General features: G+C 46.5%; 6 protein-coding genes, 1 long non-coding RNA gene, 4 other non-coding genes and 4 pseudogenes across 20 annotated transcripts; 8 read left to right on the top strand and 7 right to left on the bottom strand.

Moving 5' to 3' along the window:
• The first annotated feature begins 6,215 nt into the window (after positions 1-6,215).
• Positions 6,216-6,669, top strand: LOC123459544 (annotated as a pseudogene).
• A 44,819-nt stretch (positions 6,670-51,488) lies between these two features.
• Nucb2 (nucleobindin 2) lies at positions 51,489-102,585 on the bottom strand. The gene is made up of 14 exons (XM_045146353.1): positions 102,507-102,585; positions 91,938-92,076; positions 79,176-79,316; positions 77,636-77,743; positions 71,837-71,963; positions 66,577-66,680; positions 64,192-64,377; positions 63,907-63,997; positions 63,130-63,188; positions 62,948-63,040; positions 59,605-59,694; positions 56,974-57,144; positions 52,493-52,574; positions 51,489-51,628 (listed from the first exon to the last, which is right to left on the bottom strand). The coding sequence occupies exons 3-14, from the start codon at positions 79,314-79,316 to the stop codon at positions 51,621-51,623; spliced, it is 1,260 nt and encodes a 419-aa protein (XP_045002288.1). The 5' UTR covers positions 91,938-92,076; positions 102,507-102,585; the 3' UTR covers positions 51,489-51,620.
• Positions 102,586-106,321: 3,736 nt separating this feature from the next.
• LOC123459642 lies at positions 106,322-106,428 on the top strand. Its single transcript, XR_006636401.1, has one exon. It is a non-coding gene; the product is annotated as a U6 spliceosomal RNA (small nuclear RNA).
• Positions 106,429-108,864: 2,436 nt separating this feature from the next.
• LOC123459720 lies at positions 108,865-108,967 on the bottom strand. The gene has a single exon (XR_006636474.1). It is a non-coding gene; the product is annotated as a U6 spliceosomal RNA (small nuclear RNA).
• Positions 108,968-162,577: 53,610 nt separating this feature from the next.
• Positions 162,578-163,448, top strand: LOC101610865 (annotated as a pseudogene).
• Positions 163,449-172,700: 9,252 nt separating this feature from the next.
• LOC123459640 lies at positions 172,701-172,807 on the bottom strand. Its single transcript, XR_006636399.1, has one exon. It is a non-coding gene; the product is annotated as a U6 spliceosomal RNA (small nuclear RNA).
• Positions 172,808-189,834: 17,027 nt separating this feature from the next.
• Pik3c2a (phosphatidylinositol-4-phosphate 3-kinase catalytic subunit type 2 alpha) lies at positions 189,835-317,666 on the top strand. Of its 2 annotated transcripts, XM_045144953.1 has the most exons (33): positions 189,835-189,976; positions 214,608-215,726; positions 235,999-236,102; positions 244,392-244,549; positions 246,613-246,733; positions 247,721-247,832; positions 252,196-252,275; positions 252,393-252,456; positions 257,943-258,086; positions 260,106-260,154; positions 260,236-260,446; positions 265,755-265,877; positions 267,540-267,707; positions 272,258-272,369; positions 273,111-273,256; positions 274,245-274,433; positions 275,855-275,948; positions 277,914-278,008; positions 278,743-278,923; positions 281,015-281,119; positions 282,187-282,279; positions 287,598-287,727; positions 294,231-294,367; positions 296,108-296,277; positions 297,584-297,740; positions 298,286-298,395; positions 300,895-301,102; positions 303,599-303,723; positions 308,114-308,231; positions 308,315-308,387; positions 309,127-309,236; positions 309,333-309,458; positions 314,844-317,666. In XM_045144953.1, the coding sequence occupies exons 2-33, from the start codon at positions 214,662-214,664 to the stop codon at positions 315,024-315,026; spliced, it is 5,061 nt and encodes a 1,686-aa protein (XP_045000888.1). In that variant the 5' UTR covers positions 189,835-189,976; positions 214,608-214,661; the 3' UTR covers positions 315,027-317,666. The 2 variants fall into 2 exon arrangements, with proteins under 2 accessions (XP_045000888.1, XP_045000889.1); XM_045144954.1 differs by lacking the exons at positions 309,333-309,458; positions 314,844-317,666 and having other exon boundaries at positions 308,364-308,387; positions 309,127-309,238.
• LOC123459260 lies at positions 262,234-263,268 on the top strand (annotated as a pseudogene).
• Positions 317,667-321,389: 3,723 nt separating the features above from the next.
• On the top strand, positions 321,390-324,154 carry Rps13 (ribosomal protein S13). The gene is made up of 6 exons (XM_004650834.3): positions 321,390-321,494; positions 321,580-321,628; positions 321,729-321,807; positions 322,775-322,944; positions 323,489-323,589; positions 324,080-324,154. The coding sequence occupies exons 1-6, from the start codon at positions 321,472-321,474 to the stop codon at positions 324,111-324,113; spliced, it is 456 nt and encodes a 151-aa protein (XP_004650891.1). The 5' UTR covers positions 321,390-321,471; the 3' UTR covers positions 324,114-324,154.
• Positions 322,555-322,645, top strand: LOC123459604. Its single transcript, XR_006636363.1, has one exon. It is a non-coding gene; the product is annotated as a small nucleolar RNA SNORD14 (small nucleolar RNA).
• A 9,265-nt stretch (positions 324,155-333,419) lies between the features above and the next one.
• LOC101611437 (axin-1-like) lies at positions 333,420-334,955 on the bottom strand. Its single transcript, XM_045146143.1, has 2 exons — positions 334,950-334,955; positions 333,420-334,685 (listed from the first exon to the last, which is right to left on the bottom strand). The coding sequence occupies exons 1-2, from the start codon at positions 334,953-334,955 to the stop codon at positions 333,420-333,422; spliced, it is 1,272 nt and encodes a 423-aa protein (XP_045002078.1).
• A 7,009-nt stretch (positions 334,956-341,964) lies between these two features.
• On the bottom strand, positions 341,965-352,596 carry LOC123459578. The gene is made up of 3 exons (XR_006636348.1): positions 352,543-352,596; positions 351,681-351,865; positions 341,965-342,320 (listed from the first exon to the last, which is right to left on the bottom strand). It is a non-coding gene; the product is annotated as an uncharacterized LOC123459578 (long non-coding RNA).
• Positions 352,512-564,691, top strand: Plekha7 (pleckstrin homology domain containing A7). 9 transcript variants are annotated; one of them, XM_045146616.1, is made up of 28 exons: positions 352,512-352,594; positions 352,705-352,781; positions 352,879-352,936; positions 490,023-490,106; positions 501,790-501,901; positions 502,662-502,766; positions 505,364-505,436; positions 506,566-506,666; positions 511,937-512,112; positions 520,901-521,371; positions 529,786-530,308; positions 530,626-530,712; positions 533,884-533,937; positions 541,726-541,794; positions 541,939-542,019; positions 542,316-542,465; positions 543,529-543,630; positions 547,246-547,354; positions 547,479-547,708; positions 550,834-551,022; positions 551,118-551,235; positions 552,971-553,062; positions 553,542-553,739; positions 556,559-556,714; positions 558,941-559,074; positions 559,801-559,943; positions 561,536-561,646; positions 563,455-564,691. In XM_045146616.1, exons 1-27 carry the CDS (start codon positions 352,512-352,514, stop codon positions 561,634-561,636), a joined length of 3,876 nt encoding a protein of 1,291 aa, XP_045002551.1. In that variant the 3' UTR covers positions 561,637-561,646; positions 563,455-564,691. The 9 variants fall into 9 exon arrangements, 8 of the variants coding, with proteins under 8 accessions (XP_045002551.1, XP_045002552.1, XP_045002556.1 ...); XR_006636347.1 differs by having other exon boundaries at positions 561,541-561,646; XM_045146617.1 differs by lacking the exon at positions 561,536-561,646.
• LOC101611726 lies at positions 416,079-418,521 on the bottom strand (annotated as a pseudogene).
• LOC123459577 (ubiquitin) lies at positions 545,945-546,293 on the bottom strand. The gene has a single exon (XM_045146624.1). It carries the CDS (start codon positions 546,266-546,268, stop codon positions 545,945-545,947), a length of 324 nt encoding a protein of 107 aa, XP_045002559.1. The 5' UTR covers positions 546,269-546,293.
• Positions 564,692-573,018: the final 8,327 nt, after the last annotated feature.

Here is a 573,018-nt window from a genome sequence, read left to right as displayed (position 1 = left end):
CCATTGTGCCTTGCTCAGGGAAGCCTGGCCCCCGTGTAAGCTGTGGAATCAGGCCTTTTGCTCTGGTATCTTGACTGGCCACTAAGTACCAACATCCCTGTTTACCTGACTCAGAGGCTGAATGGGCCAAAGGATACAAACTTGATTCCTCTCCAATAAAATAGTCTCCAGCACTCAGGAGGCAGAGGTAGGAGGATCACCATGAGTTCAAGGACACCCTGAGACTACATAGTGAATTCCAGGTCAGCCTGAGCTACAGTGAGACCCTACCTCGAAAAAACAAAAATAAATAAATAGATAAAATAGTCTTCCTAAAATGGGTAGACAACAATGAAAAAAAAAAAAGCCAACAAAAGTCAGAAAACAGAGATCTCCACCAAGGATGCCTAGTCCTACTATGGAAGCCTCCAATGAAATCATAGAGAAATCAACAGAAATTCATTCCCAAAGTGAAAACACAAAAGCCAATGAGACCCTTGTTTAAAATAAATAAATAAATCACTGGATTTAAAGCAAACTATCAAAGAATCAGCAATTGTACCAATGAAATTGAACAGAATCATGTCCTAGAGCATTCAACTTTTGACAGTAGGCTTAACTTGATGGAAGAAAATGTTAGAACCCTCCAAAGAGATATGAATAAATTGAAGGTAAGTCAAGAAATGGAAGACCTCAACAACTGGTTGATTAAGCTTAATGCAAGAATGAACTACAAGAAACATCAAGAAAATCAGAATTCGAATTGAAATCATACCTCAAAAGAGAGACACTATACAAACCAACACAACAGAAAACAAAAATCAAATAGAATTTATGAAAACCTCCCTAGAACCAGTCACCAACAGAGTTACTCATGTGGAAGACAGAACCTCTGACCTGGAAGATAAGATTTCAGAAATGATCGGGAGGCCAAAAACTTTGCTAAGTTCAAAAAAATCAAGTGAACAGAATATGAGGGAAATGTGGGACACTCTAAAACAACCAAACATCTGGCTCATGAGTATACCAGAAGGAGAGGAAATCCAGACCAGAGGCATAGAAAACATAATCAACAAAATTATTGAAGAAAATTTTCTGTATCTTGCAAAAGAGAGGCCCACCCAGGTTCAAGAAGCCCACAGAACACCAAACAGGCAGGACCAAAGGAGAAACTCTCCAAGACACATCATGGTTAAAACTCTTAACAATGAGGACAAACAGAGAGTGTTAAAATCCAGTAAAAGAAGGTTGGAGAGATGGCTTAGTGGTTAAGGCATTTGCCCGCAAAGCCAAAGGACCCAGGTTCAATACCCCAGGATCCACATAAGCCAGATGCACAAGGTATCCCATGTGTCTGGAGTTCATTTACAGTGGCTGGAGGCCCTGGCACGCCCATTCTCTCTCTGTCTCTCTGTCTCTCTTCCTCTTCCTCTTTCTCTCTCTCTCCCTCTCTCTCTCTCTCTCTCTCTCTCTCACACACACACACACACACACACACACACACACACAAATAAATAAATATAATAAAAAAAATTTTAAAGAAGCAAGAGAGAAGCAATTCACAACATACAAAGGCAATACCATGAGAATAACATCAGATTTCTCAATGGAAACCCTGAAAGACAGAAGGGCCTGGAATGGAACACTTCAAAGTCTAAAACAACTATGGCTTCCAACACAAGCTACTTTACACAGCAAAAATATCCCTCATGCCGGGCATGGTGGAGCATGCCTTTAATCCCAGCACTCAGGAAGCAGAGGTAGGAGAATCACCATGAGTTTGAGGTCACGCTGAGTCTACATAGTGAATTCCAGGTCAGCCTTGGCTAGAGTGAAACCCTGCCTCGAAAAAAAAAAAAAATCCCTCATAATAGATGGTAAAAGAAAACCTTTCCATGAAGAAAAAGCCAACTCTATAATTACATTAACACAAAGCCAAACCTACAGAGAATATTTGAGGGAATACAGAATAGTCAAATAACCAATCTTAGGAGCCAACAAGATCACAATAACCAAAATAAACCAGGCTCAAAATGGTACATAACACAAGTACATGCCCAACCCCATAAACACCTTATTATGGCAGGGATTAATTCAAGCCTCATAGTAATAACCTTAAATATTAATGGTCTTAACTCACTCATCAAAAGACACAGGCTATCAAGACGGATCAAAAAACTGAACCCTTCTATCTGTTGTCTCCAAGAAACCCACCTCACCACAAAAGATAGACACCTCCTCAGGGTGAAAGGTTGGAAAATGATATTCCATGCAAAAGGAAATAAAAAACAAGTGGGTGTTGCTAATATCTGATTTTTGTTAATATCTGATAAAATAAAACCAAAAGTAATTGTAAAGGACAAAGGCTCATCAAGAGAAGGATCCAGCATGAGCACATCACAATCATAAACATATATGCGCCAAACACAGGTGCACCACAGTTTATAAAACAAAATCTACTTGACAACAAAACAGAAACCAACGCCAACACCATCATAGTCAGAGACTTCAATACTCCACTATCATCAATAGACACATCATCAAAGCAGAAAATAAACAGGGAAATAATAAAGTTCAAAAACATCATAGTTCAACTAGACCTAACAGATATCTATGGAACTTTCCACCCCAACTCTACAGAATACACATTCTTCTCAGCAGCCCATGGAATCATCTCCAAAATTGACCATGTATTAGGCCATAAAGCATGCCTTCATAAAGTCAGGAAAATTAAAGTAACTTCCTGCGTCATGTCAGATCACAATGCTCTAAAGCTAAAAATTAACAAGAGGCACATCAATAACTCCACTAACCCCTGGAGACTAAACAACACACTTTTAAACAATGAATGGGTCATGGATAAAAATCAAAAAAGAAATTGTAAAATTCCTATATTTTAATGATAATGAAAACACAACCTACCAAAACTTATGGGACTCAATAAAGGTAGTAATAAGGGGAAAATCCATAGCCCTAAATGCCTTCATCACAAAGACAGAGTGATCACAAATCAATAACCTGACTGTCCACCTAAAAGCACTGAAAAATAAGAAATATCCAACCCAAAAAGCTCCAGAAGGAAAGAAACAATCAAAATTAGAGCAGAAATTAATAAACTAGAAACTAGGAAAACAATTTTAAAAAATCAATGAAACAAAGAGCTGGTTCTTTGAAAAAATGAACAAGACTAACAAACTCCTGGCCAAAGTGATCAAGCACAAAAAAGAGTAGTCTCAAATTAACAAAATCAGAAATGAAAAAGGAGAGATCACTACAGACACCAATGAAATTGGAAGAATCATCAGAGCATACTTAGAAAACCTCTACTCCACAAAATTAAATAATCTGGAAGAAATGGATGAATTCCTAGACACATACCACCTACCAAGACTAAACTCACAGCAGATTAATCTCCTAAACAAACCTATCACATCCATGGAGATTGAAAAGGTAATCAAAACCACCCCAAAAAGAAACATCCAGGACCATATGGCTTCTCAAGCTGAATTCTATCAAACCTTCATAGAAGAACTAAAACATAGATCAATGGAACAGAACTGAAGACCCAGACTTTAGGGCAAGCAACTATAGCTGTTTGATCTTTGACAAAGGTGCCAATAATGTAGACTGGAGAAAAGACAGCATCTTCACGTTGTTGGACAAATTGGATGACCATATGTAGAAAAATGAATTAGACCCACTTATCTCGCCATACACAAAAATCAAGTCCAAATGGATTAAAGACCTCATAAGACCTGAAACTCTTCAACTACTGGAAGAAAAAACAGGAAGCCCTCTCCATGATATAGGACTGGGAAAAGACTTCCGGAACAAAACCCCAGTAGCCTAGAAAATTAAACAAGCACTAACCAATGGGTTCGCATGAAGCTAAAAGCTTTTGCACAGACAAGCATACCATAAGCAGAGTCAATAGATTACCCACTGAATGGGAGAAAGTCTTTGCCAGCTATACCACTGACAGAAGCCTAATATCCAGGATCTACAAAGAACTCAAAAAACTAAACAACAAAAAATCAACCCAATCCAAAAGTGGGGCAGAGAACTAAATAGGGAGTTCTCAGAGGAAAAATTACAAATGGCTAACACACACTTAAGAAAATGTTCAACATCCCTAACCATTAAGGAAATGTAAATTGAAACAACTATGAGATTCTACCTTACCCCAGTAAGTATAGCAAACATTAGAAAGTGAAATGAAAACAAATGTTGGTGAGGCTGTGGAGAAATAGTAACCCTCATTCACTGTTGGTGGGAAGGTAAGCTAGTACAACCACTGTGGAAATCAATGTGGAGACTTCTGAAAAGGATGAATATAGAGTTACCAGCAGACCCTGTTTTTCCCTTACTGTGCATTTACCCTAAAAGCTCCACATCTCAGTTCAGAAATATTTGCTCAACCAAGTTTATAGCTGCTCGATTCATAATAGCTAAAAACAGGAATCAACTCAGGTGCTCATCTTTGGATGAATGGATAACCAAAATGTGGTATATCTACATAATGGAATTCTACTCAGCTGTAAGAAAAAAATGACACATTGAAATTTGTAGAAAAATGGTTGAACTTGGAACAGATCATTTTAAGTGAATTCACACAATCACAGAAAGACAATCTTCACATGATCTCACTCATCTGCATTCCTGACCTGGATCAGCCCAAGTTGCTGACATAACTGAATAGCATCTTGAGGCTTGGACAATAGGGAGGGCAGGGCTTGGGGGAAAAGAAAGGGGGGGCCACAAAATCTAAACCCAAAAAAAAAGCTTTTGCACAGACAAGCATACCATAATCCTCTATCCTGGAAATCAGACTAAAAGTGGAACTCTCAAGAGGACCTTAGAGGGAGCACCTGAATCTAATAGCCCTGGAGAGAGTGAGACAAAACCTAACCTCAAATGTCTCCTGTTTCTCTTTCTTCTCTGGCTTTTTCTTTTTTCTTTTCCCTTGCCACTGGCCTGTAATTCCCTGTACCAGGATGTGGTCTACATCCACAATGAGCTGTTGATCAGAGAGACCTACTAGATCTCCCAAACAAATAAGACAGACTTCTGTCAGAGCAGTTGATTATCCACCAGCGGTTAATGGTAAGATTCTACTGCTGAAGACCCCAAATGCTATTGGCATGGACCATGGACAGACCTGGTTAGAATCCAGAGGAGATCCAGTCCTCAGATAATTAGCCCATCTGGTGCTAGGAGGCACTACATGAGCTACCAGGGGAAAGTGGCCCAACATCTGTCCAAGCAACTCAAAGTCTAAATGACTCAGAAGCAAACAACTAAACAACCTGCATCCCCAATGAGGAAGGCCTCTTCAGGAAAGGGGCAGGGAGCAGGGAGAGGATGGTACTAACATGTGATGTTTACATACAAAATATGTCCATGTCTAATAATAAAAATAAATAAATAAATAAAAATAAGAGATTCAGATTGCCTCATATCCACAATAGTCACAATATTGATTCACAATAGTCAAGAGGGATGGGTAGTGTGCATGAGTCAATGGACCCAATAAAGAATACGGTACAATGGAAAAAAAAACAAACAGTTGGCTCTATGTCTATCCAGGTAATCCACAGCACTAGACAGACAGGTCATGAGAATATTATTTCTGTATAAGAGCATGTTTTTACTTCATGTAACCATTTTATACTTCTTTTGCTAAAAATACTTGGTTTCCTTTTTGTTGAAAAAAGTGGAAGCAAAATTTTGGTACATAAGTTTCTTTGTAATATACTATCTACTGAGGTTATAAATACATAGCATATGTGCAGTTTTGTTAATGAATGTTATAATATCTACACCTCAATCTGCTATTTACTAAGTGACCACGTAGTTCTACACACACTTACACCAGAGGTTGGAGCTTTAATGCCAGTGTTATCAAGACCACGCTGCCCCATGTGGCACTCTCAGCGTGAATGCACATCCCCCATGGCCTGAGATACTTTGGTTGAGCTTGAAACTTGAGTCTCCAGCTGCCTGCCAGAGGAGGTGCCACTGAGGTTGGGTCTTGTAGCCCAGCCGTCAGCTGTGATCACAGCAGTTTGATCTCTGTCTGTTGGTGCTTTCTGGCATTTTGGTGGTGTCTCTCTGCTATTAATTTATGGAAGTGAGCCATGTTCTTTTGACATGATGGAGTTTCCCCTGGATTTTATAAGCCTGAAATAAACCTTTTCCTACCATTAAAAAAAAAAAAATCTGACCCACCAGCAGAAATAGGAATAGCTCAGCCGCCCTTAGTCTCTTTTGTTGGGCTGCGGCTCCTTTAGGATCATGGCGCCGTCGTTGTGGAAAGGGCTGGTAGGCGTTGGCCTCTTTGCTCTAGCCCATGCAGCCTTTTCTGCTGCGCAGCATCGTTCTTTTATGTGATTAACAGAAAAGGAAGACGAATCACTGCCAATAGATATAGTTCTTCAGACACTTCTGGCCTTTGCAGTTACCTGTTATGGGATAGTTCATATTGCAGGGGAATTTAAAGACACGGATGCCACTTCAGAACTAAAGAATAAGACATTTGATACCTTAAGGAATCACCCATCCTTTTATGTATTTAACCATCATGGCCAAGTACTGTTCCGGCCTTCAGATGCCGCAAATTCTTCAAACCTATATGCATTGTCCTCTAACACATCGTTGAAGTTACGAAAGCTTGATTCACTGCTCCGTTAAGTTTTTTACAAATTAAATAACAGGACAGATACAGAATTAAGTATTGGAGATTGGGGTGTCAAACACTCCCCACCAACATCAGTATTTATATTAATCTTTCAGACATAATTATAAAACTCTATGGCCCTTGTTTGTACATTGTTAATCCAATCATAAATGGTGATTAAGTTATATGTGAATGAGTCTTTGATCTTTCATATGGAGAAATTTTTTTCATTTGAAACTATTCAGATCTTTTGTAAAACTCACTATTTTGAACACATTTCCTTGAAAAGAAAATGTTAGTATTTTTGTGATTATTTATTTTCTTAGATTTCTTTTGCACTACAGTTTTTAGGAATCCTTTTGGAAATATTGTATGACTCTTGCATTTTGCAGCATGAGTTAGAGTAAAATTGTCTTCAGTTCTTATCAGACAAACTCGCCTAATGAGACCAAAATGGTGACTTCTTGGTTTGTCTTGGGTTCTCTAAAAAGTGGCTCTGCTCTGGCAGGTCCTTACCAGTTTTTAATTTCTCACGCCACCCCGCTCCCATACACCTTCTAACTAACATCAGCTGTCTTGTTTCATCACTTCTGCGATTCTGCACACAGTGAACAATTTTTGTCAAAAGGTCTGTCATGACAAATGTTTAGCAAATTCAACTTGCTATAAAGCTACTTGCGTTCTCCTCCTTTTGCTGTAAAATTTTCACTGGTCATGTAATGTAAGAATAGTTGAAGATAGACCAAAATGACTATTTGTGATCTCTTTAAGGTCTTGCCTATGTAAAAGAGTAGTATTCATTTAGGAAAACTGATTGTCACTAGCAGGTTTCACTCATTCTAAATCTATGAATTTATTTCATACTAAACTAATGAATTAGTGAACTTAAAGGAAGCCTCCTTTAATATAAAGGCAGATATAGAGAAACTGGGCCAAATATATTCTAAATATTTGGAACTAATATACTTAAATATTCTTAGAAAATAAAGGTCATTTAAGAAACTTTTGTAACTTCTGATTTTAGCTGGCTTAGCATTTTCCATCTTCACTGTATATGATCTGATGATAAGGATAAGGTTACAGGTTCTTTTTAGAAACATTTATTTGACATTTAGAAAAATATTGGCTAGCTATTTCAGCTAGGAAATTGTATGAAAGTCAGCATTTTTTAATAGTTTTTGTTGAATTATATAGGCCTAAAGGGAATAACTGTTCACAGGTTTCAGTAGCAAGCACTTCAGGCAAGAGTTATAAGATACCCTTATACATTTTTATTTGTTTGATGGAGACAGGTCTCACTATAATGATGCTCGATAGCATTTTCCCATTAGAAATGAACTGCTCCAATATTCTGTCTGGTAATGCTTAGCCCCAGAGAACAAGATCATTTTCTCTTTGGAGTTTTTTGTTCTTTTTTTAGACAGACTGGCCTCTAACTTACTATGTAAATGAGGATGACCTTGAGTTTCTAATCCTCATGCTTCTACCTCCAGAGTGCTGGGATTACGGGCATATGCTGCCACACCCAGTTTATGCAGTGCTGGGGATTGAACACAGGGCTTCATGAATTCTAGGCAAGCACTCTACCAACTGAGCTACATCCCTAGTCTCTTGTCATTGGATTTTTATTCTTTTGTCAGCTCAGTTTGTAGAACATTGACTCTGTTCTCTAATAAAAATAAACGTACATGTCTGCTTATTACCTAAAATATTTTTTTTAATTTATTTATTTATTTGAGAGCAACAGACACAGAGAGAAAGACAGATAGAGGGAGAGAGAGAGAATGGGAGCGCCAGGGCTTCTAGCCTCTGCAAACGAACTCCAGACGCGTGCGCCCCCTTGTGCATCTGGCTAACGTGGGACCTGGGGAACTGAGCCTCGAACTGGGGTCCTTAGGCTTCACAGGCAAGTGCTTAACCACTAAGCCATCTCTCCAGCCCTAAAATAATTTTTAAATATGTTTATAATATCCAAATGTGGTGACACATGCCTATAATTTTGGCATTTAGGGGCCTGAGCCACGAGGATCATGAGGCCCTGCTTCCCCTTCCTCCCAGAGGAAAAAGTGAAGCCAAGGATTAAAGCAATGTTGACAAAGTCAGAATAGCATGAAGAGGCATGCTCCTTGCATGAGGCTTATCCACCATTGCCTCACACAGCTTGGTTTGGGAGGACTTTTGTTTTACTCTCTTTGAGGTCTATCTTCCTTTCTTAATGTTTTACAGCAATGTTACTGAGAAATAATTCACATACCTCATAATTCACTCCATTCAAGGATACATTTTCCAGGTATGGTGGCTCACACCTACAATCACAAAACTTTGGGAGGAAGATCATTGTAAGTTTGAGGCCAGCCTGGTCTACATAGTTAGATACATGCCAGAGATACACAGTAAGATCTTGTCTCAAAAAAGTTAAAAAGGGGGGGCATGCTTCAGGCATTGCTTAGCAGTTAAGGCATTTGCCTGCTGCAAAGCCAAAAGACCCAGGTTTGATTCCCTAGGACCCACGTTAGCCAGATGCACAAGGGGGCGCATGTGTCTGGAGTTCGTTTGTAGTGTCTAGAGGCCCTGGCATGCCCATTCTCTCTCTCCCTCTTTCTCTGTCAAATAAATAAATAAAAATAAATTTAAAAGGGTACAATCAAGGGATTTTAATATATTGATAAAATTGTGGACCCACATCACAAATTTAGGACATTTCATTACCCTCAAAGAAACCTTGTACCCTTTAGTAGTCACCCACTTGATTTCCCTCCTGTGTGTCCCCCATCTCAGTCAACCACTAACTTAATTCCTATGCACTTACTTTTATTAATATAATGGATTTGTACAGTATCTAGTCTTGTGATGAGCTTCCTAAATATGGCTTCCTATGTGGAGTGAGAAACTCTCATCTTGCAAAATCTGTGCAGTTAAAGGAAGTGGTTGTGGGGACAAGATGCAGCTCAATGGTAGAGTGCCATGTACAAGGCTCCAGGTTCATCTGCAGCACCACAGCAGAAAAAAAGGGGTGATCAATAAATTTAAGAAGTTAATCTTCCACTGAATAGTTCTTCCTCATAACTTTATAATGTACTACTAGTTACGACATTTTGGCAGTGCTTTGAATGGGTGTTGAAATCTGTCTTTGCCTGCCCAGTCAAACTCCTGCTAACAGTGATGCTAAATAATTTGGCAAAGAGTTGGTACTGTAGTATTCAGGTGTGTCTACCTTTTCTAATAGCTTGTATGTCTTCAGCAACGTGAACTCAATTTTAAAAACTCCAATAGTTTTCTGCTGTCTTTTCCATGTATGATACTTTAAATGAGATTTGGGTGCATCATAACAATGCTAAATTAAGTATGACATTTTATTTACAATGCTGCAATAGTTTTTTATGGAATATTGTAGTTCAAAACTACAGCGATGTGAGCTAGTTAAAGGCAACGGTTGAGATGATATTAGTGACACTCAGAAGTATGAGAAATGTGTAACAATCAGTTTTTTAGAATACAGGAACTCTCCTTAGTAACCAGGGAAGCAGCCAAGTACTGTTGGCTCAGCTGCTGAAGATGCCAATGGGTGAACTGGAGACTAATATGTGCCCTAATTCCCTAATAATTGTTTCCTAGGTGTTGTGGCTTATTTTTGAATGACATAACAGCATCTTTCTGGTTGTATGTGGCCTGTTTCCATAATGTTTTGAGTAGTGTTTGTTGTGAGCATTGATGCCTGTAACACCAAGCTAAACCCATGTTTGGATATGTTTCCTTTCCTTAAATGACCTTGCCTTGTCCAATAAATAAACGATTGTCTCAAAAAAAATCTAAACAAAGTTCTGCATCTTTAACCATCAGGGACACGCACCTTAAAACTACTTTGAGATTCCATCTCACTCCTATCAGAATGGCTATTATCAAGAAAACAAACTGTTAACCCAGAATTCCTGAGAATAAAGACCACCAACCACAAAATATGGCCAAATTGAAGCAAGTCTTTAATTGTGCACAATAGAGCTGGTCCAGAGGCTGCCTCCCTAAGGCGGGGTGTAGAAAGCAGCCCCAAGTCAGTTTCTCAGGCTCTTTTTATAGGGCAAAACCATAGAAACCACAGGGTAGGGGGTTTTCAGAGCGAGCAAGCATGGTGACAGAAACAGACCACTTAAACTACTTCCCAGAATATTATGAATGCACGATCCTGGGAACAGTAGCCAGGGAACAATCTGTGGCCCCAGCTCAGCCATAGAAACTTTGAGAAACAGAAACTTAATTTAGCCGTTATATCAAAATGGCTCTTACTGTTTAAATGGAGTCAGGTTGGCTCTTCACAGATGACAATGCTGGCGAGGATGTGGAAAAAGAGGAGCCCTTCTACACTGCTGGTGGGAATGCAGTCTGGTCCAGCCATCATGGAAATCAGGGTGGAGGTTCCTAAGACAGGTAAAAATAGATTTACATATGAGCTATCTATGCCACTCCTAGGCGTATATCCTAAGGATTCATTGTACTACTTCAGAGACATTTGCACATCCATGTTTATTGCTGCTCTATTCACAGTAGCTAGGAAATGGAACCAGCCTAGATGTCCCTCAACCTGTGAATAGATAATTAAGATGTGGTGTATTCGTACCATAGAGTTCTATTATCAGTAAAGAAAAATGAAATTCACAGGGAAATGGATGGACCTGGAAAGGGTTATACTTAGTGAGATAAACCTGGCTCAGAAAAACAAACCCTACATGTTCTCTCTTATATGTGAAGCATAGCTACAAATGTTTGAACTTGTATGTGAGTTGAAATAAAACTTGGTAGCAGATGGCAGTAATCTGGAAAGGGTTTATAAGGGAGGGAAGAGAGGGGAGAACTTAAGGGGATGGTATTATATATATGCAAGTAGATGAACAGATTACTGGAGGTAGAAAGGCCTAAATGAGGTCAGGGGAAGAGATTGAGTAAAGGGAGGGGGAGGTTAGCCAAAATATAAGAGGGTATGAATAAGCCATATGGAATCCTACTTTTTGGACAATGGTGCACCCAGAAGCCATAGATTGTTACTAGAAAATTTTCAGTGCCAGGGATGGGAAACCTTCCAGTGAGTTGTTGGCCAGGGAGGCCAATGATGCTCCCAAAACATTACAGGTATTGCCATGGCTCTTAGTTTTCCACCAAGAATAGATGGTAAGACCCTATTGCTGAAGACTCCACATGCTTGGGATACAAGGTCACTGAGAAATCTTGCTGGAGCTGAGCTGAAAGCCTTCTCCCTGAATCCCTGTAGAACAGTACACACAAAGCTAGAAAAAGCTATGCTACATGCAGTTCCATGGAATAAAGAGATGTCATCAGTGGGGATAAACAACAGTGGACACAAGCCTCAAGTTTGGCCAGCCAGACCAAAGAAGCCAACAGCTGTAATAGTGGCATGTCTGGTATGGGGGAAACCAACTGCTCTCTAATTGGACTGGAGGCCTGCTCCATGGAAGGGAATACCTGCCAGGTACTGAAAACCTATGACAGAGGAGCTGTCATGAGCCCTAGGGGTGTAACACCTGCTGATGTCTGGAGAAAGGCATATATTATGCCCACCAAACTACCCAGTAAGCACTTTACTTAATGTTCATACCCATATATTAATGCTACTCTCACTATTGGTTAGAGGAGCTTCTCTTTTCAGATGGTGGTGACCTCTGGGATGACTGAGAAGGCACCACAGTGCTTACAGTAGTGTCAAAGGAGTGTTCAGCAATGAAACATCTCGATCACACCTTCCAAGGCTCAGAGTCCAATGTGGAAGAGGTGGCAGAAAGAATGTAAGAGCTGAAGGAAGGAAAGAACTCCTTACAATGTGCTCCTCCAGACACAAAATGGCCTGGATATCCATGGCCTCACAGTGCCTGACACTACCTACACAACATAATCATAATAGGAGGAAAAGATCATGACATCAAAATAAAAGAGACTGATTGAGGGGGGAGGGGATATGATGGAGAATGGAGTTGTGAAGTGGAAGGTGGGGGTTGGGAATTACCATGCTTTACTGTCTATAATTATGGAAGTTGTCAATAATAAAAAATACTGGAAAAAAATTCCCACCTATCAGTGAGAGGGCTTCTGCAGTAAGCGTTGTTAGTTTATGGTGTACCTATGGAAAGCCCAGGGCATTGGAAGGCCCACCCTGCATGGCCTCCTTGGGCCACAGCCCATAAAACAGAACCAAGATTTGGCATGGCAGCAGCGTATGATGGACCTGGAGCCCAACACTTGGGAGGGATAGGAGCAGGGCTGGTCAAGCCCCTTATCCTCAGGGTACATGGTAGGATCCTGTCCAGGGTCCCCAGTAGCTGGCAGTTTTCCCACTCCCAACCACATAGACCATCTGGAATGAGAAGATGCATGAGTGACCAAGAGCCACGGCAGACTGTCCCTTCTCTACTTCTTAGTCACCAGCCCAGGCAGGGAGCCCCAAGCTGGACTACTGGCTCTGGGGCTGAGCTGAAGTAGACTGGCATGTTTCCTCCAGCCCACACTTTCTCTCCTTCCACATGAGCCATTAGCAAAGAAATACCCTCAAGTTCCTAGAACCCCAAGTATTCACTTACACATTCTCAAGAGTTGGGGTTGCAATGGAGAGGTGGCTTAGCAGTTAAGGTGTTTGACTGCAAAGCCTAAGGACCCAGGTTCAGTTCTCCAGGACCCATGTAAGCCACATGCACATGGTGATGAATGCATCTGGAGTTCATTTGCAGTGGTGAAGGCACCATGAGCTCATTTTCTCTCTCTCTCTCTCTCTCTCTTTCTCTCTCTCTCTCACCCAGCCTCTCCCCACCTCCCACTGTAATAAATAAATCTTTAAAAGAAGAGTGGGGGAAAGCACAGGAAGATACTAGCCATTAGTGGGCAGTGTGATGTTGAAACACAGGGAGGTGTACCACACACTGTAAGGTGGTCTCACTGTCTTTCACTGCAGGATCTGTGCAGTTCCACACACTGGTCGATAGTCCCACTGTCTTCCACAGCAGGATCTGTGCAGTTCCACACACTGGTCGATGGTCCCACTGTCTTCCACAGCAGGATCTGTGTGGTTCCACACACTGGTAGATGGTCCCACTGTCTTCCACTGCAGGATCTGTGCGGTTCCACACACTGGTAGATGGTTCCACTATCTTTCACTGCAGGATCTGTGCAGTTCCACACACTGGTCGATGGTCCCACTGTCTTCCACAGCAGGATCTGTGCAGTTCCACACACTGGTCGATAGTCCCACTGTCTTCCACAGCAGGATCTGTGCAGTTCCACACACTGGCAGTTGGTCCCACTGTCTTCCACTGCAGGATCTGTGCAGTTCCACACACTGGTCGATAGTCCCACTGTCTTTCACTGCAGGATCTGTGCAGTTCCACACACTGGTCGATGGTCCCACTGTCTTCCACAGAGGATCTGTGCAGCTCCACACACTGGTAGATGGTCCCACTGTCTTCCACAGCAGAATCTGTGCAGCTCCACACACTGGTCGATGGTCCCACTGTCTTCCACAGAAGGATCTGTGCAGTTCCACACACTGGTCGATGGTCCCACTGTCTTCCACTGCAGGATCTGTGCAGTTCCACACACTGGTCGATGGTCCCACTGTCTTCCACTGCAGGATCTGTGCAGTTCCACACACTGGTAGATGGTCCCACTGTCTTCCACTGCAGGATCTGTGCGGTTCCACACACTGGTCGATGGTCCCACTGTCTTCCACTGCAGGATCTGTGCGGTTCCACACACTGGTCGATGGTCCCACTGTCTTTCACTGCAGGATCTGTGCGGTTCCACACACTGGTCGATGGTCCCACTGTCTTCCACAGCAGGATCTGTGCGGTTCCACACACTGGTAGATGGTCCCACTGTCTTCCACTGCAGGATCTGTGCAGTTCCACACACTGGTCGATGGTCCCACTGTCTTTCACTGCAGGATCTGTGCAGTTCCACACACTGGTCGATGGTCCCACTGTCTTCCACAGCAGGATCTGTGCAGTTCCACACACTGGTCAATGGTCCCACTGTCTTCCACTGCAGGATCTGTGCGGTTCCACACACTGGTAGATGGTTCCACTATCTTTCACTGCAGGATCTGTGCAGTTCCACACACTGGTCGATGGTCCCACTGTCTTCCACAGCAGGATCTGTGCAGTTCCACACACTGGTCGATAGTCCCACTGTCTTCCACAGCAGGATCTGTGCGGTTCCACACACTGGTCGATGGTCCCACTGTCTTCCACAGCAGGATCTGTGTGGTTCCACACACTGGTCGATGGTCCCACTGTCTTTCACTGCAGGATCTGTGCAGCTCCACACACTGGTCGATGGTCCCACTGTCTTCACTGCAGGATCTGTGCAGTTCCACACACTGGTAGATGGTCCCACTGTCTTTCACTGCAGGATCTGTGCAGTTCCACACACTGGCAGAAGGTCCCACTGTCTTCCACAGTCAGCTTCCCTTTCAAGTGGCTGGTAACATTGAACGTGCTGTCCTCATTCTTCACAGTGGCACCAGTGACAACACCCTCTGTAATGTTTTGGAAATTCACATCTTTTGGGGTTCTCTTCTCCCACTTTATGCTAATAATTTCTGGGAAGAATTAGACAAATTACATAGATTGTGAGACTTTTCCTTATCTGTCTCCATGGCTTGTTGCACAATCACTGTGGCTTCTGGGTGAGCTGCCACGGGAAGGGAAGTAATCACCATTTTCTCTTCTCACACCACACTGACTGGCCTCTTCCTCACTTACACACCTCAGCATCACTGTTACAGCCGGCTGAAAGACAGAAAACACACCCCATCCACACATTACAAAGATAGACACTTAGAAAAAAAAAAATATATATATATATATATCCAGATGTGGTGGCACATGCCTTTAATCCCAGCACTTGGGAGGCAGAGGTAGGAGGATTGCTGAGAGTTGGAGGCCATCCTGAGACTACATAGCAAATTCCAGGTCTGCCTGAGCTACAGTGAGCCCCTACCTCACAAAAAGATAAAATAAAATAAAATATAATAAAATAAAATAAAATAAGGACTCTCAGGCCAGGCATTGTGCAGGCCTGTAATCCCAGAATTTGAGTGGTCAAAACAGAAAGACAGCAAGTACAAGGCCAGCCCAGGCAACAGCATGGGTCCAAGGTGAGTGTGGGCATGTTGGTGACTCCATCTCAAAATTGAAAAGGAAAAGAAAATTATATAAGGAAAGCTGGTGATGTGGCTTAGCAGTGGAGTATCTGCCTAGCGTGCTCAAGATTCCAAGTTCAATACCCAGGACCTCAGAGAAGAGTAAAACAAAAGGTCAGGAGGTCAGGTCTCTGGGACCCTAGTAGGGCTCCAATCATGCACCAGCAATGGCCTGTTTACTGTTTACTACACCACGATGCCTTGAGGGTATATAAGGGACTTACTCAATTCCTTCATGGTAGGTAGGGACTTACTTATCATCAGTCCCCTTTTGGACCCATGCTAAGTCTTAAGAAAAGTAAGTGAACTGAAGAGGAGACTTTGTAGTTAAATATTCCGTATGCTGGGCTGGAGAGATAGCTTAGCAGTTAAGCACTTGCCTGTGAAGCCTAAGGACCCTGGTTCAAGGCTCGATTCCCCAGGACCCACGTTAGCCAGATGCACAAGGTGGTGCATGCATCTGGACTTTGTTTGCAGTGGCTGGAGGCCCTGGTGCGCCCATTGTGTGTGTGTGTGTGTGTGTGTGTGTGTTTCCATCTTTCTATGTCTGTCTCTCTCAAATAAATAAAAATAAACAAAAATATATTCTGTATGCTGACATACCCTCCACAGGAACTTGTAAAGCAGAGTTTATTAAACTCCTTTGTCCGACACCTTCCAGATTCTAAAAACAGCCTTGGTACAAGGTTATAGTACAGACTACTAATTCTAAATATTTTTGCCCGGAAGTGACATGTCCAGGTGAAAGTTGTATTTCCCAGCTTCTACTACAGGAGGAGCAGCAATGAGACCCTGGGGTCCGGTCGCTCCGACACACTCTACTGTGGCCAAAGGCCTCATGGGCTCAGCAGGTAAGAGCACTTGCAATACAAGGGTGACCTGGGTTGGATTCTCAGCACCAGCTCACACAGAAGAAGTCAGTCATGGGGATGAAGAGACGGCTCAGTAGTTAAGGCACTTGCCTACAAAGCTGAATGACCCAGGGTCCAATTCCAAATACCCATGTATAAAGACAGATGCACAAAGTGGCATATGTGTCTGGAGTTGGTTTGCAGTGGCTAGAGGCCCCGGCACCTCCAATCTCTCAATCTCTCTCTCTCTCTCTTTCTTCTCTCTGTCTCTTTCTGTCTGCAAATCAATAAACAAAAATATTTTTTAAATCTATTTAAAATGAAAACAGTTATGGGGCTGGAGAGATGGCTTAGCACTTGCCTGCAAAGCCGACAGACCCAAGTTCATTTCCCCAGTGCCCAAGTAAACCAGATGTACAAGGTGACACATGCGTCTGGAATTTGTTTGCAGGGCTGGGGACCCCAGTGTGCTCCCTCTCTCTCTCTCTCTCTCTCCATTTCTCTCTCTCTCTCTTCTCTCTCAAATAAAAAATTAAATAAAAATAAAAGTTATGAAAGCACACAACTATAACTCCAGAACTAGTGGGGGGCAGGAGGATTGCTGTGGCATCCTGGTCAGCCAGTCTGAATGAAAAATAGTGCAGGAGCTGGAGAGATGGCTCAGAGGTTAAGCCACTTGTCAACAAAGCCTAATGACCCATGTTCAGTTCCCCAGTACCCACATAAAGCCAGATGCACAAAGAGGCACATGCAACAGGAGTTTGTTTGCAGTGGCTAAAAGCACTGGAGCACCCATTCTCTCTCTCTATGCCAGGAGTAGTGATGCATGCCTTTAATCTCAACACACAAGAGGCAGAAGTAGGAGGATTGCTATGAGTTTGAGGTCAGCTTTAGCTAGAGCAAGACCCTATCTCAAAAGAAAAAATGGGAAGAATACCTTCCAATAAATATCCTTAAGTAAAAACTTATTTTATTGGTTTGATACCAGTAAAATAATCGTCAAAAAGGCCAAGTTCAGTGGCACACACCTGTAATCCCAACATTTGGGAGATGAAAGAAGGAGAGTCAGGAGTTCAAGGTCATCCTTAGAAACATAAGGAGCTCAAGGATAGTTAAAATAAAATTATGGGCTGGACATGGTGGCGCACCCCTTTAATCCCAGCACTCGAAAGGCAGAGGTAGAAGGATCACCGAGAGTTCGAGGGCACCCTGAGACTACATCATGAATTCCAGGTCAGCCTAAGCTAGAGTGAAATCCTACCTCAAAATACAAACAACAAAAAAATGAAATTATGGGGATCTGGAGAGATGGCTTAGCTATTAAGATACTTGTCTGCAAAGCCACAGGACCCAGGTTCTATTCCCCAGGAACCATGTAAGCCAGATAAACAAGGTGGTGCATGCATCTTGGAGTTCATTTGCAGCTGCTGGAGGCCCTGGTGTGCCTATTCTCTCTATTTACCTCCCCCTCTCCCTCTTCCTCTCCCTCCCCCGCCCTCAAATAAATAAATAAAAATAATTTTAGAAAGAAAAAAATGAAATCACGGAGGAAAAAATGAAATCATGGGCTGGAGAGATGGCACAGCAGTTAAGGCACTTGCCTACAAAGCCTAAGGACCTGCGGTCAATTCCCCAGTAGCCACAGAAAGCCAGATGCACAGGGTGACACATTTTCTGGAGTTCGTTTGCAGTGGCTGGAGGCCCTGGCATGCCCATTTTCTCTCTCTCTCTCTTTCTCTCTCTCTCCATATATATATATATGTATATATATATATATATATATATATATATATATATATGCCTCTTTCTATCTCTTAAATAAATAAAATTAAATTTAAATTTAAAAAATAAAATATTTTCACTGGAGAGATTCTTAGCACTTGCCTGCAAAGCCAAAGGACCCTGGTTCAGTTCCCCAGGACCCACACAAGGCAGATGGCACAGGGTGGGGCATGCGTCTGGAGTTCGTTGCAGCAGCTGAAGGCCCTGGCATACCCATTCCTTCTCTATCTGCTTCTTTCTCATTCTCTCTGTCTCTTTCCCTCTCAAGTAAATAAATAATATTTTAGCTGGGCATGGTGGTGCATGCCTTTAATCCCAGCAGTTGGGAAACAGAGGTAGGAGGATCTCAATGAGTTCGAGGCCACCCTAAGACTACATAGTTAATTCCAGGTCAGCCTGGACCACAAAGAGAGCCTACCTCGAAAAACCAAATATATATTTTAAAAATATATATAGGGCTGGAGAGATGGTTTAGCGGTTAAGCGCTTGCCTGTGAAGCCTAAGGACCCCGGTTCGAGGCTTGGTTCCCCAGGTCCCACGTTAGCCAGATGCACAAGGGGGCGCACGCATCTGGAGTTCGTTTGCAGAGGCTGGAAGCCCTGGCGGGCCCATTCTCTCTCTCTCCCTCTATCTGTCTTGCTCTCTGTGTCTGTCGCTCTCAAATAAATAAATAAATAATAAATAAATAAATAAAAATATATAAAAATTAGGGCTGGAGAGATGGCTTAGTGGTTAAGCGCTTGCCTGTGAAGCCTAAGGACCCCGGTTCGAGGCTCGATTCCCCAGGACCCACGTTAGCCCAATGCACAAGGGGGCGCACACGCCTGGAGTTCGTATGCACTGGCTGGAGGCCCTGGTGCACCCATTCTCTCTCTATCTGCCTCTTTCTCTCTGTGTTGTTCTCAGATTAAAAAAATAAATAAATAAAATGAACAACAAAAAAAAGAACTGGGAATGGTTCCTGATGGCCATCCTAAATCAGGCTCCATCGCAATGGAAAATCTACAGACAAGTTTCTGCTTGGTTAAGGGTCAGATCAAAAACTGAATGGGTGGGGCATGGTGGTGCACACCTTTAATCCCAGCACTTGGGAGGCAGAGGTAGGAGGATCCCCATGAGTTCGAGGCCACTGTGAGACTATGTAGTGAATTCCAGGTCAGCCTGGGCTAAACTGAGATCTTACCATGAAAAAAAAAAAACTGAATGGGGTGAGAGAGGAGGAAAAACTGTACTTCCGTGCCTGAACCATTGAATTTTTTAAAATATTTTTATTTTTATTTATTTGAGAGGAAATGAGGAAGAGAGAGAGAATGGGTGCACCAGGGCTTCCAGCCACTGCAAACGAACTACAGATGTGTGCGCCCCCTTGTACATCTGACTTACATGGGTCCTGGGGAATCGAACCCAGGCCCTTTGGCTTTGCAGTCAAATGCATTAACCGCTAAGCCATCTCTCCAGCCTCCCTGAATCACTGAATTTAAATCCCAGTTTGAAACACACTTTGACACAATTTCATTTAAGTAGTCAGAGCTCTCTGGGTGGACTGGCATCATTTTCCTCTCTGTATTCCCAAGAAAACATCCGTCACCTACTTTTTTTTTTTTCTTGCTTCTTCCATCTCAAGTCCTTCCCAACTCACTGCTCATCCCTTCCGATAGCTCCACAGAGCTCACCCAGACTGTTTTAGAAGGAAATCTATTTCTTGTTCTTAGGCTGGAGGAGAAAAGAGACTCTGTTTGCCCCAAGTCTTAGATTCTGTTCTCCGAGAATTTTTACTGCAGCAAATAAATACAGTGTGTGATGGGATATACACATATTGTTCAAGGTGTACTTCAGACCAGCTTCATATCTTAAAGGTCCTGGGAATACTTCCGTTCAATGCTCCGTCCTGTGGGCTGATCACATTAATTGATGCACAAAGACTATGGAATACTTTATTGAGGCCACAAGCTCCAAAACACGGAATTTCATAGTGTTTACAGTGACATTATCCTAATGCATAAGCAGAACCAAAACAGTTGCAAAATCTGTTAAAATTTATCTTCGAAAATTTAAATATTTTCTGAGTGAGTCATAAGTATTTGTATGCATTACTCTTTTTTTCCCAATAAGCAACTGAGTTAAGTTTAGAGGAAGACAAAGAGGCTGAGCTCGCGGCGCAGTTGGCAGAACTGAGACAGACCGGACCTCGCTGAGGCCGACAGGGAAGACCTCCACGACGACCCGGACAGGAACGGGAGGCACCACCGAAAGCAGTGATGACCGCAGAGCGGAAGCCGCGGGTTTTGAAGCCATCAAAGCCTCCTGCGGAGTGGACGCTGTGGACGCCGGGCTGCGCCCCAGCAGGGCGTGTGCTTACTGCCCGAACACCTAACTGCGTGGAGATGACTAGGCGTCTGTTCACTTGTTGGTCAGAGAAAATGAGAAATTATATATTAGTACATAATTTTTTGTTTCCCAAATGAATGAAACTGGATGTTGCTTTGTACTTTTTATTTTATTCAGTCAGCTTGGAAACTACAATACTATGTAATTTCAATACATAGTCTACCTATATTTCTAATGCAAATTTAACAATTGTAACTTTTTAAAAGTTGCATTATGTGATATATTGTTATCCATATTTAATTTTTTTAACTTCTTTTTTTTTTTTTTTTTTTTTTTTTTTCGATTTTTTGAGGTAGGGTCTCACCCTAGCCCAGGCTGACCTGGAATTCACTATGGAGTCTCAGAGTGATTTTGAACTCATGGCGATCCTCCTACCTCTGCCTCCCAAGTGCTGGGATTAAAGGTGCCACCATGCCAAGTTTCAATTATTTTTTAATTTTATTTTTTTTATTGACAACTTCCAAAATTGTAGACAATAACCCATGGTAATTCCCTCCTCTCCCACTTTTCCTTTTAAAACTACACTCTCCATCATACCCTTTCCCCCTTCAATCAGTCTTTTAGTTTGATGTCATGATCTTTTCCTCCTATTATGATGGTCTTGTGTGGTAGTGTCAGGCACTGTGAGGTCATGGATATCCAGGCCATTTTGTGTCTGAAGAAGCACGTTGTAAGGAGTCCTATCCTTCCTTTGACTCTTACATTCTTTCCACCACCTCTTCCACAATGGACCCTGAGCCTTGGAAGGTGTGATAGAGATATTGCAGTGCTAAGCACTCCTCTGTCACTTCTTTTCACACCATGGTGCTTTCTGAGTCATCCCAAGTTCACTGCCATCTGAAGAGAAGCTTCTCTAACCAAAAGTGAGAGGTGGGGGCTGGAAAGATGGCTTAGCAGTTAAGGTTCTTGCCTGCATTGCCAAAGAACCCAGGTTCAACTCCCCAGGACCCAAGTAAGCCAGATGCACAAGGGGGCACATGCATCTGGAATTTGTTTGCTGTGGCTGGAGGCCCTGGTGCACCCATTTTCTCTCTCTCCCTGCCCATTTCTATAGCTGTCTCTCAAATAAGTAAATAAAAATAAATTATTTTTTTAAAGTCAGAGTGGCATTAATATATGGGTATGAACATTAAGAGAAGCACTTACCGGGCAGTTTGATGAGCATAGTATGTACATGTGGCCAGACAGCAGCAGACGTTACACCCCTAGGGCTCATGACTTCCCCTGTTGTAGGTTTTCAGCTTCAGGGATGTATTCCCTCCCATGGAGTGGACCTCAGTCCAAATAGAGAGCGGTTGGTTTCCACCATGACAGACATGCCACTATTGTACCCATTGACTCATTTGGCCTGGCTGACCAAATTTAAGGCTTGCAGTGTCCACTGTTGAGTATCTCCATTGGTGATTTCTCTCTCTCCCATTTAAGCAGATTTGGTGGCGCACGCCTTTAATCCCAGCACTCGGGAGGCACAGGTAGGAGGTCAGTCTGAGCTAGAGTGAGACCCTACCTCAAACACTTTTCAAAATGTCTGAATATATTTTACAGGCCTCCCAGTGTACCAGTTGGAAAATACCATTCTGGTCAGTGTTTATTTTAAATTTTATTAAAATTAGGAAATGCATATTTGTTATACTTTGTTTTTCTTTTTTTTTCTCTCTTGGTGGTACAGGGGATGGAGCCCAGGGCTTTGGGCATACTAGGTAGTGTGCCACTGACCTTGGCCCCCAGCCCCTTGTAGTTTTCTGAGGAAAAAGACACATTAAGTCAGGGGTGGTGGCACACACCTTTAATCTCAGCACTTGGGAGGCAGAGGTAGGAGGATCATTGTGAGTTTAAGGCCAGCCTGGGACTACATAGTGAATTCCAGGTCAGCCTGGGCTAGAGGGAGACCCTACCTCGAAACCCCCCAAAATATAATAATAAATAAATAAGTGAAAAGACACACTAGTGTTGGATGAAGCTTGCAAACCACTTCAATGATAGAGGCATAGAGCCCATGTGCCTTAGCGGGGGCGGGGGGGAGGTCACATACCAGTGAAAACCTATCCCAGCATCCCTGGGGTCCCTGCTTCCTATCTCCCCTGAGGAGTGCAGAGACAACAGCAACAGGAGAGTGTGACAAACACTGGCAAGGGGACACTGGCTATAAAACCCATAAGCCCGCCCCCAACAATACACTGCCTTCAGGGGGTGTTAATTCCCAAATCTCCATCAGCTGGGAACCTAGCATTCAGAACACATAAGTTTATGGGGAACACCTGAATCAAACCACCACATTCCGCCCCTGGCCCATAAACTGATATCCATACATGACATAAAATATAATGAATGACTCCTTACAATGCAGCTGTGCAGACAGAAATTGGCCTCATTACCCACAACCTCACAGTGCCTAGCAATACCTTCTTCACAAGATCCTCATAATAGGAGAAAAAGACGATATCAAAATAAAAGAGAGACTAACAGAGGGAGGGAGGGGATATGATGAAGAGTGGAGTTGTGAAGGGGAAAGTGGGGGAGGCGAGGGAATTACTGTGGTTTATTGTCTGTAAGTATAGAAGTTGTCAATAATAGGGCTGGAAAGATGGCTTAGCGGTTAAGCACTTGCCTGTGAAGCCTAAGGACCCCGGTTCAAGGCTCGATTCCCCAGGACCCACGTTAGCCAGATGCACAAGGGGGCGCACGCGTCTGGAATTCGTCTGCAGTGGCTAGAAGCCCTGGCGCACCCACTCTCTTCCCTCCCTCTCTTTCTCTCTCTCTCCCTCTTTCTCTCTGTCTGTTGCTCTCAAATAAAGAAATAAAAATATTTTTAAAAAAAAATAAAAAAGTTTAAAAAACCAAGTTGTCAATAATAAAGTTATGCTTAAAAAATAAATAAAAATAAAATACAATGCATTCAGTCCAAATTTTTAAAACCCCATATTTTATCACTTCCATTGATGTTCATACATCCCCATAGTCCAAGACCTTTAAACTGAGCCATAATACCAAAAAATTCCCCCCAAAAAACCCATAATGGCACAGAATAAACATTCACACTGCAAAATACGGCATTGGGCATAGCAAAGAAATACTCAAGCAATAAAAGATTTAAACAGGGTAAACATCAAAGTCTAGCCACAAGTGCAACAACTCTAATCAGTGACAAGTCACCAAGTCTGATAATTCTAACCAGCAAAAAGTCTCTGGAGTTCCAATTCTGCCCCTCCAGCTAGGCTACTCACAGTTCTAGAAAACTTTATCCAGGGCCGGCAGCTTTCCTTGGTAGCCATCTCAAGGTCCCAGCATCTCCACTGGGTCTCCACTGCAACCCACGGTCCATCCTCATGGCTCCATTGGGTCTCCACACAGGCATCGATCAGACCTACTTCACACTGCCCACGGCCACTTCCAAAACACAATACCATGTTGCAAACTCAATGACCTTCCCTTTCTTGCATTTCTTATACTCCATAATACCAGATGGGATGCCAATTTGTTAAACCAGGGGGGAATAAAGTAGATTTTGAAGAACAGGACACTCCTTGAGGACTCAGTCCCCTTCAAAAGAGTCTACATAATTCCTATTGCCACAGTGCAGATCAACTGGCCAATCTCAAAGGTTGTAATCTCTCAAACAATTGCAGGTGAATGGGCAGCAGTTTAGGCCCAAAGAATTCATTTTTTCTGTGCCATATCCCTCTGCTCATGCCAGTCCATTTCTACACACTGCAACCCTGCACAAGTTCTCAGGACATGGATATAACAGCAAGCTTCATACACAAACTGCTTCTAGCCCAGTCCAGGCCAAGCTCTTTCTCATCCTCACAAGCCAAACCTCACAGTCCATAGTTCTTACTGATTTCAGGTCTCTCAACTCTGACCAGAATAGTCCATCAAGCTGTGCTTACAGCCCTGCAAGGCATCTCTTGGGCCAAGGTTTCAAATTCTTCCACATTCCTCTTAAAAATAAGCTCCAAAAGGCCAAAGCCATACCGTCAGGTGTCTAGCAGCAACCCCACTCCTCTGGCACCAACATTACTGTTGCAGTCAGGTTCGCATTTCTAGTAGAAAGCACCAGACCACTTAATGTGGTGACACATGCCTTTAATCCCAGCACTCAGGAGGCAGAGGTAGGAGGATCGCCTTGAGTTAGAGGCCACCCTGAGACTACATAGTGAATTTCAGGTCAGCCTGAGCTAGAGTGAAACCCCTACCTCAAAAAAAAAAAAAAAAAAAAAAAAAGAACAAAATAGAAAAAGAAAAAAAAAGGCACCTGACCAAGAGCAACTTGTGAGGGAAAAGAGGTTTATTTTGGCTTGCAGACTCAAGGGGGAAGCTTCACGATGGCAGGGAAAACAACGACATGAGCAGAGGGTGGCCATCACTCTCTGGACAATATCAACAGGAGAGTGTGCCAAACACTGGCAAGGGATTACTGGCTATAATACCCATGAGCCTGCCCCAACCACACATTGCCTCCAGTAGACCTTAATTCCCAAATCTCCATCAGGTGGGAACCTAGCATTCAGAACACTAAATTTATGGAAGACACCTGAATCAAATCACCACACCCCTTCCAAAAATTTAGAATTGGTTTTCTTCCTTCCTTCCTTCCTTTAAAGTTCAGTTTATTTATTTGACAGAGAAAGACAGAGAGAGAATGGGCGCTCAGCCACTGCAAACAAACTCCAGACGTTTGTGCCCCCTTGTGTAGCTGGCTTATGTGGGTCCTGGGGAATCAAACCTGGGTCCTTTGGCTTTGCAGGCAAATGACTTAATCGCTAAGCCATCCCTCCAGCCTCTTCTTTCTTTCTTTGAGGTAGGGTCTCACTTTGGCACAGGCTAACCTAAAAGTCACTTTGTAGTCCCAGGCTGGCCTTGAATTTATGACCATCCTCCTACCTCTGCCTCCTCTGCCTCCCGAGTTCAGGGATTAAAGGCGTGGGACACCACACCCAGAAAGAGTTGGCTTTCTAAGAGATTAAATGTAAGAGTACCTTTCAAATTATAAACAGCTGTAAGTGGTAATGAGCTCATCAGCATCACCAGCAACAGAAACTGCGCCACCTAGAAGTGAGATGAGGAACTACACCTGAGTGGAGTTGAGAAAAGCCCATAAATACAAAACCCAGACTATTCAGTGCTCACAAAGATAAAAGCTTTGAGGATAACGTTTAATTTTTAAATAATTTTTTAAAAGCAAGACAGGGTGTGGCTGGTGTGGTGGTACATGCCTGTAATCTCAGCACTTGGAAGATGGAGGCAGGAAGATCAAGAGTTCAAGGCCATCCTCTTATTAGCCTGTGTTACATTAGACACAGTCTCAACACACAAACACACACACACACACACACACACACAGAAAAGCCAGGCATGGTGGCACACGCCTTTAATCCCAGCACTTGGGAGGCAGAGGTAGAAGGATTGCCGTGAGTTCAAGGCCACCCTGAGGCTACATGGTGAATTCCAAGTCAGCCTGAGCTACAGAAAGATTCCTACCTTGAAAAACCAAACCAAACCAAAACAAAATGAAAGAACACAACGAAATTCAGGGAGGGAAGGAGAGAAGCAGGAAGGAAGGACACAAAGGAAGGTGGAGGAACCGATGGAAAAGCCGAGCAGGAAAGGCTTCAGGTGACCCTGTAATGTGCTTCCCAGGTGACTGGACAGTACATTCATGGCACAACAGGCTTCTAGAAGAGTGCTCTGGGGCTGGGGCGATGGCTTAGCGGTTAAGGGGTTTGTCTGTGAAGCCGAATGACCCAGGTTTGATTCCCCAGGACTATATGTAAGTCATTACCACGTAAGCCAGATGCACAAGGAGGCGCATTTGTCCAGAGTTGTTTACAGCAGCTGAACCAGGTGTGCGCCCATTCTCTCCCTACTTCTCTTTCTCTCCCTCTCTCTCAAATAAATAAAATGAAATAATTTTTTAAAATTAAAAAAAAATGAAAAGCATCCAGGAAACGTGTGGTGTGCTGGAACTGGTTGGTGTGCGCAAGAGCCAGCTATTAAATTTTCAGGAAGCCAACTAAAGGTAGGCAGTACTAAAAATTAAATTATTGTGGGGGGAGGGAGGGAATTAACATGGGATATTTTTTATAATCATGGAAAATGCTGATAAAAATTTTTAAAATGTAAGATAAAAAAATAAAATAAAATAAATTATGGGCTGGAGGATGGCTTAGTGGTCAAGGCGCTTGCCTGCAAAGCCAAAGGACCTTGGTTCTACTCCCCATATAAGCCAGATGCATAAGGGGGCGCACGCATCTGGAGTTCGTTTGCAGTGGCTGGAAGCCTTGGTGCACCCATTTTTCCTCTCTCTCTGCTAAATAAAAATAAAATTATTATTATTTTTTATTTTTTTAATTTTTTGTTTGCTTATTTTTATTTATTTATTTGAGAGTGACAGACACAGAGAGAAAGAGGCAGAGAGAGAGAGAGGAGAGTGGGCATGCCAGGGCCTCCAGCCACTGCAAACGAACTCCAGATGCGTGTGCCCCCTGGTGCATCTGGCTAACGTGGGTCCTGGGGAACCAAGCCTTGAACCGGGGTCCTTAGGCTTCACAGGAAAGCGCTTAACCACTAAGTCATCTCTCCAGCCCCAAAAATACTTTTTAAAAAATTAAAAGAAAGGAAGGGAGGAGGGTACTTAATAGGCTGGTATTGTATATATGTAAGTACAATGATTGAGATGGTGAGGTAATATGATGAAGAATGGAATTTCAAAGGGGAAAGTGCAGGGGGGAAGAGGCATTACCATGGGATATTTTTTATAATTATCGAAAATGTTAATAAAAATTGTGAAAAGAAAAAATAAATAAATAAAAATTAAATTACATGGGCTGAGGTAATGGCTTAGCAGTTAAGGCATTTGCCTGCAAAGTCTAAGTACCCCAGTTTGATTCCCAGAACCCACGTAAGTCAGATGCACAAGGGGGCGCATGCACCTGGAGCTCACCTGCAGTGGCTAGAAGCCCTGGCATGCCCATTCTTTCTCTTTCTAAGTAAATAAAATAAAATATTTCTTAAAAATTACATACAATCACAAGTAAATAAATGATATTCAAGAAAAATGCAGCAAATATTCAAAGCTCATCACTTCCGACACACTTCACGTCATCTGTTTTCCAGTCTTGCCGGCATTCGTGTGTCCTGCGTCTGACTGCAGAAATACTGTCTGGACACTGAGCTTCTGTCCCAGCTCCGCGCTGCGCCGTCCCTTCCAACCCGAAGTCAGCCATGGGGGGAGTTTCCACTCCGCAGAAATAGAGACGCACCACAATCAGAGTTGTCACTGCTGCTCTCCATAGAAAGCCAGCTACAAAACGTTTGGCCACATATCCCTGGCACTGGGAACTTAAAATAGGAAGTTAGGGGCTGGGGAGAAAGCTCAGCTGTTAAAGTACCCTGCTACCAAAGCCTGCCATCCCTGGTTCGATTCCCAGTGCCACATAAAACCAAACGCATAAAGTGGCACATGCACTCATGCACATAAACCTAGCACTCAAAAGGCAGAGGTAGGAGGATCACTGTGAGTTTGACACAAGCCTGAGACTACACAGTGAATTCCAGGTCACCTGGGCTAGAGTGAAACCCTACCTCAAAAAAACGAAATAACAACAACAAAAATTGCCGGCACTTGGTAGGAGGATTGCCATGAGTTCGAGGCCACCCTGAGACTAGAGTGAAACCCTACCTCGAAAAACTAAGGAAAAAAAAAAAAAAAAAACAGGCCTGAATACATGGTTGAGCAGTCAAGGAGCTGGCCTGCAAAACCAAAGGACCCAGGTTTGACTCCCCAGTAGCCTCATAGAGCCATATGCACAAGGCAGTGCATGCATCTGGAGTTTGTTTGCAGTGGCTAGATACCCTGGCATGCCCAATCTCTCTCCCTCTCTCACCTTTTCTCTGCCTCTTCTTCCTCTCTCAAATAAACAATATTTTTAAATTTGTATTTATTTTTTTAAGAGCAACAGAGAGAGAGAGAGAGGCAAATAGAGAGAATAGGCATGCCAGGGCTCCAGCCACTGCAAACAAACTCCAGACGCATGTGTCCCCTTGTGCACCTGGCTAACATGGGTCCTGGAGAACCAAGCCTCGAATCTGGGTCCTTAGGCTTCACAGGCAAGCACTTAAATCTCTCCAGCCCAATAAATAATGTTTTTTAAAAGAACTTAATACCAGGTATGGTGGCACATGCCTTTAACCCCAGCACTCGGGAGACAGAGGTAGGAGGATCGCCATGAATTTGAAGCCACCCTGAGACTACATAGTGAATTCCAGGTCAGTGTGAGCTAGAGTGAAACCCTACCTCAAAAAACAACAAAAAAAAAAATTAGAATTATGACCAGGTGTGGTACCACACACCTTTAATCCCAGCACTCAGGAAGTATAGGGAGGATCACCTTGAATTTGAGGCTCCCCTGAGACTACAGAGTGAATTCTAGAACAGCCTAGGCTATAGCAAGACCCTACCTCAAAAAAAAGAAAAGAAAAAAAAAAAAAAGAACTCAAAGCCAAGTGTGGTAGCGCACATCTTTAATCCCAACAGTTGGGAAGCAGGGGTAGGAAGATCACTTTGAGTTAGAGGTCACACTGAGACTACATAGTGAATTCCAGGTCAGCCTGGGATAGAGTGAGAACCTACATTGCAAAAACAAAAAGGAAAAGAAAAAATTAAAATTAAAAATATAATTAATTAAAAATTTTAAAATGGGCTGGAGGGATGGTTTAGCAGTTAAAGCACTTATTTGCAAAGCCAAAGGACACAGGTTCGACATACATCTGGAGTTCATTTGCAGTGACTGGAGGCCCTGACGTGCCCATTCTCTCTGTCTCTCTCTCTCTCTCTCTCTCTCTCTCTCTGTCTACCTGCCTATGTCTGTATCTCTCTCTCTCTCTCTCTGTCTACCTGCCTATGTCTGTATCTCTCTCTCTCTCTTAAATAAGTAATAAATAAAAAAGAAATAGGAACTCAGGGGGCTAGATGGATGACCCAGCAGTGAGGTGCTTGCTTGCAAAGCCTGACAGCCTTGGTTCAGTTTCCCCATAACCACAAAGTGATGTATGCATCTGAACTTCATTTGCAGTGGCAGAGACCCTGGTGCACCCATTCTCTCTCTCTTTTCATTTCTTCTCCTCCTCCTCCTCTTTCTTCTTCTTCTTCTCCCCCCCCCCTCCACTGCAACACATAATCCATCCTCATGCCTCCATTGGGTCTCTATGCAGGCATCCAGCATACCTGCTTCACACTGACCATAGCCGTTTCCAAAACACAGGACTGTGCTGCAAATTCAATGACCCTCTCTTTCCTGCATTTCTATACTCCATAATACCAAGTGGGGTGCCAATTTGTTTATCCAGTAGGGAATAAAGCAGACTTTGAGGAACAGGACACTCCTTCAACATTCAGACCCCTTCAAAAGACTGCATTCTTTCTGTTGTCACAGTGCAGATCAGCTGGCCCAATCTCAATGGTTATAATCTATCATACAATTGCAGCTGAACAGGCAGAAGTTTTGGCCCAAAGTTTTCTCTCTGTGCCATATCCCTCTGCACACACCAGTCCGTTTCTATGCAAAGCAACCCTGCACAAGTTCTCAGGACACAGGCCTAATAGCAAGCTTCTTACACAAACTGCTTCAAGCCCAGTCCAGGCTAAGCTCTTTCTGACCCTCATAAGCCAAACCTCACAGTCCATAGTTCTTACCCCATTCAGGTCTTTCAACTCTGACCAGAATAGTCCATCAAGCTGTACTTACAGCACTGCAAGGTATCTTTTAGGCCAAGGTTTCAAAAATCCTTTCACATTCCTCTTGAAAATCAGCTCCAAAAAGCCAAAGTCAGGTGTCTAGCAGCAAATGACACCACTCCTCAATACAAACATTACTTACAGTTGCAACCAGGTTTGCATTACTGGCAGAAATCACCCAACCAAGAGCAGCTTGTGGGGAAAAAGGTTTTTTGGGGGGTTATAGGCTCAAGGGAAAGCTCCACAATGGCAGGGGAAAACGATGGCATGAACAGATGGTGGACATCACCCCTGGCAACATAAGGTGGACAATAACAACAGGAGAATATGCCAAACACTGGCAATAATACCCATAAGCCCACACCCAACAATACACTCCCTCCAGGAGGTGTTAGTTCCCAAATCTACATCAGCTGGGAACCTAGCATTCAGAACACCCAAGTTTATGGGGGACACCTGAATCAAACCACCACACATGGGCTCCTGGGCTCCACATAGTAGATCTCCTTTCTCTCCTTCCTCAGCCCTTTTCCTGTGATATCTGAATAAAATGTGGTATTTTTAAAAAAATAAATAAAATAAAATAAGGAAAGAAGTCAGGGCTGGATAATATGCTTCAGAAGTTAAGGTGCTTGCCTGTGAAGCCCAAGGACCCAGGTTCAATGCCCTTGCACCCACATAAGCCAGATGCACAAGGTGGAGCATGTGTCTGAAATTCATTTGCAGAGGCTGGAAGCACTAGTGTGCTCATTTTCTCTCTCTCTCTCAAATAAATGAATAAAAGAAAAAAATATTCAAAAAATTATTTTCGGGCTGGAGAGATGGCTTAGCAGTTAAGCGCTTGCCTGTGAAGCCTAAGGACCCCAGTTCGAGGCTCGGTTCCCCAGGTCCCACGTTAGCCAGATGCACAAGGGGGCGCACGCATCTGGAGTTCGTTTGCAGAGGCTGGGAGCCCTGGCGCGCCCATTCTCTCTCTCCGTCTTTCTCTCTGTGTCTGTCTCTCTCAAATAAATAAAAATTTTAAAAAAAAAGAAAAGAAAAAAAAATTATTTTCATTGGTGGAAGCCAACTGCCCTCTAATTGGACTAGAGGCCCGCTCCATGGGAGGGAATATATCCCTGATACTGAAAACTTAAAACAGGGGTAGTCATGAGCCCTAGGGGTATAACGTCTGCTGTTGTCTGGCTAAATGTACATACTATGCTTATCAAACTGCTCAGTAAGCACTTCTGTTAATGTTCATACCCCTATATTAATGCTACTCTCACTTTTGGTAGAGAATCTTCTCTTTTCAGATGGCAGTGACCTTAGGACAGGAGGTACCATGGTGATGGAAAGAAATGATCACAGTGCTCAGTACTGTAATATCTCTATCACACCTTCCAAGGCTCAGGGTCTGATTCAGAAGAGGTGGCAGAAAGAATTAAAGAATTTAAGAGCCAAAGGAAGGGTAGGGCTCCGTACAACATGCTCCCTCCAGACACAAAATGCCCTGGATATCCATGGCCTCACAGTGCCTGACACTACCTACACAAGACCATCATAAGAGGAGGAAAAGATCATGACATCAAAATTAAAAGAGAGACTGATTGAGATGGGGAGGAGGTATGATGGAGAATGGAGTTTCAAAGGGGAAAGTGGGGGTACAGAGGGTATTACCACAGGGTATTTTTTATAATCATGGAAGTTGTTAAAAATTTGGAAAAAAAATATTTTCATGTTTTAATTCCAGAAGACAATTTTTCTTCTCAAAGGCACTGAATGGCTTTCTAGTTTAGGCATGAGTTTACATATAAACACATATCCACCCAAAAATATGTGGGGCTTGGGGGTATTTAAAATTTTTTTAGGTAGAGATTTAGTTTAGCCCAGGCTGACCTGGAATTCACCCAGCCATCCAGACTGGCCTTGAACACATAGCAATCCTCCCAGCTCAGCCTCTAAGTGATGGGATTGGAGGCACCTACATCTGGATTCCAAACTACGACCTTTCTATCAGAACCTGTATATGTCAGCACTCAGAAACTACTAGCCAGATACAGTGTTATAGTTACGGGTTTCAAACCCCATGTGAGCGAACGGTCCTGGCCAGGGTTTCAGGACAATGGAAAAGTTACAGCCTTGTAGGGAAGGCAAGAATTCAGCAGAGCCTTTAATGAGTGCCCCCTGAAGCTGGTGGCCACTGATCTTGGAGGCTGAACATGGAGCTGCACATCCGACAGCCCTCACCGCACGGTCTGTGGTCAGGAGGCACACAGAGAGCCTCAGGCAATGGTGGGAAGATGGAGCGAGCTTTATGGAGAGGCAGACAGTCCTGGCTGTGAGGCTGCGGCTTCTCTGATCAGAAACTGCCAGGCACATGCCCTGGCTAGTCTGCACCAGGCAGTATTTTCTTCCCTAAAGAACTGCAAGGGGAAATAGGTCTCCTTCTCAGGTACGTAAAAGTACAGTACACCAGCTTGTACTTGTTGAAAAAGAAAAGCTTGGGCTGAAGAGATGGCTTAGTGCTTAAGGCACTTGCCTGCGAAGCCTAAGGACCCAGGTTTGATTCCTCAGTACCCACGTACATGGTGGAGCATGCGTCTGGAGTTCATCTGTAGTGGCTACAGGCCCTGCCTAGCAGCCTCTTTTGCTCCCTCTCTCTCAATAAATAAACATATCTTTTAAAAGCTTACTAAAGAAAGTACTTTGGGGGCTGGAGATATGGCTTAGCAGTTAAGGTGCTTGCCTACAAAGCTAAAGGACCCATGTTCAATTCCCCAGGACCCACATAAGCCAGATGCATAAAGTGGTGCATGCTTCTGGAGTTTGTTTGCAGTGGCCAGAGATCTCTCTCTCTTCCTCTTTATTTCTCACATAAATAAAAATGTCTTTAAAAAGCTTATTAAAGGAAGTATTTTGTACTCCTGTGTGTAGATGAGACCGATATGTGAATGTGGGTGTGCATGTGCCATGGCACAAACGTGGACCTCAGAGGACAACCTGCAGCGTAGGCCCCGCTTTCCACCTCGACTGAGACAGGATCTCCCCAGGTTTTCATCAGCGTTGCCCATGCTAGGCAGCATATAAGCTTTGTGATTCTCTTTCCCTTCTCGCTGTTGGTGTTCCGGGGCTAGAGAAGAAACTGCTACCCATGCAGCTTTATTGGGTTCTGGGAATCTGAACTTCAGGCTGGCATGCTTAGCAAGATCTTTACCCACTAAGCCATCTCCTCTAGCTCTAAAAGATTTACTTCTCAAAAAATTGGGGGCTGTAGAGATGACTCAGCAGTTAAGCACTTACCAGCAGAGCCTAACGACCAGAATTCAATTTCCCAGGACCCACATAAAGCCAAATGCACCACGTGGCACACGCATCCAGAGTTCATCTGTAGCGACTTCAGGCCCTGAGTACGCATTGTCTCTGTCTGCCTCTCCTTTATTTCTCTCTCTGCTTGCAAATAAACAGAAGCATTTTTTAAAATGTGCCTAAAAGAGGGGTTACACACATCAAATTCTCCCTAAATTAATAATGCTTATCCTATTTAGACTATGCTGATTCACTCTCCTTTGGATAATCTGTTCTTCTTTTTCAGATGGGAGTAAGACTGGAGGAGATAAGCTCCCCCTCACACTTCAGCCAAGCCACAGCTGAATCCACAGAGGAATGGGGAGATGAGCAAGAGAGCTGCCTCCATGCTGTTCCTGATCATCAGCGCCAGGATGAAGGAGACAGACTCTGAGGACACTCAACACGTACCAAAGCAGAGATCCAGAGGCTCCTAAGAGCTCATCACTGAAGTAGACTTAAAACTCACCCACCACAGCTCAGGGAATTTTGTGGAAGAGGGGGCAGAAAGATTGTAAGAGCCACAGGTTGAGACATCATGCCCGGAGGCATTCCCTCCCCCCCCCCCCAAAAAAAAAATAACTGAATGCTGCTCCCACAATGCATAAACCACAACCCCATGGGGAATACCTGCAACCCCATTGAGGAGCGTCCCCAGTGGAATGGGGACAGGGACATGGGAAAAGAGGGTACCAATATGATGTATCCATTCAAAGCATCTTGTTAATAATAATAAACATTTTAAAACATATTTTATTTATTTATTTGATACAGAGAAAGAGGCAGTGAGAGAGGAAGAGAATGGGCACACCAGAGCCTTCAGCCACTGCAAATGAACTCCAGATGCATGCGCCCCCTTGTGCATCTGGCTTACGTGGGTCCTGGAGAATTGAACCATGATTCCTTGGCTTTGCAGGCAAATGCCTTAACCCCAAGCCATCTCTCCAGCCCATAATAAACATTTTTTTTAATAACAAAACAAAAAATAATAAGTCCCAAAAATTGGACTGGGGATGTAGCTCAGTTGTAAAGTGTTTGCCCTAGCATGTGTGAGCCTATTGATTAAATCCTCATACAAAGGATGGATGCAAAAGCTATTAAATTAAATTATACTTAAATTTTTGTTGTTGTTTTTGAGGTAGTCTTGCTCTAAACCAGGCTGATCTGAAATTCACTATGTAGTCTCAGGGTGGCCTCAAACTCACAGCGATCCTCCTACCTCTGCTTCCTGAGTGCTGAGATTAAAGGCGTGTGCCACCGTGCCTGGCTTAAAAATATATTTTAAAAAAGATTTCTTATCAACAACAACAACAACAAAAGCCAGATATGGTGAGTTCGAGGCCACCCTGAGACTACATAGTGAATTCCAGGACAGCCTAAACTAGAGTGAAACCCTACCTAGTAAAACAAAAACAAACACACACACACAAATAAATAAATAAGATTTCTTTTTTATTCTTTGAGGCAAGCCCAACAGACTGGCCTTTTTAAAAAGAATTTTAATATTATTTATTTATTAGGGGGAGAAGAAGAGGAAGATAGAAAAAGAAAGAGAGAGAGAGAATGAGTACACCAGGGCCTCCAGCCACTGCAAATGAACTCCAGATGCATGTGCTACCTTGTGCATCTGGCTTATGTTGGTACTGGGGAATTGAACTTGGGTCCTTAGGTTTCTCAGGCAAATGCGTCAACTGTTAAGCCATCCCTCCAGCCTACCTTTAAAAAAAAAATGTGGAGCCGGGCGTGGTGGCGCACGCCTTTAATCCCAGCACTCAGGAGGCAGAGGTAGGAGGATCGCCGTGAGTTCGAGGCCACCCTGAGACTACATAGTTAATTCCAGGTCAGCCTGGGCTAGAGTGAGACCCTACCTCGAAAAACCAAAAAAAAAAAAAAAAAAAATGTGGGAGAGCAAGATGGAGAGAGGGAGGATTGCCACAGCAGGGCCTCCAGCCACCGTAATGAACGCCAGATGTGTGCACCATCTTGCGCATCTGTCTCACGTGGGATTAGAAGAGTCAAACCTGGGTCCTTAGGCTTCACAGGCAAGTTCCTTAACCGCTAAGCCATCTCTCCAGCCCCCAAAAGGGTTTCTATCTTTGTATAAGTAATTCCTTCTCTATCTGCCTCTTTCTTGCTCTCCCTCAAATAAATAAATAAATACTTAAACAACAACAAAAACTCAGGGAGCAGCAAAATGATGAGCATTAGAGTGTGTGTATGTGTGTGTGTGTGTGTGTGTGTGTGCAGATGGGGTACCCTGTGAGCACATGCAGACACAGTGTTTGCTCATCCTGGCGTTTCCTTCCGTTGGAGTCTCTTGGTGGCTGCACAGCTTGCCTTTTTGGTGAGGCCCAGCCCTTCTCCCATCTCTGTCCAGCCCCACCCCACCCCACCAGACAAGAGCTACAGATGCACAAGGCCATACCCACCTTTTTACATGGGCATTGGGCAATCAAACTCAAGTGGCTCAAAGCAAGCTGTCAACATGGTCCCCTCCCCCCATTCTATCACAAGGAATGAGAAGGCTAACTTTGCTTCTTACTGAAATACACCTTAGTCTTCAGCGTCAACAACGCGTGACAAGTTTAAAGCGTGGCCGTGGTCAGTTGTGGCCAGGCACGGTGGCGCGCACCACCCGGCACGCACCAGGCACAGGCAGAGGGGCTGCAAGCCTCTGTGAGGCAAGTGAGCACCATTCAGCTGCGGGCGCGCAGCCGTGCGCCTCCTGTGGGAGCAGGGACGGGATGGGACCCTGTGACCCCACGAAGCTCAGCACCTCACTTCCTTCCCTCCAGGCCCTTCCGCGTTGCTCAGGCAGCTGCAGGAAGACGAACACGCGTGTACTAGCTGAGGGCTAAGGCCGAAATGGGACATCGCCAGTACTCTTGGGCTCGGGCAAGATCACAGAGGAAGGGGCTGCAAGAAGATCATAGAGGAAGAACGCGGGGCTGGAGTTCGTGGAGACGCGCTGGGGGCACTGCTCAGCAGCTCTTTCCCTGCACACATCGGGGCCTGCACATTCCATCAGCACACAGGGGCTCGTGGGCCCCCACCCTCCCTGCGCAGCCGGGGCAGTGACTAGTTGCTGAGGGAGGGGGTTCATCTCCTTCAGTACTGTAACCACCGGCACATTGCGCGTGCTCAAGTGACCCTCAAACTCAGTGGATCATAAAAAATAAAACACTCTGAGACTCACTCCATAGTGAATTCCAGGTCGGCCTGGGCTAGAGCGAGATCCTACCTCAAAAAACAAAACAAAAAGACATGGAGGTAGGACCGGACAGGAAGAAAACAAGGTTCCATGCCAGTGGGAGGGAGGTAAGAGAGGGAAATGGGGGTGAATATGCTCAAAACATATCCATATATGAAACTGTCAAGATTTTTAAGTATTTTTAAAAAACACTTATGTACTAGTCATGACTGGATCTCTCAAAATCTTAAACGAGGCTGGACAAGTGGACCCTGACAAGCTGGCCTTGGAGCAAATGCAGGTGAAGCAGCATGGACGGAACTTGAAGAAAGATCCCAAATAGGAGGGCATGGGTGAGTGAGAGAGAGAGTGAGAGAGTTCAAGGATCACTGTGAAATCCCCAGTCAGCTGGACCCCCTAATCCAACAGCCACCTAATGCTAGGCTGGAATATAGGGACTGTCTTCTGTAAGCAGCTCCCCCACAGCAGTCCTGTGGCTATCAAGGCAGACACTGCTAATCGATCACAGCTGTTAGCAATGGTAACCAAGCACAGTAAGCCTCGTGCTTCTCAACCCGGGGTTCCAAGTGGAGGTTTCAGAGCTGCCTCATCGTGTGGGCTCTGCTTAGCATCCTGGCCTAAGGACACCTCAAGTGGGATGGACAGGTAGGTTACCAGCAGACAGGCAAGGTGTGATGAAAAGGGAGGTCTGTGGTGCAGATGCTGGACAGCTGGGACGTCTCTGGGTCTGCATGTACCATGTGAGAATCAAACTGCATATGCTATTGGGAGAACCAATGTCTGCTCTCATAGACAGTCAAGGAAAATAAAGTCAGAGACTGGAGGGATGGCTTAACGTTTAAGGTGCTTGCCTGCAAAGCCAAAGGACCCAGGTTCAATTCCCCAGGACCCATGTTAGCCAGATGCACAAAGGGGGTGCATGTGTCTGGAGTTCACTTCAGTGGCTGAAGGCCCATTTGTTCTCTCTCTCTCTTTCTCCCTTTCTCTGTCAAAATAAACAAATAAACAAAAATAATTTAAAAATAAAAGAAAGTCAGGAGAGAAAAACCAAATGCTGGGTTGGTGTTGATATCTAAAATACATGATAAAGTAAACACCTGTTAAAGGCAGATATACAAAGTGGCACACACATCTGGAGTTCATTTCTTGTGGCAAGAGGCCCTGGCATGCCCATTTTTTCTCTCTCTTTCAATCTCTCCTCTCTGAAATAATTTTTTTGTTTTGTTTTGTTTTTCAAGGTAGGGTCTCACTTTAGCTCAGGCTGACCTGGAATTCACTATGTAGTCCCTTGAACTCACAGCAATCCTACTTCTACCTCCCGAGTGCGGGGGTTAAAGGCGTGCATCGCCACACCTGGCTCTCCACACTTCCTTGCTAGAGGAGGGCAAGTGGTCCAGGCTAACCCCAGGGCCCTCCTTACTTGCTGCAGGTAAGAAACTTTTCTTCATTCTCTTGTCTTCTGGGATTGGCACTCCGCAAGAGAACGCACTGTGTTGGGTTACAAATGGCCTAGGAGGTGTTTGTTTAATGCCTGTGTGTTCATATTCGTGGGTGTGAAGTTCAGAGCACAGCCTTGGCGGCTGCCCTCACTTTGAGCCAGCTCTGTTGCTCACCACGGTCCATTAGCCAGGCTAGTTGACTCACAAGCTTCTGGGTGATTCTTCTGCCTCTGCCTCCCTTCTCCCGGGATGACCTGTCAATTGATGAGAGTGGGGTGTTAAAGTCACCCACCACCACTGTGTTTGGTGTTATCTGTGACCTTAGTTCTAATAGTGTTTGTTTGACGAATTTGGGAGCCCCCATGTTAGGTGCATATATGTTTAGGATTGTAATGTCCTCCTGTTGGAGTGTGCCCTTAATCAATATAAAGTGACCTTCCTTATCTTTCTTGACTAACGTTGGACTAAAGTCTACCCTGTCTGATATTAGGATAGCAACCCCTGCTTGTTTTCTAGGCCCATTTGCTTGAAACACCAGCTTCCAACCTTTCACCCTAAGATAATGTCTATCCTTTGTAGAAAGGTGAGTTTCTTGGAGACAACAAATTGTAGGATCCTGCTTTTTAACCCAGTCTGCAAATCTATGTCTTTTCGTTGGGGCATTGAGGCCATTGATATTAAGAGATATTATTGAAAGGTGTGTATTTATGTTTGTCATTTTTTTGTGTGTGTGTGTGTTTCTGGTTCTACCTGTACTCTCTTCTGTTAACTAGTATTTGAGTATTGCTTGTTTTTTCTAGGTTCCTTATATGTGTGCTTTTCCTTTTCTTCAGCATGGAGGATTCTATCAAGTATTTTCTGTAGAGCTGGTTTTGTCTTCAAATACTCCTTAAACCTGCTTTTGTCATGGAATGTCTTTATTTCTCCATCTATTTGAATGGATAACTTTGCAGGATAAAGTAACCTTGGTTGACAGTTGTTATCTTTCAGAACTTGGAATGTATCACTCCAAGCCCTTCTGGCTTTAAAAGTTTGTGTTGAATAATCTGCTGTAATCCTGATGGGCTTGCTTTTGTAGGTAACTTGATTTTTCTCTCTAACTGCTTTCAATAATTTTTCTTTGGTGTGTGTGTTTGGAAGTTTGATTATAATATGGCGAGGAGAGGTTCTTTCTGGGTTTTGTCTGGCTGGGGTTCTAAAGGCTTCCTGTATCTGCATTGGCACCTCTTTCCCAATTTGGGGGAAATTTTCTTCTATGATTTTGTTGAAGACGCCTACTATGCCTTTGGATTGGAGTTCTTCTCCTTCTACTATGCCCTGAATTCTTATATTGGATCTTTTCATAGTGTCCTGAATATCTTGAAATTCCCACTCATACTTTTCTATAAGTTTGTCTTTCTCTTTGTTGGACTGTATTAGGTCTGCCACCTGGTCTTCTAGCTTCGATATTCTGTCCTCTCCCTCATCCATCCTACTGGTGAGATTTTCTACAGAGTTTTTAATTTCATTAACTGTGTTCTTCATTGCTAGTAATTCTGACTGGTTTTTCTTTATTATTTCTATTTCCTTATTTATGTCTTGTATTGCCTTCTTTATTTCATTAAATTGGTGTCCTGCATCTTCTTTGATTCCTTTGATTTCCTCTTTGATTTCCTTTTTGATTTCTTCTTTGATTGTTTTCATGTGTTCTTTGACCTCTTTAACATATTTATAATCATTCTTTTGAACTCTTTCTCAGGCATTTCCTCTAACTCTTTCTCACTGGAGGACATTTCTGATGCATTAATACTTTGAGGTGGATTTATATCATCTTGCTTTTTAGTGTTTCTTGTGTTATAATGTATATATTTTTGCATCTTGGATTAAGTTAATGCTTGGATTTTCTAGCCAGCTGGGTATTCTTAGCTGTATCAATTGATGTGATGTAATATATTTTCAGGGTAGGACCTTAAGGTGTAAGGTGTGGCTCTTAAGACTCTCAGAGTATCTACAAAGATGTTCTTAGGGGTTGAGTTTCCCTGCTATAGGAGTATTCAAGCAGGCTAAGTGGAATAAAATACAGGTAGATTCTAAAATTTAACTAAACACTGTACACATTCAATCAAAACCAGCCCCGAGTATGTATGCAAGAGTAGTTATTATAACGACCAGATCCTCTATCAACAAAGAGGTTAAGATTTCTGGTCTGTTGAGGGATCCAAGTCAGTTTGCGACCAAGAGAGACCCTTCCCTGGTGCAATCCCAGTTACCTTGGATGATTTTGGTCTCAGTCAAGTTGCTGCCTGGGTCATCGGGCTGCTGTTCTGATTTCTGGAGCTGGGCACTTGCTTTTCCTGCGGGGCCAACCGAGCCTGGCAAGCGTGGCCCTGCAGATCAGCACCCCTGCTGCTGGAACTGCTGCTGCTCAAGCTGCCCCTGCTGGGCTGTAGCCACTGCTGCTGAAGGTGTTGCTGCTGGACCCACCGCTGCTGCTGCCTCTGCTGCTGCCACTGCTGGAGCCACCACTGCTGCTGAAGCTGCTGCTGCTGTGTCCACTGCCGCTGCTCCCCCTGAAGCTGCTGCTGCCGAGTCTGCTGCTGCTGCCACTCCTGGATCCGCTGCTGCTGGGGCCGCTGTTACCGGTGCTGGAGCCGCTGATGTTGCTCCCGAACTCTGCTCCTGCTTGGGTCCCGCTGTCAGCCCAAGTTGGCGTGGCCGGGCCCCAGGCCGCTGCTCTGTTTGCCGGAGCTGGGTTCAGGCGGTGGGGGAGGGGAGGGAGCCGCGGCTGCTCTGGTTGTCTCGCTGTTCCACGTGTTCTTCTACCTCGCGGTCTGCTCCTCCGCTGCTCACTGCCGCTCTCCCCTCACGCTTCCCGAGTTGCAGAGAGCGCGGTGTGAGGGGAAAATCCCACACCTGGCTTTTCCTGCGGCTCGAGCCGAGTCTGGCGGCTTTCTGATGCGCCACGGCCACGGCGGTTGGCCGAGCTGCCGGAGCCGCTTTCCCGCCTGTGCGGGCTCTGGATGCTCTATAACTCTTCTACTTCTCCGCTGCCGCTTCACTTTCCTATACACCTCACTTTTTAGTAAGTGTGTATTTTGCTGAGTTTTTTTGGTCTTTTTTCCCCCCTAGGCTGCTTTGGCGTGGTACCTACGCCGCCATCTTAACCAGAAGTCTCTGCCTCCCTTCTCAATGGGTTACAGAGGCTCACACTAGAGCATCCAACTTTTTATCACGAGTCTAGAGAGCTGAACTCAGGCACCGGCACCCTTGCATGCAAGTGCTTTCTCTACTGTGAGCCATGTCATAGCCCTGAACAAGAAACCCGAAAAGTCACTGAAGTTAAGAAATACGATGTAAAGCATGAGGTGGACTGGTTAGTTCAGCAACAGGCCTCCCGGTAACCCAGAGGATAGGAAGCTCAGCTGTAATTTAAGTCAGAGCAAGGAAAATTAAACTCTGTCATTCCCAATCTGGCAGACAGCAAGGGCTCCTGATGACGCTCACCTGATCAATCCCAGCACTCACCGAAGGCTGTGAGTAGAATGGAGCTCTGCGGAGAGACTTGAGACCTGAGCTATCAGCCAGCGCTGCTGTGCGGAGGGCGTGGCTCGGCCTCCTAAACCAGCAGGCAGCTTCCTGGTCGCGCATTACTCCAAAGGCAGTGGCTCTTACGATGGCTTCCTCTTGTGACACCTCCATGAAGCACAGGCTAGGCCCCTTCCTTCCTCTCACTTTTCCTCTCCTTCCTTCCTTCCTTCCTTCCTTCCTTCCTTCCTTCCTTCCTTCCTTCCTTCCTTCCTCCCTCCCTCCCTCCCTCCCTCCCTCCCTCTCTCCCTCCCTCCCTGGCTCTTTTCTTCCTTTTTTCCTTATCTCCCTCTCTTTTTCTTTCTTTTCTTTGGCTCTCATGTAGCCCAGGCTGGCCTCAGACTCACCATGTAGCTCAGGGGGAGCTTGAACTCCTGGGACTGACTCTACCTCCCCAGTGCTGGATTTACAGGTGTGCGCCCTGGCCTGGTTTGTGTGGTGCTTACACTCGAACACAGGACTTTGTGCATGGTAGGCAAGCCCTCTACCACCTGAGCTAAGTCTCTAAGCTATGGGTCTGTTTCTTGAAAAGGGTGACAACTATCTATAAAGATTCAATGAACTCTCTGTATTTTTAATCCTTCTTTAAAGGAACACAAGACCATCCCCAACACAGGAAGCCTGACCTGGACAGAATACAGCAGCTAAAAGGGAGCTGAAGCTATAAAAGGGCCTTCAGCAAAGCAGGCACCACGGTGCAGCTCACTGGCAGAGCACAATATGCAGGTATTGGCCACAGGATACCCTTGGATGTCACTCCTCAGGCACTGTCCATCTTTATCTGTGAGACCGGCTCTCCCACTGACCCGGACGTTACCAAGTAGTTGGTAAGTTGTCCACCAACCTCAAATTTCCTGTTGCCTCCACCTCCCCGCACCACCAACTCTGGATTGTTTTCATAGGGGAAACAAGAATCAAATGTATGTACAAAGCACTTTGTTGACTGAGTTGTCATCCCAGTCCCTCACTTTGTTTGCAGACAAGGTCCTGATACATCATCCAGACTGGCCTTACACCCAGGAGATATACTGCTTCAACCTCATGAGTAGGAACTACAGTGATCACCACCACGCCTGACAGGAGCACACGCACTGTGATCACCACCACGCCTGACAGGAGCACACGCACAGTGATCACCACACCTGACAGGAGCACACGCACAGTGATCACCACCACGCCTGACAGGAGCACACGCACAGTGATCACCACACCTGACAGGAGCACACGCACGATGATGACCACCATGCCTGACAGCAGCACATGCACGGTGATCACCACCACGCCTGACAGGAGCACACGCACAGTGATCACCGCCACACCTGACAGGAGCACACGCACGGTGATCACCGCCACACCTGACAGGAGCACACGCACAGTGATCACCACACCTGACAGGAGCACACGTACAGTGATCACCACCACACCTGACAGGAGCACACGCACAGTGATCACCACCACACCTGACAGGAGCACACGCACAGTGATCACCACCACACCTGACAGGAGCACACGCACAGTGATCACCACCACACCTGACAGGAGCACACGCACGGTGATCACCACACCTGACAGGAGCACACGCACAGTGATTACCACACCTGACAGGAGCACATGCACGGTGATCACCGCCACACCTGACAGGAACACACGCACGGTGATCACCGCCACACCTGACAGGAGCACACGCACAGTGATCACCGCCACACCTGACAGGAGCACACGCACAGTGATCACCGCCACACCTGAGAGGAACACACGCACGGTGATCACCACCACACCTGACAGGAACACACGCACGGTGATCACCACCACACCTGACAGGAGCACACGCACGGTGATCACCACACCTGACAGGAGCACATGCACGGTGATCACCACCACGCCTGACAGGAGCACATGCACAGTGATCACCGCCACACCTGACAGGAGCACATGCACAGTGATCACCACCACACCTGACAGGAGCACACGCACAGTGATCACCACCACACCTGACAGGAGCACACGCACGGTGATCACCACCACACGACAGGAGCACACGCACGGTGATCACCACCACGCCTGACAGGAGCACACACACAGTGATCACCGCCACACCTGACAGGAGCACACACACAGTGATCACCACCACACCTGACAGGAGCACACGCACAGTGATCACCACACCTGACAGGAGCACATGCACAGTGATCACCACCACACCTGACAGGAGCACACGCAATGTGATCACCACCACACATGACAGGAGCACACGCACAGTGATCACCACCACACCTGACAGGAGCACACGCACGGTGATCACCACCACGCCTGACAGGAGCACACACACAGTGATCACCACCACACATGACAGGAGCACACGCACAGTGATCACCACCACACATGACAGGAGCACACGCACGGTGATCACCACCACACATGACAGGAGCACACGCACGGTGATCACCACCACACCTGACAGGAGCACACGCACAGTGATCACCGCCACACCTGACAGGAGCACACGCACAGTGATCACCACACCTGACAGGAGCACACGCACAGTGATTACCACCACACCTGACAGGAGCACACACACAGTGATCACCACCACACCTGACAGGAGCAGACGCACAGTGATCACCACACCTGACATGAGCACACGCACAGTGATCACCACCACACCTGACAGGAGCACACGCACAGTGATCACCACCACACCTGACAGGAGCAGACGCACAGTGATCACCACACCTGACATGAGCACACGCACAGTGATCACCACCACACCTGACAGGAGCACACGCACAGTGATCACCACCACACCTGACAGGAGCAGACGCACAGTGATCACCACACCTGACAGGAGCACACGCACAGTGATCACCACCACACCTGACAGGAGCACACACACAGTGATCACCACCACACCTGACAGGAGCAGACGCACAGTGATCACCACACCTGACATGAGCACACGCACAGTGATCACCACCACACCTGACAGGAGCACACGCACAGTGATCACCACCACACCTGACAGGAGCAGACGCACAGTGATCACCACACCTGACAGGAGCACACGCACAGTGATCACCACCACACCTGACAGGAGCACACGCACAGTGATCACCACCACACCTGACAGGAGCACACGCACAGTGATCACCACCACACCTGACAGGAGCAGACACACAGTGATCACCGCCACACCTGACAGGAGCACACGTACAGTGATCACCACCACACCTGACAGGAGCAGACGCACAGTGATGACCACCACACCTGACAGGAGCACATGCACAGTGATCACCACCACACCTGACAGGAGCACACGCACTGTGATCACCACCACACCTGACAGGAGCACACGCACAGTGATGACCACCACACCTGACAGGAGCACACGCACAGTGATCACCACCACACCTGACAGGAGCACACGCACAGTGATCACCACCACACCTGACAGGAGCACACGCACAGTGATCACCACCACACCTGACAAGAGCACACGCACAGTGATCACCACCACACCTGACTGGAGCACACAGGAGCTGCTATAGGAACTGCTCTCTCTACAACAGTAACTAAGGAATTCCCAATTCCGAGCCCAAGAACTGAAAAAGCCAACTATGTATGTCCCCCTCTCCGAAACATTGTGAACAATATTCTGGAAGCTACTAAAACTTCTTCATCTTTTGCAAGAAACCTCTGTGGAGAATTTTCCACCAAGTAATGAGTCATCCTAGAGGAAAATTCAGATAAAAACTTCTGCCATCCCATCACAGCCTGTAGTCCAATGGTGACAGCTAAATGGAAGAGGTCTATGAGAAAGCCAACTCCAGCCAGTGCTGCTTTGGGATCCTCTCCATCTGCAGCCTCATTTTCTGTCAAAAGTGCATTCACAGACTGGAGAGATGGCTTAGCAGTTAAGGCACTTGCCTGCGAAGCCTAAGGACCCAGGTTTAATTCCCCAGTACCCATGTAGGTCAGATGCACAAAGTGGCACATGTGTCTGGAGTTCATTTGCAATGGCTGGAGGCCCTGGCACACCCATTCTCTCTACCTGCTTCTATCTCTCTCAAATAAATAAATAAAAATATTTTTTAAACAACAAAAAAGATTGTTCTCATAACTGAACAAAAACTACATAGTCCAAACAGCAAAGTTACAAGAAATAAATTCATTTAAACACAAGAAAAGAAAAAAGTCTATAGTCCAAAAGTGTCTCCAAGAGGGGCCATCTGCTAATACTCAGGGATAGAGTAAGCTCAAAGGCTGGCAGGCAATCATGAGGTTTCTTATGAAACGTCTTTCGGGATAGAGGGATGGCTTGGTGGTTTAAGGCATTTGCCTGTAAAGCCAAAGGGCCCAGGTTTGATTCCCCAGGACCCATGTCAGCCAGATGCAAAAGAAGGCACTCACATCTGGAGTTCAGTTGCAGTGGCTGGAGGCCCTAGCACATCCATTCTCTCTCTCTCTCCCTCTTTCTCTGTCAAATAAATAAATTTAAAAAAAAAAAAAAAAAGAAACGTCTTTTGCAGAGCATGATGGTACACAGCTTTAAATCCCAGCATTTGGGAGGCAGGAAGGTAGGATGATCACTGAATTAGAGGCCACCCTGAGAGTATAGTTAATACTAAGTCAGCCAGATCCACAGTGAGACCTTACCTTAAAACAAAACAAAACAAAAACAAAAACAAAAACAAAAAAAAAAAAACTGTCTTTATAGCTGAGTGTGGTGGCTCATGCCTAAAATCCCAGCACTGGGGAGACTGAGGTAGGAGGATTGCCTTGAGTTCCAGGTTGACCTGACTTACAGAATGAGTCCCAGGTCAGCATGGGCTAGAAGTGGAAGCTTGCCTTCACCCCCACACCCCCTGATAAAAACAGTCTTAGGGGAATGTGGCTCAGTGCTAGAGTCCTTGCCAAGCATGTACAAGGCCCTGGGTTCCATATCTATCATAAAAATAAAAACTATTTTTAAAAACATGTCTTTAAGGCTGGAGAGATGACTTAGTGGTTAAGGCATTTGCCTGCAAAACCAAAGGACCTAAGTTTGATTCCCCAAGACACACGTAAGCCAGATGCACAATGCGGCATATATGTCTGGAGTTTGCTGCAGCTGGAGGCACTGGCATGCCCATTTTCTATCTCCCTCTCTTTCTCTTTCTCATAAATAAATAAAATTTAAGAAAAACCTGTCTTCAAACTATGTTAAAATTGTGCTATTAGCCAGGTGTGATGGGTCACATCTATAACCCCAGCACCAGGGAGGCTGAGTCAGGAGGGCTGCCAGAATTATGAGGCCAGCCTGGTCTCCATGAGTTCCAAGCCAGTTTGGGCTACATAGTGAGACCGTGCCTGGGAAAAAACAAACCATACCTGTGACTGTGGCTACTGACAGAAATGATTAAATAAATATTAGGGAAGAAGACAATAGGTACATACAGGGTTTAAGGTAGCTACCTGGATGAAGAGTTAAATCTCAGCATACAATGCTGACAGGGGTAGCTATCTGAAGGAATCTTTGAAACCTGAAGCCACAGTAGCAATAAGCGAAATGCCAAGACTGCTCGGGATTCAAGCATTCGAAACCTTCTGCAGGGCCACAATGACGCGCACCTGCAACTCCAGTGCTGGGCGGGCGGAGCGGCCGTGAGGCTGGGGCCAGCCTAGAGCACAGATTGTGTTCCAGGTCAGCCTGAGCTACAGTGAGACTCTGCCTCAAAATAAACAAAAAACAGGGCTGGAGAGACGCCTAAGCAGTTAAGGAGCTCGCCTGCAAAGGCCAGGTTCAATTCCTCAGGACTCACGTAAGCCAGGTCTCACAAGGTGGCACATGCATCTGCAGTTCATTTGTAGTGGCTGGAGGCCCTGGCATGTCCATCCTCTACCCCCCTCCCTCCTTCTGTCTCTTAAATAAATAAATATAAATAAAATATTTTTAAAAAACTTAAATAAAACAAAGCCAGGCATGTTGGATGACACCTCTAATCCCAGTACTTAGGAGGCTGAGGAAGGAGAATCACAACTGAGTTCCAGGTCAGCCTGGGCTGGAGTGAGACCCCGCTTAAAACAAACAACAACAAAACGCCAAACAAAAAAATTACAAAAAGCCGGGCATGGTGGTGCACGCCTTTAACTTCCAACACTCGGGAGGCAGAGGTAGGAGGATTGCTGTGAGTTCAAGGCCACCCTGAGACTCCATAGTGAATTGTAGGTCAGCCTGGGCTACAGTGAGATCCTACCTCGAAAAACAAAACAACAACAACAAAATTTACAAATCAACCAGCCCAACAACAACAAAAGATCCAGAAGAATAAAAAGTAAACCAGGTGTATTGGCATACACCTCTAGCCCCTGCACTGGGGAGAATTAAGTTCAAGGTCATCCTCAGCTACATAGCTAGTTCCAGGCCAACCCCAGCTACCTGAGACCCTATCTCAAAACAAAATAAATAAACAAACAAACTCTAAGGGGAAAATAAAAGTCAGATTCATTTTTTTTTAAATGTTCCTAAAGCCGGGCGTGGTGGCGCATGCCTTTAATCCCAGCACTGGGGAGGCAGAGGTAGGAGGATCGCTGAGAGTTCGAAGCCACCCTGAGACTACACAGTGAATTCCAGGTCAGCCTGAGCCAGGGTGAGACCCTACCTCAAAACCCCCTCCAAAAAGAAAAATGTTCCTATACGGAAAAGCCAAGGACTGCTCTCAGAACTGTAAATCAAGGGTTTCAAAATATTTTCATGGGGGTAGAGATATGGTTCAGTGGTTATGGTACCTGCCTACAAAGCCTGGCATCCAGGGTTCAAATCCCCTGTACCCAAATAAAGCCAGGTACACAAAGTGCCACAAACATCTGAGGTTCCTCTGCAGTGGCAAGAGGCCCTGGCACGCCCTTTCCTTCTGTCGCTCTTTCTCACTCTCTCCACTTGCAAATAAATAATTTTTTAAAGGAAATATGGAGGCTGGAGAGACACCTTACAGGTTAAGGCACTTGCCTGCAAAGCCTAAGGACCCAGGTTCAATTCCCCAGTTTCCATAAACTAGACGCACAAGGTGGCACATACATCTAGAGTTCATATGCAGTGGTTAGAAGCCCTAGTGTGCCTGACCACCCCCCTTCCCCGAGCCTCATTCTTTCTCTCAAATAAATACATTTTTTAAAACTTTTTTTGTTTATTTTTATTTATTTATTTGAGAGCGACAGAGAGAGAGAGAGAGAGTAGGTGTGCCAGGGCCTCTAGCCACTGCAATGAACTCCAGACGCATGCACCCCCTTGTGCATCTGGTCCTGGGGAATCAGGCCTCGACTGGGATCCTTAGGCTTCACAGGCAAGCACTTAACCACTAAGCCGCCAATTCAGCCCAAGAAAATATTTAAAAATATATGTATATTGGGGCTGGAGAGATGAGACAGCAGCTAAGGTTTTTCTTACAAAGCCTAATGACCTGGGTTTGATTCTCCATGACCCATGTAAAGCCAGACATACAAAGTGGCCCATGTGTCTGGAATACTTTTACATGGCTAGAGGCCCTAGCATGCTCATTCTCTTTCTCTGTTTCTCTCTGCTTACAAATAAATAAACTACTGAAAAAGGAAATATACTTATGCATTATATATGGCAGAATGCTGACCACTTTTGTCAGACTCCCCTCTCCACACTGCCTCCTTTCCCCACTGCAGTTCTGACTGCCCATGGCGCCCGACCACTGGGTATAGCCCACCGAGAATCTCCTCGGCTCTCAGTGGTCTATTTATTGCAGTTCTCTCACACCCTGGCATCAGCATGTGTTCTTGGGGCAGAAAATTTGCCTTTTACTTTGTAAGTGGCCAGAAGGCAAAGTGTCAGAGCCTAACCTCACAATGGGACAAAGTCAGACATCACAATCTTGGACCTAACGTCGTGACGGGCTGTGACGGCTTCTCTGCCGGTGAGAGGAGTGTTTTGTGCCCCAGAAAGAGAACACAGACAGGCTTAGTAGCAAAGGCTGACGGGGGGCAGACTGACAGCGTCTACCGATGGTCTCCTGCCCTTCGTGAAAGAGTCCTGACCCGGGCCAGCCATACTAGCATGAGGACGTCGAAGCACCCACTGGGCCTAGGGGTGGTCATGTGACCCACTTCTGGCCAATGAGACGTGACCTCAAGTGCTGAGGGGTTCTTTTGAAAAATTCCTCAAAGCAGATGTTCTACAGGGAAATCTTTTCTCTTGTCCTTCTCCACTGCCACCTGGAGTCAGGACAGGTAACTTGAAGATAAACACAGAAAAAGCCGGGAGTGGTGGCACACGCCTTTAATGCCAGCACTGGGGAGGCAGAGGTGGAGGACCACCTTGAGTTTGAGGCCACCCTGAGTCTACATAGAGTCTTCCAGGTCAGTGTGGGCTAAAGTGAGACCATACCTGGGGTGGGGGGGAATCCCAACCAACAGAAAAATACTATCTACTTCTAGATTTCTTTCATAGAAGAAGGGGAAACTCCTACTTAATTAAAACCAATGCTCTTTTTTTTTTTTTGGTTACAGGCTATGGAACTTAACAAAGTTCAGAGCAAAAATATGAGCATAAAGTGGCTGGAGGCCCTGGCATGTGCCCATTCTGTCTCTCTCTCTCTCTCTCTTTCTCTTTCCCTCTTTCTCCATCAAATAAATAAAAATAATAAAATTTAAAAAAATATGAGCACCTTCAGCAGCAGTGGGCATGCCTGTAATCCTGGCCTGCAGAAAAGAGGCAGGAGGATTGCTGCAAGATCAACACCAGCCTAGGCTGCATACTGATTGAGTTCCAGGACAGCCTGAGTTACACAGCAAGGCCCTGTCTCACAGACGATGGCGGAGGGGTGGGTGACCAGCCAGAACTGGTAGTGAAGGGTATTCAGTTGAATAATTTCTAAAAGGTAAGGTGAACCGGGTGTGGTGGCACATGCCTTTAATGTCAGCATTCGGGAGGCAGAGGTAGGAGGATCATCGTGAGTTCAAGGCCAGCCTGAGACTACATAGTAAATTCCAGGTTGGCCTGGGCTAGAGTGAGACCCTACCTCACAAAACCAAATAAAATAAAAGGTAAGATTGCTAAAATAGGTAGAAATGACCAGGGAAGAGGGAGAAAACGAGGGCTTTTCCAAACAACTGTTACTATGAAAGATGGATGGCAGGCCTCCTCACTGCAGCCCCCATCTTTATGTCGATAGCTCGGGCAGGGCCCCGTCGGCCTGACGTAGTTTCTTCCACTATGGGATGAGGGCACGTGACCACTAAAGGAGGACGAGAACAGGAGGCACGAAGGCGAGTCTGTTTTCTTCCTAGGCTGGCAGACTACAATCCTTAAATATCTGGGTCCAATATACAAATGTATTCTCCTTTGAAAAGTATTTCTTTTATTCCAAATGGGCTTCAAAGGATGTATTGACAGGGAGAAAAGACAGGAGGGAAGAAGACGAAACAGATGTTGTTAAGTTTTCTTCAAGTTCGGGTGACTTCGGAACTTTAAGTGTCTGTATAAAAGAAACATGCTCTCATTGTAAACACGTCCCTTTATTCGGAACATTCTTTATTTGCACATGTATTTTATAAAGCTATGATTAGCTAACCACAGATTCCAACTTTTAAAAACTGTTCTCTAATAATAATAATAATAATATATAATAATAATTAAAATGTTGAAATAAATCACTGCACTGTAAAGGTTATTAAAATTATAGAGCTTGGGCTAGAAAGATGGCTTGGTGGTTAAGGCACTTGCCTGTGAAGCCTAAGGACCTAAGTTTGACTTTCGAGGTCCCACATAGGCCAAATACAAGGTGAATCAAGTGTGCAAGGCAGCACACGCACACAAGGTGGCACACGCACACAAGGTGGCACACGCATCTGGAGTTCGACTGCAGTGGCTGGAGACCCTGGTGTGCTAATTCTCTCATTCTTTCTCTCTCTCATATAAAAAAAAAAAAATTACAAAAAAAATTATAGTCCTTGTTTAAAATGCTAATGCGGGCTGAAGAGATGGCTTAGCAGTTAAGGAGTTTCCCTACAAAGCCTAAGGACCTAAGCTCAATACTCCAGAACCCCACATAAGCCAGATGTACATGGTGGTATATGCATCTGGAGTTTGTTTGCACTGGCTAGAGGCCCTGGCATGCTCATGCTCTCTCTCTTTCTCTCTCATAAACAAATAAAAAATATTTTTAAATGCTGATTCATAAAAATTTTGGAGAACTATTTATTATTTTAAATCTAAACTTGTTCATTTATTCAAATATACAAAAAAAGTATGAACTCTATAGTCTAAAATTATACTGACACATCAGTATCAATTTATAATGTTTACTGCCCTACACAAACCACCCAGCAAAACTACATACGCGGCTGGAACTTCAGCTCCCCTGCTGGCCCAGACGGAGCAAGTCCTTGCTGTAGCTTCTTTTGTTCCATCTGCTGGACAGCCTGATAAGTGGGGGGAAAAAAGACAATCTTAAAGTATTACTTGATGTTTTGTCCCATACATCCTTTCACAAAGCATAATAAACTGAACATTTCTTCCAAAACAAAGATAGTGAAACTAAAAACCTTAGATGAACACTCTACAAACTGTTGCACTGAGTGTTGCTTAGAGCCCAGCAAATTTCGACCAGTCTAATCTTGTTTATCTTGGAGGACCGGAGCCCCTAGGCCAGCGGCTCTCCTTAGGTGAGCTTGCCCACCATAGCTGCATAAAAGCAGGCTGCCGGGCAAGTGGCAGGCAAGGGGTAACTTTACTGTCATCCCATCCTGTACGACACAACCCTCACTGCCATTACCATGGGAACACTGGAATGACCATCAAAGGGGCAAGAGAGATGTCCCCGAAGTCACAGGGAAGGTCTACCCATCCCCAGAAAAGCCACGAATCCTCCTGCCCACGATCACCTGTCCCTCCCCTCACTTCCTTCACTCGGGGACCATCGTCACTTGGCCCCCAAGGGTGGAGAGCATGATCTGTGAGCTTCTCTCTCGTATCTCCTATTCTTTGTTTTGTTTTTGTTTCTTGTTTTTTGTTTGTTGTACTAGAGTCTCACTCTAGCCCAGGGTGGCCTCGAACTCACAGCGACCCTCCTACCTCTGCCTTCAGAGTGCTGGGATTAAAGGCGTGTGCCACCACGGCCAGCTTCCTATCTCCTATTCTTGAACAAGAATCAAAATCTTCATGGGACTGGGGAGATGGCTTAGGAGTTAAGGCACTTGCCTGAAAAGCCTAAGGACACAGATTCGATTCCCCAGTACACATTTAAGCCAGATGCACAAGGTGGCACATACATCTGGAGTTTGTTTGCAATGGCTAGAGGCCCTGGTGTGTCCATTCTCTTTCTTTCTCTCTCTCTCTCTGTAATTCACTATGTAGTCTCAGGGTGGCCTTGAACTCATGGCAATCCTCCTCCCTCCTGAGTGCTGGGATTAAAGGCATGCTCCACCACGCCCAGCAAAAATAACTTTTAAAAAAAGTCTGCTTCACTGCCTCATTGGTGTTTCATCCTTGTCCAAGATGGAAAAAGACCCAGTGTAGGCACAAAACTTGGTAATACAACTAGTTTTAGCAAACACTAATATTGAAAATATAATAGCTTAATAGTATATTGAAATATCAGAAATGACACGGGATTGGGCTTGGAGATGGCTCAGTGGTTAACAACACTTGGTGCACAGGCCCGGCCTCTGAAGTGTTGATCCCCAGGACCTAGAAAGCCAGACGCCAGGAGCTCAGGCATCTGAAACTGCAAACACACCAACAGCAATGAGAAGTGGGGTCAGAGGAATCCAGAAGCTTGTGAGCCAGCCAGTCTGACACTCACACAGCAAACAAGAGAGACAAGGGCTAAATGCATATACTGTGCTCACCAAACTGCCCAGTAAGCCCTTCTCCTAATGTTCATGCACATATACTAATGCTACTCTCACTTATGGGTAGAGAAGTTCTCTTTTCAGATGGTGGTGACCTCTGGGGTGACTCAGAAGGCAGCACAGTGCTGAGAAGCGACAGAGGAGTGCTCAGCACGGAAACCTTCCAAGGCTCCAGGTCCATTGCAGAAGAGGTGGCAGGAAGAATGTAGAGCCAAAGGAAGGGTAGGACTGCTTACAATGCAATCATCCAGACACAAAATGGCCTGGATATCCATGACCTCACAGTGCCTGACAAGACCCTCATAATAGGGGGGAAAGATGACATCAAAATAAAAGAGAGGGGCTGGAGAGATGGCTTAGCGGTTAAGCGCTTGCCTGTGAAGCCTAAGGACCCCGGTTCGAGGCTCGGTTCCCCAGGTCCCACGTTAGCCAGATGCACAAGGGGGCGCACGCGTCTGGAGTTCGTTTGCAGAGGCTGGAGGCCCTGGCGCGCCCATTCTCTCTCTCTCCCTCTATCTGTCTTTCTCTCTGTGTCTGTCGCTCTCAAATAAATAAATAAAAAATTTAAAAAATAAATAAATAAATAAAAGAGAGACTGAGTCGGGTGTGGTGGCACACACCTGATTCCAGCACGTTGAGAGGCAGAGGATCACCGTGAGTTCGAGGCCACCCTGAGACTTCATAGTGAATTCCAGGTCAGCCTGGGCTAGAATGAAATCCTACCTCAAAAAACCAAAATATGGGCTGGAGAGATGGCTTAGTGGTTAAGCGCTTGCCTGTGAAGCCTAAGGACCCCAGTTCGAGGCTTGATTCCCCAGGACCCACGTTAGCCAGATGCACAAGGGGGCGCATGCGTCAGGAGTTCGTTTGCAATGGCGGGAGGCCCTGGCAGGCCTATTCTCTCTCTCTCTCTCTCTTTCTCTCTCTCTCTCTGCCTATTGCTCTCAAATAAATAAATAAAAATAAAAAATTGTAGGAAAAAAGGATGTTGAACATTAAAAAAAAAAAACCAAAATATAAAAAAATAAAAATAGCCGGGCATGGTGGCGCACGTCTTTAATCCCAGCACTCGGGAGGCAGAGGTAGAAGGATCACCGTGAGTTCAAGGCCACCCTGAGACTACATAGTTAATTCCAGGTCAGCCTGGACCAGGGTGAGACCCTACCTCGAAAAACCAAAAAAAAAAATAAATAAAAATAAATAAATAAATAAATAAATAAAAATAAAATAAAAGGGAGACTAATTGAGAGGGGGCGGGATATGATGGAGAGGGGAGCTGAGAAGGGGAAAGTGAGTGTAAAGGGAATTATCATGGTTTATTGTCTATAATTATGGAAACAGTCAATTAAAAAAAATTTAAAAAGGAGAGACATCATTGCAAAACAAGTAGAAGGGCTCGAGGGATCACTTAGCGGGTAAAGCGCTTGCTTGCAAAGTGCTTTGACCCAAGTCCTATTCCCCAGTACCCATGTGAACCAGATGTACATGGTGGCACATGTATCTGGTGTTCATTCGCAGTGGCTAGAGGCCCTGGCGTACCCAATCTCTACCTCCCCCAAATAAACAGAACAGAATAATGAACAGTGGAGGAGCATAGTGGAGCACACCTTTAATCCCAGTACTGGGAAGGCTAAGGTAGGAGGATAACTGTGAGTTCAAGGCCAGCCTGGGCTCTGCAGTGAATTTCAGGCCAGACATATACCGTGGAAGGCAAGAACTCATATACGTAACACACACAGGCTTAGCTTAGCACTGTGTTCACACTTTTAATTCCAGAACTAGAGAGGCAAGAAACAGGAGGATAGAGAGCTCAAAGCCAGCCTAGGCTACAATAGATCCTTTCTCAAAACAATGGGCTGGAGAGATAGCTTAGTGGTTAAGAGACTCTTTTTTTCTTTTAATTTTTTTTGTTTATTTTTTATTTATTTGAGAGAAACAGACAGAGAAAGAGGCAGACAGAGAGAGAAAGAGAGAATGGGCATGCTAGGGCCTCCAGCCACTGCCAATGAACTCCAGACGCATACGCCACCTTGTGCATCTGGCTTACGTGGATACTGGGGAATCAAGCTTTGAACTGGAGTCCTTAGGCTTCACAGGCAAGTGCTTAACTGCTAAACCATCTTTCCAACCCTTTTTGTTTGTTTAGGTTTGGTTGTTGTTATTGTTTTGTTTTGTTTTTAAGGTAGGGTTTCACTCTAGCCCAGGCTGACCTGAAATCACTATGTAGTCTTAGGGTGACCTCAAACTCATGGCAATCTACGTACCTCAGCCTCCCAAGTGCTGAGATTAAAGGTGTACACCACCATACCCAGCAAGATTCTTGCCTGCAAAGCCTAAGAACCCAGGTTCAATTCCCCAGTACCCACATAAGCCAGATGCACAAGGTGGCACATGTGTCTGGAGTTTGTCTGCAGTGGCTAGAGGCCCTGGTACACCTATTCTTCCCTCTCTCTCTCTCAAATAAATAAATAAACAAAATATTTAAATATATATTTTTAAAAGGACTGGAGAAATGGTTTAGCAGCTAAGGCATCTGTCTACAAAGCCAAAGGGACCATGGTTCGACTCTCCAGGACCCACGTAAGCCAGATGTGCAAGACGGCGCTAGCATCTGGAGTTTATTTACAGTTACTGGAGGCCCTGGCATGCCCATTCTCTCTCTCTCTATCTCTCAAATAAATAAATAAATATTTTTAAAAAAAAAAAAAAAGCTTTCAGCAAAGCACCTAACACATGGTTTGAGGTTTTAGTGGTAATTTTTGAGGTAAAATATAGGGCCTCACACTGAGCTGTACTCTCAGCCCCTAGCTTGCCTTTTCTTTCTTTCTTTCTTTTTTTGGAGATAGGGCTAAAATCTGTTACATAAGCTGGTCTCTGGGCTAAAACAAGTGGCTGGGACTACAGATGTTTGCCTCCGCCAAGGGCCCCTAACATTCCCTTTAAGAGCCTCATCAAGGTCCAGCCCCACCTGAAGATACTCCTGCTTCTGAGCCTCCAGCTGGTCGTGCTGGCGCTGCAGCTCCTCCTTCTGCTTCTGCAGCTCGTCCGCCTTCCTCTTGAGCTCGTCTTCCTGCAGAGAAATCATGCTCTCATACTCCTTTAGTTCCTCCTCTGTAAACAGCTGCTGCTGATCCAATGTCTGGAGAAAAAAATCAAAACTACATTCAGAAATTCAATGCCTCATTCAGCTGTAAAATTCCATGATCATCCAAGTCCAAAAGAATATCTGTAATGGGGCTGAAGAAGTGGCTTAGTGGTTAAGGCACTTGCCTGAAAAGTCAAAGGACCCAGGTTCAATTCCCCAGACCCACATTAGCCAGATGCACAAGGGGGAGCACGAGTCTAGAGTTCGTTTGCAGTGGCTGGAGGCCCTGGTGTGCCCATTCTCTCTCTCCGTCTTTCTCTCTTCCCTCTCTCTCTCTCTCTCTCTCTCTCTCTCTGCTTGCAAATAAATAAAAATTTTAAAAAAGTAAGGGCTGGAGTGATGGCTTAGTAGTTAAGGGGCTCGCCTAAGAAGCCTGAGGACTCAGGCTTGATTCCCCAATACCTACATAAGCCAGATGTACACGGGAGCACATGTGTCTGGATTTCGTTTGCTGTGGCTGGAAGCCCTGGTGCACTCATTCTCTTTCTCTCTTTCTATCTGCCTCTTTCTCTATCTCTAATAAATATAATATTTTTAAAACAGAAAGAAAAGTAAAGAAGTGTTTATATTAGTGTTTTTAAATATTTTTTATTCTGGTTTTTCAAGGTAGGGTTTCACTCTAGCCCAGGCTGACCTGGAATTCACTATGGAGTCCCAGGGTGGCCTCAAACTCACAGTGATCCTCCTACCTCTCTGCCTCCCAAGTGCTGGGATTAAAGGTATGCGCTATCAAACCTAGCTTAAAAAAAAAATATGTATTTATTTGCAAGCAGAGAGAAATGAGAGAAAGAGAGAGCATGAATATGAATATGGACACACCAGGGCCTCCAGCCACTGCAAATGAGCTCCAGATTCATGCACCGCTCTGCGCATGTGATTTTACATGGGTCCTGGGGAGTCAAACCTGGTTCCTAAGGTTCTGCAGGCAAGTGCCTTAACCACTGAACCATCTCTCCAGCCTTGTATTAGTGATATTTTTCAAAATACTTTTCAAGTCAGGTATGGTGATGCATGCCTTTAATCCCTTGGGAGGCATCCCTTTAAGCACTTGGGAGGCAGAGGTAAGAGGATCGCCATGAGTTCAGGGCCACCCTGAGACTATATAGTGAATTTCAGGTCAGCCTTAGCTAGAGTAAGACCCTACCTCAAAAAAAAAAAAAATTATTATTCATTTATTTTTTGGCTTTTCGAGGTAGGGTGTCACTCTAGCCCACCTGGAATTCACTCTGTTGTCTCAGGGAGGCCTTAAACTCACATTGATCCTCCTACCTCTGCCTCCCGAGTGCTGGGATTAAAGGCATGTGCCACCACGCCTGGCTTTACTTTTGGCTTTTCTTGAGGTAGGGTCTCATGTGGCCCTGGCTGGCCTAAAATTCACCATGCAGCTGAGTAAGGGTGGCTTTGAACCCATGATCCTTCTGTCCTACCTCCCATGTGCTGGGATTACAACAAGCATGTGCCACCACGCCCAGCCTGGGTGTTTTTCTCAGTAGGGCCTCACTCTCACTATGGCCCAGGTTGATCTGGAACTCCTGATTCTATAGCTCCAGGCTGGTCTTGATCTCACAGTGGTCCTCCTACCTCAGCCTCCCAAGTGCTAGGACTAAGGCATGGATCGCCACCCCCAACTCTAATTTCCTTTTTTGAGACAAGGCCTCGTTCAGTAGCTCATGTTGACCTCGAACTCAAAGTGATCCACTTCAGTTTCCTGAGCACTGGGATTAAAGACGGGAGCCAACGGACCCCAGCAGACCCGACCGCTAATCTTTCACGCTCGTTGATAGAGACGCCTGAGGCACAGTCCTGCTGCGCTGTCCTCTGGGGAGGGCGGGGCTCAAAGATCACGCAAATGCAAGGCGGGCATGAGGACCCACATCCCATGTAAAAAGCCAGGCATGGGGCCTGGAGGGATGGCTTACTGGTTAAGGCATTTGCCTGCAAAGCCAAAGGACCCAGGTTTGATTCCCCAGGACCCACATAAGCCAGATGCACAAGGGGGCACATGCATCTGGAGATTGTTTGCAGTGGCTGGAGGCCCTGGGACGCCCATTCTCTCTCTCCTTCTCTCTCCCTGTCTGACTCTGTCTTTCTCAAATAAATAAGTAAAAATAAAATATACATATAAAAAAAGAAAGCCAGGCATGCTGATGGGAGGAGGGCTGCAGAGACAGGAGGATCACCGGGATGCCAGGTTCAAAGAAAGACTTTGTCTCAGAGAACTGAGATGGAAGGATGATAGCGGAAGACACCCAATGACGTCCTTGGTCCTTCATGTATATGCCCATGGTATATACACACACACGCATGCACACACGTGCACGCCACATAACCCACACACCCGGGCAGAAGCTAGGCCAGTGAGGCTGTGCATACACGCACAGTGGATGGCAGCTGAAAGCCCAGCACAGCATGACACGCCAGCAACCACGGCCCCTCGGAAGGCGGCTGCATTACCTCCCAGCTGTCCGGCTCCAGGAATTCTTTTTTCTCTGTAGCTTTCAAAAATTCTTCCAGAGTCACCAACCGGTCTTTGTTAGAATCAACCTGATTAAAGGAAAAGATAAGGGCAAGGTAAAATCAGTCTTTCTCGGTGTTCAGATACTAGCACCTGCCCTCACGTAAATGCTGCCTTGCCAGCACACAGCAGTGAGAAGGTGGGCGGCACAGGACTGCCACAGAAACGGAGGGGAAAACACAGCGCTCCTCTCCACACAGAATCGGAAAACACGTGTATTTCTCTTTTGCACAATTCAAACTGAAGATACAAGATATCTACATGTCTAATATCCCAAAGATCAACGCACTTGAATCAGCCAGTCTGACTGGCTAGGCTACTATTGCTTCCCTCATCAGAATAAACACAAGCCTTCTAGAGCCAAGTGCTGAGACAAGAGAGGTTCCCACTCCAGAATGGCTGCTCGTTGCCGGCTGCTGGCCCACAGCACAGGACACAAAGCAGCTGATGGGAGGAAAGGGAAAGCTTGGCGATGGCAGGGAGAGCGTGGCGTGGGCAGAAGCTGGATGTCACCTCTCCAAGCAGGTGGAAACAGCAGCAGGACAGTGAGCAAGGGCTGGCAAGGGGAGCTGGTGGTATTGACCCCTAAGTCCATCCCAGAAACATACCTTGAGGCCAGCCTGAAACTACATAGTGAACTCCAGGTCAGCCTGGGCTAGAGTGAGACCCTACCTTGAAAAACCAAAAAAAAAGGAAGGGAAGGAGGGAAGAAAGGAGGGAAGGCAGGAGGAAAGAAAGAAGGAAGGAAGGAAGGAAGGAAGGGAGGGAAGGAAGGAGGGAAGGAAGGAAGGAAGGAAGGAAGGAAGGGAGGGAGGGAGGGAGGGAGGGAGGGAGGGAGGGAGGGAGGGAGGGAAGGAAGGAAGGAAGGAAGGAGGGAAGGAAGGAGGGAGGGGAGAAAGAAGGAAGGAGGGAAGGAAGGAAGGAAGGAAGGAAGGAAGGAAGGAAGGAAGGAAGGAAGGAAGGAAGGAAGCAACCAAGCAAGCAAGCAAAGCAAGCGAGCGAGCACGGGCCACTGTAGCCAGGTGTGGTGGCGCACACTGTAATGCAGCGCTGGGACGCAGCGAAAGAAGACCACTGCACGTTCCGGGCTGAAGAGGAGGCACAGGAGAAGGGGGAAAGACTGAAGGAGAAGGAAAGAGGAGGAGAGAGAAAAGGAAGAGGGAGAAGGAGGTGGCGGCAGTGACCAGTGTAAGTCACAGGACGCAGGGTCCCAGGGCAAGGTGAGAGTGGGTGAAATCATGTCATGATGTTACGGAGACAGCCTGACAAGCAAGTGAAGTATCCTGAGCAAGACAGCACTATGACCCGAACTATGCTTCTAAGACAGCAGTCTGTGTACTGTGTGGGGACATGACAAGAGTGGGGTCAGGAGCAGAACCGGACACCAGGGAGGAGACTGACTTGGATCTGCAAGTAGTGCAGGAGTGGGTTAGTCAGACTGCGGATCGCCAAAGGATCGATCACAAAGGACTTATACTCCCAGAAGCACGGGTCGTTTTAGGAAAACTCCAGCGCAAGGGGTGAGGTACCTCCCATTGAGCCGGTGGTCAGAGAGGCCACTGAAGGTCCTAAAACAATCAGGCCACTGCCAATAGTTTCCCCCAGAACCCAGTGCTGAGGCCCTATTGCTAAAGACATCATATGCCTCAGCTGCAGGTCACTGAGGAATCAAACTGGAAGAGCTAGAAGCTCCTTCCCTGCTGGTTAGCTGCCACAGGCCTGTAAGGTGCTATGCAGGCTGCTGGGGAAAGTCATCGCGTCTTGCCATCAGCAGCTATGTGAGCTTCATAACTGACCCCCGGGCAAGATGTGCCCTTGTGCAACAGTGGCATGTCTACCAGGCCGCTGCTCTCCGTGTGCATCCAAAGCCACCTCCACAGGAGGGAGTCCACACTGGTACTTAAGTACCAAGATACAAATATTGTTGGTCATAAGCCTTGAAGGTTTTGAAACTTGGAGGCTGTGACAGTTTATGTTGACCGTTAACCTGACAAGATCTGGAATCACCTGTGAGGGATTACCTTGATAGGTTAATTGAGATGGGAAGATCTACCCAAACTATAGAAGGCACCATTCCCTGGACCAGGTCCCCGACTACAGACAGCTGGCAGAGACAAGCACTTACCACTCTTTGTCCCTCACTGTGCACTGAACAAAACCAGATACACATAGCCTAAAGGTTAAACGTACAATCCTGTAAATAATTGGGTACATGAAACAAAGACTCATGGTATGGGATATCCCACTTGTGGCTTTTTTTTTTTTTTTTTTTTTTTTCAGTTTTCAAGGTAGGGTCTCACTCCAGCCCAGGCTGACCTGACACTCACTCTGTAGTCCCAGGCTGGCCTTGAACTCACAGTGATCCTCCTACCTCTACCTCCCAAGTGCTGGGATTAAAGTTGTGCCCCACCATGCCGGGCCATTTCTGGCATCTTATTGGTGCTCCAAAAGTGTAAGATTCTGGGGGCTGGAGAGATGGTTTAGCAGTTAAGGCACTTGCCTTAGGACCCAGGTTTGATTCCCCAATATCCATGTAAGTCAGATTTACAAAGAGACACATGCATCTGTAGTTCATTTGCAGTGGCTAGACACTCTGACACACTCATTCTTATCTTTCTGTCTTCTCTATCTCTTTCTCTCTCTCTCAAGTAAATAAATAAAATACATAATTTTTAATTTTTAGCCAGGCGTTGTGGTGCATACCTTTAATCCCAACACTCGGGAGGCAGAGGTAGGAGGACGCCTTGAACATGGGTCTTTAGGCTTTGCAGGCAAGTGCCTTAACCGCTAAGCCATCCCTCCAGCTCTGGTTGAATATTTTGTCCCGGCAACAAGAAAGTAACTGATAAAGATGGTTAACCTCTGGTTGTCAATTTGACAGGATTTAGGATCATCAATTCTAAATTCTGAGTATGTCTTTGAAGGATTTTCTAGATTCGTGGGAGTGAGGTAGAAAGACCCACTCCAACTGTGGGCGGCACTGCTGTGAGCTGGGGTCCTGGATGAAGCGACAGGAGACGAGCGAGCCGGGCAGTGGCAGTCACCACGCTCTGCCTCCTCGCTGGGGACAGACGTGACCAGCAGCTCGAGCCCCTGCTCCCATCCTTCCCTGCCACCATGGACTGTGCCCTTGACTGCAGCCTAACAGCGCCTTGCTCCCTTGCAGCTTGTCCAGAACATGGTCAGAGCAGCGAGGAAGAAACTAAGACCCCGTGCTTATTTTCCATGTCATGGTAAGATTTACTGCAGGAACTCAAGTGGCGCTGGGCTTCTGGAACGCACCTCATTCATGACGTGTTCCCTCATTCTGAGCCTTTCTTCTTCCATCTCTACCATGTCATCCTCTTCATTTTTGGGGTCATACACTTTCTCCAGCTAAATGGAAAATGTGAACACCAAGGTGAAATAGGGGAGAAGAGAAGGAGGCAGAACAAGAGCACTGAGCACCCAGCACCTGCACTCACCTCTTTAGTAAACAGGGCTTCCAATTCCTGTTCGTCCAGGAACCCATCATTGTTGACATCTAAAGTTTAACAGTTACAGATGAAACAGCAGATTTAGTCTTAGAAAATAAAGAACTAAAACACAATCACACACAAACGGTTTGCAAAGGCCACGGGGACAGAGCAAGAGACGGCTGCAGGGCAGGGTCCAGTCAGGAAGCTTCAGGTCAACCCAAGTGACAGTTCTACATGGGAGTAACTCATGATCCTTTTTAGAAAAAATAAGAACTTAGCTATTTCTTTCTGAAAGATAAAACAATATGCAATGAAAGTAAAAGTAAATTTTTTGAGACAGAGTTTTACTATGTTGTCCTGGCTAAACTAGTGCTCACTATGTAGCCAGGGCAAGCCTCAAATTTGAAAGCAATCTTCCTGCCTCAGCTTCCCAAGTATTAGGATTAAGGGTGTGTACGACCATACCCATCTTAGAAATTCTAACTCTACAGTATAAGGCTCGGTAGATACAACCTAACTAGCCACAGAACTCCCTCAGTTTAAAGAGAACCTTGGAGGAAGTCACACGAGGACTCAGTCACAGAAGCAGCTAGCAAGCATAGCTCCGATGTAAAATACAGAGAGCCGCAACAGCGCCCGGGGCCCCACCCTGGAGAATACGGCTGTGCACGGCCGTGCAGAGGACTCCACAGCAAACTGCAGCACTGACCGGGCAAGAGTGAAGCAAATGCAACTTTCCCAAACAGCAGACATAAATATCAATATGTGTATCAAGTCTGTTACCATGTAATCTGAAAAATGTCTTGGGGTCAAAGTCATTAGGATCCAATCCATCAGTCTCTTCCCATACCTCTTTTAGTTGATCTTTGCTTCCCTGTGAACCAATTTTAAGAAATTGCTCAAAACAAAATATAATCTACGTACATGAACTCAAAACAAAATGCTTGAGGAACTTTTCAGAGTTAAGACTCAAGATTTAAGTACTAAAATCTTATGATAAAGTTCTGCTCTCTGGTTCAAAGTATTATCTTAATCTAAAAACGGGTTTCATAAAGCCATACTCCTTACAGGATGATTAACTTTGGGATGGTTTTCATGCTTTTTCTTCATTTCTTCAAATTTAGATTCTTCTTCTTTTCTTTTTTCCTCATTCAGTGTTTTTAAATATTCTCTCCTTTCATGCTCCTTCATCATTTCATATTTTTTAAATTCTTCATGTCGAGTCTTGTCATAATTTTCCAGATCACTTGTTGCCTGGAACGCAATGACACACTTAAGTTTAACAGAGAAATGAGTTTGTGGATGGGTGTGGTGGTGCACGCCTTTAATCTCAGCACTCAGAAGGCAGAGTAGGAGGGTCACTGTGAGTTCAAGGCCAGCTTGGGACGACACAGTGAATTCCAGGACAGCCTGGGCTAGAGCGAGACCCTACCTCAAAAAACCAAAACCAAACAAAAAAAAAATTTAAAGAAAAACAAAAAGAGGGCTGGGAGATAGCTCAGCATTGCTTGTTTACAAAGCCTGCTAGCCAGGGTTCAATTCCCTAGCCACCCATGTAAAGCCAGATGAAAAGTGGTATTTGAGTTTATAGTGGCAAGTTACCTTGATGCACACACACACATACACAAATTAAAATAGTTAGGGCAGGCTAGAGAGATGCCTTAATGGTTAAGGTGCCTGCCTGCAAAGCCTAAGGACCCATGTTCAGTTCTCCAGATCCCATGTTAGCCAGACCCACAAAGGTGAGGCAAGCACAAGGTCATACTGCCCACTAGGTGGCATAAGCCTCTGGAGTTTGACTTCAGTGGCTGAGGCCCTGGTATACCAATTTTCTCTCTCCATCTCTTTTAGCCTCTCTAAATAAAATAAAATATTTAGGACTGGAAAGATGGCTTAGCAGTTAAGGCACTTGCCTGCAAAGCCTAAGGACCCAGGTTCAATTCCCTAGGATGTAAGCCAGATGAATAAGGTTGTGCATGCATATAGACTTTGTTTGCAGTGGCTAGAGGCCTTGCCCATTCTCTCTTCCTCTCTAATAAATAAATATAAATAAAATATTTTTTAACCAAAAAAAAAAAAAGAAAAAGAAAGAGTGGCTTAACTTAGCCACTGCAAATGAACTCCAGATAAATGTGCCACCTTGTGCATCAGGCTTTACATGAATACTGGGAAATTGAACCTTGGTCCTTTGGCTTTACCAGCAAATACCTTAACTGCTAAGCCATCTCTCTAGCCCTTTTTTTTTTTTTACTGAGACAGGCTCTTCTATAGCCCAGGCTGACCTTGAACTTCAGATTTTCCTGTCTCTACCTCACAAGTGCTGGGATCAGAAACATTCATCTACACCCAGTTTTATGCAATGCTGGAGATCAGCTTTCACTAAACATGCACAATGTTCTAGGTTCAATCCCTAGTACCACAAACACAAAATAACAATAATAAAGTTTCGGGCTGTAGAGATGGATTAGCCATTGAGGTGTTTGCCTGCAAAGCCAAAGGACCTAGGTTCAATTTCCCAGAATCCATGTAATCCAGAGGCAGGAGGTGGTACACACATGTGGAGTCCATTTGCAACAGGTGGAGGCCATGGCATGCTTGTTCTCTCTCTCTACCTGCCTCTTTCCCTATCAAATAAATAAATAATAATATATTAACAAAAAAAAGTTTAAAAGGAATGTTCCAGATTCTAAGACACAGAGACACATAGGGACAAAGGCCACATAGTGATGAAGTGACAGACTTGGTTCATGCTGCTAGGAGCCAAGAAATACCAGGAAACACTCACTGCACACTGGAGGTCCTTTCTCTCTCTCTCTCTCTCTCTCAAATAAGTAGTTTTTAAAAAAATAAATCTAGGAGCCGGGCATAGTGACACACGCCTTTAATCCTAGCACTCAGGAAGTAGAGGTAGGAGGATCACTGTAGATTCAAGGCCACCCTGAGACTACAATGAATTCCAGGTCAACGTGAGCTAGAGCAAGACTCTATCTTGAAAAACCATGGGCGGGGGGGGGGGGGAACCCTCATAGTGAGTACCTCTAAATACTCTCAGTAGGCTAAATAAACACTATAAATAGCATTCCTGTAATTGTCTAGTTCAGGCCAGATTTCAATTTTCACAGCTTCTGGAATCATAAATTAGGAGGTAAACCTGTATTCTGTATTAATATATAATAAATAATAAATATGTAACATCTGTACTATAAAGGTTAAGTGACTGCCTGGAAGACACATACTCTGGAGGGTATAATAAATAATATTTCCAGCTGTGTGTAGTGGCTCACACCTGTACCACCACCACGCAGGAGGCCAAGATAAGAGGATTGCCACCGTGAGTTCAAGACCAGTGAGTGAGTTACAAGTCAGACTCGGCTAGAGTTCCATTTCCACTTCACCAAGTTTACTTTACAATTACAAAAGCACCATAAAACCACTTTGGGGAATGCTGCTCACCGCTTTGATAAGCATATCTAAGTCTGTGGATTCAAACTTGTCAGGATTCTGATGATTCAGGTGATCAAACTGCTTTAGGAGAGCCTGGTGGTCTATGCCCACATCTGAAACAGAACGAGAAAACAGAATGATTAATGTCTAGAAATGAGAAACATCGACATAAGTATTAGATAAGAAAAGCAGGGCTGGAGAGATGGCTAACTGGGTAAAGACGCTTGCTTGCAAAGCCTCCCAGCCCAGATTTGATTCCCAAGTACCCATGTAAAGCCAGACTTACTTTTTTTCTCTCCCTCGGAAAAAACAAAAACAGAAAAGAAAGAAAAGAAAAACCATCTCGGAGCTGGGGACGTAGTTTCATTGGTACAGTGTCTGGCATACAGAGCTCTGAGTTCAAACCACAGCACCACAAATCCCAGCAGAATTTGGGAGACAGAGGCAGGAAGATCAGAAGTTCAAGGTCATTCTTGGCTACATATAGTTTGAATCTAACCTGGGCTATGTGAAATGCTGTTTAAAGGAAAACAAAAAGTTTGCCAAACACTGAGATCTGGCTTCAGGGATGGAATTCCCTTGCACCTCTGACTCCCTCCAGTGTGTGGCATGAGTCAGTCCACCCCTGACGCTATCCTCAGTGTCCCAACCAGGAGCACGTGGTGCTCACTTTCTGAGACTGCTCACCAGCAGGAAGCTTCGTGCTCCACGTAGCGTTTCTCCAAGCATGACGCACTGACCAGCAGCGCATGCTTAAAGTGTAAATCACTCATGCTAGAACCAGAATCCCAGAGATCCAGTAATCTGCTGGTGTGTGTGCTGAGACCAGGGTGATCTGTGTGTGGTGGTTTGAATGCATGGCCCCATAGATACAGGCATTTAAAAAAAAAAAATGTTTTATTTATCTGTTTTTTGTAAGCAGAGAGAGACAGAAGAGACAGACAGACAGAATAGGTGCACCAGAGCCTCCAGCTGCTGCAAATGAACTCTCGATTCATGCGCCATTTGTGCATCTGGCTTTACATGGGTACTTTTTTACATGGGAATCGAACCTGGGTTGTTAGGCTGTGCAGGTAACTACCTTAACCACTGAACTATCTCTCCACCACCCCCATTTAAAAAAATTTTTTTTTACTGTATTTATTTGCAAGCAGAGAGAGAGCAGACAGAAAGAAAGAATGGGGACACAGGCACTTCTGATTAAGATGAAACTTCCTAAGTCTGCAGAAGGCTGAGTCCTGCTAGCGGCCTGTCACGGGGTGGATCTTGAATCCAGCTCCACTGGGGACGCAGGTGGACCTCTGGCTGTTTGCATTTGCTGGCCAGTGGCGTCTGTATGCTGTGCACCTTTGCAAGTATGCCAGCTTGTTCCGTCATTGATGATGTTCCCCTGAATTCTGTGGGCCTGGAATATACCTTTTCCTCCCGTCAGCTGCTTCCGGTCCAATGTTTGTTCCAGCAACAAAAAGTAATTACAGGGCTGGAGAGATGGCTTAGCGGTTAAGCGCTTGCCTGTGAAGCCTAAGGACCCCGGTTCGAGGCTTGGTTCCCCAGGTCCCACGTTAGCCAGATGCACAAGGGGGCGCACGCGTCTGGAGTTCATTTGCAGAGGCTGGAAGCCCTGGCGCACCCATTCTCTCTCTCTCCCTCTACCTGTCTTTCTCTCTGTGTCTATCGCTCTCAAATAAATAAATAAAAATTTTAAAAAAAAAGAAGTAATTACAATACCATGTAACCCAAGATGGCCTAGAACTTGCAGCAATCATCCTGCCTCAGACTTCTGCAGTCTAGGATAAGGACAACTATTCCAGAAAGTAATAAGAACTAGATCAAAACATATTATGATGGGCTGCAGAGTTGGCTCAGTGGTTAAGGCTCTTGCCTGCAAAGCCCTGAAGGACCCATGTTTGATTCCCCAGTAGCCACATAAGCCAGATGCATCTGGAGTTCATTTGCAGTGGCTAGAGGCCCGGGAGTGCCCATTCTCTTTCTCTCTCTCTCTCTCTCTCTCAAATTAATTAATTAATTAAAAGTTAAAAATATTTTAAAAGGCCGGGCATGGTGGCACACACCTTTAATCCCAGTACTCAGGAGGCAGGAGGCAGAGGTAGGAAGATCATCATGACTTTGAAGCCACCCTGAGACTACATAGTGAATTCCAGATCAGCCTGGACTAGAGTGAGGCCCTACCTCAAAAAACAAAACAAAAACAAACAAAACATTATATATATAAGCCAGGTGTGCTGGCACACACCTTTAATCCCAGGACTTGGGGGGCAGAGGCAGGAGGATCACCATGAGTTCGAGGCCACCCTGAGATTACACAGTGAATTCCAGGTCAGCCTGAGTTAGAGTGAGGCCCTACCTAGAAAAGCCAAAAAAAAAAATTATGTATATATATGAAAATTAACTGGGGCTGGAGAAATAGCTTAGAGGTTAAGGCGCTTGCCTGTGAAGCCAAAGAACCCAGGTTCAATTTCCCAGGACCCATGTAAGCCAGATGCACAAGGTGGTGCATATGTCTGGAGTTTGTTTGCAGTGACTACAGACCCTGGGAAACCCATTCTCTCTCCGCCCCTCCCTCCCTCCCTCTCTCCCTCCCTCTCTCTCTCCCTCTCTCTCTCTCTAATAAATAAGTAAATAAATGAATAAATAAAATATTTTTTAAAAGAAAGAAAATTAACAATAAAAAGTTTGAAAAAACTATTCCGCCAAAATTAAATGTGCTGGTATTTATAATAATCAACTTCCCAAATAGCCCACCTATGGGGTATATCACGAAAACACAAGAGTCAGCCTGGCGGGTCTCACACTGTCTGTCCCTGCTGACTCATGAGAAAAGCTATTCCACAACAATAGAGAAAATAACTTAGGTTGTCACAGCTTCTCTCATGACTTCATTTCCTGTCTTCATTAGCATATTTATTCTAATGCAGCATCAAAGGTATGGAACTAACTGCACACATGCTCAGCCTTTTTTCCACCTGGCTAGCCAGATGTACCAACACCATCTAAAAATCTACACAATCATGAGCTACCACCTGTATTTTAAACTAAATTCCCTCTGTATCTAACTGTACTTCTAGAATTTCTATTCTGTTCCACTTGTTTATTTTATTTTGTTATTTTATTTTATCTTAGAGAGAGAGGGAATGACTGTGCCAGGGCCTCCAGCCACGGGAAATGATCTCCAGATGCTGGCTTACATGGGTACTGGGAAATCAAACTTGGGTCTTTAGGCTTTAACGGCTAAGCCATTTCACCAGCCCTCCATTGGTCCATTGGTCTTTCTACTTACATTCCAAAAGCATACAGTTTTAATGGCAAAGCTTAAGAACATATCTTAATACTTAATATTAAAAATTAGTAAGTAATCCTTCTTCATTATTCTTATCCAGACACACTCATCTTTTCTTGCTTCTTTCTCTTTTTTTCATAATAACTTTAAAAGTAATTTAGCTAGTACAAAAAAAAAGTTTACGTTTTAATTTGGGTCATATTAAATTAATAAATTAACAAGCAGGGTCCTGTACAATGTAGCCCACGGAGCCCCTTGCACTCTAACAGCATATTCCCCACCCCAGCTTTCTGTAGTTTTCCTTGCCCTCTAATAAAATTTCTTGCTGCTTTGATGAAAAAAACGAAAAAAAAAAAAAAAACCTAGGATGCCAACAGAGGTAACACAAGCCTTTAAATCCCAGAATTTGGAAAGCTGAAGTCAGAGAATTGTCATTAGTTCAAAGCCAAACTGGGCTACTGAGTGAGTTCCAAATTAACTAGGAAGAACTACACATTTATAATGTTCAATCTCTCGCTCTCTCGTTTTTTAATTTTTTTTAAGATTTATTTTTATTTATTTATTTATCAGAGACAGAGAGAGAGAGAGAGAGAGAATGGGCACGCCAGGGCCTCTAGGCATTGCAAACGAACTCCAGATGCATGTGCCACATTGTGCATCTCATTTATATGGGACCTGGAGAATAGAACCTGGATCCTTAGGCTTTGCAGGCAAATGCCTTAATCGCTAAGCCATCTCTCCAGCCCTCTCTTGTATTTTCAAAGTAGTATCTCGCTATAGCCCAGGATGACCTGAAATTCACTATGTAGTCTTAGGCTGGCCTCGAACTCATGACAATCCTCCTATCTCTGCTTCCTGACTGCTGAGATTAAAAGCATGAGCCACCACGCTGTATCCAATTTTTTTTTAATTTTACTTATTTATTTCCAAGGAGAAAGAGAGAGAAGAGAAAAAAAAAAAAAAAACAGGTGTGCCAGGACCTGTAGCTACTGCAAACAAACTCCAGATGCATATACCAGTTTGTGCATCTGGCTTTATACATGGGTACGGGGAAATCAAACCCGGGTAGTTAGGTTTTGCAGGAAGCACCCTAACCACTGAACCATCTCTACATTCCTCTTTTTTTTTGAGACACAAAAACATTACTTATTATGATTACTTATTTTTTGGTTTTTCGAGGTAGGGTCTCACTCTAGCCCAGGCTGACCTGGAATTCACTCTGGAGTCTCAGGTTGGCCTCGAACTCATGGCAATCCTCCCACCCCTGCCTCCCAAGTGCTGGGATTAAAGGCGTGCGCCACCACACCCAGGTAATTTATTTTTAAAATTTGTTTTTACTTACTTATCTGGGAGAGAAAAAGTATTAGCACACCAGAACCTCCTGCCACTGCAAATGAACTCTAGACACAGATCACTTTGTGCATCTAGTTTTACATGGGGATTGGGGAATTGAACATAAACTGACAGACTTTGCAAGCAAATGCCTTTATGCAATGAGCAATCTCCCTAGCCCTAATTAATTTATTTCTTTTTGGTTTTTTGAGGTCACTGGGGAATTGAACCCGAATCTTTAGCCTTTGCAGGCAAGCATCTTAACTGCTGAGACATCTTTCCAGCCTCTCCCCATTTTGATTTTTAAATGATGCAGTCACATTAAGTATTCAAAAAATTAAGCTAAACCAGGCGTGGTGGTGCACACCTTTAATCCCAGCACTCAGGAGGCAGAGGTAGGAAGATCGCCGAGAGTTTAAGGCCACCCTGAGACTACAGAGTGAATTCCAGGTCAGCCTGAGACCCTACCTCGAAAAAAAAAAAAAAAAATTAAGATATATTTTAAGAGTTAAGAGAAGCCAAGCCAACACATAAAATTTTGGGGGGAAAAAACCACAAAAACAAAAGCATGCTCATTTAATACCAACTGACCTCAGCAACCAAATCTTGAAACTTTCCTCCCCTGCGTTCAGCACCCACCTTGAAGGGAATCCAGCTTAGCTTTGATCAGCATTCTTAATCTTCCTACTTCTTGTCTTTTCAGTTCATCAAGCTTTGTCCTCACATGGTGACTCACCAAGTCCAGCTCTTTGCTTAGCCTCCCACTCTGTTAACAAAATTCAGAAATTAGTTTGACCTATTACCTTCCATTTTTAGACTAGATATGACACTAAAATAGTATCATACTAAGTTACTGATAGTTTGACTGAGATAAATTTGACATTGTAAAACATATTTCTCTGGCTGTGGTGGCACATGTGTTTAATCTCAACATTCACGAGGCACAGGTAGGAGGACTGCTGTGAGTTCAAGGCCAGCCTGGACTACAGAGTGAGTTCCAGGTTAGCTTGGGCTACCTCACAGATGTTCCCCTCATGCCAAAAAAAAAAAAAAATGTAGGCTGGAAAGATGGCTCAGCAATTAAGGTGCTGCTTACAATGCCTAAAGACCCCAGTTCGATTCCCCAGTACCTACATAAATGCTACATGCACAAAGTGGTGCATGCGCCTGGAGTTTGTTTGCAGCAGCTAGAGGCCCTGGGGGGCCCATTCTGTGAGTCTCTCTCCTCTATCTCTGTCTCCTTGCAAATAAATAAAGAAAATACTTTTCAGGGGCTGGAGAAATAGCTTAGTGGTTAAGTGCTTGCCTGTGAAGTCTAATGACCCCAGTTTGAGGCTCGATTCCCCAGCACCCACGTAAGCCAGATGCACAGGCGGCACACGCATCTGGAGTTCGTTTGCAGTGCTGGAGGCCCTGGCGCGCCCATTCTCTCTATCTATCTGCCTCTTTCTCTGTTGCTTCTAAATAAGTAAAAATAAACAAAAAGATGTTTTAAAATATTTTTTAAAGTATTTCTGGGGGCTGGACAGATAGCTTACCAGTTAAGGCACTTGCTTGAAAAACCTAAGGGCCTGCATTTGACTCTCCAGATCCCACATAAAGCAGATACAGAAAAGTGAGGCAAGCACAAGGTCGCACGTGCCCACTAGGTAGCACAAGCATCTGGAGTTCAATTGCACTGGATGAGGCCCTGGTGCTCCCCCCCCTCCCTCCCTCCCTCTCTCTCTCTCTCTCTCTCTCTCTCTCTCTCCCCCCCTCCCTCCCTCCCTCCCTTTCTCTCTCTCTCTCTCTCTCAAAAAAAAAAAAATTTTTTTTTTAAATACTAGGGACTAGAGGGATGGCTTAGCCGTTAAAGGAAATTTGCTTGCAAAACAAAAGGACCCAGGTTTGATTCCCCAGGACCCACATTAGTCAGATGCAAAGGTAGCACATGCATCTAGAGTTTGTTGGCAGTGGCTGGAGGCCTGGCGTGCCCATTCTCTCTCCCCCACACCCCCTTCTGCCATATAAATAAATAAAAATAAAATACTAGCCTGGCGTGGTGGCACATGCCTTTAATCCCAGAACTCAGAAGGTAGAGATAGGAGGATTGCCATGAGTGAGATCACTCTGAGACTACATAGTGAATTCCAAGTCAGCCTGGGCTAGAGCAAGACCCTACCTTGAAAAGAAAAAATACTTTAAAGTATTTCTGGGGCTGGGGCATGGCTCAGAGGTAAAAGGCACTTACTTGCAAAGGTTGCTGGCCTGGGTCCACTTCCACAGCACCATGTAAAGCCAGATACAGAGTGGCACATACATCTGGTATTCATTTAAAGAGGCAAAAGAACCTGGTACACCCATACATACATGTAAATAAATAAATAATGTCTTTAAAAGCATTGCTTTCAATGGGCTAGAGAGATGGCTCAGTGGTTAAGGTGCTTGCCTGCAATGCCCAATGACTTGGGTTCAATTCCCCAGTACCCACATAAAGCCAGATGCACAAAGTGGTACACGCATCTGGAGTTCATTTGCAGTGACTAGAGGCCCTGACACACCCATTCTCATTGTCTCTTTCTCTGCAAATAATAAATAAAATATTCTTTTTTAAAGTATTTCTTTGCCAGGCATGGTGGTGCACGCCTTTAATCCCAGTACTCAGTAGGCAGAGACAGGAGGATCACCATGAGTTCAAGGCCACCATGAGACTACATAGTGAATTCCAGGTCACCCTGAGCTAGAATCAGACCCTACTTCAAAAAGAAAAAAAAAAGTAGTTCTTTCAAGAGATTCACTTCAGCTGGGCATAGGAAGCATGCCTGGGGATGAAGTTTAGGAGGATGAGTTCAGGGTCATCCTAACTACATAGTGAGTTCAAGGTCAAAAAAAACAACAAAAAAAAAAAGAATGAGTTCTAGGTCAGCCTGGGCTAGAGTGAAGCCATGTCTCTATAAAAAAAGTTTAAAAATAGGTTTTTGTTTTTTGGGGTTTGGGTTTTTTGTTTTGTTTTGTTTTGTTTTTTGTTTGTTTTTGTTTTTCGAGGTAGGGTTTTACTCTAGCTAAAGCTGACCTGGAATTCATTATGAAGTTTCAGGGTAGCCTTGAACTCACGGCAATCCTCCTACCTCTGCCTCCCGAGTGCTGGGATTAAAGGTGTGCGCCACCACCCCTGGCTCCAGACTCACTTTTTAATATAAAAGGACTATAACATTTTCACATACTTTTGTCTAAATTTTGGTAATCTGTGCCTTTCCAGAACTGTGCCCATTTCATGAGTTTCTAAATGGTCAGACTGGAATATCATTGCTTACATTCTCCTGTGTATTCCTTTTATATTTCTTATTGTAACTTTGACTATATTTTATTTCTGATATTGTTTTTGCCTTTTTTCTTGACCCATCTATTTCGACATTTATCTATTTATCCCCTATGTGTTAAATCGCCTTCAGATTATTCATAACTCAACACAAGTATCACACAGAAACTCCGTACATAGTTGTTACTGTCATCTAGGGGACAAGGACAAGAAAAATGTCTGTACGCAGGCAGCACAGATGCGTTTTTTTGAGGCAGGGTCTCACTCTAAGCCATGCTGACCTGGAACTTACTCTATTGTCCCAGACTGGCTTAGATCTCACAACGATCCTCCTACCTCTGCATCTCCAGTTCTGGAATTAAAGGCGTGCACTACCACGTCTGGCTTCAGATTTTTTTTTTTTTTTAGCATTTTTATCCAAAGTTCATTAGATCCCCAGGTGTGTGACTCACAAACTATAACCATATGTACATACAATGGTTCTATGCATATACTGTGCATAAAATTAATTTATAAAAAGCAATGAAATCCTAACACTACAACACAGTGGAACCCTAATAACATTACACTAATAAGAAGCCAGACACAAAAACTACCTATCATATGATTCCAGTTACAAAAAGGTCCCAGTGAATGTATAACTGTCTAAAGAGAGAAGAAATTATAAGTAATTGCTTAAGAGACCCAGGGTTTTTGTGGAGGACAATAAAAGGCTTCCAAAATTACATTATAGAATAATTGTTTGACTGTGAATAAATTAAGAACATTGAAATATATGTTTCAAGAGGATGAAACTTATATGAATTATATCTTGACAATTTCTTTTTTTATTTTTTTGAGGTAAGGTCTCACTAGCCCAGGCTGACCTAGAATTCACTATGAAGTCTCAGGGTGGCCTTGATCTCATGGCGATCCTCCTACCTCTGCCTCCTGAATGCTAGGATCAAGGGCATGTGCCGCCACACCCTGTTTAAACAAAATTATTTAAATACATTTTATTTTTTGAAGATTAGTTTATTTATTAGAGACAAAGAGAGATGGGGAGAAAGAGAAAGAGAGAATGGGCATGTCAGGGCCTTCAGTCACTGCAAATAAACTCCAGACACATGTGCCACCTTGTGCATCTGGCTTACATGGGCACTAGGGAATCAAACCTGAGTCCTTAGGCTTCACAGGCCTTAATCACTAAGCCATTTCTCCAGAACCCCATGAAATATTTTAAACTGGATTTTGTTTGGTTTTGTTTTGTATTGTTTTTGTTTTTTGAGGTAGAGTCTCGCTCTAGCCCAGGCTGATCTGTAATTCACTATGTAGTCTCAGGGTGGCCTTGAACTCATGGCGATCCTCCTACCTCTGCCTCCCAAGTGCTGGGATTAAAGGCGTACGCCACCATATCTGGCAAAATTGGAATTTCATTTTGAGGTAGGGTCTTGCTTTAGCCCAGGCTGACCTAAAATTCACTATGTAGTCTCAGGGTGGCCTCTAACTCATAGCAATCCTCTTACCTCTGCCTCCCAAGTAGTAGGATGACAGACAGTGTCTGGCAAACTGGAATTTTTTAAAGTCTATGATGAAGCCAAGTGACTGGGGAGGGAGCCGGGTGGCAGAGTGCTGGGCTCAGCCCTTAGCATCACATAAGTCAGGCATGGAAGCACACCCCTATCATCCCAGAGCTTGGTAGGTGGAGGAAGGCTAAAGAATTGAGTTCAAAGTCATCCTTGGATGGCTGGAGAGATGGCTTAGTGGTTAAGGAGCCTGTCTGCAAAGCCTAAAAAACCATGTTCAACTCTCCAGATCCCATGTAAGCCAGACGCACAAAGATGAGGCAAGTACAAGACTGTAGATGCCCACTAGGTGGCGCAAGCATCTGAAGTTCAACTGCAGGCCATGGCATACCAATTCTCTCTCCCTCTCTCTAAAAATAATGATTTTTAAAAAGTGAAAGAACAGTCATCCTTGGATAGACAGTGATTTCTAGGCTAGCCAGGGCTACCTGAGACCATATCAAAAAACAATAACTGATTCATTTCCCTTCAATAAAGGCTTTTTTTTTTTTTTTTTTTTTTGAGGTAGGGTCTCACTCTAGCCTAGGCTGACCTGGAACTCACTATGTAGTATGTAGTCTCAGGTGGCCTTGAACTCATGGCAATCTTCCTACCTCGACTGGGATTAAAGGTGTGCACCATCACGCCCAGCTGAGGCTTTTTTCTTTCTTCCTTTCTTTCTCTATTTATTTCCAACACAAAGAGACAGAGAGAAAGAGAGAGAGAGAATGGGCACACCAGGGCCTGTAACTGCTGCAAACAAACTCCAGATACACACACCACTTTATGCATCCAGCTTTACATGGGTTCTGGGGAATTGAACCCTGGTCACCCTGAGGTCATTAGCCTTTGCAGGCAAAGCCTAAACCCACTAAGCCAGCTCTCCAGCTTATAATGAAAGGCTTTAAAAGAGTCATTCATGCCACGTCTCTGCATGTGTCATATGCACATGTGTGCCAATGTGCATGCTCTGTGTGCACCACACGGAGACCAGAGGAAGATGTCAGGTGTCCTCCTCTGCTGCTCTTCGGCCTTACTTCTTATTCCCCTAAGAGAAAGTCTCTCTGAGTTCTGGAGCACCCAGGTTTTCAGCCTCCTGCGGTGCTTGGGCTGGCATGCACAGCCATTCCCAGGTTTTTATGTAGGTGCACAGCACGCACTCTTACCTGCTAAACCATCCCCCAAGCACTCCTGTTAAATTGTAATAGCGTCCTTTCCTTTTTTTTCCCCCTTTCTTTTGAGCCAGCATCTCACTATCTCACTACGTAACCAAGGCTGACCAGCCCTCCTGCCTCAACTTCCCAAGTACTGGGATTACAGGCATGAGCCACCAAGCCCAGTTGAAAGTTCCTTTCCTTATCAGGAACTGTTTGAGACTGGGAAGATGGCTTAGTGGGTAAGGCAAATGCCTGCAAAGCCAAAGGATCTAGGCTTGATTCTCCAGTGCCCACACAAAGCCAGCGGCACAAGGTGGTGCCATTCATCCAGTCTTTCTGGATAGGACTGCCCCACAGTCTCCTCTTTATTCTCCAGTGGTAAGCTCAATGACTTGCATACTCACGTGTCCGTTAAGTGACAGTCACTGAATTCATTTACCTTTATTTCCTCTATGTCTGCTTTCTGGAGCTTTTCTCTGAAATGTTTGTCTGTTTCCAGAACATCAATGACCTCCTTGAGGTATTCATCATAATAAAGTCCAGTGTCCTTCAAATTAAGAAACAAATAGGGTTAGTTCAGATAGTTTATCCTGGTCTGACTATAAAGACCTGAATCTTGAAAAACAACTTCTAGTAAAATGACATGATACAGAATCTGCTTCGTTTCAATAGTCAATAGGGAGTTTTGAATCAGGAGTCACATCATGTTTAATTATAAAATAAAGATAAATTTGCTATATGGTTTAGAAAATGAAGATTTGGGGTTAGAGATATAGGTCAGTGGAAGGTACAGTGCTTGCCTGGCATGCTCAAGGCTCTGGGTTCAATCTCCAGCACTTCCAAAACAAAAAATCTTGACCAATAATATTAATGGGGGGGGCTGGAGAGGCGGCTTAGCGGTTAAGCACTTGCCTGTGAAGCCTAAGGACCCAGGTTCGAGGCTCAATTCCCCAGGACCCACATTAGCCAGATGCACAAGGGGGCGCACGCATTTGGAGTTCATTTACTGGGGTTGGAGGCCCTGGCGTGCCCATTCTCTCTCTCTCTCTGTCTCTTTCTCTCTGTCTGTTGCTCTCAAATAAATAAAAATAAACAAAAAATTTTTTTTAAATAATAATAATATTAATTGGAGCCAGGTGTGGAGCACGCCTTTAATCCCAGCACTTGGGAGGCAGAGGTAGGAGGATTGCCGTGAGTTCAAGGCCACCCTGAGACTATATAGTGAATTCCAGGTCAGCCTGAGCTAGAGCAAGACCCTACTTCAAAAAAAAATTAAAATTAAATAAAAAATAATATTAATTGGTTTCTCCCCACTGTCAGTTATCTCTCCTTTGAAAACAGCAAAATATCTTGTCTTGGCTAGTTAGCACTACACTGGAAATGAGTTGTGATTAGTTCTTCTACTGCTAATTACATTAAATTGACCTTGGTCAGTTTTAAAAATCACACAAGTCAGCTGGGCATGGGAGTACACGCCTTTAATCCCAGCAAGCAGCAGGCAGAGGTAGGAGGATCGCTGTGAGTGTGAAGCCACTCTGAGACCACACAATGAGTTCCACGTCACCCGGGGCTACAGTGAGACCCTACCTTGAAAAAAAAAAAATCACATAAGTCTTGTCCAATACTATTTTAGAAATAGTTCCTAAATGTCCATTTTTTTTGAACAATCAATATTAGCTTTTTTTTTTTTTTTCAAGGTAGGGTCCTGCTGTAGCCCAGGCTGACCTGGAATTCACTATGGAGTCTCAGGGTGGCCTCAAACTCATGGCGATCCTCCTACCTTTGCCTCCCAAAGGCTGGGTGGGATTAAAGGAGTGCGCCACCATGCCCGGCAGCAATATTTTAATGGTAATCCTTCCATCCTTAATCTAGTTATAAATTCACTTTGTTTAATTTCCTTTAGCTTCAATTCTCCTCCGCTGGTTATAATCACAATACACTTCACTTACTGACAGTTGTAAGTCATCTGTGGCACTTACTGGTGGCTCAATCTTTGCACTTTCCACAGGCTGGGTTTGCACCTTGGTCTTATCCACGTCTATAGGCACAGCTTCAAGAGCAGTAAGCACACACAAAGCCAGGAGAGAACAGCACTGTGGTGGGATGGTCCTCCACCTCATCTGAAATAAAGGAAGCATTATAGCCAAGTCCTGAAAACATGTATAAAGCTAGAAACGTACATTGTCAATGTCATGTTAATAACATATTCAATCCCAAGTGGTTTAATACAAAAAAAATCTCAAAAAGGGGTAAAGATAGATTACAGCTCACCAAAATTGATGCTTAAAATAAATCACCAAAGAAAATCATCAGGGGATAGCTGACACATACCTGTATTCCTAGCACTCAGGAGGCTGACGCAGAAGGATTGTAAATTCCAGGCTAACCTGGGCTACAAGACAAGCCCTGTCTCTAAACAAACAATAGCTGTCATTGTGGCACACATCTGTAATCCCAGCACTCGGGGGGAGTGGGGGCTGGCACTGTGGCACACATCCGTAATCCCAGCACTCAGGGCCTGAAGCAGGAAGACTGCCACAAGTCTGAGGCCAACACTGGGGTAAATCATGAACTCAAGGCTAGCCTAGCCTGGGTGACATAATGAACCTCTCTCAATGTGATAACCTACACATATAATACCAGCACTTGGGATGAGGATTTCTATAAGCCTGAGGCCAGCCTGGGCTATGCAGCTGAATACGAGGAAAGAAGGCAGAGGCAGAAAGACTACGATGAGATCAAGGCCAGCCTGGACTACAGAGTAAGGTCAATCCGGGTACAGAGTGAGATCTAGTTACAATAAAACAACAAAAGAAAAAAGAAGAAGACAACACTACAAAGGGGGAGAGAGGGGTCACGTGGAGGGAGAAGGGGTAACTAACTGAGAGTGATGGGGGAGGGAGGGGTCACGAGGAGGGAGAAGGGGTAACTAACTGAGAGTGATGGGGGAGGGAGGGGTCACGAGGAGGGAGAAGGGGTAACTAACTGAGAGTGATGGGGGAGGGAGGGGTCACGAGGAGGGAGAAGGGGTAACTAACTGAGAATGATGGGGGAGGGAGGGGTCACGAGGAGGGAGAACGGGTAACTGACTGAGAGTGATGGGGGAGGGAGGGGTCACGAGGAGGGAGAAGGGGTAACTAACTGAGAGTGATGGGGGAGGGAGGGGTCACGTGGAGGGAGAAGGGGTAACTGACTGAGAGTGATGGGGGAGGGAGGGGTCACGTGGAGGGAGAAGGGGTAACTAACTGAGAATGATGGGGGAGGGAGGGGTCACGAGGAGGGAGAAGGGGTAACTGACTGAGAGTGATGGGGGAGGGAGGGGTCACGAGGAGGGAGAAGGGGTAACTAACTGAGAGTGATGGGGGAGGGAGGGGTCACGAGGAGGGAGAAGGGGTAACTAACTGAGAGTGATGGGGGAGGGAGGGGTCACGAGGAGGGAGAAGGGGTAACTAACTGAGAGTGATGGGGGAGGGAGGGGTCACGTGGAGGGAGAAGGGGTAACTGACTGAGAGTGATGGGGGAGGGAGGGGTCACATGGAGGGAGAAGGGGTAACTAACTGAGAGTGATGGGGGAGGGAGGGGTCACGTGGAGGGAGAAGGGGTAACTGACTGAGAGTGATGGGGGAGGGAGGGGTCACGTGGAGGGAGAAGGGGTAACTAACTGAGAGTGATGGGGGAGGGAGGGGTCACGTGGAGGGAGAAGGGGTAACTAACTGAGAGTGATGGGGGAGGGAGGGGTCACGTGGAGGGAGAAGGGGTAACTGACTGAGAATGATGGGGGAGGGAGGGGTCACGAGGAGGGAGAAGGGGTAACTAACTGAGAGTGATGGGGGAGGGAGGGGTCACGAGGAGGGAGAAGGGGTAACTAACTGAGAGTGATGGGGGAGGGAGGGGTCACGTGGAGGGAGAAGGGGTAACTAACTGAGAATGATGGGGGAGGGAGGGGTCACGTGGAGGGAGAAGGGGTAACTGACTGAGAATGATGGGGGAGGGAGGGGTCACGAGGAGGGAGAAGGGGTAACTAACTGAGAGTGATGGGGGAGGGAGGGGTCACGAGGAGGGAGAAGGGGTAACTGACTGAGAATGATGGGGGAGGGAGGGGTCACGAGGAGGGAGAAGGGGTAACTAACTGAGAATGATGGGGGAGGGAGGGGTCACGAGGAGGGAGAAGGGGTAACTAACTGAGAATGATGGGGGAGGGAGGGGTCACGAGGAGGGAGAAGGGGTAACTAACTGAGAATGATGGGGGAGGGAGGGGTCACGTGGAGGGAGAAGGGGTAACTAACTGAGAGTGATGGGGGAGGGAGGGGTCACGTGGAGGGAGAAGGGGTAACTAACTGAGAGTGATGGGGGAGGGAGGGGTCACGTGGAGGGAGAAGGGGTAACTAACTGAGAATGATGGGGGAGGGAGGGGTCACGTGGAGGGAGAAGGGGTAACTGACTGAGAGTGATGGGGGAGGGAGGGGTCACGTGGAGGGAGAAGGGGTAACTGACTGAGAATGATGGGGGAGGGAGGGGTCACGTGGAGGGAGAAGGGGTAACTAACTGAGAGTGATGGGGGAGGGAGGGGTCACGTGGAGGGAGAAGGGGTAACTGACTGAGAATGATGGGGGAGGGAGGGGTCACGTGGAGGGAGAAGGGGTAACTAACTGAGAGTGATGGGGGAGGGAGGGGTCACGTGGAGGGAGAAGGGGTAACTGACTGAGAGTGATGGGGGAGGGAGGGGTCACGTGGAGGGAGAAGGGGTAACTAACTGAGAGTGATGGGGGAGGGAGGGGTCACGTGGAGGGAGAAGGGGTAACTAACTGAGAGTGATGGGGGAGGGAGGGGTCACGTGGAGGGAGAAGGGGTAACTAACTGAGAGTGATGGGGGAGGGAGGGGTCACGTGGAGGGAGAAGGGGTAACTAACTGAGAATGATGGGGGAGGGAGGGGTCACGAGGAGGGAGAAGGGGTAACTGACTGAGAGTGATGGGGGAGGGAGGGGTCACGAGGAGGGAGAAGGGGTAACTAACTGAGAATGATGGGGGAGGGAGGGGTCACGAGGAGGGAGAAGGGGTAACTGACTGAGAGTGATGGGGGAGGGAGGGGTCACGAGGAGGGAGAAGGGGTAACTAACTGAGAGTGATGGGGGAGGGAGGGGTCACGAGGAGGGAGAAGGGGTAACTAACTGAGAGTGATGGGGGAGGGAGGGGTCACGTGGAGGGAGAAGGGGTAACTGACTGAGAATGATGGGGGAGGGAGGGGTCACGTGGAGGGAGAAGGGGTAACTAACTGAGAGTGATGGGGGAGGGAGGGGTCACGAGGAGGGAGAAGGGGTAACTAACTGAGAGTGATGGGGGAGGGAGGGGTCACGTGGAGGGAGAAGGGGTAACTGACTGAGAGTGATGGGGGAGGGAGGGGTCACATGGAGGGAGAAGGGGTAACTAACTGAGAGTGATGGGGGAGGGAGGGGTCACGTGGAGGGAGAAGGGGTAACTGACTGAGAGTGATGGGGGAGGGAGGGGTCACGTGGAGGGAGAAGGGGTAACTAACTGAGAGTGATGGGGGAGGGAGGGGTCACGTGGAGGGAGAAGGGGTAACTAACTGAGAGTGATGGGGGAGGGAGGGGTCACGTGGAGGGAGAAGGGGTAACTGACTGAGAATGATGGGGGAGGGAGGGGTCACGAGGAGGGAGAAGGGGTAACTAACTGAGAGTGATGGGGGAGGGAGGGGTCACGAGGAGGGAGAAGGGGTAACTAACTGAGAGTGATGGGGGAGGGAGGGGTCACGTGGAGGGAGAAGGGGTAACTAACTGAGAATGATGGGGGAGGGAGGGGTCACGTGGAGGGAGAAGGGGTAACTGACTGAGAATGATGGGGGAGGGAGGGGTCACGTGGAGGGAGAAGGGGTAACTAACTGAGAATGATGGGGGAGGGAGGGGTCACGAGGAGGGAGAAGGGGTAACTAACTGAGAGTGATGGGGGAGGGAGGGGTCACGTGGAGGGAGAAGGGGTAACTAACTGAGAATGATGGGGGAGGGAGGGGTCACGTGGAGGGAGAAGGGGTAACTGACTGAGAATGATGGGGGAGGGAGGGGTCACGAGGAGGGAGAAGGGGTAACTAACTGAGAGTGATGGGGGAGGGAGGGGTCACGAGGAGGGAGAAGGGGTAACTGAGAATGATGGGGGAGGGAGGGGTCACGAGGAGGGAGAAGGGGTAACTAACTGAGAATGATGGGGGAGGGAGGGGTCACGAGGAGGGAGAAGGGGTAACTAACTGAGAATGATGGGGGAGGGAGGGGTCACGTGGAGGGAGAAGGGGTAACTAACTGAGAGTGATGGGGGAGGGAGGGGTCACGTGGAGGGAGAAGGGGTAACTAACTGAGAGTGATGGGGGAGGGAGGGGTCACGTGGAGGGAGAAGGGGTAACTAACTGAGAATGATGGGGGAGGGAGGGGTCACGTGGAGGGAGAAGGGGTAACTGACTGAGAATGATGGGGGAGGGAGGGGTCACGTGGAGGGAGAAGGGGTAACTAACTGAGAGTGATGGGGGAGGGAGGGGTCACGTGGAGGGAGAAGGGGTAACTAACTGAGAATGATGGGGGAGGGAGGGGTCACGTGGAGGGAGAAGGGGTAACTAACTGAGAGTGATGGGGGAGGGAGGGGTCACGTGGAGGGAGAAGGGGTAACTGACTGAGAATGATGGGGGAGGGAGGGGTCACGTGGAGGGAGAAGGGGTAACTAACTGAGAGTGATGGGGGAGGGAGGGGTCACGTGGAGGGAGAAGGGGTAACTGACTGAGAATGATGGGGGAGGGAGGGGTCACGTGGAGGGAGAAGGGGTAACTAACTGAGAGTGATGGGGGAGGGAGGGGTCACGTGGAGGGAGAAGGGGTAACTAACTGAGAGTGATGGGGGAGGGAGGGGTCACGAGGAGGGACAAGGGGTAACTAACTGAGAGTGATGGGGGAGGGAGGGGTCACGTGGAGGGAGAAGGGGTAACTAACTGAGAATGATGGGGGAGGGAGGGGTCACGAGGAGGGAGAAGGGGTAACTAACTGAGAATGATGGGGGAGGGAGGGGTCACGAGGAGGGAGAAGGGGTAACTGACTGAGAGTGATGGGGGAGGGAGGGGTCACGTGGAGGGAGAAGGGGTAACTGACTGAGAGTGATGGGGGAGGGAGGGGTCACGTGGAGGGAGAAGGGGTAACTAACTGAGAGTGATGGGGGAGGGAGGGGTCACGTGGAGGGAGAAGGGGTAACTAACTGAGAATGATGGGGGAGGGAGGGGTCACGAGGAGGGAGAAGGGGTAACTGACTGAGAATGATGGGGGAGGGAGGGGTCACGAGGAGGGAGAAGGGGTAACTAACTGAGAATGATGGGGGAGGGAGGGGTCACGAGGAGGGAGAAGGGGTAACTAACTGAGAGTGATGGGGGAGGGAGGGGTCACGTGGAGGGAGAAGGGGTAACTAACTGAGAGTGATGGGGGAGGGAGGGGTCACGTGGAGGGAGAAGGGGTAACTAACTGAGAGTGATGGGGGAGGGAGGGGTCACGAGGAGGGAGAAGGGGTAACTAACTGAGAGTGATGGGGGAGGGAGGGGTCACGTGGAGGGAGAAGGGGTAACTAACTGAGAGTGAAGGGGGAGGGAGGGGTCACGTGGAGGGAGAAGGGGTAACTAACTGAGAGTGATGGGGGAGGGAGGGGTCACGTGGAGGGAGAAGGGGTAACTAACTGAGAGTGATGGGGGAGGGAGGGGTCACGTGGAGGGAGAAGGGGTAACTAACTGAGAATGATGGGGGAGGGAGGGGTCACGAGGAGGGAGAAGGGGTAACTAACTGAGAGTGATGGGGGAGGGAGGGGTCACGTGGAGGGAGAAGGGGTAACTAACTGAGAGTGATGGGGGAGGGAGGGGTCACGAGGAGGGAGAAGGGGTAACTGAGAGTGATGGGGGAGGGAGGGGTCACGTGGAGGGAGAAGGGGTAACTAACTGAGAGTGATGGGGGAGGGAGGGGTCACGTGGAGGGAGAAGGGGTAACTAACTGAGAGTGATGGGGGAGGGAGGGGTCACGAGGAGGGAGAAGGGGTAACTAACTGAGAGTGATGGGGGAGGGAGGGGTCACGTGGAGGGAGAAGGGGTAACTAACTGAGAGTGATGGGGGAGGGAGGGGTCACGTGGAGGGAGAAGGGGTAACTAACTGAGAGTGATGGGGGAGGGAGGGGTCACGTGGAGGAGAAGGGGTAACTAACTGAGAGTGATGGGGGAGGGAGGGGTCACGTGGAGGGAGAAGGGGTAACTAACTGAGAATGATGGGGGAGGGAGGGGTCACGAGGAGGGAGAAGGGGTAACTAACTGAGAATGATGGGGGAGGGAGGGGTCACGAGGAGGGAGAAGGGGTAACTAACTGAGAATGATGGGGGAGGGAGGGGTCACGTGGAGGGAGAAGGGGTAACTAACTGAGAGTGATGGGGGAGGGAGGGGTCACGTGGAGGGAGAAGGGGTAACTAACTGAGAGTGATGGGGGAGGGAGGGGTCACGTGGAGGGAGAAGGGGTAACTAACTGAGAATGATGGGGGAGGGAGGGGTCACGAGGAGGGAGAAGGGGTAACTAACTGAGAATGATGGGGGAGGGAGGGGTCACGAGGAGGGAGAAGGGGTAACTAACTGAGAGTGATGGGGGAGGGAGGGGTCACGTGGAGGGAGAAGGGGTAACTAACTGAGAGTGATGGGGGAGGGAGGGGTCACGTGGAGGGAGAAGGGGTAACTAACTGAGAGTGATGGGGGAGGGAGGGGTCACGAGGAGGGAGAAGGGGTAACTAACTGAGAGTGATGGGGGAGGGAGGGGTCACGTGGAGGGAGAAGGGGTAACTAACTGAGAATGATGGGGAAGGAGGGGTCACGAGGAGGGAGAAGGGGTAACTAACTGAGAATGATGGGGGAGGGAGGGGTCACGAGGAGGGAGAAGGGGTAACTAACTGAGAGTGATGGGGGAGGGAGGGGTCACGAGGAGGGAGAAGGGGTAACTAACTGAGAGTGATGGGGGAGGGAGGGGTCACGTGGAGGGAGAAGGGGTAACTAACTGAGAATGATGGGGGAGGGAGGGGTCACGAGGAGGGAGAAGGGGTAACTAACTGAGAATGATGGGGGAGGGAGGGGTCACGTGGAGGGAGAAGGGGTAACTAACTGAGAGTGATGGGGGAGGGAGGGGTCACGTGGAGGGAGAAGGGGTAACTAACTGAGAGTGATGGGGGAGGGAGGGGTCACGTGGAGGGAGAAGGGGTAACTAACTGAGAGTGATGGGGGAGGGAGGGGTCACGTGGAGGGAGAAGGGGTAACTAACTGAGAATGATGGGGGAGGGAGGGGTCACGTGGAGGGAGAAGGGGTAACTAACTGAGAGTGATGGGGGAGGGAGGGGTCACGTGGAGGGAGAAGGGGTAACTAACTGAGAGTGATGGGGGAGGGAGGGGTCACGTGGAGGGAGAAGGGGTAACTAACTGAGAGTGATGGGGGAGGGAGGGGTCACGAGGAGGGAGAAGGGGTAACTAACTGAGAGTGATGGGGGAGGGAGGGGTCACGAGGAGGGAGAAGGGGTAACTAACTGAGAATGATGGGGGAGGGAGGGGTCACGAGGAGGGAGAAGGGGTAACTAACTGTGAGTGATGGGGGAGGGAGGGGTCACGTGGAGGGAGAAGGGGTAACTAACTGAGAATGATGGGGGAGGGAGGGGTCACGTGGAGGGAGAAGGGGTAACTAACTGAGAATGATGGGGGAGGGAGGGGTCACGAGGAGGGAGAAGGGGTAACTAACTGAGAATAATGGGGGAGGGAGGGGTCACGAGGAGGGAGAAGGGGTAACTAACTGAGAATGATGGGGGAGGGAGGGGTCACGAGGAGGGAGAAGGGGTAACTAACTGAGAATAATGGGGGAGGGAGGGGTCACGAGGAGGGAGAAGGGGTAACTGAGAGTGATGGGGGAGGGAGGGGTCACGTGGAGGGAGAAGGGGTAACTAACTGAGAATAATGGGGGAGGGAGGGGTCACGAGGAGGGAGAAGGGGTAACTAACTGAGAATGATGGGGGAGGGAGGGGTCACGTGGAGGGAGAAGGGGTAACTAACTGAGAGTGATGGGGGAGGGAGGGGTCACGTGGAGGGAGAAGGGGTAACTAACTGAGAATAATGGGGGAGGGAGGGGTCACGAGGAGGGAGAAGGGGTAACTGACTGAGAATAATGGGGGAGGGAGGGGTCACGTGGAGGGAGAAGGGGTAACTAACTGAGAATGATGGGGGAGGGAGGGGTCACGAGGATGGAGAAGGGGTAACTAACTGAGAGTGATGGGGGAGGGAGGGGTCACGTGGAGGGAGAAGGGGTAACTAACTGAGAGTGATGGGGGAGGGAGGGGTCACGTGGAGGGAGAAGGGGTAACTAACTGAGAGTGATGGGGGAGGGAGGGGTCACGTGGAGGGAGAAGGGGTAACTAACTGAGAGTGATGGGGGAGGGAGGGGTCACGTGGAGGGAGAAGGGGTAACTAACTGAGAGTGATGGGGAGGGAGGGGTCACGAGGAGGGAGAAGGGGTAACTAACTGAGAGTGATGGGGGAGGGAGGGGTCACGTGGAGGGAGAAGGGGTAACTAACTGAGAGTGATGGGGGAGGGAGGGGTCACGTGGAGGGAGAAGGGGTAACTAACTGAGAGTGATGGGGGAGGGAGGGGTCACGTGGAGGGAGAAGGGGTAACTAACTGAGAATGATGGGGGAGGGAGGGGTCACGTGGAGGGAGAAGGGGTAACTGAGAGTGATGGGGGAGGGAGGGGTCACGAGGAGGGAGAAGGGGTAACTAACTGAGAGTGATGGGGGAGGGAGGGGTCACGTGGAGGGAGAAGGGGTAACTGACTGAGAGTGATGGGGGAGGGAGGGGTCACGAGGAGGGAGAAGGGGTAACTGACTGAGAGTGATGGGGGAGGGAGGGGTCACGTGGAGGGAGAAGGGGTAACTGACTGAGAGTGATGGGGGAGGGAGGGGTCACGAGGAGGGAGAAGGGGTAACTAACTGAGAGTGATGGGGGAGGGAGGGGTCACGTGGAGGGAGAAGGGGTAACTAACTGAGAGTGATGGGGGAGGGAGGGGTCACGAGGAGGGAGAAGGGGTAACTAACTGAGAGTGATGGGGGAGGGAGGGGCCACGTGGAGGGAGAAGGGGTAACTAACTGAGAGTGATGGGGGAGGGAGGGGTCACGAGGAGGGAGAAGGGGTAACTGACTGAGAGTGATGGGGGAGGGAGGGGTCACGAGGAGGGAGAAGGGGTAACTAACTGAGAGTGATGGGGGAGGGAGGGGTCACGAGGAGGGAGAAGGGGTAACTAACTGAGAGTGATGGGGGAGGGAGGGGTCACGTGGAGGGAGAAGGGGTAACTAACTGAGAATGATGGGGGAGGGAGGGGTCACGTGGAGGGAGAAGGGGTAACTAACTGAGAGTGATGGGGGAGGGAGGGGTCACGTGGAGGGAGAAGGGGTAACTAACTGAGAGTGATGGGGGAGGGAGGGGTCACGAGGAGGGAGAAGGGGTAACTGACTGAGAGTGATGGGGGAGGGAGGGGTCACGAGGAGGGAGAAGGGGTAACTAACTGAGAGTGATGGGGGAGGGAGGGGTCACGTGGAGGGAGAAGGGGTAACTGACTGAGAATGATGGGGGAGGGAGGGGTCACGAGGAGGGAGAAGGGGTAACTGAGAGTGATGGGGGAGGGAGGGGTCACGAGGAGGGAGAAGGGGTAACTGACTGAGAGTGATGGGGGAGGGAGGGGTCACGTGGAGGGAGAAGGGGTAACTGACTGAGAGTGATGGGGGAGGGAGGGGTCACGAGGAGGGAGAAGGGGTAACTGACTGAGAGTGATGGGGGAGGGAGGGGTCACGAGGAGGGAGAAGGGGTAACTGACTGAGAGTGATGGGGGAGGGAGGGGTCACGTGGAGGGAGAAGGGGTAACTGACTGAGAGTGATGGGGGAGGGAGGGGTCACGTGGAGGGAGAAGGGGTAACTAACTGAGAATGATGGGGGAGGGAGGGGTCACGAGGAGGGAGAAGGGGTAACTGACTGAGAATAATGGGGGAGGGAGGGGTCACGTGGAGGGAGAAGGGGTAACTGACTGAGAATGATGGGGGAGGGAGGGGTCACGAGGAGGGAGAAGGGGTAACTGACTGAGAATGATGGGGGAGGGAGGGGTCACGAGGAGGGAGAAGGGGTAACTGACTGAGAATGATGGGGGAGGGAGGGGTCACGAGGAGGGAGAAGGGGTAACTGACTGAGAATGATGGGGGAGGGAGGGGTCACGAGGAGGGAGAAGGGGTAACTGACTGAGAATGATGGGGGAGGGAGGGGTCACGAGGAGGGAGAAGGGGTAACTGACTGAGAATGATGGGGGAGGGAGGGGTCACGAGGAGGGAGAAGGGGTAACTGACTGAGAGTGATGGGGGAGGGAGGGGTCACGTGGAGGGAGAAGGGGTAACTAACTGAGAGTGATGGGGGAGGGAGGGGTCACGAGGAGGGAGAAGGGGTAACTAACTGAGAGTGATGGGGGAGGGAGGGGTCACGTGGAGGGAGAAGGGGTAACTAACTGAGAGTGATGGGGGAGGGAGGGGTCACGAGGAGGGAGAAGGGGTAACTAACTGAGAGTGATGGGGGAGGGAGGGGTCACGAGGAGGGAGAAGGGGTAACTGACTGAGAGTGATGGGGGAGGGAGGGGTCACGAGCAGGGAGAAGGGGTAACTGACTGAGAATGATGGGGGAGGGAGGGGTCACGAGGAGGGAGAAGGGGTAACTGACTGAGAATGATGGGGGAGGGAGGGGTCACGAGGAGGGAGAAGGGGTAACTGACTGAGAGTGATGGGGGAGGGAGGGGTCACGAGGAGGGAGAAGGGGTAACTGACTGAGAGTGATGGGGGAGGGAGGGGTCACGAGCAGGGAGAAGGGGTAACTGACTGAGAATGATGGGGGAGGGAGGGGTCACGAGGAGGGAGAAGGGGTAACTGACTGAGAATGATGGGGGAGGGAGGGGTCACGAGGAGGGAGAAGGGGTAACTAACTGAGAATGATGGGGGAGGGAGGGGTCACGAGGAGGGAGAAGGGGTAACTGACTGAGAGTGATGGGGGAGGGAGGGGTCACGTGGAGGGAGAAGGGGTAACTAACTGAGAGTGATGGGGGAGGGAGGGGTCACGAGGAGGGAGAAGGGGTAACTAACTGAGAATGATGGGGGAGGGAGGGGTCACGAGGAGGGAGAAGGGGTAACTAACTGAGAGTGATGGGGGAGGGAGGGGTCACGTGGAGGGAGAAGGGGTAACTAACTGAGAATGATGGGGGAGGGAGGGGTCACGTGGAGGGAGAAGGGGTAACTGAGAGTGATGGGGGAGGGAGGGGTCACGAGGAGGGAGAAGGGGTAACTAACTGAGAGTGATGGGGGAGGGAGGGGTCACGTGGAGGGAGAAGGGGTAACTAACTGAGAGTGATGGGGGAGGGAGGGGTCACGTGGAGGGAGAAGGGGTAACTAACTGAGAGTGATGGGGGAGGGAGGGGTCACGAGGAGGGAGAAGGGGTAACTAACTGAGAGTGATGGGGGAGGGAGGGGTCACGTGGAGGGAGAAGGGGTAACTAACTGAGAGTGATGGGGGAGGGAGGGGTCACGTGGAGGGAGAAGGGGTAACTAACTGAGAGTGATGGGGGAGGGAGGGGTCACGTGGAGGGAGAAGGGGTAACTAACTGAGAGTGATGGGGGAGGGAGGGGTCACGAGGAGGGAGAAGGGGTAACTGACTGAGAGTGATGGGGGAGGGAGGGGTCACGTGGAGGGAGAAGGGGTAACTAACTGAGAGTGATGGGGGAGGGAGGGGTCACGAGGAGGGAGAAGGGGTAACTGACTGAGAGTGATGGGGGAGGGAGGGGTCACGTGGAGGGAGAAGGGGTAACTAACTGAGAGTGATGGGGGAGGGAGGGGTCACGAGGAGGGAGAAGGGGTAACTGACTGAGAGTGATGGGGGAGGGAGGGGTCACGAGGAGGGAGTAGGGGTAACTGAGAATGACGATGGGGCAGAAGAAGCACAACACTGCGTGTTCTCCCACACGCAGAGCCTACATAGGAACACATACATGACAAAAGAGCAGAAGAGGTACTGTGTCTGCACGAAGTGCCCCATGGCCTCAGGGGTTTGTGATCAAGCCGCCTGCTCAGTCCCCAGTCCGTGGTGATCTGAGAGGTGGAGCCTTGCTGGAGGGGGTGGGTGGCCTGTGGACCTTTACAGGGCAAACCCCCTTGCCAGGTCCAGCTCACTCTTGCTTCTCCCCAGCTGATGTGGTAAGACGTGACACTCAAGCTGCCTGTTAGGTGTTCCTACCATGACTGAGCTTCCCCTTGAAACTTTAAGTATGAAATAGACCCTTTCACCCTAGAGCTGATTCTGGCCAGGTGTTTGTCCCAGAAATGAGAAGGGAACTGAGGAGCGGGAAGGAAGAGGACCAGCGAGAGAGAGAGGGGTGGGAGAGTAGTAGGAAGCAGCTATGAACAAAATGTGCTGATATACTGGTATGAAAATGTCATCATGAGCCAGGCGTGGTGGCGCACGCCTTTAATCCCAGCACTCGGGAGGCAGAAGTAGGAGGATCGCTGTGAGTTCAAGGCCACCCTGAGACTACATAGTGAATTCCAGGTCAGCCTGGGCTAGAGTGAGACCCTGCCTTGAAAAACCAAAAAAAAAAAAAGGCTATTTCTTAGCTGAGTACTTACCTTCAGATGGGTAAAGAACTTTTCTCTTGGTTTGATCAGTTAAGCACCTGATCCAGAGGGAAGATGATTTGTACAGTTCTGCAGAGTGGTTCTAGCTCCTAGCCCAATTTTTTTCCCATGAAAAAGCGACTCTTAGGTTCTAAATATGAAAAAAATTAATTAATAAAATATAACAATGAATTATACATTAATCTTATTAAGTAAAAGCAGCATATGACAGCATATGTATTTGTAAACAGAGTGTACAATTAATGTTAAAAAATGTACCAACAGCAAGAAAAAAGTAAAAGGAAAAAAATTGAGTACTTACTCTATATCAGGCTCTGTTGCAAATTTTTGTTGCTGTTTTTTGATTTTTTTTTGGGGGGGGGGGGTGTTTCGAGGTAGTGTTTCACTCTAGCCCAGGCTGACCTGGAATTCACTACGGAGTTTCAGGGTGGCCTCGAACTCACTGGATCTTCCTACCTCTGCCTCCCGAGTGGAGTACTAAGATTAAAGGTGTGCACCACTATGCCCAACAAGTTTTTCTTTAATCAATATTCCTTTTTAATTTTCTTTCCAAGATTAAGGATCAAGGTCAAGGCTTTTCCCAAGCAGTACTCTACCACTGAGCTACATACATCACCAGCCCTGACATCATTTTGCTCTTCCTTAATCAGTGAGGAAAACAAATCACACAGGAAATTTCAACAAGAATTTAATAAAGGAACTTGGTGAACAGGTATTTGCTTCGAAGATGCCAATGTTTTTCAATTTTTTTCAACAAAAATTGGGAGGTTGGGATGGAGAGGTAGCTTAGCTGTTAAGGCATTTGCCTGCAAAGCCTAAGGACCAAGGTTCAATTCCCCAGAATCCACATAAGCCAGCTGCACATGGCGGCACATGCATCTGGAGTTCATCTGTAGTGGCTAGAGGCCCTGATTCATTCTCATTCTCTTTCTTTCTATCTCTCTAATAAATAAATAAAAATTTTAAAAAAATTTTAAGTACCAAATTTTTATGATGTGGTAGGAAATAAAATGATATGGTATTCCAGGGGGAAGAGAAATTTATGAATAAACAGAGTCAAAGACCCTAACAGAGGTACTGGTTCACCGTGTCCAAGCTGTTCTACACTGACCCCCTCTTAACCAGGAGGAACTCAGATCAAATATTTTATTTTTCAACCAGCATGGTGACATCCCCTTAATCCCAGCACTCAGGAGGCAGAGGTAGGAGGATCATTCAAGACCACCCTGAGACTACATAGTTAATTCCAGGTCAGCCTGGACAAGAGACACACCCCACCTCACAAAAAAAAAAGAAAAGAAAAGAAAAGAAAAGAAAAGAAAAGAAAAGAAAAGAAAAGAAAGATAATTTTTTCTCAGCAACAAGACTTTAAAATATATATTTATTGATTGATTTATTTTCAGCAGAGAGGGCACGTGTGTATAAATCAGGGCCTCCTGCCACCACAAATAAATTCCAGAGACATGCATCACTTTTTGCATCTGGCTTTATGTGGGTCCTGGGGAAACAAAACCAGGCCAGTAGGCTTCTCAAGCAAGAGCACTTAACTGATGAACCACCTCCCCAGCCCCTCAGTAATGAAGCTTTAAGATATAAGGTGAGTTTTTCTGTTAAATCCTATACTGAGAAGCGAAGCCAGGTGTGGTGGCACACACCTATAATCCCAGACCTGTGAGGTAGAGGCGGGAGGATCAAGGTCATCCTTCACTGAAGATGGAGTTTGAGGCCAGCCTGCACCACAGGAGACCTTGTCTCGGAGCAAACAAAAATCCTAAACTGGGCTGGAGAGATGGCTTAGCAGTTAAGGCACTTGCCTGCAAAGCCTAAGGACCCAGGTTCAATTCTCCAGGTCCCACATAAGCCAGATGCACATGGTGACACATGTGTCTGGAGTTCATTTGCAGTGCCTGAAGGCCCTGGTGTGCCCAATCTCTCCCTCTCTAACCCCCTCAAATAAATAAATACATTTTTAATAAAAATAAAATCACAGCCGGGCGTGGGGGCACATACCTTTAATCCCAGCACTCGAGAGACAGAGTTAGGAGGATCACCGTGAGTTCAAGACCACCCTGAGACTACAGAGTGAATTCCAGGTCAGCCTGAACTAGAGTGAGACCCTACCTTGAAAAACCAAATAACAATAACAATAACAATAATAAAATCATAGAACTGCTAACGCATGTTTCCTAAGCAACATAATGGAAATTATTTATTTATTTACTTATTTAGGATTCTTTTTTTTTAATATTTTTTGTTCATTTTTATTTATTTATTTGAGAGTGACAGAGAGAAAGGGAGAAAGAGAGAGAGAGAATGGGCGCGCCAGGGCTTCCAGCCACTGCAAACGAACTCCAGACGCGTGCGCCCCCTTGTGCATGTGGCTAACGTGGGTCCTGGGGAATCAAGCCTCGAACCGGGGTCCTTAGGCTTCACAGGCAAGCACTTAGCCACTAAACCATCTCTACAGCCCTAGGATTCTTTTTAGACAGGGTCTCAAGTGTTGTTCAAGCTAGGCTAGAACTTACTGTGGAGCTCAGACTGGCCCTGGACTAAACAGCGGTCCTCTTGCCTCAACCTCTTGAGCACTGGGAGCACAAGCATACGCCACCACACCCAGCGAGTGCAGCGTGCATTTATTTATTTAAGGAACAGGGCTCCCTGGGAAGCTCAGGCTGGCTTGGAACTCCTTGTCCTCTTGCCTTCGCCTCCCACATGCTAGGGGTACAAACATGCACCACCATGCCTGGCTGCCTGCAGATTGTAGAATTGGCAAACTGTGTCCAGAAATGATCTTAGAGATAATCCAGGCCAGTCCCCACTTTTACAGAAGGTTTTAAAATCACCAGGAAGTTAAGTAACTGGATGAGGTCATTTGGCAGAAGGAGGACTGGAATCTGACATGCAGTGCTCTCACTCAGCACACTCCTTACCATAGTGTGGCTTCAAAATGGTTTTAAATTGAAAATTATTGAAGTGGTTTTTTTTTTTTTTAATTTTATTTATTTATTTATTTGAGAGTGACAGACACAGAGAGAAAGACAGAGGGGAGAGAGAGAGAATGGGCGCGCCAGGGCTTCCAGCCTCTGCAAACGAACTCCAGACGCGTGCGCCCCCTTGTGCATCTGGCTAACGTGGGACCTGGGGAACCGAGCCTCGAACCGGGGTCCTTAGGCTTCACAGGCAAGCGCTTAACCGCTAAGCCATCTCTCCAGCCCTCTTTTTTTTTTTAATTAGTTTTCTATTCTGCAAGTACAGGCAGTTTGATACCATTATTAGGCTCATCCCTGATCTACCCCCTCCCCATTGGCCCCTCCTTGTTGAGGTGTATGGGTCGTGCATTGTGGGGTTAGCCCACAGTTATTGGTATGATAAATGTCTCTGTATATCATGACCCAACATGTGGCTCTGACATTCTTTCCGCCCCCTCTTCCACAAAATTTCCCTGAGCCATGCTGGGTTTGTGATTTTTTTCTTGAGAAAATCATTTTAATTTATTAAAAGCCTGTTGTTTAGCCAGGTGTGGCAGCACACACCTTTAAACCCAGCACCTGGAAGCAGAAGGAGGATCTCCGTGAGTATGAGGCCACTCTGAGACTACATAGTGAATTCCAGGTCAGACTGAGTTACAGTGAGGCCTTACCTAAAAAAACCAATCAAATAAATAAATAAACACACACACATACACACAATTGTTTGAAGTCCGTAAATTAATGTCCTGTGTAGACATAAAAATGGCTGGGTGTGGTGGTATACCCATGTAATCTCTGCTACTTTAGAAGGTTGAGGCTGGAGGACTGAGAGCCCAGGGCAAGGATGGGTGACAATAGTGAGACTACTCCGGGCGTGGTGGCACATACCTTTAATCCCAGCACTCAGGAGGCAGAGGTAGGAGAATCACTGTGAGTTCGGGCTCACCCTAAGACTACACAGTGAATCTCAGGTCAGCCTGAGCTACAGTGAGACCCTACCTTGAAAAATAAAAGATAATGACAGTGAAACCCCTACATCCCCTTCTCTAAAAAATAAAATAAGTGATTTTAAAATATATATATATAAATATATATATAAAATAAAATTTCTTTTTAGACTATTAGTTATATGGGGAAAGTTCTTTGGCTGAAATACACAATTCTTCACAATATTTCTTCTAAATCTACTTTAAAGATTTTCCATATATTTAAAAAATGTCGAGCTGCTGCAAGCCTTATAATTGGCCAGCCAGGCCAAATGAGCCAACAGGTGCAATAGTGGCATGTCTGTTATGGGGGAAACCAACTACTCTCTAGTTGGACTGGAGGCCCATGGGAAGGGAATACATCCCTGATACTGAAAACTTAAAACAGGGGTAGTCATAAGCCCTAGGGGTGTAATGTCTATTGTTGTCTGGCCAAATGTATATATTATGCTTATCAAACTGCCCAGTAAGCACTTCTGTTAATGTTCATACCCTTATATTAATGCCACTCTCACTTTCAGTTGAGAATCTTCTCTTTTCAGATGGCAGTGACCTCGGGACAACTCAGAAGGTATCATGGTGATGGAAAGGAATGACTGCAGTGCTCAGTACTGCAATATGTGTACCACACCTTCCAAGGCTCAGGGTCTAATGCAGAATAGGTGGCAGAAAGAATGTAAGAGCCAAAGGAAGGGCAGGACTCCTTACAACAAGCTCCCTCCAGACACAAAATGGCCTGGGTATCCATGGCCTCACGGTGCCTGACACTACCTACACAAGACCATCATAAGAGGAGGAAAAGATCATGACATCAAAAGTAAAAGAGAGACTGATTGAGATGGGGAGGGGGTATGATGGAGAGTGGAGTTTCAAAGGGGTAAGTGGGGGGAGGGAGGGTATCACCATGGGGTATTTTTTATAATCATGGAAGTTGTTAATAAAAAAATTTTAAAAAATAGAATAATTGAGTTGACCTTGGAATGTCAGAGAGAACAAGACTGCTGGGATCAGGAAGTTACTTACTAACATCAAAATCTTCCTTCTTCTGTGATCTGCATAAAATTATACACCTTGCTTCTCAATGCCTATGGAGATGATACAAGAAGGTTTTTGCTTTTGTTTTGCTTACAGCTATGGTGGAGGGGGAAACCATGATTACATGTGTCTACAGTGTTAACTTTTTCTTACTTTTAACCTTGTATGAATTGGTCAACTTTGAGGAAGCTGGGTCATCTGCAAAACCAAATATAAAGGATTTTAGGACATGTTTGCAGAATTTAGTAAGATACCATGCCTAGCTCTCAGACTCAGATGTGGAAATGAGTTATGGGAAAGAACTATGGGAATATATCTTATGGACCTGAAAAAAACTTTTCTGAATATTTCTGTGAAAAAGAAAAAATGTGGGCTGGAGAGATGGCTTAGCAGTTAAGCGCTTGCCTGTGAAGCCTAAGGACCACAGTTCGAGGCTCGGTTCCCCAGGTCCCACGTTAGCCAGATGCACAAGGGGGCGCACGCGTCTGGAGTTCGTTTGCAGAGGCTGGAAGCCCTGGCGCGCCCATTCTCTCTCTCCCCCTCTATCTGTCTTTCCCTCTGTGTCTGTCGCTCTCAAATAAATAAATAAAAATTTAAAAAAAAAAAAAAAAAAAGAAAAAATGTCAGGTTGGAGAGATGGCTTAGTGGTTAAGGCACTTGCCTGTGAAGCCTAAGGACCCAGGTTAGATTTCCCAGTACCCACATAAACCAGATGCACAAGGTGGTGCATGCACTGGAGTTTGTGTGTAATGGCTATAGGTCCTGTGGTGCCAATTCTGTCTGTCTGTCTCTCTCTCTCTCTCTCTCTCTCTCTCAATCTGTCTCAAATAAGTAAATGAATTAAAAAAAATTTTTTTTTAATCTTATTTAGCCAGGCAGAGTGGTACACACGCTTTTAATCCCAGCACTCAGGAGGCTGAGGTAGGAGGATCGCTGTGAGTTTGAGATTACATAATGAATTCCAGGTCAGCCTAGATTAGAGTGAGACCCTACCTCAAAAAACCAAAACCAGGGTTGGAGAGATGGCTTAGCAGTTAAGGGCTTGCCTGTGAAGCCTAAGGACCTCGGTTCAAGGCTCAATTCCCCAGGTCCCATGTTAGCCACATGCACAAGGGGGCGCACGCGTCTGGAGTTCGTTTGCAGTGGCTGGAGGCCCTGGCGTGCCCATTCTCCCTCTCTCTCTATCTGCCTCTTTCTCTCTCTGTCTGTTGCTCTCAAATAAATAAATCAATAAATATTAAAAAAAGAAAAGAAAAACCAAAACCAAAAGAATGCCTGGCATGGTGATGCACGCCTTTAATCCCAGCACTCAGGAGGCAGAAGTAGGATTGCCATGTGAGTTCAAGGCCACCCTGAGACTACATTAATTAATTCCAGGTCAGCCTGGGCTAGAGTAAGACCCCACTTCAAGAAAACAAAAAGGGGCAGGGGTATTCTGCAGATACCACTACCACTAACAGGGTCCTTTAAAAGTGAGCTATAAGCTGGGCTGGTGAGATGGCTGAACAGTTAAGGTGCTTGCCTGCAAAGCCAAAGGACCCAGGTTTAATTCCCCAGGACCCACATAAACTAGGTGCACAAGAGGGTGCATGCATCTGGAGTTCATATGCAGTTGCTGGAGGCCCTGGCACACCCATTTTCTCTCTCTCTTTCCCTCTCTCTCTCTCTCCCTGCCTATTTCTCTGCCTCTCTCAAATAAATTAATAATTTTAAGTAAGGTATAAGCTGGGTGTGGTGGCGCACGCCTTTAATCAGCACTCAGGAGGCGGAGGTAAGAGGATCCCTCTGAGTTTGAGGCCAGCTGGAACTACAGAGTGAGGGCCAGGTAAGCCTGGGCTAGTGAGACTCTACTTCCAAAAAAAAAAAAAAAGTGAGCTATAATTTTAATTATCTAAATTATTTAATTATTATCTAAAAACCTCAAAAAAGTCGACAGAGATAGAGAAGCATGTCCTAAAACAAAAAAAAAAAAAAATGGCTTTGATCATTATATTGATTTTATAGTATTTTATAAAGTACCATAAATGCTAAGCTTATTTATAACTTTATTACAGTTAGTATTTACTGGGCACAAACCAACTTGGCAAAAGCACACTGAAAGTCACATGCCTGTAATCCCAGCAACAGGGAAGGCTAATTGAAACAGGTAGATTGCTGCAAGTTCAAGGTTATCTTACACATTCAAGATCCTGTCTCATAAATAAATAAATAAGAAAGGATCTGTAAAATGTATGATATGAACAGTAAGTACCTTAGGAGAAAAGTAAGCACAGTTGAGGAAATGGATAAAAAATTAAGATGGCTGAAGAGCCAGACAACATAGCTTAAAGAACCCTGGCACTGAGGAGGCTGAGGTGGGGGGCTGCATGAGTTAGAGGCCGGCTTCTGGGTGGGAAGGTAGCCAGAGGGCAGCACCGGGAGTCCTAACCCTCAGGGACGGCCAGGACCCTCGGCCCACACCCAAACTGGATCACAGTGAAGCGAAGACCGGCATGAGAAGTACCATTGCCCCGTTCATCTAATAACCAGGGTGGCATTGTTTGATACTTTACTTGTAATTCTAAATTTCCATAACTTTACTTTTGACTCTATTAGAACTACACATGTTGAGATATTTGTTTGTTAAATATTTGTTGAATTTGCTCAAAATAAAATCATGTTTATAATATTTTATTTATTTATAAGAGAAAGAGGCAGATGAGAGATAAAGAATGGACACTGCAGGGTCTAGCCATTGCAAATAAACTCCAGACTCATACGCCACCTTATGCATCTGGCTTTATGTGGGTACTTGAGAAACGAACCCAGGTTCTTAGACTACACCTTAACACTTGAGCCATCTCTCCAATCCTTCCCCTCACCCCAATTTTTTGTTTTTTTTTTTATATTTTTATTTTTATTTATTTATTTGAGAGAGAGAAATAGGCAGGTAGAGAGAGAGAATGGGCGCGCCAGGGCCTCCAGCCACTGCAAATGAACTCCAGACGCGTGCGGCCCTTGTGCATCTGGCTTATGAGGGTCCTGGGAAATCAAACCAAAGTCCTTTGGCTTCACAGGCAAGTGCCTTAACCACTAAGCCATCTCTCCAGCCTTGTTTGTTTTTTGAGGTAAGGTTTCACTCTAGTCCAGGCTGACATGAAATTCACTATGTAGTCTCAGGGTGGCCTCGAACTCATGGTGATCCTCCTACCTCTGCCTCCTGAGCACTGGGATTAAAGGCATGCGCCACCACACCTGGCTCCCCACAAATTTTTTTTGAATCAAAAACATAAATGGGGGCTGGAGAGATGGCTTAGCAGTTAAGCGCTTGCCTGTGAAGCCTAAGGACCCGGGTTCAAGGCTTGATTCCCCAGGACTCACGTTAGCCAGATGTACAAGGGGGCGCACGCGTCTGGAGTTCGTTTGCAGTGGCTGGAGGCCCTGGTACGCCCATTCTCTCTCCCTCTCTCTGGCCCTCTCTCTCCCTCTCTCTACCTCTCTCTCTCACGCACGCGCTCTCTTTCATAAATAAAAATCTTTTAAAAGAAAACACAAAATAAAGCCATAAATAAGGGGCTAGAAAGATGGCTTAGTGGTTAAGGTGTTTGTCTGCAAAGCCAAAGGATCCTGGTTTGACTCTCCAGGACCAACGTAAACCAGATGCACAAGGGGGCACATACATCTGGAGTTCGTCTGCAGTGGCTGGTGGCCCTGGTTTGTCCATTCTCTCTCCCCCTCCCTCCCTCCCTCCCTCCCTCCCTCCCTCCCTCCCTCCCTCCCTCCCTCTCTCTCTCTCTCTCTCTCTCTCTCTCTCTGTCTTTTTCTCTCTCAAATAAATAAATTAATTAAATATATATTTTAAAAAACATAAATAACCGGGCGCCTTTAACCCCAGCACTTGGGAGGCAGAGGTAGGGGGTCACCGTGAGTTTGAGGCCACCCTGAGACTACATAGTAAGTTCCAGGTAGGCCTGGGCTAAAGCGAGACCCTACCTCAAAAAAAAAAAAAAAAAAACCATAACTAATACATAAATACATTTAAAACAAAAAAACTAGGCGTGGTGGTGCACGTCTTTAATCCCAGCACTCAGGAGGCAGAGGTAGGAGGATCGCCATGAGTCCGAGACCACCCTGAGACTACATAGTGAATTCCAGGTCAGCCTGGGCTAGAGGGAGACCCTACCTCGAAAAATCAAAATAAATCAATGATTTTTTTGAGCCAAGGTCTCAAAGTACCTAGAAAGCACTCCGTAGCCCAGGCTAGCCTAGAACTCAACAATACTCTTTTACCCCAGTGTGAGGATTATAGGCAAGAGCACCATAAAGCCAGGCTTTTGCTCAAGTTTTATAAAACAAGATCTCAAAGCTTAAATCAGGAAGGGTCCTAAGACAATTTCCATCAGGGATGAAAGAATCTAATCATTTAACAAAATCTACCTGGAAATTCTCTAAGAAATAAATAGGAAAAAGTAGGAACTAGGAAAAGCCAAATAGATCCAAGTCTACCATTAGTCATTCTGCTTTTAGCTAATTTCTTACAGCAGCTATCTCAAATTTTTAAACTTTCCAAAAAGACAATCAAGATCAAACAAAAGTGACTATCAGAAATATTTGCATCAAACTTCCCTCTGGCCTCCTACCCTATTGTGTGTGTGTCTATGTTGCCCAAGGTGGTTTGAACCTCCTGTCTCAGCCTTCCCTAACTGGGCTTTTATGACTCACAAGCCTCTGGCCTTTTCAAAACCAAGGTTAAAAAAAAGCAGGGTGGGGGGATCAGTGTACACATTACTTGTCTATGGATTTAACAGAGCCTTAATAAAAGGCTTAGATGGTAGTCCTTAGTATTTAGTTGTGTAAAAAGGTACATTATCCAGGGTAAGAGATTAGGGGACACTGAGAATTTCATAAGGTTTTGTTTCCCATAAATCTGTTCATTTTCATCCTCTCCCCTCCCTTCACCTCTTTCTCAATGATATATTGTAAAAAATAATAACAATAATTGCCACCAAGACCGCTGCGAACATCAACCACAAACCACCGAGTTACCATTTAGCAGGTGCAAGGAGAAAGTAAGTGCCATCTTTCCCGACCCCTAACTCTGAAAGAGCTCGTCTCGAGCCAGATTTGTCACTTTGGAGAAACGATACTAAGACCGGCACGAACTTTCTCCTTAGTGTCAGGGCATGGATGGTGGGTGAACAGAAGAGCGGGGTTCCCGGGCCTAGGCTGGCTGCGCGGGGTGGCGAGCATCCATGCATCACCAGGAGAAGCGGGGTCCACCCTCCTAGGACTCCGGGGGGCATCCACCTCTCCAAGGAGCCGCCAGGACCCCGCCCCGGCCTCGGTCCTGCACCTACCCCGGCCGCTCTGGCCATCCACGCCGAAGCAGAGCCGGGGGGCCTGCGGCTTGCGGAAGCGAGGAGGGGGACCCCGGAGTCCTCTCTTCCCCGGCCATGCCCGCCCCGGGTTCGGACCCCGCCATGCTCACCGCGCGGCCGCAGCAGGGCGACAACTCGACCCGAGCCTCGGCCCCGAGCCGCGCCAGCCTCCCTCCCGCGGGCCCGACCCGCGCCCCGCTCCGGCCCACCCACCTTCCCGGAGGGGGTCCCGGCGCGCTCCGCTCCGCTCCGCTCCGCCCCAGCGCGTCCGTGCAGCCCGCGGCCCCGGCTCCGCTCCGTCCCCCGCCGGCCGCGCGAGCCCGCCTCCCGGCCGCCATGGCAACAGCGCCCGCCCCCTCGCCGCCGCTGATTGGTCCGACTCGGGACCGCGGACGGCGCCTATTGGCGGGCGAGGGCCGAGTCCGCGCGGGCGAGGCTGGGGGCGGCCGGTGCGCAGCTCCTACGCGAAGGAGCCTCGGGGAGGCTCAGCCAAGAGGGACGTGGCGCTCGGCGACGCGGGCGGGGAGGCCGCGCCTCTTCCTTCCCTCGCTCTGCTGGAGAAGCCTGTGGAGCAGGACTTGGGCGGGTGCGGGGAGCCCCGCGGAGCCCCAGGAGAGTCTCTCGGGGTCGCCGGCCTGCGCCCGCAGGAGCCCACGCTGGTGGGCAAAAGGAGGAGGGATGTTCGGCCTCTTGCAGGGTCCCCACCCTCCTCTTCGGAGGGTGTTTGCAGCAGCATCCCACCTTCCGTATTCTGGGTCCTGAGTCACTGGGGCTTGATTGCATTGCCTTCGCTTTATTCTGCTGCCATTCGCCCATGACATACAGCTTTCTCTACGCCCCCCCCCCCCATAGAACTGACACATCTCTGCCCAACTTATTCCAAAAACCGGGAAACCAAAGCTCAAATGTCTGGGCGCAGTGTGGGAGGGGGGCAGAAAAGCTTCTGGAGCCTGCAGGCTGCTTTCAAAGCTTGCTAGCACCTTTCTGAGCCCTACTTGTTCTGCGTTGTTTCCACCTGAAGAAATGGCCTTCCTTTGCTGCTGGTGAGGTAACACAAAGTACTATGTCAGTGCAGTCTCCACAAGTGGTAGGTCCCAGTCAACCCCGACCCGGATAGCAAAATCCAGAATGTTTAATATAAGCATATATTAAAATATGCTTTATATAAAAATCTTGTATAGTTGGGTTGGAGAGATGGCTTAGCAGCTAAGGCACATGCGTATGTAGCCTAAAGACCCAGGTTCAATTCTCCAGGTCCCACATAAGCCAGATGCACATGGTGGCATTTGCAGTGGCTAGAGGCCCTGGCATGCCCATACCCTGTCTCTCTGTGTCTCTAAACATAAATAAATAAATAAAAGATGTGCATTACCACATCTGGCTTCCACTTAAAAAAAAAATTCTTGTACAGTAATCTCATTCATCCCAGCACTTGGGAGGCAGAGGTAAGAGAATCGCTGTGAGTTCAAGGCCAGACTGGGACTATAGAGAGCACTCCCGGTCGGCCTGGGCTACACTGAGACCTTGTTCCCAAGATAAACAAAAATTATCCAGTATGCCTGTAATCCCAGCACTCAGGAGGTGGACTCAAGACGATCATGAGTTCAAGTCATCCACAGCTACATGGAGTTTGAGGCCATTCTAGGTTACAGGATACCCTGTCTGAAAAAATAGTGGCCTATGGGGCTGGAGAGATGGCTTAGCAGTTAAGGCGCTTGTCTTTATGCAACCTATGGACCTAAGTTCAAATCTCCAGTGCCCATCTGAGCCAGATGCACATGGGGATGAATGCGTCTAGAACTCATTTGCAGTGGCTATAGGCCCTAGCGCACCCATGCTCCGCCCTCCCCAAGGAAATAAATAAAAATTTAAAAGTGGCCTAGTATTTGCTCATAACTTATATATATCCTCCCATATACTTTGAAGTATCTCTAGATTGCTTACAACACCTAAAATGGCATATGTGTATGTAAATAGTTGTCTAAGGAATAAAGACCAAAAAAAGTCCATACTTTCAGAAGTAACTTGTTTTCCATGCAGTTGGTTGGATCCATAGGTGTGAAACTTATGGACAGAGGAAATCCAACTGTAACAGAAACTTTTGTTATCAAGATGTAACCAGCTAGCTAGTGCCTATGTGCACCACCTTAAAACTTCTATTGCCAGAACACAAGAATGTGTCAAAAGATCATTCACCCCCACCAAATAGGCTTTATCCCAGAGATGCAGAGATGGTTCAACAAACACAAATCAATAAATGGAATACATTATATAAATGTACTGAAGGACAAAAACCACATGATCATCTCATTAGATGCAGAAAAAGCATTTGACAAAATCCAACATCCCTTCATGATAAAAGTCCTACAGAGACTGGGAATAGAAGGAACATATTTAACATAACAAAGCCTATTTATGACAAACCTACAGCCAACATAATACTAAATGGAGAAAAACTTGGAGCTGTTCTGCTAAAATCAGGAACAAGACAAGAGTGCCCACTGTCCCCAGTTTTATGTAATATAGAACTGGAAGTCTTAGCCATAGCAATAACGCAAGAGACACACATAAAAGGGATACGAATTGGAAAGGAAGAGATCAAGTTATCATTATTTGCAGATGACATGATTCTATTTTTTTTTTTTTTTTTTGAGAGCGACAGACACAGAGAGAAAGACAGACAGAGGGAGAGAGAGAGAGAATGGACACGCCAGGGCCTCCAACCTCTGCAAACGAACTCCAGATGCGTTCGCCCCCTTGTGCATCTGGCTAACGTGGGACCTGGGGAACCAAGCCTCGAACCGGGGTCCTTAGGCTTCACAGGCAAGCGCTTAACCGCTAAGCCATCTCTCCAGCCCCGATGACATGATTCTATACATAAAGGACCCTAAAGACTCTACCAACAAACTGTTAGAGCTGATAAACACCTAGAGCCATGTAGCAGAAAACAAAATAAACACATAGAAATCATTAGCCTTCCTATATGCTAACAACAAACACATAGAAGATGAATTCAGAGAATCACTCCCATTCACAATTGCATAAAAAAAAAAAAGTTCCTTGGAATAAACCCAAACAAGGAAGTGAAGGATCTCTACAATGAAAACTTTAAAACACTCAAGCGAGAAATTGCAGAAGGGCACTAGGAAATGGAAAGACATACCTTATTCTTGGATCGGAAGAATCAATATTGTGAAAATGGCAATTTTACCAAAAGCAATCTACACATTTAATGCAATCCTCATCAAAATTCCAATGGCATTCTTCACATAAATAGAAAAAAATCCAAAAATTCATTTGAAAGCACAAAAAAACTCAAGTATCTAAAACAATTTTGAGCAACAAAAATAAGACGTGGTATCACTGTACCTGATTTGAACCTATAATACAGAGCCTTAGTAACAAAAACAGCATGAGACTGGCACAAAAGCAGATATGTAGATCAATAAGACAGAATTGAGGACTCAGATGTAAGTCTGGGTAGCTACAGCCACTTGATCTTCGGCAAAAATGCCAAAAAGACTCACTGGAGAAAAGACAGCCTCTTCAGCAAATGGTGCTGGGAAAAACCGGATATATATCTATAGAAGGATGAAAATAGATCCTTATCTCTCTCCATGCACAAGAATTAAGTCCAAAAGTAGGGGAAACCCTCAATATATTGGTCCTGGCAAAGACTTTCTGAACATAACCCCAATTGCTCAGGAAATAAAACCACAGATCAACTGCTGGGACCTCATGAAATTACAAAGCTTTTATACAGCAAAGGACACTGTGAATAGAGCAAAGAGGCAACCTACAGAATGGGAGAAAATCTTTGCCAGCTATACATCTGACAGAGGATTAACATCTAGGATATACAAAGAACTGAAAAAAGTAAATAAGAAATCAAACAACCCAGTTAAAAAAATAAGCTATGGAACTAAATAGAGAGTTCTCAAAAGAAGAAATACAGATGGCACATAAACATCTGAAAACATGTTTGACATCCCTAGTCATCAGGGAAATGCAGATTAAGACTACGTTGAGTGCTCACTTCGGCAGCACATATACTAAAATTGGAATGATACAGAGAAGATTAGCATGGCGCCTGCACAAGGATCACATGCAAATTCGTGAAACGTTCCATATTTTTCAATACAATAAATATGATTTAAAAAAAAATTTTTTAAACTACATTGAGATTCCATCTCATTCCTGTCAGTTTAGCTACCCTCATGAAAACAAATGACCATAAATGCTGGCGAGGATGCAGAAAAAGAGGAACCCTTGTACACTGTTGGTGGGAATGCTATCAGGTACAGCCATTGTGGAAATCAGTGTGGAGTTTCCTGAAATATTCCTAAAATAGTTCTACCATATGACCCAGGTATAGCACTCCTAGGCATATGTCCTAAGGACTCATCTCACTACCTTAGAGATACTTGCTCAACCATGTTTATTCCCGCTCTATTCACAGTAGGTAGGAAATGGAACCAGCCTAGATGTCCCTCAACTGACGAGTGGATAATGAAGATATGGCACATTTACACAATGGAATTCTACTCAGCGGCAAAGAAAAATGAAATTATGAAATTTGCAGGGAAATGGATGGATCTGTAAACGATTATATTTAGTGAGGTAACCCAGGCCCAAAAAGCCAAATGTCACATGTTCTCTCTCATATGTGGATCCTAATTACAAATGATTGGACTTCTATGTAACTAGGAATAAAACTCAGTAGCAGAGGCCAGTAAGGTAGAAAGGGGATATAAAGGGAATAGAAAGAGAGAGGCGGGGCTTAATAGGATGGTATTGTATATACGTAAGTAGAAGAACGGATTAATGGAGGGGGAAAGGCCTAAGTGAGGTCAGGGGAAGAGACTGAGTAAAGGAAAAGTGGAGGGAGGACTAACCAAAATCTAAGAGGATATAAATAAGTCATATGGAGCTGGGCGTGGTGGTGCACACCTTTAATCTCAGCACTCGGGAGGCAGTGGTCGAAGGATTGCCATAAATTCAAGGCCACCCTGAGACTACATAGTGAATTCCAGGTCAGCCTGAGCTAGAGTGAGACCATGCCTCAAAAAACTATATATATACATATATACATACATATATACACATATTATATGGAAACCTACTTTTTTGGACAATGGAACACTCACAAGCCATAGATTATTACTAGAAAATATTCAGTGACAGGGAAAGGATGTCTTCCAGTGACTTGTTGGCCAGGGAGGTCCCCGATGCCCCCAAAACATTATAGGCCATTGCCATGGCTCTTGATTTCACACCAGGAATAGATGGTAAGACCCTACTGCTGAAGACTGCATATACTCAGGCTGCAAGGTCACTGAGAAATCATGCAGGAACTGAGCTGAAAACATCCTCTATGTAGACCAGCTGACAGAAAGCTGGAAAAAGTCACGCTGCATACAGTTCAATGGGAGAGAGAGAAATCACCAGTGGAGAAACTCAACAGTGGACACTGCAAGCCTTACATTTGGCCAAGCCAAAGGAGCCAATGGGTGCAATAGTGCCATGTCTGTTATGGGGAAACCAACTGCTCTCTACTTGCACTGGAGGTCTGGAATACATCCCTGATACTGAAAACCTACAACAGGGGTAGTCATGAGCCCTAAGGGTGTAATGTCTGCTGCTGTCTGGCTAAACATATATACTATGCTCATCAAACTGCCCAATAGGCACTTCTCTTAATGTTCATACCCATATGTTAATGTTACTCTCACTTTTGGTTAGAGAAGCTTCTCTTTTCAGATGGCAGTGACCTTGGAATGACTCTGAAGGCTCCATGGTGTTGAGAAGTGACAGAGGAGTGCTCAGCACTGAAACATCTCTATCACATCTTCCAAAGCTCAGGGTCCATTGCTGAAGAGGAGGTGGAAAGAATGTAAGAGCCAAAGGAAGGATAGGACTCCTCACAACGTGCTCCTCCAGACACAAAATGGCCTGGATATCCATGACCTCACAGTGCCTGACACTACCTACACAAGATCATCATAACAGGAGGAAAAAATGATGACATCAAAATAAAAGAGAGACTGATTGAGAGGGGGAATGGGTATGATGGAGAGTGGAGTTTCAAAGGGGAATGTGGGTGGGGGAGGGAATTACCATGGGCTGTTATCTACAATTATGGAAGTTTTCAGTAAAAAACTATATTAATAAAAGAAACTCATGTTGCCCCACTCTACTTGCTCTAATGCTATGACATTAAGGACTCCATGCTTCCATTTCCTTGTCTTCAGCATATTACAATCACCCTCTTACTTATTGCATAGTAAATTAATACAAATTGACCTATGGGATGGAGAGATGGCTCAGTGGTTAAAAGTGCTTGCTGTTAGCAAAGCCTGATAGCCTAGGTTCAACTCCCCAGTACCCACATGAAGCCAGATGCACAAATTGGCGCATGCATCTGCACAGCAGGAGGCCCTGGGGCACCTTCTCTCCCCACCCCTCAGATTGCAAATAAATAATAAAATACATTTTTGTTAGTAGGTGGCTTTATTAACTCATACACAATTACTTGTCTTCTGGTTTGTTGAAGCAGTAGGTCAGGCAAAAAATATATATGTAGCGCTTCATGGATTTGCTTTTCATCCTTGCACGGGGCCCTGCTAATCTCTGTATAGCTCCAATTTTAGTATATGTGCTGCCAAAGTGAGCACTAAAATATAAATTTAAAAAAAAAACAAGTAAGCCAGGTGCAGTGGCACATGCCTTTAATCCCAGCACGTAGGAGGCATAGGTAAGAGTTGTGAGTTCGAGGCCACCCCTGCCTCAAAGAAGAAGAAGAAAGAGAAGGAGGAGAAGAAGAAGAAATGAGATTCACACATTGAAAGTATTCAATAAATAAATGTCAGCCATTCTTAGGTTGGAGGCTAAACCGACACTATACTCACATCTCTAGATCTTGATTCTACCACTCCCCTCGATTAGTGACTCAAGGCTAAGCTCCTGGTAGACTGTCAGAAGGATACTTGTCCATTTTTTCAAAAATTAAGATCGTACCTTATTTTTCTCATTATCAAAACACTTGGAGAATTTTGTGGCTCAGCCACCATTGAAAGGTTAATAGAAATAAATTTGAGGGAGAAAAGTCCTGTTCTTTCTAATGGACAGGCCGAAAGTGATGGTCCTTGAGAAAGATAGGAGGTTGTATGTAGGAATATTCAATTTCAACCTGAAAAGTATAGGAAATATTATCTCAGTATTGGGTAGGTATCATTAGTAACCATGTTGGTACTAGGTCAGGAACCAATACCACATCTCAGCACTGTAGAAAACACTATACTATATATGTGGTGAAACATTAGTAGGGAGAAGCTGGAGGGGCCGGAGTTTAGAGTCATCCTTGGCTATATAGTGAGTTTGAGGCCTGTCTTGGCTATGTAGGACCCTATCTCAAAAATCAGAAATAGGGCTGGGGAAGATGGCTTAGCAGTTAAGGTGTTTGCCTACAATGCCAAAGGATCCTGGTTCGATTCCCCAGGACCCGTGTAAGCCAGATGCACAAGGTGATGCATGTATCTGGAGTTCGTTTATAGTGGCTGGAGGCCCTGATGTACCCATTTGCGCTCTCTCTCTCTCTCTCTGTCACACACACACACACACACACACACACACACACACACACACACAAAATCTCTCCCTACCTCTTTCTCTCTCTCAATTAAATAAATAAAATGTATTTTAAAAAATAAAGAAAAACAGAAACAGTGGCTGGAGAGATGGCTTAGCAGTTAAGGAATTTGCCTGCAAAGCCAAAGGACCCAGGTTCTATTCTAGAGTTCATCAGCAGAGGCAGGAGGCCCTGGCACACTTACACTCACTCACTCTCTCTGTCTCTCTGCCTCATTCTCTCTGTCTCTCAGAATAAATAAATCAGTTTTAAAAGTATTTCTGGGGAGCTGGAGAGATAGTTCAGTGGTTAAAGGTGCTTGTTTGCACTGAGCATGGTGGTGCACACCTTTAATCCCAGCACTCAGGAAGCAGAGGTAGGAAGATCACTGAGAGTTCGAGGCCACCCTGAGACTGCATAGCGAATTCCAGGTCAGCCTGAGCTAAAGTGAGACCCTACCTCGAAAACAAAAAAAAAAAAGAAAGAAAATTATTTTTCTGCCTCCATAAGCTGAAGGTAATCATAGTGAATTTACTGTAGGGATTCAGATGCTGTGTGTGAGGTGCTGGAGAAGATGCTCAATAGATGGTGTTCTCCCCTCCCCTCTGTTGCCTTGGAAACCCTGACTGACCATTGCTGTCCTCATAGGAGGTTGCTCAACTTGGCCTAAGCAATTTGACTCCTTGATTCCAAGAAAACGCTTTGATTTCCAAGAAATACCTTGGTTTCCTTTGGTTCAGCTAAGAGACTCAGAGCGAGTTTGCTGGAGAACAGGAGAGAAGAAAAGGAAAACAACTCCAGGGAGACAGCAAAATTGAACCCTGCTCCACGTTACACCACTTGGTACCCCAGAGAGAGAAATGGAGGTCCTGGTTGCTGTTGTGCTTGTTTGTTTGTTTGTTTGCTTGCTTGTCTGTCTGTTTGTTTGTGGTAGGGTCTCACTTTAGCCCAGGCTAACCTGAAATTGGCTATGTAGTCTCAGGGCGGCCTTGAACTCACAGAGATCCTCCTACTTCTGCCTCCTGAGTGCTGAGATTAAAGGCGTGTGCCACCATGCCTGGCTCAATCTTGTTTTGTTTTGTTTTATTTTGCTTCGTTTTGTTTTGTTTTGTTTTCACAAGGTAGGGTCTCATTCTAGCCCAGGCTGACCTGGAATTCACTATGTAGTCTCAGGGTAGCCTTGAACTCAAGGCATTCGTCCTACCTCTGTCTCCCAAGCACTGGGATTAAAGGTGTATGCCAACACGCCTGGCATCTTTTTGTTGTTGTTGTTTGTGTTTGTTTTTGTTTTTCGAGGAAGTGTTTCACTACAGTCCAGGCTGACCTGGAATTCACTATGTAGGCTCAGGGTGGCCTCAAATGCACGGTGATCCTCCTACCTCTGCCTCTCAAGTTCTGTGGTTAAATGTGTGTACCACCATGCCTTAATCGCTAAGCCATCTCTCCAGCCCCTCTGTAATAAGGTTTTTAAAAATATATTTACTGGGCTGGAAAGATGGCTTAGCGGTTAAGGCACTTGCCTGAAAAGTCCAAGGACCTTAGTTTGATTCCCCAGGACCCACATAAGCCAGATGTACAAGGTGGTGCATTTTACAGTGGCTTAATGCCCTGGCGCTCCCCCCCCCCCCCTCTCTCTCTCTGCCACTTTCTTGCTTTCTCAAATAAATAAACAACAAAATGAGGGTATTTAAAAAAATTTTTTTTTGAGGTAGGGTCTTGCTCTAGCCCAAGCTAACTTGGAACTCACCCTGTAGTCCCAGGCTGGCCTCAAACCCATAGCAATTCTCCTACCTTGGCTTCCCAAGTGCTGAGATTAAAGGCATGTATCACCATGCCCACATCCCAGTATATTTTTTAAAATATTTTTAAAAATTTTATTTTGATTTATTTGTCAGAGAGAAAGACGGAGAGAGAGAGAATGAGAACACTAGGGCCTCTAGCCACTGCAAATGAACTCCAGATGTGTGAGCCCCCTTGTGCATCTGGCTAACGTGGGGCCTGGGGAATCGAACCTAGGTCCTTAGGCTTTGCAGGCAAACATCATAACTGCTAAGCCATCCCTCCAGTCCCCCAGTATATTTTTAATAGATGAAGTTTTTAAATTTTATTTTGTTTTTGAAATAGGTTCTCATAGCCCAGGCTGGCTTCCAACTTGCTGTATAGTTAAATGACTTTGAACTTCTGATCCTCCTGCCTCTAACTTCTGAGAACTGAGACTATAGGAATATGCCATCTTACTCTATGACATCATGAATCTTTTTTAAAAAAAAATTTATTAACAACTTCCATGATTATAAAAAATATCCCATGGTAGTACTCCCCTCTCTCCACTTTCCCCCTTGAAATTCCATTCTCCATCATATCCCCTCCCCATCTCAGTCAGTCTCTCTCTTATTTTGATGTCATGATCTTTTCCTCCTATTAGACATCATGAATCTTGACCTATCCAAAAGTAGGAAGCACACAGGACAGGGTGAAGGGGGAGAGGCAGCACAAGGACCTTTAATGTGAAAAGTTCCTTTTGCTTTTGTCATGAAAGACACACATGCACGCACGCACACATGCCCCTAAACAATCTTTCCACTGACCACAACTAATCCCTTTCCACATCACCACCCCCACACCAAATTTTGGGTTCTTTTTTTAAAATTTATTTTATTTATTTGAGAGAGAGAGAGAAGATAATGGACACTCCAGGACCTCCAGCCACTGCAAACGAACTCCAAATGCATGTGCCACCTGTGCATCTGGCTAACATGGGTACTAGGGAATCAAACCTGGGTCCTTAGGCTTCACAGTCAGGCACCTTAACTGCTAAGCCATCTCTCCATCCCAACTTTTTTTTAACAAGGAAGGCCTGGGATAAAGCAAGTCCATACTTCAACAATAAGTAAGTAAATACATAAATAACAAGGTAAAAGAGAGGCTTACCTAGCACTTGGGAAGCCAAGGGAGGAGGATTGTCATGAGTTCAAGGCCACCATAAGACTAGAGTGAATTCCAGGTTAGCCTGGGCTAGAAAGAGACCCTACTGAGAAAAAACAAAAAAGAAAGAAAGAAGAGAGCCATTTGTTAGGCAATGGTGCTGCTTGCCACATCTTCTCCATATCAAATGTACTGACCCCCCTGGTTCTGTAACCCATTTCCTCTCTCTTCCCCTAGGTAAGCATAAAAGGTAGTTCCTCCATTCTACCTTCCATTCCCCTTGCCTCTCAAGGACTTCTCACCTTCATTTCACTATTCCTTTTCTTTCCTTCATGATTAGTCTTTCCCTCCCTACCCCTGTCCAGGCCTATGTGTATGGTACTGGAGTTACTTCCATCTTTAAAAGCCTGCCCTTGGGGCTGGGAACGCAGTTCAGTTGGTGAAGTGCTTGCCTGGCAAGCTCAAGACCCTGAGTGTAGTCCCCCAGCGCTATGTAAAGCTAGATGCGGAGGGGCGTGCCTGAAAAGGAAAGTGGAAGCAGGAGGGTCAGAAATTCAAGGCCATAGAGAGTTCAAGGCCAACTAAAGAAAAGAAGGAAGGAAGAAAACCTTGTCTCCCGTTTAGTTATGCTAAATCAACTGTTCTGCTCCAAATACATCTTGCGAAATTTAGACTGCCTCCAAGTGTCTACATTTGATTTTTTTTTTAATTTATTTGGGCTGGAGAGTTGGCTTAGTGGTTAAGGCATTTGCCTGGGAAGTCTAAGGACCCAGCTTCAATTTCCCAGTACCCATGTAAGCCAGATACACAGGGGGGCACATACATCTGGAGTTCATTTGCAGTGGCTGGAGGCCCTGGTGTGCTCAGTCTCATTGTGTCTCTCTTATCTCTCTCTGCTTGCCAATATATATATATATATATATATATATATATATATATATATATATATATATATGAAGTTTATTTATTACAGAAAGAGATCAAGTGAGAGAGAGAGAAAAAAAATTGGCATGCCAGGGCCTCTAGCCACTGCAATCAAACTCCAGATTCATGCGCCATCTTGTGCGCACACACGGCCTTGCGCACATGTTGTGATTTTGTGCATCTGGCTTTCGTGGGTCCTGGTGAATCCAGTCTGGATCCTTAGGCTTCATAGGTAAGTGCCTTGACTGCTAAGCCATCTCTCCAGCTCCGACATTTGATCTTTATGAAAATTCAGTGCATATTTGGTGAATTAATGAACTAATTATCTCTCCTCTCCCATGTCTAAAGGTAAGTTTACTTATTCATTCTTTTGTTTTAGGGTTTTTTTTTTGTTATTCTTGGGGGTTTGTACGTACAGTGTGCATGGTGTAGTGGCGCTGCTGCTGCTGGGGTGTGTGTGTGATGGGGTGTATGCCTATGCAGATGTGTTTCAAGGCACATGGAGGCCAGAGCAGAATGTCAGGTGTCTTTCCTCAATCACATATCATCATATTTGCTTGAAACAGAGTCGTTGATCATAGAGCTGTAGTTTTTGAGAGCCCCCCCCCAAATTCTCTGGTCTCTACTCCCTACAGGACTGGGGTTACAGATGTGTGTAAGTACATTCACTGTTTACATGGGTGTGGGCAATATAACTCAGGTCCTCATACTTGTGGCAAGTGCTCTGACCCACTGAACCATCTCTCTAGCCCTTGTTTTTGACACAGGGTCTTTCTATGCAACCATAGCTGGCTTGGTTTTCACTATGTAGTCCAATCTTGCTTTGAACTCATGCCAGTTCTCCTGCCTCAGCCTTCCCAATGGTAATCCCAGAATGTAGGCATGACCACTACACCCAGATAATATTAAATCCTTGCTCTATTCCAGCTATGGTGTTGACTTTGATTGTCTACTTGACCCTATCTTGAAAAACAAACAAAAAGAAGAAGAAGAAGAAAGAAAAGAAGAACAGCCCAGCTGGGAGACACGAGGTCAGCTGACAGCCTTTTGCTGTCACTGCCTCGGGGTCCACCTCAGCCTTCAAGCCCAAGTCACTCTTCTTGGAATGTAGCTTGCGTCACACTCTTCTTTGGGAGACTTGCAGCCAGTGAAGGAGCCAGGTGGCAGAGATGGATACAGTCCCTCAGAACTTGCTACTCCAGAGCTCCTCCACTGGACCGGCAGAAACTTTGTGGGTTCACATCATTCTCTGCTAGCTCTGTCCCTGTGGTGGTTTGCCAGCTGCTTTTGCCTGGGTGCTTTGTGGCAGCAACTCAAAGGTAGCTGCACAGTCCCTTGCCCTGTGCCAGGCATTGCTGCCTGACAGATCTCTTAGAGACTGCAGTCTGACTAGGCATGCACTTCCCAGCCGACTTACTAGCACTCTCTCTGGCCTCTCCTTAGTTCGCGCCTTGTGGCTCTAGCTGAGACCTGTGGTCTTTGACTCCTTTGCTTTCCTTCCTTCCACATAGCTGATCTCTCCACAGGTCCTGCCACTTCCAGCTCCAACGCAGAAGCCAGCCCCTCTCCCAAACACACACATACTCTCCTGCTAATAACCTCCAGCGAGTGGCCTCCCCCACCCAATGCCCCATATAATCCATTCTCCACAATCCCTTAAAGCCCTGCACTGCTCTACTTGAAAACAAACCTTTAATCTCCTTACTACACCTGTCAAGGCCCTACTTGCCACGCTTCCTTCTGCCCAGCCTCACGTCTTACCCAGCCTTCCTGTCAATCACTACACCGCGGCGCAGACGTTAGCTGCTGCTCTCTGACCACTGCCAACCTAAGGCCTTTCCTCAGGCCGCACTCACCTCAGTAGCTACTCGGAGTTCTTCTGAGTCACTAGCATTCAAGAACACCCGTGCCCATCAAACAATCCACGTGCCCTCTCCTCTCTCATGACATTCTCTAATGGTACTTTTGGAGAGGTGCTTTTTTTTGCTTATTTATTTTTCAGTCTCTCTCACTAGAGTATAGACCACATATTGTTTATCACTCAGAGCCCAGCACAGTGTCTGATGCACATAGAAGTCAATCAACACATGACTAAATGAATCAATCAATGAGTGAATAAAAAAAATTACTTCATTATCTCAGATACTTTTTCCTTTTCTTTTCCTTTTCATAATGTTTTGGAAAATGGATTTTTGCTAATTTTCTTCGGGGGGGGGGGGGGGCTTTCAAGGAAGGTCTTGCTCTAGTCCAGGCTGACCTGGAATTCACTATGTAGTCCCAGGGTAGTCTCAAACTCACAGCAATCCTCCTACCTCTGCTTCCTGAGTGCTGGGATTGAAAGCATGTGCCACCTCAGCCAGCTAAATTTTTCCTTTAGAAAGAGAATGGAAAATTTAATCTTCTACCTTCTGATATTACATAAACTAATATATAAAATATAAATATTCATAATATCCAGGGTGGTGCATGCCTTTAATCCCAGCACTTGAAAGGCAGAGGTAGGAGGATCACCATGAGTTTAAGGCCACCTTGAGACTACATAGTGAATTCCAGGTCAGCCTGGGCTAGAGCAAGACCCTACCTAGAAAAAAATTTTCATAATAGTAAGTCATGTCAACGTCTATGTTGTAATGGCTATAATTTCAAGACTCCCTTACTTTAAAAATCAGACTATCCAAGCCGAGCGTGGTGGAGCATGCCTTTAATCCTAGCACTTGGGAGGCAGAGGTAGGAGAATCGCCATGAGTTCAAGGCCACCCTGAGACTACAGAGTTAATTCCAGGTCAGCCTGGACCAGAGTGAGACCCTACCTCGAAAAACCAAAAAAAAAAAAAAAAAAAAAATCAGACTATCCTTGCTGTGGCAGTTTGATTCAGGTGTCCCCCATAAACTCAGGTGTTCTGGATGCTAGGTCCACAGCTGATGGCAATTTGGGAATTAAATCCTCTTGGAGGCAGAGTATTTTGGGGGGTGGGCTTATAGGTGTTATAGCCAGCTTCCCCTTGCTGGTGTTTGGCACACTCTCCTGCTGCTGTTGTCCATCTGATGTTGGCCAGGAGGTGATGTCCACCCTCTGCTCATGTCATCATTTCCCCCTGCCATCCTGGAGCTTCCCCTTGAGCCCATAAACCAAAATAAATCTTTTCTCCTTCTCCCATGGCTGCTCTTTGTTGGATATCTTCTGCCAGCAATGCGAAGCTGACTGCTACCTGCAAAAAAAAAAAAAAAAAAAAAATTATAATGTGATAAAGAATAGCCGGGTGTCATGGCGCACGCCTTTAATCCCAGCACTCGGGAGGCAGAGGTAAGAGGACCACTGTGAGTTTGAGGCCAGCCTGAGACCATATAGTGAATTCCAGGTCAGCCTGGACTAGAGTGAGACCCTATCTTGAAAAACCAAAAAAGAAAAGAAGAACCCTCCTTCATGTTAGCAAGCTTATTGAACCTGTGCCCCCAAAAGATAAGAAAGCCAGACATGGTGGCTCACATCAACCTCTGGCCTTCACATGCTGTCGCAGTCAAGTTCGCCTTGCTGGCAGAAATCACCCGACTAAGAGCAGCTTGTGGGAAAGAAAAAAAAAGTTTATTTTGACTTACAGTCTTGAGAGGAAGTTCCGCAATGGCAGGGAAAACAATGACATGAGCAGAGGGTGGACATCACTCCCTGGCCAACATCAGGTGGACAACAGCAATAGGAGAGTGTGCCAAACATGGCATGGAGAAACTGGCTATAACACCCATAACCCCGCACCCAACCATACACCGCCCCCAGTAGGCATTAATTCCCAAATCTCCATCAGCTGGGAACCTAGCATTCAGAATAGTTTACGGGGGACACCTGAATCAAACCACCACACATGCACAGACATGCATACCCACACACACACCATATACAAAAATGAAAACTAACCTCGGTGTAGTGGTACAAACCTTGAATCCCAGCATTGAGGCAGAGGTAGGAGAATCACGGTGAGTTTTGAGGCCAGCCTGGGGCTACAGAGTGAGATCCAGGTCAGGCTATGCTAGAGTGAGACTAAAAAAAAAAAAACAAAAAACCCTCTACCTTTCATTATTTTCAACAGTTCTATAGATAACAACCTGATTTCTCTTCCCCAGCACTCATGTAAGCCAGATACAGAGTGGCACATGCATCTGAGTCTGTTTGCAGCAGCTGGAGGCCCTGGTGCACCTATTCTCTCTGTCTCTCTGTTATCTCTGTCTCTCTGCTTGCAAACAAATAAATAAATATTTAGAAAAAAATGTAATGGGACTGGGAATAGTTCAGTTGATAAAATGTTTGCCTTCATGCTTGATACTACATAACCAGGGCTACATGAGACATGGCCTCAAATAAAAAGGAATATGCCCAGGCAAACAGCAGAAGTACAAGGCAAGGGCAGGGGAGACAGCTCAGTGACTAAAGACACTTTCAGGCAAAGCCGGCCGACTCCTGGTTCACTGCCACATGCAACTGGAGTTTGTACTGGCAAGAGGTCCTGGTGCATCCACTCTCACTGTCTTTCTTCTCCCTCTCTGTCCTCACAAATAAATAAATGCACATATTTTAAAGTATAGAAGACTGTTAACTGCAGTTCACAATGTCATAGGCAGTAGTAGTTGTTCTAAGAGATGAGCCAACAGAAATCACCAGTGGTGGTGCACAAGAGGAGGCGAGTTTAAGTCCATTTGTAGGAAGTCAGTGACGCGGGATGCAAGAAGGGCTTGGAGCAGTCATTCACGCCTTCAGATACGGTAACTGAAAAACATGCAAGGTTTTAGGAAAGGGGCAGGAGAGATGGCTTAGCGGTTAAGGCGTTTGCCTGCAAAGCCAAAGGACCCCGGTTCAATTCTCCAGGACCCACGTCAGCCAGATGCAAAAGGGGGCTCATGGATCTGGAGTCCCTGGTGTGCCCATTCTCTCTCTCTCTCTCTTTCTCTCTCTCTCTCTCTCTCTCTCTCTCTCTCTCCCTCTTTCTCTCTGTCTCTCTCAAATAAATAAATAAATAAATAATTTTTAAAAATAAATAAAACCAAAAAATTTTTTTTAAGTTTTAGGAGAAAGATCAGACACTAGGCCCAGGGCTAGGCTCTGGCCCACAGGCATGTTGGCCTGCACACAAGGTTCTGTGTTTTCCTTCCCCTAGCTAGTAGCCATATTTGGAACCTCCATAATAAAAAGCCAGGGTTTCTGGCTCTTCTGGACCATGTGGGAGTTGTTCTGACAACCTGTGGCCTGCATTCCTCATGGCAACAGCTCCCTGAGGAGAAGTAATCACCCCCTCCCTTCAGGCCAGCAGGCCCTCCTCACTGCCATCCGCCCAGGCAGCCATATCTTCTCTACCCAGCACCCTTCAGCACTGACATTTGGAGCTCTGGTCAGGGAATTCCACACAACAGAAGTGAATCAGAAAAGTCGTGATAAAGGGAAGAGAAAGGAAGGGAGGAAGGTACTTAATAGGTTGGTATTGTATATATGTAAGTACAGTGACTGAGATGGGGAGGTAATATGATGGAGAATGGAATTTCAAAAGGGAAAGTGTCAGGGAGAGGGAGGGAATTACCATGGGATTTTTTTTATAATCATGGAAAATGTTAATAAAAATGTTTTTAAAAAAAGAAAAGTCATTGTGATAGAAGATAGTAAGGCTTGATTACAGCAGGCTTTTCCTGATAGTTCCACCCTGCCAACTGGCTGCTGGATTTTGCCTCCATTATGCTGAAAGGGGCTCAGCACATGCCACTCCGAAATATGATGCTTTGGCATATGACCATTTTGAATGAAAGCATTGAAAATCCCAGTATTTGGGAGACTGAGAAGGAGGATTACTGTGAGTTGGAGGCCAGCCAGGTCTACAGAGCAAAATCCTGTCTCAAACACTTCTTAAAACAGCAAGTGCAAAATCACTCTAATATTAGTTCTTTCTCCTTGCATATGTGTGTGTGTGTGTGTGTGTGAGAGAGAGAGAGAGAGAGAGAGAGAGAGAGAGAGAGAGAGAGAGAGAGAAAGAGAGAGAGGGAGGGAGGGAGGGAGGGAGGGGGGAAAACCATCACATTCTGCCCCTGGCCCCCATGTACTAATAGCCCTACATAATACAAAATGCAGTGTATTCAGTCCAACTTTAAAAATCCTCATAGTTTTTGATGAGTGGATAATGAAGATATGGCATGTTTATACAATGGAGTTCTACTCAGCAGTAAAGAAAAATGAAGTTAGGAAATTTGCAGGAAAATGGATGGATCTGGAAAGGATTATACTAAGTGAAGTAACCCAGGCCCAGAAAGCCAAGCGCCACATGTTCTCTCTCATATGTGGATCCTAGCTACAGATGATTTATTGGGCTTCTGTGTGAGAAGGAAAAAACTTGGTAGCAGAGGCCAGTAAGCTAGAAAAGAGATATAAAGGGAAGAGAAAGGAAGGGAGGGAGTACTTAATAGGATGGTATTGTATATATGTAAGTAGAAGAATAGACTAATGGGGGTTAAAAGGCCCAAGTGAGGTCAGGGGAAGAGATTGAGTAAAGGAAAGGCAGAGGGAGGGCTAACCAAAATCTAAGAGGATATAAATAAATCATATAGAATCCTACTTTTTTGGACAATGGAACACTCAGGAGCCATATATTGTTGCTAGAAAATTTTCAGTGCCAGGGATGGGATACCTTCCAGTGAGTTATTGGCCAGGGAGGTCCCTGATGCCCCCAAGACATTACAGGCCATTGCTGAGGCCCTTGGTTTCCCACCAGGAATAGATGGTAAGACCCTATTGCTGAAGACTCCATATACTTGGGCTGCAAGGCCATTGAGAAATCCTACTGGAGCTGAGCTGATTCCATGTAGACCAGCTGACAGAAAGCTGGAAGAAGCCATTCTGCATGCAATTCAATGGGAGAGAGAGAAATCGCCAGTGAAGATACTCAACAGTGAATCTGCAAGCCTTATATTTGGCCAGCCAGGCCAAATGAGCCAAATGGGTGCAATAGTGGCACAACTGTCATGGTGGAAACCAACTGCCCTCTAATTGGACTGGAGGCCCGCTCCATGGAAGGGAATACATCCCTGATACTGAAAACTTAAAACAGAGGTACTCATGAGCCCTAGGGGTGTAACGTCTGCTGCTGTCTGGCTAAATGTATATACCAGGCTTATCAAACTGCCCAGTAAGCACTTCTCTTAATGTTCATACCCTTAGATTAATACTACTCTCACTTTTGGTAGAGAATCTTCTCTTTTCAGATGGCAGTGACCTTGGGATGACTCAGAAGGTATCATGGTGCTAGAAAGAAGTGACCAGAATGCTCAGTACTGCAATATCTCTACCACACCTTCCAAGGCTTGGGGTCTAATGTGGAAGAGGTGGCAGAAAGAATGTAAGAGCCAAAGGAAGGGTAGGACTCCTTACAATGTGCTCCCTCCAGACACAAAATGCCCTGGATACCCATGACCTCACTGTGCCTGACACTACCTACACAAGACCATCATAATAGGAGGAAAAGATCATGACATCAAAATAAAAGAGATACTGATTGAGATGGGGAGGGGATGTGAGGGAGAATGGAGTTTCAAAGGGGAAAGTGGGTGGAGGGAAGGTATTACCATGGGATATTTTTTATAATCATGGAGGTTGTTAATAAAAATTTGAAAAGAGAACTTCCGGTTAAGATGGCGGCGTAGGTACCACGCCAAAACAGCCTGGGGGGGGAAAGACCAAAAAAAACTCAGCAAAATACACACTTTTACTAAAAAGTGAGGTGTATAGGAAGTTGAGGCGGCAGCGGAGAAGTGGAAGAGTTATAGAGCATCCAGAGCCTGCACAGGCGGGAACAGCGGCTCCGGGGCGGCTCAGCTACCCGCCGCAACCGCGGAGCGGCAGAAAACCGCCGGACTCTCGGCTCGAGCCGCAGGACAAGCCAGGTGCGGGATTTTCCCCTCACACCGCGCTCTCCGCAACTCGGGAAACGTGAGGGGAGAACGGCAGCGAGCAACGGAGGGAGGAGCAGACCGCGAGGTAAAAGCACACGATACAACCAGAACAGCCGCGGCTCCCTCCCCTCCCCTGCCGCCTGAACCCAGCTCCAGCGAACACAGCAGCAGCCCGGGACCCAGCCACGCCAACTTGGGCTGACAGCGGGACCCAAGCAGGAGCAGAATTCGGCAGCAACTTCAGCGGCTCCAGCACCGGTACCAGTGGCCCCAGCAGCAGCGGACCCAGGAGAGCAGCGGCTTCGGGGTGAGCAGCAGCGGTGGACACGACAACGGCAGCTTCAGCAGTGGTGGGGGCTCCGGCGGTGGCATCTACAACAGCTGCAGAGGCGGCGGCAGCGGCTCAGTTTGCCCCGTAGGAAAAGCAAGTGCCCAGCTCCAGAAATCAGAACAGCAGCCCGACGACCCAGGCAGCAACTTGACTGAGACCACAATCACCCAAGGTAACTGGGATTGCACCAGGGAAGGGTCTCACCTGGTCACAAGCTGACTTGGATACCTCAACAGACCAGAAATCTAAACCTCTTTGTTGATAGAGGATCTGGTCATTATAATAACTACTCTTGCATACATACTCGGGGCTGTTTTTGATGGAATGGGTACAGTGTTTAGCTAAATTTTAGAATCTACCAGTATATTATTCCACTCAGCCTGCTTGAATACTCCTATAGCAGGGAAACTCAACCCCTAAGAACATCTTTGTAGATACTCTGAGAGTCTTAAGAGCCACACCTAATACCTTAAGGTCCTACCCTGAAAATATTTTACACCAAATCAATTGATACAGCTAAGAATACACAGCTAGCTAGAAAATCCAAGCATTAACTTAATCCAAGATGCAAAAATATATACATTATAACACAAGAAACACTAAAAAGCAAGACGATATAAATCCACCTAAAAGTATTAATGCATCAGAAATGTCCTCCAGTGAGAAAGAGTTAGAGGAAATGCCTGAGAAAGAGTTCAAAAGAATAATTATAAATATGTTCAAAGAGGTCAAAGAACACATGAAAACAATCAAAGAAGAAATCAAAGAGGAAATCAAAGAGGAAATCAAAGGAATCAAAGAAGAGGCAGGACACCAATTTAATGAAATAAAGAAGGCAATACAAGACATAAATAGAGAAATAGAAATAATAAAGAAAAACCAGTCAGAATTACTAGCAATGAAGAACACAGTTAATGAAATAAAAAACTCTGTAGAAAATCTCACCAGTAGGATGGATGAGCGAGAGGACAGAATATCTAAGCTAGAAGATCAGGTGGCAGACCTAATGCAGTCCAACAAAGAGAAAAACAAACTTATAGAAAAGTATGAGTGGGAATTTCAAGATATTCGGGACACTATGAAAAGATCCAATATAAGAATTCAGGGCATAGTAGAAGGAGAAGAATTCCACTCCAGAGGCATAGTAGGCATCTTCAACAAAATCATAGAGGAAAATTTTCCCCAAATTGGGAAAGAGGTGCCAATACAGATACAGGAAGCCTTTAGAACCCCAGCCAGACAAAACCCAGAAAGAAACTCTCCTCGCCACATTATACTCAAACTTCCAAACACACAAACCAAAGAAAAAATATTGAAAGCAGTTAGAGAGAAAAATCAAGTTACCTACAAAAGCAAGCCCATCAGGATTACAGCAGATTATTCAACACAAACTTTTAAAGCCAGAAGGGCCTGGAGTGATATATTCCAAGTTCTGAAAGATAACAACTGTCAACCAAGGTTACTTTATCCTGCAAAGTTATCCATCCAAATAGATGGAGAAATAAAGACATTCCATGACAAAAGCAGGTTAAAGGAATATCTGAAGACAAAACCAGCTCTACAGAAAATACTTGATAGAATCCTCCATGCTGAACAAAAGGAAAAGCACACATATAAGGAACCTAGAAAAAACCAGCCATACTCAAATACCAGTTAACAGAAAAGAGCACAGGTAGAACAAGTAACACACACACACACACACAAATGGCAAACATAAATACACACCTTTCAATAATATCTCTTAATATCAACGGTCTCAATGCCCCAACGAAAAGACATAGATTTGCAGACTGGGTTAAAAAGCAGGATCCTACAATTTGTTGTCTTCAAGAAACTCACCTTTCTACAAAGGATAGACATTATCTTAGGGTGAAAGGTTGGAAGACGGTGTTTCAAGCAAATGGGCCTAGAAAACAAGCAGGGGTTGCTATCCTAATATCAGACAGGGTGGACTTTAGTCCGAAGTTAGTCAAAAAAGATAAGGAAGGTCACTTTATATTGATTAAGGGCACACTCCAACAGGAGGACATTACAATCCTAAACATATATGCACCTAACATGGGGGCTCCCAAATTCGTCAAACAAACACTATTAGAACTAAGGTCACAGATAACACCAAACACGGTGGTGGTGGGTGACTTTAACACCCCACTCTCATCAATTGACAGGTCATCCAGGGAAAGAATAAACAGAGAGGCATCTGGACTAAATGAGGTCATAGAAGATATGGACCTAACAGATATATACAGGACATTTCATCCAAAGGCTGCAGAATATACATTCTTTTCAGCAGCACATGGAACATTCTCTAAAATAGACCATATGTTAGGACACAAAGCAAATCTTAACAAATTCAGAAAAATTGAAATAATTCCTTGCATTCTATCTGACCACAATGGAATTAAACTACAAATCAGTAGCAAGAAAGGCTATAGAGCATACACAAAATCATGGAAGCTAAACAATACACTACTAAATGATGAGTGGGTCAATGAAGAAATCAAAAAGGAAATCAAAAAATTTATAGAGTCAAATGATAATGAGAACACAACATACCAAAATCTCTGGGACACAATGAAGGCAGTTCTAAGAGGTAAATTTATAGCCTTAAGTGCCTATATTAAGAAATTAGAAAGGTCGCAAGTAAACAACCTAATGCTTCGCCTTAAAGCCTTGGAAAAAGAAGAACAAGGCAAACCAAAAAGTAGTAGACGGGAAGAAATAATAAAGATTAGGGCAGAAATTAATGAAATAGAAACAAAAAGAACAATCCAAAGAATTAATGAAACAAAGAGTTGGTTCTTTGAAAGGATAAACAAGATTGATAAACCCTTAGCAAATCTGACCAAAAGAAAGAGAGAAGAGACACAAATTAATAAAATCAGAGATGAACAAGGTAACATCACAACAGATTCCAGAGAAATTCAAAAAATTATAGGGACATACTATAAAAGCATATACTCCACAAAGTATGAAAATCTGAAAGAAATGGATGATTTCCTTGATCTATATGACCTACCTAAATTAAATCAAAATGAGATTAATCACTTAAATAGACCTATAACAAACATGGAGATCCGAGCAGTTATCAATAATCTCCCAACTAAAAAAAGCCCAGGCCCGGATGGATTCACTGCTGAATTTTACCAGACTTTTAAGGAAGAGCTAACACCATTGCTTCTTAAGCTTTTCCAGGAAATAGAAAAAGAAGGAATCCTACCAAACTCCTTCTATGAGGCCAGCATCACCCTGATACCAAAACCAGGCAAAGATAGAACAAAAAAAGAAAATTACAGACCAATCTCCCTCATGAACATAGATGCAAAAATTCTCAACAAAATATTGGCAAACAGAATACAAGAGTATATCAAAAAGATCATTCACCCTGACCAAGTAGGCTTTATCCCAGAGATGCAGGGATGGTTCAACATACGCAAATCTATAAATGTAATACATTACATAAATGGGTTGAAGGACAAAAATCACATGATCATCTCATTAGATGCAGAGAAAGCATTTGACAAAATCCAACATCCCTTCATGATAAAAGTCCTACAGAGACTGGGAATAGAAGGAACATATCTCAATATAATAAAGGCTATTTATGACAAGCCTACAGCCAACATATTACTAAATGGGGAAAAACTGGAAGCTTTTCCACTAAAATCAGGAACAAGACAAGGGTGTCCACTGTCTCCACTTCTATTTAATATAGTTCTGGAAGTCTTAGCCATAGCAATAAGGCAAGAGACACACATAAAAGGGATACAAATTGGAAAGGAAGAAATCAAGCTATCATTATTTGCAGATGACATGATTCTATACATAAAGGACCCTAAAGACTCTACTAGCAAGCTGTTAGAGCTAATCAAAACCTACAGCAATGTAGCAGGATACAAAATAAATACACAGAAATCAGTAGCCTTCATATATGCTAACAACAAACACACAGAGGATGAAATCAGAGAATCACTCCCATTCACAATTGCATCAAAAAAAATAAAATACCTTGGAATAAACCTAACTAAGGAAGTAAAGAATCTATACAATGAGAACTTTAAGACACTCAAGCGAGAAATTGCAGAAGACACTAGAAAGTGGAGAAACATCCCTTGTTCCTGGCTTGGAAGAATCAATATCGTGAAAATGGCAATCTTACCTAAAGCAATCTACACATTTAATGCAATCCCTATCAAAATTCCAAAGGCTTTCTTCATGGAAATAGAAAAAACAATCCAAAAATTCATTTGGAATCACAAAAAACCTCGAATATCTAAAATAATACTGAGCAACAAAAAAGAGGCTGGTGGTATCACCATACCTGATTTTAACCTATACTACAGAGCCATAGTAACAAAAACAGCATGGTACTGGCACAAAAACAGACATGTAGATCAGTGGAACAGAATAGAGGACCCAGATGTAAGCCCAAGTAGCTATAGCCACCTGATATCCGATAAAAATGCCAAAAATACTCATTGGAGAAGAGACAGCCTCTTCAGCAAATGGTGTTTTGAAAACTGGATAAATATCTGCAGAAGGATGAAAATAGATTCTTCTCTCTCGCCATGCACAAGAATTAAGTCCAAATGGATTAAAGACCTTAACATCAGACCGGAAACTTTGAAACTGCTAGAGGAAAAAGTAGGGGAAACCCTCCAACATATTGGTCTTGGCAAAGACTTTCTAAATACAACCCCAATTGCTCAGGCAATAAAACCACAGATTAACCACTGGGACCTAATGAAATTACAAAGATTTTGCACCGCAAAGGACACAGTGAAAAAAGCAAAGAGGCAACCTACAGAATGGGAAAAAATCTTCGCCAGCTATATATCTGATAAAGGATTAATATCTAGGATATACAAAGAACTCAAAAAGTTAACTAATAAGGAATCAAACAGGCCAATCAAAAAATGGGCTAAGGAGCTAAATAGAGAGTTCTCAAAGGAAGAAATACGAATGGCATATAAGCACCTAAAAAAATGTTCTACGTCACTAGTCATCAGGGAAATGCAGATTAAAACTACATTGAGATTCCATCTCACTCCTGTCAGATTGGCCACCATCATGAAAACAAATGATCATAAATGTTGGCGGGGATGTGGAAAAAAAGGAACCCTTCTGCACTGCTGGTGGGAATGCAATCTGGTCCAGCCATTGTGGAAAACAGTGTGGAGGTTCCTAAAGCAGCTAGAGATTGATCTACCATATGACCCAGCTATAGCACTCCTAGGCATATATCCAAAGGACTCATCTCATTTCCTTAGAAGTACATGCTCAACCATGTTTATTGCTGCTCAATTTATAATAGCTGGGAAATGGAACCAGCCTAGATGTCCCTCAACAGATGAGTGGATAATGAAGATGTGGTACATTTATACAATGGAGTTCTACTCAGCGGTAAAGAAAAATGAAGTTATGAAATTTGCAGAAAAATGGATGGACCTGGAAAGTATTATACTAAGTCAGGTAACCCAGGCCCAGAAAGCCAAGCGCCACATGTTCTCCCTCATATGGGGATCCTAGCTGCAGATGACTGGGCTTCTGTGTGAGAATGAAAATACTTAGTAGCAGAGGCCAGTAAGTTGAAAAGGAGACATAAAGGGTGGAGAAAGGAAGGGAGGAGGATACTTAATAGGTTGATATTGTATATATGTAATTACAATGATTGTAATGGGGAGGTAATATGATTGAGAATGCAATTTCAAACGGGAAAGTGTGGGGGTGGGGAGGGAGGGAATTACCATGGGATATATTTTATAATCATGGAAAATGTTAATAAAAATTAAAAAAAAAAAAAAATTTGAAAAGAAATAAAAACTTTAAAAAATCCTCATAGTTTTTATCAATCCTAATGATGTTCAAATAGCCCCATAATCCAAGGTCTTTTAACTGAGCCATAATACCAAAAATCCCCCCAAAAAATCAAAACCATAATGGCACAGAATAAACACTGACACTGCAAAAGATGTCATTGGGCACTACAAGGAAATATTCAGCCAATACAAGATTTAAAAAGGGCAAACATCAAACTCTATAGCTCCAAGTCCAAGAACTCTAGTCAGTGACAAATCTCCAAGTCCAGTAATTCTAACCAGCAACAAGTCTCTGGAATTCCAATTCCACTCCTCCAGCTAGGCACTCACGGTCCTGGAAAACTTATTCCGGGGCTGGCAGCTTTCCCTAGCAGCCATCTCGTGGTTCCAGTATCTCCACTGGGTCTCCACTGCAACCCACAGTTCATCCTCATGGCTCCATTGGGTCTCCATGCAGCCAATCCTGCTTCACACTGCCCATGACCATTTCCAAAACACAAGACCATATTGCAAATTCAATGACCCTCTCTTTCCTGCATTTCTTATGCTCCACAATACCAGGTAGGGTGCCAATTTGTTAATCCAGGGAGGAATAAGGCAGATTTGGAAGGACAGGACACTCCTTGAGCATTCAGACCTCTTCAACAGAGTCTACATTCTTCCTGTTGCCCCAGTGCAGATCAGCTGGCCCAATCTCAAAGGTTGTAATTTCTCAAACAATTGCAGGTGGAACGGGCAGAAGCTTCAGCCCAAAGATTTCATTCTGTGTCATATCCCTCTGGAGCCAGGCTGGCCTTGAACTCACTATACTCACTATGTAGCCCAGGCTGGCCTGGAAATCATGGTGATCCTCTAGTCTCAGCCTCATGAGCGCTACAGTTATAGACATGAGGCACCACACCCAGCTTATTTTGTTTTGTTTTTTTTAATTTTGTTACTATATTTGGGTGGGGGGCAAGCGTGGTGGTGCATGCCTTTAATCCCAGCACTCGGGAGGCAGAGGCAGAAGGATCCCTGTGAGTTTGGGGCCATCCTGAGATTACACAGTGAATATATATATGTCTCTCTCTCTCTCTCTCTCTCTCTCTCTCTCTCTCTCTCTCTCTCTCTGTGTGTGTGGGGGGGGAGGGGGGAACTGAGAGATTGCTCAGTGTTTAAAGGCACTTTCTTTAAAGCCTGATGACCTGAATTCAATTCCCCAACACCTACATAAAGCCAGATGCAAAAAGTATTCCAGTAGCCAGCCGTAGTGGCGCACGCCTTTAATCCCAGCACTCGGGAGGCAGAGGTAGGAGGATCACTGTGAGTTCGAGGCCACCCTGAGACTACCCAGTGAATTCCAGGTCAGCCTGAGCTAGAGTGAGACCCTACCTTGAAAAAAATAAATAAAAGTATTCCAAGCAACTGGCGTCCATTTACAGCAGCAAGAGATACTGATACATTCACATACACATGTGCACACATGAACACACATGCAAAGAAAAACTAAGACATTTGCTTTACCATTCTTATTCCATTCTTTTCTTCCTCGTGTGTGTGTGTGTAGCGTGCGTGTTGTGTGCTTGCAGGCGCATGTGCACAGGTGCACACTTGGGGAAGGTCAGAGGAGAACATCAGGCATCCTCCGTTATCCTTTTCCTGCCTCATGTCTCGCAGGTAGAGCCCCGCACAGAACCCGGAGCGCCCCACGGTTCCGCCAGACTGGCTGACCAGCGAGCCCCGGCCCTCCTCCTGTCTCTGTCCCCTTCAGGACTGGAGTCACTGTCATGCGCAGCCACGTCTGGCTTTGTTTGTTTGTTTGTTTGTGGTCAGATCTTGCTTTAATCCAGGCTGAGGGACTAAAGTTTTGGAAGTGCTTTTTGTTTGTTTTGCTGTTGTTGTTTTTGGTCTCACTCTAGCCCAGGCTAACTTGGAATTCATGGTATTCCTTCTACCTCTGCCCCCCAAATACTGGGATTAAAGGCATGTGCCACCATGGCCAGCTTCAGCCCTATTATTTTTTCTTCAATTTTTTTTTTATTAACAACTTCCATGATTGTAAGCAATATCCCATGGTAATGTCCTCCCTCCCCCCAACTTTCCCCTTGGAAACTCCATTCTCTATCATATCCCCTCCCCCTCTCAATCAGTCTCTTTTTTATTTTAATGTTATCTTTTCCTCCTATTATGATGGTCTTGTGTAAGTAGTGTCAGGCACGGTGAGGTCATGGATATCCAGGCCATTTCGTGTCTGGAGGAAGCATGTTATAAGGAGTCCTGCCCTTCCTTTGGCTCTTACATTCTCTCCGCCACCTCTTCTGCATTAGACCCTGAGCCTTGGAAGGTGTGATAGAGATAATGCAGTGCTGAGCACTCCTGTCTCTTCTTCCCAGCACCATGATGCCTTCTGAGTCATCCCAAGGTCACTGCCATCTGAAAAGAGAAGGTTCTCTACCAAAAGTGAGAGTAGCATTAATATATGGGTATGCGCATTAAGAGAAGTGCTTACTGTCAGCCCTACTTTTTATGACAGAGAGAAAGAGAGAGAAAGAATTGGTGTGCCGGGGCTTCTAGCCACTGCAATTATACTCCAGACACATGCACCACATTGTGCACATGTGTGACCTTGTGTGCATGCGTCACATTGTACATCTGACTTATGTGAGTTCTGAGGAGTCAAAGCTGGGTCTTTAGGCTTTGTAGCCAAGCACCTAGCTGCTAAACTATCTCTCCAGCCCTATTTTTTTAATGTTATTACAGACATACTTAGTGTGGATACATCCTGTGTTGGTACCATCCCTTTCCTCAACCCTGCCCTCCTTCCACTGAAGGCCCTCCTCACTGGGGTCGCAGGTGTTCCCAAAGGGGTCTTGGGTAATGTGTTGTGGGAGCAGCAGTTACTAGGGGGGAGGAAGTGCCTCTGGGAATGATGTCCCAACCAGTGACTCTTGCAAACATTTTGCCCTCTCTTCTGAAAAATTCCCTTAGCTGTGGTGGGTGAGTTTTCAGTCTACTTCAGTGATGAGCTCTTAGGAGCCTCTGGATCTCTGCTTTGGTAGGTGTTGCGTACCCTCAGGCCTGTCTCCTTCATCCTGGCGCTGATTATCAGCTTGATCGTGGAAGCAGCACTGTTGCCCATCTCCCCACTTCCTCTGTGGTTTCAGCTGTGGCTTGGCTGAACTGCTAAGTAGTTTATCTCCTTGGGTCTCACTACCTTCTGAAAAAGAAAAATAGATTCTCCAACGGAGAACCACCTATTTTTTTAATTTTTTTTTTGGGCTGGAGAGATGGCTTAGCGGTTAAGCACTTCCCTGTGAAGCCTAAGGACCCCGGTTCGAGGCTCGGTTCCCCAGGTCCCATGTTAGCCAGATGCACAAGGGGGCGCACGCGTCTGGAGTTCGTTTGCAGAGGCTGGAAGCCCTGGCGCGCCCATTCTCTCTCTCTCCCTCTATCTGTCTTTCTCTCTATGTCTGTTGCTCTCAAATAAATTAATAATAAAAATAAATAAATAAATAATTTTTTTTTGTGTGTGTGTGTGTATGTGCCACAGTGTGCATGCGGTGGTCAGAGAACAGCCCTGAGGTGCCTCTACACCATCTTCATGAACCAGGGTCTTATGGCACTGTAAGCAAGCTGCAAATCTGCAAACACACACCAGACGAGCTGCCCGTGAGCCCATGAGTCCTGGTTCTCCTCCTCTATCATCACAGTGTGCTTGGATCACAGAGGTACGCGCCACTCTGCATCCAGCTTTGTGTGGGTGTTGGAAAAATTGAACCCAGGCCAGCTTTGTAAGCAGGTTCCTTTAGCCATTGAGCAATCTCATCATCCCTATTCTATTTCTTAAAAGCAGGAATCAGGGCTGGAGGGATGGCTTAGTGGTTAAGGCATTTGCATGCAAAGCCAAAGGACCCATTGAAGCCAGATGCAAAAGATGGCACATGTGTCTGGAGTTCATTTGTAGTGGCTGAAGGCCCTGGGGCGCCCATTCTCTCCCTCCCTCTCTCTCTCTCTCCCCCCACCTCTCTCTCATAAATAAATAAATGTAAACTGAACATGGTGGCAATGCCTTTAATCCCAGCACTCGGGAAGCAGAGGTAGGATGATTACCATGAGTTCAAGGCCACCCTGAGACTATGTAGTGAATTTCAGGTCAGCCTGGGCTAGAGTGAGACTCTACCTGGAAAACTAAAATTGTTTTCTTAGAAAAGCTGGAATCAAGTTGGGCATGGTGGTGCACTCCTTTAATCCCAGCACACCAGAGGCAAAGGTAAGAGGATCACCATGAGTTCGAGGCCACCCTGAGACTACATAGTGAATTCCAGGTCAGCCTGGGCTAGAGTGAGACCCTACCTGGAAGAAGAAAAAAAAAAAAAAAAAGCAGGAATCAAATTCCATGTGAGCTGGAGGGATGGCTTAATGGTTAAGGCATTTGCCTCAAAGCCAAAGGACCCAGGTTTGATTTCCAGGATGCTTGTTAGCCAAATGCACAAGGGGGTACACACATCTGGTGTTCGTTTGCAGTGGCTAGAGGCCCTTGCAAGCCCATCCTCTTTCTCTCTCCCTCTTTCTCTGTCAAATAAATAAATAAAATAAAATATTTAAAAGTTTCCCATGTGAAAACATCTTCCCTATGAAGTTTATCATCAAGGACAGGAAGAGAGTTAGTAAATGTTTGTTGAATGAATGGTCATAGGCAGGTATAGAAATCTCCTAGGACACAGGTCATGGGGCACAGCCATGATGAAACATACTATTTTGTAGTTAGTAAAAATTTCTTAAGAGGATGAAGCAAAATATGTCATGAGAAAGAAATCTATGACAGGTTATTTAATCATGCTGTTCTGGAAGGGGTGACTTCAGTGAGGCTAGTAGGGTGGTGCAAGCTTCTAGAACATTCTCCTTGGCCAGCTAAGCTTGGGCATCTACTACAACAGGCATGTCCAACCTGCAGCCCAAGTGCCACATACATCCCAGGATAGCTATGAATATGGCCTAATACATTTGTAGATGACAAGATCATGTCATAATGTCAGAAGGTTGGACACCCCTGTACTATAGTCTCTGGTACATGGTAAGTATCTAGTAAGTACATTTTTATTTTCTTATACTTATTTATTTATCTGGTTTTTTGAGGTAGGTTATCAATCTAGTCTAGGCTGACCTGTAATTCACTATGTACTCTCAGGGTGGCCTTGAACTCATGGCAATCCTCCTACCTCTGATTCCTGAGTGCTGGGATTAAAGGTGTGCACCACCACACCAGTTTATTTTTTTTATTTTTATTTTTTATTTATTTGGCTTTTGAGGTGGGATCTCACTCTAGCCTAGGCTGGACTGGAATTCACTATGTAGTCTCAGGCTGGTTTTCAACTCACAGTGATCCTTCTACCTCTTCTTCCTCTTTCTTCAGTGCTAGGATTAAAAATGTGCCACCACCACACCTGACTTTGGAATTAGCCTTTGACTGAAATCATGAGCTAGGTCAAACCACAGAATGTAGCCAGAATTCAAAGCTAAAAAAAAAAAATAAACCAAATAACTTTTTTAAAAAAATTATTTATTTATTTGCAAGCAGAGAGAGACATGTAAGAGAGAGAGAGAATGGGCATGCTGGCTCCAGATGGATGTGCCCTTGTGCATCTAGCTTCCGTGGGTCCTAGAGAATCGAACCGAGGTCCTTTGGCTTTGCAGGCAAGCACCTTAACTGCTAAGCCTTCTCTCCAGCCCTGCCCTCAAATAACTTTTGAGCAGTCTTTTGGCATACATGTACTAGGCTCAGGACTGAAAGGGTCATCAGCAAATACTGGACTCCAGCTAGCTTTTCTTTTGTTTGTTTTGCTATGGAACAAGTTAGTAATTCTGGAACTACCTTTTGTGTATCCTGGGGCAGAGAATAGATATATGAATCACTTCTAGAATCTTCCTACTAAAAAAGAGTAAGACCGTGGAAGTGGGGCTGCAGAGATGGCTTAGCAGTTAAGGCGCTTGCCTGCAGAGCCTAAGGACCTGTGTCTAACTCCCTAGGTCCACATAAGCCACACATACGAGGCTGCACATAAGGAGGGGCAGGCACCTGGAGTTTGACATCAGTAGCTGGAGGCCCTGGCACACCAATTCTCTCTTTTGCTCTCCCTCTTTCCCTCCTATAATAAATAAATAAATAAACTATTTAAAAACATGGAAGTAGCATAGAATAGATTCTATGATCTTGGGTTAGAATTGGAGGGGCTGATAGGAACTTATTTTTGTTGCTTTAGGTTTTTTTTGTGTGTGTTTCTTAAAATTTATTTGCAAGCACAGTGAGGTAGGAGAGAAGCAGACAAAGAGAATGGATTGCCAGGGCCTCTAGCCACTGCAAAGAAACTCCAGATGTATGTGCCAGTTTGTGCATGTGGCTTTCTGTGGATACTGGGGAATCGAACCCTGGTTTTTGGGCTTTGCAGGCAAGTGCCTTAACGTCTTAGCCGTCTCTTCATCCCCTGTTTTTTGGTTTGTTTTTTTTTTTTTGTTGTTGTTGTTGTTGTTTTTTTGTTGTTTTTTTGTTTTTTTTTTTTTTTTTGGTTTTTTGAGGTAGGGTCTCACTCTAACCCAGGCTGACCTGGAATTCACTATGGAGTCTCAGGGTGGCCTCGAACTCACAGCTATCCTCCTACCTCTGCCTCCCGAGTGCTGGGATTAAAGGCGTGTGGCACCATACCCAGCTTGAGTTTTTCTTTTTTTTTACAATACCTTTGCAATTTCATGTGTGTGTGTGTGTGTTGGAGGAGAAAAAGGGGCACATCAGGGTTTCCTATCTGGCTTTCTGTGGGCAGCTGGGAAACTGACCCAACCCCGCCCACCCCGGGCAGGCAGGCAGGCTTTGTAAGCAAGTGCCTTCAATTGCTAACCATCTCCGCAGTCCCCATGGTTTGGTTTTAGTGACAAAAGGTCTCGTGTCCTCCAGCCTCAAACTCCATTGCAGCTCCAGCCTCCCTCGCCACACGGCTGGAACCACAGGTGAACACGATTACCCCTAACCTCAAGAAAGATGAAAATGCAAGGAATTTATCAAGGGAAATTCCTACCTGAGAGAAAACAGGCAAGGAGCCAGAGGCAGCTGGAGGTGCCAGCCACTGCAATTCAAATCTGGCCTGCAGGAAGGAGGGCTTCACCGGGCCTACACGTCCAAGGAGAGTTTGCCAGGGAGCCTGCAGCTGAAAGACCCAGTCTGGCAGGAAGGGCCCTGCTGTGCTGACGGAGGTCTGTGGGGAGCATGGCCTTGACACCAAGATCAGAATGAATCTCTAGACACTGGAGCAAGTCCAAGTTTCTGCAAGGGCCGGACTGCAATTAAGACAAAGTTCAATAGGATTCCTGAGCAGGCCTTGCCTAGGATGGCATCCTTGACCCTACGAGTCAAACGTATTATGCAAATCTCCAGGAACTTTCCTCAGAGTGAACAATTTCCTAAACCAAGCATGGTGACACATAGGAAACTGAGGCAAGAAGATCACCAGGCTCAAGGGCAGACTGACTGATACATCAAGATGCCTTGACTCCCAGCACTTGAGAGGCCGAGGGAGGAGGATCACTGTGAGTCAGAAACCAACATGGGACTACAGAGTGAATTCCAGGTCAGCCTGGGCTACCGTGACTCAGTTCCATGAAGGGGAAGAAAAGAAAGAAGGGTCGTGGGAAACTGGGACAGGCTGTCTTGTTGGTTTGTAGTTCTCATCCTCACTGATCCTCCAGCATTATTCCAAGAGTGTCCTATAAAAGGTTTCACCTCACATACCCAGGGAGAGTCCAATCTGCCCATGGTTCCTCATCATGAGCTGATGTTTGCTTAATTAAACTTAAAAAAAATTTTTTTTGAGGTAGGGTCTCACTCTAGCCCAGGCTGACCTGGAATTCTATGTAGTCTCAGGGTGGCCTCTAATTCACAGCAAACCTCCTACCTCTGCCTCCTGAGTGCTGAGAACAAAGGTGTGCACCACCACACCTGGCTTTTTTGTTTTGATTTTGGTTTGTTTTGAGGCAGGGTATCGTTCTAGCCCATACTGACCTGGAATTCACTCGTAGTCTCAGGCTGGCCTTGAACTCACAACAATCCTCCTACCTCTGCCTCTCAAGAGCTGGGATTAAAGGCATTTGTTTTTGGAAGCAGGGTCTCATGTAGCCCAAGCTGGCCTCAAACTCACCACACAGCCAAGGATCCAAGGATGTCCTTGAACGCCTGCTCCTCCTGTCTCCGCCTCCCAGGTGCTGGCATGACGGGCCTGGACCACCATGCTTCTTGGCAGGGTTGAAGCTGTTAAGCAGTCTCTCGGCCCGGCTGCTCCTTGGCCTCTCAGACACACTGCTCTAGACTTTTTCCTTCCTCCTTGACCTCCTCTCCCCTCTCCTCCACAACCGCTGGTCCCCTAAACATGGGGATTATGCTATAGTCTCCTTGGACTGAGCAGGCTTGTTTATATGCAATGTCTGGTATCTTCCTCATCTCCTTCTCAGAACTTAAAAAAATATATTTATTAAAAAAAAGAAGAGGATACTAAGTGAGGTAACCCAGACCCAGAAAGCCAAGCGCCACATGTTCTCTCTCATATGTGGATCCTAGCTACAGATGATTGGGCTTCTGCGTGAGAATGAAAATACTTAGTAGCAGAGGCCAGTAAGTTGAAAAGGAGACATAAAGGGTGGAGAAAGGAAGGGAGGAGGATACTTAATAGGTTGATATTGTATATATGTAATTACAATGATTGTAATGAGGAGGTAATATGATGGAGAATGGAATTTCAAATGGGAAAGTGTGGGGGTGGGGAGGGAGGGAATTACCATGGGATATATTTTATAATCATGGAAAATGTTAATAAAAATTTTTAAAAAAAAGAAAAAAAAAGAAGAGGGCTGGAGAGATGGCTTAGTGGTGCACTATCTTTCTCCCTCTCTCCCTCCCTCCCTCTCTCTCTCTCTCTCTCTCTCTCTCCCTCTCTCTGTGTGTCTGTCACTCTCAAATAAATAAATAAAAATTAACAAAATTTGTTTTAAAAAGCTGGGCATGGTGGTGCATGCCTTTAATCGCAGCACTCTGGAGACAGAGGTAGTAGGATCATCATGAGTTGGAGGCCACCCTGAGACTCCATAGTGAATTGCAGGTCAGCCAGGGCTAGGGTGAGACCCTACCTCGAAAAACCAAAAATAAATAAATAAATAAATAAAAAGAAAGAAGAGAAAAGAAGTAAAAGAAAATTATTAAGCTGGGTATAGTGGTGCACACCTTAAATCCCAGCACTTGGGAGGCAGAGGTAGGAGGATCACCATGAGTTCAAGGCCACCCTGAGACTCCATAGTGAATTCCAAGTCAGCCTGGGCTACAGTGAAACCCTACCTCGAAAAATAAAAATAAAGAGTAATAATCTTAGCAACCCTTAGCCAGGCGTGGTAGCAGCCCAGCTTGGCATCTCTGAAGTATTTCTGGCTCAGAGATTTGGAGATTTGGGGAAGGTGCACCAGGTAAAGATCTTCCTCTTCACCTGCATAGTGAGAGGGAAAATGATGACATCAAAACAGAAGAGAGGCTGGTCGGCAAGAAGGGTTTCAGTGGAGGGGAAGTAGGTAAAAGGGAGGGTGTGGGAGGGGATTATGTCATGTTATATTGTCCATATATGGAGGTTGTCAATAAAAATAAATAAAAAAGATCTTCCTATTGAGATACATGTAGTTCCATAGTGGAAGTTTGTCCTTGGGTCCTAACGTTTAGAATGGCATCTATACTCTAAGTCTAGGTTGGTGGGTTGGGGGAAGTTGTGAGAATCACCTATAACCCTAGTATTGAGGGAAGCAGAGGGTTTCCATAAATCCTAGCTAACCTGCTCTACTTAGCAAGTTCTAAACCATCCAGAGACACATAACAGTACCCTATTACAAAAGAATTGGGTAAATCAATCAAATGACATTGAAGCTATAAAGAAAAACTTCCAGTTGAAACATAGGCTTTTGATATTTTGTCTAAAAAGATGGGATCTAAAGAATAGTAACTTTTCCAAGGGGAAAGGGGGGGGGGAGAGTTACCATGGGATATTTTTTTATAATCATGGAAAATGTTAACAAAAATTAAAAAATAAAAAAAGAAAGAAAGAATAGTAACTTTTAGTTATTTTATTTTATTTATTTATTTGAGAGAAAGAAGCAGAGAAAGTGAGAGCAAGAAAGAGGCAGATAGAAAGAGAATGGGCATGCCAGGGCCTTCAGCCACTGCAAATGAAATCCAGATTCATGTGCCACCTTGTGCATCTGGCTTATGTAGGTCCCGGAGGATTGAACTTAGGTCCTTTGGGTTTGCAGGCAAATGCCTTAACCACTAAGCCATCTCTCCAACCCAAGAATAGTAACATATATATATTTTTCGAGGTAGGGTCTCACTCTAGCCCAGGCTGACCTGGAATTCACTATAGAGTCTCAGGGTGGCCTCAAACTCATGGCAATCCTCCTATCTCTGCCTCCCGAGTGCTGGGATTAAAGGCATGCACCACCATTCCTGGCTATATTTTATTTTTATTTATTTATTTATGAGAGAGCAAGAGAGAGAGAATGGATGCGCCACCATAAAGTAACTCCAGACACATGTGCCACCAGGTGCATCTGGCTTACTTGGTTCTTGGAAATTGAACCTGGGTCCTTAGGCTTCTCAGGCAAGCACTTTAACTGCTGAGCCATCTCTCCAGCCCCCTAACTAGTAATTTTTACAAATAAAAAGTGAAGTCTAGGAATAAAAGTGAAGGACGTTAGGGGAAAAAAAGAAAGAAAGAAGGAAAGAAAGAAAGAAAGAAAGAAAGAAAGAAAGAAAGAAAGAAAGGAAGGAAGGAAGGAAGGAAGGAAGGAAGGAAGGAAGGAAGGAAAGAAGGACGAGAGAGAGCAAGCAAGCAGGCAGGCAGGCTAGAGAGATGGCTCTGGGGTTAAAGGTTTTTGCCTGCAAAGCGTAGCACCTGGTTGTGATTCCCCAGAACCCATGTAAAGCCACATGCACCAAGTAGCACATATGTCTGGAGTTCATTTGTAGTGGCATGAGACCCTGGTGTGCCCATATTTTTGTTCTCTCTCTTTTCCTGTTCATCTTTTCCTACTTATAAATGAATAAATAAAAATATTTTTAGAAAAAGAAAACAGGGCTGGAGAAATGCTGAACAGTTAACACTTGTCTGCAAAGCCGAAGGACTCATGTAAAGCCAGTTGCACGAGGTGACACGTGTCTGTGGCTCAGTGGTACAGCGCTTACCTAGCATGTAGGAAACCCTGAATTCTATCCCAGTAACACAGAGACAAACAAAACCCCTAGGACAAGTACAACTAGTTGAGTAAATCTAGGTCCCAGGAACATTTCCTTATCTTTGAAGGGAAGGACAAAGCTCTATTTGTAGCCTGGGAAAGTTTCCATTTGCAAGGGTGAGTGGCCTTCAGTGTTCCTGACAAAATAGCTGACAACCCTGCACCATGGGCTGTCCTGAGGTGCCCTTCCTCTAAGCCTCCCGCCTAGCACCACAGGGCCTCTCCTCTGCTTGGGTGCTGCCCCAAGGTGCTGCAGCCAGGGGAGGATGTCCTAGGTACCAAATGCAAGCCTTATAAAAGAAAAACAGAGGAGGGGAGCGCCAGGCATGGTGGCCCACACCTTTGAACCCAGCACTTGGGAGGCAGAGGTAGGAGATCGCCATGAGTTTGAGGCCAGCCTGAGCCTACATAGTGAATTCCAGGTCAGCCTGGGCTAGAGTGAGACCCTACCTCGAAGAAGAAAAAAAAAACAGTGGGCTGGATTGATGGCTTAGTGGTTAAGGTGCTTGCCTGTGAAGCCTAAGGACCCATGTTCACCTCTCCAGGAGGTCCCACATAAGCCAGACATACAAGGTGACGCAAGCACCCAGGGTCGTACATGCGCACGAGGTGGTGTACACATCTGGGGGCCCTGGCCTGCCAATTCTCTCCCTGTGTTCCGCATAAAGAGACATGGGGCCAAAGGCAGATGTCTGGACTGTCACTCTGGCACGCACTCACCGCAGTGACTCCAGAGGTGAGCTCTGAGTCCTGACTCCCATTTCCTTTTAGGTGGCAGGTGCTTTCACAGGCTCACGCTCTCATAGTCCACAGCAGCTCTCCGCAGAATCAGTGCAAGGCCAGGTGGTCCACATCCCTCTCTTGTTCAAGAGAAAACTAAGTCGAATAGTGACAAAGTTGTTTACCAAGGTCAGGCCTCTGCTGAGATCAAAGCCAAGACTACCTACCAGAGAACTAAGTCAGACCCCAAGCCATTGCATGTCTGTGGGGAGTACGTTGGCAAAAGATAATGAGCTTAGCTTAATAAACAGTTTTCTTCCTTTATTTAGACAGCTCTCTTTGAAGAAAATAAAATCCTTCCATTTGTTGTGATTTCCTTTGAAGGACTGCAAGCTTTTATCTTAAGTAGTTGGTTATCGTAATTAAAATTGCACAGCTTTAAATATCATTTGTGGGATAAAAAATTAGTAAAACTTTCCAAAAGATAAAAGTTTGGTACTCTTATAATTCAACAAAATGCATAACATGAGGGCTGGAGAGCTGGCTCAATGGTTAAGGCACTTGCCTGCAAAGCCTAACAACCCAGATTCAATTTCCCAGTACCCACATAAAACCAGATGCACAAAGTGGTACATGTGCCTGGAGTTCATTTACAGGGGTAGGAGGCCCTAGTATACCCATACATAAATCCTCTCTCTCTCTCTCTCTCCTCTCTGTTCGTAAACAAATGAATTTTTTTTTTTTTTTCGAGGTAGGGTCTCACTCTAGCCCAGGCTGACCTGGAATTCATTATGTAGTCTCAGGGTGGCCTTGAACTCACAACAATCCTCCAACCTCTGCCTCCCGAGTGCTAGGATTAAAGGCATGTGCCATCATGACCAGCAAACAAATAAATTGATATTTAATGCCTTTTTTTCACTCAAGGGTGGGAGAGATGGCTTAGCAGTTAAGGCATTTGGCTGCAAAGCCAAAGGACCTTGGTTCAATTCCCCAGAACCCATGTAAACTAGATGCACGAGATGGAGCATGCATCTGGAGTTCATTTGCAGTGGCTAGAGGCCCTGGTGTGCCCATTCTGTCTCTCTGCCTCTCTTTCTCTGATTCTCACAAATAAATAAAATATTTATTTTTTAAAAAAAGTTAGAAAAAATGAATTATAACAGAACCAGTCATGTCAGTGTGTACCTGTAATCCCTACACGTCAGAGGTGGAGGGAGGAGAATTGGGATTTCATTCCAGCACTCAGGAAGCAAAGGTAGGAGGATTGCTGTGAGTTCAAGGCCAGCCTGGAACTACAGAGTGAGTTCTAGGTCAGCCTGGGCTAGAGTGAGACCCATCCTTCCACAAAAGGAAAAGAAATTATACTGGGAGGGGTTTGGGTAGATAGCTCAGTCAGTAAAATGCTTGCTATGCAAACTTGAAAACTTGACTTTGGATCCCTAGAGCCCACACAAGAGCACTCCTTCCTATAATCCCAGTGTTCTAGAGGCAGAGAAGGCAGATCCCTGGGGTTTGCTGGCCACTTTGCCTGGCCTGCTTGGTGAGTTCCAGGCTGGTGTGAGATCCTGTCTCAAAAACAAAAAAAGTCTCAGTGGTTAAAAATGCTTGCTGGCAAAGCCTGAAAGCCCAGGCTTGATTTCCCAATACCAGGTAAAGCCAGATGCACAAAGCGATGCATGTGTCTGGAGCTCCATTGCAGCAGCAGGGAGCCCTGGTGCACCCATATTCTTTCTTCTGTGTGTGTGTGTGTGTGTGTGTGTGTGTGTGTGTGTGTGTGTGTGTAATGTGTGTTTGTTGAAATGGATGGTGCTTGAAAGGAAGGATACTCAAGATTGTCCTTTAGCCACCACACATATGCACACATGTGTACATGCACCCTGCAATAAGCACATGCACACACATGAGCACTTACACATGGAAGGAAGGAAGGAAGGAAGGAAGGAAGGAAGGAAGGAAGGAAGGAAGGAAGGAAGGAGGAAAGGAAGGAAGGAAGGAAGGAAGGAAGGAAGGAAGGAAGGAAGGAAGGAAGGAAGAAAGGAAGGAAAGGAAGGAAGGAAGGAAAGGAAGGAAGGAAGGAAGGGAAGAGAAGGGGACGGAAGGACAGGACACTTATAAGTGGCCTCGACTGTCTATTCATCTTCCCTCTAACAACAATAATGATACCTTCATGTTAGCTCCCAGTTCAAAAATCTCAGACCCTGTCTTCCTTCTCACTTTGCTCTGGTTTTGTTGTTGGATTTTGGGGGTTTTTGTTTCTGAGAGAGATAGAGTCAGATAACAGAGGGAGAGAGGAGAGAGAGAATGGGCACGCCGAGGCCTCCAGCCATTGCATACAAACTCCAGACACATGCACCACCTTGTGCATCTGGCTTACATGGCTCCTGGGGAATGGAATCTAGGTCCTTTGGCTTTGCAGGCAAGTGCCTTGACCACTAAGCCATCTCTCCAGCCCTTATTGTTGGTTTTGAGATAGGTTCTCGTGTAGCCTAGACTGCTATCTAACTAGCCATGTATACCAGGCTGGGTTTAAACTCTTGATCCTTTTGCCCCCACCTCCCAAGTGCTAGGACCACTGACATGAACTACCAAGTCGCTCAGACGGTGAGCTTCTAAACTGAATCAGCAGAGATCTACTGACTGCAAAGCAATCCCCCGCCATCCTCTGAGACCCTCTTCCTACTCCCCCAGCTCCCAACCACATTCTCAGAGTTTCTGCCCCACCCAGCCCCCCTGGGTTGCCCTGGGGCCTAGGCCTATGCTCACATACGCATGCTCTCTCCACTTGCAGCTTCCCCAGGAGGGCACCAGCATGAGGAAGCAGCTTGGCCAGTGCTCTGGCTCGACCTGTTCAGGACTAGAGAGAGGAAGATACACAGACTCTCACCATTACACTCTCCTGACGCTGGTCTGGGTCTGAAGGACAATGACAAAGAAGCAAATTCCCCAGATATAGAGAACTTGAAAAGCAAGCATTAGGCTCTGAACTGGAAACTTGGGCCAGACGGAAAGGACAATATATATTATTGATGAATTCTTATTGGAAGCAGATGTGAGCTGGGCTTAGTGGCATCCGCCTGTAATTCTAGCACTTGGGAGACTGAAGCACAAGGATGGCCATGAATTCCAGGCCAAGCCAAGGCTTCATAGTGAGACACTGTCTCAAACCAAACAAAGACAATGTGTCACAGGCAGAGGCAGTGGTTGTCCACAGCTTGGATGCTCTGTGATCTTGGCTACAGTAGCATGTTTCACCTGGGAGCAATGTGAAATATAGAATCCCACCCATCCTAGACTTACTGAATTAAAGTCTACTTTGTATTTATATATTTACTTAGTAGGCTGGAGAGATGGCTTAGTGGCTAAGGTGCTTTCCCCATGAAGCCTAAGGACCCAGGTTTGACACCCCAGAACCCATGTAAGCCAGATGCACATGGTGGCACATGAGTCTAGAGTTCATTTACAGTAGCTGGAGGGCTTGGCATGCCCATTCTCTTTCTCTCTCTCTCTCTCTAAGTAAAATAAATAAATAAATTATATATATATATATATATATATATATATATATATATATATATATGTTTTTATTTAGGGATAGTTATTTATTTATTTTGTTTTTTTGAGGTAGGGTCTTGCTCTAGCCCAGGGACCTGGAATTCACTATATAGTCTCAGGGTGGCTCATACTCAAGGCAATTCTCTAAACTCAGCCTTCTGAGCGCTGGGATTAAAGGTGTATGCCACCATAACCAGCATGGATTTTTATTTATTGGTAAGCAGAGAAAGAGAAAGAGAGATTGAGTGTGCCAAGACCTCTTACTACTACACAGGAACTCTAAATGCATGCACTACTTTGTGCCTTTGGCTTTATGTGGGTATCGGGGAATCGAAACTAGGCCATCAATGTTTTTTGGTTATTTATTTATTTATTTTTATTAGCAACTTCCATGATTGTAAATAATATCCCATGATAATGCCCCCACTTTCCCCTTTGAAACTCCATTCTCCATCATATCCCCTTCCCCTCTCAATCAGTCTTTTTTTATTTTGATGTCATGATCTTTTCCTCCTATTATGATGGTCTTGTGTAGGTAGTGTCAGGTATTGTGAGGTCATGGAGATCCAGGCCATTTTGTGTCTGGGGGGAGCACGTTATAAGGAGTCCTACCCTTCCTTTGGCTCTTACATTCTTTCCACCACCTCTTCCACATTAGACTCTGAGCCTTGGAAGGTGTGATAGAGACGTTTCAGTGCTGAGCACTCCTGTCAGTTCTTCCCAGCACTACGATGCCTTCTGAGTCATCCCAAGGTCACTGCCATCTGAAAAGAGAAGATTCTCTACCAAAAGTGAGAGTAGCATTAATATAAGGGTATGAACATTAAGAGAAGTGCTTACTGGGCAGTTTGATGAGCATAGTATATACATTTAGCCAGACAGCAGCAGCTGGTACACCCCAGGGATCATGACTACCCCCTGTGGTAGGTTTTCAGTATCAGGGAGGTATTCCCTCCCATGGAGTGAGCCTCCACTCCAATTAGGGGGCAGTTGGTTTCCACCATGACAGTTGTGCCACTATTGCACCCATTGGCTCATTTGGGCTGGCTGGCCAAATATAAGGCTTGCAGTATCCACTGTTGGGTATTTTCACTGGTTATTTCTCTCTCTCCCATTGAACTGCATGTAGTGTGACTTTTTCCAACTTTCTGTCAGCTGGTCTACATGGAGGAGGTTATCAGCTCAGTTCCAGCAAGATTTCTCAGGGGCCTTGCAGTCCAAGTATGTGGAGTCTTCAGCAATGGGGTCTTAACCATCTATTCCTGGTGGGAAACCAAGGGCCTCATAGGCCATCAATTTTTATAAGAAAGTGCCTTTAACTTCTGAGCCATCTTCCCAGCCTGAGTTTATATTGAGACAGTGTTTCACTATGTGACCCAGCCTGGTGTTGAACATGCAGTAATCCTTCTGCCTCAGCCTCCCAATGCTGGAATTAGAGGTGTGTACCGTCACATCCACCATAAATCTATATCACCCTCTCCCCCCACCCCACAACACACCAGAGGGGCTTTTTGTCTGTATTTATCTTTTAGGACTGTCATAACAAAATGCCATATACTGCTGAATGCCTAAACAGCAGGCATGTACTTGTCACAGATCTAGAGACTGGAAATCTAAGATTGAGGCTGAGCTTCCGCCTCTCCTTCTTGCCCAACAGAGGGCCCTCTTCTCACTGGGTTTTCCTGTGGCTCTTCCCTTCCTCTGCTCGTCCCTGGTGGTTCTCACTGTGTCCTAATCTCCCTTCTTATAAGAATGTCAGGGCCACAGAAAGTCAAGTGCCACATGTTCTCTCTCATATGTGGATTCTAGCTACAGATGACTGGGCTTCTACGTGAGAAGGAAAATACTTAGTAGCAGAGGCCAGTAAGTTAAAAAGGAGACATAAAGGGAAGAGAAAGGAAGGGAGGAGGGTACTTAATAGGTTGATATTGTATATATGTAAGTATACTGATTGTGGAGAATGGAATTTCAAAGGGGAAAGTGTGGGGGGGAAGGAGGGAATTACCATGGGATTTTTTTTTTATAATCATGGAAAATGCTAATAAAAATTAAAAAAAAAAAAAAAAGAATGTCAGGGCCAGGCATGGTGCCACATGTCTTTAATCCTAGCGCTCGGGAGGCAGAGGTAGGAGGTTCACTGGGAGTTTGAGGCCACCCTGAGACTACATAGTGAGTTCCAGATCAGCCTGGGCTAGAGCGAGACCCTACCCTGAAAGGAAAAAAGAAAAGAAAAACAGGTCCAGAATATCAAGTAGATCAGTTTAAAGGCCTACCAGCCTCATTTTAACTCAAAGTTTTGTTTCCAAACAGCCACTTCCTGGGGGCACCTCAGAACAGAGCTTCCACATATGAACATTGAGGTTGGCATACGTTCTGTTCCCAACGCTAAGGTACATCTCGTTTAATCTGTCTTTTCCTTTGAAGGACCCAGAGTGACCAGAGCCAAAGAGATAAATGTAGGCTGCCAAAAGACACAACTAAATGTCAGATGCTAGTCTAGGCATAGGCAGGGACCTGTCACCGCCACAGGAGATGCACACTTTCAGGCTGAATGCCACATGTGTCTCTGTTCCTTACACAGGAGGCACACTCCTCCTCAGGCTGCCAAGTGCCTCCCCCTCTCCTAAATAACCCAGTACGTCCATACAAGCTTCATGAACCCATTGAAGGACTTGCCAACTCCTCAGTCTCCCCTGTTTTGTCTGAAAAGCAACCTTATTTCTCTTGTTTTCTCAAGGTTGAGTGACATTTCCTAACTCCCAAATAATGGATTATAACCATAAGTCAGTCCCATAATAAACCTCATATCACTATGCAAGAGATACTATTATCCTCACATAGCAGATGAGAAAAACAAACTGATGCAACATTTTCCTAAGTAATGTGTTTAATATCACATATTTAGAAACAGGAGGTTCGAATTGGAACCAGCCCCAAAGCCCGTGTTGTAGGTTCACAGTACACACAAGGTCTCTTTGACTTCGTCCTGAGGCCACTTTGCCAACTGTTGTCTACAGACACCAGACCAGCTTTCACCTTTCCCCTTTGTGTGGCTCTGTAGGTCATGTGCCAACATCATGGTAATGTGACTACCATAATTTTCATTGTCATTAACTAATAATCATTGAGAATGCTTACTGGCTTTGAGTGATTTTAATTTATTTCCTCCACCATTGCTTTTATTTTACAATAAATAATCTGAATATGAAAGTGATAACACAGGTTACTTGGGCTGGGGAGATGGCTCAGCAGTTAAAGGTGCCGCTTACCAGGCCTATGTGCCAGGTTTGATTCCCTGGTACCCACATAAAGCCAGATGTACAGTGTGGTGCACACATCTAGAGGTCATTTGCAGTGGCAAGAGGCCTTGGCACACCCATATTCCCTCTCTTTCTCTCTCCTTGAAAATAAATAAATAAATAATATTTTTAAAAATACAGGTCATGGGCTAGAGAGATGCCTTAGCAGTTAAGGCACTTGCCTGCAAAGACAATGGACCCATGTTCGACTTCCCAGGACCCACATAAGCAAGATGCACAAGGTGGCACTTACATCTGGAGTTTGTTTGCAGTGGCTGGAGGCTCTGGAATGCCCATTCGCTCCCTCTCTCTCTCTCTCAAATAAATGAAGATAAAATTTAAAAAAATAAAGGTTACTTGCATGAATTTCTTAATATCAAAGGACAAGCAACATCAAAGGTAGGCACACTATCTGCCACACTGAGCTGTTATCTTCTAGCCACGGCAAATAAACTCCAGATGCATGCACCACCAAGTGCATCTGATTTTTGTGGGTTCTGGGAAATCAAACCTAGGTCCTTAGGCTTCGCAGGCAAGTGCTTTAACCACTAAGCCATCTCTCCAACCCTGAGCTATATCTTCCTCCTATGTCTTTCAATTCAAATAAGCTTTTTCATGAGTATACAATGCTTACTGATTTATGATTTCTGAGGGTCAGTTTTTCTACAAATCATACATTTATATGGTCTCTGATATCTTTGATAGTTGTAGAAATTTTTTGGAATGACCACTCCAACACCAAAATGAGGGAAAGTAGAGGAGTTTATTACCCAGGGACCTTAAAGCTTGAGGTCACCCTCCAAAGAAGCTTTGGTCCTGAGCGGAGATTTTATTTCCATTTTATAGTTTTCATAGCTGAGGGGAGGAGGAAGTGAACAAATAAGATGTGATGATTTGCACATCAGTCATTTCTGCAGTCAGGTCTCCCTAACAGTTCTACTTCATTTTAGCCTAAACTGTCTTTCCTTCTTATTGTCCCTCTCTGCCCTTTTTGGGCAGTTGTTTCTTTGGGATTTTTCCATCTCCTGACAAAGATAAGTTTCAGCTCTTCAGCAATTAACTCTTACAGTAACTCAGTGAATTAGTTCAACTTTTAGCTTCTTTTCTACCACATTCCCTCCTCTTTATCAACATAGCACCTTAAGAGTTTGTATGCAATGGCTGGTATACCTGGAGTATCACCTGTATTTTAATTATTTCCATCTTAAATTGGATGAATCTGGACAGAACATTTAGAACATATGTTTTCTAAAAAATATTTTATTTATTTCAGAGAGAGAGAGAGAGAGAGAGAGAGAGAGAGAGGAAGATAGAGAGAAAGAGAGAATGGGCATGCCAGGGCCTCTAACCACTGCAAATGAACACCAGATGTGTGTGCCCACTGTGCATCTGGCTTACATGGGTCCTGGGGAATTGAAACAGGGTCCTTAGACTTCATAGAAAAACGCCTTAACTGCTAAACCATTTCCCCAGCCCTTACAATATGTGTTTTTACAATGAATCCCAGCATAATTGTTATGAGAGTCTCCACTAAAGGAGCTAGCCAGTGTTTCCATGTAGTCCACACAGGGAGCAGGATCAAGGTTGGAGGTGCGTCAGCTGTAAGACCTCCAGAGTCTTGGGTAAGCATGACGTGGAGGGCCACCCATGTGTCAGTTGTCATTGGGAATGCTGAATGTGACTCTCCTAACATTTAATGTTACCATTAAATCTTGTATTTAGGGCTGGAGAGATTGCTTAGTGGTTAAGGCCTTTACCTGTAAAGCCAAAGGATCCCAGTTCAATTCTCCAGGACCCATGTGAGCCAGATGCACAAGTGGGCACATGTATCTGGAGTTAGTTTGCAATGGCTGGAGGCCCTGGTATGTCCATTCTCTCTCTCTCTCTTTCCCTCTCTCTCTCTCTCTCTCTCTCTCTCTCTTTCTCTCACTCTTTGCCCCTTTCTCTCTCAAATATAAATAAATAAAGTATATTTTAAAATAAATCTTGTATTTAATTTTCAGCAGCAAGAAGTGGTTTATGATTATTGTCCTTGAAAATATGGATGGCAACACAAAAGAATTATTATAATAAAAGACAGAGAGCCAGGAGGACCTTCTCTGTACAACATTAATCAGCAGGGGTGACTGTAACTAATCCTATTGTGAGGAGGAGAGCAGAGGGCGTTGGTGCAGTGAGAGGGGAACCACATTCCTCAAAAAGAAACAGATATTCCTGTGGAAGAAAAAGAGGGTAATATGAGGCAATAGTAAGGAGCTGTTCAGGATGAAAGACATAAAAGTCTCTTGGAACTAAAGTTTCTCTATGGATCCTAGGAGTTTATCAAATGAGCTGATTCACCTAGCAAATGGAAGGGGTTAGGATCCCACCCATGTGTCTGATTTTTTGGCATCTCATGTTGAAGTCCTCAGGCTTCTGTCATGAGTGGTTTCAATTTTCACATCTTAGGGCTAGGCTCAATATTTGCCCTAAATGTATTTTAGGGTTTGGTTCTGAGATCTGTCCTTAGTGATATACCTCCTTTTAATAAGACATGTCAAGGAGAGATTGAGCTAATACAAATCAATAACTATCAGGTAACCATAATCAGTAAGGACAATTTTGGGCCAGCAGAGGCAGAAGACATGAGTTAATAGTTTAGTACTGTAAGCCAGCATCAGGCAGGACAGTCTATTTGTCTAAATCTCGGTTTATATTGTAATATCTTGTAGTTATATTCTCTTACTGGGTGTTTAGACCATGTAGGCTGCAAAAATTAACTATATATTATATTTTAGAGGCCATTCATGGCTCAGTAGGAGACACTTAGGGACCTGTGAGGAATTCTGACTCTCAGCATTGTCATCTGCTAGGATAAGTTAAGGCCATGCTGACCAAGTGGCCCTCCCTCATTGGGAAAATCTGGAAGACTGATTTTCCTCCGATGTGACTCTCCTGTTCCAGATACATTGATTTGGAGTCCCTCTCTGGCTCTCTGCGTCCTCCCTGATCAAGAAGACAGGAAATTTACCAGCGGCTAGAAGTTAGCAAGTGTCCCATCATCTCCTGTGGCCTTCTGACCTGGGAGCAGAAACCAAAATATTGGTTATTCTTTTAACTCCAATGTTTCCAGTTGTCCTTGGCTTCTTTATATGGTTATTAATCATTCAGAGAGATTGTACACATCTGATTAACAGAACAGATTTAGTTAAAAAAGTGAGAACCTATCTGGTCAAAGAATCACACAATAGTTTAAAATCATCCTGATTAGTATTTGTTTAGTTGTCAAGTGACAGTGTGAGCTATATCTGGAGCAAAGAAAACATATGCATTTTATCTTTTAAATATCTGTCAGTTATAAGTTCAGGCAGAACATGTTAGCAGCCCTGGAAACAATATTTTATTCACAACTTTAAATCAGCTCATTTGATCTAGAAACTGCATGTTAGGAAAAGGCAGTATAAAAACTTGCCATCTACCTTTAATCCCAGCACTCAAGAGGCAGAGGTAGGAGGATAGCTGAGAGTTCGAAGCTACTCTAAGACTATATAGTGAATTCCAGGTCAGCCTGACTAGAGTGGAACCTACCTCGAGAAACCAAAAACAACTTGGCATCTGTGTTTGAAAACAGCTTTGGCTAGTCTGCGTACCTACCAGGTACCAGTTAGCCCACAACTAGAAGCAGAACAGCAGTGTTTAAGATCATTTTTCCAGAGTAGGGAACATGACTTCATATCAATATATCTATGAACAATGAACTTAAGATACAAGAAATGAGGACAATTACTTAAGTAAAATCTTGACTGAGACTTATTATACATAGCCTAAGAATAAAGCAAAACTTGCTCATTATTGGGCTAAATTAGTCTAATTTTAACATATATTAAAAACATTATGAGGGCTGGAGAGATGGCTTAGCGGTTAAGCACTTGCCTGTGAAGCCTAAGGACCCCGATTTGAGGCTCAATTTCCCAGGACCCATGTTAGCCAGATGCACAAGGGGGCACACACATCTGGAGTTCGTTTGCAGTGGCTGGAAGCCCTGGCACACCCATTCTCTTCCTCTCTCACTCTCTCTCTGCCTCTTTCTCTCTCTGTCTGTCACTCTTACATAAATAAAAATGAACAAAAAAATTAAAAAATATTATGAGAGCCAGGCATGGTGGTGCACACCTTTAATCCCAGCACTCAGAAGGCAGAGGAAGGAGGACCACCATGAGTTCAAGGCCATCCTGAGACTATTTTTTTTATTTTTATTTTATTTTTTATTTTATTTTTATTTTTCCAACACCCTACCTCAAAAAGCCAAAAAAAAAAGAAGAAAGAAAAGAAAAAACAAACCATTATGATAGACATAAATAGATTAAAGTGATATATCTTTATCAAGTACCTTTAATCATTGAACAATTTTTAAGTTTAACATAAGGCTATATTTGTGACTGGTAGAATATATGAAGCTTAGACAAACTATATTCACATTGTATAGTGCAGGCTTTCCTAGACCAGGAGTTTCCTCAGCTTCCCTAAGAACAAAGTCCCAATGACTAAATCACCTTTTTATAAGACTTAGACAATAATCTCAGTGCTAATAACCCAGTTAAACAGCATGAACAGGGGCTTGAGAGATGGCTTATTGGTTAAGGTACATGCTTGCAAAGTCTAAGAACCTTTGTTTGATTCCCCAGGGACCACATAAGCCAGATGACAAGGTGGTGCAGGCATCTGGAGTTCATTTGCAGTGGCTAGAGGCCCTGACATGCTCATTCTCTCCCTCTTTCTCTCTCTCTCTCTCTCTCTCTCTCTCTCTCTCTCTCTCTCTCCCTCCCTCTGCATCATTCTCTCTCACAAATAAATAAATGTAAATAAATTTAAAAAAAAACAGCATGAACAACACAGGAACCATCTTAAGGTTACAGTGTTTTGTTTTGTTTAAGATATAATAGCCTTATTAAATATTAAAAGGTTGACAAATAAAGGGACATAGCAAGCTTGATTGAGAACTTTAAAACCAGTCTTTTACAACCTTATAATGTTATTATGACCAAATGAACATCAGTAAGTTAAGTTTAAATTTGCAAGCTAAATATCATAACATCCTGCAACCAGCTAGGGCCATCCTTTGTTAGTCTGATATAAGCGCTAGGCTGATAGTCATCTTAATCTCAAGTAGTCTGTAATCTGATTAAGCACTGTAAGACTTAATCAACTTTCTCTTTAAGCCTTCTGTTAAGTTTACTCATACTTTCATCTACATACTTTCCTTACAGTCTGTGTAACCATACTGTGACAATCTTTCTTATCAAACATTTAATATCCAACATTTAAAGCTTCTTGTTCAGTTTATCCTTTTATCTATCTTATCTCATTATAATTACCAGCAAAACTTTTATTGTCCTTATAAGACCTTTTTTTTTTCAAGGTAGGGTCTCACTCTAGCTCAGCATAAGACCTTTTTTTAAATTCTTTTATTAAAAATTGGGTTTTTTTTTAAATTTATTTGAGAGCGACAGACAGACAGAGAAAGAGGCAGATAGAGAGAAAGAATGAGTGCTCCAGGGCCACCAGCCACTGCAAACAAACTCCAGATTCAGCATAAAACCTTTTAATGTGACCATTTAAGTGTTTTCTTTTGCCCTCAAAAGGCTCTTTGAAATAATCTTTTATAAAAGACTAGACTTTACTTATATTATTTACTCAAAATATACATATAGGTTTTATCATTTGTTAATTTTTGGAACCTCTTTATCAGCTTTCTGAAACACATATTTTAAAAATATGAAAGCAGATTAGAACATTATTAGAAGTTTTAGAAATTTTCTGAGGAACTCAGTATTGAGTACTTCTCAATCTAAAGTTCCATAGAAGCATAAAGAGATAAAGTAAACTTAAAACAGTTACACATGTCTTAAAAGAAGTCCCCATCTGAGCCGGACATGGTGGCGCATGCTTTTAATCCCAGCACTTGGGAGGCAGAGGTAGGAGGATCACTGTGAGTTCAAGGCCCTAAGACTACATAGTGAATTCCAGGTCAGCCTGAGCTGGAGTGAGACCCTACCTAGAAAAACCAAAAAAAGAAAAAGAAAAAAGAAAAAGTACCCATCTGTCTAGGGCAATTTGGGCCTCACCCACCATCATGTTGGGACCTGGACCCCAAGATTTCCTGTCGAGAGTCCCTGTGCAGCTCCCCTGGCTCTAAAGCAGGGAAGCCAAGAAAGCACAGCCATCTCGGAGTTCCCTGCAGTGGCATAAGCCCAGAGAGCTTTGTGCCTTGTCTCCCTGTCCAACGAGACTGGTGTGCCAGGTTTCCCCTCCTATGCCAGGGCCACTTGGCCCTCATGCAGGTCAAGCCCTGCCGGGAAGCACTAGGTGACGCCTGCTCTCGTGTGGTCCCCGCTTCGTCCTTGCCTTGGAGAGCTGCCCCAGCCGCAGCATGTGACAGCAAGGCAGAGTCTCCCCAGGTTTCTAGCGCTTGCCTGGGACTAGCCGGAGAGCTTAGCTGCTCCTGATTGGCCTTTCGCCCCTGGGAACACTGCAGGGCAGGGTAACCCTTCTCTGCCAGCAGGGGGGGGCTCCTCTTCTCTTCCTCTTAGGGCCTGAGTGACATTCCTTTAACTCAGAAGCATTTGTAAAACCTCGCAGTGAGACTTTTATCTTGGTTTGCCTTTTCCCGTTTAATTTCTTCCTCAGTGTCAGGCCTCAGAGTGGTGGAATTTACCAGGAGCCGAGACAACATTATCTCCTTTTGCCACCCTTTTCCGTGGCCTTGGGTCTTGCCAATTTTAAGTTCTGCCAGCCAGCACGTCATTACTGGAGAGTGTATAGGGAGGCAGCTGTGTGGGGTGATCTCTGGCCTTGAAGCTTCTGTTCTGACTCTAGTTGAGCACGGTTGGTGTCCCGTCCCCCACCACCCACCCCAGGAAGAGTTTTGGATTTCTCTCTGGCTACAAGGCAGCTCCCTGATCTTGCCATTTTGTAACTTTTAGGAGTAGGAGAATCTTACATTTTCCCCTGTCTATAATCTTAGTTACTTTCAGTGTTCCTCTGGGGGCCATTCAACATTAAAAGATGATCTTCTTAAACCAGGAGGGGTGGCGCACGCCTTTAATCCCAGCACTCAGAAGGGAGAGGTAGGAAGATCACCGAGAGTTCGAGGCCACCCTGAGACTACATAGTGAATTCCAGGTCAGCCTGGGCCAGACTGAGACCCTACCTCGAAAAACAAAAACACAAAAAGGTCTTCTTAGTTTACAGAGGCCTTTAATTTTTCTGGTGTCATTTTAGTATTATAATCTGAATATTCCCTTCTGAAGCATGGTTTGGTTTTGACCATGCAGTCTAGCACAGTGGGCTTGACCGAGGATCCCCCAGTGAGTTTCCCGCTGCGTCAGTGCTGCAGGGCAGACGAAGACAAAGCCACTCTGCAGCCGTGGGGCTCAGCCACATGCAGACTTGTACACACTTTCTGATCAAGTGCACTTTTCCTTCTTTCCTTTTTTCTTTCTTTCCTTTGGTTTTTTGAGGTGTGATTTCGCTCTAGCCCAGGCTGACCTGGAATTCACTATGGAGTCTCAGGATGGCCTCGAACTCAGTGATGCTTCTACCTCTACCTCCCAAATGCTAGGATTAAAGGCGTGCGCCACCACGCCCGGCTCAAGTGCACTTTTCATACAGACACCGGAAGGCCATCTCCCTCACACATTCATTCATTCATTCAGAGTTTAAACAATTTTTCTTATCTAACCCCATTCATAACCCTGATCGAGCTCTTTACAGAGACTGAGAAACATCAGTCTTATCTAGCTAGTTATTGAGAACCATTGGTCAACCTGAAAGAAAGAGGGCCTTCGCCTTGCAGCAGTATCAAGACTCAGGGATTAGTCCCCTTGCGGGCATCAGTCCACAATGGCTCCTCCAGACCTGACTAGTCACCGTTTCCAGTTTCCCTGGGGAATTCTTACCGGTCCTGACTTCTGGCTCAGTCTCTTTCCACTCACAAACTCTGGTCCAGGGCCTCACAGTTTCCTTGGGACACCTGGAAGGGGACCTTGCAATCATGCTTCCCAACTGCGGGGACCTCTGGCAGGCTGGGAGGCCTGGGAGCAGGGATCAGTCCAGAGCAACCGGGTTGTGGGGAAGGAAAATCTCCGAGGGGCCGGGAGAGGGGACTCCAGAGATATAGAAATTCTCTGGAAAGATCACTCCAATGCCAGAATGAGGGATAGTAGAGGAATTTATTACCTAAGGATCAAAAGGCTTGAGGTAGCCCTCCAAAGAAGCTTCTCCCAAATTGGAGATTTTATTTCCATTTTATGGTTTCCATAGCCAAGGGGAGGGGTAAGAGAGCAAACAAGATGTGACAATTTGCACATCAGTCATCTCTGGAGTCAGGCCACCCTGACAATGAACTCCATTTTACTTTGTGTTAGCCTAAACTGTCTTTCCTTCTTATCCTCGCTTTGGGTGCTTTCTGGACAGTTCCTTCTTTGGGATTTTTCCACCTGCTGATAAAGGTAAGTTTTAGCTCCTCAGCAATTAACTCTTACAGTAACTCTGTGAATCACTTCAACTTTTAGCTTCTTTCCTACCACAATATACATTTAAGTATGGCATTATTTTCCCCCTAACTTGTATTGATATGCTGCATTATCAATTGACTCCACTCTGTGCATCTGGCTTCACCTGGGTACTGGAGCGTCAAAGCCAGGTCTTGAGACTTTTAGGTAAGCACTTTAACTGCTGAGAGAGTACCCTCAAAGCATGACACTGATGGAAAGCTAAAGGAAAAATACCCAAGCCAAGATAAGTATTCTCCCCTCCAGGGACAGACTCGTGGATGTTCAGGCCAGATCACTGGGCAAAAAGGAAAAGAGAGAGAGCTGGGCTATGTGGGTCACCTCTTTATATGGATCAGACATTCAATCAGGGCGAGCCTTGTCATCAGATGCAGGTGGAGTAAGCAGAAACCTGATTGGCTCAGATCTGGGGGGGGGGGGGCAAGATCACTTCGTTCATGGATCAGAGGGCTGACCTAGAGAGGCTGAGCTGAAGAAATTCTGCTGGGCTGTCACTGGCCACCATCTTAGAGAGACAGGATCGCACCCAAGCTTCAGTTTGGGCCGGATGGACAGGATGGCGTCTCCTTGTCCCTTCTTTGGGCTTCTGGCCCCAGGTAGCTGCCTGAAAGAAGCTAGCTTTCTCCTACCTCGCCCTCAAAGTGAGGGGGTGCCGTGGAGAGCCGTCTCTGTAATTTATACTCTGAGGGCTCTCATCTGTCGCAGTTCTCTTGACGCTGGAGACCCCTGACTTGTGGTGAAATGTTTTTGTTTATATTCATGGAGTCTCACCTGTACGAGTTTTCTGATGATGTCTGAAAGGTGACTTCCAGGTAAATGTTTTCCTGCATCCTGCACCTTCACAGGACTCCTTGCCTGTACGCATTCCGTGATGTGCCGCGAGGCAGCACTTGCGGCAGAAAGCTTTCGCACATTCCGTGTGTTTGTAGGGTTTCTTACCCGCCTGAGTTCTGTGATGTAGAGTAAGATTTTTTTCTTAGCAAAACTCTTTCCCACACAGCTTACGTTCAGGGGGTTTCTCCCGTGTGAATCCGCTGATTGCCAGTGAGCTCTGACTTATGCAGAAAGCCTTGCTACATGCTGCATGTCCTCGTGGTCGCTCCAGTGTGAACCCTCTGCTGTAGGGCGAGGTGTGACTTTCCACAGAAGGCTCTCCTGCATCCCCTCCATTCGGAGGGGTTCTCTCCTGGGTGAGTTCACTGAAACCTGCTGAAGTTTGTCTTCCAGTAAAAGCCCTTGGCACATGTTCACACTCGTAGGTTTTCCCTTCTGTGGATCTGATGGGGAATGTTCACTTCTGACTTCAGAAAGAAGGACTTCTTCGGTTCTGTATGGACAGAGAGCTTTTCTCTTGCATATGCTATTTCTTATGTTCTGGGAAGTGTGATTCGCTAATGAAAGATTTCTCATATTCATTATTATTCTTGTTGCTCTCTTGTGTATATTCCCTCATGATTACTGAGATTACACTCGTTGCACCTAATACTCCAGATATCATATTCAAAAGATTCCTCCCAGGCTAGAGAGATGGCTCAGTGGTTAAAGGTATTGCTTACAAAGCCTAATGACCTAGGTTTGATTCCCCAGTACCCATGTAAAGCCAGATGCACAAAGTAATACATGCTTCTGGAGTTCATTTGCAGTGGCAAGAGACTCTGGTGCACTTATGTTCTTTCTCTCTCTCTCCTAGAAAAAAAAAAAAAAAAAGGCCAGGCATAGTGGCACACACTTAAAAAAAAAATACACACATTTTAATTAATTTATTTATTTATTTATGCATGTATTTTGGGAGGCAGATAGAGAATGGTCATACCAGGGCCTCCAGGCACTGCAAATGAACTCCAGATGCATGGACCACCTTGTGCATCTGGTTTACATGGGTCCTGGAGAATTGAACTTAGGACCTTTGGCTTTGCAAACAAGTGCCTTAGCCACTCAGCCATCTTTCCAGCCCTAAGCCAACTTTTAAAAATTTTATGAATTTATTTGCAATAAGGGAGAGAAAAAAAAATGGTGATGGCACACACTTTTAATCCTAGCATGCCAGAGGTAGAAGAAGGAGGATCACCATGAGTTCAAGGCCACCCTAAGACTACAGAGTGAATTCCAGGTCAGCCTGAGCTAGAATGAGACTGACCCTACCTTGAAAAACAAAACAAACCAAAAACACCTCTGCCTTTAGACCAAGGCTTTCCTTGGTCTAAAACATTAAAAATAGCTGATTTATGCATCTTCTCATGATCACTATAGAGAAATATATTCTTCCACAGAGCAAGCTTTTTAGGACTCATTCCTGATGAAGTTTTAGAATGAAACCCTACCTCAGAAAAAAAAAAAAAGAAAGAAAATACCTTCAATAACCCCAAGACTCCCACCCGCACCTGCTCCTTTGGTCTGCATGTTCATAAGCTGCACGTCAGCTCTGGTGAGATGCAGGGTGCCTCTAGCATGTGCAGAGGTCCCTTCCCTCACCATTTACTGTGTTTGCAATAAATGGTTGCCTTCCGTCACAGTTCGAGTCCACTGTCTTTCTCTTCAACTTTCCTTACACACTAGTAGCCTACTGTGGCTTTGTTCTCAAGTAGATGGCAGGGATCATTTCCCATTTCTGAGCAAACCGGTGACCTCGCTGAGGCTTGCCCAGCGCCAGCCAGTGTGCCACAGTGTGACACAGGGCAGGGCAGAGACACCCGGACACAGGAGGCGGAGCCCAGAACCAGCCCTGTGATAGCACCCTGGCTTAATCTTACTTATTTATTTATTTTTGGTTATTTGAGGTAAGATCTCACTCTAACTCAGAGAGAGAGAGAGAGAGAGAAAGAGAGGAGACAGACAGAGAGAATAGGTGTGCCAGGGCCTGTAACCACTGCAAACGAACTCCAGATGCTTGCGCCCCTAGGCTTAAGTGGGTACTGGAGAATTGAACCTGGGCCCTTTGGCTTCGCAGGCAAGTGCCTTAAATGTTAAGCCTTGTCTCCAGCTGCTGGTATCTTTTTTTGAGACAGGGGCCCCATGTAGTCTAGGCTGGCTTTGAACTTCTAATCCTCCTGCCAAGTGCTGGGATTATAGGCATGTGTCACCACTCCTGGTTTATTTTTAGCAATTTAAAGGAAGAACACAGGCAGGAATTGAATGGGGGTAGTTTTAAGATTAAACTGGGCTGGGCATGGTGGCGCACACCTTTAATCCCACTACTCGGGAGGTAGAGGTAAGAGGATCACCATGAGTTCAAGGCCACCCTGAGATTGCATAGTGAATTCCATGACAACCTAGACTTGAATAAGACCCTACCTTAAAAAAAAATGAAAAATGAAAAAAATAAGCACTAGAAGTACAGTACCTACTTTGGAAAGTATGGCAAACCTCAGCCAATGCTGAGGCATATGTTTTGATGCTAAAAGCTAGAATATAAAAGCCTTCACTCAGGTTCCGATGAGTTCTAGGCCACCCTGAGACTACATAGTGAGTTCCAGGTCAGCCTCAGCTAGAGTGAGATTCTATCTTGAAAAAAAAAAAAAAGAAAAGAAAAGAAAAGAAAAAACAAAACATCTTTGCTCAGTTTTTCATCACACACAAAATTTGAACAATTGATAGCCTGCTTTCACACCTCAGAGGTCAAAGGAAGTCCTTTTAAACAGAAAAAAAAATAAATTCAAAAGGAGTTAATCTATTGGTCTACCACTGCTCTGGCCTGAATACCTATGTTTTTATAGTCTACTCTTGACTTTTTTTTTCAGTGTTGAAAATTCAACATGGGGCCCCATGCATACTAGGCAAGCACTCTACCACTGAGCTATGTTCAATTGTTTCTATTCTGATTTATTTTTAAAACTTAAAATGCTCCAGCCTGGTGTGGTGGCGAATGCCTTTAATGCCAGCACTCAGGGGGCAGAGGTAGGAGGATTGCTGTGAGTTCAAGGCCACTCTGAGACTAAAGTGAATTCTAGGTCAGCCTGAGCTAGTGAGACCCAACCCAAAAAAAAAAACAAAACAAAAGCGGGGTGTGGTGGCACACGCCTTTAATCCCAACCCTCGGGAGGCAGAGGTAGGAGGAGCGCCATGAGTTCCAGGCCACCCTGAGACTACATAGTGAATTCCAGGTCAGCCTGGGCTAGAGTGAGAGCCTACCTTGAAAAACCAAAAAAGAAAAGAAAAGAAAAGAAAAGAAAAGAAAAGAAAAGAAAAGAAAAGAAAAGAAAAGAAAAGAAAAGAAAAGAAAATGCAAATGCTCCATCATTTTCTCCTGCCATCACGGAGCTTCCCCTTGAGTCCGTAAGCCAAAATAAACCCTTTTCTCACATTAAAAAAATAATAATAATTAAATTCTGGACTAGGGAGATGCTCAACCTGAGGAACTGAGTTCCACCCCATCAGGCACATCTAAAGCATGGCTACTCACACCTCTAAGCCAGTGCTGAAAGAGACAGACTAGAGGTCTCTGGGGCTGTCTGGTCAGCCAGGCTAGCCTAAAGATGACATAAGCACCAGGTTCAAGCAGAGGCACAATCTCAAGAACATAAAGAAGAGTGAGGGGGCTGGAGAGATGGCTTAGTGGTTAAGCGCTTGCCTGTGAAGCCTAAGGACCCTGGTTCGAGGCTCGATTCCCCAGGACCTATGTTAGCCAGATGCACAAGGGGGCGCACACGTCTGGAGTTCGTTTGCAGTGGCTGGAGGCCTGGCGTGCCCATTCTCTCTCTCTGCATCTTTCTCTCTCTGTCTGTCGCTTTCAAATAAGTGAATAAAAATAGACAAATAAAAAAAAAAAAAAGGAAGAAGAAGAGTGAGGGCTGCAGAGTTAAAGGCATTTATTTGTAAACCCTGATGGCCTGAGTTCAATTCCCCAGTATCCATGCACACATAAAGTGGTACAGGTGTCTGGACTTCATCTGCAGTGGCTGGAGGTCCTGTGTGTGTGTGTGTGTGTGTGTGACATTTTAAATATATATGTAAATAATAATTTATTTATTTATTTTTATTGACAGCTTCCATGGTTGTAAACAATATTCCATGGTAATTCCCTCCCTCCCCCACTTTCCCTTTTAAACTTCACTCTTCATCATATCCCCTCCCCCTCTCAATCAGTCTCTCCTTGTTTTGATGTCATGATCTTTTCCTCCTATTATGATGGTCTTGGGTAGGTAGTGTCAGGCATTGTGAAGTCACGGATATCCAGGCCATTTTGCATCTGGAGGAGCACATTGTAAGGAGTCCTACCCTTCCTTTGGCTCTTACATTCTTTGTGCCACTTCTTCCACAATGGACCCTGAGCCTTGGAAGGTGTGATAGTGGTATTGCAATCCTGAGCACTCTTCTGTCACTTCTCAGCACAATGATGCCTTCTGAGTCATCCCAAAGTCACTGCCATTTGAAAAGAGAAGATTCTCTACCAAAAGTGAGAGTAGGACTGAAGGGATAGATTAGCAGTTAAGGCATTTGCCTGAAAAACCAAAGGACACGGGTTCGATTCCCCAGGATCCACGCTACCCAGATGCACGAAGGGACACAAGTGTCTGGAGTTTGTTTGCAGTGGCTGGAAGCCCTGGCATGCCCATTCTCTCTCTCTCTCTTTCTCTCTCTCTTTCTCTGTCCCTCTGTCAAATAAATAAATATATTTTTTTAAGTGAGAGTAGCATTAATAAACGGGTATGAACGTTAAGAGAAGTGCTTACTGGGCAGTTTGGTGGACATAGTATATACATTTAGCCAGACAACAGCAGATGTTACACCCCTAGTCTCATGACTACTGCTATTGTAGGTTTTCAGGATCAGGGATGTATTCCCTCCTATGGAGCAGGCTTCCAGTCAAATTAGAGTGTGGTTAGTTTTCCCCATAACAGACATGCCATTATTGCACCCATTGGCTCATTTGGTCTGGCTGGCCAAATTTAAGGCCACTGTTGTCCACTGTTGAGTATCTTCACTGGTGATTTCTCTCTCCCCCATTGAACTGCATGCAGCAGTGATATAAGAGCTAAAGAGATGGTGACTTAGTGGTTAAGGAGCTTGCCAGCAAAACCAAAGGACTCAGGTTGGATTCCCCAGTACCAATGTAAAGCCAGAAGCCCAAGGTAGTGTATGCATCTAGAGAAAAATGGAAACAAATTAAATTTCAATAATAGGAAAATGCTAAAAGTTAGGTTGTTAGACTAGTATATAGCACTACACATGTTGATTATACAGCCTTTGTATAGGGCTGGGGAGATGGCTCAGTGGATAAAACACTTCCCTCACAACTCTAAGTACATGAATTTGGATTCCCAGGTCCTATATTAAAAAATAATAATAATGCTGGAAGGGGCCGGAGAAGTGGTTTAGCACTTACGGCCCTTGCCTGTGAAGCCCAAGCACCCAGGCTCACGTCCCTAGTTTCCACTTAAGCCAGATGCACAAGGTGGTGCATGTGTCTGGAGTTTGCAGTGGCTAGAGGGCCCGGGCATGCCCAGTCTCTCTCTCTCTATCTGCCTCTCTCCCTTTATCTCTTTCTCTCAGAAAAGTAAATAAATAAATAAAATTTAAAAGAAAAAAAAACTGGAAGCAGTAGCAGGCTTCTGGAATCCTGGAGGGAGGCAGAGACAGTAGAACGTCCCAGGAGCTTGCAAATGGAGCTCATAGTGAACAAGGGAAACCCTGGCTCAAGATGAGTTGCTTTGTTTTAAATTTTTTAAAAAAGATATTTTATTTTATTTTATGACCCCAAATCATGTAACCTTAAAAACTAGTAACCCAGGCTTGAGAGATGGCTCATTAGTTAAGGCACTTGCCTGTGAAGCCTGAGGACCCAGGTTCTGTTCCCCGGTACCCACATAAAGCCAGATGCTTCATTTTCAGTGTCTAGAAGCCCTAACATGCCCATTCTCTCTCTCTCTCTCCCTCTCTCTCCTTGCAATAAACAATAAAACAAAAACCAAGGTTCTCCAGGATGGTGCATACTTTATTTTTTTAATAGTTAATTTATTTCATTTTATTTATTTGAAAGAGAAAGAGGCAGAGAGAGACAGAGAGAATATGGGCGCGCCAGGGCCTCCAGCCACTGCAAATGAACTGATGCATGCACCACCTTGTGCATCTTGCTTATGTGGATCCTGGGGGATCGAACCTAGGTCCTTTGATTTTGCAGGCAAGTGCCTTAACTGCTAAGCCATCTCTCCAGCCATGACGTGCACTTTGATGGAGACAATGCAAGTGCAACTGGCATTAGTGTGTGAACCCCATCGGCACTAAACCCCTGCTCTTCTTGACTCAATTTCCTTTTTTCTTCTTAAGCTTGGTTCTTGAATTCAAAGGCAATTTCAGTGTCTAGCACATGGCTTGTCCTCAGTTAACATTTGAACAATGGAGTCCCCAGCATCGGCTCTAGCCATGTGCCATCTAGCACACACCCTTTTTTCAGGCGTGGGAAAGTCATGTCTCCTCCTGCAGTTCACAAACACGCGCTCCAGCCTGCGCATGACCACACAGTAGGTGTGTAGCTTGGAGCCCATATGATCAACATCAGTGGTAAACAGATCACACTCCAAAGCTGGGGTACGGCTGGGCAAGAAGCCTTCCGTTCTGTCGCCCGTCCTACGACAGGAGAGCGGCTAGAGTACTACATTACAAGATGCGACACCTTCAACCACCCGACTCCATGGTCAGAGGACGCCCATCATCAGCATTCAAGCTCCAACATGCTTATCATGCTGATAGGAGATAAAAGTGACCTCGAGCCGGGCGTGGTGGCGCACGCTTTTAATCCCAGCACTTGGGAGGCAGAGGTAGGAGGATCGCCGTGAGTTCGAGGCCACCCTGAGAATACAGAATGAATTCCACGTCAACTTGGGCTAGAGTCAGACTGTACCTCGAAAAGCTAAAAAGAAAAAAGAAAAAAAAGGTGACCTAGAATCCCACCGGGATGTGAAGAAAGAGGAAGGGAAGGCCTTTGCTCAGGAACATGGACACACATTCATGAAAACTTCGGCCAAAACAGCCTGCAATGTTGAGGTGGCCTTCATTAACACAGCCAGAGAGACACACAGGAGGCCCAGCCGGGTTTGTTGATGTCCACAGTGAAGCAAACGGGCCCCGGCAGTCGATTTCAAGGCCAGCCAGACTCAGTGCCTCGCAGTGGAACTCTCACGGCACAGGCTCTGACTGGCTGCTCTTGGACATCTGGCCTGAACTCTGTTTTTCTCCTTCGGGAACAGCTTCGGATCAGTCAATCTAAAGAGGTCTTGGTAGGACATGGTGGCGCATGCCTTCCATCCCAGCACTTGGGAAGCAGGGGTAGGAGGATGGCTGTGAGTTTGTGTCTAGTCTGGGACTGCAGACTGAGTGCCAGGTCAGCCTGGGCTAGAGTGAGACCTTCTTACTTGCTTTGCCTGAGAGCAGCCTCTTTTTTTTTGGGGGGGGGGATGAGGAGGGTCTCACTCTAGCCCAGGCTGACCTGGAAATCACTATGCAATCTCAGGGTGGCCTCAAACTCACAGTGATCCTCCTACCTCTGCCTCCCAAGTGCTGGGATTAAAGGCGTGGGCCACCACACCAGCCAGCCTCTTCTTAATGGGTGATGCTTCACTCTTCTACTTAAAAGACTATAGAAAAATTGGCCCTTGCCGGACTGGTCCTCCTTCAGGGACATGAACATTCCATATAAATCAAGCTGCTTATCCTCATTTTAATTTCTAAAATGTTAGGATAAAAGTTGATTGAGCTGGGCATGGTGGCGCACGCCTTTAATCCCAGCACTTGGGAGGCAGAGGTAGGAGGATTGCCATGAGTTTGAGGCCACCCTGAGACTACATAGTGAATTCCAAGTCAGCCTGGGCTAGAGTGAAACCCTACCTAGAAAAAAAAAAAAAAAAAAAAAGTTGATTGATGGCTTAGCGGCTGCCTACAAAGTCAAAGGACCCAGGTTTGATTCCCCAGGACCCACGTAAACCAGATGTTCATGGTGACATGTGCTTCTGCAGTTCCTTTGCAGCAGCTGAAGGCCCTAACATGCCCATTCTCTCTCTCTCTCTCTCTCTCGCCCTCTTTCTTTCTCTCTCAAATAAATGAAATAAATAAAAGTTTTTAAAAAGTTGATTGAGCTGGGCTTGGTGGCACATACCTATAATCCCAGCACTTGGGAGGCAGAGGTAGAAGGATCTCCTTGAGTTCGAGGACCCCGAGACTACATAGTGAATTCCAGGTCAGCTCCAGTGGGATTGCTCAGTGACTTTGTAGCCCAAGCATGTGGAGTGTTCAGCAATAGGGTCTTACCATCTATTCCTGTGGGAAATCAAGAGCCTTGGCAATGGCCTATAAGGTTTTGAGGGCATCAGGGACCTCCCTGGCCAAAACTCACTGGCACTAAAAATTTTCTAGTGATAACCTATGATTCTGGTTGTGCCATTGTCCAAAAAAGTACGTTTTCATATAACTTTCTTCTTAGATTTTGATTAACCCTTTTCCCACCTTTCCTTTACTCAATCTCTTCCCCTGATCTCCTGAGACTACATAGTGACATAGTGAACTCCAGGAGTTAAACCATAAATCACAACTAACATATTATAGTTACAGCCATAAAAGTAATTTTAAACATAAAGGGGAACTTAAATCTTTCCATTCCCAGTAATCTGTTCATGTGTGTGTGTGTGTGTGTGTGTGTGTGTGTGTGTGTGTGTGTGTGTATATATATATATATATGTATGTATGTATGTATGTATGTATATGTATATGTATATGTATATATACACACACATACATAATGCCATCCCCTTAAGTACCCACCCTCCTCCTTCCCTTACATCTTCTTTCTAGCTACTGAGTGCCCCCCACCTTTGGTTTGTCAAGATAGAGACTCACTCTGTCCCAGGCTGACCTGGAATGCACTCTGTATTCTCAGGGTGGCCTTGAACTCACAGTGATCCTCCTACCTCTGCCTCCCGAGTGCTGGGATTAAAGGCGTGCGCCACCATGCCTGCCTGCTACTGAGTTTTATTTCAGCTCACATAAAAGTCCAAACATTTGTAGCTAGGACCCATATATGAAAGAAAACCTGTACGACTTGTCTTTCTGAGGCTGGGTTACCTCACTAAATATAATCCTTTCCAGGTCCATCCATTTCCCTGGGGGTGACAGGGAGTCCTTGAACTTTCAGTCCTCCTTGCCCCAACCTCCTGTGTAGCTGGGGTTACAGGCCTTTGAAACTAGACCTGGCTCTCACTGAGTCTTAAATGGAAAAGTATGTAACATCCTTTTGGGCTATATTATTGTTTCCTCTTATGTTTTTGTTGTTGTTGTTGTTTGTTTGTTTGTTTGTTTTTCGAGGTAGGGTCTCACTCTGGTCCAGGCTGACTTGGAATTAACTTTGTCATCTCATGGTGGCCTTGAACTCATGGCAATCCTCCTACCTCTGCCTCCCAAGTGCTGGGATTAAAGGCGTGCGCTGTTCCTCTTATGTTAGAATGCGCAGCTGCACTGCTGAACTCAGCAAGGATCACTTAATGCCATGTGAAAGTATCATAGAAGTCAGGCATTATAACCACAGGCAGCTTGAAGTCTAGCTACTTTGTTTAAATAAAAAGTTATAATGCCACACACTTTAAATTCTCTTTAAATTTGGCTGGAGAGTTGGCCTAGTGGTTAAGGCATTTGCCTGCAAAGCCAAAGGATTTCGGTTCAATTCCCCAGGACCCACATAAGGCCAGATGCACAAGGTGGCGCACGCATCTGGAGTGCATTTATAGTGGCTGGAGGCCCTGGCGTGCCCATTCTCTCTGTCTCTCTCTTTCTCTGCCTGCATCTTTCTCTCTCTGAAATAAATAAATAAATAGAAATAAAATATTTTTAAAAGTACCAAAAAATTCTAAATTAGTAATGATTATCCCATTTAACCAGTGCTGATTTTACTCTCTGTTGGAGAATCTGCTTCTCTTTTTCAGATGGGAGCTAGACCTGAGGAGATAAACGACCCAGCGCACTCCACCCTGGCCCCAGCTGAAACCACCGAGGAATCTGGGAAAAGAGCAAGAGTGCTGCTTTCTTGGTGAATCTGATACCAGCACAAGGGTGAAGGAGATAGACACTGAGGACACTCAACTCCTACCAAACCAGAGATCCAGAGGCTCCTAAGTGCCCATCACTGATGTAGACTTAAAATGCTCTCAACATGGCTCAGGGAATTTAGCAGAAGAGGGCATGGAAAGATTGCTAGAGCCACAAGTTGGGACATTTTGCACAGACATTGCCTCTCCCCCATATCTGACTGCTGGCCCCATAATGCATGACCCACAATCCCCATGGGTTGACCTGCATCCACAAGGAAGGCCTCTTTAGAAAAGGGGCAAGGACGAGGGAAAGGATGGTACCTACATGTGTTATTTGCATACTAAATATGTTCATATCTAATAAATTTTTTTAATGTAAAAAAGAGGTTCAAAAAAGTATAATGGGCCAGGTGTGGTGGTGCATGCCTTTAGTCCCAGCCCTCAGGAGTCAGAGGTAGGAGAATCACCTTCAGTTTGAGGCCACCCTGAGACTGCAGAGTGAATTCCAGGTCAGCCTGGACTAGAGTGAGACTCTATCTCAAACGACAAGAACAAAAACAAAAAAATCCACAAGAGAAAAATGCACCGTCAGAGGGAGAATCTGCAGATTCAAAAACATAAGAGAAAGCCAGGTGTGGTGATGCACGCCTTTAACCTCAGTGCTCAAAAGGTTGAGGGAGGAGGACTACCATAAGTTTGGGGCCAGCCTGGGAGTTCCAGGTCAACCTGGGCTAAAGTGAGACCTACCTTGAACAAACAAATAAACAGCCGGGCACAGTGGCACACACCTTTAATCCCAGTACTTGGGAGGCAGAGGTAGGAGGATCACCATGAGTTCAAGGCCACCCTGAGACTACATAGTGATTTCCAGGTCAGCCTGGGCTAGAGTGAGACCCTTCATTGAACCCTCCCCCCCCAAAAAAAAAAACCCGAAAAGCCATAGGCTCCATCAGAGAGGCTTGAGTATGTGGTACACACCTATATTCCCAGCACTCCAGAGGTGTGGTGTTAGAAGATCAGAAGTTCAGGGTCATCCTTAGCTACAGAGAGAGTTTAAGGCCCGCATGGGCTACATGAGAACCTGTCTTATAAAAACAACCAAACCAACAAATAAACTTGACTTTGAGCAGCAGCGGTGGCTCTGCACCTTACAAAAGTCATTGAAGTCAGCAGTGTGCAAAGCAATGGACAGATTTTGAAGGACTGGCTGGTTTCACAGCCAGTGTCCCCATTAGTCCTTGCTTGGGATTTCTTACGTGGCTTTGTCAGGAGGGTGGGTCACAGGGACACACGGTCCAAAGCTGCAGGCTTTAGCGGGCGACACTCAGCAGGACCGGGAATCTCTCTCGCAGTGCCAGTTGGCGAGCGGTTCTGAAGCAGCGAAGGGCGCTAAGGGCGGCGGGGGGCCTCGGCTCTCCTCCTGCTTCTCCACTTGCCGCGCCCTCTTCAGCTCTCAAGTGAGCACCTGTGGTTGCTTCCTACAAAGAAGCAATTTCATTTCCTTCTTAAAGATCCTGACTTTCATTCTGATGGGCCCTTGGCTTTAATTTTATTCTTGAGACAGAGTCATGTAACCTAGGTTGGCCTCTAGCTTGCTGTAGAGCAAAGGATGGCCTCGAGCTCCTGATCCTCCTGCCTCTAACTTGCGCATGCTGGGATCGCAGGCATGCCACAGGACGCACAGTTTATGCTGTGTGGGGGCCTGAACTGAAGGCCTCATGGATGCAGGGCAGGCGTCCTTACCCACTGAGCTACAGCCCCTGCCTCTGTGTGTGTGTGTGTGTGTGTGTGTGTGTGTGTGTGTGTGTGTGTGTGCGCGTGTGTGTGTGTGTGTATGAATATGTGTATAAATATGTGTGTGTGTGACCAAATAGTACATGCAGGTTTTTATTTTTATTCATATGTTTATTTGACAGAGAGAGTGAGAGAAAATGGGCACTCCAGGGCCTCCAGCCACTGCAAAGGAACTCCAGATGCGTGTGCAAACAACTTAACCACTGAGCAATTCCTCCAGCCCACATATCACACATAGGATCAAATAATATATACAGGTTTTTTTGAGGTAGGGTCTCACTCTAGCCTCACTATATAGTGTCAGGATGGCCTCAAACTCACAGCCAGCCTCCTACCTCAGCCTCCCAGTTGCTTGGATTAAAGGTGTACACAACCATGCCCAGTTCAAATATATATATTTTTTTTATTTGCAAGGAGTGAGAGCAAGAGGGAGAGAATGAGAGAGAGAAGGAATGGGCCTGTCAGGGCCTCTTGCTGCTGCAAAGGAACTCCAGATGCATGTGCCACTTGGTGCATCTGGCTTTATGTGGGTACTGGGGAATCAAACCTGGATCCTTAGGCTTTGCAGGCAAGCCCCTAAGCTCCAATAATATCGTGTTGATAAGCAAATACTGGCAAGAGGAGAGTGTAAGTGTGTATGTACAAGGGGGAAGAAGTTAAGAAGTAGAGTTGTTCTAGCGGGCGTGGTGGCGCACGCCTCTAATCCCAGCACTCGGGAGGCAGAGGTAGGAAGATCGCCGTGAGTTCGAGGCCACCCTGAGACTCCATAGTGAATTCCAGGTCAGCCTGAGCTAGGGTGAGACCCTACCTCGACCTCCCTCCCCCAAAAAAAGTAGCAGTAGTTTTTTTCTTTTTCCTTTTTTTTTTTTTTGGAAATTGTCTCAAATATTTAGGGTTGTTTTTGTTGTTAAGACAGGCCTACAAAATATAAAGTTAGCCAGGCGTGTTGGCACTCAGCACGCACACACACTCCTTCCTCAGAAGCTTCTACCTGGAGATGTGAGGGAAGAATTTTCTCCATCTCCCCTTCCCCCGCCAAACCAGGCTGAGCTTGCTGCTAGCCTTCCCTCTGGACCCTAACTTTCCCTATAATAAACTTTATAAATCATAATTCTCCCTCCTTTGAGTCTGTATTCCAATTATTTAATAACTTGGACAAGGACCAAAAAGTTAGGATCCACAGGCCTGGGATCTCCCATATCTTAGGGAATCTAATCCTTACTTGGGCTAAAAATCTCTCACCAAGGTGCACGCCTTTAATCCCAGCACTAGGGAGGCAGAGGTAGGAGGATCGCCGCTGTGAGTTAAAGGCCACCCTGAGACTCCATAGTGAATTCCAGGTCATCCTGAGCTAGAGTGAAACCCTACCTTGAACCACCCCCCCAAAATCTCATCAAGCCCATAGCAGCCAGGACACCTAGGGCCTGATCCTTGATAACAATGCCCTCCAGAGACCAGAGGGTGCAGGTCAGCAGGGGGAGGGGACACATTCCTCCATGACACCTGCCAGCTAAAGCTTTCGTAACTGCCTGAAGTGGTACGTGACAAATCGGTCACAGGTTTTTAGCCAGGAGTTGGACTTCCTGTTTGTCTGGATGTATCAGCAATAGCTCAGTAGGAAAGTAATCAAATACTGTGACTGATAGTCCAGAGAAAAATAAATGAAAATTATTTTTGTATGGTGTTTTTGAAGCAGGGTCCCACTTTAGTTCAGGCTGGCCTCAAACCCACAGTGATCCTTCTACCTTGGCTTCAGCCTCCTGAGTGATGGGATTAAAGGCATTGTACTACCACGCCTAGCTCTAATAAAAATATGGCAAGTTATTTTTTTAAGCCATCATATTAATGCGTTTTTAAAGCAGCTTTTACTTTCTATCCTCCAGGGGGAGCCATATCAATGTTGATTAAAGGACAAACAAAACAAACACAATATTGGGTATTTCAAAGAAAATGCCATCTCTCAGCCCTTTAAATTTTATTTCATTTGTAACAGGTTATACTCTTCCATCCTTTTGCCCTGGCCCCAGCCACCCCCCATGATGTCATGGTATCCACCTTGGGGCATGAAAGAAAGCCTTAGTCAGTACCTGTGGAGTGGTAGGGGACCATGTCTCAAGGTGGTGTTTCTACCCACTCTGTGGCTCTTAAAATCTTTCCAACCCTCTTCCTCAATGTTCTCTGAGCCATGGCAAGCCTGTTAGTGGTCTAATTTAGTGTTGAGTTCTCTGTAGCCTCTGGATTTCTGCTTTGATTTTTTTGTTTGTTTTCTTTATTTATTTCCTTGAGAGATAGAGAGAAAGCTGCAGAGAAAGAGAGAGAAAGAATGTGCATGCCAGGGCCTCCAGCCACTGCATGCGCCATCTGGCTTACATGGGTACCGGGGAATTGAGCCTCGAACCAGGGTCCTTAGGCTTCACAGGCAAGCGTTTAACTACTAAGCCATCTCTCAAGTCCTTTTGGTGGGGGGGGGTTTCTTTGAGGTAGAATCTCGGTCTAGCCCAGGCTGACCTGGAATTCACTATGTAATCTCAGGGTGGCCTTGAACTCATGGCGATCTTCCTACCTCTGCTCCTGAGTACTAGGATTAAAGGCATGCGCCACTACGCCCAGCTCCCTTTTGTTTTTTCTATTTTTTAAATTTATTTATTTATTTGGTGTGTGTGTGTGGTTTTTATTTATGTTTTTTTTTTTTTTAAATTTTGAGAGAAGGAAAGAGGGAGAGAGAGAGAGAAAGAGAATGGGTGTACCAGGGCTTTCACCCACTGCAAACGAACTCCAGATGCATGTGTCACCTTGTGTATCTGGCTGGGGAATCGAACCAAGGTCCTCTGGCTTTGCAGACAAGCACCTTAACTGCTAAGTCACTTCTCCAGGCCCTGTGTTTTGGTTTTTTGAAAAAGTGTCTCACTTCAGCCAAAGGCTGGCCTGGAAATCACTCTATAGCCTAAGCTAGCCTCATGCCTGGCTCTTAGATCTTTGAATTCTGAACCATTAAAAAATAAAAAAAAAATGGGGCCTGCTGGTGCATGCCTTTAATCCCAGCACTTGGGAGGCAGATGTAGGAGGATTACCATGAGTTCAAGGCCACCCTAAGACCACATAGTGAATTCCAGGTCAGCCTGGACTACCGCAAAACCCTACCTTGCAAAACCAAAATAAATAAATAAAAGGCCAATGTGTTGTCTAACTCCTGTGATCCCTGCACTTGGGAGGTCAAGGTAGGAGGATTGCAGAAAGTTTGAGGCCAGTCTTGGCTATATAGTGAGTTCCAGGTCAGCCTAGGCAACACGGTGAAACCCTGTCTCAAAAACAGACAAACAAAATTCAAATCCTGAAGCCAAAGAACGGGGAGGAGTGCTTTGCCCTGCTCCACTCCAAGTGGTTGTCGCATTTGTGACGTCACAGCAGCCGTTCTTACCTGCACAATACTGGGCCCATCAACAGGCAGGCATGGATGATGGACACAGGTGGGGGAAAAACATTCTATCAAAATGGAAGAACCGGTCGGGCATGGTGGCACATGCCTTTAATCCCAGCACTTGGGAAACTGACGTAGGAGGATTTCTATGAGTTTGAGGCTATCCTGAGATGATATAGTAAATTCCAGGTCAGCCTGGGCTACAGTGAGACCCAACCTAAAATAAAAAAGGCTGGAGAGATGGCTTAGCTGTTAAGGCTCTTGCCTGTGAAGCATAAGGACCCAGATTCAACTCCCCAGAACCCACATAAGCCAGACATACGAGGTGACGCATGTGCACAAGGTCACTGTGTACGCAAGGTGGCACACATGTCTGGAGTTTGACTGCAGTGACTAGAGGCCCTGGTGCGCCAAGTCTCTCTTGCACTCTCTCATAAAAAAAAGTTATTAGTATGGAAGTTATCAATAAGTTTTTTAAAGATTCTTATTGGAAAGCTGGCTATGGTGGCACACACCGGCACTTGGTGAGGTAAGTGGGTCACAGTGAGTTTGAGGCCAGCCTGAGCTACAGAGTGAGCTTTGGCTCAGCTTAGTCTAGAGGGAGACTCAGCCTCCAAAAAAAAAAAAAAAAAAATTCTTACTAGAGATGACATGGTGGAGGCTATGGCATTCTAGAATCCCCATAGTGACTGGATACATACATAACAGTCAGTTACCTAGAGTATTTGGAGGAAGAGGTGTGGCTTTGAGATCCAAGATCAGGACTGCAGCACTGGTGACAACTGCAAATGTAAGTGGCCTCTGGCAGTTTGGCCTTGTTGCTGTCTTACTGACTTCTTTTTTTTTATTTTTTAATTTTTAATTTAATTTATTAGTTTTCTTTTCAGTAAATACAGGCAGTTTGGTACCATTATTTAGGCTCATCTGTGATCTACCCCCTCCCATTAAACCCTCCTTGTTGATGAAAATGGGTCGTGCATTGTGGAGTTAGCCCCCAGTTATTGGTATGATAAATGTCTCTGTAAATCATGACCCAACATGTGGCTCTGACATTCTTTCCGCCCCCCTCTTCCGCAAAATATCCCTGAGCCATGTTGGGTTCATTTTTGGTCTGCTTCAGTGCTGAGGTGTTGGGGGCCTCTGAGGCTCTGGCTCTCTGATTTGGTAGGAGTTGATTTTTCTCTGCGTTGGTCTCCTTCCCCTTTGTGCTGGTATCCAGTTCACAGGAAAACATAAAAATATGGAACGCTTCACGAATTTGCGTGTCATCCTTACACAGGGGCCATGCTAATCTTTTCTGTATCGTTCCAATTTTAGTATATGTGCTGCCGAAGCGAGCTCTTATTGACTTCTTAAAAAAATATTATTTGGGCTGGAGAGATGGCTTAGCGGTTAAGCGCTTGCCTGTGAAGCCTAAGGACCCCGGTTCGAGGCTCGGTTCCCCAGGTCCCACGTTAGCCAGATGCACAAGGGGGCGCACGCGTCTGGAGTTCGTTTGCAGAGGCTGGAAGCCCTGGCGCGCCCATTCTCTCTCTCTCCCTCTATCTGTCTTTCTCTCTGTGTCTGACGCTCTCAAATAAATAAATAAAAAAAAAAATATTATTTATTTATTTATTTGAGAGGGAGAGAGAAATGGGAAGAGAGAGAGAAAGCAAATGGGTATACCAGGGCCTCTAGCCACTGCAAATGCACTCCAGATGTATGTATCACCTTGTGCCTCTGGCTTATGTGAGTACTGGGGAATTGAACCTGGGCCCATAGGCTTGACAAGCAAGTGTCTTAACTACTAAGCCATCTCTCCAGCCTTGGCTTATTGACTTTTATTTTACCATGGGTATTATGGGCATAAGAAAGCTACAAGCTTCTCTCTCTCTCTCCCTCTCTCTCTCTCTCTTTTATTTTTTTTAAACAAAACATTTTTATTTATTTATTTATTTGAGAGCGACAGACACACAGAGAAAGACAGATAGAGGGAGAGAGAGAGAATGGGAGCGCCAGGGCTTCCAGCCTCTGCAAACGAACTCCAGACACGTGCACCCCCTTGTGCATCTGGCTAACGTGGGACCTGGGGAACCGAGCCTCAAACCGGGGTCCTTAGGCTTCACAGGCAAGCACTTAACCGCTAAGCCATCTCTCCAGCCCCCATCTCTCTCTCTTTTTAGCTTTTCAAGGCAGGGTCTCACTCTAGCCCAGGCAGACCTGAAATTCATTATGTAGTCTAAGGATGGCCTTGAGCTCACAGCAATCCTCCTACCTCTGCCTCCTGAGTGGTGGGATTAAAGGCGTGCACCTCCACGCCTGGCTGCTTCTCATGATCTTTGGGCTGAAGCATATCAGAAGTCAAGAGAGGACTGCATACTGCCATGTATGTGCACAACTGCACTTTGGCCCTGGAAAAGCCACTCACAATCCAGAACTCCTCACGTCAGGGGTCTCGGGGGTGCTTAAGGGAACGTAGAACTGTGTGTGGTGCTTAGCTCTTCAACAGATATCCTACTTCCTTTTCCATTGCTGAATCTGTCTCTTGCTTAGGGCTGGAATCTGCTTCCTGGCCTAACAGAAACAGGTTTTGCAAAGAATTCCTTCTAGCCTGGCTTGTCCGTACCATGAGAATGGAACCAAAGCTTACCCTCACTCCATCTCTCATTCTTACAGGGATACCTAACATGTGAAACCTTTTCTTTTCTTTCTTTTTTTTTTTTTTCAAATATTTTATTTCTTTATTTACTTGAGGCGGGGGAGGGCGGGGGTGGAGGGGAGAAGAGAGAGAGAGAGAGAGAGAGAGAGAGAGAGAGAATGGGCACCCCAGGCCGTCCAGCCACTGCAAAGGTACTCCAGATGCATGCGCCCCTTTGTGTATCGGGCTTTCATGGGTCCTGGGGAATTGAACCGGGGTCCTTAAGCTTCACAGGAAAATGCCTTAATTGCTAAGCTATTTCCCCAGCCCACATGTGAAACCTTTTGCTCTTGAGAAAATTCACTCTACTCTGGAGTCTCTGTATTGGTAACAATGTAAGCATGGGTGCACCCGTAATCATAGCCCAAGGAGGTGGAGGGGCGGGGTCAGGAGGTCCTTTGGCTGTAAAGGGAGTTCTAGGCAGCCTAGGTCACATGACACCCTGTCTACAGAAGAAAAAGAGAAAGGCATTTCCTTATGACCTGAGTTCACTGGTTCCCTAGTGGAAGATCACTACCCAGATTGGCAAATGCAGACTTTCTTCTGCTTCCCTCTTCTTCTTCTTCTTCTTCTTCTTCTTCTACTTCTCCTTCTCCTTCTCCTTCTCCTTCTCCTTCTCCTTCTCCTTCTCCTTCTCCTTCTCCTTCTCCTTCTCCTTCTCCTTCTTCTTCTTCTTCTTCTTCTTCTTCTTTTTTTTTTACTGCTTCCTTCTTGACCTTTTGTCACCGGGATGGGGAGGAAACACTTCTACTGGAGGCCCTCAGGTTAAACTCACAAAAGACAAATTAGAGAAGAAAGTTTATTTGTGTAGCACACATCCATTCAGGGACACTCAGAGACCAGTAACTCCAAAATGTGGTTAGCCTCTAAGGCTCATATTCCCAACTTTGTTAGGGCAAAAGGAGAGGGTAGAAAGACTCCATTGGAAAGAACAAAAAGGTTTCTTTAGGAAAGACCAGTGGGTTCTGAGAACAAAATCACTTAGCGGTTAAGGCTCTTCCCTGTGAAGCTTCAATCCAGGTTCGATTCTGCAGGTCCCACGTAAGCCATGTGCACAAGGTAGCATATGCATCTGGAGTTTGTTTGGAGCAGCTGGAGACCCTGGTGTGCCCATTCTCTCTCTCTCTCTCTCTGTCTCAAATAAATAAATAAGGATGTGAGGGCAATCTGGTTGCAACATCAGTCACCCCATCGATTGCCAGGGTTGACTTGGCTGGCGAGGCGGGTGTCCGCCCTCACCGCTCTGTGTGCTGCGTGCTCGGTGGGAGAGGACGACCTTCCCCAAATAGACGAGGATCCATCTTTGGTTGAGGGATTATGAGCAGCTACTCTCCCCAGCTAGGACCTCCAAACAAGTTCTCAAATAAATAAAAAATAAATATTAGGAAAGAGATTTGTTAAAATGTTTATCTGCACTGTCTTCAGGCCATAAAACTTTGATGCTGGGGGTGGTGGAGTAGGCCTGTAATTCCAGCCCTCCTGAAGCTGACTGAGGCCGGCAGGTTGCTAAGAGTTTGAAGCCTGGGCTGCACAGGGAGTTCCAGTCTGAACTACAGAGCGAGACCCCGCCTCACAGGGCTGGGGAGCTGGCTCCGTGCATGAAGTGCTTGCCACGTGAGTTCTGAGATGAGTTCCTAGACCCTGCCTAAATAGCTAAATAGCTAAATAGATGCTGCGGTGAACTTGAGAGATGGACACACACAGGTGAATTTCTCCAAAGCTAGGAGCACAGCAATGAGCAAGAAAACTTAATCAATTAACAGAACAGTACAAAATCCCTCTGAAAATGGTATGCATGGCAGACTCTTTCCCCTAAAATTGCTGCTATTAATCAGATAAAGGAAATCCTGGGCAGGTTTCTAATCAGTTTCAAGTGTCTTCAGCATAAAATAATCTTTCCACCAGCTAGCTCTGGGCTCCCAGTGTGACCTGATAGCCTCATGAATGTGCCATTAGGGACTTTCCGCCTGTCCGTCAGCAGAACCATCTCACCTCTCAGCCAGATAACGAAAAGCTTGCAAAACAAGTGAGGAAATCCATCCTGAAACATGGAACCAAGAAGGAGTGAAAACCTCCAGATGTAGCCAGACATGGTGGCGCACGCCTGAGTCCCAACAGCAGTAGGAGGCAGAAAAAGAAGGATCGCCTTGAGTTCGAGGCCACTCTAAGAATACAGAGTGAATTCCAGGTCAGCCTGGGCTAAAGTAAGATCCTACTTTGAGAAGAAAAAATAAATAAATAAACCCTCCAGATGTGCTGAGTGACAGGTCAGGAGGGAGCAGGCTCTGGAGCTCCGTGCAGGCCATTGCCTCAGGGCACAGAAGAGGAATAAGGGGTTTTTCTGCAGTTCTTGGAATGAACCATTTCTTTAGGCATCTCAGGATGGCCTGGAACTCACCCTCTAGGAAAGAAGGCAGATGACCTTGCTGGAGGTGGAGGGGAGTGGTCGGGGAGGTGACATTCTCCTATAATCCCAGCACTCTGGAGCCCAACCTGGGCAGCATCATGAGACCCAGTCAAAGAAGAGGAGCAGTGGAGAGGGAGAGGGAGGAAGGGAAAAGGAGGGGAACGAAAAGAGGAAGACAGATAACTAGTAAGCAAGTGAATCAATCAAATGACATGATGTGTCCAGTGAAAACTGAACACTACAGTGAGGCAGGAAGTTGAGGCCTGATGTGCAGAGGACTGCTGGCTTCAGAGGTGGGTCAGGAACCTCTGGGAAGTCACCACAAAGGAGCTGAGGGTCTGGAGACATGGCTTAGAGGTTAAACTCCTGCCTGTGAAGCCTAAGGACCCCGGTTTGAGGCTCGATTCCCCAGGACCCACGTTAGCCAGATGCACAAGGGGGCGCACGTGTCTGGAGTTCGTTTGCAGTGGCTGGAGGCCCTGGCGTGCCCATTCTCTCTCTCTCTCATCTGTCTCTTTCTCTGTCTGTTGCTCTCAAATAAATAAATAAAAACGAACAAAACATTTTAAAAAAAAAAAGGAGCTAAGGGGGAGCTGGAGAGATGGCTTAGGGGTGAAGGTGCATGCCTGCAAAACCTAAGGACCCCAGGTCCCATGTAAGCCAGATGCACGTGGTGGCGCATGTGTCTGGAGTTTGTTTGCAGTGGCTAGAGGCCCTGGCATGCCCATTCTCTCTTTCTCTCTCTCTTTCCTTCTGTCTCTAATAAATAAATAAAAATAAAATCTTTATTAAAAAGGAGCTTATAAAAAAGGAGCTAAGGGCTGGAGAGATGGCTTAGAGAGATGGCTTAGCAGTTAAGGACCCAAGTTTCATTCCCCAGGACCCATGCAAGCCAGATGCAAAAGGTGGCGCGTGTGCCTGGAATGGCTGAAGGCCCTGGTGAACCCATTCTCTCTCTCTTTCTGTGTCTTCCTCTCTGTCTCTCTCTCAAACAAATAAAATTTGGGGTCATCGGAGGCTGGAGGGATGGCTTAGCACTTAAGGCACTTGCCTGCAAAGCCAAAGAACCCAGGTTCGATTCCCCAGGACCCGTGTAAGCCAGATGCACAAGGTGGTGATGCACGAATCTGGAGTTCCTATGCAGTGGCTGAAGGCCCTGGCATGCCCATTCTCTCTCTCTCTTTCCCTGTCTGTCTCAAATAAATAAATAAATAAATAAATAATTTTTTTTTTTTTAAATCTTGGTGTCCAAAAGGAGCTAAGAGAGCTGGAGAAATGGGTCCGTGGTTAAAGACATTTGTTTGCAGCTGGTATGGTGACGCACATCTTTAACCCCAGCACTTAGGAGGCAGAGGTAGCAGGATGGCAGTGAGCTCAAGGCCACCCAGAGACTACATAGTGAATATCAGGTCAACCTGGACTAGAAGAAGACCTTACCTTCAAAACAAAACAAAGACACTTGTTTGCAAAGCCTGTCAGCCCAGGTTCCATGCTCAGTGCCCACATAAAGCCAGATGCACCAAGTGGCACATGCATCTGGAATTCATTTACAGTGGGAGGAGACCCTGGCACACCCATACTGACTCCCTCTCTCTGCCTGTCTCTGTCTCAAATAAATAAAAAAGAAAGAAAGAAAGAAAGAAAGAAAGAAAGAAAGAAAGAAAGAAAGAAAGAAAGGAGGAAAGAAAGGAGCTAAGAACCTTGTCCACAAGGCCTTGAATGCCAGCAATTCCAGCCTGTGGCGACAGAGGGTAAAACCAGCGCCATCGTCAGCTGCAGACTGAGTTCAAGGACTGCCTAGGTTTATGTCCTGTTCTCAAAGAGGAGTAGGAGGAGGTAGAGGAATTGGGCCTGGTGACATAGTCACTCCTGAAACTCCAGCACTAAGGCGATGGAGGCAGAAGGATTGTTTTACTTCAAGGAAGAGGCCAGAATGGACTACACACAGCAAGAGTGCCAAAGGGCGGGGGGGGGGGCTGGAAGAGATGGCTCAGTGGTCAAGGCACTTGCCTGCAAAGCCTAAGGACACAAGTTCAATTGCCCAGGACCCACGTAAGCCAGATGCACGAGGTGGCACATGCGTCTGAAGTTTGTTTGCAGTGGCTAGAGGCTCTGGCATACCCATTCTGTCTTTCTCTCTCTCCCTATCAAATAAATAAAATAAGATAAAACAAAAAAGAGAAGGGCCAGGTGTGGTGGTACATACCTTTGATCCCAGCACTTGGGAGGCAGAGGTAGGTGGACTGCTGTGAGTTCAAGGCCTCCCTGAGACTACATAGTGAATTTCAGGGCACTGTGGGCTACAGAGTGAGATCCTACCTCAAAAAAACCAAAAAATTTAATAAATAAATAAAAATAAAAAGTCAATGGGTGTGATGACATACAGAAGTGTATGTTACAGTTCTAAGCCACATGGCTACATGTAGGTGGGACATTGGATTCTGTCCTATCAGGGAGACAAGGTGTGGAATGTGAGCAACAATGGAATTCAGTGTCCCTAAGATAACAATTAAGTCATTCTTAAGAGAAAGATAGCTTCCTGGTATAAGGTCCGAGAAAAATTTTCCCTAATTACGAGTCACTCTGATGTAATGGTCAAAGTCCTCAATAACATCCTTAAAATACACACAGGAATCTGAGGGCCAGTGCTTGTAACTGATCTCATGCATACAGTCACAACGCAATTCTGCAAAAGCAGTTCTACCAGGAGCGCTAGGCAAGCTGACCACACAGTTTACTCTGGCAGCTGCAAGTCAGGGGTACTACTTTATTTATTTATTTCAGAGAGTGAGAGAGGAAAAGAGGGAGAGAGAGAGAGTGAGAGAGAAAGAATGGGCAGGGCCTCCAGCTACTGTAAACGAACTCCAGTCCTTTGGCTTTGCAGGCAAATGCCTTAACCACTAAGCCATTTCTCCAGCCCCAGGGGGTACTACTTTAACTATCTAGCAAAATACATGGATTACTTATCTGTCAAGTAATCCTCAGTGAACATTAGTTCTCTTGCCTGACCTTTAGATGGGATGAAGTAGTCTGACAACATCTCTGTGAAAAAGGAGGATGGAAGGCTGGAGAGACAGCTTAGCCATGAAAGGTTTGCAAAGCCTGACCATTCTGACTTGGTTCTCCAGGACCCACGTAAAGCCAGATGCACAAAGTGGTCCATGTATCTGGAGTTCGTTAGCAGGAGGCTCTGGCTTGCTCGTACCAACTCTCTCACTGGCTGCCTCTTTCTGTCTCGCAAATAAATAAATAACGGAACTGGCTATAGTGGGCACACATTTTTAAACCCAGCATTTGGGATGCTGAGAGGTAGGAGGATGGCCATGAGTTTGAGGCCACTCTGAGACTACATAGTGAATTCCAGGTCAGCCTGGGCTAGAGCAAGACCCTAGCTTGAAACAAACAAACAAATAAAAAATGACTTAATCCATTAAATCTCGTAGTATTCAGCACATAGGAAGCCCCCAGTAAATGTTAGCTGCTTTTCCACATACCTTTCAGAGTTCTCTTCCCAACTGTGGGGACCAAACCCAGGTTCATTTATTTATCTATTTTCAAGGTAGGGTTTCGCTCTAGCCCAGGCTGACCTGGAATTCACTATGTATGGCCTTGAATTCATGAAATTACAAAGATCCTCCTACCTCTGTCTCCTAAATTCTGGGATTTAAGGCGTGTGCCACCATTGCCAGTGGTTCTTTTATTTTTATTTATTTTTTTTGTGGGGGGGGGTGGGTCTCACTCTAGCCCAGGCTGACCTGGAATTCACTATTTCAAACCTAGGATCTTATACCTGCTAGGCAAGCACTTTTCTGCTGAGCTAAATCCTCAACCCTCACCATTTCTTTATGCTAATTCGGGGTCAGAGTGAGGGAAAAGAAAAGAGAGTAGGCTAATTATTCCTCTTAAAGCCACAGTGTACACATACTAGCTTTTTATTTTCTTTCAGTGCTGAAGATTGAACGTAGGGCCTCATGTTTACAAGGCAAGTGCTCTACCTCTGAGCTAAGCTCTTATTACTTCCTAAATATATATATTTGAGGTAGAGTCTTGCTGTAGCCCAGGCTGACTTGGAACACACTCTGTAGTCCCAGGCTGGCATTGAACTAACAGCAATCCTCCTACCTCTGCTTCTCCTGGGAATGCTGGGATTAAAGGCAGGTGCCACCATGCCTGGTGAGCTCATCCCCTTTCTACTTTGACTTTTTTTAATTTTTTGTTGTTATTTTATTTATTTTAGAGCGACAGAGAGAAAGAGGCAGAAATAGAAAGAATGGGCACGCCAGGGCCTCCAGCCACTGCAAACGAACTCCAGATGTGTGCGCCCCCTTGTGCATCTTGCTAACGTGGGTCCTGGGGAATCAAGCCTTGAACCAGGGTCCTTAGGCTTCACAGGCAAGCGCTTAACTGCTAAGCCATCTCTCCAGCCCTCTACTTTGATTTATTTATTTATTTATTTATTTTTTGTTCTTTTGAGGCAGGGTCTTGCTCTAGCCCAGACTGACCTAAAATTCCTATGTAGTCTCAGGGTGGCTTAAAATTCATGGCGCTCTTCCTACGTCAGCCTCCCGTGTGCTGGGATTAAAGGCGTGCACTATCATGCCCAGCCTGAAACATAATTCTACCATCCATTTTACCAGTGTACTGACATTTTCTGTTTGTGCACCTGGTGTTTTCTTTCTTTCTTTCTTGTTTTTGTTTTTTGAGGCAGGGTCTTACTCTAGCTCAGGCTGACCTGGGATTCACTGTGTATTCTCAGGATGGCCTCGAACTCGGCAATCCTTCTACCGCTGCCTCCTGAGTGCTGGGATTAAAGGCGTGTGCCACCACGTCTAGCTCTTTTTTTTTGAGGTAGTATCTCACTGCACTTTGTAGTCTCAGGCTGGTCTTGAACTCACAGGAGCTTCTTACCTCTGCCTCCTGAGTGCTGCGATTAAAGGCATGAGCCTCGGCGCCTGTTTCCTGGTGTGTTTTTCTATTGTTTTCGTGTTGACAGGACTGCAGGCTTTTCAAGGTCAAGGTCAAGGTCAAGATGGTGTCTGTCTTCATTTGCTTCTACTCAGGCCAGCCCCTAGCTGAGCTCAGTAAATAATTATTGAACTCAGCTGAAACTAAGAGTGGATCTGTGCTAGAGAACCCTGGACACAAGTCCTTGGAGGACTGATAAACACCCCACTGCAACTTTATAAAGAGTTTGCAGCATGAGACATTATTTTGGAATCCCAGCCCTCACCAGACTCTCTCAGGCTGCAGAAATCCATCTACTTCCTGAACTATTTATATCATTTCCAAATAAACTTGTATTTTTATCTTCTTTCTTTCTGTTGATCATTCTCTTGCAGAGAAAATTTATCCATCATAGTCTAAATATACTTCATGCCTAAATTACTAAGCTGTCTATTTGTACTTCATTCTTTCAAAAAATGTCTTATTTATTTATCGTGTGGGGCATGTGTTCCTGTGTGAATGCAGATGTGTGTATGCTAGGTCACATGTGTCCTAGGACAACTTTTGGGCAAGTGCCTTAACCACTGAGCCATCTCTCCAGCCCAGAGGACAACTTCTGCTTTGGTCCCTTCCTTCCACTTCATGTGAGGTTACATGGGGTCTGGAATCTGAACTCAGGTACTCAGAGCTGTGTGGCAAGAGCTTTATCTATTGAGCCATCTCCCCAGCACTATACTTCATTCTTTTAAAATATATTTTTTATGGCTGAAGAGATGGCTTAGCAGTTAAAGGCACTTGCCTGTGATGCCTAAGGACACCAGGTTCAATTCTCCAGGTTCCACATAAGCCAGATGCACATGGTGGCGCATGCTTCTGGAGTTCGTTTGCAGTGGCTAGAGGCCCTAACACAACCATTCTCTCTCTGCCTCCCTCCCTCTGTCTGTTTCTAATAAAGAAAAAAAGAAACAAAATTAATTCCAGCATTTGGGAGGAAGAGGTAGGAGGACTGCTGTGAGTTCAAGGCCAGCCTGAGACTACATAGTGAATTCCAGGTCAGCCTGGGCTAGAGCAATACCCTACTGCAAAAAACAGACAAAGAAACAAACAATATATAAAATATAAAATACATGGATATATAAAATATATGATATGAAAATATAAAATACATATATAAATATGATATAAAATACATTTATATAAAATACATGTATATAATATGTATTATAGTTTTAAAAATTATTTGTACATGTATGTCTGGGCCCTAGAGACTCTTTTCACTGCAAATGGATGCCAGTACACCACTTACCACTTTTTGCATCTGGCTTGATGTGGGTACTGAGGGAATTGAACCCAGGTTGGCAGGCTTTGCAAGCAGTTTTTTGTTTTTTGAGGTAGGTTTTGAAAAAACAAAAAACTCTAATCCTGGCTGACCTGGAATTTGCTATGTAGTCTCAGGATGGCCTTGAATTTACAATTATCCTCCTACCTCTGTCTCCCAAGCGCTGTGAATAAAGATGTATGCCACCACACCAGGCAGAGAGAGAATAGGTGGACCAGGGCTTCTAGCAGCAAATGAACTCCATACACATGCGCCACCTTGTGCATCTAGCTTTACATGGGTATTGGGGAATCAAACTCAGGTCATTAGGCTTTGCAGAGATCGAGAGAGAGAGAGAGAGAGAGAGAGACAGAGAGAGAGAGACAGAGAGAGAAATAGAGAGTAAAAATGGGTGCACCAGGGCCTCCAGCCACTGCAAAAGAACTCTAGACATATGCACCACTTTGTGCATCTGACTTTACATGAGCACTGGGGAATCAAACTCAGGCTTTGCAAATAAGTGCCTTTAACCACTGAGCCATTTCTCCAGCCCATATGTTTTCATTTGTATACATTGATAAAAAGCTGCACAAGGACTATTTTATGTTCTTGAAGTTACAAAGCCATCAAAATGACTGAATATTTACTTCTTTCCCATACCATAAACTTTTCTGCATTTTAAACTTACATAAGAAGGGAAAGTGTGTGGGGGGGAGTTAACAAGGTGGTGATGCAGGATTTGGGGGTTCAGGAGGGGTCCCCCAGGATTTATGAACCCCACATTTTGGGTTCTCTTCTACATTTAATAACTAATAAAGATGGACTCAAGAAATATAAATTATGAATTAAGTTTATTGAGGGGAAAATGATTAATTTGGGAGCTTATTTAAGGGAAATTGAGGTTTTGGGGGAAAAACTGGGGTGGAGCTGCAAACACATGGATTTAAGAGAAGCTGAGGCCTTTAACGCAAAATTAGAGCCAAGCTGCTGGCGCATGAACTGTAGCACCTAGGAGCTTGTGCAGGGAGACTGAGGGGGAACATGCAGTGTCTGCTGTATGCTTACCACAGAGGGACGTGAAGAGGGAAAATATCAAAGCAGAAATGAGGGAATTCAGGGGAGAAATAAGTAATGAAGAGAGTTACACTCGTGGTTACCCTGCATTTAAAGAAATTACATAGGTAGCAGGCCCAGACTTGGTGAGAACACACACAAAAAAATCTTTGTACATATATATATATACATATACATACATACATACATACATACATACATAATGTATGTATGTATGTATGTATGTGTATATATATATATATATATATATATATATATATATATATTTTTTTTTTTTTTTTTTTTTCAAGGTAGGGTCTCACTTTAGCCCAGGCTGACCTGGAATTCACTCTGTAGTCTCAGGCTGGCCTCAAACTCAAAATCCTCCTACTTCTGCTTCCCATGTGCTGGGATTAAAGTTGCACGCCACCATGCCCAGCTCACTCCTTTTTGAATCAATTAAAAGCAAACATTTTTTAAAAATATTATATTTTTATTCATTTGACAGAGAAAGAGAGAGAGGGAGAGAGAATGGGCGCACCAGGGCCTCCAGCCACTGAAAACAAACTCCAGATGCATGTGCCCCCTTGTGCATCTGGCTAATGTGGGTCCTGGGGAATCAAGCCTGGGTCCTTTGGCTTGTAGGGAAATGCCTTAATCACTAAGCCATCCCTTCTAAAAGCAAACATTTCTTATTCCTTCTGCAAATTCCGTATCTTTTCAAAATTTACACATTTAGTATCCCAAATGTCACTTAATCTTTGGTGTCAATGTTATTTGACAGGCAGAGATTAAATTCTTCTTATTTCTTTTTCCTCCAAGTTAGGGTCTTACTCTAGCCCAGGCTTACTTTGAACTCATAGTGATCCTCCTAACTCTGCCTCCAGAGTGCTGGGATTGAAGGCGTGTGTCACCTGCATTTCTTTTCTTCCATTTTTAAACTTTTTTTTTTTTGACAACTTCCATAATTCTCTCCCCTTTCTCACTTTCTCCTTCACAAGTCTACCCTCTATCATATTCCCAACCCCTCTCAATCATTCTCTTTTATTTTGAAGTCATCATCTTTTCCTCATATTATGATGGCTTTGTGTAGCTAGTGCCAGGCACTGTGAGGTCATGGATATCAAGGCCATTTTGTGTCTGGAAGAGTGCATTGTAAGCAGTCCTACCCTTACTTTGGCTCTTACATTTTTTTCCAGTTATTTTATTGACAACTTCCATAATTATAGACAATAAACCATAATTTTCTTCCCCCTCACTTCCCTTCACAACTCCACTCTCCATTATATACTCTTCCCCTTTCAATCAGTCTTTTTATTTTGATGTCATCATCTTTTCCTCCTATTATGAGCGTCTTGTGTAGGTAGTGCCAGGCACTACGAGGTCATGGATATCCAGGCCATTTTGTATCTGAAGAGTGCATTGTAAGGAGTCCTATCCTTCCTTTGGCTCTTACATTCTTCACACCACCTCTTCCACAATGGACCCTGAGTTTTGGAAGGTGTGATAGAGATGTTTCAGTGCTGAGCACTCCTCTGTCACTGCTTCTTAGCACCATGGTGCCTTCTGATTCATCCCAAGGTCACTGCCATCTGAAAAGAGAAGCTTCTCTAACCAAAAGTGAGAGTGGCATTAGTATATGAGTATGAACATTAAGAGAAGTGCTTACCTGGAAGTCTGGTGAGCATTATATATGCATTTAGCCAGACTCCAGCAGGTGTTATACCCCTATGGCTCATGACTTCTCAAGTTATAGGTCTTCAGTACCAGGCATGTATTGCCTCCTGTGGAGTGGGCCTCCAGTCCACTTAGAGGGTGGTTGGCTTCCCCCATGACAGACATGCCACTATTGCATCCATTAGCATATTTGGCCTATGTGGCCAATCTTAAGGCTTACAATGTCCACTGTGTTTATCACTGCAGATGACTTCTCTCCCCCATAGGGCTGTATGCAGCCCAGCTTTCAGTCAACTGGTCTACACAGAGGTGGATTTTAGCTCAGTTGCAGCTTGATTTTTCAGTGACCTATATGCAGCCCAAGCAGGTGAAGATTTTAGCATTAAGGGTCTTACCATCTAGTTCCGGAGGGGAACCAAAAGCCTCAGCAATGGCCTGTAGTGTGTGTGTGTGTATTGGCTCACTAGGGCCTCCAACCACTGCAAGTGAACTCCAGATGCATGCACCACTTTGTTTGTTTTTTTTTTTTTTAAATTTTTACTTATTTATTTATTTGAGAGCGACAGACACAGAGAGAAAGACTGATAGAGGGAGAGAGAGAGAATGGACGCGCCAGGGCTTCCAGCCTCTGCAAACGAACTCCAGACGCATGCGCCCCCTTGTGCATCTGGCTAACGTGGGACCTGGGGAACCGAGCCTCGAACCGGGGTCCCTAGGCTTCGCAGGCAAGCGCTTAACCGCTAAGCCATCTCTCCAGCCCACCACTTTGTTTTGAGACAGGGTCTCTCTGTGTAGCCCAGGGTTGACCCTGGGTGTACTGAGATTGTAGACATGGATCTCCACAGGCAAGATACAACCTTTACATAGTGTAGTACATAGCAATGGAGGTACAACACTAAGGAAGAAAAGAGTAGCCATACATCTTCGGTCTTTGATTTATCTGTTTCTTTGCTTGTTTGAAGTAGAGTCTTGCTATGGCTGGACTTGGACTTGAAGCAATCCTGCCCTTGCCTCCTGAGTGCTGGGATAACAGGTGTGCCCCACTATCACCAGCAATTACAGTCCTCTTGATTTTTTTTTTTTTTCCCCGAGGTAGGGTTTCATTTTAGCTCAGGCTGACCTCAAGCTCACTATAGAGTCTCAGGGTGGCTTTGCATCATGGCCATCCTCCTACCTCTGCCTCCCGAGTGCTGGGATTAAAGGCGTGCACCAGCACACCCCACATTAAAATCCTTTTGCAACTGTTAAAATCTCCTTTGCTAATTTTTGGGGCATCGTAAGGTCAGGGGCTAGACTGCTGTAAGATTTATGCTTGGACTTCCGCTCTTATGTAACTTGCTCTCAGGTCCTCAAATTTAACTATCAGATGTGGATATAATAATGACACTTTTTAACTCAGGGTGTTGGAGAGATTCAGTAAGATAACACTTATAGAAAGCACTGGCCTGGTCTTAGGAAGTGCTCAGTAAGTATCCTCCTATCTCTGCCTCCTGAATGCTGGGATTAAAGGCATGTGCCACCACTTTTACCTCAGGTAAAAGAAAAAGGCTGGCTACCCAGTTCTCATTTGTTTCAGGAAGAAGCTTGGAGTTTGTTTTTGTTTTTTCAAGGTAGTGTCTCACTCTGGCTCAGGCTGACCTGGAGCTATGTAGCCTCAGGGTGGCCTCAAACTCACGGCAATCCTCCCACCTCAGCCTCCCAAGTGCTGGGATTAAAGCGTGTGCCACCAAGCCTGCCTTTTTTTTTTTTTTTGAGAGAGAGAGAGAGAATGGGCACACTAGGGCCTCCAGCCACTGTAAATGAACGCTAGACGCATGTGCCACTTTGTGCACCTGGCTTTATGTGGGTATGAAGGAATTGAGCCTGGGTTCTCTGGCTTTACCAGCAAGTTCATTACCCACTAAGCCCATCTTGGAGGTTTTTGTAGTTCTGTGACATTCTCTGTAGGAAGTTAAAGTTAGAACACTTAAAAATGTAAGGCTTCTTCCTCAATCCTCTTCTCTACCTTGAAGTCTTGAAACTGAAGCTAGTGGGAGAAGAAAACAGAAGTGGCCACCAGCTGTGTTTTAACTAGTTTCAAAAGAGGGCAGGACCACTTTCTCCCACAAGTTTGGGCTGCCATTGTGTAACATTCTCAGAGGCCAGACAGATAAGGGTGAGGCAGGCCTGCCTCCCAGCTTCTGCACACCTGGCAATTTGCGAACGCCCTTTTTCACTTTACTGGCACCTCCTAGGTGATGAGAGCTACCCAGTAGGGGCCATAATAAAATATCAAGTTAGAACTGCAACAAGGTTTGTCTCAAAGACCAGAGGGTCCTCTGCTACTGGAATACAGAGGAAAGAGTCCTCACGGGGGGGGGGGGGGGGGGGGGGAATTCAAAGATACGAAAACTTCAGCTAATTTTTCCTGAAGACTCAGTGTTCTCCCAAGTGCTTTTTCTTTCCTGAAGGCACACTCTGTACTTAAGCAGAAACTAGGAAACCAGCCCCAAGATAATTCATCTTCCTCACCCATTTTAATCTTGTGAAAAAGCTGCCAAGTCTAGAAATTCCTCCTTTGATCAGAAGATAAAGCAGAACAATGCTGGGGAACGAAACAGATTCCTAAGGGACATTCTTCCAGGGTGTGTAAAGCTTGCCTGGGAAGTGCCTGTGTACAGATGGGGTGGGGAGTGGGGTTGGTGGGAGGCTAAGAGCAGGGAGATGGCTGGTTGCTAATGCTTGCTCTAAGTAGCTTCTATATGTCTCATATAATTTTTTTTTTTTGAGGGCAGTCCTGAACTTCTGGACTTAATCCTCCTGCCTTTGGCCTTGTAAGTATAGAAGCATGTCATCTTTTTGTTTGTTTTTCAAGTATGTAGTCTCAGGGTGGCCTTGAACTCAGGGCACTCCTACCTCTGCCTCCCTAGAGCTGGGATTAAAGGTTTGCGCCACCGCGTCCGGCTACTTTTTTCTTTTTTTTCCAAGGTAGGGTCTCACTCTAGCCCAGGCTGACCTGGAACTCACTATGTCGTCTCAGGGTGGCCTCGAACTGGAGCGATACTCCTACCTTTGCCTCCCTAGTGCTGGAATTAAAGGCGTGTCTCACCATGCCCGGCAGTATGCCACATTCTGTTCCTCTCCGCAGAGCAGAAAACTCCATCCACTCTCCAGAGTTTCAGGCACGTTTATTAAAATTAAATGACTGGAGGGCTCCATCCACTGCACATTTCCTTCTTCCTTCCCCCTCCCACAAAAGTCAATAAAGATAAAAAGAGTCCTCTATCTCACGCAGACGCTGCCAGCTTATTTGCCACCTCGTATCCTTCCACTGCAAGGAGGGGTTGAGGGCAGCCTAAGCCAGTCTACCACATGGCACGAGTTTCTGGAAGGGGCTGTTTCACAGCCCGTTGGAAAACACAACAGGGCTGAATGTGAAACCCAGCTAATGCGCGTCGTCATAGTTTGGGCTCAGTCTTCGCGATCTGCAAGGCGGAAGAAATTTTCGGATCTGCCTCCCAGGGTCACGCAACTATCACCGGGCGGTGCAGGGCTAAACGCTTCACAGGCAGTGTCGCCTGGTGCTCACGAGAGAGGCACGCAGATGCGAGGCCGCGCGGGCTCGGAGCGCGGGAGGAGCGTCTGGCGGGGCGCCGCGGGCCGCCTTCCCTCCGGCTGCGGCGGGCGTTACGCGAGGCGCGGACACCTGGAAGGCGCTTCTCCACGCCTCACCGGGCACTTTGCAGGGCCACGTGACCGGGCTCTCGACGGCACACCCCGCAGCGCCCGCTCCGCCGCCGAGGCCTGGGCGCGCACGCCGCCGGCTCGGCTGCGGCCCCTTCGCAGTCTTGCAAGCCCAGCGAATCTCGGCGCGGCGGCGCCGGGGCCGACAGCACGCGTCAGGCAGCCGCAGGCCGCCCGGTGCAGAGTCCATGGAGAAGGCCCGGGACACAACAGGGCACTTGGAACGCCAGGCGCGTGGTCCCGGCGTCCGACGCCGGCCCTGAGCGCCGGGCCGCCCAGCGGGTCCAGACACTTCCCGAGGCCGCCCGGAGGCGGAGCCCCCTCGCCCCCCGCCGCCCCCGCCGCCCCCGCCGCCCCCGCCGCCCCCGCCGCCCCCGCCGCCCCCGCCGCCCCCGCCGCCCCCGCCGCCCCCGCAGCTCCGGCCTCACGCGACGTGCCTCGGCCCCGCCCACCAGCTCAGGTAGGCCTTCCGCAGCAGCCAATCCGCAGCACGCGTGAGCCGCGGGAGGCGGGGCTTGTGCTGCCGGAAGTGACGCGCGCGCTGGGCTGGCCGCGGAGTCGGCCGAAAAGTGACCGCGGCCGGCCGAGCCTGCCGAGTGTGTGAGTGAGCGGCTGAGTGTGTGCGTATGGGCACGGGAAGGGAAATGGCTCGGGCCGTGGCCGGTGCGACGGCTCGGGTTGCGGTGAAGAGCGAGGCTTCGGCGGCGTGAGGTGAGCCGACGCGGGGATCCGCGGGGGAGGGTCCCCGGCCGCCGTCCCCCCCCGCCCGGCTGCCCGTGCCCGCCTCTCTCGTCCCTTCGCCGGCCGAGCCTCGGCGCCGCCCGAAGCCGGCCGAGCCTCCCCGCGGGCCCAGCCTCCACCCGGGCGCCGCCGCCGCCCCGCGCCCCCCCCCGCGCCCGCCGGGCTCCTTTTGTCGCGTTCCTGTCCCGAGGGGGAGGGGCGGCCGCCGTGGCCGCTCCCTGGCCGGCGGGGCTTGAGCTGCGAGGCCCCTTGCCCCTCCTGGCGCACATCCGTCTGTGCAGCCTCGGTGCTTGGTTCTTTCTAATTCTCCTGGGACCTTCAACCCAGTGTCTTTATCATTGTTGTTGTTATTTTAGTCGAGACGCCACTTGTTTTGGGAAAAGCAGTAGTATTAGTGCATCCTCTTTCTGGAAGGACTTTAGACTACAAGTATTTGTCTTAACTTTTCCGGAGTGATCGGGGAACAAGAAATAATTGGGGCGGAGGGGGACAACTAACGTACTTATTTTCCTTTGTAAATTGGCTTTAGATACGCAGTTCTCCAGCTGTGGAATTTTTTTTTCCCCCTCCGGGAAGGGAGCAGGGGTTGAGGCGGGAAATGAGGAAGGAGAAACTCCTTGAGGAGGAAAGCCTGGAGATAAAAATCGTGGAAGTTCTTTTCCAGTATTTCCGGATAGAATTTGAGGTTATAGTTATATTTTTGTTTTACCCAGTGGATGTTTGAATCAAGTGAAAGGAAGGAGGCTTTGCTCTTTGAACAAGATTACTTATTAAAGAGGCAACCTGAAATCTTTCTGGGAGCGTGTCAGGCAGAAAAATTGTTGGGAAAATCGCTCAATATTTTCGAACATCCAAGATCATAAGAATAATAGAAGGAAAAAAGTGGGGGAGAGCTTAGAGAAGTGGTGAAACGGAGGTAGGCTCACAGATGTCAGGAACCTGATTCCTGGGAAGACTTTGAACCCCACTCCCGTTCACTGATGTTCAACCTCCACACAAAACTTCTGGAGCTGCCCTGCTGTGTGTGGAATTGGTGCTGTTATTCAGGCTTACCCGTTACACTGAAGTTGAGGGTCTTAGAATTTTGAAGATGTTTAACATTGAGTTCTGAAAAGCATTGTTGTGACTGATTGAAAATAGTTTTTTTTTTTTTTGGTTTTTCGAGGTAAGGTTTTACTCTAGCCCAGGCTGACCTGGAATTCATTATGGAGTCTCAGGGTGGCCTCGAACTCACGGTGATCCTCCTACCTCTGCCTCCCGAGTGCTGGGATTAAAGGCGTGCACCACCACGCCTGGCTGAAAATAGATTTTTTAAAAGATTTATTTTATTTTATTTATTTGAGATCAACAGGCAGAGACAGAGACAGAGACAGAGAGAGAATGGGCGCGCCAGGGCTTCCAGCGACTGCAAACGAAGTCCAGACGAGTGCACCACCTTGTGCATCTGCTTACGTGGGTCCTGGGGAATAGAGCCTCAAACCGGAGTTCTTAGACTTCAAAGGCAAGCACTTAACCGCTAAGCCATCTCTCCAGCTTAAAGTAGATATTTTTAAATTTATTTTTTTAATGTTTATTTATTAGCATGCAGGGAGAGAGAATGGGTGTCATTCTTGCCTCTTGCTGCTGCAAAGGAACTTAAGATACATGCATCGCTTTGTACGTCTTAAATCCACTTAAATTTGGCTTTTAATGAGTACTGGGGATTTGAACCCTGGTCTCTCAGGCTTTGCAAGAAAGTGCTTTTAACCGCTGAGCCATCTCTCCAGTCCTACAGATATTTAATTCAGACTTAGTTCAAATGTGATTTTTAGACTGGAAAGATGGCTCAGCCATTAAAGCACTTGCCTAGTACCCACATAAAACAGGATGCCCAGAGTGGCATGTGTGTGGAGTTTGTTAGCAGTGGCTAGAGGCCCTCGCACTCACATTCTCTCCCCTTCCCCCTGCTTGCAAATAAACTTTTAAAAATATTTTATTGATGGATTTATTATTTAGAATGGGGGCAGAAAGGAAGAGGCCTTTAAAGAGAATGGGCATGCCAGGGCCTCCAGCCACTGCAAACTAACTCCAGGCACATGTGCCACCATGTACATCTGGCCCATGTGGGTACTAGGAAATTGAACCTGGGTCCTTTGGGTTTGCAGGCAAGTGCAATTCCTTAACCACTAAGCCATCTCTTCAGCCCCAACTATTTTTTTTTTTTTTTGAGGTAGGGTCTCACTCTAGCCCAGGCTGACCTGGAATTCACTATGGAGTCTCAGGGTGGCCTCGAACTCACGGCGATCCTCCTACCTCTGCCTCCCAGGTGCTGGGATTAAAGGTGTGCACCACTACGCTCGGCTCCAATTAATTTTTTAAAAAGTGATTTTTACAAGTAGTTACGAAGTCTACAAATGATTCAAAAAGCCCGCTTTTTCTCATGGAAATCTCTGTTGCTGGGCATGGTCGTGTATGCCTCCAATCTCAGCAGGAACCCACTATGCCTTTATGGTTAGTTGTGTTTTAAGGTTATCATTCTTTGTTTCTTCTCCCATTTAGAGTTCTAAGATTTTCATTTGAGGTCACTCCATGCATGTTAATCTAGCACATTGTTTTGAATGTAGTAAGTAGGCACATTTAATAATTGAATTTATACCTAAAGGCAATGTTGGGATTTCCTAAGAGCTCTGTGTTCTTATCAGAGCATCAAACCAGCCCTTCAGATGAGAAGAGGTGCAAAGCACTTGTGAAAAATACCTTGTGATGCTAGGTGGCCTACTACCTGCAGTCCACCCCCTTCCCCCCCTGCGCTGGTCTACATGGTGAGACCCTGTGTCAAACATTTTTGGGAGAGATGGCTTAGTGGTTAAGCACTTGCTTGTGAAGCCTGACGACCCCGGTTCGAGGCTCGATTCCCAGGACCCACGTTAGCCAGATGCACAAGGGGTGCACGCGTCTGGAATTCGTTTGCAGTGGCTGAAGGCCATGTCACACCCATTCTCTCTCTCTGTCTCCCTCTATCGCTCTCAAATAAATAAATAAATTTAAAAAAACAGGGCTTGTTTCAAAAAATATGTATATTTATTTTTAGTTCACCTGGAAGGACAGACTTAACAAGCTAAAACTGTAATTAGAAGGTACTGGTAGATTCAAAATGCTAAAAAGGATGTGATCACCTGTCCTGTGAGAAGAAGAAATGAGTGAATCTGATGAGAAAGATGCTTAAACTGAGGCTTCCAAGAAGGATTTGTTCTGTAAATAAGGGCATAACGAAATGAGTGATTAGGTTCCAGGATGGGCCCTCTTCAGTTACTCCCAAGCAATGAGATAAACAAGCAAGCTCTAGTGTTTATAGGAGATACCACTAGTAGGTTTTCAGTACCAAGTCTGAATTCCTTGCTGTGACTGGAAACTCACACCCAGAGAGCAGGTGGTTACCCCCGTAATAGACAAGACACTATTTACCAGTGGGTACATCTTGCCTGGCTGGCCATTTGTGTACTGAGGGTCCACTGATGGTTAAGACTATTGATAACTCTTCTTCCATGGCAACCTGCATAAGATAAGCATTTTCCAGTATTGTGATTAGCTAGTCAGCAGGGGAGCTATGTTGTGTCTTCAGTAGTAGGTTTAGTTCTGGTGGGCAACCAAAAGCCTATATTGTTTTGGGGGAACATTTTTTGTTTTTGTTTTTTTCAAGATAGGGTCTCACTCTAGCCTAGGCTGACCTGTAACTAACTATGTAGTCTCAGGGTGGTCTTGAACTTAGGGTGATCCTCCTACCTCTGCCTGCCAAGTGCTAGGATTAAAGGCATGAGCCACCATGCCTGGCACAGAAATAATTTTTACTGGGAATTTTAATAGTGAACATATTGCAAATGGGCTATGTTCCCATTAGTTACCTGTTTATGTCCACTTTCCTCAGCCCCATTCTACTGAGAGCCATCAGTGGAATTAAGGATGATCATTGTGGGGTCATTAATGCACAAAGAAAGTATACTTTTGGAGACAGGGTCTTCTGTAGCCCAGGCTGGCCTTGAACTTACTACGTGGCTGAGGATGCTCTTGAACTCCTCATCCTCCTGTCTCTACCTTTCAAATGCTAAGGCTGCAGTGAATAGGCTTGGTTGTTGCTGCTTTTAAAAAAAAAATTATTTGAGGGCTGGAGAGATGGGTTAGTGGTTAAGCGCTTGCCTGCGAAGCCTAAGGACCCCGGTTCGAGGCTCGGTTCCCCAGGTCCCACGTTAGCCAGATGCACAAGGGGGCGCATGCATCTGGAGTTCGTTTGCAGAGTCTGGAAGCCCTGGCGCGCCCATTCTCTCTTTCTCCCTCTATCTGTCTTTCTCTCTGTGTCTGTCGCTCTCAAATAAATAAATAAATAATTAAAAAAATATATATTGTATAAAATTACCTCCAAGCCATGTGTACACAGTACTTCTGAAAAGTAAATAAACTTAAAAAAAAATTATTTGAGAGAGAGGAAGAATGGGTGTGCCAGGGCCAGCAGCCACTACAAACGAACTTCAGGTGCATGTGCCACCTCGTGTTTCTGGCTTAGTGGGTACTGAGGAATTGAACCTGGGTTCTTAGGCTTTGCAGACAAGTACCTTAACTGCTAAGCCATCTCTCCAGCACCTCCCCTTTTTAAAAAAATTAACTTATTTTTATTTATTAATTTGACAGAGAGATACAGTAATAGGTAGAGAGAATAGGCGTGCCAGGGCCTGTAGCCACAGCAGAGGAACTCCAGATGTGCGCATCCCCTTGTGCATCGGGCTTATATGGGTCCTGGGGAGTTGAACCTGGGTCCTTGGGCTTTGCAGGCAAGTGCCTTAATAGCTAAGCCATCTCTCCAGCCCCACTTCCTCTTTTTAATAATTTATTTATTTATTTATTTATTTATTTATTTATTTATTTAAGAGAGAAAGAGGGATAAAGAGAGGGAGAGAGAATGGGTGCGCCAGGGCTCCAGCCACTGCAGATGAACTCCAGACACATTCATCCTCTTGTACATCTTGCTTATGTGGGTCCTGGGGAATTGAACCTGGGTTCTTTGGCTTTGCAGACAAACGCCTTAACTGCTAAGCCATCCTTCCAGCCTCCCCTTTTTAAAACATATTTTATTTATTTCCCCTTTTAAAAATAATACCGCAACAGAGAGATTTCTCAGTGGTTAGCTTGCTTGCTCACTCTTTGCACTAAAGCGGCCGGGCGCCTTTAATCCCAGCACTTGGGAAGCAGAGGTAGGAGGATCACTGTGAGTTCAAGGCCACATGCGGCTCCAGAGTGCCATAGTGAATTCCAGGTCAGCATGGGCTAGAATGAAGCCTACCTTGAAAAACAAACAAAAATAACCAAAGTATTTGCAAGGAGAGGAAGAGGGGAAAAGAGAGAGAGTATATATGCACCACGGCCTCTTGCCACTGCAGACGAACTCCAGACACAGGTACCACTTTGTACATTTGGCTTTACGTGAGTACTGGGAATTTGAACCCAAGCCTTCAGGATTTGGAAGCTAGTGCCTTTAGCCACTGAGCCATCTCTCCAGTCCATAGTTGTTCCCCCCCCCCCCCCCGAGGTTTGCTGTAGCCCAGGCTGACCTGGAATTCACTATGTAGTCTCAGGGTGGCCTCAAACTCACTGCATTCCTCCTTCCTCTCCCTAACAAGCGCTGAAATTAAAGGCGTGCACCACCTAGCCTGGCCAGAATATTTTTTAAAATATTTATTTGCAAGCAAAGCAAGATAGAAGAGAGACAGGGCATTCTAGGGCCTCCAGCCACTAATAACAGAATCTAGATGTGTGTGCCACCTTGTGCATCTGGCTCAAACCTGGCCATTAAGCTTTGGAGGCAAGTGCTTTAACTGCTAGACCATCTCTCCAGTCCCTCCCCCCTTTTAAAGACAGGGTCTCATAATAATTCTGCCAACCTTGTGCTAGAATTATAGGTGTGAACAACCATACCTGGCCAAGAAGTTAATGGGATGAGAGGAAAAAAGCAAAGGCACACATTTTTTGAAGGGATAAAGTGTGAAATGAATGAGGAGACTATAAATGGAAGTGAATGAAGATAAATTTTTTCTGGTGAGATGGGACTAGAACATGGAAGTTGATAATGAGACTTGGTTTTAAAAATCTGTCTGGGGTTGGAAAAGATGGCTTAGTGGTTAAGGTGCTTGCCTGCAAAGCCAAAGGACCCTGGTTCGATTTCCCAGGACCCACATAAGCCAGGTGCACAAGATGGCGCATGCATCTGGAGTTCGTTTGTAGTGGCTGGAAGCCCTGTGTGCCCATTCTCTCTTTCTCCCTCTATCTCAAGTAACTGAATAAAACATTTAAAAAAAAAAAAATCTCTGATTAGGAATCAGGCAGATACTTCTTTCTTTTCTTTCTTTCTTTCTTTATTATTTTTTATATTTATTTATTTTTTAATTTTTATTAACATTTTCCATGATTATAAAAAAATATCCCATGGTAATACCCTCCCTCTCCCCCCACACTTTCCCCTTTGACATTCCATTCTTCATCATATTACCTCCCCATCTCAATCATTGTAGTTACATATATACAATACTAACCTATTAAGTTCCCTCCTCCCTTTCTCTTCCCTTTATATCTCCTTTTTAACTTACTGGCCTCTGCTACTAAGTATTTTCCTTCTCACACAGAAGCCCAATCATCTGTAGCTAGGATCCACATATGAGGGAGAACATGTGGCGCTTGGCTTTCTGGGCCTGGGTCAGATACTTTTTTCAGATATCATATTTTCAATTTGGGGAGTTATGTGAAGAATAAATTCCCTGCCTCCCAGATAAGCTCTGAAAGGGACCCAAGAATTCTTCGAAATAAGCCGCAGTGCTGTGAGTAGCTGTAATTTACTGGCTTATTTACTGAGTCATTTTATGTGTTCATAATGTAATTCATGACTGTTCTGACAGCTCTTAGTATAGTGTACAGGCAAGTGCCTTTAACCGTTGAGCCATCTCACCAGCCCAGTTTAATGTACAAATCTCTCTTAGGCTTCAGTGCTAAGTAGAGAAAAGGTACTCCTTGGCCTAAGGAAGTATGGAATATACTACTTTTCTTTTTGTGAGGCAGGGTCTTACTGTGTAATCCAGGCTAGACTTGCACTCCTTCCACTTCTTTAGCCTCCAGAGTGCTGGAATTACAGGTGTGTACCAGCATAGGCTAGAATTACAGGTGTGTACTAGTAGCACACCCAGCTCCAGTAGCTGGCTTTTATCTGACTCAGTTTCAATCTCTCTCTTTCTCTCACACAAACACACACCAATGATATTTATCAGACTAGACTTATTTTCTAGTTTGTGCAAGGTCCTGAATATAAGCTCCAGTAACACATAAACACTACACATAGTGATAATGAAATATGTGATATGACAATGTAATGATTTATTCAAGAGAGAGAGAACACGAGAGAGTGGGCACACCAGGGCCTCTAGCCATACAAACGAACTCCAGACTCATGCACCACCTTGTGCCTCCAGTCCTGACAATGTAATTTTATTTATTTATTTTTTTGTATTGACAACTTCCATAATTGTAAACAATACCCCATGATAATTCCCTCCCCCCACTTTCCCCTTTGAAACTCCACTCTCCACTGTATCCCCTCACCCTCTCTCTTTTATTTTGATGTCATCTTTTCCTCCTATTATGATGGTCTTGTGCAGGTAGTGTCAGGCCCTGTGTGCTCATGGATATCCATGTTATTTCTGGAGGAGCACATTGTAAGAGTCCTACCCTTCCTCTTTCTTTCTTTCTGCCGCCTCTTTCACAATGGACCCTGAGCCTTGGAAGGTGTGATAGAGATATTGCCGTGCTGAGCACTCCTCTGTCACTTCTCAGCACCATGGTGCCTTCTCAGTCATCCCAAGGTCACTGCCATCTGAAAAGAGAAGCTTCTCTAACCAAAAGTGAGAGTAGCATTAATGTATGGGTATGAACGTTAATAGAAGTGCTGGGCTGGAGAAATGGCTTAGCGGTTAAGCACTTGCCTATGAAGCCTAAGGACCCTGGTTTGAGGCTTGATTCCCCAGGACCCACGTTAGCCAGATGCACAAGGGGGCGCACGTCTCTGGAGTTCGTTTTAGTGGCTGGAGGCTTTGGCGCACCCATTCTCTATCTATCTGCCTCTTTCTCTCTCTGTCTGTCACTCTCAAATAAATAAAATAAAAAATAAATTAAAAAAAAAGAGAAGTGCTTACTGGCCAATTTGGTAAGTATAGTATATACTTTTAGCCAGACAGCAGCAGACATTACACCCCTAAGGCTCATGACTACTTCTGTTGTAGGTTTTCAGTATCAGTGATGTATTCCCTCCTATGGAGCAGGCCTCCAGTCAAATTAGAGGGCCGTTGCTTTCCTCCATAACAGATGTGCCACTGTTGCACCTGTTGGCTCATTTGGCTTGGCTGGCCAAAATACAAGGATTGCAGTGTCCAGTGTTAGGTATATATATTTTTTAATTTTTTGTTTATTTTTATTTATTTGAGAGTGACAGAGAGCGAGAGCGGCAGATAGAGAATGGGCATGCCAGGGCCTCCAGCCACTGCAAGTGAACTCCAGATGCACGTGTCACCTTGTGCATTTGGCTTATGTAGGTCCTGGAGAATTGAGCCTTGAATTCAGGTCCATAGGCTTCACAGGCAAGCACTTAACTGCTTAAGCCATCTCTCCAGCCCACTTTTGGGTATCATCACTGGTGATTTCTCTCTTTCCCATTGAGCTGCATGCAGCGTGGCTTTTTCCAGCATTCTGTCAGCTGGTCTACATGAAGGAGGTTTTCAGCTCAGCTCCAGCAAGGTTTCTCAGTGGCTTTTCAGGCCAAGTATGTGGAGTCTTTAGCAATAGGGTCTTACCATCTATTCTTGGTGGGAAACCAAGGACCTTGGCAATGGCCTGTAATGTTTTGGGGGTGTCAGGGACCTCCCTGGCCAAGAACTCACTGGAAGGTATCCCATCCCTGGCACTGAAAATTTTGTACTTACAGTCTATGGCTCCTGTGTGTTCCATCGACAATGTAATTTTTTTGTTTGTTTCAGACAGGGTTTTGTGTATCCCAAGTTGGTCTTAATTCATGACTGTCATGCTGCCTGTCTCTAAAGTGTTGGGTTTACAGATATATGCCACTAACGCCTCACCAATTGTTTGCTACTTTTTTTTTTTTTTCCGAGACTGACCTGGAATTAACTCTGTACTCTCAGGGTGGCCTCAAACTTGTATCAATCCTACATCTGCCCCCCCAAGTGCTGGGATTAAAGGTATGTGCCACCACGCCTGGCATGTTCACTACTTATTAATAAAGTCATATTTATTGAGGCATAATTTAAATGTGAAATGCATCCATTTTAGGTGTATGCTTCTATGAATTACGGAAAACTACAACCATTGTGTAACTACCACCACAATTAAGATATAGAATATTGGGCAGGTCCTGTCTAGCATACAGAAAGCTCTAGATTTTGATTCCCAGAAACTCATAAACCAGTTGTGGTACATGCCTCCAATTCCAGCACTGAAGAGGAGGCTAGAACATTAGTTCAAGGTCATCCTTGGTTACATACCTAATTTGAGGCCAACCTGTTCTACAGGAGACTCTAGCTCCAAAAAAGAGCTGGGTGTGGTGGTGCACACCTTTAATCTCAGCACTTTGAGGTAGGAGGATCACTATGAGTTCGAGGCCACCCTGAAGCAACATAGTGAATTCCAAGTCAGCTTGGGCTAGAGTAAGACCCTACCCCAAAAAAGCCCCCAAAATGTATTCTTTTTTTTTTTTTTTTTTTTTTTTTTTTTAATTTTTATTAACATTTTCCATGATTATAAAATATATCCCATGGTAATTCCCTCCCTCCCCACCCCCACACTTTCCCGTTTGAAATTCCATTCTCAATCATATTACCTCCCCATTACAATCATTGTAATTACATATATACAATATCAACCTATTAAGTATCCTCCTCCCTTCCTTTCTCCACCCTTTATGTCTCCTTTTCAACTTACTGGCCTCTGCTACTAAGTACAAAATGTATTCTTTGAGATAGGGTCTTGCTTTGTAGCTTAAGGCCAGTCTTGGATTTCCTCTAGATCCAAAAGCATATGTCACTGAAACAGCTCCAAAAAGTTTCTCTGTCTTTTTATAGTCACTCCCTCTGCTCACCCCCAGTCCCTGGAAATAACTTGTTGCAGTCAGGTTTGCATTGCTGGCAGAATTCACTCAACCAAGAGCAGCTTGTGGGGAAAAATAAAAGGTTTATTTTGGTTTACAGACTTGAGGGAAACTCCATGATGGCAGGGGAAAATGATGGCATGAGGAGAGGTTGGACATCACCTCCTGACAAATATCAGGTGAATAACAGGAACAGGAGAGTGTGCCAAACACTGGCAAGGGGAAACTGGCTATAATACTCATAAGCCATCCCCCAACAATACACTGCCTCCAAGAGGTGTTAATTCCCAAATCTCCATAAACTGGAAACCTAGCATTCAAAACACCTAAGTTTATGGGGGACACCTGAATCAAAGCACCACTTAATTGATTTGCTTTTTCTGTATACTTTCTGAGAATGTCATGTGAATTGATATAATGTAGCACAGTTTTTTGTTGTCCCTTTGGTTTCTGAGTCAGGGTCTTACTTTGTAGCCCAGGCTAGCCTTAAACTCAGTCCTTCTCCCACTATCAGCCTCCTATGCAAACCAACATGCCTGACTTAATATATATAGTCTTTTTAGTTTGTTTGTTTATTATGACTTTTTTTTTTTTTTTTTTTTTGAGGTAGGGTCTCTCTCTAGCCCAGGCTGACCTGGAATTGACTGTGAAGTCTCAGGGTGACCTTGAACACATGTCAATACTTCTCTGCTTCCTGAGTGCTGGGATTAAAAGCATGTACCACCATGCCTGCTCATAGTCGTAGTCTTTTTTTATTTTAATTTTTTTTGTTTGTTATTTATTTATTTATTTTAGAGGGTCAGACAGAGAGAGAATGAGGCAGAGAGAGAGAGAGAGGGCCTCTAGCCACTGCAAACGAACTCCAGGTGCGTGCGCCCCCTTGTGCATCTGGCTAACGTGGGTCCTGGGGAACCGAGCCTCGAACCTGGGTCCTTAGGCTTCACAGGCAAGCGCTTAACCACTAAGCCATCTCTCCAGCCCTTTTTTTAAAAAAACAGAACGTTTATTATGATTGGTAGCTGAAATTCTCAAGATGAACTGGATGCTGCAGTAGCTGTCCGCTTGGATTTGTTTAGGTGTTGACGCCTGAATCTGCAATAGACGATTTCTAGGTGCCTCATCCAGCTAGTTCTGGTAGTATTTCACCTCTTAGCCTTGCCACTCCAATTGTACTTTCTCTTGCACTTAGCAGGGTAGCCACATTTGCTACAGGTTAACTTCTGAAGGTGGTAGGCCTTAGAGCCGCGGCAGCGGCACAGTGTGTGCCTTTGTGGCGATGCTTTCTAAGTGATGATGCTCCCTTCGTCATTTTGTTTCTGCCACTGAGACCAAAGAGACCAGAAGAGTTCATATAATCTTTAAAACCAGGATGTGGGGGGGGGGGTGGTAGGACCGGGGCTTGGACCAGGCCCTTGAGCATACTAGACAAGTGCTGTATCACTGAGCTAATCCTCCAGCCCCTCTAATGACTTACTGAAATAAATTTTACATACACACACACAGAACTGTATTCACTTTTTTAAAGTGTATAATTCATTGGCATTAATTACAGTGTTGTCCACCTACCTTTCTTTCCAAAAGTTTTATTACGTCAAACTGAAGCTTTGTGCCCTGTAAGCAGTAATTGTCCTTTTTCCCTCATTTCTTTTGGTGACCATTACTCTACTTTCTGTCTGTAGGAATTTTGCCTTTCTAAGAAAGTGGAATCATATCTTATTTGTTGATTGTGTCTGGTTTATTTCACTTAGCGTAATGTTCAAAGTTCATCCATGTTGCATCATGCATTGTTGTCGTCCCCCCCCCCCCAGGTAGGGTCTTACTGTCACCCAGGCTGACTTACAAATCACTCTGTAGTCTCAGGGTGGCCTCCAGTTCATGGAGATCCTCCTACCTTTGCCTCCAGAAAGCTGCGATTAAAGGCATGAGGCACCACACTAGGCTTCAGCCCACTTTTTCTTTTGGTTGTTTTTTTCTGAGGTAGGGTCTCACTCTAGCCCAAGCTGACCTGGAACTCACTCTGTTTTTCCAGGCTGGCCTCAAACGTCTTGCAGTCTGCCTACCTCTGCCTATGGAGTGTTGGGATTAGAGATATGCAACACCACCATACTATTCTCTCTTAATTTTTTAAATAATTTATTTATTATTTATTTGAGAGAGAGAGAGAGGGAGGGAGAGAGAGAGAGAGGGAAAGAATGGGCACACCAGGGACTCTAGCCACTGCAAATGAACTCCAGATGCATGCGCCCCCTTGTGTATCTGGCTTGCATGGGTCCTACAGAATTGAACTGGGATTCTTTGGCTTTGCAGGCAAACGCCTTAACTGCTAAGCCATCTCTCTAGCCCAGGACTTTTAACTTTTATTTGAGTCAGAAAGAACAAGGAAGAGAGGGAGAGAGAGAGGGAGGAAATGTAGCTATGGGTATGCCAGAATCTTTATTTTGTTTATTTATTTTTCCTTGCTTTTTTGAGGTAGGGCCTCACTCTAGCCCAGGTTGGCCTGGAATTCACTATGTCGTCTCAGGGTGGCCTCATACTCACAGTAGTCCTCCTACCTCAGCCACCTGAGTGCTGGGGTTAAAGGCGTGCGCCACCACGCCTGTATGCCAGAACCTTTTACCACTGCCAACTCCACACATGCTGCACTTTGTGCATCTGCCTTTGTGTGGGTTCTGGGGCATTGGACCTGGGCTGACAGACTTTGCAAGCAAATGATTTTAGCCTTTTTATTGATATATTTTATGTTTCCTATTTGCAACTCAGTTTTATTTTTGTCTGCTTTTAAGCCATGTTGGAAATGCAGGCATATGCCATAGCATGTAGCACAAATGAAATGATTTGCTGTTGCCACTTTGGGACTGTGTTAATGTCAGAGTATATTTAATGATTCATGTCATATGAATGGACAGTAAAGTAGTTCAAAGTTCAGTAATTATCTCCACAAAGTGCTTCTGTTGGGATACCAAGTTAGATTGCAAACTGCTTGGTCAGCACAGTGTCTTTCAAAAGAAACCTTTCTTTCTTTCTTTTTCTCTTTTTGAGGCAAGGTCCCACTCTAGCCTAGGCTGACCTGGAACTCATGGTGGGCCTCCTGTCTCAGCTTGTCTAGTGATGGGATAGAGACATAGCCACCAGGCTCTTCAAAAGAAACTTCCTTTTTCCTGACTGTTCTCTCCTTGTCCTTGCCTGCCTTCCCATTCACATACGGTGATAGTGATGTCAACAGAGAGTCTGTATCCCTGTCTTGGATGAGTAAAATGTTGCTTCTGAGGGCTAGAGGTGGGATTAGTTCTTATCAGGCTACAGTTAGCCATTGCTTCCAAAATACCAGAGTTCGTGCTTTATTAATATGCTTATAACATTTGTAGAAAACATTAACATCATAATAATGTGTAAGTTAAAAGAATGGAGTGGGAGCCAGCTGATTTTGCCTTTTTTAAAAAAATTTATCCATTTTGAGAGAACGAGAGACAGACAGATATAGAGAGATTGGGCACACCAAGGCCTCCAGCCACTGCAAATAAACTCCAGATGCATGCTTCCCCTTGGGCATATGGCTTCCATGGGTACTGGGGAATCGAATCTGCGTCCTTAGGCTTCGCAGGCAAACACTTTGACCTGTAAGCTATCTCTCCAGCCCTTACCTGTCTTTTATTGAAAAGCATATATTTATTATTTTATTTGAGAGAGAGAAAGAGGGGAGAATGAAAGGGTGCACCAGGACCTCTAGCCTCTGCAAACAAACTCTAGATGAATGCCTCACCTAGTACATCCAGTTTACAAGGGTACTAGGAAATCGAACCTGGGTCCTTAGGCTTTGCAGAAAAGGGCCTTAACCACTGAGCTCTCTCTCCAGGTCTGCCTGTCTTATTACTATTTTTTTAAATATTTGAGTGGGCGGGCAGAGAAGAGAGAGAGAGAGAATATGAGCATGGGTATGCCATGGCCTCTAGCCACTACAAAGAAATTTCAGATGCCTGTGTCATTTTGTGCATCTGGCTTATGTGGGAATCAAAACTGGGCCCTTAGGCTTCCAGGCAAGTGCCTTAAGCACTAAGCCATCTCTCCAGCCCCACCTGTGTTGTTTGTGTATGTGCCCTCGTGTGTCTGTTGTGTAGGTCACAGGACAGCTTCGCTGTGTCTTTTCCTGAAGCAGAGTCTCACTTTAGCCCAGGCTGACCTGAAACTCATGACGGTTTTCCTGCCTGGGCCTCCTGACCCATGAGCCTTTACTTCTTATTGTTGTAGGCATGTGGGAATTACAGATGTGTGTGCACCATTTTGCTTCTGGTTTTCTGTAAGTGCTAAGGAATTGAACCTTGGCTTATGGCAAGGCAAAGTCTCACTTTGGCTCCCCTAGGCTGACCTAGAATTCCCTCTTTAGCCCCAGGCTGGCCTCAACCTTGTGATGGTCCTACTACCTCAACCTCCTGGGTGCTGGGACTAAAGGTGTCTGCCATCATATCTAACTAGCCTGTCTTTTTCTTTTCCTCTTTTCATTTACTTATTTTTCTGGTGTTTTTTTTTTTTTTTTTTTTTTTTTTTGTTTTTGTTTTTTTGTTTTTCGAGGTAGGGTCTCACTCTGGTCCAGGCTGACCTGGAATTAACTCTGTCATCTCAGGGTGGCCTTGAACTCATGGCAATCCTCCTACCTCTGCCTCCCAAGTGCTGGGATTAAAGGCGTGCGCCACCACGCCCGGCTATTTTTCTGGTGTTTTGAGGTAGGATTTCACTTTAGCCCAGGCCGACCTGGAATTCACTATGGAGTGTCAGAGTAGCCTTGAACTCATGGCAGTCATCCTACCTCTGCCTCCCAAGTGCTGGGATTAAGGGTGTGCGCCACCATGTCTGGCTGTTTTTCTCTTTTGAGATGGTCTCTTTATGTAATCTTGGCTGTCCTGGTATTTGCTATGTAGAGAAGGCTGGAGTTTGAACTCATGGCAGTCCTCTTGCCTGTGCCTCTAGTGCTGGGATTACAAATGTGAACCACACCTAGTCTTCCCTGTCTTTTAAACTTGTAAAGAAGCTTGGAAAAACTTCCTTTTAGCTTTTCCCCGTGTATCTTTTTTTTTTTTCTTTTGGTTTTTCAAGGTAGGGTTTCACAAGCTGACCTGGAATTCACTATGTAGTCTCAGGGTAGCCTTAAACTCACGGCGATCCACCTAGCTCTGCCTCCCAAGTGCTGGGATTAAAGGCGTGCACCACCATGCCCGGCTGTTTTGCTTTTTTTAAGGTAGGGTCTCTCTCTAGCCCAGGCCAACCTGGAACTTACTCTGTACCTCTCCATGTGTCTGGAGTTTGTTTGCAATGGCTAAAGGCCCTGGCACGCCCATTCTCTATCTACCTCTTTCTCTCTTTGAATAAATAAAAATAAAATTAAAAAAAATATTTATTTGTGTTTGTGTATGTATGTGTTTATGCACGTGTCAGGTTTTACATGGGTGGCTGGAGAATTTAATTGGGCCCGCAGGTTTGCAAGCAAGTACCTTTAACTGCTGAGCCATTTCTCAGCTCCTTTTTTTTTTTTTTTTTTTTTTCGAGGTAAGGTCTCACCCTGGTCCATGCTGACCTGGAATTGATCTGGAATTCACTATGTAGTCTCAGGGTGACCTTGAACTCACAGCAATCCTTCTACCTCTGCCTCCTGAGTGCTGGAATTAAAGGTGTGCGCTACCATGCCTGGCTTCTTTTTAATTTTTTTTTTTTATTTATTTGAGATAGACAGACACCGAGAGAAAGGCAGATAGAGAGAGAGAGAATGGGCGCGCCAGGGCTTCCAGCCTCTGCAAACGAACTCCAGACGCGTGCGCCCCCTTGTGCATCTGGCTAACGTGGGACCTGGGGAACCGAGCCTCGAACCGGGGTCCTTAGGTTTCACAGGCAAGCGCTTAACCACTAAGCCATATCTCCAGCCCCTTCTTTTGAATTTTTGAGAAAGAGACTTGCTTCTAACCTAGGCTGGCCTCACACTTGTGGTTATTGTTAGCTTTCCCTGTGCTGAGATTATAGGCATAAGCCACCATGCCCAACTGATAATTTTCTTTAAAGATTTTATTTTTGGGCTGGAGAGATGGCTTACCAGTTAAGCGCTTGCCTATGAAGCCTAAGGACCCCGGTTCCAGGCTCAATTCCCCATTACCCACGTAAGCCAGATGCACAAGGTGGCACATGCATCTGTAGTTTGTTTGCAGTGGCTAGAGGCCCTGATGTGCCCCTTCTGTCTGTCTGTCTGTCTGTCTGTCTGTCTGTCTGTCTGTCTCTCTCTCTCTCTCTCTCTCTCTCTTGTTATCAATCAATAAATAAAATATTTAAAAAACTGAAAATGTGCCAAGTGTGGTGGTGCACAAAAAATATTTTATTTTTATTTATTTATTTGAGGGAGAGGGAGGGGGAGAGGGAGGATAGAGTCTGTAAGAGAATGAGAATGAGAATGGGCACACCAGGGCCTCTAGCCACCGCAAATGAACTCCAGATGCATGTGCCATCATGTGCATTTGGCTTATGTGTGATCTAGAGAATCAAACCTGGGTCCTTAGGCTTCACAGGCATGCTTCTTAACCACTAAGCCATCTCTAGCACAATTCTTTGTTTTTGATTTTTTTTTTGTAGCTATATGTTGCCAGGGTTGTATAAAGTATGAGATAAGAGCCAGATGTGGTGATGCACACCTTTAATCCCAGCACTCAGGAGGCAGAGGTAGGAGGATCACTGTGAGTTTGAGGCCACCCTGTGACTCCATAATGAATTCTAGGTTAGCCCGTGCTACAATGAAACCCTACCTTGAAAAATGGAAGAAAAAAAGAGAGAGAGAGAGTGTGTGTTAAGAGATAAGTATAGTAATGAGAGGGGGAGGGGATATGAATGAGAGTGGAGTTTCAAAGGGTAAAGTGGGGGGAAGGAGGGGATCACCATAGGATATTGTTTACAATTATGGAAGTTGTTAATAAAAACTATTTTAAAAATATTCAAACAAGGCCGGGCGTGGTGGCGCACGCCTTTAATCCCAGCACTCGGGAGGCAGAGGTAGGAGGATTGCCATGAGTTCAAGGCCACCCTGAGATGACAGAGTTAATTCCAGGTCAGCCTGGACCAGAGTGAAACCCTACCTCGAAAAAAAAAATATATATATATATATATTCAAACAAAAAAACAGAATTTAGGACTATTTTGATTTAGATTGATCTTCTAGGTTGGATCTGGCTTGGAGAATATAACTATCAGCCTTGTTTATATCAGCAATATTTATTTATCTAGAAACACATGGTTCTTTTTTTCTGTTTATTTATTTATTTGAAAGTGACAAACAGGGCTGGAGAGATGGCTTAGCGGTTAAGCGATTGCCTGTGAAGCCTAAGGACCCTGGTTCGAGGCTCAATTCTCCAGGACCCACGTTAGCCAGATGCACGCGTCTGGAGTTCGTTTGCAGTGGCTGGAAGCCCTGGCGTGCCCATTCTCTCTCTCTCTCTCTCTCTTTACCTATCTGCCTCTTTCTCTCTGTGTCACTCTCAAATAAATAAATGAAAATGAACAAAAAAAATTTAAAAAAATAGAAAAAAAGAAAGTAAGTGACAGACAGAGAAAGAGGCAGAGAGAGAGAGAGAAAATGGGCACACCAGGGCCTCCAGTCACTGCAAACAAACTCCAGACGCATGTGCCCCCTTGTACATCTGGCTAACATGGATCCTGGGGGAATTGAGCCTCAAACCGGGGTCCTTAGTCTTCACAGCCAAGCGCTTAACCGCTAAGCCATCTTTCCCGCCTGGTTCTTTTTTTATATTTTATTTTTATTTATTTGAGAGAGAGACAGATAGACAGAATGGGCATGCCAGGGCCTCCGGCCACTGCATATGAACTCCAGATGCATGTGCCACCTTATGCATTTGGCTTACATGGGTACTGGGGAATTGAACCGGGATTCTTAGGCTTCGCAGGCAAGTACCTTAACCAGCAAACCATCTCTCCAGCCCTGAAACATGTGGTTCTTAAAATGTAGGTGCTGGGTGTGATGGCACATGCCTGTGAGCTTAGAACTTGCCTGTAATCCCTTGGCTGGTGGGAGTTGTACCATCAAGAGTTTGAACTTCTCCAAATCTACATAGCTTAATACCAGCAAGAACACTTGAAACCCCATCTTTAAAAAGCAAATCTGAAACAAATGTTAATTCATCTATTTTTTTTTCTTTGTCTTCTCTTTTAGTTGGGTCTCACTCTAGCCCTGGCTGCTTGGACTGTGTAGTCTCAGGGTGGCATCAAACTCACAGCAGTCCTTGTCTCCTGAGTACTGGGATTGAAGGCATGCACCACCATACCCAGCTTTCTTTGTTTTTTGATTTCCGAGGTAGGGTCTTACTCTGGTCCAGGCTGACCTGGAATTAACTATGTAGTCTCAGGGTGGCCTCAAACTCATCAGGACTCTCCTACCTCTGCCTCCTGACTGCTGGGATATTAAAGGCATGTGTCACCACGCCTGCCCGACTGCCCAGCTTGCTTGCTTGCTTTATTTATTTATTTATTTTGTTTATTTGAGAGCGACAGACAGAGGAGTGGGGGGAGAGAATGGGCGCGCCAGGGCTTCCAGCCACTGCAAATGAACTCCAGTCGCATGCACCCCCTTGTGCATCTGGCTAATGTGGGTCCTGGGGAATCGAGCCTCGAACCAGGGTCCTTAGGCTTCACAGGCAAGCGCTTAACCGCTAAGCCATCTCTCCAGCCCTCAGCTTTCTTTTTATTTGTGTGGTAGGGTCTCCCTTGAGCCTAGGCTGACCTCGAATTTACTATGTAGTCTGAGAGTGGCCTCGAACTCATGCTGATCCTTCATACCTTTGCCTCCTGAGTGCTGGGATTAAAGGCATGCACCCCCATGCCTGGCTACTTACATGTTTGTGAGACCTGATTTTCTGTTTAGCTTTTCTCGTTAATTGAGTTTAAAACTTTTACAGAGATCAGCTCAAACTGCAAATAAGTAAAATTACTTTGGGATAGAATTGTGACTTTTCTTCAGTAGACTATAAGCTCTTGACATTGACAAAATTCCAGAGATGCCTGCTTTTCAGCCCACCTAATGAGCTCTTTACACTCTGGAAAGCTTTCTTTGTTCTTTAGTCCTACTTTCTGCCTCTTTCTGACCTGCCTTACTGCTCTTACCCCCACCTCTGAGGTCAGAGTTCCCCCTAAGACTGACCATCCTCATTTCAGACACTAGCTGCAAATTGGAGGGCAGAGCTTCTCAAAGTACCTTAAGACTTGCTAACTTGTTAGGACACATCTGACCTCATGAAAGCTGTTAAACTTGTGGTTAATGGTTCAGTATAGGGAAAGGCTACAGGTGAAAATCAGTCATGGAAAGAAGCATGTAGAACAAAGTCCAGGAAGGTTCCAGACGTGGAGCGTCTGGAGTTTTGTCCTCATGCAGTCAGGTGTGTTGTACTTGTAGCACTAGCGTGTGGCAGTGTACTCGGAGTGTTGTCAGCCAGGGAGTGTCTGTGAACTTCCTGATGAGGTTATTTCTTCTGTGACATCATTACATAGACATTGACTGTTCGATTGCTCATATGGTTGGACTCAGTCTTCAGGTTGCACTCACACTAACACTATGCCATCCAGTCTCACCCCAGGTCTCTGGTTGGTCTTTGTAAATGGCCAGTCCCATCCTAAACAATGATGCTCCTATCAGGTATGCCACAGACTACCTCTGTGAAAAGGCAAGACTTATGTTTCAGTAAGGCTGATTTTAAACGAAAGACTTATTTGCAAACAGAGAGAGATTGGGGGGAGGTGGAGAATGAGTGCACCAGAGCCTACATACAGCCACTGCACACGAACCCCAGATGCATGTGCCACTGCATCTGGCTTTATATAGGTCCTGGGGAATTGAACCTGGGTCGTTAGACTTTGCAGGCAAGTGCCTTAATCGCTAAGTCATTGTTCCAAGGCTAATTTTAAAAAATATATTTTTTTATGTATTTATTTGAGAGAGAGAGAATGGGTGCATCAGGACCTCTAACCATTGCAGATGAACTCCAGATGCATGTGCCACCTTGTGCATCTGGCTTATGTGGGTCCTGGGAAATAGAACCTGAATCCTCAAGCTTTATCCCATTTTTACTGTGGACATTTTCAATTATGATAGCAGAGTTGAAAGAATTTTTTTAATTGACAGCTTCCATATTTACAGACAATACACCATGATAATTATCTCCCCTCCCCCACTCCCCCTTCACACATCCACACTTCATCATACCCCTGCCCTCTCCACATTAGTCTCTCTTGCACTTTGATGTCACCATGTTTTCCTCCTTTTGTGGAAGTCTTGTGAAGGTAATGCTAGGCACTGTGAGGTCGTGGATATTGAGGCCAGTTTCTCTTTGGACAATTGCATTGTATGCAGTCTTACCCTTCCTTTGGCTCTTACATTCTTTCCACTATGTCTTCTGCAGTGGACCCTGAGCCTTGGGAGGTGATGAAGATATATTTCAGTGCTGAGCACTCCTTTGTCACTTCTTCTCAGCATCATGGTGCCTTTTGGGTCATCCCAGTGGTCACCGCCATCTGAAAAGAGAAGCTTCTCTAACCAAAAGTGAGAGTAGCATTAATATATGGTTATGAGCGTTTAGTAAAGTGCTTACAGGGCCATTTGGTGGGCATAATATATGCATTTAGCCAGAGAAGAGCAGGTATCACACTCGCAAGGCTCATGACCTCCCCCACCATAGGCTTTTGATTAGGTTTTCAGTACCAGACATGTATTCCCTCCCATAGAGGGGGCCGCCAGTCCATATAGAGAGCAGTTGGTTTGCCCCATAATAGACATGTCACTATTGCACCCATTTGGTCATTTGGCCTGGCTGGCCAAACTTGAGACTTGCAGTGTCCACTGTTTTTACCTCTGATGACTTCTGTCTCCCACAGGGCTGCATGCAGTGCAGCTTTTTCCAGCTTTCAGTCAGCTGGTCTCCAGGGAGGAGGTTTTCAGCTCAGCCCCAGCTTGATTTCTCAGTGATCTTACAGCCCAGGCATGTGGAGTCCTCAGTAGTAGAGTCTTACCATCTGTTTCTGGTGGGAAACCAAGAGCCTTGGCAATACCTGTAGTGATTTGGAGATTAGGGTTTCCATTCTGTATGTACAAGGCCTTGGGCTTGCAACCTGTCTGCCTCAGACTTCCTAGCTCTGGAGTGACAGTGTGCTGCTGCTCTTGGCAGTAAATAACATTATATGGTTGTATGTGTGTTTGGGTTTGTGCACTTATGCAAGTGTGCACACTTGGAGGCCAGGGGTGGCCAGGTGTCTTCTTTAATTGCTCTTCATTTTATTAAATAATTTTATTTGTAAGCACAGAGAGAGAGAGGCAGGGAGTAAGAATGAGTATGGGCATGCCAGGGCTGCTAGCCTGCAAACAAACTCCAGATGCACATACCACTTTGTGCATCTGGCTTTATATGGGTATTGGGAATTGAACCAGGGTTGTTAGGCTTTGCAGGTAAGTATCTTAACCATGAGCCATCTCCCTAGCCCTTCATTTTGCTCTTTGAAGACAAGGCGTCTGGCTAGGGAGATGGCTCAGTGGTTAAAGAAGTTTGCTTGCAAAGCCCTGGTTCAAATCCCCAGGACCCACATAAAGTGAGCACATTCATCTGGAGTTTGTAATGGCAGAAAGCCCTGGCACATCCATTCTCATTTTCATTCTCTCACTTTCAAGTAAGTAAAATAGTATAAAATATTATTTCAAGTAAGTAAAATATTATAAAGAGGAAAAAAAAGACAAGGTCTCAACCTAGAGCTCACCAACTCAGGTAGACCAGTAGCTAGCCAGTGAGTGCCAGGGTTTCCCAGTGACTACCTCCATAGCGCTGGGATTGCAGCTATGTATTGTCACACCCGACATTTTATGTGGGTGCTGGGGATGTGACATCAGATCCTCATACTTGGCATGACAAGTGCTTTACTCACTGTGCCAGCTCTCCAACTCCAGTCAATAGCTTTTTGTAATTGGTCATATTATATCACAAGAAACCCTGGTCTGAACTGAATTGTTTTCCTTAAATAGAGACATAGGTTCCTCCCTCCCCCCACAGTGGGGTCTCACACTAGCTCAGGCTGTCCTGGAACACACTCTGTAGTCCCAGGTTGGCCTCAACTCATAGCAATCCTCCTACCTACCAGCCTCCTGAATGCTGGGATTAAAGGTGTGCAGCACCATACCTGGCAAAGACATAGATATTTATAAACTTGGTTATGAGAAGGCTTAAACTATCTTCTAACTTGTTTTTATTTTTATTTTTGTGCATGTGTGGTATGATTAGTGTATGCATATGTATGTGTGTGTGTGCAGTTGCATGTGCCCTGAGTGCATGTTTGCAGAGGCCAGAGCACATAAGGCATCGTCTTCCCCTCACTGAGCCTGAAGCTGCCATTTTTCCACTAGTCTGTCTGACTAGCAAGCCCCAGTGATTCTGCTGTCTGCCCTGCTCAACTGTGGGGTTATAGGTGTATGTGGCCACACGCAGCTTTTTACATGGGTCCTGGGGATCAAATTCACATCCTCATACCTGCATTTTAAACATTCTTATCCACAGAGCCAACTTTCCAGCCCTTCTAACCTTTCTCATGGGTAAAAATAATGGATTTTAAGAAGGATGTATGTGAGCTGGGAGTGGTGGCGTACACCTTTAAACTCAGGACTGGGGAGGCAGAGGTAGGAGGATCACTGTGAGTTCAACGCCACCCTGAGACTACATAGTGAATTCCAAGTCAGCCTGGGATAGAGTGAGACCCTACCAAATAAAAGGAGGAGGAGGAGGAGGAGGAGGGTGTGTGTGTGTGTGTGTGTGTGTAGTAATTTGTTTTATTTACTAGAGAAAAAAGAGAATGGGCTCTTGAGGGCCTCTAGCCACTGCAAACAAACTCCACACACATGTGCCACCATATGCATCTGGCTTATGTGGCCACTGAGGAATTGAACCTGGGTTCTTAGGCTTTGCAGACAAGTGCCTTAGCTACTAAGCCATCTTTCCACTCCAGCCCAAAGGATGTGTTTTGATGTTGAAAATTGATTTAACTGCAGATAATTTGAATAGAATGTCAAATCCGTATGATAAATTTAGTCAATATAATATTTGAGTTGATTAGAGTTTAACACTTTTTTTTTTCCCCTTGGTGTTTTTGTGGTAGGGTCTCACTGTAGGCCAGGCTGACCTGAAACTTTCTGTAGTCCCAGATTGGGCTTGAACTCACAGTGCTTCTTCTACCTCTGCTTCCCATGTGCTGGGACTAATGGTATGTGCCACCATGCCCAGCTAGAGCTTAACACTTTTATCGTACTATTTTAAGATGTCCTGCTTTATGCATTTTATATTTATAGAATATAATAAAACCTTAATCTGTTTTCCTGTGTTTTGGTCAAATATTTCTTATTATTTATTTAAATATTACTTATTTGAATAGGCAACTAAACTTTTATTGTTGATTAGTTTATTTTTATTTACTTATTATAAACAGGGAGAAAAAGAGACAGTGGTGTGCCAAGGCCTCCAGCCACTGCACACAAACTACCAATGCATGTGCCACCTTGTGCGTCTGGCTTATGTGGGGACCTGGAGAATTGAACCTGGATCCTTAGGCTTCGTAGGCAAGCGCCTTAATCGTTAAGCCACCTCTCCAACCCTTTGGTTAATATAACAAATAGCAAAAGAATAAAAGCCATTTGGCATTGTAGTTGCATAATACTAAACCCTGTCTTCAAGATACAGCAATAGTGTCTACGTCATTTCATGTCAAGGGTTCTGCCAGTAGTGTTGTTGGTCAATGGCAGCTATTATGATGACTGAAGTAAAAGCTGCTGACCATACCAGCTTTATTATTAGGTATGTGTTGCAGTCCGGGTCGCATTGCTGGTGGAAATCACCCAACCAAGAGCAGCTTCTGGGAAAAAGAGATTTATTTTGGCTTACAGGCTCGAGGGGAAGCTCCGCGGTGGCAGGGAAAAACGATGGCATGAGCAGAGGGGGAACATCACCTCCTTCCTGGCCAACATACGGTGGACAATAGCAACAGGAGTGTGTGCCAAACACTGGCATGGGGACACAGGCTATAATACCCATAAGCCCGCCCCCAACAATACACTCCCTCCAGGAGGCATTAATTCCCAAATATCCATCAGCTAGGAACCTAGCATTCTGAACACCTAAGTTTATGGGGGACACCTGAATCAAACCACCACAGTATGGAAGTGGGTTAAAGTCAGGGTGTCTAACACCTGAACCCAACATACACAAGGTATTAAGTGGTCTTTTATTCACAGCTCATACAGCTGCTTATATTTTACTTAGTAGTGTATTTTGTAAGTGGCTTAAAATCTTAAGTAATGTGAAGTGAGTTTCAAACAAAATAAATGTATTGTGTTTAGTATATCTAATGGAGTGTTATGTTTATTTTTATATATAGGTCTTGATATTTTGGAAGCCACAATAAATAGTATCAAGAGACTTTTTAGAGGACATGGCTCAGATCTCCAACAATGGACTGAAGCAGAGTCCGAGTTCCCCCGTGGGCCCAGGAAGAACGGCGGATGTGGGCAAAGAAGAAGCCCTGCAGATGGAAGCAGAGGCTCTAGCAAGGCTGCAGCGGGAGAGGCGCGCCGCCGACCGCCTCAGAGGCTCCCACCCGGCTCGTGGCGCCAGGCCGGCAACACAGGTCCGTGGTGAGCAGGACTACGATCTCATGGTGTTTCCGGAACTAGAGTCCCAAAAGAGAACTGCAGACATCGATGTGGAAAAGCTCACCCAAGCTGAACTTGAGCAACTGTTACTTGATGACAGTTTTGAGACTAGGAAAGCACCTGTATTGCCAGTTCCTCCTATTCTAAGCCCTTCAGTTTCAGCACAGCTCTATGTTAGCCCTGGTACTCAGAGAGGACAGTGGCCACCTGGATTATCTGGGCCCTCCACATACCCTTTGCCTTCTGTTTATCCTTCACCTTACAGTAAACAGGCTGCATTCCAGAATGGTCTCAATCCAAGAATGCCTGCTTTTCCATCTATAGAACCCATATATTTAAGACTTCCAGGACAGTCTCCGTATTTTTCATACCCTTTGACCTCTGCCATTCCATTTCATCCACAAGGAGGCTTACCAGTCTACCGGCCCTTGGTCAGTCCTGATATGGCAAAGCTATTTGACAAAATAGCCAGTACATCAGAATTTCTAAAAAATGGGAAAGCAAGGACTGATTTGGAGATAAATTCACAAGCATCAGTCAGCAGTCTACAGCTGTCTCCAAAGTCTGAGGATATCAGTAAATTCGACTGGTTAGACCTAGATCCTCTAAGCAAGCCTAAGGTAGACAGCGCGGAAGTGCTAGGTCACGGAGAAGAGAGAACTGTTCCAAGTTTGCTAGCGGGGGATCCTTGGGATGCTGTTCTTCTAGAAGAGAGGTCTCCAGCAAGCTGTCAACGGGAAAGAAAAGTGAACGGAAAATCCTTTCCTGGGGCAGTGGTAACAAGAAGCCAGTCTTTAAACATTCGAACAACTCAGCTTACAAAAGCCCAGGGCCAAGTATCTCAGGTATAGTCTTTTCTTGCTAACTTTTTAAACTTAGTAAAATGCAAAGTTCATATTTGCATGATTGGTTAATTAGGAAAAAGAAATACTGTTTTCATTTTTAATTTTGTTTTTTGCTTCCAAGAGTAATTTGATTATTTGGTGTTGGCAAAAAATTAAATACATGTGATTAGGCCAATTGAAAAATTGCTCAGCATTTTTTCTTAAACTTTTGTTTTTGGTTTTTTGTGGTAGAGTCTCACTCTAGCTTAGACTGACCTGGAATTTGCTCTGTAGTCTCAGGGTGGCCTTGAACTCAGAGTGATCCCCCCACTTCTGCCTCCCAATTCAACTTTTAAAAAAATGTATTTATTTAAGAGAGAGAAAGAGGTGTGGGGTGGGGGGGGGGGGTGGGATAGGTACACCAGGGCCTGCAGAGAGGGGGGGGGCATTCCAGGGCCTCCAGCCAATGCAAACGAACTCCAGATGCATGTGCTACCTTGTGTATCTATATGCCTTGTGTGGGTCCTGGGGAATCGAACTGAGGTCCTTTCACTTTGCAGGCAAGCATCTTAACCACTAAGCCATCTCTCCAGCCTTCTGATTAAACTTTTTATTGACAACCTTCATACATATAAATGATATACCATAATCATAAACCCCTGCCACTACCCTCCCTTTTTTTCCTCTCCTGTATCTCTCTGCTGCCACGTCTGGCTCATGATTTTTAAATTTTTATTTATTTATTTGAGAAAGAGAAAGAGGCAGAGAGGGAGAGAGAGAATGAGTACATCAGGGCCTTCAGCCACTGCAAACATACTCCAGTTGCATGTGCCCCCTTGTGCTTCTGGCTTATATGGGTCCTGGGGAATCAAACCCAGGTCCTTTGGCTTTGTAGGCAAATGCCTTAACCACTAAGCCATCTCTCCAGCCCTTTTTTCTTTTTCTTTTTCTTTTTCTTTTTTTTTTTTTTTTGAGATAGGGTCTCATTCTGGCCCAGGCCGACCTGGAATTCGCTATGTAGTCTCTCAGGGTGGCCTTAAACTCATGGCATTCTTCCTACCTCTGTCTTCTGAGTGCTAGGATTAACAGTGTGTGCCATGGGCTGGCAAGATGGCTTAGCGGTTAAGTGCTTGCCTGTGAAGCCTAAAGACCCTGGTTCAAGGCTCAATTCCCCAGGACCCATGTTAGCCAGATGCACAAGGGGGCACATGCGTCTGGAGTTCGTTTGCAGTGGCTGGAAGTCCTGGCACGCCCATTCTCTCTCTCTCTCTGCCTCTTTCTCTGTCTGTAGCTCTCAAATAAATAAATAAAATGAACAAAACAAAAATTTTAAACACGTCCAGCTGTCTTGTCTCTTTCTTTATTAATATTTTTGTTTGTTTGTTTATTTGAGAGAGAAGAAGAGGTATATGGGCATACCAGAGTGTCCTACTACTGCAAACAAACTCCAGACACATGCCCAACTTTGTGTCTGGCCTTGCATAAGTTTTGGGTAGTTAACCTAGGCTGTCAGACTTTGCAAGCAAGTGCTTTTAGCTACTGAGGTTTCTCTCCTGTCCCTCAGTTTTTTGTTTTTGTTTGTTTGTTTATTTGAGAGAGATGGGCCAATAGAGATGTAGAGAGAGAAGAGAGAGTGGGTATGCCAGGGCCTCCAGGCACTCTAAACATATTCCAGACATATGTGCCACTTTGTGCATCTGGCTTTACGTGGGTATTGGGGAATTGAACCCAGGTCATCAGGCTTTTGCAGGCAAGTGCCTTAAACTGCTGAGCTATCTCTTTCTCTCTCTCTCTTTTCTTTCTTTTTTTTTTTTAAATAAGGAAATCAGAAAATCAGGAGGTAGAGGTATGAGGATTATTGTGAGTTCAAAGTCCGTCTGGAACTCCAGAGAGTTCCAGGTCACCCTGGGTTAGAGAGACCTTACCTTGAAAACACCAAACCCTGCATTTATATGTGTGTTTGTATATAACTTTTTTTTTTTTTTGGTCCTTCGAGGTAGGGTCTCATTCTAGCCCAGCCTGACCTGGAATTCACTATGTAGGCTCAAGCTGGCCTTAGACTCACAGTGATCCTCCTACCTCTATTTCCCAAGTGCTGGGATTAAAGGTATGTGCCACCAACCCCAGCTATTGATCTTTTTTTTTTTTTTTAAAACAAGCTTTATTATTATTATTATTATTATTATTATTATTTTGAGAGAGAGAGAACGAGGCAGAAAGAGAATGGGCACTACAGGGCCTCCAGCCACTGCACATGAACTCCAGGCGCATGTGCCTCCTTGTGCAGCTGGTTTATGTGGGTCTTGGAGAATTGAACTGAGATCCTTTAACTTTGCAGGCTAATGCCTTAACTACTAAGCCATTTCTCCAGCCCTCCCTTTAAAAAAATCTTTTATTTAGCCCTGCATAGTGGCACATGCCTTTAATCCCAGCACTTGTGAGGCAGAGATAGGAGGATCACTATGAGTTCAAGGCCACACTGAAACTCCATAGTGAATTCCAGGTCAGCCTGGGCTACAGCAAGACCCTACCTCAAAAATACAAACAACAAAAAATGGTTTAAAAAGATGCGTTTTAGATATTTAATATACCTTTTTAATTTGAATGAATGGGAATTGAAAGAAAGAAAAACAATTAAGAATGAGCAGGAGAAAACCACCTTAAGCTCTCTCTATAACATTCGTATTGCTAAAGGTGAAGAATGGACCAGTGCCTGTGGCTGTTACTGAGTTCATGTCGGTTTTATTCTTTGTTTTTCTCTTATTTTATAGCACGTTTGTTATAAGTATATAGGAAGGTTATTGATTTCTGTGTGTTTATTTTGTATCCTGCTATGTTGCTAAAAGTGTTTATTAGCTCTAACAGTTTGCTGGTAGAATCTTTATGGTCCTTTATGTATAGAATCATATCATCTACAAATAATAATAATTTGATGTCTTCCTTTCCAATTTGCATGTCTGTTTTATGTGTGTCTCTTGCTTTATTGCTATAACTCAGACTTTGAGTACTATATTAAGTAAAAGTGGGGACAGTGAGCCGGGTATGGTAGTGCACACCTTCAATCCCAGCACTCGGGAGGCAGTGGTAGGAGGATCACCATGAGCTTGAGGCTACCCTGAGTTTCAGGCCAGTCCGCACTAGAGTGAAACTCTACCTCAAAAAAAAAAAAAAAAAGTGGGGACAGTGGACACCCTTGTCTTGTTCTTGATTTTAGTGGAAAAGTTTCAAGTTTTTTCCCATTTACTATTATGTTGGTTGTACGTTTGTCATAAAAAGCTTTTATCATGTTGACATATTTTCCTTTTATTCCCAGTTTCTGTAGGACTTTTACCATGAAGGGATGTTGGATTTTGTCAGATGTCATTTCTGCATATATTGAGATGATCAAGTGATTTTTGTCCTTCAGTAGACTTATATAGTGAATTACGTTTATCAATTTGCATATGTTGAACTGTCCCTGCATCTCTGGGATGAAGCCTACTTGGTCAGGGTGAATGATCTTTTGTGTGTATATATATTTAAATATTTTATTTATTTATTTATTTATTTGACAGGGAGAAAGAAAGGAGAGAGAGAATGGGCACACCAGGGCTCCAGCCACTGCAAATGAACTCCAGATGGGTGTGCCCCCTTGTGCATCTGGGTTGCATGGGTCCTGGGGAATGGAACCTGGGTCCTTTGGCTTTGCAGACAAACACCTTAACTGCTAAGCCATCCCTCCATCTCATTTATATATATTCTTGTATTCTCTTTTCCTTTTTTTTTTTAATCTTTATTTTATATATTTTTTTATATTCTTGTATTCTCTTTGTCAATATCTTGACAGTTTTTGCATCTATGTTAATGAGGGACATTGGTCAATAGTTTTCTCTTTGTTCTCTTTGTCTGGTTTTGGTATCAGGGTGATGCTAGCTTCATCGGTGGGGCTCACTGTCCCCACTTTTACTTAATATAGTACTCTAAGTCTGAGCTATAGCAATAAAGCAAGAGATATCAGGAGTTTGGTAGACTTCTTGTCTTTTGTATTTTATGGCAAAGTTTGAGAAGCATTGGGGTTAGTTCTTTCATGAAGGTCTGATAAAATTTACCAGTGAATCCATCTGGGCCTAGACTTTTTTTTTTTTTTTTTTTTGGTGGTGGTGGTGGTTTTTTTGAGGTAGGGTCTCTAGCCCAGGCTAACCTGGAATTCACTATGTAGTCTCAGGGTGGCCTCGAACTCCTACCTGTGCTTCCCAGGTGCTGGGATTAAAGGCATGCACCACCACACCTGCCTTTTTTTTTTTTAATAATTGATATTTTTAATTGACACATTCCATAATTGTAAACAATATCCCATGGTAATTCCCCCCCCACTTTCCCCTTTGAAACTCCACTGTCCATCATATCCTCTCCCCCTCTCAGTCAGTCTATCTTTTGTTTTGATGCCATGGTCTTTTCCTCCTATTATGATGGTCTTGTGAAGGGAGTGTCGGGCACTGTGAGGTCATGGATATCCAGGCCATTTTGTGTCTGGAGGAGCATGTTGTAAGGAGTCCTATCCTTCCTTTGGCTCTTACATTCTTTTCTGCAATGGACCCTGAGCCTTGGAAGGTGTGATAGAGATATTGCAGTGCTGAGCACTCCTGTCACTTCTTCCCAGCACCATGATGCCTTCTGAGCCATCCCAAGGTCACTGCCATCTGAAAAGAGAAGGTTCTCTACTAAAAGTGAGAGTAGCATTAATATATGGGTATGAACGTTAAGAGAAGTGCTTACTGGACAGTTTGGTGAGCATAGTATATACATTTAGCCATTTAGTATTAGGGATGTATTCTCTCCCAAGGAGTGGGCCTCCAGTCAAATTAGAGAGTGATTGGTTTCCCCATAACAGACATGCTACTATTGGGCCTGTTGGCTCATTTGGCCTGGGTGGCCAAATTTGAGGCTTGTAGAGTCCACTCGTGAGTGCCCCACTGGCAATTTCTCTCTCTCTCTTATTGCACTGTATGCAGCATGGCTTTTTCCAGCTCTCTGTCAGCTGGTCTACATGGAGGAGGTTTTCAGCTCAGCTCCAACAGGACCTTACAGCCCAAGTATATGGAGTCTTCAGCAATAGGGTCTTACCATCTATTCCTGGTGTGAAACTGAGAGCCTTGACAATGAATGGCCTATAATGTTTTGGGGGCATCAGTGACCTCCCTGGCCAACAACTTGCTGGAAGGTATCCTATCTGTGTGGACCTGCACTTTTTATTTGGGAAATTTTTTTAGTGGGGAGATTTTTTTTTAAATAACTGCTTAGATCTCCATACTTGTTATAGGTCTATTTAAGTGGTTAATGTGTTCTTGATTTAACTTTTTTTTTTTTTTTTTTTTTGCTTTGTCGAGGTAGGTTCTCACACTCTAGCCCAGACTGACTTGGAATTCACTATGTAGTCTCGAGTGACCTTGAACTCAACAGTGATCCATTTTCCTCTGCCTTCTGAGTGGGATTTAAGGCATGTACCTCCACTCCCAGATTGATTTAATTTTTGTAGGTCATATAAATCAAGGAAATCTTTCATTTATTTTGGATGTTCAAATGTAGGGAGTTTATGCTTTAAAGAACATCCTTATGATTATCTGAATTTCTTTTGTATCTCTTGTAATGATGTCTTTTTCATCTCTAATTTTATTAATTTGTGTGTTCTCTCATAGTTTTGGTCAGATTTGCTAAGGGTTTATCAATCTTGTTTATTCTTTCAAGAATCAGCTCTTTGTTTCATTAATTCTTTATAGTTTTTTGTTTCTATTTCATTAATTTCTGCCCTAATCTTTATTATGCCTTCCTGTCTACTGATTTTTGGTTTGCCTTGTTCTTCTTTTTCCAAGGCCTTAAGGTGGATCATTAATTTGTTTACTTATAACCTTTCTGATTTCTGGAGAGATGGCTCAATGGTTAAGGAAAGCAAAAGGATCCAAGTTTGATTCCCTAGTACCCACATAAAACCAGATGCACAAGGTGGCACATGTGTCTGGAGTTTGTTTGCAGTCGCTAAAGGCCCTGGCACATCCATATTCTCTTTCTCTCTCTGCCTTTCCTCTCTCTCTCAAGTAAATAAACTAAGTATTAAAAATGCAGCTGGTGAATTAGAATCTGGAGTGGGTTACTGTGGTGTGGTGTTTTGGCAGCTTTGTGGTTAGCACACTGTCTGCCATGGGGTAGGTTAGTTTACTGGCCAGGCTTCAAGGAGTGTAACTGCCGCACACACGAGGAGGTGTAGAATTGTTGATCATTCTGGTATATTCTGCTGAATTCAGGATCTAGAACTTGAGACATATAAGGAACTGTTGACAGAATTACATTTTAAGACACTTCCTCCCTTCCTCCCTCCCTCCCTCCCTCCCTCCCTCTCTCCCTCTCTTTCTCTCCTTTTTTTTCTTTCTTTTTCATGAGTGCTGTGCCTAATAGCACATACTGCTACCCCTGGAAATTTTTGCTATTTTAAACAAATTGCAAAGATTTAGCAATTACATCAGTTATTTTCACACAAATTGGTTTTACAAAGTGCTAAGTTAAAGCATATTTTATAGAAATCTTAAAATTAAAAAAAATCTTTTTTTCTATAAATTGAGAAAATTAGGGGGCTGGAGAGATGGCTTAGCTGAAGCCTCAGGACCATGTTTCGAGGCTCGATTCCCCAGGACCCACGTTAGCCAGATGCAAAGGGGGCACATGCATCTGAAGTTTGTTTGCAGTGGCTGGAGGCCCTTGCACGCCCATTCTCCCCCTCCCCCCCGCCTCTTTCTCTGTCTGTTGCTCTCAAATAAATAAATAAAAATAAAAAAAATTTTAAAATTGAGAAAATTATTTACCTATTTTTTTGTTGCTGTTTTTGTTTTTTCAGGGTAGGGCCTCACTCTAGCTCAGGCTGAGCTGGAATTTACTATGTAGTCTCAGGGTGTCCTTGAACTGTCTGCAATCCTCCTACAGAAAGGTTTTATACTAAAAGTTCTTAGCTTTTTACTTATTCATTTAATGTGAGACAGGGTCTCACTGCTGTAGCTCTAATTGGCCTCCAATTTGTTCCAAGCCTTTTTATGAATGCTTAGATTTCATTTTGCTTATCTGTGTACAAAATTTGGCTTATAGAAACAGACTACAACAAACGAGCAGGTAAGAGAGCACCCAGAATACGCTGGAAGTCCATGGCAGAATTCATCAGCATGCACTGCTCATCCCTCTATTGGTGAATATTCCCCTGAAGTTCATGCTTCTTGTTGCAAAATAGTATTACAGTGCCTGTTCTTTATAACTACGCTATGAACTTAAGTGCTTATTTCCTGTCAGGAATTTGCTTTGTAATAAAAACTCAACTCTGAAGGGTATTTTTCTTCTAACTCAGCAAACTTACTTCCTGTTTCCTCCTGGTTTCTTGTTTGCTTATTAATAATCTAAATAAGGTTAGTTCATTTTTTTTGTGTGTGTGACTATAACCAGGCAAAGTAGCAATATTTAAAACTGTCTCTGGCAGTTTAAGTTTAAATTGGATTTTGTTGTTATATATAATGTAATATATATTAATAGCTATAATTTTAGATATTTATTTATTTACTTATTTATGAGAGAGAGTATAGGTGTGCCAGGGCATCTAGCCACTGCAAACAAACTCCAGAGGCACGCACTACCACTACGCGCTTGTGGCTTACATGGGCTCTGAGGAATCAAGCCTGGCTCCTCAGGCTTCACAGGCAAGCTCCTTAACTACTAGCCATCTCTCCAGCCCTATTTTCTCCTTCTTACCTTCCTCCCTCTCTCCCTCTCTTTCTCTCCCCCTTTTTTTTTTCTTTGTTTTTTCCTGAGTGCTGTGCCTAATAGCACACACTGCCACCCCTGGAAATTTTTGCTATTTTAAACAAATTGCAAAGATTTAGCAATTACGTCAGTTATTTTCACACAAAGTGGTTTTTCATGTTGGGTGTAGTGGTGCATGCCTGTAGTCCCCACATTTAGGCATGAGGCAGGAGGTTCATGGTAGCTTGAAGCCAACCTTGGCTACATACTGTGTCTGTAGTCTGAGCTATAAAGTGAGGTCCTATCTCAAAATGCAAAAAAAACCAAAAAGTAATTTTGCTATTCTACAAAGAGTGGAAGAGAAAAATTTAAAAATGGCTAGGTGTGGTTGCACATGCCGATTGTCTCAGCATTTTCCAAACTGAGGCCAGGAGGATTATGGGTTTGAGGCCAACAAGGCTGCATATTGAGACCCTATCTCATTCAGTAAGTAAGTAGGCTCACTCCCTTGTTGCTATCAGCCACCTGCTGCGGCAAGAAGTGATATTCATCCTCTGCTCTGGGACCATCCTTTCCCAGCCATCAAGAAACATCCCCTCAAGACACTAAGCCAGAATAAACGGTTTCCTCCCATCAGCTGCTTTTGGCTGGGTGTTTTGTCCCATCAACCAGAAGGAACAGCCAGGCACTTTACAGTGGTGACTGCTGCTGACTAAAGGAGGTGCTGAGCTTGTCTTCATACTCTGATCTAGGTACATAATCCATCTCTGACCAACTGCAGGTCGTAGTGGACATACTCTGGCACAGAGGCCAGTCACTTCACATGCTATCAAGACATCCCTTTAGCTACTGGGGCAATGTGAGAGTGAATCTGCTTGTCCCTGGAAGGTATCCCAGTATTGGCCAGAAGAAAGCCCACTTCAGTGCAGACCTTCATTCCCAGCTGGGTGGCGCTGGAAACAGCCTTGGCCCATCTCCTGGCAGAAGCCAAATGCCAAATCTGTCTGGATGAAATGACAGACCCTATCACAATCGAATGTGGCCACAACTTCTGTTCCATCTGCATCATGCAATCCTGGGCAGATCTGGTTCCCCTGTCCCATGTACCAATACCAGTGCAACAGCCTGCTCACTAGCAACCTCCAACTGAGGAGGATCATTGCAATGTCCAGGCAGCTCCTCAGCCAGCTAGCTGAGTGAGACCCAGAAGGAGAAGCCACTGTGTGAGAAGCACAGCCACGTCCTGACCCTTTTCTGGAGGTGCTGTGTGCCCTGTGCACCTGGCTGCCCTCCCACCAGGGCCACCACATGAGGCTCATTGAGAAAGCTGCCTCCCAAGACATAAGAAGGTTCCAGTTACACCCAGTCTCTGAACAGGCAAGTGGCAGAGTTTCAGAATGCTCTCCCCCACTCAGGCCAGACCCAATCACAGCTGCAAGAGAAGATGGAGAGCGAAAGGAGGAAGCTGTGCTCTGAGTGCAAACACTTGAAGCAGTTGGCAGACCAGGAGCAGCAGGCAGTGCTGTCCAGGCTGGGGAAAGAAGAGAGGGAGATGGTTCCAAAGCTCCATGGCATTAAGAGGCAGTTCACAAAGCACATTATCTGTGACGGAACGCTGCTCAGGGAGGTGTCAGAGAAGAGCATCATGCCCGACATGGAACTGCTGATGGGTATCTCCTCTTCTGCATGTGTGAAAACGTGAAGCCCCCCCTACCGCCTCCTATTTATTCAAGTTCAGGAGACAAGGGTATTGTCTTCCTCCCCAGTTTTCCATGCTGCAGACAATTAGACAGAAGCTTAGTGAAGAAATTACTCTGGATCCGGAAATGGCACCTCCTCCTCTGCTTGTCTCCATGGATAAAAAGTCCATGAGATGCATGCTCTGTGGGTTTCACAGACATCTGGGTGCTCAGAGATTCACTTCTGGCCGTCATTACTGGGAGGTACAGGTGGATGAGAAGCCCAAATGGGCCGTGGGGCTTTGCAGACACTGTCTGGGATGATGCCATGCGGCTGCTGTCAGCAGAGGAGTCGCTGGGTGATTTGGCAGCAGGATGGGGCTATGTGGTTGAGCACACTGTTCCTGTCACTCTTGATCATAGAAAAGCCCAGCAGGATTATTGGCATTTACCTGGACTAGCCGGGTGCTGTGGATTCATAGATTTGATATGAACTACAATGTGCTTCTGGATTTTATTTTATTTTGGTTTTCTGAGGTAGGGTCTCACTTTGGTCCAGGCTGACCTGGAATTCACTATGTAGTCTCAGGGTGGCCTTGAACTCACAGCAATCCTCCTACCTCTCCCTCCCAAGTGCTGGGATTAAAGGCATGCACCACCAAGCCCGGCTTGTTTCTGTAATTTTAAGAGTATTAAATTATAATTTTAAGCAACTCAGTTAGCTTGGTCAGTAGAGCATGAGACTCTGAAGACTTAATTTTACAACTTTGAGCATGAGCATAATTGACTTGCCTACATATGTGTTTACCAGTTTCATTAGTACTTTAGGTGGAAGAGAATCAAATTTGGAAAACCCGACTAAACTACGTGCTTCATATTATACAAATGTTATGTACCATGGTTATACAATTTTGTTTTGTTTTTGTTTTTTTCGAGGTAGGGTCTCACTGTAGCCCAGGCTGACCTAAAATTTACTATGTAGTCTCAGGGTGGCCTCAAACTCACAGTGATCCTTCTATCTCTGTCACCTGAGTGCTGGGTTTAAAGGTGTGTGCTACCGTGCCTGGCTAGTTATGCAATTTTAACATTAGGGAAATCTAGTTGAAGAATGAACAGAAATTGCATTATATGCAACTTTGTCAGTTTTAAATAATTTTCATAATTGTTTAAATAAAACATTTTTCAAAAAGAAAGAAAGTAGCCGGGTGTGATGGTGCATACCTTTAATCCCAGCACTCGGGAGGCAGAGGTAGGATGATCACAGTTAGTTTGAGGCCACCCTGAGACTACATAGTGAATTCCAGGTGATGGTGCATGCCTTTAATCCCAGTGCTTGGGAGGCAGATGTAGGATGATCACAATTAGTTACAGGTCACCCTGAGACTACATAGTGAATTCCAGGTTAGACTGAGCTAGAGTAAGACCCTACCTCGAAAAACCAAAAAAAAAAAAGTAAGTAAATAGATAAAAACAGGAACAAAGGGCTGGAGAGATGGCTTAGCAGTTAAGCGCTTGCCTGTGAAGCCTAAGGACCCCAGTTTAATGCTTGATTCTACAGGACCCACGTTAGCCAGATGCACAAGGGGGCGCACTCATCTGGAGTTCATTTGCAGTGGCCAGAGGCCCTGGCACGCCCATTCTCTCTCTCTATCTCTCTATCTCTCTCTCTGCCTCTTTCTCTGTCCATCACTTTCAAATAAATAAATAAAAATTAGAAAAAAGTATAAAAAAGACAGGAACAAAACTAAAGTAGATATTAATGTGTGAAATTCAGGCAGCTATTTTTGTTATTGACAACTTCCATAATTGTTAACAATATCCCATGGTAATTCCCTCCCTCCCCCCACTTTCCCCTTTGAAACTCCACTCTCCATACCCCTTCCCCTCTCACAGTCTCTTTTATTTTGATGCCATGGTCTTTTCCTCCTATTATGATGGTCTTGTGTAGGTAGTCTCTGGCACTGTGAAGACATTGATACCCAGGCCATTTTGTGTCTGGCGGAGCACACTGTAAGGAGTTTGTGGTGGTTTGATTCAGGTGTCCCCCATAAAATTAGGTGTTCCGAATGCTAGGTTTCCAGCTGATAGAGATTTGGGAATTAATGTGTCCTGGAGGCAGTGTATTGTTGGCCGTGGGCTTATGGTTGTTATAGCCAGTGTTCCCTTGCCAGTGTTTGGCACACTCTTCTGTTGCTATTTTCCACCTTATGTTGTCCAGGGGCTGATGTCCACCTTCTGCTCATGCCATCATTTTCCCTGCAATTATGGAGCTTCTCCCTCGAGCCTGTAAGCCAAAATAAACTACTTTTTTTCCCCACAAAATGCTCTTGGTTGGGTGGTTTCTACCAGGAATGCAAACCTGACTGCAACAGAGTCCTACCCTTCCTTTGGCTCATATATTTTTTTCCTGCAAGCTCTTTCAGCAATGGATCCTGAGCCTTGGAAGGTGTGATAGATATATTTCAGTGCTGAGCACTCCTCTGTCACTTCTCAACACCATGATGCCTTCTGAGTCATCCCAAGGTCACTTAGGCAGCTATTTTTTTAATCCATAATGGACATTTAAGGTTTTTCTTTCTTTTTTAATTCATTTGCAAGGAGAGAGCAAGAGAAAGTAAGAAGAGAGACAGAAAATGGGTATGCCAGGGCCTGCGACCACTGAAAACAAACTCCAGATGCATATGCCCCTTGTGCATCTGGTTTACATGGGTCCTGGGGAATTGACTCTAGTGCCTTTGGCTTTGCAGGGAAATGCCTTAACCACTAAGCCAGGTCTCCAGCCCAGGTGTTTTTTAAAAAATATTTTCTTTTTATTTATTTATTTATTTATTTATTTATTTATTTATTTGACAGAGAGCGAGCGAGCAAGCGAGCGCGTGTGTGCCAGGGCTTCCACCTATTGCAAACGAACTCCAGGCACATGTGCCCTCTTGTGCATCTGGCTAATGTGGGTCCTGGGGAATCAAACCTGGGTCCTTTGGCTTTGCAGGCAAATGCTTTAACCACTGAACTATCCCTCCAGCCCCTAAGTTTCTTTTTTATTATGAAATTTTGTTTTATTTCATTTTCGAGGTAGGGTCTCGCTCTGGCCCAGGCTGACCTGGAATCTCAGGGTGACCTTGAACTCACGGCAATCCTTCTACCTTAGCCTCCCCAGTGCTGGGATTATAGGCGTGTGCCACTATGCCTGGCAAGAAATAATTTTTTACTTATTTATTTGACAGAGAAAGGGGGAAGAAGTCGGGCGTGGTGGAGCATGCCTTTAATCCCAGCACTTGGGAGGCAGAGGTAGGAGGATCGCAGTGAGTTCGAGGACACCTTGAGGCTAAGTCTTAGTTAATTCCAGGTCAGCCTGGGCCAGAGAGAGACCCTACCACGAAAAACCAAAAAAAAAAAAAAAAGAAAGAAAAAAGAAAAGAAAGAAGGAAAGAAAGAAAGAGGGGGAGAGAGAGAGAGACGCCAGGGCCTCCAGCCATTGCAAATGAACTCCAGACATATGTGCCCCTTGTACATCTGGCTAACGTGGGTCCTAGAGAATAGAACCTGGGTCCTCTGGCTTTGCAGGCAAACTCCTTAACTGCTAAGCAATCATCCAATAAACAAATTTTATTTATTTATTTATTTTTATTTTTTGGTTTTTCGAGGTAGGGTCTCACTCTAGCCCAGGCTGACCTGGAATTCACTATGGAGTCTCAGGGTGGCCTCAAACTCACAGCAATCCTCTTACCTCTGCCTCCCGAGTGCTGGGATTAAAGGTGTACGCCACCACGCCTGATTAGAAATAAATTTTTAAACTGTGGGGTTTTTTGGTTTGTTTGTTTTTGGTTTTGATTTTTCGAGGTTGGGTCTTACTCTAGTCCAGGCTGACCTGGAATTCACTCTGTAGTCTCAGGGTGGCCTCGAACTCAAGGTGATCCTCTTACCTCTGCCTCCCAAGTGCTGGGATTAAAGGTGTGCAACACTATGTCTGGCTTAAATTGTGTTTTTAAAAGTTAATTAATTTATTTGCAAGCTAATGGGGAGAGAGAGATGTGTGTACCGGGACCTCTGGCTGCCCCAAATGAAGTCCAAATGTATGTGCTACTTTGTGCATCTGGCTTTACATGGGTACTGGGGAAGCAAACTTGAATCATTAGGCTTTTCAGGCAAACACCTTAACTTTGGAGCCATCTCTACAGCCCATGTTTTTTATTTGCAAAAATTTATTTATTTGAGAGAGAGAATATGAGTGTATATGCATGCATGTCAGGACCTCTTGCTACTGCAGACTCTGGATGCATGTGACATGTTGTGCTCTGGCTTTATGTGGGAAGTGTCAGTTGTTAGATAGTATCTTAAAAATATTAATTAGCTGGTTGTTGTGGTACACACTTTTAATAATCCCAGCACTCAGGGGGCCAAGGTAGGAGGATTGCCATGAGTTTGAGGCCACCCTGAGACTATGCAGTGAATTCCAGGTCAGCCTGAGCTACAGGGAGACCGTACTTCTGAAAAAAGCCAAAAAAAAAAAAATATATATAGATAGATAGATAGAGATATCATTAGAAAAGGTGTATTTTAGAGAACCAGGTATTAATAGACATTACTGCTACTCTTTTTGTTGTTTGTTTTTTCGAGGTAGGGTCTCACTGTGGTCCAGGCTAACCTGGAATTCACTATGGAGTCTCAGGGTGGCCTCGAACTCACGGCGATCCTCCTACCTTTGCCTCCCCAGTGCTGGGATAAAAGGTGTGCACCACCACGCCCGGCTACTACTACTCTTTATAAGGTGTTATTGAATAACATACATAGTATCTTAAGTTCTTTAAATGTTTTATTGCACCTATGGCAAATAATTGGAACTTGATTTTAGAGGAAACAAAATATTCAATAAACTGAACTTTTTGAATGAGTGCCTTCTCAACTGAATGAGGTTTTGTAAAAGTACAAAATTTAAAATTCAATTTTTGTCCTAAAGGAGCTTTTCACTCTTGCACATAAAACAGGATGTAATGATAGGCTCTTTGGTTCGGACTAAGCACTTATGAGTGTTGGGGGAGCTCATACTGAGTAATAATGTAAGGCACTACAGATAAAGTGCCAGTTACTGGGCTTTAAAAATTCATTAGATTTTAGGACTGTTTTATGAGGACAGATTAGGAGGAAAACATTTGTGACAGAAAGAAATATTCAGAGACAGGATAAGCCTCACTTGTGTTTTGCAGAACAGGATATGAAGTTTAGAAATCAAATCAAGAGTACTGAGAAGTAAGATTGTTGGAGATTTAGAGAGTGTTAGACCAGAGAATTTTTCTGGGAAGTAATTATACTCCACTCTTTTTTTTTTTTTTTAAATCATTTTTACTTAGTTGACAGAAAGAGAGAAAGGCAGGCAGATAGAAAGAATGGGCGTGCCAGGGCCTTTAACCTTTGCAAACAAACTCCACTTGCATGCACTACCTTGTATATCTGGCTTACCTGTGTCCTGGGGAATCAAACCTGGGTCCTTTGTCTTTGCAGGCAAGCACCTTAACTGTTAAGCCATCTCTCCAGCCCTCCCCCCTTTTTTTGAGGTAGGGTTTCATTGACACTCTGCATCTGTCGTAATGTGGATACTGGGGAATCAAACCTGGGCATTCAGGCTTTCCAAGAAGTACTTTTAACTGCTGAGCCATCTCTAGCCCATGTTACCAGATGTCTTTCTGTAACCCAAATTAATATTGTTGGGAACAAAATAATATAACAGGGGAGTTAAGTTAGTTATTTCAACCTTAGACTTCTTTCAATACAGGCATGAGTCACCATAGCTGACCATATTTTTATATATCATCATTCAAACAAATTCCAGCCGCATGCGCCACCTTACATCTGGTTTTGCGTCAGTACTGGGGATTTGGACCTGGGTCATTAGGCTTCACAGGCAAGCTCCTTAGCAGCTGAGCCATCTCTCCAGCCCTATTTTGTTTTTATAAAATTGAAGAGAGAAACCTCAGTAAAGATTAACCATAGTGGTTTAAAGTAAACATACATGGCTATTAAAAGAGCACCCATATGTACTGGTGTGATTTGATCATTTATCTCCCTTTTGTTCCTTTTCTCCTCCTCACCCCATTCCACTGAGCACCTTCTTCCCAAGCAGTCCTTTTTCTGCTCTGACATCTGATGATGTTGTCTTCTGTCCTCTGTCAGAGTGTTTGTAAGCTCAGAATTGTGCAGGTCTTGTGGAAGTATTGGCAGCAACTCTGGGGTCAATATTCCAGTCAGTTTATGTCCACAGGACAGTGCCCCAAAGTGCTGTGGCTTTCTGCCCCCCCTCTTCTGCTGTGTTTAGTGCTAAGCTCTTGATAGCCTCTTATTTCCAGTTTTGATGAATTTTGAGTCTTTTCAGTGTTTTTCATCATCTGCATAGAGAAATTTCTCTGGCTAGCAGTGAGAGCAGCACTCAGGTTCTTTCAGCTACCTTCTCAAAATAGTCCCTGAGGCCTGGCAGGTGTTAGAGATGACTCACCCAGTGCTTAGCTTTGGGCTTTTTCTTCTCACTTTGCTAAGCCTTCAGTCTTCCCCAGTATTCAGCTGTCTAAAGAATCCTTTCTCAAGTGAAAGAACAGAATTGGCATAAACACATATACTTAGAAGGCAATTTGATGGGTTCAACATATCCACCTAGCCCAAAAAAAAAAGTGGTAACTTCCTTCTAGGGACTATGTCCTTCCAAGCCATAGGCTTTTGGCTCAGTTCTCAATACCAAGCATGAATTTCCTCTCACTAAATGGGCCTCAGATCCAATCATCAGTTGATTACCAGTTGATCATGTAGCTTGCAGGATCCACTGCTTATTAAGATCATTGATGACTTTTCTCCCCAGTAACACTTCTAGCACTATGGCAGCTAGCCAGCAAGTGGTGGCTTCCAGCTCTGTTTCAGCTTGATTTCTCAGTGTCCTGTGACCTCTGCAATAGAGTCTTACCGTTTAGTTATGGTGGGTAACCAAAAGCATTGGCAGTAGTCTGTGTTAGTCCCATCCCTGGCATGGGCATTTACCTACAGCAACCTAAAGCTTCACACTAATGCTTTTTCCACCCTAGCAGGGTACTTCTGCCCAAACACTCTTCTTTCTTTTGAATGTTATATTTTACTTTTTCAAGGTAGGGTTTCACTGTAGCCCAGGCTGAGCTGATACTATTCTGTAGTCTCAGGCTAGTCTCAAACTCAGTGATCTTCCTACCTCTGCCTCCTGTGTGCTAGGATTAAAGGTCTGTACCATCATCCCATCTCTATTATTTTTTTATGAGAGAGAGAGAATATGGATTGGCTTGCCAGGGCCTCTAGCCATTGCAGTTGAACTCCAGATGTGTGTGTTAGCTTGTAGGTATGTGTCATCTTGTGCGTCCATGTGATTTATGTGGGTTCTGGGGAGTCAGGCCTGGGTCCTTAGGCTTCACAGGTAAGTGCCTTAACCACTAAACTATTTCTCCAGCCCTGAATATTACTATTTTCAATATCTTATTTATTTATTTATGAGAGAGAGAGAATGAACACCAGGGCCTCTAGCCACTGCAAATGAACTCCAGATCCATGTGTCACTATGTGCATCTGGCTTAATATGGGTACTGGGGAATCAAACCCAGGTTTTGGGCTTTGCAGGCAAGTAACTTAACTGCTAAACCATCTCCTTAGCCCATGAATATTTATTTTTAGTTAATTAATGAAGAATGGTTTCTGTATATCTTATTCATAATGTCTTTAGTATGTTAGCATTTGTTTGCATACATGTATGATGTATGCACAGTGTTAGTATTTTTATAAAGATATATATTTTTTTCTGATTTATTTATATTTATTTATTTATTAGAGACAGGGAGGAGGACAGAGAGGAAGAGAGAGTGAGTGAGAATGGGCATGCTAAGGCCTCTAGCCACTGCACATAAACTCCAGATGCATATGCCACCATGTGCATCTGGCCTACAGGGGACCTGGAGAATCGAACCTGGGTCCTTAGACTTTGCAGGCAAGCATCTTAACCACTAAGACATCTCTCCAGCCCTTCTTTTTTTTATTTTTTTTGGTTTTTCAAGGTAGGGTCTCACTCTGGTCCAGGCTGACCTGGAATTAACTCTGTAGTCTCAGAGTGGCCTTGAACTCATGGCGATTCTCCTACCTCTGCCTCCTGAGTGCTAGGATTAAAGGCATGCGCCACCACGCCTGGCAAGCCCTTATTTTATTTATTTTATTTTAGAGGGAGAATCAGAGAGAGAGAGAATTGGCATGCCAGGGTCTCAGCCCCTGAAATCAAACTCCAGACGCTCACACCACCTACTGGGCATATGCAACCTTGGGCTTGCCTGACCTTTTGTGTGTCTGGCTTATGTGGGATCTGTAGAGTTGAACATGGAGGGACCTATACTTTTCAAAATGTACTTATTGGGCTAGAGAGATGGCTTAGTGGCTAAGGTGCTTGCCTGTGAAGCCTAAGGTCCCATGTTTGACTCCCCAGATTCCCCATAAGTCAGATGCACAAGGGGATACTTTTGTAAGGTTGCACATGCATACAAGGTGTTGCCCCTGTCTGAAGTTCAATTGTAGTGGCTGGAGGCCCTGGCACACCAATTCTCACCGCCCCCCCCCAACTCTCATTCATAGAAAAAGGCCCAGCTGTTGGGCTTGTCTCACATTTGTGTGTGTGCACACATACTCTGGACCCTCTTGTCACGTACTCTAGACCCTCTTGCCTCTGGAAACAAACTTGTCCCAGGACCTACTTTTGTCTTAGCTAGGGCTTACTTGCAGTTACATTGCATTTTGATTAGTCGGCCATAACTCTTATTTTCCCAGGAGCCTTGTTGTTTTTACTTGTGGTTTTGTAGAACTCTAGAGGGTTTTTTTTGGGGGGGGGGAGACCAGATGTGCATATCACATTTGAGCATAAAAGACTCTGACACAGTTTAAATCAAATAAAAAGTATTAAGTAATTTTTTCCTTGAAATTTATTACAGTTTTTATTGTTTTTTCAAGGTAGGGTCTCACTCTAGTCCAGGCTAACCCGTAACTCACTATGTAGTCTCAGGGTGGCCTTGAACTCTTGGCAATCCTCCTACATCTGCCTCCCGAGTGCTGGGATTAAAAGCATGAGCCACCATGCCCAGCTTTCCTTACAATTCTTGAAATTTATACACAATTCTTCTTATTGGTTGATTGATGATGGATGGATTGCAAGACTAAGTATTGAACCCAGAGCCTTGTGCATATTTTATGTAGTCTGCTTACAGACCTTCAAGTAAGCCATGCTCTTTTTTGCTGTTCTTAGCTGATAAATTGATCTTATTATTGTAAACAAATTTGGTCAACATTTGTTTACATAAGGTCCATTCTAATTCTTCTATCTCTATGTGCTTATAAATAAATACAAACTATAAAATGTTTTTATGTATTTATTTGCAGGCAGAAGGAGAGGAAAAAGAAAGGAGAGGGAGGGGGAGAGAGAAAGAACAATGGGCATACCAGGGCCTCTTGCCACTGGATTGAGCTCCTGTGCATGTGCTACTTTGTGCCTCTGGGCTTATGTGGGAATCAAACCAGGGCTGGCAGACTTTTCAGCAGTGCCTTTAACTGCTGAGCCATCTCCCCAGCCCATGTTTCTAATTTTAATTAAATTCAACCAATAAATTCAAACAATTAATGTGAAATGAGGCTTAATTGGTACTACTTCTACACAGGTAGAAATCCTCTTTCTTTTTCACTTTATTTTTTATTGACAGCTTCCATACTTATACCCCCTCACACACATCACAAAACTACACTCCATCATATCCCCTCCCTATCTCCATTAGTCTCTCTTTTGTTTTGATGTCATCATCTTTTCCTCATAGTAGAGGGTCTTGTGAAGGTAGTGCTGGGCACTGTGGGGTCATGGATAGCGAGGCCAGTTTCTGTTTGGACAATTGCATTGTAAGCAGTCCTACCCTCTTTGGCTCTAACATTCTTCAGTAGGGTCTTGCCTGTAGCCCAGGTTGAGCTGGAATTCACTTTGTAGTCTCAGGGTAGCCTGGAACTCACACCTCTCCTCATACCTCTGCCTCCCGAATATATGGATTAAAGGCATGTGCTACCATGCCTGGCCTAGAAATCCTTTTTTTTAAAAAAAATTTCTACAAAGTAGAACTTAATCTTCTTTATTTACTTATTTAGTTGCAATGAGAGAGAAAGAGACCGGATGGGAGTGCCAGGGCCTCCAGCCACTGCAAATGAACTCTAGATGCATATGTACCACCTTGTGCATCTGGCTTATATGGGTACTGGGGAATCCAGCCTGGGTCCTTAGGCTTCACAGGCAAGCTCCTTAACCACTAAGCCATCTCTCCAGCCCCTTTTGCTTTGTTTTCTGAGTGGCATCTCAGGATGCATAGGCTGCCATCAACTAGAGATCCTCCTGTCTCAACCACCTGTGCTAGGATTTCAAGTGGGTACCAAGAAACCCAGTTTTTAGTGGTGGCTTACACTTGTAATCCCAGCAGCTGAGAGACATGGATGGAGATTGTTCACAGTTTTAGAGTGGCCTAGACTAGAATGAAGTGTTATCTAAAAGAAGTCCATTGTTTAAGCCAGGTGCAATGGCACACACCTTTAATCACAGCACTTGGGAGGCTGAGGTAGGAGGATCACCTTGAGTTTGAGGCCAGCCTGGGCTACAGAGTGGAGTTCTAGGTCAGCCTGGGCTAGAACGAGACCTGCTTTAAAACAAAAAGCCATTTTTAAACCTCTTGCTTACATGAATTAATTCCTGTCTTACAGCTTGTGATTTCTTCATTAAACTAGTGTGTACGGTACTACTTTATAGCATTGTTGAGATCTTTCACCTTTAATATAAAATCCCCTTTTAATTACAGAAAGACCCAAATGGGACCAGTAGTTTGCCAACTGGAAGTTCTCTTCTACAAGAATTTGAAGTACAAAGTGAGGAGGTGGCAGCTTTTTGTCAATCCATTACCAAGTAAGGAAATTTTCTTCATAAGTTAAAATTCTTTCGGTTAAATGTTTAAGCAATTATATGTGGGGCTGGAGAAGACAGCTTAGTGGTTAAGACATTTACCTGCAAAGCCAAAGGACCCTGGTTTGATTCCCCAGGACCCATGTAAGCCAGATGCACAAGCAGGCACATGCATCTGGAGTTTATTTGCAATAGCTGGAGGTTCTGGGATGCCCAATCTCTTTCTGTCTCTCTTACTACCTCTCTCTCCCCCCTCTTAAATAAATAAATAAATAAATAATATATTTTTTAAAAAACAAGGGCTGGAGAGATGGCTTAGTGGTTAAGCACTTGCCTGTGAAGCCTAAGGACCCCAGTTTGAGGCTCAATTTCCCCAGGACCCATGTTAGCTAGATGCACAAGGAGGCACACGCATCTGGAGTTTGTTTGCAGTGGCTGGAGGCTCTGGCATGCCCATTCTCTCCCTCTCTCTCCCTTTCTCCCCCTCACTTCCCCTCTCTCTCTCTCTGCCTCTTTCTCTGTCGCTGTCAAATAAATAAAAATTTTAAAAATTAAAATAAAAAATGAAATGATATGTGAACCAGCTTAATGCTAATTATGGGATTTTAAAAAAATTTAAATTTTGCCAGGCATGGTGGTACACGTCTTTAATCCCAGACTTGGGAGGCAGAGGTACATGGATTGCTGTGAGTTTGAGGCCAGCCTGAGACTACATAGTGAATTCCAGGTCAGCCTGGGCTAGAGTGAGACTCTACTTCAAAAAACCAAAAAAAAAAAAAAAATTAAAATTTTGAGTCAAAATAATTAATTTGCATATTACCACAAACTACAGATAAGCCTGTATCCTGTTAAGTTTCTGAATGTTTAGACAGACAGACAATAAAAGTGGCCAAAAGAAATATATTTCAGTTTACCATTTAAAATATTGCCTCAATACACTTAGAAAATTCTTTTTAATTTTTTGAATTAACAACTTCCAGACTTATAGACAATAAACCATGATAATTCCCCCTCCCCACTTTCCCCTTCACAACTCTGCTCTCCATCATATCTCTTTCCCCCTATCGATCAATCTCTTTATTTTGATGTCATGATCTTTTCCTCCTATTACACTAGTCTTGTGTAGGTAGTGTCAGGCACTGTGAGGTCATGGATATCCAGGCCATTTTGTGTCTGGAGGAGCATGTTGTAAGCAGTCCTACCCTTCCTTTGGCTCTTACATTCTTCCTGCCACCCCTTCTGCAATGGACCCTGAGCCTTGGAAGGTGTGAGAGATGTTTCAGTGCTGAGCACTCCTCTGTCACTTCTTAATGGCACTGTGGTGACTTTTGAGTCATCCCAAGGTCACTGCCATCTGAAAAGAGAAGCTTCTCTAACCAAAAGTGAGAGTAGCATTAATACATGGGTATGAACATTAAGAAAAGTGCTTACAAGGCAGTTTGGTGAGTATAATATATGCAGTTAGCCAGACACCAGCAGGTGTTACAACCCTAGGGCTCATGACCTCCCTCATCATAGGTTTTCAGTATCGGGCATGTATGTTCCCTCCTGTGGAGCAGGCCTCCAGTCCAATTAGATAACATTTGGTTTCCCCCATAACAGACATGTAACTATAGCACCCATTTAGTCATTTGGCCTAGTTGGCCCAACTTAAGGCTTGCAATGTCCACTGTTGTTTATCTCCACTGATGACTTCTGTCTCTCCCATGAAGCTGCATACAGCATAGCTTTTTCTAGGCTTTTTGTCAGCTGGTCTTCAGGGAGGAGGTTTTCAGCTCAGCTCCAGGAAGATTTCTCAATGACCCTGCAGCTCAAGCTTGTGGACTCTTCAGCAACAGGGTCTTAATATCTATTCCTGGTGGGAAACCAAGAGCCTTGGCAGTAGCCTGTAATGTTTTGGGAACACCAGGGACCTCCCTAGCCAACAGGAGATGGGAGGAGTTAGGGGATGGTATTGTATATATGTAAGTAGAAAAATAGATTACTAGGTGGGAAAGGCCCAAGCGTATATATGTAAGTAGAAAAACAGATCTCTTGGAACATTCTCTTTTTTTTATTTTTTTAATTTTTATTAACATTTTCCATGATTATAAAATATATCCCATGGTAATTCCCTCCCTCCCCACCCCCACACTTTCCCGTTTGAAATTCCATTCTCCATCATATTCCCTCCCCATTACAATCATTGTAATTACATATATACAATATCAACCTATTAAGTAGCCTCCTCCCTTCCTTTCTCCACCCTTTATATCTCCTTTTCAACTTACTGGCCTCTGCTACTAAGTATTTTCATTCTCACACAGAAGCCCAGTCATCTGTAGCTAGGATCCACATATGAGAGAGAACATGTGGCGCTTGGCTTTCTGGGCCTGGGTTACCTGACTTAGTATAATACTTTCCAGGTCCATCCATTTTTCTGCAAATTTCATAACTTCATTTTTCTTTACCACTGAGTAGAACTCCATTGTATAAATGTACCACATCTTCATTATCCACTCATCTGTTGAGGGATATCTAGGCTGGTTCCATTTCCCAGCTATTATAAATTGAGCAGCAATAAACATGGTTGAGCATGTACTTCTAAGGAAATGAGATGAGTCCTTTGGATATATGCCTAGGAGTGCTGTAGCTGGGTCATATGGTAGATCAATCTCTAGCTGTTTTAGGAACCTCCACACTGTTTTCCACAATGGCTGGACCAGATTGCATTCCCACCAGCAGTGCAGAAGGGTTCCTTTTTTTCCACATCCCCGCCAACATTTATGATCATTTGTTTTCATGATGGTGGCCAATCTGACAGGAGTGAGATGGAATCTCAATGTAGTTTTAATCTGCATTTCCCTAATGACTAGTGACGTAGAACATTTTTTTAGATGCTTATATGCCATTCGTATTTCTTCCTTTGAGAACTCTCTATTTAGCTCCATAGCCCATTTTTTTAAATATTTATTTATTTATTTTTATTTTTTTAATTTTTATTAACATTTTCCATGATTATAAAATATATCCCATGGTAATTCCCTCCCTCCCCACCCCCACACTTTCCCGTTTGAAATTCCATTCTCCATCATACTACCTCCCCATTACAATCATTGTAATTACATATATACAATATCAACCTATTAAGTAGCCTCCTCCCTTCCTTTCTCCACCCTTTATGTCTCCTTTTCAACTTACTGGCCTCTGCTACTAAGTATTTTCATTCTCACGCAGAAGCCCAGTCATCTGTAGCTAGGATCCACATATGAGAGAGAACATGTGGCGCTTGGCTTTCTGGGCCTGGGTTACCTGACTTAGTATAATACTTTCCAGGTCCATCCATTTTTCTGCAAATTTCATAACTTCATTTTTCTTTACCGCTGAGTAGAACTCCATTGTATAAATGTACCACATCTTCATTATCCACTCATCTGTTGAGGGACATCTAGGCTGGTTCCATTTCCCAGCTATTATAAATTGAGCAGCAATAAACATGGTTGAGCATGTACTTCTAAGGAAATGAGATGAGTCCTTTGGATATATGCCTAGGAGCGCTATAGCTGGGTCATATGGTAGATCAATCTCTAGCTGCTTTAGGAACCTCCACACTGTTTTCCTCAATGGCTGGACCAGATTGCATTCCCACCAGCAGTGCAGAAGGGTTCCTTTTTTTCCATATCCCCGCCAACATTTATGATCATTTGTTTTCATGATGGTGGCCAATATGACAGGAGTGAGATGGAATCTCAATGTAGTTTTAATCTGCATTTCCCTGATGACTAGTGACGTAGAACATTTTTTAAGATGCTTATATGCCATTCGTATTTCTTCCTTTGAGAACTCTCTATTTAGCTCCATAGCCCATTTTTTGATTGGCTTGTTTGATTCCTTATTATTTAACTTTTTGAGTTCTTTGTATATCCTAGATATTAATCCTCTATCAGATATATAGCTGGCGAAGATTTTTTCCCATTCTGTAGGTTGCCTCTTTGCTTTTTTCACTGTGTCCTTTGCGGTGCAAAATCTTTGTAATTTCATTAGGTCCCAGTGGTTAATCTGTGGTTTTATTGCCTGAGCAATTGGGGTTGTATTCAGAAAGTCTTTGCCAAGACCAATATGTTGAAGGGTTTCCCCTACTTTTTCCTCTAGCAGTTTCAAAGTTTCCGGTCTGATGTTAAGGTCTTTAATCCATTTGGACTTAATTCTTGTGCATGGCGAGAGAGAAGAATCTATTTTCATCCTTCTGCAGATATTTATCCAGTTTTTCTTGGAACATTCTTATGTTGTAGTTATCTTCTTGTTGCTGGGATAAAGCACCAGACCAAAGGCAGCTCATAGGAGGAAAGGCTGTTATTTTGGCTTACAGTCTCAAGGGAAAGCCTCATGATGTCTTGGAAAGCATGGCATGAGCAGAGGCTGGACATCACCTCTGCTCCAGCAGGTGGAAAACAACAGTAGGAGGGTGAGCCAAACTTTGGCAAGGGGGAGCTGGGCTATAATTATAATACCCATAAGCTTGCTTCAATGCCATACCTCCTGCAGCAAGGCCCAACTTCCCAAATTGCCATCAGTTGGTAACCAAGCATTCAGAACACATGAGTTTATGGGGATATCTAATTAAAGCTACCACATTCTGCCGCAGCTTCCCTAAACTCAAGATAGGGATTGCATTAAATAGTAAATTGCTTTTGGTAAGATTGACGTTTTCACAATATTGGTTCTTCCAATCCAAGAACAAGGGATGTTTTTCCATCTCCTAGTGTCTTCTGTAATTTTTCTTGAGTGTTTTGAAGTTTTCATTGTAGAGATCCTTCACTTCCTTGGTTAGGTTTACTCCAAGGTCCTTTATTTATTTATTTATTTATTTATTTATTTATTTATTTATTTATTTATTTATTTATTTTTTGAGGTAGGGTCTCATTCTAGCCTAGGCTGACCTGGAATTAACTATGTAGTCTCAGGGTGGCCTCAAACTCACAGCAATCCTCCTACCTCTGCCTCCCGAGTGTTGGGATTAAACGCATGTGCCACCATGCCCAGCTTACTCTGTTTTTCATTTCTAGTGTTTGATTGGTATTTCTTTAGTATTTTTATTTCCCTACTCATGTCTTATATTGACCTCCTTATTTCATTAAGTTGGTTTCTTGTGTCTTTCTTCAGGAGTTTGTTTTCAGAACCTTGATTTCTTTGAACATTCTTTTGAAATATATCTCAGGCATTTCATCTAAATCAGTCTCACTGGAGGTCATTTCTGATGGATTTTTGGTGGAATTATACTATCTTGATTTTTGTTGTTGTTTCTTGTATTATAATGTAGAGATTTTTGCATCTTGGGTTAATTTGATGCTTGGTTTTTCTAATTATTTTCTGTATTTGTAGGCATGTAAATCTGACATTATTTACCTTTAGGATAGGAGCTTAAGGTGCCAGGTGTGGCTCTTATATTACTCCCAGACCAGGTGTTGGATTTGCCTGCTATGCAAGTATTTTAGTAGTCTGAGAGAGCAAAACACAGGCAGATTCTAAAATTCAACTGGGTAATATACACACTCTATCAAAATTTGCATAGTTTATGTAAGAGTGGTCATAAAACAAACAGATAATCTAACAATGTCAAATTCCCTAGGAGTGTGTTGCCTCTTACTTAATCCTGTCAACTGGGAGGCTGAGATTTTGGACTGTAAAAGGTTCCAGTTCAGCCTAGGGCAGAGTGAGACCCTGCCCCCAAGAATGGTAGAAGTAGACAGACACACTATAAATCAGGAAACAACAAAGGACAACCCCAAAATACAGCTTACTTAAAAATGGCAAAGCTGACCCAATCATATCTAACACATAGCCTGCCCTGACATGGATGGTGCCATTAGCACTTCCAACACAGGCCTATATGCCAGGCTTTGGGGCAGGTACTGAGCCTGTGTAAGTAATCCTTTTGGGATGGCTTCTGTCTCACCTATGCTGCATTCCCGCTTGGGTCCCTCTTCACTGTCCTATGAGCTCAGCTAGGTGGCTGGGTCGGAGGGGATGCTGCTCTGATCGCCTGTGCTGGGTGCTTTCTAGCTGAGCCATTATTCCCCAGGTCTCCAGGGGTTGGCAGCACTGGAAGCTGGGGTAAAGGTGTGTATGGAGGGGGACCTGAAGTTATGGTCCCTGTGGTCCTCTTTTTATGAGCCACTTAGCAGGTCCCTGCTGTCTTCTTCAGATTTCTTGCCTTTGAGAGGATGCTGGTGTGAGTGGAAAATCCCTTCACCTGGCTTCTCCTGTGGTTCTCATAGTGCTGGGCGGCTGTGTGGACTGGCACCACAGTAGGAGCCAGTTGTGGATGCTTGCCTACTTGCTAGAAGCTCTGGTTCTCTACTTCTCCGCTGTGGTAGATAATTCCTTATCCACCTTCACTTCTCAGTAGAAGAATGTATTTTGCTCATCTCCCCATCCCCGGCTGCATTAACGTAGTTACTATGCTGCCACCTTACCTGGAAGTCCTTAGGTTTTTTATTTGTGCGTACAGGAGCATGAGTGTGCAAGTATACTACATTCATAATTTAGGTATAACTGTTTGGCTTCTGTCAATACTTGTACATGCAGTTTGTAGCTTTCAGCTGAATGAAGGCCTTGCAGCATTATTGTAAAGAGTTTTGCTGTACTGTAAAGCTTTGTTATCTCTTTCCTTGTGACATGACTGCAGACAGATTTTGTAGAAAAATGGCTTTTATGCATGTGTGTAGAGTTCTTTTGTAACGGCTAGAGGCCCCAGCATACCCGTTCTCTCTCTGTCTCTTTTTCTCCCCCAAAATAAATTTAAAAAAATAAAAATATTTTAAAAGAAATAAGCCCCTTAGAATAAAAGATTTAGGACCTGGGGAGATTGCTTAATGATTAAAGGCACTTGCTTGGAAAGTCTGGTGCCCTGGTTCAGTTCTCTAGTACTCATGTAAAGCAAAATGCAAAAAGGCACATATGTCTGAAGTTTGTTTGCACTGGCAAGAGACCCTAACACACCCATACTTTCTCTCACAAATAAACCAGTAAAAATATTTAATCAGGCCTGGGGAGATGGCTTATCAGTTAAGGCATTTGGTTGCAAAGCCTAAGGACCTGTGTTTGATTCCCCAAGACCCACGTAAGCCAGATGCACAAGGTGATGCATGCGTCTGGAAGTTCATTTGCAGCAGCTAGAGGCCTTGGCATGCCCATTCTCTCTGTCTCACTCTCTCTGCTTCTCTCTCAAAAAATTAAAATATATATTTTTAAACTTTAATAAGTTAAGTATGTGCACATGCCTTGAATCCCAGCACTTGGGAGGCAGAGGTTGGAGGATCACTGTGAGCTTAAGGTCAGCTTGAGACTAAATAGTGAATTCCAGGTTAGCCTAGGCTAGAGCGAGACTCTACCTGAAAACACCAAAACAAGGCTGACCACAAACAAATTACTAAAAAGAAAAAATATTTAAAAGGACAGCAAACTTTTAATCCCTTTGGCAGTTACAGTTTTAGGAGCTATGTGAGCTTTGTCATTAGTAATTGATTATTGTTGTTATTATTATTTTGATTTTTTTTGTTTGTTTTTTTGAGGTAGGGTCTCACTCTGGTCCAGGTTGATTGTTTTTTGAGGTAGGGTTTCTCTCTAATCCAGGCTGAACTGAAATTTACTATGTAGTCTCAGGGTGGCCTTGAACTCACAGTGATCCTCTTTCCTCTGCCTCCCAAGTGTTGGGATTAAAGGTGTGCACCATCATGATTGGCTCAATAATTTATTATTAGTGGACCATTTTGTGTAATTGCGCTGTGTGGTCTCAGAATCTAAGCCGAGACCCTTATTTACTGCTGTTCACTGGGTCTGTCCCGGTTGATGCTGGTCGTATTACAGAGGTTCTGGTGCTAGTCAGTCTCTTCTCCTTGACTTCCTTTCGTGTACAAGGCAAGTGCTGGTCATTGGAGTGTTGACAGGGGTTTGTTCACTGCAGTCTCATGAGCAGCTCTGCAGCAGGACAAAGACACCTGAAAGCATGTGAAGCCTTGTTGAGCCAATGCAGCTTTTCTTTTTTTTTTTTTTTAAGTTATTTTTATTTATTTATTTAAGAGTGACAGACAGAGAGGAAGAGGGAGACAGAGAGAGAGAGAGAATGGGTGCACCAGGGCCTCCAGCCACTACAAACGAACTCCAGACGTGTGCGCCCCCTTGCGCATCTGGCTAACGTGGGTCTTGGGGAGTTGAGCCTCAAACCAGGGTCTTCAGGCTTCACAGGCAAGCGCTTAACCGTTAAGCTGCATTTGGCTTTTCTTAAAAATAAACAACATTTTTTGTGAACAGGTTGAAGGCCAAATTTCCATATACCAATCACTGCACAAATCCAGGCTATTTGTTAAGTCCAGTCACAGTGCAAAGAGGCACCTCTGGAGAAAATGCCAGCGTGAAGGTCTCCATTGAAATCAAAGGATTTCAACTGCCAGTCACTTTTACATGTGATGGTAAGTTTGTATTTGCCTGAGAGTTTGCTTCTGCTTTGATTACAAGGAAAACGCTTCAGATACCATTCCCTTCCTTGTGATAAACCAACTTATTATTATTAGATGTCCTTTTATAAACAGTACTGGCACTTACACAGATAATTTTCTGGTTCGGGCTGATGGGAAAACAAATTGCCTTTATTTGAGAGGAATTAAAAAAGTGAATGGGTGTGCCAGGGCCTCTGGATACTGCAAATGAACCCCAGACGTGTGTGCCATATTGTGCATGTGGATCTCGTGGGTAGTGGGGAATGGAACCTGGGTTCTTAGATTTCGCACTCAAATACCCACTATGACATCTCTCCAGCCCCAAGTTGCCTTTATGAGTATGTGTTTCTGTTAAGCAAATTCAACTATGGTTTAAATTTTCCCTTCAACCTGGCATAAACATCCTTTCTGGAGCTGTATCCCTCAGTGTTTGTAGGATTTTTGTTTTTTTTTTAAATTTATTGTCTTGCTTATTTACAGGCAGGGTCTTACTCTAGCCCAAGCTGACCTGGAATTCACTCTGCAGCTCATGTTAGCCTTGTACTCAAGACAGTTCTCATCCCTCAGCCTCCCATATGCATTAAAGGAATGTACCTAGCCAGGAATTTTTTTTCTTTTTTGGTTTTGCAGGGTAGGGACTTGTTCTAGCCCAGGCTGACCTGGAACTCACTCTGTAGTCTCAGACTGGTGTTGAGCTCACAGTGATTCTCCTACCTTTACCTGTCAAATGCTGGGATTAAAGGCATGCACCACTAGGCCTGTCTCAAATTTTTTTTTTCCTCCCTCTCTCCCTCCCTTCCTGTATTTAAATATTTAAATCTACTTTTCTAGTTTTGTATTTTGGAAAGCCTTTTGAAAAAATACAGATGCAAAACAAAGATGTTAGCTAGTAATTGTAGTCATCCTCTTAGTTTCTGAAGGAAAAGTTATTTCTCTTAAATATGCCTTACAGTTTAAGTCTAGGTATACAGTAAGAATATTACAATGCATAAAACAGCTACTAGGCACGTTGATAGCAGGTTTGGTTTATATCATTTTTTATTTATTTTTTTAATATTTATTCCTTCATTTATTTGAAAGAGATACAGAAGCAGAGAGAGAGAGAGAGAGAGAGAGAGAATGAATGGGCACACCAAGTCCTCCAGCCACTGCAAACAAACTCCAGATGCATGTGCCACCTTGTGCATATGGCTTATATGGGTCCTGGGGAAATTGAACCTTGGTCCTTAGGCTTCACATGCAAGTGCATTAACCACTGACCCGTCTCCCCAGCCCTTATTTATGTTTTTCTCTGAAGCAGAGTCTTACTGTATTAGAACTCACCCTGCATCCCAGGTTGGCCTTGAACTCATGGCGGTTCTGCTGTGACTATAGGTGTGAGTCCCTACACCTGACTTGTCAGTTTTTAGCTGATGTCGGTATCAGAGTAATCTAAGAAAAAATACCTTGGTGCTGGGGAGATGGATCAGCAATTAAAGGTGCTAGTTCTGCAAGCTTGCAGGCCCAAGTTCAGTCCTCCCCAACACCCAATAAAAGCCAGACCCAGAGTGGAGCACAGGTCTATAATCCCAGCCCTCACCGAATGCCATGGGCGGTTCAGCCATGTAGACTGCTCTTTCCAGCAAAAATTTGGATGGGCATATGCTATGAATCCAAAATATACACTGTAGTTCAGAGCCTTAGTTTGAAAAAAAAAAATGATGTAAAGTATCTCAGTAATATTTAATACTGATAATATTAAAATAGCCTTTATTTTTTGAGGTGGAATCTTGCTGTGTAGTCCAGGCTGGCCTCAAACTCATGATCTTCGTGTCTTTCCCTCTAAACTAATATATTTGACATATTAGGTTAAATAAAGTAGGCTGCTAAGATTCGTTTTGCCTCTCATTTTCAGTGTTGCTACTAGGAAATTTAAAAAGATAACATGTAACCTACATTGTGGTTGGCATTATATTTTATTTCACACAGCTGTCTTAAATTGTAAGTTTACTTAGTGTTGAGTGAGCAAAATGGAGCTGACGCCACCTCTTTTACAGTGAGCTCTACTGTGGACATCGTCATAATGCAGGCCCTGTGCTGGGCACACGATGACTTGAATCAAATAGATGTTGGCAGCTACGTTCTAAAAGTTTGTGGTCAAGAGGAGGTTCTGCAGAAGTAAGTTTACATATTAACTACTGATCTATGTCTTTGGAAATTTCACTTTTATTTATTTATTTATTCATTTTCTGGTTTTTCAAGGTAGGGTTTCCCTCTAGCCCAGGCTAACCTGGAAGTCACTATGTAGTTAGTCTCAGGGTGGCCTCAAACTCACGACAATCATCCGTCCTCTGCCTTCTGAGTGGGAAATTTTATATCTAATGGCACAAATTAGAAATTTTTCAGTTTAAATTTAATCTGAAAATACATCGGATCCTGTAGAATTGAATCAACAGACTTTTATTAAGATATGCTATGTTTTAGAAAGTTGTGGGATTTCAGAGATACTTAAGACATGGTATTGTCTTAAGAAGCTAAGTCATCGTGAGTCTGTTTATGGTGGGGCATACCTGTAATCCCAGCTCAAGAGAGGTGGGTGCAAGAGTATCACAAGTTCAAGGTCATTCTTGGCTACATAGTGAGTTGGAGGACAACTAGAACTACATGAGTCCTTGTCTCACAAATTTTTTTAAAAGAAGCTTAGTAGTTTAATATAAAGATTGTGAAGAACAGTTTTCTGTAGTCAGCACTCATATCGTTTGTAGGCTGTTACCCTTTTTACTGAGTACTGCTATGTTATGTACAGTGGTAAGACATTTTAAGGTTAGGCTTGAAGTAATTGTTACATGATTTTTCTCACTAAGTAATTTTTTACAGCTTGTAGTTCATCTAGTTACCTTGCAGATTTTAGGTTTTATATCCTAGGTTGCTAGAAAGAACCTGGCCCTGTGTTTCTTACTTCATCTTTGTCTTCATCTCCTTTGTTCTTCATCTCACTCCTTATATAGAACAGTTCCTACTTAGATACTCTCTACTAGTTTAAAAACACCATATTCTACAATTCTCATTGGTTCCTGATCAAATGCACTTTGTATTTTATGCTCACCTCTGTATCTTCTGATTTGAGTAGAGAAATACTGGTGGCTAATTCATGTATTTTAACAGTAACCATTGCCTCGGGAGTCATGAACATATTCAAAATTGTCGAAAATGGGACACAGAGATTAAATTACAACTCTTGACCTCCAGTGCCATGTGCCAGAATCTGGCCCGAACAGTAAGTGAGTGAGTGTGTGTGTGTGTACACGCACACGTGTGTGTATTTATTTTATAACTGAGCAGTGTGTATGCACTTAATAACTAAATTGTGTGGTTTGCTTTAGAACTGAACAATGTGTATTTAATAACCAAATAGTTTGTGTGTGTGTGTGCTTTAGAATGGAACAGTGAGTGAGTGTGTACTTCATATCTGAACTGTATTTGGTGGGTCTAATTTTGTTTGTTTGTTTTGTTTTGTTTTTGAAGGTAGGCTCTTGCTCTAGCTGAGGCTAACCTGGAATTTACTCTCTAGTCTCAGGCTAGCCTCATAGCGATCCTCCTACTTCTGCCTCTTGAGTGCTGGCACTAAAGGCATGTACCACCTAAGTGATTCTTTTAAGTACCCCTTTCAGTCCATATCTTTTCCAGTCATTTTGGCATTGGCTTGGGTTTGTACAGTTGTTGTTTTCAGCAGAAGTCATCTCAGAAGCTGGAGAAGATCTGTAATAATGAGCAATTAGCATACCCCTCAGGTCTAGAAACAGAAACTTTGAAAAGCAAAGCAGAATTAAAAACTTGATTGAGCCAGGTGTGGTGGCACGTGCCTTTAATCCCAGCACTGGGGAGGCAGAGGTAGGAGGATCGCCATGAGTTCAAGGCCACCCTGAGACTACATAGTGAATTCCAGGTCAGCCTGGGCCAGAGTGAAACCCTACCTCAAAAAAAAAAAGCAAAAACAAAACTTGATTGAGGCCAGGTGCAGTGTACATACCTTTAATACCAGCACTCAGGACGCAGAGGTAGGAGGATCACTATGAGTTCAAGGCTACCCTGGGACTGCATAGTGAATTTCTAGGTCAGCCTGGACTAGAGCAAGACCCTACCTTTGGTGGGGGGAGACTTGATTGATATATTTAAAGTTAAGTTTATTTTGTAAACTGTGAGAAATAAGTGGGCAAGCACTGTAACAGAAGAACTGCTGTTTTAAAAGTTTGACTTTGGGGCTGAGGAGATAGCTCAGCAGTCCAAGAGTTGGAGAGATGGCTCAACAGTTAAAGATACTTGCTTGCAAAGTCTAGTGGCCTGGGTTAAATTCCCCAGTGCCCACATAAAGCCAGATGCACAAAAAGGTACATGCATGTGTTTATCTGCAGTGGCCCGAGGCTCTGGTATGACATCCTAATCTTTTTCAGTCTGCTTCTTTCTCTTTGTCTCTCTCTCTCTCTCTCTCTCTCTCTCTCTCTCTCTCTCTCCCCCTCTCAAATAAATTAAAAAATAACACAGCCTGGTATGGTGGCACATGCCTTTAATCCCAGTCCTTGGAAGGCAAAGGTAGGAGGATTTCCATGAGTTCGAGTCCAGCCTGCGACTACATATTGAATTCCAGGTTTGCCTGGGCTAGAGAGAGACCCTACCTCAAATAATGGGGGGGTTGGAGTTGCATCTGATGTTCATTTGCAGCAAGTGGTAAGAGGCTGTAGTGTGTGTATGCACACACATGTAAATACTTTTTTCTGAAAAGTTAGTGTTTAATAGTTTTTTAAAAATTTTACATATTATTTTTTAAATGTTTGTTTATTTGAGGGGGGGGAGAGAGAGAGAGAGATGATAGAGAAAATGGGTGCTTCAGGGCCTGCAGCCACTGTAAACAAACTCTAGACATGTGTGCCCCTTGTGCATCTGGCTTACGTGGGTCCTGGGGAATTGAACCTAGATCCTTTGGCTTTACAGGCAGGTGCCTTAACCACTAAGCCATCTTTCCAGGCCTTATTATTTTGTAAAAAAATATTTTATTTATTTATTTGAGAGCTGGGGTGGGTGAAGGAGGAGGTCAGGTAGAATGGGCATGTCAGGGCCTTTAGCCACTGCAAACAAACTCCAGACTTATGTGCCACTTTGTTCATTTGGGTTTACATAAGTACTGGGGGAATGAACCTGGGTCCTTTGACTTTGCAGGCGAGTGCCTTACCTGCTAAGCCATCTCTCCAGCCATTTATTATTTATTTGCACATACAGAGCGTGAGAGAGAAGAAAGCAAGGGAGAGAATGGGAGCACTAGGGCCTTTTGCTGCTACAAACGAACTCCAGAAGCATGTGTCAGTTTGTGCATCTGTCTTTATGTGGGTACTGGGGAATTAAACCTGGACCATGAGGCCTTCTAAGCAAGCATCATTAATCGCTGAGCCATCTCTCCAACCTGACTTTGAATAGGTTTTATTTATTTATTTTTGGTTTTTCAAGGCTTTGAATAGTTTTTTTTTTTTTTTTTTAATATCTTTATTGCCGGGCGTGGTGGCACACACCTTTAATCCCAGCACTCGGGAGGCAGAGGTAGGAGGATCACCATGAGTTCAAGGCCACCCTGAGACTCTGCAGTGAATTCCAGGTCGGTCTGAGCTAGAGTGAGACCCTTCCTCAAAAAAAGAAAATTTTTTTTATTTATTTGCAAGCAGATAGAAGACAGAGAATGGGCATGCTAGGTCCTCCAACTGCTTATAAATGAACTCCAGATACATGCACCACTGTGTGCATCTGGCTTTACATGGTGGGTACTGGGAATCAAACCCGTGTCCTTCGGCTTTGCAGGCAAGCATCTTTAACCACTGAGTCATCTCTTCAGCCTGACTTTGAAAAGTTTTACACGGGAGTGAAAAATGTCAGGAGCAGTGGAGGAGAAATGAACAAGGAGGAAAGAAGGGAAGTTTTGAATACTAAATGGGAAGGAGGGATGCTTTTGAGTGTGTTTGCATGATGTGGAATGGTAGGAGAGACCTTGCTGTGGTCAGCAGGGAAGAAAGCAAAACTTACCAAGAAGAAATAGAACATGTTCAGATGAATTCTTTTTTTTAATAATTTAATTTTATAAGCTGGGTGTGGTGGTGCACGCCTTTAATTCCAGCACTCAGGAGGCAGAGGTAGGAGGATTGATGTGAGTTCAAGGCCACCCTGAGACTCCATAGTGAATTCCAGGTCAGCCTGGGCTAGAATGAGACCCTACCTCAAAAAAAAAAAATAATAATAATTTTATTTATTCACTTGAGAGAGAGAAAGAGGCAGATAGAGAGAATGGGCATGCCAGGGCCTCAAGCCACTGCAAACAATCTCCAGACACATGTGCCAGCTTGTGCATCTGGCTTATGTGGGTACTGAGGAATTGAACCTGGGTCCTCAAGCTTTGCAAGTGAGCGCCTTACTGCTAAACTATCTCTCTAGCCCATGAATTCTATTGGTTTTTTTTTTTTTTTTTGGTAAGCAGAATGAGACAGAGAGAGAAAGAAGGGGAGACAGAAAAAAATAATTGTACCAGGGCTTCCAGCCACTGCAAAAGAATTCCAGATGCCTGAGCTGCTTTCTGCATCTGGCTTTACATGAGTACATGGGAATCAAACCCAGATCATTAGGCTTTGCAGGCAAGTGCCTTAACCACTGAGTCATCTTTCCAGCCTTGGTGAATTCTTTTTGAAGGCAGTAGGGTTGGTTCTTGAGACAGATGTAATTTTGTATTCCTGGGTGGCCTGGAACTTATTATATAATCTTTTGGATTGGGTTTGGAGGCATGCGCTACTGTATTCGCTTAGCATTTGCTTTCAGAGCTATTCACCCATTATAACTAGATTTAGTAGCATTTATAGTTTCCATTTAAAATATAAAAGTTTTAGCCAGATGTGGTAGCACATGCCTATAATCCATTTCTTGGCAGGTGAAGAGTTGCAGCCAGTCTGTGCTACATGAGATCCTACCTTGAAAACAACCAAAAAAAAAAAAAAAAAAAAAGCATAAGAAATAAAATATTTAAGCTGGGCGTGGTGGTGTATGCCTTTAATCCCAGCACTTGGGAGGCAGAGGTAGGAGGATCACTGTAAGTTCGAGGCCATCCTGGGACTACATAGAGAATTCTGTGTCAGCCTGGGCTAGAGTGAGACACTACCTTGAAAAACAAGAAAGAATCAAATGCAAACCAACTAAAACAATTAAGAAAACGAACATTATTTTAAATATTGAGTACTTTTAAAATAAATTATAAATAATAATTTGGGGGCTAAAGAGATGGTTCAGTGGTTAAGGTGCTTACCTGCAATGCTCAACCACCCGAGTTCGATTTCCCAGAACCCACTTAAAGCCAGATGCACAAAGTGGCACATGCTTCTTTAGATCATTTACAGTGTCTGGGGGCCCTGGCCTGCTCATTTTGTCTGTCTCTCGTTGCTTACAAATAAATATTTTTTTAAAAAATAATGTTTTGACAGTATTTTATCCTTAGTTCTTAAAGCATTTAGTTTCAAATTTTTCTCACTTATTTAATTTGGCAATAAAGTGGACTTTTTTCTTTTTCTTTTTTTTTTTTTTATCTTTTTGGTAAACATGTAAATGTATTTATTTAGGCAGAAGATGATGAAACACCTGTTGATCTGAACCAATACCTGTGTCAAATAGAAAAACCATATAAAGAAGTCATGACAAGGTACAGCGTCTAAACAAGTTTTTAACTTTGTCTTGGACATAATACATTTATTTGGTCATTAAAACAGTCATTTTGGTCTTCAGTGTCTTTCAGCTCAATAACTGTTCTTTATTTCAGACACCCTGTGGAAGAGCTCTTAGATTCTTATCACAACCAGGTGGAACTGGCTGTTCAAACTGAAGTAGGTATTAATTCACATTTTGGCATAATGACTTGAAGATAATTTCTGTTTTCTCTTAAAACTAGTTCTGCATTGAATTCAACATTTTTAAGACATTGAAAACTATATTTTTTACAGTAAAAATATTTTCCTTGTGGATCCTAGCTACAGATGACTGGGCTTCTGCGTGAGAATGAAAATATTTAGTAGCAGAGGCCAGTAAGTTAAAAAGGAGACATAAGGGCTGGAGAGATGGCTTAGCGGTTAAGTGCTTGCCTGTGAAGCCTAAGGACCCCGGTTCGAGGCTCAACTCCCCAGGACCCATGTTAGCCAGATGCACAAGAGGGCACACGCATCTAGAACTCGTTTGCAGTGGCTGGAGGCCCTGGCGTGCCCATTCTCTCTCTCTCTCCCTCTCTCTATCTGCCTCTTTCTCTGTCTGTCACTTTCAAATAAATAAATAAAAATATTTTAAAAAAAAAAAAGGAGACATAAAGGGAAGAGAAAGGAAGGGAGGAGGGTACTTAATAGGTTGATATTGTATATATGTAAGTACAATGATTGTGATGGGGAGGTAATCTGATGGAGAATGGAATTTCAAAGGAGAAAGTGGGGGGGGAATTAACATGGGATTTTTTTTTGTAATCATGGAAAATGCTAATAAAATTTTTTTTAATTCTTATTTATTTGCAAGAGAAAGAGACAGACAATATGGGTGTGCACCACTTTGCGTATATGGCTTTATGTGGGTACTGAGGAATTGAACCTGGGTCCTTTGGCTTTGCAGACAAGTTTCTTAACCGCTGAGCCATCTCTACAGCCTGTAAACTATATTCTTTGTGTGTGCATTTGTTTCGAGATAGAGTCTCACTCTAGCTGAGGCTGTCCTGGAATTCACTATGTAGTCTCAGGGTGGCCTTTAACTCATGGCGATCCTCCTACCTCTGCCTCCCAAGTGCTGGGATTAAAGGCGTGCACCACCATGCCTGGCTTCTCTTTTATCTTCATCAGGGCTGGCAGCTTTACTTAGCAGCCATCTTGTGGTCCTGGCGTCTCTATTGGGTCTCCATTGCAATCCATGGTTCATCCTTATGGTCCCATGGGGTCTCCATGCAGGCATCCAGCAAACCTTCACACTGCCCATGGCCATTCCCAAAACACAAGACTATGTTGCAAACTTAATGACCCTCTTTCCTGCATTTCTTAAATTTCACAATACCAGATAGGGTGCCAATTTGTTAATCCAGGGGGAATAAAGCAGACTTTGAAGAACAGGACACTTCTTGAGCGCTCAGGTCCCTCCAAAAGAGTCTACATTCTTCCTGTTGCCCCAGCACAGGTCAGCTAGCCCTATTTCAAAGGTTGTAATCTCTCAATTGCAGCTGAACAGGCAGCAGTTCACCCAAAGACTTTTCTTTCTGTGCCATATCCCTCTGCTTACACCAGTTCATTTCTGCACAGAGCAACCAGAGCATCACTCGGGGGCTTACTCATCAGCCAGTCTGACAGAACAGAGCTGCTCAGGGTTCATTATGAGACTCCATTTTAAGGACATCAAGTGAAAGAGCAGTTGGTTCCCCAATGTTCCCCTCTGGCCTCCCCATGCATGCTCACAGGGCAAGTGTATCTGCATACACCACCACACCACATGCTATGCTTATGCAGAAAGTTACATTTTAACATTTAATATTGGAATCAGCCTAGATGTCTATCAACAGATGAATGGATAATGCAAATGTGATACATACATGTAACTTACATGAGAGAGAATGTATGTATAGAGTCCAGGAAACTAGAAAGGGGCCCAGAAGAGTTGGGGGGCGGGGAAGTTTTAAAGGGTGGGGAGGGAAGAGTAATAGAACACCTGTGATATGAAAGTTGAAGGGTATAAATGATATGAAAGTGGAGAGGAGTAGTGGTGGAGAGTGAACCAAAGCTGAGTATGTATGAAATACCGCAAAGAAGCCTTCTACTTGTTAAGCTAATTTAAAAAATAAATCTGTTGGTTCTCTCTCACTCTCTCTCCCCTTCCCTCCCTTCCTTTTTCTCTGTCAAATAAATAATTTTTTTAAAAATTTTTATTTATTTATTTCAGAACGACAGAGAGAAAGAGGCAGAGAGAGAGAGAGACAAAATGGGTGCGCCAGTGCCTTCAGCCACTGCAAATGAACTCCAGATGTGTGCGCCCCCTTGTGCATCTGACTAACGTGGGTCCTGGGGAATCGAGCCTTGAACTGGGATCCTCAGGCTTCACAGGCACGCACATAACCACTAAGCCACCTCTCCAGACCCCCCTCCAATTTTTTTTTTTATTAGCTCTAACAGTTTGCTAGTAGAGTCTTTAGGGTCCTTTACGTATAGAATCATGTCATCTGCAAATAATGTCTTTTTTTTTTTTTTGGTTTTTCAAGGTAGGGTCTCACTCTAGCCCAGACTGACCTGGAATTCATTATGGAGTCTCAGGGTGGCCTTGAACTCATGGCGATCCACCTACCTCTGCCTCCCGTGTGCTGGGATTAAAGGCGTGCGCCACCACGCCCGGCTCAATTTTTTTTTTTTTAACAGGCTGGAGCAGTGGTTTAACGGTTAAAGCATTTGCCTGCAAAGCCAAAGGGCCCAGGTTCAATTCCCCAGGGCCTACATTAGCCAGATGCACAAGGGAGCGCATGCGTCTGGAGTTTGTTTGCAGTGGCTGGAGGCCCTGGTGTGCCCATTCTTTCTTTCTCCCTCCTGCTCCCCTTTCTCTGTCAAATTAATAAAAATGAAATATTTTAAAAATAAATAACTCTGAGAGCTGAAGAGAGAGATGGCTTACTAGTTAAGGCACTTAACTGCAAAGGCAAAGGACCCATGTTTGATTCCCCAGGACCCACATAAGCCAAATGCACAAGTTGGTACATCATCTGGAGTTTGTTTGCAGTGGCTAGAAGCCCTGGCGCGCCTGTTCTCTCTCTCTCTCTCTCTCTCTGCCTCTTTCTCTTAAATAATAAATAAATAAAAATATTAAAAATATATAAATCTGGTGTCAGGTGTGGTGGTGCATGCCTTTAATCCCAGCACTTGGGAGACAGACATCGAAGGATCGCCATGAGTTCAAGGCTACTCTGAGACTACATAGTGAATTCCAGGTCAGCCAGGGCTAGAGCAAGACAGTACTGTGAAAAACCAATACCAAATAAACAAACAAATTATTTTAAAAATAAAATAAAGCTTGGCGTGGTGGCGCACACCTTTAGTCCCAGCACTCAGGAGGCAGAGGTATGAGGATCGCTGTGAGTTCGAAGCCACCCTGAGACTACAGAGTTAATTCCAGGTCAGCCTGAGCCAGAGTGATACCCTACCTTGGAAAAAAAACACCAAAACCAAAATAAAATAAAATAAATCTGGGCATTTAAAAAGGTGCCTGCCTGTAAAGCCCAAGTATCTGAGTTTAAGTCCCCTTTACCCACATAAAGCCACAAAGTGGCACATAGGTCTGGAGCTGCAGTGGCTGGAGGTCCTTTCTCTCTATCTGCCACTTTTCTCTCTCTCAAATAAATAATTTAAAAAAATAGTAGATCTAGGAGCCAGATGTGGTGGCTGACACCTTTAATCCCAGCACTTGGGAAGCAGAGGTAGGCGGATTGCTGAGAATTCAAGGACACTGTGAGACTACATAATGAATTCCAACTCAGCCTGGGCTAGAGTGAGACCCTACTTTGAAAAACCAAAAAATAAAAATAGAAAAAAATAAATCTAGCGGCTTTACTCCCTCTTGCCTTCTCTTGGGCAGGAGCTCTTCACACTACCTCTGCTTTCTTTTTCTTAAATATAATTAATTAATTAAACTTACTTGAGAGAGAGGGAGGGAGGGGGAGGATGGGCTCACCAGGGTCTCCTGTCACTCCAAACGAATTCCAGATGCACGTGCCATTTGGGTCAGCTTGTTTTACATGGGCACTGGGGAAGTGGCCCTAGGCCACCAGGCTTTGCAAGCAAGTACCTTTAGCTGGTGAGCCATCTGTCTGCTTCACTTTTCTTAAACTAACAAAATCTCTAAACTTAAAACCACAAAAAATACATTAGAAATGGCATACAATAAATGGATAAATTTATTAGGTATAGTATGATATTTCAGCACCTGGATAAAACAAGTCATGATCTATGTGAGTCCACCTGTAATCCTAATGTTTAGGACAGGGAGAGAAGGGAATGTCTGGGTCAAGCTGACAAGCTAGACTAACTGAGTTGGCAATCCTGGGTTCAAATGAGAAACCTTGCCTACGCAAATAAAGTGGAGAGCCATTAAGGACACCATCAGATGTCAACCTCTGATTTCTACACCCACATCACTAACATGTGTAGCTATGCATGCATACTGCACACACACACACACAAAGTGGGGAAGGCATACACATTAGGTAAATAATGTATTTGTGTGTATATAGTGGTCTTGAAGTCAACTGTAATGGAATGATATCAAAGAATTGTTCAAAGCCAGGTGTGGTGGTGGTGCCTTTAATCCCAGAGGTAGAGGAGGCAGAGGTAGGAGGATCACCATGAGTTCAAGGCCACTCTGAGACTACACAGTGAATTCCAGGTCAGCCTGAGCTAGAGTGAAGACCCTACCTTGAGAAAACCAAAAAGAAAAGAAAGAATTGTTCATAAGGAAATTTTTGAAGCACACCAAACCTTTAAAGTGATAATTTTATAGAAAGTTGACTCACTTCTAGAATAAATTGACCATTCTCATGACCCACTTCTTAAGATCTTTTGGATTTTTCATTGTTTTGTTTATTTGCTTTTTTTTTGAGGTAGGGTTTTACTCTGTCTCAGGCTGATCTGGAATTCACTACATAGTGTCAGGGTGGCCTTGAACTCTGAGCAATCCTACCTGTCTCCCAAGTGCTGGGATTAATGGTGTGCTCCACCACACCCAGCTCCATTTTTTTTTTTTTTAGTAACACAGCATTTGATACCAAATTTTTCAGTGTAGGGTTTTTTTTCTTAATTTAAAAAAATTATTTGTCTGAGAGGAAGAAGCAGAGGGGGAGAGAGAGAGAGAGAGAATGAGCATGCCAGGGCCTCCAGCCACTGTAAATGAATTCCAGGTGCATGTGCCCCCTGTGCATCTGACTTACGTGGGTCCTGGAGAGTCAAACCGGCATCCTCTGGGTTTGCAGGCAAGTGCTTTAACCACTAAGTCATCTCTGCAGCCCCAGTGTAGGTTTTTTTTAAATGAGTTAGTAATTTGTGTCAAATAAATTATTTCCTTTACTTCTGATTCTAATGTGGAATGATTCTTATTTGCATATGAATAATTGTGTCAATGTGAAAATTAAGCAGACCTTGCTTAAATGCACATCATAGTAAATGATTTCACTGAGAACTATCGAATTTCTTTTTCAATACAGAAGAATAGCAGGTATCTCTTCTTAGGTGCATCTAGACTATCTGGTGTCTGACTTTATCTTTGAAATTGATCCTTTACATTTTATTTACTTATGTTTATCTTTTTATTTTTAAAGAACGAACACCGAGCTGTAGATCAAGTAATTAAAGCTGTAAGAAAAATCTGTAGTGCATTAGATGGTGTGGAAACTCCCGCAATTACAGACTCTGTGAAGAAGCTAAAGCGAGCAGTTAACCTTCCAGGGAGGAGACGCGGTGATGTGAGTACTCCTGGGAGCTCAGATGCGGGTCACGTAGCCTGGGGAGGGTTTGCCGTTTACAGACAAAATGTAAACATTCTAACTTCAGCCTTTACTTTTTAGTTCTTGGAGTCCTGCTTTTGTCAGGTGGGGATTTCTTGGTTAGAACAACTTTGTGAGACTAGATACCACATAAGTGATTCCAAACTGTTGTTCTTTATGTGTGAAAGGGCCCCTTCCATAATTAGTTAATTGGAGTTTAAAAGTAGATGCTGCGGGGCATGGTGGCATACACCTTTAATCCCAGCAGACTCTTGCTGAGAGTTCAAGGCCACCTTGAGACTCCTTAGTGAATTCCAGGTCAGCCTGAGCTAGTGTTAGACCCTGCCTTGGAAAACTGAGGAAAAAAAGTAGATTCTGAGTTTAGTGAGCCTAGAACGTAATAGCTGCCACTTGTTTCAGAATAGACCTGTTGGTGACATCATATTTTGGTGTAGCCCTTCCCCGTAGAAGTGACCTCCTGCCCTGGAAGCAGCTACGTGACAAGCCCTTGCTCTTTATCATATGCCAACCTCTAATAAAAGCTCTGCCTCGTGATATTTCCATGGGGACTTAATGAATTCATTTCATAGACATGTTTATATCTTTGGTTGGAATGAATAGAAAAAGCTAGTCTCACCAGCCACTATAGATTGAAAAGAAGGAAAAGTTGTATCATTGACATGCTTCTCAGTGTCTGCTTACATTCACAGAAATCCTACCTACATGCCATAAAGATCTGGGTTTCTTTTCTTTTTGTTCTCTTTCATATACTTTTAGAAAAAGAAAGTGTGATTACTTGGAAGTTACTGACACCGTGGTCTCTAGCGATGGGTAAAGAGTATCGGAGTAGAGGTGGGAGGGAGCTCAGATGCCCTGATTGTTGTCTGGTGAAGAGTGCTCTTAATGGTGCTGTGAGCAGTAGCTACTAAAAATGCATTTATAACTTCTGCGCTACAAGTTAATGCATTTCTCAAGGCAGATCTTCTTGTTTTTCTTTTGCACTTTGCAGTAAGTTTTACTTGACCTGATTTTATTTTTTTGACTGACTTCCTTGAGGTAGGGAGGGGGAGAGAGAAGGAGTGAGCGCATCAGAGCCTCCAGCCCCTGCAGATGAACTCTAATCGCACGCACCACCTTGTGCATTTGCCTTTCGTGGGTACTGGGCAATCAAACCTGGGTCCTTCTACTTCACAAGCAAGTATCTTAAGCACTAAGCCATGTCTCTAGCCCCCTCCCCCCTTTTTGACATAATCTCCTATCTTAATCCATAGCCCAAGATGGCCTTAACTAGTTGCATTCCTCCTGCCTCAGCTTCCCAAGTACTGTGATGGCAAATGACCCTGCTGGGCTTGCTCTGATTCTTTTCATGTCAAAAGTCATTTGGTGGGACTTGGGGGATAGCTTACTTTGTAATGTGCTTGTTGCACAAGCATGAGAATCTTTATCACCCACATAAATAAGCTAAGTACAGTCACACAATGCCTGTAATCTCAGGGTTAGGAAGGCAGAGATAAGAGCATCACTGGGGACTTGCCTATCAGCTAGTCTACAGTGAACTCCAAATTCAGAGAGACCCTTTCTCAAAAATCAGTAAGGTAGAGGAAGCTATCTGATGTTGATCTCTGGCCTGTATACTTAACACATGTATATTGACACCTGCACTCACTCACATAGGAACATGCACATACACAGAGACACTGCACTTTTTTTTTTAAGAAACCATGTTTACTTAGTTGGATGGTTTCCCTTTTCTTGCTTGCTGTTTTATTTTTCAGACACTTTTGGAAGGCTTCTTATACCAGAAGCAAAGATAAAAGGCTGAGTATGTGACATTCACTTGCCATCACAGCACTTTTGAGGCAGGAGGAACAGTAAGACCATTCTCAGCTGTATAGGAAGTTCAAGGCCAACCTGTCTCACAAAAACAAAAAATAGTTAAATATTTTCTATTACACGATGGTCAGTTTCTAAATAATTGATGTGTGTGTGTGTGTGCAGGTGACTTCACTGTCTGGAGGAGGAGACACTAGCGAGAACTCAACTAAAGGTATGTCTTTAGATACTTTATATCTTTAGCAATGATATGTGCTTATTCAGATAATTATATTAACATTCTCACTCAATGTAGGCCCACTGAATCCAGAGAATCCTGTTCAGGTGGGGCTGGACCAACTAACCACAGCGGTTTATGATCTCCTCAGACTCCATGCTCGTTCTAGTAGGCATTTCAGAGACTGTCCACAAGCTACCAGGCACATCAAAGAAGCATGGACCACAACAGACCAGCTCCAGTTTACCATCTTTGCTGCGCATGGGATTTCTAGTAGCTGGGTGTCAAAGTAAGAAAGAAAATATGCACAGCTTTACCTAGAGTTACTCTAATGTTGCAAGGTGTCAGTAACCTTTTCTCTTTTTAAGAATTATTTTAATTTATTTATGAGAGAGAGAGATTGATTCAGACTGACTGGCTGACTATGGACACTCAAGGGTCTCTTATTGCTGCACACAAACTCCAAACACATGTGTCACTTTGTGCATCTGGTGTCTGTCGGTACTGGGGGAGTTGAAGCTGGGCCAGCAGGCTTTGCAGACTAGCACTTTTAACCACTGAGCCATTTCCCTAGCCCTCTGTTCACATTGCTGGCAGAATTCACCTAACCGATTTTATGAATTATTATTATATTATCATAATTGTTATGATTTATAAATTATTATTATAAGTTATTACTGTATTATTATAAGTGATTTTATAAATTGTCAATGTTGAACACACACTTCACATAAATATTTAGCACACTATAGCACGTATTAGTTTGGAGACCATTTCAGAAATCATTGGAAATTCTGTTACTAATCTCAAGACAAAATTCATGTATCTTTTTTTTTTTTTTTTTCCCTGAGGTAGGGTCTCACTCTAGCCCAAGCTGACCTGGAATTCACTATGTAGTCTCAGGGTGGCCTTGAACCCATGACAGTCCTCCTATCTCTGCTACCCGAGTGCTGGGATTAAAGGCATGCACCACCATGCCTGGCTTCATTTATCATTTTTTTCACAAAACACAAGTCAGCTACCCAAACAGCTGTTTTATTTGTTTGCAAGCAGAGAGAAAGGGGGAGAGGGAGGGAGGGAATAGGCATGTCAGTACCTGTTGCCACTGCATAGAACTCAAAACACATGCACCATTTTGTGCATTTTTTATGTGGGTACTGGAGAACTGAACCCAGGCCACCAGGCTGTGCAAGCAGGTGCCTTTTAACTAATAAGCAGTCACCCCAACCCTCAAACAGCAATTTAAAAATAAGCAATAATTCTAACATACCACAATAGATGTTTAAGCCTTTACTTCCATGATGAGGAAATGACCTAATTAATACATTGCATTTTTTTAAGTACAGAAAACTTTTGGTGTAGAGTATAAACACTGCAGTTTATAACAGAATAATCTCAAGTGTGAGTTGATGTAGTTGGGCAGTGTCTGTGCATCTGGGTGAGAGCATGCACGGTCCAGAACGGCTACAGTTACAATGCACGGTATAACATGAGTGAGGGCTGCCTCAAACACCTTTGGGTGTTGAATTTTGAGTCAGTTTGTAGTTGTTGTGCTTTAAGAAATCTTTCAGTGTTGCTAAAATTTCTCAACCCCCAGGTTCAGTATTGGGTCCTAACATATAATTAAAGAAGCTGTGCTCTAGTTGGACATGTTCACCCCTGTAGTCCCAGCACCTTGGGAGATGGAGGAAGGAGGATCAGGAGTTATGTTTGGCTACTTAGCCAGTTCAGGGGCAACCTGTACAACATGAGACCCTGTTTCTAAAAAAACTGCAAACTCCCCCTCAAAACAAAAGAAGCTGTAATTATGAATAGAATGGTTAATATTTAAAGCTAGCAATACATTAGAATATAAATAGAATACAGCTTTGTTGAATATAAGACTCTTACATGTTTGGCTTACTGTAGGCCTGGTATAGCACTTGGAGGGCTACCATATTAGGATCACCATTAGTTTGAGACCATCCTAGGCTACAGAGTGAGTTCCAAGTCAGCATGGGGAAGCGACTTCTAACACTGCTTCAAAAAAACCATATATTGTGGAAGTCTGGGCAGCCGAAGAGGGTGGTAGGTAACAGTCATCAGCGCAAGGGTCATTTCGTCGCTGGGAAGGGACGGCCCTCGCCCGCGGTGGTGGCGGTTAGCAAGATGAACAAAGATGCGCAGATGAGAGCAGCGATTAACCAAAAGTTAATAGAGACTGGAGAGAGAGAGAGCGCCTCAAAGAGTTGTAGAGAGCTAAATTAATTGAATGCAGCTGGAAGGACCAGTTGAAGGCACACTGTAAAGAGGTAATTAAAGAAAAAGGACTAGAACACGTTACTGTTGATGACTTGGTGGCTGAAATCACTCCAAAAGGCAGAGCCCTGGTACCCGACGGTGTAAAGAAGGAGCTCCTACAGAGAATAAGAACATTCCTTGCTCAGCATGCCAGTCTTTAAGAATTACCATCTAGTAGAAGAGAGAACATTTGCAAGCTGCCTGCACACCAAGCTCCTCCCACCTCCTTTGCTCGTCTCAACTTTGAAAGCAGAATCTAAATTGCTCTCCCATACACTGAAGTCAAGAAAGAACTTAATGGGAATAATCTGCACCCATTAGCTTTACTCTGACATCAGGATTGCCAAATCCAAAGGACTCTTGTCTGTCGTGTGACCTGTGCCGGAAAGTGAGAATGCTGAGCACCCTGCCACTTGGAACTCTTCATCCCACTCCTCACACTGTTTCTTCGTACCACTGGAAGTTCCTCCTGTTTCTTGTGGAGTACCCATTGCTGTATGTGACTTGTGTAATGTTTCGTAGGGTTCTCTCTGAGCCCTCTTTCTGACTAACTGGATATATTGTCCCAGGGCCAATCCCAGGAAATGGGTCTGACCATGGCTTCAAATACATGGTAAACTGTCTCTAAGCCATACTTCTTGCCTCAAGACCCCATATACTCTTGTGTGGACCAGCTTCTGTGGATATTCCTCAAACACCTCAACCTGACCATTTTGAAAGTAGTCATTCTATTTTCTCCTCAGTATCTCCACCTGCTATACTCCTTACTTGGGGTACCTCCCAGACACAAATGACCCAAGATGTTTGTAAATGCTGTTTGTGAAGGTAAGAGATGGCATAAGATTATTTCTCAAAGCTGCACAGTGGTGTACATGCTGCTGACTAAGGACCCCTTTGGGTCCAGCAAGACTAACCTAATTATCTGCCCTCAACCCAGGCCACTGCAGTAGACTCCTCATCTTTGCTCCAGGTCTTTGCCTCAGCCAATGTCTCTTCCTCACTTTTGCCTATGTGGCCTTGCTAAAATTCAAGTCTGATCATTTACTTCCCCTACTTGAAATGTCTTTTGATGAAATCCAGACAGCATACTACCTAAACATTTCTGAATCTAACATGCTCTTCTGTAATCTAAAAAATCCCCCTAGTCACTTGGTTATTTCATCCTTTAATACATTTGAAAATTCACTGACCTAGAAAGCCATTCTCTTCTAGTGATCTCATTCTTGCTTGCTCTTCAAAGGTCAGCTTGAGATTTTAAAATATTCTGACAGTCTTCTGATTTAGATAACCAACCACGTTTTTGTGTGTTTTTTGAGACAGGTTCTCACTGTATAGTCGAGCTGGCCTTAAACAAACTACACAGGCCAAGCTAGCCCTGAGCTTGGACCCTCCTGCCTTTGCCTCCTTGGTGCTGGGATTTCAGGCATGTACCACCGCGCCTGGCCCATCACTATCTATTTGAAGCAGTTTTATGTTTTTCTTCAACACCATCATTCTTGAACTTTTGCCTGCATCTCCTAGAAGGGAGGAAATAATGACTTCTTTGCATGATACCCATTTCTGAATGAATGGGAAAGGGAATGAATGAATAAATGAACATTACAAGAGCATGAAATTTGTTTGTAATAAATGGGAAGTAATGGAGGAAAGGCTTCTCATTGATTTTTGGTTCATGGTTCCAGAACTAATTTTATCTTATTTCATGAGTATAAAATTTAAATGTCTAAGCTATTCATGTAATTATTTATGTAGGCTTTTAAAGTTTTGGGCCTGAGATGTTTGTACTCACAAACCACAATCCTACCCAAAGCAATGTTAAACTTGTCAGTTTCTCCTCTTTATAAACAGTGTTTGAAAGTAATGATGGAAGTGTTCCTTTTGCTCCCCCGTTATCAAAAAGGCTATACAGGAATTGTTAGAAATAACATGTTAGCTCTGTACATGGAAATAAACCAAAAATGGCTCTTAGATATACTTTTAATAGCCCAAATGACTACATGAAAATGTTTTGAAAATACCTTGAAATGGGACAAAAATAGCTGAGTTGAAAGTACTTCATAATAATTTAAAGTAGTAATTACTAAGAACATAGATTTGTGTTTTTGTTTTAAGTTGGTTTGTTTTTATCTGTTTCTATTTTGAGACAGGGTCACATGTAGTCCAGGCTGGCCTGGAACTTACTATGTAACCAAGGATAGCCTTGAACTAGACCTCCTGCCTCCACCTCCCAAGTGCTGTGATGACAGGTGTGTACAACCACACCAAATCTAAGAAAATAGATTTAAATGATAATGGTGAAACAACCACCTCAACCTGCACCATTACTTTCATGTTTCTTTGGCATCTTATAAATGTCTTAAAGTATGCATCTAGAACCACTGATATCTTGCAAAATAAACTTACTTTGTCAACAAAAAAAGCCCTCATATATTGTGTAAGTAGTTGTAGCAGATTCCAACAATTTACATGGAATAAACCAATAAGTGAAGCAGTGGGGTGGGTGAGAAGGCACATAGAAGTGGATGGGTGTGCTAGGCGTGGTGGCACACGCCTCTAATCCCAGCACTAGGAAGGCAGAGCTAGGTGGACTGCTGTGAGTTCAAGGCCACCCTGAGACTACATTGTGAATTCCAGGTCAGCCTGGGCCAGTTTGAGAAGACCCTGCCTCGAAAAACTACAAAAAAAGAAAAGAAGAAATAGCAGCTAGGGAAAGTATTGTGTGTCCTTCCCTTCTGTGAATCCATGTATAATTTAAGGGGTTGGGTAGTTGGCTCAACAGTTAAAGGCACTTGCTTGCAAAGCCTGCCAGCCTGGATTTGATGATCCAATACCCCCCTAAAGCCAGATTACAAAGTATTGTGTGTGTTGAGTTTATTTGCAGTGACAGGAGGTCCTGGTGTGCATGTGTATGTTCTCTCTCCCTCCCTGCCTCCATTTCTCCCCTCCTTCTCTCCTTTTTCTCAAAAATTATTAAAAAAAAAAAAAAAAGGACTGGAGGGATGGCTTCGTGGTTAAGCCCCTTGCCTGCAAAGCCAAAGGAACCAGGTCTGGTTCCCAAGGACCTACATAAACCAGATAGATGCACAAGGTGGCACATGTGTCTGGAGTTCGCTTGCAATGGCTAGAGGCCCTGGTGTACCCATTCTCTCTTTCTGCCTTCCTCCCTCCCTCCCTCCCTCAAATAATAAAAAAATTAAATGAATGTTAACCAGTTTACTACAGAAACAGTCACTTGGGGGAAGAACTTCCACTATTTGTATATATTAAATAGTTGTATTACCAAAATAGAAATCTAATGAAGACTTTTCTTTTCTCAGCTATGAAAAGTACTATTTGGTATGTTCCTTATCTCACAACGGGAAGGATCTTTTTAAACCTGTTCAATCAAAGAAAGTTGGCACTTACAAGAACTTCTTCTATCTTATTAAATGGGATGAACTGTAAGTGAAATTTGAATCTTTTCCCTGTCCTCTATTCTTTAATTTTCCAATATATACATCCTGCCCTTAACTTTTACTGTTATTTCTGTTGAAACTCAATAAACTCTTACATCTTACTGTGTCTTCATGTAATTCTATAGATGAAACTAAAATTCTCATTTTAAAATCTGAAATAGCGGGCATGGTGGCATATGCCTTTAATCCCAGCACTTGGGAGGCAGAGATAGGAGAATCACCATGAGTTTCAGGCCACCCTGAGACTATGTTGTGAATTCCAGGTTAGTCTGAGCTAGAATGAAAGCCGACCTTGAAAAAAAAATCTGAAATAGAGCCAGTCATGGTGGCACACACCTTTAATCCCAGCACTTAGGAGGCAGAGGTAGGATTACTGTGAGTCCAAGGCCACCCTGAGACTACATGGTGAATTCCAGGTCACCCTGAGCTAGAAACCTCCTCCCTCACAAAAAAAGCTCTTTTAAAAAAAATTTTATTTATCAGAGAGAGAGAGAGAATGGGTGCACCAGGGTCTCTAGCCACTTCAAACAAACTCCAGATACATGTGCTTCCATGTGCATCTGGCTTATGTGGACCTGGAGAGTTGAACCTGGGTCCTTAAGCTTTTTAGGCATTTGCCTTAACCACTGGGCCACCTCTCCAGCCCCCACCCCTTCTTTAAATCATTTTTATTTTTCCCCAGGCAAAGTCTTATTCTCTTTTTTGTTTAAATTTTTTTGTTTATTCTTATTTATTTATTTGAGAGCGGCAGACAGAAAGAGGCAGAGAGAGGCAGAGAGAGAGAATGGGCACGCCAGGGCCTCCAGCCACTGCAAATGAACTCCAGATGCGTGCACCCCCTTGTGCATCTGGCTAATGTGGGTCCTGGGGAATCGAGCCTCGAACCGGGGACCTTAGGTTTCACTGGCAAGCGCTTAACCGCTAAGCCATCTCTCCAGCCCAAGGTCTTACTCTCTTAAAGAGCTGACTTGGAACTCACTTTATATACCAGACTGGACTCAAACTCATGGCTATTCTCCTACATCAGCCTCCTGAGTGCTGGGATTAAAGGCATGTACTACCATGCCCAGCTAAAAATAATTATTTTTTATAATTTCATACATGTATATTGTATTTTGATTATACATGCCCCCATTACCCTCTTTTGTATGTCTCACTCCAACTGAGCCTCCCTTTTCCAACCCCTTATATCATCACTGAACACAGTGACTCCTTAATGAGAGGTGGGACAAGAGTGACCACTCTTAACCTTTTCTTTCAGCCTTAGAAAAAACATCCATTGGCAAACAGATAGGTTTGCCTTTATATGGATTTATATAGTAATGTCCTAAATTAGAAATGTTCATAGTCAGTCATTTACGTTGTCTTAATGGAAGTAAAAGTAACCTATATAGTGAACTGCAAATCTTAAGTAAAAGTACTTAAATATTTTCAAAGAAAGGAATATTCTTAACGTTTCTAATTAATAATGAAATTTGTGTAAGAGTTAACAAGTTAGCTATGCTTGTATTTACCTAAAAATTGCTCAGGGTTAAAGATTATTTGTTAAATCAAATACCTGAAGTTGTTAGTCTTCATTAAGAGATTAATAAGCTTCACATTCAGCCGAATCTGTTCACTTTACTAATAGTTTTTTCTGCCCCATAGAATCATTTTTCCTATCCAGATATCACAGCTGCCACTAGAGTCGCTTCTTCACCTTACTTTATTTGGAATCTTAAATCAGAGCAGTGGAAGTTCCCCCGATTCTAATAAACAGAGGAAGGGGCCTGAAGCTTTGGGAAGAGTTTCTTTACCCCTTTTTGACTTTAAGCGGTAAGTATTACTGAACTGACTGAATTGTGATGGAGAGTGTGGACACACTTGGTCAGTGTCACAGTGTGGCTAAAGGACAAGATGGGAGCAGTGATAAGCATGACCTTTGAACTGCCTCAGCCTCTTTGCAAGCAGATGTGCTGCAAAAGTCTGGGTGTGTCTGTGTGGTCTGCAGGGGATTGTCGCCACCCACTGTTCCTGGAGAGCAAAGTAGCCAGTGACTGTCATTTACATCAAGTACATGTGACCTGATTCCACTCTTTGTCAGTTTTCTAATACTGAACAGAATTCTGCATTTCCTCTTTTCATCTCTTTCCAGCTTCCTCCAGTTTGACAGACTCTCCAGCTTCCATTATTCTCTTACTTCACTTATTAGCAGTCTTAGTCTTCCCACATTGCATGTTTGCAGAACCTAGTGCAGGATTCTATCCCTTGCACTGAAAGAGAAAAGACACCCTTTACATATTATAGCTAACAGTGGAGCTCAGCACAAATACTGCTCTTTGCCACTTTTGTTGACTAAATGTATTTTTTTCTCTTTTTAGATGAATGATACACATTCTTTTCATAATTCAAGAGATAACAAAAGTGAAGGGCAGTTGACTTCTATGAGATTTTTAGTTTATGTCCAGGAATGTACCATCAAAATAATGAACTGATGGTATCACCAGGAGTTTGCCAGGTAGTATAGTCCTCTAATGTTAGAGCTTCAAGAAATTCTCACATTGGGGCTTAGAGGGTGGCTCAGCATTTTATTTGCTTACAAAGCCTGTTGGCTGGAATTCACCTTCTAAACCACCCAAGTGTGTCATGTTTATTTGCAATGGCAAGAGGCCCTGGTGCTGTCATACACAAACACACATGCATGCACAAAGAAGTAAATAAATACAATCTCAAATTTAAGAGGGAAGATGATTTTATATTACAATTAAGTCGAGCTCAGATGACTTACTGTGATAGCATGGTATGTAATCTTGGTCTTGGGAATTCACTTCAGATAATTTCTTTTTTTTTCTTTTTTTTTTTTTTTTTTTGAATTAGGGTCTCTCTCTAGCCCAGGCTGACCTGGAATTCACTCTGTAGTCTCAGGGTGGCCTTGAACTCACGGTGATCCTCCTGCCTCTGCCTCCCAAGTGCTGGGATTAAAGGAGTGCACCACCACGCCCAGCTCACTTCAAATAATTTCTAAGGTGCACTTATCTACAAATAATTTCTTCGCTCATTTTTTTGAAAACCAGTACTTAAACAGAATTTAGCACTTAACCTGTCTTCCCACTATTGTATCTAAGGGTTACCAAGAAATTCATCCCATTCTTTTTCGAAATAAATGAATAAATAATTTTTTTTTTTTTGAATAAAGAAGGGCTGGAGACATGGCTTAGCGGTTAAGGCACTTGCCAGTGAAGTCTAGGACCCAGGTTCAGTTTCCCAGTACCCATGTAAGTTGGTGGCACATGCACCTGTAGTTCATTTGCAGTGGCTGGAAGCCCTGGCATGCCATGCTCTGTCTGCCTCTTTCCCTCTCTCTTCTCTTTCTCCTACTCTCCTTCCAAATAAATAAATAAGTAAATAAGTATTATATAAAGGATTTTTTAAAAAGAAATTCATGCAGAAGGCAGACATGGCTGTACATTTTTATAATTCCTATCAGTAGTCTTTACACACCAGGACTCAGGAGGCTGAGGTGGGAGAATCTTGGGGTCCAAGCCAGACTAACCTATCTAGTGATAGTGAAACCCTATCTCCAAAGACCAGAAAAATTAATGTAAGAAAGTTTTGTTTTTTTGTTTGTTTTGTTCGTTTTGTTTTTCTGAGGTAGGGTCTCACTCTAGCACAGGCTGACCTGGAATTCACTCTGTATTCTCAGGATGTCCTCGAACTCATGGTGATCTTCCTACCTCTGTTGGGATTAAAGGCGTGCGCCACCACACCCATCTAAGTTGTTTGTTTTTTTTTTAATAGAAAAATTCTAACTTGGAGGTCTTGAAGGAATGATAGTATTAACTATCACAGTTATTCATTTCCTATTAAAATAACAGATTTAGGTGCTGGAGAGGTGGCTTAGTGGTTAAGGTGCTTGCCTTCAAAGCCTAAGAACCCAGGTTCAACTGCCCAGTACCCACGTAAGCCAGACACATGGCACATGTGTCTATAGTTTGTTTTCAGTGGCTGGAGGCCCTGGCATTCCCATTCTCTCTCTGCCCCCCCCAATATAATAAAATTAAAAAGATTTAGGCCATGATTTCTCAATTAACTTCAAGTTTTTGGCTTGATAGTGGTTTGTTACAAGAGACTTCTGTACCTTGTAGAATATGTGTATACTAGGAACATATTCACTCTTTTCTTAAAAATATTTGTTTATTTGAAAGGAGGGAGGGAAGATATACAGAGAAGAGGTGTGTGGGGACTCCAGCCACTGCAAATGAACTCCAGCTGCATATACCACTTTATGCATCTGGGGTGGCTATTGGGAACTCTCAACCTGGGTCCTTTGGTTTTACAGGCACATGCCTTAACCGTGAAACCTTGTTTCCAGCCCCATATTCACTCTTGATTTAAAAGCAATGATATAGACAGTGATCATAAATGCTTTAGTTCTTTACACTTTTCTAGTAGCTGGTTTAAATGAACAACACCCAAACAAATTAGTTCTGACACCACAGAATGACATTTGGTGCAGGATGAAAGTAGTATGCAATACTATCTATGAATTCCTGATTGTTCTGGCTTACGGTGATACTTAACTGCTAAACCATCTCTCTAGCCCCATAGCTTTACATTATTATAGCCAACTTGAAACTTTGTAACAAAGACTGTGTGGCCCAGTAACCCCACCATATATTTATTTATTTTCATTTCATTTATTTATTTACCTTTTTATCTTGGCCTTTTGAGACTAGTCTTTAAAAAAATTTTTGTTTTGTTACTTACTGAGAGTGTGAGAGAAAGAAGCAGATAGAGAGAGAGAATGGATACACCATGGCCTGTAGCCACTGCAAACAAACTCAAGATGCAATTGCTACCTTGTGTATCTGGATTTACGTGAGTACTCGGGAACTGAACCTGGGTCGTTAGGATTTGTGCCTTAACCACTGAACCATCTCTTCAGCCCCATGACTAGTCTTGATATGTAACCTTTGAACTTGCAGCAATCCTCTTGCTTAACCTTCTGAATTCTGGGATCACAGGCATGTGCCACATCACATTGCCTTATTTATTTTTGAGATACAGTGTCACTATGTAGCCCAGGCTAACCTCAAACTCATGATTGTCTTGGCCTGGCCTCCAGCGTGATGAGGTCACAGGTATATGTAGCTATGCCTGATTTCAAAGTATTTGCTGCCTGTCCCTTGCAGAAAAAGTTTTCTGAGCACTATACTCAGCTATAACTTTGTTTGGTACTTGGCAAAAAATAGTTAGGTTTTTCTTGGTATGTGCTTTTATGTCCTAATGGTAAAAATCAGGAAGCAATGAAGTTCAATCCATTACCTTCAGGTATAGTACTTAAGAGGAAATGCTCACCTCCCTCCTAAGAGCTGGCTGTGGGAACAGGTAGTTGTCCTGACCCTCCTTATATTCCGTCCCCTATCATTCTTCCGAAGATACTTAGAAAAACTTTTTTTTTTAAATTGGTTTGGTTTCTCAAGTTGTAGGGTCTCACTGTAGCCCAGGCTGACCTGGAATTCACTATGTAGGCTCAGGGTGCCTTCAAACTCATAGTGATTCTTCTACTTCTGCCTCCTGAGTGCTGGGATTAAAGGCGTGTGCCATCACACCCAATATACATATTTTATTTTTATTTATTTGACAGAGAGAAAGATGTGGAGGGAGGGGGAAGGGAGACAGAGAAAATAGGCATGCCAGGACCTCCAGCCATTGCAAATGAACTCCAGACGCATATGTCAACCTCGTGTATCTGCCTTATGTGGTTCCTGGGGAATTGAACCTCAGTTCTTTGGCTTTGCAGGCAATGCCTTAACCACTAAGCCATCCCTCCCACCCTGCTTTTTTTTTTTTTTTAAAGAATCAGAATGAGGACATCTTTAAAAGCTCTTTAAAAATATTATTTATTTGAGAGAAAGAGGCAAATAGGGAGAATGGGCATGCCATGGCCTCTGGCCCCTGTAGGCAAACTCCAGACACATGTGTCACTATATACATCTGGCTTATGTGGATTCTGGGGAGTCAAACCTGGGTCCTTAGCCTTTCCAGGCAAACGCCTTAACCATTAAGCCCTGTCTCCAGCCTGTCCTAGTGTAGTCCACTGGGAAGTTTACTTGTCAGTTAATGGCCTTTGATTGCAGATCCTGCCAGCCCTGGTTCAGTTCCCAAGCCAACATGTAAGCTGTATGCAAAAAAATGGTATAAGCATCTGGTGTTGATTAGAAGTGGCAAGAGGTACATGACACACACATGTAAATAAATATAAGATAAATTTTAAAGATTATGCTTTTTTAGTGGCTGAAAGACTAAAAGTTCAAGTTGATTGTAATGTGTTATTAGTTTTGGATTTTTAAAAAAATCACAATATTCTTTTTATGTTTATGAAGGTTTTTAACATGTGGAACTAAGCTTCTGTACCTTTGGACGTCATCACATACAAATTCCATTCCGGGAACAATGCCCAGAAGAGGCTGTGTCATGGAGAGAATAGTGCTGCAGGTAATAGAGGCTCATGACGCATGGAGAGGCTTAAATTCTAAGAAGTAGAGGGGCTGCTGGAGGGGCAGGGGTGGAGATGTAACCAGTTGATAGATGTAACCAGCTTGCCTGGCATGCACGAAGCCCTGGGTTGGCTTCCCAGTCTGGTATAAACTGGGCAAGGGGGCACATATTTCTTTTTCCAGCACTTAAGCGGTAGAGACATGAGAATTAGAAGTTCAAGTTTGAGCCAGGCATGGTGGCACACACCTTTAATCCCAGCCCTCTGGAGACTGAGGTTGGAGGATTGTTTGAAGCCAGTGTGGAGTGATTGAGACCCTATCTGTGAGAAAAAAAGAAATTCAAGTTAATCTTCAGCTACATAGCAAGTTTGAGGCCAGCCTAGGCTACCTGATACCCTGTCTTAAAACAAATCATGTGTGTGTGTCCCCCATGATTTGAGTTATTAAAGAAGCATGATTTTGTTTAATCTCCAAATCTTTCTTCAACTTAAATATCATAGAAACATTTTTTAGTTTTGGTGAGTGTAAAAGTGCATCGTATCTATTCTGAGAAGTGTGTGTGTGTGTGCGCATGCTCTTAATAACTACCAGGTATTGATAATGACTTTCAACGGAAAGAGGCACTATTTATACTCAATATAAATCCACTCTACTACAAAAATTTTTTTTTCTGAAGGACTAAGAAGCTAATAAGAAAAACATGGATTATAATTTGGTCAATCTCTGTTCAACTTTTAAGGTTGATTTTCCTTCTCCGGAGTTTGACACTGTTTATACAGTGCCTCAAATTGAAAGTAGCATGACACAGCAATACAAGTTGGAAACACTGGAGAATGATGTGAAAGGGAAACTCTTGGATATTCTGCACAGAGACTCTTCATTTGGGTATGCTTTGTTTGGTGTTTTGCCTGACAGTCTTCTGCAAGATAAAGCCCAAATTAAGGGCTTATGTTGGATACTGTTACTTTGTTCATGATGTAGAAGTGCTCTTGCTCTGGAGAAGGCTATATCTGGGCTGGGGTGTGACTCCATGGTCACTCATTTGCCTACCATGATTCCAAAACTGCCAGTAAAAGCCTATATGATGTCATAAAAGTTTGGAAATTTGTCCAAGTTAGTGTGAACCCTTACCAAGGCAAACAGATTAGAAAAGATATTTATAATAGTGGATTAACTTCCATAATCTATAAAGAAACTATTCATATCAGTAAAAGATCAACAAATTAGAGCTGGAGAGATGGCTCTGCAGTTATGGCACTTGCTTCCAAAGCCTAAGCACTCAAGTTCAGTACTCCCTGTACCCACATAAAGATGGATGCACAAGAGCTGGAGAGATGGCTTAGCGGTTAAGCGCTTGCCTGTGAAGCCTAAGGACCCCGGTTCGAGGCTCGGTTCCCCAGGTCCCACGTTAGCCAGATGCACAAGGGGGCGCACGCGTCTGGAGTTCGTTTGCAGAGGCTAGAAGCCCTGGCGCGCCCATTCTCTCTCTCCCTCTATCTGTCTTTCTCTATGTGTCTGTTGCTCTCAAATAAATAAATAAAAGTTGAACAACAAATATTTAAAAAAAAAAAAGATGGATGCACAAGGTGGCTTATGCATCTGGAGTTTGTTGGCAGTGGGTAGAGTCCCTGGCACACCCATTCTCACATTCTGTCTCCCTCTCTCTTTCTCTCAAATAAAAAATACATAAAGTGTTTTAAATTAAGAAAGGTCAACAAATTACTAGTTCCTAAAAAGGTAAGAAAAATCTGGGGGAAAGAAATAGAAAGCCTTTTAAAACTGAAAAGATGTTCAGTTCTTTAGCGGTCAATGATATATAAATTACTCCAACATAGTATCACTGAGAAATAATTTGATTCTCTTATTTATGCAGACTTTCTAAAGAAGATAAAGTCTTTTTGTGGGAAAACCGTTATTATTGCCTCAAATACCCAAATTGTCTTCCTAAAATACTAGCAAGTGTTCCAAATTGGAAGTGGGTTAATCTTGCCAAAATTTACTCATTGCTTCATCAGTGGCCGCCGCTGTGCCCACTAACTGCATTGGAGCTTCTGGATTCTAAGTAAGTCAAACGCATTTATTTGCTCTGTTTTATTGTCAGTTTTCCCCAGTAAGGCATTATGTTGCAGGAGTCTTTTCCTTTTAACATGAAAGAAATATGTGTGTATGTAAACAATGTTTTCCTCAATCATGTATGCATTTTGTACCATTTAAAAGTAACCTAAGAGCCGGGCGTGGTGGCACACGCCTTTAATCCCAGCACTCTGGAGGCAGAGGTAGGAGGATCGCTATGAGTTCTGTGCCACCTTGAGACTACATAGTGAATTCCAGGTCAGCCTGAGCTAGAGTGAGACCCTACCTCAAAAAATCAAAAATAAATAAAAGCAACCTAAGGAAAGGATTGTTGCTTATTTTGAATAATTCATTGTACTTATGTGGGCCAGAATTAGTTTTCATAAAGTCAAGGTTTCATAATTATCCCAAAATTGAATCTGCATTTCCACAGGATTTTTCTCCTTTAAAAAAGAGGGCTGGCCAGGTATGGTGACTGAAAAACAGCTCTGGGTTCAGTGTCTTAAGGGGATCAGTGATAGAGGAAGAGCCATCATTCTCCTCTGGCCTTTGTGTGTGCTTATGGGGTACATGCATTTGCACATATACATGCATATAACACAAACTACAATACCCATATTACACACAAAATTTTTTTGAAAAAAGAAAGTGGTTGAGATGACTCAGCAGTTAAAGGCACATGCTTGTAAAGCCTGCTGGCCCAGGTTTGATTCCCCAGCACCCACATAAAGCCACAGTCAATTAAAAAAAAAAAAAGTGACACAAGCATTTGCTGTTTCTTTGCAACATCAAGTGATCCTGGTGTACCCATACACATGCACCCATGCACTCAAATATAAATAAAGAAGTTTTATCTGAAGTAAAGGCAGGCATGGCTGCACACACTTGTAACCCCAGTGCTGGGAGTGGTAGAAACAGGTGGGTCTTGCTGGTCAGCCTGTCCTGCTGAAAAATGTTGCACTCTTGTCATAGTGGGAGACTCTGAAGGCAGTGAGGTGGAAGAACAACAGAGAAGGACACCTGGTCTCTGAACATGCGCGTGCACACTATACACACACACACAGAGAAATGCGTCTTTGAGTAAGAAGTCAGTTGAATTTTCTTTTTTTAAAAAAGTAATTAATTAGAGAGAGAAAGAAGGGAGAAAGAATGAGAATGGGCACGCCAGGGCCTCTAGCCATGACAAATTCCAGATACATGCACCTCCTTGTGCATCTGGCTTGCATGGGTCCTGGGGAATTGAACCAAGGTCTTTTGGCTTTGCAGCTATGCCTTAACTGCCAAGCCCTACCTCCAGCCCTGAATTTTCTTAATGAAGAACAAATTGATATCATTTACATTGTATTAAAGTAATGTATTAGTTGAATTAGGAAGAACTCACTGTGAAATCATGATTCTCTGATATTGCAGATATGCTGATCAGGAAGTGAGATCCCTAGCTGTGAATTGGATTGAGGCCATTAGTGATGATGAGCTAACAGATCTTCTCCCACAGTTTGTACAGGTAAGTGTTTCACTTCTTTACCTCCCTTTATACTCATCCCACACTGAGTCTTATGAGTAGGGAACTTGGTCAAGGACCCCTTTCTGTTTTAAATTGTATTATAGCTGTATTAAGGGATGTTACGAGTGGATTCAATGAGATGTTCCCCTCATTACTACATAGATCACATTTGAATATAGTATATATGTGTCTGAACTTTTAACTTCTAGACTTTCTAGCTTCTCAAAATTAAACAGATGAGGGCTGGAGAAATAGCTTACAGGTTAAGGCATTTACCTGCAAAGCCAATTCTCCAGGACCCATGTAAGCCAGATGCACAAGGGGGTGCATGTATCTGGAGTTTGTTTGCAATGGCTGGGGACCCTGGTGTCCCCATTCTCTCCCCCCCTCTCTCTCTGCCTCTTCCTCTCAAATAAATAAATAAGTAGAATATTTGAAAAAAGAATAAAGCAGATGAGCTTTTCTTTGAATTTTCTTTGGCCTGTGAAGGGTGACTAATGAATATGATCTCTGAATCTAGTTTAGAGCTTGATTTTATTTGTTTGATCTTTTTTTCTTTTTTTCTTTTTTTTTTTTTTTTTTTTTATTTTTTTAATGTAGGGTCTTACTCTAGCCTAGGCTGACCTGGAATTCGCTATGATGTCTCAGGGTGGCCTCGAACTCAACGGCAATCCTCCTACCTCTGCCTCCCAAGTGCTGGGATTAAAGGCGTGCACCACCACGCTCGGCTTGATCTTTTTTTTTTAATAGAAGCAGGATGCTTCTTTTTTTTTATTTTTTTAAAAGTTTTTTCTAATATTTTATTTATTTATTTGAAAGAGTGATAAAGAGGCAGAGAGAAAGACAATGGCTGTGCCAGGGTCTCCAGCCACTGCAAACAAACTCCAGATGAATGTGCTCCCTTGTGTTTGTGGCTTATGTGGGTCCTGGCTAATCGAACCAGGGTCCTGAGGCTTTGCAGGCAAATGCCTTAACTGCTAAGCCATTTTTCCAGCCCCTCCCTTTTTTTAAAGTATTTTTTTTATTTGAGAGATCAAGAGGCAGATGAGAGAATGAGAATTGGCTCATCAGGACCTCTAGCCAATCCAAACAAACTCCAGACACATGATCACTTTGTGTATTTGGTTTATGTAGGTACTGTGGAACTGAACCTGGGTCCTTAGCCTTCGCAGGCAAGTGCCTTAACTGCTAAGCCAGCTAGCTCTTCAGCCTTCCCCCCCCCCCCACCCAAGGGAGGATTTCATTTCACTCTAGCCTAGGCTGGCCTGGAATTCTCTATGTAGTCTCAGGGTGTCCTCAAACTCATGGTGTTCCTCCTACCTCTGCCTCTCAAGTGCTGGGATTAAAGGTGTATGCCACCATACCTGGCTAAAATTTATTTATTTTCTATTGTGACAATTTCATGCATGTATGCAACTTGTTTCAATTATAATCTCTGCCATTACCCCCTCTTACCCTACTGAACTACTTCACAAAAAGTCCTCCTCCTATCATGTCTTTATCCCCCCTCCCCCACTGTTTGTATGAGCATGGGTGGGGCTTATTTTCTGAGACATAGGCTATACCACTGAAGAATATGACTCCCTGTGTTTATGCTTTAAATATATTTTTTCATTTATGTACAGTGTTGTAGATTGGACCCATGGCCTTGCTCCTGCTAGGCAAATGGTCTACTATTGAGCTATAAGCCTAGGCGCTTTTGATTTTTGAGGATGGGTTTCATTCATGCTCATTCTGGCTTGGAATTCACTATGTAGTCTCAGGGTGGCCTCAAACTCACGGCAGTCCTACTATCTCTGCCTCCTGAGTGCTGGGATTAAAGGTGTGCACCACCACGCCTGGCTTGGCATTTCAGTTTTATGAGTACCTTTTCATCAGTAAGAGATCTAGATTTTCTTTGATAACTTTATTCAACAACTTAGTATGGTTTGACCAGTAGTAATTCTAATTTTCTCTTACACATAGGCTTTGAAATATGAAATTTACTTGAATAGTTCACTGGTACGCTTCCTTCTGTCCAGGGCATTGGGCAATATCCAAATAGCTCACAGTTTATACTGGTAAGACTTAAATTTATTAAGTATCTTATTTCTATTACAAGTATTTATAGAATTAAGTCTAAACAGTGTGTTCACACTCCTTACTGTGGACAATTGGATGTATTATTAATGGATCTTTTATTCTGTATTTGTGTGTGTTGTGTATGTTTGGACACATATGTGTGTGTTCACACATTCCCATAGGCCAGAACTTGATGCTATATACTTCCTCGGTCCCTCTCATCTTACTTTTTTTTTTTTGGTTTTTCAAGTTAGGGTCTCACTCTGGCTCAGGCTGACCCGGAATTCACTATGTAGTCTCAGGGTGGCTCATCTTACTTTTTTGAGACAAGATCCTTCACTGAACCTAGAGCTGACCAACTTGGCTTGACTAGTAGTTGAGCACTGAGCCTTTAGGATTCCCTGCATCTACTTCCCCAGTGCAGCTCGGCACCAGGCCTAGTACTTGATGTGGGTGCATAGGGATCCACACTGAAGTCGTCTTGTTTGTGCAGCAAGCCCAAACATAAGATACAAGAAAGCTAATTTGTCTTTACAAATAAAACCCAAAATGTTCCCCTCTACTGGATAACATTTGCTGTTGTACATTATAGCTGAATAATATCTAATGCATTTTCACATGCTTATATAGCTCAAAATGAGTGTCTGAATATCTAAAATAGAATTGTTAAATTGATTGTTGGGGAGCTTCATGCATTTCTCAGGTAGCCGAAATAATGATTTCTGTTGTTTAGGCTTCTCAAGGATGCTCTGCATGACACACAGTTTGGTAGCCGATATGAGCATGTGCTGGGTGCTCTCCTCTCAGTAGGAGGAAAAGGACTCAGAGAAGAGCTTTCTAAGCAGATGAAGTTTGTACAGCTTTTAGGAGGAGTAGCAGAAAAAGTAAGGCAAGCTAGTGGATCAGCCAGACAGGTATGTACCTATGAAAGAAAATGTAAGGTTTGGTTTGGTTTTGAGGTTCAGTCAGGAATCACTGTGTTCCCTAGGCTGTCCTTGCACTCAGAAATCCTGCTTAGGCCTACTGAGTGCTAAGGGTGCAGGTGGGTGCCACCACACCCGGCCAGTGGAATTTTGATAAGAAGTATGTTGAATCTGTAGATAAATTTTAGAAATACTATGATTGTAATAATGCTGTATCTTCTAATTCTTTACTTTTGTTTAGATCTTAAATTATCTCAGTAAGTACACCTTGGTTTTTTGTGGCAAATGGCTGTTTTGCAACTTTAAAATATTTTTTATTTATTATTTGAGAGAGATGGAAAAGAGACAGGGAGAGAGAAAGAGAATGGGTGTACCAGGGCCTCTAGCCACTGTAAACAAACTCCAGATGCATGCACCACCTTGTGCATTGGGCTTACATGGGTCTTGGGGAATCGAACTTGGGTCCTTTAGCTTTGCAGGCAAGTGCCTTAACCACTAAGCCATCTCTCCAGCCCTGCAAATGGCTTTTTAAACTTAATGTTAGAGGATTCATGTCAGAAAGTATAGTTACAATTGATGTACCTGTGTAAGTAGATACATAATGTTGCAAGGTCTTTGCAGCAGCATTCCTTGTGAGCCTCCATGTAGCTATTGACACTTCTGTTTCAGATAGTGTTGCTTTGAACATTATTGTATAAATTTTTACCTATCTGGTGGTTTTTCTTCTTTTTTAAAAAATTTTTATTAGCATTTTCCATGATTATAAAAACATATCCCATGTTAATTCCTCCCTTCCCCCCCTTTCCCCTTTGAAATTCCATTCTCCATCGTATTACCTCCCCATCACAATCATTGTACTTACATATATACAATATCAACCTATTAAGTACCCTCTTACCTTCCTTTCTCTTCCCTTTATGTCTCCTTTTTAACTTACTGGCCTCTGCTACTAAGTATTTTCATTTGGTTTTTCTTCTTTAAAAACATTTTTGTTTATTTGAGATACTGCAAATGAACTCCAGACACATGTGCCACTCATGTCATCTGGCCTTAAGTTGGTACTGGGGAATTGAACTTGGGCTGGTACTTTACAAGGAAGCGCCTTCTAACCACTGAGCCATCTCTCCAGGTCCCCTTTTTTCTTTATCTTTTTAGAGTTGGGGTATCACCTAACTGCTTAGGCTGGGTCCAAACTCTTGAGCTTGCTATGGCTATCATTCCTCAGCTTTCCAAGTAGCTCACACTGTAGATGCACTACATTGTACTAGGCTTGCTGGTATTTCTTTTTTTTTTTTTTTTTTTGATTTTTCGAGGTAGGGTCTCACTCTAGCCCAGGCTGACCTGGAATTCACTATGGAGTCTCAGGGTGGCCTCGAACTCATGGCGATCCTCCTACCTCTGCCTCCCGAGTGCTGGGATTAAAGGCGTGCGCCACCACGCCCGGCTGGTATTTCTTTATTGTTATTCCTGCAGGCAAAATAGCCAAGTCAAGAGCTGTACTCCTTCTTAGGTATAATATCTTCAATTAGATTGTTATTCCCTCTGCCTTAATCTACACCTGTGTCAACAGAATATGAAATTGTTTTTTACCACGGGGGCGTGGGGGTGTTCTAAAATTTCTATCTAACAGGTGAAAATTTCTTCTCGTAATTGTTGAATTTCTCTTTTTAACATCTGCATATCCATGGATTGGCCATATGTACTTCTCCCTTATGTCTTTGTAGCTAGTGTTTGCCTATTCAAATTTTATTTTTACAGTAATAGTTAACACTTTTTTAGCAGCTTATTTTGACCATTTGATAATTGGGCACTTTTCTATTTATTTTATTTAAGAGAGAGAGAATGGGTGCACTACTTTGTGCATCTGGCATATGTGGGTCCTGGAGAATCAAACCCGGTTACTTTGGTTTTGCAGGCTAGTGCCTTAACCATTAAGCCATCCCTCCAGCCCAGTTGGGCGAATTATAAAATAGTATGCACAGCATAATTTGTCTTAAGGATAGATTTTCATCGAAACACACCCCAAAAAAGAAAAAAGAACAGATTTGCATAAAGTACTTACAGTAGCAATCTCTTCCCTAGGTTGTTCTTCAAAGGAGTATGGAACGAGTACAATCCTTTTTTCTGAGAAATAAGTGCCGTCTCCCTCTCAAACCAAGTCTAGTGGCAAAAGAATTAAATATTAAGGTAACACAGCATTTACCAGTCCATGGTGATTTCATCTGGACAGCTTTACACAGCCAAATAAAAATAAACTTGAAGAGTACTGTCACTAGGGTCCAGATGGATTCTAGTCTATTTTCACCTAATCTGTTCCTGAAAGACAAATCTGTCAGATCACTTCCTGCTTTGAATTTTGTTTGTTCTCTTTATGCTTGTCTTAATGGTCTTAACTAGCTTTTAGTAATTGGTGGGGGATGGGGTTGGAGTTAAGGTAGGGTCTCACTCTAGCCCAGGGTGACCTGGAATTAGTCTCAGGCTGGCCTCGAGTGACAGTGATCCTCCTACCTTGGCCTCCTGAGTGCTGGGATTAAAGGTGCGTGGGCCCATTTCCATCTCATTTTTTTTTTAAATAACATTTGAACCTACTTATTTATTTTGTTAGGCTAGGGGTTGAAGCCAGGGTCTTACACATACTGGTTAAACATTCTACCACTGAGTGGATAATTTTATTTGAAAATGGTCCAAGTCTTGGCAGGCGGGATGGCACACACCTTTAATCCCAGCACATGGGAGCCAGAGGTAGGAAAATCACCTCAGGAGTTCGAGGCCAGCCTTAGACTACATAGTGAATAATCCAGCTTGGGCTAGAGTGAGACCCTACCTCAAAAACCAAAGATAAATAACTAGCATAAGATTTGGTCTTTTCTAATGAAATCATTCGTTTCGGTCAGTATTTGATTCCACGAATAGTATGAGAGTCCCACAGTTAGGAGTGAGATCTCATTTCACAGCAACACGAGCATCACAACTGCTGTGTTCTGATGGGGACTGAATACTGACAAGCCTCAGGCTTTAACATTTTTTTTTTGCCCCACCTTTAAAGTTTTGCTCCTTTACCTTTAGAGATAATATTTTATTTACTTAGGCTGTCTTTAGGTATACTGTTATCAGATCAGCTAAATGTCAGTCATGCATATTATCTCGTTTATTGCAATTTCAAGGAACAAGTAAAGGGGGAAATGCTGAGGAGTAGATATCTAAATGTTTTATTCCAGTATTATCTCCCTAATGGTCAGATGTTGTGTTTGCAGTCCTGTTCTTTCTTCAGTTCAAATGCTGTGCCACTGAAAGTCACACTGGTGAACGCAGATCCTATGGGGGAAGAAATTAATGTCATGTTTAAGGTGAGAAATCCAAGTTCCTTTTTGGGTTTTGTTGTCTAGAGCATCTCACTATATTGCTCAGGTTGTTGCTCAACTGCTGGGCTGATCCTCCTGCTTCAGCCTTTTAAGTACCTGGTGTGTACCACTGCCTCTGTCTGGCAAGGACTATTTATAGGTAGGTATGAAAAATAACAGTTAATAAATTCATTTTATTATTTCCTGTTTCAAAATTACAAGATAATTTTATTTATTTGTTTATTTGAGAGAGACAGACATAGAGAGAGAGAGAGAGAGAGAGAATGGGTGTGCCAGGGCCTCCAGCCACTGCAAATGAACTCCAGATGCATGTACCACCTTGGGCATTTGGCTTACATGGGTCCTGGGGAACTGAGCCTCGAACTGGGGTCCTTAGGCTTCACAGGCAAGCACTTAACTGCTAAGCCATCTCTCCAGCCTGATAATTTTATTTTTTAATTAATTAATTTGACAAGGGGAGGGGGAGAGAATGGGCGTGCCAGGGCCTCTAGCCACTGCAAACGAACTCTAGACACATGTGCTACCTTGTGCAACTGGCTAATGTGGGTCCTTGGGAATCGAACCTGGGTCCTTTGGCTTTTCAGGCAAATGCCTTAATCGAAAAGCCATCCCTCCAGCCCTGTTTTTTAATTTATTTATGAGGGTTAGGAAATGGCTTAGCAGTTAAGGTGTTTGCCCACAAAGCCAAAAGACCCAGGTTTGATTTCCTAGGACCCACATAAGCCAGATGCACAAGGCGGTACATGTGTCTGGAGTTTGTTTGCAGTGTTTGGAGGCTCTGGCGTGCCCATTCTCTCTCTCTGCTTCTCTCACTCTCTCTCTTTCTCAAATAAATAAAAATAAATATATTTTTTAAATGTATTAGAAAGATGGAAGGGAGAGAGAGAAAAAAAAAAAAATGGGGATGGCCAGGACCTCTAGCCACAGCAAGCAAATTCCAGATGCTTGTGTCACCATGTGCATCTGGCTTATGTGGGTACTGGAGAATCAAACCTGGGTCCTTAGGATTCACAGATAAACACCTTAACTGCTAAGCCATCTCTCCAGTCCTATTTATTTTTATTGAATTTGAGTCAGAAGTATCTAAGTTGGTGTCATACACCTTTAATCCCAGTTCTTAGCCGGTACAGGAAGGAGGATTGTAACTTGTAGGCCAGCCAGAGCTTTTAGACCCTGTCTCAAAAAAGGAACTAGGCTGGAGAGATGCTCAGCAGGTAGAGGTCCTTTCAGGCAAAGCCTGATGGCCCAGGTGCAGTTCCCCAGTGCCCATGTAAAAGCAGATGCACAAAGTGGTACGTACATCTGCAGTTCGTATACAGTGACTAGGGGCACTGGCATTCCCTTTCTCTGTCATTCATACTCTGTCTCTCTCTCTTTCTCTCTTCTCCTTGCAAATAAATATAATAAAAAATACTTTTTTGGGCTGGAGAGATGGCTTAGTGGTTAAGCACTTGCCTGTGAAGCCTAAGGACCCCGGTTCGAGGCTCAGTTCCCCAGGTCCCACGTTAGCCAGATGCACAAGGGGGCGCATGCATCTGGAGTTCGTTTGCAGTGGCTGGAGGCCCTGGCTCGCCCATTCTCTCTCTCTCCCTCTATCTGTCTCTCTCTGTGTCTGTCACTCTCAAATAAATAAATAAAAAATGAACAAGAAATATTTAAAAAAAAAATACTTTTTTAAGCTAGATGTGGTGGCACATGCCTTTAATCCCAGTACTCAGGAGGCAGAGGTAGGAGGATCCCTGAGAATTCCATGTCAGCCTGGTCTAGAGCCAGGCCCTATCTTAAAAAAAAAAGCAAACAACAATGACAATTTAAGTTGGATAATTACACAAAAATTATTTGTCCTTTTTGTTTTGTTTTTAAATATGCTTAAACTGGGTCCTTGAAGCTGCGGTGATCTAAGCAGCAGCAGGTTTATGCATTCTTGTTTAGTTTATGTCTTTAAATACAGAAAATTAGTACTGACAAACTCTTCCCAAATAGATTTGGGGACAGACACAACACTTGGATAAAGCTGTACACTTGGCCACACTAGTTCAGCAGATCACAACTGTAATATGACTGGAGCCTCACAGATTTATAAAGCTAGAAAACCCTGAGCAGTGGGCATTGGTTGGTGATAGTTTTGTTTGTTTTGGTTTGATTTGCTTGTTTGTTTTTTTGAGACAATGTCTCCTTGTATAGCCCAGGATGGCCTTAAATTTCCTGTGTAACCCAGGATGGCCTTGATCCTCCTGCCTCAGTTTCCCAAGAGCTGGGATTATAAGCATGTGCCGTTACGCCTGGCTACTGGTTTGTGGGAACGTGTAAGTAACCTGTGTGAAGCAGCAGGGCTGGGTCATTAGCAAGTTACCAGAGTTCTGTGCATTGTCACCCTTATCTGTGTATCTTGAAGAGAGAACGGAGATTTTAGTTTACTTATTAATGTAGATAATTAATGGAGATCATAAAAATAACTTCAGTGAGTTCTCATATACTTGCCTGGTTTAGGACTCCATTATTTTAGTGATGGGAGCTTTTTCCTACAACAGTACCATCTATTTTGTTTAGACAGATTTTGTAAGTTGTCTGAATATTTGTTCAGGCAAATCCCTCTTACTGTTTTTCATATTTTCGTGGTTAGTTTCCTTTTAAATATTATAGAGAGAAAGAGACAGAGAATGGGTGTGCCAGGGCCTCAGGCCCCTGCAAACGAAATCCAGATGCATGTGCCACCTTGTGCATCTGGCTTACATGGGTACTGGTGAATCAAACTTGGGTCTTTTAGTGCCCTTGGTTAGCTTGAAAAGTTTATTAATTATTATATATTTTATTTAAGCCAGGCATGGTGATGCATGCCTTTAATCTCAATACTTGGGAGGCATAGGTAGAAGGATGACTGTGAGTTTGAGGCCAGCCTGGGACTGCACAGAGAGTTCCAGGGTAGCCTGGGCTAGAATGAGACCCTGTCTTGAATAAAACAAAATTTAAATTGGTTGGGGCTGTATTTAGACTTAATTTTTTATTTTCGAGGTAGGGTTTCACTGTAGCCCAGGCTGACCTGGAATTCACTATGTAGTCTCAGGATGGCCTCAAACTCATGCCCGGCTAGACCTGATTATTTCTGAGAGGATTAAGTATCTTTATTTTGAGATAATTATAGATGTATAGACAATTATAAGAAACTATAGAGCCAGGTATGGTGGCCTATGCCTTTAATCCCAGCACTCAGGGGTCCAGAGGTAGAAGGATCACCATGAGTTTGAGGCCATCCTGAGACTACATAGTGAATTCCAGGTCAGCCTGGGCGAGAGCCAATCCCTACCTCAAAAAGTCAAATAAATAAATACTATAAAGGTAAGCTGAGTATAGCCATGCCCACCTATAACCTCAGTCCTGTGGGAGGCAGAGACCAGAGAATCACTGGAGCTCATTCATCAGCAAGTCTGAGCCGAGAACAAAAGCTCCAGTTTCAGGCTGGAGAAACGGCTTAGTGGTTAAGGCACATGCCTGCGAAGCCTTAGGATCCATGTTCTATTCACCAGGTCCCATGTCAACCAGATGCACATGGCGGTACATTCATCTGGAGTTTGTCTGTAGTGGCTAGAGGTCCTGGAGTATCCATTCTCACTGCCTATCTTTCTCTCTCTAATAAATAAATAATTTTTTTTGAAGCTCCAGTTTCAGTAAGAGACTTTGTCTCAAGGAAACTGGAATAGCAATAGAGAAGGACTCCTGATGTTCTCTCTGTCTAGCCTCTGTACCATGTACACCTTTGTACACACAAATAAACACGTTACACAAACACAGAAGAAATTATACAGATAGGGCTGGAGAGATGCTTTAGTGTTTAAGGCGTTTGCCTGCAAAGCCAAAGGACTCAAGTTCAGTTCCTCAGACCCACATAAATCAGATGCATGTGTCTGAATGTTTGCAGTGGCCAAAAGCCTTGGTGCACCCATTCTCTCCCCCTCTCTACCTACCTCTTTCTCAAATAAAATAATTTAAAAATTAAAGAAATTATATAGATCCTGTGAAACCTTATACAATTTTCCCCTAGTTGTAACATCTTTTTTTTTTTAATATTTTTATTTATTTATTTGAGAGTGACAGAGAGAGAAAGAGGCAGATAGAGAGAGAGAGAGAATGGGCGCGCCAGGGCCTCCAGCCACTGCAAACGAACTCCAGACGCGTGCGCCCCCTTGTGCATCTGGCTAATGTGGGACCTGGGGAACCGAGCCTCGAACCGGGGTCCTTAGGCTTCTCAGGCAAGCGCTTAACCGCTAAGCCATCTCTCCGGCCCTAGTTGTAACATCTTATACAAGTGTATTGTGCTGACACAATCAGGATATTAGCATTAATATAATTATATAATTGAGAGACAGTAGTCTGTTATACTGTAAATCTGTATAATTGTGCACCTTTTATAATGTACTTTTCATTGCTAGAATGGTGCTTCACAAGTATATATAAGGCTCTGGAATTAATCCTTGACTCTTCAAAATTAATCAAAATCAAATGCACTGTTGTAGGAGATTTAGACATGAAGAGCTTATTCAGTCGACTCCAGAGTGCTGCAGAATACAAAAGCAACTCAGTTTATTTCTTCCTTTTACTGTTCCCATTCAAAATGCCCCTCAAAGGGCTGGAGAAATGGCTCAGCCATTAAAGACACTTCCTTGCAAAACCTGATGGCCCAGGTTTGATTCCCCAGTACCCGTGTGAAGCCAGGTGCAGAGTAGTGCATGTGTCTGAAGTTTGTTTGCAGAGCCAACAGGCCCTGGTGTGCCCATACTCTGTCTCTTTCTCTTGGTCTCCCTCTCAATAAATAAATATTGATTTATTTAAAATAAATCAGTATTGATTTATTAATAATTAATAAATTTTTAAATGCCCCTCAAGGTTGAGCATGGTGGTACATGTCTTTACAGTGTATGTGAGGCAGAGGTAGGAGGGTTGACTTGAATTCAAGGCCAGCATGGGACTGTAGCATGAGTAGGTCAGCCTGGGGTATAGTGAGTCACTACCTCAGAAGAAAAGAAAAAAGAGCACTGGAGAGATGGCTTGGATGTTCAAGTGTTTCAGAAAAAATCTGGCACATTCCTTTAATCCCAGTACTTGGGAGTCAGAGGTAGGAGTATTGCTGAGTTCAAAACCAGCCGGAGACACAGTGAATTCCAGGTTAGCCTGGGCTAGAGCAAGACCTTACCTTGAAAAACCAAAAAGAAAAAAAGTGAAAAGGAAAAAAATGCTCTCCAAGTATTATAGCATGTAATCCATCAAGTCTTTTGGAAAAGCACAAATTTTGTTTCCTTAAATTCAAGGTTGGTGAAGATCTTCGGCAAGATATGTTAGCTTTACAGATGATAAAGATCATGGATAAGATCTGGCTTAAAGAAGGACTGGACCTGAGGATGGTAATTTTCAAATGTCTCTCAACTGGCCGAGATCGAGGTAAGTCTCTTTTGTGAAGTTAGCTCCCAGTATACCTAAATGTCCTATTATAGTGAAATCTCAGTGACTTTAATCTAATGTGGTGGTGTGTTTTTTTTTTTTTTTGTGTGTGTGTGTGTGTGTGTGTGTGTGTGTGTGTCTTTAAATTTACATGAGAGACAATGAAAATGGGCCTGTGAGGGCCTCTGTGCTACAAGCAAACTCCAGATGCATGCACCACTTTGTGCATCTGGCTTTCATGGGTACGGGGAGTTGAACTGCAGACTGTCAAGCTTTGCAAGCAGGTACCTTTTACCACTGAGTCATTGCTCCAGGCCCCCAGCTTTTTTTTCCTTTTTGGTTTTTCAAGGTGGAGCTTTCTCTAGCCCAGGCTGGCCTGGAATTCACTATGTAGTCTCAGGGTGGCCTCAAACTCACAGTGATCCTCTTACCTCTGCCTCCCCAGTGCTGAGATTAAAGTGTTCACCACCATGCCCTGCTATTTTCAGCTTTTCTTGCTTTGATTTTTTGTTTGTTTGTTTTTTGAAGTAGGGTCTCAGTCTAGCCCAGGCTGACCTGGAATTAACTGTGTAGTCTCAGGGTGTCCTCAAACTCACGGTGATCCTCCTACCTCTGCCTCCCGAGTGCTAGAATTAAAGGCGTGCGCCACCGTGCCTGGCTATTTTTAGCTTTTCAATGAATATTTTATTTATTTATTTATTTGAAAGAGAAGAAGGAGGAAAGGAAGGAAGGAGGAAGAAAATGGGTGTGCCAGGACCTCAAGCCACTGCAAATGAACTCCAGACACATGTGCCGCCTTATGCATTTGGCTTTACGAGGGTACTGGGAATTGAACCTTAAGCTTTGCAGACAAGTGCTTTAATAACTGAGCAATCTCTCCTGCCCACCCACCCTTTTTTTTATGTAATAAGACAGAGTCTATAGCTTAGCTAACCTAGAATTCACTTTGTTAGTCCCAGACTGGCCTTGAACTCATAGCAGTCCTCTTACCTCAGCTTCCAAATTGCTGGGATGAAAGGCATATACCACCACATCTAGCCTATTTTAGCTTTTTTTTTTTTTTTCATTTTTAGTTTTTTAAGGTAGGGTCTTACTCTAGCCCAGGCTGGCCTTGAACTCACAATGATTCTTTCACCTCAGCCTCCCGAGTGCTGGAATTAAAAGCATGTACCTCCATGCCTTCTGGCCACACTGAATTTCATAGTGGCTATAAGTCATTCCCATCAACAGTGGTTAAGGATCCCTCTTTCACCACATATTCGTAAGCATTTATTGTCTTTTTTATTGTTACTATAGCCATTTCTGACTAGAGTGAGATAGAATCTAAAGCGGGGCTTTCTTTGGGGCGTGGGGAGGTTGGATTTTTTTTTTGTTGTTGTTTGTTTTTATTTTTTCATGGCAAGGTTTCACTCTAGCTCAAGGCTGACCTGAAGCTCACTATGTAGTCTCAGGGTGGCCTCGAACTCATGGCAATCCTCCTACCTCTGCCATCTGGTTTAGTCATCCAACAAGAAAAAATGAATATGAAATTCCAGCAATAAGAAATGAACAAAAGATTGGATCTGAAGACCCTAAGGGCTTGCTTTTTGCCCGTTGACCAGATAAACTAGAACTATCTGCATTGTCTATGCAGCATGGGGTTATTTTTACCTGAAGAGGTCTCTCCAGACCCAGCCTTTCTTTAAAAAAATAATGTTTATTTATTTGAGAGAGAGTGAGTAGGCGCACTAGGGCTTCCAGCCACTGCAAATGAAGTCCAAATGCATGCACCTCCAACCCCTTGTGCATCTGTCTTACTTGAGTCCTGGAGAATTGAACCGGGATCCTTTGGCTTTGCAGTCAAATGCCCTAACCGCTAAGCCATCTCTCCAACCTCCATTTTTGATTGGCTTTTTTTTTTTTTTTTTTTTGCATGTTTAGTTTAATATCTTAAACTGTTTGTGTGTTTGTTTGTTTATTTGAGAGAAAGAGGCAGAGTGAGGGGGAGAGAGAATGAGTGTGCCAGAGCCTCCAGCCACCACAGATGAACTCCAGATGCATGTGCTACCTTGTGCATCTGGCTTACATGGATATTGGGGAATTGAACCTGGGTCCTGAGGCTTCACAGGCAAGAAGGCCCTTAACTGCTTAAGCCAACCTTCAATTGACTGTTTTTAATGACGTAAAGCCTTTTAATTTCTTTTTTTCACGATGGACTCTCAGGGTGGCCTCGAACTCATGGCAATCCTCCTAACTCTGCCTCCCAAGTGCTGGGATTAAAGTCATGCGCTACCACACCCAGCTAAGCCTTTTAATTTCAAGTATTCCCATTTGTCAATTATTTCCTGAGCAACTATAATCCTATTCAGAAAATTCTTGCTTATACTGGTATCTTGTAGTGTACTCCCTACTTTTTCCTTTAGAACTTTCAGCATTTTGGTTCTTACACTGGTATCTTTGATCCATTTGGAGTTGGTTTTTGTGAAGGGTGTGTGATAAGGGTCTAGTTTTTTTTTTTTTTTTTCTTCTGAGGTAGGGTCTTGCTCTTACCCAGGCTGACCTGGAATAAACTATGTAGTCTCAAGGTGACCTCAAACTCATGATGGTCCCTACTACCTCTGCCTCCTGAGTGCTAGGATTAAAGTCATGTGCCACCACACCCAGTTTAGCTTCATTTTTGTACATGTGGATATGTGGTTTTTCCAGCACCATTCATTGAAGGCAGTGTCTTTTCTACAACATACATCTCTGTCATCCTTGGTGGAAATCAGCTTATTGCTGTTGTGTGGATCCTCTTCTAGTCCATTGATCTCATGTCTATTTAAAATTTTTATATTTAAATTATTATTTGACAGGGAGAAAATAGTGAGAGAATCGACGCACCAGGGTCTTTAGCTGCTATAGATGAACTTCACACGAGTGCACCATCTTGGGCATCTGGCTTATGTGGGTGCTAGGGAGTCAAACTTGGGTCCTTAGGCTTTGCAGGCAAGCACCTTAACTGGTAAGCCATCTCTGCAGCCCTCAATGTCTATTTTTGTGACAGCAGCATACTGTTTCTTACTGTGACTCTGTAGTGTAACTTGAAGTGTGGTGATACCTCTAGTGGAATTATTTTTTTTGGGGGGGGGAGAGCTTAGGATTTCTTTTGCTATCCATAATCTTTTGTGCGTCCATATGAATTTTAGGAGTGCTTTTCTGTTTCTGTGAGGAATGGTGCTATAATTTGATGAAGATTGCATTGAACTTGTATATTGCTATTGGTAGGATGGTCTTCAGTATCACAAGAAGACCATCTTACCAATAGCAATATTCAAATTTAAAAAAATTAAAGAAGACACCACGAAGGTGGAAGGGCCTTCCACGCTCATGGATTGCTGTATATGTGGCTTTTATTATGCCGAGGTAGTATTGTTCCATCCTAGTCTATTTATTCCTGGTCTGTCAACAACTTTTATCATGAAGGGATGTTGAATTTTCAAAGGCCTTTTCTACATCTGTCGAGATGATCATGTGAATTCTGTTTTTGAGTCTCATTGAATCAGTTCTATTGACTTATGTATGTTGAGCCATCCCTGCATCTGTGGAATGAAGTGCACTTGATTGTGGTGGTTGATCGTCTTGATGTGTTTTTTTTTTTTAATACTTTTTATTTCATTTATGAGAGAGAGAGAGAGAATGAATGGGTGTACCAGGGCCTTCAATTGCTGAAAATGCATGCAGGGGCTTTTGCCACTGCAAACTCCAGACACATGTGCCATTTTGTGCAACTGTCTGTACGTGGGCACTGGGCACTTGAATCTGAATCCTTGGGCTTTGCAGGCAAGAGCCTTAGCCACTGAGGCATCTCTCCAGCTCTATTTGAAACTTTTTCTATTTTTTTTTTTTTTAAATTTAATTTATTAGTTTTCTTTTCAGTAAATACAGGCAGTTTGGTACCATTATTTAGGCTCATCTGTGATCTACCCCTTCCCATTAGACCCTCCTTGTTAATGAAAATGGGTCGTGCATTGTGGAGTTAGCCCCCAGTTATTGGTATGATAAATGTCTCTGTAAATCATGACCCAACAAGTGACTCTGACATTCTTTCCGCCCCCTCTTCCGCAAAATATCCCTGAGCCATGTTGGGTTCATTTTTGGTCTGCTTCAGTGCTGAGGTGTTGGGGGCCTCTGAGGCTCTGACTCTCTGATTTGGTAGGAGTTGATTTTTCTCTGCGTTGGTCTCCTTCCCCTTTGTGCTGGTATCCGGTTCACAGGAAAACATCAGCCTTGCTTATTTCGCTAGTTGTCCTTAGTTTCAGTTGGGCCCCTTTTGAGGTATGTTGGGGCAGCTCTCTTCTTAGGATCTGCATCTGTCTGGAAAAGAGAAGCAGATTCTCCAACGGAGAGTAAGTTAGCACCCGGAAAATTGAGATAAGACTTACTTTTTTGATAGACAGTATGGTAGGTGTAGGCCCTCTTGTACCCCATGATTGATGGTAGCTTGATATTGGAGAATGGGCTTGTGTTTGGGTATGGTTCTGACTTGTTTCCCAGCTCCAGCTACGGGTCTAGTACCACTGAGTGGATCAGTTAGCCAAATCAAAAGCAATTGATTCCTCACCATGGCTGTGTACCACTATTGCACTTGTGTGGGCATCACATCCGGTTATTTGTTGCTAATTAGGTTAAACAATGTGTTGCTTGGACAGATCTTGGTCATTTCCCCCAGTCGCCTATGTAGCGCCTTCTGGCACTAGACACGCTGACTGTCTGGGGACTGACTCTCTCCTGGCTTCCAGCCATGTCATTCCATTTTATGCGTCAGCTGTGTATGGAGTCTTCAGCAATAGGGTCTTATCACTGGCCTTTGTTTTTCGAGGTAGAGTCTCACTATAGTCCAGGCTGACCTGGAATTCACTATATAGCCTCAGGCTGCCTTGAACTCACAGTGATCCTCTTACCTCTGCCCCTCCGAGTGCTGGGATTAAAGGTGTTCAAAGGCATTATACAGATAAGAAAAAGCAATTTGTCCAACTAGTAACGTTCCTCTTAGGAAGTCTTGGAAACTTTACGTTTGTCTGTGTTTGTAGTTACTTAGTTTCTTCATGCGTGTTCATTCATTAGGTCTTATGGAACGTAGACTTAAACTTGCTATGCAGCCAAGGCTACTTTGGACCGATCTTTTGCTTCAGCTTCCTGTGTGGCGGGATTACAGGTGTGAGCCACCACTCATGGCTCTAGGATACTTTCTTTATTTTTAAACATGCTTGCTTGCTTGCCTGCCTCCTTCCTTCCTTCCTTCCTTCCTTCCTTCCTTCCTTCCTTCCTTCCTTCCTTCCTTCCTTCCTTCCTTTCCTTCTTTCTTTCCTTCTTTCTTTCCTTGAGAGAGAGTATAGGTGGGCCAGTTCCTCCTGCCACTTCACACAGTGCACCACTTTGTGCATCTGGCTTTTAGTGTGTACTAGGGGATAGAATCCTGAGTTTGCAAGCAAGCACCTTTAACCACTGGGCTATCTTCCAGACTTTCTAGAATGCTTTTGGAAGTACAAAAATAATTCAGATTGCTCGCAAATTTCCAGCATAACATGCTAGATTTGATGTCTTATTTCAAAGATTGAAAGCTATATATGGGTTAGAGAAATGGCTCAGTGGTTAAAGGCACTTGCTTGCAAAGCCCGATGGCCTGGATTCAGCTTCCCAGTATCCACATAAAGTCAGATTTATAAAGTCAGATTTATAAAGTGGTGCATGTGTCTCAAGTTTATTTCCAGTGGTAGCCATTCTCTCTGTGTCTTTTTCCTAACTTCTTTCTTTCTCTCACTCTCAAATAATTTATTTTTGTTTTGTTTTTTTGAGGTAGGGTCTCACTCTAGTCCAAGCTGACCTGGAATTCACTCTGTAATGTCAGAGTGGCCTTGAACTCATGGTGATCCTCCTACCTCTGCCTCCCGAGTGCTGGGATTAAAGGCATGCACCACCACGCCCAGCAAATAAATATTAAAAAAAGAAAAGAAAAGGGCTGGAGAGTGGTTAAGCACTTGCCTGTGAAGCCTGAGGACCCCGGTTCGAGGCTCGATTCCCCAGGACCCACGTTAGCCAGATGCACAAAGGGGCGCACGCATCTGGAATTCATCTTCAGTGGCTGGAAGCCCTGGCATGCCCATTCTCTCTCTCTCTCTCTCTCTCTCTCTCTCTCTGTCTGTCTGTCTGTCTCTCTCTCTCTCTCTGCCTCTTTCTCTGTCTGTCACTCTCAAATAAATAAATAAAAATAAACCCCAAAAATTAAAAAAAAAAAAAAACTACTTGGCATGGTGGTGCACACCTTTAATCCCAGCCCTGAAGAGATAAAGGTTGGAAGATTGCTGTGAGTTTGAGGCAAGCCTGGGACTACAGAGTAAGTTCCAAGTTAGCTTTGGCAAGAGTGAGACCCTACCTTGAAAAAAAAAACAAAAGAAGAAGGAAACAAGAAATTAAACTATATATAAACTTTAAAAGGCTTACTTCCTGGACATATTTTCACATAGCTTAATATTTTTTTGTAGGCATGGTGGAGTTAGTTCCTGCTTCTGATACCCTTAGGAAAATCCAAGTGGAATATGGTGTGACAGGGTCCTTTAAAGATAAGCCACTTGCTGAGTGGCTGAGGAAGTACAACCCTTCTGAAGAGGAATATGAGAAGGTGATCATCAATGTCTCTTCATTCTGAAAAACTCTGTGAAACATGTATTATGAATGTCATTAATACTTTTCATTTTCTTTTTTTTTTTTCTTAATGAGAGAGTTGGGGGGAGGGGAGCCACACATTGAACTCCAGATATGTACACCACCTAGTACACATATGCGACTTTGCACACTTGGGTTACCTTGGTGTCTGGCTTATGTGGGACCTGGAGAGTTGAACATGGGTCCTTAGCTTTTGCAGGCAAGCGTCTTAACTGCTAAGCCATCTTTCTAGCCCAGTACTTTGATTTTCTTGTTCTGGTGGGTAGGCAAATTTAGCCAAGAAAATAGTTAGCTTCTCTCCCTTTCTGTTCTCCCTACATGCCCTTCTTCTGGCTTCCCTCTTTCCTTTTTCCTTTCTTCTCAATTTTTAAAAAATTATTCATTTATTTATTGTTTATTTGTAAGCAGAGAGAGACCCTGGCTGGCCCATTCTCTCTGTGTCTTCTACCTCTCTCTGCTTGCCAATAAATAAATAATTTTTTTAAGTTTTCAATTATGGAAGTTGTCAATTTAAAAAAAAAAAAAAAGCCAAGCGTGGTGACACACACCTGTAATTCTAGCACTCAGGAAGCAGAGGTTCACTGTGAGTTCAGGGTCAGCCCCATACTACATGGTGAATTCCAGGTCAGCCTGGGCTGGCATGAGACCTTACCTCAAAAGAGAAAAAAATATAGGGGACATGGGAATGACTCAGCAGTTATAGGTGCTTGCTTGGGAAGCCTACTTGATTAGCAGTACCCACATAAAGCCAGGCGCAGAAAGTGGTGCAAGTGTCTGGCTTTTGTTTGTACTAGCAGGAAACCCTGTCAAACCCTTCCCCACCATGCACAGACAAATATAAAAATATATAAAAGAGAGTGCACTTGATGGCTGGGATATAAGTGAAGCCAATACAAAAATAAACCCCAAAATATTCCAGGCATGTATTTAATAGACCAGCAAAGCAGAGGTATTTTTATAACCCAGAATATCACATTCCCCAAAAACCCTGGAAGACATTAAGGAAATGAGTTAAAGCAGCTCCGCCATCGGGTGGTAACAGTTGATTAGGAGCCAAATTCTCGGCACAAATCTGAAGCCTAAGTTCTTTGTGCCTCTGTGACCACTGCTGTTAAATATTACAGTTTTGTGTTATTATGCCTGTAAAACCAGAGCATTATAACATTGCTATGAGATTTCCTGTATGCACATATATATATTGTAGAATGGAGAAAGAGTTCTGCACAGAAAAATTGTGATTGCTAGCTTTTTCTTAATATTGGGAGCATCAAATTTTTTGTTTGTTTTAAGATAGGATCTCACTCTAGTATTCACTCTATCCCCAGGCTGATTTTTTAATTTTTTAATTAATTATTTTTTAATATAGTTATTTATTTGAGAGACCCAGGTTTGATTCCCAGTACCCATGTAAGCTAGATGCACAAGGTGCCATATGCATTTGGGGTTCGTTTGCAGTGGCTAGTAGCCCTGATACACCCATTCTTTCTCTCTCTCTAAAAGGCTAGCTTTTATTCCCATAACCTGGTTTGTATGCTCAGACTATTCTGGAACTCACAGTAATCCTGCTTCTGCCTCCTGAAAAACCACATCATCTCCGAAGTAATGTTTCAAAAAAAGTAATAAATTACTTCACATTGTGTCATTCTGCCTACATACTTTTTTTTTTTTCTCTTTTATAAAAATCTGTCTGTTCCAGGCTTCCGAGAACTTCATCTATTCTTGTGCTGGGTGCTGCGTGGCCACCTACGTTTTAGGAATCTGTGATCGGCACAATGATAATATCATGCTTCGAAGCACCGGACACATGTTTCACATTGACTTTGGGAAGTTTCTGGGCCATGCGCAGATGTTTGGCAGCTTCAAAAGGTATTAATACAGTTACTGTACCTGTTGATAAAGGGGCATGTCCTGTTTGAACTCACGCCCTTCCTCCTGGGCTTGGCCTCAGGGCTCCTTCTGAATATGACTGGGGATGATTTGACTACAAAATAATAGACAAAATGAGTACATGTAAGCTTTTAAAATAAATTGACACATATTTTGCTTTGGCTAGTTTGTGGTATCTATTAGAAATTGTTCCATTTGCCAGGTGTGTTGGCACACACCTTTAATCCCAGCACTCGGGCACAGAGATAGGAGGATTGCAGTGAGATCAAGGCCATCCTGGGACTATTGAGTGAATTCCGGGTCTGCCTGGGCTAGAGTGAGACCCTACCTCAAAAGAAAAAGAAAGAGGCCAGGCATAGTGGCGCATGCCTTTAATCTCAGCACTTCAGAGGCAGAGATAGGAGGATTGCTATGAATTCGTGACCACCCAGAGACTACATAGTGAATTCAAGGACAGCCTGAGCTAGAAGAGTAAGGCCCTACCTTGGAAAACCAAAAAAAAGCTGGAAAGATGGCTTAGTGGTTAAGGCGCTTGTCTGCAAAGCCAAAGGACCTAGGTTCAATTCCCCAGGACCCACATAAGCCTGATAGACAGAATGGCATATGTGTTTGGAGTTTGTTTTCGGCGGCCAAAGTCCCTGGCATGCTTGTTCTTTCCTCCCTCTCTCTCTCTCTCCCTCTCCCTCTCCCTCTCTCTCTCTCTGTCTCTCCCTCTCTCTCTCTCTCTCTCTCTCTCTCTCTCTCTCTCTCTCTCTCTCTCTCTCTCTCTCTCTCTCTCTCCCCCCCCTCCCCCTCCTTCCCTCACTTCCTCTCTCTCATATAAACAAAATTAAACTTAAAAAAATGGCCAGGCAAGGTGGTACATGCCTTTAATCCCAGCACTCAGGAGGCAGAGGTAGGAGAATCACCATGAGTTCGAGGCCACCCTCACACTACATAGTGAATTTCATTCAGGTCAGCCTGAGCTAGAGTGAGACCCTACCTCAAAAAACACACACACAAAAAGGTTCCATTTGTATAATGGTAATGAATATAAACTTTGTAGCTACTATTAAATCTCCCTTTGGACATATAGAATTATAAATAGCACCTTTGAAAAAAACAAAATGTTATATATAATTTATTTTTCTAATAATGAGACTATTATGTGATAGCCTCTGTAAAACTGAATTTTCAAAGATTAGGAAAACTTGGAACTCCTGGACACTGTTTGGCTTCATAACCACTTAAGAGCACTAGCACTAGTTGACTGTGTCTGTGAATAATGCTCTGTGTACTCCCATAGGGATCGCGCTCCTTTCGTGCTTACCTCTGACATGGCTTACGTCATTAATGGGGGTGAAAAACCCACCATTCGTTTCCAGTTATTTGTGGACCTTTGTTGTCAGGCCTACAACTTGATACGAAAACAAACAAACCTCTTTCTCAGCCTCCTTTCACTGGTAACTATGTTTGAATATTATGAGAGCATCTGTGGTTTAATACATTTAAAAGGATGTTTTGTGAGTTTGGAATAAAATTTTCTGTGGTCACAAAGGTCAAATTGTTACTGAAATTTTGGTTTTTTGAGGTAGGGGTTCACTCTAGCTCAGGCTGACCTGGAATTCACTATATAATCTCAGGGTGGTTCAAACTCATGGTGATTCTCCTACCTAAGTGTGGCTAAGACTGGAAGAATAATAACAGAAGGTCCTGACTTTCTATCTCTCATTCCATAAGTGGGTCTGTGACTTAAGCAAGTTGTGTGGCATCATTGACCACTGTGTTTTTATTTGTGAGAGTGTCACTTAGAGTCCCAAGACATTGACAAACTTCTGAGACTACATTCTGAATTCCAGATCAGCCTGGGTTAGAACAAGACCCTGCCTCAAATAAAAAACAAAAAAGGGGGGGGGAGTCTCAAAAGCATGATTATTTTTATTTGCTTTATTTTTAATTATGTAACTATCAGAAATTTTAAGAAAACATTTTAAATTTCTTTGTACAGATGATTCCTTCAGGGTTACCAGAACTGACAAGTGTTCAAGATTTGCAATATGTTAGAGATGCACTTCAGCCCCAAACTACTGATGCTGAGGCTACAGTTTTCTTCACGAGGTACGGCATATTTAGCTACATTACTGAAGGCATGTACATTTTAGCTTTGGTTTACTTTATTTGATTGATGGATGAAGCATTGAGTTTTCAGTATTTGCAAGAGAGAGAAAATGCCAAGAGTTTAGCATTGGATTAGTGGTATACACCTTTAATTCCAGTTACTCCAGAAGATGAGACAGAATTGCAAGATCAAGGTCAGTGTGGGCAACTTAGAAATAAAGAGCCTGACTCAAAATAAATAGGCCTAGGGATGTAGCTTAGTAGTGGAAAGCACTTAATCCTTGTATGTGTGAGCCCCTAGGTTCAGCCCCTCGTACTGCCATCACCACCACCCCCCAACACCCACATACAAAGTTACTGAATAAATATGGACGTTGCAATAGCACTTTGAAAATTATGGCTGGGCATGTATATGCATATATACATATCCGTGTGTGTGTTCCTCTCAAAGTATAGTCTCAAGGTTATCTGGTGTATGATTTCAAATATAAGAATCCTATTTATGCATAATTTTCTGAGGAAATTTTCTATAGAATTCTATGAACCATTAGAGGGTTTTAAAAAAAAATATTTTTCTTTATTTGAGAGAAGAGAGAGAATGGGCATGCCAGGGCCTCCAGCCACTGCAAATGAACTCCTGATGCATGCGCCTCCTGTGCATCTGGCTTACGTGGGTCTTTTAGGACCCGATAGAGTTTTTATGAATGCCATCATCGCTGAAGACAGCACACTCTAGGCACTAGTATTAGTGTTATTACATGACACAGCATTTGTAGCACATGCCAGTGGCTTCATTGAGTTTGCCATTATTCCTTTAAATACAAGGTCTTGGGGGCTAGGGAGATGACTCAGCAGTTAAAGCCCCACAAAACCTAACAACCTGGGTTCTCTTCTCCAGGACCCACGTATACATGTAAAACAGATGCACAAGGTGGCACATGTGTCTGGAGTTCATTTGTAGTGCCTAGAGGCCCTGGCATTCCCATATTTCTTTATCCCCCCCCTCCACCATATATACATACCTTGCAAATAGGTAAATAAATAATTTTTTAAAAATTTTTCAAGGTAGGATCTTGCTCTAGCCCAGGCTGACCTAGAATTCACTATGTAGTCTCAGGGTGGCCTCAAACTTATGGCAATCTTCCTACCTCTGCCTCCCAAATAGATCTCCCTGGCACATACATACTCAAGATTCAGTAACCAGCTTGTTCACTGACAGCTTTGTGTACATTTCCCCCTGAGTCTGAAAGATTCGGGGCCTTGCAAATTCCTACGCAGGTGTTCTAGAGCAGAGCTCAATTCTGAACTCCTTCTTGTCTGGTTTGTCTGTCAGTCATTGGTCTCCCTGTGCCTAGCAGCTTCTGCACCACCGACCTCCAGGCGTCCTCCGCTGCTCCTGTGCCTTGGCTCCTGTGCACTTTTATCCAGGTCCCTTCCTTCCTTCCAGATTGATTCTGTAAACTGTCCTTCAAAATATCTTTTCCCACTGGGGACACATTTATTTAATTCCAGCAGTTGGGAGGTAGAGATAAGAGGATTACTGTGAGTTCAAGGCCAACCTGAAACTATGTAGTGAATTCCAGGTCAGCCTGGGCTAAATTGAAGACCCTACATTGAAAAACAAAACACAAAACAAAAATTTCTCTTCCCAGTTGAGGGAAATCATGATTTTCAGGAGTCTTTTTTAACTTTATGTTGACAGATACTTTTTTTTTTTTTGGTTTGGTTTGGTTTGGTTTTTCAAGGTAGGGTCTCACTCTGCTTCAGGCTGGCCTGGTATTCACGTTGTAGTCTCAGGGTGGCCTCAAACTCAGTGCAAACCTCCTACCTCTGCCTCCCAAGTGCTGGGATTAAAGGCGTGCACCGCTACGCCCAGCTTGTTTTTTTTTTTTTTTGAGGTAGGATCTCACTGTAGTTCAGGCTGACCTGGAATTCACTATGTAGTCTCAGGGTGGCCTCGAACTCAATGCGCTCCTCCTACCTCTGCCTCCCAAGTGCTGGGTTTAAAGGCGTGCGCCACTATGCCCAGCTTACATAATATGTTTTGATCATAATTCCTTCCAAAGCTTTCCTTTGTCCCCCTTCCACTGGGCCCCCTCTACTTTCCAACCTACTGTTTGATAGAAATCATTTTCAGGGCTGCCTGGTGGTGCATGCCTTTGATCACATCAGCACAGAGGAGAGGTAGAAGAAGCGTTGTGAGTGAGTTTGAGGCCAGCCTCAATAAACTCATCTTTCAGTAATATATTAATCATATATTTCTAATAGCTCTTAAACCACATATAGCCCAAAAAATACATTTCTTTCTTATGCTAAAATTTTGTTGTTACTGAGTTGAGATGCATTTTCAAAGATTTTTTGCCTAAAGAAGAAAAAGAATTTTGGCAGCATGAGAATCTGCTCTATACATTTCTAAAAGTGGTCTTCTATTATCTGAAAGAATGTAGCATGTGTCCCCAAGAAGGTGCACTGTTAACGCATTTCCTGGTTGTTTTACAGGCTGATTGAGTCAAGCCTGGGAAGCATTGCCACCAAGTTTAACTTCTTCATTCACAACCTGGCTCAGCTACGTTTTTCTGGTCTTCCTTCTAATGATGAGCCCATCCTTTCATTTTCACCCAAAACATACTCCTTTAGACAAGACGGTCGAATCAAAGAAGTCTCTGTTTTCACATATCATAAGAAATACAACCCAGATAAGCATTATGTAAGTTTCAACATCAGTAGGTAGTCCTGTGTGTGCTGCCTTTCGTAAGCTCTTCATCCACGGCTTCCTTTCCCAGCGTCTCTTAGGTGTGCGCTGTTTACATGGGTGCTCCAGAAACAAACAGATGTTCTTGAAGCGCCATTTATTTCATGTTACTTTAAAACTATGAGGGCAAAATGTATCTTTCCTTTTAGTGCCAAGGGCTACGGCTATTTTCCCATTCCTTCCACTTTTTTAGTTTCAATGGTAGATATTTCTTCTTTTGTCAGAATCAACCAATGCAATTTAAAAAGTCTATAGCTCCCATTGTACACTCTGATATAGTATTGATTTGTTCATTCATTTTTGTGGTTCTTGGAATAAAACCCAAGGCCTTAGCATGGTAGGCACTTAAACACATAGTGCTTTCTTTTTTATTTGTTTATTAATATTATTTTTAAGGGCTAGAGGGATGGCTTAGAGGTTAAAGCACTTGCCTGCAAAGCCTAAGGTCTGTTCTACTCTCCAGATCCCATGTAAGCCAAATTCACAAAGGTGAGGCAAGTGCAAGGTTGCACATGCCCACTAGGTGTCAAAAGCGTCTGGCCTTCAAATGTAGCGGCTGAGGCCCTGGTGCACATCACACATGCTCTCTGTCTCAGTAATTTAAGCCGGGCGTGGTGGCACACACTTTTAATCCCAGCACTCGGGAGGCAGAGATAGGAGGATTGCCAAGAGACCAAGGCCACCCTGAGACTACATAGTGAATTCCAGGTCAGCCTGAGCTACTGTGAGAACCTACCTTGGAATATGGGGAGAAACAATAATAATTTTTTAAAAGTTGTTTTAAAACATTTTTATTTATTTGCAAGCAGAGAGAGAAGAAAGAAAAGGGCCACAATAAGACTTCCCACCACTGTAAACAAACTCCAGATGCTTGTGTCACTTTGTGCATCTGGCTTTACATGAGTACTGGGAATTTGAACCCAGGCTCCCAGGCTTTGCAAGCAAGCACCTTTAACTGCTGGTCATCTTTCCATCACAGAACTTGTTGTTTGAATAAAGACTGGCCTTTTATTGTTTTCACATTTGGGAATGTGTATAACATCTATTTTTTACTGGTGCTAATCATTCATATATGCTAAGTTTTCTTCCATTTTTCCACTCTGAGAGTCAATCCCAGGATCTCACTATGCTAGGCAAATGTACCACTGAGGCACATCTCTGGCCCCCGTGCTCATACTTTTGTTGGGTATTACTTAGAAACATTAGTGTTTTTGTTGTTGTTGTTGTTTGTTTTGTTTTGCTTAAAATACTGTATTTGGGCTAGAGAGATGGCTTAGTGGTTAAGCGCTTGCCTGTGAAGCCTAAGGACGCCAGTCTGAGGCTCGATTTCCCAGTACCCATATAAGCCAGATATACAAGGTGGCACATACATTTGGAGTTCATTTGCAGTGGCTGGCAGCCTTGGTGCACCCATATTTTCTCTCTCTCTCTCTCTCTCTCTCTCTCTCTTCTGTCTGTCACTGTCAAATAAATAAAAATAATTTTAAAAATACTATTATTTATGAGTGCAACAGGGTCACTTGCCTTTGCAAATGAACTCTGGATGCATGCACTACTTTGTGCATGTGGCTTCATATGATTACTGGAGAATTGAACCTGGGCCAGAAGGTTTTACAAGCAAATGCCTTGAATTGCTAAGCCATTTCCCCAGCTCACCTTCAGGTTTTGTTTGTTTTTTTTTGAGAGAGAGAGAGAATGGGCGCACCAGGGCCTTGAGCCACTGCAAATGAACAGATGTGTGCACCCCCCTCCTTGTGCATCTGGCTTACATGGGTCTTGGGGAGTCGAACTTGGGTCGTTTGGCTTTGCAGACAAGCACCTTAACCACTAAACCATCTCTCCAGCCCTTTCTTTACCTTCAGTTTTTTAATGAGTAGGTAGAAATTTTTTTTATTTATTTGAGAGAGGGAAAGAGGCAGAGAGAGAGAGAGAGAATGGGTGCACCAGGTCTTCCTGCCACTGCAAACAAACTCCAAATGCATGTGCCACTTTGTGCATCTGGGTTTTGTGGGTCCTGGGGAATCAAACTGTGGTCCTTTAGCTTTGCAGACAATCGCCTTAACCGCTAAGCCATCTCCCCAGCCCCCTGTTTACTTTCTTAAATGAACTTTTTTTTAAATCATTTTCATTGGAAATACACTGTTTATAAATTTGAAAAGTGCATTTTTTTATATAATCAATGTTCATTTTCACCTTTTTTTGAGGTAGGTTCTCACTCTAGCCCAGGCTGACCTGGAACTCACTCTGTAGTCTCAGACTTCACATTTCTCCCAATAGTTAAATTTATACCTAGGATGTAATTATATGTGCTATAAATACAGTGAACTATATTTCCTGTTCCCTGTTGGTGACATTCTCCCAAGTTGAAATTACTTGAACTATACATTTTTCTATGAGGAGTAGAAGCTTAATTTTAATGTAATGCGCTTATCATGTAATTATCTTTTTCAGGTTTATGTAGTCCGAATCTTGAGAGAAGGACAGCTTGAACCATCTTTTGTATTCCGAACGTTTGATGAGTTCCAGGAGCTTCATAATAAGCTTAGCATTGTTTTTCCACTTTGGAAGTTACCTGGGTATGTTCCTATCCTTGTCAAAGTCCTTTTGAGGGAGATTCAAAGTCTCAAGGACTTCATGCGGTACTGAAGGGCAACAAGGTGCTGTGCGATTTGTTGAATGAATCTTCAAGCCCAAGGCGGTGGCCATACTTGGGAGGCAGAGGCAATAGGATCACTGCAAGCTTGAGGCCAGCCAGGGATACATGGTGAGACCCTTTCTGAATAAATAGCAGCAGGGCTGGAAAGATGGTTAGCCATTAGGGTGTTTGCCTATGAAGCCAAAGAACCCAAGTTGGATTCCTCAGGACCTATGTAAGGCAGATGCTTAAAAAGTGGTTCATGCTGACATCTGGAGCTCATCTCAAATAAATAAAATGAATTTCACAAAATTAAAAATATATAGTGCCAGCAATAAGAAAGAGAGAGAGAGAGAGAAACAAACCTCAAAATGTGGAGTTTTTCAGACTCCAAATTGAGGTTGTCGCTTTGACTTTGTTGTCTCCATCATAGTAAAGAACCCAAGATAAGTCACGCTACATCTGTGAAGATTATCTGTGTGTACCATGCAGCTCTCCTGTGTCAGATAACACACTGAAGGCGGGCATGGTGGCGCACGCCTTTAATCCTAGCACTAGGGAGTCAAACCTAGGAGGATCGCCATGAGTTCAAGGCCACCATGATACTACATAGTGAATTCCAGGTCAGCCTGGGCTAGAGCAAAACCCTGCCTCAAAAACTCGAAAAACTAAAAAGGAACAAAGAGCCAGGCATGGTGGTGCACGCCTTTAATCTCAGCACTTGGGAGGCAGAGGTAGGAGGATCGTTGTGAACTCAAGGCTACCCTGAGACTACACAGTGAATTCCAGGTCAGCCTGAGGTAGAGAGTGAGACCCTACCTTGAAAAGCCCCCCCCCAAAAGCTTTTTCTGTTTTTAATACAATATTTAAATTTATTATTATTATTTTGGTTTTTTGAGGTAGGGTTTCACTTTAGCCCAGGCTGACCTTGAATTCACTATGGAGTCTCAGGCTGGCCTTGAACTCATGGTGATCCTCCTACCTTCCTCTGCCTCCCGAGTGCTAGGATTAAAGACATGTGCCACTATGCCTGGCATTCTTTTTTATTTTTATTTTTTTATTTACATGAGAGAGAATGGTCATGCCAAGGCCTCCAGCCATTGCAGATGAACTCCAGATGCATGCACAACTTTGGGCATCTGGCTTATGTGGGTGCTAGGAAATCAAACCTGGGTCCTTTGGCTTTGCTGGCCCGTGCCCTACCTGCTAAGCCATCTCTTCAATCCCTGCTGAAGTTTTGAACTGGGATCTTTGTGGTGAACTGTTTTCTTTTTCCTTTTCAGGGGTGTGGTATGAGCACATGTATGTGTGCAGATAGATGTATTTGCCCTGTGCACATGGGTACACAGGTCAGAAGAATGTACCTTGACCAAAGGAGTTCATTGGGTGTCCTCTTCCGTGCTCTCTGACTTCTGTGCTTGAGGCAGAATTGCTCATTGACCTAGAACTCCCTGTCTCGGTTGCGGTGTCTGACCACGTAGCCGTAAAGGCTCCATCTCCATCTCCCTCAGCGCCGGGGTTCCTGGTGCACACAGCCGTGCTTTCTCTGTGGGTGCTGAGGGTCGAACTCAGCTTCTCAAGTGCTTGGGCGGCATGTTACCTGTTCTCGTGCCATCGAGCTTGCAGGGCCACTGTAGCTTAGTGACCAGTAAGCAGGTTGCATGCTTCAAAGTCTTCTCACACAGTGAGATTTCATAAACAAAGAGGCGAAGTAGGCATTGAAGTGTGTTCCCATATACAGCCTCCCTTTTCTACCATCACAAAATAAGATGAGATGGCTTCAGCACCTGGTCTTGGTCCTGTGTCATCTTTGTGGTCTTTGCTTGTAGCTGACGGCATGATTCTTTCAGAGAAAATTAGTGACAAATACAGGAAACTAGCAGCACACGCCTCTTTGTTCCTGTTGTAGACAGCTCCACGTTGCTGGGATGGACGTCCAAACCTGGCACAGCTGACAGCAGGGGAAGGGGTTTGTTTCACACTTAGCAATGCAGGGGGGGTCCAGCTCTGGGGACGAAGCTACTTCCATACATCCAGACAGAGAAGCCGCAGCAGCAGGGGCCAGGCAGAGCTCCGACCACCCTGCGGACCCTTTGGCTGGAAATCAGACCCTCCCTCAGTATACCTTAGGGCTGGGCTTCAGAGTCTGCTTGTATGACACCTCTTCGAGCCAGGTGGCTGAGACAAGCTTTAATAAAACACCTGAGTCTGTGAGGGAATAGACATTTAAATGACCACAGGTACCAAGGGTCAACAAAGGGAAATGGGTAAGTTGGTTTTTTTGTGTTGTTTTGTTTCTCAACATAGGGTCTCACTCTGTCCCAGGCTGGCTCCTTGAACTCACAGAAGTCCTCCTACCTCTGCTTCCCCAGTGCTGGGATTAAAGGTGTACACCGCCATGCCTGGCTTAAGTATTTTTTAAAACGTTTTTAATCAGGCATGGCGGTGCACACCTTTAATCCAAGCACTCAGGAGGCAGAGGCACGAGGATTGCTGTGAGTTTGAGGCCACCTGAGACTACATAGTGGATTCCAGGTCAGCCTGGGCCACAGTAAGATCCTATCTCAGAAAAAAAAAAAATGTGTGTGTGTCCTCCTTTGAGACAGGGTCTCTTGACATTCCAAGTGAATTAACACTCCACTTTTGTTGTTAGTGCTTTTTGTTGTTTTCTGTTTGTTTTTGGTTTTTTGAGGTTAGGGTCTTGCTCTAGCCAGTTGGGCTCAAACTCTCAGTGACCCTCCTTCCTCTCCCTCCCAAGTGCTGAGAGTAAAGGCCTGTGCCACCATGCCCAGCTAAGATGCCACCTTTTTGTTTGTTTGTTTGTTTTCTTTATTTCTCGAAGTAGGAGCTTGCTGTAGCCCAAGCTGACCTGGAATTCACTATATAGTCTCAGTCAGGCTGGACTTAACTCTCAGCAGTCCTCCTACATCTGCCTGCTGAGTGCTGGGATTAGAGGTATGCACCACCACGCCCAACTACCACTATTTTTTTGTTTTATTGAGAGAGCGAGAGAATTGGTGCACCAGGGCCTCCAGCCACTGCAATCAAACTCCAGATGTGTGTACCCATTTTTGGGTATGTGCAGCCTTGTGCACTTGCATCACTTTGTGCATCTGGCTTATGTGAGACTTAGAGAGTTGAACATGGGTACTTAGGCTTCACAGGCAAGTGCCTTAACTGCTAAGCCATCTCTCCAGCCCTGTTTGGTTTTGGGTTTTTTTTTTTTTTTCCCTTTATTTAAAAAATAAAGTCTTGGGCTGGAGAGATGGCTTAGCGGTTAAGGGCTTGCCTGCAAAGCCTAAGGACCCCAGTTTGAGGCTCAATTCCCCAGGACCCACGTTAGCCAGATGCACAAGGGGGCGCATGCATCTGGAGTTCGTTTACAGAGGCTGGAAGCTCTGGCGCACCCATTCTTTCTCTCTCTCTCTCTCTCTCTCTCTCCCTTTCTCCTCTCTGTCACTCTCAAAAAAACAAAAAAACTTTAAAAAAAATTATAGTCTTGGGCTGGAGCGATGGCTTAGCAGTTAAGGCATTTGCCTGCAAAGCCAAAGGATCCCGATTCGACTCTCCAAGGACCCATGTAAGCCAAATGCACTAGAGAGCACATGCATCTGGAGTTCGTTTGCAGTGGCTGGAGGCCCTGGTGCACCCATTCTCTCTCTCTCTGTCTGCCTCTTTCTCTCAAATAAGTAAATATATTTTAGTTAATGTCTTTAAATTTTTTGTTTATTAGAGAGAGGGGCAAAGAGAGAGAGAATGGGTGTACCAGGGGCTGTAGCCCCTGCAAATGAACTCCAGATGCATGTGCCACCTTGTGCATCTGGTTTTCCTGGGTCCTGGGGAATCAAATCTGGATCCTTTAGCTTTAACTGCTAAGCCATCTCTCCAGCCTTGTTGTTGTTTGGTTTTTCGAGGTAGGGTTTCGCTCTAGCTCAGGCTGACTTGGTATTTACTGTGTAATTTCAGGGTGGCCTTGAACTCACGGTGATCATCCTACCTCTGCCTCCCAAATGCTGGGATTAAAGGCGTGTGCCACCTTGCATGGCCTGGTGGGGTTGTTTTGTTATTGTTGAGGTATGGTATGATCTCACTTTAGCCCAGAATGACCCCAAACTCATTCTATAGTCCCAGGCTGGCCTTGAACTCATAGTGTTCCACCTACCTCTGGCTTCTGAGTGCTGGGATTAAAGGCATGGACCATGATGCCTGGCTTCACTTTTGTTTTTTTAAGTATGTATAAAAGTATATTTTTATGTAAACATTGTTTTTGATTCTACAAAAACTTAATGATGAAATAATTTAAATCCCACTTGTTTTGTTTTCTTTTGCAGCTTTCCTAACAAGATGGTCCTAGGAAGAACACACATAAAAGACGTAGCAGCCAAAAGGAAGGTGGAACTAAACAGCTACTTGCAGAGTTTGATGAGTGCTTCAGCAGCTGTCGCAGAGGTACGTTCCCATGTGAGAAGTGGCGCGCCCGCTGTGTCTTTGTGCTACACGAAAATTAATGAATCTTTTTCTTTCAATCTTAGTGTGATCTTGTCTATACTTTTTTCCACCCCTTACTACGTGATGACAAAGCTGAAGGAATAGCTAGGTCTGCAGGTGAGTGTTTTTTTCTCTGTGTTGATAATTCATGACCTGTAAACCTAGAGCTTGTTTTAAAAATACTTTGAATTCTGTATTTTGTTCCTAATCCCCTTCTACTTAAACCCCTTCTCCCCAGCCAATCTCTCTTCTACTTTGATGGCTTTTTTTTCCCGGGTATGTGTGTGACCCACTGAGTTTAGTTAGGGCTGCCTGCATGAGCATGGTGGGGATTGCTTACCAGAGCACGTGCAGAAGAGGTCCCCTGTTCCAGCAACCATGAACTACCAATGAATGATTCAGGAGGAAATGAGTTCCTAGTGCCCTCCTCCATCTTGAATGCTTTAATGGGTATGGTAGAGTGACGGCTTGCTCCCTGGTGAAGTCAGAATGGGAGGAAGGCAACCTTGGTTGTTTTGAGGCAGGGTCTCCCTATGTATTCCAAGTTGTCCTTGAACTCACTGGGTAGCCCAGGCTCTCTCAACCTCCCAAGTGCTAGAATTACAGATGTGTGCCACCACGTTCAGCTAGGGTAGTCTTTCTAAGCTTATCTGTTTTTGAAAACATTGAACTTCCTAATAACATGTGATTACTAGGAGAGTATAAATCAGTGGTCCTATGAGATTTTTTTTTTTTACTTCCTCTACCCCTATCTCTTCCCTCCATAAGATCTTCTGGTAGTAAAGAAAAACTCTTGTCGCAGCTTGAAGTCGGCAGGCAGCAGCAGGATACGATAGGAGAGTATTTCTATTTTCAGGTCCAGGCCCCTTCAGCCCTACTCCAGGCCAAGTAGGAGGAGCAGTGAAGTTATCAGTCTCTTACCGCAATAACACTCTCTTCATCATGGTGATGCACATCAAAGATCTTGTGAGTGACCGCCGCTGACAGCGCTCTCTAGAGCCACTGCGCCGCTCTGCTCCCTACTGGAGGCACTGCTGCTAAGGGACTGCTTTTCTCTTTTAGGTTACTGAAGATGGGGCTGACCCAAACCCATACGTCAAAACATACCTACTTCCAGATACCCACAAAACATCCAAACGCAAAACCAAAATTTCACGAAAAACTAGGAACCCAACTTTCAATGAAATGGTAAGTGATAATTTCTAAAAATTTCCTACACTTCTATTTTCAGACTTGAAACTGCAGCATTTTAAGTGTTTTTAAGTCTTAGTTGCTGAACTGTTTTTTCACAATGCAAACAGTGGCAATCTAGTGGTATTTAACAAAAGGACACAGGATAGCGCCTCCAACCATAGACCTTTAGCTTTTTTAAAGATATGAATGGAGACGGGGGAGGTGACTCAGTGGCTAAAGGCACTTGTTTACAAAGACTGCAGGCCTGTGTTCAAGTCCCCAGCCAGCACCCATATAAAGCCAGACACACCACACACACACACACACACACACACAGTACAAGCATCTAGTGTTCATTTGCAGCAGCAAGAGACCCTGACACATCCTTCACTGAATCATGCTCATTTGTATATGCCCATATGTGCATGTACACATGTACACTTGCATATATGTATTTGGAAATAAATAAATCACCCCAAAAAAGGCTACGAAGAGCAGCATGGTGGGTGGCCATTGAATTGGAATTTACTAGGGAGTAGGCCAACAGCTCTGAGTCAACTTCTGAGTCAACCAAGTGGGGGGAAAGACAGTAAGAGCCATAATTCAATTACTCTTCCAAGGTGTGAACCTTCCCTACAGTGTTCTCAGAAGGGATTGTCCAGTTACTCTTCCAGGCCATCTAGTTTATCTTACGTAGCTCTCACTCTTAGTGATTTTGTTTGTTTGAGGGGCAAGGCATTGAATCTGTGACCTTATACATGTTAAACTTCTGTTAGGCTACCCTGACATACACACCTAGCCCCTTAGATGAGGTTGTGTTTTCCCTGAGGTAGGGTCTCGCTCTAGTTGAGATTGATCTGGAACTCACTATGTAGTGAATTCTGACCTCTGCCTCCCGAGTGCTGGGATTAAAAGTGTATGCCACCATGCCCAGCACCCTTAGGTTAGTTTTGACTCTTTGCAGTTAAGTTTGAGGTCTCAGTTGCACCTCTTTTTTGGAAACAGGGTCTCCCAGGCTGACCTGGTACTTACTGTGTAGCCTAGACTAACTTTAAACTCACTGCAATTATTGCTCCCCCCTCATGCTCCTGAGTGCTGGAATTTAAGGTGTGTGCCATCACACCCAGCATCATTTATACCTCTCGAAGTTACCCTTTCTTGCAGTCAGGTTCACCTTGCTGACAAAAACACCCGACCAAGAGCAGCTTGTGGGGTAAAAAAAGGGTTTATTTTGGCTTACAGGCTTGAAAGAAGCTCCATGATGGCAGGGGAAAATGAAGACATGAGCAGAGGGCGGACATCACCTCATAAGCCCATCCCCAACAATACACTACCTCCAGGAAGGTTTAATTCGCAAATTGCCATCAGTGGGGACGTGGCATTCAGGACATCCAAGTTTATGGGAGACACTTGAATCAAACCACCACACCCTTATATTCCTTCTATATGGTAGCCTGTCAGATTATTGAAATTCAAGTGTCCTTATTATGCAAACGTTTTCAAAACTTTTCTGCTGAGCATGGTGGCGCATGACTTTAATTCCAAGCACTCAGGACAGAGGTAGGAGGATTGCCATGAATTCAAGGGTACCCTGAGAGTACATAGTGAATTCTAGGTCAGCCTGGGCTAGAGCAAAATCCTACCTTGAAAAACATATAAGAATAATAATAAATTTTTATCTCTCTCAGTAACTCTAGTAAAATGAGAGCATTCCGATCTGAATTAAGGGATAGGTGGCTCAGTGCATAAAGCACTTCCTGCACATGACTAAGTACTTGAGCTCTGATCCCCCTAACAAGTGATTACTTTAGCCGAGCATGGTGGTGCACGCCTTTAATCCCAGCACTTGGGAGGCAGAGGTAGTAGGATCACTGTGAGTTCAAGGCCACCCTGAGACTACATAGAGAATTCCAGGTCAGCCTGAGCTAAAGTGAGAGAGAACCTACCTTGAAAAACCAAAGGAAAAAAAAAAAAAAGAAAGAAAATGAAAGGCAAGTGGGAGTCTCTGTAGCTGTAGTCAGACAGGGAGGAGAAGTAGATGAAAGAAAGCTTCTCAGAACAGGTGAAGGTTCTGGAAAAACACATTGCAGACAGAATGATAATGTGAGGTGCAACAGCTCAGCACTGTTGCTGTGCTGTACAATCCACTTCACTGTGGAGGTGTAGCCAGTTACAAAGAATTGTTAACCGGGTGTGGTGGCACACGCCTTTAATCCCAGCACTCGGGAGGCAGAGGTAGGCAGATCGCCATGAGTTCGAGGCCACCCTGAGACTCCATAGTGAATTCCAGGTCAGCATGGGCTAGAGTGAGACCCTACCTCGAAAAACCAAAAAATAACAATAAAAAAATAAAACCTAGCTACAGATGATTGGGCTTATGCGTGAGAAGGAAAATACTTAGTAGCAGAGGCCAGTAATTTAAACAGGAGATATAAAGGGAAGAGAAAGGGAGGGAGGAGGGTACTTAATAGGTTGATATTGTATATATGTAAGTACAATGATTGAGATGGGGAGGTAATGTGATGGAGAATGGAATTTCAAAGGGGAAAGTGTCTGGGGGGAGGGAGGGAATTACCATGGGATATTTTTTTATAATCTTGGAAAATGTTAATAAAAATTAAAAAAAAAATTTAAAATAAAATAAAAATAAGGTGTGAGCCACCATGCCCAGCAAAAATTTTTTTATTATTGATAATTTCCATAATTAGGAATAGTAAACCATGATAATTCCCTCCACACTCCATCATATCCCCTCTCCATCCATCATTCTCTTTTATTTTTATTATATTTTATTTACTTATTTGAAAGAGGGGTTAGATAAAGAGAATGGGCATACCCAGGGCCTCCAGCCACTGCAAATGAGCTCTAGACGTATGTACTACCTTGTGTGTCGGGCTTACATGGGTCCTGGGGATGAACCTGGGTCCTTTGGCTTTGCAGGCAAGTGCCTTAACCACTAAGCCATCTCTCCAGCCCCCCTCCCCCTCTTCCCCCATGGTAGGGTCTCACTCTAGCTCAGGCTGTCCTGGAAATTTTTTTTATTTAATTTAATTTTATTTTTTCTCAATTTTTTAAAAATTTTTTTATTTATTTATCTGAGAGCAACAGACACAGAGAGATAGATAGAGAGAGAGAGAATGGGCGCGCCAGGGCTTCCAGCCTCTGCAAACGAACTCCAGACGCGTGCGCCCCCTTGTGCATCTGGCTAACGTGGGACCTGGGGAACCGAGCCTCGAACCGGGGTCCTTAGGCTTCACAGGCAAGCGCTTAACCACTAAGCCATCTCTCCAGCCCATTTTTTCTCAATTTTTTAAAGCATTTTCCATGATTATAAAAAATATTCCATGGTAGTACACTTCCTCCCCCCCTTTTCCCCTTTGAAATTCCATTCTCCATCATATCCCCTCCCCATCTCAATCAGTCTCTCTTTTATTTTGATGTCATGATCTTTCCCTCCTCTTATGATGGTCTTGTGTAGGTGGTGTCAGGCACTGTGAGGTCATGGATATCCAGGCCATTTTATGTCTGGAGAGAGCACGTTGTAAGGAGTTCCTACCCTTCCTTTGGCTTTTACATTCTTTCCACCACCTTTTCCGCATTAGACTCTGAGCTTTGGAAGGTGTGGTCGAGATGTTACTTGGTACTCGAGTCACTTCTTTCCAGCACCATGATACCTTCTGAATTGTCCCAAGGTCACTGCCATCTGAAAAGAGAAGATTCTCTACCCAAAGTGAGAGTAACATGAATATAAGGGTATGAACATTAACCGAAGTGCGTACTGGGCAGTTTGATAAGCATAGTATATACACTTATCCAGATATCAGCAGATGTTACACCCCTAGGGCTCATGACTACCCCTATTTTAAGTTTTCAGTATCAGGGATGTATTCCCTCCCTTGGAGCGGGCCTCTAGTCCAATTGTAGAGGAGTTGGTTTCCACCATGACAGACGCGCCACTATTGCACCCGTTGGCTCATTTGGCCTGGCTGGCAAATTATAAGGCTTGCAGTGTCCACTGTTGAGTATCTTCACTGGTGTTATCTCTTTCTCCCATTGAACTACATGTAGAATGGCTTCTTCCAGCTATCTGTCAGCTGGTCTACAAGGAGGAGGTTATCAGCTCAGTTCCAGCAGGATTTCTCAGTGGCCTTGCAGCCCAAGTATGTGGAGTCTTCAGCAATAGGGTCTTACCATCTATTCCTGGTGGGAAACCAAGGGCCTCAGCAATGGCCTATAATGTTTTGGGGGCATCAGATACCTCCCTGGCCAACAACTCACTGGAAGGTATCCCATCCCTGGCACTGAAAATGTTCTAGCAACAATCTACAGCTCCTGAGTGTTCCATTGTCCAAAACTGAAGGATTCCATTTGATTTATTTATATCCTCTTAGATTTTGATTAGCCCTCCCTCCACCTTTCCTTTACTCAATCTCCTCCCCTGACCTCACTTGGGGCCTTTTCACCCCCATTAATCTATTCTTCTACTTAAATATATACAACACCAACCTATTAAGTACACTCCTCCCTTCCTTTCTCTTCCCTTTGTATCTCTTTTTTTAGCTTACTTGCCTCTGCTACTGAGTATTTTCCTTCTCACACAGAAGCCCAATCGTCTGTAGCTAGGATCCACATATGAGGGAGAACATGCGGCGCTTGGCTTTCTGGGCCTGGGTTACCTCACTTAGTATAATCCTTCCTAGATCCAACCATTTTTCTGCAAATGTTGTCCTGGACTTCTTTATGTAGTCTCAGAATGGCCTATTATGTGTCTGGAAGAGTACATTGTAAGGAGTTCTACCCTTCTTTTGGCTCTTACGTTCTTCCTGCCACCTCTTCCACAGTGGACCCTGAGACTTGAAGGATATGATAGAGATGTCAAAACATGTTTCTGATATAACTGAGTGAAAGTCTATCTAAGCAGTGCCTTCCAATCAATGTGTCACTCTTTGTCCAATAGTCTCCCTGAAAATATTCCAAGAATCCAAAGGACAAGCTTGATAGTTTTTTTAAAAATATATATTTATTTGCAAGCCAGGTGTGGTGGTGCACGCCTTTAATCCCAGCACTCATGAGGCAGAGGTAGGAGGACCACCGTGAGTTCGAGGCCACCCTGAGACTACAGAGTGAATTCCAGGTCAGCCTGGACCAGAGTGAGACCCTACTTCGGAAAGAAAAAAAAAATTATTTTCAAGCAGAGAGAGAATGAGTGTACCAGGGCCTCCCACCACTGTGAATGAACTCCAGATGCATGCAACACCTTGTGCATTTGGCTTTACGTAGGTACTGGGGAATCAAACCTAGATTCTTTGGCTTTGCAGGCATGTGCCTTAACCATTAAGCCATCTCTCCAGCCCAGTTTTATAATTTTTAACATGCTGTTTGTTTTTTCCTTCGCTCTAGCTTGTGTATAGTGGATACAGCAAAGAAACCTTGAGGCAGAGAGAACTTCAGCTGAGTGTACTCAGTGCAGAATCTCTACGGGAGAATTTCTTCTTGGGTGGAATAACCCTGCCTTTGAAGGATTTCAACTTGAGCAAAGAGACAGTTAAGTGGTATCAGCTGACGGCAGCAACATACCTGTAAACTGACTTTGGAAGAAGTTATAAATGAGTACACGTGTGCACACACGTGTGAACTTTATTTTTTATATTTGGCAGAAATTATAAACTTGATGCATTTCAGCACCTCTGTTGGACCAACAGTCACATAATTAACTTTTATAAATTTTGGAAAGCCATTGCTATTTTAAAATCATTATGTTGGATACTACAAATCCTAAACTTTGTGTGTGTGTGTGTGTATGTGTGTGTTTCCTGATAAAGACTTTGACACAATGCTGTGTCATTTTGACCACCTCTTTTGCAGTGTGCACACAGACACAGCACATCTGTTTTCCCATTACCCACTCTCACAGCCTTGACCACTGTGCACGCTCACAAACACCAAAGCAAAGGAAAGTTGCGGTTGTTAACCACAGAGTGCAGCTGCTATTCAGTGGGCTGAAAAGCAAAGCACAATACATAGAGAATTATGTTAGGAACTACTAAGTAGTTTACAGAAGTAGGGAAAAACAGTACTGTTTTTATTCATTGTTAAATAAGTGCCAATCACTGAGGCTGTAAATAATGGTGCCTTACTTAACTTTATATGCTACCTTGGCACTTGATGTCTCACTTTTTATCCTGACTTGATAAAGTAGTTTTCACTCTCTTTAAGCTTACTAAGGACAAAAAAATTGTGTATTTACTAGTTTTCCACAAAATATAATTGTTCTCTACTTGTGATGTATGATTTAGTTGTTTTAACTGTTAAACCATTTATTTAAGGTTTTGTTGCCCAGAAACTGAATGAGATTCATTGATGTAGTTGTATGACGAATTCTATCATTCCATTATAATTCTACATTTATGTCCAGGGGTTGTGAACTGAAGTTGGAATTTCACCTTCATGTATTTATGTTTATTAAATTAAAACTTACTAAACAAGTGAAATTGTTCACCCCTGAGCCCATTCCTGTTTAGTAAGAACTCCACGAGTTGGGCAAACTCTTCCCAACAGGCCCAGGTTGAGGATTCTAAGGTCCAGACTAAATGTTAACAGAGACATTTATGAAAGTTGTCATGTAAACTATCTTATATTTGTAAACATTGTACATTCACACGAAATAATTATTTTCTATAATACAATGAAATTCAGAATTATAAGGAGAGGTTTGAAATTATTATGCAGTAACAAGATTCATATTTATTAGTTGCTCATTCAATTTCAGACATAAGTTTGTTTCATTTTGGTAAACATGTATATATAATAAGGTTCATGGTTAGAATAGAAATTCAAATACTTTTAAAGTGGTAAGAGAGGTGTAGCAGTTTGTTATGAGAAACCCGACAAAATATTTAATGAAGCAACAAGAAAGGACAATCTTGAATTGAGTTGCTCAGAGTAAAGTTTTCTTGAGCTGTGCAAAATGTTCAACAAAACTTAGGATACTTTCAGAGCTGAATTTAAAAATTAAGAATATATCATGGGATAGTTTATAAAAATAAAACTTGAAACTTTTGGTGCCTAACATTAATGGTCCATTTGTAGGGAAACTGAATATGATATATGAATGTCTTTTTTTAATGTTGAAATGTGTTGTCTACTTGTTAAGCTAATTAAGATGCAGATCAAAGCACCAGTTTGCTTTTTCCACAATTAGCATATCCTTAAATTGTATAAGTAGCTTTGCAAATGTAAAGTAGCACTAGAAATTTCCACTTTTGAGATCTAATTCCATTCCATGAGTTCTGTAGCCACTGTCTAAATATATATATGTATTTTTTAAACAAGAGCATTGTTAATTGGACTCAACACAGACTGTTTCTTGCAGTCTGCTATACAAATACTTGTCGTTTAGCACAAATGGTAGAAAATACAGTGTTACCTTCTTTGCCATCTAAATCCACATTTAAAGTGTATATTATTAAATCTGTACAGTTAACGAAAGGTAATGGTTTATTTTAATTTAATTCATTTTGTGCCTTCTTTGAACATCTATTTTAATATAAATTAGTCCTTTGTGAAATGCTAATCTTCAGCCCATACCAAAAAAATAGCAGTAGGGGAGGGAGAGTAGCCACTTTGCACTACTATTATGATCAATTCTAAATCAGTTGTTTTTTTTTAAAAAAAAAAATTTTAACATTTACCTTAAACGAAATCTGGAAAACTGGACCACACACTGTTATTACAGTGTTGCATACCTGCCTGCACTGAGTCCCACACCAGAACTTGTCAGTTTTCCGCCTTCCCCACTGAGGACGCCAGCAGCAGACTGGCCTGGTGCTGTCCCCATAGAGTCGTGTGCCTGCACTGACTTCAGTGTTCCGCGAGGCATGCGTGACCTGTGAGGAAGTATTCCTCTGTTTCCTATCAGTTATACAGAAAGTTCAGAATCTTGCCTTAAATTGTTTATTCTTTCTAGCACTCATGAACTGTAGCATTCACTCTTGCTAAACATCAGATCAAAAATCCCTGAAGCCCACTATTATAAGCCGTGGATTTACTCACATGCTTTTCACTCACAGTGCAAATATGAACATGACTAGTGTCATCTAGAAGAACCAAATGAAGATGTAGAATATTTTATTAATACTTTGAATATATTCAGTGGGTTGAATGTGACTTCATAACTGTACTCTGATATTAAGATATTTCTGGAATAAAGGCATTTAGCAGTCATTTCTTGTTGATATTATGTTTGGTTTCAGACTTTGATATGATCTCATAGTTGTTGTTATTTACACCTCACACAGAATTTTATTAAATTCAGTCGTCATGGATTTCAGACCTGGCCTGTTGATTTCTCTAAAATGTTTTAATGTAATAGAGACATTACAGACATACACACTATACTGGGTATTGACAACCTAGGGCCTCATTTTTTTTTTTTTAAGATTTTTATTTATTTGAGACAGAGGTGGAGGGGAGAGAGAGTGATAATGGGCGCACCAGGGTCTTTAGCCACTGCAGATGAACTCCAGACGCATGTGCCACCATGTGCATCTGGCTTATGTGGGACCTGGAGAATCGAACCTGGATCTTTAGGCCTCGCAGCAAGCGCCTTAATCACTAAACCATTCCTCCAGCCCAGGGCCTCATTTTTTGAAATCTGAAACAGGTCTCACTGGATTGTCCAGACTCTCCTTGAGTTAATTCTATAATGCAGATAAGCCTTGACCTTGTGATCCTCCTGCCTCAGCCTCCCCAGTAGCTGGGATTATAGTTATGTGCCAGCAGGTTCAGCTGAGTATGACTTTGGAATGTTTCTTTTCTTTTTTTTTCAAAGTAGGGTCTCATTCTAGCCCAGGCTAATCTGGAATTAACTCTATAGTCTCAGGCTGGCCTCAAACACAGCGATCCTCCTCCCACTGTCTCCTGCGTGTGGGGATTAAAGGTGTGCGCCATCATGCCTAGCTTTTCCTTAATTATTGACAGAGAGGGAGGGAACAGGCATGCAGGGTTTCCTGCCATTGCAAACGAACTCCAAACCTGGGTCCTTAGGCTTTGCATGCAAGTGCCTTAACCACTAAGCCATCTCTCCAGCCCAGTTTCCCTTAATTTTTACAAAGTGTGTGTGTGTGTGTGTGTGTGTGTGTGTGTGTGTGTGTGTGTGTTCCTCACGGGTCATGCATGCCTCGCGGAACACTGAGGTCAGTGCACGCACACACACGTGTGCATGTTGTCCGCTCTTCCACCTTTGAGACACAGTTTTGCCACTGCAAACCACCAGTCTAGCTGGTCTTTCGGCTTTGGACTCTGCTGGCTCTGCCTCCCCTTGTAGACTTATTGGAATCACAGTTTATTTTGAAAAGATGCCACTTTGCATATGGTTTTATGTGGATGCTGGGGAGGAGCAAATTTGGGTTAGCAGGCTTTGTGAGCCATTTCCCCTGCCCCTAAGTGTGATTGTTTGAAGGTCTTTTTTGTTTGTTTGCTTGTCCCCCCTCACACACACCTCCAGGTAGGTCTCACACTTGCCCAGACTGACCTGGAATTCACTATGTATTCTCAGGGTGGCCTCGAACTCACTGTGACCCTCCTACCTCTGCCTCCCAACTGCTGGAATTAAAGATGTGCGCCACCATGTCTCATACCCAGCTTCTGAAGTCTTTTTTTTTTTTTAACTAACTTTTTTTTTTAAATTTTTTTAATTTTTTTATTTACTTATTTGAGAGCGACAGACACAGAGAGAAAGACAGATGGAGGGAGAGAGAGAGAGTGGGCGCGCCAGGGCTTCCAGCCTCTGAAAATGAACTCCAGACGCGTGCGCCCCCTTGTGCATCTGGCTAACGTGGGACCTGGGGAACCGAGCCTCGAACCGGGGTCCTTAGGCTTCACAGGCAAGCGCTTAACCACTAAGCCATCTCTCCAGCCCTCTGAAGTCTTTTTATGTTGGTCTCACCACTCACTGTTCCTGAGATGTGAAATGCTCTGTTGGTATGGTTCCTTGACCTTTAATCGTTTACTTAATAACGGGAGAGCACTAGCCACATACGAGACATGTATGTGTACAGAACTGAAATGTGACTTCTTAACTGCTAAACTGTATCTACAGTCCATAGCCTGGAGTCTTTTCTGTTTTTTTTTTTTTTGTTGTTGTTGTTTGTTTTTTTTTTGGGGGGGGGGGGAGGCAAACACCTTAACCGCTGAGTCATCTCTCCAGCCTTTTTGTTTTTGTTTTTTTTTTGAGGTAGTGTCTCGCTCTAGTCCAGGCTGACCTGGAATTCATTGTGTAGTTTCAGAGTGGCCTGAAACTCACGGCCACGCTCCTGAGTGCTGGGACTAAAGGCGTACACCACCACGCCTGCCCTCAGTACTTTCTCAGGTTGTGGCACAGTGAGATGTTTCTGGTTAGGTGAGAGGGCCCATGCCTGCAGTCCAAGACACCTGGGAGGCTGAGGCATGAGGACCCTTGAGCCCTGGAGTTCAGAGCCAGCCTGCTGAGAGCCTAAGGAATCAAACCCATAGTCCAGGCTCACCAGGCATTTCCCCAAGAAAACTGTTCCCTTTGTTGAGAAACCAAAATCTGGGTGATTGTTCCTTGCTGATGTTGCTGGCCAGCCACTCTCAGTGGACAGAGCTCTATACACACATCTGTAATTATTTCTATGCAAATTCACACCAGCATGCCAACTCCTATGCATCCACTTAAAGACAATCTTTCCTGACTCCACTTCCTGAGTAGCTGGGATTACAAATACTCCACTATGCACATCTTCAGTATCTCCAATTCCAGTTCGACACCATAGTAAGAAGCCTAGTTTTCATGGTACTTGCTCATTCATGATAGGACGGAGAAGATAATCATAGAGTAAAAGCATAAATTTGGTAATGATTCAAGTACATCATTGTTAGGAAAAGCAAGATTACCCTTACTGATGAACAGTTTTATTAAAGTTTCTAATGTTTGAAGGTCAAGTTACTCAGCTGGGTGTTCTATTATTTTTTTAGGTTGTTGGGGTTTTTTTGTTTGATTTTTTTTTTTTTTTTTCCAAGGTAGGGTCTCACTCTAGCTCAGGCTGACCTGGAATTCACTATGTAGTCTCAGGGTGGCCTCAAACTCACAGCGATCCTCCTACCTCTGCCTCCTGAGTACTGGGATTAAAGGCGTCCACCACCACGGCCGACTTGTATTTTAGGTTTTTAAAAAATATTTTGAGGGAAAGGGAGAACCTCCAGCCACCGCAAATGCACTCCAGATGCCTGTGCCACCTTGTGTATCTGGTTTACATGGATTCTGGGGAATTGAACCTGGGTCCTTTTGCTGGCAAGCACCTTAATGCTAGGCCCTCTCTCTAGCCGATTCCCCCCTCCTCGGTTTTTCAAGGTAGAGTCTCACTCTAGCCCAAGATGACCTGGAATTCACTATGTAGTCTCAGGTCTTCAATCTCACAGCCCTCTGCCTCCTGAGTACCGGGATTAAAGTGGAGCACCACCATATCAGGCAGTGTTTCTTGTTTTTGTTTCTCCTTAGGTAGGGTCTCACTTTAGCTCAAACTGACCCAGAACTCACTCTCTAGTTCCTGGCTGGCCTCCCAATTCATAGCAATCGGCCTACGTCTGCTTGATTAAAACGTGCGTCACCATGCCAAATGTTTTAGTAGTTTTATTCCCGAGGAGAATAAATGCCCAACGTATATGCCACTTTGTGCATCTGGTTTTATGTGAATGCTGGGAAAGTGAACCCAGGTGGTGATCACTCTCACGACCCGTGGACGAGCAAGGCGCTGGCTTGGAGACCAGGAGCTCTGGCCCGGCGCTTGGGAATGGCGTCACTTCCCATCCGCCGCGGGACGACCGCAGCCCGCGGGACCAGCGCGCCTGCGCGGAAACGCATTCCGGGATCTGCAGTCGCCCGCGGAGCCCCCGCCCCGCCCCCTGCGCGCCGCGGAGCGCAGGCGTGTGAGGTCACTTCCGGCGTGCGGAGCGGCTTCCTGCGGCGGCTGCCTCCTCGCCTTCTCTTTGCTGCCAGACCGCCGCCATCATGGGTCGCATGCACGCTCCCGGGTGAGCTCGCGGGCCGGGCCGGGCCGGGGCGGGAGGACGGGGTCCGGGCGGGCGCGGGCCTCACTGCCGCGGCTTCTCTCCGCAGGAAGGGCCTGTCCCAGTCGGCTCTGCCGTACCGCCGCAGCGTGCCCACGGTGAGTCCGGGGACGGGTCCCCGGGACGGGCGGGCGGGAGGGAGCCGGCACCCCAGCCAGCCCGTCCTCCACCTAACGCCGGTCTCTGCTCCTCGCGCAGTGGCTGAAGTTGACGTCGGACGACGTGAAGGAGCAGATTTACAAATTGGCCAAGAAGGGCCTGACTCCCTCGCAGATCGGTGAGTCCCGCGGCCCGTCTGCCCCCGTGCGACTGGCCAAGAAACGCAAATAAATGAGCTTTCTGCGCGCCTTGAATTCCGTTTGCCTCTCTCTCTTTCTCTCGTGTTTTTGAGAGAGAGAATGGGCGCGCCAGGGCCTCCAGCCACTGCAAAAGAACTCCAGATGCGTGCGCCCCCTTGTCCATCTGGCTTACGCGGGTCCTGGGAGAGTTGAACCGGATCGCTTGCAGGCAAGCGCCTTAACCACTAAGCCATCTTTCCAGCCCCTTTTTTCTTAGGTTTTTCGAGGTAGGGTTTCACTTTAGCTCAGGCTGACCTGGAATTCACTACGTGGTCTCAGGGCGATCATCCTGCCTCGGCCTCCCGAGTACTGGAATTAAAGGCGTGCGCCCAGCCGACATAGAATTATTATTATTTTGGCGTTTCTGCAATTACTGAGTGGAGCAGGATTGGCCGTTCAGAGTGGTTGACACTTCATCTCAGATGTGGGATTGACTTCAGCTACTGTGATTTTGTGCAAATGACAATTGCTGTTTCTTGCACGTGGTCCTGAGCCCTAGGAATAACTGATCCATTAAAGCCAAAAAAAGAACTGCTCCTCAGTGTAGTGTGCTGCAAGTATAATGCACAAAAGGAATATACCGTGGTATCAGCCAGTCAGAGCAGTTGCGGAATGTGAAGGGTGTAGGAGATGGGTGCCTTCTCAGAAACCGAGTCTGTACTTCGGTCAACTGTGTCCTAGCAAACTCACTGTGATGATGGTCTTCCAACATTCGCAGTTTCCACCAGAAGGGTTTTTCCTCTGTGTTGGGTAAACCTTCCTTGGATGTCTGAGTGAGCTTGCATGCTTTCATGATGCTTTTGGGGGGTCCTATCTTACAGGAAATAGAAAGTGGCTTGTTCTCTGAGCCTTGACATCACATGCTAGAGCTTGCTTGTGTTGGAACTAACAGTACTCCCTTTTCAGGTGTGATCCTGAGGGACTCACATGGCGTTGCACAAGTGCGCTTTGTGACAGGCAATAAAATCTTGCGAATCTTGAAGTCCAAAGGACTGGCTCCTGATCTTCCTGAGGACCTCTACCATCTAATCAAGAAAGCCGTTGCTGTTCGCAAGCATCTTGAGAGGAACAGAAAGGTGAGAGGGAGAACTTCTCTGCCTGGTACTGCATAGAGTGGCTTCTACTAACATTCCAGTAAACAAGATTCTTGCTGAACAATCTGAGCTAGCAGGCACAAGCCAGTGCAGTAGTTGCTTAAAAACGAAAGACCTGCACTTGCCTGCGAAGCCTAAGAACCCAAGTTCGATTCCCAGGACCCATGTACGCCAGATGCTCAAGGTGGTGCGTGCTTGTGCTTGTAGAGTTCCTTTACAGTGGCTGGGAAGACCTCCCAGCACTCGGGAGGCAGAGGTAGGATCGCCATGGTTTGAGGCCACTCTGAAACTACATTGTGAATTCCAGGTCAGCCTGAGCTAGAGTGAGACCCTCCCTCAAAAACCAAAAAGAAAGACCTGCCAGGAGAGTTTCTTTGATTTGTTTTTGTAGTTTTGTGAGCCATATCTGTTAAGTCTTATTCTAGAAGTCTTAAATTACCTGAAGGACTTAATCTAGCCATGTGAAATTTAGGCTGTGGCTCTGTTCTGAGGGGATTAATTTTTTTCCTCATTGTTTTGTTTTTAGGATAAGGATGCTAAGTTCCGGCTGATTCTGATAGAGAGCCGAATTCACAGATTGGCTCGTTACTATAAGACCAAGCGGGTGCTTCCTCCCAACTGGAAATAGTAAGTGTCTGCATCTGTTGTTGGTGGGAGGCAGCCAGAGAAGTGTGTGGCAAATGGCAGGTAGTGGTGGGCTCTGTGCTTACTTCTGTCTCAGCTCTGCCATTAGAGAGGAAAAGCAGCCTTACATAGGTGGGTAGTGGTCTAACAGGTGTGGCAGTGTTCACCTGAAACTTTCTTTAGAAAAGGCAGAGGGCCATAGTACACAGCTCTAAGGTTGAGAACCAGACCTTGAATATTTGTGTGAACTGCTCACTGTGGTGATTGATCTAAACACTTGCAGTTTCCACCAGAAAGGCTCTTCCTGTGTTGGCCAGCTCTTCCTTGGATGTCTGAGTGAGCGTGTTATGGTTGAGCACAGTGGGCTGGTTCTGGATTCTTCTCGGGCTGCTGTGCTGTGTGGCTGGGTTTACTTGAGCCTTTGTGGGGGGGGGTTCAGAACGGATGCTGAGGACCAGCATTAATCCAGTTTCTCCCCTTTTTTCCTTTGCAGTGAGTCATCCACAGCCTCTGCTCTAGTGGCATAAATTTATCTTGTGTACTCCAGCAATAAAATCTCTTGAAATAATTGGCATGTGATTTGTGTTTTCTTTCTCTGAAAAACAAGTATGTCAGTGATCTGTTTGTGTTACTGTCGGTAACTGGCTCCAGAGAGATCCTAGAGCTGTCATCCTCTTAGATAGCTCATTTTTTCCCTGGCTGTCAACGAGCTCAGCCGATTTGGGGAATAATCCTGAGCAAACACAGTTGTACTTGTTCAGCATGGACTAGCGGAAATGAATTTAGGTCCCTGGGCTGTGCAAGTTATACATGGGTTAAAGAAAGCTTAACTTGAGGGCTGGAACAATAGCTTAGCAGTCAAGGCACTTGCCTTCAAAGCCTAAGGACCTGGGTTTGATTCCCCAGGACCCACGTAAGCCAGATGCACAAGGGACACATGCATCTGGAGTTCCTTTGCAGTGGCTGGAGGCCCTGGCACACCCATTCTCTTATCTAAAAAAAAAAAAAGTAAAACCGTAGCTTGGGCTGGAGAGATGGCTCCATGGTTAAGGCACTTTCCCACAAAGTGAACAACCAGAGTTCACTTCCCTGGCACCCACATAAAGCCAGAAACACAAAGTGGTGCATGCACCTGGAGTTAGATTCCAGTGTCTAAAGACCCTGACCTGCCCATTCTTCATTCCTTCCATCCCTGCTTGTAAAATTTAAAAAAAAAAAAAATGCTTAACTCATCTGGGTACTAACCACTGTAATTTTTTTTTTTTGAGAGAGGGTCTCACTCTAGCCCAGCTGTACATTTTGTTTTCCGAGGTAAGGTTTCACTCTAGTTCAGGCTGACCTGGAATTTACTATATAGTCTTAGGCTGGCTTCAAAATCATGGTGATCCTCCTACCTCTGCCTCCCAAGTGCTGGATTAAAGGCGTGTGCTACCATGCCCAGCTCCCAACAAAATTTTATTTAATTCAGAAACGGGGTAGCCCAGGCTGATAGCCAACTCACAGTGATCCTATCTCAGGGTCCAGTTCTGAGATTAAAGGTGTATACCACCATGTCCTCTTTACTGATTTTGGTATACGAGAGGTATATTGCTTTAAAACTGCAAGTTTCAGACAACTGAAGTTAACTTCAAGTTATAAAACCTTTAAGTGGGAGAAGATGGCAGTGGCAGAAAAAAAAAAAGTCAGGATCTTGCTGGCTGCTGTAGCCTTTTTTTATTTTTTGGTTTCTTGAGGTAGGATCTTAATCTAGTCCAGGCTGACTTGAAATTCATTATGTAGTCTCAGGGTGGCCTCGAACTCACAGGAATCCTACCTCTGCCTCCCTAGTGTTGGGATTAAATTCACATGCTACCATGCCCAGCTTTAAGCCTTTTTTTTTTTTTTTTTTAACTTTTCCTGCCTCAGACTCCCAGTTGGGGTTACAGGTATCTACCAATGCCTGGCTCTAGTTAGTGTGTTTAATGTGTTTTTATTTGAGCTTTATCCTGTGCAGTAATCAACCAAAATAAAAACTGAACTAGCCTCATGTGTTCACTAGACTAGCTTTAGAAGTAATACTGACGGCTTGGCCACACGAACCCATAGAGTGGGCCTCTCCAGTACATCTCATGGACCCAGTGTCATGCCCTGTGCTGAGTGAGAGGCTCTTACTTTTGGGAATATTCCCGATCGTCGTCTGTAATCCAGTAGGATAACTGCTGGTGTTTTTTTTGAGGCAGACTCACTCTAGTTGAAGCTGAGCTAGAACTCACTGTAGCCCAGGTTAGCCTTGAACTATCTTACCCTGAGTGGAGTGCTATGATCAAAGGCATGAACCACCTTGAAAAGGTGCATTTTTTTTCTCTCCCCTCCCACCCACCCAAGGCAGGGTCTTGGTCTAGCCCAGGCTAACACAAACTCAGGGTAGTCCTACCTGAGTGCCGAGATTAAGAAGGATCACCACTGAGCCCCACACACCTGAGCACACATCTAACAAAAAGCATTTTACGAGACAATAGACCATCTTCCCCATTCAAGAAGGCGAGCCATCCATTTCTAAATAAAATGGGTTTTGTATTTATGTGCAAGCAGAGAGACAAAATGAGCCTCCAGCCCCTGCAAATGAACTCCAGGTGTATGTGCCACTTTATGCATGTGGTTTTATGTGGGTGCTGAAGAATGGAACTTGAGTGTTTTTTATTAGTTAGGGTCCCACTATAGCCTAGGTTGACCTGGAATTCACTATGCAGTCTCAGGCTGGCCTCAAACTCACAGTAATCCCTTAGCCCACCCCCACCCCCAATGCCGAGTGCTGGGAATTAGGGTCTTTCTTAGTCTCATGTTGGCCTCAACCCATAGGCATCCTCCTAGCTCTGCCTCCCAAGTGCTGAGATAAAGGTGTGTTCCGCCCTGCCTGGCTCTCCACCCCCTCCCCCCCCCTTGTGGAGAAGTACTTTTGAACTTTTGATTAAGCTTCTTACTTAGTCCCCAGCAGGGGACTCGACAGAACCAGGAGACTCCAGACTGCTGCACGGGAGTGCCAAAGCCAGCACCCTGCAAAGCTTCTACTAGGATAGCTCTATGTACAGACTTCATGGATTACACTGTACAGAGAAAAGCTTTGGCAACAACTTTTCCTTTATCAAATACAGAAAAGTGCCAAGCATGGTGATGCATACCTTTAATCCCAGCACTTTGGAGGCAGAGGTAGGAGGATTACCATGAGTTCAAGGCCACCCTGAGACTACAGAGTGAATTTCAGGTAAGCTTGGGCTAGAGTGAGACCCTACCTTGAAAAACCCAAAAACTACATATATACATATATCTATATATAAAGCATGGGTCAAGTGACAAGGTCAGACAATGTAGGAATGAGGCAGCTGTATACCGTCTTCTACCATCTTCTGCACAACATTGGGCCTATACTGTCTAATAGGAGGTGCTAGCCAGGCGTGGTGGCACACGCTTTTAATCCCAGCACTCAGGAGGCAGAGGTAGGAGGATCGCTGTGAGTATCTCTGCAGTTCGGCTGGAGGTAGACAGCTGAGTATGTCAGTGGCTCCTGTTGGCTGTGGCTCTCTAGACTGGAGGAGGTGTGCCACTGGGGGTGTGACTTGACTTGGCTGTTCTCTATTATGGATGTTACTGATGCACCATTTTTGGGTTCAGGAGGTCCCCTCCTTGAGATGTATGATTCTCAAGCTTCGGGTTCTGTTGCAGTCAGGTTTGCATTGCTGGTAGCAAATACCCACCAAGCACAGCTTGTCGGAGAAAAAGGTTTATTTTGGTTTAAAGACTCGAGGGTAAGCTTCATGATGGCAGGGGAAAGCAGTTGCATGAGCAGAGGGTGGACATCACCTCCTGGCCAACAACAGATGGACAATAGCAACAGGAGAGTGTGCCAAACACTGGCAAGAGGAAGCTGGCTATAACACCCATAAGCCCACCCCCAAAAATATGCTACCTCCAGGAGGATTCAATTCCCAAATTGCCATCAGCTAACTGAAACTGCCTAAAAGCAGCTAGCATTCTCCTATCTTCCTTCATTATGATGAAGTGAAGCAGGTTCCTCCGCCATGATAAAGCTTCACTTCAAAACTGGAAACTTGAGGGCTGGAGAGATGGCTTAGCAGTTAAGGCATTTGCCTGGAAAGCCTAAAGACCCTGGTTCAATTCCCCACAACCCACGTAAGCCAGATGCACGAGGTAGTGCATGCATCTGGAGTTCATTTGCAGTGGCTGAAGGTCCTGGCACACCATCCTCTTTCTCTCACTATTTGCCTCTTTCCCTCTCTTGCTCTCTCAAATAATAAATAAATTAAACTTAAAAATAAAAAACTGTAGCCGGGCGTGGTGGCGCATGCCTTTAATCCCAGCACTCAGGAGGCAGAGGTAGGAGGATCGCCGTGAGTTCGAGGACACCCTGAGACTACATAGTGAATTCCAGAATTCCAGGTCAGCCTGAACCAGAGTGAGACCCTACCTCGAAAAAACAAAACAAAAAAAAAATTAAAAAAAAATAAAAATAAAAAACTGTAGACTTGAGCCGGGTGTGGTGGTGCACGCCTTTAATCTGAGCACTTGGGAGACAGAGGTAGGATCATCATGAGTTTGAGGCTACCCTGAGACAACATAGTGAATTCCAGGTCAGCCTCGGCTAGTATGAGACTCTACATAGAGAAAAAAGGTGAGGGGGGAATATGGCATGGGTCTCTGGTCCTAATTAAGTCCAAACCCTGTCTCTTTTTTGTTGTTTTTCAAGGTAGGCAATCCTCCTACCTTTGCCTCTTGAGTGCTGGGATTAAAGGCATGCACCATCACGTCTGGCTCCAAACCCTATTTCTATGGCTTTGCTGGGCTCTGCCCACCCAACAATTTTCACAGGTTGGAATCTTGTGCCTACAGCTTTCCTGGCTGGAGCTACACAGTGATAACTCCCTAGTTGCAGGGTCTCCAAAGGCTTCTCCACTACCACAGCATTGCACCAAAGGTGTCTCTGGGGTGGCTCTACCCAGTGACAATGCTACTCAGGCTCCCAGGCTGTCTGCGATATCTTTCCAATCTAGATGTCGGCCTCTGTGGCCTCCCAGCTGTTAGGTACGTTATTCCGTATGACTAGAAAGGCTGAGCACTCCCACACAGGATTTCCTCAAGTTGGTGGCCCTAGACTATAAGCAGCAAGGCCCAGCCCATGTCTGAAAGACTCAGAACTGGGAAGCCAATTGTGTGCCATTAAGTATGAGTCCAAAGGCATGAAAACTCAGGCTACCATGGGTACAAGTTCTAGAGTCCAGGAAATTGGAGTAAGGGTGTCTGAGGATGGAAGAAGACCCTGCCAGTTCTAAGAATATAATCACCTTTTCTCGCTGGGCGTGGTGGCGCACACATTTAATCCCAGCACTCAGAAGAAAGAGGTAGGAGGATCACTGTGAGTTCAAGGCCATTCTGAGACTACATAGAGAATTCCAGGCCAGCCTGAGACCCTACCTCGAAAAACAGAAAAAAGAAAAGAAAAAAATATATATATATATATCACCTTTTCTCTCTCTCTTTTATTTATTTATTTTTATTTGAGAGAGAAACTAAGAAGAGAACACACAGAGAATAGGTGTGCCAGGGCCTCCAGCCACTGCCAATGAACTCCATATGCATGTGCCCCTTTGTGCATCTGGTTAACATAGGTCCTGGGGAATTGAACCTGGGTCCTTTGGTTTTGCGGGAAGTGACTTAACCAGTAAGCCATCTCCCCAGCCCACCTTTTCTCTCTTTGATCTTACCCAGCCCCCAAGCCCATTGTATTACCCACCCATATTAAGAGTATGTGGACCTAAACACCAGGTCCCTTCAGAAACATTTCACAAACATATCCAGAAATAACCTTCTGCCACTTCGCTAAACACCCCCTTAATCCGGTCAAAATGATACCCAATGTTCAAGATCCCAGCTCCTAGTGAGCTGGGACCAGAAGTAGAATTCTGTTGTTACCAGCATGGATGGCCTCTGCCTGAAGCTGGGGGAATCCCCATGACGTGCCATTCTTCTCCCAGGGCTGTGGGCTATGAGGTCGGCTTGCAGGGCTGAACCCATCCCGTTCTCCATTCAGACACCTGCTGGACCCCCGTCACGTGACTCCTGCCCCAAGAACTGCACGTGCCGAGTTAGCATTCCAGGTGCCAAAACAACACAGCGGGGAGCTAACTGTGCAGTGGGAAATGCTCCATTTGGTGCGTGTGACTTAGGGGGTACTGGGGAGTCAAACCTGGGTCCTGAGGCCCCGCAGGCAAGCACCTGAGCCATGCAGCCACCTCCCCAGCCCGGAGCTCCACTTTGGTGAGTGAGGAGCGTCTCCAGCGCTCACTGTCGGGATGGAGCCTCGCTTGAACAGGAGAAGCCGGGAGGCTGCCTGTCCACGTCCGCAGGGCCACCCAGGCCCCTGAGCCTTTGGAAAGGGCCTTGTCCCTTACGCCCAGGATCCAAAGACATCACTGAAAGACCCGGAGCCAGACGGGCGCCAGGACAGGCTGCAGTCAGGGGCCGGCTAGGCCCGCTTCGCCAAGGACCTGAGTATGCCAGACTTGCCCAGGCATGCCCAAGACTTGTCCTTTCTGCCTCTCTGCCGCAGCCAATCAAAAGAAGACAAGTACAGTTACTGTTTAAACCAACCAATCAGGTAACCGCCCCCTACTGTGTCGCGAGCACTCTCAAAGATGATTGGTTGAGAGGATTCCGCCCATGAAGGTCAATGATACGGAGACACTGGTATACTTGCAAAGGAGTTTACTGGGATGAAAGTCACACACAAGCAAGTCCAAACTATCACAACTAATATTATAGCTAATATAATATATAACCACATCATATTCATCACTACTAACACAAGAATATTTCTAACAAGTCTAACATGTATATGACCTGATAACGCAAGACTTGAGTTGCGATGTCTCTAATGCTTTACGACCTGGCAACGCGGGGTCCGAGCTGTGACTTTTTCTCTCGGTTCGCGGTGTTTCAAGCCGAGTCTTGATCGTTCGGACAGTGTGTCGGGCAGATGAATTCGGATCAGTAATGCGTCTCGCAGAGGTCTTGGTCCGGACTGCTGAGTAACCTTTCAGTCAGTCATAGTGTCGGGAAGACTGAGCCAACGGTTGCTGAGCAGCTGGGGGTTTTATACCTTCCACTACTTATCTAGAGCTCCACACACACACCTGCTAATCTCTACTATGTCACTGCACACAGCTTAGTCTTAGTTTTGCTTACAAGGTTTGACTTTGCATTTTTACTCTCACAACAAACTTGTTTATCCTAAACTGGCCCTGGACCATATGCTGGTCCTTACATGCTCATAACACTACTGCTTTGTTCAAATCCCTATAAAAACCCCGCCCTCCCGCGGCTCGGGGCTCTTGTATGGATCCAGTGTGCTGAAGAGTCCCAGCTTAAACCCGAAATGAAGCTTTGTCTTTGCATGCGTGTTTGGTTCTCCTTGGTGATCACTGGGAGCACCAAGAAATGGGCATAACAATCACCTTGCCGGGATGTGGTCTCCGCCCTTTTTCTGGGGTGAGAGACGACCCCAGCTCCTGCATCATTGGTCGATTCACACGGGCCCCAACATGGCAGGCTTGTCAAAGCTACCAACCAGTACAGCCACCAAGGACAACATGTATTATTATTATTATTATTGTTATTATTATTAATGAGGAAAGAGAATGGGTGCACTAGGGCCTCTAGCCAATGCAAACAAACTTCATATGCCTCCGCCAGTGTGTGCATCTGGGTTCAGGGAGTTGAACCTGGGTCTTTAGGTTTCACAAGCAATCACATTAACCACCAAACCATCTCTCCAGCTCTCTGTTTTTTGTTTTGTTTTGGTTTTTTTTTTGGGGGGGGTGGTTGTTGGCTTGATTTGGTTTTTCTTTCTTTTAAAGGCATGCGTCACCATGCCTGGTTTGCTTGCATGCTTGCTTTTCTTGTCTTTTTCGTTTTAAGTTTTTATTTATTTATTTGAGAGAGTCAGAGAGAGAAACAGACAGACAGAATGGGGGCACCAGGGCCTCCAGACACATGGGCCACCTTGTGCATCTGGTTTAGGTGGGTCCTGTGGAATCGACGTCTTTTGGCTTTGCAGGCAAACGTCTTCAAGGCTAAGCCATCTTTCCAGCCTTTGCTTTGGGTTTTCGAGATGGGGTCTCACTCTAGCTCAGGCTGACCTATAATTCCCTATGTTGTCTTAGGATGGCCTTGAACTCACAGTGATTCTCCTACCTCTGCTTCCCAAGTGCTGGGATAAAAGTTCACATGCTCGGCTCTCTTTGTTTTTTAATCCATTGAGTTAAATTAGGATTGCTTGCATGAGCATGGGTGGAAGGTTATTTACTATGGAATGGCCAATTTGCCAGTTAACACACCATTGATGTGCCTGACTCCGCCTCTCCCAGCTACTGTGGGAGTTCTGTAGTCTCTTGTATCCTTCCCCTACAGGTGGTGTAGTCTTTGTTTTGTTTTTCTCAAGGTAGGGTCTCACTCTAGCCCAGGCTGACCTATGCAGTCTCATGCTGGCCTTGAACTCACATTGATCGCCTGTCTCTGCCTCCTAAGTGCTGGGATTAAAGGTGTGCACTACCACTCCCACCTTATGGTAAAGTCTTGACAGGATCAACCTTGGGTAGGAAACCAGAGGCTGGGAGTTTCTGAAGTATATCAGCTCTGTTGTATCCAGATAAGTGTTTAGCAGCTCTTTATTTTATTTAGTTATTTGGGAGATAAAGAGAAAGAGAGAGCATAGGCACCTTAGGGCTGCAAACCAACTCCAGATACATGTACCACCTTGTACATCTGGTATTACGTGGGTACTGGGGAACCAAACCTGGATCCTTTGGCTTTGCAGGCAAGCGCCTTAACCACCGAGCCATCTCTCCAACCTCTCCTTTCATCCTCTTTACCCCTTCTTCTGCCAGGTACCCTGAGCCTCCTGAGTGCTGGGATTAAAGGCGGGCACCACTACGCCCGGTTACCCTTGACAATCTTGTCTGCTCCACATCTTTATTAACTATTGGCCAATGTAGTAAGAAACTTCTATGATGGAGGTGTCAAGCCGTGCTAGTCTGTGGGAACAAATATATATATATATATATATATATATATATATATATATATATATATATATATATTTATTTATTTATTTATTTATTTTTAGGTTCAAAAACTGTTTTATTTCATTATTCTCCAAGTACCTTTGAAAAGATAATTGTACAGATCATCACATGAATAATGGACTCGGGGCAGCCCCCTGCTGGTGCTGCCTGAGAAATGTACATATTTACATGGGCCCTTAGAAAGAAGGGACCTGCCCTGCCCTGCTGCGCTGCTGGCTGGAGACAGGCAAAGGGGCCTGAGGCTCTCGGCCACTGGGTTCACACAGTGGGAGGCAAGAGACATCTGTGTTGAAGGCACTCGGTGACATGTACAATTTACAGAGGCCCTACAGGGTCCCCTGGCTCCTGGGGCTGGATCCAATGAGGTACAGCAGATGGGCGTGTCCCAGAGGGAGGAGTGGACAGATTCAAGCCCAGGTGTAGTGTAGTGTCCTTGGGTTAGCCTGCATTTAGTGGCAGGGGCTGCTGGGAGTCATGAAGCGGCTCCTGGAATTGCTCCTGGGGGCAGGGGGAGAATGGGCATGGCTCCCTCTTCAAAAGAGACAGAAAAGCCTGTGTTTCCGCCAGACCCACAGGGATGGAGGTGTGGTAGGACACGTGGGCCTTTCCCAGAAAAAGCATGTGACAAAGTCCTGGGCTGTCCCCACACAGCAGGATCCTGAGCACAAGATGGTGCAGGTTGGGCATGGCACCCACTGCTCAATCCACCTTCTCCACTTTGCCGATGATCTTCTCCTCAAACACAGGAAGGATGGCATCGTCCTCTACCACTTCCTCAAACACTACTCCGCAGTCCATCTCGTCACTCACTTTCTTGAAGTAGTGTCTGTAGCTCCCCTTCTTGGTTAGCAGCTCCTTGAGCTGGCCCAGGGTAACTGCAAGGCCCCTCACCAGAGTTCGGTAGGGTATGGGCTCCCCACAGAAGTAGTAGGTCACAACGTTGCTGTCACATGGTGGGGCACTCCTGCCACCTCCCTTCCGCTGTGATTTTATCCTCTGCTTGGAGGGCAGCTTATTGGTTCTCTTTTCCTCCTCCTCCAGACGCCTACGGGCCTCCTCCAGCTGGGTCAAGGGGTTGGGGGCCGGGTTGGGTGGCATTGTGGGGTCTTGGATGAAGAGATGAGAAGGCTGGACAGAGTTCTGGAGCTGAGCGCTGACCCAGGGATGTACGGCTCCAGGATGCTCAATGGACAAGGGTCTAGAGCTCTTGTGGATCTGCTGCTTCCTGGTCCCCGAAGACCCATGGCCAGCCTTCTGGTGCCTGCTGATCTCTTTCTCGCCCTCAGCGATCCACTGCATGATCTTCTGGTTCTTTTTCACATCCTCCGTGGCACCTGGCACCTCAGCATTGGCATTCTTCCCAGAGTCAGCCTTCTTGGTGCTTCTTTTGGAGGACGCTCCAGCCTTACCACCAAAGGCCAAGTCCCCAGCATTAGGGGTGGCGCCTGTGCTCTCTGAATAGCCGCGAGGCTTGGTGTGGTTGTGGGGCTCAGAACCCCTGGAGAAGCTGCTCTGGACCCTGCGGGCAGCTTCAGCTTCCGTTTGCTCCTTGGGCCGACCTGTGCTATGGTGAACATGGTGGTGGACATGTCTATGGTGGTGCAGGCCAGCCACATCCAGCTTCAATCCTGACTTGGGCATATGCTTCCCATGTCCTGCTGTACTCCCCAAAACTGCTGTATTGGCCATGTGACCACTGTCAGGGGAGTGGTGGCCTGGCCCAGGTGACTGGCAGCCAGGTGTCCTCATGACCCGTTGTACATGCTCGTCTAGAATGCTCTCGGGATTCTTCTCATGGACATCCCGCAGCCCAGTGCAACTCATGTCCACGTAGCGGGGCGGGAAGTGATGCCAGGCTGGGGCAGAGGGCAGCTTGTGACTAGTTCCCAGGGGGCCAGAAGGCAATTCGCCATCCTCTCCTTCTTCCTCCATCCGTACACGCTTTAGCCGCTCCTCTAGCTTCTCCTCGGGGAACAAATATATTTAGAAGCCGTCTGACACCCGTCTGTGTAGCACAGCCACAGCAGCAGGTCCCCACAGAGCTTTCTGAGGCTGTGAATCCACCTGCTCTGGATAGCTCATGAATGCACACAGACATCAGTCTGCCTTTCTCTTGGCAGGTGTCGGCTCTTTGCCTTCTGGTGTACACAGTTTGTTCATGAATTCATTTTTGACGGATGTTTGATGGGTGCCACTCTTTGGTTATTTGAATAGTGCTTCTATAAACACCTGCATACCTGTACTGATTTGAGAACTGTTTCCAATTCTTTGGGCTATATACCTAGAAGTGGAATTGCTCTAAATAATATTTTCCTTCTCTTTGTTTTTCTTTTATTCCTTATTTATTTATTTGAGAGAGAGAGAGAAGGGGGGAAGAAAGAATGGGTATGCTACGGCCTCCAGCCACTGCAGATGAACTCCAGACGCATGCGGCCCCTTGTGCATCTGGCATACGTGGGTCCTGGAGAGTTGAACCTGGATACTTTAGCTTTGCAGGGAACCGACTTAACCACTAAGCCATCTCTCCAGCCCTTTCTCTCTCTCTTTCTTTCTTTGTTTTTTCTTTTTTCTTTTCTTTCTTTTCTTTTTTTTTTTTTTTGAGGTAGGGTTTTGCTTTAGTCCAGGCTGACCTTGAATTCACTATGTAGTGTCAGGGTGGACTCAAACTCATGTTGAGGTTGGGTCTCACTCTAGCACAGGCTGACCTAGAACTCTGTAGCCCTGGGCTGGTTGTGGAACTGATGGCCATTTTCCTACCTCAGCCCCTGTAGTGCTGGGATTAAAGGCATATGTGCCACGGTGTCCAGCCTACTATGGTCTTTATGGACCTTTCTGTTACATCTTCATAATTAGGCCATTGTTACAGTTAAATCAACATTCCATGTTGGCATTTCTATGACTTTTGTATACAAATATGCTGATGTAATTCTACATTTATATTTCTGTAAATACATATTGACACAAAATATGTTGTTAATTATCTCTCTTCCATCTGCTCAGTGATCTGAGTTCCTATATTTATTTAAATTTTTTGAAAATATATTTATTTGCAAGGAGAGAGAGAAAAGAAGAGAGGGAAGAGAGAGAATGGGTGCTCCAGGGTCTCCTCCAGCCACTGCAAATGAAGTCCAGATGCATGCATCACTTTGTGCATCTGGCTTTTACATGGTGTTGCAGTCCGGTTCACATTGCTGGTAGAAATCACCCAACCAAGAACAGCTTCTGGGAAAAAGAGATTTATTTTGGCTTACAGGCTTGAGGAGAAGCTCCACAATGGCAGGAGAAATTGACAGCATGAGCAGAGGGTGGACATCACCCCCTGGCCAACATAAGGTGGACAATAGCAACAGGAGAGTGTGCCAAACACTGGCAAGGGGAAACTGGCTATAATACCCATAAGCCCGCCCCCAACAATACACTCCCCCCAAGAGGCATTAATTCCCAAATCTCCATCAGGTGGGAACCTAGCATTCAGAACACCTGAGTTTATCGAACCACCACAGATGGGAATTGAACTGAGGCTGTCAGGCTTTGCACGCACCTCACCACTGAGCCATCTCTCCAGCCCCTGAATTCCTATTTCTTTTTGTTTTTTATTTTTTCAAGGTAGGGTCTCACTCTAGCCCAGGCTAACCAGGCTAACCTGGGATTCACTATGTAGTCTCAGAGTAGCCTCTAACTCACAGTGATCCTCCTACCTCTGCCTCCCAAGTGCTGGGATTACAGGCATGTGCCACCACACCCAGCTTTGAGTTCCTATTTCTTTCTCTTTTTTTTGTTTTTTTGAGGTCTAGCCCAGGCTGATCTAGAATCCACTCTGTAGTCTCAGGGTGACCTTGTTTTCGAGGTGATCCTCCTACCTGTACTTCCTGAGTGCTGTGATTAAAGGTGTGTGGCACCAGACCTGGCCATATTTTTTTAAAAAGTTAATTATTTTACAGCGAGAAAGAGGCAGAGAGAATGTAAGAGAGGGAGAGAGAGAGAGAGAATAGGCGTGCCAGGGCCTCTAGCCACTGCAAACAAACTCCAGATGCATGGACCACCTTGTGCATCTGGCTTTATGTGGCTACTGGGGAATCAAACCCAGGTCCTTTGGCTTTGCGGGGCAAGTGCCTTAACTGCTAAACCATGTATCCAGTCCTTGTTTTTTTTTTTTTTTAGGTAGGGTCTCACTCTAGCCCAGGCTTACCTGGAAGTCACTATGTAGTCTCTGGCTAACTTCTAACTCACAGTGATCATTCTACCTTAGCCTTCTGAGTGCTCAGATTAAATGCGTGCACCACCAAGCCTGGCGTATGTGCCACTTTATGCATTTGGTTTTATGTGGCACTGGGAATCGAACCAGGGATGGCAGGCTTTGGTAGCAGGGTACTTTAACAGCTGAGCTTTCTCCCCAGCCCCTAACTTCCTATTTTAACTTCCCAGTGCCAGGGATATGTGGCTAAATGTAGCTGGCTTTCTATGGAGAGCAGCAGTGACGACTCTGATTGTGGTGCGTCTCTATTTCTGCGGAGTGGAAACTGCCCCCATGGCTGACTTCGGGTTGGAAGGGACGGCGCAGCGCGGAGCTGGGACAGAAGCTCAGTGTCCAGACAGTATTTCTGCAGTCAGACGCAGGACACACGAATGCCGGCAAGACTGGAAAACAGATGACGTGAAGTGTGTCGGAAGTGATGAGCTTTGAATATTTGCTGCATTTTTCTTGAATATCATTTATTTACTTGTGATTGTATGTAATTTAATTTTTAATATTGCCTATGTTTAGCTGGCTTGCAGAATTCCTGAAAATTTAACAGTTGGCTCTTGTGCACCCATGCCAACCAGTTCCAGCACACCACCATTCAGAGCTTTGTTTCCTCAATTTTTAAATTTAATTAATTAATTAATTAGTTAAATTTTTATTAGCATTTTCCATGATTATAAAAAAAATCTCATGGTAATTCCCTCACTCCCCCACCCCCACACTTTCCTCTTTGAAATTCCATTCTCCATCATATTACCTCCCCATTTTTTTATTTTTAAAGATTATTTTATTTTGCCAGGCATGGTGGCACACACCTTTAGTCCCAGCATTTGGGAGGCAGAGGTAGGAGGATCACTGTGAATTCAAGGCCATCCTGAAACTACATAGTGAATTCCAGGTCAGCCTGGGCTAGAGTGAGACCCTACCTTGAAAAAAATTATTTCACTTTATTTGAGAGAGAGGGAGGGATAGAATGGGCACACTTGGAGCCTTCAGCTACTGTAAAACAAAACAAAACAAAACAAAACCTCTGGACAAATGCGCCTCCTTGTGCATCTGGCTTATGTGGTAATGACTTACATATAGTCCTGGGGAATCAAACCTGGGTCATTCGGCTTCACAGACAAACCCCTTAACCGCTAAGCCATCGCCCCAGCCCCAGAGCACTTTTCTAGAAGCCTGTTGTGCCATGAATGTACTGTCCAGTCACCTGGGAAGCACATTACAGGGTCACCTGAAGCCTTTCCTGCTCGGCTTTTCCATCGGTTCCTCCACCTTCCTTTGTGTCCTTCCTTCCTGCTTCTCTCCTTCCCTCCCTCCATTTCGTTGTGGTTATTTTTTGTTTGTTTGTTTTGGTTTTTCAAGGTAGGGTCTTACTCAAGCTCTAGTTCAGGCTGACCTGGAATTCACCATGTAGTCTCAGGGTAGCCTTGAACTCACGGTGATCCTTCTACCTCTGCCTCCCAAGTGCTGGGATTAAAGGCGTGCGCCACCATGCCTGGCTTTTCTCTCTCTCTCTCTCTCTCTCTCTCTCTGTGTGTGTGTGTGTAGACAGTGTCTAATGTAACACAGGCTAATCAGAGGATGGCCTTGAACTCTTGATCGTCCTGCCTCCATCTTCCAAGTGCTGGGATTACAGACATGTACCAGCACATCAGCCACACCCTGTCTTGCTTTTTAAAAATTATGTTAAATGTTATCCTCAAAGCTGTTATCTTTGTGAGCACTGAATGGTCTGAGTTTTGTATTTATAGCGCTGTTCTCAACTCCACTCAGTTGTAGTTCCTCATCTCACTTCTAGGTGGCGCAGTTTCTGTTGCTGGAGATGCTGGTAAACTCATTACCACGTACTCACAGCTGCTTATAATTTGAAAGGTACTCTCACATTTAATCTCTTAAAAAGACAACTCTTTCTGGGTGTGGTGCCCCATTCCCTTAATCCCCGGATAGAGGCAGAGGAGGCAGAGGTAGGAGGATGGCCATAAATTCAAGGCCAGCCTGGGACTACAGACTTTTAGATCAGCCTGGGCTAAAGTGAGACCCTACTTCAAAAACAGAAAGAAAGAAGCAAGAGAAAAAAAGAAAGAATAGCCAATTCCAATTTTTTTGGAAGGGGGGATGTGGTGATTTGATTCAGGCATCCCCAATAAACTTAGGTATTCTGAATGCTAGGTTCCCAGCTGATGGAGATTTGGGAATTAATGTCTCTTGGAGGCAATTTATTGTTGGGGGCGGGCTTATGGGTGTTATAGCCAGTATTCCCTTGCCAGTGTTTGGCACACTCTCCTGTTGCTGTGGCTGACCTTATGTTGGCCAGAGGGTGATGTCCACCCTCTTCTCATGCCATTGTTTTCCTTGCCATCATGGAGCTTCCCTCTTGAGTCTGGAAGCCATTTTTTAAATAAACCTCTTTTTCCCCACAAGTTGCTCTTGGTCAGTTGATTTCTACCAGCAATGTGAACCTGACTGCAATAGTAATGTTGGTATCACAGGGGTGGGATTGTTGCTAGACACCTGACTATGTGGCTTTGGCCTTTTGGAGCTGATTTTCAAGAGGAATGTGAGAGGATTTGAAACCTTGGCCTAAAAGATGTCTTGCAGTGCTGTAAATACAGCTTGATGGACTGTTCTGGTCTGACCTGCAAGACCTGAATGCAGTAAGAACTATGGACTGTGAGGTTTGGCTTATGAGGGTGAGAAATAGCTTTGCCTGGACTGGGCTATCAGTTTGTGTGAGAAGCTTGCTGTTATGCCCTTGTCCTGAGAAGTTGTGCAGTGTTGCTGTGTGTAGAAATGGACTGGTGTGAGCAGAGGGACATGGCACAGAAAAAATGAAATCTTTGAGCCTTAACTGCTGCCTGTTCACCTGCAATTGTTTGAGAGATTACAACCATTGAGATTGGACTCTTTTGAAAGGGCCTGAGTGCTCAAGGAGTGTCCTGTTCTTCAAAGTCTGTTTTAGAGCACAGCATAGTGATGCATACCTTTAATCCTAGCACTCAGGAGGCAGAGTTTGATGCCTCCCTGAGACTACATAGTGAATTCCAGGTCAGCCTGGGCTAGAGTGAGACTCTACCTCAACAAAAAAAAAAGTCTGCTTTACTTCCATTGTATTAACAACTTGGCACTCCACCTGGTATTTTGGGTTATAAGAAATGCAGGAAAAAGAGGGTCATTGAATTTGTAACATGGTCTTGTGTTTCAGAAATGGCCAGGGGCACTGTGAATCAGGTTTGATTGATGCTTGCATGGAGACCCAATGGAGCCATGAGGATGGACCATGGTTGTAGTGGAGACCCAGTGGAGATGCTGGGACCATGAGATGGCTGCCAAGGAAAGCTGCCGGCCCCGATGAAGTTTTGCAGGACTGTGAGTAGCCTAGCTGGAGGGGCGGAATTGGAACTCCAGAGACTTGCTACTGATTAGAATGATCAGACTTGGTGACTTGTCATTGATGGACTTGTTGGACTTGTGGCTATAGAGTTTGATGTTTGCCCTGTTTAAATCTTGTATTGCTTCAGTATTTCTTTGCTATGCCCAATGCCATCTTTTGCAGTGTGATGTTTATTCTGTGTCATTATGGGATCTTGGGGGTGGATTTTTTGGTATTATGGCTCAGTTAAAAGGTCTTGGACTATGGGGATGTATGAACATCATTGGAATTGATAAAATATGGGGACTTTTAAAGTTGGACTGAATGCATTGCATTTTACATCAAGGATGGTTATCAGTTTATGGGGGCCAGGGGCAGAATGTGGTGGTTTGATTCAGGTGTCCCCCATAGACTTAGGTATTCTGCTAGGCGTGGTGGCACATGACTTTAATCCCAGCACTTGGGAGGCAGAGGTAGGAGGATCACCATGAGTTCAAGGCCACCATGAGACTACATAGTGAATTCCAGAACAGCCTGGGCTAGAGTGAGACTCTACCTTGGGAAAAATTCCCATTCATACTTTCCTATTAGTTTGTCTGTCTCTTTGTTGGATTGTATTAGATCTGCCATCTGGTCTTCTAGTTTAGACATTCTGTTCTCTCCTTCATCCATTCTACTGGTAGATTTTCTACAGAGTTTTATATTTCATTGACTGTGTTCTTCATTGCTAGGCTAGTATTTCTGACTGGCTTTTCTTTATTATTTCCATTTCTGTATTTATGTCTTGTATTGATCTTCTCATTTCATTAAATTGGTTTCCTGTGTCTTCTTTGATTTCCTCCCTGATTTCTTTTTTTTTTTTTTTTTTCAAGGTAGGGTTTCACTCTAGTCCAGGCTGACCTGGAATTCACTATGTAGTCTCAGGGTGGCCTCGAACTCACGGTGATCCTCCTACCTCTGCCTCCTGAGCACTGGGATTAAAGGCGTGCGCCACCACACCTGGCTTCTTTGAACATATTTATAATCATTCTTTTGAAATCTTTCTCATTCATTTCCTCTAAATCAGTCTCACTGGAGGTCATCTCTGATGCATTAATACTTTTTGGTGGATATATATTGTCTTGGTTTATAGTGTTCTTGTGTTATAATGTACATATTTTTGCATCTTGGATTAATTTAATCCTTGGATTTTCTACTTAACTGCAGTATTATTAAATGTATCAATCAATCTGATGTAATATATCTTCAGGGTAGGAGCTTAAGGTGCTAGGTGTGGCCCTTAAGACTCTCAGAGTATCTACAAATGTGACCCTAGATGTTGGGTTTGCCTATTATGAGAGTATTCAAGTAGGCTGAGTGGGGCAAAATACAGGCAGATTCTAAAATGTAACTAGACAATGTACACATTCAATGAAAAATACCACAGAATATTTATTCAGGAATAGGTATTATGACAACCAGATTCTCTAACAAAGTCACAGTCTCTTAGGGTGTGTGTTGCCCCACACCCTTAACCCTGCCAACTAGGAGGCTAAGATTTCTGGTCTGGGAGGATTTCCAGTCAGCTTGTGACCAAGGGAAACCCCTCACTAATTAACAACAGAAGAGGAAACAAAGGCACTGTAAATCAGGAAGCAACAAATGACAAGCCCCAGAGATAGCTTATTTAAGAATGGCAAATCCGACCATCCATCAGATTTAACGTATAACTTATCCTGACATGGAAGGTACAATTAGCACTTCCGATTCAAGCCTGTATCAGGCTTATTTGGCGAGTACTGACCTGGTGTGATCCCAGTTACCTTTGGGGATTGTTTTGGTCTCAGTTATGCTGCGCTCCTGCTTGTGTCCTTCTTTGTTGCACTGTGGGCTCAGGTAGGCTGGCTGGGTCACTGAATCACTGGTCTGGTCACCTGTGCTGGGAGCTGTGCAGGTGAGCTTCATTCCCCAGGTCTCTGGTGCTTGATGCTCGTTGGTGCTTACACTGGTGATGGGGGAGAGGAGGCTGTGGTTGGTGGCTTTAATTCTCCTGCTGGTGCACGTGATCCTCTTCCTCACTAGCCGCTCCTCCCTTGTTCACTGTGGTCCTCCCTTCACGCTTCTTGAATTTGGGAGCAGGCTGATGTGAGTGGAACTCGAGGCTATCCTCCTACCTCTGCCTCCTGAGTGTTGGAATTAAAGGCATGTGGCACCACACCCGGCTATTAAAGTCACTTTTTTTAATGTTTATTTTTATCTATTTATTTGAGAGTGACAGACACAGAGAGAAAGACAGATAGAGGGAGAGAGAGAGAATGGGTGCGCCAGGGCTTCCAGCCTCTGCAAACGAACTCCAGACGCGTGAGCCCCCTTGTGCATCTGGCTAACGTGGGACCTGGGGAACCGAGCCTCGAACCGGGGTCCTTAGGCTTCACAGGCAAGCACTTAACTGCTAAGCCATCTCTCCAGCCCTAAAGTCATTTTTTTTTAAGTTTAAAGAAAGAATATATTTGAACCATATAAACAAAAAGGTATTACATAAGAAAAAAATAATGTAACAATTTATGTAAGTACCTAACATGTCAATTACTACACATGATCAACCTATGCAATCATTATATACAATACAGTGATTGCATTTTTTCTTTTTTTTAAATTTTTTAATTTAAAATATTCCATGGTAATTCCCTCCCTCCCCCTCTGACCCCTTCCCCTTTGAAATTCCATTCTACATCATATTGCATTTTTTTTGAGCACTGAAAGTACTTAAAACCTTTTGCTTATTTATTTTTGTTTTTGTTTTTGTTTTTCGAGGTAGGGTCTCACTCTAGCCCAGGCTGACCTGGAATTCACTATGGAGTCTCAGGGTGGCCTCGAACTCACGGTGATCCTCCTACCTCTGCCTCCCGAGGGCTGGGATTAAAGGCGTGCGCCACCACGCCTGGCTCCTTAAAACCTTTTAGTCCTACTTTTTACTAAATATAAAAGGCCCCAATACTTAAGATTTCCCAGTTGGAAAGAAAAAAAATTCTATCTTCCAAAACCAAGGCTTTTCATAGCAGTTTTAGCCAGGAAGAGACTTTTTTGTTTTTCATAAACCCTTGAAAATAAGGGATCATTCTAGAAGCAAAGACCCTCACATGACAGCAGTGCTTGCTGGCGCCACCGTAACTCACAACCGTCTAGTATCTAACAGCTTGTATTGAAGAGTTAATTCATACTTATTTTGTTTCTTTAAAAAGTACTTTTTGGAAGTGATGGTAAGTCCCTATTGCTGAAGACTCCACATACTTGGGCTGCAAGGCCACTGAAAAATCCTGCTGGAACTGAGCTGATAACCTCCTCCATGTAGACCAGCTGACAGAAAGCTGGAAAAAGCCATTCTGCATGCAGTTCATTGGAAGAGAGAGGAATCACCAGTGAAGATACCCAACAGTAGACACTGCAAGCCTTATAATTGGCCAGCCAGGCCAAATGAGCCAACGGGTGCAATAGTGGCACGTCTGTCATGGTGAAAACCAACTGCCCTCTAATTGGACTGGAGGCCCGCTCCATGGGGGAGAAACACATCCCTGATACTGAAAACTTAAAACAGAGGTAGTCATGAGCCCTAGGGGTGTGATGTCTGCTGCTGTCTGGCTAAATGTATATACTATGTTTATCAAACTGCCCAGTAAGCACTTCTCTTAATATTTATACCCTTATATTAATGCTACTCTCACTTTGGTTGGAGAATCTTCTCTTTTCAGATGGCAGTGACCTTGGGATGACTCCGAAGGCATCATAGTGCTGGAAAGAAGTGACATCTTGATCACACCTTCCAAGGCTCAGGGTCTAATGCAGAAGAAGTGGCAGAAAGAATGTAAGAGCCAAAGAGCCTCTCCAGACACAAAGTGGCCTGGATATCCATGACCTCACTGTGCCTGACACTACACAAGACCATCGTAAGAGGAGGAAAAGATCATGACATCAAAATAAAAGAGAGACTGATTGAGATGGGGAGGGGATAGCATGGAGAATGGAATTTCAAAGGGGAAAGTGGGGGGGGAGGGTATTACCATGGGATATTTAAAAAAATTTTTTTGTTTTATTTTTATTTATTTATTTGAGAGCAACAGAGAGAGAAAGCGGCAGATAGAGAGAGAATGGGTGCACCAGGGCCTCCAGCCACTGCAAACGAACTCCAGATGCGTGTGCACTCTTGTGCATCTGTCTAACATGGGTCCTGGGGAACTGAGCCTCGAATTGGGGTTCTTAGGCTTCACAGGCAAGCGCTTAACCACTAAGCCATCTCTCCAGCCCACCATGGGATATTTTTTATAATTATGGAAAATGTTAATAAAAATTGGGAAAAAAATAATAAAAAAGAGAAAATTAAAGTAAAATTAAAAAAAAATACTCTTTGGAAACCATTATTACTCCTGTAGACACATACTCTAATTATATCTCTTCTTGTAAAACTAAAGGCATAATCATGTTTATCTCTATTTCTTTGGATTAATAAATTTATAATGGTAGATGAATTTAGCAATCACTTTACCAGCTAACCCTAGACCTCACATTAAAGGCATTTTTAAGTCAGTGTTTATTATTATTATTATTATTATTATTATTATTATTATTATTATTTGCAAGGAGCGAAGTGGGGCGGGAGAGAGAGGAGGGAGACAGAGAGGGAGAGAGAGAAGACTGACAGACAGACAGAGAAAATGAGTGGATCAGGGTCTCAGCCAGTCACTGCAAACTCCAAATGCATGTACCACCTTGTGCATTTGACTTTACATGGGTACTGGAGAGTCAAAATCAAACTCAGGTATTTAGACTTTGCAGACAAGTGCCTCAACTACTAAACCATCTCTCCAGCCCTGAAGGTTTTTTTTTTTTTTTTGTGGGGGCGGGGTTCGAGGTAGGGTCTCAGTCTAGTCCAGGTTCACCTGGAATTCACTCTGTAGTCCCAGGCTGCCCTCAAACTCACAGCGATCCTCCTACCTCTGCCTCCCAAGTGCTGGGATTAAAGGCATGTACCATCACATACAACTTTCATTAAAAGGATTTTTGCCTGGCATTACATACAGGACAGTACCTTCCCATACCCATAAAACATTGTCCTGACAAATACAGAAGCCCTGGGGGACATTCTGACTCAGACTTAGAATCTCACAGGCCAAAGGTCTGGTTGAGCCCTAGTTCTAGGGAAGCCAGTGTCTTCAGGTATACAGATCCTGGGGTTCTGGAGACATCAGGGTGGTGAGGCTTGCATTATGATTTCTTTTTAAGAAAAGCTTATTATTATTTTTTATACATTTTATTTATTTATTTATTTATTTATTTATTTATTGACAGAGGGCATGAGCGAGTGAACAGGTACACCAGGGCCTCTAGCCACTGCAGAGAAACTCCAAATACATGCACCCTCATGTGTATCTGGATTACGTGGGCCTTGGAGAGTCAAACTGGGATCCTTTGGCTTTCCAGGCAAAAGCCTTAACTGCCAAGCCATCTCTCCAGCCCTGCATTATGATTTTTAAAATTTTTTTTTGTTTATTTTTATTTAGTTATTTAAGAGCGTCAGAGAGAGAGAAAGAGGCAGATAGAGAAAGAGGGAGAGAATGGGCGCGCCAGGGCCTCCAGCCCTGCGAACGAACTCCAGACGTGCGCACCCTTGTGCATCTGGCTAATGTGGGTCCTGGGGAATTGAGCCTTGAACTGGGGTCCTTAGGCTTCACAGGCAAGCGCTTAACCGCTAAGCCATCTCTCCAGCCCTGCATTATGATTTTTAAAAAATATTTTTATTTACTTATTTGCAAGCAGAGAAAGAAGAGAGACAGAGGGCTGGAGAGATGGCTTAGTGGTTAAGACACTTGCCTGCAAAGACTAAGGACCCAGGTTCAATTCCACAGTACCATATAAGCCAGATGTAGTAGCTGGAGGCCCCTGTGCATCCATTCTCCATCTCCCTCTTTCTCTCTCTCTCAAATAAATTTTTAAAAATTGAAAAAAAGAGAGACCGAGAGAAGGGGCACACCATGGCCTCCAACCACTGTATATGAACTCCAGATGCATGCACCCCCTTGTGCATCTGGCTGATGTGGGTCTTGGGGAATCAAACCTCGGTCCTTTGGCTTTGTAGGCAAATGCCTTAACCACTAAACCCTTTTTTTTTGATGTAGGGTCTCGCTCTAGCCCAGGCTGACCTGGAATTCACTATGGAGTCTCGGGGTGGCCTCGGACTCCTGGCAATCCTCCTGCCTCTGCCTCCCCAGTGCTGCACCGCCATGCCTGGCTTGACTATTTCATTTTATTTTTTAGTTTTTTTCATGTTTTATTGACAACTTCCATGACTGTAAACAATATCCCATGGTAATTCCCTCCCTTCCCCCACTTTCCCCTTTGAAACTCCATTCTCCATCATATCCCCTTCCCCTCTCAGCTTCTCTTTTATTTTGATGTCATGATCATTTCCTGCTATTATGATGGTCTTGTGTAGGAAGTGTCAGGCACTGTGAGGTCATGGATATCCAGGCCATTTTGTGTCTGGAGGAGCGCATTCTAAGGAGTCCTACCCTGCCTTTGGTTCTTACAGTCTTTCCACCACCTCTTCTGCAATGGACCTTGAGCTTTGGAAGGTGTGATAGAGATCTTGCAGTGATGAGCACTCCTCTGTCACTTCTCAGCCCATGGTGCCTTCTGAGTCACCCCAAGGTCACTGCTATCTGAAAAGAGAAGCTTTTCTAACCAAAAGAGAGGGTAGCATTAATATATGGGTATAAACATTAAGAGAAGTGCTTACTGGTCAGTTTGGTGAGCACAGTATATACATTTAGCTAGACAGCAGCAGACGTTACACCCCTAGGGCTCATGACTACCACTGTTGTAGGTTTTCAGGATCAGGGATGTATTCCCTCCCATAGAGTGGGCCTCCAGTCAAAGTAGAGGGTGGTTTGTTTCCCCCATAACAGACATGCCACTATTGTACCTGTTGGCTTATTTGGCCAAATATAAAGCTTGCAGTGTCCACTGTTGAGTATCTTCACTGGTGATTTACTCTCTCTCCCATTGAACTTCATGCAGTGTGGCTTTTTCCAGCTTTCTGTCAGCTTGTCTACATGGAGGAGGTTTTCAGCTGAGTTCCAGCAGGATTTTTTAGTGGCCTTGCAGCCCAAGTATGTGGAGTCTTCAGCAATAGGGTCTTACCATCTATCTATTCCTGGTGGGAAACCAAGGATATCGGCAATGTCCTGTAATGTTTTGGGGGCATCAGGGACCTCCCTGACCAACAACTCACTGGAAGGTATCCCATCCCTGGGACTGAAAATTTTCTAGCAACAATATATGGCTCCTGAGTATTCCATTGTCCAAAAAAGTATGTTTCCATATGACTTATTTATATCCTCTTAGATTTTGATTAGCCCTCCCTCCACCTTTCCTTCACTCAATCTCTTCCCCTGACCTCACTTAGGCCTTTTCACCCCCATTAATCTATTCTTCTACTTAAATATATATAATACCATCCTTTTAAGTCCCCCCTCCCTTCCTTTCTATTCCCTTTATATCTCCTTTCTAGCTTACTGGCCTCTGCTACTGAGTTTTCTTCCTACTTACACAGAAGTTTGATCACTTGTAGCTAGGATCCACATATGAGAGAGAACATGCGACATTTGGCTCTCTGGGCCTGGGTTACCTCACTTAATATAATCCTTTCAAGAGGGACTATTTTTTGTTTTTGTTTGTTTTTTTGAGGTAGGGTCTTGCTCCAGCTCAGGCTGACCTAGAATTTACTATATAGTCTCAGGGTGGCCTTGAACTCATGGCGATCCTCCTACCTCTGCCTCTCGAGTGCTGGGATTAAAGACGTGTGCTACCACGCCCAATTCAGAGGGACTATTTCTTATAGGCCTTACAAATAACTTCTGAGACTACTGCTGTGAAATGCTAAATTACTTAGTTGTAACTCACCCTGAAGTTACCATGTAACCAGCCCGCTTAAAGCAATGTGACTAGGTTTCTTCTGCCTTGGGTATCTTTGGCTTGAACAGCACCAATGACCAATGTTGACAAGGAATGTTTAGAGATGGCAACTGATCTTAAACTATGGTCTTTGCTCTACTTCCTCAGTGACCTGGTTAGACTTGGCCCAGCACCAATATGTGTGTGTGTGTGTGTGTGTGTGTGTGTGTGTGTGTGTGTGTGTATGTATGTATGTATGTATGAATGAATGAGACCTGCTGACTATGGCATTGAAGACAACATGGCCAGTAACAAATTGCCCACAGAACTGTGACAGATTTGTTGATGGCCACAGGTAGGCTTAGTGTGACTGCATTTGGGAACTGAGTGTGTGTGTGTTTTAGATTAGCAGAGTCCAACAGGTCGGTCATGCACCTAAATCCTTTCCTTTAACCATTGTTTAAGGATTACCCAAAATCAAAGTTCCTTGTCCTTTTCCCATGCAATGTTCAGCTCTCATATATTACTTTTGTTTTTGTTTTTTGAGGTAGGGTCTCACTCTAGCCCAGGCTATTGTTTCAGTAACCATTTTATTTATTTGAGAGTGACAGAGAGAAAGAGGCAGATAGATAGAGAGCAAATGGCATACCAGGGCCTCCAGCCACTGCAAACGAACTCCAGATGCATGCACCCCCTTGTGCATCTGGCTTACGTCGGTACTGGGGAATCGAGCCTTGTACCTTAGGCTCCCTAGGCTTCACAGGCAAGCCCATAACCACTAAGCCATCTCTCCAGCCGTCAGTAACCATTTTTTTCGATAGATATTTGTTCTGTAGTCTTTTATAATTATTAACAATGCTGTTGTAAGCATTTAGCATGCAGGCCTTTTGTCCATCTAGGATTAATGTTAAGACATATTTCTAGCAGTGGGTCTGTGGTAGTTTGAATGTGATAATGGAAATGTATGGCCCCATAGACTCAGACGTTTTATTAGAATTAAACATGTAGTTGGGCATGGTGGTGCATGCCTTTAATCCCAGCACTTGGGAGGCAGAGGTAGGAGGATACCCATGAATTCAAGGCCACCTGGAGATTACATAGTGAATTCCAGGTCCACCTGGGATCGACTGTGACCTTACCTCGAAAAACAAAACAAAAACAAACAAACAAACAAAATTAAGCATGTAATTGGGTTTCCAACTGAAGGACTGAGGGTGGACCCTGGGGTTCAGCCCTAACATGTGTTTGGGGGCTGGTCAAGATTCCAGCTCACAGGGGTTGAGAGAGCAGTTTGAGCTGTGCTATGCTTGTCTGTGGCTTTTGCTGTTTGCTGGGGTTCTCTCTGCTTGGCTCTACGAAAGGGAGCCAACTCTTCACCACTGATGGAACTTCCCTTGGATCTGTAAGCTGGAAACAAACTTCCTCTCATAAACTGTGTCTGTCTGAGTGCTGGTTCCAGCAATGTGGAGCTCTGACTACAAGGTCAAAGTGATATCCATTTAAGTTGGAATAGCTACTGCCAATTGCCTTCACAGAGGTAGACTTATTTTATAGTTCCACCAACAATGAACAAGAATTTTTAAATAAATATTTATTTTTATTTATTTGACAGAGAAAGAGGGAGGGAGGGAGGAAGGGAGAGAAAGAGAGCGAGAGAGAGAGCGAGAGAGCGAGAGAGAGAGAGAGAGAGAGAATGGATGTACCAGGGCCTTCAGCCACTGAAAACAAACTCCAGACATATGCGCCCCCTTGTGCATCTGGCTAACGTGGGTCCTGGGGAATTGAAGCCAGGTCCTTTGGCCTTGCAGGCAAATGCCTTAACTGCAAAGCCATCCCTCCAGCCTATTTTCTTTCCCCCTGAGGAAGGATCTCACTGTAGCTCAGGCTGACCTGGAATTCACTATGTAGTCTCAGGGTGGCCTCAAACTCTTGGCAATAGTCCTACCTCTCTACCTTCCGAGTGCTGGGATTAAAGGTGTGTACCACCACACCTGGCTCATGTTTTTTTTTTTTTTTTCCCCTTTTCTTTGGTTTTTCAAGGTATGCTGTCACTCCGGCCCAGGCTGACCTGGAATTAACTATGTAGTCTCAGGGTGTGACCTTGCGCTTGCCTCACCTTTGTGTGTCTGACTTAAGTGGGATCTGGAGAGACAAATATGGGTCCTTGGGCTTCACGGGCAAGTGCCTTAACTGCTAAACCATTTCTCTAGCCCAAGAACTTTTTATTTTTGCCAATCTTATATCTACAAAACAGAATTTCACCTTACTTTTCATTTGCATATTTGCTCTAGTATGACTGTCAGTTATCTTTCCATTTGCTGAAACATCAATTGAGTCTCATTTCTATGAGCCGTGTGTTCATATCCTTTGCCTATTTAACATACTGTTTTAAATCAGTTTTTTTTTTTTTTTTTTTTTTTTTAGTTGAGAGAGAGAGAGAGAGAGAGAAAGAGGCAGAAAGAGAACGGGCACTTCAGGGCTTCTAGCCACTGCAACTGAACTCCAGATGCATGTACCACCTAGTGCATCTGCTTACGTAGGTACTGAAGAATTGAACCTAGGTTCTTAGGCTTCACAGGCAAGTGCCTTAATCACTAAGCTATCTCTCCAGCCCTTAAATCAGTGTTTAACAGCAATGTCTTTTTCCGGTTTCCCTTTGGTAAAGAGCTTCCTTAGACATGGGCTCCCTCCGCTGGTGTCCCAGCAACCCCTGGCACAGCAGTCTCTCTTCTAGCTAGTAACTGCCTCAGAAGGGTTTCTGTGCCCTCAGCAGAAGTCACACACCGCTCTGCTCTCCTGTCCCTGCTATGGGGACAGTCCTCAGTCCTGCATCCTGCAGGGTCCCAGCCTAAGCCCACCTGTCCGGGCGTCTTCTGCGTATTCAGGGACCCTTTGTATTGTCTCAGGGGAGGCCCCTCCTATGTAAGGTCTGTGTCCCTGCAAGGGTGTCTGCCCCTTGCCCAGAGCTCCGCCCACGCTCACTGTGCGCCGGTGTCCGGGTGCTTCCCACCCACGGGACGTAAGGGTCTCCTTTGCCCTGGTGGGAGGGGCAGGTCAGGATGGCTACCCCAGGAACTGAGAGGACTGAAGTCCTGAATATGAGAAAAGACCAGCCATATAAAGCGTCTTTCAGAGCTGCCTTAGAAGCCCGTCTGACCCCTACTCTTCCAAACACAGGGAGAGTGGCCCAGCCCTCAGCACTCCTTCTTTTGGTCACTTGTCAGGAATAGAAGGCAGAAGGCTGTGATCTTTACCTCTGCAATTTCTGGGGTGTGTGGGGGCTGGGGAGGGCCTGCATTCACCTGCTTCCTGTTGCTGCTCGAGCTAGGGGTGGGGGATAAAAGCCTGGCAGCTTTTCCCCTCGCTCCTTCACTAAATTTGCGCTATACACCCGCAGGCTTCATTGTTATTTACTTACATAATTGTGCGACAGAGTCTCACACTGTAGCCCAGGCTAGCTTGGAACTGTGCAGCCCTGGTTGGCACAGAACTTGCGGGCATCCTCCAGCCTCAGCCTCTGGGAACCGCAGGTGTGTTTCACTGTCTTTTCCCTGAGGAAGCGGTTCCGGGATCCGGCAGTAACCTGCTCACGGTGTTACCTGGCTGAGAAAGTACAGTTCACCTGGAGGACTCCTGGGGAGTAGGAGCGGGGGTAGGAGGGCGTTCCCTGGAGCCCTCGGGGGACCCGCCCTCCCCGGTCTCGGGGCCTCCCGGGCAAAGGGCCGCGCCCTGGCTCGACGGCTTGGGGCGGGGAAGGCGCAGGGGACAAAGGCGGCAGGCGCGCGCCAACTTCGGAGGCAGGAGCGGGACGGTGGTCGCAGTGCCGGGGACATGCAGGGGCGTCGTTAGTAGCGCCACGACGTCCCGCTGGAACCTAGCGCCCCGCGCCCACCCTCAGCCCCGCCCCCGCCCCTGTCCCCGCCCCTGCCCCCGCCCCCGCCCCCGCCCCTGTCCCCGCCCCTGCCCCAGCCCCACTCCCACTAACCGCGCTCCCTCTAACCACGCCCCCTTAAACCACGCCCCTGTCTATTTAACGGCGGCCTCCTCTCCTTAGATCACGCCCCTAATCTTCTAGCCACGCCCCTGCCCGTCTAACCTGGGCCCGCTCTTCTAGCCCCGCCCCTGTCCATTTGACCACGCCCCTGCCCGTCTAACCTGGGCCCGCTCTTCTAGCCCCGCCCCTGTCCATTTAGCCCCGCCCCTCCTCGAGCCCCGCCCCCGGCCCGCGGCGCTCGGGCGCTCTGCGAACATGGCGGCGGCGGTCGGGCGGGACACTTTACCTGAGCACTGGTCGTACGGCGTGTGCCGGGACGGCCGCGTCTTCTTCATCAAGTGCGTCGCGCGGCGCGGCGCGGCGAGGCGAGGCGCGCGGGGAGGCGGGGAGGCGGGGAGGCGGGCCGGGCCGGGCGGGCGGCGCTAACAGGTGCACCTCTGTCCCGCAGCGACCAGCTCCGCCGCACGACCTGGCTGCACCCGCGCACCGGAGAGCCCGTCAACTCGGGCCACATGATCCGCTCAGGTGGGCGGGGGACGGGCCGGGGCGCGCGCGGGGCCGGGGCGCTCGCGCGGCGGGCCGCCCAACTTTGACGGCACTTTTCTGGCCTTCCTTCCCGCAGACCTGCCCCGCGGCTGGGAGGAGGGCTTCACGGAGGAGGGCGCCAGCTTCTTCATCGAGTGAGTCCGCGAGGGCCACGCCGCCGCCGCGCCCTCCCTCCCCCGGGGACGGGGCGGAGTTGGCGCGCTCGGCTCCCGCTCTGGGGTTTTGTGTGCGCAGAGCGTGGCGGGCTCGCGGGGGCCGGGGGCCGGGGTCCTGCCGCGGGGGCCCGAGGCGAGGCGGCAAACTCTGGGGCTCGGCCTCCCCGCGGGGGTCGGGCTGCTCCCCGGGCCCGCGGGAGGGTGGGATGGATGGATGATGGAGGGCGGGAGGGATGGGTGGATAGAGGGATGGATGGAGGGAGGGAGGCGTGGAAGGAGACGGCTGGATGGATGGAGGGCTGGCTGGATGGAAGGAGGGCGGGGAGGGGCTGAGGACTGGCGCAGTGGGGGAGGGGAGGGGCTCTCGGATAGTGTGGTCCCTGAGGGTTGGACCGGTACCCGGGCGCTGCATCCTCCTCAGTGCCCGCGTTGGGCCCCGGTCTGTCACACACTCCTCGAATGAGCCGTCTAGTCTGAGCAGGGAACCGTGCCCTCTGCCTGGGCTGCACCGCCCTGAGCCCCGGAGCACGGCCCCATGGTCCACATGGGTGTCAGACTCTAACTCGCTGTACACCCCAGTTTTCCCGTGTTGCAGCGGTTCTCTTTCTGCCGGCTCCCCGTGAGATCCGAGTCCACACTTGCCTTTGATCCTTTGCCCCAATGCCTGGCACCGTGAAGGCCCTCAGTAAATGTTTGTTCACAGAATGAATGACCTAGCCAAAGGTCCAGCAGGCCTGTGGTTTGGCTGGTACTAAGTGCACTACAGGGGGTGGGGGTCAGAATTCATTTCTGCGCCAGCTTGGAAACACTGAGGGTCGGTGTATAACGAAGGAAACCCCAGAGCTTTCTTCTCCAGTTTGGCCTCTGGCGTGATGATCGACATACTGATGGATGAGCTTTGTAGAGGGGAGGACTGTCACTGCTCAGCGAGCTTGCAGTCTAGTGGACAGAAGGGACAAAACATAGTTAAGCCAATGAGACAGTGATGATCACTGTGCAGAACATAAAATGAGGCAAGGTGATTTGGAGTGGCTGGGTGGCAGAATTGGTTTGGGATCCTGACCAGGGGTGATTTCTGTGTGTCACTGGCATTTAAAGTTTGACAAGAAGTCATGCTGTGGTGCCAGGGGCCAGGAGTGGTGGTGGTGAAGGGGTTGGGAACAAAGTAGGTCAGAAAAAGGGAAACAGCCAGTGCACATGGTGAAGGTACAAAACCATCAAGCTCAGTGAACAAAAAGGCTCTGTGGCCAAGGAAGTGGTGAATGAAAAGTCACAGGTAGGAAAGTGGTAAATGGCCAGGGTAAAAAGTTTTTTTAGGTAGAGTTTCACTCTAGTCCAAGCTGACCTGGAATTCACTATGTAGTCTCAGGGTGGCCTTGAACTTACCGTGATCCTCCTACTTCTGCCTCCTGAGAACAGAGGGTTTTCATTTCTTTTCTTTTGTCTGTGTTTTGGGGGCACTAGGTTTGACCTCAGGGTCTTACACTCCTAGGCAAGGGCATTACCACTGAGCCATGTCTCCAACCCTTGGGTTTCTGAGACAAGGTCTTGCTATAGAGGTCAGGCTGGTGGCATGTGCTACCATATATCACTTAGCAGAGATTGTAATATGCCCCTCCCCCAGTCTATTTCTTTAAGCAGGAAACTCTGAATGGAGGCATATGGATTTTTGCAATTGTGATGTGATTTTGCATTGATAAGGGGCGAAGGTATGAGGAATCTGTCACTCAGTCTCACAGTTTTAGCTTTTTTTTTTTTTTTGAGGTAGGGTCTCACTCTGGTCCAGGCTGACCTGGAATTAACTCTCTGTAGTCTCAGGGTGGCCTTGAACTCATGGTGATCCTCCTACTTCTGCCTCCTGAGTGCTGGGATTTAAGGCATGCGCCACCACTCCCTGCTTGTCTCACAGTTTTAGACTAGGTGTTGTTCCTTTAAGAAGTCGATGTTCTATGAGGTTTTTCCTTTTTTTTTTCTTTTTCCTTTTTGAGGTAGGGTCTCACTGTAATTCAGGCTGACCTGGAATTAACTATGTAGTCTCATGGTGGCTTCGAACTCATGGCAGTACTCCTACCTCTGCCTCCCGAGTGCTGGGATTAAAGGCATGAGCCACCATGCCTGGCTCTAGCCTATTATTTTAAAGACAGGGATTTACATAGTCCAGGTTGGCCTTGAACATTTGTGCCTACTGAGTACTGATGACACAGTGTGTACCACTACATGACCTGCTTGCCTGATCTTTTTGAGTCCTTGTAAAAGAAATACCAGGAACTGTTGTTATTTAGTTATTTACTTATTTAGAGACAAGATCTCACTCTGTAGCCCAGGATGGGCCTGTACCTTACTGTGTGTGACCCGAATTGTCCTTGAACTTTTTTTTCTTTTTAAATATTTAATTAAGTTAATGTTTTTATTGACAACTTCCATGATTGTAAACAATGTCCAATGGTCCCATGGTAATTCTCTCTCTATTCTCCATCATATCCCCTTCCCCTGTCAATCAGTCTCTCTTTTATTTTGATGTCATGATCTTTTCCTCTTATTATGATGGTCTCGTATAGGTAATGTCAGGCACTGTGAGGTCATGGATATCCAGGCCATTTTGTGTCTGGAGGAGCATGTTGTAAGGAGTCCTTAAATATAATTTATTTATTTTATATATATATATATAGAGAGAGAGAGAGGGAGACAGAGATGGAGACAGACAGACAGACAGACAGACACACACACACACACACACACACACAGAATGGGCATTCTAGGGCCTCCAGCCACTGCAAACGACTTCCAAACTCATGCGCCCCCTTGAGTATCTGGCTAACGTGGGTCTTGGGGAATCGAACCAGGGTCCTTTGGCTGTGCAGGCAAATGCCTTAACCACTAAGCCATCTCTCCAGACCCTGCTCTTGAACTTTTGATCATCCTGCCTCAGCTTCTGAGTGGCTGGACTACAGGTCTGTAGCAGTAGGCCTAGCTCCTAGGCTGCTCCACCGTCCTCCTGCCTTGGCTCTTGAGTGCTCGGATTGCAGGCGTAGCCACCGCACCCGCTCAAAGGCTGCTGCTTGAGGGCAAGCATCCTGTTATTTGTGTCGAAGTCTTGGCTCAGGCTGACACTGCCTATGCCCTTGGTATTTGTGAAAGTGGCTGTGTCTTCAAGACACCATGGGAGTTAACTAGGTATTCTCAGCTTTGGAAACCTCTTGGTTGGAAACATGTATGGGGAACAGACCAGGCAGGGTAAAAGAGCCAGGCATTCAGGAAAGGGCCTGTCAGGACTGGTGCTTGGACTCCAGGCGTCTTAGATGAAATAACTCCCTGTCAGGAGCAGCATCCAAGTAGAACCCATCCAGTGGAGGCTCAGACAGCCTCCTGTGGCTTCTTGGCCTCATGAGCCCAGCACTCTGCACCTGGGGATTAGGCTGTCTGTTGGCCATTGGTCCCCTCCCTCCCTGGCTGTGAGGTCTTAGTATTTATTCTCTGACTTGGTTCCAAGATCCTGATGAGGACCAGCTGATTGCACGAGGTACCTCTTAGCTTCAACTATCCCCGCCTTATCTTCGGGACTTGTGGGGCCATCCTGTGCAGGGGTCATTCTTTCTGTGGGGGCCAGGTTCAGGTAATAGCAGTGGAACTCGGAAATGACTTGTTGGAGGCTTAGAATAAAGCCGACTTTCTCTTCCCTGTGACCTGAAGCCATTCTTGGAACAGGGCCAGCTACAAAACTTGCAGGGTTCCAGTGCAAAGTGAAAATGCTAGACCTCTTGTTTAAAAAGCACAGAAAATGCCAAAACAAAACAAAAAACAGCCATTAAAAGTATTATAGTACGGGCTGGAGGGATGGCTTAATGGTTAAGGTGTTTGCCTGCAAAGCCAAAGAACCCAGGTTTGATTCCTCAGGACCCATGTTAGAGGCACAAGGGGTCTCACGTGTCTGGAGTTCGTCTGCAGTGGCTGGAGGCCCTGGCTTGCCCATTCTCTCTCTCTCTCTTTCTTCCTCATTCTCTGTCAATAAGTCAATAATAAAAGTACTATAGTAAAGCTGGGTGTCAATGAATATATCTGTAATCCCAGGATTTGGAAGTTGGAGACAAGAAGATCAGAAGTATTACAGTATAAGCTGGGCATGGTGGTGAACGCATGTGATTCCAGAACTTTGGAGATGGAAGTGGGAAGGTCCAGGAGTTAAAGGCCATCTTCACTTTTATAGGGAATTTGAGGAGGCCAGCCTGGGCTATGTGAAACCAAAACAAGTCAGTATAATTTGAAACTTCTTCCTTGCTTTGATAGTCTTTCTCTTGTGTTTCCATCTTTTTGAAGGGAGGAGAGAGAGAGAAAGAGGAGAGAAATTGAATGACGATGAGAATGGGTGCATCAGGCTTGCGGCTGCACACGAACTCCAGATTCCCATTCTCCCTGCCTTCCTCTCTCTCTTTCTCTCTTCCTCTTTCTCTGTCAAATAAATAAATAAATAAAACTAAATATTTAAAATTACATATTTTTTAAAACTTTTTTTTTCAATTTTATTTACTTATTTATTTATTTGACAGAGATAGAGGGGGGAGAGAGAGAGAATGGGCATGCCAGGGCCTCCAGCCACTGCAGACGAACTCCAGATGCATGTGCCCCCTTGTGCATCTGGCTAATATGGGTCCTGAGGAATCGAACCTGGGTCCTTTGGCTTTGCAGGTAAATGCCTTAACTGCTAAGCCATCCCTCCAGCCCAGTTACATATTTTATAGTGAGCTCATCTCCATATTTCTGTAAACTATAAAGCTGTAAATGCAGATGTCAGGCCCTTTGCCTCTGATGTAGAATCACTGTAGCCCAGTGACACACAGGTCAGGAGTGCACAGCCCCAGTGACACACGGTTCATGAGCGCACAGCCCCGGTGACACGGCTCACGAGTGCTCCAGCCCAAGGCCCCTGCACAGGACTGAAGCAGGGAGAGCTCCAGGAAGTTGGGAGCGGGGAGTTGAAAACCTGTTCCCCATAGGCAGAGAGCTGAGACAAGGCCAGTGCCAAAGCTTCAAGCCTCCTCCAGTCCCCTTCTATAGTCCATGCTCAGTGTCTCGGACACACCTTTCACATGCAGCAACCCCATTTTTTTAGTTTGCAATTAAAGGGGGAATAGGAGGAGCCAGGCGGTGCGGAGTGAACCAGGTGTGACAGATGTCAGGTGGATCCCAGTTAGCTAGAAGGCCTGTCAGGAAAGCCAGTGAAACTTGACAGACCAGCAATTCCAGAAACTTCATTCCAAGTCAGAAATTGAAGTCTCACACTGATGCTGGGAAGGTAACCGCTTACATGTATTTAAAATGGAAATCCTGAAATCCTCTTGTTGAAGGTTAAGAAAAGGTCCTACAGCTTGCCTGGCTTTGGCATAATCCCACACTTTGCCTTTCACTTCCTGGTGGTGTTATCAAGAGTGAAAGCTGGTTCATGGGTTTCAGGGTCAGATTCTGTGGGAAAGCACTGACAGTGAGGTTTTGTACAAAGCTGAAGGAAGGATTACAAGCCCTGATCTGTACCAAGGTATCAAAACAGCTCCCCAAAGTTCTGAAACAACCTCTAAGACAAACAGTGGCAAGTTACTGAAGGCACTTTGCCCGTGGAGGAGGGTGTTTCCTGTTTGCAGGGCTCTGTGTCAAGATGGTGTGTGTGTGGCATAAATTTCTTCTGCCTTCAGAAGAACTGGGGTTGGGTAATTCAGTGGAAGACTGCTTTCTTAGCATGCATGAGGCTCTGGGTTCCAAGTTCAGGCTGTGAAAGGAAGCAGCAGCAATGAAAGAAAATTGTGCCTCAGTGACACTTTGCATTCTTTTCTGGTATCAGTGGGAATAAATATGGCACTTCTGAAAGCGAAGACCCTGGAAAAGAAGATTGCTTAAAAAAGCAAGAGGGGCCTTGGAGGGATGGCTTAGTAGTTAAGGTGCTTGCCTGCCAGGCCAAAGGACCAAGGTTTCCCTAGTACCCACATACGCCAGATGTACAAGGTGGTGCATGTGTCTGGAGTGAGTTTGCAGTGGCTGGAGGCCCTGGCGTGCCCATTATCTCTTTTTCTCTCTCTGCTTCTTTCTCTCTCAAATAAATAAAAAAGCAAGAGGCGTGGGCTGGAAAAATGGCTTAGCAGTTAAGGCGCTTGCCTGCAAAGCCTAACCACCTGAGTACAGTTCTCTAGTACCCACATAAAGCCATATGCACAGAGTGGCGCATGCAGCAGCTAGTGGCCCTTATGTGCCCATTCTCTCTCCTGGCTGTGGTGGCAAATGCCTTTAATTCCACCATTCAGGAGGTGGAGGTAGGAAGATCTCTATGAGTTGGAGGCCAGCCTTAGACTACATAAGACCCTACCTCGAAAAACAAGTTTGAGGCCTGCTTGGGAGTTTAAGACAAACTTGGGCAATTTAGTAAGTCTTGTCTGAAAATGAAAAGAAAAAGAGTAGGGCTTGGAATTGTGGCTGGTGGCAGAGCATTTGCATAGTGTAGTCTAGGCTCTTTATCCAATCTCCAGAATTGAAAGAATGAACGCAGACCACATACACCAAAACAAAACAAACAAACAAAAAAAGGAAAGATTGACAGTGGGGCAGGGCGTGGGTTACTGGACAACTTGATGAGGTGCCTGCTCTGGTGCCATCTTTGTAGGCTGGCAGGGACAGAATCTTCTTGCTCAGTAAGATGGCAGTATCTCAGTAAACTGGCATGGTGTCTTAAGTAAATACTGGCAGAGGGAAAAACTTGGAGGAATATGGTTTTATTTGCTTGTTGTTTTTAAATGACAAAATATTTGCTTTCTGGCTTTTGGAAATGTGATTGTTATTTGTAGCATGTTTCATGAACCTCATCTGGTTTAAATCTCATAATTACCTCTCCCTCCCCCCGCTTTTTTTTGCTGCAGAAATTTGGGTCATTAGGGTAAAGTGACTTTGCTGCAGTCACATTGGTTCAGTCCTTTCAGGATTCAGGAGAACCTCCTGTCTCCTAGACTAGGGCTTTTCGATGCAGTGGTTAGAATCAGATTATTAAAGAGAGTGAGACAGAAAGAAAGAGGGAGAGAAAGGGGGAGGGAATGGGTGCAGCAGGGCCTCTAGCCACTGCAAACAAACTCCAGATGTGTGCACCACCTGGTGCATCTGGCTTACGTAGGTACTGGGGAATCAAACCTGGGTCTTTAGGCTTCACAGGTGAGCACCTTAACCACTAAGCAATCTCTCAAGCCCCAAAATCGGTGTTTGTATAAAAGTGCATGGGGGAAGGAGTAGATGACAGGTTAGCGGATACAGTGTTACCCGTGGGTGAAGGGCACATGGGGACACTCTACTGTGGGGACTCTTGCAACTTTCTTTTTCTCTTTCTCGCTTTCCTTTTGTTGTTTTCAAGGTAGGGTCTCACTATAGCCAAGGCTGACCTGGAATTCACTCCGTAGTCTCAGGGTAGCCTTGAACTTACAGCAGTCCTTCCACCTCTGCCTCCCAAGTGCTGAGGTTAAAGGCATGCACCACCACAGCTGGCTTTTTTTTTTTTTTTGAGACAAGGTCTTATGTAGCCCAGGCTGGCCTTGAGCTGAATATGTAGGTGAGGATGACCTTGAACTTCTGATCTTCCTGTCTATACCCCTGAGAACTAGAGATTCTAAGTGTGTGCCACCGTGCCTGGTTTATGTTCGGGAGGAAATTGCGGCCTATGCATGGGAGGCAAGCGCTCTGCTGACTGAGCTACAGCCCAGCCCCACTCTGCAGGTTTTATGTAAGTGTGCAGTTACCTGGAGTAAAGAGATCAGTCAGGTATGGTATGTGCTGTAATCTCAGCCTTTGAGGCCAGCCTGGCCTACCTAGCAAATTCAAGACCAGCACAGGCTACATAGCAAAACCCTGTTTATTTCAAAGCAGACAAGCAGCAGCACAGACCCTCACAATGGTGTGTGGCCGCGTCTCAGCACATCTGTCCAAGACCCAGGCTGTCGTAGTCGGGGACCCAGAGCCTAAGGCGGTGTGCAGAGGCAGGCATGCCTCTTTCCTGGGCATTTAGAGGTAGCATGGAAGTTGCTCCTTAAACTGGGCAGCCACTTGGTGTCAGTTCTGACCACTGAGAGACAGATGGATCGTGTGGTGTCCAGGTCACAGGTCTCATCCCGTGTTGCTGTGTAGTCGCCGCACATTCAGGTCCTTCTAGAATTACATGCAGTGATGGTCCTTATGCACACGTCATTTGAGGTAGGGTAGGGGACAGCTTCTTGGCCAGAGCATCAGTGCGACAGCTGGGACTTGAACCTGTGTCATCTTGATGCCAAATAAAGTGCAGTTTCTACCATAGCCCATGGCGCCTGGCTCACATCTCTCCCTTGGTTCCGAGTCCTTCCTGAGGGTCTGTCCACCCAAACTGGTTCATTGTCCTTTCCTTGATGACCCCAATGCAGAAGCCCCTTGAGTCTCAGAAAGACCCCACCAGGAGGAAGAGCGGTGGGTGTGGTCATGGTACCCAGGCAGAGTTGTGAGCGAGTCCTTGGTGCTCTGGGGGAATGGACCTCCTCATCAGAGCACCACCCTCCTCTCTCCTCCTCCTCTCGCCCCCTCCTCCCCTCCTTCTTCTTCTCTTTTCCTCTCCCTTTTCTCTCCTCTCATCCTCCCCCCTCCTCTTCTCTGTTGCCCCTTTCCCCAGGTGTCAGCTGATTCAGCTTAGGGGATGATGAGCCCTCTTAATCCTTCTTAGAGCCTGGCTGCCTTTTGGGGCCTGACAGGGAGCGTGGTAGTGTTCCAGCCAGTGCTTTCTGGGGCTCTCGGGTGTTTCTGCTAAGGTCTGACAGCTTGGAGCTAGCCTGTGGCCTCTCTTTGCCTCCTTAGAACACACCCCATCCTGTGAGGAGAGAGGGCAGAGGCCCCACTCCAGCTTGTGCCCAAGGCCCTTCTGTGTGGCCTCCTATGTGCTGTGCCACTGGGTGAAGGAAGAGACGATGCTCCCCCTTCCCAAGAGGACCGGAGCCAGAGGGTCTAGGTTAATTTAGTCACCGATCCTCGCGTCCTTTGTACTTGCACACTGAGTTGTCCATGTCTGTCCACAGGTGGACTCAGTAGTCTACAACTGGGGTGAGTCCTCTGAAAGAACTGTGGTTTTCAGTGGAGGAGTCATCTGTTTAGTTGCCAGTGAGCAAGCAGATGGGACTCTGCACTGGGCCCTGTGGCCAGAGGTGCTGTCTCCACCTCCATCAGGGCCCAGTGCAAAGGAGGAGCGGACCCTGGCCAGTTTCAGTCTGGGTGCGTGGGGTGCGGCTCTGAGAGGAGAGACCTTTGGGGACGTTAGTTGGTGAGAGAGGAAGGCAGGTAGCTTTGGAAAACAGCAGCCATGGTACATGCATTGGCAGGGGCCAGGTGGGTCATAGTCTCTGTGAGAGGAATAGTGTTGGGCAGGCCCTGAGTGAAACCCTGCACTTGGCTTCAGGAGGGAGGGTTGATGGGGGGCACATTTGCCCAAAGATGGTGTTCACTCCTGTGTCAGAGGTGTGGTGCCTCACGGTGGCTACAGAACAGAGTTGCTGGAATCTGAGGGCTGGGCTCGAAGCCCTGACTGCTGTTAGCGTGGGCAGCCCACTGTAACCTCTGTATCTCCAGGTATTTCTTCACTGGCAAGTGGGGATAGTGACCATGCCTGTCGTCAACCAGTGCTTGGCTCTATGAGAATTTACCCCTACTAAGCTATCCTATGAAGGAAGTGCCTAGTGAGTAGTTGGCAGAGGGGCTGGGTTTTGCTCTCTTGAGGAAATCTGAGGTTGGGCTAGCCAACCTTTCCTTCTAACCTTTTTCCATCCTTCCTCCCTCTCTTTCTCTTTTTCTGTATCCCAGGCTGGCCTTGACCTCATGGCTATCTTCCTTCTTCAGCCTCCTCCAGTACTGAGATTGCAGGTGTTAGCAACTATGTCCAGCTAAGAAGGGTGTTTTCTTCTTTTTAAAAAAGATTATTTGACAGAAAAAGAGGCGGGGGGGGGGGGAGAATGAATGGGTGTGCCAGGGCTTCCAGCCTCTGCCAATGAACTCCAGATGCGTGCACCACCATGTGCATCTGGCTAATGTGGCTCCTGGGGAATCGAACCTGGGTCCTCTGGCTTTGCAGGCAAGTGCCTTAACCACTAAGCCATCTCTACAGCCTGGTGTTTTCTTTCTTTCTTTTTTTTTTTAAATAATATTTTGTTTAGAGAGAGAAAGTGGAGAGAAAGAGAGAGAATATGAATGTAGGCACATACCAGGGCCTCATGCCACTGTAAATGAACTCCAAACACATGTGCCAAATTGTGTTTCTGGTTTTATGTGGGTACTGGGGAATCAAACCTGGGCCAATAGGCTTCACAAGCAAGCACCTTTAACCACGGAGCCATGTCCCCAGTCCAGATCTATGTTTGAGACTTGTCTTTATTTTTTATTTGGCTTTGCTTTTGTGTGTAATGTGGTGTGCGTGGTGTAGGCACCTGTGTGTGCCCATGCAGTGTGCCATGTGCTCTTCCTGTGGCAGGGTGTGGTAGCCTGTGGTGGCCAGAGTGGAATGCTGGGTAGCCCACTCTATCGCTCTTCTGCCTGCTTGCTCATGAGCCGAGTCTCTTACTGACCTTGGAGCTTTTTTTTTTCTATGAGCTTTGAAGATGCTCTGGTCTCTGTTCCTCTAGGAGACTTGGGTTACAGGTGCAGGTGGCCACACCCATTTGTTTATGTGGGTCTTGGAGTGTTGCAGTCCGGTTCGCATTGTTGGTAGAATTCACCCAACCAAGAGCAGCTTCTGGGAAAAAGAGGTTTATTTTGGCTTACAGACTCAAGGCGAAGCTCCACAATGGCAGAGGGAAAATGATGGCATGAGCAGAGGGTGGACATCACCCCTTGGCTAACATCAGGTGGACAACAGGAACAGGAGAGTGTGCCAAACACTGGCAAGGGGAAACTGGCTATAATACTCATAAACCCGCCCCCAACAATCCACTGCCTCCAGGAGGTGTTAATTCCCAAATCTCCGTCAACTGGGAACCATGATTCAGAACACCAAAGTTTATGGGGGACACCTGAATCAAAGCACCACATGGAGATTCTAACTCAAGTGGTCTGTCAGCCTCGTAGGCCTTCGTGCTTGCATAAGAAGTGCTCTTAACCATTGAGCCATCTGTCCAGCCCAAGACTGGTCTTTTATTTTATTTTATTTTTTTGAGGTAGGGTGTCACTCTAGCCCAAGCTGATGTGGAATTCACACTGTAGTCTCAGACTGGCCTTGAATTACGGCAGTCCTCCTGCCTCTGCCTCCTGAGTGCCAGGGATTTAAAAGGGGTGTGCCACCACACCTGCCTTTTTTAATTTTATTTTTTAATTTTTATTTTATTTGGTAAGACTTGTTTTTAAACAGAAGCTGGGCAATAAGTGATTGGAGCTAAATACCCAAAAGCAAGTGTGGATCTGGGAAGGCCCATGTGACTGTCCATCCTGAGAGAACATTAAAGGCTTGCTGGGCTCAAGGATCAGCACATGTGGTTTCCACTCCCTGTCCACCAGTCACCCGGCCCCTGTGGAGGTACTTCTCCGTGTTCCTGCTTGCATTGCCCTCCAGGCTGTAGGGAGGCCGTGATCTTGGAGTCTGTATTGGACACTTAACCTGGATATGAACTAGAGCAGTGTTCCTGAGTGTGGAGCCAAATAGCCTGTATGGTGGCTGGGAAGCAGCACTCATTCCAGGTGCCACACACAGGACCCTCACGGCTGGTCACTTCAGGTGCCACATACAGTACCCTCACGGCGGGTCACTCCAGGTGCCACACACAGGACCCTCATGGCGGGTCACTCCAGGTGCCATACATAGGGGACCCTTGCAGCCGGTCGCTTCAGCTTCCGCATATGTACAATAGCGAAGCTCTTTTCCTCTCGGGCACATTGCTTGGCCCATCATAGGCATTGGGGCATTGTGAGTCTCTTTCATGGGGAGATCATCTGTCTCAATTCATTGGACTGAGCTAGGTGAAAGGTCTTGAGGGGAGCAGTGGGGCGCAGCTGTCTCTGAAGGCCTGGTAATTACAAAGGGGGAGTCCTGGGAGCAGGTTCCTGATCGGTTTCCCTCTTTGGAGGTCCGGCAGTACCACCGTCTCCTCTGCCCAGACAGTGCTGCCAGTCCCAGAGGGAGGTGGTCAGGCTGACCAGTGAGCGGGTCTGTGTGTGTATGGGAGGGGCGGACAGCTCCACCTTTCGTGGACTCATGGAGGGCGGAGGGCCTGGCTGAGGGTGGAGGGTTGTCCCGAGTGAGCCTTGGAGGACCCGAGGCCAGCGGACTGCCGCGGGTAAAAACAGAGAGTGAGCGCACGGCGGTGATGGTGAGGGAGTCATGAAGATACCTGCCCTTGCCCTGTCTCAGCTGATCCTGGGACGTCTGAGGCAGTGTCCCAAACAGCTCCCCTCTCTGAGGCCAGTATCAGGCACAAGGTCAGTGCGTTTAGTTTAACTTTTTTTTTTTTTTTTCCAAGGTAGGGTCTCACTGTAGCCCAGGTTGACCTGGAATTCACTATGGAGTCTCAGGGTGGCCTCGAACTCATGGCGATCCACCTACCTCTGCCTCCCGAGTACTGGGATTCAAGGCGTGTGCCACCACACCCAGCTTTAGTTTAACTTTTGATCTGGTCTTCTAGAAACTGGCTGACATATGAGAAGAAGAGAGCAGGGTTGTGAGCTGAGGCAAGAGTCTGTGCTTACGGAGCGAGGGAGGCTTGCCTAGCCTGGCCCAAGGGTTTGGAAAGTTTTTTTTTTTTTTTCGAGGTAGGGTCTCACTCTAGCCCAGCCTGACCTGGAATTCACTATGTAGTCTCAGGGTGGCCTTGAACTCATGGTGATCCTCATACCTCTGACTCACGAGTGCTGGAATTAAAGACGTGTACCACCATGCCTGGCTTGGAAAGAGTTCAGCACATCTTGAGCTGGGTCTTTAGAAGATGAATGCTGTGCAGCTAAACCTGTAATCACTGTACTCATGAGCGTGTTTCTAAACAGAACTGGTGGTATTTCCATTTACGGGGGCTTTGAATAAGTACCTTTTTTTCACTTTGGAGTGTGGGTGGGTACTGGAGAGAGCTCAGCTGGCCTCTGCCTTGGCTTTTTCCAACCCTTCTCACCTGAGACTGGGTCAACGCCATTCTGTTTGGTGCCGGTTGCTTTCTGAGCCACAGGCTATTAATTCCTGGGGGCGGGAGGAGGAAAGTAACTGGCTTCATGTCTGAGAACAGGCATTCAGATTAGAAACTCTAGCGCATACCTTTATTCTGAAAGCAGCAAGGGGGTGAGTGCCCTGTGCTGGAGGGCGATGTGGCATTGAGGGTGATCCCAGGTCTCTAGAGTTCTGGGCTGGAGCTGGTGGGAAGGTCTTTAGGCTTATGTTGGATTTTGATTGGTCTGGGTTGCCAGTGAGCTGCATGATGGGGCAGAGAAGCTGGCACTCTGGGAGCCACCTGCTTCTGTCAAGTCCCTTTTGACGTTTGTCCATAGGTACCATTCTCAGCAGACGCCTGCTTCATTAATTATTGCACGGCCAACTGCTGTTTACAGATGGGGCTGCCGAGGCCTAGAGACACTAAGGAGCGTGATGTGCAGGTGTTAGGTAGCAGAAGGCTTGCCAAGGGGCCCTTAATTGGGGTCATCACAGCTCCTTTGGCCCCAGTTTCTCCTGCTCGACTGCACTACACGCTGAAGAGCTGTGCTGAGGAGGCTTTCCTGAGTTGTGCGGTTTGTATCAGGGAAACTAGTTTTGCACAGGTCACTTAGACCGGCTGTGACCGGGTGAGGAGAAGAGGGTGGAGGAGGGGGCAGCCTGAACTACTGAACTGGGACTCAGCAGAAGCAAACTTGGTGAGGCCCCATGTAGAGGCAGCTCCTGGACATAGCACTGCCCTCGCCCAGTACTCCCTGGGACTAGATGAGATCCTTAGGCTTTGCAGGTGGCTTGGGCTGGCTCAGGCAAGCCGAGGGTCTTGGCCTTCCTACCTCCTGCCTGTCACACGCTGAGTGCCAGGGAAAGCCAGCAGCAGCTTAGACCACCTCTCTTTCTGTCATTTTCTCTTCCACGTCAGGCAGGCTGAAGGTTCCTGCAAGGAGAGAGGTCTGGAACAGAAGCTGGCCTTCATATCACATGTCCTTTGCTATGGACATGGCCACCTTTAGAAATGGAGCTCTCCACAGGCTGTATCCAGGTAGAGAGAATATTTTGAAAATAGGCTCCTCCTCATAGTGGAAGAGTGTAGGAGCAGCCGGGGGCCGGCAGGGAAACTCCACAATAGAAACTTCACTCCCTAGCGTGCCTCCTCATGCTAGCTTCAGGGGTTACTGCTCTGTAACCTGCCCTTTGAAATTCTGGAGGTAGGATAGGGAGGCAGGATGTGGGTGGAGCAGAGAGAGGGTGGTGACTTTCACATCCTCCCATAGACACCTCAGTATGGTGAGGAGGTGGTGATGGGGAGCATTGTCTACATGGGCAGGAACCTGAACTGTCCTAGCAAAGAAGCGAGCCGAGGGAACCCCCTAGCCTGTGATGCTGCGTCCTGTAAAGAAAGTGCTTGGCATGGCGGACAGCTCAGGCTAAAGGAAGCTGGTGTCTGCAGGGATGAGAGTCACTCTGGGCTTTGGCGTTTAGGTTAGGCATGTGGTGGCTGGCTGGATGGTCCTAACTGGGGACCTCAGGATCTTGGCTTTCCTCCTGTTGGTTGGTTCCTGCCTCTCTTCTCTGAGCATCCTTTCTGAGCAGATGTGGCCTCAGGTCTCTCTGCTCCTCAGGCTGTCCTGACTGTCAGGGGCTGCCCTGTGGCACTCCTTCCCCAAGCAAAATCTGGCAGGCCTGGTGTGGGATCAGGTAGGTAGGAGGAGGAACCTTCTCCGAGTCCACTCTTTCTGCTGAGGACCTCAGACCAGACTGGGACTCACACCCAGCTTTGCTGGGCCACTTTGATCTTTAGACAGTATGGCTCTGGATCATGAGTGAGCACACAGGCTTGAGGGCTGGACTTTGTGGCTAGGGAGCTTTGGTGAACTATGTTAACCTCTGTAAAACAGGTGAAGTATTCATTCTCAGAACACTGGCCTCAGGCCTCTCTGTTCCTCAGGCTGTCCTGACTGTCAGGGATTGCACTCAATGAATTTGAACAGTTATTTCTATGAATACTGCCTATTCTCTGTAATGTGTTTGGGCAATCCCTTGATTCCTTGGCTGAGATCCTCCAGGGCCTCCTGTGTTTCTGGTACCTGGTCACTTTGTCTTGTCCACCTGGCTCAGATTCTCAGTTATGGTCATTTTCTTTCGTGTGCGTGTGTGTCTGCATGCAAGTGTTGGGAGGCCAGAGGAGAATGTAGAGTGTCCTTTATTGCTCAACTGTGAGTTTCCTTGAGCTGGAGTCTCTCTTTGAACTTGGAGTTGTTTTTGGTGAGACTGGCTGACCAGTGAGCTTCCGAGAGTCTTCATTTCTGCTCCCCACAGGACTGGGCTACAGGTGTGCATGGTTATGTCCAGCTGTCATGGGGGTCCTAGAGGATGAAACACATTGTGAATCAGGCCTTTATGCTTGTGTAGCAAGTGCTCTTCCCCAGTGAGCCATCTTCCCCCCATGTAGGGCATTTTCTAATGGAGAACATCAGTTGTCCTGTGGCTTTAACCAAGGGATTAAGAATGCTCAGAACAGCATCGTGTTAGAGTTTGTTGATTTGGGCATCAGATAGTACAATAGCAGACGCTATGTCTGATCTGAGTCCTGCCTTCCTTCCCCTGGGCAAGGGGAGAAAATGCCCCAGTGATTATGGAGGAGCCAGAGGAGAGGCCAAACTCAGCTTAGTTTCTCTTTCTTTTTTGTTTTAATGCAAGAGAGACAGAGAATGGGCATTTGAGGGCTTCTAGTCACTGCTAAACGAACTCTAGACTCATGTCCACTTCCTGTATCTGGCTTCACATGGGTACTGGGGAATTGAACCCCGGTTGTTAGGCTTTGCAGACAATCACCTTAACCTCAGCTTAATTTCTTTATGCACTTCTGCTGTGGCTCTGGGGAATAGTAAGGGTCCAGGCAGTATCAGGAGAGGGGAGGGTCAGGCAGAGTGTATTGAGGCATCTGGTAAGAATTGTGGGTGCTTCATGGACAGGTGCACCCGGGAGGGAAGAATTTAGGGTCTTGCCACATTGGGGAAGCCTTGGGGTCTTGTGAGCTTGTGAAGAGCTGGGGAAGAGTGAGGACCAGCCTTTGTCATTGGACACTTGATCAGTGCTGCCTGGGCACTGTAGGTTCCAAATGAGTAAAGAAGAGTAAGATCACTGGATGGCAGACTTGCCTGGAAGTTAGGAGCTGGGGCTGCAGTACAGGGTTACCTGGGCTTGAGTCTTCCTGTTCCTGCCACCTGCTGGTTTGTGATATGATCCTAGGCAATTGTGTGACCTGTGACCTTTGCTTCCTCTTCTGGAAGGTAGGCAGACTAAAAATTCTTTGTTTTGTTTTCAAGGCAAGGTCTCACTCTAGTCCAGGCGTACCTAGGGACTGGAGGCACAAGAAGGGCTGGCCAGAGAAAGAACGGGTGTGGGGGGAGCTGCTGGTGGATCTCCAAAGCCAGCAGGGTTTTGGTAAGTGGGGTCTCGTTGATGGAGGTAGAAGAGTCCGCTCAGGTAGAGCTGTGTCAAGTACGCCCTGACCTGGGACACAGGGTAACAGAGTCTACAGGGTGGGCGCCCAGGGCACCATAGCTTCCTCCCATGGGACCCAGGACCCGGGGTGAGGAGTCTACAGGGTGGGCGCCCAGGGCACCATAGCTTCCTCCCATGGGACCCGGGACCCGGGGTGAGGAGTCTACAGGGTGGGCGCCCAGGGCACCATAGCTTCCTCCCGTGGGACCCGGGACCTGGGGTGGAGGAATCTACAGGGTGGGTGCCCAGGGCACCATAGCTTCCTCCCGTGGGCTCTGGCAGGGCTTCGGGAGGGCCAGGTGGACCGTGTTGGAGGTGCTGGTCATTCTGAGACACCTCATGCTGGGCATCCACAGGGTGGGGCTAGAGGAGGTAGGTTGGTACATTGGGGAGAGCACACCAAGCAGGTGAGGGCTGGCCTCCAGACCAGGCTCAGGCCAGTAACATACACCATGGACTGGTAGCACTCCTGTCAGGGACAAAGATGGAGGGGGTGGTGTGCTTGTCCTAGGAGTGGCCTAGTTAAAACTGACCCCTGGCAGTGTGATAGCCACCTGCCCTCACTTTCACCCATGGGCCAGGCCCTTGTGCTTTTCCTCCTTCTCCAGACTCAGCCAGGTACACAGGTCCCTTCACCCCCAAGAGGAGGTCTGGTCCCCGGGCCTGGGGCACACGGTGCAGCTGGGGAAGGCCATGGGGACCATGAACAAAGTGACAGTGAGGGAAAGACACAAAACACTGATGTTTTTGTCCCTTCCAACTGCTTTTGTTCCTCACAGTTTATGTGCCCTTAGACTTCATTATCTGGCCCGCTGTCCTGAGTCTAACACCGCTTCCCTTCCTTAAGTCCACCCAGAGTCTTTAGAATGAGGCAGAGGTTGAGCACCGCTCCCTTTCTCAGGCTGGCCCGTGTTCCTTTGGTCTGTCCCCACTTCCCCGAGACCTCTGGAACTTCTGTGGCTGGACCTTTACACATGGGTCTGGGGAAGGTTGTCAGTACAGGACTTTAAGCTTTAACTGAGGTTGTGAGATGGCAGAAACTCTGAAAATGATGTTTGTAAGCATGTGAAAAGAAGGTGTGTTACGTGGTTGCCCCTGGTGCTGTTTTTCTAGTCTGCCATCCAGTGTGAAAAGGTACCCAAAGGAAAGAAAGTGTCCTGGGTTCATTACCGCACTAACCACACTTACGCGGGGTCTCCCGTGTGCATTAACTGCCACTTGGCCTGCAGCTGCTGCGCCCATCCGCCGAGCACGTTGTCAGCAGTGCCGCCCTGTGAAGTGGAAGTCGCCAGCAGAGGCTGGGAGAAAGTACCCCCACAGAGGACCCACTGATGCCGATGGCCGGTGGTGAACCTGGCTCTGAGGACGTGTTGGCCACTGTGGGAGGCTCTGCTGAGCCTGTGGGAGTGGGCTGTGGTGCTGAGCCTGCTCGGTATGTGGTGGGAGGAGGAGGGCGGGCTGAGGGTCGTCCTGAGACCTCGGCTCCCCCCGAGCTGGGCAGGTGGGCTAAGCTGGTAGGTGAGGGGCTGGCATGGGTGCGGATTCCTCCGACCACATCAGGTGTCACTGACAAGCCTGGCGGAGCTTGTGGCCATTGAGTGCTTTAGTGCTTTCATGCATTAGTTGCCTTGATTTGTGGGATAGCCCTGAAAGGTGCTAGTCTTCCCCGTTTTAGACAAAGACACAGGCTAGTGAAGCCAGGCGTGGTGGTGCACGCCTTTGATCCCAGCACTCAGGAGGCAGAGGTAGAGGATCACTGTGAGTTTGAGGCCACCCTGTGACTCCATAATGAATTCTGGGTTAGCCTGTGCTACAATGAAACCCTACCTTGAAAAATGGAAGAAAAAGAGAGAGAGAGTGAGTGTGTGTTAAGAGATAAGTATAGTAATGAGAGGGGGAGGGGATATGATGGAGAGTGGAATTGCAAAGGGGAAAGTGGGGGGAAGGAGGGGATCACCATAGGATATTGTTTACAATTATGGAAGTTGTCAATAAAAACTATTTTAAAAATATTCAAACAAGGCCGGGCGTGGTGGCGCACGCCTTTGATCCCAGCACTCGGGAGGCAGAGGTAGGAGGATTGCCGTGAGTTTGAAGCCACCCTGAGACTTTGTCGTGAATTCCAGGTGAGCTTGGGCTAGAGTGAGACCCTACCTGGAAAAACCAAACCAAACCAAACCAAACAAACCAAAAGGGCAGTGAGGCTGCAGGTCCACAGTCACATGACTAAGTAAATGTCTTCTGATTCCAGGCTTGCGACATAACAGGGTACATTCATGACTTCATTCAAGCCTTGCCAGAGGTACGCATTTGTGTGTAGGGCTGGTCCCAGAGCAACACCCACAGCCTGAAGGGGTGGAACCAGGGCTGAGTCAGACAACAAGGTACCTCACTGCCTTCCTTGCTAGGACTTCCTTCTTCCATTTTTTAAAAAAACATTTTAAATATTTGAGAAAGAGGCAGAGTGAGAGTGAGTGAGAGAGAGAGGATGGGTGCACCAGGGCCTTCAGCCACCGCAAACAAACTCCATATACACGTGTCTCCTTGTGCATCTGGCTTTTGTGGGTCCTGGGGAATCAAACCAGGATCCTTTGGCTTTGCAGGCAAATGCCTTAACCACTAAGTCAGCTCTCTGGCCTCCCTCCTTCCATTTGGAACAGCCTGGAAGCAGGTGTTTGTATGTGCATGTGTGGTAGTCTCCCTGGAACCGCCCTTCCATGCTGGATCTCAGGACCTTCTGCTTCCCTCCCACACAGTTGTTGCTTCCTTCCTGGAGCTCCCAAGACTGGCATGCCACCAAGGGCCTGGGGATAAAGCGACTTTCTCTTTGCGTGTACCTAGTGCAGGTGTGTGGCACCAGGCAATTTCCAGGGAATGTTGCAATCTCCTAAGCATGCCCTACTTGAGCAGAACTGGACTCTTCTCATCACTTCCTCAGCCACTGTCCTGGCCCGCGCCCCTGTCACCTATCTCCTGGGCAGCTGTGGTAACCTGCTACCTACCAGTCCAGAGCTTCTCTACCCCTTCCCCGATGAAGCAGCTCGAGGGATTATTTCACAGTGGCACTGACTCACGTCCCCTCTCAGCTCAAGCCACCTAAGGGTTCTGACACACAGTGGAACCCAGGGTCCTTACAGAGAGGTCCACCCGCCCTGGTGGTCCCACACCCGTCATCTTGCTGACTTCCTTCCCACCCACTTCTATTTCTCACACACAGAACAGCCAGCCTCAGTGCCTTTGTACTTGCTGTTCCCAGGCCCAGATTTTTCTCTTCAGATAGCCCCATGGCTGCTGTTGCAGTCAGGTTCGCCTTGCTGGTAGAAATCACCCAACCAAGAGCAGCTTCTGAGAAAAAGAGATTTATTTTGGCTTACAGGCTCGAGGGGAAGCTCCACGATGGCAGGGGAAACGATGGCATGAGCAGAGGGTGGACATCACCCCTTGGCTAACATCAGGTGGACAACAGGAACAGGAGAGTGTGCCAAACACTGGCATGGGGACACTGGCTATAACACCCATAAGCCCGCCCCCAACAATACACTCCCTCCAGGAGGCATTAATTCCCAAATCTCTATCAGCTGGGAAACTACATTCAGAACACCTAAGTTTATGGGGGACACCTGACTCAAACCACCACAGCTGCTGTGCCCGCATTTCAAGTCGCTGCTCAGCTATCACCTTTTCAGGTGACATCTTAACACCTGTCTCCAAGCACCTATCCTTTAGCCCTACTCTTTTTTATTTTATGTTTTTGTTGAGGTAGGGTTTCACTCCAGCCCAGGCTGGCCTCGAACTCATAGCGATTCATATCTCTGCCTCCCCTATGCTGGGATTAAAGGGGTGCGGACCACGCCCGACTTAGTTCTGCTCTTCTTTATAGTCTCCACCTCCACCTGACCTAGATTTTATACACACACACACACGTGTTTTTGTTTTTCAATGTACAGGCTGACCTGGAATTCACTATGCAGTCTCATGCTGGCTTGAACTCACGGCGATCCTCCTACCTCTGCCTTCCAAGTGTTGGAGTTAAAGGCGTGTGCCACCACATCCAGCTTGTTTTTTTTTTTTTTTTTATTTATGTACACAGCCTATATACAGCCATGTTGGTACCATCGTCAGTGTCCTCCCTCCTCTGAAGGGACCCTCCTCGTTGGGGAATGTGTGACCCACATACATTTTATCTTTCCCCTCTAAAATTGAATTGTGGACACAAGGAAATGCGAGGCTATCTGGGGCAAGGCTGTGCCTAGTTCCCAGAAGAGAGAAGGGCATAAGTAGATGGTCAGAAAGTGATGCGAGTCATTTTGTGACATAGGAAGATGAACTGTGACATACCTGTGCAGCCTGGCACCTGCTGATGGCATTGGTGATGGTGACTGAGGGTGAGAGGTCCTGCCTTTTTTTTTTAAACTTTTATTTGTGTGCGTACATGTGCACATGTGCACAGATGTTGCACTCAGGTTTGCATTGCTGGTAGAAATCACCTGACCAAGAGTAACTTGTGGGAAAAAGAGGTTTATTTTGGCTTACAGGTTAGAAGGAAGCTCCAGTGATGGCAGGGAAAACGATGACATGAACAGAGGGTGGACATCACCCCCTGGCCAACATAAGGTGAACAATAGTAACAGGAGAGTGTGCCAAACACTGGTATGGGAAACTGGCTATAACACCCATAAGCCGCCCCCAACAATACACTCCCTTCAAGAGGCATTAATTTCCAAATCTCCATCAGCTGGGAACCTAGCATTCAGAACACCTAAGTTTATGAGGGACACCTGAAGCAAACCATCACATTCCGCCCCTGGCCCCCATAAACTGATTATCCATACATGATGTAAAATGCAATGCATCCAGTCCAACTTTAAAAGTCCCCATAGTTTTTATCAATCCCAATGATGTTCATATATCCCCATAGTACAAGGTGTTTTAACTGAGCCATAATACCAAAAAAAAAAAAAAAAAAAAATCCCTCCAAAACCCATAATGGCACAGAATATTCATACTACAAAAGATGACATTGGGCATAATAAAGAAATATTCAACCAATCCAAGATTAAAACAACCAGGTCAAACATCAAACTCTGTAGCTCCAAGTACATTAACTCTAGCCAGTGACAAATCTCCAAGTCCGATAATTCTAACCAGCGACAAGTGTCTGGAGTTGCATTTCCTCCCCTCCAGCTAGGCTACTCATGGTCCTGGGGCACTTCATTGGGGCTGGTATCTTTCCTTAGCAGCCATCTCGTGGTCCTGGCATTCCACTGGGTCTTCACTGTGATCTACAGTTTATCCTCATGGCCCCCCGGGGTCTCCATACGGGCAACCAGCAAACCTGCTGTACACTACCTGTGGCCATTTCCAAAACACAAGACTGTGTTGCAAACTCAATGACCCTCTTTGCAGCACTTCTTATACTTCACAATATCAGGTAAGGTGCCAGTTTGTTAATCCGGGGGGGAATAGAGCAGACTTTGGAGAACAGGACACTCCTTGAGCACTCGGGCCCCTTCAAAAGAGTCTACATTCTTCCTGTTACCCAGTGCAGGTCAGCTGGCCCAATCTCAAAGGTTGTAATCTCTCAATTGCAGCTGAACGGGCAGCAGTTCACCCAAAGATTTTTCTTTCTGTGTCATATCCCTCTGCTCACACCAGTTCATTTCTATGCAGAGCAACCCACTTCTCAGGACACAGGCATAACAGCAAGCTTTTCACACAAACTGCTAGCCCAGTCCAAGCAACGCTCTTTCTCACCCTCATAAGCCAAACCACACAGTCCATAGTTCTTACTGCATTCATGTCTTTCAACTCTGACCAGAATAGTCCATCAAGCTTTACTTACAGCACTGCAAGGCATCTCTTAGGCCAAGGTTTCAAATCCTCTCACATTCCTCTTGACAATCAGCTCCAAAAGGCCAAAGCCACACAGTCGGGCGTCTAGCAGCAGTTTCACTCCTCGGTACCACTTTACTGTTGCAGTCTGGTTCTCATTGCTGGTAGAAATCACCTGACTAAGAGCAGCTTGTGGGAAAAAGAGATTTATTTTGGCTTACAGGCTTATGGGGAAGCTCCATGATGGTAGGGGAAAACAATGGCATGAGCAGAGGATGGACATCACCCCCTGGCCAACATAAGGTGGACAGTAGCAACAGGAGAGTGTCAAGCACTGGCAAGGGGAAACTGGCTAAAACACCCATAAGCCCGCCCCCTGCAATACACCGCCTCCAGGAGACATTAATTCCCAAATCTCTGTCAGCTGGGAATCTAGCAGCCAGAACACCTAAGTTTATGAGGGACACCTGAATCAAACCACCATAACAGACATGCCAGGGTTGCTACAAACAAGCTCCATACACATGTGCCACTCTTTCTGTCTGGCTTTATGTGGGTACTGGGGACTTGAGCCCTGGCTGCGAGGCTTTGCAGGCAAGTGCCTGTGCCTGCGGAGCCGTGTCTCAGCATCGGTCTGTGTGACGTCAGCTTCACTGACTTGCTCTCGCACTCATCCGTCCATCATCCTCTCATTGCTCCTGCTTTTTTGCCAGGTGGCACCATGCCAGCTTTTAGGGCTACAGAAACAAGACAGCCTTCAAGGATTTCCCAGCCCAGTGCAGTGAGATAAGCCAGAGATGATACTTGGTGTGGTGGGGACTGTGGGTCTGCGGCATGGTGCCCCAGGACATAAAGCCTTGGGTTGGCAGACCTGAGCTCAGATCCCCCCCAGTAGACGTGCAAAGCTCATGGTCTGGGCTGGGGAGTTGCATACTCGATCTCACTTACTCCTCACCTTGGTCTGGTCAGGTCTCCTTTCTCTGTTCTGGGCCCTAGGAAAGTGAAAGGTGGAAAGAGGAGTAAGGCATCTCTGATCTCGGGGCTCCCTGTTCAGAGTTCCTGTTCTTTCTCTTCCAACAAAGCTGACTTTGTGCCTGCACCACTGGCCCCCAGGGGATGCGGCTCCTGGACTTGGGGGGGGGGTTACTGACATGGGTACATGAGGTCAGCGGGACAGTGTGACCACCCAGAACGCACATTTTGGTTTAGATACCGTCTTCCTAACATGGGGGGATGGTACTGTCCTGGGAGTACCAGGGCCCCTGTGAGGCACTTCAGGGTTGTGCCACGTTGACCTGACGTGGTGACTCTGTGGGGAGTGGAAACTGGGCCCCTGAGGAGCTCCTGAAGAACCTGGGAGTATTTCACGTGGAGGAGAGGAGACCCAAAGGCCTGTGAAGGCTGCTTTCAAATATCAGAAGGGAGGTCACACAGAAGAGTCTCGTTTCCTCTGGAAGCTATGGATGGGGCTGGTTCCAGATTTACAGCAGAGCCTTCTGAAATGTCTTGATATGCTGGGAGCTTACTGTCACAGAGATAATTGAGTATGGGATGGAGGAAGTGGGTAGTGGGGAATAAATGCCCTCTGTTATTTTTTTGCCTGGTTCTTAAGTGGTTGTCTCTCTGCTTCTTGGGTGTGGCTCCTGGCAATCACCTCTTTAAGCCCAAGTCTGTTTTTTTTTTTTTTTTAATTATTTATTTATGGGCTGGAGAGATGGTTTAGCAGTTAGGGCACTTGCCTACAAAGCCAAAGGACCTAGGTTCAATTCCCCAGGACCCACATAAAGCAGTGGCAAGAGGTTCTGGCATCTCTTTCTCTCTCTCTGTCTTTATCTCTGTGTCTCTCAAATAAAAATAAATATTTAAATATTTATTTGTTTCCAAGCAGGGGGTTGGAGAAGGGAGATTTTATTAATAAATGTGCACGTGTGAGTGTGCATGCTTGAGAGAGAGAGAACGCCAGGGCCTTGTTGTCTCTTGTCACTGAGAACAAACTTCAGATGATGCATGTTCCACTTTGTGCATCTGGCCTTTTGTGGGTACTGCATGCTCTTAGAAGACCCTGTTTGGGTGTGGCAGGGAGAATCATGGGTCAGAATTAGACTTGGCTTTTTTTTTTTTCCAAAAAAAATTATTTTTATTTATTTATTTTGAGAGAGAGAGAAAGAGAGAGAGAGAGGCAGAGAGAGGGAGAGAAAGAGTGGGTGCGCCAGGGCCTCCACCTATTGCAAATGAACACACACAATGCGTCCCCCTTGTGCATCTGGCTTATATGGGTCCTGGAGAGTTGAACCGGGATCATTTGGCTTTGTAGGCAAATGCCTTAACCACTAAGCTATTTCTCCAGCCTCAGACTTGGCTTTAAAAATATATACTTTATTTATTTATTATAGACACAGAGAGAAAGTGAGAGAGAATGAATGAGCATTCCTGGGCCTTTAGCCACTGCAGACGAACTCTAGACATATACACCACCTTGTGCATCGGGCTTACATGGTATCTGGAGAATCGAACATGGGTCCTTAGGCTCTGTAGGCAAGTGCCTTAACCACTAAGCCATCTCTCTAGCCCCAGTCGTGGCTTTGAACACTTGTGCTGCCCTGTGCAGCTGTGTGATCTCTTGATAAGGCGAATCCTATCAGCCTTTTTCTGCAGGATGTGTGAGGAAGAGCAAGGAAGGCTATGCTAAGCTGGGTAGCACAAATACCAGCTCCCAAAAAGCATAGTTAGGTTTGGAGCCAGTGTCCCGACTCCACCCAGGGGTCAGTCAGCAGACACCTGCTCCTTGCCAGTGTGTAGGGGAGGATTTTGTTTGGCCCTAGGCGTGGATGTAGCCTTTGGAGATGTGTTGGAATAACTGATTACAAAAAAACAAACACTATTTGCAAGCAGAGAGAGAGAGAAAGAGAGAAGATGGAGAGAGAGAGAGAATGAATGAATGAATGAATGAATATGGGCTTGCCAGCGCCTCCAGCCACTGCAAACAAACTCCAGATGCATGCACCTCTTTTTGTGCATTTGGCTTTTTGTGGGTACTGGGGCATTGAAACCAGGTCATTAGGCTTTGCAGGCAAGCATCTTATCTGCTGAGCCATCTCCCTAGCTTTTGACTTTTGCAACAGGTAAGAGAATTCTCTGCTGTCAAGATCAATTAAGCAAGGAGGGCAGGAGAGACTGGGACAGGGGCTGAGAAAGGAGGGATCTGGAAGCCTCTATGAAGGAAGTGACATTTGAGTTAGGCCTCAAAACTTTGTCATGTAGGGAAGGGTTCAAAGGTTACAACTAAAACAAAGATCTAAAGAGGGCTGGCAAGGTGGCTTAGCGGTTAAGCGCTTGCCTGTGAAGCCTAAGGACTCTGGTTTGAGGCTCGATTCCCTAGGACCCACGTTAGCCAGATGCACAATGGGGCGAACACGTCTGGAGTTTGTTTTGCAGTGGCTGGAGGCCCTGGTGTGCCCATTCTCAATCTCTGTATATCTGCCCCCCCCCCCCGTCACTTTCAAATAAATAAATAAAAATGAACAAAAAAATTTAAAAAAAGATCTACAGAATCAAGGGAGCTGGAATAGAATGACCTCAGAGCGAGAAGGTGTGTGCCTGTGTGGAACCCTCCTGAAAGGTAGACCGTTGCCCTCTAGACACCTCAGTTCCCATCAGTTTGCTGGAGGGACTTGGGTCACAAACAGGCAGGGAAGAAGTTCCTGGAGGCTGTTTTGCATGCTCTCCATTGCCCGGAAGATTGTGAAGCCTGGGGAGGTGGCTTCCAGCTTAGAGCCTGCCTTGTGCCTCAGCCAGAGCTTTTTGTGCAGTACGCACCCTTTCATGATCCCTTGCCCAAATGTGGTGTGCCCCCGCCAGAACACCTCTCCCTTTCCTGCCTCCCTACCAGCAAAGAGCAGATCTTCTGGTCTTAGGAGAAAGTGGAGGAAGGAGCAGGTTGGGCAGGCCTCTCTTTTAAGGCCAGAGTCCTGAGGAGAGGCCAGAGTTGGCCCAACTGGCTCCTGCACTCTGGTGGGTGGAGGAAGGCCTGGCCAGCCCAGCTGTGAGGCTTTTGGGTGGGGTGGCTGCTTGTGGGGACAGGTTTTTCAAGTGAGGCATGACCCCAGAGCACAGTGGGCTGAGCAGATCACAACCCAGACATTCTTTCTCAGGAGATTAGGGCCAGGAGAGATTAGGAGACACACAGGAGGCAGCCTGTAAGTTTCCCATTTGGGGCAATTAATTTGATGGATTGTAAAACAGCTTCCTACTTCCTCCTCCCCCCTGGCTGGCTGTGCCTGAGAATGTCCTTGCCATGCTACCTGCTGGGACTCAAGCCTGTCCTTGGTAGGCCTCTCCCTTCCTGCTAAGAGCAGATCACACAGGAAGTGCTTTCCAAGCCTGGAACACATCTAGGAAGCTGTTATCTAGAGGACTGGGTGGGGCTCAGAGTGGCCATGCCCGTGTGCAGGTTCTGCTGAGCCCAGCAGTGAGCTCACCTGGGCGAGGTTACTTGGTGACAACTGGGACTCTAGCCAGGTTTCTTCACTCTCTTAGTGTCTCAAAGCGAAAGTGAGTTGTAGTGAATGACTTTTCTCTCCTGACGTCCTCCTGGGCCCTGCTAGTGTCACAGCGTCTCTGCCAGCATCGCCACGGGCAGGCTGCCAGCATCCCGTGGGGTCTCTGGGGTGTGGCTCTTCTCTCCCTGCAGCCCCTCACCATATTCCTTCCAGGCCCTCAGTGCTGCTCCTGTGGCCTTCCTGTGCCACGGCCCGCAGTCCCGGCTTTGCATGTTCTCCCTCTCTGCTTGCGTGTTTTCTTGCACAAGTGTGTGTGCACACATGTGAATGTGGAATCCAGAGGAAAACTTTGGGTGTCATTCCTCAGGCTCTGCCCACTTTATATGTGTGTGTGTGTGTGTGTGTGTGTGTGTGTGTGTGTGTGTGTAAAATTTTTTTCTCGAGGTAGGGGTTCACTGTAGCCCAGGCTGACCTGGAATTCACTATGTAGTCTCAGGGTGGCCTCGAACTCACACGATCTTCCACCATGCCCTGCCTTTCTTCTATTTTTTTCAAAGTAAATTTATTTATTTGTGAGGATAGAGAGAGAATGAATGAACAAAAGATGATGAGTGTGGGTGTGCCAGGGCCTCCTGCCACTCCAGATGCATGTGCTACTTTGTGCGTCTGGTTTTACATGGGTGCAGGGGAATTGAACCCTGGGCCAGCAGTCTTTGCAAGTGAGCGCCTTTAATGCTGAAGCCACCTGTCCAGCTCTCCTCCTCTATTTTGATGTGTGTGTGTGTACATGCATATATGTGTGTGTATATGTATTTTTTGTCCCCCTGTTATTCGGGTCTTGTATAGGTAGGATCAGTCACTGTGAGGTCATGAAAATCAAGGCCACTTTATGTCTGGAAGACAGTATTGCAAAGTACTTCTCCCCTTCTTTTGGCTCTTTCTTTCTGTCACCTCTCCCACTATGGTCTCTGAGCCTTGGGAGGGTGTGATAGAGATGTCTCAGTTAGTGCTGGGCACTCAATGTCTCAACATTGGGATGAGGATTGAATCTCCCCATCTGAAAAGAGCAGCTTCCCTACACAAAAGGAAGAGCAGCATTAACTTGTGGTTAACTAGCCATACATCACATTACGTATATGGTTAAACACAGCTGGTTAGAGGGCACTTTGGTGGACATGACAGATAGATCCAAACAATAGTAGTAGCTGCCCACCTGGGGCTTATGCCCTCCTGGGCCATGGGCTTTTTGACTAGGCTTTCAGAACTTGGAATAAATTGCCTCCCATGGAGTAAACCTCAAATCCAATCAGAGTATATTTTGTTCTTATCACCCTCTTTTTGTGCTTCAATTTTCATTTGTAACTAGGGGCTGGGAGACCACCTTCATTCCTCATGGACCACTTATCCACTGATTGGACATTATTGACTTCCCGCTAGCTGCTACCAGTATTGTTGCAAATGTTGGGCTGGGATTTCAGACATAGTTAACAAGCTCTCTGCTCTTACGGGGCTTATGTTTTTTTGTTTTTTGTTTTGTCTTTCAAGGTAGGGTCTCATGCTAGCCCAGGCTGACATGGAACTCACTCTGTAGTCTCAGGGTGGTGTTGAACTCATGGTGATCCTCCTACCTCTGCCTCCCAAGTGCTGGGATTAAAGGCATGCATCACCATGCTTAGCAGGAGCTTAAATTTTAGTGGGAGAGAAAGTTAGCTAACAAGACGGTTAAAAGGTATGGTATTGAAGGATGGCAAGTGCATGGGGAAAGGGGCCCAAGAGGCCAGAGTGTGGAAGAGTGGGGTCTAGGCAGGCTGAGTTGAGATCCTGTTTAGCCCTTTGACATCTGGGCCAAAAGTTCCACGATGTAACTAGGCATGGTGGCACACGCCTTGAATCCCAGCACTTGGGGGCCAGAGGTAGGAGGATTGCGTGAGTTCAAGGCCACCCTGGGACTACATAGTGAATTCCAGGTCAGCCTGAGCTGGAGTGAGACCCTACCTCAAAAAACCAAACCAAAACAAAACAAAGCAAAAATTCCATGATGAGGGAAAAGTGAATAAAGAAGCCCTAGGCCTGGAGTGGGGGTGGGCTGGGCTTGTCGGGGGACACCAGGAGGCAGAGGCTGGCTGAACGTGGAGGGAATGATGGAGGTGTCGTGCAGGCCTTGGACGTGGCTTTCTCCTAGGATTGGAGTGTTGGGGAGTCTTCCTAAGGGGTTTGGACAGAGGAATGTCATTTGACTCAGCAGAAGATGTGGGCAGTGTGCTTACACACAGACCTGGTGACAAGTTTCCAACCCCACAGCGTCTCCTTTCTGCTCTGCTTTGGGGTTACTGATTAAACCTGTCCTTGGGACCTTGGCAGAGTGGAGCCAGGACAGGTCAGCATGTTGAATGTGGACATTCTGGACATTCTGTTTCTGGGCTCAGCTTGGTGAGCAGGGCCCCAGGGTCCTGCCTGCGGAGCACCCCTTCCCGTCGTGCCGTAGCTGGAACCCACCGGTGGTCCCACTCTGCCTGTGCCCACCGTTGGCTGGACACACGGCCAGTCGCTGCCCCGCAGGGTTTTTGATTTGTGCAGAATGTGAATTAAGAGAAGTCTGGACACAAGCTCTTGGCCAAACATTCCAACTTCTTTGGGCATAACGATTTTCTGAAGGGTCTTGGGGCCCTTCCAGGGCTTAACGGTTTCTGTTTATGCCCCATGCAGATATCTGTTTGGATCTGGTTTTCATATATTCCCCAGGGTCTGTTCCCAGCATCCTGGGGGAGGCCTGCCTCTTGTGTCCTGGCCAGGTCCCTGGGACTCTTCTCTAAGGCTGGCTTCGGGCTGCTGGCATGTGGAGGTCCCCCGCCAGCGCCTGTCCTTCTGCAGTGCTGTTACGCTGAAGGGCTGAGGGTGGAGTGGGCTTTTTGTTTTGTTTTTAAATAAGGGCAACGTGGGTAAACAGAGCGGCTTTTCTGGTGCCAACGGAGAGGGCCAGGACCCCACATTCCGGCTCCATGACGACAGGCCATGGGCAGTGGCAGTTTAGCTGGGACAATGGTGTCTCTGTTGAAATGCTGCACTGGGCTGTGGCCGAATGCATTTTAATTGACCACTTTCCCCCCTGAGCTCCTTGGGGATGTGCTGGTCCACTCCTCACCCCCTCGCTTTCCCTCTGCAGCTCAGAGCCAAGTTCCTGCAGCTCTTTCCGCTCTCTGCAACTGCCAGCAGCCTCTTGGTGAAAGTGAGGATTCCAGCTTGGGCTACTGACAATGGCGGGGGAGGGGGGCTGCTGGCCAGTGACGTGGAGAAGCCCTTTGCCCCTGGGCCCCTGACTCTCAGGTGCTTAGGAGTGCTGACTCTAAAGTCACACTGATTAGGATGGAATCCTGGTAGTGACACTTCTCAGCTAAACCCTGTGCCTCACTTTCCTCGGCTGTAACTTGGATTGTTATGAGGGTTAAATGAATCTAAAATAGAGTGCTCAGGATTGTGCCTGGGACACTGGAAGCCTGGTGAGTGCATTTATCATCGTGTTTCAGTGTTACATCCCATCAACGTCAACCTCGCGTCTGCCCTCTGAGGGTTTCCCGAGACTGCTCAAGGAGTAAGCAGCACTTTTTCCAAAATGCAAATTGGGATTTACTTAGTGCCTGGCTTCAAAAGCCTCAAGAACCCTGTTGACCTTTCTGCACAATAAGAAACAGACTTAACATTTATTGTAGGCCTACTGTGCGCTTACTTCCCAGCACTTGGTTATTTAGATGACGTCCAGTCAAGACTGCTGTGTGAGACTGTCATCAGTTGGTTCTATTTTGTTCTTTTTCTCCTTCATACCTGCAAACAGGTGTGTTTCCAAGAACTCCGTGTCTAAAAAAAAACAACGTGCCTTTGCGCCATGGCTTGCCTGAGGGAGGTGGATCCTGGAAACCATTCAGGGGAATGTTTGACCGTTGCCCTCACCACCATCTCAGTGCACCCTGCCTGTATAAGAGCCCCCTTGGCAAGCCCCCGCTGTGGAGTTGGATCTTGTGGCATCCCACCTCCTCAGAGCTCCGTGTGACCCTAGATATGCTGTGACCTCAGCCCTCGCCCGCAGGGCTGGCAGGCTCCATGTGTGCAGGAACATTGGCTGCTCTCGCCCTTGGGGTTCTTCCCAAAGACCTCGGGGTGCTCTCTGTTTGGTATAGCTCTCTTCTGAGGCTCAACACTGGACTGAGTTCCTTTGGGGGAGCCAGCAATGGAAGAGGTTCAGGGATGAGGGACGTCTAAGCAGAGGTCCTTTGTCCTGCCCAGCCCTTCTGTGGCCGTTGGCACTGCTGCACATCATAGCCATTTCTCTCCACTCTGATTGTGGCCAGGCATCCTTGCTTCTTAGCCACCAATGCAGTCTGTAGTGTGGCTACTCTTTGTGGTGACAGTGGGGTGACAGGCACAGATATGTTCCACCCACACGTGGAGAGCTGGCCTGTGTGCACGCGTCTGCTTGCTTGTGAAGGACTGCCTACTGGCCACCAGGTATCCAAGTGAGGGGCAGTATTTTCAGACCTATGAAAGTTGCTCTCACTTTAGTTTAGCCAGAACAACCAGTCTCTTCCCAAGGACAGGAAATACTCCTCCCTATCTTGCTGACTTAATAGGGTCAAATTTGCAAAGATTATCTTGCAAGTGGCTCTCATAAAAAGACAACACAGCTGGGCGTGGTGGCACACGCCTTTAATCCCAGCCCTTGGGAGGCAGAGGTAGGAGGATCACAGTGAGTTCGAGGCCACTCTGAGGCTATTCCAGGTCAGCAAAAACATTACCTTGGGGGGAAAATGAACGTGGGGAAAGACCTTAGATAATGAAAGGAGGGAAGGCATGGGAGGTTTTAGCTTCAGAGAGCTGTGGCAGTGAGGATGGTTCATGTCACCTTGCTTCTGACTTTACTTGGTGTGAGAGCAGAGCTGGGGTACCGGCCTGTTCTGCCAGCTCAGTGACCTTGAGCAGTTAGCCTCTGATTCTGTAGCTGTGAGATGGAGGCCATTGTCTAGTTGTGCTCACCTCCCACACATGGTTCAGGAGCTAAGGACCAGGCAGGGGTGTGTGTGTGTGTGTGTGCGTGTGCACGTGTACATGTGTGCTCATATATGCTTATATATTTTTAGTGGGGAGGGAAGGGCAAGATATTGCACATGCATATTGGATTATTTATTATTGTTATTTTGAGACAGGGTCTCATGTAGCCCAGGCTGGTATTGATGCAAACACACATCTTGCCTCAAAAAGAAGTGACTTTGGCCCAAGAACATGGATTCAGGTTATCCTAAATACCATATTCCAATATGGTAACAGTCTCATGAAGATTTTATAGTAATGGAACCAAAGAAAGGAACCAAGGCACTTAAAAATTAAATATTTTTATTTATTTATTATATATAGAGAATATATATGAGAATGAATATGAGAGGCATGTCATGGCCTCTTGCCATTGCAGATAAACTCCAGACACATACACCACTTTGTGCATCTGGTATACATGGATACTAGGGAATTGGACCCGGCCAGTAGACTTTGCAAGCAAATACCTTCAACCACTGAACCAGCTCTCCAGCCCAAGGCACTTACTTTTGTTTTGTTTTGTTTTGAGGTAGGGTCTTACCCAAGCCCAGGCTTATCTGGAACTCATTCTGTAGTCCCAGGCTGGCATTGAACTCATGGGCATCCTCCTGAGTGCTGGGATTAAAGGCATATATGCCACCATGCCTGGCTTCAAGGTACTTTTAAATCTATTTTATTTATTTGAAAGAGAGAGGGAGTGAAACAGAGTGAGACAGAGAGAAAGAATGGGAAGACCAGGACCTCCAGCCACTGCAAAGGGACTCCAGATGTGTGCGCCCCCTTGTGCATCTGGCTTATGTGGATCCTGGGGAGTTGAGCCTGGGTCCTTTGGCTTTGCAGGCAAGTGCCTTAACTGAGGAGCCATCTTCCCAGCCCTTCAAGGCTGTTGCAGTCAGGTTTTCATTGCTGTTAGAAATCACCCAACCGGGCTGGAGAGATGGCTTAGCGGTTAAGCGCTTGCCTGTGAAGCCTAAGGACCCTGGTTCGAGGCTCGGTTCCCCAGGTCCCACGTTAGCCAGATGCACAAGGGGGCACATGCGTCTGGAGTTCGTTTGCAGAGGCTGGAAGCCCTGGCGCGCCCATTCTCTCTCTCTTCCTCTGTCTGTCTTTCTCTCTGTGTCTATTGCTCTCAAATAAATAAATAAATAAATAAATTTAAAAAAAAAAAAAAAGAAATCACCCAACCAAGAGCAGCTTGTGGGAAAAAGAGGTTTATTTTGGTTTACAGGCTTGAGAAGAAGCTCCATGATGGCAGGGAAAATGATGGCATGAGCACAGGGTGGACATCACCCCCTGGCCAACATAAGGTGGACAATAGCAACAGCAGAGTGTGCCAAACACTGGCAAGGGGAAACTGGCTAACACCCATAAGCCCGCCCACAACAATACACCACCTCCAGGAGGCTTTAATTTCCAATTGCCATCAGCTGGGGAACCTAGCATTCAGAACACCTAAGTTTATGGGGGACACCTGAATCAAACCACCACAAAGGCACTTACAAAAAACATAAGTGGTTTATAGCAAAGTGATCTCTTAAAGCTCTCAGATGCTATCTGATGGCATTCTTAGCCTTTGGGCTAATGGAAGCTAGTGTCAGTTAGCACATTCCTGTAGATTTACCTAATGGTCACAAGGATGTTCTGTCAAACACAAAGCTGAGCAATAAACGGCTACTCAGGGCCTCAAGCTGGTCTAGAGAATTTGGCTGCAGACCCGCAGTATTCCGACTCTCCACAGTGTGTTCCAAGTTGACCAACTTCTGTCCATGTTTGTCATGTGCCTAAGTTTAGTTATGAGTGCCTCCCAACACAAAATCGTAAACTTACGTAAAACACAAGATATGTTTGTAACTCTACTGCCCATGTCTTCAGTGTGAACTTTGTGTGTGACAACATTGTGTCACAGTACCAAAAGGTTGGGGACACATCAGTTAATCAGCAGTGTAGAATATTTAACACCAGGGAAGCTTTTCTGGAGGTGGGGGGCGGGGGGACAGGACTTTAATTTACACTGATATCCAACATGCTTTGTAGCCAAGACGAGCCTTGGGCTCCTGATCCCCTTGCCTCCATCTCCCAGCGCTGGGATTCCAGGCATGAGTTGCCACACCCAAGGTAATTTTGTAGTTTATTGAGATAATCAAAAGTACAGTTGCCCAGCAGTTCACTGCTGTGACTGTCTTTCCAGAATAGTAAGTACACAAATTGCCAAGGAAGTTAGTTGAGGGATGTTCATTGCCTGCATGTTCACAACACTAAGATTGTAAAGTTCTTGAGGCCAACAGTTATGTATGGAGCCATTAAACAGTGTGCAGACGTGAAGATCTGTCTTTTGTTTGTTTATTTATTTGCTTGTTTGTTTTTCAAGATAGAGTCTTACTCTGGCCCAGGCTGACCTGGAATTCACTATGTAGACTCAGGGTGGCCTTGAACTCACTGCTATCCTCCTACCTCTGCCTCCTGAAGGCTTGGTATTAAAGGTGTGAGCCACCATGCCCGGCAGATAGATCTGCCTTTCTGACCACAGCAGGATTTATGTCAGTTCAAAGACTATAACCTGACGGCAACATCTAGCCTGCTACTCCTTGGCTGCTAAGTTCCTCTGATTCTCATGCCCATCGAGGGAGGTCCTGCTTTCCCTGTGTGTGACTTTCTGTCTTATGTTACTTGGTAACAGTTTTGTCTGGTCTCTGACCAAGGATGGGGCCTTTTTGCCTCCCTTGTTTCCTTCAAGCAAGAGGAGTAGGTGCAGAATGTAACTGAAGGATGTGAACAGAATGCCTTGTCATCAGCATTAGGTGATACTGAGCTGTGGGCTGATTCCTTCCCTCTTGCAAACAGAAACTGTGTGGCCCACAAAGAGGCTTTTAAGCTGCAGCAGCATTAACAAAGACCTCTTCCAGAGACCTCCTTGCTTGAGGGGAGCAGGAGGAAAGTAAATTCAGCTTTGTTTTCTCTGCCTTGGGGACCAACTGGAGCCTAGAATGAGGTGTGCTCGCTGTCCAACCGGTTTTCCATTTTTGTGCATTACCGTCTAACGACTGTGTAAGCCTGCAGCTTTGGTCGGGTAGCAGGGGAGGAGGAGGCAAGCTGGACTCATGTCTGCTGGGGGCTGGGTGCCTGGCGGCATCTCCATTCATCTTCACAGTGGACTGGGATGATGAAACGGGCTGTGTTCAAGAGGCTCAGGGGCTGCATATCTTGCATTGACAGTTCAGAATTAGGAGAGCCAAATTTGCCCAGGTGTCGCTGCCCTGAGCTCCATGGGCTTTGCTTTAGCTCCTAGTCACCGCAAAGCCCCAGAGCAGGGTCAGGATGCGGGCAGGTGGGCACTAGTGCAGCCAGGGCTTTGGCTTGAGTGACAGGCCTCCCAAGCACTGACGTTGTAGGTATGGCCACTGTAGCTGGCTCACTGATGACGCATATCTGTATGCATATATTACCGCAAATGGGGTAATGAAGTATGTACTGTTTTCTATTTTTCACTCAAATCTAAGAAAAAAGTTTATGTCAATATTTCCATTTGTTTTAATATTTAATACAGTTTCACTATGCAGTTGTATCATGATAACTTAGCCAGTAACGGGTAAGATTTAGGGATTTGTTTTTCAAAATGTAGTATCTTTAGTTTGGTAGTTGATCCTAATACTTATGCTAAGGTAAAAATTAACCCTGGGCTGGAGAGATGGCTTAGTGGTTAAGGTGCTTACCTGTAGAGCTTAAGGACCCAGGTTTGATTCCCCAGTACCCACATAAAGCAGGTGCACAAGATTGCACATGTGTCTGGAATTCATTTCCAGTGGCTAGAGATCTGGTATTCCCCCACCCCTTAAAAAAACAATTACACTCAGTGTGGTGGTACACTCTTTTAATCCCAGCACTTGGGAGGCAGAGGTAGGAAGATTGCCTGAATTCAAGGCCACCTTGAGACTACATAGTGAATTCCAGGTCAGCCTGGACTAGAGTAAGACCCTATCTTGAAAAAAAACAAACCCAAAAGCTTATACACTATATGATATCACCTATAAGATCTAAAAATTTCCTATTATTATTATTATTAATTTTATTTGAGGGGGCAGATAGAGAGATAGTACAGGTTTACTAGGGCCTTCAGCAGTTGTAAGTAAACTCCAGATACATGTGCCACCTTGTGCATCTGGCTTATGTGGGTACTGGGCAATTAAACCTATGTCCTAGGCTTTGCAGGCAAATGCCTTAACCACTAAGCCATCTCTTTAGTCCCTTTTTTTTTTTCTTGAGATAAAGTCTCACTATGTAGAACAGGCTGATCTTGAATTTGGGGCAGTCCTCCCAATGTTAGAACTACAGGTACGTACCACCATACTTAGCTGTTAAATTTGTTTATTTGTTTGCTTTTTCAAATTTTTATTAACAACTTCTATGATTATAAAAAATATCCCATGGTAATACCCTTCCTCCCCCCACTTTCCCCTTTGAAACTCCATTCTCCATCATACCCCTCCCCATCTCAGTTAGTCTCTCTTTTATTTTGATGTCATGATCTTTTCCTCCTGTTATGATGGTCTTGTGTAGGTAGTGTCCAGCACTGTGAAACTTTTTTTTTCTTGTTTTGTTTATTTTTATTTATTTCTTTGAAAGCAACAGAGAGAAGGAGGGAGAGAGAGAGAGAATGGACGCGCCAGGGCTTCCAGCTACTGCTAACGAACTCCAGATGCATGTGCACCCTTGTGTATCTGGCTAACGTGGGTCCTGGGAAATCGAGCTTCGAACCAGGGTCCTTAGGCTTCACAGGCAAGCGCTTAACTGCTAAGCCATCTCTCCAGCCTGAAAGCTTGTTTTTAACATCTATGTGAGTCTAACTTTTTTTTTTTTTTTTTTTTGAGGGTCTCACTCTAACTCAGGCTGACCCGGAACTCACTCTGTAGCCTCAGGGTGGGCTTGAACTCACTGTAGTCCTTCTACCTCACCCAGGTGCTGGGAGTAAAGGCCATGTGCCGCCATGCCTGGCTGTGAACAATTATATATCCAGGGCTGGAGAGATAGTGGTTAAGACAGTTGCCTGCAAAGCCTAAGGACCCAGGTTCGATTCTCCAGGTTCCAAGTAAGCCATATGCACAAGATGGCATATGTGTCTGGAGTTCCTTTACAGTGGCTAGAGGCCCTAGTGTGCTCATTCTTTCTCTGTCTGCAATGGAAAAAAAAAAAAAATTAAGTAGCAAGTTTAAATAAGTGCATACTTCTGCATTAAATGTGGTGGCTAACCCCTGTAACCTCAGCATTTGAGAGGCTGAGGTAGGAGGATTGCCATGACTTCAAGACCAGCCTTGGCACAACATGAGTTCCAGGCCAACCTGGGCTACAGAGCAAGGCCCTGTTCTCAGTTTGTCCCTGTCAGACACACACTTCATCAGTAATATGTTTGTGCCGATGAAGGAGGAAGATGATTGGTGGAAGCTGAGGTTGACAAGTAAAGTGTAGGCTTGGAGAGTACAGCCATTAACAGGAGTGTCTGGGTCATTGGAGTGACAAGGCCTGGGCTGGGCTCCGAGGGTGTGGAAGCCGTAGGAGATAAGGCCTGAGTGGGAGTCACCCATATTGAACAGAGCCTTGATTATTTGATACAATGAGTGTGAAGATTCATGTCCTGTAACAGGGCAAGGTGGTGACTGGAAGGTGTGGCCTCTCACTGAGGCCAGGAGGCTTCAGACAAGGCACAGGGCCTAGCAGGGGGCAACAGGTGCCCAGTCTAGTTTTCTTTTCTTTTTTCCTTTATTCTTCTTCTTCAAGGTAGGGGCTTGCTGTAGCTCAGGGTGGCCTTAGAACTCATGGTGATCCTCCTACCTCTGCCTCCCAAGTGCTGGGACTAAGGGCGTGCGCCACCCGGACCAGTCTAGTTTTCTGTTCCTCATTTGGCACCTGTATGGCATGGATGTTTCCCTGGCACGTCACCCTCCCTGCCACGTGGTGTGGCATGTGCATGTGCCCTTGTGGTTGGCGCCCCATGTGCTCCCCTGCCGTGGGCAGTGTGCGCTTGGCTGAGCTGGCTGGAGTGGAACACTGGGCGCCGCCTGCTGTCACTCTTCTACTTACTTGTCGTGGAGGATCCTTCCTTCTTTTTTTTTGTTGTGAGCTCCAGTGATTCCCAGATCTTTGCTCCTTGGCCAGACTGGGGTTATAGGCATGGGTAGCCATGCCCAGCTGTCTGTGACGGCATCTAGGGAATAGCACTTGGGCCTTCATTCTTGTGTGGGAAACCTCTAAGCCATCTGCAGTCCTTTTTTAAAAAAATTTATTTGCAAACGGGGAGAGAGGAAGTGAAGGAGGAATGGATGGAAGGAGGGAGGGAGAGAGAAAGAGAGGATATGGATGAATGAATGAATATGAATGGGCACACCAGGCCTTCTTGTCATTGCAGACAAACTCCAGGAGCATGTGCTGCCTGGTGCATCTGGCTTTACGTGGGTACTGGGGAATCGAACCCAGGCTATCAGGCTTTGTACACAAGCACATTTAACCGCTAAACTAGCTCTCCAGCACCACCACCTCCCTTTTTGACACGGTCTCAGTTCTGTAGCTGAGGGTGACCTTGCACTTGTGATCCTCCTGCTCCCCCGCTTGCGTTACGGGAGCGCAGCTCGTTAGGGTGATCAAACCTGGTGCCTGTTGTCATGCTTGCTAGGCAAGCACTCTGCCCGCTGAGCTACATCGCAGCCCCCATCTGGTGTTTGGACGTGGGCCCCATGGTAGTTTCTGGTGACTGAGAGCCTTGTGGTTAGATCCTGAGCACATAAGTTGTTCTTTTCCCCAGGGCTGGGCACCACACGTGCCTTCAGGAGAACACTGAGGGAAACCTCCCTCTTCACCCAGCTGCTACTGCTGTCCCCAGTGTGTCAGGCAGCGGCCAGTGCTGTGCAGGGGGTGGTGACCTTGGGGCCTTTCTCTGGTCTCTGCTGTAGTCCGTGTGTGCTAGTGGCCCCTTGACTAGTTTCTGGCACCCCCACATCTCTTGACTTTTGAGTACTGTAGCCAATGGCTTCCTCGTGACTGTGTGCTGGTGCATCCGAGGAAAGGAAGGCTGGACAGCACGTTGGGAGGCCCGGTGAACAGAAAGAGACCATGCGACTCTCTCTGTGTCCGTAGTGCCTTTTAGATCATCGGGCTTTCAGACAGAGGCTGACCTCACAGACAGCCTGTGGGCAGACAGGTCAGAAATGGAACTGGCCTCGGGAAGGAGTGAGGAGAGCGAGCCGCCGCGTTCAGGCTGCAGTCCTCGTTCCATGTCACGACAGGCCTCAGGCCTCTCTTTCTGGAAGCCATTATGGTACTTACTGATTCATGGTACTTACTGGCCGGGCTTCTCATTTTTCAGGCATTTTTGAACATCCAGCTGTGTGTATAGCAGGACACATTCATGCCTGCTCATCAACATGTGTGCTAGTGTTTAGAAAACAAGAAGAGGCAAGATTTGCAAACACCACCACTCTGCATTTGTATTCAAATGCTTATCTTGAGTCCCACCATCTTTGCTGGGTTCTAGGGAAATGTCTTCTAAAGCTTAGAATATTCAACTAAACTTTAAAAAATATTTATTTATTGAGATAGATACATAGAATGGGCTTGCTAGGGCCTCTAGACACTGCAAATTAACTCCAGATACATGTACCACCTGTGCATCTGGTTTGTGTGGGGTACTGGGAAATTGAACCTGCGTCCTTAGGCTTTGTAGTCAAGCCCCTTAGCCACTAAAGCTGTCACTCCATCCCCTCAGCTGCTAGTGTCCCAGTATGACCTGAGAGCATAGCATAGTGTTATGATCGTGGTAAGAACTTCTCTCTACCAAGTCTGTTCTGTGGGCAGCACTTGGAGCTCGTTTAAGCTCAGCAGACTGCCCAGGTGGTTAAATATTCCTATTATAGAAACCAAACAGGGACAAAACTCCCGCCACTCCTTGGTTAAGTTTGTCACAATAGCCCTGCAATAGAGTACCATGCACTTGTAAAAAATGATGCTGTGGTGGGCTGAAGTGATTGCTTTGTGGTTGAGGCACTTGCTTGCAAAGCCAGACAGCTTGGGTTTGATTCCCCAGTATCCATGTGAAGCCATATGCACAAAGTGGCACATGCATCTTGAGTTGGTTTGCAGTCACAAGAGGCCCTGATGTGCCCATTTCCTTCCTCTCTATATTTTAAAAAATGATGCTGTGAAAGATTAACCAAGGGGCTGGAGAGATGGCTTACTGGTTAAGAGCTTGCCTGTGAAGCCTAAGGACCCCGGTTTGAGGTTTGACTCCCCAGGACCCATGTTAGCCAGATGCACAAGGGTGGAGCATCTGGAGTTCATTTGCAGAGGCCGGAGGCCCTGGTGTGCCCATTCTCTCTCTCTCTCTCATTTTCTCTCTGCATCTTTCTCTCTCTGTCTGTCATTCTCAAATAAATAAATTAAAAAAAAAAAGAGGAACTAAGGACATGGGAGATGTTCCCTGTACATTAGTAGATAAAAAGAAGTTACAAGATAGGCTGGCATTGGGAGATTCTCAATGAATGGTTAAGTCCTCAGACATACAAAATGGTAATATCTCCTTCCTTGTGTTACTAGGGAGGAAATTGACATGCCTGAAGATCATGCAGAAGTTTGGATCTGAGTCTCCTCCTCAGACTCATTTGTTTCTGTCTATTAAGAAATAGTATGGGCTGGAGAGATGGCTTAGTGGTTAAGGCGCTTGCCTGCAAAGCCTAAGGACCCATGTTCAACTCCCTGGCACCCACATAAGCCAGATGCACACGGCGACACATGCACACAGGTGATACATGTGGCTGAATTGATTTGCAGTGGCTAAGGCCCTGCCTTGCCACTTCTCTCTGTCATTAAAAAAAAAAAAAAGAAAAGAAGAGAAAAAGAAATAGCATGTTATGGAGGCTGGAAATGTAGCTCCACTGGTAGAGTGATTGCCTAGCATACAAAGAGCCCTGGATTCCATCCCTAGCACCAAATAAACTGAGTATGTGGCACAAGCCTGTAATTCCAGCCCACTGGAAGTAGAGGCAGAAGGAGCACAAGTTCAAAATAATCCCTTTGTACCTGGGCTACTGGGACCATGTCTCAAAAAACTAAAGCAAGGGCTGGAAAGATGGCTTAGTGGTTAAGCGCTTGCCTGTGAAGCCTAAGGACCCCGGTTCGAGGCTCGGTTCCCCAGGTCCCACATTAGCCAGATGCACAAGGGGGCGCACGCATCTGGAGTTCGTTTGCAGTGGCTGGAAGCCCTGGCGCGCCCATTCTCTCTCTCTCCTCTATCTGTCTTTCTCTCTGTGTCTGTTGCTCTCAAATAAATAAAAACAAAAACAAAAAACTAAAGCAAACACAAAAGAAATAGCAAGAGCCAGTTGCTCTGTTTAGATCGGAAGACAGGTGAGTCAGGGAGATGTGATACCTTGTTGCTTCATTTGCATGGATGGCTCTTCACAGTGGTAGAGCAGTTTAGAAGATTATATATATATTATATATATAATATATATAAAATATATATCTTTCCTGATTTTAAAAATATTTATTTATTTGTGAGAGAGAGGGAAGGAGAAACAGATAGATAGGTAGATAGAGAGAGAATGGGCATGCCAGGGCTTCCAGCCACTGCAAATGAACTCCAGACACATGTGCCTCCTTGTGCATCAGGCTTACATGGGTACTGGAGAATTGAACTGAGGTCCTTAGGCTTTGCAGGCAAGTGCTTTAACCACTAAGCAATCTCTCTAGCCTCAAACGTGTCTTTTTTTGTTTGTTTGTTTGCTTTTGGTTTTTCAAGGTAGGGTTTCACTCTAGCCCAGGGTGACCTGGAATTCACTATGGAGTCACAGGGTGGCCTTGAACTCACGGCAATCCTCCTATCTCTGCCTCCTGAGTGCTAGGATTAAAGGTGTACACCACCACACCTGGCTCCAAAAAAAATTTAAAAAATTATTTATTTATTTGAGAGATAGCATGAGAAAAAGAGAGAGAGAGAGGGAGGGTGAAGGAGGGAGGGAGGGAGGGGGAAGGGAGGGAGGGAGGGAGGGAGAATGGGCACACCAGGGCCTCCAGCCACTGCAAACAAACTCCAGAAGCATGTGGCTGAAGAACTCAGGAACCAGATGGACGCCATGACAGGCTTCAGAGTCCTCAGTAGGCCTAAGTTTCTGTTTCCCGGCAAGATCTAAGTTTTTTTTTTTATTTTTATTTTTTTCTGGTGAGGGTGGGTTTAACAGTTACTGGAAACTGATTACGCCATACATTCCTGTAGTCATAGATAAGTTCAATTCCTCTAGCCCCAGCCCGCCAACTTTGTACATCTTGGCTTATGTGGGTCCTGGGGAATTGTACCTGAGTCCTTTTGTTTTCCAGGCAAGTACCTTAACTACAATGCCATTTCTCCAGCCTTTTTTCTTGATTTTTCAAAAGCATAGTTAATGATTATATGAACTAGGAAACAGAAGAGCCCCAAAGAGGAAAACACCTTTCTAGTTCTGCAAGAATAAGCACTGTGGCCTTTTTGTTTTTGAGGGAAGGTCTCATTCTAGCTCAGACTGACCTGGAATTCACTTTGTATACCATGGCCTTGAATTCACAGCAGCCAGCCTAATTCAGTGTGGGTTTAGTGAGGATTAAGGGTGTGAACCACAGTACCTAGCATTAACCGCGGCCATGTTTCTTCCTATCTTCTCATGGTGAATGTAAGATTTTCTCAATTTGGGATCCAGTGTGCATATACAGCTTAAAATTTTTTTTGTTTATTTATATTTATTTATTTGAGAGTGACAGAGAAAGAGGCAGAGAAAGAGAGAGAGAGGGAGAGAGAGAGAAAGAATGGTGCACCAGGGCCTCCAGCCACTGCAAACAAATTCCAGATGCATGCGCCATCTTGTGCATCTGGCTTACGTGGGTCCTGGGGAATCGAGCCTCGAACCGGGGTCCTTAGGCTTCACAGGCAAGGGCTTAACTGCTAAGCCATCTCTCCAGCTCATTTTTTTTTTTTTTGGTTTTTGGAAGATCAGGTCCCACTGTGTAGCCTATGGCAGCCTGGAACTCACTGTGTAGACTACTCTGGCTCCAAACATAGGACAATTCCCACTATGCCTGGCTACACATGCGGTTTTAAATATTCTCCCAATCAAGATCACCTTCAGCTACAGAGTTGTGTCAAGTAAAGAAGGCGATATTCAGATCCTGGGAGAGTGACAGGCAAGCTGACAGAATGGAAAGATGGGGCGAGCGGAGCCCGCAACCAGCTTTGGGGCCCAGTGTGCCAAGGCCGGGTCAGGGGCCCTGGGAGCTCCTGCTGGAGTCAATGGGCCGCCTCTTCTCTTGAAGCTAGTTTGGCTAGGGCTCCTGTCACTTCCAACCTGCAGAAGAGGATTTCTGATCAAGGAGGAGATGCCCAGGTTGGCATCAAAGACAGCGAGCAATCCAGGTTTCGTGAGGGAACAGGAATGATTGGCTCACAACGGCAGGAAGCCTCTGCAAATGCCCAAAGAGAGAAGATTCCTCTGCGAGGAGTCAGAGGGCAGGCCCAAGACACTGGAAGCTGGGAGGAGAATCTCACTTTTCTACTGAGGCTCCAAGTGAACTTACTCTGAAGCAGGGAAAATAACCTTTTGATGTTAAAACCTCCTGCCATGCGTGGCTGCGGAAGGCGCGTGTTAGGGAAAGAGTAGTGGCTCTGTGCGGAGACTGCCGGCCGCCGCGCTGCTCCTGAGACAGAGACGGAGCTGTCGAAGGTGGCCAGCCAGGGCTGCAGCCTGTTCCATCAGCTTTTGCATGCAGGCCCTCATGGCAGGAGGGCATGGGTGCGTCTAGTGGCTCTTGGCCTCCTTGCTCTTTTTAAAAAGACTAGAAACAGTGTTATTCAGCTACAAAAACATTTTCTTCCTTGGTAAGCAAGAAGCACAAAGCAGCCCTTCAGGAGGGTGGGCATCAGGAGGGTGGGCAGGCACTGCTGGCAGCTGCTTGCGTCAGCGTAGGGCAGCCCAGGGGCACCCCCCCCACGGCCTGGCAGAAGCAGAGGGAACCAGCAGCACCCAAGGGATGCCTGCAGGACAGAGGGCAGGGCGAGGAGCCTTGTCCGCAGATGATGGCCAGGAGGAGCTGGGCGCGGCTTGGGAGCAGCCTTTTCTGGGCTGCCAGGGGTCTGCTGGAGCCTGGGTGTGGGCGCGCCTGTTCACATCTGCTGCAGATCTCTGCTGACAAGTGTTGGGGCGGTGTGGGCCCTCCTCATGGCAAGGAGCACTTGCCAAACCGCTGGCATTCTTTGATACATGACATGGCATTTTCCGAGGACAGCGCGGTAGCTCTGTTCTCTCTACATACACCAGGTTGTGATGGGGGTTTTGAGTTTGGTATGGACTCAGTGGCTCTGTGTTTGCTCACTCTCTCCTCCCATCCTTTCTTTCCTTCGGCCTCCTTCCCTCCTCCTCGTATGTTCCAAACTCCATTTCCTCTCAAGGGAGGCTGGGGGCTGGAAGTTAGACATGAGTTGATTTCATCTTTGATTAGGGACCCTTTTCCTGGGCAGTAGACCCACAGAAAGTCTGATGATGAGGTTGGCTGTGTGAGGGGGGGGTGGTCAGGTGGGAAGCTGAGTGTAAGTGGGGTTCTGAAATCACCCTGGTGCAAGTTCTTGTCTGGAGCTCAGCTGGGCTCCAAGCCTGTCGGCCCAGGGCCCTGCTTGGGAGAGTGCCTGCGTGCTGGGGAAGGGGAGCTGGTAGAGGAAATGGGACAGAGGGGTCAGGCTATGGGCTGCTCTCTCCTCTTGTGTTAGGGTGTAGTGAGGATCAGGGACTCCCTAGCAGGAGCTGACGTGGGCCCAGGCTTGGAGGGCCCGCGGCGTTGAGTGCTGTCTTCTTCCTTCTCCTGTCCCAGCCCCAGAGATGCGGGATGACTGTCGCCTGGTGGACCTGCAATCTGACCTTGGGTCAGCTTAAATCATCCAGATACTGCGCTTTTATTTGTGACAAGAGAGCAGCTTAGGAACCCTGGTGTCAGCTCGGGATGGGGATGGGCGCCTGGTTTGTCATTTGCCGTAACAGACTGCTGCTTTAGGGGCTGCTGGGGAAATCATGTGTTAGTGAGACTGCTCTTTCTAAACATTAACTAGTGCAGCCACTAATGCATTTGCCAGTTAATAATGTACCTGCTGAGTGTTGAGCTGAAATTTCACAGCCAATTTAAAAACATAAGGAATTTTTAAAAGTAGGACACAGAAAGCCCAGGTGTCTTAGAGTGATGGAATCCATAATTTTGTGCTGACTGGGGGTTTAGTGGCTCCTTTCCGGGAGTCCCTAATCAGTGTCTTGCTCCTTGTCCCTCCACAATAAATGCACACCCTATCTCTAGGTGAACTGGGAAGCTATTTTACAGTTTGTGTAGCCACAGGCTGGAGAAGCTCTTCCCTTGGTGAGGGAGGCCTTGGGAAGGAGACCAGTGGAAAAGTGGGTCAGAATTTATGGTGTCAGTAGATGGTGTAGGCACATGCTATCAAATCCCTCAGGACCTAAATAAATAAAAAAAAAATTTAAGGGGCTGGAGAATTGGCTCAGTGGTTAAGGTGCTTGCTTGCAAAGCCTAAGGACCCAGGTTTGATTCCCCAGTACCCATGTAAAGCCAGATGCACATGCATTTGGGGTTTGTTTGCAGTGGGTAGAGGCCCTGGCACATCCATTCTGTCTCTGTGTGTCTCTCTATCTCTGCTTGCAAAACAACAACAACAAAACCCAGCCCCCAGGACCACACAGAGGCTGCTCGTAGTTGTGGCCGGGCTTGTTCCACGCACAAAGCAGTGAGTGGATGTCTTAAATAATGAAGTCCTCTGTGGAGTTTGCTTTGGAGAAAGAGAAAATGGTAAAAAAGTCTGAATGGGAGTTTGGAGAGATGGCTTAGTGGTGAAGGTGCTTGCCTGCAAAGCCTAAGGACTCATTATGGACTCTCCTGGTCCCATGTAAGCCAGACGTACAAGGTTCACACATGTGTACAAGATGGCACTCGTGTCTGGAGTTTGAGTTCAGTGACTGGAGGCCCTGACATTCCAATACTGTCTCTCTCTGATTAAAAAAAGAATCTGAATGGGACTGGAAGGATGCCTTGGCAGTTAAGGTGTCTGCCTACAAAACCAAAGGAGCTCAGTTCAATTCCCTAAGATCCACATAGGCCAGATGCACAAGGTGGCACGTGTGTTTGGAGTTTGTTTAACGTGGTTGGAGGCCCTGGTACATCCATTCTGTCTCTCCTGCGCCTCTTTCTCTCTTAAATAAATAAATCAATGAATAAAATATATTTTTAAAATCTGAATGAAAAATTTAAGGGAAGTGAAACCAAGGCTTCCATTGGATTCCGAGCAATATGACTGCAGATCATGCCTGTGTAGAAGGAAGGTGTCTGCCAAGCTTGTACTGGCTTCGCTGCAGGTCTCACTTCACACCCTGGCCTGTGACATCAGGTGTTTTACCAGCTTTGCTGGCTTTTGCTAGAACCCTGGTGGCCTTGGGGTTCATCACGTGGCATCAGAAGTGAGGTCTGCAAGCAGTGTGAGTGTCCTCAAGTCAGCACTAGAGGTTGCCCAGCAGGTATTTGTAGAACATGGACAGCACGAATACACACATGCACACCCTCGTGCACACGCACACGCACACGCACCCACATGCCTCAGCGCCACTGCCCTGGTGGTTCGTCTCAGTCTTCCACTCCTGGTTCCAGGGTTCCCTTCCGCTTCTTCCATACATCTTTGTGTGCTGGGAGAGGGAGGTTTCCTGCAGCTCCAGCTGGCCTCCCAGGTGCTCTGTAGCATGGGTGACCTTGAACCTCTGATCCTCTTCCTTCTGCCTCCCTAGTGGTGCGATTACAGGCGCATACCACCATACTTGGCTTTATTTTTTGCGCCTTCACCCAGATGTGTTTGTTAGAAGAACTGGTGTGTCCAGACTGGTGGCATGGCTGATGCTTTCTGTGGATGGCCCCCACATTTCTCACAGCTGTCCTGTGGTGAGGTAAGAAAGATGACGTACAGCAGGGTGTGGTGGCTCACACTTGTAATCCCAGCACTCTGGGGCTGCAGCAGCAGGATTGCTATGAGGTTGAACCCAGCCTGGCACACATAACGAAGATGTGGATCTGCTTGAGCTACGGAGTGAGGCCTTGTTTCAAAAGCACTGTAATAGAGTCTCAGCATTTGGGGAGTCGAAGATCAGGAGTTCAAGGCTAGCCTGTGCTACCTGAAATCCTGTCTCAAAAAAAAAAAAAAAACAGGGGAGATGGCTCAGTAGTTAAAGATGGCTTTCTTGCTTGCAAAGTTTGTCAGCAAGGTTGGATTCCCCAACACCCATGTACAGCCAGGTGTAAAGTTGCACATGCATGACATATGCCTCCCCTCATACATACATACATACATACATAGATACATACATATACACGCATACGCATGCAAAAATGCATAAATTAAAAACAAAGAGGACTGGCAATATAACTGTGAGAGCATACGGCCCTATATCAAATCCCAGTAGTACCCCAAACCTAACAATAATCGCAATAGTAGCAGACATTTGCCACAGTGGTACCACAGGCATCTCTGATTCCAAAGTTGAGTTCTTAATTTCTTTTTTTTTTTTCAGAGAAATTTAAAAAAATTCATTAATTAATTTATTTTTATTTTTTTGAGGTAGAGTCTCACTCTAGCCCTGGCTGACCTGGTCTACACAATGTAGTCTCAGGGTGGCCTCGAGTTCATGGTGATCCTCCTACCTCTGCCTCCTGAGTGCTGGGGTTAAGGGCGTGCACCACCATGCCCGGCTGGAGAGGGGTGCGTGCCTCAGTATACCCACATCTGTCTATACATGACCTTATCTTCCCCTGGAGTCGAAGAGCCCCAAAGTCGTCCTGACAATACAGAAATTTCAGGTTTTGAGGGATTAGCCTGGTGCATTCTGTGGTCATCATTGCTTTTGGTGTAGCACATGAAAATTAGGGAAAGACTTGTTGATAAAGGGTTTTCAAGCTTTTTGAATTGCATATGCTGTATTAATAAATTAGCAAGAGGGGGCTGGAGAGGAGGATGGCTTAGCAGTTAAGGTGCTTGCTTCTAAAGCCTAAGAACCTAGGTTCAGCTCTCCAGAACCCACCAAAGCCAATGCATAAGGTGGTGTATGCGTCTGGAGTTCGTTTGCAGTGGCTAGAGGCCCTGACTTGCTAATTCTCTCTCATAAAATAAATTTTAAAAAATTTAAAAAATGAATTAGCAAGAACCCTAACATATATATTCATTTACAGATCATATTCTTTAATAAATTAGCATGGACTCCAGTGTATATGTACTCATTAATAAACTATATCCATTAATAAATTAGCATGAACCAACGCATATGTACTCATTTACAAATTATATCTGTGAATTACTGTGCTATGTATATGTATGACACAGAAAAAAAAAAGTGATTTAAGAGGCGACTTATAAAGGTGATTTCAGGATAAACTGAGCCAGGCGTGGTGGCTGACACCTGTAATCCCAACACTTTGGAGCCCTTGGCAGGAGGAGAATCACTGGAAGATCTAGGCCACCCTAGGCTATAGAGAGTACACTGTCCTTAAAACAGTAGCAAAAGGGCTGGGGACATGGCTCAGCAGCTGGAGGAACTTACTTGCAAAGCCTGATTGCCCAGGTTCTACTCCCCAGTACCCGTGTAGAGCCAGATGCACAAAGTGGCACATGCGTAATTTGTGTGCAGTGGCAGGAGGCCCTGGAGGGCCCCCCTCTCTTTCTCTCTAAAATAAATATATGAATAACTGAATAATGAAATTGAAACATCAAAAAATTCCAAATAAGGGCTGGAGAGATGGCTTAGCGGTTAAGCACTTGCCTGTGAAGCCTAAGGACCCCGGTTCGAGGCTCGGTTCCCCAGGTCCCACGTTAGCCAGATGCACAAGGGGGCGCACGCGTCTGGAGTTCGTTTGCAGAGGCTTGAAAGCCCTGGCGCGCCCATTCTCTCTCTCTCCCTCTATCTGTCTTTCTCTCTGTGTCTGTCGCTCTCAAATAAATAAATTAAAAAAAAATTAAAAAAAAAATTTCAAATAAGAATCCTATGACCACCAGGAGTCCATGGTGTACTGTTTTCTTCTTGAAGTGACGGTTGTGGGCCCTGTGGGACCCAGTTCTCTGCACTTGGATTGCTGCCCTTAGTATCTCTGCCTGCCTTCCTATGAGTGCTCACGCCCCGCGGCCCTCCACTTTCAACTGCTCTGACTTACAGAGGTGGGCGAGGGCTCACCTCTCCATCCTCGTGTGCCTTTGTTTTAATCAAGCTTACTGAACAGAGGGTAAAACTGCCAGCTGCCACTACAGCTCCAGTACTTTGCCCTCATCTCTGCGTCCCTTAGTCAGCCCCAGCAGCCTGCAGACATCCTGACACAGGGGAAGACCACTTCGTGGTCCTTGGGTACAGTTCAAGGACTACCAGGATCAGAGAAGATAGTACTCTTGTATGGAAAACAGTTTGTCTCCTTAAAAATCTAGGCCAGGCATGATGGTGCACAGTTTTAGTTCCAGCACTTAGGAGGCAGACATAGGAGGATCGTTGTGAGTTTGAGGCCACCCATAGTGAATTCCAGGTCAGCCTGGGCTATAGTGAGACCCAACCTCAAAAAAACATAAAAAGAAGCCAGGTGTGGTGGCACATGCCTTTAATCCCAGCACTCGGGAGGCAGAGGCAGAAGGATGGCCACAAGTTTAAAGCTACCCTGGGCCTACATTGTGAATTCCAGGTCAGTCTGGGCGAGAGCAAGACCCCTTGAAAATGCAAAAACAACACAACAACTAAAAACCAAAAACAAAAAAGAGAAAAAAAAAACATAAAAAGGGCTGGAGAGATGACTTAGTGGTTAATGTGCTTGCCTGTGAATCCTAAGGACACAGGTTCAATTCTCCAGTACCCACATATGCCAGATGCACATGGTGGATGGAGCATGCGTCTGGAGTTGGTTTGCAGTAGCTCTAGGCCCTGGCATGCCCATTCTGTCTATCTGCCTCTTTTCCTCTCTCAAATGAATAAAATAAAAATAAACATTAAAAAAATTAAACAGAATTATCACATGATCCAGTGATTCCAACTCTAGGTATAGATTCAGAGGACTCCAGGACAGAGTCTCAAACAGATAGACACAGGCATTTATCACAGAACAGTCACAGTAGTCAAAAGATGACAAGAACCTGAGCATATATCAACAGGTGAGTAGATAAAATGTGATGTTGACATGCAAATGAATATTATTCAGCCCTGAAAAAGAAAAAAATTCACTTATACCAGAGTATGAATGAACTTCAAAGACATTATGCTAAGTGAAATAAGCCGGTTACAAAAGGATAAATTCTGTATGATTTCATATGTGTGTGTGTGTGTGTGTCTGTGTGTGTGTGTCTGTGTGTGACCTAAACAGTTTAGTACATAGAAGAGAAAGTAGACTAAAGGTTTCCAGAGCTGTGGTGGGGAGAGGAATGGGGAGTTACTGCTAGTAGTAACAGCATCTCTGGGCTGGAGAAGACCTTTTAGAAACACACCGAGGTGTTGTTTGCAGAGTATCATGGATTTGAGAAAATCAGAAGGCAGTGGGATCTGGGCTGGTGTGGAGGGCTGGGGAGTTGGGTCACACAGCTTCAAGCAGACACCAAGCATCCCAGTGTTGTGGGCATCTTCTTTCAGACACCAAGGCTGTATGTAGAATGGGATACCTGGGGCCACACCCTGGCCATTCTGACTGGCTGTACAGCAGCTCTCCTGTCCCCCTGGGGACGTGATCAAGATTTAGGCCATGAAGCAGGGCCATTTGTTCCTCTTCTTGTCCCCTCTTTTCTGTCAGGTGACAGCAGCTCTGGTGTGGCAGCCCAGTACCCTTTGATTGGGCCACTGCCCGAGCACTCCAGTGTCAGGGCTCTGCGTTTCCAGAGCACACAATGAATGGTCTCTGCGATCCTGAAGTAGGGCAGGTAGTGTCTTTGGAGTTAAATTTAGGGCTTAGCCTCCACAAGCCATATTTAACTTCTACCCACCATCACAAAAGAAAGAAAAAGTCCTAAGTTAAGCAAGGTACAAGTAACCAGTAGATACAGTACCAAACTGGAACACATACCTCTAAAAATAAAAGATGCTGAGGTCCCCAAAATGCCAAATATGGCTGCTTTGTTGATGCTTACGTCCAGGTTTTCTGTTTCTGCCACCCCTGTCACAGGGCTAGAGCACAAGGTGATACAGCTGATGACACAAGCCCTCTGGGAGACTGCTGGGAACAGGGACCTGGGCAGGGCGCATATAGATGGAGGTTTCCACTCTAGGTGCCTGAGGCCCTGGCGGTTGTCTTGGGTCAGTGTGACTTCCCTGCTCCTCCTCACCCACCCCGTCACAAGGTCACTTGGATTGTTCTGGGTATGGGGAGCAAGCTCCCCACTGTTTCTCTTGAGCTGAGAAGCCCCCTGAACCCCCTCGTTCCCAGGGCGCCTTGGCCAGCCTTGGGTGCTGGGATTGCTTATCTTTTGTTCTTGGCGCTGGAGAGTTCCCGAGAACCACGTGTGCTAGGGCCACGGCAGGGTGCCTGGCCTCAGGCAGGAGAGAGGCTTCTTGGTAGTTTTTGGGTCAATTTTGTGTGGAGAAGATGAGAACGGTAGCTGAAAGAGAGGTTTAAAAAAACGGGAGCCCATGCAAGGGTTGGTACATAAATGATGTCACAGCAGCCCTCCAGGAGGACCCCGTGACAGTGCCTACAGAGAGTAGGAAAGCTGAGGTAACTCCTGCTTAGTGTCACCCAGCCAGCAGGAAGCAAGGGTGGGATTTGAACCCAGGCAAACTGTCTCCAGGACCTGTGCACTGAGCTCCTGTGGATTTCCCATGCTTCTGTGAGAGCCCACAGGGCTCCCCTCACCTGAGGCACGGAAAGGGGGGCTGTTTGGGAGCTTGGGGCCCTGCTACTCCTCCCCTCCCCCTCCCCACTGCTCCTTTTTGGGAAGGAAGACAGGAGAGAGGTTGCCCTACTCCCCCCCCTTTGCTCTCCTGCAGTGGCTTTGTCATGCAGGGCTTTGCCTCCATTGTGGGTTACAAAAGCCATGTTTAACTTTTCTGCTCATGCATTTTGGTCAGGACAACAGGGACTTATTTCTCTATTACCTGCTTTATGCCAGACCCTCCCTGGTGTTCCTCATGTACCTCCCCGCTGCGAGCCTGGTGGGTGTCACCATTCCCAGTGCACAGGGGGGCAGTGGAGGCACCAATATGAATGACCACTTTAAGCAGCCCAAGTTCAGGAGTAGTGAATAGCAAACTTTTTTATTTTTCTTTTCGATTTTTCGAGGTAGGGTTTTACTTTAGCTGACCTGGAACTCACTATGTAATCTCAGGGTGGCCTCGAACTCACTGCGATCCTCCTACCTCTGCCTCCCAAGTGCTGGGATCAAAGGCGTGTGCCACCACGCCCGGCTGTGAATAGCCAACTCTTGTTTGATGTCAGGCCCCTTTGACTAAAGCACCTTCCTCCCATGGAGGCCTAGGAGGGTGCAGCAGGAAGGCCATTGCCTTCCAGGCTCTTGGCGGGTCTTCCTCGGTGATGACTGTGCTGGGTCTGAGGACAAGGCTGAGGTCCTGTCCCAGGGATGATGGTGTCCTGGGGACAGTAACAGCTCAGGATACCCACTTCGGGCGTGGCCGGGGGCGGTGCAGTGCCAGAGGGCCTCTTTTCTGGGCCACTTCTCCAGTTGCCTGCAGCCGGTAACTGGAGCTCGGGCCTTGTCGTTGGCAGCAGAGGGAGGCTCAGTACCTTTGAGGGCCCGGGCCAGCAGGAGAAGCTTCCAGTGAGACCGGGCCTGCGGCGAGCGCTGCGAGCGAGCGAGCCTCGGGACCCCCACAAGACGACGGGGGCTTTCTGCAGCCAGAAATCCTACCTTTCTTCTGGAGCCTCTTTCGTTCGTCCTAGTGAGTGGTGGAGAAATGAGCTGGGAGCTGGGTCAGTTGGGGGACCGACCCACTGAGGACACTGGCTGAATGACTTGATCTTCCTGAAACTTGAGGACTTTTTGTTTTGAGTTAAAAAAAAATGCCGTGGCCAGAGAATGAGCAGGAATGGTTCAGAAAATGAAATTCCTCATTCAGAGACCCCGAGAGCACTGGGGCCTTCTGGGAGGGCCAGAGGGGCAGCTGCTGGCTGGGTCTGTCCGCAGAGGTCAGGTCGGGGTGGTAGGGCCCGTGGTGGAGATGAGCGGATGGAGGTGTGTGGGCATGTCTGGATTCTAGGACATAACTGGAGGCAGAGCTGCTTCCCCACTCTCAACCAGGTCCTGTGTGCCTCAGTGTTCCTATCTGGACACTGCAGGTGAAGTTCCTTGGTGGCCCAGGTCCTGCCCAGAGACTTGGGGAAGCATCAGCTGGTGTGGCTGTTACACCGTTGTTGTTCATTGTTATTTATTATTTAAGCGCCTTGCTGGGCTGAGTAGCTGCCTGGGGCGGAGCATCCCCTGAGCTGCGGTCCCCTTTCCTCTGTATTCCGCCTGCCCCTGGCTGTAGGCAGCAGCTGCCTCTGCTGCTGACACAGGGCTCGTTCCCTATACGGGTTAGTTTCATTGATCGAACAGCCTTCTCAGAATCTCCAGGGAAATTCTGTGGTCACTGTGTGACTGCTGGCAGCATTTCTCTCTGCCTGCGTGAGGTGCATGTCATCACCCAACCCCTTACCTGCCTGCAAGGCCCAACTGACCCTCACCCCATTCCCAGGGGTGCCTGTCACCCAGATGACCTCAGGAAGTAAGCCTGGGACTTTTGGCGTCTAGCACCCAGCGGCTTCTCGGCTCATTCCTATGTGTTGGATGCTGACATAAGGGGATAGCAAGCTTCTCCTAGACTGCTGGGACTTGTGGCTGTGAGCCAGCTGCGGAGCAAGGGCTTTGCGCTCTGGTGAAAAGGAAACAGGTTTCCGCCCCCAAGAGTGAAGGGACTACCGAGATTTAAGGGGGAGGGAGGAGCACAGGTGGGCGTGAGAGCAGGAACGAGGGCTCACTTGCTCACCGTCTGCAGGAGGAAGTGTGGTGCCAGGAGGTCGAGTGGACCTGCCATTATTAGTGTTCTGGTTTCTCCAAGGTTCCTTTGGGTTCAGCAGATTTAAGCTCTGAAAACCCAGTGTGATCGCTTGATCTAGGAGGCAGGCTCCCTGGAGGGAGACCTCAGCTACCTCCATCCAGGAGCCAGGTGAGTCAGGAACCACACTGATAGCTGATAAGGAAGGTTTTCCTTCTAGGGGCGTTAATTGACACAGATTAGATTTCAAATGAGTGGACCTTTTGTTGCAGGAGCTTTTCTAATCAAGGGGCTTCAGTACTGTGAGTTTTCAGAGCCAATCTAGGCTCATTACCCCGTCTCTTGCCACCTTGGCCATGTAGACCTGATGTTGTTACTTACAGGCTTGCTCGTCCCGTTCGTTTTTCAAGCTTGGTTTAACCACTAGCCTAACATCTCCCTCAGACACTACCCTGCAAGGATGTGAGCCTGGCTGTGAACTTTATTAAACATTTACAAACATGTTTTTTTCAGATTCCTAGATAATCTAGTATAAACGATATGTTTTGGATTTTTCTCTCTAGTAGTCTATTAATAATTCCATCAGCTCCTGCTACACAGAGAGACTGGAAATGCGTCAGAAGTGGTGTTGAGGAAGCCAGGTTGGAGGGTGAAAGGGTGCTGTGGCAGATGGCCCGTCACCAAGTGTTTAGCTGAGGAGCTTGCTGGCCTGAGCAGGACTGGGACCCTGTCACTCCAGGCTTGACCTCCCCATCCTTGCAGGGACTGTTGCTCAGCCGTCCGTGCTTGTTTTCCTTGTCAGTGTCTTTTTCTCTGGTTACATCTGCTGTGTATTACAGTAAAGAAAACAAGCTATTCATAATCCGACTCTCCCAAGACAATGAGAGCAAAGATCCTTGCAAATTTCCTTCCAGGTCCCCCCCCCCATATTTAACATATCATTGAGGTTTTAATGCCTTTATTTCCTTTTTCTTTTTTTCCAAGGTAGGGTCTCACTCTAGTCCAGGCTGACCTGGAACTCACGATGTAGTCTCAGGGTGGCCTCAAACTCATGGTGATCCTCCTACCTCTGCCTCCCGAGTGCTGGGATTAAAGGTGTATGCCACCATGCCCGGCTTTATTTTCTTATTATAGAAATAGTGTGTGTTTGGGCTGACCTTCAGTGTGAGGTCCACCACCATGAGACCTCAGTGTAGGGTTTCACCACTGTTGATTTTCAGTGTAAGGTCCTTTGTTATGTACACTTGGAACAGGGTACCTGGGGTTCAGGAAAGTCCTTGAACCCCAAACCCTAGATTTGTATGTACTTTTAAGCAAGGTCTTGAATAAAATAAGACTGAGAAGGATTGGTTTTTCGAGGTAGGGTCTTACTCCAACCCAGTCTAACCTGCAATTCACTCTGTAGTCTCTGGGTGGTCTCAAACTCAGGGAGATTCTTCTACCTCAGCCTTCCAAGTGCTGGGATTAAAGGTGTGTGCCACCATGCCCAGCAAATTATTATATTTATTTAGGGAAGTAAAGAACCAAAGGAAAGGAGAATGAACACATCCTCATGGCTTGAGAACCCATATGGTGGACCTGGAAAAAGAGACAGAAAAGAAAGTACAGAGCTCTCGCTGTGTGGAGAAAGAGCCCATGCAGAAAGCAGAGGCTTGAGGGCCGAACCAAGGGAAACCTACCCAGCAGCTGGAGGTCCCAAGTGGTTAGGCACTCAGAGGCCTTCTCCCATCACAAGCATGTTTATAAGCTTATGGTGGTGGGTCCTGCCTTCTGGCTCAGGTGAGCCGAGAGACATTCATTGGTTTGGGGTAGGGGCTGTCTCAGGAAGAGGCTAGCCTTGATGCCCAGTCCTGGGGGCTGAACTAGACCAACCGCAATGTTAGGGCTACATTTAAATCCTGGGAGATAACTCCTTCCCAAGAGGGACCCAGGTTGTTTATGGAAAAGCAAATCTCCTTAGCCTTTAATCCCAGCACTTGGGATTCAAGCAGTTAGGAGGATTGCTGTGAGTTCGAGGCCACCCTGGAGACTGCATAGTGAATTCCAGGTTAGGCTGGCCTAGAGTGAGACCCTACCTACCTGATAAACCAAAAAAAAAAAAAAGAATCCAGATCATCTTTTGATCTCTAGCACCTATAGGCCTAAAGACATCCCTGTTTCTTACTTTCAGGGCCCCATCACCCTAACTGTCTAAAAGAGCTACCTGACCCCACCTATCCCACAACAGTGAGGTTATTACCTTTTTTGTTTTTGTTTTTAGTCAGGGTCTCACGCTAGCCCAGGCTAGCCTTGCACTCACAGTGATCTTCCTGCCTCAACCTCCCCAGTGCTGGGATCACATGCATGAGCCACCACACCCAGCTGTTTTCAGGTTTTCCGTACTTACAAGTGTTAATGTGTGGAATATCTTTGTGCTGCGGTCTGTTCTTGTACCCCAGTGTGTCTTTTCCCTGTACTTGAGTTAGAAGGTGCTGTTCTCTTTTCCTCCTGCCCTTACCTTGCTCCTAACCTTTGAGCTCTTGGTTGCTGTTTGGCAAGTCTTATCTCTTCTATTAGAGTCTCCTGGGCCAGGGTGACTAAGGCCACCTGAAACCAGGAAGGAGATGCACTTAAATAACCACTTCCGGTCTGATGGCCTGTCAGACTGCCTGGTGGAGCCATTACGCTTACTATCCTTACACTTTCTAGGTTGGATTGACAGGGCCAGCCAGTGCTGCCCCTGTCTTCCGGGGCATGTGTGTGTGTGTGTGTGGGGGGGTGGTCAGTGCAGAGTGGGGCAGGCTGTGATGCCCCCTGCAATTGGAGAACTGAGGATTAGGACCACGGCCAGGAGTGGGCTGCGGAACTCCTGCAAAAGCCAAGGCTTTTATTTTTTCCATGTCATCAATCTGGATTAGATGTAATGAAAACAGAGCTAACGCTGAATCTAACTGGTGTTGAGCCTGGGGCCTCTGGGTGGTGGTCAGCTAGCCCATGGCTCAGCAGAGGGACCTGCAGAAGCAGCTGGTGGGAGGGGATGAATTGAGGGTCTGACCTTTGCTGTGTCTCTCTGGCCAAGTGTATTCCCTCTAGGAGGCAGAAGCTCCACACTCTCAGCCGGGATTATGTGGCCCCTTGCAGAACTGCATGCTGGGTCCTCACTAATCCCCCTCCTGCCAAGCCTGGCTCAGTGGCTGGTGCATCAGTGTCCTTGTGCACGTGTGTGTGTGTGTGTGTGTGTGTGTGTGTGTAACACCATATGAGGTGCTGTGTTGTAGCAATAGAGCATTTCTGCTTACTCGGAAAACAAAAACGAAATGGCAAATAAACTAAGCAGTACTCACATTTCTATAAGCTAGATTACTGGGAAACTCTGCCCTCCCAGCTCCATATTTTTTTACTTTTTAAAATATTTTTCTTTATTTGCAAGGAGAGAGAAGAGAGACAGAATGGATGTGCCAGGGCCTCCAGCTGCTGTAAACAAACTCCAGATACATGTGCCACTTCGTGCATCTGGCTTTATGTGGGTCCTGGGGAATTAGCCTGCCAAGCTTTGCAAAACTTCCCTTGGAAGTCCATAATGTCGTTAGCCTTTGCAGGTAAGCACCTTAACCGCTAAGCTGTCTCTACAGCCCTGCTGTTAAGTGACTGTATGGTCTGTGGGCTTTGTGTCTACATGCCAGGTCCCTAACCACCCCAGTCGTTTTCGTCCCTCCAGTGGTCTCACTGAGAAGATCTGAGAACAAACCTTAGGATTACTCGGGAGATGGCTTAGTTGATAAAGTTCTCATGGCTCTAGTTAGAACGCCTGAGCAGACCTCATACAAAAAGGCAGAAGTGGTGGCAGGCTCTTGTAATCCCGGCTCTGCTCATGACAGCGAGATGGCGGGTGGAACGGGAGAGTTCCCCACAAGCTTGTGGAGTGCAGCAAAGGACAGCAGAGCAAGAAAGCCCGTCTCAAACACGTGGACAGCCGAGGGCCAACCTGAAAATTGTCCTTGGTCCTCCATGCATCTCCCCTCTCTCTCTCTCTCTCTCTCTCACTCACTTACATGCATACACACATCCAACTAGTAATTTTAGAGGTTCTTGGTAATAGTCCCTACTGGTCTTCCATGGACTGCTGGCTCATGTTTGGCATAATGTGGAGAAAAACATCGGACAGATGGTACCCCTGTCCAGGTGTGGTGTTTGAATGTAAAATGTCCCCCATAGTCAGTTATTTGGACACATGGACCCCCACTTGGTGGCACTGTTCTGGAAGGCTGTGGAACCTTTAGGAGGTGGAGCCTTGTTGGAGGAAGTGTGCCATTGGGGGCTGGCCTTGGGGTGTTACAAGCCCAACCCTGCTTGCTCTCTGTACTTCTTCCCTTCCTGCTGATGTGATGATGTGAGGACAGCTTCCCGCTTGCCTTTTCCACCATGACGAAAGTATAAGCTGAAAACAAGTCCCTTCCTTCCCTAATCATCTTCTGCTTGGGTATTTTGTCCCAGCAACAAAACAGTAACCGATTATCAGGCTGGTAATTTTCTTTAAGTGTCACTGGTTCTGAGTTTGGGAGTATGCATTATTTCCTCTGTTACCGTGAAAGCAATTGTTGTTCTCAACTAATCCAGCCACTGACTGAGCCTCTTCTGTGTGCCGGGCACTCTACTAGACTCTGAGGAGTAAAAAATGAGTACGTGTTGATCCCTCAAAATGCCCAGGAAGACATGCAAACAACCGTAAAGCAGCATGTCCCGTGAAGATGGGTATAGGGGGAGATTGTCGTGAGGTGGGCACCCTCAGGCATGGGGAAGGGATGCCTGCTCAGCAGAAGCTGTGCTTGAGCTAGGCCTTCAAGGATGGGTAGAAAGTTGCCAAAGGGATGTGTGGCAGAAGTGTATTCTAGGTGAAAAAAAATCATTCACCCCTCTTCAGTCACTCATTCAGAATGCCTTTCTTGTCAGCACGCTACAGCCTAGACCCCATGGGTCATTAAAAGGAGGATTTCTTTTTCTTTTGGTAGGCTGCCCTACCAAACAGTTGTGGGAAATATCTGAGTACACTAAAAAATATCTTTTCTTATAAGGGAGGTAGACATTTGTGGAAATGGTCTCAAATGAAACACTGTGTATAAAAAAGAGCAGAAGACAACAGAAGATATGGAGTAACTTTTACTTATTTATTTCAAGGTAGGGTTTCACTTTAGCCCAGGCTGACCTGGAATTCACTACAGAGTCTCAGTGTGGCCTCAAACTCATGGCTATCCTCCTACCTCTCTCTGCCTCCCGTGTGCTGGGATTAAAGAAGTGCACTACTACCTGGCTTGGAGTAACTTTTATGTGAGTTTTTTTGTTCTTTTCTGAATTGATTTTTTGTTTATTCGAGGTAGGGTTTCGCTCTAGCCAAGGCTGACCTGGAATTCAGTATGTAGCTTTGAACTCACAGCAATCCTCCTACCTCTGCCTCCCAAACGCTGGGATTAAAGGCGTGCGCCACCACATCTGGCTCTTGTTTTCTTTTTTGTAGCGTTTTTGTTTCTGCTACTTTTCAGATAACCTCACCATCTTACATTGTTCTTTACTCTGCGTTCCAATAGTGCTGGGTAAGAAAACACTGACAGTTTTTAATTACTGGTGCTTACCTCTACCCTAAGGAAGGGTCTCTGGCCCAGGCTGACCTGAAATTCACTATGTGGTCTCAGGGTGGCCTTGAAGTCACTGCTTCCTGTCATTAAAGTTGCCGCCCCCCCCCCCCCCCCCCCCCCCCCCCCCCCCCCCGCCTCCCAGCTAGACTGGCGCTTTGGCTGCTGTTTCGCAACTCTAAGGCCTGGCCTTCCACACGTCCTCTTAGCTTGTGGTGTTCCCTCTGTGTTTGTGTTGAGTTTGCTTCTTACCTAGTGCAGCCCAGAACTTCCCACCTGACTCCCTGCTTGTCAGAGACAGCTCCACTCTGCTGGGATGAACCTCCAGACCAGGCACAGTTTATGGGAGGAAAGGTTTATTTGATGCTTGCAGATCCAAGGGAAGTTCCATAACGGCAGAAGAAGCTGGCCCCCTTTGCAGATTCACACACAGACAGAAGAAACCGCCAGCAGCCTCTCCGAAAACAAGCACGTTCCAGGAACCCAGGCAGAGCTCAAGCACTCTGCTTACTTGAGGCTGGAATTCAGATCTGCCCCAAGTAACACCACTGGGCCGGACCCCAGGATCCACCCATAATGACACCTTCCAGCCAGGTGGCTGGAAATCCTAGTTGCAGCTTGAATAAACTTTTGTCTGTTGGGATAGGACATTCATTCAAACTACCACAGCCCTCATTTTAGCCGCCTGTGGTACGAGGGGGCAGGCTTCGAGCTGTAGACAAGGTTCTGCTCAGTGGGTCCGTTTTGTAATCAAGGTTGAATTAGTTTTCAGAACTTGATGCAGTGTAGCTCATTCTGGTATCGCTGGCTTCTTGGAGGGAGGGAGGAAGAACTGCATGAGCACCCTGTCGATGTGCTATGCAGTTTCCTACAATGTAAATGTAAACAGGACTTTCATATATTTGAACTGGGAAAGACAAACCAGAACAACATGATCCTTTCCATTCAGACAGGAGGAGCATGCGTTGTTGCCCTAAAGTACATAGTACTCAGCAGGTATTAATCAGCCAAGAGCTCTGGTGCACGTTCTCTCAGTACAAGGTCTTGACTGTGTCAGTACAAGAATACGTGGAGTGTAAGAAGGGGAAGTCTTGCATGTCAGTGTTCGTCCCGGTCTTAGTAAACTGCCGTTCTGCAAGTCCCAATCCTCACCATCTGGCTTAACGTATTGAATCTTTGAGTTTGGAGAGAGTACATAGTTGTTCTTATGGGTTCTCTTTTCTTTTGATTTATTTATCCTTCTCTATATTCCTCACCAAAAGTTTAGGACTTTAAAGGTTTTTGCAGCTTATCGTCACTAGCATCCATGAAAAGACTTTCTTATAATTTTTGGTTTCTTACAGCTTTCTTAGAACTTCAGACATATTTTTTGGTCACTTAGTCAGCTCATACAAGGTACTTCAGTGACTACAGTGAAAGCTTGTGGTTCAAGACTTTCTCCTCTTCCCCCCCCCCCCCCACCACACAGCATCTCATGTAGTTTATGTTGCTCTGTAGTTCCTTGTGTAGCTGAAGATGATCTTAAACTTGTGATCCTCGGCTCTTCTTGTCCCAAGTGCTGGGATTACAGGCGTGTCCCACCATGCCTGGTTTCATGCGGTACTAAGAGTTGAACCTAGAGTCTTGTGAATGCCCAGCAAGCATTCTATCAACTGAGCTAGATTCCAGCCTCCAAGACTGGTCTGAGAGAACATGGAACCAGTGGGATCGCCTGCTGCTCCTCCAGCACTGCGCTTTCTCAGTCCCTCCTGCAAAGCTGGGGACAAAGGTCAAGCTGTCCCCTCCCCCCAGGCTTCTGGTCTCCCAGTATCGTTCATGAAGGTGGCTCCCTCCCCCCCATTAGGCTGAGTACCCCTTGGGAACAGCCTCATAGTCATTGCAGTGGGTGACATATTCACATGGCCTCTGAGCATTATCTGCAGAGTGAAAAAAATATGCCACTTGTAAAAAAATAACAAAAACCAAAAAACTATTTGAGCCAGGCATGGTGGCACACTCCTTTGAGCCCAGCATTCAAGAAGCAAAGGTAGGAGGATCACTGAGCTCAAGGCCAGCAGGGACTACAGAGTGAGAATCAGGTCAGCCTGGCCTAGTGTGATACCCTGCCTCGAAAAATGGGAAACAAAAACAAAAAACTATTTAAAAATGTTTGAAAAATAAAAAAAAAGACTTAAATTTAGCCAATTCATGAAAGAGCCTCATTAAAAATAGTAGCTGTCCTTTATTTATTTATCTATTTTTTTCGAGGTAGGGTCTCACTGTAGCCCAGGCTGACCTGGAATTCACTATGTAGTCTCAGGGTAGCCTTGAACTCACAGCAATCCTCCTACCTCTGCCTCCTGAGTGCTAAAGGTGTGCTCCACCACTCCTGGCTCTGTACTTTATTATTATTATTATTTTACTAGAAATAGTTGGTTCTCTTTAATTAGCTATTGATGGTATAATAAAATAAATTTAAGTGGCACCTAATTTAAACATTTCATACTTCATGGAAGGATATCTATAACACGTTAAGCCTAACTGTCAAAATAACACCTCTTTGTTTTAAGGAAGGATAAATGAAGGCATGATCAAAATCATGGTTAACAATGTAGATTCCTTTGGACACCTACAGATGATTTTGTAGGTATACTGGCAGGCACAATGTTGAAAATCGATCCACCAGATTTAGAAAGAAAAATATCCACCAAAATCTCACAACAAATCTTTTAATGACTAATTTTTGAACATTAAGATTGTTGTTTTAGGGAAATATTTTTGCTTTGGACATTTAATTAAATGTTCATTGTATTAAATAATTTCTAGAGAACTAAATTCTGTGTTTTGTACATATTAAAAGACCCACAAATATACTCCCCTCCCACTAGCCAAAGCTCAATTGTGCAGTGGTCTCAGCAGAAAATAAAAGTTCACAATTTAAACAGAATTCATAGCATTACAAAAAGTTTACATTTCATCATCCTAACAACAAAGATGGTCATGACAGACTCTCATGATCAGAATGTAAAAATATTTGTGCAAAACTGCATTAGTTGTTCTTACCGTCTAATAGGGGTAAAAACTAAGAAACACACAAGGACAAGAAATGAAGAAAAACTACACTGAAGGTAACTACATTCGATTTCAAACAACAGGGATTGGGATCAGACCACGACTAAACATGGAAAGAAAACGTGGCACCAGGAGCTGCAGGAGCAACAAATGACCCGGCGGTTTACCAGCTGAGAAACGCCAGGGTGGGAATGCCAAGTCCACCTCCACAGTAGCCATCCACCAGAGACTGGGGCAACTGCTGGCCGGAAATGCATTTCAAGTGTCTTTACTCATGGAATTTGCAGGTCATACAGAAACATTTAAGGAAGTGTCTTCTTCCCTCTCAAAGAGTGTTTCATGGGCTACCGTCAGTCCTCAGCAGAGCTGGATTACGGACTCCCTGGATTTTACCACACCAATCCACTTGGCTGGAATCTGAAGTTCATCTTCAATAAACTGAGCATAATTCTGTGAATTTACAGGCAATTCTTTACAAGTCCTTGCATTTGATATGTCTGTGTTCCATCCTGGGAGAGTCTTGTACTGAACTTCCACTTTATTTAAGACTTCTTGGTTTGCGGGGAAATGAGGTATGATTTCACCATCTAATTTGTAAGCAACTCCAACTTTGATTTCCATGAACATGTCCAAAATATCCAACTTAGTAAGGGCCAGTGCAGTAAATCCATTGATCTGAAGGAATCCCGGGAGGGGGACCCCACGCTCTGCCAGGATATGGCGACACCCCAAATCACTCACGAGAAGCGGTCTTGATGCAAACTGCAAGAGGATTTTATTCCAAGTGCGCTGGGGCCCACAGTCGTACACCGCGCAGGGGTAGAGGACTGCAGAGCCCCGAATGCAGGAACGGGACAGTTTTTATAGGGTTTCTAACAAAGCCTGTGCATTAGACCAATCATTTTTTAATATCAGGAGCCCGCAGGGTGTGAGCCAGTCAGTTTGTGCCACCCCATAGTTTCTAAGCCAATTAGTTTAATTTGTTCAAGCCCCTCGTGGACCAATCATTCTCTCTCTTTTTTTTTTTTTAATGGGCCTGCAATCAAAGCAGACTTTTGTCCTTTTTAAATTTTTATTTATTTATTTATTTGAGAGAGACAGACACAGAGAGAAAGACAAATAGAGGGAGAGAGAGAATGGGTGCACCAGGGCTTCCAGCCTCTGCAAACGAACTCCAGACGCGTGCGCCCCCTTGTGCATCTGGCTAACGTGGGACCTGGGGAACTGAGCCTCGAACCGGGGTCCTTAGGCTTCACAGGCAAGCGCTTAACTGCTAAGCCATCTCTCCAGCCCCCAATCATTCTCTTATGACCTTGGTGGTCAGCATTTGCGCAGGTCCTTGGGTGGGAGTAGCAGAGTGTAGTACCAGTCTCCTATGACCTTGGAGGTCAGCATTTGCGCAGTTCCTTAGGTGCGGGTAGCAGGGTATGGTATCAGCCTCCTATGACCTTGGTGGTCTGAGGCAGGCTGCTACAGCTTATGGTGCGAGCTACTAAGGCTTACAGTGTGGGCTATTAAGGCTTATGGTGCAGGCTATTTACAGAAACCAAATAAGTGGTTCACTTCATTATTCATTTCCCATCCTTGAGGGCTATCTCATGCCCTTTTTACCTAGTTTTATATTAGGAGCAGGCTCTGATATAATGAGAAGAGGGATTCTTTACTTGCTTCCAACAGAGAGTAAAGCCTGGAGTTTGAGGTATGCAGGGGCCCGCTTAAGCTCCCTTTGGAACGTGATAGTATTTCTGGGCTTCTGAATTCTTGGGCCTTTCAGATCATGTGAGCATATTTGAGTAAAACAAGGTTCAACAAACCAAACCTTCATTTTTCTTCCAGTAGTTACACCAAATTCTCTACCCCTTGTTTGTAATAATTCTCCAACTTCATTGTCTTGCTCTGTAGGAAAGGCACCAATACCAACTCCAGTGGTATATGCTTTCACAACTCCATATACTTCTCTAACATTTTGAGGGGGCCATACCCAAACCCATACAAACACCTCCAACAGTACAGTTTGACGAGGTTACAAAAGGGTAAGTCCCCAAATCAATATCTAATAATGCTGCATTTGTACCTTCCTCCAAGATTTTCTTTGGTGGTCCACGTAGGGCCTCATATAGGAAATAAACTCCATCTGTCATCGGTTTAATCCTTTCCATATAACCCTTGAGTTTTTGTAATTCATCTTCACTGTCTATTTCCAAAGTAGGGTATATAGATCTGTACTGGTCAGCTAGAACTTTGAACCTTTCAGAGAAGCCGGCAAAGTAGAAACAAGATCACACAGCCGAAGTCCACTCCGAGCAGCTTTGGAGGAGCAAACCGGACCAATGCCTTTTTCTGTGGTACCCCAGTTTTCCCTGTTTGTTCTTGTCTCTGCTGCTTCTGGATACCATCAGCTGCTTGATGAAGACAAATACTATATGAGCTCTGTCAGATGTAAGCCTTTTCTCCCAGCCTTCCAGACCTTTACTCTTTTGAACATTTTTTTCCGCTTCTTCAAACAATCCAGGTAGATGAAATACCACTCCATTTCCAATGAATGCAGTAACACTTGGATGTAATTCCTTCACTGGGTAAAAGGTGAAAATTATGTTCCACAGAATCTACAACACCTGTGTGGCCAGCATAACATTATTTCCTCCCTGGCAGCGGCATCCTGTGCCAGCAGATGCATCACCTTCCTTTTGCCTTCTGACCCCACCGTGCACCCAGCGCCACCATGACCTGGTTCCCTCCGCGTGGCCCAGTCACCGTTGGGCAGGGAAGATGCCGCTGGGTTGGGATCGGAGAGTGACATGGCTCCAGTGAGGCCAGAAGAGCCGTGGAGGGCTAACAGTGCGGGAACCACGTGCTCTACTGCCGCCAATGTGGAGGAAAAATGTCCTTTAACGTTTTTAAAGCCAACAAATTCTAAAAGTAGCTATTATGCTGAAAGCTTGGGAAACTTTTAAAGTAAAATATAATTATTTGTATTAGATTGGATTACGTATTAGCTGCAAATGGTAGAAAGCCTGAGGTGACCACAGCTTAAACACATTTATATCTCTCTCACATGCAAGTCTGGAATTACTAATCCCAGAACTATTTGGTTGCTCTCACAAGGTCTTCTGGACTACACACACTGTTTTGTTTTGGTGATGTCTTTAGTACGTGGATCACATGTATTACTAAAGGCCCAAGATGGCTCCCTGCAGCTGGGCACGATTGTGCACACCTGCAAACTTGGCCCTAGGTGGGCAGAGCCATGAGGACCATCGTGGATTGCTGTGCAGCCAGTGGAAGTGAGAAGTGGTGAACTCCAGGGTCAGTGAGAGACTGTCTCAGAGGTAAGGGAGAAGAGTGCCCAAGGAGCTGAAAGACTGTCCTGGGTCTTGTTCTGGCCTCCATGCATACACCACACGCACACCTCAGCCCTTAAATTAAAGATTTATAGGGGCTAGAGGGATGGGTTAGTGGTTAAGGCATTTGCCTGCAAAGCCAAAGGACCCTGGTTCGATTCCCCATGACCCACATAAGCCAGATGTATCATGTGGTGCATGCCTCTGGAGTTCGTTTGCAGTGGCTGGAAGACTTGGCACGTCCATTCTCTTTCTTCCTCTTTCTCTGTCAAATAAGTAAATAAAAATAAAAAATTTAAAATAAAAAAATAAAATAAAGATCGATAAAACGGACATAAGCAATATTGGCAGATTAAAAAAAGCAAGACGGCTTGCCGAGTCCCACATCACACCTGTATTCTAGCCACTGTGGTGGGGGCATCTCCCTCCCTTCTCATTTTGCTTCCTGAGCACACACTGTTCGCTCTTAGGAGTGAGTGGCCCCCAAGGTCCTTTGGGGCTTTTCCACTCATGTCCCAGTCATCGGAACTTGCACGGCTGCTTGTAGCTACGTGGCGATGCTCTCTGTCTGGGTTATGGCACACACACAGCGTCTGCTGCCCAGAGGAACAACTCCTGGGGAATTCCTGGGCACTGTGGATACGATGCATTGTCACTTAGCTGCGTGGAAGGACATTCAGGGCCCTGGTTAGGTGCTCTTGAGTCTCACAAGCTGTGTTCCTCACCTGGACCTGTGTTTCTTCTGAAGTCATGTCTGCTTTGTTGCATAAGCATGGGAATTGAGGGAGATAGCCTGTTTAGATATGGTTGAGCATTAAGGACACTGTCCTTTCTGAGCCCCAAGCTTTATTCTTTCTTTAAAATCTATAGTTGAGGGTTGGAGAGATGGCTCAGTGGTTAAAGGCTCTTGCTTGCAAAGCCTGATGGCCTGGGTTCAGTTTCCCAGTACCCACGTAAAGGTGGATGTATAAAATAGTGTGTGGGTCTGGAGTTTGTTTGTGGTGGCAGGTGGTCCTGGTGCACCTGTCTCCTCCACTCCAAGTAAGTAAAATATAAAATCTATAGTTGAGGACCAACTTTTCTAAAAAGGCTCCTTGATAAAATCGACCACAGGGTCCTTCACAAATAGGTGCCCAGTTTTGTCGAGGGACGTAGCCCATGTAGAGAGAGCAAGGCCTGCCACGTGCAGCACTGTCACCCCCCCCCCCCGCCCCAAAAGAGACACCTGGCTAGGTAATTGCGCAGAAATACTTCTCAACCCTCTCCTTTCTCATGTGGGTTTGTGTTGCTTATAAATATTTACATTTTAATTGACAAAGTGTGCTCGGTGGGGAAGATCAGGGTCTGAGATCCGGGAGTATCTGCCTTTCTAGCTGACTTCTGTCACTTGCCATCGCTGCTGCTCCATTTCTGTTAAACCGGGGCTCATATGAGCGTCTCTCTCATGAAGCAGATTCAGTGGGGTGATCTGGGTAATCACTTCTCAGTCAGCGTGCAGTACCTGGCTCCGTTGTGTACTGTTGCCTGCATCACGTCATCGGCGTCGTCTCCCCCTCACACTGAGCGTGCCTGGAGAAGGGTAACCGAACACCTCGCCTATGCAGTGGGGTGGCCAGACAGCTCACTGTGACTGCCTTTCCACCTCACCTTGAGCGCGATATTAACGCCTCTGAGCTTTGATCTTTTTATCTTTGCAGTATGGGTGATCCATGAGATTAGAAAGGTTAAATGAGATGATGCCGATGAATTCCTAGCCTGTGTCTGGTACACAGCGTGATGTGGGCGATACTGTTTAAAATAAGGAGAGGATGCTGGGGTAGGAAGAGTAAAGCTTTCCAGCTCTCAGGGAGCGAACAGTTGTGAGGGGGAGGCAGGCACGCAACAGGGGATTTCTTCACTTGCGACGAGTGCCAAGAAAGGATTCTTGGAGTGTTGTGAGAACACAGAGAGGCTGTCAGGGAGACATTGGACCTGGAATTTGACTGGGAAGTTAGGCAAGGGGTCGGAGTTGGGGAGAGATGTTTGGAGAAAGGTGTCATCATGGGTGCCTTGGCCCGCAGGAGGGAGAGGCTGAGGACAGGCATGCAGGCTCGAGGAGGGTTGTGTGTGGCTGAGCCCCTGGTAGCTGTAAGGCTGTGCTGGGCCAGTGGCGTTTGAGCTCTGTCACTGTGCTTAGAAGCTGGGACTCCCTTTTACATCAGGCCAAGGTTTCTCTTGGAAGCACCAGTGTGGTCCTCCCAGAGGAGAGGAAAGTAGGGGATGGCTCCTTGTGGACATGCACAGCACTCTTGCCCTGTCTTTCCCTGTTCCTGGAATGTCAGCAGCAGCTCTGGTCAGGAAGAGCTGGATCGCTGAAGCCTTCTAGGATGGCGTGTTTCCTCATTACTGCGGGCGCTCTCCAGTCCAGGGTCTCATCTGCCGATGTCCAACCTGCCCCTTGGCTGTCTTTTATCTCACAGGTTCTCAGGCTGGACCTGTGGCAGTGGGGAGACCGTCCTCAGCTCCACAGAACTCTGCTCTGTGCTGTGTCCCCTCCGGTCTCTGTTTCTTGCGCACCATGGTGCCTTCTGCCCCACTCTTTTTGAGACATGCTCTTACTGTGTAGTCCAGGCTGGCCTGGAACTCACGATTCGGCTTTAGCCTACCAGATGCTGGACTTTTTTAATAAGTATTTTCATACTTGCAAAGTGGGTTAGTGTAGTTTCTTCCCAAATAGAGACTATCAGAATTACCCGGAAAATGGCTTACAAATTCAGGGCTCTCCTAGGGCTAAAGAGATGGCTCACCAGTTAAAGTGCTTGCCTGCAAACCCTAACAACCTGGGTTCGATTCTCCTGTACCCACATAAAGCCAGATGGACAAAGTGGCGCATGCATCTGGAGTTTGGTTGCAGCAGGAGGCCCTGGTGTGCCCATTCTCTGTGTGTGTCTCTTTTCTTTGTCTCTCTCTGCTTGCAAATGATTGAATAAAAATATTTATAGAAGCTGGGCATGGTGGTGCACGCCTTTAATCCCAGATTCCAGAGGCAGAGGTAGGAGGATCACCATGAGTTTGAGGCCACTCTGAGACTACATAGTGAATTCCAGGTCAGCTTGGGCTATAGTGAGACCCTACCTCGAACCCCCCCAAAATACATACATATATATATATATATATGTATGTATGTATGTATGTATGTATGTATGTGTGTATGTATATATATATATATAAATCAGGATGTGTGTGTGTGTGTGTGTGTATATATATATATATATAAATCAGGAGTTCAGGGATATCCTTGGTTATCTAGTAAGTTGGAAGCCAGTCTAAGCTACATGAGACCCTGTCTTTGAAAAAAAAAAAAAAGGCTCTGACTGTGGGATTGATGTTCATTTTCCTATCAGGGGAAAGGAGGGACGGTACCAGGCATGTGCAATGAGGGCTTGAAAGCTTCAGACAGGTGCTGTCCACAAAGGCAGCTACTAGCCTCCAGGGGCAATTATTGCTCACTTGGAATTTGGCTAGTCTAGATTGATGAGAGCTGTGAATGTGAGAGGCTTATTATTAAAGCAAAATATCTTACTGGTTTTAAACTGATCATATGTTACAAATAATAATATTTTTAATATGTTGGATGAAAATGTATTAAAATTAATTTCATGTCAACAGTGTGGCTCCTTCGGGGCTGGGGAGATGACGTGGCAGTTGAAGGTGCTTGTTCCACATGCTTGTCAATTACAGTTCAGATCTCCAGCACCCACATAAAGTGGACACCAAGTGGACACATGCATCATCTGTAGTCTCAATGCATCCCATAGCACTGAGGAGCAGAGTCAGGAGAATCCTGATGCGTATGGGCCAGCTGCTCTGGCTTTCTCAGCAGCAAGACAGTGAGACCCCTGTTCCGATGAGGTGGAAGGACGTTGTTCTCTGACCACCACCCGTGCACCGTGGCACATGCGTGCACCCGCAGGGGATAATGACTATGGCTCCTGGCAAGTTTGCAGCTGCATGTGTGCCATTCTTCATACGTTGTCAGACACTGCTGAGTTGGGTTTTAAAGTAAACTGTGGGTCAGTGTAAACAGTTAATAGTGTTTTCTTCCTTTCCCCTGTGCTGATACATGGTCCTCCGGTCACCAGACTCTTGGTGTGCCAGGGCTGCTTTCAGAAGGTAGGTTTTGACTTTGAAGTGACCCAGAGCAGTTGTTCTGAGTCCTTCAGCCTGACCTTGGGTGTTGACAGTGTTACCATCAGTGGGGCTTGTTTTGAACTGGAACTTTGTGAACTCTGATCTAAAGGCATTTAGTGACTTACCTACTTTTTTATTTTCTATTTTTTGGCTTTATGAGGTAGAGTCTCTTTCTAGCCCAGGATGATTGGAATTCACCATGTAGTCTCAGGTTGGTCTCAAACTTAGAGCAATCCTCCTACCTCTGACCCCCAAATGCTAGGATTAAAGGTGTGCGCCACCACGCCCAGCTGGTAATTGATATCTTTTTTAAGGAGAATGTGAGGATTAAATGAAATGATGCCTATCCAGCTCGTGACATCTGCTTGGCTCGCGGTGCATGTTGATGCCATCACTGCTGGCTCTAGAGAGTCTGACCTAAGCCAGTGCTTCAGAGCTGCGAGTGCTCCGGGCAGGCGGAGGGGGACACTGGGTCATATTCTCCCATAGTGTGTCTCTCCATGCTTTCTGTTGCTCACAGTCTCTTCCTTTTGGGAGAAAGACCAAAAGAGACCTAGCTTGTTACCAGATACGTGGGTTACCTCTCATCAGTGAGTGGTTCCAAGCTGGATCCTCCTTAGTACCCTCTAGAGCCCTCCAGAGTAGGAGCTTGGGCTTGTGGTTTGGAGGAGGGCTTTCAGCTTTGAGACTGTGGAGCCTTGGTTTTGCCATTAACATTTGACTCAGCTGGGCAAGGAAGCTCTGTGAGGCGTAGGGGTACCTGTTTCTGAAAGTCACTTGTGACCTTGGTGGGGGGTTGCTGCCTACCCACATGGCCAGTGGCGGGGGTCACTTTGGAATTACCTCTAACATTCTTCCCCAGTGCAGGGTGGTGGTATTATTATTGGGTTTTTCAAGGTAGGGTCTCACTCTAGCCCAGGCTAACCTGGAATTCAGTATGTGTAGTCTCAGGGTGGCCTTGAAGTCACGGTGATCTTCCTACCTCTGCCTCCTGAGTGCTGTCCACCATGCCTGGTCTGAATGTAGGTTTTTTTCTTTCTTTTTTTTTTTAAATTATTTTATTTATTAGAGACAGAGAGAGAGAGTGAGAGAATGGGCACACCAGGGCCTCTAGCCACTGCAAACGAACTCCAGACGCATGCGCCACCATGTGCATCTGGCTTACATAGGATCTGGAGAATCTAACCTGGGTCCTTAGTTAGGCTTTGCAGGCAGGCACCTTAACCACTAAGCCATCTTTCCAGCCTCTGAATGTAGGTTTTAAAAATAATTATTAATTTCCATTTTAGTTAGTGTACAAAATAATGGGTTACATTATGATATGTTTATACATGTATATCTTAATCATCGTACTTTGCTTAACCTCCCATTTCATTCCCGTGTCCTTCCTCCTCGCTCCACCTCCTTTTTTTCTTGAGACAGGGTCTCTCCTGGCCCCAGGTAGTTTCAGACTCTTGATCCTCTCATCTCAGCCCCCTGAATGCTGAGGTGACAGTCCTGTACCGTTGCCCAGCCTTACTGAGTGTGGTCACTTCCTGGGGACAGGCACTGGGGTTGAGTTGGAGAGAGGTGTGTCCTCACCAGATATTTTAACCCAGAGAGCAGGGGACACCCAAGTGTGACCGGCACTCAGGCTTAAACTCTTTCCTGAAGTGACTTCAGGCCAAGTGGCTTGGGGCGGAGTAACTGGGACCTGCAGTCTTGAGAAAGCCAAATTCTGGCCTCATCACTTTTCCATTTTTGTTTGCTACTTGGACCTGCCTGTGGGGAGTGGAGTACAAATGCACTGATGCTCAGTGGATTCTTCTCTCTTTGGGGTACTGGATTAACCTGGAAGTCCCATACTAGGGAACGGCTTTAGTGACTGACATACACCCCCAGTCTGTGCTCTTTGTAAAATAATTATCTTAAGTTTCTACACTACTGATTATGTCAGGTAGTTTCTTTGCTTATAAAAGAGCCATTGCCTAGCCTGGCGTGGTGGTGCACGCCTTTAATCCTAGCACTTGGGGGCAGAGGTCAAATGAATGCTGTGAATTTGAGGCCACCCTGACACCACAATGTAAATTCCAGGTCAGCCTGAGCTACTACAGTGAGACCCTACCCCGAAAAATCTAAAAATAAAAGCAAAAAGCCATTGCCTGAGCGAGCATATGTCAGTGTAACACCTCTGGCGGCCAGTAGGGGGAAGAAGAGAGGAAGAGTCATTTGCCTACCTCAGTGGGGCTTCACTCTCCCAGCACCCCTCAGGGCTAGGTGCTGTGCTGGGTGAAGGGATGGGCCCATACCAGGGCGCCTGGTCCTGGAAGCTAAAGCCCAGCAGGGGGACTGCTTAGTCCACCGAGGGAGGCATTAACTTCTGGGGTTCATGAAGGACCCAGGCCCTTTTCCATCTGGCCCTGCCCTCACCTTTCTTGGCTCAGGCTCCTGTGGTGCTGGCAAACCCAGGCCCTTTCTGTGCCCTCTTAGTTTCTGACATGTTTCCTGTACCGTGTCTTGGTCACAGAAGGTCTGAGTGGCAGTGACCTGCAGCTGATCATTGCCACCTCCTTGTGGTCAGTCCTGCAGGTATCCTATGGGCCAGTGCAGCCTGCCCTTCCTGGTCGTTGCAGCAGTTCAGGGGCCTCTGCTTGGGATGGAGGGAAAACCTGGTGGGATGACGGCCGTGGGATGTGCGTAGCCAAGCCAGCCACGAAGGGAGGAAAGGAGAAACGGTGACTGTGAGTGACCTGCCTGTGCCTGGGTTTAAGTCTGGCATTGAGTTCCCTGTGCAGCAGCCCCTTCATATCAAGCACCCCAAACTTCAGGCCTCTACATTTTTACAATAGGAGGTACATTTTTGTTGTTGTTGTTGGTAAGGTAGTTTTTTGTTTTTTTTTTCTCCTCAAAGTAAGGTCCCACTGTGGTCCAGGCTGACCTGTAATTAACCATGTAGTCTCAGGGTGGCCTTGAACTCATGGTGATCCTCCTACTTTTGTCTCCCAAGTTCTGGGATTAAAGGCATGTGCCACCATGCCCGGTTTAAGATAGTTTTTTAAGAAATTATTTTACCAGACTTGTAGTCCTAGCTACTTGGGAGGCTGAGGCAGGAGGATTACAAGTTCAGAGCCAGCCTGGGCTACAGAGTGCATTCAGTACCAGGCAGGACAACTTAATGAGACCCAGTCTCAAAACAAAAGGCTAGGGGTGTGGTTTCCTGCCAAGCATGTCTCAGGTTCTGAGTTCAATCCCTAGTACAGCCAGAAAATGTTAAGTTTTTCATATGATTTCCATTATCCTTTGTGTCTCATTGACAACTGCTGTTGATGGTGTGCATGTTTTCCAGATGTTCTTGCCACGACACTGTCTTGGCTCCCTCAGGTACTGCTCCATTCTTAGGAAACAGCTGCCTAAAAAGTTCAAAAATGTTCCTCTGCAAGATCCTTTACTTTCTCCAATATTAAAAGCTTTATTTATGTCTTCAAACTGAGATTGCAGGACCAAAAAAAAACAAACAAAAAAAAAAAAACAGACAACCAACCTAGAGTTCCTGGAATTTTATCTGATTTTCAGAGATTTCCTCTTCCCAGGAGGAGAAACAGTTTTTTTCATGCTGATTTTTTCCTTACTGAGGTGCAGATGAAAGTGCAGACTGAAAGTGGCCATGGCCTCTCTTAGGTTCCAGCTCATCTCTCTCCAGCAGGTGCAGGTGAAGGTGTGGGAGGAGGCGGCTTCTGGCCGTCAGCGTGCAGTGTGGTCTGATAAGGTTTTCCTGCTTGCCTCCTGCCCTCATAGTTAGCAACTGGCCCTTTGAGAAGCAAATTGAAAAACAAAGCAAAATACTCAAGAAGCCAAAAAAGAGGTCTGGGGCACCTGTCTTAGAAAATGGGTCAGCAATATTTCAAAGAAAAGTTGTCATTGAAAGAGAAGCTCTTACTTGACGAGGCTGCTCTGGGCCCGGAGCACACTGTCTGCTGGGTGACCCTCCTACCTCTGCTTCCTAAATGCTGGGATTAAAGGCATGCTGCACCACACCCGGCGCCTGCTTGTTTGTCTGTTTATTTATTTCACGTAGTGTCTCACTGTAGCCCAGGCTGACCTGGAATTCACTCTGTAGTCTCAGGGTGGCCTTGAATTCACAGCGATCCTCCTACCTCTGCTCCCCAGTGGACTGGGGTTACAGACTCAGGTGGCCATGTCCAGCTGTTTATGTGGGTCTTGAGGATGGAATCAGGCCTCCCCAGGCCCTCATGCCTGCACAGGAAGTGCTCTTAACTGCTGAACCATGTCTCCAGCTCATGTTTTTCATATTTGAGTTTTTCAGTCAGCCCCACCTTATTGTCCAGGCTGGCCTGGGACTCACTAGCCTAGGCTGTCCTTGAAGTTGTGCCTATCCTCCTGCCTCAGCCTTTTTAGTTCTGGGACTAAATGCGTTCATCCCCACATCCAGCCTGTCTTTTCATTCTTTCCTTTGACACGGTCTTACTGTGTAACCCAGTCTGGCCTTGAACTTCATCCTCCTGTCTCATTCTTTCCTTTGACACGGTCTTCTGTGTAACCCAGTCTGGCCTTGAACTTTATCCTCCTATCTCATCCTAGAGACCTTTATCGTGTGACATCTCAAGCAGGCCCATGTCACTTGTTCTTGGAAATATTTATCACAGATGTCCATTTCCATCTGGTGATGCAATTATTTTGAAAATACATCTTCTCCATTAGAATGTAAGCTCCACGAGTCTAGTTTACCTCAGCCCTGGTGCAATCTTGGCAAATTATAAGCTCTCAGAAAATATATTTATTTTGAACAAATGGACAAGACCGGAGCAGTCATGGATTTTATATGACTGATTCCTTGTAGGGCCTTCACAGAAAGTCAAGACTCTTTCATGGGTACAGACTGCCCTTGTTTAGAGAACTTGACCTCCATGCCCAAGCCCATTCCCCCCCCCATGCCCTTCCAAGATTGTTGGCAATAAGAACGACTCCAGGGAACAGCGGTGCACCTGCTGATCGTCCAATGCTGGATTGGCACGTTGTGCCCGGTGCAGGTAGTCCAAACAGATGGGAGAACCAGCTTGTTCAAGGTCACATCACTGGTCAGTCACAGCGGGGTCCGTCTGGACAAAGTCTACGTGTGTCCCTTTCTGCCTGCTACTTCTGAGCCCAAGCCACAAGTGTCTGGTGAGTTGCTGCTCCGCATCTCTTGGCAACAGCAGCAGCTCTGGCACAGGCGAGGCTGCTGTCTGACAGCCACTGCGTTCCCGTCTCTCGGGTCTGAGGAGGAGAGAACCCGCACCTCAGGCTGGCAGTCAGTCTCAGAGCCATTCTCTCTGGTCTCTGCACATGGCGGATGTGTTTATTGCTCTTGTCACACTAGCTCCTGAAGCTCTGGCACATTAAAGTCGGATATTATTTTCATAAAAGCCACTGGGGAGGAAGGGAGAGGAGAGACTGTTCTGCTGTCAGAAGGAGTAATTGGATTTGCCCAGTGATTGTGGGATATGACAACATGCCAAGTGCATTTGATGGTGATTGTGATTCCAAATTTGTCAGGCATGTGTTTTTAATTACCTTGTCCCTGTTGTCATTATTTTAATAGAGACCTAATTTTGAGACTGGAGAGTCATTATTAAATTAAAACTTTCTGTGTTCACCAAGGTTGGTAAATGGGATGCTCTTGTGGCTCCGTGCTGCCACCTACTGTGTTCCTCAGGAATCATCATCTTAAAAAATAGCAGGCAATAAAACATTTCCCATAGCAACAAGGCATAAGTTGATCCGTCTGTTCTTCCCCAAGGTCGCAAGTCCTCAGGGCCAGCACATAAGCGTCTGTCCTCACCGTGTGTTTGAGGGGTGCCAGGACGCTGTTTCAGCGACTCCTAGCGATCAGAAAAGCTAGACAAAAGTGCCTCTTTGACTTCTACACCCTTGAGAATGTGCCTGCTCATAGCATAGGCCACCCGCACACGGTGGGGGGGGGGGGCTGAATAGCAGCTGCCTGCGGTGGATGCTAGAGAGAAAGTGTCCCAGGAAGGCAGCCCAGGACTCTCTGTAACCCACGGCTGCTTGGGTCTGTCTTTGGCTCACTGGTCTCCATGAGGATCTTGGCTCATGGAATGAAGAAAGACCTAATAATTTTTATGTCTCAAAGTTGTGCTGCCCACCTGCTGATGGCTTCCGTCTCAGGCTTGTTAGTGTGTGGGGAAGGACACTTGAGAAGAGCAGCAGCCCTTTCTGCCCGACGCCAGGTGAGGACAGGTGGACTCAGACGCTGGCTGCTTCCTTTGGTGGCTTTGACAAGTCTCTTGGAAGACTGAGTAGCAGGTTTTGAGCTGGCATCCTCTTCCTGGGTTGAATGGCAGCACCCCCCAAATCACCCATCCATGTATCGTGCATAAGAGCTCACCTCTTCCTCTCCAAGATTATTGTTTACACAGTTAGCTAGGAAAAAAGAAAAGAAAAATGTCAATGCTAATTATAGCTACCTTTAAAATATGTTTTATTGGGCTGGAGAGATGGTTCAGCTGTTAAAGTTACTTTCTTGTAAAACCTGTTTGCCTGGGTTTGATTCCTGAGTACCCAAGTAAAAGCCAGATGCAAAAAGTGACACACACATTTGGAGTTTGTTTGCAGAGGTTGGAAACCCTGGTATGCCCATTCTGTCTCTGCCAGGTGTGGTACTGCACACCTTTAATCCCAGCACTTGGAAGGCTGGGGTAGGGGGATTTTCTGAGTATGAGGCCAGCCTGAGACTGGGCTAGAGCGAGACCCTACCTGCAAAGTGTATGGACCTGCGTTTGACTCCCTACTACCTATGTAAAGTCAGATGTACAAGATGGCACATGCATCTGGAGTTCCTTTGTAGAGGCTAGAGGCCCTGGTGTGCCCATTTCCTCTCTCTCTCATAAATAAATACATAAAATATTTTTGAAAATCTTTACTGACAATTTCCATAAGTCTGGACAATAAACTATAATAATTCCCTCTCTCACCCCATTTCCCTCCTCCTAAATGCACCCTCCATTGAATCTCTTCTTTCTAATTAGTCTCTCTTGTATTTTGATGCCAGCATTATTTTATTTTATTTGTATTTATTTATTTATTTTTGCGGTAGGGTCTCGGTCTAGCCCAGGCTGACGTGGAATTCACTGTGTAGTCTCAGGCTGGCCTTGAACTCACAGTGATCCTCCTACCTCTTACCTCTGCCTCCCAAGTGCTGGGATTAAAGTCATGCACCAACACATCCAGCAGATGCCATTGCCCTTCTCCCCCATTATGGAGGTCTTGTGCAGGTAGTGTCGGGGGCTGAGGACGTGGGCATCAAGGCTGTTTGTGTCTGCAGTATTTATTTATTTATTTGAGAGCGACAGACACAGAGAGAAAGAGGCAGATAGAGAGAGAGAGAGAATGGGCATGCCAGGGCCTCCAGCCACTGCAAATGAACTCCAGACACGTGTGCCCTCTTGTGCATTGGGCTAATGTGGGCCCTGGGGAATCAGCCTCGAACTGGGGCCCTTAGGCTTTACGGGCAAGTACTTAACCACTGAGCCATCTCTCCAGCCCTATAGCTGCTTTTATAACATGAATGTATCAAATTATTGTAAGTATTTTACCTGGCTGGAGAAATGGCTTAGCCCTTAAGGGAGCTTGTTTGTGAAGCCTGGTGACTGGGTTTGATTCTCAGTACTCTCGTGCAGGGCCAGATGCTTCTAGACAATGTTTGGGCAAGGGGTAAGATGACTAAAGAATGAAAGGGCCCGGTCCGGGGAGGTTGTACGTTGTATTAGGAGGTGAAGCCAATGCAGACAAGGAGACGAGGACAGCATGCTAGCTGCTGACGCTGACAGGCAGGGACTTGGTGTGGCCAAGTTGGTGTGGTCATTTCTTAAAGCTGCTTGAGGTTTGGAAGGCTCGGTGTAAACATGGCTGCCTTATTTATGCTCCTGACATTTCCCCTGGACCTCAGAAATTGCTTTTCTTCCCTTCCTGTCCTCTAGCACACTCCTACTTTCTGTGAGCATTGAGGTATCCATACAAAGCTATTTATTTATTTCTTATTACTATTTTTTTTTTCGATTTCTTGAGATAGGGTCTCATGCTAGCCCAGGCTGACCTGGAATTCCCTCTGTATTCTCAGGGTGGCCTTGAACTCGCAGCCATCCTCCTATGTCTACTGGGATTAAAAGTGTGAGCCACCATGCCTGGCTCATACAAAGCTATTTTGTCCTTTGGAAGTACTGTCCCCCAGTGGCTGCTGGGCGTGTTGCAAGAGTGAATGTAGAAGTTGGCTCTGGGAGCTTTTTATGGTCATGACACTCTGGCCTTGCAGTGGCTCCAGGGCCTGGTGTCTACGTGGGCTACAGTGATCAGAGTGATCAAAATAAGCAGGATTGAAGTGGGAAAGGGATGCCCGATGCTGATAATCCCGCTCTCAGAGCCCATTCCCCTCTTCCTCGGGGGGCCAGGGTGCCTCGTGTGGCTCCAGGAAGCTGATGCAGGGTGTGGAGCTGGGTGCCGACTTTACTGGGCTCCCATGGGGCAGGCTGGGCACAGTCTCAGTAAGTCCCTGCCTGTCACAATGCGCTTGAGGTCCATAGGTGGGAGCCACCCTCCTGTCCACCAGTACCAGGTCTCTGGGTGCCGAGGACCCACCGATGACATCTGCCCTTCCGCAGTGGAGGTGCCCCCGCTGCTGCAGCTCTCGGCCTGCATGGCTTCTCCAGAGTGTCCCAAACATATTGCCGATGAGCTGGCATCTTCTTTGATTTGTTGTCCCCTGTGCTTCGTACCTCAGGAAACAGCCCTGGCAGCCAGTCAGTTTCTTGAACCAAAAAGCTGGAAACTGCCTTTGTTTTTCTTTCCCTCTTGCCTGTTGTAAATCCCATCAGTAAGTCTTGGCTTTGCCACCGGGACGTTTGGCACATTTTCCCTTGTTGCCCTCTGCCAGCCCCATCTTCTCTCACTGTGCTCCCTCAAGGGCTCTTCACGCGTCTCCTGACTTCTGCAGTCAGGCTGGCTTTGCTGACTGAGGTGGGTGACTTACTGCGCCCCTCTGCCCAGATTTTGTTGTTTAGATTCGGGACGATAACAGAACTCACAGCAGGAAGGTTCTTGGAGGGCTGATGGAGATCACACACACAGCTAAGAAGTGAACGAGTGGCTTGATTTATCGTCTCTGATCCTCTTGCTGTTCTCTGTGTAGAGGCCACAGAGATGTGTGTAAGAAGCAGGTCCGATCCTGTCTTTCAAGCCCATCCACGGGGATTGGAGACTGAATTCCCAGGAGGTATTTCAGCGCCCTAGATAGCCTCCCCTAAGCTGCCTTCCCAGCTTTGTCTTCGCCGCCCTTCCCACTGGCCACCGGGTTCCTGCCTCACTTTCCTTCCTTTGCAGGAACACTTAGTTTCTCCCCATCCACTCTAGCTTTCAGGTTAAGGGGACACACTGGGAGAGGCCTTGCCTCATCACAGCGCCCCCCTCATCTCAGCTCTGGGTTTTTTTAAAAGAATATTTTATTACTTATTTATTTATTTATCAGAGAGAAAGAAGTGGGGGACGGGCAGGGAGGATGGGTGCGCCAGGGCCTCCAGCCATTGCAAACAAATTCCAGACACTTGTGCCACCTTGTGCATCTGGCTTACATGGGTCCTGGGGAATTGAGCCTGGGTCCTTTGGCTTTGCAGGCAAGTGCTTTAATCACTAAGCCATCCCTCTAGTTCCACGGCTGTTTTCTTCTAGCACACACCCATATCTGAAGTCTTGTTTACTTTGCTTATTTGTGTAGTATCTGTCCTCTGTCTCTTGTCACTACCCTATCTCCGCTGGTTTTGTGCTTTCCTTGGAGAAGGCCTTGATTTATCAAGGGTTTAATTAGTGATAACTGCCACTTATTTAGTGTTTTCTATGTCCCATACACTTGTATAATTCTGTTTCTCAGTCCTCCTAACAGGGATAGTAGTTTTAATCCCATTTTATTTTATTTTACTCTGCTTGTTTAAATGTGTGCCAAATGGGGTGTGGTGGCTCACACCTTTTTCAAAAAATTATTTTATTTGCAAGTAGAGAGAAACAGAGAGACACACCGAGAGAATGGATCTTTAGCCACTGCAAATGAACTCCAGATGCATGTGCCACTTTGTGCATCTGGCTTTATGCAGGTACTTGGAAATCAAACCCAGGTCCTTAGGTTTTACAGGCAGGCAGGCGCCTTAACCACTGAACCATCGTCTCCAGCCCTAATCACATTTAATTTTAAATATATATATATATATTTATTTATTTGAGAGAGAGAAAGAGGTGGGGAGAGAGAGAGAGAAATATGGGCATGCTGGGGTCTCCAGCCACTGCAAACGAATTCCAGATGCATGTGCTGCCTTGTGCATTTGGCTTACGTGGGTCCTGGAGAATTGAACCTGGATCCTTTGGCTTTGCAGGCAAACACCTTAACTGCTAAGCCATCTGTCCAGCCCCCTAATCATATTTTAGAATCAAATAAATAGTGAAACTCAGGGGAGGAAAAAAATTGGCCCAAGGCTACCCAGCTGGGAAGAGAGTGAGCCTAGATCTTAAATCTAAGTTCATGGACTTCTTAGGTGATCAAACTGGTTGAGTTGAGAGCTTTTACCAGGCTAATGAGTGAGGCTGAAACTGTGCCCATCTGTCAAGTGAGCCTCCTGAGAGAAGTGCTATGCCCTCTTTTTTGGGGGCATTCATCTTGTAGTTTTGTCACTTAGGGCCAGAGCTCATAAGAGGTACCCATTGACTTCTCAGCTTCAGTTACCAGTGGATACAAGTCCACCTGGCCCATGGAGGGTAGCCACGTGTGTTAAACTTAATGGATTTTTGTTAGGATGTCTCACGGTTTGGGCTGTAGACTACTCACAGCCGTGGTGTGCAGGATCCGAGTGGGGTGGTGCTTGGAGTACTTGTCTGGCACAGTCCTGGGTTTGGCCCCAGAACCACAAAATAAAGACAAGTGCAAATTTCTGGGCTTACTATAGACTTTCCAAGTTAAATTCTCTTAGGTGGGCCATTGAATCTGCTTTTTTTTTTTTTTTTTTTTTTTTGAGGTAGGGTCTCACTCTAGCCCAGGCTGACCTGAAACTCACAGTGATCTCTGCCTCTCAAGTGCTAGGATTAAAGGCGTGCACCACCCTGCCTGGCTGAATCTGCTTTCTTAACCCAAGGTTATTCTGAGCATAGCAGGAGATGAAGCTCATGGCCATCTGTGTGCTCTAGCTGCCTAGGGTGTTTGGCTTCACTTTTGTTCTTTTGTTTTTCAAGGTGGTGTCTTGCTCTAACCCAGGCTAACCTGGAGTTAGTCTTGGGCTGGCCTCCAATTTAAAGCAATCCTTCCTCAGCCTCCCAAGTGCTGGGATTCAAGGCATGTCGCACTAAACCAGGCTGTTACTTATTTTTAAAATATTTTATTTTTATTTATTTATTTGAGAGAGAGAGAGAATGGGTGTGCCAGGGCCTGCAGCTATTGCAAACGAACTCCAGATACTTGCGCTCCCCTATGCATCTGGCTTATTTGGGTCCTTTGGCTTTGCAGACAAATGCCTTAACTGCTAAGCCATCCCTCCAGCCCCTGGCTGTTTCTTTCTTTCTTTATTTTTTTAAAAAATATTATTTATTTGCAATAAGAAAGAGAATGGGTGTGTCAGGGTTTCTTGAAACTACAAATGAACTCCAGATGCATGCACTACTTTGTGCATCTAGCTTTATGTTGATACTAGGGAATTGAACCCCCGCCCTCAGGCTTTGCAAGCAAGTGACTTTAACTTCTGAGTCATATCTCCAGCCCTTATTCTTTGATTTAAAAAATTCTATGTTTACTTACTAAGACTTTATTTTTTCAACTCTTTGGGCATTTTTAAAAATTTATTTGCAATAAGAGAGGGAGAGAGGAAGGGAGGGAAGGAGAAAGGGGAGAGGAAAATGGTGCATCAGGGCCTCCTCCAGACAGACTCCAGGTGCATGCTTCATTTTGTGCATCTGGCTGTATGTGGGTACTAGGGAATTGAACCTGGGCTGGCAAGCTTTGCAATCAAGTGTCTTAACCATTGAGCCATCTTCCCAGCCCCTAGCCTGAGGTTTTTATTTTTTCTTTCCATTTTTAAACTTTATTTATTTATTTGAGAGAGAGAGAGAGAGAGAGAGAGAGAGAGAGAGAGAGGCAGAGAGAGAGAATGGGTGTGCCAGGGCCTCTAGCTATTGCAAATGATTTCCAAGTGCCTGTGCCCCCTTGTGTATCTGGCTTATGTGGGTCCTGGGGAATTGAACTGAGGTCCTTTGGCTATGCAGGGAAATGGCTTAACTGCTAAGCCATCTCTCTAACCCTCCATTTATTTATTTATTTATTTATTTATTTATTTATTTATTTTATTTATTTATTTTTTTTTCAAGGTAGGGTCTGGCCCAGGCTGACCTGGAATTCACTGTGTAGTCTCAGGATGGCGATCCTCCTACCTCTGCCTCCTGAGTGATGGGATTAAAGGCATGCACCACCATACTCAGCTCAGCCCTCCATTTTTTAAAAAAGATTTTTATTTTTATTTATTTATTAGAGAGAGAGAGCGAGAGAGAAAGAAGAGAGTGAGAGAGAGTGTAAGAATGGGCATGCCAGCGCCTCTAGCCACTGCAAGCAAACAACAGATACATGCGCCACCTTGTGCATCTGGTTTATGTGGGACCTGGTAAATCAAACCAGTGACATTAGGCTTTGCAGACATGTGCCTTAACCTCTAAGCTATCTCTCTAGCCCTTTTTCCTATTTTTTTTTTTTTTTTGAGACTGTCTTTTTTGTATAGTCTAGACTGGCCTGGAGCTGTCTGTGTAGCCCAGGCTGGCCTCAAATTCATGTCCTTCCAGCCTCAGCCTCCCAAGTATTGGGCTTACAGGCTGTGCTGTGCCAGCGTGCGGAGGTTTGTTTTCCCAGAAACAATTCTGGAGTAATCAGAACTCCCAGCCCTTAATGGCTCTGTTTTCCTCTCTCTGCTCACTCTCTGTAAACAAAGGCTGCATGTTTTAATAGACACAATAACAGTAAAATTAGCTTGATTAGGCTCCAGGTGGATTTAAAATATAACCTAATGGCAGCTCTGCCTGGCATGGAAGTCATGCATTTTATTTTGAGCACAGAATGCATTGTAGTGGCTGGTAGGGGATCAAATGACGATTGAATTAAAGTGGCCATCTCTAGATCTCACCCTGGTGGGGTTTTGCCTGTTGCCATCTGATCAGCCCGAGCTGATGTTGACATGAGTTGTGCCCTCAAAGTGAGCACAGTTAACACCCCCACCTCTGCCTGCTCCTTTGGTCTGTGACTCTTCTAGGTTCTTGGAGAGCTAAAATAGGAGACAGATCATAACTGAGCAGCCTCGTGTGGAAGAACCCACAGCTCTGCAGCTCCCTTCTCCCCCACAAGTCCCCATGTACACTTTCATTAATATATACTGCCTTGTGCTGGCACTGCTGGTCACTCTGCCCAGGTGCTTTTACATGTGCCTTCTAACAGCAGGCGGACCTCCCTCCTGCAGGGGAGGCGGGACCCAGATCTAACACAGAGCTGTCCAGCTATTGGCTGAACAAGGTCTAATTTGGCTTGCTCTCATTGTGCACTAGTCCTTGTTTGTGTGTTTGGTGGCCTCAATAGGTCTGAGAAAAGCAGTTTTTTATCCTTTGGACCAAGGGCCTACCCCTATGAGCCCTTGGCTTATTAAGAGCCCAGTCTTTTATACCTGGCGCTGGGATAGTAACATAATTAATGGATGATGGTAGAGTTTTGGGGGTGCGGGCAGATCCATGTGCAGCTGACTATGGCTGCTTCATTTTGGAACCTTTAATCCAAGCTTCTGAGCATTAGTATAAGCACAGCCCAGGAGGTACATGTAAAAATAATTTCCTTGCCAGTTTTTCGGCATGGTATCCTGGTGACGATGGGTGTTGGGGCACCACCGGGCAGTGTGAGCACTTGCAGCAGGGGCATCTGAAGGGCACTGCTCAAGTCACCCTTTGAAAGGGAGGACACAGATCCTTTGAAGTTTATCTTTTGGAGATTTTTATTTGCTGATTGGTATTTTGTTTTATTTCATTTCATTTTTATGAGATTGTGAAACAGGGACTTATTCTGTTGCTCAGGTTGGGCGAACTCATGTTGATCTCCCTGCCTCACCCCTCTCAAGTATTGGGATTACGTGTGCCTACACATCACCATGCCTAACTTTTTGGAGAGTTTTTTAATCCAGTTTTTTAAACTATTTTGTTTATTTAAGAAAGAGAGAGAGAGAGTGTGTGTGTGTGCATGCGCACGTGTGTCGGGGCTTCCTACCCCTGTAAATGAACTCCATGTTACATGTGCCGCACTGTGCATCTGGCTTTATCTGGGTACTGGAGAATTGACCCTGGGCCATCAGGCTTCGCAAGCAAGTGCCTTTAGTTGCTGAGCCATCTCTCCAGCCCTTAATCCAGTTTTTGTTTTTTTCCTTTGAGGTGGAGTCTCACTCTAGCTCAGGCTGACCTGAAAGTCACTACGTAGTCTCAGGGCGACCTCAAACTCATGCGGTGCTCCTACCTTTGCCTCTCCAGTGCTTGGGTTGAAGGCGGGCACCACCACGTCCGGCAGTTTCTAATTCTTTGATCACCAAAATAACGGGTGTGTTGTCGGGCAAGTGAGCAAAACAGAAAATCTCAAGGAAGGAAAGGAAGAGCCTCTGTGATCCTGACCTTGCTGACATTCTGGTGCACAGCTCCTAGTTGTCTGAGTGAACTTTCATGCACTGATTGAAAGTCAGAGTGCAAGGCAAAAAAAAAAAAAATCATAAAGTCAAAGGTATCCTAAAGCACCGTAGACAGTCTTTCGTGCACACTGAAGGTTGGGAACCACTGAGGTAGTCTGAAGGAAAGAATAGCTGGAAAGTCTCCACAGAACAAGAAGTCAGGGGGCAGAGCTGTTCTCTCTCAGTGGTGATGCGTGCTGGTGAAGAACTGAATGGTCTCGCTGCTTGCCTGGAAGGTTTGTTCTGTTCTGTGTTAACGTTAGGACTTTAGAACGTTGGTACGGGTTTGTAGATTTGCTTATGAAAATGGCATGCCGTAGTGGCAGCACGTTTGCTTTGGGCATAGGCCTGAGTCAGCAGAACTCCATGGAGAGTGCCACCAAGCACCATACCTAGACAGCTGACATGCTGACATGTGCGCGCGCGCGCGCACACACACACACACACACACATACACACACACACGGTTCTATGGTATATATATAAATTATTTTTTGTTATTTTTATTTATTTATTTGAGAGCAACAGACAGAGAAAGAGGCAGATATATATATATATATATATATATATATAGAGAGAGAGAGAGAGAGAGAGAGAGAATGGGCGCACCAGGGCCTCCAGCCACTGCAAACAAACTCCAGACATGTGCGCCCCCTTGTGCATTTGGCTAACGTGGGTCCTGGGGAATCTAGCCTCGAACCGGGTTCCTTAGGCTTCACAGGCAAGCGCTTAACTGCTAAGCCATTTCTACAGCTCATATAAATTATTTTTAAAGTTGTATGTATTTCTTCTTTTCAATTTTTTAAAAATATATTTATTTGAGAGAGAGAGAAGGAGAAAGAGACAGATAGAGAATGGGCACAGCAGGGCCTCCAGCCAGTACAAACAAACTCCAGATGCATGTGCCACCATGTGCATCTGGCTTATGTGGGACCTGGAGAGTCGAACATGAGTCCTTAGGCTTCGCAGGCAAGCACCTTAACCGCTAAGCTGTTTCTCCAGCCCGAGGTGAGCATTTTAAGACTTTTACTTCATATTGACAAATTATCCCCAGGAACATGGCATGCTTCCTCCAAAGTGTCCCATTTCCCAGAACTACTGAAAATTGACATTCAGAAAAGACTCCCACAGGATGTCTGTTCTTTGTTTTTGGATGACCTAAGGTTTCTGTTCATTGCCTGCCTAGTCTATCCAGGCGAGGCTGGAGATGTGACAGCTGCTGGGCTGGCTTTGTGTGGGAGGGCGGGACCAGCACAGAGGGCCAGCGTGCAGCCGCTTCCCTCTGACTCACCTCTGCAGACATCCGAAGACCTCACATTAACACCTAAGGGGTGTATGCAGTTTTTGTGAGCATAGGATTTCAGTATAATTCTTGATTTGGAAACTATTTTGGCATCTTGTTATGACAGAAGCTGCAGAATGGAATGGCGTTATATTTATCCAAAAGGGAATATGAGTTCAAAATATATATAGAAAAGCATTGTCCCAATCCAGCCATATTGTAGACAAAACACTGAAACCAGAGAGGGAAGAGATTTCTGTAGGGCCGCACAGAATGCTCGTGATGGAGTTGGGTTCGTAAATAAAAGTTCTTTCTCTGCTTAGCGTTTGTTCATTGAGATGAGAAAGCCTTGGGTGAGGATAAGAGGTCACTGGACAGACAGCCAGGCTGCCTGTCCGAACGTCCGGGGCCTGTGAGCTTCATTGTGTTCTTGGCATGGGGGTTTGCCCTGTTTAATTGTCTGCACGTGCTAGTGGGGGCACTTAATTACCAGTGTCTGCCGAAACCCCCCCTTCTAGTGGCAGTTCCCCGGGGGCCTTGCCCACACTGCCACCAAACCTTTTATAAAGTTCATTTTTAATTAATTAATTTATTTATTTTGGTTTTTCGAGGTCGGGTCTCACTCTAGCTCAGGCTGACCTGGAATTCACTATGTAGTCTCAGGGTGGCCTCGAACTCTTGGCGATCCTCCTACCTCTGCCTCCCGAGTGCTGGGATTAAAGGCGGGCGCCACCACGCCTGGCTTTATTTTTTATTTTTGACACAGGCTGGCCTCAAAGTTACCATGTAGCTGAGATGACCCTGAACTTCTGATCCTCCCGCCTCCACCTCCTGCGTGTTGGGATTACAGGCAAGCACCAGGGTGCCTATGTTAGTGGTGCTGGGAAAGGAAACCAGGGCTTCCTGCATGCCCGGCAGGCACTCTTACCAACTGGGCTACCTCCTTCCAGCCTAGCACCTCTCCCTTGGTACCACTCTAATGACTTGGCTCTCCCTCCTGACTGAAGTTCCTGTGAGTGCAGGAACTCTGTCTTCTGTCTGCAGCTCCTGGACCGTCTGAGCCTTGTTTATATTTGATATTTGGGTGGATGCTAATGAATGAATTAGAAATGTGTGTGGGTTGCTGGGCGTCGAGTTTCCCCCACTGCCTGCAGGAGCAGAATGGTCCCTTATTGCCAAGGGCATTGAGAGGAGAAAAAGGAGACCCAGGGGCTGGAGAGATGGCTCAGCGATTAAAGGTGCTTGCTTGCTGGAAAAAGGAGACCCAGTCGGGGCTGCCAGTGTGGGAAGGAGCCAGAGGGTATGGGTTGGTTGCTGGGGGTCTGTTAATGGCCCCCTGGGGTGGGATGGGGTTCGGCTACCACATCCAACCAAGCATTCTTTGCTGGCTTACCAGAATCCGCCCAGGCAGTTTAATAAGGATTGTTGAGGGGTCTCCTTGGCACCTTGTGCTGAAGAGAATTCAAGGTCAGCGCTGTCAGAGGGCTTCTGGGCAGGGCAAGGACAGCAAATCCTGTCACCTACTGTCTGGTCCTCACAGTTGATGGGTGCTTGCTGCCAGAACCAGCTGGGTGGCGTCGTGAGGCCGTAGGTCCTGCCCCCCTTCTCCATCTCCCAGCGCCTCGGGTTTGCATTTGCGTCTTCACGGGAGAGGAGTGCGCGGCGGGGGACGCGCCCTGGCCCGGCGGCCACACCTGGGGGGACCGCGGGGCTCGGGCGCCTGGCGCCGCGCCGCGCGCAGTGCTTGGCGCTGATGTCAAGTGGGTGTGGGCTCCGGGCGAGGACGAGGACGAGGACGAGGACGAGGGCGGCGCGCGATGCGCCGTGGGCGCGTGGAGGCCCCGGCGCGCCCGGCCGCCCAGCGCTGCTGACCGGTGGCCAGCCCGGGCTGGCGGAGAGGGAGCATGGAGCCGAGGCGCTGGCCGCCCCGGGACGTGCACCCCGCCGCCCTGGGGCGCTGGAGGGAGCCGCTCCGGGGAACCTGCAGGTGTGTGCTCGCGCCGTAACTTTCGGGTCTGCGGGCCCACGGGCTGGCACGAAACAGCGATCGATCGATCGCGGTTCGCTCGGGGTGCTTTGTGTGTGGTCGGCGGGACCGCAGCCGCTTCATTCTCCACCGGGGGCGGGCGCGGGGGGCTGCCTTGCTGGCTGGAGAATCCAGACTCCTAGTCCTGTCATGGTAAAGGGATTCCCCCTGCGCTCCGTGCAGCTTCCCGACATCGCTGCTGCCTGGGGACCCAGGGCTCCTGCTCTGCGGGTGCGGGAACAGCGGCGGCCCGAGGGGTGGGAGGTAGCACCTGCGACCTGGACACGCGTTCAGCACCCCACCTCCTTGGCCTTCCCTAGCCTCTGACTCACACTTGCTGAGGGTTGTGAGTGCTGCGGAGGTCGGGTCACTCGCTGGGTGACAGCCTTGGTTTCAGACACACCTCTGTGGAGGAATGCAGGGCTTTGTTCCATGCGCCCATCGCTACCTGGAGTCCTGAAGCCCACGGGTCTGGGGCTGGGGCTACGGTGCCATCACTCCTCTTTCATGGCAGTGCCAGCAAGCTCCTGGGCAGGAGCTTAATCATTAATGTGTCTTGGCCGGTGACAGGGAATCTGAAAATGAGATTGGAGGGTTGGGTGTAGGGCCCCTTTGCTCTTTCTCTTTTGGCTTAACATTTCAGCTCAGGGAGCCCCCGTGTATTTCCTGAGATTGCAGACATTCTCCTGGAGACTCCAGGGAAGGGCCCCGGGCTCCCTGGGTGCACCAGTAACCCTTCCTCTTTGTTGGAAGGGTTGTATGTTTCCTCTTTGCCCTTGAAACCAGCCCCACTCCCAACTCCCTGCTTCAGGAGGTCTCCTGAGAAGCTTCCAAACCAGACAGCGAGACAGCTTCTCAGTGGCGGAGAGCTGGTGCCCGCAGACATCCTCTCTCCACAAGTGCCTCCGGTGGGCTTGGAGGGCCAGGCAAGGGCTCCGCAGGTGGTCACTGGATCTGCCCACCAGCAGTGAGGAAGAGGAGGCCCACGTGGGTAATGAAGCTCTCCCTGAGGCAGTTCCATGTGTGCTGGCAGAGGAAGGAGGGTGTGCTGAGTGGCTGGAATATTTCTGCCTGGGGTGAGGAGGGGCAAGAATGGGAGGCCTTGCATGGAAGAAGGTGTGAGCGAGGTTGGGCTCGGTTCAGTGGAGGCTGGTTGGAGGCAGGCGGGAGAGGAGCTGCCACCTTGGTCTTTTGGAGTGAGTCCGGGAAATGGACGTTGCTGATTTAAGGCAGAGCGCTGGGTCAAGTCAACCAACGAAGTGTCCAAGGACCTGTGGAGTCAGTAATGAGAGGAAAAGGAACTGTCTTGGAAGTTGCGTGGAAGTCGATGCTCCCGGCCGCTGGTGCAGGGCGGTGCAGGAGTGGAGTGCAGGGCCAGAGGTTCTAACTCCGCATTTGGGTGCTCGTCCCGTGACAGACTGTCTGAAACAGGCCGCCAAGCCATGCTTCCACCCCTGGTTTTTAAATTTTTTTGAAACTCCCCCCACTCCCGGTAGGGTCTTGCTCTAGCCCAGGCTGACCTAGAGTTCACTATGGAGTCTCAGGGTGGCCTCGACCTCTCAGCAATCCTCCTGCCTCTGCCTCTGTCTCTTGAGTGCTGGGATTAAAGGTGTGCACCACCACACCCAGCTTTTGAACTTTCAATTGCATTTTCATATATGTACATAACATATGCCCCTTCTTCTTTTCAACTTTAATTTTCTTTTCTTTTCTTTCTTTTTTTTTTTTTTGAGTCAGGGTTTCACTCTAGCTCAGGCTGGCCTCCAACTCATGGTGATCCTTCTACCTAAGCCTCCCCAGTGCTGGGATCAAAGCATGAGCTACTTTGCACCTGAATCTCCTCTTCTGCCTTGATTGCCTTTTCCTTTTGCCTCCCTCCATCAACCATGTTACTGTGTCCATGGGCCCACTATTACACAGGTTGTGTGCAGGCAGTGATGGCCCTCATGAGGTCACGAAGGCAACAGCCATGTGGCAGACAGCATTCCAAAGTACTCCCTTCATCCTTTGGCTCTTGCATTCTTTTTGTCACCTTGTCTGTAATGTTCTTTTTGTTAAAATCTTATTTTATTTTTTCCCAAATTTTAAAAACATTTTCCATGATTATAAAAAATATCCCATGGTAATGCCCTCCCTCGCCCTTGTCTGCCGTGTTCTTGGGTCTTCCCACCTCTGTTTTCTGACGCCTTCCAGGCCTTGGCTTACTGTGTCCCCGACTCTCCCGCTCTGGCCTGCACCGTTGGAGTAGCTCTGGCGGCAGCACAGAGACACCGCAGCCCCACCTCTCCTCAGCGTTCCTGGACTACAGGGAAATGGTGTATCCTAATATCCTAGGTAACCATGGAAACCATGCCATAGGTCTCTCCCCCTGGGTCTGTGATCTGTACACTCGGCACCTCTCCCAACTCTCAGGCTCTGGCTTCTAGAGTATTCCTCCCCCAGCGATGCCGAAACTGCTGGCACTCTGTGTTGAGAGTTGGGAGCTGTCCCTGCATGGAACAAGTTTTTCTCTATTGTGCCCAAGCCTGCCATCCAGTGTCTGCTCACCTTTTGGCCTGCTGGCTGTGGCCCAGGATTTACTGATAATGGCCCTGCCACTGCCTGGGAAAGCTTCTCAAAGGGATTTGCACAGAGTTGGTGAACAGTAGTGTCCCTTGGGTGCTGTGAGTTGAGCAGGAGGGCACTAGGGGTTGGGGGCTACGGGGAAAATGGGGCAGTTATCAGAAGAACTGTGGAATTATTGGATGGGAGTTGGGGTGTCAGAGGACTGAGTGGGCTGTTTGGAAGCACTCCCATGGCTCTTCCTTCTCATGTCTGCTCTGGGTAGAGCATGGCGGGGGAGTCCAGTAGCAGCCAAGGTCTCTCTTGGGTCCCAACTCCTGCAGTGGAGGAAAGGGGGCACCGGTCGCAGCATGACTCCTGCGCATGCCCTCCTCTGGAAGGGAAGTTGTATTGATGGCTGTCGTGCTCCTCAGCAGCCTTTTCCTAGCATGAGAGGGGTGCCGTGCAGGCTTGTTCTGAATTGGGCCAGATCAGGAGAAAAAGATCCTGGCGGGGGCGGGGGTGCAGTGTATCAGGCCTGTGTGCTACAGGCCCGCAGAAATGAAAGGAGAGACGGAGAAGGGTTCATGGAGGGAGGGAGGAAGTGGCATTTTCTGCCGACTTGAGTTCAGATGGTTTCTTTGCCTGTTCAAGGGATAAGTGTAGTCCCCCCCCCCAACCCCGCCACCACCCCAGGATAATTGGGAGGATTATAGGAAATGTTTGTAAAGGATTTGGCACAGTGCTTATTAATTGGTAGTTAGAGAATCCTTGGATCATCAGCTGAGAGAGCTGTTTTTCTATGTAGAAAATAAGAATGTCAGAAATGCCATTTTGTGATGCCACCAGAGACCTTATCTGGGTTCTTGGGGCTTAGATGTGGCAACCAACTGTCCTGGGAGGGCTTACTCAGACTTGCACATCAAACCTGGCTTGCAGCCTCCTGTCCTGAGAGGCCTTGGAGCCCCTTTAGCAGGACACAGCTGAAAGGGAAGGTGCCACACTATGACTTCTGCTGTAGCCATAGCACCTGTTACGGGCTCAGGAATGACAAGTCCTTGTTCGTTAGGCCAGGATCCTGGGGGAATAACAAGGCGTGCTTCACACTGCTGTTCTTGTGGTCATGGGTGCAAACTGTAATGCTGTCGGTAGCTTACTGTGTATCAGACATGGAAATGCCTGTATGTATCGTGCCATTGAATTCTCAGCAGTTTACAATGCAGCTCCTTATTCCCACTCTGTTGATGAGGAAGCTGGGCTGTTAGGAATTGTTGCTGGGTATCTGACAATTGGAAATTGTGCATTTGAGGGCCTCCAAGCTCAAGTTCCTATGAATATGTCCTCATACTCCATCTTTTCCATTGACCTGCTCTGGTGTCCCAGGCTATCTGTGGGTACAAATATGCAAAAATGAGTATTTTGGGGTCAGTCTCTGCCCTTCCCTCTGAGGCTCTCTAAGGAGTGCTTTCTTGGCTATGTGTGACCTTTGATTGTCACGTGTGGGACTTCTGCTTTTGGTCTTCATCCACCTGGGTGCCTTTTAAGAAAGAGGTTGGGGCTGGAGTGATGGCTCAGCAGTTAAGGCGCTTCCCTGCAAAGCCTAATGACCCAGGTTTGATTCCCCAGTAACCACATAAAGCCAGATGCACAAAGTGGCACATGCATCTGGAGTTCGTTTGCGGAGGCTGGAGGCCCTGGTTGCTCTTTGCTCTTTCTCCTATCTCTTTCTGCTTGCAAATAAATAAATAGATAATGAATAAATAAAAGGGCTGGAGAGATGGCTTAGCAGTTAAGGTGCTTGCCTGCAAAGCCCAAAGACTCAGGTTTGATTCCCCAGTACCCACATAAGCCAGATGCACAAGGTGGCACATGCTTCTAAATTTGTTTACAGTGGCTGGAAGCCTTGACACACCCGTTTTCTATCTGCCTCTTCCTCTTTCTCTCTCTCTCTTAAATAAATAAATATATTTTAAAACTAAATAAAAGCAAAAGTACTCTTCTTAAAAAGAGAAGAAAGAAAGAGGTTGTGTGTTTAACTTGATTTTGGGCAGGGTATGTTTTTGGTCGCGGCCAGCCATGAGGCTCAGCATTTTCCAGATACCATCTGTTTCTCGTCCTTCAGCCCGCCATGTGCCTCTCCATTCCATTCTTCCTGATCTTCCAGTGCACGCCAAAGTCTTACGTTTCCAATGTGTTAGAAAAAAGTGTAAAAAGAAAAAGGGAAACACCCTGTGAAATAAGAGCTCACAGCTGGGGGTGTTTCAAACTCTGTGTTGCTCATTAAAAGAGCTCTACTCACAGCCCCTGCTTCATCCCTGTTAGTTTGGTGACATGCTTATGAGACAAGACAAGGCTAAGGTTTGTGGGCCATTCTCTCTTCTAATAAGAGCAACTTTATGAAGGCGTGACACAAAGAATGAAGGTCTGGTTTGGAAGAGAAAGTAAAGTAAAAGCACTGGTGGGACTCCAGGCATGTTCTGGAAGACAGAGCTCCTGAGCCTAGCATGCTCCTGGGGACCTAGTTGCCTGATGACGCCATCCGAGCAGGCACAGTTCCTGTCAGCTTCCAGGAAAGTGGAGTGACTTCTCTGAGGCCAGTACCAAGATAGGAACTCCAGAGCTCTGACCTTCAGGCTCACTGAAGGCAGTCTTGCTGAATTAGTTTTGATGACTTTTCTTAATCAGTTTTATATTGTGGTAAGTTTTAAATATTATAAAGGAAGACAGAAGGGAAGAACTATGGATTGGATTAGAAGACAGCCACTGTTTACATTTTGATAGATTTCCAAAAACTATTTTAGGAAGTAGGACATTTGTTTTTGTCGGAGGAGATTTGCTTGCCATGGGTACATCTCTGGACAGGTTTAGTTTCATGCCTTGGGGCAGGCAGTCTTTCTGTGAGCTTTGCTTCCCTACAGATTCAGATCAAGCTCTTCATTTTATGTGTGGTACTGTGCTGTGTACCGTGGACGGAGAAAAAGATGAGCAAGACGCTCCTCAGACACAGAACAGGAGTCCCAGGGAGGCAGGTATTTCCTGTCCCCACACGGTCTCAGATACTTTGAATAGGTCCTCACTCAGTGCCCAGGCAGTCTTGTGAAGGGGGGCTGCCCATTCTGTAATTGTAGAAACCCAGAGGTCAAATGCTTTGCCTAAGATGTAAAGCTAAGGACCACCCACTCTGAGATTTAAGTCTAGATTGTTCCATCACAAAAACCAAAAAATGCCTTCTCTCATGAAACCACAGCTAAGGTGAGCCTGATAAAGGACGCACAGTCACTGGAGGTGGAGGAAGGCTTGACACTCATCTCTTTCTATCCTTTCTTACTCTTTTCCTCTCATGCTAAAATAAATAATAGAGTTACCCACAGGTCTGTGGGTTTCTGCACCCATCAACTGAACCAACTGCACAAGTCTGTACTAATGAGCATGTACAGACCCTGCCTGGAATAATTATTCCCCAAATAATATAGGATACTGAATGCTTACATAGTGTTTACTTCGCATGGATATTTTATGTAACCTATAGATGGGTTAAAGTACACGGCAGGGTGTGCATAGGTTATGTACAAATACATCTTAACCACTAAGCCATCTCCAGCCCGGTTATGTATAAATACAGTGCCATTTTGTCTATAGGCTTATACCTCAAGGAAGGTCTAAGGACTTTAGGGATGATGCACTATATTGAGTGATTTGGTTGTCATTGTCTCAAATGTATTTGAGGGAGGGAGAGAGGGGGGGGGAGGGAGGGAGGGTGGGTGGGTGGAAGGAAGGGAGGGATAGCTAGGTCCTCAGCCACTGATATCGAACTCCAGATGCTTGCGCCACCTAGTGGGCATGTGGGACCTTGCAATTGCCACACCTTTTGTGCTTCTGGCTTATGTGGGTTCGGGAGAGAGATCAAAGATGGGTCCTCAGGCTTTGTAGGCAAGCACCTTAATCGTTAAACCATCTGTTCAGCCCTGGTTGTCCTTTTTTTTTCCCCTTTGGTTTTCTGAGGTAGGGTCTCGCTGCAGCTCAAGCTGACCTGGAATTCACTATGCAGTCTCAGGGTGGCCTCGAACTCATGGCAATCCTCCTGCCTCTGCCTCCCAAGTGCTGGGATTAAAGTTGTACACCACCACACCTGGCTCCCTGGGTGTCCTTTTTAAAGAAGTGTCCTGCTTGGATTCTTGGGCTTGTTAGGGCCATTCAGTAATTAATCTCAGAATATTGGAACTGGGGAGGAATGGGAAAGTTCAGACTGTCATCCTTGTTCTCTTACTGGGCTAGAAACCAAGTTTCCAAGCTGACCTGAGCACACAGAGTTTTAATTGAACCAGGATCAGAATTTGGGCTCCCCTTTCCCAACTAGTTTCCCAAGGTGTGAAATGATATGGGGTAATACAAGGTGGATTTTATTTGTTTGTTTGTTTGTTTATTTATTTATTTATTTTTGCGGTAGGGTCTCACTGTGGTACAAGCTGACCTGGAATTAACTATGTAGTCTTAGGGTAGCCTTGAACTCACAGCAATCCTACCTCTGCCTCCTGAGTGCTGGGATTAAAGGTGTGCGCCACCACACCTGGCTGATATTTTTTGTTTTAATAGTTTTATACGTTAGTGTTTTTTTTTCCTTTCTATTTGAAATAAAATACGTCTAGAACATTCAAGTCGTCATTTGGCAGTTATTACTGCTTAGGCTGTGGCTAGAATCTCTACGGTCTATTTAAAGAAAAGGAGTGAAGCGCAGGCTGGCTGGGGCAGAGGCTGCAGAGCAGTGTGTGGGTGAGGTGTGGTTGAAGCAGTTTGTACCCTCCCGGAATGCTTGAGCTTGCCCAGCCAGCTGCATTATTTCAGAGGCAGGAAGAAGGGAACCAGCCCCAAGGGTCGAGCCTGTGAGTCAGTGAAGATGGGCTTATAGGGTGTGTGTTAAAAATCTGGGAGGTCCATTAAACCGAAGGCCATTGAGGAAATTGGCCAGTGGAGTCAGAGTTCAGGTCTCAGCCTGGGCTCCTCCAGTTGCCCTGTGTAGACATCTGCTATCTTCCACAGTTTGTGAGCCAGGGCCCAAGGGTCCTCCTGTTGATGATGTGTTTGTGTTCATGTGTTTATGTGCAAGTGCACATGCATGTAGAGGTCTAAGTTGAAGTCTTGTGTCTTACTCAATTGTTCTCCACATTTTAAAAAATTTTAAGTATTTTATATATTGGGCTGGAGGGATGGCTTAGCGGTTAAGGAATTTGCCTGCAAAGCCCGAGGACCCAGGATCGTCAGATGCACAAGAAGGCACACACATCTGGAGTTCCGTTTGCAGTGGCTGGTGCACCCATTCTCTTTTTCTCTTTCTATCTTCCCCCTCTTTCTCTGTCAAATAAATAAATAAAAATAAAATATTTAAAATATTTTATATATGTTTTTATTTCAGAAAGAGAGAGAGAGAGAGCACTTGTACTCATGAGTGTGCCAGGGCCTCCAGCCACTGCAAATGAACTCTAGAGCATGTGCTACCTCGTGCACCTGGCTTATGTGGGTCCTGGGGAATTGAACCTGGGTCCTTAGGTTTTGCAGGAAAGCACCTTAACCGCTAAGCCATCTCTCTAGGCCTATTTTTGTTTTTTTACGTAGTGTCTCACTCTAGCCCAAGTTCACCTGGAACTCGCTCTGTCGCCCAGACTGGCCTTGCGCTCATAGCAGTCTTCCTATCTCAGCCTCCTGAGTGCTTGGATTGAAAGGTGTGCGCCACCATGCCCAGCTTCTCTTCTCCACGTGTTTCAGGCCAGGGTCTCACACTGGCTAGCCAGCAAGCTCAGGGATTCTCCTGATTCTGCTTCCCCAGCTGGGATTATAAGCATGCCACCATGTCTGGTATTTTACGTGGGTGACAAAGATCTGAAGTCAGGCACCTTGGTTGCATGACAGTCACTTTAGGAGCTGAGCCACCTTCCCATTCCCACAGCCATCCTTTTATGTGGGGTCTGCCTCTGGTTGGGATCTGACTTCTTCAGTACCAGGCTTAAGTGAAACAAACATGGCTGAGTTGCGAGGTTGCCACCATATCCTGCTAATTTAAGGTTTTGATACAATTTCAAAGGCTGTGTAGAATTTGTCAAATCTGACTCATGCATACTGTTAAGCCACGGAATCCTTATCCTGTTACCATATGGCTTCTGCTCATATGGTAATGACGCCATGACGCTCCTGAGACTGTACTGGACCGTCAGTCTCTCTCAAGGGCAGTTCCTGGCTCAGTTTTGAGACTGAGTCAACTACCTGGTTTTTGAGTTCAAAGAATCGATCTGCATAGGCGAGCAGCAGTAGGGAGAAGGTGTCTTTCCAGACAAGCTGTAGAAATCCAGAGCTGTAGGTTAGAGAGAGAAATGACTTCCAAGGTCCCCTTTGGGAGATTTTGGCTGGGCTAAACTGTGTCCCTCCTAAACTGGCCAGGAAATTTCTGCTTCTAATTGGTTTAGGAGTCCAATGGAGCAAAGTGTTCTAACTATCGTATGAATCATACAGGTGAATGGGTTTCACCATGACATTTCTACGCATGCAGCACTGTGTGTCTGCTCTGACAACAAGGCCAAGTGAGGCCCAAAGGTGTCTGAGTTCTCGTCTCATAACCTGAGCATACGCTACCTCACAGGGTCAAAGAGAATTTCAGGTGTGACTAAGGGATTTGAGGAGTTATCCTGGGTTATGTGGGTGACCTAGTATAATCGGAACAGTCCTTAGAAGTCCTTAGAAGGAGTCAGAGTGGACAGAAGGAAGGGTGACGAGGTTGGCGGGATGTGGGCTGTGGGTCCTGGATTGTCGACAGCCTCTGGAGGCAGAGGCCAAGGATGGTACCATTGGCCTGTTGGATTTCTGTCAGCTGGTGTTCTAAGTGCGTGTTTTAGTCACAGTCCCTTTTATAGACCTTTACTATATTTTATCCACACACAATATTCAGGCAAGAGAGAGAGAAAGAGCATGGGTGTGCCAGGCTCCTTAGCTGCTGCAACCAAACTCCAGAGGCAAGCACCACCTTGTGCATCTGGCTTATGTGGGTCCTGGGGAATCGAACCTGGGTCCTTTGGCTTTGCAGGTAAGGACTTTAACCACTAAGCCATCTCTCCAGCCCATTATTCTCCATTTTTTTTAAAGTTTATCCTTTCCTTGAGAGCTTTTCATTTTGATTCATAGATAGTTTAGTTTAACTGCTATAGTGCTTATATAAAGGATATTTAATCATGATTATCAGTTATTCTATTTATGTGTATATATCCATATTGTTTCCATTTTTTTCCAAAACAATAATTTTTTTTTTAAATTTTAAGGCAGGGTCATACACTGTAGACCAGGCTGGCTTGGAATCAATGGTGATTCTCTTTCTCAGCCTCTTGCAGTTTGGCATTACAGGCATAAGGCACTTTGCCTGTGAACAAGCCAAGTTCTTCAACATCTTGTTATGTTGACTACAGTGTTCAAAGAAGCACTCTTTTATTTCTGTGTTGTAGACTCTTGTTCCCCCATGTCATTTAGTACAGCTTGCAATTAACTTGTTTATTTTACTTATTAATCTGGGTGTGGTAGTGCACACCTTTAATCCCAGCACTTGGGAGGCAGAGATAGGATCTCTATGAGTTCGAGGCCACCCTGAGACTACAGAATGAATTCCAGATCAGCCTGAGCTAGAGTGAGACCCTACCTTAAAACAACAACAACAAAAAAGTAAAACTACTTATTATGTATGTTTGCTTTTTAAAAAAATATTTAATTAATGTATTTGAGAGAGAGAGAGAGAAGGAAAGGGAGAGAGAGAGGGAGACAGATAGAATGGACATGCCAGGGCCTCTAGCCACTGCAAACAAACTCCAGATGCATGTGCCACCCTGTTCATCTGGCTTACGTGGGACCTGGAATATTGAACCTGGGTCCTTTGGCTTCATGGGTAAGTGCCTTAATTGCTAAGCCATCTCTCCAGCCCTCGGCTTTCTTTTTTCATTGGTTTCTGTGTTCAGGTGTGTCAGTGCAAGCATGTGCAAGCTGTGGTGTGTGTGGAGGTTAGAGGACAATTTTCAGATGTTGCTGTTTGCCTCCTGCCTCATTGGAGGCGGCATCCCCTGTTGTTCATCACTCTGTTTGCCAGGCTATGTGATCAGTGAGCTTCTGGAAAATTCCTCTGTCCCCACCTCTTGAGGCATCCTTTATGGTCCTCCTGGAGAGCCGGGGCATGGCCGCAGTGGGTCACTGAGGTCCCCACACGGAGCTTGTGTCTATCTGTGGGTAGAGGCAAGAACAGTGGAAGCAGTTTGTTCCAGGTGTCATCTGTAAAAGATGTGTGGCCCGCCTCATGCCCTTTGTACAGATCTGGTGCCAGAGGTGCTGAGGGGAACCTTCCCTGGCTCGAGTAACATGAACAGGTTTTGTCCCAGCCTTGCCAGTTATATTGGGTTGGTCTGAGGCAAGTTACTTTGAATTTTGGGGCCTACTTTGCCCAGTGTACATGCATCCTGTCTGCTCCCAGCGTGTGGCGCCTGCCTGTGCCGTCAGTAGTGACTGAGCCTGGCAGTGCACCTTCCCAGGGTTACTTCAGAAGTCCCCATTCTACAGGACTCCACTGTCCTCCACAGGCACTCTAGGCTTGGAGGTGCAGGGGTCTGTTGTGGACCGGCAGCCCACACATCCCAGGGAAGTTGTGACGTGTGGCTTTCAGGTGGCTGCAGTGGGCATGCCAGGCCGTTTTGGAAGGCAGAATGTGTCTGTCTTGCCAAGTACAAGATTGGGTGTCACCATTTTGCTTTCTGGGAATAATGGCTGAGCAGATGAAGTTGATTTATGGCACTGAGGTTCGTGAGAGACGAGATTCTCTTCTTTGCTTTCTTTTTTCCAATCCAAATGTTCATTATTCTTGCCTTAGAATATTTGGAAAATAACAAAACTACAACAAACAAAAGAAAATAAAAATGTGTTTCTCCACACCCAGAGATGGTCATTGCTAACATTTTTTAAAAAAATTTTTTATTTATTTATTTGAGAGCGACAGACACAGAGAGAAAGACAGATAGAGGGAGAGAGAGAGAATGGGCACGCCAGGGTTTCCAGCCTCTGCAAACAAACTCCAGATGCATGCTCCCCCTTGTGCATCTGGCTAACATGGGACCTGGGGAACCGAGCCTCGAACCGGGGTTCTTAGGCTTCACAGGCAAGCGCTTAACCGCTACGCCATCTCTCCAGCCCCATTGCTAACATTTTTGTCTCTTGGTTTCTATCTCTCCGTCTCTTTGTCTTTCGCTGTGTTTCTTACTCATACATGTTAGGCAGGCACTCTATTATTGACCCACATCACCTATATTCTTTTTTGAAATATATATGTACATTCTTTTTTTTTGTTTTGTTTTTTGCAATAGGATCTCACTCTGGCCCAGGCTGACCTGGAATTCACTGTAGTCTCAGGGTGGCCTTTGCCACCCAAGTGCTAGGATTAAAGGTGTGCACCATCACACCTGGCTAGACTATTTGACTTAAAAAAATTACTTTTATTTGTTTTTAAGCAGAGAGGGGAGGGGGAAGGAGAGGGAGGAAATGAGAATGAATAGGCATGCCAGGGTTTCCAGCCTCTGCAAATGCACTCTAGATGCATGTTCCTCTTTGTGCATCTGGCTTTACATGGGTGCTGGAAGATCAAACCCATGGGTCATTAGGCTTTTCAGGCAAGCACCTTAACTGCTGAGCTGTCTGTCTAGCCCCAAAATATTTGACTTGTTAATGTTCCCTTTTCTTAGATTCTTACCACTGGAATTTCCAGGTCAAAGTAGAAGGACATTTGGGGGACTGTTTGATTCACCTTACATTAGAAAGCAAGTAAGTTGTGGTGCAGGTAGCTGTGGGCAGCCTGGGTGGGGTCCTTGCCTCTGACCATTGTGCAGTGAAAGCTGCCTCCTTGCCTCTCACTCGCTTCCTGGCGGACAGCACAATCAACCTCTTGTTGCTCCCCAGTGAAATTCAAGTAATGGGTCAGCCTTTGCAGTGCTTCCCTCATGGTCAGGAAGTTCGCCTGTGAATCTAACCTAAATCTCATCTGGTGCATTTTAAATCCTCACCTGCTGCTGGTTCTCCTCAGTGAAGTGGAGCGGAGCAGAACTGCACACTGTCTTCAGGCAGTCCCGCCGACTCCAGCCCCCAGCCTTATGTTACCCTGGAGGAAACTTGAGGGTCTCTGGCTACTGCTGTCATGGCTGGGAGGGCGGCCCCTGCATCAGGTTCCCACTGATAAGCAGGTAGGGTTTCTGCATCCTAGAGTGGCCATGCAGTGGAGGCCAGCATCCTGGCCTTGCTGTGCCCTCTGCAGAGCGCATGGGGCCATTAGCATGCAGAGCGCTGCTCTCCTATTGATGCTGCTGGTTGTCTATCAGATTCATTCTCTGGGAAAAGATGTGGCCGGGGCAGCGATGTTTGCTGAGTGGTACGTGTGCAGCAAAGGAGGGTGGCTTAGCAGGGAGGAGTGTCAAGGGCACTTTGGTCTCAGGACAGCTAGTTACCAGTAGGAGGGTAGGGTGCCACCCTGGGTCACCTCTCCTTGCCAAGTATCAGCTGTGTCTTTTAATAGAATAACCTGGACCTACCTCTCTTCCCTTCTTCCTCCCTCCATGGGCAATGTGTGTGGTGAGAATGCATATGTGTGTGTGTTTGGGCACATGTGTGCTAGTGGAGGCTGTGGTGGGGGGGAGTCTTCCTAAGTAACTCTCAGCTTATCTTTGGTTTTTCGAGGTAGGGTCTCTCTCTGGTCCAGGCTGACCAGGAATTAACTATGTAGTGTCAGGGTGGCCTTGAACTCCCAGCGATCCTCCTACCTCTGCCTCCCGAGTGCTGGGCTTAAGGGCGTGCGCCACCACGCCTGGCACTCTCAGCTTTATTATTTGAGACAGAGTCTGTTGCTGAACCTAGAGCTAGCTAGCCAGCTTGCCCAGGAATTCAAAGTCTCTGTCTCGTAGCACTAGGATTTCAGGTGTATGCCACCGTACATGGCATTCACATGGGTTCTGAACTCAGATTCTTATGCTTACATGGCATGCACTTTACCCACGGTGCCATCTCCCTAGCTCTGGGCCACTTTTCTCAGCCAGTGTCCTTATTTGGAGGGGACAGCTTTATATCCAGGGAGTAGCTTAACTTGGGAGGGAAAGCTGCAACCTCAAGGGCAGCAGGAGGCCCCTGTGTCCCTTACTTAGGGTGTCTTAGAGCTAGCTGGCCAAACCCCAGCAGGGTGGAGCCTGTCTCCTAGGAGAGAGCCTGGGGATGGAGGCCTTGCAGCCCCTGTGGGAGTATCTGCGCCCTGCCGAAGCCCACAGCCCAGAGGAGATGGAGCTGCCCAAACTGGCTGACCTCCAGCTGCAGGGCGCGCTTGCTCCTCTGTCAGCATCGGCAGATCCCACCGTCCTGTGATCGTGCTTGGTTGGAGAGGACACTCTTAAGATGAAAGGCCTTCTTTTTATACTTGCTATTTTCTCCTTTGGGCTGTGGCGCAGGCCCAGTGCAGCGCTGGATTGAAATGAGAGCAGCATCTGAGAGGCGAACCAGTGGTCCCAGGCACTCCTCCAGAAGCAGCCCTCTGCCGGTCAGCTCCCATTTAGACCAGCTACATGGTGTAGCCAGGGGAGCTCTTCTAAGTCCCTTCCTTGTCAGCCCAGATTCACCTGGGTGAGGCGTGTCCCTGGTACTCAAGCTTGCCAGGTTGGAGCCCAAGGCCTCCAGCTGCAAGCAAGCCTGAGCCCACGATTGCCATCCCTGGCGGCACGTAGAGTTCCCGGGGAAGCTTGTAGAGATGCCTGTGCCTGGGAGGCAGGTCGGAGGTTCTGATTTCTGTGGTTTGGATTGAGGCATCACTTAACCGTCCAACAGGTGATTCTAGTGTTCGGTGGTCCTCCGGGACTAATGAGGACTGAGGCATAGTTGCCACAGCCCGTCAGCAACTTCCTTATGGGAGGATGAGTTCTAGCAGCCGAGAAGCCTGGAGCAGGGGGAGGCTCCCATCCTTTCAGGAAGTAGAAGGTAAGATGACACATGCCAGCAGGACGTCTGCCGCCCTGACCAGTTGGCGCCATCGGAGCCTCAGTCGAGGTCCCTGCGGGCTGCGCTCTCTGTCCTTGTTTGGTAACGTGACCCCAGGTGATGTTGACAGGATGAAGGTGCCTTAGTTTGGATCATGTGGGAGGGATGAGTATAGATGGTGACTTTTCACGTTTTCCTCTAGAGGAAGCAGTTCAAAGGATCAGGTGTCTGCCACTCACCCATCCTGGGATTCGTGAGGCTCAGCCAGTGAGCTCCACGTTCAGTAAGAAACCCTGTCTCAAAAACTGAGTTGAGGAGCAGTGGCATGCATGCACACGTGCGTGAGCATCTGCGCATACACAGTGCTACCTCACACACATGACCATGCTTACACACCTCACATACCTACCCAAACACAGCAGCATATCTGGGAATAGAACCCAAGAATTTGTAGTTTATGAGTCCAGGGTCGTTTTCAGCTACAGCAATATTTGAGTCACTCAGCCCCCCCCTCCACCTATTATTTTATAGTAGAGAAATGTGACAGTGGCTACAATGACTTGCCCAAGATCACACAGTAGATCTGAGCTAGAGCCAAGACTGGAGAACAGGAAGCCATGTCCAGAAGGTCAGTGTTGCCACCTTGCCTTTGCAGAGTGTGGGTCTTTGCGAGGTGTGGCCCGTCTTTCTGTTCCTCCCTGTCATGGTGAGCAAACTTCTATGATGAAGAACGGTCTGCAGCATCTCTGGTTCTGCCCTTTGGATGCCAGTAGCACCTCCCACTTGTAATCGTGAGAATACCTCCAGCATTGCCAAACACTCATGGGTGCCAAGTTGCCTGCCCCCCTCCAGGCCCCTGCTGTCATGGGAGGAGCTGTGTCCCAGAGGTGCTCCTCCGTAGCATCATTTGATATTTTTGTGTTTTAGGATGTCTTTTTAAAAATTATTTTATTTATTTGAGAGAGAGGGAGGGAGGGAGGATGGGTGCGCCAGGGCCTTCAGGCAGATGAACTCCAGACATATTCGCCACCTTGTGCATCTGGCTTACGTCAGTTCTGATGGGCCTGAACCTGGGTCCTTAGGCTTCACAAGCAAGTGCCTTAACCTCTAAGTCACCTCTCCAGTCCTTGGAATGTCATTAAAAAAATTTTTTTTTAGTGAGGGAGAGAAAGAGGCAGAGAATCGGCATGCCAGGACCTTAGCCACTACAATTGAACTCCAGACGTGTACACCATCTTGTGTGCGTGTGTGACCTTGTGCATCTGGCTTATGTGGGTTCTGGGAAGCCCGAACCTGGGTCCTTAGGCTTTGCAGGTGAGTACCTTAACTGCTCAGCCATCTCTCCATTCCTGGGATGCCTTTAAAAATGTGCATAGTTGGCATCTTCTCAGTGTTGCACACATAAACAGAAGTCATGCTGAATGGAAGCTGTCTTCCCATCGGCCTCTTGGCCTGTGGAGGGAAGGCATAAATCAGTCTGGAGAGAATGCTGGCTTGCCTGTGGTTCCTTCCCTGCCAGCCCTCTGCTTCCCAGCTGTGTGATCTTGGGCAAGTCTCTTAACCTTCTCAACTTCCTTAGCTGATCACAGTAGAAAAAAAAATGTTTGCTGTCAATGAGAATTAAGTGACACCTTGCCTGTGGAAATGTTTATAAAACATTTCTTATCTATTAAGTGGAAGTGATAAGATTCAGGTATAATTACCACACTTGAGATTTTCACAAATTTTGAAGTGCAGAGCTCAGCACAGCCATCCTAGGTTATATTTGCCCAAAGACATTAATTACCCTTGTCATCTTCCCTCATAAAGGTAACAGTCCCTTTTCTCACTTTCAACTTGATCCTCCACTTCTGGTGACCATTGCAGGCCTCTTCCGGGTCCACCGTCTCTGCAGGGCTGCTCAGTAGGTTGTCACCTCATGCTAGGCAGGCTCATTTGTTTTTGAGTTTCTGAAGGGGTGTGAATGTTTTCTGAAAAGCAGAACCTCCTTTTCTCTTGTTGCTGCCACCACAGAGGTGCATGAGGCCAGAACTTAGATGCCAAAGCTAGCGTCAGCCTGCATTGAGACGTTCCTAGGTGAACGGGGTCCTAGTCAACTCGCTCAGGGTTTCAGTTTGCCAGGGAGGAGACTGCAACTTGAGAGGAGGGGCACCCCAGGTGTCACAGCAGCAGAGTGAGAGGAGGTCCCAGGCGCTTGGCCCCAGGCTTTGGGTTTTTTTGCTGGCACGTGCCCAGCTGCTCTTCAGATGGTGGGCTGCGGGAGCAGGTGCCTGGCTGCCCCTTGGCTGGTGGACTGCGGGAGCACGTGCTCAGCTGCCCCTTGGGTGGTGGGCTGTGGGAGCAGGTGCCCAGCTGCTTCGGCTGTAGAGGAGCTCTCTTCCCCTTCCATCCCGCCGTGTTGGTCTTATGAAACGATCTCCTTCTGCTCCATAATTTGTGGGTGGAATTTCACCAGAACGCACTAGCGCATGCACGCTTCTCCCTGATTCTCAGAACGTGTTGAAGGGAAGGCAGTAACACAAAGGGCTCCAGTTTCTGTGGGAACACATTGCAAAAGAAAGCACATCGAAGCTTCTTTCATTTGTTCCGTAACCTCAAACCCCGTTGCTTGGCCGCAGTTTCTCCCCCTGAGAACGGCTCTGCTCACACAGCTGCCCTTGTTAATTAGCCACACTACTGGTCCTCGCGGCCGGCCGCCGAGGGCTTGTTCTTAAACCCCAGTGCATGTGAAGTGGTTCACCCCACACACCTCGCTCACTCCACCCAACACTCCCCAGAGGAGGCACTATGGCACTCTTCCTTGTGGAAGTGAGGAAGCCAGTGAAGTGCTGTTCTCCAAATCCCACCCGAGGAGGACTCAGAATCAAGCCCTCCAGTTTACGAAGCCTACGCTGACCTGTTCCTGTCCCCGTGCTCTTGCTTTCTGGAAGGGCACTTCAGTGCATCCGCCTGCAGGTCCTCACCCCGCTGCGCGCTGATGCCGGTGCGGGCTGCCGTCACAAGTGTCACAGACTGGATGGCTTGCACAGCAGAAGTTGACGTTCTCAACTGGGAGGCTGAAAGTGAAGGCGTCGTAAGTTTTGTTTCTTTAGCGACCTCTGTGGCCAGCAGACTGCCGCCTCCTTACTCTGCTGCAGCCATCAAGACACCCAGCCCAAAGCAGCACCTGAAAGGGAAGGTTTACTGAGCTTATGCTTTCAACATGGAGGGGAGGGCATGACAGGCCCAAGCAGAAAGCCTGGGTCACATCTCTGGAGTAGCAGGAAGGAAGAAGTAGGAAGGAGCTGACTCTGAGCACCCAATGGGCTTGACTAGCAAATCTCAAGGACCGTCCCCCAATAACACAACTCCTTCAGCAAGGCTTCACCTCCAAAAGGCTCCACAGCCTTTCCAAATTGCCACCATCTGGGGACCAAGCATTCAAAACACATGAGCCTGTGGGGGGCATTTCATTCAAACTACCTCTCTCTCCTTTTTGACCATCAAATTTCTTCATCTTAGAAGTGTCCCAGTCATATTGGATTAGGATTTTGTTTTGTTTGGAGATGTGGTCTAGCCATGCTGCTCATGGTGGTCTTAAACTACTAGTCTCAAGTCATCCTCCTGCCTCAGCCTCCTGAGTAGTTGCTGGGACTCTAGGCATGTGATGTTGTAATTAGTTTAGGGCTCTTACTTGACTTCAGTGATCTCTTTAGCCATCTTATGTTCAAATATGACCACATTCTGAACTTCGGGGGCAGGGGCAGGGCTTCCAACATGACTTTGTGGGGGGACATAGATGATTGGCTATGTGGCACCCAGCTTTTTGAGCTCCTGCTGACTTCAGGCCTGCTGTTTGGGGAAACACACCTTCCTCGGTGAAGGTCTGGATCTGCTTGGACAGATCTGTAAGCTTGTAGAGCCCCTCCCTCCACAGTGGTGTAGAAGTGAGTCTTGCCACAGATCAATGGAAGGCTGTGTGTGGACAGTGTTGTAAGCCCTGAGTTCCAGTGGGTGATGATGACTCCACACCTGATCCCTCACCAGCTTCATTCTGAAGAGGTGGAGCAGGAGCCTGGGAAAATAACCTTGAGGGGATAAAATAGAGCCAGGTGACATCCCCAGTAAGAATGAAGGATCTTCCAGAAGCCCTCTTAGCCAGCGACAGCACTGTCCCCTTGCAGGAAGTTCTCACAAGTTCTGGTGGCATCTGAGGGTTCCTGCGTGTTCCAGCCTGCAGGGCTCACCGGGATATTCCTGTCTTGCTGGTCTGTCAAGGCAGATTGGGGCTTGGGGGACAGGGTGGGGTGGGGAGGCACAGGCTGCTTAAAGGAAAATTATCTAATGGATGCTTTGGATTATGGTGACCTTGAAGAAAGCACAGGGGTTTTTAAGTCCCACATCTCATTGTAACAGTGGCATAACTACATTCTATGAGAAGCTGGGGAATAAAGGGGAGGCCGTGGTCACACTGCTCATGATCAAAGCACTCTGGAGGCTGAGGTAGGGGGATTGCTGCGAGTTCAGGGACAGCCTATGATGTTACATAGTGAGAGTCAGGTCAGCCAGAACTACACAGCAAGACCATGTCTTTAAAAAAAAAAAAAACTCCCCAAAACAATCATAAATAATGGGAAGAGGTGGGGAAAGTGCTCGTGTTCACGTCACCTGTGTGTGTCTTCTGACGTTGTTGGAGGGGGTGGGGAAGTAAACTATTTGTCTTGAAGTGGCAGGCTCAATCTGACAGGGTGCAAAGCCGTGGGAGACGACTCTGTGCAGCATGCTTTTTGTCATGTTGTACATATGGTCTTCACTCTTTCTCTTAGTGCATTTTCTCACATTTCTAAACATTCCAGATTCTTCCCATTTCAAAGGTTTAAAATTTTTGTAAGCAACACTTTTTTTGTTTGTTTGTTTCATTCTAGCGCAGGCTGACCTGGAATTCACTATGTAGCCTCAGGGTAACCTCGAATTCATGGCAGTCCTCCTACCTCTGCCTCCCAAGTGCTGGGATTAAAGGCGTGCGCCACCAAGCCTGGCTTGCAATACACGTAAAATGTACTAATGAATTTTCTTTCTTTCTTTTTTTGGTTTTTTGAGGTAGGGTCTCACTGTAGCTCAGGCTGACCTGGAATCTACCATGTAGTCTCAGGCTGGCCTCGAAGTCACAGTGATCCTCCTGCCTCCGCCTCCCTAGTCCTGGGGTCCGAGTCCTGCACCGCCAAAGCCAGCGTATGTGCTGCCGGGCGTCAGACCCAGGGCTTTGTGCGTGTCAGGCCACCACTCTACTCACTGAGCTCTATCGCTAACTCCAACTTTCTTTAATGATGTAAGTTTTTTAAAATTTAATTTCAAGCACAGAGAGAAACAGAAGAGAGACAGAATGGGTATACTAGGGCCTCTAGCCACTGCAGATGAACTCCAGACACGTGTTTCATTTTGTGCGTCTGGCTTTATGTGGGTAACCACCGTCATTAGGCTTTGCAGGCAAGCACCATAACCACTGTGCCATCTCTCCAGCCTTCTTTAATGATTTTTATTTAAATTTAGTTTTATTTATTTGAGGCAGAGAGAGAATGGGTATGCCAGGACCTCTACCCACTGCAAACAAACTCCAGATGTATGTGCCACCATGTACATCTGGCTTACATGGGACCTGGAGAAGCAAACCTAGGTCCTTAGGCATCGCAGCGAGTGCTATAACCACTAAGCCATCTCTCCAGCCTACTTTTTATCTTCTTAATTTTCTGCAAATGAGCAGGAATATTCAGAGAAGCAGGCAGAAGAAATGTCATCCATAATCATTATTCATTTTTTGGATTGTTTTTATTTTTTTAGAGAATTGGTAAGCCAGGCCTCAGCCGCTGCAGTTGAACTCCAGGTGCTTGTGCCACCTGTGGGCACGTGTGACCTTGCGCCTGCCTCACCTGTGCATCTGGTGTATGTGGCATCTGGAGAGAGATCGAACTTGGGTCTTTAGGCTTTGCAGGCAGGTGCCTTAACTGCTAAGCCATCTCTCCAGCCCCCCCTTTTTCTTGAGGTAGGGTCTCTGTCTCTCTAGTCCAGGGTGACCTGGAATTCACTCATTTCTTGGATTCTTATAAACACAGATAAATATCTTACATGGTTTTCAATACAGAAATGTTTGTTAAGCTTAGGGTCTTCTGTACATTATCAAGTTGAAACTCTATATATGGGTTAATCCTGCCCTGATAGTTAAAATTCAGTAATTTCCAGTTTTTCACTGTAAAAATAATACCATATTGAACAACTTATGAAACGACATCTTTTTTTTTTCATTTTTTATTTATTTATTTGAGAACGACAGACATAGAGAGAAAGACAGATAGAGGGAGAGAGAGAGAATGGGCGCGCCAGGGCCTCCAGCCACTGCAAACGAACTCCAGATGCATGCGCCCTCTTGTGCATCTGGCTAACGTGGGACCTGGGGAACCGAGCCTCGAACCGGGGTCCTTAGGCTTCACAGGCAAGCGCTTAACCGCTAAGCCATCTCTCCAGCCCTGAAACGACATCTTAACAGTGGTTGATCTGACAGAGAAGATCCTGGCGGAGCTTAGAGCTTTGTGTTACTGACGGCGGCAGAGCAGCGGGTTCCCAGCCGTTGCTTATGTCTCGTGAATGGAAGGTGCTGGTCTGGAAATGTTCTACAAGTGGTTTCAATATGTGATAACATGAAAGCAAAGAGAACACGTTACAGGGCTAGAGAGCTGGCTCAGCTGGTAAGTGCTTGCTGCGTAGGCATGAGGACTGAGCTTGGATCCCCAGAACCCACATGAAGTGCCAGGTGTGGTAGTGGGCACATGGCGTCCCAGCTGTGGAGAGGTGGAGACAGGTGAATATTGAGGCTAGCTAGAAGAGCTGATTTGGTGCACGTTAGGTTCAGTCAAAAACCCTGTCTCAGAAAAATTAGGTGGGGAGTGATTGAGTCACATGTGGATTCCATGTACACGCATGCACATGTGCACACATACAGCACACACGTATGCCTACAAATGAACATGCATATGTGCACACATGACACACATGTGCAATAAAAAAAAGGTTTTAAGGCAATGAAGGCCTGTCAAGAAGGCTTCCAAAATGAATTGCAAAGGGCAAACATACTGTGTACTCAGGCTTCTAAGAGGCCCTGCCGCTTCAGATGTGAGGAACTACCATGGGGGGCGGAGGTTGCATTGGACATTAGAAATGTAGTCTGTTCTTCCTTTGTGCCCTGATGGGGGGCAGGTGGCAGTGATACTTACCTGACCTCTAAAGGCCAGGGCATGTGGCAAGAAGGACAGACTTGGAAGGCTGATTGCTGTTTGATGGTGTACTGCCCGAGTAAATGGCTTCTGGGACCAAATCAATTTCTGGGAGGCTAGAAGGGTTTTCTTGCCTTGATTTTTTCTTTGAGAGCTGAATGGGAAAACAGAATTTCTCTGCAAAATGTCTCCCTATTTCTACCTGGCGTGCTCTGTAATTTGGACCTTGTCAGAACAGCCTGTCTTTATTTTGAATTTAGAGCCACCGACTCCCCTTTCCTTCCTGCTGTGAGCTATTTTTGTGCCAAGATGCACACGTGGAGCCTTTTCATCTCCTCAATCACGACTCCTAGAAGTAAATAAAGGGAAGCAACATTCTTTAGAATCCATAATCCCTGAGTGTTGGCAACAAAGAAGTGGAAAATATTCTCATGGAGGCATCTGTGCCATAGCAAGCTGAGTTTGGAGGGTCACGAGATGCTCAGCTGCCAGTCATCGGTGGGTCAGCCTTTTCCAGGACTTCTCCTCTGGGTAGGGGCTTTTTAAAAACACCTACCCGGGCACACATCCCAGTCATGTTCTTTCACTCATTCCACTCGCTCGTTTGCTGATTGCACTTGGCTGGCTTCAGTTACTGACGGCGGCTGTGCAGGCTGTAGTCAGAGCATGGGACATGCCTGCTTCCTGTTCAGTCAGGGTACAGTAGCAGTAACAGGAGGTATACTAGCTGTTCAAAACCGATATGGAGGTACTGGAGAGATGGCCCAGCAGTTTAAAGGTGCTTGCTTGCATAGCCCGCTGGGGCTTGGGTTCAGTTCCCTAGCTGCTCATGTAAAGCCAGATGCACAAAGTGGTACATGTGTCTGGAGTTTGTTTGCAATTGTGGGAGGCCCTGGCATGCCCATATTCACTCTCTGCCCCTCCCTTGAATAAATAAATAGACACCAGCATGCACACATTTACACACACAATAAATATATAAGTAGAAAATTCCCTCTAGTTTTTTTTAAAAAAACTTTGTTCTTTCAAAAAAATGGTTTAATTAAAAAATATATTTTACTTATTTAAGAGAGAGAGACAGAGAAAGAAAGAGACAGATAGAACATGGCCGCACCAGGTCCTCCAGCCACTGTAAATGAACTCCAGACACATGTGCCACCATGTGCATCTGGCTTATGTGGGGCCTGGAGAATTGAACCTGGGTCCTTAGGCTTCACAGGCATATGCCTTAATTGCTAAGCCATTTCTACAGCCTAAGCATTTTATTTTTATTTATTTATTTATTGGGGGGCAGATAGAAAATGGATGCACCAGGGCCTCTAGCCACTGCAAACGAACTCCAGATGCACACGCCACTTTGTGCATCTGGCTTTATGCGGGTCCTGGGGAATCCATCCTGGGTTCTTAGGCTTCACATTTAAGCACCTTACCTGCGAAGCCATCTTTCCAGCCCTGGTTTAATGCTTTGAGGGAGGATTTTAGGTCATTATCAGAAGGTGGAAGTGCTAAGCTGGCTTTGATAATGACAACTTAGACAAAATTGTGAAAAGAAAATCCCCTGTCCTGGAGAGGTGGCTCAGTGCTTAAGGGCTCTTGCACCCTCTTGCTCAGCCTCCCTTCTCAGGCCTGGCTGCTGTGTCCCACTTGGCATCACTCCTCTTGTTCTTTAGGGCTGTTATTAAGTAAAACATGAGTTACTTGAATGCAAGAGTTGTGATGTCAAGATAGTCTGATAAACTCTGATCACCAAGATGGCAGCAGGTGACTAATGGCCGGCCTCGAGCACAGCTGGAGACAGTGGATGAAGCAGTGCTTCACGACCTGGGCAGGGTGGAGCCGACACTGAGTTCACGGTGCCACAAGAAAGCATTTCAAATGTGAGCCTGCCTTTTTTGTTTTGAGGTAGGGTCTCACTTTAGCCAAGGCTTACCTGGAATTCATTATGTCGTCCCAGGGTGGCCTCAAACTCACGGTGATTCTCCTACCTCTGCCTTCCGAGTGCTGGCATTAAAGGCGTGCACCACCATGCCCGGCAGCAATTTTAAACTTACGATATGTTTACTTTTAGAATTTTCCATTTGACATTTTTGGATCATGTTTGGGAGTAGAACTATGAAAGGCGATAACTGATGGAGTACTACATTTAACAAGAAAGGTGGTTAACAAGTGCAGGTGCCGTGTGGAGAAGCTGGACACTGACCCACTGCTGGCCAGAATGTCACATGGCGGAGCCACTGGGGAACTGGTCTGCTGCCTCATACAAGTTGAACCCTGAGTTACAGTAAGATTGCTGAACTCTGCTCCCAGGAGAGACGAGGGCATGTGTTCATGCAAAAACTCACACAAATTGTTCACAGTAGCAGTATCCATACAATTCTAAAGAGTAAATGTAGTCTGACTGTGATTCCACCACCTGAGTGAATAAGTGGAATGTGCGTTATCTGGATAATGGACTATTACCTGGCAATTTAAAGCAGTAATTATTGACACTGTTATAAACCTGCGCCTCGAAAGTTTTATGGTCAGTGAAAGAAGCCAGTCACAACAGCTGACGTAGCATGTGCCCCTAGTCATATGTGCTCAGAGTAGGACAAGCCTGTGGAGAGAGCAGGTGAGTGCTCGCCTGGGCCAGGAGCCGGGCTCTAGAGGGGGCTCGGGCTCTCGTCCTGCCCTCAAGCAGCTCTGCTGTCAGCCTCCCTTGCCGGGACTGCAGGCACGGGCCGAGGCGGCTAGTTGGAGCTCTTTGGCTCCTTTTTGGAGTGAGGAAACGGTGGAGGGGATGGTTGTACAGCTCTGAGTGACTCAAAGGTGTTGCATTGAGCATTTTATATGGGTGAATTGATGGGTGAAACTAGCTCAATAAAGCTGTGCAAAGCCTCCCCAGATAAACATGCTGGCAAGGACCACGCTTGCTTGAAGAAATGAATTGCTAATAGTGGAACTTAGAGGAGAGAGGACAAATCCCTCATGGTTTTCTTAAACTGGAGAAGTAGGCTCAATTTAGCACTAAATTAAATATTTAGTTCCTAGATGATTATCTTATTGGTGGACCAGAGGTGACTTTTTTTCCTCATTTTCTAGAATTTTTTTCCATTGTTTGCTAAGGGACATATATTACTTTTATAAAGTAAACTATTTCATGCAATTTGTTTTCCACCGAGTTATGTGAGAAGTTCAGCATGGCTTCTACTTGATGAGGCACTTGGACATTCAGTTTGATAATATCTATTCTAGGACGTAGTTTTGGGGAGGTGACAGGGGAGAAGTGGTCACATGTAGCTGGCCTGGTGGATAAACCCTTGTGAGACCTCACTCCTCGAAGCCTCCTGTCTGTCTGCCTCACCTCTTCCTGACTCTTCAGTCTTCTAAGGGCCACCACATTGGTGATCATCGTGGTTTAAACAAATGCGCACACAGCCTTATTGGTGGTGGGGCCGTGGTGAGGAGACAGGTCAAGATCAGGTAGAAGGAAGAAGTGGTGGGGGCTGGGCAGGAATAACAGAAATGTTACAGCATGTCTGTGCTCTTAGGTAATTTGTTCATTTTACTGTCCCAAGTCTGATTGCTTGAGCCAGCATTCCGTAGTCTACTTGTAGCCTAGTAAAACACCTCCTGAAAGTTACCAGGCCTTAACAGAGGGAGAATTCCCTAGGCCTCTCCCTTCCACCCTGGCTAAGGGCAGGATGGACCATGTTGTGTATTTTTTTTTTGTCTAGTGGTTCAGTAAAGTGAAGTTCATTGAGATTCAACTGTATGTTGAGGGCATACTTTGCTGCCCTGTGATGAGAGCAGAGCAGAGGACTTACCACCCATGAGACTGTAAATGTGGAGTGTCCTTGTTACATGGTAAGGTGGCAGCTTGGAGCCTGGCCTGCTTTGTTGGGCTTGATGGCAACATGCTGTGGGATTTAAGGCCTTCCCATTCACTGTGTGCATGGGGGTCTGTCTGCAAGTAAGGTCCCTGTGCCCTCATCGGGAGGAGTGGGCAGCCCCGCTGAGTGCCTGCTCCCCATACTTCACCCACTGAGCGGCCAGCACTTCTCTGAGTGTCCCTGGCCCAGGGCTCCCTGCTCGTGGGGACTCAGAGCTAAGCTTGGTCCCTGTCCTTACCACTTAGGCCTTAGACAAAAGCCAACTTTCTTAAGATCTTCCTCATTTTCAATAGATAATGGTGTGAATGTCAGATACAAACCACATGGACAGCACCTCTCACAGTGCCTGAAACCCAACAGGACCTGGCGGCATTGTCACCCTTTTCCCAGTCCGCTTTTCTTTGCTTCTGTTTTCCTGCCCAGTTCCTACTCTGGGTTGGAAGAAGCAGTTCCTTAGGTTCCTCACTCCCAGTTAGAGGCCACTTAGTGGGACTAAAATATTTTCTGCCTGCCCAGGATTGTGCTAAATTTTAGTTTATGTCCCTGAAGTAAAACCCACTGAAACAAAAACCCATTTACTTGAGAGTAGCCCTGTCCAGTGGAGGTTTCTGAAGGGATGGAAGTGTTCTGGCTGTCTTAGGTCTTCTGTTCTTCCATTTTAAGACTGATTTACAAGGATCCACAAAAATTCCTGTGAGGCTGTGGTTGGTTTCTCATCAAGCTTACAGATTAATTTACAGAAGAACCAATGTGTGTCTGTCTGTCTCTCTCTCTCTTTTTTTTTTTTTGAAGTAGGGTCTTGCTGTAGCCCACAGTGGCCTGGAATTCACTATGTAGACTCAGGCTGGCTTCAAATGCCAAGCAACCCTCCTACCTCAGCCTCCAGAGTGCTGGAACTAAAGGTCTGTGCTATCATGCCAGGCCCTTTCTAACCCTTTACAACTGCTTTTCAGTAAAGCCCCAGTTTTCCTGGAAGTGGGGAATTCCTTCAGACCAAAGGGTATGGCGTAGGTGCAGTGTTCAAGTATGTGACGGTGGTCAGGAGGACCTGGAGCTGGAGAAAGGGTACAGAAGCAAGGGTGCCACTTGGGAGCTGTTGCGGTAGTCCAGCTGAGAAGTGTCAGGAGCCCACACATGCCAGAGACAATCCCTAGGGACAGTGGACAGGGCCTTTTGTATTCTTTGGGAACTAATCAGGCTGAGTGATAATATTTGTTGCTAGTTTTGATAGCTGACTCTGGACTGGGCAAGAGGCTGCCATGTCAAGTCATATTGCTTGGCATTGAAGTGCTTCAAAGTAGGCTATATTACTACATCTGTTCATAGATGAGGAAGTTCTGTCTCAGAAATGGAGTAAGTAGCCTAGGACCACACAGCGGACAACCCAGGTTTTCAGACTAGACATCTGTTTCTGCCCAGAGTCACTGAGCGCTCAAGCCAGAGTTCGTAAAATCTACTTTCTGAAAACATACCAGACCTATTGAATTTTATGACCGAAATAAAATGACTAAAATCCCACTCTCAATCATGGCCAGAAAATTAAATTGGAATGTTTACCTAGTTTTATAATGTTCATGATAAAATATCCAGACAAGTCAGAATTTATGAGATCTATAAAACCAGAGTTGTTGAGCGGGTCTGAGATGGGGCTTTGGGGATGTAGGAGCAGCTCATGTGACTGCCAGAAATGCAGTGAAAATATTTTTTGAATTTTAGAAATGTTCCTGGTCATGTATTTCTCGGTAACATTTCATGGATGTTTTCTTCCAATGGTCAGGAAAAAAATGGCCTTAATTATAATTTCCATTGTCTTTGCCACAGAGGAAGGAAGCCAGTGGTGGTTGTCATGGTGATATCTGAGTACTCTATGGAAGTGGGTAGTGATTGCCACCCTGAGCCCTGAAATGAGCATTTGTCATTTTCCTCACCCCCTGAGAGGCTTGCACTAGCAAACTGCACATTTCCTTAATCGCCCTTTAACTTTCCATGTGTGCATGTGGAAGGCCCTCCGCTGCAGCCTTGGCTGTGGCTGTAGGCACAAATCTGAAACCCCATTAGAAAATTAGAAAATCGCTGTGCGTTCCTGAAGCAAAATGGCATATATGAGGTGCCCAGGAGAACTCGCAGAGAGCAATTGGGAACTACCAGCCTTTTCCATGTCATAAGGGGGCAGATGGTGCCACTACCCCGTGGCCTGTCCCCTTGAAAGCCCTCAGAAGCTTTTCCTGGCATGTCTCTCTGTAGGACAGCCCACTCAGAGCCGGGTGGACTTAATGCACGGCAACTTTGAATGCTGCCACGCGTTGCAGGCCTCTGCCGTCGCTCTGCACACTGGAGCCACACTGCATGCCAGCAGAGAGGGGTTGTTTCAGTAAGGGCAGGCTCATGGGCTGGATTTGGGGTTTCTGTCAGTAAGATTGGGATGTGAGAAAGGAAATGGGGGAGCATGGAGCTGAGGGAAGTGATGGCATGTTCAGAGAGGTCTGTTTGTAGAAGAAAGGGTATGGCATCTCCCACCACACCTGGAAGTCTGCCCTGTGACCTTTCATGTACACTGGAGGTGTGGCAAAGAACAAAGGACTTGCTGTCAGTGAACTTGGTTCCAATCTCAACTCCTTCCCTCTTCACTTAACTGTCTTTTTTGTTTTTTTGGAGATAGGGTCTCATGTATTCCAGGATGACCCTGAACTTGCTATGTAGTTGATGAGTGGCCTTGGACTTCTCCTAATCCTTCTACCTTTACCTCCCAAGTGCAGTATTGCAGGCATGTGCCACCATGCCTGGCTTCTTGCTCTTGTTTTAAAGCACATATAGAAACTGAGAGAGTTACAGCTTTTAAGACAAGAGAACAGAGTGTGCAAAAATGCTGCATCCCATTGGATCCTGGGTCCCTTTGCTGGAGTGCTGACCAAAAAGGCCAGGAGCAGACAGTAGACATTGTCACTAAGCTGAGCGGAAGTTTTATCTGGAAGGGCACAAGAGCTGCTGGATGCTGGTATGGCATGTAGAGGTGCAATCTCTGAGTTTAGGACTTGTTCAGGGGGCTGTTGGGAGGGTTCTAGGAAGTGAACTGGGAGTAGGTAGTTGGGTGCAGAGACAGTTCCTCATGCTTGCGTGGCAAGCACTTTTCTGACTGAGCATCTCCCCATTCCCCAAAGTTTCTTTTTTAAATCATTTTTAGCCAATTTTCTTCTTGGCTCAACTAGTGCCTAGATGAGGCTGGGAAGTGGTGATTTTGTTCTTTTTTTTTTTTTCTTTTGGTTTTCCGAGGTAGGGTCTCACCCTAGCCCAGGCTGACCTAGAATTCACTATGTAGTCTCAGGGTGGCCTTGAACTCATGGCGATCCTCCTACCTCTGCCTTCTGAGTACTGGGATTAAGGGCGTGTGCCACCACGCCTGGCCATGATTTTGCTCATTTTTATGGCCCTACTTTGTGGCCATTGTGCCCTAGCGTCTCACTGACTGGGCTGTTACTATCACTTCCTCTGGCGCATTAGTAAGGATACCTCTTCATGATTCACTTCTCTGCAGTGGCAGATATTTCCTTGGCAACCTCTGCATACTTGGTTCACTGATTACACTTGAGTTGCAGGGAGACATTTAACATGCATCAGATCCCATCACTGGCAGAGAAAGCTATTCACTGCTCTGCCGGCTGCGTCCCTCCCTGCCGACACAGTGTGGCGCTGGGGAATTGGTGTGCATCAGGAAGCTGCAGTTTCCATGTGTGGTCCGGGGTGCGGATGTGCAGCCACGGGTGCTCTGTGCTCACCTTTCCTACCTGACTGTCTTCCGGGGTAGGAGTAGTTCCTGCTGGCGCGCGACTACCAGAGAGTTCTGGCCTCCAGCATTCTGGCTTCCAGCCAGCCTCCCTTCCAGAAGGCTAGGGGTTAATTTATAGAGGGCAGGGCATGTAGTAAGAATACTTAACGCCCATATCCTCTGCAGAGATGTTTCCTTGTTTCCGCCTTGTCTTTTCATAGGGAATAGTACAACCTTGATCCCTGGTGTCCAAGGCCTGGGTGTGAATCCTGGCTGCGCCCTCTCTAGCTGTGTGCTCTTACACCGATCTCTTCTTGGTTCTGACCTTGCTTTGCCATGTGTAAACTGGAGTGGAGGGCATGATGCTTCCAGGGTTGTAATGTACGAGATGGTGCCTGCAGGCATTGTGATACATAACATAGAATAGAATGGGTTTGCTGAAGTTTCTGCCATGTATATCTTCTTGTTGTTGGTGTCCATGTCCAGCTTCAAGCACGAATTTTGGCTGTGTGTGCAAGGGGGAGAGGGTGTGGGAGGGTCTGGATACACTGGCATGATGGGCCCTCTGCTGGGAATGTGGGTACTGGTAGGTTGTCTTAAGGGAGAATAGACCCCAACAAGAAAGTACATCTTATCATTCCAGTCACCTCCTTGCTGCCAGGCACCACTGAGATTTTCTGCAAAGCGAACACAGTATTGGAGTGGAGTTAAGAAGCCAGGTAGGCTCGAACCTTACTTCCCTTGTTGCCTGGCCATGCCTCTCCTTTGCGCCCTTTCCTCTCTAGTCCTGCCTGGCCCTCTGCAAAAGCCAAACAAAGGGGCTAAAGAGATGGTTTAGCAACTGAAGTCACTTCCTTGCAAAGCCCGAAGGCCTGGGTGCAGTTCTTCAGCACCTACATAAGCCCGATGCACTAAGCGCTGCACGCGTCTGGAGCTCGTTTGCAGTGGCACCAGGCCCTGCTGTGCCCACTCTCAGTCTTGCTCTCTGACTCCTTCCAAGTAAATAAAATTATATATAAAAAAGCTCCATGAGATACTCATCAATCATACTCTAATTAAAAAAAAAAAAAAAGAAAGGACAGAAATACTGCTGTTAAACCAGTAAGGCGCGTGGAGGGTTTCCTGTGGGCTTGTGGAGTGCGTTTTGGAAACCCCGGGTACTTGGGGTCCTGTGGGTGAGGCACCTTTTTCCTGCTGTGCTGCTTAGGCTGGGACTCCTTTCCTGAATGAGCACAACTGGGAAATTGAGCAGGAAACTGGTGTGGGTGGGGGATATGAAGCCATCCCACATAGGTAGAGAGCCCCTTCCTGCTTGCATGTATGGAGTCCTTCCCCTCAGCTCTGGGGTCCTTAGGTCCTCAGGGATGCTGAGCCTTGGGCTGTCCCTATGTTGTTAATACCATAGCTAGTAGACCCTTGGAAGGGACAGTTAGTAATCAGAGGCTCTGCCAAGCCAGAGGTCCTGGCAGGCTAGGTTAAAGAATGTTGGGTAATTTGATCTCTGGGACCATCTTGAGGGCGAAACAATAGGGAGAAACTTGCAGGCGGCTCCTCCCACTGGAATGTGGCCCAGCTACTTTACCTCCTACACTCTGACAGTACAAAGACCCTGTGCTTTCATTCCTCCTGCATGTCCCCTGGGCTCTGGGCACAGCGAGCCCTTAGATCTGTGCTCTGTTTCTTTCCAGTGCAGCCTGGTTTGTGGAGTGAAGAGCTGAAGGTGGGAGTTAGCAGCTCACTGTGAGGCAGTAGTGAGCTGTGTGGCCCACTTCTGCGTCTGCTTGGCTGCTTCTGCACTGCTGCTCCCACCTGCTGCAAGAGGACTGTGGATTCTGGGGAGCAATCGCATCCCTGTCCCAGGTTTCTCAGCCCCAACAGTGTGGAGATGTGACACTGAGAGTAAAGGAATCCAGAGAGCATTCCCTTAGAGGACGGTGCCAGGGTGAGAAGGCTGGAGGGGCTCCCCGTGTTCTGCAAATGCCTTCTCTCACTTGCCCACCCCATTTACTTGAGTGAGTTAAACACCCACAGCAGGGTGCACAGGGAACAGCATAGGAGAGCAGAGAAGTTTGATTTCTGGATCTGGGTTTCTCTAAGACATACAATCTTGAGCAGGTGCGCTCCCCCCACCCTCCGCTCCTTAAAGTTTATTTCCCAAGATATTCTGATCCCTCCTCATGTTGAAGAGGGCCACTAGAGCATTTATGTGAACATCTCCAGTGGTCACAATGGTAGATAGTCAGAACATGTGTATGTCGTCCTAGTGGCAGGTTGATGGTTCCTGTCCGCACTGGGGCAGGAAAGTTTTGTAATCAAGAAGAGAAAAACAGGTAGGACAGAACCTTCACAAGTGGGAATAGTAATCCCCCAAAGAAAGTTCTACTTAGGGCTAGAGAGATGACTTAGTGGTTAAGGCTTTTGCCTGCAAAGCCACAGGACCCAGGTTCAATTCCCCAGTACCAAAAAAGTTCTACTTAGCCAGATGTGGTGGCTCATGCCTGCAGTCCAGCACTTGGGAGGCTGAAACAAGACTTGGAATTTGAGGTCAGTTTGGGCTACATAGTTCCAGACTAGCCTTGGCTACAAGGCTACTTCAAAAGAAATAAATTGATAAATAAAATGCTAAGTGATTGAAACAAAAAAGAGGCTCTGGAGAGTGCATCTACCCCTTCTGCCACTGGAGGAAACAGGAAGAAGGTGTTGACCACAAGGAGCAGGCCCTCACTGGACGCTGGCTGTGCCCACACTGTGATGTTGGACTTCCTAGCCTCTGGGACTTGAGAAATAAATGCTTGTTGTTTACTTTTAAAGACAAATAAGAACACATGATAGATATTGACCACGTCAGCATGTGCCTCCTGTGAGAAAGGGCTTCAGAGACCTAAGATGGGGTCGTTGGAAGGGTTGTAAGCACCTGCTCATGCTGCCAGGCCCCATTGCCCTGAACACAGCTTGGCTCAGCTCACCCATCACAGCTCTTTCTTCATGCTCAGGAGCCTGTGTGTTCCAGACATCTTTCATCTCACATCATTGCCAAGTGCTGTGTTTCATGGACTTGTAGCCTCACAGAACTGGAGAGGAGCATATGGCCACCTTGGCACATAGCAGCCTGGAGTCTGCATTCTTGCATTACCCTCATCCTTGCCAGGTTGTTTTTTTATTTTGGCTTGGGCTTAAAAACATCCACCAGTAGGAGGCATCTAGCCAGTGTGATGATCAGAGACCCCTCTGTGACATTGTTGAGACTCAATTCCTTGAAGAATGAACAAATCAAATGTATCCCTGCCCCTCTCCCACTTTAAAAAACGCATGTCATGTAAAGAAAAGTTTATTTAGTGCCCACAAAAAGCAGTGTGTGGGCAGTGGCATGAGCATCACCTGTCCATTCTCTTTGTCAGCCCTGCGCCTCGAGTCTTCCCAGGCCACAAACTCTAGTGTCGTGGGTGCCAGACCCGAGTCTTTCACAGTCCTGGTCTGACTCACCCAGGCTTGCTGCAGCGTTGGAGCCAACAGGTGAGGCGTAGCAGTGCATGGACACAGTATCCGGACGGGGTCTGGTCAGTTCAGTCCCTGGTTTTGGACTCTTAGTATTGAGCGCAGGCCTGGCAGGCCATGTGACAGCCTGTCCACACTGCGGGCTGGCCAAGCTCTCGCCCCTACGGACGCTGTTCCCTGGGGCTGCCAGGACCAATACCACACACCCCATGGCTCCAGAGCTTCATTCCACGAGGGTTCTAGTCAGAAGCCCAAAGTGAAGGTGTCCCCAGGGTTGGCTGTGCCCCTCTGATGCCTTCCGTGACTGCTGCGCTCCTTGCTCTGCATGCGTCACTCCTTAGCCTCACCCTCCTGTGGCTTCCCGTGTGTGTGCTGGCAGGTCCCTGCGGTCCAGACCGGTCACACTGGGTTTCTGCGTGAGGACTTCGGGCTGGACACAGGGATTTCCACTTCTAAAATGTGCGTGTGTGGTTATGAGTGGAAACAAGTCACCGGAAGATGAATTTTGTTTAAGGCAGGAAGTTAATGTTAAAACAGTATGTGATATTTCCCCTTAATCCTTGTTTTCAGAAACCTGTTAATTTATGGTTCAGTAATAGCTGTGACTTCAGGCCCCAGTTTCCTTATCTACAGAAGACAGAGATTGGATGAGGCCAGTCTGAGTCATTTTCATGTAAACTCTTACTATTGTAATTTCTGGAAAGCAAAAAGCAAGGGTTACCCTGGTGAGACAATCACGTCTTAAATGGATTTCATAAACTTTGAAAATTTGTTGCTCTTGAGTAAGATTATCATTCCTGAATCTGAAAATCTGAAACACTGTCCTTTTGTTCACCTTTGGGAGGATGGAGGCTGAGTTTACACACCCCTCCTTCTCTCCATTACTCACCTGCAGAGAAGGATTGGAATCTAAGTATTACTTTGAATGAATGACTGAGTGTATATACTGATGCCACATGTCATTGCTGAGGACAAGAAACACAAGTTCCCTCAGGTCTGATGATCTGGTAATTAAGAACTCTTCCTGAACACGCAGCTAAGGCAATTACTTTTAAAGGATGTTGGCAGATTTTTTTTTCCTGTTGTTTCTGGAGCAAGTTCCTTATCTGACCGGGCTGTTAAGGGCTGGACTCAGCTGATGGTCCACATGTCACGTTCAGTGTGTGATTTTTGCCCTAGGCGGTACCTGGTCAGGTCGGTGTTTGTCTGTCCCTGGGCCCCCTGCTTGCTGTCTGAGTTCTTCTTCAACCGCTGATACCTTTTCCTGGATTCTTTCTGGGTGGCACTGCGGGTGATGCCTTTCTAGATGTTTCATTGTGTTGAAGGGTTTGATCGTGTGGGTTTAGCTCTGCGATAGCCCAGCAGGGACATCTAAGGGCAACATTGGCTGCCGGGAAGTTTTTTTTTTTTTTTGAGAAGGAAAAATTTTCTATTTTCAGTTTTATTTATTTTTAAGTATTATTTATTTGAGAGAGAGAGGGAGAGAATGAATAAACAAATGAATATGGGGCACCAGGGCCTCTTGCAAATAACATATATGCCACTTTGTGCATCTGGCTTTATGTAGCTGCTGGGGAACTGAACCTAGGCCTCAGGCTTTACAAGAAAGTGTCTGTAACTGTTGAATCATCACCCCCAAGTCCCTCTTGCTGACTTAAATTTGTTTGTTTCTTTATTTACTTATTTATTTAAGACATGGGCGGTTGGCGGGGGTGGGGAGTTTACATGAGTCCTGGGGAATTGAACAGTGGTCCTTTGGTTTGGTCAGCAAGCTCCTTAACCATTAAGCCATCTCTCCATCCCCTTAAATAACATTAAAAAAAAAATGGTGGGACTGGGGTGATGGCTTAGTGGTTAAGGCATTCGCCTGCAAAGCCAAAGGACCTTAGTTTGATTCCCCAGGACCCATGTAAGCCAGATGCACAAGGGGGCGCATGCGTCTGGAGTTCATTTGCAGTTGCTGGAGGCCCTGGTGTGCCCGTTCTCTTTCTCTGTCTGTCTGCCTCTTTCTCTCTCGCTCTCTCAAATAAATAAAAATTTTAAAAAGTTGGTGTGTGTATGTGAGTGAGTGCAGGTGTGCGCATGTCATGATGTGCATCTGGAGGTCAGAGGAAACTCTGTCGTCTGTCCTTGCCTTCCACCTCACTTGATGCAGGGTCTCTTGTTGCTCTTCACAGCTTCTGGGAAATTCACCACCTCCCTTATGGACACAGGTGTACAGTGATTATAAACGCCTGTCTGCAGCTTTTCCCTTTTTTTTGGTGGGGGGGCTGCTTTTCAAGGTAGGGTCTCACTCTAGCTCAGGCTGATCTGGAACTCACTACATAGTCTCAGGGTGGCCTTGAACTCAACAGCAGTGCTCCTATCCCAAGCGTTGGGATTAAAGGTGTGTGCCACCATGCCTGGCTGCTTTTGGCTTTTTTTATGTAGGGCCTGAGAGTCTGTACTCAGATACTCAGATTTGCAAGACAGGTACTTTATATACTGAGCTCTCTCGCCAGCTGCCTTAAAGAATTGTAAAATTTTTAAATTTATTAATTAGAGAGAGAGAATGAACCTGACAGGGCCTCCAGCCACTGCAAACGAACTCCAGATGCATGTGCCACCTTGTACATCTGGCTTATGTGGGTCGTGGAGGATCGAACCGGGATCCTTTGGTTTTGTAGGCAAACGCCTTAACTACTAAGCCATCTCTCCAGCCCTGGCCTTTTTTTTTTTTTAATGAGAGAAAGAGAGAATTAGTGTGCCAGGGCCTCCAGCCACTACAGTGAAGCTGCAGACACATGTGTCATCTTGTGTGCGTGTGCGACCTTGCACTCTGTGTCACCTTGTGTGTCTGGCATCTGGGGAGTGGAACAAGGATCCTTAGGCTTTCCAGGCAGCGCCTTAACTGCTAAGGCATCGCTCCAGCCCTTTTGTTCTGTTTTTGAGATAGATAGGATCTCACCTTATAGTCCAGGATGGCCTCAAACTTGTGTCAATCCTGCTTCAGCCGTCTAAATATTGGGATTACAGGTGTGTGTGGCAAGCACCATGCCTGAAAAACACCCATTCCCCCTTTTTTTACTCAGTGAATATATTAATTGCTTACCGACTTTGTGTCAGCATCATGCTCAGCCTTGGAACACAGCAGTGAGGCGTGCCTCTCCTCGAGCTTCTATCTCGGTGGTCATCGACACTGTGTTCAGTAGACCTTTGTAGGCTGCAATGCAAAAAGCCACACTGTTGGTCTGTGACTTTTTTTTATGAAAATAACCTTTTATTGATATATAATTTGCATACCATAATGCCCCTTCAATGTATACAGGTCACTCATTACACTCAATGTTGTATAGCCATTGCTACTTTCATTTTAAAGCATTTTTTTGTTTGTTTTCTTTTCAAGGTAGGGTCTCACTTTACTCCAGGCTGACCTGGAATTCACTATGTAGTCTCAGGGCTGTTTCAAACTCATGGTGATCCTCCTACCTCTGCCTCCCAAGTGCTGTGATTAAAGGTGTGTGCCGCCATGCCCAGTGGTCTGTGACTTTTGTGTCTCAGTCTCTTTCTGTTTTCTCAGTCCTCTTTTCCAGAGCCCCCTGGCTAAATTTGTATTGAAAGAGCCTTAGCCACCCCAAGTGGTTCTGAAAGAATTGTTGATTATTATCAGGATATGGACGTGTGAAAGAGTTGGCCTTCTCCACAAAAGACAGGCTTGGCTTTGAGCTGATTCAAGCCCAGTGAGGCTAGGCAAACCTAAGTGGTTCATTCTGACTACAAGGCTAAAAGTTAGGCTGTTTCTTACGTCCCGATGCTAGGAGGGTCCAATCCTGTAGTCTCGAAGAATTGAATTGGGCTGAGGCTCAGAACCTGCCTTGCCGTTTAGAACTGCCAGCCAGTGCTGGCCTTGGCCACGGGGGCCGTGACTCAGGGCTGGAATGCGATCCTGCCTGGGTGCCAGGTTTGTGTGGGACTAGGAGAAGAGAATGAATGAGCAGGAGCAAGTGGCACCTGGACGCAGCTCCTCCGGAAAGGAAATGGAGAGCAAAGAGGCAGGCTGGGGCTTCCCTCCTGTCTGATCCGAACCAGGCTGTGCCGTGGCTGGGGAAAGACATACTTCAGAATATGGAGCTCAGTAGAGAGGGTCTGTCTGCTGCCGTTCCCGGCAAGAGCAAGAGAGCAGGTGAGTTCCTACAGGTCCGTCAGCACTCACTGTGTGCAGTGTGTGCTGATTTGAATGCCTAGTAACCCCTGAGAGAAAGGAAGTTGGCAGGAGTGCCTGCATGCTGGTCACAACGAATGCAGTTTTAATTGGGAATAAACAATATGCAAGTATCATGGACTCTACCTCCCTCTTGTTATTACAGGAACGTTCTGCTGGCAGATGAGGTCAGGGGAGGTTCTTTGTGTTTTCAGTCTCGTCGTGTTGAATTTCAGCCTGGGGCAGGTGGATGGCAGGAGTTTGAGCAGATCCTCTGCGCTTAAAATGTCACCAGTGCCTGGGTGATTCTTACACACCTTTGTCGTGCTGCAGACTGGGAGCCCCACTCAGTGATGTGCTGAATACACACACCACCTGGCTGTGTTGCAGTGACACACATCTCCTCAGAATGCTTAATAGAATGTGTGGCCCTGTCTGCCTGTACTGAGCCACAGGCTTTGACCCTGTGCAGGACAGAGTGTGGCTGAAGGAAGGCGCCAGTTGATCTGAAAGCACTTTGCCTGGCAGGCAAGTTCTTTAAATAGAATGAACCGGAGTTTGGGGTTTGTGCCTTAACTCCAGTGAAGAATGTGTGCTTGAGCCTGTCATGTCACAGGCTGGTCATGCTGGAGTTCCACGTGCAACAAGGCAGAACCACCCCGAGCGAGCGCACTTTTAGAGCAAAAGAACAACTCAGCAGGCACCGAGGGCGGAGGTGTCTCCTGGGGCCTGCCCTTTATCAGTGTGCCTTCCTCATAGCGGTCTGGTCTGGCAGGGCTGGAATTATCTCCCCGCTTGCAGATTAAACCCAGCAGCCACTAGCTCATTCAAGGTCATATGCTGTAAATGTGGCAGAGCTGGAATTGGAACTCCAGGCTGCAAATCTGATGTGCCTGGGGTTCATGTGGTCTTTGTGTGGCCTTTCCAGATGGGGGGCCCACCTTCCTCAAGTCACAGTTGAAGGAACTACAGCCCAGAGAGGCTGAGGAGTTGCTGGTAGGCCCTAAGGAAGCTGAAACCTGGCTTTGTTACTTGTTTCTCTACCGACTTCCTTCACAAAGGAGAAGGGCTCTGTGTTTGATTTCCTCATTCTACTAAGAATTTTCTTTTAATCTTTTCATGTGTGTTGGGATTACATGAACCCCAAATTAAAACTTCCTGTTCAGCAGGGGCTTGGGAAGCAGGCAGGCTTTAGCTGGGTTAGTGAGTTGGAAGAGGTAACATTACAAATGGGTTGGGCTACTGAGTGGATCTGAAAGCCTTGGGAGACCCTGTGAGAGAGAACTGTGTGTCATGCTAGAAGACATCAGTGTGCTAAATCCAGGGTGAGAAGGACAAGCTTTCTTCTTTGCAAGGTGCTCAGCCATTGTTGTGACCCGTTTGTGCCCTATTTTGTCTGTGTCTGGCAGTGGCCCTATGGTTTGGCACTCCGAGTCACTTCCTACTTTGGTGTGGGTTTGAGCCAGATGCTGTGAGATGGGTAGCCCCGCACTGGACTGCTCCCCACTCCCAGGGTTGGTGGGAGCCCCCAGCACAAGTGTAGGATCCTTCATCAGAGCCTCGGGGCTCTGTGATGTGCCAGTGGGGACTGCACAGCCCTTCCCTGAAGGTGACCTCGTGCTCACAGCCAGGCTGTACAGCAGTCCGAGTGCTGCCCTGTGAGCATCCCTGTTCCTGTTTTAGGTGACACATGAGCTATGATGCCCTCCAGGAACCTAGGACGGGCAGGTGGGGAAGCGGGGTCGGTGAACACTTTGTGAATGGCACCAAGAGCGACACAGGAGACTGTGGCATCTGCCCTCAACTGTGGGCTTCACCTTGACCTGCTAGTTCACACAGGGAGATGTAGATGGTTCCATCCTGTGTGCCAGTAACCACTCGGTCACTTCCTTCTTTCAGATGTGTGCAGTCCTTCCTCCGTGTGATGCTGCTTAGTGTATTGACCTTGTGTGCGTGTGTGTCCCATTTCTCCATAGCGTGTTATAACACAGCTCAGGAGAGCTGCGGATGACATACTCTGGCCGTAGAAGGCGACCGCGTCCCGGTGGCCATTGAGTTCTTGTGTTAGATGAGTCCGAGTTTATGCAGGGCTTAGCCGCCTCATCTGCAGGCACAGACTCACCCAAAGGGCAGCATCTCCTTAGCCTCTCTTTTTTTTTCTTTCTGTTTTTCGAGGTAGGGTCTTGCTCTAGCTCAGACTGACCTGGGATTTACTATGTAGTCTCAGAGTGGCCTCGAACTCACAGCGATCCTCCCATCTCTGCCTCCAAAGTGCTGGGATTAAAGGCGTGCGCCACCACACCCAGCTTTTCCGCAAATACTTTTGAGCACCTCCTGGGAGCCAGACACCACCACAGGCTGATAGAGTCACTGGTGTTCACATGCTAGTCAGGGAAAGCAGTGGTAATCATGCGTGCATATACGTGAGAAAAAGCGCAGCTACTCTTAACTAACGTGGGGGATGGGAGGTGGCTGCTGGGAAGGGCCGAGACGGCGACAGCCCTGCCCAGAGCGGAGTGGCCAGGCCCCGGCTACGGGAGCATAGGAGACAGCGCAGCCGTCCAGACAGAGAGCGGGGTTAAGCAGGAAGGGGCTTGGTCTCAGGGAACAGCAGAGGCCTGGTGAGGGATAGAATGCTATATGAGGGGCTGGAGAGATGGCTTCGTGGTTAAGACATTTGCCTGTGAAGCCTAAGGACCCAGGTTCAATTCCCCAGTACCCATGTAAATCAGATGCACAAGGTGGCACATGCACCTGGAGTTTGTCTGTAGTGGCTGGAGGCCCTGACATGCCACTTTTTCCCTCCCTCTCTCTCTCTCTCTCTCTTTCTCCCTCTCTCTGCCTCTTTCTCTCTCAAATAAATAAATAAAATATTTTTTTTAAAAGAATGGAAAAGGCAGTGTGGTGGTGTATGCCTTTAATCCCAGCACTTGGAAAGCAGAGGTAGGAGGATCACCATGAGTTGGAGGCCACCCTGAGACTCCATAGTGAATTCCAGGTCACCCTGGACTGGAGTGAAACCCTACCTTGAAACCCTGCCCCCCACAAAAAATAGAATGGTATGTGAGGAAGCAAGGGCCATAGTGAATGCCTGATATATGTTTGTATGTATGTATGTGTGTATATGTGTGTGTGAGTGTGTGTGTGTGTGTGTGTATGTATACATATATATATACATATACATAATATATATAATATATATAAAATTATATATATGTATATATATATATATATAATTTTTTTGTTTGTTTTTTGATATAGGGTCTCACTCTAGCCCAGACTGACCTTGAACTCACAGCTGTCCTCCTACTTCTGCCTCTCAAGTGCTGGGATTAAAGGGTTGTGCCACCATGCCCGGCCCTATTTTTAAATTTTTTTGGAGGGTGGGAGGGAGGGAATATGAATGGGCACACCAGGGCCTCCAGCTGTTGCAAAAGAACTCCAGATGCATGTGCCACTATTTGCATCTGGCTTTACATGGGTACTGGGAATTGAACCCAAGTTTTGCAGGCAAGCATCTTAACCAATGTGCAATCTTTCTTCAACCCCTCCTATTTTTCTTTTTTCTTTTTTTAAAAAAACGACAGAGTCTCACGTAGCCCACGCTGATCTCAAACTTGCTGTGTAGCCAGGGGTAATCTAGAAGTTCTGATATTTGTGTTTTCACCTCACAAGTGCTAGGATTACATGTATGCACCACCACGCCCAGTTAATCCAATGCTAGGTATTGACTTCAGGGCTTCATGTATGCTAGGCAAACACTTCCAACTGAGCTATACCCAGATTTTCATCTAGGATTTGTAATTTAAGGTAAAGAGCTTATTTTTACTTTGCATGGTGTGGTGCTATTCCAGGGTTTAATGGAGAAGAGTGACATTGTTCTACTTCTTTTTATTTTTGTTTATTTATTTGATAGAGAAAAAAAGCAGAGAGAGGAGGGAGGGAGGGAGAATGGGCACATCAAGGCCTCCAGCCACTGTAAACAAACTCTACATGCATGTGCCACCATGTGCATATGGCTTACGTGGGTACTGGGGAATCAAACCTGGGTCCCTAGGCTTCGCCAGCAAGTGCCTTAACTGCTAAGCCATCTTTGTAGTCCAATTCTGCTTTTAAAAGATCCAGCATGGCATGGTAGCTCATGCTGAAGTTGGAGGATTGCCATGAGCTCAAGACCAATCTGAACTAGAGTGAGGTCCAAGTCAGCCTGGGCTAGAGTAAGACCCTGCCTTAAAAAATAAAAATAGGGCTGGAAAGATGGTTTAGCCATTAAGCACTTGCCTGTGAAGCCTAAGGACCCCAGTTCGAGGCTCAATTCCCCAGGACCCACGTTAGCCAGATGCACAAGGGGGTGCACGTGTCTGGAGTTCATTTGCAGTGGCTGGAGACCCTGGTGCACCCATTCTCTCTATATATATATCTGCCTCTCTCTCTCTGTGTCTGTCTGTTGCTCTCAAAAAATAAATAAAAATAAACAATAAATTAAAAAAAAGTAAAAATGAAAAAGGAAATGAGACCTTTTTTTGTTTTTCGAGGTAGGGTTTCACACTAGCCCACGCTGACCTGGAACTCACTGTGCAGTCTCAGAGTGGCCTCCAACTCATGGCGATCCTCCTACCTCTGCCTTCCCAGTGCTGGGATTAAAGGTGTGTACCACCGTACACGGCTTGAGACGATTTTTAGAAAGGATCTGCTAGGTTCCAGTGAAGGCAGAGGGAGAGGTGGAAACAGAAGGAGCACCGAGGAGCATGGGGTGTAGCTTAGTTGGGAGGGTGTTTGTCGAACATGCCCAAAGTCTGGGGTTTGATGTCAGCACTGCATAAACCAGACATGGTGATGCATAAGTTCAAGGTTATCTTCTATCTCTATAGTGATTTCTGAGTCAGCCAAAGATACATGTGACCCTGAAGAGAGGGAGGGAGGACCACTGAGCTGGTACTAGCTGTGGATTTGGAAAGTGTTAGGTGATTTCAGAACATCTTTGGGGAAAAGGTAGAAAAAGTTGCATATATGTCATACGTGGGCATTAAGGTAAAGAAAGAACCGAGGATGACTTCAGGGTTTGGGAATAGGGATCCTGAAGATAAGGAAGTGAGGAGGAATATTGGCCTTATGGGGTTTTGGGTTCTGTTAATCATGGCCATAGGTGAGGCTCAGTAAGGTTTAACAAACATTGAGCACCTTCTGTATGCTAAGCATTCTATACAAGGTTGCTTTCATGTGTGTTCCTTCATTTTAACCTCCCAGCAGCCTTTTGGGGGACATTTTTTGTCCCCTATTTGCCATGGAAGGTCCATGGCTCCGAGGGTTGGGGAGGCTTGCCTTTAATTTGAACCCAGATCTGCTCCCAGAGCTTGGGCTGATGTGCTGCTGAGGGCAGATGTTGAGAGAAGTAGATCGCTGCTTCCATTTGGTGAGGAGGCTGGGGACCATGCTGGCTTGTCCAGGCTTGATTCCTAGGTTTCTGGAAAGACTGTGTGCAGAGAGCTGCTGTAAATCTTGATGTCTTCAAAATAGCATAACTAGAAAGACCATTTTAGTGAGATTCTCAGCCTCCTTAGAAATAGCACATTAACAGCAGTGACGCTTTATGCCAAATGAGCAAATTTGTAAAAGCGGTAAGCAAAATAAACCAAAAAGAGCACAGATTCTGCTCCCACTCTTCACTGAGGGGCCCAAAGGAGAGCTGATGCAGAGGTGCTGGCAATTTCTTGCTCTTGCCATTTCACTTTCCAGTTGTGAGTGCAAACTGGGATCATTATTAAGTTACCCACAGTCTTCAGCTTTGTTGAGACCCTCGGATGCAGAGCAATGATGATATGTCCCTCAGCTCAGAGGCAGTGACTTGAGCCTGCAGGTGATCTCCACAGTGTTCTGGGACTGCTTGGAGGGCCGGGAAGCTCATCAGGGCAAGGTCTGCTGAGCATACTGATCAGAACCTTGGTGGGGCCCTCTGACTTTCAGGCTGTTTCTTCTCCTCATAGCTGGGTCCAGATAGGAGCTAATGCTGACAGAGCACATCAGTCGCACTGTCCGTACGCCAGTGCTACCATGGTCAGAATGTCACCTGCATCAGGGTGCTCTGATCGGCACTGTTAAGCTCAGAGTGTCCACCAAAACAGCAATCAGAACCTTCGTGTCTGGCCGGCCAGTCACCACTCACGTTAGAGTCAAAATCTGCATGAGGGGAAGTTTTATCTCCCAAGGAACTGTCACTCATTGACATTTTGACTAGCGCTGTCTGTGGTGGTTAAGTGAACCCTTCCGTTGAGCTCAAGTTGCTCTCCAGTTCTCTCTGGTCTAGCTGGTTCGGTTAGCAAGTCTCTTGTGGGTGCTGCCAGCCCTCTGCCGGGCCTAGCCCCATCTTTCCCAGCCCAGGGCCTGTGACGGCGTGCTTGTCTGTTTACCTGGTGGTTACTCATGGCCTGGTTACTCATGGTTACTCTTGGCTTACCCTTTCCTGCCACCTGGTCCCCTCCAGGTGACGCTGGCTGTCGGGCCTCTCTGCTCTCAGAGGGAGGAGGAATGGGATTTGAGAATGAAGGCATGATTGCTCTTCACCCCATTTCTTTCTCAGTAGCCTGAGGAAAAACAGGAGCTGCTGTGTGGAGGAGCGTTTCTGTGCCCCTTGAAACCCGCCACCTGGCCGCCAGCCGGACCATGTCTCTTCTACTGAGGAGCAAGGTGGCAAGTCGGGTTTACGAGCAGGTATTTCAGGAGATGTGTCCGCACAGGCCTGCTAAATGCTGCGTGATGGGACATGAGGCGCTTCATGGGTTTAGCATCCGGAAATAAAATAGGCTGGGGGCTTTGGGCTGAGGAGGGTGGCAGAGACAAGGGAAGCCCTAGGACTTGCACTCTCACACGATCTGATAGGCAGCTTGTGATGGGCAAGCACAGGCCTGGAGGGTGGAGGTAGGTCAGGAGGGTGGTATGTAAGGAACCCAGCTGTTGACTACAGCTCTGGATGAGTTGTCTACCCCGTGTGGGCCTCACTTTGCTCCCCTGAGGCTTAGTGACAATTCTTAACCTGTCCTCCTGAGTGTTGAGGGAGAATGACTAGAGTAACCCTGGGACCTGGCTCGTCCTTTCGTCCAGAGTGCTGAGCCAGAAGTGCTACCATTAGCAAGCTGGGAGCATTTGATCAAAATGTTGAAATTATGCGATTTCACTGTGGTTCACTTCCTCTCTCAAAGGATGTGTCGTCTTATCATTATTATTATTTATTTGTGTATTATTTTATGAGGTAGTGCCTCTTTCTAGCTCAGGCTGACCTGGAATTCACTCTGTAGTCTCAGGGTGGCCTCAAATTCATCGCGATCCTCCTACCCCTGCCTCCTGAGTGCTGGGATTAATATGCCACCGTGCCCGGCTGAGTCTTTTTTTCTTTCTGGTTTGTTATTCCAATCCCATCCTGTAATCTAGAGCCTCATTTCCCTTATATCATGGAAATTATCTGTCCTGCTGATCCCCATGGGAGTGTCCACACAGGAGACGGGGTGAGGGGGCCGGGGTAGGCAGTGCTTGGCACCAAGGGCAGCGCACACACTGGGAAGTGGGGAGCTGTCTCTAGGTACGATCAGATGACGGCTGCTTATTTATTTATTTATTTTTGTCATCTTTGAAATATCTTCAAAGGTAGAATGCAGCATTTAATTCAGTGCTGCCACCTTGCAGCTCCAGATTATTCGCTTGCCCAAGACTCTGGGCTTGTTTAAGAGGATGCAAGTTGGGGGTGGAGAGCCAAGCAGTTGCTTTGGGGTTGATCAGTGTGTGTGAAAGGGTGATTGCTGGCCGTTGGATCTGCTCCAGGCACGAAGAAGTTTCCCTAAGTGCCTGTCTACTAGAGGTCTATTAGCCCATGTACTGGTGAGAGCAAAGGCTATGTGGGGGCTTCGGAGCTCTACACAAGAGCTGCCATTCTGGACTTTGTTCCTGGATGCAAAGGGGCGAGAGAGTCATTGCGCAGTGACTGTGGTGTCTTGTTTGTCTTCAGGGCTTGCTGATGATGCCAGGAAACAAACCAGCCTCCGTATTTCTAGTGAGGGGTCAGGTTATCATGCAGGAAGCGCCGGATTCAGAAACAGCCCTCGGTTGTTCCGCTTGTTCATCCAGTTGTCTTGTGCTGCCAGCCAGCTTCTCGAGCTGATGTGTTGGTAGCTGAGATACGTGTAAAAAGCTTTGTAGATTGTAAAGCCCTTTGCAGGTAATAGAGGATAGTGGTGTAGTGACTACTTTAGTGTTGTTCTCTTTATGATGAGTGTGTTCTCTCCTCCAGGGGAAAATGAGGCTGGCTTAGGGTTTGCATGTTCAAGTTCCTTAGAAATGACTCCCAAAAGAAGTGAGGTATGAATAAAGCCTAACCCTTGGATGTGTTGCGGAGGTGTCTGGAACAGGTGCCGGGGCTGCTTCTCTCCTTGTCTTGAGTGCTCTCCTGGAATCTCCTTTTCTGGGAAGCTCAGGCTGCTGTCTGTCAAGTGAGATCATGGGATTCCATGGCTCACCCGGGAATGGGAGCCAAGCGCTGAGAGGCCGGCTGTGTTGGGGTGGCCGAGCGTGCGGTCCGGGAGCAAGCCGCCTGGCCGGATGGCTGATAAGCCTCCAGGGCACTCTAGCCCTCCGTGTCCAGCTTAGAATGAAAACTTCACAGGCTTGAGAAGACCTCTTTTGACTTAGTGCCATGCTGGTTTAGGTACTTGCTTCAGAGAGGCTCGGTGCTCAGTTTAGGGATGGGACTACTATTTTACCACCACCAAGCCAAGACGATCTATTGACTGACAGCAGCTGCCTTTTCACTGCCAGTGTCAAGAGCTTTAAAAACATGCCCGTGCCCTTTGGTCCAGCAACTCCACCTTTGCAACTTTAATCCAAGTTAATAATTGGAATTGCAGAAAAGGCTCAAAGATGTAGTGATTATAATGGGGGTTGGGGGGTGGCCAAAATATCTTGTGTTAGAAGAATGCCTGGCAATAGGTACCTGGTAACTGTATGTAAAGTCATGTGAAGAAAAGCATTATGTCTCCATAGCAAGAATATTATTATTCAGCCATTTCAAATGCAGAAATTTTAAAAAGTATCTTCCACATCAATAAGGTACATGTATAAAAATGCCATAATTAAACCCATACTTTGTATGTTATCTCAAAGAATTAAAAAAGTTAATACCAAAACATTGAAAAGTGTGAAAAAGCAAGGTATTCTTTACGTATTGAAACTCCAGCATGCCATGTTCTTATTTTGGTTGTTGTTGTTTGAGGTAGGGCCTCACTGTAGCTCAGGCTGACCTGGAATTCACTCTGTAGTCTCAGGGTGGCCTCCTCAAACTCACAGTGATCCTCCTACCTCTGCCTCCTGCGTGCTGGGATTAAAGGTGTGCGCCACCACGCCTGGCTTTTGTTTTGTTTGAGCTCCTGTTGTTTGAAAGAACCAGGCAGCCTGTGTTGACACACAGAACACCTACACACTGTGCTGTGTCTGTCAGCTTGGCACAGAAGGGACCCTCCTAACTTGAGAAGGGCCACAGACGGGCCTCAGTGTTGGAAGTGCACAGACCCTGTTGCGGAGACATGCCCATCCGTTTGTGATCCTTTCATTGACCTGAATACATTTTGTGGTAGTGAGAAGAATTTTAAGAAGGTGGAATTTGCTGGGTGGGTGGTTAATTCTTAGAATTCTTTCTTGGCTCGTGATGTGGGGAAGCAGTTGAAAGTTTCTCTACTTTCCTTCATTCTTAGCTTGTTGTGTCAATCTTAAGTATTTTACTTAGTATCTCAGTGTACTGGAGTAAGTATTTTGTGAACTGTCTCTTTAAGACACAGTATTTTACTGGGCATGGTAACACATGCCTATAATTTCAGCACTCAGGAGGAAGATGCAGGAGAATTGCTGCAAATTTGAGACCAACTGGTCTATGTAGTGAATTGCAGATCAGTCAGGGTTATGTAGTGAGAACCTGTCTCAAAAACCCAAACCAAAACAAAACAATGTATCTTTCTTTCTTTCTTTCTTTCTTTTTTTTTTTTTTTTTTTTTTTTTTTTTGGTTTTTCGAGGTAGGGTCTCACTCTGGCTCAGGCTGACCTGGAATTCACTATGTAGTCTCAGGGTGGCCTCGAACTCTCGGCGATCCTCCTACCTCTGCCTCCCAAGTGCTGGGATTAAAGGCGTGCGCCACCACACCCGGCAAAACAATGTGTATTTCTTTAAGCCAAAACTTCCATAGAATGGAAATCTTGGCCTAGGGCTGAAGAGATGGCTTAGTGGTTAAGGCACTTGCCTGTGAAGTCTAAGGACTCATGTTCAACTCTCCAGATCTCACATAAGCCAGACACAGAAGGTGACGCAAGCACACAAGGTCGCACATGGACACAAGGGGGCGCATGTGTCTGGAGTTTGATTGCAGTGGCTACAGGCCCTGGTGCACCAATTCGCATTCATTCTCTCTCCTCTCTCCCTTTCCCTCTCTCCCTCTTTCTCTATTTCTTTCACATGTTTTTTTTTTATTAATTTATTTATTTGAGAGTGACAGATACAGAGAGAAAGACAGATAGAGGGAGAGAGAGAGAATGGGCGTGCCAGGGCTTCTAGCCTCTGCAAACGAACTCCAGACATGTGTGCCCCCTTGTGCATCTGGCTAACGTGGGACCTGGGGAACCGAGCCTCGAACCGGGGTCCTTAGGCTTCACAGGCAAGCGCTTAACCGCTAAGCCATCTCTCCAGCCCTCACATGTTTTCTAAAGGCCAGTCTTCTGGGCTTGCCTCACAAAACAAAACAAACAAACAAACAAAAACAATCTTGACCTGAATTTTAGGTGCGTATTGACCCTTGTAGACAGTGCCATGTTTCTAGAATGACCATCCAAACCAGACACAGTTTATGGGAGGAAGGGATTTGTTTTAAGCTCATAGGTCCATGGGGAGGTTCCATTTATAGCAGAAGAAGCTAGCTCCCATTCATAAAAATCCAAGCAGAGAGAGAAACCATCTCCAGCCAGGCAACACCAGAAACAACAAAAACCACAAACTGCCAGCAGCAAACAGCAGGGACCCTGTCCCACCCTGGCAGAGCTGAGCATGCTCTACCATACATTTGGGCTGGAACCCAGGATCTGTCCCTGTGATACCACCTCCAGCCAAGAGGATAGAGACCCAAGTTACAAACTTTATATTTTATTTATTGATTGACTGATTGATCACAGGTGGGGGGGGGGGAGAGACAGAGACAGACAGACAACATGGGCATGCCAGGGCCTCCAGCCACTTCAAACAAACTCCAGATACATGTGGCACCATGTGCATCTGACTTACACGGGTTCTGGGGAATTGAACCTGGGTCCTTAGGTAAGCGCCTTAACCACAAAAGCCATCTCTCCAGCCCCAACTTACAAACTTGAATGAAGCACCTAATCGACGGGGGACATACATTCAAACTGCCACTACGCCTGAGGTTTATCCAGCCCAGCTGGGTTGTGCTGACTGAGTGGGTCTCAGAGGAGAGACCTGCTCTTCTCCCATTGTGAGGGATCTTTGACCAGGGGCCCCCAGATGTTATTGACCTCTTGATGTTCCTGTTATCCTCTCTATTCACACGCCTTCTCATCTCTTCATCTTTCTAGCCACAACCAGCAGGCCACAACATTCAGGCATCCTGTGACTGGGCAGTTTTCTCCAGAAAATAGTGAATTCATTCTTCAAGAAGAGTAAGTATTTTTACATATTCTTATGAAGCATATTTTGGGAACTTGAAGGCATGAGCTCAAGACAGAGCTGGACTGGTTTCTCTGTCGGGCAGAGGAGTCTGGCATGGGTTGGGTGATCCAAAGTGCAATGTGAGAAGCATTTTGCTTTTTGCCACACTTCTCTTGGTAGAGGATGTGGGAGAGGAACGATGATGTGGGGACATGCTGTGGTTGGTGCAGTCACAGCCTGGGACATCTCCCTTTCTTCTGAAGCTTCAGTTCACACACTAGCTATGTCCTGGCTAGACCCATCTTCAGGTGTGAATGTGTTACAGGTGGGGATCGGGGTCCTGTGGGCACCAGCTGGGACTTCCAAGTTCTTGTGTCACTGGACAAGGATTAGGATCGATATGTGGGCCTGTAGCTGAGAAAGAGATAGCTTATGATAGGAGAGAAGACCTTCCAGTAGTAGAAGTGGGCGGGGGAGGCAGAGCTAGAGAAGGGTCCTGGTGAGGACTGTACAAAGGATTAAAACTTTCTTGTCCCAGGCTGAGACAGGAAAGTCACTTGTCCAGCCAGAGTTACTTAGCTAGAAATTCAGGGTGCGAGCGCCACCCCAGGGTGGCCAGGCTCCATAGTCCGTGCTGCTCCAGAGCGTTGTGTCCTGTTCAGTTAAGGTCATCTCCGCCCTCACCAAGGGCGATTTGCTGAGCTCTTTTAGCGCTGTGAGCACGCAGTGTCAGAAACAGATGAACACATTTATGTTTTTCCAGTGTCAGAATTTATTGAATAACAATAAATTCACAAGGTACAGGGGATTTGTTTGCACACAATTTGCCAAGAGTCCTGCTTGATAGCCCTGGCCCAAGGCAAACATAGTTTCTTTAATTTCAGCCTTCATAACTAACATTAGTTTTCAGGTCACACATCACATAGTAAATACCCCTATAGATGTATGTATGAATGTAGGTTGCAGAGTGTCTGCACAGAGGGCTAAAAGGCACGGAGGCTCATGGCCATGGAGATAGAGACCCTGTTGGGGTAAAACTGCCAACCAAATATAGCCACGGGTCTGCTGGAGAAGCTGTGGGGTTGGGTGGAGGCAGGAGCAGGTGCGGGTGGATAGACAGATGGGCAGCAGGTTTAGATGGGAGAACAGGAGGACAAGATGATAAGATCTGCATAGGTGGTGTCAGCAGTAGGGCCTGGGAGCCGGGGTTGGGGGTTACCTGACCTGTTGGTCCCTTGATACACTGGGGGGCCATGTGACAGCATGATGGTGTTGCAGTGATCGTTGTGTAGCTGGTTGTTGGTCATTTGCACCTGACCAGAAGAAGCTGCTGGGAAGTGGGAAGAAAGCTTTTTTTTGCTTATAGTCTTAAGGGAAAACTTGATGGTATCAGGGGAAAGGATGGCATGAGCAGAGGCTGGACATCACCTCTGCCCCAGCAGGTAGAAAACAGCAGCAGGAGAGTGAGCCCACCCCCAACACTATTCCTCCAGCAAGGCTCCACCTCCCAAATTAGCCACTAGCTGAGGACCAAGCATTCAAAACACATGAGTTTATAGGGGACATCTGATTCATAGACAGGTTGGTGGAGAATTGTCATTGCCATGTTAAGTGTCCACTTTTTTATGGTGTCCAGACGAGGAACTTAACACCTGTTCTTCAGTCTGGTGAGTCCTATAAATTCTTGGGCTTTTTTTTGTTTTGTTTTTTTATATTTTAATACACTCTGTGCTCCTACAGTCCCAGTGCACCCTTATAAATTTGTATGAGGTACCATTTCTGCTCCCAGGAATAAGTCATTTCTCAGTCATCTCAGCAGATGGTGCTGTTCACGTGTCCACCCAGGAGTGGAATCTTCCTCCATCCTCAAAATGGCGTGAGAAGGTACCTCTGACAGGGGCAGAGTGCAGCATGACGCTCCATGGAGAAACGCTGCAAAGCCTGGTCTCAGACGTGAGAGATGGACGGACTGTGGAATTGAGGGTGGGGTTTCAGTACTACTGGTTGAGCATCCCTAGTCTGAAATAAACCAAAATCCAAAGTGCTTTGAGTGCTATATTGGTACTCAAAAATTTTTTAAGGTTCTGGATTAGTGATATTAACTGACAAAGTAGATACCAGTATTCCAAACTCTGAGAAAACTCTGAAACACTGGTCCCAAGTGTTTTAGATGGAAGGAGACTCAGCTTGTAGTTGAAAGAGTAAAAGGTAGAGTTTCACACTTCCTTTTCCTCTTGTGCTTAACTGAAGACAGTCCCTTGACCACTCCTTAGAAGATAGCTTTTTATTCCCTCAAGTTCACCCAGCATCCAAAGAAAATATATTTCTTCTTTTCAAAGCCATTTCCTTATGTCATGAAAGTACTTGCTTCTCTCAGAGGTTGGTGGCACATAGTGATCAGACATTCCTTGCAACAGCAGAATGTGTGGTAGGCACTGAGAGGAAGGGGGAAGTCTGGTGAACTGGTGCCGGCTCCTGCATTTATTCACAAATGCCTGGTGAGTAGTGAGATGAAGAAATGAGGTCATAGAGGCAGTAGATGTCTGTGAGAGCACAGGGCTCGGTGGATCTCTCTCATGGGACTGACCTGGCTGGGGACCATAGATTCCTTCCATCACCCTCAGAAGAGCTGTGGTTCAAACTGAGACACAACCAGTCAGTGCGAACAACCTGGCCATACACCTGCATGGGAAAGGGTTGATTGTGGAGGATCTGCACAGGTCAGCTGGAGGTCTGAGCACTGGGTGGATGCTGCAGACACCTAGGAGGTGAAACTGATAAGGCTTGGGGATCGGCTGTGATAAGAATGAAAAGGAGGGCAGACTTTCTTGAAGAGCCTGGCCCTACCCTGGAGGATTGCTCATATACAGGAAAGTGAGTGTGAGGGGCGTGTGCACCTCAGGGAAGTGTGATCAGCCATGGCAAGGTCATAAGTCAAGAAGAGTGGCTTGTTATGCACATTGGTTGGGAGGAGTCGTATGGAGATAAGTTTGGAGAGGAGGGCTGCAGACAGTTATGTCAGTTGTTCCTTCCTAAACTACATCCAGATGTACCAGATGTACTCAGGAAGCTCTAGAGCGCAGGGCATGGTTTCCCCTCACAGAGATACACGGAAAAATGAGGTTCCCGGTTAGCGTGGAGGAACACCGTCTGGGGTGACCACTGGTGACTTTACATACCAGCTCCCAGACTCGCGTCTTCTTACATTCACTCCTAGCCAGGGCCCCACCTCCAGCTTCAAGAGCCATGGTTCTCAAGGGGTGGCCTGTGGAGCTGGGCAACCTGGCCACTTCTTAGAGATGCAGATGCTCAGGCCTCTCCACTCCTGCTGACTCAGACCCTGGAGGCAGGACCAGGGAATTTGTGTTCCAGCACAGTTTCCAGGTGATTCTGGAGCTGGTGAAAGGGTGGGCCCTGCTGATTTAGACAACTTGTAAGTACCCTCTGGGTGCCATCACACCCTGGGGGTGTGACTGTCTTAGATTTAGTCTAGTCCAGTACACTGGGTTTCTTCTTGTTTGGGAAGAGAAATTTCTCCCTCCCCATCTTCATGGTGACTTCTCTTAGGAGCATTATTGCCTTAGGAGCATTATGGATGGGTATTTCCCACTGTTGGCAGAGAGAACTCACCTCGAGCTGCCTGGAATAATCAGTACATGCCAATCCCAAGACCTTGTCCATGTGACGGTTTGGAAGAGAAATCATGTAGAAACCCTCCTATGATGGGTGCAGAGGACCTGAGCACAGAGTGTTCTAGTTTCTGTGTCAGGAACACCAAATTCTCAGGATTTAAAACAAGATCTGTGTCTCACTTTACCTCACGCTCATCCCGTTCCCCAAGGGGCCCTGTCCTGCCCTGCTGTCCTTACTGCAGGAGCCTTGTTCCTGTGCTGTCACAGTGAGAACAGGAGCTGGGTAGACTGCGCCCTGGCTTCCCCCTCATCAGCGACAGCAAGGCCCAGACCCACTTCTGTGTGCACATGCGCTGTATGCCCTGCAAAGAGAACCAGGTGAATTTGTCGGACAGCATGGTCATTCCCGACAGCCAATGGTCACTCTGCTCAAGGAGGCAGGACTTTGGTGCCTGTGGTCAGCAAGCCGCGTTTGTTGGTGACTAGAACGCTTACTGGCTCACTCCCCGTTCTGCCTTGCTGCTTAGCTCCTGAGGGCATGCGTGCCAGTGAGCGAGTCCTGTAGCCTGGTACACAGCTGGTATCGGGCAGCATGGGTTTGAGTCTCGATGCGCTCCTGACGGCTGTGCTGCCTCTCATTTCAGTGTCTTCTGGGGCCCATCCTCCTCTCGTGTCATGCAGACAACACCCCAGCTGAGTAGTCTGCTGCCGCCTAGAGATTCTGTGTAATGTCTGCGTGATGGAATTGGATTTGTAGTAAGGTCATGCTTGCTTCCGAAACACCATGCTTCCTCCGGTTTGTAGAAAGCGCCCTCAAACCTTGTGTCATAGGGTCCCGTCCCGTGATTGGATCCTCCCATTCCTCGTGTGGCACTCCTTCCTGATGCGCATTGACTTGTGCACTTGTCGGCGTTAAGCTAGGCCCTTGGTGGCTAAGGGGCCTCACACAAGTGACTTTCCAAGCTGGGTTGTTCAGGGCTGTTTCTATGTTGGGCTGTGAAGCACTGGAGTTTTTTCTTGGCTCTGGGCTGCCCAAGAAGGCTCTGAAGAACGCCTCAACAGCTCTCGGGAGAGGAGAGCGGCATTCCTGAGCGGTGACGGCAGCTGATTGACAGCCGGCTGCGTACACCGATCCCCAGGCGCTGTCAAGCATTTCACGTGGAGGTGGGGCCTGGGCTCCAAAGAGGGCTCTGGCTCTGGAAGTTCTGAACCGTCGCTTATGCTGAGCCACCAGCCGCAGGGTGTGCAGGCTCGCCTGGGAGGCCCCTAACCCAGACTGTGGCCTTGCCTGGCCTGCCTTTCCGGGTGTCCCAGAGAGTTCTACTTGTCCATTCATTGAACTGGATTATTTGGGAAAGAAACAGGTTGGATGAGCTGGCGTGTTGTGAGTGGTGTTGGGGGATTGCGCTTTGAAAGAACTGATCTTGTCGAAGGTAGGCTGTTTTTCTCATCTCTGACCTCTTTGCTGACGGTGACTAATTTAACAGGTTTCAGGGCACAGCTCTCCTAAGGCTCATGCTGATTCTGGGCCTGGGGGCAGGGTATCTCCTCTCCTGCCGTCAGGTGATGGCTGTCTCCTGCAAAAGCTGGCTATCAGAGATGAGGAGCTTGTGAGCATGGCAGGGTATGCTGCCACACTCCCAAGGGGCACTATCCTGATGCCATCACCGGGCTCTGGGCTGGGAGGCTGATGTGTCACTTATCAGCCGATAGAGCAGGCACCTTGTCTCTAGACACTGACTGTCTTGGGCTAGCTTTGCCTGTTGCATTTGGTTGCCATGGCAGCAGAAAAAAATGGGGAGAAATGCAAACACCTGGCAAGCAGATGCAGAAACTTGGCTGTTCAGTTTTCCTCCCTGCATTTGCAGACCGCACCTGTGACCGTCCCAGGTAGGAAAGCGATGGCCCTGGGGCCTTTATTCACTCAGCGTTGGCTCTGGGTTTGGATGTTCCCGAGCACCGGCACTGGGGTGCAGTCATGGCCATGCGGCACCCCAGCTTCCGCTCCATGCTTGCTGGGCTAGAGTGCAGCGCGGTGGCTTTGCTGTGTGTGGAGGGGAAGCTGCTTGTTGTAACCAGTGATTCCATTTCTTCCTGTCACTTTCCTTTTTGCCCTTTCCTTCCACTTCCCCTGATCTGGGGAGTGCTGGGAAAATGCCATTGTCTGAGAACTGCAGCTGTTTGGTGGACCAGGAAGAGCGTGTTCCAGCTGAAGGGGCTCCAAAGACGAGATTAGCATGGGGACATCTTGGGCAGCAGAGGTCCTGCTCTGCCGCCCCTGCACACGTAGGAGCGGAACCCCGGGGATGGAAGAGACTGGCTCCAGACACAGTGGGGACTCGGGTGCCAACTTCAGGGCAGTGTTCTGGGGGGGGCACCTGTCTTAGTTCTTTTCATGCCAGATGAGGGGATGCTGTTGTGGCTGGCATCCAGCGCCTGGGGTGGGGTTAGGAACCAGAGCCAGTGTTGAGGAGGCGTTCAGGGGCCGGGAAGGCACTCAGTGAGCCATGGCTGAGTCATGAGGCTGTGGTGCTGAATGAAAGCCCGTGTCAGACAGCCTCCTCAGGGTGCTGGGAGTTTACAGAAAGCGTCGGCGGTCTGTCTGTGTCTTTTTCTCTGGGAAGAGGGAGTGTGGAGGTGTCTCTGCCTGTTTGGGACAATAACTTTCTTTCTGTTTTGTGTTTGTTTTTTTCTTCTTCCACTTCACTGTGCATTATTTTCCCCAAGCCCCTCAGTAGAGAGTAAATGCTCCTTAAGTGTGTTGTGGTGGTTGGGAGTATGCCCACTTCTTGTGCAAGCTTCCCTCTCGGTTCCAGAACGGGTGTCTCTGGTCCAGTTTCGACATTTTGACTGATGTTTGGTACCTTGGAATTTCTGGAGAGAAGTACCTTGGAAGTAATGGTCAACTGTAAGTGGGATTTGAATTCTGAAGCCACCACTGGTAATAACGAGGAACAAATGCTTTGCAGGCAATGCTGATGGTTGTCGGTGTCATTTTAATGTATAAGCTGCATGGTGAGGTGAGTGAGGGGAACTTTCTTCTGACCCCATTTTGCAAAATGGAAATCGAAGATCTTGAGAACTAATAGAATTTGTGGAGGGGTCAGTGCTTGACTAGAATCAAGTGGTCTGGACTCATGCCCTTTCTGCCACCCCAGCACCCCTTTGGTGTGGGGTTGGCCTTGGAGCTGAGAAGAGGCGAGGCCTATTTCTCACAGACCCTGGGACTTGCCATAGGCTTATCTCGGTAGCAGGGCCCGTGTGTGTGTGTGTGTGTGTGTGTGTGTGTATGTGTGTGTGTGTTTAATTTCTGCAGTACTGAGGATTATTGAAACTAAGGCTTCATTTGGACTAGGCAGGTGTTCCATCACTGAGCTATATCCCAAGCCCTCTTTTTTCTTTTATATATATATATATATATATATATACATATATATATATGTATGTATGTATGTATGTATGTATGTATGTATGTATGTATGTGGCTTACATGGGTACTAGGGAATTAAACCTGGATCCTTAGGCTTTGAAGGCAAGCTCCTTAACTGCTAAGCCATGTCTTCAGCCCCTCTTCATTTCTTTTTATTTATTTAATTTATTTGAGAGTGACGGGGGTGGGGGCCGTCATCAGGGCCTCGAGCCACTACAAACAACTCCAGGTGCATGCGCCACCTTGTGCGTCTGGCTTACGTGGGGCCTGGGGAACTGAGCCACGAACCGGGACCCTGAGACTTCACAGGCAAGCACTTAACTGCTAAGCCATCTCTCCAGCCTGTTTCTTTTTATTTTGAGACAGGGTCTCACTAAGTTGCCCAGACTGACCTTGAACTCACTCGATAGCTCAGCTTTAAATTTGCACTCTTCCTGCCTTGGCTTCCTGAGCAAACCCAGGTTTTACAGTGTGGCTGTTGACTTGAGGAAGTCTTGAATCTTTCTGGGGCTCAGGTTCCTCATCTACGTAATAGCAGTGGTGAAACTAACTGCTTAGGGTTGAGAGAACGTAGGGAACACCTGACACAGAGCAGGTATTCAGCCAGCACAGCCCCATGCCTCTGCTGGCTTAACCCTGTACTTATCCTTCAGCCTGGGGACTGGCCTCTTGTAGCCTCTGGACAGGGAAGGGCCTGCCGTGCTCCCACCGCGTGCGTCTGCTCACATTCATCGCTGGTTGAGCAGCACCTGAGGCTCCCAGTCACAGACCTGTGTGAGTCCAGAGACCCCTCAGAACCAGTGCCTTCTGTTTGTTAACCTCCCTTGCTCGCTTCACCTGTCAGATTATGTGTACTTGTTGTGCAGGAAGCAGAAACGGCTCCTTTTACAGCTGGGGAAATTGAGGCACAGAGAAAGCCACTTCCTCCCGAGGCTTTCTTGACACTTGCTTGGAAAGTTCAGAGCAGGACCCAGTCATTGCCCACTGGGCTTCTGCAGGCTGCTTTTGTCTGGCCTCTGTTGTGAGGACGGGAGGCAGCTGAGCTCCACCAGCTCGCTCGCTGGAGCATCTCCCACACCTTCCAGCAAATGATCTGCATTCACGTAGGTCCAGCCAACGAAAGGGAGGTCTTTGTTCCAGCCATCCCACGATAGTTGGGGAATCCCGACGGACCGAAACCCAGCAAGCAGGCTTTTAAGTGAAGAGATTTTTTTATTTAAGGACACCAACAGTCTGCACATGCGAGTTTTTTGGTTTCCTCTCTGTGATGCAGTGTGCCCAAGGTTATGTAGGTAGGGTATGCCCTCTGCTTAGGGGCTCAGGATTGTCCCTACGAAGGAATTGTTTCTTGGATGAATCTTGAGAAGAGAGTACATTCAGGCTAAAAATTTTGAGGTTGTTTGCACCTGTCAGATGACCCCTGGTTAAGGCATATGTACTAGAGTGCCCCTCTCCGATTACGTGATGTCCCTTGCCTGTTACCTGTTCAAAAGGCGTCACCTGTGCATCATGGAGGTTTCCGTTTCTCAAAGTAATGGGGTAACCTTTTTCTAGAAGTTTATACAAGAGCCAGTTTTTCAGCCAACTAAGAAAATTATCTTGACCTTTTTTTCACATCTCTGTGTTTTAATACCAAATGATTCACTAGTTGTGATTCTAGTTAACTCATGATTTCCACAGTGGCACTAATCCTCAGAGTGTGACCTCTGTGAGGAGGCCCCATGGATGGTCTGAAGGCAGTGCTTGTTTCTTGGTGGGGTGGTGGTTGTGCATACACCTAGTTTCAGTGCTAGGTCAGGGACTGCCAGGTAACACTTGAGTCTGGAGTTCTTTTTTTTTTTTTTTTTTGGTTTTTCGAGGTAGGGTCTCACTCTGGCTCAGGCTGACCTGGAATTCACTATGTAGTCTCAGGGTGGCCTCAAACTCATGGCGATCCTCCTACCTCTGCCTCCCAAGTGCTGGGATTAAAGGCGTGTGCCACCACGCCTGGCCCTGGAGTTCTTTTTGCCTGTGAGGGAAGGGGGCCTGGGGCAGACTTTCTCCTTATTTGTAGGGGTCATACAATTCTGTCCCCCACCTCACCTTTGCTCCCCATTGATGTCCAATGCTGCGGCCACCACCAATCTTCCTCCAGCCACATCTGTTCACACCTGGCTGCCCAGATAGAAGTTGTCATCTTTTCTCACTCAAACCTTTAAGGATATCATCTTCCCCCCCCCAAATGCCTAGGAGAGACACCCTCCCCAGTTAACATCCCAGAGCTGGTGGAGGAGGTGGCAGAACCAGAAAGGCAAGACCATAAGGTGAAAAAAGGCAGTGCTGACTTGTTTTGGATTTTCTGGGTCAGTCACAAATCTAGATAGCCTTTCCTCTGTCCTACAGAAAAGGGATAGAGTATCTGTTAGTCAAACACAATGGAATGATTTAAAGACACTGGGAAAAATATTTGTTAAAATGTTGTAAAATATCAACATGATATGATAATGGCTATGTACAAAAAAGCACCCCCCAACCAAAGCAGGCATATAAAAAGGTGGTATAAGCTGGGCATGGTGGTACACGCCTTTAATCCCAGCATTCAGGAGACAGAGGTACGAGGATCGCCATGAATTCAAGGCTACCCTGAGACGACATTGTGAATTCCAGGTCAGCCTGAGCTAGAGTGAGACCCTACCTCGAAAAACTGAAAAAGAAAAAAAAAAGGTATAGATAAATCAAGGGTTACAAAGGTTTTGCATTGGGTAATAAGACTATGAGTGAAGTTTCTTTTTAGCTTTTTAAAAAATATTTCTGAGCAGGGTGTGGTGGCACACGTCTTTAATCCCAGCACTTGGGAGGCAGAGGTAGGAGGATTGCCATGAGTTCAAGGCTACCCTGAGAATACATAGTGAATTCCAGGTTAGCCTGAGCTAGAGTGAGATCCTACTTTGAAAAAGAAAAGAAAAAAAGTTCTCAGTTATTCTATAATATGCCTCTGTTAGCATCTTAAATGGAAGCCAGTTAAACTTGAAAAAATCTCAGTTATGCTCCTTCTGATGTTGGATCTTCTGTCTTGAATTTCAGCTGGGAGGTCCAGCCACCACAGCTGAAGCAACCCTAGACCCTCCTTGCCTCCCTGTGGAGAGCCGCAGTTGGGTAGCACTGGGCTCTGGGAAGGTGTTTGGATGTGGTTCTACTTAGAGGCAGGGGGTGGACAAGGCATCCTCTCACAGCCCCTTCCATCCCCCAACTGCCACAGCCTGTGCCAGCTGGATGCTGCTGAGTGTGGAGACACTCCTCCTCCGAGAGGGAGCCCGGGCCGGGGATTCTGGAGTGAGTTCCCGGGCTGACAAGCAGCCAGTGATCCTCCTGCCTGGGAGGACACGTGCCTCTAGCTGCCAACTATCCTGCAGGACTGGCGTCTTGGAAAGTTGGTAACTGCTTCAGAGGTCCTGCTGCTGGCGCTGTCGGGAAGCACACAGCTTCTAGTGACGTCCCTTCTGCGACAGGGTGTCATGGCTGTAGCTCAGGCACAGGAAGACTCCCTGTCTTGAGCAGCAGTGGTCACTCCAGGTGGAGACAGGGACTCCCCGTGACACCTCTGTAAGAGTTAGTGGAATAGGACATCCCAGATGCTTTTCCTTCAGCTGCATCCAGCCCAGATCCTCCAGCTCCTCTCCTCGGGGTCCCGGTCCAGTCCTCCAGAGCAATCTCTTTGGACATGGAGCCTCAGTTTACCATAGCCTGTCTGCTCAGCATCTGCCTGAATCTTGTTGCCCACTGAAGCGGTGGACAAAACCCAGCCCCACAACACTGAGATTTCTGCTCCAAGAAAAGCCTATGGACCCCCTGGAGCTGGCGGGGTTGTTCTGCAGTAGGTACTGAACTTGTGAGGAGGTACCCTCACTTCTGCGTAGAGCAGACTGATGCACGCGGGGCTCTGTGCAGGCAGGTGCGAAGGGCGCTCTTGCGTGTCCCTTCAGCATCGTATTCAGAGCGGCTCCTTAGAGAAAGCCCTGGCGTGCTGACCGAGAAGCGTCAGGGTTCTTCACTGCAGTCGGATGTGTGCTTCCTCACGGCTCCCTGCTCTCCAGGCATGGCACAAGGGGTTAATATCCGCAGCAGCTATATTTTGGGGCAAATGGAGTGTTCCCAGAACAGGACTCTTTGTTGAGTAGTCTATTTTGGGAGGCAAGCCCCACTGGCATTTATGTAAGCATTCTCTGTGTGTATCTGGGGGTGTGGATGTGTGTGCAAGTGAGTTCTTGTTACTAATTATAAGCATCTTCTTCTGGGAGGCAGGGGAATGGAGGTGTGTGGATGGATTTCTCTCCTGCGGTGAAAAGTAGTGATAGACAGTTGTCATGGACACCCAAGTAGAATGAGTGTGGGTGTCTTAGGGCAACAGGCAGGAAGGACAGTGTGCAATCTTTGGTGGGGTCTCTGGCTGTGGTGATGTCCTCTTCGTCCCCTGAAGTATGGGGACAGGTGGACATCCTGGTTCTCCGGCTTCAGGCTGGAGCCAGTTGACTTCTGCAAGATTGGGCCCGAGTTGTTCTAAGGCCAAGTAAGGAGGTGGACTAGATCTCAGCCTCCACATTCCACCCAGCGCCTTGGCACTTTCTGAGTGGATTCCCCTACACTTCCCCATAGGCCAAATCTACATATGTCAAAGCAAGAGAGAAACCAAAGACCGTCCAGCATGGTCAGCGAAACATCCACAGCCGGGACCACGTCCACCCTGGAGGCCAAGCCCGGATCCAAGGTGAGTTCCTGGTCTCCATCCAAGCCCTGCTGTAACCAGAAGCCCATTCTATTGTTGCCATAATTTTGTGGGGGAGGCAAGAGAAATGGTCTCCCCAAATGACAGATTACGAAATGGAGAGCATGAGAGGTTGTGCCCTTGTGCAAGAAAATAGGTGGTCTCTGACAGACCTGAAACCGATGTTCCTTACTCATGTTTTTCACTTCCTGGGTTTGTGTTGAGAAAGCCACACCTCTGCTCAAACGTGCATGCGTATCAGAGAGAGCCTGGCATGTTTCAGTGACAGATGGACCCAAGAAAGGTGCCCTTGGGAAGGGCCTAGAAGTTTCTGTGCTCAGAGTGCGTGAACATGACCTAATGGGGGAGAGAATCAACATTTGCAAAAGCTGGAGAGTGCAGAAGGCTTAAACTAGATAGGGCACTAAATATTTGGAAACTGACAGAAATTGGTGGCAGAAAACTTGCTTTGCTTCAGAAAGCCACAGGACATATTAGAGCCAGAAGCTGCTCTTACGTTGACTGAAAAAGCCCCTCTGACTGTGTTTCTCTGTGACCCAGTTGGGAGGCTTGTGGGCCTGGTGCTGGCTTTGAAGCTGCGGTGCCGTGGCCATCCGCGGACTTGTTCCCTTCTCGCTGCTCGGATCAAAGGGCTCTGCCGCCTCAAGTGGGCACAGGCGGCCAACAGCCTTCCCAACATAGGAGTGTTTTTCTGTGCCTCGCTCAGTCCCCTGCTGCTAGAATCCAGATTTCTTCTTCCTAGATCATCAAGTCCAGTGGTAAAGTACACAGCTTTGGGAAGAGGGAGCAGGCCATACGGAGGAACCTCAACATCCCAGTGGTGGTGCGGGGCTGGCTGCACAAACAGGTGGGTGAGGAGGGTGTGAGGTGGGGGATGGCTCTTTCTGGTTTCTTTTCTGTCCCTGCCCCTCACTAGGCTGGAAACTGCTACATCTTTCTGTGTCCAAGTTTGTCTGGGGTAGGTGGGCTGTGCCCCCTGTACCAAGTGACTTGCTGTTTATCTTTAAGAGTGGGCTGGCTGGCTGCTCAAAGGCTAAGGCTTCTCTCCCCAAACCGACTCGACCACTGGCGCGAGCGTCCTTAGCAGCTCTGGAGGCCAAGCGAGCGTGAGTGGGGATTCGGCCTGAATCCAGCTCACCGCTGACCCTCTGCCAGCACCTGGCTCTCTGATGTCCAAGGGTTATCACCCGACTGAAAAAAATCTCATCATTTCCTCCTGTTCTGGCTGGCACACATATCTAGCTCCAAGCACTTGGAATTCCTAATCGGCCAGACCCAGCTCACTATACACTAACCCCTTGCTGTTCCCTCTCCCATCCTGCTTTCCCTGGATTTTGTTATATAGAGACATCGCTGCTCTGCTGGGCTAGAGACAGGCCTCAGCACTGCCTCCTCTTCCTCCTGTGTCCATTCAGCCAGGAAGCCTGCATCCCCTGAGGCCCCCCTTCACCTCCAGCTCTACCTCCACCTACCCCAGCTGATATCCTCGGGTCTTCTCGCCGTGGCTGGGCTATGAGTTTCCAAGTCCAGGGAGACTGCCTTCTGCCCTTCTTTCTCTCCTTGCGTTCCTTCATTTGTATTCTTCCCATGTGGCTGCCGAGTTCTGAGTGCTCTCACAGCAGCTATAAAGAGCTGAGTAACTAGGGTGCAAGGGCAACAGAAAGCCTGTCCTTCACTTCCCAGCATCCCCACCCCAGTCTCTTATCTATCAGCATCCCCCAAATCTACCACCAAAGTCCAAGAGCAGTGATGGCCACTTCAGGCAAATCTGTGGGAGTTCAAGGAGGACATTGTATTGCACACGTGTGGGCGGAATCTCAAGGAGCCCTCTTCATGCCTCTGCCCTGTCCTGTCACACTTCAGCTCCCACCCCATCCCTGTACAGCTCTGGTCTCATCTCTGACCTTTTTAGAAACAATATTTTTATCTGGGGGGGGATGAGAATGGACACAGAAGGGCCTTCTGCTGTGGCAAACGACCTCCAGACACACGCATCACTTTGTGCACCTGGCTTTAAATGGGCACTAGGGAATCGAACCTGGGCCATCAGGTTTTGAGGCAACACCTTTAACCACCTAGCTGCCCTGCTCTTCTCTTTTTGTTTATCTCTTTCCATATCTAAGTAGCGGAGTCATCTGACTTGTTCCGCTTCAGTAAGGATATTCCTTGGAAATGTGGCAGGAGAGGGAAGGTGTTGGAAATCATTTTCCTCCTCCTGCTCCTTTGTCAGCCCATTGGCCATGCTGTAGCCATATTGCAGCTGCAGAGCCCAGAAAGGCATTCCAGCGGAAGCAGCATGGGGCCGGCATGGACGGCTGGTACAGGTCTGCTGGTAATGAAGGAGCAGATGCATGTGCCAAGGCCTTGTGTGATTTGGTCAGTTTGCATGATGTAGAGCTGACCACTGGGTCCAGTACTGAGTGAAGTCTGTTGTTGGCAGTTTACTAAGAGGAGAATGAACAAGCTGCCTCATATTGTGTGTGGGTTTAGAAATAGTTCTTTTGGTTTAATTCAAGCCTGTCAAAAACTGCACAAGGGGCTGGAGAGATGGCCCACCAGAGCTTGCCTTCAGAGCCTAACAACCTGAGTTCAGTTCCCCAGTATCCACATGAAGCCAGATGCACAAAGTGGCACATGTATCTGGAGTCTGTTTGTAGTAACTGGAGGCCCCGTTCTGTCCATTTTTCCTGCCTCTAAATTTTATTCGTTTATTTATTTATTTTGTTTTTTCAAGGTAAGGGTCTTACTCTAGCCCAGGCTGACCTGGAATTCACTCTGTAGTCTCAGGGTGGCCTTGAACTCACAGTGATCCTCCTACCTCTGCCTCCTGAGTGCTGGGATTAAAGTTGTGCACCACCATGCCCAGCCTAAACATTTTTAAAAACTGCACAAGGAAGATAAATTAACAGCCATCTTTAAGCTGAATGCATCTCCGTGGGTTTCCTAGATTTGGAGATTGCTGATGCTTTTTATTTTTCACATTTAATTAAAATATACTTAAGGGCTAGAGAGATGGCTTAGCGGTTAATGCATCTGCCTGCAAAGCCAAAGTATCCTGGTTCGATTCTCCAGGACCCATGTAAGCCAGAAACACAGGGGTGCATGCATCTGGAATTCGTTTGTAGTGGCTGAGGCCCTGGTGCGACCCCCCCACCTCTTTCTGTCTCAAATATTTCTTTTAAATATACTTAATAGCTGGGCATGGTGTGCACGCCTTTAATTCCAGCACATAGGTGGCAGAGGTAGAAGAATCATTATGAGTTTGAGAGGCCAGCCTGGAACTACAGAGTGAGTTCCAGGTCAGCTTGGGCTAGAGTGAGACCCTACCTCAAAAAACAAAAACCACATAAAGCGAATGTGGGCAGGTCTTGGTTCCAGACTCCAGTATGGGAGGCGAGGGAGGGGTGTGCTCAGCTTCCTTGACTAGTTTCCATTGCTTTGCAGGACAGTTCTGGGATGAGGCTGTGGAAAAGAAGGTGGTTCGTGCTCGCTGATTACTGCTTGTTTTACTATAAAGGTGAGCTTGAGGCTCAGGTCACCAAAGGTTCTGTGTCACAGAGGGTTGTGACAGGGTACACGTGGTGGTTTTCTCAGTCTGGTAGTTAGATCAGGGGTCTACACTGATTAGCAGGCTGTTACTTTGTGGAGTGTTCACTTATATATGGTTGGTGACTTCAGTGTTAGCACTTCAGGCCCTAGAGGTTCAAGTTGTTGAGTTCATGTAAATAGAATTTAGTCCACCTACTCCTTAGGGTCTCAAGACCTGGAGTCATCTAGGCTGCTGTTCCACCTGGGGCAGAGGCAGCCGGAGAGCTGCAGAGTGTGGAGGAATGTTACCTGGTTATGTCTCCTGTGGTACCACACAGGCACCTGGTGGTGATTTGAATTGGCCACATGAGCTTTACAGAGGGACCGGGCTGAGCTGAGTCTCAAAATAATGGAGGAGGTGAAAGACACTTCAAAGATCAGCTTAGACCAAGACTGTTCTTAAGATAGCCAGAGTCCGTAGGTACTTCAGGGGGACAAGGAGTGATTTCCATGGTGGAGAACCTGGGAAGGCTTTTTAGGAAACACAGGATTCAATTTGGGCATTTAAGGCTGGATAAAGCTTTCCCTGTGTGGGAGGAGATGGGCCCTATAAGGAGAGGGCACAGCTGAGTAAAGGTCTGAAGCAATAGGAGACAGATTTGTGTGGCCACATGAGTCTTGGGTGGGGTCGCAGCTGGGCGCTGGGGCTGTGCCTTGTGGCCAGTGTGGAGGCAGCAAGTGCCTGTGCGTCAAAGCGCAGCGGGACCCGCTGTGCAGCTGGCTGAAGGCGGGAGAGCAGAAGGTAGATCTTGTGCTTCCCCGAGAATGCCCTTCTGCAGCCCTGCAGACACTTGGAACACCTAGGTCCTTCTCAGCTTCCCCGACCACGTGCCACCCTTGTTTCTGCTCCACAGCCTTGGGTGCACTGCCCTGTTCAAGTGCCAGCCGGCTGAGCCGAGTGTGTTCACATGCCCCAGGGAGACGCCCTGTCCCGTTCACCTGTGTGGTCCCAAGCTGTGTTGAGCACCTGAATGGTCTGAAGAAAGCAGACGGTGTGGTGTGGGGAGACAGGAGCCTCCCTGCTCGCTTGTTGTTCTGAAGTGTGTTTCTCTTCAAAGACAGCCGAGAAGAAGCAGTCCTCGGGAGCATCCCGCTGCCTAGCTACGTGACCTCGCCTGTGGGCCCTGAGGATCGCATAAGCCGCAAGAACTCCTTTAAGGTATCGTTCCTGCTCCAGTCGTTCAGCGGTCTGTCCCGGGAACTGCTCTTACAGGAGCTGCTTTTATGGGGGTGGGGGAGTTAGACTCAGGTTAACAAGGTGTGAATGATCTAGACTAGAGTATCGTCTCGGCATTGGCCTTTATTATTCAGTTTTATATGAATGTGATCAAAAATGCTTGGAGGAAAGACTGGTTTGGGCTGGTGCTTTCAGAGGGCTCAGCCAAGCAGAACACTCTGGTGGTAGAGGACCTTCACCTCAGAGAGGAACTGTGATAGGAAGGGGCCAGGGCAAGGTACGCCCAAGGCCAGGCCCCTAGTGGCCCACTTCCTCCAACTAAGCCCACTCTACTTATATCCTGAAGCCTCCTGAAGATTGTGGTAACTCCTTAGGTCAGAGTCCTCATGATGTAATCATCTCTGGAAACACCCTTGCAGACCAGCCAGAGGCAGGCTTGCTTGTCTCCTAGCTGCTTCTCATGTCAGTGCCCTGTAGTTAGCAATCAGGAGTGACCTGTCCTGCGACAAGGTACTTTTATGTAGGTAACTTGTTTTCCTGCTCTTGGAGAGCCTGTGAGATCAGTATTATTGGTCTCATTTTATTGACTAGGAATGTGAAGGTCTCAGAGCTTAAGAGACTCGTTCAAAATATCAAAGCTGGAAGATGGGGGCAGAACTCAACCCAGATCCTGTCTTCTTTCCATTGCATTTCAGGGAGGAGACATAATTTCTTTTCTTCATGTCTCACCTTGGTTTTTTCTGGCACACTGCAATAGGTGGAGCGAGCATGAATGGATGCTTACTGGGTCATTAGCTCTCTTCCATTCTGTAGCCCAGGGGCCTCCCTGAGATCATTTTGTCCAGTGGATTTCAGAATTTTCTTTGGCAGCCTGAGATTCTCTCTCGGGAAACCTCCCTGTCTGGGTTGAGTCCCCAGGGGTGAGTAACCGGGGCCAGGAGAAGGTGGCTCTTGGAGTGTCCTCCCTGGGACTTACCACTGCGTGTATCTCGTCTTCGCACTTCATTGATGGCATGAAAACGGATGCTAAGAAAACACCTTTGTGTGTCGTAGGTTCTTACTCCTCCTCTCCACACCACAGCCAGCTGTCTTTCTGACAGAATCTGATTGTGCTACTCTGCAGCACCAGTGTCTGTAGATGAAGACGAAACCCTAACGTGGCTTGCCAGGCCCAGGGACCTGGCCATGCCAATGTTGTGGGCTGTCTCATGCGGCCCTGTGCCTGACACACTCGTCTGACCCTTAGGGTGTACACCGTGTGCTCCTCATTCCTGGGGTCTTAGCGCCTGAGTGTCGGTCCTCAGATGCTCCTCTTCCAGGTCAGACCCCACCTCCACCACCGCACCCTGCGCCCCCTGAGAGCACTTCCTGCTGTCACTTGTCCGTAGCCGTGAACAGTCGTGGTCTTGAGTAAAGCTGCCCCTTCAAACACAGCGACATCCATGTAGTAGCCACTCAACAGATAAATTATTGTGGAAATGGTCAGTTTGAAAATACATTAGTCAGGGCTGGAGAGTTGGCTTAGCGGTTAAGTGCTTGCCTGTGAAAGCCTAAGGACCCCTGTTCAAGGCTCGATTCCCCAGGACCCATGTAAGCCAGATGCACAAGGGGGTGCACATGTGTCTGGAGTTCATTTCAGTGGCTGGAGGCCCTGGCATGCTCATTCTCTCTCTCTCTCTCTCTGCCTCTTTCTCTCTCTGTTGCTCTCAAAAAAAAAAAAAAAAAAGAAAATACATTAGTCAGTTGGTGACCTCTGGCCTTTGGGATTCTCTTGTGTTACCCACAGGGTTGTTCATGTGTTTGATCTAAAATGTGACCTTGGGACTTTTGAGGTGGGGTCATTGTCATACAGCACTTCACTGGCGCCAGGTTACAGAGCTCACATTCTGTGGGCACATTGTTTCTGGAGTATGTGCTTTTTCACGTCTATCCTGGTTTCCTTCAGCCACAGCCTAGTTTCTATTCAGTCATGTAAAGTTGCCCACTAAAGAGGCTTTGCTGAGAAGCCCAGAGCAGAGGATGAAGCCATAACCAGAAAAGAAGACTTTTCACTGTGTGGGCTTTGATTTCTCCTTCAGGTGACAAAGAGCTCCTGTCCTTCTTACCTTCACAGTTCATGCATCTGACATGCCCTGGACAAGGGAGAGCATAGCTGGGAACCTGTTCTGTAGCACCCAGAGCAGCTGAGTGTACGCCAGCGGCAGGGCTGAGTAGTGAACAAGGTTCTATGTGCGCATGTGTGACGGAATCCCTGATGGTGGTGGCTACACTCCCCGTGCCCCATTTGCAGACAGACATTCAAGCCTGTGCCTGCATGTTTGATGTGCCCTCCAAGTAGATCACTGGACAAGTCTGCTTTGTGGGTGTTTGATGTGCCCTCCAAGTAGATCACTGGACAAGTCTGCTTTGTGGGTGTTTGATGTGTGCCCCAAGTAGATCACTGGACAAGTCTGGCTTTGTGGGTTCCTGCACAGCAGGGCCTCTCTGTGGGGTGCACTGGAAGGCTCACTGTGCTTGTATGTGCCGGGGTGAGTGCCTGCTCCAGCTCGTCATCCATTCACTTAACAAATAGTGTTGAGCACCTGTTGTGTGCCAGGCACTGTTCCAGACATGTAGTAGTAAACATGATGAAAGATCCCTTCTCTCATGAAATTGTGTATTCCTTAATGTACAAGGTGAATAGTATCAGGTGATGGTAAATGCCATGGAGAATCTGTCCCAGGTGTGGCTTTCTGGGAATGTTAATAACCTCTCAGAGCTTCATTTGTCACACCTGTCAAAGCTCCTCCCTGCCTCTCAAGGCCGTTAGGATTCAGCTGAGATTTGCGTCATGGAAGTACTCAGGAGACACATAGTGGCCACTCAGGAAATCTTCCCTTCAAGCGTCCTCTTTCTGTATAGTTTGAGTGGGGTTTTTACATGTGATGGTAAAAGCCAGGCCAAGTTCTTAACTCAGGAGGCCAGTGTAGGAGGAGTGGAGAGTAGCCTGGGCTATGGAGTGAGTTCTAGGTTAGCCTGGGCTAGAGTGAGATGCTTAAACCACAAAACTTGGTAGGCTGAGGTAGGAGGATCACTGTGAGTTTGCGGCTACCCTGTGAGACTACATAGTGAATGCCAGGTCAGCCTGGGCTTAGACACCCAAAAAAAACAAACAAATAATACCATGCCTTGCCCCCACCCCCGCCCCGCCCCCACTTCTCCAAGCATGGGAAGCTGGATGCCACATCTGGTTTACACACTATGGCAGCTTGGCAGCGGCCGTCCTCTGTAACCTCCCTGGCTCTTTGCAGGGAGACGTGTGAAAGCACGTGCAGGGGCAAACACGCAGCAGGTACACCAGTCTCTTGCAATTCTACATTGTCTTTTGTTTTTTAATTACTTATTTGTAAGCAGAAGGAGAGAGGGAGGGAGAGAGAGACATAGACACACACACTGGGGGGGGGGGGGATGGGAGCACCAGGGCCTCTTCCACTGCAGACAAACTCCAGATGCATGTGCCACTTTGCAAATCTGGCTGTCTGTGGGTACTGGGGAATTGAACCCATGATGGTACACTTTGCAAGCAAGTGTTTTTTAACCACCAAGCCCTCTCCTCAGCCCCTGTATTGTCTTTTTAAATTTTGGGGGTGGGTGGACAAAGGTTTATTTTGGCTTACAGACTCAAAGGGAAGCTCCATAATGCAAGGGAAAACAATGGCATGAGCAGAGGGTGGACATCACTTCTTCACCAACATCAGGTGGACAATAGCAACAGGAGAGAGTGCTCTAAAGATTTTTTTAAAACCTCTATTTTATTTATTTGTTTGCAAAGAGAGAGTGAGTGAGTGAGTATGGGTGTGTCAGGACCTCCACCCACTGCAAACAAACTCCAGATGCATGTACCACCTTGGGCATCTAGCTTTACATGGGTACTGGGAAACTGAACTGAGTTCATTAGGTTTTGCAGGTAAATGCCTTAACCACTGAGCCATCTCTCTAGCTCCCAAATATTTTTAAAAATATTTTATTTATTTGAGAAAGAAAGAGGCAGACAGAGAGAATGGACACACCAGGGCTTCTAGCCACCGCATATGAACTCCAGACGTATGCACTACCTTGTGCAAATAGCTTACATGGGTACTAGGGGATCAAACCTGGGTCCTTGGGCTTCGTAGGCAAGTACCTTAACCACTAAGCAATCTCTCCAGCCTCCCCCCACCAAATATTTTTATTTGTAAGTAGAGAACAGAAAAAGAGAAAATGAATAAATGAATGGGTGAATGAGAATATGGGCATGCCAGGGCCTCTTGTGACTGCAAATGAACTCCAGAAACATGCACCATTTTATGTATCTGACTTCATGTGAATACTGGAAAAGTAAACCCAGGTCATCAGGCTTAGCAAGCAAGTGCTGTTAACTGTTGAAGCATCTCTCCAGCCTTGTCTTGTCTGCTTTAAAATTTTTATTTATTTGCAAGGAAAGAGGAGAAGGGCCTCCTGTCACTGCAGACAAACTCCAGATGTGCATCTGGCTTTACATATATACTGGGGAATAGCACCCAGGCTGTCAGGCTTAGCAAACAATCGCCTTTAACTTCTGAGCCATCTCTCCAGTCCCTGCAGTGTTTGAAGAGACCTAGCAACAGCTTCTGTGGTCCAAGTTGTAACTCTTGCTAGCGAGCTAGCAAACCAAGCCACCACGACCAGCACCAAGCCACTATGTCTGTGAATTTTGAACCAGTTCCTGTCTGGTTATAGCCAAAGCAGGAATTGCTTGCTTCAGATGACCCAAATTAGATTCCCACGTCTGATTCTGGGGTAGAGATTATACCTTGGTGATAGGGTACGTACTTAGCATTGTGTAAGGTGCTGGGTTCTATCTCCAGTACTACTTTGTCCCCGCAAATATATATGCATTATGCAGGGTGCTGGCTTTTACCCCCCACATAGCAAACAAAAAAAAATGAATGAATGAATGAATGTATGCATATTTGTACCTTTGCTTCTTAACAAGCTTTATCACTATGTCTATTCCTAAGCAGGAGTGAGATAAGCAGGAGACAGGCATAGCTGCAGGGTGTTCTTGTGGGGACAGAAATAGTTGCCCCTACACCAGGCTGTATTAAGAAATGACATCTAGGCGACCAGCTGGCTGGCACTGGGGCTTTAATCTGGAAGGGGAGAACACAGCTAGAGCGCCCCCTTGTTCTTGCTCCCCTAGTGAGTGTGTGCTAATCTGTGTCTGTCCTGGGTATCTGTCCCTGTCCTTACAGGCGGTGCACACTGGGATGCGGGCGCTCATCTACAGCGGCTCGGCGCTGGGTTCCCAGGCCGAGCGCTCGGGCATGAGGACCTACTACTTCAGTGCCGACACCCAGGAGGACATGAACGCCTGGGTCAGGGCCATGAACCAGGCCGCACAGGTGCTGTCTCGATCGTCACTGAAGAGGTCAGTCCTGACGAGGGGTCTCTGCCTCCGTCTTGCTGTCAGTGTCCACATGCTGGGCTTACAGAAGCCCACCACAGCGTCTAGCTTTCTATGCACAGCTTGGGGATCGAATTCAAGTACTCTAGCAGATGCTTTATCCACTGAGATATCTTTCAGCTCCAATAGAAGTACTTCATTCATTTTTATTACTTATTTTAATGTATTAACTTTTCATTACAACCTCTATACATATAGACAATGCAGTCTACGTCCATACCACACTCTGAATGTGTCTGATCACATCTGATCTCGGAAGCCAAGCAAGGCTGGGCCTTAATACTTGGATGGGAGACAGTATACCTTGATCATAATTTCCTTCCCACCACCCTTCCCTTTCTCTCTCCTGAATTCCCCGCCACGGACTCTCTTCTTTCCATCTAGCTTCTTTTCATTTCTGACATCATCTTTTATTTTTTTCCCTCCTATTTATGAGGTCTTGTGTAGGTAGTCTCAGCCATTGTCAGGTCACAAGTGCCATGATATTTTGTGTCTGTCAGACAGTATTGCAAAGCACCCTTCCCCTTCCTTTGACTCTTACATTCTTTCTGTCACCTCTTCTACAGTGGTCTCTGAACTTTGGAGGGTGTGATACAGATGTCTCACTCAGTGTTGAACTCTCCACTGTCACTTCTTTTCAACATTGTGATGAGTTTTTAGTCTCCCCAGTGGTCACCACCAGAGAAGCTTCTGTAACCAAAAGTGAGAGTAGCATTAAGATATGGGCATAAACATAAGTATTTGGAGGGAAGTTTGATGGGCATAATATTATCCATTTGGCTAGACAACAGGAGTACTTTCCCCACTAGTGCTAATGACCTCCCTAGCCATAGGCTTTTGGTTAGGAATTACTTCCTGTGGATCAGATCTCAATTCCAATCAGAGAAGAGTTGATTTCTGTGGTTCCTAGTCACTCTGGGGCTGCTGTGCATCAGTTTCCCAGAGGCATCCAGGCAACTGTGGAGCAGGGTCTTGAGCAGCCGTGAGTGCAATAGGAAGGAACACCTGGGAGACTGTGTCAGAGGCCTGCTCGTTTATTTGTCAGGGGAATGGGTCTATAAGTGTTTGTGAAAGAGTGGGAAGAGGTACTGGTGGGTACAGGTTATAATGGGATTGGTTAGTACAAAGGACTCACTGATGCCTAATTAGCATGTAGGGACTTTGTGGGTGAACAGAGAAGGGTCACATGTTCTAAATAGTGGTGGGAGATGGTACAGGGTATGGGTCATGGGGGATTGGCTGTGCGAAGGCTGCTGCAGCCAGCATTAACATATGCCAGGCAAGAGGCAAAAGGTCACAAGGATCTGGGGAAAGTGAAACCTAAGTCTTATCAGGATGTGCAGGTGCCCTGGGAGGGAGTGGCCTCACTCCTGCAGTCTTGAGGCAAGACTATTGGGGTCTAGGCCTGATGCAACCTCCGGGGTCCAGGGCCCTTAGTCATGCCTGACATCTAACGCCTGATTAAACCTCCAGTGGCCTAGCCCTCAACCGTGCCTGACAGATTTCTCCCATAACAGACATGTTACCATTGCACCAGCTGGCACATTTGGCCTGGCTGGCCAGCTGTAAAACTTGTAGGGTTCATTGCTGGTTAAGACGGTTGATGACTTTCTGCCTTAACAGGCCACATAGGTCTTTCTAGCATCATGACAGCTAGCCATCAGGAAGGCTTGCAGCCCAGGCATGCTATATCTTTAGCAATAGGGTTCTGTGGGCAATCAGAGGCTTTGGTAATAGCCTGTAATGTTTAGGACCATCATGGGCCTCGTGGCTAACAGCTCACATGTTATTTAGCTAGTGAAGAAGTAGGTTTCCACCTGGCTTGTTTGTAACATCTTTGATCTCAACCTTGGCACTGAGTTTTTCTTATAACAATATATGGCTTCTGGGCATAGCATCTTCCACCTCCGCAGGGTACTTCTGCCCAAACTCCTTCCGAGGTGGGGTTTCACTCTAGCCCAGGCTGACCTGGAATTCACTATGTAGTCTCAGGGTGGCCTTGGACTCACAGCAATCCTCCTACCTTTGCCTCCCAAGTGGTGGGATTAAAGGCGTGTGCCATCATGCCTGGCTTAAAAAAAAATTTTTTTTTAATTTATTTGCAAGTTGAGGGGCGGGGGAGAGGATATGGGCACAGCAGGACCTCCGGCCACTGCATATGAACTCCAGACGCTTGTGTACCTTGTGCATCTGGCTAACGTGGGTCCTGGGGAATTGAACCTGGGTCTCCTGGCTTTACAGGCAAATGCATTAACTGCTAAGCCATCCCCTCCAGCCCCAAGCTTTGGCTTTAAAATGTGTTTGACCCTCATTGACTGTTGTAGAGTTGGAACAATGCCAGATTTCACATTGGCCCAAGTTGAGTTGTGATGGGTCATCTAGTCGTCTGACCCAAGCAGAATGAACTGAGGAGGACGCCTCAGGCAGGAATGGACACAGTGGAGAGACTTGCTGGCTGCTGAATATCTTTCCTGCCCTAATTTGGTTTTCAACCTGCACATCTTCACAAGGGATTTTGCCAGCAGCCATTCCGCTACAGCAGTGGCCACCTCAACTGTGCAGCTGTGCTGAGAGACTGCACTTAGGGAAGGCAGCTGGCAGGTGGTGGAGGGTTTCCAGGCATAGAGGTGGGAGATAGCCTCCTTGTCCCAGAGGAAGAGGAGAAACTGGCGCCTCTTACCATTGCTCTCAGCAGCTCATTCCTCGGTCCTAGGAGCTAGCAGGAGCAGGCCAGCCTGCCCGAAGCTCTGCAGGCAACGTGAGCCCATCTCTTCAGTCTTGTACAGATCTATAGATTGTGCCCAAGGTGGGTTTTGGGTTTGAACCCATCTTCCTGCTGAGAAGGGATCAATGCTCAGGAGTTAGGATCTGTCAGTGCTGCTGAGCTGGTTTCTCATGGCAGGACTTCTGCCCCCTGGACTGGCTTAGACATCTCGCTCAGTCTCGGCTGCTAGCTTGGGCATGCAGGTGAGATTAGGTGGAAGGACAGTAGAACGGTTGTGTCCCTCTCAGGATGGGTGTGTTACGTTTCTCCTCTTCCCATCTTGGTCTTTGAATGACATTTGACGCGCATAGATAGCACATGTGAATTTCAGCATTAAGATACCATTCCTTATTGCCTGATGAGATCAAGGGTTTAGAGGCAGAATAAAATATTAACCTATGTACCGTTGATTAGTAAGATTTGGCAACTTGCAAATTCTTGTGAAGAAAAGGATAAAAGGGGGTTGGAGACATGGCTTAGCAGTTTAAGTTTCTTGCTTGCAAAGCCTACCTGTCTAAGGTTGATTCCCCAGTACCCACTAAAGCCAGATGCACAGGTGGTACATGTGTCTGGAGTTCATTTGCAATGGCTAGAGGCTCTGGCATGCCCATTCATTCTCTCTCTCTCTCTCTTTCTGTCTCACTCCCTATCCCTGGAAATGAATAAATAAAATATTTGAAAAAAGTGCTAAGTGTCCCCAGTCTAAGATACAGTGTTACCACTAGTCAGTTTTCTAGCCCACTTTTTGCTCTAAGCAGATGGGAAGCATTCTATGATGGGCTGTAAGGGGGGTTTCACTCCTTGTCTCAGTTACTGCTAATCAAATACCATCTAGGGTGGTAGAATCAAATCAGGCTTTCTCTCAGAAAGGATTTGGAAGTCAGGAGTCCCCCTGTACACTAGCTGCAGTAGGCTGAATCAGGGACCCTGAGCTACATGACATCCTGTGTCAACTAAACAACAAAGCACATAATAAAATAAAAAGATTTCCCCAGATGGATGTGGTGGCACACGCCTTTAATCCCAGCACTTGGGAGGCAGAGGTAGGATGATCGCTTGAGTTTGAGGCCACCCTGAGAATACATAGTGAATTCCAGGTCAGCCTGGACTAGACTGAGACCCTACCTTGAAAAACCAAAACAAAAGATTCCCCAGAAGACCCAACCATATCTTATCGGCCAGACTAATGTCACAAGAGCATCCTCTGCTGCAAGGGAGATTGGGAAATGTAAGTTTTTGCTGGATACCCTGATGTTTTGAAAACACTGGACCAAAGGAGAGCCCAGCCTTTGAGGAGTATGACCTCATGTGCTGTACATGGTCCCTTTAATCCTGAGATCAGAGAGGTCACTGGCCCAAGGTCACAGGTGATAGAGTCAGTTCTTCAACCCACTTCTGACTGCCTCGAGACCCCATGGGTGTCTAGGTTTGTAATTCCAAAAAACAAAACAGAAATGACACACGGGCACTGTGTATCCAAACCACCGGTGATTCCGTGTGTTCATGATGAGAGTGGCACCCTGCAGAGGAGCGCGCCAGAGGGGGCCTCTTTCCTGCTACTGGGCGTGGGTGTTGGGTACAACCTCTGCTGCTGGACAGGCATCGACAGTCGAGGGCTGCTTCTCTCTCGCCCTCCATTGCTCTGAGTTGAGGGTTACAGATAGCTTTTGTGACAAGTCTCCTGACTGTGGAGTTGTGTGTTAAACTGTTGGGAGTGCAAACAGACATGGAGGAAACAAAATAGGTTTTTGGCTTTAAATCCCATAACTTAGCAGGTTAAGTATTTAGGTGGGGTAAGGTTGGGGAGTAGGAACGTGGATTTTACCTTTCTTACCTGTAGCCACAGATAGCCTGAACATGCTGGGCACAAAGGTGCATCTTCTTCCTGTAAATGCTGAGAGCTACGCAAAAAGGGGCTTTTTGTGACCCCAAAGCCTTAGATGTTACGAAATACTGCCATGCTGGTAGCTTCCCTCCAGACTGGAGTTTGGTTTTGCAGCAAATGCTCATATTAATGGACAGTAAAAGCTTATCATCTCCTATTAAGTTGATATCCAGGAAGTACTGTCATGTATGGAGTGTGTATCCTCAAATGTACACACAGTCAGTACTAAGATTTATTACAAAATTAGCTGCAGGAGACCAGCAAAGTGCAACATTCAGGGTTAGCTTTCTTGAACAGTATCAACTGCCATCCATGATAAAGTCTGGCTTTCGGGCCTCTCGCTCTGTCGGAGAGGCCGTTGTTGGTCTTGGTCTTGTGCTTTCCAGTAACTGACCCAGTGGGGCATAAGTACGTGTTCAGTAAGTCTGTGGTGGTTAGTGAGGAGGGAAAACCCCACGGTTCAGTTGTTTGGGCGAGACATCGTGCCCACACCCTTGGATTGTGGAGCCTTTCAGTTTTCCTTCATGTCTGATGGCATGCGTGCTGGTGGCGCATGTTTCGTTGTGGGCTGTTAATCTTTGCAGTGCAAATGACAAGGTGCTAGAGCCCTTGCCTCTGCAGCTTGGAGTGAGTGCTTGGCACCACGGGCCTGCTGAGAGCAAAGCAGGACTCCTAGAACTCCTGCCATTACGTCACATGTGACCCAGAAGCAGCAGAGGTTTTGACAACACGATTAGCCTCAGGGACATCTCCCTCTTCCTGAATGTGAGAGACAGTGAACTTGAGGGCTGCACTGTGCCCACATTGCTGAGGACTCCAGGGCAGAAGAAGGGAAACAGGAGGACCCATCATGTGCACCGTGTAGAGCAGAGTTGGTCCTACGAAGGCTTACAGTGAGAAGTAGCTTTTGAGGGCTCCAAAGATGGCTCAGTGGTCCAGGTTCTTGCTTGCAAAACTTGCTGGGTCAGGTTCAGTTCCCGAGCACTGACATCAGGATGCAAAAAAATGGCACAAATGTCTTATGTTCATTTGCAGCAAGGGGTGGGTATGTGTGGGTGTGTTCATTCGTTCATTCCTGTTACTGCGTTTGTAGATCCATTGAATGTTGGCATGGAAGGGCTCTCAGATATCACTGTTTCAAGTATTCTAAAAATATTTTTAGGGCTGCAGTCATGGCTTATGGTTAAGGCACTTCCCTGTGGAGCTAAGAACCCAGGTCTGATGCTCCAGTACTACATAAGGCCAAATGCACAAGGTGGCACATGAGTCTGGAGTTGGTTTGCAGTGGCTAGAGGCCCTGACATGCCCATTTTCTCTCTCTCTCTCCCTCAAATAAATGAATAAAATGTTAAAAAAATATTTTTAGGGCTGAAGAAATGGGTCAGAGGTTAAGGTGCTTGCCTGCAAAGCCTAACAACCTGGGTGTTCATTCCCCAGTACCCAAGTAACACCAGTTGCATATAGTGGTGCATGCATCTGGAGTTCATTTGCAGTGGCTAGAGACCCTAGCATGTTTATTTTTTTTGAGATATCTATCATCCATCTATTTGTCTATCTACCACAGAGAGAGAGAATATGGATGTACCAGGGCCTCTTGCAATTGCAAATGATCTCCAGATGCACGTGCCACTTAGTGCATCTGGCTGTATATGGGTAGTGGGGAATCAAATCCCCTGGGCTGTCAGGCTGTTCAAGCAAGTGCCTTTAACCACTGGACCATCTCTGCAGCTCAGACATCGTATCTCAATATGTCATTATAAAGTAATGTAACAGTCTCTACAGTATGAGTACTAGAAACCAAGTCTAACATGCAAGGAAAAGGGAGTTTATTGGTTCTCAAATAGAAGGTGCAAAGATGTATCTTGATTGGGTGTGGCTGCATGTAGGGCCTCAGGCTACATCCTGTTCCCTCACTGCCGTCTTTGCTGTTGTTTTTTAATGGGTGCCTTCCCACACGGGAGAGCAGCTAAGGCCAGCTGCAACCACAGTTCCAGGGCTGACTGTGATTGCCCTGGATTGGCCCACGTGTCCACCCATGAACCAATCACTGAGACTTTGGTGCCTTAACCAAACCAGGGATAGTAGAGTCAACAGCCTTTAAACCTTGCAGAGTGAGAGTGGTGACCTCAGATAAAAGCTGAAATGCTGTTTCCAAAGGGCCTGTTGCAGTCCGGTTTACATTACTGGTAGAAATCACCCAACCAAGAGCAGCTTCTGGGAAAAAGAGCTTTATTTTGGCTTACAAGCTCAAGGGGAAGTTCCATGATGGCAGGGGAAACAATGGCATGAGCAGAGGGTGGACACCACTCCCTGACCAACATAAGATGGATCACAGCAACAGGAGAGTGTGCCAAACACTGGCAAGGAGAAACTGGCTATAACACCCATAAGCCCACTCCCAACAATACACTCCCTCCAGGAGGCGTTAATTCCCAAATCTCCATCAGCTGGGAACCTAGCAGTCAGAACACCTAAGTTTATGGGGGACACCTGAATCAAACCTCCACAGAGCCTGAATACAGCTGTGGGTGCAGAGGTAAGATGCTCCTTAGAAATGAATAAAAGGGCTGGGTGTGGTACGCACTCCTTTAATCCCAGCACTTGGGAGGCAGAGGATTGTTATGAGTTCAAGATCACCCTGAGACTACATAGTGAATTCCAGGTCAGCCTGAGCAACAGTAAGACCTTACCTCGAAACACCACCCCCCAAAACAAGAAGAAGAAGAAGAAATAAATAAAAGGCCGGATGTGGTGGTACACGTCTTTAATCCCAGCACTTGAGAGGCAGAGGTAGGAGGATCACCATGAGTTCGAGGCCACCCTGAGATACATAATGAATTCCAGGTCATCCTGGGCTCTAGAGTAAGACTCTAATTCGAAAAACCAAAACCAGAAATGAATAAAAGGATAAAAGTGGTGTGGTGCCACATGACTGCAATCCCAGGGAGGTAGAGACAGGAGGATCAAGAGTTGAAGGTCTCCTTGGCTACCTAGCAGGTTTAAACCAGCCTGGGTTACATGAGATCCCATCTCAGCAACACTGAGAAGGGAGGTAGAGAGAGGCTCAGGATTCCTTTGGAAAACACATGCATGTGTACATTGACAGTGCTGGGCGTAACCAGTTCTGTATGCCTGAGTTGAGGCCATCAACACACATAGGACTTTATGTTGACATCATGTCTCCTGGCCTGGATTGACTCCCCAGCCCTGTGCCAGTTAGTTGTAGCTGAGGTTCATGTGGTTGCAAGGATGTCTACAGTCTGACCACAGCACTGTACATACAGCAAGATTTTCATCATGTTCTTACTCTCAGGTTGAAATTGAGGCCCTGCTGGCTTGGCCCTTATGAGGGGTGCATCTTAAGGTGTTTATGCTAGATGGCTGGTCCAGCTAAGAGTCCCTGTGCATTTTTTCTGTCCATCAGGCCTACGCTGCAGTATGTTCTTCGACTGCAGGGAAGTGACGGTGTCCCTAGTTAGGACCTGCCCAAGGAGGCCAGGAGAAAGGCCGCCTCTAGTGGGGTGGGCTGCACTGTGATCTAGGGCTCCTCCTGCACGCGCAGCCAGCCCCTTCCACGCATAGTGGCTTGGGGGGGGGGAGCAGGTGCCGAGAGCACGTGGGCTTGGAGTCCACCTGTGTTCACGGCTTGGCCCTCTCTGCACGCTGTTGGACAAACCTTTGCTCTCCACGGTGCTTTCTATTCCTGATTCCTTAGCTCAAAAAAGTCAGGTGAGGGATGCTTTCAGGACTGTCCTGGGTTCCTGATGAGATAGAGAATGGTCAGCAGAGCTGCCTGTTCGCTAGTTACCATCTCTGAAGACTGTTTTCTAAGCAGCCCCTGTGCTTAGGGCTAAACTATATATCAGTGTGTTAGATCCTGGGCTCGGTCCCACCCCAGACAGAAAGCTGGACAGATGGCAGAAAGGAAAAGCAGAACTGTAGACCAGAGAGGTAGGAGCACGGGCCCGATGGTGTTTAAGCCAGGCTTCCCAGAGGAGGGAAGGTGGTGGAGGCAGGGGAGGGCCAGGCATGAGGAAGGGGCGGCAGCGGGGACGAGCTCCTGCCTGGCTGCGGAGTGAGCTGGGGGTGTTCTGTCGTTGCAGGGATGTGGAGAAGGCCGAGCGGCAGGCCGTGCCCCAGGCCAACCACAGCGAGGCCTGTCGTGAGTGCGGCCGCGTGGGGCCTGCCCACTGCAGGGACTCTCCTCGTGGCCGCTGTGAAGACTCCTTTGGCTTCAACACGCGTGAGCAGGAGGAGGAGCGCTGCCATTCCCAAAGGGACCCACTGGAGGGCAAGCGGGACAGGAGCAAGGCCAGGTCCCCTTACTCAGCGGCTGAGGAGGGCGCCTTGTTTGTGGATCTACCTGGTGGGCCAAGGGGCCAGCAGGCGCAGCCACAGCGGGCAGAGAAGAATGGCGTGCTGCCCGCCTCCTATGTCCCAGGGGAGCAGAACGGGACTGGCGGCTACCAGCGGACCTTTCCTCCAAGGGCAAACCCGGAAAAACACGCACAGAGGAAAACCAGCCTGGCCCAGGTGGAGCACTGGGCAAAGACCCAGAAGGGGGACAGCAGGAGGTCAGTCATGGTGTCAGCATCCTGCTGACGAGGAACATCACAGTGGCGGGCATGGGCATAGTAATGCCATTTTGCAGCCCTTGCTGGGCTAACGCCAGCCTCAACCCCTTTACCTCCTTGATCTAGGTAACTAACCCTTAAGAGCCCTCCAGAGAGGCTTGACATCTCTAGTTTATAGCTCATGTGGCTTGGAGAAGGGAAGCAGCCTGTCCAGCCCATCCAGGCTGGGGCATAGCTAGAGCTCCAACTTGGGTCTGTGGGCCACGGAACACCCCGAGGCAGCTCTGCTCCCGAGAGGAGGCTCTGCGAGCCCGTCGCTGATCTGCGCTCATACTGCTGCCTCTGGGTGGCAGGCTGCAACTTGCTTTTCAGGCCCCCAGAGAAGTGTGGGAGGTGCTCGGGCACATTTGATGCCAGCCTATAGCACACCCCTTCCTTCCTTATTACAAGGGGTGCATCTTCTGCCCTCTACAAAGCATTGTCTGTCTTTTTACAGTACTTCAGATCAGTTAGAACATATTTATGAGGGGCTGGGGAGGTGGCTCAGAGGTTAAAAGGCGCTTGCTTGCAAAGCTTGTCAGTCTGAGTTCAATTCCCCAGTACACACATAAAGCCAGATGTACAAACGGTGCATGTGTCTGGAGTGTGTTTACAGTGGCAGAAGGTCCTAGCATGCCCATACTCATTTCTCTCTCTTGCAAATAAAAGGAAGGAAAGGCAGCGAACAGTTGTGAACATGAAGAATTCAGGGTCACCTGGCTTTCCTGTTGTCCCTTTGTACTTTGTCTTCATTATGGAAGTGTGGCAGTCCCCTCACTGTCTCAGCCTTTTAGAACACACTGTGAGAGGAGAGAGCAAAGCCACGTGGCACTGGGGCTGGAGTGGCGGGGCGTGCCCGCTCAGAACTCGCCCACCACCGCCGGTTCGGTGCTCTGAAACGCCAGCTTCCCGGGGCTCTCCAGGTCGGCAGTGCTCCTCAGGGAAAATGGCCTTGGCCTGATTTCGGATGTGGGTGTGGTATGCGTGTGTGTCTTGCTGTGACCCTAAATCTGGCCCAGTTGAGCAGTTGGGAAGGTGGCCTCTGGAGAAGTCACAACCGAAGTGGTGTTCGCTGCTGCAAGGTGTGGCCGTGGCAGGCAGAGTGGGGACCATGCTCACCATTTCCACCGGGAGTGAGCAGACTTCCGTTCTGCACATTTAAATTTTGTGTCTTACTGAGACAGAAAGCTACTGCCGCAGGACAGAGAAGAGTAACCTGTTGTCCTTGGTGCTCGGTACAAAGGTCCGCAGGCAGATGGCCATGAGATGACTCCTGACTGAGTTGGACCACAAAAATTGTTAGGCGTGGTGTCACATAGGCCCTCAGATTCCAAGATCAGGCATTTGAATTTTCCTTGAGAACAGCAGTCTGAAGAACCCGTGGAAGGTTTGAAACAGGGAATGTGCTGTGAAGAAGATTTCACAGAGGAAACAAGAGCCTGGGGAGCAGGCTACTGCAGAAGCCCAGGCTGGCGATGTCAAAAACAGAAATAAACAGATTGGAGGTTAAAACAGTGTAGTCCGTCTGTGCAGGCTGAAGGGACAGGAGGAGTGAGGATGCTCCTAGAATGGCTGCGGAGATGGGGAAGGCTGAGGAAGAGACAGGCTTGAGGACATCAGTGCTTTCACTGTGGCCGGGTAAGTGCGGAGGGCCACGGTGGATGAAGCCGGCGCTTGCGTTTGAGGGTGGCTGGGCTGGCTGGCAGGTGTAGTGTCCTGCCCCGGGTCTCAGCACAGGAGAGAGGGCTGTTGGACGACGACTGCAGCAGCTGTGGCATGTCCAGAGGGGCTGACCAGGTGGCCATGGGGAGTGTAGACAAGAGCGGTAGAGGTTTGGAGCCATCATCCTGGGTGTGATAGTTGGAATCCTGGCAGTGGTTGGTGACCCAGGGTGAAATGCTTGGGCTGTGCCTTAATCCTGGCTGTGCAGTTTGGTCATTGAAGGCCCTGCCCAAGAGATTGTGATTTAATTGGTTTAAGGTGAGGTTTAAACAGTGGATGTTTTAAAATCTCCTCAGGTGATTCCATCATTGTACAGCCACAGTTGGGAAATGGTTGCTTGGTTACCCATTGGCATCAGCTAGAGAGGTGTAACATTGCTAAAGCCTCAGAAATCTGTTCCCATTGGCCCAGGTTGCAGCCTGGACATCAGGAGTTTATTTATTTATTTAAAGCACGCCCCCATAGTCTTCCCCCGCCCCAGTGATAGTAAACCTCTAGCACAGTTGAGACATCCTGGCTCAGAGTGAGTGACCACAGAAGGCTCTGGACAGACGCCTGGGACTCCCCAGCCCCAGGGTTACACAGAGTCAGGGTTGCTGATGGAGGCCGAGCAGGAGATGGAGAGGAGTGGAATGCTCTGTGGGCGCCTCCATCTGAAAGCATTCCGTCAGCAATGCAAGGACTTCTCTGTGGGTGGGTACATTGCAAGGTGGGTACCACTGGCAAAAAGTCTTGAAGGTCAAGGCCTCAGCTGAGTTTTTACTCATGATGGGGGGGGGGGGGGTTGCTTGTCTTTTTTTTATTTTTAAATTTTATTTTTATAGATTTTTTTGTTTGTTTGTTTTTTCAAGGTAGGGTCTCACCCTGTCCCAGGCTGACCTGGAATTACCTATGTAGTCTCAGGATGGCCTTGAAGTCATGGCAGTCCTCCTACCTCTGCCTCCCTAGTGCTGGGATTAAAGGTGTGCACTACCATGCCTGGCAGAATTTTCTTTTTAAATATTTAATATTCATTTGCAAGCAATGAGAGAGAGAATGGGCACACCAGGGCTTCTCACCACTGCAAATGAACTCCAGATACATGTGCCACCTTGTGCATCTGGCTTTATGTGATTACTGGGGCATTAATTAAACCCAGGTCATCAGACTTTGCAAGCAAACTCCTTTAACTGCTGAGTCATTTCTTCAGCCCATGATGGGGTCTTTTAGTCATGACAGGAGGCCTTTTCTCCTTCAGAGCATCTTTAGTGGCCTTAAGTGGGAAATCCTTCTTGACAGAGCTAGTTTCAGTTAAGTCAGGAGACCCTCAAGGAGGGAAGGAGCCAGTGTGGGATGTGTGGCAGAAAGGACTTGCAAAAAGGAACAACCACGACTATGAGCTGTCGCTGTGACAGATCTGCTCATGAGCATTTCCCACAACCTACAGACAGGCCTCTGTTACTTGTGCACACAGTAACCTGTCCTGGGGGAGCAGCATGGGTCATGGCCAGGCACCTAAAGGGTGAGCTGCCAAAAAGGGGGTGAGAAGCCATGGGATGGAGGGCTCTGGGGATCCCTAGGATGTGAGGTGGGGATTTGATCCATTCTCACCAGAGGTACAGATTCCTGAGGTCTGTAGAGAACAGTCCATGGCACTGGTGGAAGCAGATCTCAATGGATCAAAAGAAATTAAGAATAAGGGCCCCAAGCCAGGTGTGGTGGCGCACGCCTTTAATCCCAGCATTCAGGAGGCAGAGGTAGGAGGATCACCATGAGTTTGAGGCCACCCTGAGACTACATAGTGAATTCCAGGCCAGCCTAGGCTAGAGTGAGACCCTACCTCAAAAAAATAAAAATAAAAAAGAGAAAGAGAAAAGAAGGGCCTGCAGGTAGAGTCTGTAGAGGAAAGAGCTGCTGCCAGTCTCTTGGTGGCGAGGTTTTACCTGTTTCTTGAAAGGTCTGCACCTTGCATTCCTAGGTTTTTGTTTTTGTTCCTTGAAGATATATTCAGCCAGGTATGGTGATCTGTGCCTGTAATTCTAGCACTTGAGAGGCAGAGCTAAGAGAGTCAGCTTAAGTTTGAGGCCATCCTTGGTCTTCATAGTGAGTTCCAGGCCAACCTGGACAACAGAGTAAGGTACCAGCCAAAAACTGAAGCAACAGAAAGATACAATTGTAATTTCCTACTATAAGTGAAAATAGTTCTGGCCACTTGATAAAGGGTTCTCCCCTCTTTCTTTTCCTCTGGAAATACAGAAGCTGCCTGTCTTTACTCTGTGTATAATTAAAACCATGCTGATGGCATTGTTATCAGATTGAACATACTATGGCATTGAAAGGAGGCCTGTTTAGACTGCAATCTGACCTTATATTCTTGGCTTTAGACCACACAGAGAATTATTTCTAACTGTTCTTTCTGTGCTTAGGAGTAGATATTGCATTTCATGTCGCTCCTTGAGAATATGGCTTGCAGGAGTCTGGCGTACCCTTAGAATCTTAGCACATTTTAAGAGCCTCATTTGAAATTCTAGCCCTCTGTTTCCATGTTGCCTCTGATTCCATGTTTAAAGTAAAGCAAGCCTGTGAAATAAGAAGGTGAGGGTGAAATGGGAAAGTGTGGGGGTGGGGAGGGAGGGAATTACCATGGGATATATTTTATAATCATGGAAAATGTTAATAAAAATTTTTAATTAAAAAAAAAGGTGAGGGTGGAAGAGGGGGTCTCAGGCCTGCATGATTGACATGGAAATTAGGTGAGGCATTTCTGCTGCATGGATAATCGGCTGGTCTCTCTCAGGATGCCCTGCCTAGTGCCCGTCCCTACTAGGAAGGCCCATGGCCACAGGGAAGGAGGAAAGCAAGAGCTCTTGGTCTCCTTTCTGGGTTGAGTAGGGGCTGAACAAATGGGTCTGTTGCTTGCGCAGAGCTGTTCCAGAAGCTCCCACGTGTCCCAGGGCCTCCCCCCTTTCTGGGGACCTCCTGTGTTGCTCCCTCCATCTGTCAGTTACTGTGGTGTGGCTGCTAGAGCCACGGTCCACTGTCATACTGGTATCTTCCTATCACCTCCAAACAGCAGTTAGGGCACACACAGAAGTCACGAATTGGAGGATGACCCCAGGATTTGAGGTGCAGTTGGGTGGGGGGATTCGTTTTTGAATGTTCATTCCCTTATTAGCGTGTGTATGTGTATGGGCTTACAAGGGTCTTTTGCTGCTGCAAACATGTGCCAGCTGCTTATGCTACTTTTTGTGTCTGGCTTTCAGTGGGTGTTAGGGAATCTAACCCAGCAGCTTTGCAAGTACTTTTAACTAAGACACCATCTTCACAACCCTGGATGGGAGACCATCCAAGCATGTAGGCAGGCACCGAGGGAGGGCCTTAGGTGATCTGCAGGGCCAGACAGACTGGGTGGGAGTGGGAGTGGGAGCTGCTGGGACATGCTTTGCATACTTGGAACTTTGCTTGAGGCAGAATGAACAATGGTTGCTAAAGACCTGGACCTCCAGGGGAAGCCCCACGCCTGTTTTCTGCCTCATCAGTCAGTCACACATGCCCTACTGATTTGGGGACATTGAATGAAAACCCTGCCACCTAGTGGCGAGAAAACATGCTTGCACACAGACTAGGTCTGGATCGAAGAGATAATAAAATGGGGAGAAACAAAGCTACCATGCCCACAGTCCTCACAGCAATCTGGGAGGTTATTATCTCTCCCATTTTACAGACCAGAAGGGACACTCAGAGGGTGGAAGTGTTGCTTGCCCAAGGTCAGAGAGAAGTAACTCCATGTTTGAGTTCAAGGCACTAGACTAGACTCAGGGAGCTGTTGAAACAGAGGTGTCTGGATCCTGCCTCAGATTTCTACTTTATAGGTTGGGTGGGACTGAAAACCTGCATTTTGAAGATATACTTTATTTTTAATTAAAATGTACTAATTATATGTATGTGTGTGTATGTATGTGTGTATATATATATATATATATATATATGTGACATTTTGACATATACATATATTAGTCTGGTTGAAACATGCTAGTTAACCATCACCTCAATTTTTTTTCAAGGTAGGGTCTCACTGTAGCCCAGACTGACCTGGAATTCACTATGTAGTAGTCTCAGGGTGGTCTTGAAATCTCAGTGATCTTCCTGCCTTTGCCTTCTGAGTGTTGGGATTAAAAATGTGTATCACCATGCCCAGCCTTAGAGTGTACTAACACTCTAGGGTCTAACTAAAGCCTTGTATATACCAATATCTCCTACTCCATCACTCTTCCCTCCCCCATTGGTCGCCACATTCTAATCTTAGCTTCAATGCCTTCTGCTCTTTTAGATGTATGAGAGCATACAGTATTGGTCTTGCTGTGCATGATAGAATTCTCTAACCTGCCTTGGTGACAAGTCCCCAGGTGGCACTGATGCTCTTGCTCCACGACCATTCCTGGAGCAGCATGGCAGTGATGTCTGGTGAAGTCTGTTAGATGAAGTTGATGGAAGACAGACTCAGAACTTGAATTCAAGTGCATGAAACTTCAAAGCTTGTTCTTTTTATTTATTTATTTATTTGAGAATGACAGAGAGGCAGAGAGAGAGAGAGAGAATGGGTGCACCAGGGCCTCCAGCCACTGCAAACAAACTCCAGATGCATGGGCCACCTTGTGCATCTGGCTTACTGTGTCCTGGGGAATCAAGCCTCGAATTGGGGTCCTTAGGCTTCATAGGCAAGCACTTAACTGCTAAGCCATCTCTCCAGCCCCAAAGCTTGTTCTCTTTTAAACACTAGTCTTATCTTGCAAACTAGACTGTTTCATTTGCTTGAGACAGGATCTCATAATACCCTGGCTGGCCTTGAACTTGCTTTTGGGTCAGCAATGACATTGAACTCCTGATCCTCCTGTCTCTACCTCCCAAGTATTAGAATTACAGCTGTGCACTATCATTCCCTCTTTATAAAGTCCATAATTGCTCCTGGCTAAATTTTCTCTTTCTCCGAAAATCCTATGACCAGTTGGTAGTGGTTTTTAGGCATGGCCAACTTTTGAGGGGACTTCATGAAGAACTAGTTCTGTTAGAATTTTCTTGGGCTGGAGAAATGGCTTAGCAGTTAAGGCACTTGCCTACAAAACTAGAGGACCCAGGCTCAATTCCCCAGGGCCCACATAAGCCAGACGCACAAGGTGGTGCATGCATCTAAAGTTTGTTTACACTGGCTGGAGGCCCTGGCATGCCCATTCTCTTTCTCTCCCCATCCACCCATCCATCTATCTTCCTCTCTCTCAAATAAATAAAAATAAAATATTTAAGAAAAGAACTTTCTCAGACCATGGACAATACCACAGAGTGTGAAACACACATCTTTCAAGAATGTTCATCTTGGCTGGAGAAGAAATGTCTTGCATTGAGAAAAGGTCACACGAGCACAGGACCTTGGAAAATTAAGATGGTGCAATTATAATGGATTAAACAATGCAGGAACACTGCAGGCTATGGCACTGCAGAAGGCCCCGTGGGAGAGGCGTGGGTCTTTGTCCTTGAGAATGAGTAAGGTTTGGATAAATGGGATGAGGGAGCCCAGGCAGGGAGAGGAGAGGAGAATCTAGAGGGGCCCATGCTGGTGGAGGGTGTCTCTGCCGTGGAGGATGAGGCTTACCAACCTTCCTCTTCACAACAGCCTGACGAGGTCATAATATTGCCTCATATTACAGGTAGGGAAACTTGAGGCTCAGAGCAGTCACATAGCCAGCAAATAGTAGAGTTCAAATTCAAACCCAGAGCAGACTCCTCCCTACTTTTTTTTTTTTTTTTTGCATTATGCAGAACTGCTAAAGTTGGGGAGCCTGCTAAAGGCCAGCCATGTGGCGTGCTTGTAAGAACGAGTGCCTTCATCAGGTCTGGGCCAAGACACCTGGCGGGCTAGCTGGCTCTGTGGCCCTGGGAAAGAGGGGAGTGTGTGTGTATGTGTGCACTGGTACAGGCTAGGGAGGTTAGATTCTCTTACAAAAAGGAGAGAACGAGGACCTGGCGTGGTGGTGGCACATGCCTTTAATACCAGCACTCGGGAGGCAGAGGTAGGTGGATCGCTGTGAGTTCGAGGCCACCCTGAGACTACATAGTGAATTCCAGGTCAGCCTAGGCTACTACAAGATCCTACCTTGAAAAACAAAACAAAAACAAGAGAACAGGGAGTCAGGCAAAGTTTTGGTGCTTAGGAGTGATTGGTTTAGGCCTGGGGTCTGTCATGGGGTGAAAACAAGTTGGGAGGGTCTGAAAGATGTCTGAATCCAGACCTGGATAGACCAGAAGAAAAGTGAAGGCGCTGTGTCATTGATTTCCTGTAAGAACCTCCAGCATTGGTCCTCAGTCACTGAGAGAACTGCGAAGGTTTTCACATACATACATCCGTGTCACTGACTACAGGCAAGAGCTGGAGAGAGGCAGCTTAATTGCATTTTGTGGGAAGTGAGGAGCAAGGGACCCCCATGATGCCCTGTTAGAGTTGTCAGAGAAAGCTGGCTTTGCAGTCTCACGCAGTGAGAAGTGGCTGGAGTCCCAGGTGTCTACCTTGGCTGCTATTTACTTTGGGGTTCTCATAGGATCCCCCCCCACGTGCTGGCCCTGTGGATTTGCTTAGCTTTGCCCCCTGGTTGGCCTGACCTGCCCTTTCGCTTTCTCCTCAGCATGCCCTCCGACCTGACGCTTCCTCGTCTGGGGCCTAGCCAGTCCCTGTCCTTCTCAGACAACTACCCGACTCTTCCCAAGAGCACACGACACCCCTCGGGGAGCTCCTCGCCCCCTCCCCGGAATCTGCCCAGTGACTACAAGTATGCTCAGGACAGGGCCAGCCACTTGAAAATGTCCAGCGAGGAGCGCCGGGCGCATCGTGATGGCACCGTGTGGCAGCTGTACGAGTGGCAGCAGAGGCAGCAGTTCCGGCATGGCAGCCCCACAGCGCCCATTGGCACTGGCTCCCCGGAGTACACTGACCAGGGCCGGAGCCGGAGTCTGCTAGAGGTGCCTCGCTCCATCTCTGTGCCACCGTCCCCCTCAGACGTCCCTCCCCTGGGACCCTCCAGGGCCTTTCCACCTCGGAGGCCACACACCCCAGCGGAGAGGGTTACAGTGAAGCCTCCAGACCAGAGGAGGAGCGTGGACATCTCACTGGGGGGCTCTCCCAGTAAGGGACGGGGCCACACCATCAAGGTGAGTCTTAGGAATCCCTGCCAGGCAACCCAGGGCTGGCATTAGGGTGCCAGGGCCCCACTTGTTTTGGGCACAGATGTGAGCCATGGGGACAGATGAGTCAGCTAATGAGTGGACCTGTAATACTCTCCCCTGGCAGTGAGGCTGCAGGGTTTTCCTTCAGTTCCTGTAGCCGTTAGATAGCCCATCTACTAGGCCCACCTCAAAGATAAGAACAGCGCTCAGGAGGTGAAATGGCACTCCGTAGACTGTCCTGGCAGTGATGGCAGAGCCTCCTTGCCCGGCCTCAGTGTGACTTCCCATCTTCCCTGCTGCAGAACTCCTCTCACGTGGACCGGCGCTCCATGCCCTCCATGGGCTACGTGACCCACACGGTCAGTGCTCCCAGCCTGCACGGAAAATCGGTAAGGGCCCCTTGCTTCCCCTCCTCCAGGCCGATGACTCGGCGCAGCCTGTGAGGCCTTGGCTGGTTAGTTTTTTCGCCCTCTGAGCCAGTCAAGTGCACCGACAGGACAGCTACCGGCTTCCCTGTAGAGGTGAGACTAAGGCTTGTACAAGCTCGCCCGTGCTGCCGGTTGCACTGGTCCTCTTTTTCATAGGATCTTTCCAGAAGCATATTCCAGCCACCTGCTCTTGTCTCCCATTAGTTCTTTCCTTGCTGGCCCTCCCTGTCATACATTACCTGTATCTTTGACACTAGAATCAAGGTGAGGTCGATTTATCTAATGACTGCTGAGGAAATGACTTCCTGTAGCCCTAGGTCCCGCGTCCCCGGTGCTTTTACTTGTCCTAATGGCAGTCTGTGCTGCCATTGCATCGAGGTGTCAGCTCAGTGCTGCCCTGCACTGGGTGAAGAGCGTCATTGCCGTGGCGCCTTGTGGCTGCTGATCCCTCTTTTTTTTTCCTTTTTTTAAAATATGTTTTGTTTATTTTTATTTAGTTATTGAGAGTGACAGAGAGAACGAGGCAGAGAGAGAGAGAGAGAGAATGGGCGCGCCAGGGCCTCCAGCCACTGCAAACGAACTCCAGACGCGTGCGCCACCTTGTGCAGCTAGCTAACGTGGGTCCTAGGGAGTCGAGCCTCGAACCGGGGTCCTTAGGCTTCACAGGCAAGCGCTTCATCGCTAAGCCATCTCTCAGCCTCTTGATGTGTCCACACGCCTGCAGCTGGAGGAGCTCTCCCTGCTGCTCACCCGCTTGCGGCGCCACCAGGCCAAGTTGGCCAGCGTGCGAAATTTTGCTGTCGGCCAGTTACTTCACCACTACCTGACCTTCCCTGGCTGCCAGGTCAGCGCCGGTGTGGAGCACTGCTCGTGCCCCACTCTGCCCGCGTGCCGTGCCGCACTCTGCCCTGCCTGTCTGCTTTGGGTGCTGTAGCCAGACTCTGTGAGGCAGTGGGGGAGGGTGCATGGGGGCGGGTCTGAACTGTTGCTTCTGAGCTGTGTAGTGGCTGCCAGGCTGGCATGTGTCTTTGTCCAAAGGGTTGTATGTTCCCAGCTTTTCTACCTCCTTGGGGTGCTGGAAGACACCTGTGGGTCCGCCTGGAGGGAGAATGTGAGTGCCTCTGTCTTACAGAGTAGCTACTGTCTCCTGTCTTGTTGAGCCTTGTGATAAACGTGGGAGAGAGGTTAGGTGGGACAGAGTTCTTTTAAAAATCTAATTTATTTTTAAAGTTTTCATATGTGTGTGTGTGTGTGTGTGTGTGTGTGTGTGTGTACACATATAGATGCATGTATGTTGATCACAATCCCTCCATACCTCCTACCTTCATTTTTTTAATGCCTCTTCTTCCTCCATGAATGCCTTTTTCGCCCGTGCATTTTCACTTCCACTTTCACGTCACACACACATGATTTTATGTGTCTATACAAAGTCTAGAAACCACAAATGAAGAAAACATACCTGCCTTTCTGAGTGGCTTAATTTATTTACTAGGAATACCTCCAGTTGTATCCATTTTCCTGAAAATTATGTACCTGCATTTTTTTCTTTGTAGTTGAAAGAATTCCTTGGGGGGGTGTCTATTTTACACTATACTTTCTTTATCCACTTTTCTGTTGGACACCTAGGTGGTTCCGTCATTTACTATTGTGAGTAGTGCTGCAATACACACTGATGTACAAGTATCTCTGACATGTTGTTTGGAGTCCTGTGGGTAGATAAGATAGAAATGGTATATCTGGGTCACACAGAAGATCCAATTTTAGTTTTCTTGAGAAACCTCCATACTGGCTTGCATTGTGCCTGAACTAGTTTACATGAGGTGAGACAGAGTTCTTACCATTCTGGGACAAGTGAATTTGGAAGGGGAAGTAACTTTCCCATAGGCTTCACGAGGAGCTTGCAGGCTGGAGTTAAAACCTGGTCCTGTTGGACACAGTGTCCTAAACGGAGTCAGGACCCCGGGCTTCGCAGGCAGGCTTCCCAAGGACTGGCCAGGGAGTGGTTCTCCTGAAGAGATTCAGCCCACGAGCCTTCAGGCCCCACACAGCTAAGCAGAGGACTGGGGAGGGGGCAGGGGAGAGGATGACACTGTCACCCTTTTTCCTGTCCCATCTTAATGCTACCCCAAAGACTCAGGAAATGTAATTGGAAAAATGAGTATAAGCAGGGCGTGTAAAAAAGCCGTAAATAATGAATTTGGGTTATTGTAAAAGAATGTTTTCCAGCTCTGTCTTTCCTGTTCCCGTGGAAAGTGCACAGGACTGATGCATTGGGAAGTGGGGATGGTGAAGGGGCAGAAATGCGGCCTTGCCAGGAACTGGCACCCCTGATGGTGTGCAGACTTTTCTTGTGGCCTGTGGCCTTGCTCTGGAGCTGTGCTTCCTGTCCTGGCTTGCTTGGTTGGATTGTTGGAATCTGCCAAGACTGTTCTTCAGGCTCTCACAGCTCCCGGACTCACTTTAACTTTGGGGTCTGCTGCACCAGAGAGCACGACGTCCAGGGAGCCCGAGTCAGCTCCTTATTTACACTGCTTCTGGTCATTAGAGCAAGGGGCTTGGAGGCCACTAGGGCCACTGCCAGCCCGTAGGTCAACCTGGAACTCCCTCTGCTGCCTCCTCCCCTGGCCTCATGGCCCTGTGCTGATCAAACAGCAAAACTTCTAGAAAATACCAATAGTCGCCGCTGCTGCTTATCACCCTAGAACCCCAGGTCCTCCCGGGGCCTCTTGGGTCACTCAAGCCATCTCCCTCCACATCACATACCTGTGAGGCTTGACGACAAGAATTGGAGCAGTAGTGATAGCTTGGATGTGGCATGCACTCCTCCAGCAGACCTCCTCGGGACCCCGGCATCCGCCTCAGCTTGCCTGCTGTCCTAGCCCTCTGCTGGGGTCCTCCCCACCCACACTGCCAACAAGGGATAAGCTGGCTTTCCCCACACTGGCCGACAGGCTCTGAGCTGCAGCAGGATATCTGTGCCTCTTCTGTGACCCTGGATGTGTCGGTCTGCTGTGGTCCCTGTCTTAACTAAAGCTGCGTAACGTAAATGACCCCTTTGTGAAGTCCTGGGTCAGGTAAATCCATGGTGTTTGTAACTGTTTGGTTTTGTCTCCCTCTCGGCTTCCCTGGAAGGCTGATGACACCTACCTCCAGCTGAAGAAAGACCTGGAGTACCTGGATCTAAAGGTGAGTGGCATTGGGGTCCTGCCTTCAGTGGACATGCCCATTCTGAGAGTGTCAACGCTGCGCCGTCTCCAGTCTGGGTCTTAAGGGAAGACGCTGCTGTCGGCACCCGAAGATCATTTCTCACCCCAGCTCACTCTCTGCAATTGCTCCTGCTGCACGGCCCTGGGCTTGCGGAGTGCAGGCCAGATTTTTGACCTCTTCTTTCCTTAGAGCCAAACGTCTTTTCAAAAACAGTCACTCACATCTTCAGAGCCTCTGCTGGTGGCCAGGTAGTGCAGCTGGCTTGTGGAGTGTCACTATGTTCACTTTTGCCCACAAGAGGCTTGGTGGTGCCTTCAGCAGCATGCTATGTAGAGGGAACCTTTTCCCTGGTGGCATGTTTCCCCAGATAGACTCAAGTACGGCTCCACCTAGTGCAGTATGGGGAACCGACGAGATTAATGGACTTCCTCACAGAGTGTGGATGAGGAGTTATTTATAGGAACATGGGTAACCCAAAAGCAGCAGCATCACCTGAAAGTGTCACCCCAGCATAGATGACAATCCCCCATATCCAAGCTAATTTTCTGTACACCATATACTCTGGCGTCTGCCGAGACAGGAGACTCACAGACAGCTGGCTGGGAGGCGCAAGGCTGAGTGGCTGACAAGCCAGGGGAGGGTGCGGTGACCCTCTGCATCCCCTCCCCTGTGAGAGAAGGTCACTAGGTCCAGTCTTGAGGCCCAGCAGTCATGGCTGCTGAAAGGCGTCAGCTGTCACACTCGGGGCAGTGGTGGCCTCGGCTCTTCCTGGCAGTGTCTGTGCACTTGCCGTTCATTTCTGAGTTTACTACAGTCAGCAGTCTGGAGCAGAAAGGTCATTTCCTCTGTCCTAGTGACCAAGTGCCCAAGTCTCAGAGAGCTTAAGTAACTGCTGCATGGTGTCCTGGCTGGGCTGACCTCACCCTGCCACCTTCCTTCTGTTGGCCACATGCTTGCCACCCTGGAATGTGTTGTCTTTGAGCGGTACTTCCTTCATGGATGCTCTGCTTTCTAGAACCCTGTGCTCCAGGTGGCTCATGGTGGGGTTGCTCTTGACAGCCTTCAAAACCGAGTTAGTTTTTGAGATGGGGGCGCAGTCTCACTATGTTGTCCAGGTTAGTCTCAAATAAATGGGCTCAAGGTGATCCTTCTGTCTCAGCCTCCCTAGTATAGACATGTATCTCCAAGTCCTGCTTTGAGTTATTTTTATTTAGTTTTGCTTGTCTGGGGGGTTGTGCATGCAGAGGCCAGAGGTTGATGTCAGGGGTCTTTCTTAATTACTCCACCTTATTCTTTGGGACAGTGTGTCTCACTAAACCCAGAGCTCACCAATTCCCATATTCTGGGGAGACTAAAGCAGAAGGATCATTTGAGCCCATGAATTCAAGGCTAGCCTGGGCAACACCATTAAAACAATGCAGGAGCTGGGGAGCCCACTTACAGCTGAACACACATGATTAGACACGAATGAGGCAATGGGAGGCAGAGGCAGAGGCAGCACAAGGCTTGTCCTGCTAGTCTGGCATTTGCAGGGGCAGAAAGCAAGAGAGACCCTGTCCCAGACAGGGTGGAAGATGAGGAACAATGCACTGTGGTTTTCCTCTGATCTCCACACATGCACTGTGGTGTGCACATGTACACACCCAGGCAGGGAGTGGGTGCTAGATACGCACACACAGTCACACGGCTGGTGTGGTGGTACATGCCTAGAGTCTGACGCGGAAGAATTTGCTTGAGTTTGAAGCCAGCAACCTAGGCTACATAGACCCTGACTCAAAAAACAAACAGGGGCCTAGAGAGATGGCTTAGTGGTTAAGGCACTTGCCTGTGAAGCCTAAGGACCTGTGTTCAACTCTCCAGATCCCACATAAGCCAGACACACAAGGTGACGCAAGTGCACAAGGTTGCACATGGACACAAGGTGGTGCACACACCTGGAATTTGACTGCAGTGGCTGGAGTTCTTGGTGGACCAATTCTCTGTCTCTCTCTCTCATAAAAAATAATTTTAAAAGACAACAAACAGATCTGGGGTTCTGTATTGATTTAGAACTTCTGATGCCTGGAATCCTGGGTTTTCTTGTGTGTGTGTGTGTGTGTGTGTGTGTGTGTGTGTGTGTGTGTGTGTAAGGGGGGGGGAGGGAGAGGGAGAGGGAGAGGGAGAGGGAGAAAATTGGTGCACCAGGGCCTCTAGCCACTGAAGTCAAACTCCAGACACGTTCACCACCTTCTGTGCATGTGTCACTTTGTGTGTCTGGCGTACATGAGTTCTGGGTAGTAGAACCTGGGTCCTTAGGTTTCACAAACAAGCACTTTAAGTGCTAAGCCATCTCTCTGGGCCAGAATCCTGGATTTTTTTTTGTTGTTGTTGTTTAATTTTATTTATTTATTTGAGAGCAACAGAGAGAGAAAGAGGCAGATAGAGAGAGAGAATGGGCGCACTAGGGCCTCCAGCCCCTGCAAACGAACTCTACATGCGTGCGCCCCCTTCTGGCTAATGTGGGTCCTGGGGAATCGAGTCTCGAACCGGGATCCTTAGACTTCACAGGCATGTGCTTAACCGCTAAGCCATCTCTCCAGCCCAGAATCCTGGATTTTTAAAACAAGCTGTGGTGTGACTTGTGTAACTCAAGCTTGAGATCTGTTATTTGGAGCAGAGATTACTAAACCCGGACTAGAACTGCCGAGGAACTTTCAAGATGAATGTGAGTGTTGGGTTCTACCCTTGGAGACTGATTTAAATGCTGATATGCAAACATTGCTCCTTAGAAAAACAAAACAACACTGAGCAGACAGACAGCCCCTTAGGTGTTTCTACAGTGCAGCCAGGGTGGTGAAAGATTATTTCAAAGCGCTGTTTCTCCAGCTGTGCTCCTGGGCCAGGACCATCAGCACTGCCTGGGCGTCTGTTGGGAATACGGGCTAGGGGCCCATCCTGGCCTGCCCATGAGAACTTCTAGGGAGGGGCCAGCAGATCTGTTCCTTAACAGCTCCTTAGGTGATTCTGCAGGCTGAGGTTGGAGCAGCAGTTCTCAGTGCTACCATGCACTAGGGTCACCCAGGAGGGCTTTTAAGAATCCTAATGCTGGGCTAAAGAAATGGCTTAACGCCTACAAAGCTAAAGGTCCTAGGTTTGATTCCCCAGGACCCACGTAAGCCAGATGCATAAGAAATGGCTTAACGCCTACAAAGCTAAAGGTCCTAGGTTTGATTCCCCAGGACCCACATAAGCCAGATGCATAAGAAATGGCTTAACGGTTAAGGCTTTGCCTACAAAGCTAAAGGTCCTGGGTTTGATTCCCTAGGACCCACGTAAGCCAGATGCACAAGGGACACATGCATCTGGAGTTCATTTGTAGTGGCTAGAGGCCCTGGCATGCCCATTATCTTTCTCTCTTCTGTCTGTCACTCTCTGCTTGCAAATAAATAAAATTTTACAAAAAAAAAATCCTAATGCTGGGCTTAGAATATAACTTGCAGAAGAACATTTGCCTACTATGCATGAGGCTATGGATTCAACTCCCAACACCATCATCCAAGGTAAAAGCGCTGCTGGCCCAGGATCACACTTGGAGAGCTACTGCTCTGAGGATGGGGACAGAACTTTACTTTCAGACAGGAGTCAAAGTGTCAGTAAGAAGTGGATATTTAGGTGTATGGAGGGAAGGCTCGGGAAGCTTGTGAAGAGTGACGGGCGGGAGTGAGGCCCACACACAGTACCACTGTCAAGCAAGTGTCCACACACAGTACCACTGTCAAGCAAGTGTCCACGCACAGTACCACTGTCAAGCAAGTGTCCACGCACAGTACCACTGTCAAGCAAGTGTCCACGCACAGTACCACTGTCAAGTAAGTGTCCACACGTTCCAGAGGTGCAAGGAGGCGGCCGGGAAGCCGCAGAGGCCCCTGTGTGCCGCTCCCTCTCGCCCTCTGTGGCAGACCCAGGAAGGAAGTGGGCGCTGGAGCAGCCTCCACACGAGCTCTCAGAATGCGCCCGTGAGGGCTGCTTCATCCCCACTGTACATAGCTGGGGTGAGTTCAGCCTGGAACGGCCTTGTGACTGGAGGCTCACATCGCCGCGGCTCGTGTTCCCCGCGCTGCCGCGCACCTTCACTGCAGGTTCCCCCTGCCCAGTCCTGAGTTGTCGCTGCTTCCTGTCGCGGACGTCTTACCTGTCATGTTTTGTTGTATTTGCCTTTTTTTTTGTTTGTTTGTTTGGAACAGATAAAAAATAATGAACCTTTGATCAACGTGCTTTACAAAGTGCTGAAGAAGTCAGCACGGGGCTGTCGGCCCAGGAGAAGCGTAAGCTGATTGGATCCGTGTCTCCAGGCGGGGCCATTCCATTGCTTCTGGCTCGCTGCTGCCGGCTCCATCACTTGCTTAGCCAGTGCTCTCCTGACTGCCCACGCTTCCTGCAAGTCATTTCAGTTGATTTTCTTTAACTTGAAGCTCTCCCCAGCAATGTGGCTGACGCAGCAGGCTGAGTCTGTCATCTGTGGTGTTCTGTGACTCCATCGTTTGTGTTGCCAAAGGGTGGGGAGCTTGCCTGGCCTGCCACCAGCCTGTGTCGTGTCCATCCCCCTCGTCTGCCTCCTCATAGACAGGGCTGAGTATGGGTCCCGTGGGTGGGCCCCCGCAGCTGCTGGCCACTTCAGAGGAGCCTAGACTCCACTGTCCTTGGCCTTTTCTGTGGAGCATGGTGTTGGCGTGGCTGTAACTGAAAGTCACCCCACACCCCTTTGACACAGAACTAGTGACTGTAATGGGACCAGCTTTTGGAGCACTCTGAGGGAAGCTGTAGGTTAGGTGTGTGTTATCCCCTGGTGTGGTCGAGGGGAGGGATATAGGTTACACAATAGAGATTCTTTCAAGGGGGGAGTGCCCACAGACCTTCACATTTTCTGGAGACAGATGCTGGGAAGACTCGTTTTGATGTTTTAAATTGTTCTAACATTGCTAGCACAGCACTATTTAAAAAGAAAAGTTGGACTGGAGAGATGGCTTAGCTGTTAAGCGCTTGCCTGTGGAGCCTAAGGAACCCGGTTCAAGGCTCGATTCCCCAGGACCCACGTTAGCCAGATGCACAAGAGGGCACGCATGTGTCTGGAGTTCATTTGCAGTGGCTGGAGGCCCTGGTGCACCCATTCTCTCTCTGTGGTGCTCTCAAATAAATACATAAAAAAGAACAAAAAAGTTTAAAAAAAAAAAGAAAGAAAAGCTACCAGCTGTCTGCAATGGAGCTAAATCCAAGAGCTTCCAGGACCTCCCAGCTGTAATTCAACAACCCAGGAGCCTGTGCCTTGCCACCTGTGGCCCTTACTCCATAGGAAGCTGATTGCGGAAGTTCATTAACTCATTCAGCAAGCGCTTCCCAGGTCTCCTGGCTGGTTCTGAGGCCACCCTGGTGGTCACCATCTAGTGAGGAGAGCGCAGCCACCAGTGTTGGTGCTGACGCACAGTGTGTGGAAGGGACCACTACCACCCCGAGGGGGTGGGAAGGTTGAGTGCATGTTAAGTTTTCTAGAAAAGAAGCAAAGGGCCCACTTTCAGAAAGGTTTCCATCAGAACGTTTTATGCAGAAGATTCCACTCTCTCAAAGTGCCCTGTTTGTGCAGAATACCTCATTTCTTTTCTGATGGGGCTGGGTAAATGAGGCATTGCTCAACTACACTATCTGCCTTGTTTAACCATCAACAAGATACCCTGAGTGGAAAGCTTCAGTGACACAAGCAGAATTGTTGCTGGTGGGAGATCCCCAAGGCATCTCTCAACTTTAAAGTGATTCTAGCTAGGAAATGAGCCAGGGCCAGGCTCTCTGGAGAGAGACAAACTCTCGGTCCCACTCTTGGGGGAAGGGCTGGCAGAGTCAAGAGCCCACCACTTGTAGCGGGTGAAGTCGAGCTCAGCTGTTTGTGAGTCACCAGAATTAATTTCATGTCCTTCTTTCCCTCCCTCTTCTGTCCACCATGTCAGGGGCAGCACCATTTGTGTGTAGTCATGGCGATCTGTGACTCGCACGACTCTGTATACACGTGTACACACACTCTGCCCGGGTCGGAGCAGAATTTGGCTGGAATGCTGCTATTTGCAGCAGTTTCCACTTCCATTGGGCCAGGCACAATGCTCAAGGCTTCAGTACAGTAAATAAGGCCATGGTCTCTGCCCTCTTGTGTGTGACAAAAGGGGTCATGGGAATAGATGGGGGCTGTTCTGCATCCCAAAATGAGTCCTCAGCTCAAAGCAAGAAGTCATTCAATAATGACTTTGACTTTTGACTCGCTAACTATGATTTTCTGAGTGGAGCCTAGAAGAGTTAGGCACGTGGGTAGTGTGAGCTATGACGATCTGGAATTTATTACCAGTATATTTTGATTTCTTGTTCACACAAACTTCCTGTAACTTCCAGATGGAATAGAGAGAAAACAAGGGACACATCTCCAGCCATCCACCCTGGGACCCTCTGCTCAGCACACAGTACTTGTCTCTGTTATTCTTACCCTCTACTCACCCTGGTTAGACAGAAAAAAAACAAAGAGCCAGAGAGATGACCTCCCCTATGTAAGGTGCATTAAGTGCAGCTGATTCTGGCCTTGTCTTGACTGTGGGAGTCCACCCCACAGCCTTGGGCAGGAAGGGGGCTTGGGGCACATCAAACCATGGGGTAGAGTTGGAATCAGCTCCTTGGGGGAGTCAGGGAGGCGTGGACAGCATGCTGTCTCCTTTGGGTTGACAGGATGGGAAGTGGGACATCCTGCTAGCCACAAGTGCAGGTGACTTGCTGTTTTGTAGTTTCCTTTCTGAGATCGCACTGGACCTTGTTTGAATTTGAGTTTAAAAATGTTGGCTGGGTGACCCTCAGTCTCTTTGTCCCTTGCCAGATCTTGAGTAGTATAGAGTAAGAAAAGCTGTTTTACCCATGGGGTATGTTGCAGTCAGGTTTGCATTGCTGACAGAAATCACCTGACCAAGAGCAGCTTTTGGGGGAAAAAGGGTTTATTTTGTCTTAGAGGCTCGAGGGGAAGCTCCATGATGGCAGGGGGAAACAATAGCATGAGCAGAGGGTGGACATCACCCCCTGGCCAACATAAGGTGGACAACAGCAACAGGAGAGTGTGCCAAACACTGGCATGGGGAAACTGGCCATAACACCCATAAGCCCACCCCCAACAATGCACCACCTCCAGGAGGCTTTAATTTCCAATTGCCATCAGCTGGGGAACCTAGCATCCAGAACACCCAAGTTTATGGGGGACACCGGATCAAACCGCCACAGGGTAAGAGATGTCCTGAACTGGAGGCTGGGCCAGCTCAGGAGGCCTGTTTGTTAAGCTTACCCACCCCACTGCCTTGGCAGCAAGTGATAGACTTCTGACTTGTGCTTGGCCTTAGTAGCAGCCTCCCCCTCCCACCCCCCCGCCGCCCGTCCTCCCTGTAGCAAAGCTACAAAGACTCACATTGCTGCATCACACTCACTGTGGCCAGTATATGCTGTGAAATTGATGATCCTGTACTGGGAGCATCTGCATTTTCTTTAATTTGTGAAGTGTACCAGTGCTACTAGGATTGAAAAGAGGCATTTTTTCCCCCTGAAATGAAATACTCATATAAAGAAAAGCAGATGCTATTTGAGTTTTTAGCCCCTTCATGCCATGATCCTCCTGGCACTCTGCCAGGACTCCACAGTCATCTCCCATAGGACCACCTCCCTCCTGTGCTCTGATTCCAAAGCCCACGGGTGATCTCCTTTAAATTGTTCATCTCCTAGATGACAGGCCGGGAGCTGCTCAAGGATCGAAGTCTGGAGCCTGTGAAGATCGCCGAGAGCGACACTGACGTGAGTGTCCTTGCCCATACCCAGGGGATGGCCTCCTGCACAGCTGGACGGTCCTGTGCTCAGAAGCTTTCTGCTCACGCTCCCGGGGCAGTGCCCTGTTCTCATTCCTTCCTTGGATCCTTCCCAACCTCTTCTTGCTTATAGGTTAAACTGAGCATCTTCTGCGAGCAGGACCGGATCCTCCAGGACTTGGAAGACAAGATTCGAGCTCTCAAAGAGAACAAAGTACGCTGGTTTTGTAGCATTGTGTATGTGTGTTTTGGGGGGGGGGGCGGTGGTTAACCACAGTCAATCCTGTAGGACGTTAGAGGGCTTTGTGCCCACTTGCAGGTAAGGAGGCTGAGGCACAGGCCTGTTCAGAGACAGAATGGGCAGTCTGAGCTGGCACCGAGTCCCTGTCTTTGCATTCCAGCCCCTTGTGATCCTGTCAGGCTTGGGTGCTTAGTTCCTGGTGTGGGATGGGAGGCCTCTGGGGCACACAGTCCTCTCATCCCCTTGTTCTTCTGCCCCTGTTGGTGCAGGACCAGCTGGAATCCGTGCTGGAGGTACTGCACAGACAGACGGAGCAGTACCGAGACCAGCCGCAGCACCTGGAGAAGATCACCACTCAGCAGAGGCTGCTGCAGGAGGACCTCGTCCACACTCGAGCCGAGCTCTCCAGGGAGGCCACGGTGAGCGGACCGGGTGAAGGCAGCAGGTAGAGCTGGCCATGGCGACTCTGCTCTTCCCATCACCCCAGCTCTTGAGTTGGAGGCTGGGGTCTTGAGTCTGGGAGTGATAGAAACTTCTCCAGGCCACCTGTCCAGAGTGATGTCTGTCTGTACCTGTGTCCTGGGTGGATTTCCATCAGCGGACTAGATGGTTGAGAACACGCAGAAGACTGAACAGTTAGAACAGCCTGTGTCTGTGTGCAGTTCACTCAGAGCTATCAGAATTCCCATGGCTTCATTGATCAGCCCCATGTGGTGCCGGCCTTCCTGCCAGGGCAGGGAATGAGAGTGTCCTGGGTGAAGGGGGCAGTGTGGGTGCCAGGGCAGGGAATGAGAGCGTCCTGGGTGAAAGGGGTACAGTGTGGGTGCCAGGGCAGGGAATGAGAACGTCCTGGGCAAAGGGGGTCAGTGTGGGTGCCAGGGCAGGGAATGAGAGCGTCCTGGGTGAAAGGGGCAGTGTGGGTGCCAGGGCAGGGAATGAGAGCGTCCTGGGTGAAAGGGGCACAGTGTGGGTGCCAGGGCAGGGAATGAGAACGTCCTGGGCAAAGGGGGTCAGTGTGGGTGCCAGGGCAGGGAATGAGAGCGTCCTGGGTGAAGGGGGCAGTGTGGGTGCCAGGGCAGGGAATGAGAGCGTCCTGGGTGAAAGGGGCACAGTGTGGGTACCAGGGCAGGGAATGAGAGCGTCCTGGGTGAAAGGGGCACAGTGTGGGTACCAGGGCAGGGAATGAGAGCGTCCTGGGTGAAGGGGGCAGTGTGGGTGCCAGGACAGGGAATGAGAGCATCCTGGGTGAAGGGGGCAGTGTGGGTGCCAGGGCAGGGAATGAGAGCATCCTGGGTGAAGGGGGGGCAGTGTGGGTGGTCAGGGACCCGACTGCCCTCCTTCCTCTCCCGCCAGCCCTGCATGGCCCCTCCGGGCGTCTTCTCTCTAACCTGGCCGCGTCTGCAGGCCAGGAGCGCCTGTGCTCTTGGGCTGGTCGAGGGTGTGGAGGACAACTAGGGACCAGAAGTGTTTCTTGGCCCACAGGAGATGGAGAATGCCTGGAACGAGTACCTGAAGTTGGAAAGGGACGTGGAGCAGCTGAAGCAGACCTTGCAGGAGCAGCATAGGAAAGCGTTTTTCTTCCAGGTGACCAAGGGCTGCTGTCCCTCCCAGCTCTGCTGGCTTCTGGGAACAAGCCTGTTGTGAGAACACTGCCCAGGACCTGCTTTTCCTGAACCCCGGAATGTGGCCACCCAGGCTATTCCTTGGGGATCCCTTCCATAGTCAGGTCATGATGAAAAGCCTCACCCCAGCTTCCCTGCCTCTCTGCTTTCAAAAACAGCTCTTGGTATTTAAGGAAGAGTCTCCTGATCCTTGGACAAGGAGACTTGACAGGAGACCAATACCAACCTGGAGGGTCCTGGAAACATGGGAATCTTTAGATAGACAGGTAGCAGTCAGGATCCATGGCTCCTTCCCGCTCGGATTCCTGGAGCCACTCCCTGGCCTGAAGGAGGAGTGTGAATCTAGTCCACTGGAGCTCATTTGTATTTCTGGGACCAGCCTAGGTGATCCCCATCTATGTGGCCCCTGGCCTACTTTGGAAAGGTAGCCCTAGAGTTTTGCCTCCTTATCTTCAAATCCAGGCCACCCCTTGGAGCGTAGTCTAAGGATGAGACAGGGAAGCCTGCATGTATGCTCTTCTCCAGGCCATGTCCCCAGCCGCCCCGTGTCCCCGGCTTGTCTTCTGATCAGCATGTCTTCCTCTCAGGGCTCTGACATAGATGGGGCTGGTTTGAATTCAGCACGTTTTCTGTAAGCTTCTTGGGTGTAGGCACCAAGCTAGGCCAGTTTGGGGGCTGGGCTTGCTAATTGATGACCTGGTTCTGGCCCAGGCCGAGGTCAGGTGTTGGGTCATTCTGTGGAAGCTGACCTAACCCTTCAAGGTCCCAAGCTTCCAAGGGATTCAGCTTCCTATGCCTGAGCTCAGAGCTGGCTCCTAAAGGGCCCAGCCTGAGGCGAGATGGAGGGAGGGCCCTTGCCTCCGGCTTGGTGCAGGCTGCTGAGAGAGGGCACTCCGAGAACCTGTCTGCCTCCTGCTGACGCAGCTTCCCATAATTCTCTCCATGCAAGGTGGCATGCTGCAGTGCTGGAGGACTGTTGTTAGCTGTTTTCCCAGCAGTTGTTTTTATTTTTTAAACATACATTTATTGGGGCTGGAGAGATGGCTTAGCAGTTAAGGCACTTGCCTGTAAAGCCAAAGGACCCAGGTTTGATTCCCCAGGACCCATATAAGCCAGCTGCACAAAGTGGTGCATGCATCTGGAGTTCATTTGCTGTGGATGAAGGCCCTGGTACGTCCTCTCTCTCTCTCTAATAAATAAAATAATTGCATGTATATATGCATATATATATGAATGAATGAGGGTATGGGCATGCCAAAATCTCTTGCCACTGTAAACAAACTCCAAATGCCTATACCACTTTGTACATCTGGCTTTACCTGGGTACTGGGGACTTGAACCCTGGGTTGTCAGGATCCTGAGTTGTCAGGATTTGCAAATAAATGCCTTTACTCACTGAGCCAAAATAGTTTCTACTTTGTGAAACTGTCGTGTGTGTGTGTGGGGTGGGGGGTGGGGAGTGGATGGATGGATGTATTTGAGAGAGAGAAAGAGGCAGAGAGAATGGCTGCACCAGGGCCTCCAGCCACTGCAGACAAACTCCAGATGCATGTGCCACTTTGTGCATCTGGCTTTACATGGGTCCTGGGGAATTGAACCTGGGTTGTTAGGCTTTGCAGGCAAACGCCTTAACTGCTGAGCCATCTCTTCAGCCCCTGTCCTGTCTTTTTATATTTTCTTTCTTGGGCTCAGTGATTTTAGCAGTAACTTTCTTAGCCACTCATTATTTTTGTATAATCATAAAATACATGAGTGTGCTGTTCTGAAAGGGGCAAAGAGCAATGAAACCATAACATGTGTCCCATCCCCACACTGCCACCACCTCCCCTTCATGTCAGTGCTGCTGGTTTGCAGGGTTACCTTTCTGGCCATTTTCTCTGCATTGCCAAACATGCCCTTGCATAAAATCAGTTTGTCGGTTTAGGTTTGGAGTAGATCAAGGAGCTAAAAAGCGCCGGCTTACACATTGTTTGGCAGCTTGCTTTTTTGTCACAACTTTATGTTGTGGAAATCTTCCCAGGAATGATAACCCCAACTTTGTGCTGCCTAGTACAATAGCATCTTAATGTAGATATAAACTAATTACAAATAAACTAAAATTAAAAATGATTCCCTTGTCTGTATCAGATTGACTGTGAGCAGTTGGTAGGGACACGTGGCCATGGCTACTGCGATAGACAGCACAGATTTCTGATCTCCGGTCAGCACCCTTCAGAGTCAGTCCTTCTTCTTGGGGCGAAGATTGTTGGTGTGGCCACACTTCTTCTTGCGGCAGCTTACAGCATGGGCTGCAGACGAGCATAGCACTTGCGGCAGATCATCTTGTCACCGTTGTACTTCTGAGCAAGCTGGCGCAGAGAGGGCTCGATGATGCCACCACGCAGGCGCACCACCAGGTGCAGGGTGGACTCTTTCTGGATGTTGTAATCAGAGAGAGTGCGGCCATCCTCCAGCTGTTTGCCAGCGAGTATCAGCCGCTGCTGGTCTGGTGGAATGCCTTCCTTGTCTTGGATCTTGGCCTTGACATTCTCGATGGTGTCACTGGGTTCAACCTCTAGGGTGATGGTCTTGCCCGTCAGGGTCTTCACAGAGATTTGCATTTTGGTATCCGCTCGGCCGCCTCGTTACAGAGTGTTGTTTGTTTTTTGAGGCAGGGCTTCACTCTACCCCAGGATGGCCTTGAACTCAGCCTGGTCCTCCTACCTCAACCTTCTGACACTGGCATTATGGGAATGGGCCACTGTGACTGGCTTCAGCCCATGGGTTTTTGAGATAGGTTCTCACTATATAAGCCAGACTAGTCTCCAACTTGAGCTTCTCCTACCTCAGATTCCCGAATATTAGGATTACAGGCATGTACCACCTTGCCTGGATAATCTTAACCTCCTTTAAGAGTGCACTTTGCATTGTCAAGTCTGTTCACGTGGCTGCACTGTCCAAAACTTTTTATCTTATGAAACTGAAAGTCATGTGCATTCAATAGCTTTTCTTTCCCCTCTGCCCTTGGATGAGTCTGCCCTCTTCAACTTCCTGTCACTGAAATGAGCTACTCTAGATGTTCATACAGCAGTTGAGTGGAATGCTGCTGTCTTTATTTTTTTTAATATTTTTATGCTTATTTATTTATTTGAGAGTGACAGAGAAAGAGGCAGAGAGAGAGAATGGGCACGCCAGGGCCTCCAGCCACTGCAAATGAACTCCAGACACGTGCGCCCCCTTGTGCATCTGGGTAATGTGGGTCCTGGGAAATCGAGCCTCGAACCAGGGTCCGTAGGCTTCACAGGCAAGTGCTTAACCACTAAGCCATCTCTCCAGCCCTGCTGCTGTCTTTAAAGCAGCCTGTTGTCAACTTCGATAAAGCGGGGCAGTTGGACTGGTGAGCATGCCGCAGAAATTCCTCCCTGGGCTTCGGGTACTTCCCTACTTGCTTTCCGAAGCTGTGGCTCTGGCCCCGGTGGGTCTGCAGTGGCAGGGCTTCTCCCTGGCTGAGGGTTCTGTCTGAAGAGGCAAGACACACCCTAAGAGAGTTCTGGTAAGGAGCCAAGAAGGCATTGAACCACCACCCTGTCTTCCTCAGGAGAAATCGCAGATTCAGAAGGACCTGTGGAGGATTGAAGATGTCCTGGCAGGCCTGAGTGCAAATAAAGAGAACTACAGAATCCTGGTGGGATCTGCCAAAAACCCGGGTGAGGCTGCCGTCCTGGGGGGCGGGAGAGCGGGGGCAGTGTGATGGCGCCATGGTGTCAAGTCCAAGCACCTGTCCTCTAAGAACTTTATTCGCTCACTCGCTTCTTCCCTCTGTGCCCTTAGAGAGAAAAACGGTGCCTTTGTTCCTTCACCCGTTCGTGCCTTCGCTCTCGCCGCCCCCTGAGAGCAAGCCGCCCCCGCAGCCCAGCCCTCCCAGCAGCCCTGCGCGGACCCCCCTGGAAGTCCGGCTCTTCCCCCAGCTGCAGACCTACGTGCCGTACCGACCTCACCCGCCCCAGCTGAGGAAAGTGACCTCCCCTCTTCAGTCACCCACCAAGGCCAAGCCTCAAGTGGTAAGCATGGCGAGCACTCACCGTGGGCCTGTTGGTGACTTTTTTGGGGGAGACATGAACAAACATCTGTTCACCCCAGATGGAGTACCAAAAACAGACCAATGATTCCACCCAAGTCTAGCTGCACTGATGAGTTTATTGAGTTTACTTACTGGAGTATGAGTGAGGGGTTACTTACAGTTCATGGGTGACCCCCACACAGCTGTCCCACTGCAGAGACCTACCCTGGCATGGGCAATGGCCACAGGAGCTGTGTGGGTGGAGACCTATTCCGAAGGAACTGTCCACTCTAACTCTAGCACCTTGGAAGACCACATGCGGCTGGGGCAGGCTTCTATGCAGCCAGTGGAGCGGAGGGCCAGGGGTGTGTGGCTGGAGTCTCACGTGCAAAGGCAGCCCCCCGTCCCAGCTCCTGTGAGGGAATAGGAACAGGCCAGTCGTGGGAGGGGCCCGCTCACCTGGGTGGTCCCAGCTGGTCTGACGTCCAGACAGCCGTGCTGCCGTGCTGGGAGAACAGAGCTCACAGCGGGCCTCTGCTTCCTCCCTGTTCCATGATGGTTCGCATCCGTGGGGAGAGGAAGGCAGCTGGGGCGAGTGCTCGGGGTGAGGCCTGTGGTCAGGCCACGAAGTTACTCTGGTTGTCTCTTCCCTGTCCCAAATCTAAAGGATGGGCCCGAAAGCCAGCCATAAAGAAATGAAACAGCCGGGCATGGTGGTGCACGCCTTTAATCCCAGCACTCGGGAGGCAGAGGTAGGAGGATTGCCATGAGTTCAAGGCCACCCTGAGATGACAGAGTTAATTCCAGGTCAGCCTGGACCAGAGTGAGACCCTACCTCGAAAAACCAAAAAAAAAAAAAAAAAGAAACGAAACAGACGCTGGCAGTGCGGCGGCAGGCGGCCACGGATGTGCGGCAAGGTGCCTCAGACGGGATGAGGCGCAGGGCATGAGACCAGCCTGGGTGCCAGGATGGGCAGATTTTGTCCCTGTTCTCTGACTTTGTTCTTGGCCAAATCCATTGTGTTTCTGAACTGCCTCAGTTTCCCCCTGAGCAGATGGTCACAGTGGCTTGTTCTGTTGTAGTTCTCACGTGGAGCCTGGTGCTCTGCTGAGCTTCAGAGGGGGTCACCAGGAAATCTCTCCTTTTTTTTAAATTTATTTTTATTTATTTATTTGAAAAAGAGAGAGTGTGTGAGTGAGAGAATTGGCACATCAGGGCCTGCAAACGAACTCCAGATATATGTGCCACCATCTTGTGCATCTGGCTTATGTGGGTACTGGCAAATTGAGCCTTGAATCAGGGTCCTTAGGCTTCACAGGCAAGCGCTTAACTGTTAAGCTGTCTCTCCAGCCCCATCTTCTCTCCTTTTAAAAAAAAATTATTTGTTTATTTAAGAGAGAGAGAGAGGCAGACACAGAGAGAGTGTGGGTATGCCAAGGCTTCATGCCACTGCAAGTGAACTCCAGATGCATGTGCCACTTAGTGCATCTAGCTTTATATAGGCACGGGGAAATCAAACTCAGGTTCTTAGGCTTTCCAGGCAGGTACCTTAACCATTGAGCCATCTCTCCAGCCCCTTCTTTTTGAAATGTATGTGTGTTTATCAATTTTATTGTCTTATGTGATTATTTGCTTGTTTTTGACATTTATATATGTAATAGTTCTAAAAAGGATGTAAAACAGGAATGCGTCACTCAGTGAACAATAAAGGGACCTGTGACATACCAACACACAGATCCCCAAACAGAACTTGGGCAGCTGCGGGAAGACTGTGGCCTCTGGTTCCCTCCCAGGTCAGGCCCCTCTCTTTCTGCCAGAAGTAACCATGATCTTGACTTTTTGGATAAGAATCTCTCACTTTTTGGGAGGAGATTCAAGATAGGGTCTCACTCTATCCCAGGCTGACCTGGAATTCACTGTGTAGTCTCAGGGTGGCCTCAAACTCATGGTGATCCTCCTGCCTCTGCCTCCCGAGTGCTGGGACTAAAGATGCCCTTTTCCTTTTTTTGCTTGAGCACGTTTGCACCCCTCACACTGTACTGGTGTGTGAGACACCAAGCTCCTCTGGGTCCTGATTTCTCTTCAGCACTGGTGGTGAGATCCGTCCATGCTGCGTGGGGCTAAATAGGCATCTCAGAGGTCACCGAAAGCGGAGGTGTGCAGACGGACTTAGGAAAATGCCTCCTTGCCACCCTGTGAGCCGCTCTCTTCGTGTCAGTCGTAGGCAGTAGCGTCTTGTGTTCATCTTCGGAAGTGCTTTATAGAAACTCATCATTTCCATATCTTGTCAGCGTGGGAAGCTGCTAATTCCCAGGGAACCCGTGGGTATTTTAGGCAGGTGGAGTTCTCTTTCTCCATCAATGAAGTGTATTGCTTTGATACAATGCTGGTAACTCTCTGCAAAGCCAGCCTTGACCGGGTCTCTTCCTGAGCCCTGTGAAATCCTGAAATGTGAAGTATGCCTAGAGTAAGGACAGGAAGGTACAGTGGACAGGAGTGGGTGTTCCTGGTCGTCAGGCCTAGTCTGCCCGGGCCCCCAAGAGCACTGTGGACAGTAGGTACCAAGGAGAATAGTGACATTTCCTGCCTCCCAGGGAGGGGCTAGAGTGCAGGCCATCTGTCCCCACCTCCTGCTATGTCCAAAGGGAAGAGAGATTTTGGAAGGATGCAAGTTTCTGAGATAGACCAGGAGAATGTAGAAGGATGCTGGCTCCCTGCCTCATTCTGAGCGCTGTGGACTAGCAGGTGCGTGTCTGCCCTGGGGTGGCTGTTGTCACCAGCTCAGAAGTGACAGCACCCCACCCTCAGGCACATACAGAGCAAGTGGGCTGATAATTTGACATATGCTAAGAGCATGGACCCAGTAGGCCCCAGTCCTGGAGTTGAGAATATAGTACAATTAGGTTATGTTTTGAAAAATGAAAGTGTATGAATCAAAGGCAAACAGAGTTAGAGTGGAGGCAGCCTTCCTCACAGCTTCTCCACAGGGCATGCTCACACTTCTGTCTGAGGTGGCACGTTCTGTGATTCTGACTCAGCCACTACCACGGCAGTACCAGGCAGTAATTTCTCCTCCAGCTCCACCCCACCTGGCAATCACTGGTTCTGCTTCTCTTTCTGAGCAGGAAGATGAGGCACCTCCCAGGCCTCCACTCCCTGAGCTCTACAGCCCAGAGGACCAGCCACCGGCTGTTCCACCTTTGCCCCGGGAGACCACCATCATCCGGCACACGTCGGTGCGGGGCCTCAAGCGACAGTCAGACGAGAGGAAGCGGGACCGGGAGCTGGGACAGTGTGTGAACGGGGACTCCCGGGTGAGCCAGGATAATTCCACAGCTGCCCGCTGAGCGTGGAGAGGGTGCTGGCAGTGTGATGCCTGAAGTGTGACAGCCTCCAACTTTGCCCACAGGTGGAGCTCCGGTCCTATGTCAGTGAGCCGGAGCTGGCCAGCCTCAGCGGGGATGTGGCTCAGCCTTCCCGAGGGCTTGAGGGCCCTGAGAGCAGGTACCAGACGCTGCCAGGGAGAGGTAAGGCAAAAGCTTGATGTTCTTTTGGGAACACCACATACCACTCCCAGCCTCAGCCTGGGCTTTGCTTCTTGCTTGGGCTGTTAAACCTGACCCCAGGAGCAGTTACCATAAAGCCCAGCAGTGTTAAGTACTTCACGTTCAACAGTGCTGAGAGAGAAGTGCTGTGATGATTCCCATTTTAGAGACCTAGAAATTGAGGCTCAGAGAAATTAAACAAATGGCAATTAGCTGCTCAGGAAGGGAGCCAGCACACAGTCCTGATGCTCTGGCTCCAGACGGTTGCGGCCTGCAAACTGGCGTGCTGGGGTCTGCTCCAGTGGGTCATTCCAGCGCTCCTGGGGCCTCTTCCTCCTGTGCCAGCCTAACACAGGGAAGTGTGTGTGGAGGAGGGTTGTGCCTGCAGATCTGTGTGGTGCAGTGCTCATGTGTAGGGAGTCAGAGGTCAGTGCCAGGTGTCTTCCTTGATCACTTCCTGCCTTTTTTTTTCCTGGACATGGTGGCACACACCTTTATGAGACAGAGAGAGAGAGAGAGACAGAGAATTGGCATGTCATGGCATGCAGCCATTGCACTCAAACTCCAGACATGCGTGCCCCCTTGTGCATGTGTGTGACCTTATACATGTGTCACCTTGTGCGTCTGGCTTTCATGGAATCTGGGGAATGGAACATGAGTCCTTGGCTTTGCAGGCAAGCAGCTTAACCACTAAGCCATCTCTCCAGCCCTCTACCTTATTTTTCATTAAAAAAATTATTTGCTTGAGAGAGAAAAGGGGGGCAGATAGAGAGAATAGGTGCACCAGGGCCTCCAGCCACTGCAAAAGAACTCTAGACCCATGTATCACCTTGTACATCTGGCTTAGTGAGCCCTGGGGAATCAAACCTGGGTCCTTACTCTTCCCAGGCAAGTGCCTTAACTGCTAGGCCATGTCTCCAGCCCTCTACCTTATTTTTTGAAACAGCCTCTCTCACTGAACCCAGAGCTCACTGCTTCAGCTAGATTCGCTGGCTGGTTATCCTCGAGGGATCCTCCAGTCCCTACCTCAGCGCCAGGATTATGCTTGCACACACTGCGCCTGGGGCTGGATAGCTGAGCTTGGACCCTCATCCTTGTGTAGCAAGCACTTTGTCCACTAAGCCATCTTCCAGCCCAGCTTTCTTTTTCATATTTTATTTATTTGAGAGAGAGAGAAAGAGAATATGGGTACACCAGGACCTCTAGCCACTGCAAACGAACTCCAGACACATGCGCCACCTTATGCATCTGGCTTTATGTGGGTCCTGGGGAACTGAGCCATTGCTCCAGCCTCCATCCTCTTGAGGGCACAGTCTCTTCTTTTGGGGCCCTTGCTCATCCCCAGCTGGGTTCTGCAGGGAGGATGGGCCAACACCAGGAAACACAAGGGCAAAGGGGGCTCTCAGCCTTCAGCCTTTCCCCCTGCTGTGAGCCCAGGTATCTGAATGCAAAGCCAGGGCCCTTCATACATCTGCAGGGATGTTGTCCTCACGGAGGTGAAGTGAAGCCACCTTCCTGCGCAACTCCTCCTCTAGCCAGAGTCTGTCTTGAGACATTGTCCCTCACTCAGGACAGAGGCTATCCTCAGGTAACCCTGCTCTACCTGGAGCCTGTCTTGGGCCCTCTTGTTCCTTCACAGGAGTGAGGGTCATTAGGAAGGGTCTGGTACCTGGTCCACCCCTCCACGAGTACGCCTGACTCCTCTTTCCTCACCAAGGGCTCTCGGGGTCCACGTCCAGGCTCCAGCAGTCGTCCACCATTGCTCCCTATGTCACGCTCCGGAGGGGCCTGCATGCCGAAAACAGCAACGTGAGTGCCCTTGGCTGTGGAGGAGCTCCCTGTGTCTGCACGCAGGGGGTGGGTCTGGGAGATGGGTGGCGACTAGCCGTCCTGTGGGCACTGAGGATGCCTCCAAGGTGATCTGAGCCCCTCGGGATCTCATGGTCCCTTTCATCCACCAACAAGGTTATTCCTGTGCCTGCTTCATTTTCTGGGGTCTCATGCCCTCTTCTCCCCAGCCTGTCAGGGGCCAGGGGTGGGGAAGTTTGCACCCTGGGAGCACCTGGGGTGCAGTGTGCAGGCCTAGCCGCCCCCCTCAGCCTGAGCTCTTTCTTTTCCTAAGAAGCTCATGGGAGCCAGGGGCATCGCATCACTACGTGTAGAGAAGGTGGTTTTCTGAAACCAAGAGAAGCCCAGCTAGTGTGACAAGAACCCAGAGCAGGGTGGTCAGAGGCGTGAATGCCCTTGGTGTTCGCATCCCAGACGTGTGCCTCTTGCCTCCTCCTCAGAGACCCAAGAGTGCCTTGGAGCGCCTGTACTCAGGGGACTCCCAGCGGGGCAAGATGAGCGCCGAGGAGCAGCTTGAGCGCATGAAGCGCCACCAGAAGGCCTTGGTCCGGGAGCGCAAGAGGACACTGAGCCAAGGAGAGAGGACGAGCCTGCCCTCAGCCCGCGGCCTCAGCCAGCTGCCCGGAGATCTTGGCTCAGTATGTTAGGCAGGCGGGGCTGGAACACGGGATAGAGCTTTCCTGAGTTCCCCAAGACAGGCACCGCACCTGCTGGGTGAGCAGGTCATTCCTTGACCTAGGTGGTTAAAAGAACATCCCGTGGGGTTGTTGGTCCACAACCCAGGCTGCATGTGTGAGCTGGTCAGAGGGTGACTCAGAACCATAGCACGATGGAGGACCTCACAGCTGAGGCCAAAGCTCCAGTCAGTTGTGCAGACTTGCTGGATTTCTCAGCTGAACTAAGGACTTGGGAGTATCAGGTTCAAGGAATTGAGGAGGAAGATGGTGAATGGTATGATGACGAGATATGCAAAGCAAGCAACCAGCTTCCCAAACTGCCAAGCAGCTGCTGCAGCAGAGGGAGGCAGTGACTGAGGGCTGGGCCCCCAACCTTGAGGTGCTGCTAGTTTCTTTCCCACAGCCTTCGGTGCTGAGGCCCCAGCTGCCCAGGAGTGCTGGGGAACCGGTGCTGCCCCCGTGGTCGGCGCTGCCCTGCCCATAGCCACCTTAGGTCACTTTTGGAAGCATTCCATTTGACTTTTGGGTTTGGAACCCCATGTTTCCCCAGCCCTCTAGCCCGACTGTTCTCTCAGTAATTCATTGCACAAGCTCTTTTGCTTTCAGCGTTGCCGCTCATCGCCTCTAACCCTGCCTGATGGTGTTTACAGACACTCTGATTTGCATTGAGCCTTCTCTAACTGGCCTGTGCTCTGTTACCAGGCTTGTAATAGCAACTCTTGTCTCCCTAGCCTAGCAAGCACCCCCAGATGTGACTTACCTTTCTGCCACCTGCCGACTGACTCGTAATACACTTATCCCAAAAGCCGTCTCCCAGCCTGAGCCAAACTGCTACCTGACGACCACAGTTGTTGACTAGAGGGCTTGGGCATTATGAATACATTAATCCATGCCTTACACTGGATGGTAGACACTAACTTGAGAGAGTTCACATCTGGATAAGTTCTGCCCTGTCTGAGGCTGTTTGGTTTTAATTCCTCCAGTCCCATCATGCAACCCCATACAGAAAATCTTTTGTGTTTCTGATACTTAGTAACCTGAATGGTGAGTACAATGAACTGTGGACTCAGAAGGCCTCTCGGCAGGAGCAGGCTCAAACACCAAAGGGAAAGAGCCAAGAAAGTCAAGTCTTTAAAAGCTACAAACTCAGTAACTCTTCAGCATTATAAGCAAATGTCATTTGGAGTAGCACTTACCTACAGTCTAATGTCTCATGTAGAGATTTTCTCAAAATAGTAACTTGAAATCTTTGTAATTTTTCTCTGAAAACAACAGCAAAGGTTTGTGTAAGTCTCATTGACGCCAATAAACTTGTTGCTTAACACTGATGGATTGGCGTAATTCTTCCCCCAGGGCTGTCTGTAGAGTGCAGTGAGCTTTTTCTGTCTGTGGAAACAATCAGGCTGGGTTTAAATGAGGAAGTGTCTCTATTTGGAGCACTTGTGAGCGTGTAAGAAAATGTGTGTTGTCTTTGTGGATCATTGCATTCCTACCTGAATTTCAACTGCCTAATCCTTTTCAGTCACCCAGGAGCGGTGGCATTGGTTTAGTGCTGAGAGCTTGTGCATGGATGGGTGAACGGTGCTGGTGTGGCTACGGGCCTGGGCTGTTGCAGAAAGTTGAGGAGGCAGTGAAGCATCTGTGACCTCTAAGGCTCTATGAGGTGGAGGGGACGGGAGGGGCTCCCCGGGTGGGAGTCCAAGAATGTAGGTCTTTACTCTGCTTTTAGCCGCTTGCTCAGAGGACGCCATCATGGTGCTTGACAGTCACATTTGGGTCTTAAGATTCATGGGTTAGATCTCCACCCTGTGGAGAAGCTGGTCACAAACTGGATCCTTTGGAACAGTGCATTTTACTTCAGATTGCAATTTTATGTGATCTAGTTTCTTTTCTAGTTTAGAGAAAATGTTCCAAATAGATACCACCATAGAGAAGGCAATTTCTCTGCCTCACTGACTCCAACGAGCTTCGGCTGGAGCCTTCCCGGCACTATGGGGTGCTCATTCCGTTTCCTCACTTGAGTCAGTTCTGTTGCGAATGCCCAGCAGAGAGGTTCTTGGTTCTTCCAGGACTTTAGCAGGACCATGAAGGACTTGTTTCTTCCATCATTTCTGAACCTGAGGCATATGGCCAAAAAGCTTTTGATGTATGAGGGGCTGCATCACAGCAGCACGTGCATGCGCGTGCACACACACACCTACTTACCACCCTCCCTCCCTCTACAATAGCAGCAAAAGCCCCAGTAGGAAGACCCTGGGTACAGGGGACTGTCCGTATTAGACCTGTGGGGAGGTCCCTGAGCCAAAAAGCTTTTGATGGGCCGTGGGCACTGGAAAGGGCAAGTCTATGCTCCTGAGCTCTGTCCAAGGCAGCACACTTCCATAACCCAGCACTGTGGAGGCTGAGGTCGGAGGAGCACTGAGATCAGCCTGGGCTACAAAACTTAAAAAAAAAAGAAAGAAGGAAGGAAAAAAGGAAAAAGGTGCATGACCAGGGTTGCCTTGGGTTCATGAGCTCAGGCGCAGGAGCTTTCTGGATCCCGATGGACAGGGTGAGCTTCAACTTTCCAGCTGCCTGTGCTCGCAGGGCCGCACATCAGAAGAGATGCAGCTGTGTGGCGCTGGCCGTGTGGGCGGCAGAGGCCGTGCTGCGTGTCACACACAGTTGCTGCAGCAGCTTCCCAGGTCACAGATCCGCCCAACGGTCTCTCCGGAAGGGGTCCCTCGTGGCTCTGAGCAGTCTGGGAGTGACTGCAATTAACCCTCTTGTTCTGTTGCCAGTGGAAGCGAGAGCAGGACTTTGACCTGCAGCTGCTGGAACGGGCCGTGCCAGGGGACAGAAAGGAAGAGGAAAATGGCTGGCTGAAGGTGCAGGCCACAGCTGTCACGGAGCTGGACTTGGAACCTCAAGACTATGACTTGGACATCAGCAGAGAGGTGAGGCTGGGCTGCCTTCCTGTCCCCAAAGTGTAGGGCCTTTGGGCTCCTAGTGACCTGAAGTCCCAGGGGCCAAGGCTTAACTTTACTGTGGCCTAAGAGGATGGATGCATGCATGGATAGATGCCAAGACACAGTAAAAGGAGCCCAGATGTTTGTTTCCATCCATGTTTATGAAGCATATTGTGCCTTACTTTCCTCAACAGTGAAGTAGGTGTGGTGAGGAGTAAGTGACTCAACATGATCCCAGTTGGCCTAGAAAAATGTTCCCTGGTGGACTTTGCAACTGGTGGGTCAGGATGTCTTAAGGGAAAGAAAAACTAAGGTAGGTTTGAAAATCACAGCTGTCATTTTCAGCCAGGACCCAAGCAGGCTCCTGTTTGAGTGCCTCTGGTGCCCTCTGGTGGCTTGTTTTCATCATGGCAGGGCAGGCCCAGGAAGGCAAGGGAGAGAGAGAGGGCTTCTGGTTCTTACAGACAGCTGTGGTCTCCTGAAGCCCGTGGCTGGTGTTTGCAGCTGCTTGGCTCACCTTTGTATACCCAGTACGAGGCTGATGCTCAGTAGGTGTGTTGTAAATATCTGCAGAAGACTGTGCTAAATAAATCAGAAGTGTCCTTGAACAAGGGCATACGTTCTCAGCATGTAAAGGGTAGGTCATGTCAGACACCCCTAACCTCCCCACAGGTCTAATGCGGACAGTCCCCTGTACCCAGGGCCTTCCTACTGTGGCTTTTGCTGCTATTGTAGAGGGAGGGAGGGTGGTAAGTAGGTGTGTGTGTGTGCGCACGCACGCGCACGCGCGTGCTGCTGTGATGCAGCCCCTCATACGTGCTAGGCAAGCCCTCTTCCTTCCTCCTGGTTTGAAGGGACAGAGACAGACCCATTTATAAGCTGACTGTGCCAGTGACTAGAGGCTCTTGGGGGGGGTCTCTGACAACAGAAGTGCTCTGCAGGTAAACTGGTCCCTTTGGAGTTGCTGGGGCTCTGGCTGCCAACAAGGCTAGCTCCCTGCCATCAGACCTTGCCTCTGGCACCTAAAACCATGACAGTATGTGCTTTCGCCTTGGCAGAGACACTTCTGTGCACTGTCTTGGCAATGCAAGTATAGCCCACAGTGTTCTGACTGGCCTGCCTGCCCGAGAAAAAGTCATTCCTTATCTCTAACCTAAATCCCTCCTGCTACAATGTAATCTGCTTCCTTCCTCCCGATCTGCCCTCGCTGGGAATGGCAGAGGAACTCAGTGCAGCCCAGGGCAAGGGCAGCCTGGCTGTAGTCGGATGCCGTGGTGCCTTGGAATCAGAGCTGCCTAGCTGAGAACAAAGGAGACACTTTGAGGCTAGTTAGGGTTGTGTTTATTTATTTATTTTGTTTTGACAGAGAGAGAGAAAGAAAGAAAATGGGCATGCCAGGGCCTCTAACCACTGCAGACAAACTCCAAATGCTTGTGCCCCCTTGTGCATCTGGCTAATATAGGTCCTGGGGAATCGAACCTGGGTCCTCTGGCTTTGCAGGCAAATGCCTTAATCACTAAGCCATCCCGCCAGCCCAGGGTTGTGTCCTGAAGATGCGCTGGGAGGTGTTTGAAAATGGGTCAGCAATAACTAGGGGTTAGTCAGGACTTTGGCCTGGTGCTGGCACAAGTCACATAGGAAAGGGGCGGGTGTGGGCTGAGTCTCCAGGTAATTTGAGGGGAGACAGCATTGTGTTGCTGCAGAGCTAGAGAATCACTTCCGTCCTTGGGTGAGGTGGGCAAAGGCTGAGCTCTCCATAAAGTGGAAGTGGAGAGGTAGACTCGGGGAGTCAAGGTAGAGCCGTAAGGAGTCCTGGCCTTCTGAGAACTGTGCTCTGGCCAGGATGGCCTGAGCCCTGGGTGTGAATAGTACACTTTGGGCTAACCAAGGAAGGAATACCCGTGTCCTGGTACTGTTGGCTTTAACTTTTCAGTCAGTTGAGCTTTCTCTGTGGCCCAGACCGGGTGTGTGTTCCTCCTGAGAGCGGCAGCGTGTTGCTGGCTGGCCCGTTCCTCCCCGTGTCTGTGGGAGGCCCACTAGCCAACAGGAAGAATGGGAGCTTCGCTGTAAGAGCCAGGCTCAAATCCTGCTTCTAGAAAACTACAAGTTCCTTCACCTCTGTGGACTCTGTTTCCCTCCTTGTGGTGGGAGAAGATGGGAGAACTGGTCTCAAACAAACACCTGAACCTCCCTCCCTGCTGGTACTCCCTCTAGCTGGCCAAGCCAGAGAAGGTTGCCATCCCCGAGCGGTATGTGGACCTGGACCCCGAGGAGCCGCCCAGCCTTGAGGAACTGCAGGCGCGATATCGAAAAGCTGAGAAGATCCGCAACATCCTCACCCGGTCCAGGTCAGTGCTGGCTTGCCCAAGTCTGGACGGCCCACTAGCCCTGTCGTGGGTGGTGACTCAGCCATGGGGTCCCTGAGCCAGCCTGGCTGGCACATGGTGTGCCATTTTGCCACGCCTTCCTTGTCAGATCAGCTCCACTGATCGGGATGGATAGGCAGGTACTCAGATGAGTAAGAAAGCTTGCCTGGGCCACCTGGAAAGCCCCAGAGAACTCCGACGGTCCCTGACCTGGGCCCTTGCATCTCCCGGGTCCCCGCCCCCCAGGGACTAGCAAGTGTAGAAGAGGAGGTGAGCTCAGCGGAGAGGGCGTGGTGAGACCACTTCCAGTGATGGGCCTCCAAGCGGTTGGGCCTGTGCTTCCTCACACAGGCTTCTGGGGGCCCCAGCTTTATCCTGAGGGTCCTACAGGCTGTGCCCACCTCCCTGGACCTGGGAGGTGACTGTTGTGTCCCATGAGCTTTCCTTTCAGAGCTAGGATAGCCATTTCATGTCTGGATATATAAGGAGCCTCTCGCTAGAACCCTTAAGGCCTGTGGCCCTCCTAAAAGGCGAATAAAGCTGCACTCAGTGGGGAGTTGGAGTGCTGTCCTGGGAGAAAGCTTGCGCGTGCACATGTGATGCCGGCAGTGTTGAGTACCCTGCCCCCAGCCAGGCCAGGGAGCCCCTCTGCATCTGGGGCCAGTGCCCAGGGCGGCAAGGCCCACAACCTGCTCTCTGGCCCCACAGCATGTGCAACCTGCAGCCGGCCTCGGGCCAGGAGCGCAGCAGCCTGGCTGACCTGGACTCCCAGCTGCAGGAGCAGGAGCGCATCATCAACATCTCCTATGCCCTGGCCTCCGAGGCTTCTCAGCGCAGCAAGCAGGTGGCAGGTAAGGCCATGGGCGCCAGCTTCCGGGGCCCAGTGCAGGCCTCGCGCGGCCTCTCCCACCCGGAGTCAGTAGAAGTTGGCTGTCAAGGGCAGGTTCTGTGGTCTGGAGAATGGCCTGTCGTGAGTGGGAAAAGAGTTCAAGGCTTTGTTTACCTCTGAATCAAGTGATCAAGGCTTAGAAAGAAAGCCACTGGGGCTTGGATTTCTTGGTGGGACAAGGCAGAAGTGGGCCCCTCGAACTCTCCTTGGGCCCCTTGCTTTGGTCTCCAAAGTCAAGCCACTCACTTTGTTAGAGTGTCCTATACCAGAAAGAGGGACTCGATAGGTGGGGCTTTGCTGGTCACTTTGACCGAACACCATCACAGTGGGTTTTTTTTTTTGTTTGTTTGTTTGTTTTTAATTTGAGAGTGAGAGACAGAGGAAGAGGCAGAGAGAAAGAGAGAATGGGCACGCCAGGCCCTTCAGCCACTGCAAACCAACTCCAGATGCATGTGTCCCCTTGTGCATCTGGCTTACTTGGGTCCTGGGGAATCGAACCAGGATCCTTAGGCTTTGTACACGAATGCCTTAACTACTGAGCCATTTCCCCAACCCACGGTGTGTTTTATAAGAAGGCTATAATGCCTATATTCCCAGCATCAGCAGGCCAAGAGAAGTAGCACACGTTATATAGGGAGTTCCAAACCAGCTTGGGCCACAGAGTGAGACCCTATATCAGACAATGGGGACAGCTAGTTTCTGCAAGCAGAAGAACTGCAGGCTCTTCGCTGCACCCACACCTGCCTGCCGAGGCGGCCCTCCCAGTCCCTGGTGGTGGTTCTCCTCTGATGCAAAGGCCACTGTATGTGTTGGTGGTTCTCCTGATCAGGTGTGTCCCTTCTGGGATGGGGACAGAGAGACTAAAGTGATGCCAGGGTTTGTACCAGTCCTCTAATCCAAGTGGCCAAGACGGGCTCTGCAGGGCCCTGTGGCACTGGCCCTGGCGAGTCGGGTGGGGAGCTGGGTTTTGCCATCACCCCAGGAGGCATGGGGTAGACTGATGCCGGAGTCTCAGCAGAGGCCTTGTCTCTGTCCCCATACCAGGGTCTGCTGGGAGTCCCTAAGAACGCAGCTGGGTGTGGTGGCGCGCACTCTGGGGGTGTGGGGAGGCAGGCGAATGGAGGAGTTCAAGGACGTCCTGCCCTACACAGTGAGCTAGGGTCCAGTCTGAGCTATATGGGACCTGAAATCCCTGCTGTCCTCATTCCTGTACGCAGAGGTAGCCGAGTGACCCCTGTGACATCCTGTGGCTAGGGACGCAGGAGAGGGCCTCTCTGAGGCCGCCCCTCCCCCAGGGGCCAGTCCCCATGCCTGCTTCACGCTTGGCTTCCCCCCACTGCAGATGAGCCCTCCACCGACACCCGTCTGCCCCACCTCTGCTTAGCACATGTCCTTGCTCTTGCTCCCTCGCCCTAGGACACAGCGGGGACCATTGGCAGTCCAGGTCATTCGTAGGGGGCAGTGGGGCCAGGCAACTTGGCCCTGCCAAGCGGGGCATGCGGTGGTGCGGGAGCGGATGACTAACCGCTGCTTGATTCCTGTGTGCTCGTCTAGCGCAGCAGCTGGCCCTCCTCCCGCCTAAAGGCCCCCTGTCCTCCAGGACGGCGCCACCTTACCCCCCCTTAAGCAACGGACGGCACTACATCTTTGTCTAGCACCTTCCAAGTAAGAGCCCCGCCTGGCTCCTGTGCTGCTCCCTGCTCTCTATCTGAGCATGCCCCTCCACTCCCTGCTGCTGCTGAGCCCACCCTAGGGCACCCTGCTCCAGCTTCCTCCTGTTGGCACGGCGGCCGCTGGGGGGACCCCCCTGGATGAAGGCAAGTGGGACATGCTTCTCAGAGCTCGGCCTTGGGGACTGTGCTGCACTAGTGAGGTCCAGGACGCCGCCTTACTGACACCTGCACCCATCGGCCTCGCCCTGTCCTAAGGCAGCTTGACGCCAGAGGCCACAGCAGACACTGCAGCCTTTGGGGGAGAGGAAACTCGGGTCTTGGCCTTTGGGGTCCTCACCCGAAGGAACGGAAGAACTGTGAGTCCGGGTTTATAAAAGACAGGACTGAGGCCCAGTGAGAGGCTAGCCTCGCTCCAGGTCACGCAGCAAGGCCCAGGACTGCGCACCCAGTCACTGAGCATGTTAGGGAGAAGAAAGGCAAGTGTAGGGCCTGGCAAAATTGACCCTCAGTCCTTTGGGATGCCTGGCACACCCGGAAAGTGAGGGGCAAGCCAGAAGAAACGGGCTCACGGGAAGATGCCCACAGAAGCCAGCAATCCCAGATCCTAGCGGGTCAGGAATGGGTTTTGGGCTGCTTCCGCCCCTAAGCACAGATCTGTGCCTAGACCACAGAGGCTCAGACCAGGGGCTTCCTTCCTTCCCTCCCTGGCAGTCGGCCGTGCGGTCAGCTGGTCAAAGGCTCCCCTCTTTCCTAACGTTGGCTTCTGCTCAAACTGTGTCGAGTGCCTGTGTGTCACGCACTGTGCTGAACATCTCCCCTGACCCACACAACAACCCGGTGACGAGATCCACTCCCATTTTACAAATAAGAAGCCATACTTAGAAACCCCAGGGACTTGCCCAAGGAGGCCCAGTCTGTTGCCAAGCCCTTTGTGTCCAGAGCCGCTGCGCTCCGGCACCCCTCACACACCGCCTCACTTGGGCCCTTTCTGCACAAGAGTGAAGTGAAGGGCAGGGTTTGTGCTTCTGGGGTGACAGGCCCTCACACGGGGGTTCTCCAGCACAGGAGCCAGCCGACCTGAGGATGGAAGGCAGAGGTTGGGCCCTAGGGGTGGAGCAGAGGCGCAAAGCTGAAGTGCTCCATCCTGTGTAAGGGGCTTGTCATGGCCACCACCCGGTGTGGCTTCCCTCTGGACACCTAAATGGCTTCACACTATGGCTCAGATATATAGAGGGTGGGCAAGAGGGTCTCCACTCTCCCCAGATTTTTCAAGGGTTGGATGCTGTCTCCAGCACACATCCATGCCTCTTCCACTCACAGCATCATTAGGTCACTCTGTGGCGCACACCTTTAATCCCAGCAATTGGGAGACAGAGGTAGGAGGATTGCCATGAGTTCAAGGGCACCGTGAGACTATAGAGTCAGCCTGGACTAGAGTGAAACCCTACCTCAAAAATCAAAAAAACAAAAACAAACAAAAAAAAGGCCCATGGAGGCCATCACTCAGTCATTTCATGAATGGAGGGCAGGGCCCAGCGTCTGGCCCAGGTCCTTTGCCCCATTACTCAGGGAACTGACTTAGGAAGCAGCATGTTTGGTACACTTCTTAGAGGGAGAAGGAAAGTGAAGCCCAGTACTTGGGGTCTCTAGAAGCTGAGGGTCCCTTGGCAGCGGCCGCCTCGCCCGAGCCCCCGCCCTGCTGTCTGTCTGCCATCTGCTGTCGTGTGTCCACACATGCCTCCTCCCCAGACACCAACAGAAGTGCACCAGCCCCTCACTGTCTGCTGTGTTTTTTGCCAGCCCAGGCAGTGACTGACCCATGACCCAAAGAGTGGATGACAAGCCTGGAGCCAGGGGCCCAGTGAAAACCAGCTTCCTCCTGGGACAGCGTCTTCTGCCCTCATGGAGCCCTTTCCAGCCGAGCAGGGCTCTGTCTGGAGCAGAGGGCCAAGAGCTCACTCACCATGCGGCATTGAGCGCAGACTCTATCTTAACACACACCCACTGGTTCCAGTTGACACTCCTTTTTACAGACAACACAGGCACTTTTGATACCTGATGTAAACTGTACTGTATTTTAGAACCAGAATTTATTTTATAATGCTCACCTCAAAGGCTGAGTGGCTGGAAAGGTGAACCTCTACATAGGATTTTATAGCCTCATAAACAGATTCAGGTACCACTGAGATGGCAGAAGGGCGTGGGTTTAGGCAACTGCTGGGCCCACTGCCGATGAACTCAGGCAAAGGTGGATTGGAGGATGTGCTTCCCATGACCCCTGCACAAGGCTTATTGGCGCGCTGTCCAGGGAGAGAGGGGCCCGGACTGCAGCGCTCCGCTTCCCTGACCTGACGGCGGCTCTGGGCGAAACTCCACTTGGGTGGCCCATGGGGCCTGTCCGCACTTGGCCCTTGGTTCTGGTCTCATGGAAGTGTTTGCAAAAGCCTTGGGTTCTGCCACCTGCCCAGGAGGTTCCCTCATCAGAGGACTCTTCTTTGAAAAAAAGTTAAAAGTTGTTTGCTTTGGTTTAAGCAAATACGCTGAAGTGCAGAGAATGGAGAGGAAGCAATGTCATGGCAACATAGCAATAAACTCCACCCTGGACAGCATCTGCCTCGGGCCCCTGGCATATGCCACCTCTCTAGCCTGGCAGTGATGGGAACCTTTGCTGTTGGCCCTGGAGAAGCCTGAGCCAGCTTCCCTAAGACATGGACCAGGGAGGAGGGAGGCAGTGTGCCTGACTCCAGCAGGCCATGCTGGCAGGATCTGGAATTGATTCCAGCCCCACATGGGGTGAAGGCTACCAAGTCAGATACAGTGTTTATGGTCCTTTATTTAAGTTGTCTCATGACATTCTGCATACAGGAAACAATGTTTAAAAGGAAAAAAACAACCCTCTATTGTGTGGAGCCACACTTTAAATGATGATGATTTGTCTTTGACTTTGCTCAAAAAAAAAATCTTGAATATGTTTAGAAGTTGCTGTCTATTTTTAACTAACTCCATATGCTGCCAGTATCAACTCCTTGACATTTGCCAAAATAAGATTTTATTTTTGCCTTTGTAAGATTTTGTTGGAAAAAATGAAATGAATATTTTGCAAGAAGAAGTTAATTTAAATAAAAGTGTAATGGTTTGCAAAAAAACAATGTGATGTACAGATTAAACTATTAACTTGATCTGGGTCCTTGTTTCTTGCTTGATGTGTGCTTTCACAGTGACCTGTGTCATTTCTCAGAGCTCCCCAGGGCCAGCTCTCATTCTACTTGTGCTCACCTATGAAGAGTCCCTGCTGCTGACAGACAGCGCCTTGGCACTGGAGTGGAAGGAGGCCCCACTGCAGTCAGAGCCGTTGGGCTGCCCACTCCTATGGGGCGGGTTTGGCCAGCAATCCAGTCAGAGCCAGCATGGGATGCCGTGGGCCCTCTTCCAACCCACACACCCGCTGTTCGTTCCAGTGAGGCGGGTTAGTGATGGGCCATTGCAAACTGGATTTGTATTTAATTCATTTTGACTTGTGATGTGTGCTTAAAACAGAAGGCAGGAGGCCTCTTCGGTCGAAGAGTGTGTGCGTTTCCAAGTTTGTTGTTAGGGCAGGTTTTCTCCATGCCAAGAAGAGCATCTGAGGTTTGCAGTGGCTTTCTAAGTATTTCAAGCTGGGGAAAGGAGATTCCGAGGCATTTTGGACAGAGGCTGTGGCTGCCTTTTAAGCTACTGATCATCTTGAATTTAAAAAAAAAAAAAGTGTCTCTCATTTTAAAAATTACTTGGAGATGTTGCTGTAACAGATAAAAGCAGGGAGAGATGATTCTGTGTGTAACAGCAACCACCACAAAAAAAATAAAAAATCCCACAGAGGCAGTACCCACCCCACCGGGGAGCCATCTGCAGACATTTTCTCAGCAGAACCCCTTCAGTGGTTTCAAACTGTTGGTTTCAGTGTCTGTTTCACAGCGATAGCCCTGTTTGAGGGAATGTGGCTGTTATTTACAGAATTCTCCATTAGGACGGAGGTATACACTGCTTTTGGAGATTCACAGTTCAAATTTCAGCCTACAGAGAATGACAGGCCTTCCCTTGATCTCAAGCACTTGTGGTTCAGAAAAGGCGCACACCAGCTGTGTTTGTGCGGGAGGCAGTGTGGCCTGGCTCTTTTCAACCCCTCAAGGGCTTGACTGTGGTGGCCTGAGGTAAGAAAGGCCATCTGTGGAAGTATTGGCTGACTGACACTCTGGAGTGGGGTCTCGCAATTGCCCAGGCTGACCTGGAATTCCCTATGTCGTCTCAGGGTGGCCTCGAACTCACAGCGATCCTCCTACCTCTGCCTCCTGAGTGCTGGGATTAAAAGTGTGCACCACCACGCCCGGCCCAAGCAGACTTTTTAACAATGAGATTACATTTGGCAAGGGGAGCGCAATGTGCCTCTGCAGCTGATCCTACACCTTAATTCTAACTTTAACTCAGGCCCAGCTGGGGCCCAAGATGTGTAATTTTACCAAGAACCACTGGGAACATTTTAAGATTAACTCTCAAACAAGCGTTGGGAATGAGATCTTTTCCTAATCCCCACTTGAACCTCTAGAACTGCCCCCATTCTCAAAGTGTGCAGGACACCATCTGAGTGGCCGCATTATATGCAGTCTGGGATGTGCCTGGACTCGCTCAAACGAACGCCGCAGCAGGCAGCCTGTTTTCTTCCTGTCATTCCCCCCCTCCTGGTCTTGATGTCCAGTTGTGTGTGTGTGTATAAGCTGCAGCTGGTCCCTTCCCCTCCCTTGAAGACCTTCAGGTGAACGGGCATCTCCAGGATTTTCCCGGCTATTGTAGGTGGCAGCCCAAAGCCAGGTACTCATCTGCCTGTGGCCCAGGGACCTGTGGGTCCCTGCATCAGTGTGCGGGAGGGAGGATGCCAGCATGGGCCCAGACCCTGGCTCCGCCAGACAGGAGCCCATGGCTCTGGGAGTTCCCCACTGAGACAGCACAGTACCCTGGGCTAAGTCCTTTTGTGTTCTCTCCAAGGGTGGAGAGAAGCAACAAATTATTTGTCTAATCCTCAAATCACATTTCTGAGGCCTAGCCGGCCAGTGCTGGGAGCGTTCTGCTTCCTACTCCGCCACAGGCGCGGGGCTTCGCAAGGGGCTTTGCACATTCTGAGAAGAACAAAGGGACCAGGCTGGGGAAGACTTGAAAACTGGCAGCCCCTCCTGGCGCGGTAAACACGCCACCGCTTTGCCGCCTCCACTCCAAAGGCCACCACTTTCCATTGCTCCCTAGCAGAGGGGCCTTTCTTCAGAGCGAAGTGGCAGGTACAAAGGCAGCGCGCAAAATGTGCGCACATCACAGTCCCCGCAATTCTGTTTGAACAAGCGTATTGATTGGGTCCGACCCTGTTACATTTTTTCCCTATTATTTGAAAAGGTGCTTCTAAGTGTAGTGAATTGAACCCATGGAGCTGAACTTTCCATGAAAACTTCTCGAGGTATTTCTTTAGTTCAAAGCTTTTGAATTTTAAAGGGCATTTTTAATATGAGTCTGTTGAGTATTCTACGCCACAGCCCAACAAGGCATGTTAAATGCAGATGAGGCTGGAGAGGGAGGCTGGGCGCTGTGGGCAGAGGCCTGGGCTGCTGGGTGTGGACCAGCCCCACCTTAGGGGAGAGCCAGGCTTTCAGGGGAGAGGCAAACCCGCAGGCTTGGGCAGGACAGACCCTAAGAGGGATGGCTCTGAATGCAAGAGACAGCCGGAGAGAGCCGAGCCCGGGGTTCCTTCCCATGGAGAGCCACAACCTGCCCTAGTGCAGAGAAGGAATTGGGCACTCAAGTGCCTTGGCTGAGGTGACAGCACCTCGAACCCGTGGACAGACCTGCAGCTGTCGCAGGGCCCTCCCCTCTACTCTGGGCTGATGCCCTCTGTCCTTCCTGGACTTGGGCGTTTGGCTAGTTGTGTGGGTCTCTCTCTGGAACTCTCCACAAATCTTCACCCTTGCCACTTGTAGGAGGCTCTTGTGGACCTCTCAAGGTGCACGGTTCCTCTTGACCCTGTTCCTGGCTTATTGGGCCGAGTTTATGCTTGCCAGAGTTCAGTCTCCTCACAGGCAGAATTATTCCCAGAGAAGACGAGAAGTCAGGCCCTGTGTCCCCTAAAACCAGGACTTGGTCATTCAGTAAGATCTTCTGTAGAGTCCCTACCCCAGAGAGTAGGAGACAGTGTTGTGGGAGTGCTCAAAAACTGACTCACTGAGTCCACCCTTGCCCACTCGTGAGGGGACACCACCCCCCTTCAGAGTCCCCCACCTTGTCCCCAGAGTCTTGCTGGATTGAAATTCGTCAGCGCTGGCATTTGTTTTCTTAGCTTGCATTTTCAAGCCTTCCTGCTGTTACCTGCTGTTGCAGTCTGGTTCGCCTTGCCGGCAGAAATCACCCAAGAGCAGCTTGTGGGAAAAAAGGGCTTATTTTGTCTTACAGGCTTGAGGGGAAGCTCCATGATGGCAGGGGGAAATGACGGCATGAACAGAGGGTGGACATCACCCCCTGGCCAACATAACATGGACAACAGGAACAGGTGAGTGTGCCAAACACTGGCAAGGGAGAGCTGGCCCCCAACAACACACTCCCTCCAGGAGGCATTAATTCCCAAATCTCTATCAGCTGGGAACCTGGCATTCAGAACACTTAAGTTTAGGGGGGACACCTGAATCAAACCCCCACACCTGCATTTTAGGGGCCACGCGATCCAGGGAGCACAAGGAGGCCCCTGTGAGAGCAACAGTGCTGATCTTTCGTCTTCCCCCGTAGCCTGGCCAGCCTCTCGAGGCCTTCCTGGGAGCCCACGGCTGCCCTGCGGGGAGTCACAGCAGTCCTCTCGGTCCTGATGTTCTGGCCACGCAGCTGCTCCCGGGTGGGAACCTCCATCATCGTGCACTCCAGGGAGATTGTCCCTCCCTGGCTTGTGGCTCTCGCCTCAACCCCTTGAAGTACCAGAAGAGTTTCTGTCATTCATTCACCCTGGCCTAAGCCAAGCCAAGCTGCAGTCTACACCAGATGGAAAAGGGAGACTGCGACTCTGCTCCCTTTTTTTTTTTTTTTCTTTTTTTTGGCTTCAAAGCAGGCCGGGAGTCTGAGGAGGACCTCCTCCTGCTCTCCCAGCTCCTTCTTAGGTTCAGCAGCTGCCTCAGTATCCCTCCCTCAGGGATCCACCCACCTGCACTTTTCCATTGCTGAATGCCAGACCATTCCAAAACTTAGTGACTTAATACCACGCATTTTATTTTCTCTCATGATTCCACATCTGACCATCTTCAGCCAGGCAGCTCTTTAGCCCCATGTGGCAGGCAGGGGCTGTGGAGTGGGAGGAGCTTGTCAGTCCTGTGGCACTGCAGTGGAGATGTGTGGATTAACTGAGATGCCTGTGTAACCACCCTCCATGGGGCTGCTTGATGCTTTTTTTTTACGTGTATGTGTGTATGTGGGTACATGTGTGTGTGGGTGCATGTACACCTGTGTGTGTGCTTGTAGAGGCCAGAGGTCAACATCAGGTATATTTCTCAGTCACTCTTCACCTTATTTTTGAGACAAGGTCTCTTGCTGAGCCCAAAGCTCACCAATTCAGCTTGACTAGCCAGCCAGAGAGCCGTGGGCATGCTCCTGTCTCCAGCTGCCCGGTGCTGAGGTTATAGGCACATGACGTCATGCCCACTTTTTACATGGGTGTGGGAGATCCAAACTCAGTTCTTCATGCTTCTGTGGCAAACACTACCCACTGAGCCGTCTCCCCAGCCCTGACTCACTCCCATAGCATGAAGGCCTCTGGGTAGCTGGGCTTATTACCTGAGGTGGCTTCCCAAGGGCACTTAGGCCTGAGTTAAACATGGTGGTACACACCCGTACTCCAGGCACCTGGGAGGGTGAGGCAGGAGGAATGGGAGTCTGTGGTCAGCTTGAGCTCCATAGTGACAGTACCTTAAAAACAAAGAAATTAAAAAAAACAAAAAAACCCAAAGTTAAATCTGGAATTGGCACCTTCCGCGATCCTTGCTGTTGTGGTTTGGGCATGAAGCTGTCCCACCGCCCAGACATTCAGTGCTTCTTTCCCAGCGAGTGGTGCTGTGGGGATGGCAGACATTTGAGGAGGTGTGGCCTAGCTGGAAGAAGCAGTTCACTGTGAAGATGCCTGTGGTGGTTTGATTCAGGTGCCCCCCATAAACTTAGGTGTTCTGAATGCTAGGTTCCCAGCTGATGGAGATTTGGGAATTAATGCCTCCTGGAGGGAGTGTATTGTTGGGGGCTGGCTTATGAGTATTAAATCCAGTTTCCCCTTGCCAGTGTTTGGCACACCCTCCTGTTGCTGTGGTCCACCTTCTGTTGGCCAGGGGGTGATGTCCACCCTCTGCTCATGCCATCGTTTTCCCCTGCCATCGTGGAGCTTCCCCTCGAGCCTGTAAGCCAAAATAAATCTTTTTCCCAGAAGCTGCTCTTGGTTGGGTGATTTCTAACAGCAATGCGAACCTGACTGCAACAGTGCCTTTCCAGATTACAACTAGGCGGCCTGGAGAGATGGCTTAGCGGTTAAGGCATATGCTTATGAAGCCTCAGGACTAGGGTTCGATTCTCCATGTCCCATATAAGGCAGATGCACAAGGTGGCACATGCGTCTGGAGTTCATTTGCAATGGTTCTCATTCTGTCTTTCTCTCCCTTTCTCTCTGTCTCAAATAAATAAAACTAAAAATGAATCTTAAAAAAAAAAAAAAAAGGTTGTAACTGTTTTCTCTCTCTGCTTCCAAAGCTGCCTGTCACAAGCTGAGCAGCCTCAGCAGCCGTTCACAGCACCGTGACAGCACAGCGGTCTGCTTCTGGGTGTGTGCTCCCAGAATCAACAGAGCCAAAGACGATGGGCAGAAGCTTCTGAAACTGTGAGCCCAAACTTTTTTTTTCCAGTTGTCTTTCTCAGCTCTTTTGCCACAGCAATGCACAAACAACTAACAGATGTGCTTGGCAACCGGAGCACTTCTGCAGTGCCAGGCTTCCCTGCCACCTGTCTCGCTGCCCAGTGTGGGCTTCTGGAGGGTGGCTTTTTTTTTTCCTTTTAGAAATATTTTATTTATTTGCAAGTGGGGGCAGGAGGGGGAGACACAGAGGGGGGGGGAGAAAATGAATGAGTGGGCATGCCAGGGCTGCTAGCTACTGCAAAAACTCCAGATGCATACATCACTTTGTGCATCTGGCTTTGCGGGGGTACTGGGGAATTGAACCTGGGTTGTTAGGCTTTGTGACCAGGCCTTAACCACTGAGCAATCTTTCCAGGCCCCAATCAGACTTTCTGCTAGGCAGATGAACCCACCTCTCCGTGCGGTCACCACTGCGACCATAGAAGGAAAAGCAGCCTGGCTCCTGAGGGGTCAGGAAGGGCCTCCTACTGCCCCGCTGCCGGTACTCCGCTGGGTGATGTGGCTGCCATATCTGGCCTCTGTTCTTCTGAGGAGTAAAGGTTCTCACACAGTCATTCTCTAAGGGCCAAGAGGAGCCTATCACAAGAGATGTGATACCTAGCAAGCATTTTAGCTGGAGGGCCGCTCTTTACTTGACCCAGCTTGTTGCGGATGCTTGCCAACGGCTGGGCTTGAGGTGGGAACAGGTGGGTGAGCCGTGGTGTCAGCCTCTGCCTCCCCCTTGCACACGTCTCCCTGTTCCAGGAGGGCTGGCCCTGGGTGACTGCAGAGAGCCAGAGCAGGCGAGGTAAGGTGAGCCCTGGAGAACTGGGAAGGGAACCTGGCTGAGCTGTAGGGGATGGCAGAGGGCTCTGGTTAGGTCAATCGTGGCTACCCTCCAGCTCCTCTCCCTGCTCCCGGAAACCCGGCTCACGTCAGCGCAGATCGTTTCTTGCGTTATTGCGGTTAATGATAACACTTGTTGGCGTATATTAAGTGCTTGTGCTGGGACTCTGTGTTACCCTCTGGCAAATGCCGTTACAGCAGCATGCGCCTCCACACCATCTGACCTCTACAGTGAGTAAGAACGTATGTCCCACTGTGTTTAGTGGACGGCAGGCTTCCCCAGTGAGCCACCCCAGCCAGAGGCACTGTCTCCATGAAGGGTCCCTTCATCATCGCCCCTCACAGCCATGGCTGCTCCCCACCCCCCATAGCAGGAAGGGCTGGAAAGGAGGCAGCCCAGTGCCCTGAGTGTGAGCACAGACTCCGCCTGCCTGGACTCAGATGCTGGATTGCCAGTCCTGTGACTTTAGTCATGTTACTTCTCACCCATTTATAAAGTAAGGCAATTACTTTGACACCTATCCTAATTCAGTTATTTTAAAGATGAAATGAGTCAGTAAATAGAAAATGTTGAAACACAGGGACTGGGGAGATTGCTCAGCCATTAGCGGCATTTGCTTGCAAAGCCTGCCAAGGACTGGGGAGATTGCTCAGCCATTAGAGGCATTTGCTTGCAAAGCCTACCAGCCCAAGTTCTTCCCAGTCACCCACGTGAGCTGGTTGCAGAAGGTGGCACAATTTCTGGTGTTTGTTGGCAGCAGCAAGAGGCCCTGGTGTACCCATACACACACATAAATATATTTTTAAAAATTACAAGAAAAAGAAAATGCTGGGGCTGGAGAGATGGCTTAGCAGTTGGGACTCAGGCTTGACTCCCCAGTGTTCACGTAGACCAGAGGCACAAGGTGGGACTTGCATCTGGAGTTTGTGGTGGCTGGAAGCCCTGGAGTGCCCAGTCTCTCTTTGTGTCTGCCTCTTTCTCTTTCAAAAAAGCAAATCAATAAAATATTTTTTTAAAGCTGAAAATGGATCCTGGTCTCATAGGAAACAGTAGAAAAATACATAGATGATGGCAAATATATTACTATTATAGTTACAGTCATTTAAAATGTATTACACTTTTACTATTTAATGCCCATTTCCCTTACAAGAATACATGCTCATGAAAATAGGGATGTTGGCTTGTTCCCTGTATTATACCAGCATCTACAACAATGTCTGCACAGGAAGGCCCTAAGCAATAATTTGACCCATGAATGGACAGAATGAATGAATGAATGAATGAAGTCAAGACCTGTTGACCGTGGAGATGTCTTTCTCAGATGACTGTAGCTCCCAGAGAGAATCTCTCATTCCTTAGTTCTGAGTTCCTGTGACATTAGGTAAGAGCAGCAATTTGTGGAATTGGGCAAGCTACTTAGCTCACCCCCCAGCATCCATTTTCTCATTTGCAAAATGGGACTCGCAGCGTCTGCCTTACTGGGGTCATCTTGGAGGAGGTGACCCTTGTGCACAGTCCCTGGCGGGGGACCTTCAGTCTCTCACGGGGAAGGTTTTGCCCTCGTGTCTGGTCTTTTCTGTGAACAGCAGAG

This window comes from Jaculus jaculus, chromosome 3, assembly GCF_020740685.1.
Source record: "Jaculus jaculus isolate mJacJac1 chromosome 3, mJacJac1.mat.Y.cur, whole genome shotgun sequence".
Lineage (NCBI taxonomy): Eukaryota > Metazoa > Chordata > Mammalia > Rodentia > Dipodidae > Jaculus > Jaculus jaculus.
The sequence above is the reverse complement of the archived record's forward strand: the minus strand, read 5'-3'. Positions and strand labels throughout refer to the sequence as shown.

Excerpts from the sequence above, each read along its gene's own strand:
- Nucb2 (XM_045146353.1), bottom strand. The coding sequence starts at position 79,316 with ATGAGGTGGAGGACCATCCCACCACAGTGCTGTTCTCTCCTGGCTTTG. Across the intron at positions 63,041-63,129 it reads AAGCCCTGTTTACTAAAGAG|CTGGAGAAAGTGTATGACCC; the intron begins GTGAGTGCAGGT and ends TTTTCCATTTAG. Across the intron at positions 59,695-62,947 it reads GGGAACACGTCATGAATGAG|GTTGATTCTAACAAAGACCG; the intron begins GTGCGTTCCAGA and ends TCCTTTAATCAG.
- Pik3c2a (XM_045144953.1), top strand. The coding sequence starts at position 214,662 with ATGGCTCAGATCTCCAACAATGGACTGAAGCAGAGTCCGAGTTCCCCC. Across the intron at positions 301,103-303,598 it reads ACAACCCAGATAAGCATTAT|GTTTATGTAGTCCGAATCTT; the intron begins GTAAGTTTCAAC and ends TATCTTTTTCAG. Across the intron at positions 308,388-309,126 it reads AGGAATAGCTAGGTCTGCAG|GTCCAGGCCCCTTCAGCCCT; the intron begins GTGAGTGTTTTT and ends TTCTATTTTCAG.
- Rps13 (XM_004650834.3), top strand. The coding sequence starts at position 321,472 with ATGGGTCGCATGCACGCTCCCGG. Across the intron at positions 321,629-321,728 it reads ACCGCCGCAGCGTGCCCACG|TGGCTGAAGTTGACGTCGGA; the intron begins GTGAGTCCGGGG and ends CTCCTCGCGCAG. Across the intron at positions 323,590-324,079 it reads CTTCCTCCCAACTGGAAATA|TGAGTCATCCACAGCCTCTG; the intron begins GTAAGTGTCTGC and ends TTTCCTTTGCAG.
- Plekha7 (XM_045146616.1), top strand. The coding sequence starts at position 352,512 with ATGGCGGCGGCGGTCGGGCGGGACACTTTACCTGAGCACTGGTCGTAC. Across the intron at positions 547,355-547,478 it reads GGGATCTGCCAAAAACCCGG|AGAGAAAAACGGTGCCTTTG; the intron begins GTGAGGCTGCCG and ends CTGTGCCCTTAG. Across the intron at positions 559,944-561,535 it reads GCGCAGCAAGCAGGTGGCAG|CGCAGCAGCTGGCCCTCCTC; the intron begins GTAAGGCCATGG and ends GTGCTCGTCTAG.
- LOC123459577 (XM_045146624.1), bottom strand. The coding sequence starts at position 546,268 with ATGCAAATCTCTGTGAAGACCCTGACGGGCAAGACCATCACCCTAGAG.